At 46.9% G+C, this 576,716-nt stretch overlaps 2 protein-coding genes across 2 annotated transcripts; one reads left to right on the top strand and one right to left on the bottom strand.

Annotated features, from left to right (window-relative positions):
* The first annotated feature begins 119,453 nt into the window (after window positions 1–119,453).
* On the top strand, window positions 119,454–304,870 carry TCN2 (transcobalamin 2). The gene is made up of 10 exons (XM_085633558.1): window positions 119,454–119,584; window positions 164,849–164,916; window positions 186,456–186,645; window positions 187,313–187,467; window positions 230,310–230,465; window positions 239,037–239,212; window positions 247,709–247,886; window positions 256,050–256,242; window positions 265,175–265,296; window positions 301,054–304,870. The coding sequence occupies exons 2-10, from the start codon at window positions 164,850–164,852 to the stop codon at window positions 301,113–301,115; spliced, it is 1,299 nt and encodes a 432-aa protein (XP_085489684.1). The 5' UTR covers window positions 119,454–119,584; window position 164,849; the 3' UTR covers window positions 301,116–304,870.
* Window positions 304,871–318,125: 13,255 nt separating this feature from the next.
* On the bottom strand, window positions 318,126–468,408 carry SLC35E4 (solute carrier family 35 member E4). Its single transcript, XM_085633562.1, has 2 exons — window positions 467,408–468,408; window positions 318,126–322,355 (listed from the first exon to the last, which is right to left on the bottom strand). The coding sequence occupies exons 1-2, from the start codon at window positions 468,039–468,041 to the stop codon at window positions 321,925–321,927; spliced, it is 1,065 nt and encodes a 354-aa protein (XP_085489688.1). The 5' UTR covers window positions 468,042–468,408; the 3' UTR covers window positions 318,126–321,924.
* Window positions 468,409–576,716: the final 108,308 nt, after the last annotated feature.

Raw genomic sequence — 576,716 nt, forward strand, 5'->3', positions numbered from 1 at the left:
TGGCAAAGTGACTAGCTGTAGTTTTTGAACCTTAGCTCTGCCAGCACCTAGGAAAACCTAGCAAACCTATATATTTTTGACAACTAGACACCCAGGAGAATCCAGGATGGGGTGACTTGAGTGCCTCCCACCAGGGTCTGTTACCCAGAATCCCTTGCAAACCTAAAAAATTGACAAAAAAAACACATTTTCCCCACATTTCTCTGATGGAAAGTTCTGGAATCTGCGTGGATCCACAAATTTCCACCCACCCCGCGTTCCCCAAAGTCCTACGAGAAAAATGGTACCTCACTTGTGCGGGTTGGCCTAGTGCCCACGACAGGAAACGGCTCAAAACGCAACGTGGTCACACCTCAATTTTGCAGTGAAAAATGACCCTTTTTTGGCAAAGTGACTAGCTGTAGTTTTTGAACCCTAGCTCTGCCGGTACCTAGGGAAACCTAGCAAACCTATATATTTTTGAAAACTAGACACCCAGGGGAATCCAGGATGGGGTGACTTGAGTGCCTTCCACCAGGGTCTGTTACCCAGAATCCCTTGTAAACCTAAAAAATTGACCAAAAAAACCACATTTTCCCCACATTTCTATGATGGAAAGTTCTGGAATCTGCGTGGATCCACAAATTTCCACCCACCCCGCGTTCCCCAAAGTCCTACGAGAAAAATGGTACCTCACTTGTGCGGGTCGGCCTAGTGCCCGTGACAGGAAACGGCGCAAAACGCAACGTGGTCACACCTCAATTTTGCAGTGAAAAATGACCTTTTTTTTGCAAAGTGCCTAGCTGTAGTTTTTGATCCCTAGTTCTGCCGGCACATAGGGAAACCTACCAAACCCACACATTTCTGAAAACTAGACACCCGGCGGCTTCTAGGGAGGTATGACTTGCGTGGATCCCCCAACGTTTCCTTACCCAGAATCCCCTGCAAACCTCAATTTTAGCTGAAAAAATCACTTTTTCACACATTTTGGTGTGGGAAAGTTGTGGCATCACCGGGCTCACACAAATTTACCACCACCCAGCGTTCCCCCAGGTCTCCCGGTAAAAATGGTGCCTCACTTGTGTGGGAGGCCCAAGTACCCGCGACAGGCAAGGGCCCAAAACATTTTTTGATAGGCAATGTTGATTTCGCCTCACAACGTTTTGAGCCCTTGCCTGCCGCGGGTACTTGGGCCTCCCACACAAGTGAGGCACCATTTTTACCGGGAGACCTGGGGGAACGCTGGGTGGTGGTAAATTTGTGTGAGCCCGGTGATGCCATAACTTTCCCACAGCAAAATGTGTGAAAAAAGTGATTTTTTCAGCTAAGATTGAGGTTTGCAGGGGATTCTGGGTAAGGAAACATTGGGGGATCCACGCAAGCCATACCTCCCTGGAAGCCCCCGGGTGTCTACTTTTCAGAAATGTATGGGTTTGGTAGGTTTCCCTAGATGGCCGCCGAGCACCGGGCCAAAAACCCAAGTGACCCCCCCTTGCAAAACCAGGTGGTTTTGCGATAGGCCATTTTGATGTCGCCTCATTACGTTTTGGGCCCTTGCCTGTCGCGGGTACTTGGGCCTCCCACACAAGTGAGGCACCATTTTTACCGGGAGACCTTGGGGAATGCTGGATGGTGGTAAATTTGTGTGAGCCCGGTGATGCCACAACTTTCCCACACCAAAATGTGTGAAAAAAGTAATTTTTTCAGCTAAAATTGAGGTTTGCAGGGGATTCTGGGTAAGGAAACGTTGGGGGATCCATGCAAGCCATACCTCCCTGGAAGCCCCCGGGTGTCTAGTTTTCAGAAATGTATGGGTTTGGTAGGTTTCCCTAGATGGCCGCCGAGCATCGAGCCAAAAACCCAAGTGACCCCCCCTTGCAAAACCAGGTGGTTTTGACGGAATGGTTCCGTCATGAGCAGAGGGGCACCGATGCTCATGACGGAACCATTCCGTCATGAGCATCGAAGGGGTTAAGGAAATTGTGCTGCAAACAAATTTGAATGTGGAACTGTTTCTGAAGGAGCATGGAGGCACTCTGGTGACTTTCTCTAGGTCACACGTATGGACTCTCACCTCACCTGGGGAGCTAAAAGAAATTCTGGTCCTAACGCTGAATATGGGAATAGTCCACAAACCAAATATACAGTCCTACGGGTCTACTCATGCAGTTTGGGTTACACCCTGCTTCACACCGGCCATGAGTTTTTGCAGCGTATGCTGCATTTCAATTACAATTCTGCTGCACTACCCCGGACCACCCAGGCCATGACAGGTTATTCAGAATTCAACCTCTCATCAAACATTGGTCTGCCATGTTTCCAGAGATGTATATTCCTGGAAAGAATATAGCAGTTGATGATTCCTTGATATTGTACAAAGGGTGACTGCCGTTTCGGCAGTACATACCTAGTAAAAGAGCTCATTTTGGCATCAAGATGTACATGTTGCGCTAGAGCTTTACTGGTCATGTGTACAGCCTGAAACTATACACAGGGAAGGACTCTACAATAAATTATGGAGGTGTCTTTCCACATTAGGAGTTAGGGAGAAGATTGTATGGAAGCTTGCCCAATCTCTCCTTTGTGAAGGTCATAACCTATATGTAGATAACTTCTATATAGGAGTCCAGTTATTTGGTGAACTGTACAAAGCTGGCACTGTGGCTTGTGGTACCATTAGGAATCACCGCAAAGGATTCCCTCAGTAGCTTGTTTGCAAGAAGCTCCAAAAAGGGCTGAGTAGTACAATACAATGTCATATATAGACCGCGGATGCTCACAAGGGAGCATTGTGGCGCTAACTGCAGGACTACTGTAAAGAACAGATTAGCATGATGGCCAGGCAATCTAAGGATTAAGCAGAGGGAGTTTTCAAGCCTTTCCTAAAAATCTTTTCTGAGGGAGCAAAGCGAAGGAAAGACGGAAGCGAATTCCAAAGTCTTGCTTTCAAAAAGAAAAAGGATCTTCCACCAAGCCTTGCCCTGTGGACGCCCGGGATGTGTAGGAGCTTTAGGGAATTAGATCTGAGGGATCTACTCTGACAATAGGCCTAGAGTCTGCATTTCAGATACCAAGGTCCTGCGTTCTCCAGGGCTATATAGGTGAAGATTAGAGCCTTGACGGGGGATGGCTACGGAGGGCCACGCCTCCGTGTAGCCACAGGTGATCGCTGCTCCGCTGACCCGCCCATCGTAATGGCGAAACTGGCGTTCTGCCACTCGGGCTGGTGAAGGACTCTGTGGATTCCTCCCGTATGTGTCATCGGCAGGTTTAGCTCCGACCGCGCAAAGTGAATACCTGCTTCGACTTCCTCTGAGGATTTCTAGAAGGCGAGGAGTACGGAAACTTTGTGGTATATGCTGAGCACTAAGAAGGTAACGAGACCGGAGTCCGTAGAGAGAAGAAAACGGCTCGATGTGGAGGAGTCCGGCGTGCTGGTAAGCGGATGAATTGAGTTGGGAGACACCGTGCCCGCTTACCCGTTCATGGTACAAGGGGAAGGATATAGAGTTAATCCTGCGCCTTAACTCCCGTATTTACTCTCTCCACCTTTCATAACTTTCATAACTTTAAAGCTCTAAACGCGATGGTGTGCCCTGCTTGAGGATACGAAGGAGTACAGGGTGTGAGACTTTTAAAAATAGCCTTGCGCAAAGCCACCTTTTTTGAAAAAAAGTGGGAAAGTTTTTCCCGAGCTGAAAATAGGATTAGCAATGGAAAGAAAGGTGAAGAAGAACAGAGGGAAGAGAAGAGCTGAGGAAAATCGATAATAAAGATAAAGGAGGGGAGTTTAAGACATGGGAAAACCATTGAAACAAGGAGGCACGGCTGCAAAATTCGACACGGCGGCACGGTCAAAAACTAAAACTCGCCGAGCCCAGGCAAAAGAAAGTTCACGATTAGCCACTAAAGGAATCAGAGAAATTAATATCAACCCTCAAGGGCTTGACAGCACTTTGGAAAGGTCAGAAGAAGAACAATCTTCTACTGTATCTCCGGAAACCGAGGTGATAGGGACTGATCCAGACAATATGGTTTCAGACTGCCCAAGGGTCAACTCTAGTGGGGCTAAACAGTTTCCATTATTTTTCAAAAAGGCTATTCCCCAATCGCCCTTGATAGAGTCAATTCTAGATGTATCTAAAACTGGGCCAGTCGAATCAGCGCCTCCCTCAGCAGTCCAAGTCTCCCCAAATGCAGAAAGAATTCTAATTGATAAGGATATTGTCCATCAAGTCATCCCAGAAGCCGCAAAGGATCAAGATCAAAGCCAGGCAAGTTACCAAAATCAAGAACCTAGTACACAACCGGCAGCTGTAAATTCCCCAGAGCCAGAGCCAGAGCCAGAGTTACAGAATGCAACCTTGCCTAAGCGTCCGGGAGAAGCCACAATTGGGGAGACAACTATTGTTACAGCCGGAAGGCAGAGTCATCCTGATCAGACTATTGATACTGCTAGTACACATCAATTGGATGTCAGGGACATGTTGAATTTAATACTAGATGAAGTTCGCGAAATTAAAAGGACCCAGAAACTGGAAATCGCGGCCTTACATGCACGTCTGGGGAAGATCGAGGAGGTAATGTCTGGATTCCCTGTCAAACTTCAGGAGGCAGAAGCCCGGATTTCAGTGTTGGAGGACCAAGTCAACATGGTTATGTGTGAAGTGAAGGAAGCGACAAAAAAGAGGAAATATCTGGAAAATAGACTTGAGGACATTGAGGGTCATTCACAGAGATCAAATCTAAGAATAGTGGGGGTTCCGGAAAGCATTGAAGAATCGCAGACGCTACAATGGGTAAATACATTCATCAAAAAGATAGTGCTTCCAGAATTTGAAGGGGACCTCACAATTACCAGGGCCCACCGGGTCCCTGCACATCCCTTCCCGAACTCTACAATACCGCGAACTATCCTGTTGAATTTCGCTGATTTTCGAATCAAGGAGAGAATATTGATGAAAGCTATTCAGCAGAGACAGTTTTTTGTTAACGCAACTTCAAAGTGTCGTATATTTGCAGACATGACTGCCTCCGCAGCACGAAGAAGGAAGGAATTTGTAAAACTCCTCCAGCTATTTAAAACCCATGGAGCCCAAGCCTCAATAGCACAGCAATCAAAATTAAGAGTGCTAGTTAAGGGCAAGTTCTTTATTTTCTCAGATCTGGAGGAGGCCCAGGCGTTATTAAAGGAGATTTCACAGGGTTAATAATTTGAAGAGAAACCTCCTGTTATAAAGGAAAGGAGAGAAGTAGGGAAGGGGTAGAAATAGGGAGGGTGAGGTGAGAAAAGAGGGTAAAAAGAAAGGCACAATGGCATTTTATAAATCTGATTTTTTTTTTTTCTCTTTTTTTTTCTTTAGGGTTTTGAGGCTTTTTGGGGGGTCACCGGGGTAGCAGGGTCACTAGGGTGTAGCACCATGACACCCATGAATAAAGAAGGGAGGGGGGAATGTGGTTGGCGTGGGTGGGGTGGGTGTATCCACATTTCAAGGGGTGGATGGGAGGGAGGGGAGGGAGGGGGGAAATCGGAGCAAAATAGAAAAGGAGCAGGAGTAAACGACATAGAAATTACATTATTAGAAACTTAAGGTCATCTGTAATCAGAAATCTAAATGAATTTTAGCAATTGCAAAATCTTATCAGTCAATGCCAATGGTATGTTAAATAAGCAAAAGTATGGCGCTCTCATAAAATGGTTAATATCATCCGACCCCCAAATGGTATATTTTCAAGAGACTCACCTAAAATCAAATTTTCCCAAACTTTTTTTACCTAGATTTTTCTCCCACGCTTTTTTTGCATCAGCTGGTTTGGCTCAGAGGGGAGTCGCAATTTATCTTTCTAGAAAAATACCTTGGGAAATCCTACAAGTCCAGAGAGACATACAGGGGAGATGGATATGGGTAATGGTTAAGTTGCAGGGGAAAATTATAAACCTGGTCAATTATTATGGTCCGGTTACGGATGAGATTGAAAGCCTGATCAAAATTCACGAGCTTTTGAGGGGAGTACCAGGGCAGATTATAGTAGGAGGGGATTTTAATTTTATACAAGATTTGAAGAAAGATACATCAAATAAAAATAAAAAACAACTAAAACCAAATACTTTAAGAACTGTGGAGGCCCTCAAAAAAGAATATCAATTGGTAGATCCTTGGCGACTTAGGAATCCCGAAGAAACAAAGTTTACTTGTTATTCATATCGCTTTTCAACTGCACCTCGAATCGATTTTGATCTCATATCAAGATCCCTTCAAATTCTAAAAATTGATAGTGGGTGTAATCCTTTTTCTGATCACGCCAGAATTGAACTCACAATTGTATTAGATGGTGGGAAAGGGGAGCGGGCGAGGTGGCAGCTCGACCACACTCTCCTCCAAAATCAGGACTGGGTAAAGGATTTTAGGGAATGGATCTTGGAATTTTTTAAGTTAAATGAAAACACAGCTGAAGTGTTTTCAGTTTGGGGTGGGTTTAAAGCTGCTGCCCGTGGTCAGATTATCACCTATACGGCGGCCCAGGCAAGAGTAAGATCGCTCAAAATAACTCAACTTCATGTTGCAGTTGAAAAAGAATATATTCTTCGGGACCGGAAATGTCCCAATGAATTTGAACAGGCAAAAACCGTCTTGCGGGATTTTTTCGTCTTAGAAGAGATTTGTAGTTCTAAAATGTACCAGCAAAAGGTTTATGAAGAAAACCAGTTAATAGGCAAATTGTTAGCAAATACAACAAGGAAAAAACAGGAGTCAGCATTCATTTTAAAGATACAAGACCCTCAGTCTGGCCGAGATGAAGTTGATAGGGAAAGGATCTCACAGATTTTTGTTGAACATTATCACAGTATTTACTTAACGGAGTATTTAACAGGCGATGATATGATTTCTAACTATTTTTCTAACGTGGCAATTCCTAAACTTTCTGAGAGTCGGTTTTCCCAACTCGAATTAGAGATTGAAACAGCAGAAAGATCAACCTCTGTAAAAGAAACAGCCGGGGGGAAAGCATGTGGGCAAGATGGATTTCCCATCGAATTTTATAAACTATTTTTAAAAGAACTGCTGACTCCTCTGAAACGATTATTTAATAACATCAAAGAGGGAGGTCATATACCGGCAACGTTTAAAGAGGCGATAATCGTGTCATTCGTAAAGAAAGACAAAAATCCTGAAGATATTAATTCCTACCGGCCCATAAGTCTTTTAAACTCCGACTATAAAATTTTAATGAAAATATGGGCCAAACGTTTTACATTCGCGGCTCAAGAGGTGAATAATAGTGACCAGACCGGATTCATAGCCGGTAGATCCATGGCAGCAAACACCGAGTTCCTAATACAAGCTTTAGATTATTTTAATACTAACTCGACTCCGGCATGTATTGTTATGGTAGATGCCGAAAAAGCTTTTGACTTAGTTAATTGGAATACCCTGTTTTTTACTCTAGGACAATTCGGATTCCCTGCCCAGATTGTTGATATGTTACGTAACATTTATCAAGGTGCCTCAGCCCAGGTTTTTATTAATACGAAAACAGCTGGCTCAATAAAAATTAATAGAGGGACTAGGCAGGGATGTCCTCTTTCGCCGTTGCTTTTTACCTTTTTTATTGAACCTTTAGTATTTAAGATCAGAAACAATGCTGCTATTCGATCCCCGGTTCCCCGAATGTCCAAAATAAAATTGTTTGCCGACGACATTATTTTATATTTGATGCCCAATAAAGAAAATATAGAGAGTGTGTTGAGAGAATTTAGAGAATTTGAGCAAATTGGTGGCTACAAAATAAATTCTAATAAAACAGAAATACTCGCATTAAATACCGATCTAAATTGTCTTCCATTTGGCTTGAGGACACAAGCAGCCAACAAAGATCCGATTAGGTATTTAGGAATCTACATCAACTCTCAATACCATCAGTTGTATGAATTAAATTACATCAGAATGAAAGATAAAATCAAGAAACCTTTTGATCAATGGCTTTTACTACCACTTTCAATTGTGGGCAGGGTATCCCTAATCAAAATGTCGATACTACCATTGCTCATATTTCTATTTAGCAATATCCCTATAAAAATCAAGTTCTCCTTTTTTAAAGAAATAGAGACGATGTTTAGAAGTTTTGTATGGGGGAGAAAATTTTCCAGGGTTAAATTGCCAATAGTACAACTATCTACTGCACAGGGAGGCTTGGCCCTTCCAGATGTGAAAATATATTATGAGGCCGCCTTTTTAGACATAGTGGCGGGACTGATGGGTTCGACATATAAGCGAGATAGTTTCTTTTTGGATAAAATGCTACAGGAAAACGGCTCCAACTTACAAGTGTTTCTAAAAACTTCCAAATATCCCAAAAAAACCCGATATAAGACTTTAAGGGAATATTCTTTTAGACTTCAGTTTTTTTCAAATAAAAAAAGACTCCTCCGGCATGCAATTTCTGAGTTTGAGGGAATGTTTCGATCTCGGTCTCCAATTGAACAAAAATCATCTAATTAAGTGGGAAAAGTGTGGGCTAAAAGAATTAAGACACTTTTTTATTCTGAATAGAATGATTTTGTGGCAAGAGGTGATAACTAGAGCAAATAGCCCGAATAGACCTACTTTTTTTGAATATCTACGAATTGTATATTTAATAAGGAAAATGCATGGCCTTTTTAATTCTCCATCTGAACTAGCGGTAGCCCTATACGGGGTCAAAACAATGGGCATAGGGAATTGGTATAGGCTGTTACATCGGCAGAAACAAATGCCATTGGTTGAAAGCCACCTAAGAAAAATAGACCACGTGACACAATGCAGTCTTTTATGTAAGGATTGGGAAATGATTTGTCATCTAGGTAATAAAGCATTGCGAGCGGCTAACTTTAAAAGGATGGCCTTTTTATCACGTTGGTTAGCCTATCTGACTCCGGAGGCCCTGGGGAAAAGATACCCGGAAGTTGAAAATAAGTGTTTTAGATGTCTTGCTAATGGTCAGGGTGGCTGGCATCATATTTTCTTTTCCTGCCCGCAACTAGAATTATTCTGGAATACAATTTTTGCGGATTTAGGGAGGGCATTGGGCAAGAATATGCAGCCCGAGGCCGAATTGGCTTTGTTTGACATCTCTAAAAATAGAACAATATCCAGCAGGGCCGAAGAGACCTTTGTATTTATTTCTTGTACGGTTGCCCGTTCCTTAATCCTACAGAATTGGAAGTCCACCGATGCTCCCTCTCACTTGAAGTGGTGGATGAAAATGAGAAGAACTTGTAATTTTGAAAAAGCATATGCAAGCCGGGTGGGGGCCATTAAGAAATTTGAGAAAAACTGGAAGTATTTTAGAGATCTGGAAAAAGATAAAGGAAATTGAACAATGTCTTGGTTGTGTTGTTGAAATTTTAGTAGCTTTTACAATTAAGAGCACTAGCACTTTTTTTTTTTTTTTTTTTGGATCATACTCATGAAATATCAATACTTTTGTTTAGTTTTCCTGCGATTTTTGCACATTATTAACAGATTTTATATATATTGCTGTGGCATTTTAGGGTAAAGCATAGGAAATTGAATTATATCTTGTTGTAAATTACTGTAGTCTCTGTAAATGGATGCACTAGCACTTTTTTCTAAGGGACTATACTTGAGAAGCACCAGCACTTTCTTTTATGCAATTGCTGCACACTATTACAGATATTATATCTTTCCCTATAGCACTTTATTGCTGTTGTTTAGTACATCATGTCCCTTCTTAAACATGGTTGAGATCTCTGATTATTACTTTTAGTAATATGAAGGAAGGAAGGAACATAGATGGGAAGGTTATTTAATATTTTTTAGAGGATTCAATAACTGTGTTTTTGTAATTGTAATGCCTTGTCAACATAAATTGTATATTGTATATGGATGTTATGTCGTTGCTCTGCTCTACTCAATAAAAAAAATAAAAAGATTAGAGCCTTGACCTTGATATGGCAGATAACGGGGGGTTAGTGCAGCTGGCGGAGATGAACGGCCACCGATTGATGTTTTGGAACCTTAAAAATGAGGCACATAGGGGCATTTTGGATAATCTGCAATCATTGCAGAAGGTAAGCTGACAAACCCAGGTGGAGACTGTTGGCATAGTCCAATTTAGAGATGACTAGAGTACCGACAATGGTCTTACGAGATGTAATAGGAACCAAATGTAGCATCCTTCTCAGGGACTTCATCATAGCAAAGCAGCTAGCAGAGATCGCTTTGATCTGTGGTTCAAAAGACAGAGCTGCTTCCAATTTTACGCCCAAATTTCTAATGCAAGAGAAGGAAGAGGCCTCCAGCTCAGACAGCCACCAACTGAACTAGTCAGGGATCGTGCTTGTGCCAAAAGAGAGAACTTACGTTTGATCAGAATTAAGTTTGAGGCAGCTTTCAACTATCCAGTCACCTACTGCTTTGCTTTGATGCAGTCTTTGAAGGACTTAAGGGCTACTGGTGCCTCATCTTGGAAACATAACATTGTGTATTTGTAAAGCGCACATTCACCCAGAGGGGTATCCTGAGGCTGAAAAACAGATGTTTATTGTTACCCAACTCAATGGTACTCCTTTAATCGACATCATAAGGATGAAAGGCAGAGTGGACCCTATTGTTGATGTAATAGTCCATTAAGTCACCAGACCCAGCCTAGGAGAGCAGAAGCTGCATGTCATCAGCATATGAGATTATCTTCGGACCCCATGATTCTACCAATTTAGGTGTTCCAGGTAGACATTGAAAAGCGTGGGGCTCAGGGAAGAACCCTGAGGCACCCATACTTGAGAGACTTGGGGTCTGAAAAAAAGGGGGGGGAGAAACACTGCCTGAGATCTATCCTCCAAATATATGATTTGGTCCAGGCCAGGGTATTCCCTTGAATACCAATCTTCCCTAGTCTGTTCAGCAGGATAGGGTGTGAAGCCGGGTCAAATGCTGATGACAAGTCTAAAAGAACGACCAATGCTGACGGACCCAGATCGAGGTTGAGCTTGATAAATTCTGGTACATCCTATGAGGCGGACTCAGTGCTATAGCCTGTCCGGAAGCCAGACTGTGTATCATGTAGGAGGGCGTTAGATTCCAGGAACTGGCTGATCTGTTTTTGACCGCCTTCTCCAGCATCTTGACTGCTGCAGGAAAGAGGGAGATCGGTCTAAAATTACTGAGTAGCATGGGATCTGCATTAGGTTTTCTTTATCAGGGGAAGCGAAAGGGCCTATTTCCACTTCTTTGGAACAGTAGATGACTCCATGGAAGCGTTCAGTAATTTATCGAGATTGGGATTGACAACTGGCGAGACAGACTTCATAGTGTCCGGGGAGCAACAGTCCTGGGGCGAGATGGACTTACAGTTACCCAGTAGCATGGCCAATACCGCCAGCATTGCGTTTCAATTAACTTCTCTCTGTGAAGTTCTCAGACAGGCGGGAAGTATATGTGCTCACGACAGTTCACAATGAGAGCTCTTTTCTCATCACAGTTTGGGGAGAGATGGCAGAAGTCCACTAGCCCACGTGTCTACTTGATAACAACAAATACACTGTTGGAGTGGATAAAAACAAACAAGTTCTTCAACTATTTCATGCGAATCATAAAATTTGCACATGGTATAAGAAGTTGGCTACTCACCTAATTCAGTTGGCAATATACAATGCGTATGTTGTCTATCGGCAGGTCAGCAAAGGAATACTGATGTCCTTCCTTGACTGTCAGTTGTCTATTATTGAAAGCATTACTGCAGTAGAAGCAGTAGTCTCTACTTCATCTGTTATTAAGGACGTTGTAAGGCTGCAGGAGTGGCAATTTGCTGACAGCATTCCTGCAACAGAGCAAAATAGTTGCCGATACTGCGGTGCAGAGTTTGTGCTCGGCAAGGAAAGAGGCAAGAGAGTAGATAATATTGTCCAGAGTGCCCATCTCAGCCTGGCCTGTGTATGCCAACTTGCTTCACTTTGTACCACAGGTAATAATCAAAACAAACTCTCTTGGATCAGGAAATATCTATCTCCAATTTCACTCAACAGTATATACTCTACCACCATAAAGACTCTTCAACACCTCACATTGATCACCAACATGAACCCAGATAACAATAATAAAAAACACACAAATACAATCTTTAATAATTATTGCAAAAAACATATATTATTTTATTGTCTTAACAATTCATCATAGGATCAAATTATCTTCGGGTAAAATAAAATCACATGGATACAATGTAAAGCAGTACAATAAAGTAAAACAGTACAATAATAACAATGTTAAAATATATGAGAGACAATTAACATACGAAGCATTAAAAACATCATGACATGGTTATTCCAAAAAGAATCAATCAAATTTCTATGGGTCCACTATTCATTAATTAAGTAGGACCATGAAAGTTCCTTGGATATAACCCTAAACAAGCAAAGCGTTGACGCGTTTCGGTGGTAACAAAACAGTTTATACGTCCACCTTCATCAGGACACGATTAATAAGTAGTCTCTCCTATTGTTAACACAATTTCATTGCACCTTAGCGTTGTGTACCGAGGGCTGCGTCCTGTGGGCGGAGGAGGTGTCAGCGCTGATTCCTGACGAGCCCCCACGGCTGGGTGTGATCGGTGAGTGCACGCTGGCACGGTGAAAGTGGGCCGAACCGCCGCATCACCGGAACGATCAACGGCCTAGGCCTGAATTGCTCCGCGGTCGCTGACTGCTGAGGGGGTGCGTGGTCTCCTTGGGTGCGGCATTGGCGTAAAACAGTGCGCTCTGACATCTGGGCTGCCACCGACTACACTGTGCCTCCCTCCCGGGAATCGGTGAGAATGCCACCCGGAGGGAGGAGTGATCCCCGGGCGGACCTGCAACTGGGCCCATTCCTATTCCTGAAGCCTGCGCTCGGAGGTGATCGCGCGACCGGCACTCCACGTGGCACCTTATAGCACAGCATCATAACTCCTACGGCGGCGCCTCACACCGCCGGTCCTGCTTCCCTGCGGTGTGGAGGAGAGCTCGACGAGTTACCGGAGGCCCACACGGTCTTTATTGAGGTCCGTTGACTCAGGATGATCTGCTTATGGGACTTCAACATACCATGTAGCGTGGATTAATGCCTATATTATAGCACCTCATAGCATCGCACCACTACCTACCTTCGGCCTGCCCCAACTTACAGTGACTCTATTTTCTGGGCATACTGCGGGCAGCACATCTGTTCCGGATTTAAACAGGTCCAGGGCCCACCTCGGTGGCAAGCGGGTGCTGCGTGAGGACGGACTGTTGTCATCACGACTCTGGGTATGGTCCTGACCCCGGCCAGAGAATAAATAGCCACACACAGCGAAGTGTCACGATCGGACCTGGCAGTGCACTACCTGGAATCCTAACGCTACGAAATAGCTCCTGGAGGCACGGAGGGTCGAAATAGTCCCCACCTGCTGGCAAACCCAGCGCAATAGGAGTGCTGTGCTCCATTAGTTTAATGTTATTTTTGTAAGGGGGCCATAACTGCGGAATCTTGACACCCCGTTGGTATCACAATCGCTGCTGGGTCTCCGCACCACCTGCGCCATGGCTGGACTGCCGCTACAAAGTTGTTCAGGCCATGATGTTTCCTGTCGCGCAAGATCGCTACGACATCACTACCTCGTCCTATAAAAATAAGAGTGCAGAATAAAAATGGGTAAAACCGAATGAAGCCAACCCTGTCTCACATTAGAGCCCAGCAAAGCCAGCAAATCGCAACAACGGGCCGCGTCGAACTCTGAAGCAGACATTCCTACTGACAGCCTCTCAACAATTGAAAAAACCTTCTGGCTGTTCAGTCCAGTTTGCAGACCATTCATGGCAAGATAGATAATTTAAACCTGAGGATGGATAATATGTCGAATAAGCTGGACGAGCATGCGCTGCGCCTAGGCGAGGCGGAGACGCGTATATCTGATGCCGAGGACGGCCTGCAACAAGTGACTTCAAAAACATCCGACATGAAGAAAGTCCTCGCCTTAATACAGGCTAAAAATGAGGATTTAGAGGCCAGATCACAGCGGAACAATCGGCGCATCACTGGCCTGCCAGAGTCCACCAACCAAGGCCGCCTCAAAACATACATTGAAGCCCTTCTGCAGGTGATCTTCAGGCCCGAACATCTATCATCTGTACTAATCGTGGAACGCTCGCACTGCTCTCTGCCAGCCAGGCCTCCACCGGGTGCTCCTCCAGGCCCAGTGATCACACGCTTGCTGAATTACAAGGACCGCAACACTATACTCCATATGGCCAGAGAGAAAGGGAACATAGTCTACGAGGGGAACTCTCTTGCTTTTTATCCGGACTTTACCGCAGCGGTACAAGCTGTAAGGAAAGAGTACCAACCGGCCAAAAAGATCCTTATGGCAGAAAAAGTTCCCTAAGCAATGTTATACCCGGCGCAGTTGTGCATTGACCTGCATGAAAAATCAAGAATCTTCACATCGCCAAAAGCAGCAATGGACTTTGCAAAGTCACTGAGGCGCAGACACCGAGACCCCTCCACTCTGGAGGATGACGATAACGAGGCCTCCTCACAGGGCACTGCGGAGGGACGCCATACCTGTGCCCACAAGTACCCCTGCTCCTGAAGGTGCTGCCTGCTATCTCACCACTCTCCTGTCTCGAAAATTGATGTTACAGATAAGATTTCCTGTTTAATGTTACTGTATATATATCAATGCATGCAAGTTTGTTTTGTATTGGGATTCAGGTATGAACTATATCATTGACCTCCGGCCACCTCCCTTTTTAACTTGATAGGGAATGTGCGCTCCAGCGCTCCACAATGGGTATTTCCTGCAGCTGTAATGGCAGCTAATGTTTTGGTGGTTTGGGATGGCTTTAGCATGTTGGGGTCGCTGAAGTGGGTGGGGTGTGTGATTGGGAGGGGGTACACAGGGGTTATGTGAAAGTGGTGCAGCGTTACTCTGACATCCCAATACAAGATGTGCAGTGGTGTAGTTCCGTTGTCCTATAGTGCAGGCTTCATGCCCTATGCCAGGGTCACACACAGGCCATGACAACATCGTTTGCCTGACATGGAACGCACGGGGGCTCAACTCTCTCAAAAAAATAAGACAAGTGCTAGCATACCTAGATCAACACGAGGCCCAAATAGCCCTCATACAGGAAACACATTTGACACGGTATACCAAAACACAAGTGTGCAGGGTACAGACTTGCCCCATCGTACTCATCTTATGCCAGGGGGGCAATCACGCTAATCGAAAATAACTGGCCTTTCATTATGCTCAAAAGCCATACGGATGAAGCAGGCCAATACGCCTTAACGCACAGCAAACTAGCAGGGGAATTAATCACACTGGTGAATGTGTACGGCCCTAACGTAGATTACCCGGAATTTTATGAACGCATACTCTCAATACTGAGAGAATGGCCGGATGCCACGATCATATGGGGAGGGGACTTTAACACTCATTTAGATCCCTGCAAGGACAAATCAAGTGGAACAGGAGGACACTCGCCTAGAGCTGCCAGAGTCATCAAGGACGGTATGGCAGAGCTCGCCCTGACAGATGTTTGGAGACTGCGCAATCCAGACAAACTTGAAGGGACTCATATCTCAATGGCACATGGGAGCTGGTCCCCACTAGACTATTGGCTCATGAGCGAACGTAGTTCAGCCGGGGTATCAGATATAGAGGGACTCCCGAGGACCCTATCGGATCACAGTCTAGTTAAACTCAGCCTGCATATCCTACAAACTATACACCGACAGTTCACTTGGCGGTTTCGTCTGAGGCGCTACTTTACCCACTCTATACACACACTATTCGTGAAGCCATTACACAATACTTTGCACAAAATAAGGGGACGGTGGACAGTGCATTCGACCCTGTGGGAAGCCTTTAAAGCCATGATCCGGTAGCAGTGTAAAAGCACTACTGTGGGGATACTGAAAGACCTTCGTGGTCAGCTTTCCAAGACTGAGCACACACTGCGAAGACTAGAGGGGGAAAACGAGAGCGTTCCGAGCGACTCACTTCTTGCCCAAATCAAAGAATCCCTAATGGAGTATACTGATCTGGCAGATAAGGAAATTAGATATTTATCCAGACGACATGTGGCCCGAGTGTATGGGGAAGGAGGACGACCAAGGCATAATTTAGCAGTTAAAGTCAAAGCTAGGGACGACAAGCACACCATCACTAAAATAACTGACACAGCTGGCGTGGATCATTACTCTGCTGCAGCTATTGTCACACAATTCTGTATGTCTTATGCAGGGATGTACACGTCACAGACCAATGCTCCGGCCATGGAACTAGATGATTACTTGTCGGACATTGCAATAGTGTGGCTATCATATGGCCACAGGGAGTATCTTAGTGAACACATCACCAAAGAAGACATCAAGTCGGCGATAAAAACAATCCCAAATAAGAAGGCTCCAGGTCCTGACAGGCTCACCTGCGAGTTCTAGAAGGAATTTGCAGAAGAACTCGCTCCTTATCTCCTTGAAATGTACGCCAAAGCATATGAGGTGGGCAAGCTACCGCCAACTCTCAGGCAAGCCCTAATAATAACTTTGTTAAACAAGGATAAACTGCCATGTCGCTGTGACTCCTACCGTCCGCTGTCGCTCATTAATATCGACGCGAAACTGTTAGCAAATATTCTGGCATCCAGACTCACTCCCTTGATGCCCAACCTAGTCCTGCCGGATCAATCCGGATTTATACCCGAAAGATCTACCTCACATAATTTACAAATGCTATTTGCAATGCATCACATTCTAGATGCAAATCTAAAGGCCGCGGCCGTGATGCTTAGTGCAGCCAAGGCCTTTAACATCCTCCACCGTATGAGGTTCCCCTCACTTTCATCACCTGGACACGACTGCTATACACAGCCCCAACTGCACGTATACGTGTAGAAGGCGTTACGTTGGATCCCATACAGATTTGCAGGAGTACTAGGCAGGGATGTCCTCTGTCGCCGTTCCACTTTGCGATAATGCTGGAGCCCCTAGCTTGCATCATCCAACAGCGACATAGGGCGGCAGCGTTGCTATTCGTTCATCGCCCCGTGAGCATATCCCTTTATGCTGATAATATGCTATTATTTGTTAGAGAGCCGCACACGTTCATGGAGCCTGTGCTCTGTGAATTCATATAGTTTGGACGCTTTTCCCGCCTCACTATAAATTGGTCTAAATCAATGGTGGTACCGCTGACTGAGTCTACCTCCCGCCACGCACTTGAATTCCCTTTGCAGTGGTCCGCTGACCCTGTCAAATACCTTGGAGTCTGGGTCCATCGTGATCCCGAAATAGTAATCCAGGAAAACTATGGCAGAGCCTGTGCAAAGTTGGAACAGCAGGTTGACAGATAGATACGGCTGCCAATATTGCTGGCGGACCACATGGCGCTCATCAAAATGGTCGTGTTACCTAAGTTCCTCTATTTGTTCAACACCATCCCTATACAGCTTCCCACAATATTATTTAAAACAATACGAACGCTGTTGATCAAGATGATAAGGGGGGGTAAGCAGGCACGTGTAAGTCTGGCGACCCTTACTCTAGACTATAACAGGGGGGTTTCAGTGTACCCGACATATACCTTTACTTTCTATGTGCTCAAGCTCAAAATGCATTTTATTGGTACAACCCTCACGGCTTCATTCCACATGTGGCAGTAGAAGACGGGTATGCACACCCTATTCCTCTTAGATCTATATTGACCCACACACACAGGGAGACACCCAAAACTGAAATCAATCCTGTTGACGTCACCATCGCAGCTTGGTAATCGCTTGGGATGAGAGCCGGGAAATTGCCTTTATACTCTCCACTCATGCCTCTGGCGTATCACGCATGGATGTCAGCCACACACGTCAAAGGTGTAATGCCATACTGACACTGGCCGGCACTGACAAATTGCAAGACCCCTTCCCTGAGGGTGGCTTTTTAACACAGGCAGATCTCAGTTATGTACAAAATCAGACGCTGTTATTTACTTTCACCATACACAGACTGAAGAAGGCGTTGCAGGCACTCTATCCCCTGATTGAACCTCCAACGCTTGCCTCCCTAAACATCCTGCTTACCAGCCCCACGAGACACAAACTGGTGACCAAACTATACCAAACCACTAGAGAGGAAACCTCACCACCTCCTAACAAGAGCTTTTTGCAATGGAACGCGAAATTAGACCACAACTCACGCAGAAAGACTGGGAATACTGTTGCCAGATTACTAGACCTCTTACATTCAAAAGAAATTTGCGAATAATCCATTTTAAATACCTACACCAGGTCCACCACACACCACACAAGTTGTTTAAATATGGCCTCAGGGACAAGGATAAATGTTAAAGATGTGGCGCCTCAGGTGCTGATGTTTGGTATCTGGCATGGGAGTGTGGGCGGGTAGCGGCGTTCTGGACTGCTCTCAATAATATTTTGCAAGACATGACAGGTCTCAAATTGAATTGTACACCACATGTGTGTCTGCTGAGTCTAGTACCGTTGTTGAAGGGAACTATGGGTAGAAACGCAAAAATAGCACTATTGTTGGCAAAGCGGGGGGTGGCGATGGTGTGGGCGAGTCGAGCTAGTCCCTCTACCAAACAGTGGTTAAAAGATCTGGTATATTGCCGTGACACCTTGGGCTTATACGCTGAAGAACTTCCCACCACTTCTAGGCCTAAGGATATTTGGGATCCGCTACAACAATATCTCCGTGCACGGGACTGTGTTACACCACCTGACCCTGATGTATAGTTTCGTAGTGTCCTTCTTTGTATTGTAATGCTCTGCACTTTATATGCAAGCATCTGGATGTGTATATGCCACTATACCATTACCATTAAGGGTTGTTACGTTGTTACAGGTTTTGAAGATTTTCATGACACCATGTATGTAACTTGCATAACTCACAATAAAATAAAAAATAAAAAACATTTGCATGGGCTTCTGGGTACAAATACCTACTAGGGTTCATGCAAGTCACACAACCATGGACCCCCCCCCCCCTCCCCCCGGTTGTCTAGTTTTCAAAAACATGCAGGTTTGCTTGGGTTCCCTAGGTGCTCTGTGACCTAGGCTCAAAATCTACAGATACCCACTTTGCAAAAGACGTGTCCATTTTCTGTGGAAAATGTGATTTTTCCACGTTGAGTTTTGGGTTGTTTCGTGTTGCAGGCACTAGCCTAACCTACAGAAGTGAAACACCCTTTTTATCGGGAGACTTGGAGGAATGATAGGTGATAGGAAGCTTGTGCATACCCACAGATTCCAGAACTTTACATCACAGAAACATGAGTCAAATGTCTGGTTTTAGTCAAGGTTTGAGGTTTTCCACAACAAAATTGTATTGTCATCAGCCAAAAGACTCCTGACAGGGCGTTGCACAAAAACAGCATTAAATACATAGCACGAATACTGATGTCGACATTTTGTATCAGGTTACATAATAAATAATCCTGTGCATAACAGCATGTCATAATAACATGTAACACAAGTGTCATCAATCTACAATAAATATAGAGCATAGAAGGTCCATCTAAAACTGAAAGGTCTACATCACGACCATCTATGTTTCCCCTCATATCAGCCATTTTCAAATCACTCTGTTAGTGGATCAGGAATGGGCTCTAAGTAAATCCACTAGTAATCCGCCCATCTCTTCCATATCTTGGCATGTTTCTGAGGGCATCCCCGAACATCAAAAATAGGTATCTCCAGCCCCATGCAGGAATCTAAGCCCCTTTTCCAGACCCCTAAAGAGGGCGGGGAGGTGTCTTTCCATTTTTTCGCGATGTCACGCTTTGCAAGTGTGAGGCCCAGTAACAATAAGTGTTCTTTGTACATGTTTTCCTCCATGTCGTCTGTAATATGTAAGAGGGTAAATCTGGGTGTATAGGGGATGTCCCACCCCAGTACCTGTGATAAACAGGTAATGACACCATGCCAAAATTTCGAAAGAGATGTACATGACCATACCCTGTGAAGGAATGTCCCGTCGAATGCATGGCACCTCAAGCAAAGCGGGGAGGCAAAGAGTCCTGCCCGCCATAGCCGATGTCTTGTGTAGTACACTCTGGGTAGGTATTTAAACTGTATGTATCAGATTTGTGTTGAGATGGCAGCACCTCGTGGGGGACGCAAGCACCTCGGTCCAATAATCATCGCCCAGTGGGCCCAGGTCAGCCTGCCAGGCTTCTCGTGTGTGGAGATGTGTTGTGTGACTATTGCTGAAAAGCATGCGATAGATTTTTGCATTCTTGTGTTACCCCAATTCTCCCATGAACACCTTAGCCTCAAGGGGGCTGAACTCGGGTATGGACTCCTATAATGCTAGATAAGGCGCGGAGACATGATGGAACTGCAGATTTTTGAAGAACTGCGACCTAGGCATCGCATACTCTTGTTGAAGCTCCTGAAAGGACTTCAGAGTCTGTCCGTGAAGGACATTTCCGACAGTAGAAATACCTATGTTATCCCATTCCGAAAAGCCAGGGAGTCCGGCCAGTTGCGGCAGGAGACCAATACCCCAGAGGGGAGTTTCTTTCGTTATTCTGCCCCACCACCAGAGTTGCCGGAGAGTGCGCTTCCAGAGACTAAAGAGCGTGGCAGTCGCCGGGGGCAATGCCTTCTAGACAGCGCCCGCATATAAGACAGAATGCAGAGGTTGGGTGCCCATGAGCCAGCGCTCGACCGTATAGGTGGGATCTGACCTATCCACGTACCACCAGTCATTTAAAATGAGTAAGTGTGAGGGGGCATAATAAGCTTGGATATCGGGCGTTGCCAATCCACCACAGTAGGTTGATTGAAAACAGATCATCAAGGCGACCCGAGCAGACCCACCATCCCCCAGAAAGCGTCGGAGTGTAGCGTTGAGCTGAGTAAACCAGCTAGGTGGGATCAAATAGGGATGATTTTAAAGCTGGTACAGTAGTCGAGGCAGGGGGACCATCTTAAAGATGGCGGATCTACTAAACAACAAAAGAGGAAGATGTGTCCAAACACGAGTCTGCTCTTTGATCTGTACCCCCAGCGGTGCTAAATTTCTTTCCCTGGACAAAGGCTGCAAATCAGCCAAGAAGACCCCAAGATATTGGAAGCGGTCGGACACCACTGAGACTTCCTCGGACCATGGACTAAGTTGTCCCGTAGTACATAAGGGCCATAGAAAGGATTTTTGTGGGTTCATATACAGTCCTGAAGTCTCGCCAAAGACCTGCATGATCCTGAGAAGTCAAGGTCCGGAACGATCCGGACGTGTAAGGAAAAATAATACGTCGTCCTCATACAATGCTATGCGATCCGACGTCGCCCCAGCCCACTCAAATCCCCGGCACTGAGCGTCTATCCGCACCCATGCCGCAGGAGACTCCATAGCGAGCGCAAAAAGGTATGGGGAGGGGGGCAGCCCTGGCAGGTGCCGCGCCCAATAGGAAAGATAGTCTGCCACCCGGAACGACGCAGTAACATCAGTGTATAGGAGTTCAATATATCGCAAGAGACAAGGACCAAGATTAAGGCAGTTCAGCAGCAAGTCGAACGCCCTAGCTATGTCTGCCAACAGGAGGGCAGCAGGCTCACCCAACCTATCTACCGACACAATGGCGTTATGAGCACTTCGAATGTTATGTCTCATAGCACGACCCGGCATAAATCCGGCCTGATCAGAGTGGACTAGGTCAAGTACATGTGGAACTATACAATTGGCTATAATTTTAGCGAGCAGTTTTGCCTCAACATTATGAAGAGAGATCGGGCGATAGGAGGAGTGAAGTTCAGGGGATCTACCCGGCTTCTGAAAGATTACAATCTCTGCATGTCGCCAATCAGCTGGAAGACACCGACAGTCGAAAGCGGCCTGAAGAGCGGCGAGATAAGGAGCCATAAGAAGGGACTGATACATTTTATAAATTCGCTGGGGAGACCGTTAGGGCATGGAGCCTTACCTGAACACATCTCAGCGAGTGCCTCCTGGGCCTCCTCAGTTGTGATCGGGACATCAAGTGCGTCTCTATTCTGATGGATACATCTGCCAGTGGATTCCTCACCTTGTGAATATCCCCTGCGCCAGCATTCCACGGAACTTTTCTTTCCCAGCACTCCACGTCGACGTGGGCGACGTCACAATGCATCGGCTCCGCACACGACTCCGTACGATGTCATCGGAGCCATAAGAAGCCCACGTCGGCGTGATGACGTCAGTTCCCTTTTTTCCGCGCCGTCGACACGCAACGGTTTTTTTCCAGTGCTCTCTAGCTACTTTGTAGTTTAGCTGTGTTACTGTGTTAAATTCAGTATGTCTTCGACGAGGAAGTCGGGCTTTAAGCCCTGTAGGGAATGCGGAGGCCTGATGTCCATGACGGATCCGCATCAGGACTGCTTATGGTGTCTTTCTTCTGACCACGACATGGAAGAATGCGGGTGCTGTAGGAGCATGAATCCTAAAGCGCTGAAGGGGAGGAAGACTAAGCTCTTCATGAAGAAGATCGGTGAGGAGAAGAGAGGGAGACAAAAGGGGAAGTCCAGGTGGGAGTCATCGACTTCGAGGTCGTCGAAGTCGAAGAAACACCACAAGAAGAGGAAGCATTCTTCTCGGCGTCGGTCCTCGAAGTCCAGGAAGTCGAGGTCGGCTTCGCCCCGTCGACGTCGGAGCAAGGACTTGTCACCTTCTCCTTCTCCTTCTAAGTCTCCGAAGTCTCCCTCGCCGAAGCGGGCTCCAGCTCGTTCCCCGACGCCGTCACCGGCTCCGTCTAAGGCCTCGACTCCGGGTCAAGTGGAGTCTGATGTTCCTGTGGATGAGCAAGAACAGGAGGAGGCTGTTCCGGTGCCGGATGACTCTGCGGCTCCGGTGGATGATTCTGCGGAGCCGACGCCGGTGACTCCACAAGGGGATACAGGGACGGTCCCTTATCCCCAATTCCCGGCTCCAGGTACAGATTCCTCAGGCTTTCTGAATGCCATGTATGGTATTTTTAATAGGGCGGCCTTCCCATCCGGAGCACCAACTGGTCCCGTGGGTCCGATGGCGTTTACGCTAGGGGTGCCGCAGCATTACGCTCAGGCCCCCTTTCTGCCCGTTATGCCGATGGCGCCTTCTTGGCAGTTTCCGGCGCCGGCTGGGGATCCGACTCGACCTCGGATGGACCGTCAGTCTTCGGAGCCTTCTTCGACGCCGAGGCCGACTCCATCGGCGCCGCGTCCGGCGCCGCCGACTCCACCTATGGCGCCTCCGACTCCGGTGCCTTTGGCTCCACCGACGCCGCGTACGACGTCGACGACACCGGCTCCCCGGATCCGGTCGAGGCGGGAGGCCCAAAGGGTATTGGAGGAAGGGAGATATCGAGCAGAGGTGGAAGAAGGTGAAGTCGACTCTTCTTCGGATGAGTTTGAAGGAATAGAGGAAGCAAGTGGTTTGGATACCACCACAGAGTGGGAGCATACTTCTGCAAGGTCTTCTCCTCCACAGGAATTGGCACCCTACCATGTGGTGATTAAGAAGGCCGCAGAGTTGTTAGATCTGCAGCTACCCTCTGTGGAGTACAAGTCTAACCTGCTTACGGAGGTGTTGCACTCTCCGACGTCGGCTTCAGAGCCTTTGTTGCCTTTCAATGAGGCCATCTTGGAACCAGTGTTGGAGGTGTGGAGGAAACCTCTTTCAGCTCCGGCGGTTTGCAGACCGGTGGCAAGGAGGTACAGAGTTGCACCAGGAGATCCGGATTTTTTGTCCACGCATCCATCTCCGGAGAGCCTAGTTGGTCAGGCTTCATGTTCTAAACATGCTTCGGGTGCTTTCCCTCAGTCTCCGGCTGATAGGGAGTCAAAGAAAGTTGATCAGGCGGCCAAGAAGACCTTCTCCTCATGAAGTATGGCGCTGAAATCATCTAATGCCACATGCTTGCTGGGGCGTTATGTTCATGCCTTGATGGACTCTATCAAATCTTTGGCCCCTAAGTTGCCTGAGGGGGATAAGTCGTCCTTCTTGGAAGTTGTTGCGGACACTCAGGCGGCTGCCAGGCAGGTGATCCAGTCTGGGCTGGATACGGCGGACTCGGTAGCGAGAATTATGGGGTCGTCTATAGCCGCAAGGAGGCAGGCTTGGCTCCGTTCCTCTGGATTTTCAGCAGATGTTCAGGCCACGTTGGTTGATCTGCCATTCAACGGACAGAAACTGTTTGGGGAGAAAGCAGACTCTGCCCTTCAACGATTTAAGGACAGCAGATTGACGGCAAAGTCCTTGGGTCTGCAGGCTCCTGCTAGGGGTACAGCTTTTCGAAAGTCTAGGGGATTCAGAAGATCATCCTTTCGCACCTTCCGACAGCCCCAACAGCAGCAGCAACAACAGCAGCAGAATCCCCTCTATAGGTCCTATAGAGGGAAGCAAAGGGGTCGGAGAGGTTCTGGTCGCAACCCCTCTTCTTCCTCCTCCTCCGCTGCTTCAAATGAGGCTTCAGGGCAGCAGCCCTAGATCCCCCATCCCGGATCATGTAAGACCTGTGGGGGGTCGGGTGTCCTACTTTCTACGGGGTTGGAAATCTGTTACAACCGACCTTTGGGTTTTGAACCTCGTAGAGACTGGGTACGCCCTTCCCTTTCGGGAGTTTCCTCCCCCTTACCCTCCTTGCCAAGGTTATTGCTCGGAAGACCATATGCTTCTCCTGCAGAAAGAAGTTCTAGCCTTGCTTCAGAAGGGTGCAATAGAGGTGGTTCCGGAGCAGGAAAGGGGTCAGGGATGCTACTCCCGGTATTTTCTGATTCCCAAAAAGGACGGCAGATTGCGTCCGATTCTGGACCTCAGAGTCTTGAATTTTTACCTGAGACAGGAGAAATTCAAGATGCTGACCCTTGCGCAGGTTCTTCAAGCGTTGCAGCAAGGAGACTGGATGGTGTCGCTCGACTTACAGGATGCGTACTTTCATGTCACAATCCTGAAGTCGCACAGGAAGTATCTCCATTTTACGGTTGGGTCGCAACACTACCAGTTTGCGGTCCTCCCGTTTGGTCTTACTACCGCACCTCGAGTCTTCACAAAGGTGATGGCAGTGGTGGCTGCTCATCTCAGGAGGTCAGGGATCCCGGTTTTCCCTTACCTGGACGACTGGCTTTTGAAGGCAGAGTCCCCAGAGATAGTGCAGCGTCATCTGCAGGTGACATCTCAGCTGTTATTCAACTTGGGTTTTTCAATCAATGTGCCCAAATCTCACCTGGTGCCCTCTCAACGCAACCTGTTTATAGGGGCAGTACTGGACACTACTGTGTGTCGAGCATTCCCTCCTCCTCAAAGGATTCTCGACATTCAGGAGATGGTCCCTTTATTCCACAGTGGAGCGGTTGTTCCAGTTCTGAAGGTCCTTCGCCTGCTCGGTCTGTTTGCCTCCTGAATTCTGTTGGTCAACCACGCACGCTGGCACATGAGGGCGGTCCAGTGGTGTCTCCGCAAGCAGTGGTATCAGCATAATGGGGATCTCGGGGAGTCGATCAAGATCTCCGGAGAAGCTGCAGCGGATCTGTCTTGGTGGAGCGTGGAGGGCAATTTGTCTCAAGGAAAGCCCTTCCATCTACCTCCATCGGTGGCCACAGTGATAACGGATGCATCCACTTTAGGGTGGGGTGCGCATCTGGGGGATCTGGAGATCAAAGGACTTTGGTCTCCAGAGGAGAGGTTGCTTCACATCAACCTTTTGGAATTGCGGGCGATTCGTTTGGCGCTCAAGGCCTTCCTCCCTTCCCTTCGAGGTCAGTCGATTCAAGTCCTGACAGACAACACGACCGCGATGTGGTATGTCAACAAGCAGTGAGGTGTGGGGTCTCTTTGTCTATGCAGAGAGGCCTTACGACTATGGTCCTGGGTTCAGGACCATCGGATTTGTCTGATGGCAAATCATCTGGCCGGGGTGTTGAACGTGCGTGCGGACAGTCTCAGTCGGCAGTTCTCCGCCGACCACAAGTGGAGGCTCCATCCGGAGGTGGTTCGTCACGTCTTTCGGGCGTGGGGGTCACCTCGGGTGGATCTGTTTGCCACCCGCGAGAACGCGCACTGCCCGTCATTCTGCAGTCTCCAGTTTCCGATGCAGGGGGCGTTGGGGGGCGCGTTTCAGTTGAATTGGGGATCTCAACTCCTTTACGCGTTTCCTCCCATACCCTTGATTCCTCGGGTTCTGAGGAAGATTCGCCAAGACCGGGCCCAAGTCATATTGGTCGCCCCGGATTGGCCAAAAAGGGTGTGGTATACAGATCTTCTCCACCTCTCCTCGTGCCCTCCGCTCCATCTCCCTCTGAGGGCAGATCTCCTCTCGCAGTCGGAGGGGCAGGTTCTACACCCCCACCTCCAGAGCTTACACCTTCATGCCTGGAGATTGAACGGGGCAACCTGAGTTCATTCTCTCTCCCACCGGATGTGGTGGACGTTATTTTATCGGCCAGGCGACACTCCACCAAGTCCATTTACTCCTACAGGTGGTCTAAATTTGTTAAATGGTGTGGAGAGAGATCCATTGACCCTTTAAAAGCCCATCTTTCTGATGTGCTCCAGTTTGCTCTTTCCTTGGCTCAGCTGGGCTGTGCTGTGGCCACGGTCAAGGGCTATCTTTCGGCCTTATCGGCTTTTCTATGCCTTCCTGATCAACCGTCACTTTTTAAATCTCCGGTTGTTCTAAGGTTTATCAAGGACCTTACAAACATGTTTCCTCCCACTCCATTTGTAATGCCTCAGTGGGACCTTAATCTTGTTTTAACCTTTCTGATGGGGTCCCCTTTTGAGCCTCTACATAGTTGTCCTTTGAGGCTGTTGTCCTTTAAGGTGGTTTTTCTTGTAGCCATAACCTCGGCAAGGAGGGTGAGTGAGCTTCAAGCTCTTAGTTCTAAACCCCCGTTTTTAACCTTGCATGCTGAACGGATGGTTCTCAGGACCAGGGCTGCTTTCCTGCCAAAGGTTGTCACTCCGTTTCATTTGGGGCAGTCCATTACTCTCCCTGTTTTCTATCCTCCTCCTCATCCTTCCAAAGAGGAGGAAAAGCTTCATCTCTTGGACCCAAAGAGAGCTGTAAGCTTTTACTTGGACAGAACGAAGGATTTTCGTCCGGACGATCAGCTCTTCGTGGGTTATGTTGGACATTCCAAAGGAAGAGCGGTGCACAAGCGCACGTTGTTGAGATGGATCATCCTTGCCATCAAGATCTGCTACGCCCTGGCTGGTAAGACTCCTCCTGAGGGCATTAGAGCTCATTCGACTAGAGCGAAGTCATCTACATCTGCTTTGGCCCGGGGCGTTCCTGTGGCAGATATTTGTAAAGCCGCGACTTGGGCCTCCCTCCATACTTTCGCAAAGCATTATTGCTTGGACTCTGAGATGAGGAGGGAGGGCCACTTCGCGCGCTCTGTGTTGCAAGACTTTCTGGTATAGGAAGGTGGACACCCTCCTCCGGGAGTGGGGACTGCTGTGGGAATCTATTCACAAGGTGAGGAATCCACTGGCAGATGTATCCATCAGAAGAACAAGTTACTTACCTTCGGTAACGCTCTTTCTGGTGGATACAGTATCTGCCTGTGGATTCCTCACTGACCCACCCGCCTCCCCGATGTCCACCTTTGTGTACCATGAAAGAGGTCTTGTTGGGATGTTTTGATACTTTCTTGTACATTGGTAGGAAATGCTTGTTTGTTTAGCATTCCTTTTATTTGTATGCTATGTATATGTATTGGTATTCTGTATACGGTGTATACTTGGAGTTGTCGTTGGTTCACCTGTTTGCCTCGAAGGCACGGAAAAAATGGGTGGAACTGACGTCATCACACCGACGTGGGCTCCTTATGGCTCTGATGACATCGTACGGAGTCGCGTGCGGAGCCGATGCATTGTGACGTCGCCCACGTCGACGTGGAGTGCTGGGAAAGAAAAGTTCCGTGGAATGCTGGCGCAGGGGATATTCACAAGGTGAGGAATCCACAGGCAGATACTGTATCCACCAGAAAAAGCGTTACCGAAGGTAAGTAACTTGTTCATCTGGTCTGTGAGGGCACCGGGAGGCAGGCCATCGATGTACTGCTGGACTAATTGCAGTGAGATAGTTATACGAGGTGCGTACAGCTCTGAATAATAAGTCGCAAAGCTGGCGGATACCTGGGACAGGTCTGTGAGCCAATTGCTGTGGGATCATGCACACATGGGATAGAAACAGGGCGGAGCTCTCTCTGGCAAAGGCGGTGGAGCAAGGGGCTCGATTTGTCACCCCACTGATATATTCTGCTCCGGGTAGCCAACCAGGCCACTCGGGCATCATGAATAAATCCCCCGGCGTACAGCAGCTGGGTATACAGAAATTGTCTACGTGAATCCTGTCCATTTACTTTCCAACATGTGCACTCCACAACCACTAGCTGGGCTTCTAAAAGAGTCAGCCGCTCCCGACGCAACCTACGCTGTGCCGTGCAGTAAGCAATGCCTATCCCTCGCAGTGTGGGTTTCATCGCCTCCCACACAGTCACAGGTGAGTCCACAGATCCGATCTTGCATAGAAAGTATACTGTAAGGGATGTGTGTAAATGTGGCCAATATTTATCATCCAGCAGGAGCCACGGCACAAGGTGTCCAGTCTCAATTCTACTTGTAACTGGGAGTGGTCAGAAAGGCCTCAGGGCAGTATTTCGGCTGTCGCCAGGCTGGGTGTATGTGCAGCAGATAAGAAGATGTGAAAAGGACGCTGGAAAAGTAAGTTTAGCCCAGTGCGTTGGGGTGCAGCCATCTCCAAGAGTCCACCCAGTCCAATCCCCGAAGCAAGGTCCCGAGATTAGACTCCCAGGTCTCGGCCAGGTTCCCAGTAGCCCGGCATCTATCATGGAAGGACATAGTGTGTTGTTCCAGTCCCCCCCCACCAGGGTCAGTCACTGAGGAATCTCAAACAAAGCTGCAGCAAGCGTTCAGTCAGACTCCATGTAAGGGGCGGGGGGACATAGACACTCCCCAGGGCGAACAACTTGCCATGAATTGAATCTGTGGCGACTACATATCGACCCTGTGAGTCGGTCCACGTATCTCATGGAAGAAGGGGACCCTACGGTGGATTAATATAGCTACTCCAAGCGAACCTCGAGTGAAGCCTGAGTGGAAGATTTGAACAAACCCAAATCGTGTTAAGCAAGGAAGCTTATTGCCAAGCAGGTGCTTCTCTTGCAGAAATACAATGTCTGCACCATATCGTTTAGCTTGGAGCAAGACCGCCCCTCTCTTGACCTTATACAGTAGTCTCCCTACATTCCAGCTGAGAATGTAGAGCCGTCTTTCAACCATTCCAGACATAGCAATGATCGGGGCAGACATCATTGAAGACATGTGGTGCGCAGACTGTAACAAGCATGGATTTTACTACGACTACAGAATGGACAAATGCATGGCACTTAGAAACAAGCAACATAAATAAACCCCAAAAACTCCCTCCCAACCCCCCCAACCCCAATACCTCAAAACAGTAGAAGCATCTGTCGCGGCATGAGGGGACTCTAGGCCCAAACGGGGGTCAAGAGAAACTCCCCAATGGATCCCTAAATTGCAGCCCCTGGACACGATGATATTTAAGAGTCCAGGAAGAGCAATTGGAGGTGTAGCCCATATGTAAATGCCATCAATCAACAAGTCCAGTTCGCACATATGGTGGGCGAAGGAGTACAAAAGCTTCTCATGTCAAACAATGTGGGTCATACATGTGATTTTGTGTGGGTTTTGGTGTGTTTCTTCGATAAAGATCGCCAGTGCTGTTCGACTGGAACCTGAGATCGCTCCTGGTTTGCCCTGCTAGAAAATGAGTCAAAGTCGAGTCTGGGCGGGGTGTGCGGCCGAAGCTTGAAATGTTCATCGGTCCACGCAAAGACCTCTTCAGGGGAGTCAAAAAAGTATGTTTGTTCGTTATACGATATCCGTAGTCTGGCGGGGAATAGCAAAGAGTATTGGACCTTAAGATTCCTCAGTCCGGCCTTCGCCTCGGTGAAGGATTGTCTGCGTTGTTGCACCATTTTGGTGTAATCCGGGAATATCATGATCTTTTGTGAAGCAAACAACAGGGGGTCTTTGAGTCTGGTCGGCTGTAGGATGGTGTCTCTGTCTCTAAAGTTTAGAAATCGCGCAATCACTGGTCTGGGCCTCTCGCCCGGCGGCGGTTTCTGTAGCAAGGCTCGATGTGCGCATTCGATGATATAGTAGGGAGACAGAAGACCAGGAGGAAGCCAGTCTGCCAGCCATTTGGCCAGAAAGTCAGCCACATCTCTACCCTTGCACCCCTCCGGGAAGGCAACAAAACGTAGATATTGCGGCGGGAACGTCCCTCTGCGGTCTTTGCCCGTGTCGCCAGCCCCATGGCGATGGACTCTAAGGCCAAGACCTTCTTCTGGAGCCTCGTGATCGAGTCTTCTGCCATGGATATCCAGGACTTGGTTTCGGTGATACGCTGTACGGCGTTGCGGAAGTCTTGCCTGAGGAGCATCACATCAGAACCCACCGCCCCAATCTTAGCCTCACAGTACAGAAGATAGATGGCCCCAGTGGAACAATTAGAAAGAACACAAATATTTTATGCAGGAGCATCCATTAAATCACTTGTACTATGAAACTCTGCTCAATATTATTTATTCATATTGAACATCAATCTGAATGCTCAAAATCCAGCAAAACATCTAGAACATACGTATACACAAGTGCCCCAAATGTGTAGAAGGGAGAAAGGAATAATATTGAGCAGAGTTTCATAGTACAAGTGATTTAATGGATGCTGCTTCATAAATATTTGTGTTCTTTCTAATTGTCCCACTGGGACCATCTATCTTCTGTACTGTTAATCACCCAGGTCCCGGTGGCATAGCTGGGTCATACCCTTTTTTGTAACTACCAATCTTAGCCTTGAGCATGTCATGAGACTGCATAATAGCGGCCAAAATAGCAGCATTTTCCGGCATATTTGTCTGTGCGTCGCACAGTGCAGGGGGCTGAGCATTTGTGCCAGTAAACTTGTCCAGGATGCTCTCTCAGGCTGAAGAGCCAGAGGTTTTATCTTTAGACATGGTGTGGTATCACTCCGTGTGTCAGGCCATGCCAGTCCAATGGGCAGCAGGTGAGCAGAGCCAAAGGGGGCAGGTGAGTCTGAGATACAAGGAGAGGGAGCCACCAAAGCCAGGGCCCCGACCAAGCAGTGTGCCTACGTAGATATTCCAGCTCAGTAGGGGGCCAATGCGCAGACCTCAAATGTCCAGAGCCATGCCAGCACAGCAACTTTAGGCAACCGTCGAGGCACAGATGCCACCCTATAGATAGAGTTGCACACAGCGCCTGCGGCAGGGCCCTCTAGCATCTGCCCTCCATGTGCACTGCAGCAGCTAGCCAGGACAGGCCCACCCCAACACAAAGGGCCAATGAGGCAGGGGCCAGGTCGGCTACGGTGTAGCACGTCGGCAAGTCCCAGGGTGGCAACATAGGGAATGAAGCACAAGCCCAGACCCCCAGGGGCGGAAGGCGGCGTGCCGCAGCCCACAATGGCCGCCGAGTCGTCTGCCACAATATGTCTGCACCTCCGAGCAGTTACGCCATCGCTGCTTCTTTCAATTAGCGGTTGCGGAGATGCAGGCTAAACTGCAAGGATACAGTGCAGGCATCCCCGCAGGTCCTCTGCAGGTGTCCAATTGGCAGCAGTGCCACAGCGCGGTTGCCCGACTTGACTGGGGCATGCCGCTGACGGACCAGCCCGGCCTCTCCCCACACCGATACGCAGCCACCGCCTGCAGGGAAATCCTCAGTGAGGCTCACTCACCCAGCTGTGGTGGCCCCCAGCCCAACAAAGCAGGTAGTATACCGGGCATGTTTAGGAAGCGCCATGGCCCGGCGTGGCCGTTGAGTCAGATCAGCGCCGCAGTCCCGCAGGAGGGAAGAAAGCCCTGCGCCGTTTGCCACAGTCACCGTCCCCCCTCAAAACATCTCCAAAGGGGCGCACTGGGGCTACTACCGCGGCTCGATAATGCCGCCAAGTCTCTAGGCGGCAGACAGAGAGGCGCCACCCCTCCGCCTCCATAGCACGGCACAGGGAGCAGCTCCCACGGCACCTGCCGAGGGCAGTTCGGCACCGCCCACCACGCAAGAGCGAGGGCTGCCAGGCCCCCGATCGCCGTCGGGCTCGGGAGGCTACCAGACCCCCAAGACGGGTCGCGACCAGGTTTCCAGGATCCGCTCGGCTAGTGTTTCACTACCCACAAAGTAGGACAGGTGAGAGCCGAAGAAACGGCAGAATTATTGCCCGATTAATGAGGGCTTACGGGAGCCTGTCTAAAGCACATCCACTATGCTGAACGGCTTGGCCACGCCCCCAAGGTTTGAGGTTTTCAAGTGATTCTCGGTAAGAAAATCTGGTGGTAGCCATGCAAGGCACCATACCCCAGGTTGTCCCAGGTGTCTAGTTTACAGAAATGTGCAGGTTTGCTAGGTTCCTCTAGGTGCCAAATGAGCTAGAGCTCAAAGTCTACAACTGCCCACTTTGCACAAAAAGGGCCAGTTTTCTGTGGAAAAATGTAATGTATCCATGTTGAATTTTGGCCCGTTCCCTGTCACAGGCACTAGGCTTACCACATAAGTGAGGTTTCCTTTTTATCGGGAGACTTGGAGGAATGCTAGGTGGTAGGAAGTTTGTGGCTCCCCACAGATTTCAGAACTTTCCATCACACAAATGTGAGAAAAATGTGTGTTTTTAGTCAAAGTTTGAGGGTTGTAAGGGATTCTGGGTAAAACAAAATTTAGTGAGATCTATGCAAGTCACCCCAACCTGGATTCCTCAAGGTGTCTAGTTTTCAAAAATGTGTAGGTTTGCTATGTTTCCCTAGATGCCGCCTGAGCTAGGTCCCAAAATCCACAGCTACCCACATTGAAAAGAAATTGGTCAGTTTTCTGTGAAAAAATGTGATGTGTCAGTATTGCATTTTGGACCACTGCCAGTTGCAGGCACCCAGCCTACCCACAAAAGTGAAGTACTATGTTTGTCGAAAGACATGTGGGAATATAAAATAGTAGAACGTTTGCTATTATTTGATTTTGCTGTATTTGTGCATTCCAAGTGGTAGCCAGTGTGTAAGAAAGGAGACAATTTGAAAAATGCACTCTGAATCATACCCTAGTATGGGTACCAACAAATTCAGAGATGTACAAATAACCACTGCTCCTGTACTCCATATCTTGTCCCCATTTCAGAAATTCATGGTTTTCCTTTAAACCCATTTTTTAATCTCTATACTTCACCATATGAATTGGCCTATACTCGGTACGCAATGAAAAACCATTGTACGGTGCAGCTCTGCATGTTCCTGAAAGCTGAGAAGATGATGACTTTAGCACAGCAAACCATTTGTTGATGCCATTTTTGGGAAAAGAGGCAGGCACTTTTTACCTATTTTTCCCCAAAACACTCAAAATGTTGCCATATTTTGCATATTTTTTCAGTCCCCTCCAAGGGAATACACAAACCATGCACACCTTAGAATTCCCAGGGAGGACGGTGGGAAAAAAGGGCACAAATTTGGCATGGATACATTATGTGGGGAAAAAAAGTATGGAGTCCTAAGGGTGAACTACCCCAAATAGCTCAACACTGAGGGTTGGGGGGAGCCCCAGCACTTAAAGGCTTAACAAAGTCAAATGCTATTTGGTTTTGTGAATCTTTTATAGACATGTTGAACCGCAGCCCACTCTGTGTTTATATACTATCAAATACTGTGATGCAATAAAAAAGAACTACTAGTAAAAATAAACTTTAATTGAAATGCTCATATGCTGGGCAGGCAGTGCCAAATAATCTGCAGTGCTCAGGGCCAGACTGGGAACCCAAAACAGCCCTGGCAATTTTGTTGCACCAGCCCCCAGGAGGATGGGGGCGCAAGTGCGCACTGCTCGGTTTTGTTACTGGGGGCCGGTATTCCACCACCGCTGCAAAACCGGCCCCTAATAACAATACCGGCCCGCTCCCTTCCAGCCTCCCGGGGAAAGGCCTGATGCCCGCTACGGCCAGTTCGGCCCTGGCAGTGCTTCCATGCCTGAATGCTTACCCTAAAATATGTGGAAACTGAGCTTTTTGCAGAGGTCTGTAAAGCAGGCATAACATATGTTTCCTTTGCTTGGAGACTGGCTTTATGATACACCTGTATAACTTCTTTGCCAGTTTTAGAGGTGACATCCAGTGTAGAGAATGAAATAAAGTTCTCGTTACCCAGCCTGTATCTATAACAATCTCCAACGTAGTCATTTCCAGAATCTTCCCTAGTTTGATGATGTCTGCTTGGGTTTTGAGATTTATTAGGAGGTCATTAATTGGATAGCCCCTTTAAAAACATACCCTTGTCTGATCTTCGGCTTTGTCTTTGCTGATACTCAGTGATCATTTCTCGGTTTAAAGTGAGACACCCACTTGGCATTATCAAACTTTCCTGGTGCCTTATAATTAATAGGACGCGGAGGTCATGCCTTTGAGGTTCACTATTGCATCTATGGCTGTAACACCCATGGTGGTGGGGGGGGGGGGGGGGTCAAGAGGAATTATTACACAGCTAAATTATACTAATTTTAACGGTCTTGGGAGGATGAAAGGCGGACTCAATCCAATTCCCACTGAACCTCATCACCCCAAGCAGATCTCAGATCTCGGGTCTCTGCAGCACGTTCTCCTTTAATAATGGGAAAATCAAAATATATGTAATAAGTACCTCGAATGAGGGCAGTAGTCATCCGATTTAGGGCCGAGTTTAGAGTGTGGTGGGAGAAAAGGGGAGGATGTCTCACCCACCAGGGCCCGACTGGCCGTTCAACCACTCGGGCCTTTTTTTGGGTGACTGTAGCCAGTGGAGCCTGGTTTACTAGCCCACTGCTGGGTCTTCCAAAAGACTCTCCAGCGCCCGGTGGTTTATTACAGCAGGTTTGAAAGAGAGAAATAACAAGAAAGGAAGGGAGGAAGGAAGAAAGAGGGAAGAAGGAAAGGAAGGAAGGACGGGATTGAACATATTTCTTAAAGCACTATTAGGACGTCATTGAAGTATATGCACTATAATGGGAAATGCAGAACCTATGCCATTGTTTTGGTGGATGTGCTACATTCATGAAACTGTAAATCAGACGCTTATACACAAGAGACCACTGTTTCTTATGCTTGAACTGGAGTCATGGAGTCAGATGAAGAGACTTTTTTGAGTTAGAGTGTATGTCCAGGATTTTTATGTTTTAGTTTTGAATTTAAATTATAGTAACTGCAGCTTTGGACAATGGCAATGCATAAAGGGGAAACACGGCGTGGTGAGTTGAAATCTCGCTGATTCTTCTGTAATCTGTAGAAGAGGCGTGCAAATACCAACAAGGCCTAATCATCCGTGCATCCTTCTGAGGTCAGTTAAATCTATTACCATTATAAAAATAGGTATACCTGTCATTCGTGGTGCTTAGCAGTGGCTGCTGGCTGTCTTGCGTGCGTGTGCCCACCAATAATAGTCAGTCGAGACCAACCACATATGGGTTGCACACTACTAGCATGTCTGTTTTGGACTTGACAGAGGTTTAAATATAGAACACTTTAAGAATCTACTCTGTAGTCCATACACAACTAAGTTAATGTGTACGTTGAACAGAGAACCAACACCATTTAAGGGCAGGTGGTAAAGTAGGAGACAATGCCTCTTAAAGGATTTCCGTTTCCATGGGACATTTTCCTTCTTTTCTCTATATTTGTTTGAAGATGTAAAATGTGCAGTAATTGATTTGATGCACAATGCCTTTTTAAATTAAGGATGTCCAGCGTAAGACAAACATGATTTATTGCGAACTAGTCATTCCATGTGCATTTTGAGCGGCGCTGTGATTTTTACAAACAAATAAAGCATCATGTCCTGATTCCCTTGTTAAAAATAATTTGGTTTTACCAAACGCAGACTGCTTTATAGTTTGTACAGATGCACTCAGTTCTGCATGTTCAGCTGATTGTGTTTTTAAAAAAAATCAGATATTCGATTACGTGATTCCTTACCGATTTGATATATTGGGTTTTTATGAAGAAATATGTGCTGTTATTTTTTATCTTTTGTTAAATAAGCCGAATTAAGTATTTTTTTAGTTGACACATGCATACACTGCATCTAAATAGAAGTCCTTTACCTGGTTATTTGTTCTCCTGAAATGCAATTATATACTCACATTTGATATTTTATTCACTGTGTACCTTAACTTTATTAATGTGTGTGAACCATTTGAATGTATTAATGAAACATACTCATTGTAGAGACTAGAGATGTATGTACATGTTCAATAATGTTCAGTTTAATAAACATGTGTATGTATAATTAAGTATTCAAACTCATTATCTTCCAAATCTGACTATAGGCCTCAGTTGAAATGCATTTTGCTTTGCCAACATGTTTTTCTTTCTTTGCAGGTGAATTATTTGGATTTTTTTAGGCAAATGATTATTGTTTATATTATATTGCTGATAGAGAGGCCTTGAGGGAAGAACTTGGCAGTGAATGTGGGATAACAATGGCCGAAAGAGGTCTTCTGTTCATCATGCACTATGACGGCAAGATGTTCAAGGCTGAGAACTGCAGTCCCAGTGTGATGCGTGAATCATTTTCTCCAGTTTCTGGTACTGGACAGAGGCATCGCTGTGGAGCAGTGAGCAGTGGAGAGCGAGTGTTCGCAGAGTGCCGCTGAGCCGCTGATCAGAGCCGCCGCGAACCGCGAACCGCGAACCGCGAGCAGATTCCCCACGGAGTCTCCACCGTTTTGGCCATCTTCTGCCCCGGGAGAGGGCGTGTCGCTGGCGTGGCCCTGCGGCGGACGCGGTCGCGGCCGCAGGTCGCTGGAGCCGAAGCGGCTCGACTACACGGGCGGGAGAGCAAAGAGTACAGAGCACGGAGCACGGTGAGCCAGTGCAGGCGCGGTAGAAGCTGTAGAAGCTCCCACCCTCATAGTACAGCAGATTACTGGGCCGCCGCTATCAGGGAAACTATCAGGGAAGCTGAAGGAGGCTGGGAGAATCGGCGGTGGTGCACGGAGCCGGGAGTCTGCCTCCATTTACCTTTGCCCCTGCCTTTTCCTTGCTCCCCTTCCCGGACTCGGATTTGAGCACGCCATTACACCCGACAGGTGAGGAGGAGTGAGTTGGAGTGTCTGCACGGGCCGGGCTCTAGGGGACTCTCTGGAATTGATTTTGAAAAGTTTAAAACCAGTTGAAAAAGTTTAAAACTGTTCCTGAGGAATCTAACGAGTCATTGGTCCTTGTACTAGGTAATAGATCCCAGGGGAGGGATACAAGATCACAAGGAGCAACCGAGCAACCAAGCAACCAAGCATCACAAGCCTCACAAGCCCTCAACAGGTTCCTGAGCATAGATTAAAAAATCGCAGTTTATACATTAACATTAACATTAAATTGCAACTATGCGATCAGGGAGGATAAGGAAAACGATAGTAAAGGCAAAGTCAAAAGCCCAACTCAAAGCAGAGAAAAGGAAAGCGGAGAATGAAAATAACGGCCCTTTTTATGAGCCGAATCTTAATGAATCCTACGCGGACTTTTTGAAGATAAAGATAAAGCGCGAAAAACTGGACATAACGGAGACAAAAGGGAGTGATAACAATAAAGATAAGGATACTACCACAACAAACACAAATTTAGAAAAAAGTAAGTCTCAACTCACCGCTCCATCTATAGCTCCTACATGGGAAATAAATAAACCTTCGCCAATTAATCCAATTGTCACAATTTGCACACCAAAAAATACAACTAATGGAAACAAGGGAAATAACCCTTGTATTTACCAACCTAAGATATACACAAAATTTTCTTTCCTGAAAGATCCAACAACAGCAATCTTTTCAAAAACAAGTCTGTTAGAAGGCTTACAAACCCCTCTTTTGCCTCTGGAATCAAACTGCTTTAGTTGGATACCTCAAAGTAACCCAGAAATGCAACAACAATCTATACCAGTTCAGCAAGGAATTACCGTGAAAACGGACACCAGGAACATTGAACCAGCTAGGTCGATTCTTCAAACAAATAATGATGAACCAACAAATTTAATGGAGACCGCTTGCGCGAAAGGACTTCAAACAAACAATGCTATCACACTATTCAAGAATCATTCCGAAACGGCAAGTAACATAAATCTGGGACATAAAAATCAACTGTTAACACCGTCTACTTCGGGACCTATTGACGATTTAAGTGAATTTACCCATCAACTACAAAATGAAGAGCATGATAACAACGATAAAAATACACAGAGCCCACAAATTTTACAGGGTCTGGTAGTTGATATTTCATCTATGGCAAATAAACAATCATTTGTTAACATGAATACACAGGAAGACACAATATCTGGGGAGTTCGTGGCAAAACACCTAAATGAGAATACAGTAAAAGACAAAAATCCAAAGGAAGGAGAAATAAAAGACATGGAAACAAAGGGATCACGACTTAAATTAGAACAAAATAGGGGTACAGGTATAGATTTTAACCAATTGCTATCAGACCAGACGGAATCAACATCATCTAAAAATCTCCTCTCAGATAGCACCCACCAGACCACACTTGTGGACAAATCAAATAAAAGCGATATGTCCTTCCTAGCCACGCAAGAATGGGAAGAAATGGTCGCTTCTTATAACCAAGATACAATACCAGATAAGAATTCTCTGGAAGATAAAACATATTTAAATAATAAAATAATCTGGGAGGCAATGCTAAGCACAATGCAATACTCAACAGCGGCATTGCAGTACCAATCACACAAAATGGACCTCCAGCTGACAATTTTACAGGCGCTTGCTGATTCAACAGCGGGGATAGACAAGAAATGAGCTGGCCTGAATGATTTAATAAAGAAGGGACAGGAAGGTACTTATGCAATACAACAAGTTAACCAAGAATGCACATGCGCACCAATAATTGACAAACTATCTATATTACCATCTATATTAGGCGACTTATTACTCGACATAAAAAAAGTTCTCATTGATCAAACACAAATAAAAACCGCAGGCACGACGGTCAAAAAAGTACTTCTATCAACAGATAAAACAGAAACTATTGTAGATAATAACTCTCCGCAAAAACAAAATGAATTTCAAGAGGAAAGCGGGAAAGTAGAGACCGAGGGAAATACCACTTTTGGAGAAAAAAATGTCCGCAAAAACAAAAGGAAAGGAAGAAAAAACAAACAGATAAGTATAGGACACCATCCTTTTACTAATATCACAAGTGATCAACGGCTAATACCTCAAAATACTCCTCCACAAGTCTTGATGTCAAATGAGAATAAACAACTACAAACAGTAATACGGAAGGATAGCAGTTCAGGAAAACCCATAGCGGTATTATAGAAGCAAGACCCCTCACCAGTCATTCAAAATCAAAAAGAAAGGTCCGAAGAAACTAAACATAATCAAGATACTAGCTCCCAAGGAAGACCGCCCCCTCATAAGGAGGAAACAATTCAGACCTCAAACATTCAACTTATCCCTTACGAATTTAACGCTGTGGTCCACAGAAATAAAATCGATATGAATCCTCGGGTAATCGAACAACAAGTAGGGTCTAATGACCTAGAAATGATAAGGCCAGTTCAGAACTCACGGGTAAACATTAGCCACATGATCGATAGTCGACTCCACGATAATCATCAACAGGAAAATAAAACAGAATCAAACATCATTATATTTCATCCGCTATATGAATCGAGAGGGCCTATGGACATACTAAATAGACAGAACATCTTACAACTCTTACACTCTAATAAAAAATTGGAAAACATCATGTCCTCTGACTTACGGTCAATCGAATTTTTACGAAAAAATAACCTAAAATCAGAACCCACTAGAGCGACATGGCAAAATTCTGAGATTACAAGAAGAATTTATCAAGAAAAGGATTGCTTAAAAAACTGGGGAATAGAATTGGAGCTTGTTATAATACCATCATATCTGACTCCTTTCCTAACAAACAGATCAACTAACCCAGACAAAACAATCAATTCAGTATTAAGAGGCGCTAAAAGTAGAAGCCCCGGAGCCAATAGGGATGCGAACTTGCTAACTACAATAGCGAACGATGCTCCTCAATTTACCCAATCACAACTCTCAATTAATAAAAATTGGCAAGGAAACCAGCGTGCTATTACATTAGAGGCCAATAAACGACCTGACCGGATAATTACTCACTTACCACAAACTAAACAAAGTGGGATAAAAATATGCACTTGGAACATCAATGGTCTAGCGGCTAAAATGTCAGAGCAAGAATTTATGAGCTATATAGAAAAATTCGACATAATACTCTTGGAAGAGACATGGAAAGATAACTCATTCAGTTTGAAAGGATTTGCATCACTTTCGACTCTAGCTACTAGGACCTCAAATCTAGGTCGTAGCTCAGGAGGCTTATCGATATTAACTTCTGCAACAACTATTGGAGAAACTATACCAATAACCATTAAAATATCTCCTCCAAATAGCGTGCAAGCCATAAAAATAGAGTTGAAAATAGATAAACAAACACAGACAGTAATAATAATAAACATCTATTTACACCCAAAAGGGAAGAAAAAAGCGATTATAGAATTTCCTGCCGAACTAGACAGGTTGATGGAAGAGGAAAAATCGGACCATATTATTCTTGCAGAAGATTTTAATATGCATCTTATAGAACCGGGTCAAACCTCAGACTTTATTCAAGAGATATCAGACGCCTGGGAAATACCAATTCAGATCCCTGGACCTAAAATTAAAATGTCTAGTGGTGCAAAAAAAATTCTGCAGGAATTAGAACATCGTAATCTGAGGGCTCTGAATGGCCGCTTCAGCGAGGACCAACCACCGGCGGCAACTTTCCACACGACTAAAACCTCAACTCACTTGGATTATACCTTCGTGAGCCTAGGTTTTTTTAATAATATAACAGCTTTTGAAATTGGTAATATTGACCTTAGTGACCATTTTCCTCAAGAATTAACCTTGAGAGCAAATCCAGCAGAGATATTTCCAGCAGCCACAGAAATAGTCCAAACTAATACTATCAATCTCAAGCGAATAAGATGCAGTTCGGTAAATATAGAGACAATAGCTGCAACCGCAAAACAACTCTATGCACAATTGGACAAAAAGAGTGGCAACTCCTTAGAACGCTGGAATAATTTCACCAAAACTCTCAGCGAGACATTTCCGAGCAAATCAAATAAGGAGGTAAAATCAGCCTCATATAATTCCAACAAAATAGTGAAATGCCCGGAGATTAAGAGATTGACCCGTATCACAAATCAAACATTGAAATTGTTACGTAAATATCCATTTAACTGGCAACTGTATAATACCTTGGAACAAACAAGGAAAATATTAAAACAAAAAAGATGGAGAGCTAAACAAGAGAAAAACCATAAAGCTTGGACATTACTGTATTATGAGGCAAAGCAAAAAAACAGTGCTAAATTTTGGAAAAAGGTCAAACACTTTAATGATTCGGAACCAGCTGTGGATACCCAGATAACAGGTGCAACAATAACAATCTCTGCCCTTAATCCAGTTCCAGAGAGTAGTAAAATAGCGACAAGCGAGGCAAGACAAAAAATACTCTACTTGCCAGAACAGAACAAAGACCAGTTGATTAAATCAAACCTAATGAGCTTATCAGAAGAGAACCCAGACAGAGAAATACAACTTATCAGGAAACTAATTGCAAAAGGCAGGAGAGCAGGAGCACCTGGGCCTAATGGAATTCCTCCAATGCTATTTAAGCAAGATCCCGATTTCTGGAGTAAAGTCCTGGAGCCAGTCTATAGATATGCCCTAACATACATGAAACTACCAGACTCATGGAGAGGCTCAATTGTTAGCCCGATATACAAACAAGGAGGATGCGTCAATCCAAATAACTATCGGTTAATTGCCCTAATAGATATAGAGGCCAAATATTATGCAGGGATCCTACTGGAAGAACTTACAAGATGGACAGCTGAAACTCACATCATTCCCATAACACAGACCAGTTTCCAAAAAGGCCAAGGAACAACAACGAATATCCTGGCCCTGTCCATACTTATGGACGCTGCAAGAGAGAAAAAACATGCATTATACCTCTGTTTTATAGACTATGCAGCAGCATTTGATCATGTGGACCGTAATATGCTTTGGTATAAACTGGCAAAATGGGGGATACCTTCGCTACTTCTGAACCAACTCAGACACCTATATACAGACACATGGATTAGGATAAAACTGGGAGAAGGCTCGCGATTATCGAGAAAAATTCCAACAAGCAAGGGCCTCAAACAAGGCTGCGTCCTTTCACCAGTATTATTTAACCTCTTCATGGCTGATCTACCAGAAGAATTGGACAAATGTTCATCTCATAGCCCATCACTAGGAGGAAAAACCTTGACAAACCTGCTCTATGCCGATAACCTAGTTTTACTCAGTCGCACTCCTATTGGTCTACAGCGCCTTTTGGATACAACTAACAGATTTTCAAAAAGAAACATCTTAAACATAAATAATTCAAAAAACAAAATTATGGTAGTGAATTACCATAAAAAATCCTCGCTAAAATGGTACCTGGATGGGCATAGAATACAACAAGCCACTACTTACAAATATCTGGGGATCCTCCTGAACCACAACAACTCGTGCAAACCACAGCTGGAGTCCTTAAAGAAAAAAGGTATGACATCCTGCCTGGCACTCAAACCACTGAAGAACCAACTACCAGATCTCTCCCTGGAACCTTTCTTAAAAATATTGAGAGCCAAATTTCAGCCTACAATCTTATACGGGAGTGAACAAATGAGAGGGAGAGACGCTTTATCGCTAAATAATATTATAACAACAGCATATCGTGTGATATTCCAGCTTCCAAGATATGTCTCTCCAGCCCAACTTCGACTGGAATTTGGTGTACAAAACCAAACAGTGGAGAGAATGGCAGCCTACGCAAAAAGCTGGCACAAAATCAGACTAGCTGAAAAAGGCACTTTAAACGACCTTTTATGGATAGAATTAACACGGAACAACAAATCCCCATCTAATAAATATCTCAAAGATTCAATTGAGAAATTGGGCTTAGAGTACCTATGGAATACTTCAGTATCCCACAATGTCTTTAAAAAACTGGCGACAAAAGCAACAAAAAGCATCTCCCTCGCTCTGGATAAGGAAATATTGTCAAAACGTACTCATGGATGGACAGTTATAAACAATTATAAAAATGGCAACCCTCAATCCTATCTAAATTTAGGAATAAAGATACATACAAAACAAAAATTCTTGAAGTTAAGATTGGGGGTTGGACCCATAAAAGCATTATTACCGCCATGGAAATGAACCGGACAAAACAGTGAATGTAGATTATCTGGACTAGGTGAAGAGAACATTACCCACATCATATGTATATGCGAAAAACTGAAAGACCTAAGGGTATCCTTATTAAAACCGTTTTTTATACAGCATGGTGTGAGGACTTGCAGACAAGCAATACTTCTATGTTTTAATCCGACTGTTACTCAATTAAACTGTCGCCTTACAAAAATTTTGGATATTACAGAGAAAAGATTAAATATCCAATTAGATTTGCTATTGGTCTAACGAAACAGTGATTAGTCTTCGGATGATTTGCAAATTCCTCCTACTTGCACGTTTTAAGAATATTAACCTTTCCTCTTTATATAATTGTATAATATTCTCTGATTTTTAGAAAAGTATTTCTTTTAATTTAAATGTACAGATGTTATATTACTAAGAAATTGTGCTTTTTGGTATGACTACCATATGCAATGATTTTAATTAATTATGCATAAGAAATTACTTACTTACTTACAGTGTGATGCGTGGGAAACTGAAGTGATGTTGCAGATGCAATTGGGTAACGATTTGATTGGTTCCTGGTGGGGTGAAAGGAGATAAAGGATGTTTCTGAATCATCTTTTACTTTTAACTTGTAATTGCATTCATATAGTGCTTACTACCCCTGATGAGGCGTCAAAGTGGTTTTCGGTGAGTAACATGCTACTCCGGAACCCAAAAAGTATTAGTGGTAAATTAGTATAGGGAAATATGAAATTAATTTGAGTGGTGGATATGGGAATCTGTTAGTTGGATTTAAAAGGATAATGATAGAGGGAAGGGTCTAGAAAGTGTTTATTTGGAGATCATAGCTGTATGAGGAGGTTTGAGATGAGTAAAGAAGACATGAAGGAGGGAAGAGTCTCTAGAAGTGGATCAGGGAGAGAGATGAGGTATCGGATGAGTTTAGGAGGGATACACGAGGGAAGGGTTTAGAAAGGCTAGTTTGGGAGATCATAGTAGTAAAAGAGGTTTGAGATGATGCAAGGAGGAATAGAGGATGGAAGTGTCTAGAAAGGGTTATTTTGGAGATCATATAAGTAGAATGGGATTTGGGTTAAGTCAGAGTAGATGTAGAGGATATATTCAGAGAGGTATAGGGTGAGATATAGGGGAGTGCATTAGAGATGAGGAATTAGGAGTGAAGAAATAAATATACATAGTACATGGAAGGGATATATGTATAAGTAAGTTAATATATCTAGATTTAAGTTGTATTTAATAAACTCAGACTTTCATGTGTTGCTGTACTTTGAGCTATTTATTTGTGCATTTTATTTTCCTTTTAATAATTCAATAGTGAAGCAATTGTAGATAGTTATGATAAAAATGTTCTTATTCATGCAGCGACCTATATACATGTTAAACATAAAATAATATCACCATAAGTAATATGTACATTTGTTAAGCAAACCTAATTAAGATCTGTACATTTATAAACATAATTATTATACACATAGATGCAGAGGAATATACATATCTAGATGCATACATATAATCCAAATACATGCTTATATATACACAGTATATAGTAGTCTTCTGAAGATAAGACCTGTGGATCTTATGCTTGGGGGTCAAGAGTTCCATAGTTTGGCTGCTAGAACAGAGAAGGATGTGCCACCCATGTTTTTTTTTATTGTATGGTGGGATTTTGATGTGAGGTGCCGACCTAGAGCAGAGGTTCCATTTTTGAATGTATTTGGTGATTTTATTCCTGATGGAGAGGCCCTGTTCCATGTATCGCTTTGTGGGTGATACAAAGCAGATTGAATGTGGATCTTCTGGCAACCGGTAACCAATGTAGGGCCTTCAAGACAGGGCAGATGTGGGGTTGTGGCTTTATGTGTTGGAGTAGTCTTGCAGCAGATTTCTGATCTGTTGTAGTCTTTTCATAGTTGTTAAAGTTGATCCGTGGTAGAGGCTATTTGTGTAGTCAAGTTTACACAGTGCAAGAGAGATAGTAGCCTGGACCTTTGGTGGAAATCCCAGGTGGGGAGGGGAGGTTAGATGTGTCGCAGAGATTTTATAGTAATGAAGCTTGATCTTGCTAGTTTGTACCCTTGGGCATTCGTTGATAGCTTGGAGTCCATGGCAATTCCAAGGTTTCTTACTTCCTTAAATACTTCAGGCGGTATTCCAAGGTCATCAGGCCAGGCGGCGAGTGGGGCATAATTTATACATTCGACACATGTGAGCATTTCTGTCTTGGAACCATTACATCTGAGATGGCTCCATGTTATCTGCTGTTTCAGGATTCTGAGGCAACTGAAAGTTTGTGAGTTTCCAATGTCTTTGGGGCTTTCCAGTTTAAGGAGTATTTGTGCATGACCTGCATAGTTATAGCATATGAGGTAAAATTAATTGATCAGTGTTGGTAAAGACTTCATGTAGGTGTTGAAAAGCATGGGTGAGATGATAGAGTCTTGAGGGACCCCTGCTTTTGTGAAGTATGGTTTGGATGAGAAAAGGGGAGAATGGATGAGTTTTGGTCTGTTTCAGAGGTAGGATGCGATTCAGTCGAGAGCGTTCCCCTCTTTGCCAGCTTCGTAGAGTCTTTGTATTAGAGTATCATGGTCAACTGTGTCAAAGGCAGCTGAGAGGTCCAAGAGAAGTAGTGCAGCAACCTCATTCAGGTCAACTGTGTTCTTAAGGTCATCCCAGATGGCAATAAGGTCAGATTCTGTGCCTCTTCCTGGACGGAATCCTGTTTGGAAGTCTGAAAGTACGGAATTATCTTCAATGAATTGTGGCATCTGGGCGAATGTTGCTCTTTCTATCAGTTTGTCCAGGAAAGGTCCATTTGTAATTAGTCTTCAGCTGTCTGGGTTAAGCGGGTCCAGGCTTGTTTGTTTTTAGTAATGGGCGTATGTATGCTTTTTTAGGTTTTCTGGAAATATTCCTGTTGTTAAGGAATTGTTGATGATTCTTCATACTGGTGTGGCAGCAGAGGTAGTTAGAAGAATTTTCTTGAAGGTTTGTGGTTGACATGGGTCAGAGAGGCTGCCAGCAGGCTTGCTTGCTTTGACCAGATCCATGAATTCATTGTGTGATATTTGTTGGAAGGAATTCAGAGGCTGGGTTAGCCTACTCTTGGAGGGTTTTGTAGGAAAAGGGTCGATGATGGTGGTTTTCCGTTGTTTTAAATAGGAGTCCAACGTGTAAGTTTTGGTTGTGTAATGATTTGTCAGTTTGTCTGAATTCTTGAGTAATGGGATTAGTTACTTCTAGGCAATTAGGTTTATTAAATTCGGTGAGAATTTGATAGAATTTTTTATTTACACATTTAGCCTTTTTAATTCTGTCTGAATAGTATCTTTTTTGGCTGTTTTGATTTCTGACTTCTATGTTAAGTTTCTGTAGGTGAGGTTTGTCCTGATTGGTGTTCGTTTTGAGCCAGGTGTGTTGAAGCTTTCTAATTTGCGATTTTATCTGTTTTATCTCTGTATTTCTCCAAGGTCCTGGTTTTCTTTTGTCCTGTTTTGTTATCCTTAGTGTTATTAGGATATCATAAACCTCCTGTAGACTCTCAGTTTAAAAAAAAATCTTTTTATTGATTTAACAATCGCTCAAAACATTGTTTCATAAGCATGATACAGAATAGTACACATACTTTGATCCACTAGTTCTAAAGTCACAAGCCGGTCACTCTCCTCTATTCAACCGCTTTAAGTGTTGCCAGGGCTTGAGGTTGCTTACCTGCGCTAACTTTCCCTCATCATCCCTGCTCCCCTCTCAATGTCCCCTGTATGTTCTCCATGGTCCTCAAATCGTGTCCCATTTTTTCGGCATCCTTTGGCTTTATATGTTACTTTCTCGGCCCACGAACACCAGTCTAGATCTTTCTCCCATTTCCTCTGGTCGGATGGTTGATTTTCAGTTTTTGACTGGAATTTATTGTGCCTAGATCTGTATTGGATGTTAGTTGTGTTTCTAAGTGTTCGAACTTGAGTTTGTTCCACGGTGGACGGGGGGATGCATGTAAGGTGTTTTTAATTGTGTTGCTTTGTGTTTTATGTTGGAAAGCAAGCAAATGGTGGTCTGACCATGTGACTGGAGTCATTGTTTGAAAGGCAACTAGTTCTGTATTTGCAAAACCGGCATCTAAGCTTTGTCCAGCGATGTTTGTGGACGATCTGATGTAGGTTCAGTTTGTCTAGGCCAGTGATGATTGTTTTCGGATCGGGCATATTGGGTTTGTCAAACCAAATGTTTAGATCACCAAGAACACATAGGTTGGAGTGTAGTGTTATCAGGTTTGAAACTAACTGTGTCTAGACGTATGTCTGGGAATGTTGCATTGCTAAGTGGAGGTCTGTAGGGGTGCAGGAAGTTACAGGAGGAAGATGGTATAGGGTTGCATCTGGTTAAGAGTACCTCACAACCTTGTATGGAGACATAGTCAGTTTTAGTGATATTTAATGTTTGCTTGAATACAAATGCTAGGCCACCTCCTCTTTTGCCTATATGATTTTGTGTGTTAGTTTGGTAGTTTAGAGGAATGGCTTCATGCAACACCAGATCCATGTCATCTCCCAAACATGATTTAGTTATGAAGAGTAAGTCAGATTGTGTGTCAGTGAGAAGGTCATAGATATGATGCTTGTTTTTAGACAGCGATTAATCATTCATTAATAGGCAGTTTAGAGAATGTGTTTTAGTGATGGCGTGACTTTGTTTTGTAGAAGAGTAAGCAGTATTCTGTGGACTTGTAACAGGTGTGTCCCTAGTGCTGGTATTAGCTGTATGAGGATAGCAACAGTGTAGCTTTTCTGTATCATATTCCTCATCCAGCAGGATAAGAAGGCATTTTATTGGATCCATGTGAGTAGGTGGTGGAGATGGTTTTGAGAGTGAGTTGGTGAGCTATGTTGTTTTTGTAGAGTAGCCTTGTTGTGCTGTAGATATGGAGATATGAAGTGGTGAAGAGTGGCATGTTGTTTATTTTGTTTGCATCTATTTAGGGTGGAAGGTGTATAAGTTAGAGGGGGTGGTGCAGCATGTGGGTCATGTTGTAAGGTTCTAAATTGTCCAATGGATGAGATGTGGTTGAAAGAGAGTTGTTGTGTTGCTGTATATGTGTTAAGTGTGGGGAAAGCAGTGCTTAATTTGCACCGGCACTTATTTCACCGGGCCGGGTCTATTAGATCTTTCTTCTCCAGCAGATGGCCCGGTAATTATTAAAAATTAATTCCTGCTCTTCCTCTGTTGCTGCCCGGTATGTCCTCTTACAAAGGCCCACCCCGGTCCAAGCATATTCAAAGATCGACATCATGACGTTCATCACGTTAGTGATGTCACGTCAGCAGATCGTGCCTGCCTTCCATGAAGAACATGTTTTCATTTCCGTTTGGGGAACTGCCGAGGGCGGGCTTTTTGCTGAACTGGGCAAGGCAGGCTGGAATTGTGCAGCTGAAAGTAAGCCTCCGACGCTTCCTTTGCGTCGCTCCTCACGGCTTTGCAGCGCTTTGCACGTTTTAGCTTGTGACTGGTGTACTGTCAGCGTTTGCAACCACTGGAGTCTGGACACAGTATTGCCGTATTGCTTCCTGGATGTTTTCTGCAGTTGCACAAACTTTCCACGTTTGAAATGTCCCACTGCTCTGCTTTGTTCAGCCTCCCACTGGTTAACGGAGCTCTCCTGAGGGCCATGTGTGACATGCTCCGAGCTGGTACAGCAGAATGGCAGCACAGACTCCAAAAGATATGAGCACCGCTGTGCCTGACACAGTAACTTTCAAAGGAGAAGCGTGGCAGTTGGTGTGTGTGTTCTGCACTATCGAGCATACATCTGAATCCACTCCGCATTGAACGCACATTATTAATCTCATCAGTATGTGTGATATACCACTTCAACGTTTCTGTTAGGGAACCAATTTAATAAACATTTCTGCACAATTCCACAGCAAGTATTTCCAGGTATGGTGTAAATTGCACTTTACAAAATGCCGACAGAGTAGACATTACAGAAAGAAAGGCATTCGAAATCCCATGCCAATCTTGGCATATTGTTAACATGTGTCCGCAGCACCACAAGAACCAGTCCTATAAACAAATGTCATCATCTGTAAAACAAACTCACAGGCCGCTTTAAAATGCAGCATTTCTGAGCGAAAACAAGCAGAAGGAGAGAAATTGTGTATTTAGAAAAGGTCGTTTCAATTAAATAGTAACATGCCAGGAGGCTCCTAAGGTAGAGAGCTAGGGAACTGTGCTGGAATTTAAAGGGGATCTAAATAGTGCAACCTACTTCAACTCCTTGTACATTTAAAAATCAGTTTCAAGCACTAAGATCTTATGCTGCCTTCTGAGACGTGCTCTTGTCACATGGACGTAAAACTCGCCCTTACAGAACATGAAATTACATGTGGGGGAGGGATGATAGTGGAGGTGCTCCCTTGCCCAAACATTTTGTATATCCATCTGTCAGCCAGCCCTAGCATATTATCGGGCCCCATACCAATATTTATAAGGCAGGGGGTCGTTCCTCCTTTGCTCTGACTGCAGACCAATTTCACTGTTTGGAAGACCTCAGGTGATCAGTTCTTCAAAATAGTACAATATGGAGTACGTAGAGACAGTTGGTACAAACCCCGTTCGTGTCTACATTATGTCTTTCATGCTGAGGGCCTGCGCTTCAGATTTATTGTTATGTGAAATCCGACCGATGGTTGGCAGAATCTGCGCTTGAGTCACATAATTTGGGTTTGATAGCAGGATAATATGAAATCCTCTGTAGATTTATTTTGCTGCCCTGCCTTTCTGAAATTAAAAAAGAGTGCATATCCGTAGCATGCATTTTCATCAGCACTGACATGGAGAGCTGTCTGTAATTCTGCTTTCGAATTTAGTACTTATGGCCCAACACTAACTACAGTGTGCACGTGCTGCTCTGCACTTAGAAACTACCAGCACTCATTGCGTGGCACAGGACTTGGCAGCATTACGAGGAGCAGCTGGGTAGCAGGCATAGCAGGACATGCTGAACCCAGTCAGCACAAGGTGATGCAACACAATGTGACTAGCCCATCATCCCTCAAAGATCAGGTAAGTGGAGCAAATCATTTTCGGCACTGGGAGGGCCATTGTTGATTTTGTAATTTGTGTGTTTGCCTTGAAAATGAGGACTCTGTGCATTTTTGTAGTGTTTTCATTGCGACATATAGTTTGCACTAGCTCAGCTGTAAGATATAAGAAGTCCAAATTTGTTAGAAGAAATAGCCGAAAGAAATAGCAGATACCTGAAAAGAAGGCTGTTTCTAATCTACAAGTTGCTTTTGACTTTACCAAATTAAAAAAAACTGGCTGACGAAAACCCTAAACAAAAAAAGCTTTTAAAAACAATACTGTCATCCAGAATCACAAGTGTATGCACTTTGTGATTTAAAATGTGGTTGGCAGTGGGTTGAAAGCAATAAAGCAAGGGCACAATCCTGTACCGAGTTTTCAACAAAGGAAATGAGAAGAAGAGAAGAATAGCAGGCAAAAACTTGGGAGCAAACAAGGAGGCTTACAATACAATAAAAAACTCAAGTAAGCTCAGACCGACAGAAACCACAATACATTTTTTGCAATGGATAAATCGTGGTACTGTTATGGAAAGTCGACGTTTCGATCCCTTGCTCCTAATACAAGGGGATCATCCTCAGGACTACAGATTAAAAATTGCCTGATAAGAGTTATGCCCCTGTTGGAATGAACAAGGGAAAAAAAAGGGGGGAGACAAGAGAACATGGTCCACCGTTACATTAAGGAAAGGAAGCATGTCAACATTCATAAAAGTATACATAAAAATTAATTAAATTAAACGACAGTGAGGTCCTAGGATGAGAGCGTAGAATTGTGACACATGCACTGACTGTTGATTATGGTAGTAGCAACAGTGAGCAAGAAAACTAGATAGCCATAAATGGGCCGGCCGCGATGGCTTAGGCGCAAAAAGGCCGAGGTGCTGGCAAATGATAAGTGATTGGCAGTGGGAATTAACCCTATTTGCATGGTCATGTGGACTTATTCGGACTAGCGCGGAAGTAATAGTGAGGGAGTGAGGAATGGTAAAAGCGTACTCGTAAAGTGCTTACCGGACAATTTAGATAGAAGAAGAGTGGTGAATCTCTTAAGTGCGAAGCGTTGTGGTAATAGTGGTGATGGTAAACGCAAGTGGCTGACCTTTAAGGAGGTAGAAGAGTACGAGGCTTTGTCGTGATGGCGCGAGGAGTAATTACAGGTACTCGATCTTCAGAATGACCGTCAGATGGCAAGGTGATGGAAATAGTAAGGTACCTATTAATTAAGGAAAAAGGGGTTGGCCAACTGGCTGGTTTTTGTGCTTAGACCACGGTTGAAAGGAACCGGAGTGTTAGTACCTGTATGAAAGGAGGAGGAGGCGCCGGTCGTGGTCGCGTCAGGGAGATGTTTGACCTCGGCTGGATGCAGGGCAGAGAATGCTTCTGCACCGGTCGTAATCCCGTAATGAAGGTATGATGACCAGATTAGAGTCAGGGCAAGGAACGCTTCTGCATTCAGGGAACGGGAAGCAAGGCAGCAATCGGTGGCTGCCGGTTTGGTCAGAGCTGCGGGAAAGGGAATAAGGTTAGGGGAGGTGATAGGCAGGGTTGGAAGTAGCCTGCAGTTGGCACGGGAGTGGCCCTCTTACCTCAATGGAGTCTCGATGCGCTGCAACGGGTGAACGTCCGCGCTGCCATGGATACGGGTAGATAGCCTTGAATGGGAATAGTGCTGGTGGAGGCTGTCTATAACAGGACCACGAGATTAGTTCGACATAGAAGAAGGACTGTACATTCGGTTAGGAAGTCGGCACAAGTGCGGGGGACATTTTGGAGTGGGGAAATGTGTTGAGAAGGCTAAGACCAGTGCGGGGGCCATATTGTAACACTATTGGGGCAAGTGCTGGGGAAGCGTAGTTAATAAACGTGAGGGTAAGAATGGTGAAGGAGATAGTCATGCTCGTGAGTTGAGGGAATTGGCATAGATGGTTTGGAGAGTATTGGCTGTATATACCTATCACAATTTTGTATCTCATTCTATTGTGCCTCAACCTACTGAGAAATTTCAACTTACCTATTGTATTGCTATACTTATTAAACTTACTGTTGGGTTGCATATATACTGGATTGGCTTGCAATCCAAATAAGACTTGTTAACTATATTTTGTGATTCCTGGTCCTTAATTGTGCAGTCACATTGGCTTCACATTTTTTGAAATTTATTGTTGATGTATTCTCCCTTTCAATACTTCATGTCAACCAACACAGTTCCATATGACCAATGGGGAAAAATCTTTAACAATTTGACTAAGAGATTACATTGTAAGGCCCAGCGCTCTTTCAGCATTCTGTACCTTTTAAATAATGTATACTAACTTTTGAGGATGAATGTAATAGGCACAATCCTAAACATTGAACAATTCTCAAAATGCATCAATAATATGTGCTATATAAGCACGGGTTCTTACTTATTAATATTATCACAGATTTTTCACAGTTTTTCCTTTCCATCACCCTCTCCACCTTTCTCCCCTGCCTCTCTACCTTTCCCTCCCTCTCTCCCTTTCACTTCCCCTCCCCCTCCCCCTTTCCCTTCTGCTTTCCCTCACCCTTCTCCTTTTTCTTTCCCTTTCATTCCCTTTCCCTACCATTCTCATCTCCATACCTCTCTCTGTCTTTCTTAACTTCTTCTTTTTCCTTTCTATTGTTTGCCTCCCTCCTCTTCCCTTCCATACCCTACCTCCTCACTTATTCCTGTCCCTTCACCTCTCCCTTCCCCTTCTACTTTCCCACACCCCTTCCCCCTCTCCATCCCCCTCTCTGTCTTCCCTTCCCTCCCCTTTCGCTCTCGCTTACATTCTGCTTTCCCTCATCCTTCCCTCTCCCCCTTTCCTTTCCTTTCCTTCCCCTTTCCTACCCTTCCCTTCCCTTCCCTTCCTAGTCCTTCCATACCCTACCCCTCCCCTTCTTGCCTCTTACCACCCATCGCCTTCCCTTCCCCTATTATTTCCCTTCCCCTATACTTCCCCTTCAGTTCCCTTCCACTTCCCTTTCTCCTCTCCATCCCCCTCTCCATACTACTCTCCTCTTATCTCTCTTTCCACTCACCCTTTCATTCCTTTCCCTCTCCCTTATGCTTTCCCATACCCTTCCCCTTCCATCTCCCTATCTACCCTTCTTCCCTTCTGTTTTCCTCACCCTTCCCTTCCCATTCCTTTCTCCTTCCCTCCTTTCACCACTCATCCCCATCAGTTCTGCTTTCCGATACCCATCCCCCTCTCCATCCCCCTCTCGATCATTCTCTCCTTTCCCCTTCCCTTCCATTCCATTCCCTTTTGCTTTCCCTCACCCTTCCCTTCCCCCTTTATCCTTCTCCCTTTATCCTCTCCATTCCCCTTTCCGCCATCCTTCTTCACTTCCCTTCCCTTCCCCCTCTGTTTTTCTACCCCTCATTTCCCTTCCCTTTCCCCTATCCCTTTACCTTCCCCTCCATCCTTATCCCTTTCTATCTGAAATAAACACGTTAGTTAGATTCCTCACCTTAGAATATCCCCAGGCGTCAGACTGGATCCGGAAGATTTTTCGTCAGCAATACCCCTTGCGCGTCGCTAGGCGTCGTCTGCGGCTCCGCGTCCGTCGTCGGCGTCGTGCGCCGGAATGACGTAGTCGGAGTACTTAGACGCCGCCCTCGCGCGCTGACGTCAGTTCTTCTTTTTTCCGCGCCAGTAAGCGCAGATCCGGGAGAGCTACCCCTTTAGTCAATTTTTGACTAACTTTTTGATCTCCGGTGCCGGTAGGATGCCTGGTTTCAAAGCCTGTACGGACTGTACCCGCTTGATGTCGGTTACGGACCATCACCGCCGGTGCCTATATTGCTTGGGCCTCGATCACGACGCAGGGTCGTGCTCGGACTGCAAGGCCCTGACCTCGAAGGCTAGACGGGAGCGGTCCCGTAAGCTTCTCGAGATTTGCCACTCGGCTCCGCGCGCCTCTCGATCCCGGTCCAGGAGGAGGTCCAAGAATCGGTCGCGGAGCCGCAGCCGACGTCACCATCGGTCGTCGGGATCCAAGTCTTCGGGTAAGTCGAAGCATTCCAAGAAGTCCAAGAGGCGACACCGCTCTTCGGACTCCCCTCGCCGGTCGCGCGACTCGGCCGAGGGTCAGGGTGGTTCCACCCCCGCGGCTCCGGCGGAGCCGCAGGCGCCGCGCACGTCCCCATACCCTCCGGTCCCTGGGACTGACGCAACGCCGGCGGAAGTCAGTGCCTTCCTCTCGGCCATGAGGAAGCTGGCTCCGCCGTCGGCGCCCGCTGGTGCGCCTTCGGGCCCCGCGGACCCGACTGGGCTGCCTTGCCTGCCGGTGGCTCCGGCCCCGGCGCCGTTGACGGCGCCGGCCTCGACGCCGCAAGCGCCCGTGGGACCCGTTCTCGAGTCCCCGTCGACGCCGGCCGACCTCGTCACGCCTCCTCCGCCGGCGTCGACACCGGTACCACCCCCGACGCCGACATCGACTCCGTTCGACGTCGAGCCCCGGTTCAGTCCCACTCCGGGCCCGGTGCCGGTACGGCATCGATGGACGCCGCGATCGGCGCCGCTAGAGACACATTATGTCTACCGCCCGGCTCCGTTACTTTCTCCTCTACACCAGGAGTCGGATGATGGGGACTACTGGGAGGGATCCGAGGATCCTATGGCCGCTCAGGCCCAACTGTCCCAGGACTGGGCAGATGAACTGGGGGAGGCCAGTGGCCTGGATACCTCTCCAGACACTGGATTCATCTCTCTTCCGAATGTGGCTTCGGAGGAGGGTGCTGCTTTCTCTGTGGTGCTGCGCAAGGCGGCCGCAGCCCTTGGGCTCGAGCTACCTGCCGTGGCTGTGAGGACGAACGTCCTCACTGAGGTGCTTCAGTCTGCAGCAAGCTCCACTGAGCCTCTGCTGCCATTCAATGAGGCCCTCACTGACGTTCTACAGGGCACCTGGTCCAAGCCCTCCACAGTTCCTCCTGTGGACAGGAACGTCGCCAGGCGCCACCGCCCTGTTCCGGGCGACCCCAGTTTTCTGTCCCAACACCCTACCCCTGAGAGCCTGGTTATCCAGGCCTCCACCTCCCAATCCTCTTTCCCGACCGCCCCGCCGGACCGGGATTCCAAGAGACTAGAGCAGTTTGGCAAGAAGCTGTTCTCCTCCCTTAGTTTGGGCCTGCGGTCTTTGAACACCGCTTGTCTCTTGGACCGTTATTCCCACTCTCTGTGGGATGCGGTGGAGGACGCGCTGCCCCTGTGTCCGGAGGAGGTTCGGACACGACTTACCCAGGCTCTGGCCGATGGGAGGGATGGCGCGCGACATGCTATACGATGTGGGCTTGACACCACGGACTCGCTGGGTAGGGCGATTTCTACCTCAGTGGCGCTTAGACGTCACGCCTGGCTGCGGTCCACGTCATTTTCGGGCGATGTCCAGAGCACTCTCATGGACATGCCCTTTGATGGCACTCGCCTTTTTGGCGAGAAAGCGGACAGTGCGCTGAATCGCTTTAAGGACTCCCGGGCTACGGCCAAGTCCTTGGGCCTCTCGGCTCCGCGGTCGCAAACTTCCGCCTTTCGCCCCTTTCGTGGCCAAGGAAGGGGTGCCTCCTCACGTGCGCCTAGCCACCAGCCGCAGAACCAACCTGCGCGCGGTCGCGGACGTGGTTTCCGCCGAGGCGGTTCTGGAGGACGACGAGGTCAGCCCACATCCACCCCGGCAGCATCCGCCTCAAAGCCTTCCTAGTCCGAGCTTTCAGGCCCATTCCATGCCAGTGGGCGGCAGAGTTCGCCATCACCTGCTCCACTGGTGGTCCATCACATCGGACAGGTGGGTGCTGCAAATCGTCCGAAGGGGCTACTCCCTCCCCTTCGAGACGACCCCTCCAGCCATGCCACCGCAGCACCACCGTATCTCGGGGGATCATTTGAATCTTCTCCACGAGGAAGTTTCGGCCCTCTTGGCCAAGGGGGCCGTCGAGCGCGTTCCGAGCCCAGAAGTAGGTCGTGGTTGTTATTCCCACTACTTTCTGGTTCCCAAGAAGGGCAAAGGGGGCCTCCGCCCTATCTTGGACCTCCGGAACGTCAATACCTTCCTTCGGAAGGAAAGGTTCAAGATGTTGACTTTGGCTCAGGTTCTAGCTGCCCTAGACCCCGGAGATTGGATGGTAGCGTTGGACTTGCAGGACGCATATTTCCACATCCCTGTCCTGCCGGCCCACCGGCGTTACCTGCGGTTCACGGTGGGCCCAGAGCACTTTCAGTTTACCGTGCTCCCCTTCGGCCTCACCAGTGCCTCTCGGGTGTTCACGAAAGTGATGGCGGTGGTCGCAGCTCATCTGCGCAGATCAGGGGTCCCAGTCTTCCCCTATCTCGACAACTGGTTGTTGAAGGCGGGCTCGCCCCAGGCAGTCGTCTCCCACCTCCAGACTACGGTGGATCTCCTGCATTTGCTGGGGTTTTCCATCAACGTGCCGAAGTCACACCTGAGCCCCTCTCAAAAGCTCCTCTTCATCGGAGCGGTTCTCGATTCGGCGCAGTTCCGGGTCCATCCACCGGAACAGCGGGTCCGGGATATACAGGCCCTGATTCCCATCTTTCGGCCTCTATCCTGGGTCTCGGTCAGGCTAGTGTTGCGGCTTCTGGGGCTGATGGCCTCCTGCATCCTACTAGTGCATCACGCCAGACGGCGCATGCGGGCTCTGCAGTGGGACCTGAAGTTTCAGTGGGCCCAGCATCACGGCAACCTGTCCGACCATGTCTTGATCTCGGAGGGCACTGCACAGCAGTTGCAGTGGTGGCTCGCGGACCGCGATTGGGTCAAGGGCAAGAGCCTCTCCCTTCCCCAACCAGAGCATGTCGTCGTGACGGATGCGTCCCTCCTGGGATGGGGTGGCCATATGGGAGAGGCGGAGATCAGAGGCCTCTGGTCTCCGGCGGAGTCTCGTCTCCACATCAACTTGTTGGAGTTGAGAGCGATCCGACTTGCACTGAAAGCCTTCCTTCCCTCTGTCAGGGGAAGTGTCGTGCAGGTGTTCACGGACAACACCACCGCCATGTGGTATTGCAACAAACAGGGCGGGGTGGGGTCGTGGACCCTTTGTCAGGAGGCTCTGCGCCTCTGGACATGGCTGGAACACCAGGGCGTCACCCTGGTGGTTCAACATCTGGCGGGCTCTCTGAACGCCAGAGCAGACGAACTCAGCCGCCGGTGCATGATGGATCACGAATGGCGTCTGAACTCCGAAGTGGCGCAAGGTCTCTTTCAGCAGTGGGGAGAGCCTTGGTTAGATCTATTCGCCACCGAAGAGAACGCGCAATGTCAGCAGTTCTGCGCGTTGGAATTTCCAAGGCGGCACTCGCTCGGCGACGCTTTTCGTCACGAGTGCGGTCTGTTGTTCGCCTTTCCGCCTATACCACTTCTGCCCAGAGTGCTGAAGAAGATCAGGCACGACCGGGCCCAAGTTATCTTGGTGGCTCCGGATTGGGCACGAAGGTACTGGTATCCCGAGCTACTCAGTATGCTGACCGATCCTCCGATACGCCTGCCCCTTCGGGAGGATCTTCTGACGCAGCAGCAGGGGACGGTCCTCCACCCGAACCTGTCCAGCCTCCACCTTCATGTGTGGAGATTGAGCGGCGGCAGTTGATGCCATTTGACTTGCCTCCTGAAGTCTGTGATATCATTCTGGCAGCCAGGCGTCCCTCCACAAAGACGGTATACGCCTGCCGGTGGAACAAATTTGTGGCATGGTGCACAGCAAAGGCTGTGGATCCCCTTTCCGCCCCTCTTTCTGAGGTTCTCCTCTTTCTTCTTTCTTTGGCCCGGCAGGGCTCTGCCCTGGGCACTCTGAAAGGTTATCTTGCTGCCATCTCTGCCTTCTTGCGGCTTCCCGATCAGCCTTCTCTTTTCAAGTCCCCTGTAGTTACACGCTTTCTAAAAGGCATTACTCACACGTTCCCTCCTGTCCCTTTTGTAATGCCTCAGTGGGACTTGAATCTTGTCTTGACATTCCTGATGTGCGCTCCCTTCGAGCCTCTTCACAATTGTCCTCTTCATCTTCTGACTCTTAAGACTGCTTTTCTGGTAGCCATCACCTCGGCTAGACGGGTGAGTGAGCTCCAGGCTTTATCTTCAAAGCCTCCTTTTCTGTCTGTTCATCCGGACAAGGTTGTCCTTCGGCCTCGTCCCTCCTTTCCTCCGAAAGTGGTGACTCCATTTCATCTTGGGCAGTCTGTCACCTTGCCCATTTTCTTTCCGCCTCCGCATCCTTCCAAAGAGGAAGAGAGGCTCCACCGTCTGGACCCAAAACGTGCGCTCTCCTTTTATCTGGACCGCACAAAGCAGTTCCGGGTGGATGACCAACTTTTCGTTGGATACGTGGGTGCTAAGAAGGGGAAAGCGGTGCACAAACGGACCATCTCTCAGTGGGTCGTTTTGTGCATCAAAATTTGTTACTCCTTGGCAAAAAAGGACCCTCCTGTTGGGCTGCGCGCCCACTCCACTCGGGCCACAGCGGCTACTACTGCTTTGGGACGGGGTGTCCCTTTGCAGGACATCTGTCAGGCGACGACGTGGGCTTCGCTACACACGTTTGCCAGGCATTATTGCCTTGACAGCCAAGTCCGGAGGGATGGCTTCTTTGGCCGTTCTGTCCTCCAGGACTTTCTGGTGTGATCTTGGTTCGCAGACCCACCACCGGGGATGGTATTGCTTGGGTATCTATTCTAAGGTGAGGAATCTAACTAACGTGTTTCTTTCAGATGAACAAGTTACTTACCTTCGGTAACGATGTATCTGTAAGAAACATTAGTTAGTTAGATTCCTCACCGACCCACCCATCCTCCCCGTTCTGCGAACTGACATCTAGGGTTAAGGTTATCCTTTTCAGGCCCCTAGATTTTATTTTTGGCACCAGTGTCGGTCTTTGCATGGCTCTGCGTTCCTGGCGCGGAAAGCTATGTACAAGAACTGACGTCAGCGCGCGAGGGCGGTGTCTAAGTACTCCGACGACGTCATTCCGGCGCACGACGCTGACGACGGACGCGGAGCCGCAGACGACGCCTAGTGACGCGCAAGGGGTATTGCTGACGAAAAATCTTCCGGATCCAGTCTGACGCCTGGGGATATTCTAAGGTGAGGAATCTAACTAACTAATGTTTCTTACAGATACATCGTTACCGAAGGTAAGTAACTTGTTCTTCCACTCACCTATCCCTATCACTTACCCTTCCCTTTCCTTCATAATTTTACTTCCCCTCCCCTATCCCTTTCCCTTCCTATACCCCATCCATTGCCTTCCCACCCCTTCCCTTCCCTCTTTCCTTCCCTTCCGTTGCCTTCCCTACCCTTCTTCTCTGTTCCATTCCTTTACCTTCACCACTCCCTCTCCCTTCCCTCTCTTTCTCACACTCACTCACTCACTCTTCCTTTTCTTTCCTGCCCCTTGCCCTCTCCCTCTCCTACCACTTCCCCTCAATCTTCCCCTAGTCTACCCTTCCCTTCCCTTTCTTTTCGTACCTTCCCTTTCTCTCCCTTCCCTTTCCCCTTTCACCCTTCCCCTCACCCTTCCTTTCTCTATCCTTCCTTCCCTTCCTTTCTCTTTCCCTTCCCTTCTTCCCTCTCCCTCCCCCTCACTCTTTCCCTCACTTTTATCCCTCCACTCACCATACACCTCAACCTTCCCTCCTTTCCCTCCCCTTCTCACCCTTTTCCCTTCCTTTCCCTTTTATTCCCCTGTCATTTTCCCTCCCCCATTCTCTCCTCTTCCCTCCCCCTTCCATTCCCCTTTCTTCACTCCTTCTCCCATTCTCCTCACCCTTTCCTTCCCCTCACTTTCCTTCCCTTAATCGTCCCCTCTCCCTCTTCTTTCACTCTCCTTTCCCTTCCCTCTCATTCTCCCTCTCCCTCGCCTTCCCCTTCCACTCACCCTCTCCCTCCCCTGCCACTCACCCTCATCCATCCCCTCACCCTTCCCTCCCCTTCCCCTTCTACCTTCCCCCTCTCCCTCTCCCTTCCCTTCCTCTCCTGTCCTCTACCCTCCCTTCCTTCCTTTCCCTGTAATTCCCAATCCACTCGCTCTTCCCCTCACCGTCAAACTTCCCCTCACCATTTCCTTCCTTTACTGTGCCTCTTACCTTCCTTTCCTATTCCCCTTCCCTTCTCGCCGCTCCCTTCCTTTCCCCTTTCTTCTCTTTCCTTCCTCTTCACCCTCTCCATCCTCCCCTCTACCTCCCTTTCCACTCACTCTTCCCTTTACCCTAAACTTTCCTTTTTCTTCTCCCTTTCCCTTCCCTCTTCTTCACTCCTCTCCTCTTCCCTTATCTTCCCTACCCTTCTCTTCTGTTACATTCACTTCCCTTTTCCTTCTCTTCTCTTCTCCTCTCCCTCCCCTTCCCCTCTCTCACTCCCCTTCTCATTTTTCCCTTCCCTTCCCTATCCTTTCTGACTCTTTCCCTCTTTCTCTCTCTCTCTCTCTCTCTCTCTCTCTCTCTCTCTCTCTCCCCTTCCCCCGTCTCCTCTCCTTTCCGCTCATCCTACCCTACCCTACCCTACCCTTCTCTTCCCTTCACCCTTCCCCTCCCTTCAATTCCCACCCCTTTTGTTCCCCTCTCCCTCCCGGTTATTTTCCTTTTCCTTCCCCATCACTTACCTTTCCCCTTACCCTCTCCCTTACCTTCCCTTCTGCTCACACTTCCATTTCAGTTTCCCTTCCCCTTCTTTTTCAAGTTAAAATTCTTTATTTCTCAGAAATAAATTCTTATAGAAACATTGTACATTAACCTATTCATTTACATATAATTACAAATATCATAAAATCATCAGCACATAGCACTTAGATCAATTTAACCAAATCATATCTCAGTCCTCCATTATCCTACACCTGTTAAAACATTTAAAAGAGTACAAATTAACCATCAGCATGCAACTTATATTACCAACCACAAAACATTATAAAATGCAGTCTGCAGAGCCACATTTTTGCAGTCACAGGGGTCACATTCAATGCAACCTCACCAATAAAGCCAGATTTCGCATCACAAGGCCGGTGTCTTATCCAAAGTTAATAGCAGAAGCATGAGATACTAAAAAGAAGAAAACTTGGCATAAGAAGTTATAATTTTATGCTGCGATTGACCAATAGCAATGGCTACATCCTGAAATGTAAGGCCACATCAGAGAACCTTCTTCCTTTCCTTGAAGAATAATACTAAGAAGGTGGATCACTGAGTGCTTTCTATCCTGCTTAGAAGGACACTGACCATAGTTCTCAGCTATTTTTAGGTCTCGGCTAGCGAAGTCTGCGCTGGCGCAGTCTCGCTCGCGAGATCTTATGACTTGGAGAAGAGGGGCTTGAACCCGCCCCTCTTCTCCCCTGTTCTCCATTGGCTGGCCTCGTAAATGCTGGCCAGCCATTGGAGAAGCGGCTTGTCGCGCAAAACAGGCCCCGTCTTTTTCGGATTGGGGGGCGTGTTTTTTCGTTGCTTTTCGCAGGGCGTGTTTTTCTCTCCTCCAGCCAATGGCAAGAGGAGAGAAAAAGAAACACGCCCCCCAATCCGAAAACGCCACTGCGTTTCTCCGAGGCATTTCTGCTTCGCCTCGGAGAAAGGCAGTGGTGTTCAGGGCGATTCCCTTACGTCTCTGTTGCACATGCAGGAGCATTTAGAAAGAAATCCTCAACTCGGTACTCCCTGGTAATATGTTAACTAATCTACCTCTACTCTGAACCGTCCATCTTCGCTAACCTCCTTAACGTTCGCACAAGCGTCCTCTGTTACGAAAGGCCAATTGTCCCCTCAAAAGTAAAACGCTGGGAGACGCAAAGCCACGGAGCACCGGTAATCTCCTAGAGCCAAGATACTACCGAATATCAACCCGAGTAAGGTGAGATTCACAGAATATACCAAAACTGCATTGGTCAAATGCGCGAGGTTTAACTGTACCAGCACGACATAGAATATACAAAAATATCAACAAACGACTCGATGACATACGTTTGGCAGCCATATTGAAATGGTCATTTTTCCCATATTTTGCCGCTGCTGAAAGGAGAAACCCCCCAAAACATACATACTTGTTAAAACTATCAATTTAATTGTAACACTTTTGTTGAAAAGACGTAAACAGTCATTTTTTTATTTTTAGAGTTTATAATCACACGATATGGTTGTGCTATAATACCTCGAACAGAGTTATTTAAGACAATTAGAGCCACATATTCTAAAACAAAGTGGAATATTTGGTTTCAGGATTGGCGAATTAAGGTTGTAGTTCGTTGTTTTGTGTACTCTTTTCATGTCGTTTTACGATTTAGGTTTGTTTTTAGGGACGTTTCAGCTTGTTATGACTTGACGTGCCTACGCTGGAAACTGGGTTTCCGGTAGCCCCTGAAACCTGGGGCGAAATGGGGAGGCGGTAGTGTTGTTACCCCTCTCCCTACTCACCTCTGTCTGACCTCCTGAGACTGGGACAGACCGACAGAGCTGAGACTAGGACAGAGTAGGTGGAGGAAAGGCTGCAGACATCGCAGGAAAGATGCGCGAAGGACGAGTGTGACGCGAAGGATGGAAGGAGTTCTATACAAATGGACCAATTACATGACAGGTACCTGCCTGCTTTTGTGTTTCAATGCTGTGCCCATCTCACTTACTTTAGTAACCACATTGTTTACCTCCACTGATCTAGAGTGACCTTTGAAATTTACCGGTTTCTGTTAACCTATGTGTTGAATATTTCCGTAGATTTGGTAACAAATTGAGTTAAGAGATCGTTTGTATATTTTGCAGCCACCACACACGAGCTTCCGATGCAGTATAAACAGGAAGCAACTACAAGAATGATGTGTTGTAAAAACAACAAACCAGCACACACGTTGCCAGCATTTGTGTGGTGCGTTCCTACCATTTATATGATTCTGCGGTGCTTTTGGAGTCTGTGCGCCCTTTACGCTTAGCTTTGACTATGGTCAAGATTGTCTGTAGCGGTGTTTAAATATGAGAAACTTAGATTAGAATATTGGTTAGTAATGGTTTGTGTGCTCAATTGATCAAATAGGCAATGCGGTATCTTGTCGGGAATCTTTGTGATGTTTGCTTATAAAGGTCTTTACTGAAGGACTTTTGCTCTTGATTTTGATTCCCATGGGTACTCGATTATTCAACTTGGGGAGACCGTCGTTTTGAGATTCCTTTTTACGTGAGTATATTGCTTCGATAAAATAGTGTGCACATGCAGTGTGAAATGTTTGACAGACAGCGGACTTCTATATTTCCCGAAACTTAACCCACATGCCCAGTAGTATTGGCAGAGTGTACAAGCCAGCGACTTTGTTAAAAGTACGAATAGTATGAGGAGCAGAGTGCATACTTGCCTCATCCCCAAATTATGTTTATTGGGGAGCAAAAGCACACAATCAATCTGAAGTCTAGCTGTTGATTAGGTAGTTAACAGTCTAATCCAGACAAAAAAAATTCCCATTGATTCCGAGTTACTCCAAGGTTGCAAATAGAACTGCAATTCAGTGCAAAGTCTTTTGGGTTGTAAAGAAATAATGACACAAGCATTTACAATGCAACGGTCTCGGCATTGTTAAAGTTAGAGCTATTGCTATTGCTCAGGGCATTATTTTTGTTTGTTTTTGTTTTTAACAATGCCGTTTATTTAAATGTTTTGAAAACAAAAACATAAACAAAAATAATGCCATAAGCAATGCCAATAGCTCTAACTTTACCAATGCCGAGACCATTGCATTGTAAATGCTTGTTGTTTTTAAATCATCATCCAGGGTCAATTCCAAGCCTTAGCAGAAGAATTTCATTTAGCAGAAACCTATCAGGGATTTTATATATATAAGTGTGAGGTGGCGGGCTTCTCCGTGCCCGTTGTAAGAGGCCGCCCTGCAGGGTTGGGGGCTTCCTTCTCGGAGGCTTGTTTTGGACATTAAACTAGGAAGCATGACCCGCACGCTGCAGGTAAACCTACTGAGGAGATGCCACTAATTGTGAAAACAACGGCAGCAGTGAAAGGGATTTGGCTGGGGATGATTTCCCTTCCAATCGTTCCGGTGACAGGAGCCAGCAAACTGAGGAGGTACAACACCCAGCATTACGCTGTTACAAGGCATTTGACTGTTTTTCCATTTGGATTTTATTTGATTCACTCTACAGTATGTGCATCTGGTAGCTGAGCAGATTACGTTCCTTTTGCCAGCACAACGAGGAACTTTTCTCCAAAAACATTACTTACCTGTATTAAATGATGCACTATGGGAAATGCAGGCTACAAGCAGTCAGGTGACCAGAAACGTTATAAAAATGTAGGCACAGATGCACTTTGTGAAACTTCCTGTCCGTGAGCAAGGCTGTAGTGCCGAAACTAGTTGGACTGCAGGAAGCGCTGTGCTGTATTCTTGGATTAAAGGCATCCTGTTTCCTGAAGTGGGCCTCTAGTGTTTTTTCATTGGTGTGAGGTGGCGGGCTTCTCCGTGCCCGTTGTAAGAGGCCGCCCTGCAGGGTTGGGGGCTTCCTTCTCGGAGGCTCGTTTTGGACATATATATATATATATATATATATATATATATTCACTGAAAAAACCATAGGTTTCACACATGTTATAGTTAGCTGGACATTTTACTGATAAAAAACCAATGAAATTCCCCCGTTATAGTTACTGTAGGCAACTATAACTCACGCGACCGCAATCCTCTGCTGATGCTAATACTGTATTTAGACACTTATTTGCCCATGTCTTCTTCCATTAAATTTTAGCTATACATATATTACAAATATTTTTTTTTCATAAAGACACATATGTCATCAGCAGAGGATTACGGTCGCGTGAGTTATAGTTGCCTACAGTAACTATAACGGGGGAATTTCATTGGTTTTTTATCAGTAAAATGTCCAGCTAACTATAACATGTGTGAAACCTATGGTTTTTTCAGTGAATTTGCAAGGTTTTTTAAATGCTAATTCCTAACTATAACGTGTGTGAAACCTATGGTTTTTTCAGTGAATTTGTACGTTTTTTTAAATGCTAAGTTACTTTACGCCATTTGTGGCGTGCGCGCCCACTTAACACAGTTCGTTCCGTGCGCGCACGGTGCGCTTCGCGCACCGTGCGCGCACAGTGAGCACGCGGTGCGCTTCGCGCACCGCGTGCCCACGTTACGCTACATGGGCCATGAACGCACGATGCGCTTCGCGCACCGTGCGCACATGGAGGACATATGATGAGCATCGTTGTGACAGGTAAAATATATGTTTGATTTAGCACTTATATGCCATGCACTAAAGGTGCCCTGCGGGCACATTTTGCACACGGGGTGGGGAGAATGTGGATAGTTTTTTTTTTTATATATTTATTACCGTACGCGTACGGTAAGCGTAATCGGCGAAATTTTCGAAAAAATTAAATTTGCCTTTTCTCACTTGGGGGATCGTTGGGGACTCCCTCAACATGGCTAGGTGCTTGGGAGCTGTCTAAACAGCCCCTTTACATGTTTTTGGACTTTGTTTTTCAACCCCCTGTCAGAGTGCGAGAGAGAAAATGGCGGCCGCCATTTCCTGGTTTCGACCGATTCGAATGTTTACTAAGATCTAACAGCCAATCAGAATCGCGCTCGCGCACGGCACCGTACGCGTACGGTAAGCTTACCGTAAGCGCACGGTAAGCGCACCGTAAGCTGCCACAGATATATATATTGATTTAAAGGCTATTTTCTCAGGATCTACTGAACAGATTTACATCAAAATAGAATGTTGCGGATTTCCTATGGAAACGTGGTCCTAACTATAACTATCTACTGGCGACCGCCAGTAGATTATATATATATATATATATATATATTCACTGAAAAAACCATAGGTTTCACACATGTTATAGTTAGCTGTACATTTTACTGATAAAAAACCAATGAAATTCCCCCGTTATAGTTACTGTAGGCAACTATAACTCACGCGACCGTAATCCTCTGCTGATGCTAATACTGTATTTAGACACTTATTTGCCCATGTCTTCTTCCATTAAATTTTAGCTATACATATATTACAAATATTTTTTTTTCATAAAGACACATATGTCATCAGCAGAGGATTACGGTCGCGTGAGTTATAGTTTCCTACAGTAACTATAACGGGGGAATTTCATTGGTTTTTTATCAGTAAAATGTACAGCTAACTATAACATGTGTGAAACCTATGGTTTTTTCAGTGAATTTGCAAGGTTTTTTAAATGCTAATTCCTAACTATAACGTGTGTGAAACCTATGGTTTTTTCAGTGAATTTGTACGGTTTTTTAAATGCTACCTTACTTTACGCCATTCGTGGCGTGCGCGCCCAGTTAACGCAGTTCGTTCCGTGCGCGCACGGTGCGCTTTGCGCACCGTGCGCGCACAGTGAGCACGCGGTGCGCTTCGCGCACCGCGCGCCCACTTTACGCAGTTAGTGCCATGCACGCACGGTGGTCACGCGATGCGCTGCGCGCACCGCGTGCCCACATTATGCAGGATGGGCCATGTACGCATGATGCGCTTCGCGCACCGTGCGCACATGGGGGACATATTATGCGCATCGTTGTGAAATGTTTTTTTTATTATTTGCAACTGTAATATAAGCCATGCACAAATGGTGCCCTGGGGGCACCATTTGCACATGGGTTGTGGAGAGTGTGGATAGTATTTTTTTTTTTTTATTCAAATATTACCGTACGCGTACGGTAAGCGTAATCGGCGATTTTTCGAAAAAAAAAAAAAATTCTTTTTTTTGGCCTTGGGGGTTGTTTGGGGGCCCGTATATCACTGCTGGGTGAATATTATCTCAATAACCTGCCCCTTTACACATTTTTGGGCTTCATTTATGCTGCCCCACTCAGAGTGCGAGAGAGAAAATGGCGGCCACCGCTTCCTGGTTTCGGCCGATTCGAATGTTTACTAAGATCTAAGAGCCAATCAGAATCGCGCTCGCGCACGTCACCGTACGCGTACGGTAAGCGCACCGTAAGCGCACCGTAAGCTGGCTCAGATATATATATTGATTTAAAGGCTATTTTCTCAGAATCTACTGAACAGATTTACACCAAACCTACAAAAGGCACTTCCTTGGCCTGAGGACTACCTCTCTGCCAAATTTCAAGTAATTCTGTTCAGCCGTTCGGGCTGTAGCTTTGTCTAAAGGTCCTATGGAAAAATGCATGGGAAAAACGCGTTTTGGGACCCCCCTTTTATCTCAGCCCCCGCTTGACGAATCCCCCCGAGACTTTCAGGGTAGGAGCGGAGCGTAGCGCCCCACCTATTTTGAAAAATTCGCGAGGATTCGTCGACCGGCGCAAAAGGTATTCAAAATAGAATGTTGCGGATTTCCTATGGAAACGTGGTCCTAACTATAACTACCTACTGGCGACCGCCAGTAGGTAATATATATATATATATATATATATATATATATATTACCTACTGGCGGTCGCCAGTAGGTAGTTATAGTTAGGACCCTGTTTCCATAGGAAAACCGCAACATTCTATTTGGAATAACTTTTGCGCCGGTCGACGAATCCTCGCGAAATTTTCAAAACTAATGGGGCGCTACGCTCCGCTCCTACCCTGAAAGTCTCGGGGGGATTCGTCAAGCAGGGGCTGAGAAAAAAGGGGGATCCCAAAACGCGTTTTTCCAATGCATTTTTCCATAGGACCTTTAGACACAGCTACAGCCCGAACGGCTGAACAGAGTTACTTGAAATTTGGCAGAGAGGTAGTCTACAGGTCAAGGAAGTGCCTTTTGTAGGTCTGGTGTAAATCTGTTCAGTAGTTCCTGAGAAAATAGCATTTAAATCAATATATATATCTGTGGCAGCTTACGGTGCGCTTACGGTGCGCTTACGGTGCGCTTACCGTGCGCTTACGGTAAGCTTACCGTACGCGTACGGTGCCGTGCACGAGCGCGATTCTGATTGGCTGTTACAGCTTAGTAAACATTCGAATCGGTCGAAACCAGGAAGCGGTGGCCGCCATTTTCTCTCTCGCACTCTGAGGGGGGCAGGAAAAACAAAGGTTGAAAACATGTAAAGGGGCATGTTAGACAGCTCCTAACCACCTAGCCTTGAGTAAGGTGTCCCAATAGAACCCCCAAGGCAAAAAATTCCATTTTAATTTTTTTCGAAAAAACGCCGATTACGCTTACCGTACGCGTACGGTAAAAATTTAATATAAAAAAAAACTATCCACACTTTCCAATATCACGTATTTAGGAACAATTAATAGATTAACTTTCACAACGATGCGCATAATATGTCCTCCGTGTGCGGACGGTGCGCGAAGCGCATCGTGCGTACATGGCCCATCCAGCGTAACGTGGGCACGCGGTGCGTGTAGCGCACCGCGTGCCCACCGTGCGTGCACGGCACTAACTGCGTAAAGTGGGCGCGCGGTGCGCGAAGCGCACCGCGTGCTCACTGTGTGCGCACGGAACGAACTGCGTTAAGTGGGCGCGCACGCCACGAACGGCGTAAAGTAACTTAGCATTTAAAAAACCGTACAAATTCACTGAAAAAACCATAGGTTTCACACACGTTATAGTTAGGAATTAGCATTTAAAAAACCTTGCAAATTCACTGAGAAAACCATAGGTTTTACACATGTTATAGTTAGCTGGACATTTTACTCATAAAAAACCATTGAAATTCCCCCGTTATAGTTAGTGCAGGCAACTATAACTCACGCGACCGCAATCCTCTGCTGATGCTAAAACTGTATTTAGACACTTATTTGCCCATGTCTTCTTCCATTAAATTTTAGCTATACATATATTACAAATTTTTTTTTTCATAAAGACACATATGTCATCAGCAGAGGATTGCGGTCGCGTGAGTTATAGTTGCCTGCACTAACTATAACGGGGGAATTTCAATGGTTTTTTATGAGTAAAATGTCCAGCTAACTATAACATGTGTAAAACCTATGGTTTTTTCAGTGAATTTGCAAGGTTTTTTAAATGCTAATTCCTAACTATAACGTGTGTGAAACCTATGGTTTTTTCAGTGAATTTATATATATATATTATCTACTGGCGGTCGCCAGTAGATAGTTATAGTTAGGACCGTGTTTCCATAGGAAATCCGCAACATTCTATTTGGAATAACTTTGGCGCCGATTGACGAATCCTCGCAAAATTTTCAAAATAGGTGGGGCGCTCCGCTCCGCTCTTTCCCTGAAAGTCTCGGGGGATTCCTCAAGCGGGGGCTGAGAAAAAGGGGGGTCCCAAAACGCATTTTCCCCATGCATTTTTCCATAGGACCTTTAGTCCAAGCTACAGCCCGAACGGCTGAACAGAATTACTTGAAATTTGGCAGAGAGGTAGTCTACAGGTCAAGGAAGTGCCTTTTGTAGGTCTGGTGTAAATCTGTTCAGTAGTTCCTGAGAAAATAGCATTTAAATCAATATATATATCTGTGGCAGCTTACGGTGCGCTTACGGTGCGCTTACGGTGCGCTTACCGTGCGCTTACGGTAAGCTTACCGTACGCGTACGGTGCCGTGCACGAGCGCGATTCTGATTGGCTGTTACAGCTTAGTAAACATTCGAATCGGTCGAAACCAGGAAGCGGTGGCCGCCATTTTCTCTCTCGCACTCTGAGGGGGGCAGGAAAAACAAAGGTTGAAAACATGTAAAGGGGCATGTTAGACAGCTCCTAACCACCTAGCCTTGAGTAAGGTGTCCCAATAGAACCCCCAAGGCAAAAAATTCCATTTTAATTTTTTTCGAAAAAACGCCGATTACGCTTACCGTACGCGTACGGTAAAAATTTAATATAAAAAAAAACTATCCACACTTTCCAATATCACGTATTTAGGAACAATTAATAGATTAACTTTCACAACGATGCGCATAATATGTCCTCCGTGTGCGGACGGTGCGCGAAGCGCATCGTGCGTACATGGCCCATCCAGCGTAACGTGGGCACGCGGTGCGTGTAGCGCACCGCGTGCCCACCGTGCGTGCACGGCACTAACTGCGTAAAGTGGGCGCGCGGTGCGCGAAGCGCACCGCGTGCTCACTGTGTGCGCACGGAACGAACTGCGTTAAGTGGGCGCGCACGCCACGAACGGCGTAAAGTAACTTAGCATTTAAAAAACCGTACAAATTCACTGAAAAAACCATAGGTTTCACACACGTTATAGTTAGGAATTAGCATTTAAAAAACCTTGCAAATTCACTGAGAAAACCATAGGTTTTACACATGTTATAGTTAGCTGGACATTTTACTCATAAAAAACCATTGAAATTCCCCCGTTATAGTTAGTGCAGGCAACTATAACTCACGCGACCGCAATCCTCTGCTGATGCTAAAACTGTATTTAGACACTTATTTGCCCATGTCTTCTTCCATTAAATTTTAGCTATACATATATTACAAATTTTTTTTTTCATAAAGACACATATGTCATCAGCAGAGGATTGCGGTCGCGTGAGTTATAGTTGCCTGCACTAACTATAACGGGGGAATTTCAATGGTTTTTTATGAGTAAAATGTCCAGCTAACTATAACATGTGTAAAACCTATGGTTTTTTCAGTGAATTTGCAAGGTTTTTTAAATGCTAATTCCTAACTATAACGTGTGTGAAACCTATGGTTTTTTCAGTGAATTTATATATATATATTATCTACTGGCGGTCGCCAGTAGATAGTTATAGTTAGGACCGTGTTTCCATAGGAAATCCGCAACATTCTATTTGGAATAACTTTGGCGCCGATTGACGAATCCTCGCAAAATTTTCAAAATAGGTGGGGCGCTCCGCTCCGCTCTTTCCCTGAAAGTCTTGGGGGATTCCTCAAGCGGGGGCTGAGAAAAAGGGGGGTCCCAAAACGCATTTTCCCCATGCATTTTTCCATAGGACCTTTAGTCCAAGCTACAGCCCGAACGGCTGAACAGAATTACTTGAAATTTGGCAGAGAGGTAGTCCTCAGGTCAGGGATGTGCCTTTTGCATGTCTGGTGTAAATCTGTTCAGTATTTCCTGAGAAAATAGCATTTAAATCAATATATATATCTATAGGCGCGCTCCGTGCGCGTACAGTAAAATGTACCGTACGCGCACGCTGCCGTGCGCGAGCGCGATTCTGATTGGTTGTTAGATCTTAGTAAACATTAGAATCGTCGAAACCAGGAAGTGTCGGCCGCCATTTTGTCTCTCGCAGTCTGAGGGGGTGAAAAACAAAGGTGGAGAACGTGAAAAGGGGGCAGGGTGGACAGTTCCTGACCCCCTAGCCTTTGTCAGGGGGTCCCAGAAGGACCCCCAAGGGCCAAAATTTCTTTTAACTTTTTTTCGAAAAATCGCGGAGTGCGCATAGCGTGCGCGTACGGTAGGAACGGAAAAATTCCGCGAACTGCGTAACGTGGGCCCACAGCGCACGCACGGTGCGCGAAGTGCACCGTGCGCGTACGGTACGCGCACGGTGAAAAACCTTAAGAAAATAAATAAATAAATACATAACTTAGCATTGAAAAAAACGTACAAATTCACTGAAAAAACCATAGGTTTCACACACGTTATAGTTAGGAATTAGCATTTAAAAAACCTTGCAAATTCACTTAAAAAACCATAGGTTTCACACATGTTATAGTTAGCTGGTCATTTCACTCGTGAAAAACCATTGAAATTCCCCCGTTATAGTTAGTGCAGGCAACTATAACTCACGGGACCGCAATCCTCTGCTGATGACGTCAGATATTACATCACTGTATTTAGACACCTATTTACCCATGTCTTCTTCCATTAATCTTTAGCTTTACATATATTACAATTTTTTTTTTTTCAGAAAGACACATATGTCATCAGTGATGTAATATCTGACGTCATCAGCAGAGGATTGCGGTCGCGTGAGTTATAGTTGCCTGCACTAACTATAACGGGGGAATTTCAATGGTTTTTCACGAGTGAAATGTCCAGCTAACTATAACATGTGTGAAACCTATGGTTTTTTAAGTGAATATATATATATATATATATATATATATATATATATGGAAAAGGGTCTGTGCTCTCTTGAGAGATTAGGAAGGGAATGTCTGAGCTCTTCTTCTTCAGATCCCTCCAGCCAGTTTTCACACCCCATTGCCTGAGGGTACTCTTTATCTGACTAATTAGTATTGCTTCACCTACCGCATTGCTTTGCCTACTGTATTTCTTCTCTTTTCCCTCTACCTTCCATTTCTCCCTTCCTTTTGCCTCCCTTCACTTTCCCCTCTCCCGTCCCTTCTATTCCCTTCCACTCACCCTTCCCCTCACTTTTCCCCTTCCTCTCCTTCACCCCCTCTTTCTCCCTTCCCTTACCCTAACACTCTCCCTCCCCTTACCATTCCCTTCCCCATCACTCACCTTTCCCTTGCCCTTCCTCTCACCCTTCCTTTGCCCCTTTCCCTCCCCTGCTACTCACCCTTCGATTCCCTCCTTTTCCCTGTCCCCTCTCTTTCACTTCTCCCCGTCCCTTTTCCATTCCCCGTCACCTCTCCAGTCCCTTCTCTTGCTTTCGTCTACATTCATTCAGACTGCTATGCTCCCGGTCGTGTGTGTGTGCGTGATGGAGCAAGGCAAGAATAAAGAAGTCCGAGCAGGGCGGAAGAGCGCTTGGCTTTCTAGCCAATGTGTGCAGGTCTTCTGTCCTGCCCCTCGATTCACTTACTTGATTTCCTTCCGGGTTGGTCGGGCGCTCATCTTTGTTCCCTAGTCGGGCTCCTCTCCTTGCTTCTCTGTTGCTCGTCTGGCACCTCATGAACCTTCTCTCTGCCTGGGACAGGATTCCCAGCATTTCTCGTCGGGCTCCACTCATGGCTTCTCTGTGTTCAATCTGTGCACCGCTCCAGTGAGGCTTTTTGGCGTTTCCTTGCCGGAATCCTTATTCTGCATACCATCTTCTCCTTTGACGCAGATAAAAATAGAAACAGACAAACAATTCACAAAGCATCCATGCACTTAAGGCAGTAACATTTAACTTGACTTGTATACTAATATGTGATGAACTTATCTGATGTATGTCTTCAGGGTGTATAGAGATCCTGCTTCCTTGCTCACACTGCTTGATGGCTGTTATAAATATAAATCATTCTCCTGAGTATTTAAGGGGCTGATTATTTCATTGTATCTTAGCCCTGCACATTTTTGTGTACATTTATTTTTATTTCTAATAAAGAGTATCCATTTTTTGGGAGAGTATGTTTTTAGGTCTCGGCTAGCGAAGGCTGCGCTTGCGCAGTCTCGCTCGCGAGAGATAATGACTTGGAGTAGAGGGGCTTGAACCCGCCCCTCTTCGCCCCTGTTCTCCATTGGCTGGCCTCTTGAATGCTGGCCAGCCATTGGAGAAGAGGTCCGTCACTCCGAACAGGCCCCGTCCTTTTCGGATTCGGGGGCGTGTTTTTTGCAACTTTTCTGATTATCTCCTCCAGCCAATGGCTAGAGGAGAGAAAAGAAAAACACGCCCCCGAATCCGAAAACGCCGCTGCCTTTCTCCGAGGCATTTCTGCTTCGCCTCGAAGAAAGGCAGTGGTGTGCTCGTCCTCTCCCCCTGCTCTCGGGCAATCCATGTGCTGCCACACGTCGGACCCTGCGTGCAACCCTGCTCACCTCTGGTGCGGTTCTAATTTATCTGCTGCACAAGTATGTTTATGTATGTGTGGCATTCGCACTGTGTTTGTGACAATGTTGTACCGACATCGTACTATCAAGGGAAATTTAAATATAGCTTTTTCGCATAAACATCCGAGGAACATTTGAGTGGAAACAGAGGTCTCACTTATGCGTCACTCCAGCAGCTGCCATGTTTATGCGGAACCAGGGACAGGCCTCCTGCAACCAGCAAGAGAGGCTGCTGTCCCAGCCCGCAGGACTGTGGTGGTATCCGGACCCTTGTGGCGGCGCCATGGTGGGTAATACATTGCCGAGGGCCGTCTGTGTTTGGACGGTGAGTGGGAGGGGGGCTGCGAGGTCACGCGGGACGGGCTCCTATTAAACGCTGAGTCGGCCCAGAGCAGCAGCCCCATAGTGTCCGGTTACAGAAATCGATAAGTTCCCCATGTGTTCCTCTTAGCACTCCATGAACCGCTTCCATATGGACGAGGATCTCGCTGGCACCCCCGGGGCACACTCCGCCTTCTGACCCCCTGAGTCCCTGCACTAGGCCTCGAGCATGCATCACCTCACAGCATAAGTTGGCCATGGTAAAGCCGCGCGTTTCATAATGCAACAAAGACACCTCTTTACATATAGAAAAGGGACACGCTGAATTAAAATCAACCTGTATAGGAACTTCCAGGCCAATGAGAATGGGCATGACATTTATAGCGCCCAGCCTGTTTCTAAGCGGCGCATTTTTATTGTCAGATAATAGATCCGAGGTACGAGGAGAACATATTTTCCTGCTTCTTTAGTATTTTTATTTAGCTACTGAATCACAGCCTCTACCTCCACACACCCACTGTTCCTCATCCTTTCACTTCTCTCAAGATGCCCCGCCCCTTTCGTTTTAGGCTACAGTGCTCCTTGAAGCCACTGAGACCCGCACGACGCACCGTACCAGAACCCGAAAAACATCAACAAGCCTTGCGCAGGTGTGTGTTTAGAGGTCTCACTTATGCGTCACTCCAGCAGCTGCCATGTTTATGCGGAACCAGGGACAGGCCTCCTGCAACCAGCAAGAGAGGCTGCTGTCCCAGCCCGCAGGACTGTGGTGGTATCCGGACCCTTGTGGCGGCGCCATGGTGGGTAATACATTGCCGAGGGCCGTCTGTGTTTGGACGGTGAGTGGGAGGGGGGCTGCGAGGTCACGCGGGACGGGCTCCTATATAACGCTGAGTCGGCCCAGAGCAGCAGCCCCATAGTGTCCGGTTACAGAAATCGATAAGTTCCCCATGTGTTCCTCTTAGCACTCCATGAAACGCTTCCATATGGACGAGGATCTCGCTGGCACCCCCGGGGCACACTCCGCCTTCTGACCCCTGAGTCCCTGCACTAGGCCTCGAGCATGCATCACCTCACAGCATAAGTTGGCCATGGTAAAACCGCGTGTTTCATAATGCAACGAAGACACCTCTTTACATGTAGAAAAGGGACACGCTGAATTAAAATCAACCTGTATGGGAACTTCCAGGCCAATGAGAATGGGCATGACATTTATAGCGCCCAGCCTGTTTCTAAGCGCCGCGTTTTTATTGTCAGATAATAGATCCGAGGGACGAGGAGAACATATTTTCCTGCTTCTTTAGTATTTTTATTTAGCTGCTGAATCACAGCCTCTACCTCCACACACCCACTGTTCCTCATCCTTTCACTTCTCTCAAGATGCCCCGCCCCTTTCGTTTTAGGCTACAGTGCTCCTTGAAGCCACTGAGACCCGCACGACGCACCGTCCCAGAACCCGAAACATCAACAAGCCTTGCGCAGGTGTGTGTTTGAGAGAACCGGAGGCGCCCCTCAAGTGTGCTTACGCTTTGTCAGAAGGTGTAAAAGTTGAGAACAGAATGTGGCGAAGTTTCCTGCGCCCCCGCCCGACGGCGGGCGCCCGGTTCTCTGGAGCAGCCCGCCCTGGCGCTGAAGGCCCCTGGCTCAGCGCACAAAGAGGCTTTCCGTGTCCTAATGAGGGGCTGTCCCCGCATCAGCAAAGACCTGCTAATTGCCTAGGCACTGGCTGCGGTAATTGCCTTCGAAGCCAAAGTGGAGAGTGTTGTCATATTAAAAATTGAAGGCTCTCGGGGGTCCCGGGTGGCTCTCACCGCAGCCCCCATTTGGGGAGGAGGAACACGGAGGATAGGGGAGCCTCCCCCCACCCACGGGACCTGTGGGAACAAAACTAACAACAACTCTTAACAAACATGCCTTTGCTGCAGCTCCGCATTTCATGCTACAGTTCTTTTATCCAAAGAGGAGCTCTTTTGCAGCAAACTGGCGAACATAAACAAGCATTTACAATGCAATGGTCTCGGCATTGGTAAAGTTAGAGCTATTGGCATTGCTCATGACATTATTTTTGTTTATGTTTTTGTTTTTAAAACATTTAAAGAAACGGCATTGTCATGAGCAATGCCAATAGCTCTAACTTTAACAATGCCGAGACCGTTGCATTGTAAATGCTTGTTTTGTTTTTTCCTGGTTATGAATAAATTGGGCTTTAATTGGATTCCACATTGATTCAACTCTTGGGTTAATTATACCATACACCTCCATAATTATACTGACTTGTTGTAGAATACCCCTAATGATTTAATTTTCTTCATAGATGACACAACTGATTCTGCTCTCTAATATATTATATACTTAAGCAGAAGAGGGACCTTATACAGGTAGTTATATCTGGTAAAATCACGCTAATCATTTGTAAGCATTATTATCAGAATACATGCATACGGAAATACTAATCACCTTATCTTCACTACAGGAACCACATAAAGACCACTCAACGAGAATATCCATACCTTAAGTGCGTTGGTGATGGGTCTCCCTTTTTCTTTCCTTGTTTTGTTTCCCCTCTTCTCCCATGTCCACTGTGTTGGCTTCGATGCTGTTGGGCTTCCACTGGTGGTTGTGGGAAGTTGGGACCTTGATTCGGATCTTGCATCTCTTCCCTGCGGAAACGACAGGTGAGAATTACACATTCCCTTCCCTCGCCTTTCACGCACTCTTCCCCTCACCTTTATCCTTCCCCTCACCCTTCACTTCTCTTCCCTTCTTCCTCCCCCTCTCTTTCCTTCTCCTCTCTCCCTTCTCTTCCACGCTCCCTTCTCCTCTCTTCACCGTCTCTTTCTCTCTCCCTCCCCTTCCACTCACCCTTTCCCCTTCTCCCTTCCCCTCTCCCTTCCTCTCTCTCTTTCATTTCCCATCACTCCTCCCCTCCTTCCCATCTCTTCCTGCACCTAGAAGGAACTCCATCCGTCCTTCGACCAACGTCAGCAACCACCCGGTTGTTATGTTTTTACATCTTGTTCCTCACAGCACTGTGTAAGAGGTAAAAGCAGGTCTCCCGCTGCTCCCATTTCCACCAGGGACAGCCAGAATAAAACTCTGCACCCGGGCTCCACAGGCTAGGTAAAATTTAACTGTCATGGCCTGGTCCCAGGACCCACATCACCTTTACCCTGCAAGGGTTCAACACAACTCAACCTGCAAGTGACAGATTGTCACTAGTGGTTTTTCCCTTTGACCGCACTCATAAAGCTCACTGTATTCTTTTGCACTGATTTTATATTGCTTCTACAATCCATAACTCCAGTTATATATATGCTATTCTGTTTGTTTTGGTGTCTAAATTAAGATAAAAATACACTTTAGTTTTATAAATTGGTGTCAGATTTTTCTTGAGTCGTGTCAATTACTTATCGTCTATGTTGGTACTCTAGAATGCTTAACACATGTTGCTCTAGTAAAGCCTGACTGCTCTTTGCAGCACTTCCAGGTCTGAGCTCAAGATTTATTATTGTGAATCCAAGGACAATCTGTGGGGGTCTGTGAGAGTATTTCATGGCGAAGCCTAACCCTTCTAGCATTCCCGCAAGGACGCTGCGTCCAGACGTCCTCAACCAAATTTATCGGGCTAGCCAACCCTGCATCAACAAGATGCAGTCCCAAGCGGATAAACCAAAGGGGTAGAAGGGCAGAGGTGAAGCTCTGATGTGCTAAACATGGCACATGCTGCTTGTTTTGCCCTTATTTAATATCAGCACGACGCCTGCCATGCACTACTCACATATGGGATATCTGTAGCTGAATGAAGCATTAAGAGATTACCTGCATTGATGTAAGAGTACTATATTTTCTACCCACAGGGTGTGACTACAGGCTTCCCTCTCCCACAGAGGAACCATCAGGCAATAGCTAAGCAATGTAAATGTTTGTGATGTGTGTTTTAACTTTTGTGATTTCAAGTGTATGTTTATGTCAACAGTTTCTGTGACCACAGGTGGGTCTCTGGGTTCCCATTGGGACTACACTAGATGTGCTCATTTCACTGTATGTTTTTTTTAAGTCACAGTTTTCCTCACTTGAAGGTGTGCTCACTACAAAAAAAAACTAGAATTACTGCAAGCAAGGGAGCGTGCATGCAGCACAGTGGCTGCAAAGTCTAACTCTCAATTTTATATCCCCACAGCAACACAGACAGTAATCACCAGATAGGTGGTAAATGTATATACACCGTTATTAGCATGTAATAAGTGTGCATCTAGTGTGACAGAACAGGAGTGGTAACAGGGAATTCCCTAGGTCCTATTGAAAAGCCAATAGGAGTAAGGCTTGAAAATGTTGACCTTTTAAGAAAATGGGTTCTTTCCTAGCCCCCCCCCCCCTCATTTAATCATACCGACTAGAGGATAGAATAAAAAGGGAACACCTACTAGCCAGGTATTTTTAAGATACACTCCAGCACAAAGTCTCCCCACTTATAAATACCTTTATCTTTGTATAGTCACCTTAGTGCTCCCATGTAGTTCGTAAATCACAGCATACCCCGCTCCATAGCGGATCGGGATGGATCCGATGATGAAGCATGCCACCAAAGGTTAACCATGGTGGGTGAGGGTTTTACAAGAAAAATCTGTTTTCTCCATTGGACGGTTAGTCTCCTCTGCTTAGCTGGATTCTTGTGTTTTTGTTCTGAAGCTTAACCAGCATCCACACATAATTCTCCACCTTCCTACAACCCTTCATTCAGAAAACACTTATGTAGTTACGATACCAGGAGCGGGAGACAGAGTAATACCTAATAGTCTGTCCATTAAATTTGATCAAAGAAGCACATGAGGGGTTGGCTTTTGCACATGCAGGAATAAAGGCAACTATAGCCATGCTACAGCAACGCTACTGGTGGCCTAGTTTATATAAACAGACTAGAGACTATGTTAGATAGTGCAACCTTTGTCAACAAATCAAACCCTCCACTGTAAAGAGACCCTCACCAACTCCCCTCAAGATTTCAAATATCCCTTTTTGAGTGATTTACTTGGAGCACATCTGTCCCCTAAATTCAGCTAACCGATGAGGCATTTATTGGTAGCTATTGATTCATGTTCTTTATTCCTATGGGTTTGGCCCCAGAGAAATGCAAGTGCTTCTGCAGTCATAAAAGATTTGCAATGAGTCAATGGTGGCAGTTCATTTCATTCAGGTTACGGTCCTGTCTTTTTCCCTCTCCCCAGAACCATGCAGCCATAGCTTAGCACCCTTGGCTCTGCAGTCAGAACCCAGTATCCTAAACCCTGTACCCTTAGTCCTGCACCCATAAATATTTGCTTTTACCTTTACCCTTGTATCTTCTAACCTGTATTATTCTTAGACCCTATCCCTGAAATCCTAGCCATGTACGCCTGTCTCTCACACCTCCTCCTGCATCACACTTCTAGGCGCTATGCTCCAAGCCAAGATAAGAGCACTCAGGACACAAAATGCTTTCTGTTAGAAATCGGTGTCTCTAGTTGGCAAGGGCTGGCACCTTTCTCCAAGTAGTGACCCTTCTTCCTAGTCAGGATAAGGGAGTTATACTCCTAAAATGACCCCTGCTCACCCCCTTGGTAGCTTGGCATGCGCAGTCAGGCTTATCTTAGAGGCAGTGTGTAAAGCATTTGCACATAACCAACAGTAATACAGTGTAAGCACTACAAAAGAACACCACACCAGTTTAGAAAAATATCCAATATTTTTATATACTTAAGACAAGACCAAAAACGATAAAAATCCTCTATACAGTACTTAAAAATCTTCAGTTATCAAAATAACCTTTAAAAACAGTTCCTTGAAGTAGATAGCTCCCTCTGGGGCTATCACGTCGTAGTGAACAAACAAATACAAACAGTTCTGGCTGACCGCAGGGTCGTGGGCCAGCTATGGTGTCGGGAAGACCTGCAAAACAGTACCTTTAGAAATGCAGGGCGTCGGCGACCTCTCGTTGAGCTTCCGAAAGCACGGCGTCTGCAGGCTTTGGTTCCGGTGGTCGGTGCAGGAGTTGTCAGGCCCTTGAAGTCACACGCGTTGCAGATCGAACTCCTCGCGGTTGAAGTCAGGAGCGCTGCCGTCGGCAGGCGTCAGGTGCTGCGGTGCCAAGTGCAGCGGTGCGGCGTGTGATGCCCTCAGGTGGCGGTGCGAGCAGCGGCTCGTTAGGCCCTTGCAGTCACACGCGTTGCAGATCGAACTCCTCGCGGTTGGTTAGGAGCACTGCCGTCGGCAGTCGTTGGGTGCTGCGGTGCGAAGTGCAGCGGTGTGGCGTGTGATACCCTCAGGTGGTGGTGCGAGCAGCGGCTCAGTGGCGGCATCAGATGGCGATGTAGGTGAGACCAGGGTCGTGGTGCGAAGTGATGCGGTGCTCGTCACGGTGCTGGCAGGTCACGTACAAGCAGCGGCGTCGTTGTTGCTGAAGCGCTGTCGTCGGCTGACAAAGTGGAGTCGATGGCATCGGCGTCGGTAGGCCAAGGCTGCGGTGTGGGATGAGAGCAGTAGGTCGTGCAGCCTTACAAGAGGTGCCCTCGAAACCACGGTGCAAGCAGCGGCATCGATTTCGGCTTGGAGCGGCATCGTCGGGATACCAAAGTCTCGCCAAAGGGCATTCCCCGGAACTGGTAATGTCCTTCTGGGGTTGAAAATGCTGACCTCTCTTTGGCCCCATTGGTTAAGGCAATCTGCCAGTACCCAGACGTTAAATCAAACGTGCTGAGGAACCTGTCAGCTCCCAACCGATCAATGAGCTCATCATCTCTGGAGATGGGGTGCGCGTTAGTCCTGTTGATGGCATTGAGCCCAGGGTAGTCCACGCGGAACCGCTGTTCCGGAGTGGCACCGGGTACAGCAGCCTTTGGGACGAAGACCACTGGGCTGGCCCAAGGACTGTTGGAGGGCTCGATCACCCCTAACACCAACATCTTAGAGACCTCCTTGGTGCTGGACCTGACCCGGTCAGTCAACCTGTAAGTGTTTTATAGTACGGCTGTCACCAGTGTCCACGTCACGGGTACACCAGTGAGTAACACCTGGGGTCAGAGAGAATAGTGGGGCGAACTGTCCCAACAACTGGCGACAGTCAACCTGCTGCTCTGGGGTCAGTGTAGGGGAGAGGATCACACCTTCCACTGAACCAACGTGCTCCTTGGTGGACAGCAGGTCAGGGAGAGGTTCACTCTCCTCTTCCACCCCATCATCTGTCACCACGAGCATGCCCACTTCAGACCTCTCGAAGTGGGGCTTGAGGCGGTTCACGTGGAGGACCCTCAAAGGGTTCCTTGGAGTCTGCAAATTCACCAGATAGGTGACATCACTTTTGTGCTCCACCACCTCAAACAGCCCAGTCCACTTGTCCTGCAAGGCACAAGGTTCCACTGGGGCCATGGCCCACACTTTTTGCCCAGGTTGAAATTCGACCAGAGCGGCATTCTGGTCATACCACTTCTTCATTTCTTCCTGGCTTGCTTCTAGGTTCAAAAACAACAGTTGATGGACAGAATGCAGAACAATGTCATACATTCACCCCAGTACAGAGATCTAGGCCTAAATCCATCGTTTTTTTGCTCACCATGCCTGTCCGGTTTGAACCCAGCCATATGCAAATCAGTCTTGACCCTGTGCCTCATGGGAACAGTCCAGCCCGAATTGCCAAGCCAGGTCCTCCCTGGACTGGAACTAAGCATCCTAGGACCGGTTTCGGGGTTTCACCCCTCTTCAGCCAGGATAGCTTGATTCCAATGGCATGGAGAGCACGGGACTCATGTCTGAGCATACCCGTCCCACTCGGGGTGACAAATGCAAAAACAACAGTTGATGGACAGAATGCAGAACAATGTCATACATTCACCCTAGTACAGAGATATAGGCCTAAATCCATCGTTTTTTTGCTCACCATGCCAGTCCGGTTTGAACCCAGCCATATGCAAATCAGTCTTGACCCTGTGCCTCATGGGAACAGTCCAGCCCAAACTGCCAAGCCAGGTGCTCCCTGGACTGGAACCAAGCATCCTAGGACCGGTTTCGGGGTTTCACCCCTCTTCAGCCAGGATAGCTTGATTCCAGTGGCATGGAGAGCACGGGATTTGCTTCTAGGTTCACCTGAGGGAGTGTCCTGAAGTGGGCAGTTTTGTTTCTGAAGGCCAGCATGTAACTAAACACATCCTGGGGAGTTTTCCTGGGAGCTGCCTCCCAGCTTTCCTTTACCAAACTCAGAGGTCCTCTCACAAGGTGACCATACAGAAGCTTAAAGGGACTGAACACATGAGACTTCTGTGGCACCTCCCTGTATATAAAGAGAAGCCACCTACGCCTCATGGGTTCTGTTGGACCCTTAATCATGTCCTTCAAGGTCTGGTTGAATCTCTCCACCAGTACGTTACCTTGGGGGTGGTAAGGAGTGGTGAACTTGTAGATCACACCACACTCCTTCCACAGGGATATCATATACTTGGATATGAAATTGGTTCCCCTGTCAGAAATCACCTCTCTGGGGGAACCCCATGCGGGAAAAAATCCCCATTAACACCCGCCCCACCACTGGCACCATCGTTGTCCTGAGAGGGATTGCCTGAGGGTACCGGTTGACATGGTCCACCAAGACCAGGATGTACCTGTTGACCATGGCTGTCTTGGGATCCAGTGGCCCCACAATATCCATCCCTACCCATTCAAAGCGTGTTCCAACAACTGGAAAAGGTTGGAGAGGAGCGTTGACCTTCCTCCCACTACTGCCACTTGCCTGGCAAGTTTGGCAAGACCTGCAATGTCCATCTGACTGCCTTCGCATTTGGGGCCAGAAAAAGTGGGTGACAAGCCTGTCAAAGGTCTTGTCCCCCCCCAAATGTCCTGCCAAAGGCACGTCATGAGCCAGACCCAGTAGGAAGGTCCTGAAGTGCTGGGATACCACCAGCACACGGGCTGACCCAGGCTCAGCGACCTTAGGCTCACTATACAGGAGACCATTCTCCCAGTAGATCCAATATGATCCAGACTGATCACCAGCTGCCTGGTCTGCAGCCTGCCGCCACAGACCCTCCAGAGAAAGGCTCTCTTTCTGCTCCCTGCAGAATTCCTCCCTGGTTGGACCCCCTTCTTGCTGCCAATTGGACAGCTCAGAGATGTCCCCCAGTTTAGCTACCTGCTCCCCTGTAGGCACCGGGAGTTCCCCTCAAGGTCCGCCTCCTCCCGGTCTGTGGGAACTTCAGGGGCTGGTTTCTCGTGACGGTTGCCCTCTCTCTTGGCAGGGAATTGGGCCACTGTTTCAGGCTCCGAGTCCTTCTGATCACCCTTTCTGGCCATCATTGACCGAGTAGACACGCATGCCCACTCTGGCAACCCAAGCATCTCCAAGTGAAACCTGAGCTCAACATGATTTCATAAGGACTGCTCCAGGCCGTTACCTAGCAGACAATCTACAGGCATAATAGGGCTCACAACCACCCTCAAGGGACCGGAGACCCCCAATTCAAAAGGAATCTGTGCCACCATACACTGACGCTCCAAGTTGTCTACAGCAACTACTTGGTGAAATGCCCCGGGGACTACCTGCTCCTCAGAGACCAGGTGACACTGGACAGAGGTCACACTGGCTCCAGTATCCCTGAGAGCTTCTACCCTTTTCCCATTGAGGGTCACCCAGGTGCTGTATTCCTTTGTGTTACGGGCACCTGGTTTCCTGAGACTCCTTGGTCTGCCCACCAGTGAGTGGCTGTGTCCTCTTGGGACACTTGGGATCCCCCTTCAAGTGACCCGCCTGCTCACAGGCAAAGCACTTGCGGGGGCCGGTCTCTGCACGCTTTCCTGAAGAAACCACTGCTTTCTTTGTCTCCCGGGGGGTGGGAACCTTTACCCTGGGTATTGGTTTGGGGCCCTTTTGAGAACTCCTGCGCTTTACCCTTGTCCCCCCCACTCTTCTACTGGGGACCCTGCCCACCTTTGGCTGAGTCTCCCCAAAACGCTTTCTTGTGGACCTTGGTACTCACCCAGCGGTCCGCCTCTTCCTGGGGTCAGTCAGCTTACTATCAAGTAGGTGCTGGCACAGATCTGCCAAACATAGACTCAACAAGTGCTCCCATGCAATTGAATTGTACAGCCCCTGAAGATCTGTCACATTACTGCCATTCACCCAGCCATCCAGTGACCTGCAAAAGGAGGCAGCGGGAAGGGAGGGGAAGGGAAGTGTTGTGAAGGTTTGGGGGCAGGAAAGGGGAAAGGATGGGAAGGCAAGGGTAAAGGGAAAGGAGAAGAAAAGTGTGAGGGATAGGGGAAGGGAAAAGGAAGGAAAGGGTGAGGGGATGGAAGGCAAGCAAAGGGGAGGTAGCTGAGTGGGAGGGAAGCAGGAGTGGGGAGGGAGAGGGAAGCGAAAGGGTAACAGCGGTGGGGTGGTAGGGCTCAGTAAGGGGGGATTTCGAGGCACGATGCAGAGGGAAAATTAAATAAGTTATTAATTTCCCCTCTGCATTGTCCCTCGAAATGCCTCCTAACCCAGCCCCACCGCCCCACTGCTGTTACCTCCACGGACCGTGGCTGGAGAGAAGCGAAGGGAACAAGAGGGAACGGAAAGGAAGGAGAGGGCAATGAAGGGAAGGAGAAAGGGGAAGGGGAAAGAAGATGGGGCATAGGGAAGGGGAAGGTAAGGGATGGAATGGTACTGGAAATGATGGGAATGGTGAGAGAAGGGAATGGAAGGGTGGGAAGTGAAGGCAGGGGTGAGGTGGGGTGGAGGGGAGTGGAGTGGAGAGGAGGGGGTGGGATGGGATGGGAAGAGAGCGAGAGAGGGGACGGGAAGGTTGTAGGGAAGTGTGAAGGAAGGGAAGGGATGGGAAGGGAAGAAGGAGAGGAGAAAGTGTAGGGAGAGGGGGAGTGGGAAAGGGAAGGAAATGTAAGGTAATGAAAGGGTAGGGAAGGGGAAGTGGGAGCGAGAGGAAGGGGATGGTGAAGTGGAATAAGAAGGGGCAGGAGAAGAGGAAGGGTGAAGGATGGTTGAATAGAAGGAAAGGAAAAGGTGAGGGAAAGGGGAGGGGAGTGGAGAGGTGGACAAAGGAAGGTAAGGGGAGGTAAAAGGTCAATGGGAAGGGAAAGGAGAAGGGAAGGGTGACAAATAAGGGAAGGAAATGGAAGGGTGAGGGATGGGGAGAGGAGGGGAGGGGAGGGAAGTAAAACAAAGGGAAGCGAAGGGGAGGAGGTGAATGTGTGGATGAGTGGGAGGGAAGTGAAGGGAACAAGAGGGAAGGGAAAGGAATGGAAGGAGAGGGGAAAGGAGGGATGGGGATGAAGCTGGGGGAGAGAGATGGGGGAATGGAAATGTGAGTGTTAGGGATAGGGAAGGAGATGGGATGGGCAACGGAAGAGAAGGGATGGGATGGGTAAGAGAAGGAAAGGGGAAGAGAAGAGAAGAGAAGGGGATGGAAGGAAAGGAAGTGAAAGTGGTGGGGTGGGGTGGAGAGGAGTGAAGAGGGTACAGGAGAGGAGAAAAGAGGAGAGGAGAGGAGGGGAGGGGATGAGAATGTTGAAGCGAAGGGAAGAGTGAAGGAAGGGAAAGGAGGGGAAGGGGTAAGGAGAGGAGTGGATAAGGAGACATGGAAGGGGATGGAAGGTAATAGAATGGAAGTGAAAGATGTAAGAGAGTAGGATCTGCTTCTTATAGTTACCCCCACTTTTTGCTGATGTTTCACTGTTTTTCGACTTAAGTCTGGCTGGGACCCTGCTATCCAGGGCCCCAGCCTAGCTGCTTTCTCTCTAAATTGATTGCATATACTTTAGGTACACTTCAGATTGGATTCTGGGGTACCCTTATAAGTCCCTAGTATATGGTATACGATATCCCAGGGCATAGGTACCCCAGAGGCCTCTCAGGGGCTGCTGCATGTATTATGCCACCCCTGGGATACCATTCAAAATAACACAATCGGTCTGCTACAGCAGCCTGTGTAAGGTGGTGCATGCACCCCTTACTTAGATATGGGTTCACTATATCTATCCATATCACTGCACATATAAACCTATCAGTCACCCCTATGGCAGGCTTATCAATCCTGAAGGCAGGGTGATGGGTTTTATATGAGAGGGTGCAATTGCATGAGCAGAGCCCCTCTGCAGCCTTCGGAACCTCTATTCTGGGGTTGTTTGTGATGTAGCCTACCATATACTCTTAAGTGCATTATAACCTTGCGTTGAATGCTAACTTTAAAATGGCTGCATGGAAACATGTCGTGTTTGGTGTCAAACATCTTGGAATCATACCTCCACATCAGTAACTGGTGTGGGAGGTATGATTCCACCCTACTAGAGGGAGAAATATGACAGCGCCGGTACACCCGGTACCAGTTTTATAAGCCCTGGCATCACAAAATGGATGCTACCAGCTACAGACATGAGTCTGCCCTCCTGCTGCTGGACGAAACTCCGGCAGGGGACGGCTGGACAATAGGTTTCCTGTCACAGGGAGGTGTGACCACCTCCCAGACAAGCTTTAGTGTATTGGGGCTGGGTGGGTGCACTCTGAGAGTACTTTGATGTCTGCACTGGGGGCACATTTGTTGTCCCTGTGCATAGTCCAGTTCAAACCGGTTACAGGGGCTATCAGTCTCTGCTCTGGCGTGAAACTGGACAAAGGACATGCGTGTAGCCACCCCTCTGTCCTGACCCTCCGATAGGTGGGTCCGCAGAGTTTGTCCCACCCCTTCCTTGGGTATTAAGAATGAACCCCTGACTACAGGACTTTAAATTTACCTGGACGAAACTCTGCTACAGAAACCAAGTGCTTCAACTATCTACACTACGTTGGATGACCGAAGAATATCCCTTGGAGTAAAGGAGTTACTCCCCTGCAAGGCAGGCACCAAAGACGCATCTGACCAGTTTGCATCTACGCAGCTCCTGAAGGACTCCGAAGATTTTGCAACACAGGAGGTGGTTTCTAAGCTTCCCCGAGACCGACCAGTGCTCTCAGCAAACCTGAGACACGCAGCCCTCGTGGGGACCGTGCAACCTGACTCCCTTGTCACCGTGCACATTTGCAGCAGCATATGCTTTTTTGGCAATCCCTGAGGCTGTGCTTTGGGCTACTTGTAGTCCAGACCCGAGCAGTGATTCCTCTGAAGATTACTGGCCTACACTCCACGAGTGTTCCGTGGGCTGGTATTTGGTGATTCCTCTCGAGGTTCCTTTGCAATCCCTGGTCCGTCAACCTGTGGGACCCTGAGAAGGGTACTTTAACTTTCAGTGGGCTTTCTTGGTTTCTCCAGACGTGCCCTGACTCTCCATCACTTGGGGAGTCCACAGGACCTTGCTGGTCCGCACCGAAGCATCTTTTCTCTGACCGCGTAGGTTGCAGTTGCCAAGGCTTGTTGGTCTCCAATCCGGACACTGACCCCCCCAGCACTCGACATCCTTTGTGGGACAGCTCGCCTGCAGACATTGGTCATCGCTGATGTCTCCTGGTCCCCGTGGCTGCAGAGTCAAGCTTCACCTCTTCGCACCTGAAACACCCGACATCAGTGGGCATTCGTCTATCGTGCCCCTGGTCACTGGCAAGTGACCCAAACTCTGTACCCTCTGCTTTTAGGTTCTTCTCAGCTCCGATCAAGGCTTGGATCACACCGGAAACTTTTCCTCTTCAAGGCAGCAGCACTTTGCAGCATCACGCCATTGAAAACTATGAAGATTCAGACACTATTTGACACCTATGCACCTGGCTTCCCTGGGTTAGGTAACATGAGTACTCCAGTGCTCATATAGGTGCTGGCCTTAGAACCTTCTAAGTTTGAAAGGGTTTGCTCCAAGTCCTCTCCTAAGTGTCCTTAAGCTTTAAAATTCCAACTACCACTTTCCCATAGGATTGTACAGAGCTCGCGGCTGTGTTCTCATACTGCACTCATCCCCCGCGGGTCCCCTGTGTCACTACCTTGGGTGGTTCCTTGGGGTCCCAGCGATTCTACGTGCTCTAGGCACTGTGTCTAGTCAAGTCGGGTTTGTTATACCACTTTCTTAATATATGGTTTGATCTCCCCCTGGGGCCCACTGTGTATTGTGCTATTTACTTTCGTTCTAGTGCTTTAATATTGTGTATCTTGTTCTCTAATCTCATAAAGAGGTTAGTAGAGAGTGTTTAGTAATAAATACATATATTTTTATATATACCTTGTGTGGTTCTCCTTTCATTTGGTCATTCAGGAGGTTATGATCTGGTAAACCAAGCTGCTTTACATTCCTTCAAGACTTACCCTGAAGGCTGCTCTCCATAGCTACCACTAGGATAGCGTTCAATAAAGGTTGTCTTTAACCTAATCATCAATAAGGGTTGTTTGGACTGGTACAAGGTGCCCACTTTAATTAGTGAACAGCATATACCAGGCCAACTTCTCACATTGGTGTGCAACGGTTGGGATTCAAGCTTGCTATTGCTTTACCAGATAATCTCATTGAGTGACTAACTGAAAACCACTATAGGTACATAGGTACATATAATCAAGACTAGAATAAAGTAAGTTCTACTGAACTTAGAGTTGGGTAAGTCAAGGGTCTAGCACACCCTTTCTCCAACTCAAGAGAGTTTAGTAGTTCCCACTAGGTTAGGTAGGTGCCACACGACACAACACTAGTATGTCTTCAAGAGCAGAAGCCAGTGGCTCCTTGCTGAATAAGTATGACCATCTCTCATTTCAGGAATTGAGAAATATGTGTGCATCAAGAAAATTGAAGACAGGGAAAAACCCTAGAACTCAACGCCTCATAGAGGCTTTGCTTTAAGATGACCTCAGAAAGACCCCAGGGTCTGATGAGGCAGGCAAGTTGGGTGGGGCAGCAGAAGAGGAAAGGCCAGGAAGTGAAAACATCCAGGACCTAGACTCTGATGTTGACCAGGAGGATCAAGATGATTCTAACCTGGACAATCCAATTCTTCCTGAAGGTGAGGGAGAAGGCCTCAGTGGCCCTCTCTTTACCCCACCTGGAAGGGTTAACAGTTTACCAAGAAGATCCAGATCTCCTTCTCAGGAATCTAATCATTCTGGTACTTCTATAGGGACCGCTATTTCTCATAGGACTTCTTCTCATAAAAAGTAGTCCTCTTATGAGAAGAAGTGCCAACTGCTTGAGTTTAAGAGAGCTAAGCTCAGAATCAAGAGAGAGCAATTGGCCTTAGATAGGGAATCTCTGGAGCTTCAGAGAGCTTCTAAAAAGTTGGGGCTAGAGCCCCATGGTGGCAGCAACAATGTCCCTAGCGGTAGAGCTCAGCTGAATTGACCCGCAACGGGAATTTTGCTTTCCGCACGCCGAAGGAGGACCATGACCACCGCGCCTATTATTTAAGTAAGGATGTTTCTCTGTACTGCTCTGAATACGCGCCATTGAGCACTACACCCTTGGAAATTGGACAATATTCCTATATTTATCCCTTCATACTCTGAACTGCCACCCTATTGGAAACGGATAATCGTCCTGCCTACCTTTCAGCTGTATATAATTAAGTACCTTGATTTGGTGTTTGAGCCTTTTTGTCAACCTATCCTCTTACCGCATTTGACTGACTTAGATGCCCTTTATTCAGGCGCATCGATGTTTGTGTCCCACAACTGATTTTACTACCCTGATGAAGGTGTGACCCACATTGGGTTAGACACCGAAACACGCGTTGGTGCTGGAGAACCTCGTGCCTCCGTTCATTTCCAACTTTTATAACAAGAAGACACACGAATAACTATTAACTACTTGATGCCCATCTTGTATCTTGTAATACGAATGTGAACCAATTTGAATTATAACCAATCACAAACTATGAATTTCTCTTGAGTGTGGAGAGTGTATGAGTATGGTTGTATTTGTTTCTGTTAGTTTGTATTGAGTGTGTGAATGTGGGACCCTGTATATATTTATGTATTTTGAAATGTTAAGCTATCATGTGTTGTTTTTATGAAACTTTGATAAAATATTTGAAATAATAAAAAATACTTATATTTTCTCTATCCCTTTTCGTTAGTTTGTTTGGGGGAATTTTTCTTTTAGCGATGTCCTAAAGCGTCAGTGACTTTATGAAGCACCCCTTTATCATTTTTTTCAGGCAGCTTGGGTCTTCTTCGACTGTTTTTCTGGTCCCTAGAGGTAGATAACATACTCATAACCATAGGAACCTGAACAAGATTGTCCCTCCCTACCAGAGTGGGGATGAAATCCACAAATGGATAACTGCACTGGAGAGGGCTTGTAAAGTACAGAGGGCCCCTCAGGAGCAGTGAGCAGCAATCTTGTGGCTCTCCTTTGCAGACAAAGGTCGAGACAAGCTCCTCACTGTTAGAGAAGAGGATGCTGATAATTATACAGTCTTGAAGAGTGCTCAGATTGATGGGTTTGGCTTAACCACTGAACAATACAGGATTAAGTTCAGAGACACCCAAAAGGCACAGACTCAAGACTGGGTTGACTTTGTAGATTGTGCTACCAAGGCTCTGGAAGGCTGGTTACTTGGCAGTAAAGTGTGTCATTTTAATGGATTGTACAATTTAATTATGAGGGAGCAGATCCTTAATAATTGTCAAAATCAGTTGTTGCATCAGTACCTGTTGGACTCTGATCTGACCTCTCCCCAATAATTGGGCCAGAAGGCAGACAAATGGGTCAGAACCAGGGTGAGGCAGAAGGTTCAGAACCAAGGTGGTGACTCTTAGAAGCAGGATTCTAAAAACTCTGATAAGGGTGGGGAGAAGGGTAAAGACCAGAAGTCTTCTCAAGGGCCCCAAAAATCTGCATCTGGTGGGGAGTCACAATCCAACAAGGGAAAAGGCAAGAAGACACCATGGTCTCAAATCTGTAAATAAAAGACCCATTGGACAAGTGATTGTACCAAGTCCAAGGATTCAACTCCAGCCACCATTGCCCCTAAGTCAACTGTTCCCCCTAGTTCAGCTCCAAGTGGTGGTACTCAGAATAAGGGTGTAGTAGGGTTAACCCTGGAATCTGAGATGGACTCTGGCCTAGTCAGAGTTCCTACTCAGGCTGTAATGATCTGTGATGGAGGCATGGATATGGCCTCCTTATTTGTCAGTCCCAGTAATCTGAGCAAATACAGACAGTAGCCTTTGATAAATGGAAAAGAGGTCTCGGCATTCAGGGACACAGGAGCAAGTGTCGCAATGGTAACAGAAGATCTTGTGGCTCCTGAGCAAATCATACTTAGTGAGATGTACCAAGTGACCAATGCTAGCAATGTCAGGACAGACCATTCCTTGGCAGTTGTTAATTTCACCTGGGGAGGGGTAACTGGCCCTAAGAAGGTTGTGGTAAGTGCAGACCTCCGTGTTGAATGCTTGTTGGGCAATGATTTAGAAACTTCAGCTTGGGCTGAAGTGGAGCTCAGGACTCATGCAGAAATGTTGGGAATCCCTGCAGATGTGTTTGCTATGACCAGGTCACAGGCAAAAATGTCTAACACTGAAGAGGCTCTGGATCCTGGAAAAATGGACTAGGCGCCTTCCAAGAAAAGGAGCAGTAGGGCTAAGGCAGTGTCTTTCCCCCTGACTCAGAAAGCAGATCAGTCTCTTGAGGGATATGATCTCAGTCCTGAAGAAGGAACTGTCCCAGATGAGCTTGAACCTGATCAGGTTGAGTTCTGGGGACAGGGGGCCCTTCCAGGGCAGATGTGAGCCAGGAGCAGCTGAGCTGCCTTTCTCTTGAACCCCTCAGACAGCAAGCTGCTGCTGAGGCTGCTGGGAGTGCTAGTGGGTCTGGTAGTCTTGGTACCCAAACCTCACACCAAAGATGGTAAGAGAGCGACGAGGTTTTGTGTAGACTACAGAGGTCTCAATGTAGTCACTAGGACTGATGCCCATCCAATCCCTAGGGAAGATGAGCTTATGGCCTCAGCCAAGTTTCTGAGCACATTTGACCTAACAGCTGGCTACTGACAGATCAGACTAGCTGATGATGCAAAGCCAAAGACAGCATTTTTACCCCTAATGGGCACTACCAATTTGTGGTGATGCCCTTTGGTTTGAATAATGCACCTGCCACTTTTCAAAGGTTGGTTAACAAAGTCCTTAAGGGCCTGGGAGCCTATAGTACAGCATATCTAAATGATATTGCTATATTTAGCTCCACCTGGGAGGATCACCTGGTCCACCTGAGAAATGTTTTGGAGGCCCTGCAGAAAGCAGGCCTAACTATCAAGGCCACCAAGTGCCAGATAGGGCAGAGTCAGGTTGTGTATCTGGGCCACATTGTGGGTGGAGGCCAGGTTCAACCATTGCAGAGCAAAATCCAAACCATCATGGACTGGGTTGCTCCAACCACCCAGACTCAGGTCAGAGCTTTCTTGGGTCCGACTGGGTACTATAGAAGATTTGTCAAAGGTTATGGATCCATAGTGACCCCTTTGAATGACTTAACTTCTAAGAAAATGCCAAAGAAAGTTCAGTGGACAGTCAGCTGTCAAAAGGCATTTGATGACCTGAAGCAGGCCATGTGCACTGTTCCCATTCTGCAAAGTCCTGACTACTCCAAACAATTCATTGTGCAAACAGATGCATCTGAGTTGGGGGTAGGGGCTGTGTTATCACAATTGAATGATGAGAGTCAGGATTCGCCAGTAGCTTTTATTAGCAGAAGGCTGACCCCCAGAGAGAAACGTTGGTCAGCTATTGAGAGGGCAGCCTTTGCTGTGGTTTGGGCTCTGAAGAAGCTGAGGCCATACTTGTTTTGCACTCACTTCATTGTTCAGACAGACCATAAGCCCCTCTTATGTCTAAAACAGATGAAGGGTGAAAACCCCTAACTTTTGAGGTGGTCCATTTCCCTACAAGGGATGGACTATACAGTGGTACATAAACCTGGGAGTAACCATGCAAATGCAGATGGACTCTCCAGATATTTCCACTTAGAACAGGAAGACTCAACTGGTCAAGGTTAGTTTAATGTCCTTGCATTTGGGGGGGTTGTGTAGGAGAGTAGGATCTGCTTCTTATAGTTACCCCCACTTTTTGCTGATGTTTCACTGTTTTTCGACTTAGTCTGGCTGGGATCCTGCTATGCAGGACCCCAGCCTAGCTGCTTTCTCTCTAAACTGATTACATGCACTTTAGGTGCACTTCAGATTGGATTCTGGGGTACCCTTACAAGTCCCTAGTGTATGGTATACTATATACCCAGGGCATAGGTACCCCAGAGGCCTCTCTGCAGCATCTTTTCTGTGACCGCGTGGTTTGCAGTTGCCAAGGCTTGTTGGTCTCCAATCCGGACACTGACCCCCCAGCACTCAACATCCTTCGTGGGACAGCTCGCCTGCAGACTTTGGTCGTCGTCGACGTCTCCGGGTCGCGTGGCTGCAGAGTCAAGCTTCACCTCTTCACCTCTTCGCACCTGAAACACCCGACATCAGTGGGCATTCGCATATCGTGCCCCTGGTCACTGGCAAGTGACCCAGACTCTGTCCACTCTGCTTTCAGGTTCTTCTCAGCTCCGATCCAGGCTTGGATCACACCGGACACTTTTCCTCTTCACACCATTGAAAACGTCGAAGATTCCCGACACCATTTGACACCTATGCACCCGGCTACCCTGGGTTAGGTAACACGAGTACTCCAGTGCTCACATGGGTGCTGGCCTTAGAACCTTCTATGTTTGAAAGGGTTTGCTCCAAGTCCTCTCCTAAGTGTCCTTAAGTTTTAAAATTCCAACCGCGACTTTCCCATAGGATTGTACAGAGTTCGCGGCTGTTTTCTCACACTACACGCGTCCCCCGTTGGTCCCCTGTGTCACTACCTTGGGTGGTTCCTTGGGGTCCCAGCGATTCTACGTGCTCTAGGCACTGTGTCTAGTCAAGTCGGGGTTGTTATACCACGTTCTTAATATATGGTTTGGTCTCCCCCTGGGACCCACTGTGTATTGTGCTATTTACTGTCATTCTAGTGCTTTAATATTGTCTATCTCGTTCTCTAATCTCATAAAGAGGTTAGTAAAGAGTGTTTAGTAATAAATACATATATTTTATATATACCTTGTGTGGTTCTCCTTTCATTTGGTCATTCAGGAGGTTATAATCTGGTAAACCAAGCTGCTTTACATTCCTTTGAGACTTAGCCTGAAGGCTGCTCTCCATAGCTACCCCTAGGATAGCGTTCAATAAAGGTTGTCTTTAACCCCTTCAGTGCCCATGACGAGCTGGACTCGTCATGGGCTGCGGTGGCGCTGTGCCCATGATGAGTCCAGCTCGTCATGAACTCCGCCCGCTAATGCAAGGCGTGGCACTGGGCGGGGAAAGGGGCGGGCATGCAAGGGGTTAACCTAATCATCAATAAGGGTTGTTTAGACTGGTACAAGGTGCCCACTTTAATTAGTGGGCAGCATATACCAGGCCTTCTTCTCACAAAAGGGAAGGGAAGAAGGGAAAGGGGAGCAAGGAGGGATTTTGAAGGAGAATGGGAAAGGGAATAGGAAGGGGAAGAGAAAGAGAAAGAGAAAGGGGAAGGGTGAAGCATGGTGGAAGCGAGGGAAAAAGGTGACGGATAGGGAAGAAAAGGGGAAAGGTGGAGGGAGAAACGAAGAGTCGTGATGGGGAAAGTAGAGGAGGTGTAGGGAAAGGGAAGGGGAGGGAGAGGGTTTGGATGGGGAAGGGGTGAGGAGAGGAATGGGATAGGGAAGAGAAGTGGATGGGGATGGGAAGGTAAGGGAATAGAAGGGAAAGGTGAGAGAAGAGAAGGGTAAGGGAGGGAAGGAAGATAATGGAGGGGTGCGGAGGCGATGGGAAGGGACTGGAAGGGAAGGGAGCGGAAGAGAAGGGGAGGGTGTATGGGAGGGATGGGACGGATGGGAACAGAAGGGAAGGCAAGGGTATGGGAGGGAAAGGGAAAGTATATGTAGGGAAGGCAAGGGTACAGTAGGAGGAGAGGGAAGGAGGAGGGAGGAGAAAGCAGAAGGAAGAGGGGAAGTGGAGGGTGTGGGATGGTGAAGGGAACAGATTGGGAAGGCAAGGGGATGGGGAAGGGAAGAGTGATGGGATGGGAAGGGTAGTGGATAGAGAAGGGAACGTTGAAGAGAAGGGAAGGGTGAAGGAATGGAAAGGTAAGGGAGGGGAGGGGAGGGGAAGGGTAGGGAGAGGAGTGGATAAGGAGAAGGGGGAGGTAATGGGTGGTAATAGGAGGGAAGGTTAGGGAAGGGAAGGGAAGAAGGGGAGTCGAAATAGGAAGGGGAAGAGAAAGGGGAAGAATGGTGGAAGGGGGGAAAGGTGACGGATACGGAAGGAAAGGGGGAAGGTGGACGTGGAGGGAGAAAGGAAGAGAGGTGATGGGGAAGGAGAGGGGAAGGGTAAGAGGAGGGGTGGAAGAGGGAGAGGGGAAAGGGAGGGTGATGGGATTGGAAGGGGTGGGGGTGGGGAATAGGGTGGTGAAGAGAAGTGGGTGGGAAGGGAAGGAAACAGAAGGGAAAAGCATGAAAGGGAAGGGTGAAAGAAGAGAAGGGAAAGGGAAGGGAAGGAAGGAAATTGAGGTGTGCAGAGGGGATGGGAAGGGACGGGAGTGGGAGGGAAGGTAGGGAACAGAAGGGAAGATGAGGGAACGAGAAAGTAAATGAAGGGAAGGCGCGGGTACAGTAGAAGGCTAGGGAAGGGGAAGGAGGCAGGAGGAAGCAGAAGGAAGAGGGAGAGTGGAGGGTGGGGGATAGTGAAGGGAACGGATTGGGAAGGCAAAGGGATTGGAATGGGGAAGGGAAGAAAAGGTTGAGGGATGGAAAGGGTAGTGGGTGCAGAAGGGAAGGGAAGCAAAGGATGGGAGGGGAAGTGGGAGAGAAGGGAAGTGAAGTGAGCAGAGGGGAGGAAAGAGAACATGGTGCAGTGGAAGGAAAAAAGGAAGGGAAGGCAGAGTGGAAGGACGAAGGGAAGGGAAAAGGAAAGGCAAGGATAAAGAGAGGAAGTAGGTGAAAGAAGGGGAAAGGATAGAAGAAGAAGGGAAGAAAGTAATGGGAGAAAAGGGAAATGGAAAGAAAGGTGGAGAAAAGGAGACAGGAACGTAAAGAAGAGGAGGAAAACCTGCAAGGAAATGGAAAACAAGAGGGAAGAGAATACCAAAGAAGAGGGAAGGGAAAGGAAAGGAAAAGAATGGAAGCGGAGGGGAGTGGGGCGCAGGAAGGAGAGGGCAGGCAGGAAAGTTGTTCAGAAGGAACGGGAAGGGAATTGGAGTTTCAATCCAGTCTCAAGTCAGTTTTAAGTTAGTTTTCAGTTTGTTTCAAGTTCGGTTTTCAGTTCACTTTTCTTTTGGTTTATTAACTCACCTCGTGCCCTTAGATCCACCCCGTCCCTTCCTTTTTGGGGCATGATAGGCCCCCTGACAACTCGTACTCTTCCTGGCCTCAGCTCTATCCGCCAGCAGCGCTCCTCCTCGTCTAGTGTCCATGCGTGCAATGCTGCAGCTGCCTGTTTACCAGCCTTTTATACCAAGGACACGTCACAATGGAAACTCTGAACGTGTCATTATCATACTTCATCAGTTTATGAGCAATTCCATTTGTTCAAGTTAAATGAGGAGGGCAGGTCTGACACGGGTTTAGTTACATTTCCTGTAAACAAACAACTATTTAATCACAAAAATGATCCCTCGGTTAACTAAAAGACGATTCATCCTTCTGGACATTCTTTACCATCAAGGGCCTCTCTTTTGATCTCTGCCCGTGCGTACCACCCCTCACCCTCACCCTGCACGCACCCTGGCCCTTCCTGACATCATATTCGAGGGCTTGGCATGTCATGAGTGTTCCATTCACAAAATTCTGCTTATGGTGTTGCTGGCAAGCGGCGGGTCTTTTATTTTAATTAAAAATGTGGCGTTTTCTCAGTCTTCGTTTAAAAGAAATGACATTTTCAAAATTGGGCTTATAGGTGTGCGCTAGAACCACTGTTGGACTAATAATAGGACTTTAGTCCCTTATGAGCTGCCGTGGGCTGAACTCTCCGGCTGGAGCTGCAGCTTGGAGGCTTAACTCATCGGAAGTGTTCCGCTCTCTTCTCCAGACAACATTGCTGTTTTACAAAGATTTAGGACTGTGAAAGATGGTCGCAGATAGGGAAATGTAATAGATACAGACACGGGCACAAAAACAACAACAGAGAAACGAAATGTGGAGAACATCTCACAGAGAGAATAGAATCTGGAAAGTTGGACACAGGCGCATATTTATAATAGGAGCGACATGGACAGCAAAAGACATGAGAAAGGGGGAGATGGAAGCAGACAGAGAAACTAACTAGACGAACATAAAGATGGAGACTGTGCGAGATAGACACAGCCAGAGGGAGAAACACATGGGAGAGGGAGAAACACATGTGGGAGAGGTGCAAAGAGGGGTGGGGCAGAGACAGAAGGCACAGAGAATAGGTGAGTGGACATTTACCCTGGGAGAAAAATGGGCAGAAATTGAGAATCTGATAAATGGGGATAACCTGTGTAATTCAGCAAAGGGGTAGAGCCAAACCTCGGGAGGGAGTATAAAATTAGCTAGCATTCGCGCCAAGAATTTTCAATTCTATTAAGGACACGGAGGCGAGGATTATGCTTCTCTTTCTTATTTATTGCTACTCACAGCAGCCAATGAAAACTTTTCTTATGCAAAACAAACTACATTTCCCATGATGCATGCACCACATCACTTCCTGCAGATCCCCATAAGAGCCAGTAATACCGGAACCAGTCCTCTTTCTTTGCTCCGAACTATAAGTCCAATTATTATAACAAAGTTCAACAACAGCTTCCAACGTGGAAGGAAACCAGACCAGCTGGGAAGAACGTCAACTTCAAGCAGGATTACGACTAATCCATCTTCTTTTCAGATCCTGAAAAAACAGAGATAGAACAACCCGTAACTTCTGTATAATCAGAGTATATATGCAAAACGGGTGGGCAATAATTACAATACTGTAATTTAACCGGGTGGGATAATCCTCGCATCTGTGTCCTTAATAGAATTTAAAATCTTGGCGCGAATGCTAGCTAATTTTATATTCTATTACAAGACCAGAGGCTTCGTATTATGCTAGTTTAACGCTGATTAAAAACAACAGAGAATATGTCACCCACCGGTTTATAATAAAATTGTTTAAACGTTGACTCAGATGACCAGTCTGCAGAATGCATGATATCCTGTTCAGTAGAACCCAACATGAAGGTCTTAGAGGCCATAGCGCCTCGAACAGAATGTGCACCAAAGACCTGAGTGTCTACACCCGCTTCCTGCATAACATTTTTGAGCCATCTGGCTATAGTAGTCACAGGTTTGTACGGTTTTTGCAGAGCAATCAACAATTGTACCACACCATCAGGCCTAATAGCCCTGGTACATTCTTCATAAGCCTTAAGGCATTGGACCACACAAAGCTTAGCATTGTCGGGAAAAGCATGATAATGCACACTGCGTGACATTGTTTTAGTTCTAGACGTAATATTAAACAAAACTCCCTCTGGAGTAAATACTCTACCTGTAATATCAAGAGCTTTAATATCTGAGGAACGTCTACAGGCCGCTAGGCAGAGCAACATGGCCAGTTTGGCTGACAATTGTTTCCTGGACAACATATTGTTGTCGGGCCATCTGTTAAACAGTGACAGAACCAGCGAGACATCCCACAAAGAAGAATACTTTGGTTTGGGTGGATTAGCTACTCTAATACCCTTTAGCAGTTTACATATTAAAGGATGCATTCCGACAGGTTTGCCCTCGATCTGAGAGTGGCCTGCTGAAATGGCGGATCGGAAGTTATTAACAGAGCGATACGCTAAACCTTCCAACGCTTTTTCTGACAGGAAGTTTACAATAAAGGGTAATCCTGCCCCCACGGGATCCACATGCTGTCCCATGCACCAACGAACCCAGCAACCCCAGGCTGAAGAATATCGTTTCCTGGTAGAGGGGGCCCACGCTTGGTTGATAAAGCCGGAAGCTTGTTCCGAAAATCCTGGCATTTGCCAACGCTGCCTGAAAGTCTCCAGGCCATCAGAGACAGATGCCCCGATAGAACCATCGGGTGTTTCTCTCCATGAGGGCCCTGGAGCATCGTCGAGGACCATGGGATCCTCCTGGGGAAGTCGCATTTCACCTCCAGTAACAGCGGGAACCAAGGCTGCGACTTCCACAAGGGAGTCACTAATATCACTTCTGCTTTCTGGCGCATCACCTGCGTGAACACTCGAGGAATGAGAATGAAGGGTGGAAATGCATAATTCAACTTCTGAGTCCACTCCTGCGCAAAGGCATCCATCGCCAGTGCCAACGGGTCCGGCCTCCAGCTGAAAAACTTCATCATTTGACGGTTCAGCCTGGAGGCAAACAGGTCGATCTCGCAAAACCCCCATATCTCCTGCAACCACCAGACCACCCGTGGGAGAAGTTGCCAGTCACTGTAGTCCCTGAGGTGGCGAGAGTTCCAATCTGCCACCACATTGGACTGACCCGGAATGTACTCTGCTATGACTGAAATCTGATGACTCAGGCAACAGTGCCAAAAGGCCTTCGCTATCTCCACCAACATTGAGGACCTCGTGCCTCCCAGTTTGTTGATGTACCGCACCGCCGATATGTTGTCCATCCGAAGAAGGATGCAACATGAGACCTGCCTGGGAGATAGTGTCCGGATCGCAAAAGATCCTGCGAGGAGTTCTAGACAATTTATGTGAAGATTTAACTCTTCCAGGGACCTGTGGAAATATTTCCGCAGCGCGCTCCCCAACCCCAACGGCTGGCGTCGGATTCTATGACCACCTCCGGTAGAGAGCCGAAAATTGCTCTGCCGTTCCACGCCTCGACGTTGGCCAACCACCACTGCATCTCTTCCCTCACTTCTTGGGACAGAGGGACTAAGTCCGTGTATGAAAGACCCTTCTGCAAGTGCTGAATTTTGAGTCGTAGCAGGGCCCTGTAGTGTAGGGGCCCGGAAATATTGCTTGAATGGACGACGCAAGAAGTCCCACTATCCGGGCAATCCCCCTGAGAGAAACCATTTGTTTGGTCAGGAAGGAGCGAAGCTCCTGATCCGAAGCTTGGAATTTGGAAGACTGAGCTGGGCCGTCTGAGAGTTTATGACGAACCCCAGAAAATCTATTGTCTGCGTGGGACACAGAACCGATTTTGGCTCGTTGATCATGAATCCCAGGTTCTGCAAGATACGAATGGTCATGCGCAAGTGCTGAACCGCCAACGCCTGAGAACGCACCATGATGAGCATGTCGTCCAGGTAGACAATCATGCGAACCCCTTGTTCCCTGAGGTAGGCTACAACAGGTTTCAGAACCTTGGTGAAGCACCACGGTGCTGAGGAAAGTCCGAAAGGAAGGACCAAATATTCGTACCACCGGTTCCGCCATTGAAATTGAAGGAATCTGCGATGGGGACGATATATGGGGACAGACAAATAAGCGTCCTTCAGGTCCAGACGGACCAACCAGTCCCCCTGCTTCAAAAGGTCTGCCAGCAGATGGATGCCCTCCATCTTGAAGTGCTTGTAAGTCATATAGTGGTTGAAATCTTCCAAATTGAGTACCAACCTGTAACCACCGCCTTTCTTCTGCACCAGAAAAATATTGCTGCAGAAACCGCGAGGGCCCTCATCGCAAAGTGCTATTGCGTGTTTCTGCAGCAATCCTTCTATTTCTGAATCGATGAAATCGCACTCTAGTTGGGAAAAAGAAAGCTGTCTGGGCCGATGAACCTGACAGGGTGTCTGAAAGAACTCTAGATGGAACCCCTGAACTGTCTGCAACACCCAGGCGTCCTGCGATATTTGAACCCAGTTGTGATAAAACTGCTGAATACGTCCCCCCAATGGAAGAAGAAATAAGTCTGGAGCGCTCACCTGCTGACTCGGTGTTCTGGAATCCTTCCCGATAGGATCCCTTGTTAAAGCGTCGCTTGTTGAAGCGCTGCCTGGTGGGGTAGAAGGTGCCACCACGGGTGGAGTCCCACTCTCCCCTGCCGCCTCCGAAATCTCCTCGCTGAGGACCTTGGGAGAATTGACGGCCAAACGAGCGTCCCCGGCCTCGTCCGGTCCTGTTGAAAGCCCCTGCTTGTAATACCCGTTTGATTCCTGCCTGAGCTTTGTCCAGGGTTGTGAAGGTGCCCACGTATTTCGCCACATCTTTGATGAAGCGGTCGCCGAATGGGTTGCCGTCCGCCAATGGGCCAGGCTCCGCCGCTGCCAACTCCGTAAGGTTAGTGTCCATGCGCATCAGGATGGACTTTCTGCGCTCCGTGGAGATTGCGCAGTTGGCATTACCTAATAGGCAGATAGCCCGCTGGGTCCAGCCCGCCAATACATGGGAATCAATAGCGGTTCCCGATTCCTGCGCCTCCAGAGCCATCTCCAATATCTTGGCTAGGGGACCGACCACATCAAGAAGCTTTTCTTGGCACCCTCGCCATGCGCGGTCTATACCCTTCTTGGGGTCCTTGGCAAACTTTTTAAGGAAAGTTAGCAGACTAGAGTCAATTTCCGGCGTTTCCGCCACCTTGTCCGTAAGGTCCAGTCGGGGACATTCAGACCGCAGTCTGTTGCGAACTTCCTTGTCAAAGCTCTTGCGCAAGTTCTCATGTAGGTACGCTGCCACCTCCGGGGCAGGCAACCAATCCGAGGATCTAGGATGAACAATATCCGAGGGGTTGAAGGTGAAAGGCGTAGGGGCCGCCTGTGGAATCTCCACATTCTTAACCTTCTGAGATTTCTTCTAGGGAGGGGAATCATCAGGGGTGTCCGAGGAGGTGGAACCAAGTTCCGAATCAGTGTCCTGAACCCTCTCCCTCTCTGTCGCAGGGCGCGGGAGTGACGAATAGGAAGCAGAATGAGGCCAGGACTTAGGCCGTGGCGCCTCTGCCGGCTCCTCAGTTGGGGTAGTGAAGCAATGATGCTTTGCGAACCTCTCCAGTTGCCTAGTAATAGGCCTCAATGCAGTCGCCAATGCCTGCTGCACAGTTCCCGGAACTGCCTTCTCCAGGGCCTTGTTGACTGACTCCTGCACGGAAGCGTCCAAGGCCTCAACAATATTATCCTCGATGGCAGGTGTACCCACCTCCTCCTCATACAAGGTGTCATCCTCCTCATAGTGTACCCAATTTTCCATGGTGGAACCACATTTGTAGACGTACTTGCTCATAAGGCAGCAGTAATGAGGAGTAACAGGGGTGGAGCCAACCCTCAGCACCACAGCAATTATTACAGCCCACAGGGCGTAGTGTAGCCAAAGGAGCAAGAAAAGATCCAAGGAGGTGTGCTCCCTCCAGGCCCAAGTCGTTTTTACAGCCAGCCAGGCGCAGTAGATGCTCTCTGTATGGAAATCAGCCTGAAATGGCGAAAAACGAAAGAAAAACTACAGAAAATGGGCAGTTACGATGTGCGTAGCCCAAATCCTACCAAAATAGCCCAATTGGACTACGCACGTGGAAACCTGAAGCAAAAACGAAAGTGACCGGCTCCCAGCGCACCGGCTTATTAGGAGAGCCTTCGCGCTGCACAATAATGATCTGCCATAATGAGATGCACCCACCGAAGGCAGGGCGGTACCGTGCTGTTTGTACAATTGAAGCGCTTCCACGCGCTGTTGTGCAATCTACCAGACGCTTGGGAAAAGTGCCATAAACCGGCGCGATGCCCCCACGCATCGAACGCCGTGTGTATGGACCTCCGCTAAGCCCTGAGACCTCCCCGCTCCCAGCGGGATCTCCGTAGCGTTCAGAGCGCGAAATCAGGCTCGTCCCGCAAAATCGGGCATTCGTGTCAAAATGCAACGCGGCGTTCAAGGAGACTTTAAATCAAACAACAAAGCGCCGCTGGCAGCATATAATACATCAATCATCAAAATAAAGCATTCAATATTGTAATAATCGAGAGCTCAACTTATCTGTCTGCGTGAGCAGCAAAGAAAGAGGACTGATTCTGGTATTACTGGCTCTTATGGGGCTCTGCAGGAAGTGATGTGGTGCATGCATCATGGGAAATGTAGTTTGTTTTGCATAAGAAAAGTTTTCATTGGCTGCTGTGAGTAGCAATAAATAAGAAAGAGAAGCATAATACGAAGCCTCCGGTCCTGTAATAGAATTGGGAATGGGTAGTTGCTGCGGAGCCAGATGTGGTCAGGCCTTGCCAGAGAGTCAAGGAGGTGATAAGAGGCTGGGGGGTTAGATGAAAGGAGACCTTGGCAGTGAGTCTGGAATGGGCAGAGGCTGGGGAGTCAGATGGTGGGAGACCTCGGCATAGAGACGGGAATGGGTGGAGGCTGGGGAGTTGGATGAAGGGAGACCTCAGCATAGAGTAGGGAATGGGAGATGGCTGGGGAGTCGGATGAAGGGAGGCCTCAGCATAGAGTAGGGAATGGGAGATGGCTGGGGAGTCGGATGAAGGGAGGCCTCAGCGTAGAGTCTGGAATGGGTGGAGCTGGAGAGTCAGATGAAGCAATACCTCGGCGGAGAGTCAAGGGGATGGGGAGAGCGGCGCCGGGGAGTCAGATGAAGGGAGACCTTGGCGGAGAGTTGGGAATGGGTGGAGGCTGGGGAGTCAGATGAAGCGAAACCTCCGCAGAGAGTCAATTGGATGGTTAGAGGCTGGGGAGTCAGATGAAGGAGTTGGAGGTATAGGGAGAGAGTCCTGGCAGGCATTGTTAGTGAGAGTGAAAGGGAAAGGCATGTTGGGACTCATGGGACCACGAGAGGCTGTAGTGTCAAGCAAAGGACGAGCTGCTATGGTGAAGATGTGGTCATGGGGAGAGGCTGGGGTAGAGGGATAGCGTTGGGGGACATGAGAGCAGTGCTTAATTTGTAAAATAATAAGTGCCAGGGCCCTGACCAGGAGGCCACTGCAGCTTGCACCACCCATTGCCCTGTCATCACTGCCAATGACGGTACCAAAACAACTACTAACCATCTCTCTCACCTGCAAGTGAGACAGTGCAGATTATTCCAGGCCCTCAAAGCTAAAGGAATGGCTGTGGAGGCAGGTAGGTATAAATATTTTTTAATGTATATTGTATTCATAAACCACCATTATTCTGCTCATCGCTAAATTAGATGAGCAGCAACACCATGTGGCAGAGTGTCATAAGTGTGGTGATGACAATTAAGTGCTGGAGCCGAGCTGCAGAAACTAATTAATTACCGGTGCGGAGCACCGTAAACCACCAGCTCTAATTAAGCGCTGGATGAGAGAGGCAATAAAGTCAGAAGATGTGATCAGTTTGGTGAGTGTGAAGGAAATAGAGGCTGTGGTGCAGAGGGAGAATAATTGGAGGCTGGAGTAGAAGGCCAATGGAACGAGGAGAGGCAGGTGCCAAGGGAGGCACATACTGGCTTTTCACTGAGTGCTATATTAACAGGCCAGCTTGGGTCATTTCTAACTGGCTGCATTGACAACAGTGCTGGCTGTCATATTTGGCTCTGTGGTACATGAAGGAGAAACTCAGTGGAGGAACCAGGTTCAAGCCCCCAAGGCACAAGTACTCACACATCCAGTGGGTAAGCTCACTTATGCTAAAGCTTTCCCATTGTGTGTTGCATGGCAGAAGGCTGATTTTCTCAACCCTTTTCCTGCCAACCAGCCTCGGCCTGTGCAGATAAGAGCAGTGGGGCCGGGTGAGGGGGGATTTCGACAGACGACCATGAGGCAAAATGAATTATTTATTTAATTTTCCCTCGTGGTCGTCTGTTGAATCCCCCGCCCCTCAACCCAGACCCACCACCTGCACGGGCCGCTCCTGCTGCCAACCTCTTTCTGCCCACCACATATCTATCTACCCTTCTGCTAATGCCCCAGCTTCTTGGTATGGGGTGCATTCATCTGCCTGTACAGCCCTGGTCATGTCTATGTGTCAGGAAACAAACTGGTGAGTGGCTAGGTAGGTGGCTTGCCAGAGACTGTGTTTTTATACTATGTTACTGCATACCTGTTTGCTGGTGTTTGCTCAACTAAATTGCCTAAACCTCTGTATATGTGTGCATGTCTGTTACACATACACTTCAACAATGAATTGTGGTACATTGTGGTAAGTATGTGCATTATTGTGGCATTATGAAAACGGGGTTAATGAGTACATTATTATTGGATTATGGAAACTGGACATATATGTGCAATGCTGAGTTCGCAGTGTATGTCAAGGGGCATTAGAATGAGCAGTTAAGGGTAAGTGTGTGGGTATTACATTTTCTAACATGATGTTATGTTGTCATGTTGTCTGTTCTGTATAGACTTGTACCATTATGGCAGTGTAGTGCTTTCATAATATGTGTGCCCTTTCATAGATTAAGAGAATTCCATCAATCAGTTGTCTATGGTTGCTTGGTTTGTGATTGGTAGTGATGGTTAGTAGTGAGTTCTTTAAGGTCTTGTATAGAACTGTTATTGTTAGATAACATGAAACTAAAATGAGCTGATTCTACTAAAATCATTTATAGTAATTAGCAAGCAGATTATTGGTTCCTTACAGGCCCTTTTGGTGGTGTTCCACCCTTGGGGGTGGAGGAGTCCCTGGAGACAGATACAAGGTTTCCGTTCGGGAGCATGTTGGGGCTTTAACAGGGGATTTTGTAATAAAAATCCAGGCACATATAAACATGAATGCTCCAAATGTGGGGGGTAACAATGGCGGTTGGTGACATATGAAAATGGTAGGGTGAGTGCAGTGAATATTTTGACAGGTACAGTGATAATCCAGCAGTGTCTTTAGGCTTGACACCGAAGCACTTAATCATGGATTGTTATATGTTTTGTTTATAACAGACCACGACTCAGAGCTCGAGAGTTGAGACTGGGGGCAGTGCGAATTTCTAAAAGTGCATGAGTCAAAAATGAAAACACTGTGCATTCAAAGTATGCACTATACAAGTAGATTATTTTTGATATAGCACGCTCTCGACCCAAAGGTATTAGAGCACTTAAAAAGAGCATCAGTTTACACAATACCCGTTTACCTTCATTATTTGTAGGTACAGGGAGATGAAGTGAATTATTGAGAAGCACAGGATGTTGAGATGGTGCGGTGACTCGAACCCATGCTTCCCCAGTTCCAAAGTCGGCAACTCTGGCTATTAAGCCACACCCTCTTCTTCCCTATAAGGGAACTAATAGCCTTCGATGAAACAACATGCTGGAAATACCTAAACATCAAGATGAAGTAAAAGACTGACACGGCATGCATCACAGTAAGTTAATTAACATGTTATTATAATAAAAACTAAATATTTACTTACTTATTAGCTGCAAACCTTCCTTGCAAGGTCCACTCTCACAGCCAACTCTCTTAACCAAGCCTGACGCTGCTCTCATGCTGATAATAATGTTAAGCAGCATGAGAGAAGCACCAGGATAGGTAAGAGCTGGCTGGTTTAATGCTCCCTCAGGTACTGGGACCGTGTGCCTGCTCTCCACCCATCTGTCTAAGACAGCTCAGGTTGGGGAGGTTTGAACTTTGCATGTTCAAACCTCCACAGTGTGAGCCGAGTGTGAGGACCTCCCCAGTGTGAGCCGAGTGTGAGGGCAGGCCAATAGGTCAATCGGCCATTGCTGGTGATTGGGAGGGAGGAGTGGTGGCAACTCCAGTTTGAATTGCCCATGTTGGTTTGACGGAGTTGGCTGTTGCAAGACAGTCGGTCAAACCAACATGGGCAATTCAAACTGGAGTTGCCACCACTCCTCCCTCCCAATCACTAGCAATGGCCCATTTGCCTCGCCCTCACACTCTGCTCGAACTGAAGGGTGAAATATAAAATGGCAACAAACATCTTTTATTGGCATTTTATTTTTCTCTCTGCGCTCGCCGCTCGGGCGGCGACGCTCCTCTGCCCTTATGGAGGTAAAGCTGCTGGGGGGAAGTATCCCATTACGCAGTGTAGTGGATAAGTGGCAATGGATACAAGGGAGAAGTAAGGGGCAACATCAGCAGAAGCAATCTGGTGACAACTTGTTCTACTCCAATTAAGGATAACAATTTGGTGCGGCAAAAGGGAAACATTGGTTAGTTACGGAGCAGTTAATGAAGGATGCAGCAGAAGGTGTTACAGTTAGCGCTCTAGCGTTTCAGCTAGAGCGCTGAAGGACACGCGTAGGTTGCGCTTACGTCGGGGACGTGAGCGCGCATACAAATAATAAACGGGCAGGCGAGCCAGTTAGTTCGCGCCCAACCGAGTAACGATGTGGAGTGTATTCATTGCGCTGCGCGCACGCTAGGCCCCCCCTGACTCCCCAGACCATGAGGGTGCTGACCCAGGGCCCTACCCTTCCTAGGCAGAGGTCAGGGAGTGAAACACCACACTGGCGACGAGGGTGGGATTACTGAACCCCAGGAACTCCTGCGACCGGCTGCACAGCCAAGGAGGCCTCGCCTGACGACGCAGCGCGCTGCATCTGCCCACGTGCGGCGACTGACTAACCAAGTGAGTGCACGACGACCCCTGCTCACACGTCGGTGGTTTCGACACCACCATGGGCGATGATGAGACGCCCGGCCCTGCGGGGGCGCTGCCCCATCACCCCGCTTCAGGAGTGCTGCCTCCTTTTAGCGAAGCCGCGGACCCCACGACCGCCGCTCCACGTGGCAGACATGGCTGGGGAGGCTGGAAAACTACTTCGTTGGGTCCAGAGAGACGGATGGAGCAGTGAAACGCTCCCTACTACTTCACTACGCGGGAGAAGAGATTTACCTTCTGTTCAAGCATCTGCCCGACACGGGTCCCCCGACGGACTATGCAGCGGCGGTTGCGGCCTTGAACGCACATTTTGACCCCCAAGTCAACCCTGATTACGAGCACTTCAAACTTCGCCAAGCGAAACAGCGCGAAGGAGAGTCGGTTGACGCGTTCCACGCGAGGCTGAGGGTTCTCGCAGACACGCACCTGGTCGGAGATCGGGCTAAAGAGGAAATCAGGGCGCAGCTGATCTTGAGGATCAGGAGTAAAACGCTACGAGGCATGATACTTCGCAAGCCTAACATCGCAATGAACGACATCCTCGTCCTGGCCAGGACTCACGACCTGTCAGTGGCACGCGCAGAGGAAATGGATTTAGCCCTAGTGAAAGTAGCTGCCAGTACCGTGGAGGTGAAAGTGGAGAAAGCGGACGCAGTAAAAATTGATACTTGTATAGCGCACTACTCACCCTCAAGGGTCTCAAGGCGCTTGTACGAATACCGCTGTGGAACCCATCCTGGCTTTCCCTGTGAGGCGTCCACTCCTGGGCACCCCCAAGGTGGAGGTCAGGCATCCTTAGCGTTGTGGGGGCCGTTGTGGAGATTAAGCAAGCTATTGCCCAGAGTTGCAGAGTGGGACTCCATGATTGGAATGGCACCGAGGCGAGAATTATCAGGTCCGTGGAATTTTTGAGCCCAAGACCCACCAAGGAGGGGAATTGAACCCTGGTCCCGGGCTAGACCTCTGCATCAGGGTCTGCCGCTCTAATCATTGAGCAACACTTCTCCACCAGTCCGGAGAAAAGAACGGCCGCCAAAGCCCCGCGACCGGCGGGCCCCCGATCAAGCCAAGCAATGTGGGTACTGCGGATACGACGAACACCCTCTCAAGGCATGCCCGGCTCGAGGGAAAACGTGCACCAACTGTGGCATCGACAACCATTTCGCGTCAGTCTGTCGCAGGAAGACGCAACGGAGCAGCCACAAGCGAGACAAGCCAGTGAGGAAGCTGGTACGGCAACTGTCACACACGTCATTATCGTCGCAGCCACGGCCCAGGAGAAAACAAGCCAGGGAGTACCCAGACTCAGACACTGAGTCCGACGATGGGAAAGAAACGTACCTTGTGTCGTTCACCAGAGCCCTCAAAAGCACCAGGCGACCTCAGCCACGCTGTGACATATTGATAGCCGGATCGGAGGTGAACGCTGTGATAGACACCGGTGCGTCGGTGACAGTGATGGGTGTGCAACAGTACAACCGCCTCAGACCAAGGCCGGAGCTCCGACCGTCGAAGGCCAAGATCTTCGCTTATGGAAGTGACACGCCGCTTCCGCTGAAGGGCAAGATGACGGTAGCAGTACAGTCAGAGAAGGTGGAAATCGTCATCGACGTTCATGTCATCAACCAGGAAGTAGACACACTTCTCAGCGGCCACGCGGCAGAGGATCTAGGACTGATCACATTCCTCAGAGTGGTCCAAGACCGGCAAGTCGAAGACCTGCTGGAAGCATTTCAAGGCCTGTTTTCAGGACTAGGGAAGATCAAAAGGCCGCCCGTACGACTTCACATAGACCCCGCTGTGCATCCGACAGCCCTCCGGCACAGGTGCATCCTGTTTCACTTACGCCCGTTAGTAGAGGAGGAGCTCCGACGATTGGAGGAACAGGGCGTCATAGAGAAGGTCACGGGACCCACACCATTGGTGTCCCCGATGGTGATAGCCGAGAAGCCACGACAACCCGGGAAGATCCGGCTATGCATCGACATGCGCCTCCCAAACAAGGCCATCACAAGGGAGAGGCACATCACACCGACCATGGACGACATTGTCTCCGATCTGAACGGCGCCCGATGGTTCTCGAAACTGGACTTAAATGCGGGGTACCACCAACTCACCCTAGCTAAGGAGAGCCGGTACATTACCACCTTCAGCACGCACTTGGGGTTACGGCGGTACAGACGCCTGAATTTCGGGATTTCATTGGCTGCCGAAATCTTTCAGAACACGATTAGAGACATCCTGGTCGGACTGCCTGGCGTCCTGAACATGAGTGATGATATCCTCATCTACTCCAAAACAGTGGAGGAGCACTACCGACACGTACGGGCCACCCTCGCGCGCCTCCAAGAGCACGGAGTCACCCTACACCGAGAGAAGTGCCAACTGTTCCAACAAAAGATTTAATTCTTTGGCTACATCTTTACCAAGGAAGGCATCCAAGTAGACCCTCGAAAGTCGCAAGCCATCAAAATGGCCGCGGCCCCCGCGTCAGTGGCGGAAGTGCGCAGCTTTCTAGGGATGGCCACATACTGCGGAAGGTTCGTCCCAAATCTGGCCAACCTGGCTGAGCCCCTGAGACGCCTCACCAAGACCGACGTGGCGTGGCAGTGGACTGACACCGAAGAGCAGGCTTTTGAGGTGATCAATTCAATTCATAAAGCTTTATTCGGAGCTTGACAACAAAGTCCATAAAAGCAATACACATAAAAACATCAATGATACACATAGGATAATAGCAAGAATAATTCATAAAAAACTTCATCAATGGGGTTAAAACAGATAATACATAAAAAACGACAATATCAATTTTAAAAGATGATAATACTAGGCCTAGCCTTGATAGCTTTTAAAAGGAATGTGGCTGTAAAAAAACAGACATCGGGAGAGGGGTTAAATATCAGTTTCATGACATCCTTAACTGTTCTGACACCGAGTTTCTTATACAGGGGTTTTAAAAATGCAATACGGTAGTTACCATATAGTGGGCAAAACAATAGAAAGTGCATTGTACTTTGGGCTGTAGTTCCATCACAGGGACAAGGACCCATGGGGTATTTTTTGGTATTAGGAAACGCCACCAAATGGTGAACAATTCCGAAGCGCAGTCTGGTTAAAACGAACCTGTGAGAGGGCCTAGTAACAAAGCTCAAATAAGATTGATAACCTGACATCTCACAGCAGCTGTCATAGAGCTTGCAGGTGGATAAATTGCTACTGGCCTTCAAATGTTGCTCAAACTTTAGTGACAACCAAACAGACTTCATTTCGCTTTTGGACATATTATTGGCAGCATAACAGTCCTCGTATAGATTAACACCATATATGTCCTTAAAACTGTGCATAACGAATTTTACCCAGGGGATCTTCAAATGATTATCTAGAGATAAACAGTCCTTAATAATAGCTCTATTCATGGAGGTCTCCTCCTTAGCCCAGATCGCACGCCACAGCATTAAAGGTCTATGGGCAATGGAATCTAGAAGATGGGATATTCCAAATTCCCTATGGACCAGATGCGTGGATGCTGAAGTAGGCAAACAGAGTAGCCTTTTTAGAAACAGGTTTTCCTCCACTTGGAGACACCCAACCGAAACATGCCCCCAGACACCTGCTCCATAAAGGGCAATTGAAAGGCACCTCATTTGGTAGATCTTCAGCATGTCGCTAATCCGTTTATCCCCGATCTTAGAGGCGAACGTGAATACCCCGTGAGCACATTTCGCCATTCTTGCTCTAACGTGGGTGACTTCGCTGGTCCAGCTACCTGTCTTGGAAAAGGTGATACCCAAGTAGTTAAATGTATCTACCGTCTGTACCCTCTGTCCTTCCATAAAGAATGAATGGGGTTTTTTACGGCCCTTACCACATTCCATGACAAAGGTCTTTGTTTTGTTAATGACCAGCTTCCTTTCCCCAATAAACAAGGAAAACCTGTCCATGAGGCGTTGAAGGCCTACAGGGGTCCTAGAAAGAAGTACTGCGTCGTCCGCATACAGCAATACCGGGGTATAGGAGTCAAGAATGGTTGGGGCATCTGCCCCCACAGACCTTAAGACAGAGTCTACCTCGTTGATAAAAAGTGTGAAAAGCAATGGGGCTAACACACACCCCTGCCTAATGCCACGCTTAACAGCAAACTTAGGAGTACACTCCCCACCCGGGCCGTATCGAACGCTAGAGCTAAGGTTAACGTACAGTCTGGCCAGGAAATGGACAATGCCCTCCGGTGCCCCCATTCCAAGTGGTGTCTCCCAAAGAATATGATGATTAACCATATCGAAGGCACTACTAAGGTCGGCGAAACAGAGGAAGAGGGAACCTTTCTTGGCCATAGTATATTTCCCAATTAGTAGTTCTAGGTTGAGGCACTGTTCAACTGTGCCTCTGCCCTTCCTGAATCCATATTGGGAATTGGCCAGGATATTATTGTCTTCAGCCCATTCTTCTAGTCTGACAAGGAGCACCCGGCTCATAATTTTCACGGACGAATCAAGAAGGGAGATAGGCCGATAGTTCTTAGCATCACCCTTCTCCCCCTTTTTATAGATGGGAATAATAATAGATTCCTCCCATGTAGGCGGTGCACCATGTCTCACAGCAGTGTTAAATACCTTGGTCAATAATGGGCCCCAGATTTCAGGTTCTTTTTTGTAAATATCCACCGGCACACCATCAGGTCCCTGAGCCTTCCCACCTTTACTTGCAATAATGCATTTCTTAACCTCGGCACATGTAATGTCTAGGGGAAGAATTGGCCGGACCCCACCACCATTGTCCATGTGTTTATCAGAATCAAAAATCAGGGAAAAGTGGGAAACCCAGCTTTCCACGCTGACGTTAGCTGACAGAATAGGCGCAGCCTCGTCCCTTAAAAAAGGGCTGTTGACTGTGGCCCAAAACAGCGAGGAGTCAGAGGTTTCGGCGGCCCGGTCTAACTTATCCCATGCCTCACGCTTAAGTTCTGCCTTTCTTTCCGCCACGGCTGCCTTATAGGTTGCCCTAAGATGCCGAATAAGAGTAATGTCCCTCTGTTTTTCTGCCAATGCCACCTTAAGGCTCTTCAGGGCAGCAGTACAGGCATGATCAAACCACCCCCTTAGCCGATTTGAAACGCCCTTAAAATTTTTGGTGAATACTGCTTCTATGGAGTGATTGATGTCGACAAATGTATTCAGGATTACAGCTGTCGATTCTTCACTCGCTAGGATAGTTTCAATTTCTTTAAAGCAGTTCTCAATGATGGAACTAGACAGGAGGTCTGCCTTCTCTCCCTTCCACCTAATTCTATATCCATTTGGTCTATGTGGTTCAATGTTATCCACAATACTAGGTTTGGGACCTAAATTAGTTTTCCAAAAAGCCATCTCCATGGTCAGGCAGTTGTGATCACTAATCAGATTATCTACTACCAGAGGGGCAGAACACCATGGAATAAGGCTAGTGGAAGTACAAATAAAATCAATGACAGAGTTAGCGTTTCTGCCCGTGAAGGTAGGGACAATTTCATCAAGGACACCCCTCGCATTCCCCATGATCTCCATATCATATGTCATCAGGATTTTATTTAATGAATCCCCATAAGGATTATGGGGAAAATGGGCGACTCCCTCTCCTTGGGTACTTAAAAAACCACAGACCCTATGGGCAGAGGACACACAGGTAGAAATATTAAAATCACCCAACCAGATAAAATCAAAAGCGATTTCATTTCCTGTAACAATTTTAACCAAAGCTTCCTCCAAAGCAAAAGCTATCCGTTGCCTAGAATTATCAAAAACATTATTATAAAAATTGATTAAAAGGATATTCCTATCCTGCTCCTTACAAAGCCAAAGGATCTGGGAATGGTCCCCCACCGGGACATGTTTCTTTACTACAAACGGGGCGTCAACAGAAATCAGTGTCAGGAGGCCACCCTTGGCTCTTCCTGAGTTTGAAGCCACTGCAGGTATTGAATATGAGACAAACCCGTTATAATTAATGGGGACCAAACTCCAGGTTTCCTGGAAACATAAAATATTAAAAAGATTGATAAAATCAAACCAACCTAAGCAATCATCCTTGTGGGAAAGTCCCGCAACATTCCAACAAGCTATAACACTTGAACCAGAGTTAACTAAACATGTGGAAGGGTTCTTCGGGGACCTATCCCCTCTCACGTTAACCAGATCTTCTTGGTCGCATGCCAAAGTAGAGTCCAGTTTGCTTACACCAATATTGTTAATAATAGTTGTTGATATCCTGGGGGCCCCAATGTAGCTCACTTTGCTCGGGTCCAAATCCTCCGACCTAACACCATCTATGGTCGGCTCCAGTCAGTCATTATAATCAAGCCCACTTAATGGCTGGAATCTATTAAACGTAGAGATAGTGGGTGTAGCACCCATGTCCTGTACTCTAGGTCTATACCAATGGCGCTCATCAACAGATTGAATGACAGGTTGAGTTGCAAAATCTCTATAAAAGTACCCAAGCGGCCGCAGGGATATACCATGTTCGGTCACTGGGAGAGAAGCGGCTTTAATTAAAACTGTGGAGGTAAGTTGGGGGTTGCGAAAGTTGATGACTATACAGTCGCCTTCGCAGGTCTTACGGGACTTACCAACCCAGTTAGTTCTCCTAGTACTAAGTATATCTCTAGATAGTGCTATAGGGAAGTCACACTGTCGGTGGAGCCAGTCCACAGTTTTATTCTTTAATGACGAGTGTGATTCTACACTAGCAGGATTGCTATCAAGCCTCTTAACAGGGGGGACGTTCATAAGGACAGCAACAAATGGTGCACACATAGGTGGCAGGTTCGGTTGGGGGTTTCTGGAGCCAGGGAAGTTTACATTGTGGCCCAACGAATCCCCCGGTACTAAAACGTCGGGTGGTTTTGTGGTGTTTTGCCGCTGAGATGATACATTGGGAACCGCAACAGGCTTTCCAGGGGCACACCCAGGTCTGCATTCAGAACTACTGTTCTCGGCCATCATTGGGGCTGTATCAGAGGTAGTTAAGGAAGTCTCCTCAGGCACCTGAGTACCAGTAATATTGGTTGGGGCTGGTCTAGCCTTGATAAAAGAATCCAAGATACCTCCCAATCTGACTACTTCGTCGGCAAGAGTGGAAAGTTTGGTCAATAAAGGTTTAACTAATATGTCAAACTTGGCAACTATAGCCTGGGTTATAAGATCCAGCTGTTCTTTATCTAAAGTGACCTTAACTCCTTCCGTTAGCACAGATTGGGCTGGGACATTTATCTGCGGGGTAGTGTCCTTTTTGTTAGTATGGCGATTCCCTCCTCGCTTAGACTGTATGGGTTTAGTAGTGTTCCTACAGGTGCGTATTAATTTTTGGCGTCTGGGAACAGACTGACTGGGGATAGGTACAACAGGTAAAATAGCTTGTCCTGGTTCAGGGTCGATCGTGGACTCAGGAGTGTCGCTATCCGAACTAATAGTGTCAGTAACAACTCCCTCAGATATACAATCAGTGGGTAATAAGGGAGTATTAAGATCCTGAACAAGGGGGCGCTCAGAGGCCAAACAAATGGGCGGGGGGGGAAACCAAACTCTGTGACCCTGGACGACCTAATGATTTCCTACGTTCCTGATTAATTTTATCGACCATCTTAACCAGGTAATTGTCCATGGTTGTGGTCGAGGCTGCTATCTTTGGTTTGGGCATAATTAGCAAATCGGGCTCCGGGACCCCCCTGAAATTTCTTATTGTAGACACCAACAACAATATACCAGGGTTTCCCAAATAGGTTATCACATACAACCTCCGATCCCCAGGGAGCTTTAAACAATAAGCAACAGTAACTCGGCAATCGATACACACAACAAAATGTGCAATGGTAAACTTAAGTAACACAGGAGTCCAAAAGCCAGTCTGCTGCTCCCACCTGCCCCCTCCTGTCCCGGACTGTCTCAGACTGTCCGCCCTTAGTCCGGGCTTCGTCCAGGGCGTCCCGCGTCGCGTCCCGCTCCGCTTGTAATGGTGCTATTTGGCCAAAACAGCATCCAATGGGAAATAGGGGAGGATCGTTATCCCGTTAGTGGGCGGGATGGCGGGAGGGCGTGCCGCTACACAGCTGCGGCGCTGCGGCGCTCAGGGCTCCTGGGACCTGCAGTCCCGTCCGACGACTCCTTCAAAATCTGCCACCAGGTAATGTGAGCCTCCACCTCCTCCTTCTGAACGCTGCGGGACCCGCGCCAGCGGGTTCCGCGAGGAATTTTATCCCGTTAGTGGGCGGGATGGCGGGAGGGCGTGCCGCTACACAGCTGCGGCGCTGCGGCGCTCAGGGCTCCTGGGACCTGCAGTCCCGTCCGACGACTCCTTCAAAATCTGCCACCAGGTAATGTGAGCCTCCACCTCCTCCTTCTGAACGCTGCGGGACCCGCGCCAGCGGGTTCCGCGAGGAATTTTATCCCGTTAGTGGGCGGGATGGCGGGAGGGCGTGCCGCTACACAGCTGCGGCGCTGCGGCGCTCAGGGCTCCTGGGACCTGCAGTCCCGTCCGACGACTCCTTCAAAATCTGCCACCAGGTAATGTGAGCCTCCACCTCCTCCTTCTGAACGCTGCGGGTGATCAAGGAAGCGCTTCTAGACCAGACAACACTGGTCTACTTTGACCCGACCAAGAAGACCGAGATCCTGGTGGATGCCAGCCCCGTAGGGCTGGGGGCAGTCCTAACACAAGAACAGGAACCGGGGCAATGGGCAACTCTGGCGTATGCTAGCAAGGCCCTCACCGACACGGAGAAGCGGTACTCCCAAATCGAGCGGGAGGCACTGGCGATCCGGTGGGGCTGCCGTCAGTTCCATCTGTACGTATGTGGACACCCGTTCACAGTGGTGACCGACCATCAGCCGCTGGTGCCGCTATTCCGGGGAACAGCACCACACCCGCCCCCACGCATAGAGCGGTGGGCCATCGACTTGCAACAGTATCACCTAAGTGTAGTATACCGGCCAGGGGCCAAAAACCCGGCAGATTTCCTGTCCCGCCACCCAGGACACGGCAGTGAACCCGAGCACAAAGACGCTGAGGACTTAGCCGAGGAGCACCTTGACATGGTGGCGGCACTGACGTGTCCCCAGGTCATAACGCTTGAGGAGCTCCGAGAAGTAGCCGATCAAGACCCCGTGATGGGCAAGGTCAAAAACACCATCCTCGAGGGAACCTGGCAGTCGTTCCTGCAAATGGCGAACTCGTGGCCCAGTGGAGACCGAGAGGACCTTCAACACATGTGGAGGGTACGCCACGAGCTGAGGGTGACCAGAGGGGGACTCCTTCTAAGAGGTTCCCGAATCGTCGTCCCAGGGGCACTCCGGACAAGAGCGACACAGTTAGCCCACAAGGGACACCAGGGTACAGAGAAGATGAAAGCCCGGATGAGGGAGAAAGTTTGGTTCCCGGGTATGGACGACTATTTCACCGACACTGTCCGCAGCTGCCAGTCATGCCAGCTAACAGGGGAGGCCCAACCACCGGCACCCATCATAACTGAAGAGCAAGATCAGCGTGGACTTTGGGAGCCTGCCCGACGGGCGAGCCACCCTAGTCATCATTGACAGTTACTCGAAATACCCAATAGCAGAGGCCCTACCGTCCACCGCCTTCGTGCATGTGAAGCCCCCGCTGGAGAAGGTATTTGGGATGTTCGGATACCCCGAGGAACTGTGGAGTGACAACAGACCCCCATTCCAAGGGCACGAGTTCGAAGAACTCCTGAAGTCACACGGCATCAGACACAGGCGCATCACCCCGCAATGGCCCCAAGCCAACGGGGAGGTGGAGCGGTTCATGCGCACCATCAATAAGGTACTGCACATCGCCGTGTCCGAACAACTAGACCCGGAGCAAGAGCTACAGCGATTCCTAGGGGAATACCGCAGCACTCCCCACTGCTCCACCCGACAAGCCCCCTGGGCACCGATGTTCCAAGGAGCTCGCAGGGATGGGCTGCCAGTAGCCCCAGGCTGGGTAGCGCCGCCCTTCAGCGAGGAAGAAGCATTCCGAAGGCGCCAAAGCGAAACAACAGAGTCAGTGAGGCCCGGAGGGCTGTGACCCGAGAAGTTCAGGCCAGAGACACGGTGGTCCTAAAAGAGCGCCGGCCAGGAGGAAAGTTTAAGACTTGATATGAAAGAGGGTACTGGAGAGGGGTCGACCGCCGAGGAACCATGGTGACAGCGCGTCGAGGGAGAGACCTGGTCACCCGGAACATATCGTGGTTCAAGGTGGTGAGGAGACCCGCGGACGACCAAGAGACGGCAGACCTCGAAGTAGACCACGACTCTGGGGACGCCCCGGGGGACCCATCCCGCTCCGACCCACGGAGCAACACAGAGTCTGAGCCAGGCGGTGCCGACGGCACAGGTGGTGGGCCAAGGCAAGAAGTGCCACCTGGGACCTCGGCCCCGGGCGCACGAAGGGCCGCCAGGTATGAGCTGAGGGAGAACCCCAGGCCCAGCAGTCGGCTGAGAGACTTTGCGTGCCAAGTAAGTGATGCGGCGAAGTAATAAGTGAACTGTTGTCAAGGACTGAGTTGAGAAGGGATGTTACAGTTAGCGCTCTAGCGTTTCAGCTAGAGCGCTGAAGGACACGCGTAGGTTGCGCTCACGTCGGGGACGTGAGCGTGTATACAAATAATAAACGGGCGGGCGAGCCAGTTAGTTCGCGCCCAACCGAGTAACGGTGTGGAGTGTATTCATTGCGCTGCGCGCACGCTAGACCCCCCCTTACTCCCCAGACCACGAGGGTGCTGACCCAGGGCCCTACCCTTCCTAGGCAGAGGTCAGGGAGTGAAACACCACAGAAGGCACGATGGCTGGCCCCTTTCATTACTGCCCACTACAGGATTTGATCATTTCACCATTGAGAGTTGTGCCAAAGAAAATAGCAGTGGAATTCCAAAAGAGCCACCATTTCTCATGGTCAGAGGGTTCATCTGTCAATGATGTCACGGTAAAGGAGAATACACTGGTTCAATTTGTGTCAATTGATGTGGCTGTTGGTTTGGCAAGGGCTTGCGGGGCAGGAGCAGAACTCACAAAACGCGACATCAAACCGTCCTTTAGATTGTTACCGGCCCACCCACTAGATTATGAAGGACATGTTTTTGTGAACAAGGTCCTACCAAGGGTTTGTGCAGCTTCAAGTAAGTTGTTTGAGATGTTCAGCGCTCTAAAGCAGGATGGACTATATAATTAAGGGTTTGGTGTAAACACCGAAACTTTATTTTCCCTGATGCCCAATAGTGTACCACTTTATTGCTATCTTGGTGCACTAAATAATACATGATATGGATTACCTTCGCGCTGTTTTACATTCATTGTTCAGAACTGGATCTGTTTTATTTGTCAGTAAAATTCAGGACAAGAATATGAGCACACGTTTCAATGTACGTTTTGAATTACTGAAGGGTCCCAGACCCGAAGAGACCCAGCCAACTTCAAGCCCTGCGTATACCAGCTCCCTCCCCACAACTGTCTTTGAACGCTGGCTGTCGACTGTGCCTTTTCAGCCAAATCATTTGAAAACCGCTGTAAAGTCCACCCGTCACTCATATTTAACCAAAATCTTATTTCTCGGTGAGTTAAGGGTGGGTAGTAAATCACTTCTCTCCTCGCGGCCGCCACGATCGGCAGCGCGGACCCTTTAAACTGCGGTCCTAAGGAAATGCTGACTTCAGTGGGCGGGGCTTGGTAGTAATGGGGAAAGTCATGTGAACAAAGCAGAAGACACCAAAACAAAGTCCGACTTTCCGTTCGTTCTCCTGATACCGGCGGGTAGGGCTTGCTGCTCCGCGGGCGGGTGTGCAATTACAGGTAAGGCGTAGGCGGGAGGGCAGTGGGGGGGCTTTAACAGGGATATTGTTTAATGCCTAGGTCTTCTGCCTAAATGTAAATTAAAAAGACAGAACTGCGTCCACAGCAGCCATGCTCGCAGAGGGTTCCCATATTTCTTAAAGTTAAGGCCCGCGCGTGTCTGGAGAGAAAGTGTTAAAATACGTGTTTTGTTCCCACGTTTGGGACATGCATTTATTTATGAGGTAGCCAGCCCCCTGGCAAAATATAATCATGACAACTGTTTAAATCCTGACTTTCGCATGACTTGTTCATGCACTGTGTGTGTAGCATTGTTTTGTTTATGTTAGAATTAGACTAATATGTCTGCCATCTCGTCCTTATACGGCGGGTGTCGCGCTCTTTTCTGTTACCGACAACCTCCTGGAAAGCAATGCGCGTCCACAGAATTCCATGAGGTCGCCTTTGCGAACCTGCAGCATCCTTTTGTCACTGACTTTAATGGGATCCCCCTCTGAAGCATATGGTCTCGCTCTCGTCCGAGAGCCATTTGATTGACAGGTATGGACATGACATACCTGATAACAAGGGTTTGTGGGTGCAGAGTCCACAGCTGGGATCACTGCCCTTGCTGAGGTGGAGAGAAGTGACCTCTGCAGGCTTCTGTAATTGGCTGAAAGTAAGCCTCTGGTGACTGGCCAAAGGTGTGAGATGAGTCCTCGGTGAGTGAGATCGCGTACCCTAGGTTGGGGATATATGATTCCTCCTGACACGAGGATACCCTGATGATAGTTTAAGGTTTTATTACAAAACAATCACACACAAATGAGTTAATTCTGGGAGCTTTATTTTTGATTCACTTCAGATGGGCTAAGTTAAAACTCCATATGGCTAAATTATGTTTTTTACAGAGAATATTCAGAGTTAAGCAAGACAAGCAAATCCAGAGATTTAAAACAAAGTCCAATTTTAATATTAACTATGTAATTTAGAGTTAGGGCTAGTAGAACATGTGCAGACATACAGACAGATCCATGTCCCATGTTTTATAGTGTAACTGCCCTATTAAGTGTGTCCTAGAATGAGGGACATGCTATTGGTGGAGACACCACCTGCTGTTCCAACAGTGAGGATGGCTCCAGACAGTGGAACAGCCCCCACGTTAGTGTGACTGAACTGGCTAATTTTTTTTTAAAGATCTCCATTAAAATGGTAGCTGCTTTTCAAGAAAATTAGCGCCTCGAGCATGCGGGGACCGTGTGAACAGCCCTGACGAAGCATGTACAAGTGACCAATTCACCAGTAACATGGAAGCCTGCATGGTCCCTCCGACGTCCCCGCCATATTGTGGCACTTATCTCTGCATTGCGACTCCTGTCCTTCCAATGGGACACGGGTTGACATGCTGGAACATGGGAAAGTGAACACTGACATAAAATCTACTGCCCCGTGCGGCCCTTCATCCATGCATTCATTTTTGTGCACAAAGACGTGCACAGTTATGTCATGCCTCCTTTATATTTGAGGCAACCCAGAGCTGCAAGGAAGCTAACACTGGGCGTGCAGTGCTGTGCATTGCTAAATTAGCGCTGCGAGGCCTACAGGGAGCACACACACCCCTTTAATGTAGGACCATCAAGTCGGATTATCACTAAGGCTCCCCTCATTCTGAGGGGCTTGCGAAACCTGCAGTTTGTCTTTTGATACATCCGAAGTTGACTGATGTCTAATGAATAGTAAAAGCAGAATATTTTGTGCGTATCCAAAAATGGTCTCATTTTGCACTTTTCAGCTGTCGAGCATCCGCATGATGTTCATTCACGTATCTCCCCATCTCGTCTCTTTGACTTCATATGAGGTGCCGTGTCGCCCTCCTCTACCCTATTTTATAGATCCCTGCTGGCCCCGGGTTAGGCCTGGCTCATGAAGCCCTTTCTTATTCTGCTTACGTGGTTTCCCTTTTACACCCTCGGCTGCTTGCCCTGCTGATTCGGCACACGAGACGAGCAGGGATTGCAAAACTTGTTTATGAGTTCACAGTGAGGGCCCTTTAACTGCTGAGAGATACTGTCAGGAGTTACCTTTGAACCCAGACCTCTGAATGGTCCAACCGGACCGTTGCTGACCTTTGGCCTGTACAGAATGCGTCTTCTGTCCGTTCTGCTGCTTCCTATATGTGCTCATAAGGCCCACAAATAACAAGTCACACAAAATACCTTCAGCTGTAGCGCGAATAAATATTCATCTTTATTTTATTATAATGAATTATTAATAAATTAATCAGTTTTTAAGCCATCAATTCTGTGTCTTTTTAACTGTTGCCATGGGGTAGCGCTCTTGCTTAAAAAACCCCTGCAGCACTAGGCATGCCCCGAATACTGTGATAATATGGTGTGCTCAGCTTGTATGACTTAATTGAACAAGCATTGGCATAGCCAATAGGTCTCGCCTGTTGGCTGTATGAGCGCGGGAGCTGAATCTGTCTTCAGTGTCTGCATCAGAGGTATGTAATGATAAAAAACACATCAGGAGCATGAGGCTTTCCTTTGCAGCCAATCTGTCACCCGCTTTTAGACCCAGCACTGCATTATGAAGGTATGAAAGACTTACGGGAATCACCACATGGTGGCCATATTCCATCAAAAGAATCTCTGATAAAACACTACTGGTTAGGTGTAATGTCCAATGACATCTAAAAAGCTGGTAGTTCCACTTTGTCGCTGGAGTTTTTTGATTTCAAGTCTTCTTGTACTTTTGAGCATTTTTGGGACTCTATCACTGTGCCACTGGACAGGAAGTTGTGCTTCCAATTTCGAGTGGGAGCATTACAACTGAAATCTTTTACATCCACATGCCAAACACAACGAAGGTGATTAAAACTTTTACCGAACAACTGATTGCGCTGCAAGTGGTGGTGTTTTCAAAGTCATTCTTCATAAGTCTGCCATTTTAAAATAAATCCTCTGTTAGGACGTGAGGCGGGGCCTGGGGTTACAGTAACTACACTTGAGAGCAGCAATTGTAAGACCTTTTTCTAAATTCTACATCTAATTACAATCAAACAGCAGCGGGTTCTATTTTCCCTCGAATTGCAAAAAATATCCTGCCTTCTAAACGTGAAAGCCTGACACTACCAAGCAAGCGCTCAGCCATATTTTAGAATCCCTATGGATGCTTTTTAACGTGGTCCACTGAGAATGAGGCACCCTCTTCTCGCAATGTTATGTGCCTGTTTTATTTAGTTTTATATAGCGGGAACTCGATCCGTTACAAAAGGACACATTCATTTTTGGTATGCACGGGGAGATTACGCGATTTGCCCAGAATCACAGGACGTACAGCCGACGCCGAGACTCGAACCTTGTTCCCAACCCCCAAAGTCGGCAGCTCTGGCCATTAGTCCACATCCTCTAGGAAATCTGGCGATTGCCAAATAGGCTAGTGCCCCAGAAGGGCCGGTAGAGATGGGAAGTTAATCAGGACATGAAAGTCTGGCAACTGACTGACCCCAGCCAGATCTATCATCCCTTCAGACACAAAGCCGCCCCTTTAGACACCAAACTCGCCTATTACCTGCTCTCATAACAAATGGACAGACATACGAGTAGTGAGGTATGTAGAACACTGTAGAACACTGCTGGCAACTAATGACACACACAGGCTACACGCAAACTGAGTTAAATAACCACTCTGTCTCAACCAGACAGGCCTGTCGACGGCAGAGATGTCTGCCACAAACTACAGGTCACTGGAAGACTGACGCAGTCCACTCTACAGGTTCTAAATAGTCACATATGGTGCACTGATATCCCCTAATGACAAAAAGAATGACAACACAGCCCATCGTGCAATCTATTCAACTGACCTATCATAAGGCAAATTATGTAAAGGAGCACTAACCGCAGGCCATCCCGGCGCATCTCTGACACCCCCGCACTCTTTATCAACTCCTGGTCCCTCTGCAGACCCATAAGATTTCAGCGTGGAAGACCCCTTGCTACAGAAAGCACATCACCCGACAACATCGAAGGGTCACCATCAGCATAATAAAAGGGCCCTTCTCGGCAAATCAGAGCTGCCAGCCTCAAAATGTAATAAAAATGTGTCTAATCTCACACTTCCTCGTCGCCCCATAACACTTACCTCATAGGATTAAAGCAGGGGCAACAGTCTTGCAACACCCCCTCCCCCTGGTAAAGTGTGCTATCCTCGTGGACAATCCCTAAAGCGCCCCTCCGACAGGTAAAAAATAGCATTGGCATAGCCAATAGGTCTTGCCTTTGGGACCTTATAAATGTTTAGTTATCCAGCACAATATCCTTGGTGCAATAACATCAACTGTTGCATGGCTAAACACTTATAAGGTCCCAAAGGCGAGACCTATTGGCTATGCCAATGCTTGTTAAATGGGGATTCTACATGAAAGGGCGGGACATGTGGCGCTCAGATTAGGAAAGCGCTGAGGCCCTGGCAGTAAGCGCTATACAAAAGGCAGCCTCACAAGAATAACAATATGTACTGGATGTATACATGTCATTGTGGCAATTCCCCAAAATGGGCCAACCGTACAGAAATCAAATTAGACTATGTCCTAGATATTATCCCTAAAAAGCTAATTTAGGTTGCAAAAGGGGTTCTGTAGTTCATGCTTTTAGTTGGACCTGCTTATCCGATAGTCTGTATTCCTAGATGCAAAAATCTATAGGGCATGCGTGTGTTTATTTACAGAGCAGTCTACAAATATGATGTGGACTTTTGTGAAATATACATTTCCAGCCAAGACGAAGAGCAGGAGTGCACCGCTCATTGGGTTACACGGACTGTAGACAAACAAGTAGACTCCTTGTAGTTACTTCATGTCCTTACTGCTATTGTTTCATTGGCTTTCATGAATTCAGACAGTCCCGTTAACCTTAGCTTCAGGCAGAAAATGGGGAGAAGAACGTGAAAATTGAAAAGAGGGAAAGTCTGGCTAAAACGAGTGGGAGAAAAAAGACATAAAGAGGGAGAGAAATGAGAGATAAGAAAGGAGGGACGGTGTGTAAAATATGGGGCGGAATGAAAAGAAGAACTGAAGACAAGAGAGAACAATAAAAGATGAGAGCGGCAGGAGTGAAAGTACAGCAAGAGGAGGAGAATGGAAAAGCAAAAATGAAGATAGGGAAGAGGAAAAGATGGAAAATAAGAAGGGTAGAGAAGTGACAGTGGAGGGAAAAACATGTGAGCTCAAGGGTGGAGAAAGGGGAGAACAAGAAATAGGGACACGAATAATAATAAAGAGGAAGGGCGAACATGAAGCTTGCAAGAAATATGGTAGTGGTGATGAAGAATGGGAGAAAAGAAAGCGAGCAAAGTGAATTGATACAAAGGGAAGAGCCGCTGAAGATTGTAATTGTATTTAAAAGCGCGTACTACCACTGACGAAGCGATGTGTGAGAGGGAATCGTAAAAGAGAGTCAGAGAGATATGCGAGGAAAGAGAAGAGTGGGACGAGGTGGGCAAGAAGAAAGAATGAAACATGGAAGGGTGGGAGAGACGGGGAGAACGAAAAGAGGTGGGCAAGTGAGAGCTATGACAGAGAATAAAACGAGGAGTGACAAGAAAACTGCGAAAGGAAAGTGAATGAAAAGTGCACTACGTAGCTATCGCGAGGAGAAAGAGGAGGGAGTGGGAGATACAACGAAAGGAAAGAAGAAACATTGTGATATGTGTAAAGGGATGTAGAAGGGTCAGAGAAAGATCCGAGGAAGGAAAATTATAGACGGAGAGAAAGGGAGACTGACAGAGACTAAGATACAGAGAAGAGGGAGAAAATGAGGTGAGTGGAGAACATGAAGGATGAAAGGAGAAACAAGCCCGGGAGTGATGCGCGAGCACGCTTATGCCCGCCGCGCCATCTGGTTCCAATTAACGCGATAATTGGAAACAGATGGCATTAATGCTCGCTCCCAAGCACCCTAGGCCAGGGAACAAAGAAGGCGGGACAATCACCCGCCTTGGACCAATTGCGTGCTGTCTTTCTTAGAAAGACGCATGCAAAGGCCAATTGCGGGTGCTAAAAAAAAAAAAAAGCACACCCACGAGCGTGTGTTTAGAATTTAAAAGCCCTTACTAAAGCCTCGCTGTGCAGCGCAAGCACGCTGGTTCAGGCGAGACCTAAAAAGCATTCGCGAAGCCAATAGGTCTGGTTTGCATTTTCACTCCGGCCTACAACATTTAAAAAGGCTGCTTCAGTGAAAATACGGAAGGAATTGCTTTCTAAATATTGTGCATTTATGTGATAAAAATGTTATATGTGATGATTGAGAGTACTTCTGAGATGTAAAATAGTTCCTCATGCATTGAATTGCAAGCATTTCATAGCAGGCGGTATGGTACACTACTAAACAGCCAAATGCGGGTTGTGAGAGGACTACTCCTGGGTAGAGCAAAAGCCCACTCCATGTACATATTAAAGAATTGGTAACAACAGTTCTTGCCCACTGCTGACAGGGAAAGGAAACACATCAGTGATAGGACAATTTTTGCTCTCCTCTCGGTTACAACTGAGGAGAAGGTTCTCTTATCTGGAGAGTTGCGGTAACCCATCCCCGTCACAAGGTTTTCACACTGACCAGACTAGAGAGGGGGTCTTTTTGCTCCTCAGCTGCAGCTTAAATGGTGGTTGCTTGTAAATTCACTAAAATCCAAGATTGGCCCACCATATGCGGGTCCCCTAAAGACTCCTAGTGTTTTTTTTGTCCCAGGCCACTCTCCCTTGCCTCCCCCATGCAACAGATTTAACTGATGTTTGTCCACTATAGATGGAATTGGTAATGACGTCTACCTGTGGCCTCCATGCTCTGCTTCAACATAAGAGACACTGTGGGCAAAGTGCTGCTGAAACAATGTCATACTTCCAGAATCACCTATTAACTCCATCTACAGCGCCGGGACGCCCCGTTGCTGGGGCAGCTGTGCGCTTTACAAGTCTACAACATTTACATTTACATTTACTGGTAGGCCAAGGAGGTGCTGCCAGTGACCAGCCAAACGTCCTGCAACTCCTTTACCTCTCGACCAGATGCTGGACAGGCGTAGACTCCTGTCCCTGCCAACTTTGCATCAAGGTAAGATCTGCACCACAACAGGTGGGGCCCGTGCAAGATTTCGGGTACCATCCCTAGCATCACAAAACAGTTGACTGCCCCAGAGACAGGCCTGGCTGGTTCAGTGCTGTTGCAGAAGTACCCTGCTCCCCTAGCTCCAAGTCAACCCCCAATTCACACCCCAATTCATGTGAGTTCCAGTAAAGACTGTCAGCACTGTCTGTAGATTGGTGCAGTGAGCATTGGTTTTTCCCACTGCGCCATCCTCAAAGTGCAGCCTCAGTTGTAGGTGAAAGTTGTGCATAGTTGAAGCTAGTAGAAATAGGCCAACATTCTAGGAGCTGGCCAGCCCTGCATCAGCCAGGATGCACCACAGTGTATGTATTCCTTCAGCTAGGGCATACCGCACTACACTTGCAGTAGCTACAAAAATTGTACTGGATGCAAGTTCTGGTATGTGGCGCTGCTCCTAACTGATGGAAGACAACCACATTTTATGTCTAGCATGGGAGACAATTCCATGATGGGCCTGGGCATAGTAATAATGCAATGGTATTGACTGAAGTGGCATAAAGTGGAGTGGCGGAGAGTGGAATAGGGTAGAGTGGGTTGAAGTGGATGGGACTAGAGTAGATTTGGTTGAATTGGATGCGGTAGAGTGGGTTGGATTAAGTCGAGTGGGGTGGATTGGAGTGGGTAGACCAGATGGGGTGGATTGGATTGGAGTAGGGAAGATTGAAATGAGGTGAGGTGGATTGGAGTAGCTTAGATTGATTTGGGGTCCGGTGTATTGGATTGGGGTGGGGTGGATTGGAGAGGCATGAATTAGAGTGGAGTTAAGGGGGTGGATTGGAGTGGATTGGAGTGGAGTGGAGTGGAGTGGAATGGATTGGAGTGGAATGGATTGGACTGAAGTAGGGTGGATTGGGAGTGGTGGGCCGCATGCATCAGATTGAGTGGGCTGGACTGAACTGGGGCGGGCTGGATTGGAATGGGGTGGAATAGATGGAGTGGGGTGGACTGGATGGGGTGGATTAGGCTGGCGAGGGGTGAGGTGGATTGGATTGGATTGGATTGGAGTGGGGTGGATTGGAGTGGGTGGATTGAGTTGGGTGGAATAGAGTGAGGTGGAATGGAGTGGGGTGGATTGGATTGGCATGTGGTGGGGTGGGGTGGAATGGAACAAAGTAGATTGGATTGCAATAGGGGGTGAATTGGATTGAATTTAGGTGAACTGGATTAGGATATGGTGGGGTTGAGGTTGATTGGATTGGGATGGGGTAGATTGGATTTGACTGGATTGGACTGGGGTGAGGTGGATTGGACTGGGGTGAGGTGGATTGGACTGGGGTGAGGTGGATTGGACTGGGGTGAGGTGGATTGGACTGGGGTGAGGTGGATTGGACTGGGGTGAGGTGGATTGGATTTGGGTGAGATGGTTTGGATTTGGGTGAGATGGTTTGGACTGGGGTGCAGCGGATCGGGGCAGGTCGGATTGTTTTGGGTTGCACTGGGCCAGATTGGAGTGGGGCGGATTGCTTTGGACTGGAGTGGGGCGGATTGCTTTGGACTGGAGTGGGGCGGATTGCTTTGGACTGGAGTGGGGCGGATTGCTTTGGACTGGAGTGGGGCGGATTGCTTTGGACTGGAGTGGGGCGGATTGCTTTGGACTGGAGTGGGGCGGATTGCTTTGGACTGGAGTGGGGCGGATTGCTTTGGACTGGAGTGGGGCAGATTGCTTTGGACTGGAGTGGGGCAGATTGTTTTGGACTGGAGTGTCTCACAAGCGAGACATATGCGCTAGCACATGCTCTTGCCCTTAAAAACATAGGGAAAAAAAGAGGGATTTTGTGTTGAGGCAGTAACTTACCTCCTCAAATATTCTCTTGTATTTTTCTCTCAAAACCCATGTTGTCAGTGTAGTAATAGCGCTTCAGGTGGTGAGCCAGGGTCTTAAACTGCTTCATACAACCGCATTCATGTAGTTGACTTCAGTCCATCCAGGAGCGATTGAATTGCTTCCCCTATCAAAACCATATAGATCTTATTGTTGTGCCATACTCTCCCTTGTTGACGATCACACAGCAGCCCTTCTACCCGTCTCAGAAAGACCCTTGCGGATCACTTGGCGATGCTGTCTCTTTTATAATGTCTGTGCAGTGGGGTCAGCGAAGAGAAAAACACGTTTAAGAAGGTCCCTGATGGAAACTGCCGTTCGTTGGAAGCATCTCTGAGGTTCCATGTGGGTAGCTTAAAGAGGGTGCTACTGGGGCAGATTAAATTGTTTTATGGCCCTTTTTAGGTCTCGCCTAGCGTTGCTCGCTCTGCGAGGCTTCTTGTAGTTGGGATTTTCTGGAAGTTGAGTTTAAGTCCTGCCCATCATTTTCATTGGGTCACATCCGCGTTTATGCTAAACGCCGGCTTCCCATTGAAAAGGAGGCTTTTTGGTTACCGCCCTTTCTCCTTCTCGGATGGCCCTTCCGGACTGGATTGCTTCCGTGCGTCTTTACACAGTGGGCTTTACCTGGTGGGTGAGCACTATTTTTAAATGGACACTGATGGGGACAATGGCGCTTGTTATTCATGTTGCGCAAATAATCTACCGGAACCTTATAATGCACCCAAGCTTCGCTGCAGTTTTTACTCCGTACACAGACAGTGTGACGAATAGAAAAATTGGAGGTGATTCCTTTCTACAGAGCTTCACTCATTCTTTGCTCTCACCACATTTACTCCCCATAATACAGATGTGCTCTGTAGTTTTTAGTTTACCTCCTTTCTGTGCTCCTGCTTCTACTAGACATTAATATGGCATTCAGGGCGTGTGCAAGCACAGCTGTCCCACGTGAAATGTTCCCAGTTTCTTGCCTACCGCAGAAGTCTGGAACGTGGTGGGGGGGCAATTAATAATATAACATTAACTAGAAGGTGATACAACAGCTGCCCATTCAGCACTCTGTGATTTGTGGAGATCGAGTGGTTGTGGAAGAGAAGAGAGACCGATAAAAGAGACTGTGTGACGTCATGCCAGGGTGCACTCTGCGGGATGAGATAAACCGCACGAAAGAGACTGCCTGCACTGTGACGTCACGCCAGGATGCAGTTTGGGGGAATGAGAGATCGCATGAAAGAAACTGCCTCGACTGTGACTTCATGCCAACGTGCAACCTGGGGGATGAGGGAGATTGCATGAAAGAGACTGCCTACACTATGAGGTCATGCTAGGGCGCTATCACTTATACTTTACTCTGATATGACATCAGAGCTGTTCGTTTCTGCTGCTATAGTCATGTTAGGTGACTAATGGCAGTGTATGTGAACAGTATAGGCAGGGCCACTGGAATTATATGGCATGAATATTCTAAGACACATCTTGATGTCGGTCACAATTCTGCTGTAGTTGTGTTTCGTAGAACACTGCTGCTGGAAATATTTCAGGGCACATTTCTTCTTGAGAACTTAACATGATCCAAATGCCACCTGTGAAAAACATTCTGCTTTCGATGCACTTTCTGTTGAAATACACTAGGGGTCGCTTCAAGGATATGCCAGAAATTAGGGTAGAATGCTGGGCAGTTCCTCTGGAAAAAGAGTTGTCAAGAGCCACACTCTAGGTAGCCAAGGGTAGTAGATGCTACCTCCCAGGCACTGCTTTTGCACCCCATGATCTCAGGGGTCATGGGAACAGCAGCAGGAACACAAGATACATGTGACCAGACTCTTACAGGCATGCTTCCTTTCTGGACTTCCAGTTCCTTGCCACTGAGCAGCAAGAGGCTGCAGAAGAGTCAAGTTGGTACACTGGGTCATTCTTGTGATTTTTTGGGGGTCAAAGGTTGCGTGATGTCACATTCTATCTCTGGCATTTTGGGGAATCTAAGTCCAAAGGCATACGTTTTTATGGTCTGGCTTGACAGCACAGCTGATGGACGGAATGATGAACGATGGAAACATTCACACCCAGTCATAGATCTGAGTTTAATCCATTGGTTTACGATGCAATAGGTCTCGTAGTTACGCAAGTTTAAGCTATTGGCATTGTAAATGACAATGCTGTAGGAAGGTGGAATCTGACTGCATGGTTGCCCCCACTTTTTTTCCTGGTGTTTTGCTGGTTTTTGGCTTAGTCTTGCTGGGATCCTGCTATTCAGGACCCCAGCCTATCTGCTTTCTCCTTTAAATTGATTACTAGTACTTTAGGTACACTCCAGATTGGATTCTGGGCTACCCTTATAAGTCCCTAGTATATGTTATACTATGTACCCAGGGCATAGGTACCCCAGTGGCCTACCAGGGGCTGCAGCAAGTATTATGCCACCCTTGGGAAGCCTTCCAAAATGACACCACAGGACTACTACTGAAGCCTGGGTAAGGTGGTGCATGCACACCTTATTGAGATATAGGTTCACTATATCTCTCCATATCACTGCACATATAAACCTATCAGTCTCCCCTATGGCAGGACTTACTAATCCTGAAGGCACGGTGCTGGGTTTTATGTGAGAGGGTGCCCATGCATGAGCAGAGCCCCTCTGCAGCCTTCAAAAACTTTATTACGGGGATGTTTGTGATGCAGCCAAACCATATACTCTTAAGTGCATTATAACCAAACAGTGAATGCTAACTTTGGGATGGCTGCACGGAAACATGTCGTGTTTGGTGCCATACACCTTGGAATCATACCCCCTCACCAGTAACTGGCGTCGGAGTATGATCCCACCCTTCTAGAGGGAGAGACCTAACACCCCCGGTATACCCGGTACCAGCTAGCAGAGCCCTGGCATCACAAAATGGATGCTGTCAGCCACAGACACGAGTCTTCCGTCCTGCTGCTGGCCGAAACTCCGGCAGGGGAGGCCTGGACAATAGGTTTCCTGTCACAGGGAGGTGTCACCACCTCCCAGACAGGCTTTAGTGTATTGGGGTTGGGTGGGTGCACTCCAAGAGTGCTTTGAAGTCAGCACTGGGGGCACATTTGGTGTCCCTGTGCATCGTCCAGCTCAAACCGGTTGCAGGGGCTACCAGCCCCTGCTCTGGGGTGAAACTGGACAAAGGAAATGGGTGTAGCCAACCCTCTTTCCTGACCATCCCATAGGTGGGTCCCTAGAGTTTGTCCAACCCTTTCCTTGGGTATAAGATAGGAACCCCTGGCTACAGGGCTTTAGATTACACCTGGACGAAACTCTGATACTGAATCCTGGAACTTCGACGATCTACATTGAACTAGATGACTGAAGAATCTCCCTTGGAGTAAAGGAGTTACTCCCCTGCAAGGCAGGCACCAAAGACGCATCTGACCAGTTTGCATCTCCGAAGCTCCCGCCGGACTCCGAAGATTTTTGCAACACAGGAGGTGGGTTTCCGTGGTCTTAGAAGTCGATCAGCGCCCACAGCAAGTCTGAGGCCCATATCCCTCGTGGCGACCATGCAACCCGAACCCCTGGACACCGCGTCACTTTGCACAAGCATCAGCTTTCCAACGACTCCTGCAGCTGAGCTTCGGGTTACTTGTAGCCCTGACCCGAGCAGCATTTGGACCTGAAGATTGCCCACCTACACTCCACGAGTGTTCCGTGAGCTGGCCCTTTGTGTTTTCTCGCGAGGTCCCTTCGCGATCCCTAGTCCGTCGACTGGTGGGTCCCTGTGAAGGCAACTCGAACTCTATTTGGGCTTACCTGTTTGCTCCAGACGTGCCCTGACTCTCCATAGTTTGGAGAGTCCCCAGGACCTTGCTGGTCCGCACCGAAGCATCTTTTCTCTTCCTGCATGAGTTGCTGTTGCCAAGGCTTGTTGAGTCCAATCCGGGCACCGACACCACAGCACTCTACGTCCTTCATGGGACAGCTCTAATCCAGTTCCTGGTCGTCGTCGACGCCTCCTGGTCCTCGTGGCTGCAGAGTCAAGCTTCACCTCTTCGCATCTGAAACACCCGACATCGGTGGGCATTCATCTGTCGTGCCCCTGGTCACTGGCAAGTGACCCAGACTCTGTCCCCTCTGCTTTCAGGTTCTTCTGATCTTCGATCCACTTTTCTCCTTCCTGGCAGCAGCACTTTGCAGCAGAGCGCCATTGAAATCAACGACGATTCCCAACACCATTTGACACCTATGCACCCGGCTTCCCTGGGTGAGGTAACTCGAGTACTCCGGTGCTCCCATGGGTGCTGGCCCTAGAACCCCCCAAGTCTAAAGGGGTTTGCTCAAAGTCCTGTCCTAAGTGTCCTTAACTTCTAAAATTCCAACCGCGACTTTCCCATAGAATAGTATGGGGCTCGCGGCTGTGTTCTCACACTGCACACGTCCCCCGTGTGTCTCCTGTGTCACTGCCTTGCGTGGTTCCTTGGGGTCCTATCGATTCTACGTGCTCTAGGCACTGTGTCTAGTTAAGTCGTGGTTCTTATACCACTTTCTTAATATATGGTTTGGTCCGCCCCTAGGGCCCAATGTATATTGTTCTATTTACTGTCGTTTTAGAACTGTATTATTGTGTATCTTGGACTCTAATCTCATAAAGAGATTAGTAGTGAGTGTTTAGAAATAAATACATATATTTTATATATACCTTGTGTGGTTCTCCTTTCATTTAGTAATTCAAGAGGTTATAATCTGGTAAACCAAGCTGCTTTTCACTCCTTACTTAGACTTAGCCTGAAAGCTGCTCTCCATAGCTACCACTAGGATAGCTTTCAATAAAGGTTGTCTTTAAACCTATCATCAATAAGGGTTGTTTGAACTGGGGCATGGTGCCCACTATAACTAGTGGACAACATATGCCAGGCCAACTTCTCACAAATGCCTTTTATTTAAGTTTTAAAAACGATAACAATAATATTAGGCATTGTTATTTGTAATGTGAATAGCTCAAACGCACGTAAATGCGAGACCTATTGCATTGCAAATGCTTGTTAACTTTTATCTCTGGCACCCAGGTTATTGCAAGTCAGAAGCAGAAACTGATCATTAGTGTATAAAATAAACTACAATAACAGAGCTGTCAGGTGCTGTTCTAATGGTGCCAGAAAGTATAAATGCTGATGAAAAGAAAGAAAAGTTATTAAAACGGCAAAGAAAAAAATAAGTTGAAGGCAAATGAAGTGAAAAGCTTAAGGAAAAAAAGTAGATTGCAAATAATGAAGGAAAGATCAAAGGAAGCAGGATAGAAAGAGGGTACAAAAGAAGAATGGGAATATGGAAAGAAAGCTGTAAAGGAAGGAAAGAAGAAAGAATGAAAAGAGAGAATAAAGGGTGGAAAGAAGAAAATATGGAAGTAAAATAAAAAATACAAAAAGAACAATGAAAGGCAAGAAAGAAAACAAATTTAGGAGTACAGATCACATATAGGTGCAAAAGAATCCAGGAGATGTTGACTACATATCAAGAGAATAAGGCATGCGTATAATATTGTTTGTTTTTTTGCGCTGTGATTTTACTTCACTGGGAATATAAAAAAAAACAGACAAAAGCAGCTCACCTGACAAAAAACAGTCATGAAATTGTAAAATGTGCTTGCCCAGGAGCCCAGATCAGACAGTGGTGCTATTTCTCTCATTTGAATTGTCACTTATCTTTACAAACTGTGAAAGATGTGATCATATCTGACTTCTGTTCTCAGTGCCACCCTTTGTTAGAAATCTTTTCAGAATAGCTCACTGTACACCCACTCCCTAGTTTCACTTTGTATTTTTTGTGTAGATGGACTATGTTTCCATCACTGCTGCGAAATAAACAATCCTCTCGTGGGGCTGATACAAAAGGTGAAAAAAACTTCAGACCAGCAATAGCTGAAGGGGCTGACCCACAGGCCGCTCCCTCTGTGTGTGTTGAGGAGACGAGCTCCATTTACTGTAGGACATCAGCTCTGGCAGCCGGCTAAACATGCCTAAAACCAACATAAAACCACCATCGCATGCACTTTGTAACCTGGAAAGAGTGGGGCATTGTGATTGAACAAGAAATTGGTCTTTCTGATTGGGTGACTAACATTCGCCATGAAAGAGATGCATGCAGCAAAGATAGCACAACGGGTTAGTAAGAATTTTAGCTCGGTATAAGAAAGCGAAGGGGCCCTTAAGCCCATATTAGTGCTAGAGTCCACGGTAAATGGAGGAGAGAATCACATTCGCCACCCTAGGATCACCATGAATCTGCTCAATGAGTCGACACATAGCCAATAGGCGTGGCCATTTTTTCTAGATACTTGCATATCTAGGCCTTAGTATAGGCAAATGCAACTTGCATGCCATATGCAGTACATGGTAATATTGTAATAAGACACCCAGAATGTTTTGTTACACTTTTTGAAATGCTCTTTGTAATTCAACATAAAGGAAAAGTAGCCTGTTGCATTTATGAACTCTAGTTTAATTGTGTAACACAAAACATGTATATATTGCTAGGGGGCAGTTTTAAGTTGTTTGTGGTAGTGTTTATATGCAAGTCTGTGGAAAGAGGCATTGTTGAGTTAAAGTGAAATGAATTTGTTGACAGATATTGAAAGGGGACTTCAAGCTTTGCAAGGATGAGGTAGCACAAGTGTAGCCGCCGATATTTATTTCTCACACTTAGGAAATATTTCACTGCTGCTGCATGTTGTGTGTGTGATTGTGTGTAAGCCTATTCTTCTGCCAGATGTCCTGTGACAGTTCGTGGTGTTTAGGAAGTTGCTGTCCGTGTGGTTTTTGATAATGAAAGCATTTGAAGCCCCAGTTACATAGTAAAAAGTCAAAATAATTCGATTGGTGCATTGAAAGGTTAGAGGGAAGTCTGCTGGTGAAGATTTCATTGGGGTGTGTAAACCCCCTTAATACACACACAACAGGTACAGCACAGGCAGCAGAAGTGTTCTCTCTCTCTCTCTCTCTCTCTCACACACCCTTCTCTGTTTCACTGTCTCTCCTCGCCTTTCTGTCTCGCTCTCTCGCTCTCTCACCTTTTTCTCTCTCTCTCTCGCCTCTCACCTTGCTCTCTCTTCACCTCTCCCTCTCTCTTCTCACCCTCTCTCTTACTTTTTCTCTCTCTACCTTTCTCTTTGCCCGGTTTTATACATACCAGTACCATTGCTTTGTTTTCTGTTACATTAAGCACCATCTCCTCATTTAAGGGATAATTGCACTTTATTTAATTTATTTTGGTATTTAACGTGTGCTATGTGTAATCCAAGGGTTCGTTTTAACTTGTATTTAATTAGTATTCATTATTTAATATGTATTAATGTCAAGACAGTTCACCGGGGCCTGCGTTACTCAGAGGCAATTAGGTAATACCTATGAGAAGTTCTGCAGGTTGACTTGTAAAGATACCACTCTGAGCTCACTAATTTGCGAAGTATCTCTTCTTTAATGTTTGACTTTGTAGTGAAGTGGGACAGTCTGTGTTTAGACTTGTAGGGTGGTGTGGGTCAGAATGTCTAGTTTGCTAAAAATGTGTCCCAATAAAAGTAATGCCCAAACACTGTTATTCTTTTGAAAGGTAAAATACTGTTATTATTGTATTGTAATATTTATTTAGCGCTTACTACCTCGTGTGGTGTGCCGAAGCGCTTGCCTACATGCCTAGCAGGCTCAACCATACAGGGTGTGTGGTTGGAAGCAGTGCTTAATTTGGAAAGGAAAAAAAAAAAATCACATGGGCCTTCGCGGGAGGCCATTGCAGCCTGCACCATGCATGAAGACCACAGAGGTGCTGTTAGCGTGTTATGGGATGCGGCGCATAGCAGTGTGATGGATGAAGAAGGGTAAGATAGGGGTGCAGTTTATGGTTTTCAGAAAGCTGGCAGTTTTGAGCAGCGCTGCAGGTCCCTTTATGATGTTTGTTATGTTCATAGTTCACTAAACTGGTAACTGCATGGGGCTGTCCATTCTGAGATATTTTGTTTAAACTTACATGCTTAGTAACTTTCAGTTCTATAGAATTAACAATTCATTCAATAGCGTTAACAACTCAACTGAAAGTAGGTGGAAAGGATGTGGCCTTATGGCCAGACCTGTCAACTTTGGAACTTGGGAAACTCGTTAGAGTCCTGACGTCAGCTCAACATCCGATGACTTTGGGCAAATCACTTCATCTCCCCATGCCTTAAAAAACGAATCTGACCTTGTGTAATGTAACCGGTGCTCACGTAAATCCCTCCATTGCCCATTGGCCCGAGTTTGTGCTATATAAAACTGCAATAAAAACAATCTGAAAGTAGTATCTGTTACACTGCAATTTCTCTCCTGCATGCATGGTGATGTGGAGATGTATTAGTAGACCGAATTCCTTTTTAGAGCCAAGTACAAAGGTCGACAAGCGTTCTTATTGGCACAGTTCCATACCTATTTTCAGTTCCTCTCTATCATTTCCAGCTTGGCTGCACAGGGGTTGATTGCAAAGCCTGGGCTGCTCGCCCCGTCTTCATTAGCAGAGGTCTCGTAGTCGGTGGCTCCTGGCTGCTCTGAGAAGGATCATTAGCCTGAGGGTAGAGTAGAAATGTGGGGGCAGCAGCCGCCCACGAACTGGGGTGCTCCAGTGACCACTCAACAGGGTTTGTAGTGGGGATACAGGTGGTGCAGCACACCGGCCTCGCATGAGCATTAACGTTTTCCGAAGAAAAGATGTAGGCACGCGCCTCATGTGGTCATCAGCATCTTGCACCAGTAGCAACATAGTGGCCCGACATGATCATTGGCGCCATACAGTCGAAGGTGCACAGCAATGGAGGGTAAAAGCTCAGGGGCCTGTTGTGACCATCAGCACGTTTGTCTTGGGTCTAACACATAGACCACAGAGGGAATCGCACAGCCTTGATGCCCCTCAGGGTCAGCCTCTGGAGCAGTTGCAAGTTTCCGGGTTTAGACTGCTCGGCTTCTCTGATTTCCAATTTCCTCACAGTAAGGTACTGAACTCGTGCTCTCGCTGACCAGCGCAGGTTTCCTGCATGTAGGGCAGGCCACCCCCTTGAAATCTTTAGTAGAAACAGCAGAGTTTCTTTCTCAGCTAGGGATATAGTGCCTCATTTCTCAATATTAGGAATAGCAATGACCTAATTGCGATTTTCTGCTATTCGCCATTAGGTAATCGCTATTCCTAATGTATGTAACTCAGAGTTTCATTTAGTGATTCCCATGGGGTCACAAATCGACCTACCTCATTAATAGTAATGCGGTAGGTCGTAATTTGCGACTCATTGGGAATCGCTAAAATCACAGGGATGCTGGGGTCAGCAGACCACCATGTCCATGATTGGTTTTAAATAAAGGAACTTTAAAAAAAAAAAATGCAGCCTGTTTGCCTTAAAGGAAAACGGGTTGCGTTCACAAAAGAAAAATGAAACATTTTCTTCATTTTTTAAGAGCAGGAAGTTGTCCGTGGGACCACTGCCCGCTCTTGAAAAATGTTTGTACTACCATTCACAAAGGAGAAGGGGTCTCTTGGGGACCCCTTTCAATTTGCAAAAGTTTAACACCAACTTGAAGTTGGTGGTAAAGTGCGAATGTTTTGCGACTGCATATCGGTTGCAAAACATTCTTACATACCTGTAGGAGAGTAGGATCTGCACTTATGTTGCCATCACCTTTTTTCTGATGTTAACACTGGTTTCTGGCTATAGTCTGGCTGGGTCCCTGCTAATCGGGGCCCCAGTCTCTCTGTTCTCTTTAAACAACTTGGAGTGCATACTAGATACACTCGTGATTGGATACTGTGGTACATTATGAGCCCCTAGTATATGGTACCTTAGGTACCAAGGGCAAAGGTACTTCACAGGCCTACCAGGGGCTGAAGCATGTATTATGTCACCCCTGGGAAGCAGACTAAATCTGACACCACAGGCCTGCTACTGCAGCCTGGGTGAGGTAGTGTTAGCACTCCTCACTGAGCTATAGGTTCCTATATCTCACCATACACACACATATAAACCTATCAGTCACCCCTAAGGCAGGCCCTATCAATCCTGAGGGCAGGGTGCTTGGTTTACAATGTGAGGGGGTGCCTCTGCATGAGCAGGGCCCCTCTGCAGCTGGCAGAGTCTATTCTCTGTGGCTGTTTGTGGATGCGGTTAAACCAGATACTCTTAAGTGCATTATAAATGCTAACTTTGGAATGACTGCATCAAAACATGTCGTGTTTGGTGTCAAACAACTTGGAATCATACCCCCACATCAGTCCATGATGTGGGAGTATGATCCCACCCTTCTAGAGGGGACGGCAAGTACCTACTGTGGTAACACGGTAGAAATCTGAAAGAGCACTGGCATCACAAAATGGATGCCACCAGCACAGACACAGGGCTGCCCTCCTGCTGCTGACTGAAACTCGCAGTGGAGGAGGCCCAACAATAGGCATCCTGTCACAGGGAGGTGTCACCACCTTCCAGACAGGATTTAGTGTATTGGGGCTGGGTGGGTGCACTCCTAGAGTTCTTTGAAGTCCTGCACTGGGGGAGCAGTAGGCTCCTTTGTGCATATGCCATCTCAAACCGGTTCAGGGGCTACCTGTCCCTGCTCTGGCGTGAAACTGGACAGAGGGAAGTGGGTGTAACCAGCCCCTACCCTGACCCTCCCAGAGGAGTGGTCATAAAGCTAGTAACACCCTTTATTTTAGTATAAGATAGGGAACCCTTGCCATTGCAAACTAGATATCCCTGGACGACGCTTTACAAGAAGAATCCTGGTCCTTCGACGTTCCACTACCTTTGGAAGATGGAAGAATCTCCCTTGGAGTCAAGGAGTGACTCCCCTGCTTGGCAGGCACCAAAACTTTGAATCAACGGTGGCAAACTTTCCCGCTGGAGCCCGAAGTCCCTGCAGCCCCGGAAGCGGATCTCATGACTTCTCGACGGCCATTGTGAGTGCCCAGCAGAGCTGAGGCGAGTGGACCCCACGAGTGACGAGGAACAGCAATACCCGGGTACCGTGCACTATTGTCAAGTGCCACCCCTTCACGTCGTTCTACCGACGTGTGCATTGGACCATTTGTGGCCCAAGCCTCCAGCAGGTTGTGCAGCAAAAATCAGAGGCCTACCCCGTCCCGAGTGACCGTGGGCTCCTGTAAAGCATTTCCTCACGAGGCATCTTCGTGATCCCTTACCCGTTGGCTTGTGGGTGCCCTGAAGACGTTCTGATCAAACCAAAGGGCTCCCCTAGTTGCTCCAGGCCTGCCCTCACTTATCCTTGCTGGGTGAGTCCCTCAGACCTTGCTGGTCTGCACCGCTGACTTTATTCACTTTCCACGAGACTTGCTGTTGCCAAGGCTTGTTGGCTCCAATCCGGTTGCCGTCACCTCAGTAAGCTGTAGACGTCGTGGGACACTCTGAATCCAGCTGCTGGTCATCGTCGATGCCTCCTGGTCCTTGTGAGCGAAGAGTCAAAACACCCTTGATCACCTGAAATCACCCGACTTCCGTGGGCATCCATCTTCCTGGCCCCGGGTCACTGGCAAGTGACTGTGAACACTGTCCCTTCTGCTTTCAGGGCATCTTCATCCTGAATCCAGCCTTGGATTCCACCGGACACTTCTTCAGTCTTCGCAAGCAGCAAATCTTCTTTGGGTTCCATAGAAAACAGCGACGCGACCCGACACCAAAAGACACCTATGCACCCGGCTTCCCTGGGTGAGGTAACTCGTGCACTCCAGTGCCTTAGTGTGTGTTGGCCCTGGAATTACTTACCTTGTAAGTGGCTTGCTTGTAGACTTCCTCGAAGTACCCTAAAACTTTAAGAATCCATCCGCGACTTGCTCCATTGAAATCAATAGGGAACCCGCGGCTGTGTTCTCACACTGTGTCTCCCGTGGGTCTTTTACTTACCTGCTTTTGCTGCATTAGTGAAGCCCCAGCGATTCTACAGGCCCTAGGCCTTGTCCCCTTGCAAGTCAACTTTCCTAAACCTCTTTTTTAGTATATGGTCTGGTACGCCCCTAGTGCCCCAGCCATATTTGTGCTTAACTTATTGTGAAACGTTGATATTTGAATGTGTATCTGGCTTCTAATCTCATAAAGAGATTAGTAGAGTGTGTCTAGTAATAAATACATATATATTTTATATATATACCTGTGTGGTGTCCTTTCATTTGGTAATTCAAGAGATTATAAAGGTAAAACAAGCTGCTTTACATTCCTCAGAGACTTAGCCTGAAGGCTGCTCTCCACAGCTACCACTAGGATAGCTTTCTTTAAAAGGTTGTCTTAAACCTATCTACCATAAGAGACGAATTGGACTGGTGCAATGTGGCCACTATAACTAGTGACCAGCATATGCCAGGCAAACTTCTGACATTGGTGGGCAGCGTGTGGGATTCCAGCTTGCCATTGTTTTACCTGAAAATCTCTATTTGAATTACTAACTGAAAACCACTAAAGGTACTCAAGGTACATATAAAAGTCAAGCTTAGTATCAATAAGTTCTACTGAACTTACGAGTTGTTTGTGAAGGGATAGCACACCCTTGCTACAGCTCAAGTTAGGATCAGTAGGCCACAAACCAGTGTAGGTAGTGCAACACTGCACAAACACTAGAATGTCCTCAAGGGATGGAGCCAGTGGGTCCACCCAACCTCAGTATAAGGACATGACCTTCTTTGACTTGAAGGCCATGTGTGTTGCAAGACACCTGGGGTTAGGACAGAGTCCCTCCACACTACACCTGATAAATCTACTGATAGCAGCAGATGATCTTAGACTAGCTCTAGGAGCTAGTGGATCTGGATCAGGTCAGCCATAGTCTCTGGGTCAGATGATGAAAATCAAGATGACCTGGAGTCGGTGATTGAAGGGCGAGACCCACAAGGGTCTGAAAAGGACAGAGGAATTCTCCCAAAGAGAGCTGACAGGGTGGAAGAGAGGCCTAGGTCCCCCTCAAGGGAATCTTACCACTCATATCACTCTGACAAAAAATCTCTCCATCAGAGGAACTCATACTCTAATAGAAGGGAGACCTCCTCTGAAAAAAGGTACAAAATGCTCCAGTATAAGGAAGCAAGACTTGCCCTCAGAACCAAGCAGTTGGCCTTAGATAGAGAAGCCTGTGAGCTCCAGAGAGCTTCTAAAAAAAGAGGGGTTAGACCCTCCTGGTGGCAGCAACAGTGTCCCTAGAGGCAGAGATTACATTCCAGACCATAGGAACCTGTCCAAGGTTGTTCCCCCCCTACCAGAGTGGGGATGATATCCACAAATGGATAACTGCTATGGAGAGGGCCTGTAAAGTACAGCAGGTCCCCCAGAAACAGTGGGCAGCAATATTGTGGCTCTTCTTTTCAGAGAAAGGTAGATACAAGCTCCTCACTGTTAGAGAAGAGGATGCTGATGATTATGATGTCCTGAAAAGTGCATTAATAGATGGGTTTGGCTTAACCACTGAACAGTACAGGTTGAAGTTCAGAGACACCCAGAAAGCACAGAATCAGGACTGGACAGACTTTGTAGATTGTGCAACCAAGGCTCTGGAGGGTTGGCTGGTTGGTAGTAGAGTTACTTATTTTAAGGGATTGTATAATCGTATTATGAGAGAACAGATCCTTAATAATTGCCAAATCCAGTTGTTGCATCAGTACCTGGTGAACTCTGATCTGACCTCTCCCCAAGAATTGGGAAAGAAGGCAGACAAATGGGTCAGAACCAGGGTGAGGCAGAAAACCCAGAACCAAGGGGGTGACACCAAGAAGCAAGATCCTAAAGGCTCTGAGACAGGTGGGGATAAGGCAAAAGACCAGAAGTCTTCACAAGGGCCCCAAAAATATGCATCTGATGGGGATTCACAGTCTACAAAGGGAAAAGGCAAAAAGAAGCCCTGGTGCAAATTCTGTAAACAGAAAGGGCACTGGACTTCTGATTTACCAAGTCCAAAGACCAAACCACCACCACTCCTGCCCCTAAGGCACCTGTTCCCCCTAGTACAGCTACTGGTGGAGGTGGTAATCAGAATAAGGGTGTAGTAGGGTTGACCCTGATTACTGATGTGGACTCTGGCCTAGTCAGAGTACCCACTCTGGCATTGCTGGTTTGTGAGGGAGACCTTGACATGTCCTTCCTAGTGAGCCCCAGTAATCTGGGCAAATACAAACAGCAGCCTGTAATAAATGGCAAACAGGCTTTGGCATTCAGGGACACAGGTGCTAGTGTCACCATGGTGGCAGAGGATCTAGTGGGCCCTGCACAGATCCTCCTGGGTGAAATGTACCAGGTTACCAATGCAAGCAATGTCAGGACCACCCATAGTCTGGCAGTTGTGAATTTCTCCTGGGGAGAGGTAACTGGCCTCAAGAAGGTAGTAGTCAGTGCAGACCTCCCTGTCGAATGTCTATTGGGCAATGATCTGGAAAATTCAGCCTTGTCTGAAGTGGAGTTATGGACTCATGCTGAGATGTTGGGCATACCTGCAGAGGTATTTGCTGTGACCAGGTCACCGGCCAAAATGCATAAAGCTGAACCAGCTTGAATCCTGAAACTATGGACCAGATGCTACCCAAGAGCAGGAGCAGTAGGGTTAAGGCAGTGCCTTCCCCTCTGTCTCAGATCCCAGATTCCCCTCCTGAGGGAGGAGAAGCAGAGCCTGAAGAAGGAACTACCCTAGAGGAACTTGAGCCTGGTCAGGTTGAGTTCTTGGGGGCAGGGGGACCTTCAATTAATCAATCAATCAATCACAGTACTTATAAAGCGCGCTACACTCCCGTGAGGGTCTCAAGGCGCTGAAGGGTGGGGTCCGCTGCTACTGCTCGAAGAGCCAGGTCTTGAGGAGCCTCCTGAAGGTGAGCAGGTCCTGGGTCTGTCACAGGTGGGTGGGGAGGGAGTTCCAGGTCTTGGCCGCGATGTAGGAGAAGGATCTGCCTCAGGCGGTGGTGCGTTGGATTCGGGGGACGGCGGCGAGGGCGAGGCTTGTGGAGCGGAGCTGGCGGGTGGGGGTGTAGAAGTTGAGTCTGCTGTTCAAGTATGTTGGTCCGGAGTTATGGAGTGCTTTGTGTGCGTGGGTGAGGAGTTTGAAGGTGATCCTTCCAGGGAAGATCTGAGTAAGGAGCAACGGTGCTGTCCCTCTCTTGAACCCCTCAGACAGCAGGCTGCTGCTGAGGCTGCTAGGAGTGCTAGTGGGTCCCATAAGGTTTATTGGGATGAGGGACTTCTATATTCTGAGGCTAGAGATCCTACCGATGGAGCCACTAGGAGGTTTGTAATACCTCAGAAGTTTAGGGGGTTCCTCTTGACCCTAGCACATGATATCCCATTGGCAGGACACTTGGGCCAATACAAGACCTGGGACAGGCTTGTTCCACATTTCCATTGGCCACACATGTTAGAGGACACAAAGGAGTTTTGTTGCTCCTGTGTCACTTGCCAAGCCAGTGACAAGTCAGGTGGCACAACAAAGGCCCCCCTGATACCACTACCTGTGGTGGGGGTTCCCTTTGAAAGGGTAGGGATTGTCATTGTTGGTCCCCTAGACCCTCCAACAGCGTCTGGGCACAGGTTTATTCTGGTGGGAGTGGATCATGCCACCAGGTACCCAGAAGCAATTCCCCTCAGGACCACCACAGCTCCTGTGGTTGCAAGAGCCCTCATTGGAGTTTTCTCCAGAGTGGGTTTCCCTAAGGAGGTTATATCTGACAGGGGTACAAACTTCATGTCAGGGTATCTAACTGCAATGTGGAAGGAGTGTGGTGTAAACTACAAGTTCACTACTCCCTACTCCCTATCACCCACAATGCAATGGGTTAGTTGAAAGGTTCAACAAAACCCTAAAGGGAATGATTAAAGGCCTCCCAGAAAAGGTTAGTCGAAAATGGGACCTTTTACTTCTGCCTTCTGGTTGCATAAAGGAAGGTCCCACAGAAGGGGTTGGCTACAGCCCTTTTGAACTTCTGTTTGGGCACCCTGTCAGAGGTCCATTGTGTTTGGTGAAGGAGGGCTGGGAGTTACCTCTCAAACCTCCCAAACAGGATGTGATGGACTATGTACTTGGTCTCCGCTCCCGGATGGCTGAATACATGAAGAAGGCAACCAAAAACCTGGAGGCTAGCCAAGAACTGCAAAAAGCTTGGCATGACCAAAAGGCTGTACTGACTTTCTATCAGCCAGGGCAGAAAGTGTGGGTGTTGGAGCCTGTGGCCCCAGCAGCTCTCCAAGACAAGTTTAGTGGCCCCCATACAATTGTTGAGAAAAAGGGAGAAGTCACCTACTTGGTGGATCTTGGAACTCCCAGGAGCCCCCTTAGGGTGCTCCATGTCAACATATTAAAACCATATGTGGACAGGGCTGACATGGGCTTGCTCATGGCAACTGATAAGGACCAGGAGGAGGAGACCTGCTCTCACAACCCTGATGATGGGTCAGTAGATGGTGTTGCTTTGGCAAGCAGCCTCACTGACCATCAGCAAACTGAATGCAGACAAGTTCTGCAGTAATTCAGACATACGTTTAGCCTGACCCCTAGTCAGACTTCCTGGTGCACGCATGAGGTGGACACTGGAGACAGTCTGCCTGTCAAGAGTAAAATCTACAGGCAACCTGACCATGTCAGGGACTGTATCAGGATTGAAGTCCAGAAAATTTTGGAACTAGGTGTGATTGTGCCTTCAGATAGCCCTTGGGCTAGTCCAGTAGTCCTTGTGCCTCAACCTCATACCCAGGGTGGTAAGAAAGAAATGAGGTTTTATGTTGACTACAGAGGCCTCAATGCAGTCACCAGAACTGATGCCTATCCAATTCCCAGGGCAGATGAGCTCATTGATACTTTGGCTTCAGCCAAATATCTGAGTACATTTGACCTAACAGCTGGCTACTGGCAAATCAAGTTAGCTGATGATGCCAAGGCCAAAACAGCATTTTCAACCCCTGGTGAGCACTACCACTTTGTGGTGATGCCCTTTGGTTTGAAAAATGCACCTGCCACTTTTCAGAGGTTGGTGAATAACGTTCTGACAGGTATGGAAACGTATTGTTTCTCTAGATGATATTGCTTTCTTTAGTTCCACCTGGCAGGATCACCTGGTCCACCTCAGAAATGTTTTGGAGGCCCTGCAAAAAGCAGGTCTCACTATCAAGGCCACTAAGTGCCAGATAGGGCAGAGTCAGGTTGTGTACCTGGGCCACCTTGTAGGTGGAGGCCAGGTTCAACCATTGCAGAGCAAAATCCAAACCATAATGGAATGGGTAGCTCTAACAACCCAGACACAGGTTAGAGCCTTTTTAGGCCTGACTGGGTACTATAGGAGGTTTGTTAAGGGATATGGATCTATAGTGACCCCCTTAAATGATCTTACCTCTAGGGAATGCCAAAAAAGGTTCAGTGGACAGCTAGCTGTCAAAAGGCATTTGATGACCTGAAGTAGGCCATGTGCACTGCTCCCATGTTACAGAGTCCAGACTACACAAAAAAGGCCAATGATGCCAGTTCGTCCTTGTAGAGTACTTTCCTCTACAAGGACGAACTGGCATTATTGACCCGAACCCTGATGGAACCTCACTTTGACAACACACTGAATCCTTATGGCGGATCAGCTCATAGGAGAGAAATTTGAGTCTCCTCATTCCTCCAGGACTACCCCAGTCTTACTATCTGAGAGGTATCGTTTACACTCTCTAAAATCCAGTACCAATCCGGACCAGACTTTCTCATTAACGATTACTCCAGTTGGAGGTGCTGCCTCTCTACTTACCGTGCCCTGAAGAAGCCCTTGTTTGGGCAAAACGCGTTGGCTGTTCTGTATCAAGAGCACACAGTGAATAGTAATCAAAAGAACCTTAACAACAACGTGAATTTTCTCTTTGTTTCTCCCGAATTGTTGCATCCATTATAAACGATTTTCTTGAATATTGCCTCTCATACCCCTGTATAAAAGAAGAAATAAATACATATATATATTTGATATATATACCTGTGTGGTGTCCTTTCATTTGGTAATTCAAGAGATTATAAGGTAAAACAAGCTGCTTTACATTCCTCAGAGACCTAGCCTGAAGGCTGCTCTCCACATCTACCACTAGGATAGCTTTCTTTAAAAGGTTGTCTTAAACCTATCTACCATAAGAGTCGAATTGGACTGGTGCAAGGTGGCCACTATAACTAGTGACCAGCATATGCCAGGCCAAATTCTCACAATACCGCTACGATTCGGTATTAGGAAGAGATGCCATTAACATGCCCCTTCCTAACACCGAATCTCAAACCCTATTTGCAATTCTGTAATAGGTTAACGAATCGCAAATAGAGTTTGGTACAAGCCTTTTTTCCAGACGCGACTGGTCCGAATCGGGCCGTTTGCGAGCAGAATAAAGGCACATATATGTGGCCCAGAGTCTTTATCCCTAGAAAGGAGCAAGAAAACCAAAAATATTGTCTCTGATTATCACCTTCCTCTTCAGAGGTGGGCAGCGCTCATTGAGTAAAATGTGAATGCTGGATATTCTGCGAGAATCAACATCTATCCAGTTCTCACGCAGTTGGTCCAAACTATCCAGTCAAATTCAAAGGTGGCCCCAAACATTTGATGGAAACTATTAGCCTGAGTTCCATTTCTTTTCAATGCAACACATCTCCTCTGCAATGACTTTCAGGTGCTTCTCACACTTTGCCTCTTGTTCTCAAACAGCTCCCATCCAGCATCCCAGAGCACGGGCTCAATGGTCATGTCTGCCAGTGGGCCGGCGGTTACCAGTAGGCAAAACTAGCACTTATTTTTGATGACCGGTACTCATGTTTGTCCCTCACATGGGTGATGGCCATAGGCCAATGAGATGAACAATTTCAGGGCTTGCTGAATTCCATGTATTCCTTCAAGCCTAAGAATTAAGACGGTGCTTATTGTGCCATGGCAGCATGACGCACAGTTGTGGTGTCACGTTTTCAATCCATCCTATCCACTCCCTTGAAAAGATGACCGGTGCACCACATGTCCTACACCTTACTCACCTTTGTCTGTATCCCATTGGTTAACTTATGTTGGATGGCTCAACTGGAGTCAGTACAAGCAGTGTTGTGGGCCATGTGCAGTACAGGCCTTCAGTACTGTATGTGCTTCATAGAGGTGCTGTAATTCCCGAAATTGCACTCCACATTGGCAATGTTTTCTACCTTCATTTTTTGATGCCTGGCAGTGTCCAGCACCCTGCTGCAGCCTTCACCTCCCTCTGATAACCGAGACTGAGATGCTAGCCCTGCCTCCCTAGGTGACCCGAGCATTGACTGGTCCAGTGGGCGGTCACGGCCTCTTCTAGTGGGGCTCTTCCGTCGACAGTAGGGTCTATTCTACTGCCTTATGACCTGCCAGAGTACAGGGCCCTTGAGATGAATGCAGTACGGGGTGAGTGACTCTTAGATTGGTTCACTGAGTCCCTCTTAGACTGTGCTTATCGCTCCCCTTCCTACTGCTTATACTCACTTGTCCCTCTGTGTATGAGGGTTCACCTACTGCGCCCGTCTGTATGTGAACATGCACCGGTTCTCCCCCCTTTGTAAGGCTGCACCAGTTCCTGTCTCTCTTTATGTGAACATCTGGCTGTGACAGACCACTCTCTGAGAGCCTCCTCTGAAGATGCATCCTGATGGCACGATAATCCTGCAGGCCAGTGTCCTGCATCCGCTGCCTGGTCTACTCAATGTTCAACCGTTGAAGGCACTGAAGACCTGCGGCATGTGCCAAACTACAGAGAGTGTGAGCCCACCTCGAAGGACTGAGGCTGACTTTGCCACAAGGGCACCTTCTCAGAAGAAACATCGTCACAAACACATATGCAAGGGGCTACTGCAGCAATAAAGCTGTTTTAAAAAAACGTACGTAGTCCTGTTATTTTTTTTTAAAGTTAGATCTGTCTCATCTATTGCAGTAAAACATTTCTAATTTAAAAAGTCCAATAAAATGTACTTAAAGGAGTTTTGAGTTGGTTGTAGTAAAATAAAACGGAAATAAGTGTTTCTGAAGATAAGTGCCGTGTGCAAAAGCAAGAGTGAGAGGCAGGGGTGATCTGGTTTAGAGACAACTTTACATTGGTTTAGAGACAACTATAAAATATATAGAAACCAGCAACCCTTTCCCGGTTATGATCCATGTGCAACGGGAGCAAGAGATTATAAAAGTGCTGTGTGCAGTAGAGCCAAAGACTACAATTTGATACCCATGAAGAGGAAGTGCGGGAGAAAAGGAGGAGATAAATGCAGAAAGCCACTTCTTAGTCTTTAGACAGTGCTGCTACGCCTGGAATGGAGGCTGTCATACCCATGCCCAGAGCAGGAAAGCTTAGATTGGAGTCTCTTCTGCTTATTAGTCCTTTGACAGCTTCCTGTGTACCTGCACAGTGTCCTTTGGCTGCTTCCTGTGTACCTGCGCGATGAATGTTACCAGTCGACAGTTCAGCTGTGGATTGTCCGGATCAAAGCAGGCCACCATGGCCTGTCATCGAGAGCGAATCCCTCTTGGGTTGAACGGTGCTTTCAGTAAATGTCTTCTTTCCACCAGCAGCTCTTTACAGGGTCTAGGGTCATGCAACATGTAAATGAGAGAAATCATTTTGCCATCTGTATGCTTCTATTATGTAGACACAGCCACAAGCTTGAAGGCCCTTGAGGAAGAAGTAATAACTGTCACCAAGAGGGGGCAGGCATTGATTCCCTACTCCCTGCCCCATTAGGGTGGGACATTAATGGTCCCAAGGACTTCTGCTTCCCAAAGACACCTACATCCCCTTTCCAAAAGGAGGATGGAAGTGCTTGTGTTCCTTCCTTGTCCTAATGCAGTGCCATGCTCGGGATATGCAGACATGCACATCCAATATCATGATCCTAAAGAGAGTCATGATGGTCCCCTTGAAGAGGAGGGCAACCCGGGGGCCCCACATGCATGTAAGGGACTTCGGCACTCCGTCATGGGTCATACAGGACACATGAAGGCTGCAGCGTGTCAGCAGGTTCATGCTGCGTCAGTCTGCTGTGTGCTCTCCTTCATGTGTGCCACTAGTCACTGTTAGCAAACATTCAGAAAACCAGATTTGGAGATGGTGGAGCACGTTAATCTTGTGTGTTTCTGGTGCACCCAACGCACAAATCTGTTTGCCACATAGTGGATGTACACAGTGCTTAATTTGAGCCGGTGGTTTCTGGTCCTCAGCAGTGGCACTTAGCTGTCAACACTGGCACTTATGACAGTCTACCACATGGTGGTGCTGTTTGAAGTGCCAAACAACAGTTCTTTATTAAATCAATACCCAGTACAAATGACTAATACCTACTGCAGCCCAAGCCATTATTGTAGCTTTGGGGACCTGGAATAGTCTGTATTGTCACACTTAGACGAATGTGATGCTTGGTATTTGTATTTATACTGTCACTGGCAGCACTGGCAGGGGCAGTTAGTGGTGAAACTGCAGTGGCCCGACGAGGGATCTGGCACTTTATTAATTTTACAAATTAAGCACTGGATGTACGCCTTCGTAGGTAGCACTACCCCATAATGTTGTTGGAGCGATTGTTATTGCAGTGGATTGTCTGCCTTGATAAAGCTGCTCTTCTAAACGTGGGTGTTCTCCTTTGGAAGGCTGTGTGTTTGACTTATCACAGGTGGTAGACCAGCAATAGCTAGTATTATGACCTAGCTCATATTTGTTCATTGTATTACCCCCTCCCCACTGATGAATGAAAAGCTGGGTCAGCACTGCCTGGGTTTTAAGATGTGTTCCTCTTTGCGGGGGGTCTCTCAGCTCTTTTAACAATCTATGAGCAGTGAAGAACCTGCAAGGAGTTTTTTGTACAATTATTGCTATTCTCCAAGATACTGCTGGTCTTGTACCTTTAGAGGAAGTCCAACTTAAATAGAGGATTTTGGATAGCTCATCCCTCGCCATTTCAACAGCCTCATGGCACTGCTCAGTGTCTAAGAGAGCTGGTGATGTATGGTGTGTTGTCTGCTTTCTGTGTGGGTCTCTTGACTTTCCGCTAAAACTGAAATTTTTATCTCATTTGCTCTTATGCTGCTAGGAGAAACTGGGAGAATTTTATGGGAGAACCTTATATTTCATAATACTTACACTCTATCTTCTTAAGCACACTGATCTTGCTCTCATTCTCCATATGCTCCCTCTCTCGCTCTTCCCTGCTAAAAACAGCTTTGAAAAGGCTTTAATACTAGTCAAGCTGCACAAAATGAGCTATTGTAGGAGCTACTCGGATATTTTTCTGGGAGGTTTCCGGGGTGATGCTCTCATCCTTTGCAGGCCTGCAAAAGTGAATACTAAGGGCCCGATTCTGATGCGGTTTGGAAAGCTTTGCAACCGAATGGGTTTGGGAATGGTTTCCAATCGAATCAAATCAAGAGAATCCAACCAACCGAGTATGATGCATGATTTGGTTGGACTCCCATTGACTTCAATGGGAGCCTTTGTTCTGACCTAGTGCATAGGCTCCCATTGAAGAAAGGGGTGACTGGGGAAAATCGGGCACCCTGTGGCAGGAAAGGGGTACCTGCCGCACTGTGCATGGCTGGTATGGGAAGAACCATGGGTACCTCCACGGGCCCTATTGGGAAGTCTCCAGGTGCAGGGGGGCCCACTATGGGCCCCCAAAGTCTGATTCCGATTCGAGTTGGACGGCACGTTTCGGAAAGGCTGTCCAAATCCAGCATCGTACTTGGTCGTTTGGAAAGGCAACCCGTAGAGAAGTACCATTCTGCTCCGTACGGCTTGGTCATTCCAAATACCCTTGGGTAATTCGGTCGGTTGGAAACCTTTCCGAGTCGGTTGGAAAGACACATTCCCGATCCGATGTGGATGGAGCAAATACCGTTAGGAGGCCTTCCTAACTGCATCAGACTCAGGTCTAAGTTGGATGTGCACTAGTTCTGACAAAAAAAGTTTAAATCTCTAGGCAATCTAGCATGAATACAGTGTCTTCTATACAAGTACATAAATATATTTTTAACAATATATGGGAGATTGCAGTCTCCCTTCAAACAGATGTGGAGTATGTTCGATTAACTGGGCTTTCTCCATCAGAATTTGCCTTTGTCCCGGTAACAACACATTGGTAAATTTAGGTGGAAAAAGTAACTGTAACATGCACTATTTGACCCAATATTTAAAGAATTTCGTGGGGGACTGCCTTGACTACCACTTTGAATACTGCAATACCACTTTGAAGAAACCAGCCATGCTCGATCCCTAAAATCTTTCTTTGGGCACTGTTCCTGCACTGTTCTGTTGGGTAAACGGGCGGTGGTCTCTTTAGATAAAATGTGGTTACCTTCTTTTATTTATTTTTTTGGGTTTGTTTTGTTTTACACATATTAAGTTCCGCACTGGTTGCAGGAGATGAGCCTGCAGCGTATTTCTTCCATTGAAAGTGGGCAGTGTCGATCTTGCCTTTTGGTCATTAATTTGTATAGGTGTTGATTGAGTCATGTCACAGCTCATGTGCTGGGACTAGCTTAGTATGGCCTGTTGAGCAACAAAAGGTTCTCTCTCTTTCTTTCTTTCTGTCTCTCTCTCTCTCTCTCTCTCTCGTTCTCGTTCTCGTTCTTTCACTCTCTCTTTCTCTCTCACTTTTCTCTCTATCCCCACTCCTCTCTGTCTTCTCTCTTTCCTTCTCCCTCTCTCTCTTTCCCACAAGAGATAATAATCCATCCCTTTCAAGACTGTTTAAAATAATCTACAATTTAAACTGATTTTGAACCCTTTTTAAGAGCAAAAGATGCACAAGTTTCACCACTGAATAATTCTTTATCTGAATTAAACATTACTATATACCACAGTGCTTTGGCCATCCCCTGCCGCATAATTCCAGCGGCCCTGACAACTGAACAGAAGGCAGTAAATAAAGATTTATCCATAACAATGCACAGAGCTTGACTACACCAATGACAGTAGTTAGCATCCCTGGTAATTGCAGCATTGAGCCCATTTCTGTAAGGAGTAAAACAAAGGCTTAATCTGACCTTTGAATGAAGTAGTGAGCACCATTGTTAGAAACTGTTGAGGGACATTAAGAATCACCATCAATAAATGATGATCGGTTGAAGAATAATTATGTAACTAAACAAAATGCATTTTTCTTTGGTAGCCAACAAACAGTGCTTTCTACAATTTTTTGTCTCTCATAGACAGTGCATGCGCTGTCTATTTGAGACATTTAGTTTACAATTAGTGGGCTTCCAGCCCGCCTATAGCTTACCATTGGCTAGCTTTAGCATCACTCTCATTTGCTTTGTTCCAGTTTGTCTCAGCATGCCTGCATCATGCCCTTTAGCCCTCCCCTGGAGCATGGACCAAGTACATGTGTCCTTCCACTTCTCCCATTATTGGACCTTCTTTTTAGGTCTCTCCTAGCGACGCAGCGCATGCGCTGCTCGCCTTGGCAAGACCTATATTCGTCGGTTTGGTGGCCGAAGGGGGACAGGGATGTGCACGCTCACGGCGCACGGGCAGCCCATGTGCACGCTCATGTCGCCTCTTCCAGCTAGCGCCCGGACAGCCCATGTGCACGCTCACGGCGTCTCTTTCAGACAGCCGATGTGAACGCTCATGTTAAGTGGCTGTCCGCTTCTAGTGGAAGACAAAAAGTTTGACAAAGGAGGGGCCCTGATCTTCTAGTCACTGCTTAGGTCTGCAACCTCTTGTCGCACATAGGGATACGGCAGCTTTTCATGGGGTTTAGTTGTGTTCGGGCTGCTTATGATGCATGGCTGTCCAGCTCTCTCTCCGTGGAGAGCAGGTGTCGATCGGTGTCATCCTACTGCTGGGGTGTTGCGGGGGAATGGATGTGGTGGGGAGTGGGTCCATTATGGCTAAGCTTATACAGAGTTCCGTTCGCGTTCCTGCTCTCTCTTCCGTGCCAAGTTAGGAGGATCTCTAAACATGGCAGACAGGCCGGCGGACCTCTCGCCATACTCTAAATAACGCTGCAAGCCTCTCATGCAGCTAGGAGGCTACACATTCTAAAATGGCTGAAGATCATTATTCGTGTGAGATAAACTCTTCAACAGGTGCTCTTGTGAAACATGCCAATTTCGTGTGACATACGGAGGCATCACGGCAAATTGGCATGTTTGTCATTGTGACATCACTGCCAAGCAGGAGACAGTCGTGGCTCAAACAGGGATGCTTTGGGGCAGTCCACTGTTCCTCGTGCTTCACCTATGGGAACCATCGTACACAAATATATTGCAAGTTTTATTGCCACTGCCAACACTGTATGCAATAGCTGTGCTGATACATATTTTTTTATAACAGTGTAACCTGTTCCATGGTGCAGCAAGCTGGATAAGTAGGTCATTTATCTGCGCTAACTCATTGTTCAGGGTGGTCAGAGGTACTTGAGCATTCATTTCTCGGTGGAATTGAGATGCGCTTGCATATTATCACATATTAGTACATTCTCTATTCTGGATAATTCACATAAATGGAGAAGAGATGCTTCTAACTGGTGTCCATGTAATTACAGTAGTATCAAGGGCATAACTTATTGTCTCCTACTTTTTCTCATGCGTGATCACCATTTAAAACTAGCATTAATTAAAAATGCAATAGGTCTCGCCTTTCATTAAGTTAAAGCCATTTGCTTTGCTATACAATACCATTAGCAAAGTAAATGGCTTTAACTTAATCAAAGGCGAGACCTATTGCGTTTTCAATGCTTGTTTGTTTGTGGTCAAGGACTCCATATGAGTGCTTGTGTTTTCGGGTGGTTTAACATATGTTGCTTCTTTTCCCTCCCACCCCCCTGCCTACGTCCATTACTTCAACCCTCCACCCACCCATCCCTGTCTCATCTCACTCCCTCACTCGCCCATTTCATCTCCTTCCACTCGCCCCTGTATCTGTTTCTTCTCCCTCCCCGCACACAACCTGTGCCTAAAGATATCAGGTGCCACTCACTGCTGAATACGTTATAAGATATATGCGGTTCCGCACTAAGTTTGAGTGAAATACGATCCATGTTCAGGCACGTTAAATATATTTCATTCAGCGAGCCCTGAATGCCAGGCATGGAATGAAATGTATTTATTTGTAGCGAAGTGTTCTCGGCACTGCTTTAAAAAGAATACACAAATCTGAGAGTGATTTACGAGTTTTGGATTATATAATTCTCCATTTACCATCTATATGGTTGCTTAAACCTCTTTTACATAGTCTTCCTGTAGCCTAGCTACAGAATGTCCTGGTTGTATGTAAATGTGACCGCCATCTGGGAATGCCATTTTTTTTTATTTGAGTGTGAAGTGGGCTCACAGGTCCTGAGAACTTTACATAAGCAAAAACCAAAGGAAATGATGGACGGAGTGTTGAACATTGCAAGCACTCACCCCCAGTCAACTGATCTGGGTTTAATCCACCACCGTTCTTTAGCCCACTCAGTTCAGACATGGCATATGCAAATCAGTCTAACCCTGTGCCTCATGGGAACAGTCCAGCCCGAACTGCCATCATTTCCTTTGGTTTTAACTTTACATAAGCACCAGTTACAATGGATTTAGGCCCAGATCTCTGTACTGGGGTGAATGTATGATATTGTTCTGCATTCTGTCCATCAATAGTTCTTTTTGCATTTGTCAAGCTACATCCTCCATCTCCCTTACAGTCAGAAATACAAATAGTCTTCTGGTTTCAATTTACATGCATGTATATGCATGGTAAATGCAGACGTTTTCCTATTTACTGTAAACAGTAGGAATTTCTAAGTGTTGTGTGGTTTTAATTTAAATTTTTTTTTTCAAAAAATGAATCAAAAAGGAGCATTGCAGAAAAATAATTTGCAACAACTACGTTATCGCTTCTCGTAAACGTGCGTTAACAAATAGTATAAAGTACCTCATTAGGTATCATGGTATGCTTTGAAAAATCGATGTAATTTAAACTAGATTTACACTTAACAGATTGCTGTCCTTTTCTCCAAACACAACTGCCCTCCCATTTACCACTCCCACCTTCCCTCCCATTCACCACTCCCACACTCCCTCCCATTCACCACTCCTGCCCAACCAATGGCTCGCCCACATGTTAGACCTATTGGCTTTGCCAATGCTTGTTAAATATACTTCACAACATACTTGGAATGAGTAGAGCAAATGAGATTATGTGCCTGTAACAGCTGAGTAACTGGTTTCTCTCAACAGCTATCTATTGAAGAGGCACACTCTCTTGTTTTATAAATAGGGCCTGCTGCTATTTCCCCCTGCCCTTTGACTATCTTATATTGCAGTGTTTCTTAACCTTTTGATTTAAGCACACCCTATTGAATCGTATCTGGAAACCAAGGTCCTCCATGCCATTTCAAAGATTTGTACCTCAACAATAAAGCACTTAACAATACACAAACAAGAACGGACTATATTAATTTAGCACATGTACTTTCATCTGCAACCTCTTAATTATATATGAGAGAGATCATACATGGATATCAAACCCAGGCAGTGGCGGCTGGTGACATTTGATAGTGGTGGGGGCGTAAAACAATTGTCGTACAATAGAGAGCGAGGGTAGCTAGCGAGCCCGAACACAACTACGGGGGGTTTGGGGCGGTTCTCTCCCCAAGAAAATTTTGAAAAAAGAGTGGGCAAATGGTCCATTTTCAAGCAAATTTGAGAAAGCAGGAAGGTTAAAGCAATTGTGAATCTGTTCTACCAAAGACAGTGACTGGCAAAACTGTCTATCGCTTATTCTGCTGACATCCTAGACGCGCAAACAGAAACCAATATACTATTGGGTGTAAGGTTAGGTTTGTGCCTATAACAAGAGCCCTCTCTTAATTTCAAGTACCGAAGAAATGATCCCAGTCCCTCTAGGGACAGAAGGCTGCTGTCGTACTATCGAGGGGAGGTGGCAGGTGCAATGGAAGAGAGGATCTTTTCCCTGGCCGATTTTGCCAGGTTTCTCCGCTAAAATGTGCGAGATGAAATCAGCTAGTCAGTGTGGTAATTTGACATCATTTGGAGTCAGAATGTAGGCAGAAACCCCTGTTCCCAGCGGAGCCTGGTATAGCTTGAGTTGATTTCAAGGCTCGCGGATGTCCCTGAGAGGACACCTACAGAGATGGCCAGAGTTTTACTTAACAGCTTCATGCCACTCAAGGCCACTCCATTTATCTGCCTCAGAAGGATGAATCTCTGACTTGACCCGTGAACTGATACCACAGGAAACTCTTCATTCACGGAGCTGATCTACCTACCAGCTGCTTGCTGGAGAAAGAAAGGGGCAAAACTTCCCGTGGGCATGGTAGCAAAGAAACAAGCTGGACAGATAGCTCAGTGAGCTAATCGAACTGTTACAGATCTACAGGTAACTTTCAGGCGAGAGGTTGGAATCATCATGTTGGGCCAGTCTCAGCCTTTCATCCCGCAGCAGCAGTACCCTGAAAATGTGCAATATATTGGGTTTACTTTTTTCATACTGATAGCAAAACATTCACAGTACATTTAACAACTCATAAGAAATGCAATCAAAAATGTAAGACTCGGATCATGAAAAGTGCGACCATTAATTCAGATTTTTAACCAAAGCGTTACGTTTATTAAAACTACGTCCAACAGAAATACAAGTTTTGAAAATTACTTTACAACAATAAACGCAGCACAATGTCCGCCACATTCTTGAACGGGGGCCATGTTCAAGAAGCCCCTTAAATAGAGCACAAAGAAGAAAAGTAAACAACTTGCAGTGGATTAGCAAACGAGCAAGCACTCATTACTCTGTCCACAAAAGGACAATTACAATTGGCTGCAGAGTTCATATTCCATAGGTGTCTGGGCTGTACGTCAGGCAGCAGGCAAGGGGGGGAAAACAAAAATGAAGCGGGGAGGGATGCAGTCTGCAGGCCCGGGGAAACCTCTGCAACTCACTCACAGGCAACATGGAAAGTGGGGTGCGTTTGGAGACGATAGATTAACATATTATCCTTTGCAGCATTCAAGATGGGTCGTTTAACAGTCGGCAATGCAGTTTCATGTTATGTGAATTAGGTAGTTTGGAATAAGGTGCACTTTAATTGTTTTTAATGTATAGGTCAAACTAACGCGCCTCTGGGAGTTTCTACTTTTGTCGGATAACATAGATTGCGGCATGTGGAGGAAAAAGTCCAAGACCACGAAGTATACTATAAAGGGCCAGGATTCCTGGTTGTGTACTTGGCCTCTAGACTTGTGCCATGCTGATAGGCAGTGTGAAGTGAGTCCAGTTGTGGCGGTCACACGCTGATTTTAGCGTCCCTCCCTGGATTGAATCCCCCCTCCTAAGTTCCCCCTCAGTACTCCTCTCGAGATCACAGAGGACTCCCCATGCATCACTGCAACTGCCGCCGATGCTAACCCCTGAACACGGCGCCACACGTCCCCACTGACCTTGCATACAGGACCTCACAACATCGTGAGTGTCCTACTCATCTCCCACCTGCTAATCCCGAATTATTCTTTCCTCCTAAGTGGACACGGGACCGTGTCCTTTCAACACCACTTTGACCAGCAACCCAGTCCTGAAGATGATCCTAAGTAACAGGATCGAAACGTCGTCGACTTTTCAGCGCAACTGATGGCGCATTACCCTGTGTGGTTCAACTTAAATTGTTGACATTATTCATCGTAATCTTTGTAAAAATTACTGTTTTGAACCATATTACTCACTGTATTTACTTGTTCACAACTGCACCTCGCGACGCTTTTCGCTGTTAACACATTGTCACTTGCGTCGCCACTTCATGTGTCACAAACACTGTCTAGCACCAAGTCCAATTCGGGTTGCTTTTGCAATTTCATGCTTTCAGTGCTGTCACAACTGTATCTCCCCTATTGGTTTTTTCAAATGTTCTTTTCAAATATATGATGCCAAGTGCACTTTTCAAAAAATACCCAGAGTCTCCCAATTTCTTCGCATATGTGATGCTTGTGTACATACATGTCTAACTGTCCCGTTTAATGATACTAGTTGAGATATTGTTCCTTATTACTCACCTACCCAACTCTCAACGTGGTTTATGGGTTACACTCCTGTTGTTTTTTACGTGAGTCCAGTTGTGGCTCACACATGCAGTGGTGGCTCCGACCTATAACATTCGTTCTTAAATTGCTGCATTATTTATTCAAGGCCTTTTGTATAGCTCTGAAAAGTCGCTTTGCAGCCGCTTCAGAGGGCTAAATCAGACATTCTAAAAAAAAACAAAATCGTGTAGGAGGGCACGCTCGCATGTGCGATGCTGCAGTCATCTACAGTTTACCCAGGACCTTGTGAGCCGAGGGCGTTGGAGCGGGCACTGTGCAGACACACGCCCACCCATGCAGGATTTTAAGAGCTGGCGTAGAGTGTCTTCTAGGCCTACATATGAAGCCACTGGGAGCTCTGTGAAAGCATTGCGCCCAAGGCAGTGTCTGTACCGGCCGTGGAGCAGTAATGTTAAACACTGCTTGGAGCTCTGTGGCTACGGATACGAACAAGAGATACCAGCTCCCTGAAGTCGTGGCCGGCGAGCTGGGCGGGCGGGGGACTGGTTCACGCGGGTGTGGGGGGAGCGGCCGGGACAGTAATCAAGATATAATACTTACCTTCCTCCCACTGCTTCCTCCGGGTCACACGCCACTGCCTCAGCTCCTGCTGCTCCCGGCCTGGCCCTCGTTTAACCTAGGCAACCTCCCTCCCGCTCCCCTAAGCCAATCACAATGCTGGAATGGCAACGTTGTGATTGGTGCGGTGCAGCGGAGGGTGCCTCAGCCGGGCACCTGTAGGCCAGGGAGCCAAAAAGAGAGAGTGCACAACTGCGCATGACTGGTTTGGCTGGCCCTGGGGCCAAACAAACAGTCAGTACCCAAGACAGTGGGCTAGCCATGCCTCCCCTGCACTCGAGCAGGAACTCCCACACGCCCGCCCCCAACCAGGCACTCTAGGCACTTCTGCTTTCTTGCCGTGCGAGAAGCAGAAACATGAAATGGTAGTATTACCATTTCAGTGGGGTGACGCCTCACGCCCCAATGGAGGTGCCGCCACTGAACCCAGGTCGTATTCACAAGTCAATAAGTAAGCAGGTGAAATCGGAGCTCTCTGCAGAAATGGTAGTAAAGTAGTAATTGTATAGACATTGGCCTTGGACGGACACAGCAGCAATTGAGGTTGGAATGGACGGAGCTAGAAACCTTGCGGAGTCTTTGTATTAAAAAATGACGAAGGCAGTGATTGCATAAATGCTATAAGACAAAGTGCCCATGCCAGACACCACGCTGCCTACTTGTTGCAGTCTGCCTGTGGGCGTATTTCAGGTCTGCTGAAAAGAGCAGGCACACCGCCTATCCAATGCAACACATGAAGGTACTTGGAGTCTTTAAAGGGCTGCACATGTAAATCAGTGGATGGGAGCATGCGCAACCTGAAAATACCTTTTGGGCATTCAACCAGTTTGTACATGCATGCATCACTGTGTGCCTAGAAAACCGGCTCTCCAAGGGTGCAGATAAATTAGATTTTCTTGAAAATGTCATCAATTCAGATTTTTTTTAAAATTAGCAGTATTGCTGGTTCAGGCTGCAGCATGTTTGCTAGTTTGGGATGCAGCATATGTGAATGTACATAGTCCCCATTCGCATCCATTCATCTTCTGACTGGAAATGTTAATGATCATTTTTTTAAACCTATTTTTATTGATTTTATTAATACATATCCGATACAAAGAGGAGGAAATACAGTAGACTTAAGGTATTGTTGTTACTTGATGAAACTATTACTTGCGTAGGAGGAGCCATGTTTATCATTATTCAGTACATAATGTTTATGGTTGACAGAAAATAATTGCTGGAGGTCATATGAGTTGTGGACCCCCTGAAAAGAAACCACAGACCCCCAGAGTTCCACAGATCACAGACTGTTGTAGTGGACACAAGAGTCAGGGTGGGAACTGGAACATACACTGGATAGGAAGTCTTGCTTCTCACAGGTAAGATCTGGAACCCAGGAAAAAAATCTCAGGGGTGGACAATACTTTCTAAGGGCTGAAAGAGATGTGTCCTAGAACTTTCAGAAAATGAGATGCAGGATGTCTGGACGAATCAAAGCGCCAGAAGGAACAGCATAAAGTTTCATCCAAGCAGAGTTCGGACACACTGATTGCGAAGGCTGGCTCCTTGTATAGTTCTGAATGCATTTACTTGTACGGAAAAGTAAACAAGCTACAGGAACTGCCAATCAGTCTTCATGCAGGGAGATTCAACTAGGTAGGAAAAGCCAGAAGTCAGCAAGTTCGCTCCCAATGTGCGACTTGGAACTGGAGTGGGTCATTCAGAGGTACTGCGAACTGATTGCAAAGAAAGATCGGTGCACTCAAGCAGCCCAAAAAAACCACCCCACCCATCCCACTCGCAGAGCTGTCCCAAGAATCTAGGAGAGTCGCCCTAACCAAGGATGGCGCCTTAGAACTGCAACTCTAGCCCCAGTCAGGGTTGAGGGGGACAGAAAATAGACCAGGGACTAAGATAAATGTAAGCACCCAATAGTGAATTAGATCGCTAAAATGTGGCCCATTTTGCAAAGTTTGTCAGTTTTGACTTTCTAAAGACACTCTGTATAAGAATTTTTTGCAAGATATGGAAGGCTGCATGGATTCAAGCATGCTGCAGGCAATGTTTGGTTTAAGACCACAAGAGAAGCTGGCCCAGAAGACCACAAAAGAGGCCCACAAACAGCCAGAAAACCAGCCCACACACTGACCTGCCAGAACAGCCCTTCGGACACTGCCTGATTGCCCTATAGGCGAGTCCGACCCCTGCCTCCAATGTGCCAAAGAGAGAAGGAGGCCAGTTTCCCAAGCCACTGCAGAGAGGACATAACAGTTACCTGTGAATTAATTCTGTAACAGACATTTGAGCAAGTGTTCTCAACAGTGAATGTAAATTAACTTTCCCATGGCGTGAAATAAGTGACAAAAGATTTGCATACAGCAACATTTAATTGTGATGGATGTAATTTTTATCTAGTTGCTTGGACGGGTGAATATAAAAGCAGTGGTAACAACCTCCTCTCCTTTTTACCCTCTGTAACATCTAGCTGTTCCCAGAGTTGTCTGTCCCAAATTTCAGCATCACAATTAATTTGGGAGCACCAACTTACCGCTTTATATTTTAACAAATGAGGTCATAAATTCTCTCATAAAGAGTGTTAAATGTATTCACAGTCATAGAAGTAGACCACACAAGGCAAGTGAGATGGGCAAGGCGTTCTTTCCAAAACAAAGTGCTAATATAAATATTTGTACTAGTTAACTGGTTAATCTTTTCAACAGAAATTGTAATGATTTTCCATGAAAAGATTTTCTGTTGCGCTGGTGGCCCAAAGATGAAATTTGTTTTGTTGCTGTGTTAAAGCTTGCATGAAAGGTCCCACGTTATGTTAATAATAAATCAAGCTGCTCTAGGAGAGCAGAGTGATTTAATCGGGCAGCGTCATCAGCATACATCTGGAGCTACATGCCTTTATTTCCGATTATAGAGTAGTACAAGTGCATAACGGTAGTATAATAAACACAGTCGCTGAAAAAGAGCATAAACGACAGAGATACCAACATGCAACCTTGTGTTAGATGGTCCTCCATGCCAGGGTGTGTCAAGGGCGGCTAGTTCCAATGCCAGCCATGAAACTAAATCCAAATAGAAGAACGACCCTGAGTCATTCCTCGGAGATGCCTAAACGCAACAGTCTCTTCCATAACAAACTCTCAAGCTATTTTATCAAAGGCAAAACAAAAATCCGAGTAGACCATCTCTACACTTACTCTTTAGGAATATTACAGAACTTGTTCACTAAAGCAAATAAAAAGTTACTTTGGTCATGATTTGAATCAGATTGCCTGAGCTCTGCTATTTGGTGCTGGCTTGGGACTGGAAGAGTAGAGCTCTCTTCGACTCAGTCTAGCATTGGACAAGAATAGGTATAGCAGAAACATTACTGATTAAATTATGCAATGAAATCGCTAGGAAATATCGCCATAATTTCTTTTTATAAATCAGGACAATCCAAACTTATATCGTCATAAAAAAGCATCCTTGACTTTAGAAACATTAAATGATGTTAATAGAAACATGGACCACCAATCCGCTCCCGTTTTAAACATAGCATCGGTGATACAATATGGGTTATGATCTCCTGACACCTTCATTTGCATCATCATTTTCTTCTTTGTTCTTACATTTTAAATAGACTACCTTTTGCATTGTGTATACGATTCAAAACTGGATTATTCCTCACAGGATGTTTTTAGCAGCAGGAGTGGAGTGTCGGAGGTTGTGGTGGAGTGGGGGGATTTGGAAGTAAGAATGGTCAGAGGGAAGATGGGGAAAAAAACATGGGCGAAGGAGGTCGGGTAAGCAGAAAACAAGTGGGGATTTGGGAAGAACAGTAGGGCTGAGAGAGCACTTGTAGGAGAAAGATTTTGAAAGAAGGACAAGTGGCTAACGGGTAAGGAAGAAGCCGGTGGGGAAGACGAGAGCGAGGTCGAGAGACTAGAGGTTGGGAAAAAGTTACAAGATTCAGCAGGTTGGAAGTACAAAAGGAAGAGATGGGTACAATTTGAGATGCAGGGGGTGGATAGAATATAGAGGAGAAAGACAAATGGGGAAATATATTGTTTTAGAAATGGGATAGTTAGAGGAATCGAGAGTGCTGGGATGAGATGCAGTGCTTTCATCTGGTCTGGGACATCCTTGGGCTGGGCCCTGCTGGATCACCTTCCATTACTTAACGTGGATTCTTTTTGGTGTGGATCCTCCAGAGGAGCCATTGGTGGTCTAGAGAAGCGTGGCTGAGGAAGGCTGTATCCCAGTGGAACATGTGGTTTCTACAACCAGAAGGTCACCTTAAACTTGGGGCGCTGTTGGTTCCCTGGTACAGGTAAATTGCAAAATCATGATCGCATTTACTTGCTGTAACCCACTGGAAGATGCAGCTTCCCTGGAAAACACAGCTTCCCAATCAACCCAGTAAATAGTGGATCTACTGGCTTACCTAGATGCCATGAGGGACAACCCATTGAAAAATATGGCTTCCAAAACCCACTAAGCAAATTAAGAATCCGTGGTCCACCTACAAGTGCCACAATGGTGCCCGCTGAAGAGGCAGCTTTCCAAAACCAACCGGTAAATTGAGATTCTGGGATCTGCCTAAAAGCGTTGAGGTGCAACCCACTGGATAAAGCAGCTTTCCAAATCCACTCTGTAAAGTAAGCATCTATGGGGTCCACCTAAAGTGATGAGGCTCTAGCCGCTGGAGGATACAGCTTCAGTAAATTTAGAATGTACGGAGTCCACCTAAAAACGGCTAAGGTGCATCCACTGGAAGTGTGGGCTTTTCAACAGAGCAGAGTAGCTGGGTCAGATTTTCTGCACCCCTTCTCCATAAATTAATAAACAAAGGGTTTTAAGAATATAAGGTCTGCAGTCTTGTAAAATCCATAGAGATGGCACATCTTTCCCTACAGAAGCTTGTAAAAACTGGAACTTACTAGGCAAACACAATCATCATCCATGGATTAATAGCCTTCAGGAATACCATAAGAGCATCTACCATTTCCAAACACCTTCTATTGCGGTCTTCAATTTGCCATAAACAAACTTCCACGATAGGTTAAGACTTTCTTCACTCCCTCACTATTACCAGGCATTTGTAAAAATAGTTAATGCCAGTACCTGAGTTGTTAGAGCAAAACCCTCTGACAGTCTGCTCCCTCGACACTGACCCTAACTACCTTTTATTCCCTAACCCGGCAACATTTCTGCCACCAGACACCTGGCATCACAATGTCCCAAACATCAACACTTTCTGACCCACCTTCTCCCAAAATGGAGTCCATTTTTGTCTGAAACATCTATCATCTGCGAAGACAGACCAATATTTATTCAAAACCGAACCCAACTACGAGGCTCATAGCACACTCCAGAGTCCATAAGGTGTACACATAAGCGGCAAAAATGTTGCCATGCAGGATGTTTGCCATAGTCTGTGGTTTCATATGTTCTTGATCAAAATGTAGAGGTCATTTCACATTGAAAGGGGTCATTTTATATGGAAAGGGGTTACGAACAGTGGCATAAATTATGCACCCCTATCCGACATAGATGATTAATTATGCTAATCAGCGCTGCTCAACAACTGGATAAAAATATCTGAACTGCTTGAAGCTCCACGCATGTTGTTAATTAAGGGGTACTTGAATAAATCTTATTTGTTACATCAATGTTTTTATTCACTATGGTTTTCATTCACTATGTTCTCTGTTTACTTCTTGAATCTGCAGTATGGCGTCATGGTGGTTGGGATGGATGCTGTTTGTGCTGATCCTCTTGGTTCCGGCAGAGCTTTGTGGTGAGTTCAGTACTTCTGTTTTTTTAGGCCGAGCCTGGGCAGTGCATTAGCTGCTCTGCGAGGCATGCTGTATTCAGGTATGGACTTTAAGCTCTGCCCACTCTCTGCTCATATTCATATTTTTCATTGGCTTGTGTCATTGTACTTTGGACACTGAAGCTTTTCATTGGTCAATAGGCTTAGTAGTCCCTCCTTAGTACCTCCTTGTCTCATTTTGCAACCTCCTATGGCGACACCCCCTGTTACTTGTTGTGCTGCTCGGTAGGCTTTGATTCTAGCCTGCAAGCACTGTTTTCTGAAATAGCCTTGTCCTGCCTGCTGTTGCACGCAGGACTGGCTCTCCATGTATGCTTGATTTTTTTATTTTTTTTAATTTTTCAGCGCTGCTCGCTTCCACAAGCATAATGGCTGCTGCGCTTTTATTTACATATTTGTTGGCTCAACGCAGTCGCATTACTTTATTGTAATTTATTTTATTTTTTTACATGGCAGCACCCATGCATTAGAATTTAAAATCTGAAGCTAAAGCGCGGGTTCCACAATTGCTTCAAAAGTAAACAAGTAGGAAAACAATTTAATTTGTTTTCTATTTGTTTACTTTTAAAGCAATTGCAGCACCCACAGTTTAGCTTAAGATGTTCAAAGCGAAAGCACAGGTGCTGCCATAGTTACAAAAGTAAGTAATAAGAAACAAATATCTATTTGCTTACTTTATTTACAATAGCGGCACCCGCACTTTCGCTTTGAACATCTTAAGCTAAAGCGCGGGTGCCACGTTTGTTTCATAAATGAAGCACTAGAAAAACGTTTTTTTCTATTGCTTTACTTTTGAAGCTATCACAGCACCTGTGATTTACCTTAAGATGTGTAAAGCTAAATCGTGGGTGCTGCAAAGGTTTCACATTTCCGAGAGTTTCAGCTGTTGCCATTGTAAATGACAATGCCTTTTATTTATGTGTTTACAAAACCTGCAAGCGGTTTACAAAACCTGCAAGCACGCTTGCAGGTTTTGAAAACACATAAATAAAAGGCATTGTCATTTACAATGGCAATAGCTTAAACTCTCGCAAATGCGAGATCTGTTGCATTGCAGATGTTTGTTATTTTCAGTGACATGGACACTGCCATTGTGTGGCAAACATTAGGCCCTCTTCAAATATTTTACACAACTCTGGGCTCATGTCGACAGCCTGTGGCCCCACAGAGCTTGTGATAATGGGTGTCACTGACAACATATGGGCTATTTCACAATTAAGGGTCGATCTGTAGCTGAGTTGCTTTAGGTGTCCCAGAGACTGTCCAGCATCCACGAAAAGGTAGAAAGAGTTCGCTGCTGGGGCCTGGTCTACCCCCTGGCATTTATGGTAGTATAGGCCCCTCCTGAGTGTGGGCAGTCTTAAGACTTCATCTATATTTGTGAGATCCATTGTGTTTTCTGGCTCAAAACCAGGAATGCTTGTGATGTGGTGAGCATACCCACATCTCCATGTCTGTGTGCTGCACACTCTCCCACACACGCGAACACGTTATTGCAGGAAACTTTATTTTTTCTGTGACTGGGTGCACTGTGTAGGTTTAGACATGAGCCCTTCTCAATTACAGGATTTTGAGGCATAGCATGAGGATCTTTGTGTTTACTGCACCAAAATCTGAATGTCCTGGCTAATAAGTGTAATGTTCTGCTGATGAATGTTGGTAGATCTTTACCTGCCGATATTTATCACAAAGCTCATAAATGCAAGGTGCTGTAATAGCAGTTATCGCACATAGTTTTCACATTCTGGTGCATAAACTAGTGCTGTGTATCTAATCTACAGTAAGTCATCTGATGGGCAGAGTTTTTTGTCAAATATAAATGCCTTTGATCAGCCATTTGCAAACCACAAAGGAGTAAACTTTTAACATCTTTCCATAATGCTTTACTAGTGATGTGGTATTACTCTATTATATATATTAAATCAACCTCCTGATCTCTTTGTCTGATCTTTATTATAATTGACTCTGCTGATGGAAATTATGTCTCTACCAAAAAGACAAGAAAGGTGCATGCTTTCTCTCCATATCCACAGTATCATTGGGACCTTTCACCCTCCATCGTACTCGACAGTGGCTGCTCCTCCTCTTTGTCCAAGACGAGAAGCATCAGGATGCGGCACAGTGAATATAGGAGGCTTATCATGGCGCTCCTCGATGAGACATCATAACCATATACTAATCAACCAGATACTCAACTAGCAGTATCGGGATAAAACTGAGAATTCTACAGAAGCGCAAATATTGTTTTACTCAGCTTGGAATAACGGTGGATACTTTTTTGAAAAGCTTATCTAGCGATTCTACTTGGATTAAGTGGATTTTTTTTCACTTTTCTCGTTATAACGGGTCTGCTATACAGATCGTCCAAAATATAATCTTTAGAACACGAAACATGTGTTGGCTGTACTTTGGTCTACAATACAAGCTTCTACACCAAATTTATGATTCCTGTTTTCTAATTTTATACGTTTGGATATTACTATATATGGTTATAATACCATTGATTTACTTAATGTTGAGTGCTACGGTACATGAATTTGCCATATGAACGGAGGTGTTTCACCAACGTATATGATGCATATTGGGTAGTTTGATGCATCTGTACCACGTAGCACCACAATCGAGCTGAATTTTTGTGTAAATTCTTTCTAAATATAGCAGCACAGCAGCACATGCTGATAAGTGATGCGACTGAACAAAACCATCACTACCCAAATACAATATATATATATATATATATATATATATATATATATATATATATATATATATATAACCACTCAACTAACAAACACTCTGCATTCAAGGACTCACTTCCTACTGGCGGAGTTCTTTGCACACTACATTGAAAAGACAAGAAAGATTGAACTAGAATTGCATCTCACCTCACCAAATCCTCATTATCAGTACTAGCCCAGTTCCCCTCCTTGGCTTCCCTTTCCACGTTCCCCTCCTCTTGGACCTTGGATTATACTTTTAAAAAATAATGCGTTGTGGAATACCTTTACTCTGCCAGATGAGGCCGAACTACTCAAAATAATAAAACCATCAAACCACTTCAATAATCCATTGCCTGCCATGCTCTTCAAAGATCTTAGATCTTCCATTCTCCTGCTCTGGTCTAAGATTGTCCATGAATCTCTCATGCAGGGCATAATTCCTGATTGCCTTAAGATAGGACAAGTCACCTCATCCCCCAAAAAAACAATTACAGACTTATCTGATCTTAACAACTTCTGTCCAATTACTAACATCATGACTCTAGCTAAACTACTTGAGAAATGCGTACACATTCAACTATGTAACCACATCAAAATATTTCAGCTCCTTTACCAATTCTAATTGGGTATCGGATCAGGTCACAGTACTAAAATGGCTCTTGCACTCATTGTTGTTGATGCCCTGAGACTACTTGACCAGAATGAACAATGTCTGCTTATACTTCTTGATCTCTCCTCGGCATTTGATACGGTCAAACACGACAACATGATTGATCTTCTTGAAAAAAGGATGGGGTTATCGGGTCCAGTTTTAAGCTGTTTTGCATCATTCCTGCATAATAGAACAAAAAGAATCAACGGCAACCAATCCCTCTCTAGCACTACCCGAGTCTCAATTGGAGTACCACTAGATCCACAATTTCTCCCACGCTTTTAAACTTGTTCATGGAACCTTTCACCGAAATTTTAAACCACTCAAACATCTACTACTACATGTACGCTGATGATACTCAATTGTAAATTAAAATGTCATCACCCGATGATATCAAAACTCTTAACTGTGCCCTGCTGCAAACTCAACAATGGTTAACTCGCAACCACCTTATGCTAAATACACTCAAGATGGAATTTGCCCCTACAAACATTCTGCCCCCATTCAAGACTGGCTCAAACAGCTTACTGCTCTCAACTGCGCTCCACATGTTGTTGACTCACTAGACCTTTAACCATAACACTCAACAAGTACCTAAATTTACAATACCACATCAGTGCAACCATTCGAGGAGCCAATCTCCAACTAAACACTTTTAGGATTATCAAACCATTCCTTCCTCCAGGTGACATGAAGCTAGCAGTCCAATCGCTAGTTATCTCCCGTTTAGATTACGGAAGTGTGACCTTAGCAGGGATGGCCAAAGCTAGACTGCCCCCCCTAAGGCTACGCTGAACTCTGCAGCCAGACTCATCACAGGATCAAGAAAACATGATTGCATCACTCCAGATCTAATACAACTCAGTTAACTCTCTTTCAAAGCAAGGACCAGGTTCAAGATAGCCTGTTTGACGCACAAAGCACTTCATTACAACACTCCTGTTTACCTGGCAAAAAAACCTTGAATTATCTGGTAAGAATCGTGCACTAAGAAGTTCTAACCCTATCCTGTTGAAACCACAAAAATTAAAAAAAGAAGAGAACCTATAACCGCACATTCTCCGGTCTTGCCTCAAGAATATGCAACGCTCTCCCTCTTAAAATCAGATCCAGCCCTTCGGCCTACTCATTCAAAAAGGAAGTCAAATGACTGCTCCTGAATAATCATCTGCAACAATAGGGCCTGTTCAAATTTGTATTTTGGTTATTTTATCTCACCATGCTGCCGGATGTTCTTTACAAAATTTTTGTATGTTTTGCCTCTTGTATGTAAAATGTTATTTTGCTTCTCTGTACAGTGCTCTGATACCCTGACGGGTTAGGTTTGTGCTATATAAAACTTTTCAAATAAATAGATAGCAAAATATGGAGTAGATTTTGGTGGAGTAGGGTACTTTAGAGTGGGGTAAATTGGACTGGATGGAGTGGGATCAATTGTAGTGGGTTAGAGGGGGTAGATTGAGGTGAAGTGGAGTGTGGTAGATTTGGGTTTGGTTGGAGTAGATTGGACTAAAGTGGGCTTGATTGGGGTGGAGTGGGTAGATTGGGTTAGATTGGAGAGGGGTAGATTGGAGTGGGGTAAATTGGACTAGAGTTGAGTAGATTGGTGTAGATTGGAGTTGAGTGAGCTAGATTGAAGTAGGGTAGACTGGGGTAGATGGGAGTGGAATGGGGTAGAATCCAGTAGATTGGGGTTGAGTGGGTTAGATTGGGGAGTTTGCAGCGGGGTAGATTGGGGTGCAGTGGGGTAGATTGGAGTGGATTCAGGTGGATTGGAGTGGAGTCTGGTAGATTGGGGCAGTGGGGTAGATTGGAGTGTGATGGATTTGGGTATATTGAATTGGAGTGGGGTATATTGGATTGGAGTTGGGTAGATTGGAGTGGATTGGAGTGGAGTGGGGAGATTTGAATAGAGTGGATAGATTGGGGAGGAGTGGAATGGGGTAGATGGGGCTATTCAATTTTGTTTTATTGTGTCAGCCTGGCATAGACCTGGCATACAGTATACAAATCAAAATATAAACACAAAATTTGATAACATACTTCAATGGTTAAAACATAACATTTGCAATAAAACTTGTTCATACATAGCTCTCAAATACGAATATTTATGAGAATACATTCATTGGCGCTGATCAAGGTAGCAAGAACTATTGGGGCACATCCATAATTAAAAATTCACCAGTTCAAATTGAGACATTAGTAAAAATATTTCTCGGAATGACCCTAATGCTATAAAAGTGCTAGTGCCTGATCTTTGGCCAGTTTTAGAATGTCAGTTCTTGAGAGAATGCATTATTGCCGTTGACCGAAAGGAGATCAATTGCTGGGATGCATAGATAATTTTAGAACCAACCAAAACAAATTGGCTCTCTAATGAATTGCATATCAAAGTGGTCCTGATACTATAAAGTGTGCATTCATAACCATCAACCGGGTCTGGAGTGTAAGTACTTATAAAATAGGTTTGTTACAACTAGGCAGAAAAACATCTGGTTGGAAAATTGCAGAAATGTATAAAAAGTCATTCAAAATGGGTCAACTCATTCCGATGACCCCACTAGTTTTGTAACGTAAATTCTTGTGAGAATGCATTATTACAGTTGACCAGAAGGAAATCAGTTGCTAGAGTGCATAGATAATTTTCAAACCAATCAAAACAAATTGGATTTCTATTAAAGTGCATCTTGAAGTGGTTTTGATACTATAAAAAGTGCATGTCTTTAACATTCATCCAGGTCAGGAGTGCACTTATAAAATAGGTATGTTACAGATAGCCAGTACAATATTGTTAGACCTGTCAGCCCTTTGGCAGTTCCCTCCTTATTTTATTATTTTTGTCCCTTTCCCCCCTCCTCATTTTTTCTCTCTACTAAACTTTTTAGGTGCTGATGTAGAGGTTCCGGGCGCCTCTTCCTCATCACATGAGGGAAAGGCGCAAGGTGCGCTACTGAGGTAGATAGATGAGGAAGGTAGGATTCACAAAATGGTGGCTCCAACTGTCACCTCAGCACCCGGGCCATGACTGCCATGGGAGATTCCAGAACCTTCTGGACTCCTCTGGCAAGTCCAGCCCAAGGTGATAAATAGAGGTGGCAGGAGGGCGGCCATTTTAGAATCGAGTAGGGCTGTGGAGTCAGTCAGGAGTAAGGCACCTGAGTGGAGAGGTGGTTGCGCTGAAAGGGAGTGGACAGATCCTAGGGTCTGCGGGAGTCCCCTGCGTAGTGACACCACCCTTTGCCATTTGACCGGTCCCTGAGATCAGCTGACAGCTCTGAAAGGCATGGTTCCTTCTCTAGTCAGGCGTCCCTAGCATAGACTGAGAGCCTGAAGAGGAATCCCGGGGAGGGTTTGCCATTGGGACTGCCTTGACTCTTTGGTGGTCATTCGGGAATCTAACCCCCCCCCCCCGGTGGCAAATCAACGGAACTCCATTGTGGGCTAGGGGTAAGGAGCAGTGCTAGAGATTCCCCGGTCTAGCGGATCTGCTCACCCGGGGTACTGTGAGCCACACCCCCTTGTTCCCCGCTTACCGGCACTAGCCCTATCGTTGAACCTCATCACCAGCTGCGGGTCCTGAGAGAGTGCTGTGGGGTTTGATGAGAGGCTCGAGGCTCTCCAGGGTTGCCGACATCCATCGCGCGTGTCAGCTGTGAGGGGAGCTGACAACACGCCGACCAGCTGACTAAGGAGGCCGCAGCCGGGAAGTTGAGTCGGGGGCTGGCCTGGAAACTGACGCTGGGTCACGTGAGCCGGGCCCTCAAGGAAGCGCCGCCCCTCTCTGCAGACTAGGCCGCACCCCTCACGAGTCGCGCTGCATCAGGAGCGGCGGAAGTAACTGACGGAGCCGTCGCTGCGCTCCCGCAAGTCGCGCTGCGGTCGGCAGTGACGGGGGCGCCTGGCAGAACGAGAAGCTGGGAAGTGCCCCAGGAGAAGTTTTTCAGTGAAACTCACCTCACGGGAAGTCCCTTGAGGGTGGGGGTAGGTGAGAGGTGTTACTTCCTTAAGCCCTAGTCAAGACGCCCCCTGGGGGAGGAGTCCACGAGTCCCGCTGCCGGAGGAGGACCTCAAGCCTGTAAAGTAAGCTGGGCCTTGGAGGGGCGGGGAGACGGGCTTCTGACACAGGGGAAGCGAGCGCTGGAGTAGCGTTGTGTGAGACTGCGCTAAGGAGAGAGCGGATCTCCAGTGCAAAGGACAACCGTCTGCAGTCGGGGCCATACCGGGACTTAAGGATTCGGTTAGGACGTAGTGATTTGGCCCTATGTCACACCTAGCTTTCAGGTGAACTATTTGGAGGGTTCCTTTTGGTCGCCTGCAGTAAGCAACCTTCAGCCGAATATCTCATAGGCTGAGATTAAAGCCGGTGGGCAGGATAAGAGTCTAAATGTGCTTTTTGAGAAATGCTCAATAGAGTCTAAATGCGCTTTTTGGGAAATGCTCAATAGAGTCTAAATGTGCTTTTTGAGAAATGTTCAATAGAGTCTAAATGTGCTTTTTGAGAAATGTTCAATAGAGTCTAAATGCGCTTTTTGGGAAATGCTCAATAGAGTCTAAATGTGCTTTTTGAGAAATGTTCAATAGAGTCTAAATGCGCTTTTTGGGAAATGCTCAATAGAGTCTAAATGTGCTTTTTGAGAAATGTTCAATAGAGTCTAAATGCGCTTTTTGGGAAATATTCAGTAGAGTCTAAAAGTACTTTTGGAGATGTGGGTTGAAACTTACCTTGCAGAAAAGTAACTAGGCCCTCTAGTAATGGTGGGAGGAGAAACTCAAAGGGTGTTTTAGAGACTCTACTATGAACTGCAAAGTGGGAGCATTAATGTTATTCTGAATACAAATGAAATGTCGTGCTCTGTGATGCGGAACGGAGAATTCCGGTAACGTAAGAAAGGTGGAGGAATTCTAGTAAACGTTGAAAAGAAAATATCCAGTGTAATGTCCTTTTTGAGTGGTGTCATACTGGATTGCGGACTGAGGAGGATGCAAGTACGAAGCGCTATGTAGATGAGGATGCCTGTTAACATAGGCCAATGCTACCCCTAGGACGTAGGTCCAACAAATTGGTGCTCTGCGGTGGGATTACTTACTCAGTGCTTTCATCCGCTTAGTGGCAGTTTAGCGTGCATCACCACCTACACTGGATTGTGTTGGCTGGAGTTTTCTCCAGAGTGTTTTCCTAATTGGAGGTTTTTAAAATTGTCCTGTGTATATTCCCTTTCTTGAGTACGTTCTTGTTAACTGTGTTGGGGTCCCATCTGGTAGGATGGAATTCGAATTGGGTAGGCTGGAGGAGTATACAGTGGCCCAATTGAAGGAGTTCTGCCAGGGACGGGAGGTATTATTTAAGCAGGGGGCGAAGAAAACAGAGCTCCAAGCAAGCTTAAGAGCCTGGGTTATGGCCCACCCTAGCGGGAAACGGGAGGAAGAACCAGGACTAGATCTCCTAGAAGAACCGGAAGTCCTTCTTCCCCCTGGGAGCGGTAATATGGACGTTGGGTCCAGGGCCCCATCCAGGGTGGGAAGTAGCGCCTCAGGAGGGAGCTTGTCCTCTGCTGACCTAGCTGACCGAAGGGAAGATAGGCAGCTTAGAATGGATCTGGCCCGGTTGGAAAAGGAGAGGGAGGAGAGGAGGTTCCTCCATGAGCTCCACTTAAAGGAGTTAGAGCTCAAAGCCCTTCAAATTGGAACCCCCAGCAGTCCTAATGGTGGCAGCATACCGAGAGAAGTCCCGAGAGAGTCCAGGCCCTACCTGCCCTAGGATGTAGTTGCTAGCTATGGTATAGGGGATGACATTGTAAAATGGCTGGCTGCCTATGAGGTTTCTTTAAGAGCCCATGGGGTCCCCGAAGCCCAGTGGGGGGTGGCCTGTATAGGTATATGCCTCCGGTGGGGAGGGATGCCTTGTTAGCGCTAGAACAGCCAGACCAGACCAGGTACCCCGTTATGAAGGTAGCCCTAGTGAGGCAATTTGGGCTGACCCCTGAAAAATTCAGGCAGAGGTTTCGGGGCAGTCAGAAGTTGTCCACCCAGAATTGGGTGGACTTCTTGGACTATGCTAGGAAGGCCTTAGAGGGCTGGGTACAGGGCAGTGATGTCAAGGACTATGAGGGATTGTACAATTTAATTTTAAAGGAGCACCTCCTCGAGAAAAGTTTTCCGGAGCTGCGTCAGCACCTGGTAGACAGCAAGCTAACTAATCCCAGGAAGCTTGCAGAGGAGGCGGATATCTGGGCCAGTACCCGAGTATCCTCAAAAGCGACTGGAGGGAATTTCCAGGGGGCTGGACAGGGCGCCCCCCAGAAGAAAGAGGGGGGAGACAAAAAGAGGGAGTTCTCTAAAGGCCCCCAAAAGAGTTCACCAGGGAAGGAGGTAGGATTCCCTCCTAAGGTTGGTCTCCACAAACCCCCTTATCCTGACCGTGGTCAGCAGCCTAGGGTTGTCCGATGTTACGAGTGTGGTGAGGTTGGGCACTATAAGGGGGATGCCAAGTGTCCCAAGAGACCACACCCTCCCATTGGAGGAAAGACCCCTGGGGTGGCGAGTGTAGTGCTCGGGGAGGAGTTGCCCCTAGATAAGGGAGGTGAGTGGGCAGGGCTAACCTTAGTGTCCTTAGGGGATTGTGAGATGGTTCCTAAGACCCAGATGCCCTCGAATACTACTAAGTACAGGCAATGGGTCACCATCAATGCCCAGAGGGTGGAGGCTCTGAGGGACACAGGAGCCAGCATGACTATGGTAAGGAGTCAGCTGGTGTCCCCAGAGCAGGTGGTCCCCAATGTAGTCCACCCGGTTGTGATGGCTGACAACCGAGAGGGTCACTATCCGGTGGCCCAGGTTCCCTTTGAGTGGGGAGGGGTGGCGGGTCCTCTACGAGTTGCGATCAGCCCTGCCATGCCGGTCGACTGCCTGTTGGGAAACGACCTTGAACACTCGGCATGGAAGGAGGTTGAGTTCAGGGCCCACATGGAAATGTTGGGGACCCCTGAGTGGACGTGTGCCCACACTCGGTCCGTGACCACCCGAAGAGGGGATTCACGGAGGTTGGAGCCTGGGACAAAGGCCCAATCAGCTGCCGGAAAGGGTAGACGGGGACGGGGAAAGCCTGCCCCGGCATCTGACCCTCCAAAGGTGGATGGGGCAACTGAGGTGGTCCCGGAGTCTACGGAGGGGGATGTAACGTCCCTGGAGGGCTTACCTACCCCTGCAGACTGGCAGGTGGAGGGAGGACCTACTAGGGAAGAGTTTTGTCGGGCCCAGAAGGAGTGCCCTACCCTTGAGGGTTTACGACGGCAGGCCGAAGCCCAGGCAGCGGGTAACGATTCGGGGAACTTCCACATATACTGGGAAGATGGTCTCCTGTATAGCGAACCCAAGGCTCCGGTGCATGGTTCATCCCGGGCTTTGGTGGTTCCCCAGCGTTACCGAGCCTTCCTATTAGGACTGGCTCACGAAATACCCTTGGCAGGACACTTGGGACAAGACAAGACCTTTGCTCGACTTGTCCCTCATTTTTACTGGCCTCAGATGAGGATTACGTCTGATACTTTTTGTAGGACGTGTGTAACCTGCCAAGCTAGTGGGAAAACAGGGGTGAAGCTGAAGGCTCCCCTGGAACCACTGCCTGTCGTTGGTACCCCCTTTGAAAGGGTGGGCATCGACATTGTCGGGCCATTGGATCCACCAACGTCTGCCGGTCACAGGTTTATCCTGGTTCTGGTGGATCATGCCACACGGTACCCAGAGGCTATCCCTCTGAGGACCATTACTGCACCTGCGGTGGCACGGGCCCTTATGGGAATTTTTACCCGGATGGGATTCCCCAAGGAAGTGGTGTCGGACAGAGGTACCAACTTCATGTCGGCCTACATGCGGGCCATGTGGAAAGAGTGTGGAGTTACCTACCGGTTCTCCACTCCTTATCACCCCCAGACTAATGGTCTGGTGGAAAGGTTTAACAAAACCTTAAAGGGCATGATCTGGAGTCTGCCCGAGAGCCTGCGGAGGAAATGGGACGTCCTCCTACCTTGTTTGCTGTTTTCGTACAGGGAGGTACCACAGAAGGGAGTGGGCTTCAGCCCCTTCGAGTTGTTGTACGGGCACCCTGTGCGTGGACCCCTCAGCCTGGTGAAGGATGGATGGGAAAAGACTCCCAGAAAACTTCCCCCGGATGTGGTGAGCTACATGCTGGCCTTTTGTAGCCAAATGGCTAGGTTGTGGAAGCAAGCTTCGGAAAACCTAGAAGCCAGCCAAACGGTCATGAAGGAATGGTATGACCGAAACGCTCACCCGGTGGAGCTGGAGCCTGGCCAGAAGGTGTGGGTGATGGAACCTGGAGAGCTTAGCGCCCTCCAGGATCGCTGGTCAGGTCCCTTTGAGGTGGTTGAGAAAAAGGGCAAGGTTACCTACGTGGTAGATCTTAAGACCCCCAGGCAGCCCCATCGGGTGCTCCATGTTAATCGCCTCAAGCCTCACCAAGAGAGACCCGAGGTCACGTTAATGATGGTGACTGATGGGTCAGAGGAAGAGGAAAGTGAACCTCTTCCCGATCTGTTTGCATCCCAAGAGAAGGATGGATCGGTGGAGGGAGTGATCCTTTCACCGTCACTAACTCCTGAACAACGGAAGGACTGTCGCCAGGTACTGGAGCAGTTTGCTTCCTTGTTCTCCCTTATCCCGGGAAGGACTCATCTGTGTACCCATGACGTGGACACAGGGGACAGCCCACCTGTGAAGTCCAAGTCCTACCGACTGTCGGATAAGGTGAAGGCTAGCATCCATGAGGAAGTTACCAAGATGCTAGAGCTAGGAGTGATTGAGCCTTCAAGTAGTCCCTGGTCCAGTCCGGTGGTACTGGTACCCAAAGCTGCCCCACCGGGCACTACCCCAGAACTCCGGTTCTGTGTGGATTATAGGGGACTGAATTCAGTGACAAAGACAGATGCTCATCCTATCCCGAGGGCGGATGAGCTCATTGACCGGTTGGGAGCTGCCCAATATCTCAGTACCTTTGACCTCACATCCGGGTACTGGCAGATTTCCCTGACAGATGGAGCCAAGGAAAGGTCAGCCTTCTCCACACCCGAGGGTCACTACCAGTTCTGTGTGATGCCCTTTGGGCTCAAGAACGCCCCTGCTACGTTCCAGCGATTGGTGAACCAGGTCCTCTCTGGAATGGAAGCCTTTTCAGTTGCGTACCTGGATGACATCGATGTCTTCAGCCGCAGCTGGGAGGACCATTTGTGTCACCTTCAGGCTGTTCTTCAGGCTTTGCAGCGGGCAGGTCTGACGATCAAAGCCAGTAAGTGCCAGATCGGGCAGGGGTCGGTAGTGTATCTCGGTCACTTGGTGGGGCGGGGCAAGGTGCAACGTGCAACCCCTCCAGGCCAAGATCGAAACCATCATGGACTGGGAACCCCCCAAGACTCAGACAGAGGTCCGGGCCTTCTTGGGCCTCACTGGCTACTACCGACGCTTCGTCAAGGGATACGGTACGATCGTAGCCCCCTTGACTGAGCTCACTTCCAAAAAGCACCCTCGACGGGTAATCTGGACCGAGGGATGTCAACAAGCTTTTGACACCTTGAAAAAGGCCATGGTGCGGCACCTGTTCTCAGGGCCCCTGACTTTGCCAAGGAGTTCATTGTCCAGACAGACGCGTCGGAGCACGGTATTGGGGCAGTACTGTCGCAACTCAATGATGAGGGTCTAGACCAACCGGTGGTTTTCCTATCTAGGAAACTACTCCCCCGGGAACAGAGGTGGAGTGCAATTGAGAGGGAGGCTTTTGCGGTGGTGTGGGCTCTGAAGAAGCTGCGGCCATACCTGTTTGGCTCGCACTTCCTGGTTCAGACTGACCAACGGCCCCTCAGGTGGCTGATGCAAATGAGGGGCGAGAATCCCAAGCTGTTGAGGTGGTCCATTTCCCTACAGGGGATGGACTTTAGGGTGGAACATCGCCCAGGAGTGGACCACGCCAATGCTGACGGTCTCTCCAGGTATTTCCGCCTTAGTGAAGAGGACTCCCAAGGGGTTGGGTAGCTCTCCCCACTTTCAGCTGGGGGGGACGCGTGTTAGACCTGTCAGCCCTTTGGCAGTTCCCTCCTTATTTTATTATTTTTGTCCCTTTCCCCCCTCCTCATTTTTTCTGTCTACTAAACTTTTTAGGTGCTGATGTAGAGGTTCCGGGCGCCTCTTCCTCATCACATGAGGGAAAGGCGCAAGGTGCGCTACTGAGGTAGATAGATGAGGAAGGTAGGATTCACAAAATGGTGGCTCCAACTGTTACCTCAGCACCCGGGCCATGACTGCCATGGGAGATTCCAGAACCTTCTGGACTCCTCTGGCAAGTCCAGCCCAAGGTGATAAATAGAGGTGGCAGGAGGGCGGCCATTTTAGAATCGAGTAGGGCTGTGGAGTCAGTCAGGAGTAAGGCACCTGAGTGGAGAGGTGGTTGCGCTGAAAGGGAGTGGACAGATCCTAGGGTCTGCGGGAGTCCCCTGCGTAGTGACACCACCCTTTGCCATTTGACCGGTCCCTGAGATCAGCTGACAGCTCTGAAAGGCATGGTTCCTTCTCTAGTCAGGCGTCCCTAGCATAGACTGAGAGCCTGAAGAGGAATCCCGGGGAGGGTTTGCCATTGGGACTGCCTTGACTCTTTGGTGGTCATTCGGGAATCTAACCCCCCCCCCCCCGGTGGCAAATCAACGGAACTCCATTGTGGGCTAGGGGTAAGGAGCAGTGCTAGAGATTCCCCGGTCTAGCGGATCTGCTCACCCGGGGTACTGTGAGCCACACCCCCTTGTTCCCCGCTTACCGGCACTAGCCCTATTGTTGAACCTCATCACCAGCTGCGGGTCCTGAGAGAGTGCTGTGGGGTTTGATGAGAGGCTCGAGGCTCTCCAGGGTTGCCGACATCCATCGCGCGTGTCAGCTGTGAGGGGAGCTGACAACGCGCCGACCAGCTGACTAAGGAGGCCGCAGCCGGGAAGTTGAGTCGGGGGCTGGCCTGGAAACTGACGCTGGGTCACGTGAGCCGGGCCCTCAAGGAAGCGCCGCCCCTCTCTGCAGACTAGGCCGCACCCCTCACGAGTCGCGCTGCATCAGGAGCGGCGGAAGTAACTGACGGAGCCGTCGCTGCGCTCCCGCAAGTCGCGCTGCGGTCGGCAGTGACGGGGGCGCCTGGCAGAACGAGAAGCTGGGAAGTGCCCCAGGAGAAGTTTTTCAGTGAAACTCACCTCACGGGAAGTCCCTTGAGGGTGGGGGTAGGTGAGAGGTGTTACTTCCTTAAGCCCCAGTCAAGACGCCCCCTGGGGGAGGAGTCCACGAGTCCCGCTGCCGGAGGAGGACCTCAAGCCTGTAAAGTAAGCTGGGCCTTGGAGGGGCGGGGAGACGGGCTTCTGACACAGGGGAAGCGAGCGCTGGAGTAGCGTTGTGTGAGACTGCGCTAAGGAGAGAGCGGATCTCCAGTGCAAAGGACAACCGTCTGCAGTCGGGGCCATACCGGGACTTAAGGATTCGGTTAGGACGTAGTGATTTGGCCCTATGTCACACCTAGCTTTCAGGTGAACTATTTGGAGGGTTCCTTTTGGTCGCCTGCAGTAAGCAACCTTCAGCCGAATATCTCATAGGCTGAGATTAAAGCCGGTGGGCAGGATAAGAGTCTAAATGTGCTTTTTGAGAAATGTTCAATAGAGGCTAAATGTGCTTTTTGAGAAATGTTCAATAGAGTCTAAATGCGCTTTTTGGGAAATGCTCAATAGAGTCTAAATGTGCTTTTTGAGAAATGTTCAATGGAGTCTAAATGTGCTTTTTGAGAAATGTTCAATAGAGTCTAAATGCGCTTTTTGGGAAATGCTCAATAGAGTCTAAATGTGCTTTTTGAGAAATGTTCAATAGAGTCTAAATGCGCTTTTTGGAAAATATTCAGTAGAGTCTAAAAGTACTTTTGGAGATGTGGGTTGAAACTTACCTTGCAGAAAAGTAACTAGGCCCTCTAGTAATGGTGGGAGGAGAAACTCAAAGGGTGTTTTAGAGACTCTACTATGAACTGCAAAGTGAGAGCATTAATGTTATTCTGAATACAAATGAAATGTCGTGCTCTGTGATGCGGAACGGAGAATTCCGGTAACGTAAGAAAGGTGGAGGAATTCTAGTAAACGTTGAAAAGAAAATATCCAGTGTAATGTCCTTTTTGAGTGGTGTCATACTGGATTGCGGACTGAGGAGGATGCAAGTACGAAGCGCTATGTAGATGAGGATGCCTGTTAACGTAGGCCAATGCTACCCCTAGGACGTAGGTCCAACAAATATCTATTTGGAAAATCGCAAAAATATATTTAAAAAAAAAAATCACAAATAGGGCAAATCACTCAGATGACCCCACCACTTGCCATAAACAAATGCAGACAGCTGAAGGGCAGTTAATAGCATATACAGTTAACATAAATAGGAACTGCTTTCGAAAGCCTCTACCAAGCATGGTTAATGCAGTTGCCTAGATACTCTCCGAGCCACATATATGTACAAAGAGATTAATAATTTGGTCTGAATCTATGCGTTTACACAATGCCAATGCATTCTTACAATTTCTCGTGGCATGAGTGATAAAAAGCAGGCGGGGATACTCTCTTCTGGCTTTCAACGTAAAAGTACAAAGCAACATAAAGTGCATTACAGATTCTATTTCCCCAAATCCACATCCACAATTAGATGGGTTACTCCTATGCTATTTCTATAAGCTAGTGTACTGCTTCACTGACAGAGTACATAGCCTAAGATTAAAATAAAATTATCTTTTTTAAAGGGGGGCTTGAGCAGAGGCCCACTCCTTGGCGTATGTATGTTTTACTGATTCTGAAACAAGATCGGAAAACAAATGGTAATATTACTGTTTCTCCTTGTGGTCAATCTCCTACAAACTCAGGAGGCCAATGTTTTCAGCCAAGAGAATGTCATAGCCAAATGACAAATTCTCCCAACAGAAAACATTTATGGTACGTGGTATATCCCCCTCCATCTGTAGTTGTAATTCATATAATTGACTGGGGACACTCAGTCTCTGGTGTGGTGTTCCCACCTGGACGTGGTCACTCATTGCTACTGCTGCCAGACATTCCATAAGATTCTGGTGAACTGTCATGACTACTGCTGCGTTGTCTAGCATGGTCCGAGCCTACACCCCATTCAGAAGCAGAGTCCTCAATATTCGTGGCATGCTTTACTTTAATTCCAACACTCTCCTCTTCTTAAATGAAGGTTTTTGCTGTGGAAGTTTTTCTTTATTTTTTATTTTGAAGTCTGAATAGAGTTGTGAGTTCTTCAGTTTCACATACTCCTCTGATCTGCATTCTGATTGTCCTCCTCTCTCCCAACATTTTTTGGGTGATTCCTGAATGGAACGAGAAGGATGTGTATCAGTATCCTGATACCTATCAGGCTGTTGAATTGTATCACAGTTAGACAAGTTATAGCACTTTTCAGAGGACTGTTTTTGTGGAGATCCACCATGTGTTTTAGACTTTTCTTATTTTCTCACCATTTTTAGAAGACTGGGTGCCTGCTTCGAGTTATACTTTTCAGAATTATCCTTATATTGTACTTTATTAAGTCTGGCTCCTAAATTATCTCTACCTATGGGTGCATAGGTTTCTGAAATAATGTTTGGGAGTTCGTGCTCTTGATTAGCCGGAGCAACCTGCGCGACCCGCTGGGACACTGCCAATGCTGTTGCTTCCCCTTTTATATTACTTAGTATGATTGAGGATACTGTAGCAAAGTTGCCAGTTAGTTTTATCTCCAAATCCAGGGCAGGGGCTGCCCCATATTCATTTTGGATCGGTTTAGGCACTTCTGGTAAAACAGATAATGATGGTGTACCATGTGATGGGGCATATACTGTAACAAAGACTGTGCCCCAAGTGGCGCCGTTTTTCACTGAGGGAGCCGTCCCCATTGACAGACATATTGGAAGAATTCTATGTTTTTCGTAGGGGTCTCGTATGGGGAAACTGCTTCAAACTGGATTGTTTTTTGTACAATCCAGACCAGAATCTGATCCCACCTGATGGGAACCCTACCCATTATTAATGGTCACTGGACTAATTCGAGCGTAGCCAATTGTGGTTGTGCAGCTTGGACAGCCCTTTGTAGGATTGCGTCATGGTTTACATAACAAATTGAGCTAGACATGTAGAAAGCTCAACTAGATCTGTGTATAGTGTTTCTAGCCCTATATCTGTAATGTTCGCTATATCTGGATAAAGTGTATAACTGGCTAAGTCTGGCAATGATGCTCCGTCGTTACTGATTGGACCTAACCTGATGTTTTCTACTGCATGAGGGAGGGCACCTAGGAACCAATTCATGTGTTCCTGATAAGTCAATGGAATTTCTTAAATCCACATATGCTCTGTGTTGGTTTGATACTGCTACTTCAGTATATGTGTGAAAGTGTCTTGTGTTTACCTTCACTGCCCGAAATGTGACCCATGAATAAAATACCTCTGTTCTGTACCCTTCTTGGACCTCTGCCATGAAGGTAATGTCCCCACCCATCTGAGTGAGCCCATGTTGTAATGTGTTTATGTATGTTTGTAATTAAGTGGTAAAACCACCTGTCCTGGAGTCGCCATTGAAGTATTTGGAATTCAGATAGGGTGCCACTGTGCTGCTATCCTTTTTAAAGGTTCAAGCTTGAACAACCTACAGCCAGAAATAGGGGTTCCATGTTTAGCTGAGAAGGATTTTTCCCTAACACCACGGACATCTCCGCTTAATTTGTGAGCAGGGTCTTTGGGCACACAAAAGAAAACTACTCGGTTGACCCATTAATTAAGTACCCAAACTAAAACGTTGGCGACACCATGCCATACGGTTCATACTTTATCAGTAATACTCTGCACTTGGACAACATAAACATCACAACTGTGCGAGACTGACTCCACGCACACCATCAGGATATGTTGGCCTTACTCCTAGCTAGCTCACAGTGCACCCTCTGGACCTCTAAACCTACATGGTACTGGAAGGCATATGCAACCTCCGAACATGACAACTGTGACTCCCAAGAAAATCGTGGAAACAGATCAGTCCCTTTCGTTAGCACCTCATGCATGTTCAAAGGGAGAGACTAGAAATACTCAGATTGACCTTTCAGTCATTCACTAAAGCATTATGATTCCTGTGTAAAATAGGCGTGCTACATTGATCAATAGAAGGAAACAGAATAGCGTAATCAGCATTACTAGAATCGTAAAGAAGATGAACAATTCAACCATTGTGGTGTTTCATTGATTATAAGCATACATGTATAATCATATCTGCATTCCTACCTAGCGTTTCCTAACCTAGTGTGCTTAGAGTGGGTGAATCTGCCCAAATCACTTGGGGTGATCTAACTCCCCAGTTAGCTGTGGGTATGTTTTATCGGGGGGCCAGTCTTCGTGTAGGGTTGGGCACCATCCTTCTCAGGAGGTAAACAGGATGCACCTGGGCTGGATTTCCGGCATGGGGGACCTCCACAGTGTTTAGATAGAGGAGCATTTCGCTGACAAAGTGATGTTGTTAATATAATAAACTTTACCCATGTTACTATGCCAAAGCTCCAATCAGGCCGCTATTATTGATCCTATTTTTAAAGACCTGTCACCGAGCGGACAATAACAAACATCAACATTTTGCATAGTTAACTTAAACCTCGTACAGAATTTTCTGATAATATGCATATGAAGAAATGTACATGTTAGCAAACCCACTTCAGAGAATACTATTATCCCATACAGGCATGCAGGCCAATGTGTATCAAGTGTCAACATTCATGAAAGACGTCAACTTCAAACATGAGTATGTAAAATTTTGGTGTTCTTTCCCAGGCCTAGGTGACTACATAACAAGGTCATGCCTCAATACATCCATCGAGGTCCCAGGATTAAGCAGAAGGAGGCGACTTAAGATTTGGTTCTGTGCCTTAGCCAACCCTTTTGCATTTTTATAGCCCCTTAACTCTGCCCTCTATAGTCCTGTAGCAAAGGCTTGCTCTCTGTAGGCTTAAAGAGCGGGCCAATCAGTCTGTTCCTCTGACTTTTAGCAAAGGTGAGTACCCTGACAGTATATTGACTCAGTATCGCCTCTCCTTTGAGATAGCGGTAAATTGAAGTGGAGTGTGGTAGATCGGTGTAGATTGAAATGGAGTAGAGTGGAATGGGGTAAGTATTCTAGAGTGGAAGGGTATAGAGTGGAGGGGCGTAGAGAATAGTAGAGTGGAGTGACTTGTGGATTGTCATAGAATGGAGTGGCGTAGAGTGGAGGTGCAGAGTAAATTGGAAAGTAAAAATACAAGTTTATTTCTTTAACTGAATAAATAGTAATCAGTATTCTATTTCTGGGTAAAGAAATAAGTGACCTGCTGTTAACCAGTGACAGGTAAATTAATCTTGTGTAATCTCATGCAGGCAGGAGCAATGAGTGGCATTTATAAAGTAATGCAGAGTAAAGTAATCTGAGAATTATATTTTTTGTAATGAAGTAAAGGGTAACGATGTTATTGAAAATCTCTTTCCTCAATAGTAAGTAAGATGATTAAAGTTGTGTCCGCATCAATTGAAAAACCTGGGCTGTCTTATCCTATTTTTTTTTTCTTGCCTGCCATGTGTTTTGCTTTAAGGGACAAACGTCAAGTACATAGATGGCGCTTCATGTTTTACCGTTCTGTTCATTAGCACAACTAGGCACTGCTAATATGGAGTTACCTCCAGTGAATACCCAACTTTATTGGGGGTGTCTACTGCTATAATCATGAACTAAATTCCTTAGGGTTGCTTCGGCTGAATTATTATCCATGTTTAAATGACTTTTTACAATTGGGGAGACACCCTACAGCTCTCCCTGGTAAAGGCCTACTCAGGTTCCCATAACGGTAGTTCCATTCCAGTTTTCACATGTGCCTGGTCTGTGTCTCGTTTTACTGTAAATGTGTGAATGGTAGTTTGTGTTCGTCTGCAAATGATGGTGGTTATCCTCTAGGGTTCCTATGTCACCAATGAACATGGTAGCTTGCAAGCCCATCTGCTGAAAAGACCCCGCTGCCAAAGTATATCTTTTATGTTGCTGGGCTAGCGATGGTGGCCTTCTGTTGGGCTCTGACTGGAGAATATCCACATTGGCAACTTGACCAGTTTTAACTTCTAACTGGACTGACCTTGGCTGTCTTGCTCCTAAAGGCCATGAATACAAGAGACAAATGAGTTAGATTCACTACTCCCTAAGTGAAAGAAGAGATTCAGTTTTGAAAAAAGCTGCACTTTAGTTTGTGCAGGCTTCGTTTGGGCCCCAAAGTCTCATAAATTAAACATTTGCAAACTACAATGGAGTATAAATTTGTCCTCCGTTAGACCCCATTGATGACCGAGTGATGTAGATAAAATGGACATCAAGGAGACCCAAAATGTCAGTGGGTCTGATTACCAGGAGCAGAACCTTGGTGTTTCTTCCTCCAAGATTGTCTAACAACTTGTACTGAGGGACTTCATGTAGCTGCGCCATTAAATGCACAGTTATCACGAAAATATGTTAATTATTGTTATTAACAAGGGATAGTGTCGTAGCCTTTACACAGAGCACCTGACCACCTTTGCTGTGCACAAAAGGACCTGCTTAACAAAGTTGATTTAAAGGTTGGTGAAACAAACAAATGTTCAGAATAGATATTATACTGAAAATATATAGGCAAAAAAGGTTTGGGGAAGCAGTTCTTTTAAAATGTTAAGTTAACCTTGCCATTCCAGCTAGGTATAAGAAAATTTGAGCATCGTTTTTGATTATTCACCAATATTCCCCCCCCCCCCCCCACCCAGTGCTCGTAAAAATGCTTCCTTTTTTTTTTTTAACCTTTTTGAGACATTGGCTTCCTCTTACCTTTTTTAAGCCAGTATCTTGTTCTCATTTACTTTTTGTCTGTCTCTTAACTGCTTTCTCACGCATTTGTATCGTGACTATATAAATGCAAACTAAACTGTTACTCCACAAGCACTCAACATTGTCTCTTCCATATTTTCCCAAATGCGGTGTACCTTGATTCATGATGGCTTGTAGGATTATTTATTCTTTTTCTTTTCTCTTCCTCCTTTCCCTTGTAGAAATCCCAGCAATACATAACCGTTTGATCAAGTCGCTGAACTTAAAGCTTCTGAGGGCAACTGAGGATGTTTCCAAAAGTCCAAATCCAAGTGTCCATGTTGGTCTGCGCCTGTCTAAGGAGCACAACCTGGAGAAGGAGAGCCAGTACTTACAAAGGCTCAAGTTGGCCTTCCAACCCATTGAAAGCAGGTATGGTGCCAGATGATACACAAAAGTATTTGTTCAGGGTGTATAATTCAGAAATTTCCTTGTAGTTGGTGCATACACAGATACACAATATGTTGTATTCTAATGATACGCGTAGAGAAAGTTCCACTATGGATAGAACGTTTCTAATACATTCACCAAAAAGGGTAGTAGCCGATCAGGCACCTCACACCTTGTTTCACCAGAGTCCTCTGTAGTGGAACCTTCCCTTCCCCACATGCCTTGAAGTACATCACGGACAGTGAATGTGTTTCCTCAAGTAAGTTAGCCAAGATCATTGGGAACAGCTGTGAAGTTTGCTCCTAAGATTGAAAGGCTTCAGATCACTGCTGATTTGGAGCAGTTTTAATCCTTTGAAAGAGAGTGATAAAAGTCCTAGCTTTAAGATGTTCAGTTAAATTTAATGAAGTGCATTTTTGTAGAACTTTAAATGTGTGTACTGGACATTTATGGTTACATTACTTTTTCCATATTTTTATGATCTTCTCTTTAATCATTTGTGTTGCATCAGTCAGGAGTGTCACCATGTCCTTCATTCACTGATATAGTGCAGAAACAATATAGTGGAGATTTCTAGAAAGCATGTATGTTGCTGAACATTGTCACTCATGTTGAAGGTTTTGTGGTCTGTTTGTTCCTCTGCTTACAGCACAGACATGAAGCCCCAGACAGAAGCCAGTACAGGCCAGCTTGCCCTCTATCTCCTTGCTCTCAGAGCCTCTTGCGAGGACCTTAAAACCGAGGACGCAAGAAAACTGATCACCCGTCTAAAGCACCAGCTGCATGAGGAAAAAAAGCAGATAGGTACAGTGTGTGGGGTGAAAAGAGTACAGAAGGGAATGTGTCCATGATGAGGCTGAATGAGTTTAATGCTGGGAGAAAAGTGCAATGTGTAATGAATGAAGGTGGTGCATAATGTCTACATTGCACAGGGAATAAGTATTGTCAGAACCCTTTTCAGAGGGACACGTGGCACCCTGGGGCTACTTGCCTCAGTTGTGATGGTCGAGGCCTTTTACTCCTGATGTCCGGAGTCCCGACTATCGGAACCTCATTTAGAGGGCCACAGTGAACACAGGGAGGCCAGCCTACTATGAATCCTGAGCAACTGCTCCAAACACCCCTTCTGCACTTAACTCTCAGTGGTAGCTGCCGTCCAGCTCTATTGGCGGGGTGGGGAGGGATATAGATACAAGTCAGTGAACACAACTCATAACTCGAAGTACAACCAGTATGTGCAATAAAATCAATGTCTAGGCAAATATTTGGTTTTGTATAAAAAGAGAAGTATTTTATATTTAACTCTACACATACAAATGTATAAGACATTCAAAAACAACAAAACAATCCCGCTTGAGGTCAGGTCTCTAGTAGTTGTAGGGCGAATCACTGTTCCACCCTCCATGTAAAATGTTCAGGATTATTCCCAATTTACTGGTGGCCAATTCCAAGGAATGCATATTAGGCCGTACTCAAGAGTTCCTCTTTGACTTTTCAGAATTTAGTGAAAAGTGTTTAAGGTCCCACAGCACCATTAGCAGTGAGTCTCCCGGGGTCCAACTGGCCCAGTTCACGTCTTACTTGCTCTCTCAGCTTGGAAGAGTTCAGCAGTATAGCGGGTGTCTTCTCTGCGAGCACCCACGAGTCCTGCTCTGCTCGGAGAAGTGAGTCTGCTTCAGGCCCAAGCAGCAGCACCCGGCGGCGCAGGCTTTCTCACCTGAGCAGCACTGCCGGAGTTCTTCTCCGTTGTCGGAGAATTTCCGAGGTGAAGGTTTAGCTTTACCCAGTCGGGGGAGGAAATCCTTTCTTCAGCTCCCAACTGGAGCTCTGTGAGGGGGCGACATCGTCCTTGGCAATCCTTAATCAGTCAGGTGCAGTTTTCTCGCAGTGCATGTCTAACTCCCCGAATGTAACCTCAGTTCACTCATGGCTCAGTCTGCGTTGCCCTCTCTTCCTCACAGGGCACACTGTTCTTGGCAAGCAGGCAGGCACTGTTGTTTCAGAGCAAGTGATTTTAGTGACCTGGTTGATGTCACCTCACCCAGCAGTGAGACTAGCAGGCCTTTGACCCCAGTCCTGTTCGTAAGCAGAAGTCTTGCAGAGTGTTCCCTCCTCACACTGCTCTTATGGTTGCTTGGCAGATGACAAAGTTTGGGGTCTCAGCCTCCCAATCGTATTGTCCATTTCCAGATGCAAAAATATAATTTAAGATCTGAGTCGTTGAGGTTCTGCTTCTTTTGAAGTGGACATTTCTCTTTTTATTCCTTCCCCTTGAAAGGATGTCTGTCACAGCAGGCATAACTCTGAATCTGATTGACTCACTACACAATTAATGGGAGTGCCCGGAGTTCACACCTGGATGTTAGCCACAGTAAAATATGCATCAAAAGGTGCATCCCGGGCTCCAAGCCCTACTCTTTATGATTCACTTAAAAGCCCATCTACCTCCTGATATGTGCAGAGGCCCCTTCCTTGTGATCTATCACTGAATCAAAGAGCAACCTTTTGAAGTGTCCCACCCAGCTCACAGGAATGCAGCAATACACATATGTCTAGGGGGATTCCTTTACTCCTCATGTCTTCACAAGTCAGGACTGGGCATCCCAAAATGGAACCCAAGGTCCTCCATTTAATATACCGTTGCAGGCAAACCGGCATTCAGTGCACATCCATAGCACATTTACTCCCTAGCACTGTTGCCTCTATGCATTGTGCCACTGTAGAGACACATCTTTCAGCACACATATTCAGCCTGTGTGTACGCTCGGCATTGTAGCTTTCTGTTTTATACCACTGTGCTTTTTGCAAACACACACTATTTGCAAGCAAACTCACCCAGTGCGCGTTGCACAACATTTCACTATTTCACTCTTCATGTATTGCACTTCATGCAAGCACACATACACCCAGCACATGCACAAAGCACGCATGTACTGCACAGTACTGCTCCATCCTTGTATATTACCCTTCCCAGGCACACATAAAACCAGCGCAGAGTCACTATTGCTGTGCTGCACAGAATCGCAATGTTTAAAAAGGTGAGTGAGCTTGTAGTCCTCACTCCATTGGCACAGGGTTAAGAAGGACCTGTTCACTGCTACTGACCACTACACACTATGCTGCCACCATTGCATTGTACTGCTCATTTCTTGGTAATGACTGAATCCTTCCACCACTATTAGGATAGTGCTTTGCGTGTCTCTCCTGGTCCAACAAGACCCCAATCCGTGAGACAGACCTATGTCATAGTGCACCAACATGATCTATGTTCACCTACGACAAAAAATCAGCATTAGGGGATCCCTAACAGTACAGTTGGGCACTCAGGGCAATGGTATTATACCATGTAGAGAACTTTTCCATCCCAATATAGACTGAGCTCAGATCAGAACACCCCAAACCAACTACTAACCTGGAAAAGATGGGTGGTCAGATCCGATCAGATTAAACCGCCAGGTAAGCCCGTCAGCATTTCCGTTGCTCATTCTGGCTCTGTGGTCCACTACAAAGTCTAACCCTTGCAAAGAAATAGACCATCTCAACAACTTGGGATTCTCTTCCTTCGTAGGCAACCACCATTTCAGTGGCTTATGACCTGTTTGCACCACAAATTTAGTGCCGAACAAATATTGGCGGAACTTACGCCAGGCCACATTATGGTAAAGCACTCCTTCTCAATTGCTGCCCGGTTCTGTTGGCAGTAATCTCCTACTAATCAAGGATACTGAATGCTGTCTACCTTTGTCAATGAGTTGCGCTAACACTGCTCAAACTCCTTTGTCAGAGGCATCTACCTGTACAATAAAAGGCTGACTGTAGTTAGGTGCTTTCAGTCCCGGTGCAGTACATAGTGCCTTCTTCAATTCTTCAAATGCCTTTTGACTAGGCCTGGGCGGAGTTCGTGGAGTCTCACCACCTGGAGCTCCGTGAAGTGCCAGAAAACTCCACCACACTATGCGGAGTTCCGCTACAGCGGAGTCCGGTACATTGCACTGATTTTTAGCGGCAGGATTTTCTCTCGTCCTGTAAAATCAGCATGAACGGCATCATGCAGAGCGCTAGAGGGTACTACTTTCTGCCACTCGAGTAGATGTTCTACTTGAGCAGAAGCTATGCCGCCAGCAGCTTTCTCAATGCGAGCGGCAGCGACTTACTGCGACCGCCCGCGTTCAGAAATCTCACCTGGAGGCAGTCTAGCACGCAATTTCTCATGCTCGCCAACTTAACGTTTTGCTGAGATTTTCGGAACTCTGCGCTAAGCATGGAGTGGGCAAAACTCTAAACTGCCGATGGAGTGTAATTCTTCACCCACCCCAACTTTTGACACTCTGCAGTCCATATTACCTTCGTGGTCCGCTTCCTAGAGGTCAAAGCAGTTAGTGGGGCAACAATACTTCCATAGTTGGCCACAAAATTCCTGTAATACCCAGTGCATTCTAAAAAAGATTTCAGTATGGGTAGTAGGCCCCTCCCACCAGACTGAATTTTGGCATCCTATGGGTAAATCTTCCCATTCCCCACCTCATGTCCAAGGTAGACTACAGAGTACTGCCCCACTTGACACTTAGTTGTCTTGGTGGTCAGTTTTGCCTCGTCTATCCTAGCCAGCACCTCTTCTAGGTGCCTCAGGTGGTCCATCCATGAATTGCTGAACACCGCAATGTCATCCAAATAGGCCACACAGAACTCTTTCAACACTGCGAGAACATGTTTCACTATGCACTGAAAAGTGGCAGGAGCATTCTTCAACCCAAAGGGCATCACCTTACACTAATACAGTCCCTCTGGCATAAAAATGCAGTCTTCCTTAGCATTTGGTGCCAAAGTGATATGCCAATAACCCCTGGTCAGAACCAAGGGGCTCACGTACTTTGCAGCACCTAACCAATCCACAAGCTCTTCTTCTCTGGGGATTGGATTGGAATCAGTTTTGGTTGCCTCACTGAGGGCCCGGTAGTCAACACAGAAAGCAAGTCAGTAGACCCTTGCTTTGGTACTAGAAACACAGGACTAGACCAAGGACTATGCGATCTCTCAATGACTTCCAGGTCCAACATTTTGGCAACCTCCATCCTAATGCATCACCAGACATTCTGTACATTACTGCCCTTTACTGGCAGACTGCCACCCATGTCTTTGTCATTCACACAGACAGGTGTCAACCCTGGAGTCAGTAAGAAGAAGTTGGCAAATCGGCCAACACCTTGCTACACTCTCTTTGTTGCTTAGGCGTTAACTCGGATGCTAGCGGAACCCCTTCCACAGTGCCATCCGTCATGTCACAATTCAGCAAGTCAGGAGATGACTCCCTGCCTTCCTGAACATCTTCTGCCATTATATTCACTGTTTAGTATCTCCAGAGATAAGGCTTCACCCTGTTCTCACACCCTCTTGGGTTCATTTGTTGCACCTGTGTCCACCAAGTGATTAACCTTAGACACTCTCTGAACTACCTTGTATGGTCCACACCATTTGTCCTCCAAAGCACTGGTACAAATAGGATTTAGCACCAACACCTCTCGGCCTTCCCGATACCCATTCAGCGTAGCTTTCTGGTAATCATTAGCGCTTGGCTAGCTTGAAGGTTTCCTTTGCCTGACTCGTGTATTGCACCTTCAACTTCCTGATCCCAATCACATAGTCCACCACATCCTTCTGCAGAGACTCTGAGGTTCCTTCCCATCCTTCTCTTACTAAGGCAACTGGACCCTTCACTGGGTGTCCCTACAGAAGTTCAAAGGGTTTCAACCCTACTCTTTTCTGCGTAATCTCTTCGTAGGCAAACAGGAGACATGGCAGGAGAAGATCCCACTAACCCTAGAGGTTCTCTAGAAGAATTCCCATTATGCTCTTCAGTGTTTTATTAAACTGCTCCACCAAAACATTAGTTTGTGGGTGGTATGCCATGGAGGGTGGTATGCCACACCAGCTTGCACCCATATCTCTCTCTCATGGAAGAAGAGATGAAGTTGTTCTTCAGTCGAAAACTACCATCCTCGTAAATCCGACCTTAGAAACAATCCGTAGGATAACTCTCTCCCAACATCTTTGCTATCATGCTCCCCATAGGTACAGCTTCAGGGTACCTGGTGGTATGATCTACCACAACCAAGATATACTTGTTGCCTGTCTGTGAGGGGGGTCGAAGGGACAATCAATGTTTATTTCCACCCGCTCATATGTGACCCCTACAGCTGGTAGAGCTGCCTTTAGTCTTCCCTCCTGTCTTACCATTCATCTGGCAAGCGGGATAGGTTCTACAGAAGCACTCTGTATATCTGCACATCACTGGCCAGTGGAACAGAGTATCCAACACATCCTGTGTTTTTCTAATCCCTAAGTGTCCTGCTAAGGACAGTACATGGGCCAGTGACAACAGTAAGTTTCCATGTACTAATCGAACCACTAGCCTCTTGCTAGTACCTGGCTCCAGATTTACCTGTTCACTATAAAGTAGGCCATCCACCCAGCCAACAGTGTTTTCCCAACTACCCCATAGCTGACCTGATCCTAGACTTCATTCCGAAGTCCCACTAGGCACTCTTTCTATGCCTTGTGGAAATCTTGCTGGGTAGGCTTTCCACCACCTAAAACATTCTGCAGCACTGGAAGTGACCCAGACTCCAACAACTGTCTGCTTCGGGAGCCTCACCCGTCCCTCCCTCTGGAACAGAAGCGATGACTTCCATGGCCATTGCTTTCCCAGAGTCTGCCCTTTCCTGCAAACTACCTTGTCCTGGTCCCTGCAAATCAGAGATAATACCAGCCTCACTCTGAGACTGACGTGAAGCCTATGCTGTGGTTAACACAACTGATGTTGTCCGAGCCATAAAGGCTTCTGGTCCTGGCACCAAGTCGGGGCAATCAAATAATTGTCCAAGAGGCATCCAGCCCCTTGCTTTTCCCTTACCTTGATATTAATCATGTCCGCCTTCTAATTGAGCTCAGTCTCATCTCTGGCAACCGGATACTCCATGCCCTATTTACTTGTCACGAATTCTGTATTCTTGGTTTCAGGGAGTATCTCCTCAAGCTTCAGGTACTTCCTTACAAACTAAGTGCAGAAGGCCCCGGTATCCCTCGGGGCAGGTTATTCCTCCCATTGTTACTAACTTCCTGCACATATTCTATTGTGTTAGGATGGATGTTCAGAGCGTCTGGGTCCCTCTTCCAAATGTCCATAGCTACAAGGCTGAGCACAACTGATCCATCTTGGGTACCTTCATGCTTGCTAACATGAATGCTGTTGAGCCAGGTTCTTTCACCTGATAATCTCTCTTAAAGTGTGCCACCTTGTGGTACTTGAAGCAAGTCACCACTTTGGACTTAGGAGGACTTCGCTGCCCTCCCTTCTCATAATGCTCCTTCTCGGACACACCATTACCATGTTCCCTGGGCCCTACTCCAGTCCCATGAGAATTACCCTGGCTCTTACCATCCATTTTAGAACCAGCGTGTGGATAGTCCTTCTCCCTCTTTGGCTTAGAACCAAGCTGCTCTATCCCGTTGTGAAACCTGTTCAATAACATTTTGTCAGCCAATGCTGCCAGTTTCTCTGGATCCCTCTCTGTCAAATCAGACAGGTATTGCCTAAGTAGGGTAGAGCACCCCTCCTTGAGTTGCTCTGTCACCATCAACTAGATACTTGCCTCCATCCCTTTTACCCACTCGTCCAATCCTGCAATACACCATGAATCCAAGTTTCAAACAGAACACCACTCCCTCTCCAAGTCACAAAATCTATGCAGGTATTGAGCTGGCTTCAGAGCAAACCGCCTAATAAGAGCTTCCTTCATTTGCTCCGAGACCATCTGGTCATCCGCAGGCATTCTCCCAATGACGGCTGTCTCTTCCAATGGCATGCATCCCATTAAGGCAGCTGCCTTAGGCACCCTTTAAGGCCTGAATCTTACAAGCAACTTCAAAATTCACAAACCATTCCAAAATATCCTGACCTTCCACATACACATGCACAAGGTCTTTGGGAACCAAGACCACAACTTGACCTGAACCTGAATTTGAGTTACTTATCTCAGATGGAGTTATCATTGCTACTCTCCCAAGTTTCTCTCTCCAGCTTGCTCCCATGTCTCTCTCTCTCGCGTAAGCAGAGATGAAGTTGGTTCCCCGGTCGAAAACTACAGACCTCGTAAATCTTCCATCCTTTCCTTTTCCAGCTGTCTTTCCTGTACCTTCTGTGTGACAGTGATACCGTAAAAGTTTGCAGTGGATTGCACACCAGATGTATTTTAGAAACTAAGGGTGGTGAGTGCCTTGGTGAAAATCTGGAAAATACAGTAGGGGAGACACATGGTGTGTGTGTGGAATAGATCTGTGCTAAGGGAATTCTAGAGCCTGAGTCAACATCACTCTCTTCCTGGGTTCCCAACATCATTCCATCCCCAGAATCAACTACAGCCTCATCTCTTTCACCCAGTGTTGGACATGGCCCTCCCTGCATGGTCATCCACAAACTTTTTGTTTAACCCTCCTGTTTTATTTTTTGCATAACCCTCCAGTTTTCCTAACCCGTTTTTGTTTGCTTTTAGGACTACGCAGGTTACAACTGCTAACCAGTGCTAAAGTGCTTGTTCTCTCTCCTCTAAACATTGTAAAATTGGCCTACACCCAATTAGCACAGTTTATTTACTTGCAAGACCCTAGTAAAGTGGTGCTACATGTAGCCATGGCCTGTAAATTAAATGCCACTATTGGGCCTACAGCACTTATTGTACAGCCCACTTAAGTAGCCTTTTTAACATGACCCAGGCCTGCAATTGCAGCCTATGTATGCGGCTTAAACTGCCATTTTGACCTGACAAGATAAACTGTTTGCCAGGCCTAAACCTTTCTTTTTAAAACCTACAAGTCATCCCTAATGTAGGCCCTGTATAGCCCATAGGGCGGGTGCAGTATATTTAGAAAGTTCAACATGTACTTTCAAGTTTTACATGTCCTGGTAATGAAAAACTCTTACATTCGTTTTTCACTTCTGCAAAGCGAATAGTTTCTTACCTGTCGGTGTAGTTTTGCAGCTTAAAGATCTTTCTGGATTCACTATGCTGTGTATTATTCCGCGGTCTGGTGGTTGGGTCCGGATTCGTAGTCTTTCTTTTGTCTTTTTTTTTTTTTGTAGCCCAGGTGGGCGTCGACGTCCCACCATTTGGTGCACTTCTCGTGACGTCGTCCTGCTTCCTGCGGAAGTCCCACCTCGAGGCGCCATCTTCGGATTCTTATTTTTTTTTTTTTAACCCTAGGCCATTTACAGTATTTCTTCTCAATTAATCCTTTCTCACATTTCTTTTCAAGTCTTCTTTTGTTCTCCATTCTCTGTCTTTCCCCTTCTTCTCCATCCTCATCTTTCTGGCGGAGGTGGGAGGGTTCGCTAGTGAATCCAGAAAGATCTTCAAGCTGCAAAACTACACCGACAGGTAAGAAACTATTCGTTTTGCAGCGTGAATCTTTCTGGATTCACTATGCTGTGCATCGATTTTGTAGCGGTTTGTCACTTTTGTGGCGGCTGGGTGGAAGATGAGCGTTGGTCGTTGAATATATGTTGAAGCACCTTTTGTCCTACTTGTGCTTCCTTGTTCATTTGTATATCCACGCAGTAGTGCTTAGTGAACGTGTGCACTGAAGCCCATGTTGCCGCCAGGCATATGTCTTGAATGGGTGTGTTTGCCAAAAAAGTAATTGTTGCTCCTTTCTTCCTTGTGGAGTAGGCCCGTGCCCTTTCCGATAGTTCTTGTCCTGCCAGTTTGTGGCAGAGCTGTATCGTCAGTGCGATCCATCGCACGATGGTGCCTTTTGTTACTGGTCTACCCAGGAAGCTGGTTGCGAAGGACACAAAAAACTGCTTAGTTTTCCTGTGCTCCTTGGTTCTCTCGATGCAGGGACATCTTAAGGATTTTGGGGGCCCTGGGCCAAACATATTTTGGGGGCCCCTGTTCAGAACAGCTTTGAATTTATGATCCAATTTGAACCCCTGTTTCCCATGCAGTTTCCTCTTCCTGATGTAAACGGACGCGCGCAGCTGACAGCGGTAGTATTTAGTGTTTCTGCCCTGCTACTAGGTTTTTAATACTTTTAAAATTGTATATGTGTGGCTGAATTACTCTGTGCTTTTTAATAATTTCTCCTACCTACGCACACTTGCACTTTATTGATTCTGCTTGCCTCCACCTCCTTATAATAATAATAAAGAAGTTTATATAGCGCATGGTTATACTACCTAGTATGTCCCCGCGCTGCGGTACAGATGACAGATCAGAAAAGGCATTTATCAGTCTAGCCAGAGAGAAGAGACCAGCTACTGTATCCTAAACAACCAGGTCTTCAAGTTCTTCCGGAATATGCTTTCGGACTGCTCCAGGCGAAGTTCCACAGGTAGTGTGTTCCACTGTTTAGCCGCAAGGTGACGGAACGAACGACCCCCCATTCTTGCATTTTTTATGACAGGAATGAGAACGCGCCCTGTACCCGAGGACCTCAGGGTCCTGGGAGGAGAGTAGGGGGACAGCAAGTCACTGAGATAGGATGGAGCTCTTCCATGGAGGATTCGATGGCATATGCAAAGGGCAACCAGTGTAAAGTGGTGAGGGCATATTTTGTTGAAGTCCTCCTAGGCAGCATTAGGACCGGTCGAGCCGCAGCGTTCTGGATATATTGTAGCCTTTGCGTGCTTTTTTTGTTAGCGCCCAAGTAGAGGACATTCCCATAGTCCAAGCGTGAGGTGACAAGTGCGTGGACTAGGGTTTTCCTGGCCGCTACAGGGAGCACATCTAGGACTTTCCGGAGGCTCTTCATAATGCCGAAGCACCTACCAGCAACTATCCTGGATTGGTGGTCAAAAGACAGTTTAGGGTCCAACCAAACACCCAGATTCTTCACTTGCTCCCTAGGGGTAGGAGTAGGGCCAAGGGTCTGAGGCCACCACTTGGGAGACCATAGGTTGGTGTTTCTACCTACAATCATTACCTCGGTCTTATCACCGTTCAATTTGAGACAGTTGTTAGCCATCCAACTGGCCAGTTCTTGAAGGCACAGTGAAAAGTTGGAGGCGTCCTCATCACGGGATTGGGACAGAGATACAACAAGCTGTGTGTCATCTGCATAAGACACGATATTGACACCAAACTTTTTAATACTCTGTCATGGGAGCAAGATAAAGATTAAAGAGCGTAGTGCTCAGAATGGATCCCTGAGGGACCCCCTGCTCTAGCCTAACATTCTTAGAGTTGAACTGTCCTTGGGCTACTTGGAAACTCCTATCTCGAAGGAAGGAGCCAAGCCATTCCAGAGCCAAGTTAGTCACTCCGCCTTCCTTAAGACGCTGCAGCAAGATGGTATGGGCTACAGTGTCGAAGGCAGCACTGAGGTCTAGTAGGATCAGGGCAACCGACTGACCCGCGTCGACCAAACTGCGGATGGTTTCCGTGGAGTAAGGCAGAGCCGACTCAGTGGAATAGGTAGCCCGGAAACCTGACTGCGTGGGGTGCAGCAGATTGTTCAGATTAATATGACTCACCAGTTGTTCATTAACCACTTTTTCTGCGAGTTTAGCAATAAATGGTAACAGCGAGATTGGCCGCAGGTTTTCCAACAGACTAGGCTTCAATCCGGGTTTCTTCTTGATAGGCACAACCACAGCCTGTTTCCATTCCCGTAGGACAACTCCGGTGTTAAATGAGAGTTGGATGAGGTGTCTAAAATAAGGTGCCAGCGTGACCATAACATCCTTCATGTTCTTAGGTTTCATAGGATCTTTAGGGGAACCTGACTTAATGCTTAGAGCAAGGGCATGAAAGTTTGTCATAGAAGGAAGGCTAAAGTTTGGAAGACAGGAGACCACAGTCGAGCTTTCATCACTTGTGGAAGTGAATTTGCCATTGCGAGCTGCCTCCGGAAAGGTAGAATACATTTTCTCCACCTTTTCGGAGAAAAACTCAGCAATCCTGTTGCAGGCCTCAACTGAGTCCCTATTAGGGGGTGGCATTCTGTCCAGTGTAGACAGTTCTTTGAAAATCCGGAACAGTTCCCTAGAGGAGTTCTCAGCTGACTCAATCTTAGTGTTGTAGTAGGCAGCTCGTGTCTTTTTTATAAGAGAGTGGTATTTTTTGAGACCGGATTTATAGGATGGCTTCCTATCCTTGGAAAAGTCCAATCTCCAGCTACGTTCTAAGCGTTTACATGCGGATCTAGCGGATATCCGGGACCGAGTCCTCTGACAGCCAAGTCTCAGTCAGCATCATGATGTCGGGTTGGCTGACTGAGAGGAGGTCATACAAATCAAGTTGGTGTTTAGTCAGGGATCTACAATTCATAAGCATTATCCGAAAATTACGAGCTTGTTTAGCAGCATCCTGAGTATTAGCCAGATCAAAGGAACAGTACTTACACTTCTGAATCTTGACAGCAGGTTATAAGCTGTGCATGCAAGCAGCCGAGGTAGGGGGGCGCAGCCCATAGAGAGCTTCAGGGGTATAGCTGATGGATAATGTGGGTGGAGCAGGGGTTCTGGCTCCAGGTCCCATCCGGTCGCGGACGGGCGCAGACGGGCTTGCCTTTGGCGCGCCATCGGCGTGCCCGCTGCGCGCGTCCGCTGCGCGTCCTCCCCAGCATACAGCTATATAGGCCCCGCCCGCTGCACAACTAGATCGTCAACCCGCTGATTAACCGGAATACCGGAAGTGCTACTACCTACTTCCTGCCCTCCGTACAATCGGCACAGGTGAGCCGCGACGGACCGGGGCAAGGAAGGACAGAACTTGCACAGCTTAGGTAAATTTAGTTGTTAAAAAATTAGAACACAGTTTTAAAAGCAGAAACTACAATATACATAAAATACGCCTTAGATGAGGCCCGAGGTAAAGCACACACAGTGTTTTTAGGAAAACAGTAGAGTTTCTCGATCTCTCCACTCAAATACCGCTATGCCCTGGGAGAAGCGGTAGCTGCAGACTCTGCCACCGTCTACATTCAGACTGCTGCTCCGATTTGCAGCTCGCTTTTCCTCCAGTCATGGTCTGCCGCGGCTGATACGCCGATTGTGCGGAGGGCTGGGGCTACTCTCACTTCTGCCCACGCAGTTTCCGCTCCCTCAGCTGCGTTAGCGATCCAGTTTGCATTATAGGCATTAGTCTATATATTCCCGATGCAAACAGAGGCGCGCAGCTGACAGCGGTAGGATTTCGTGTTTCCTGCCCTGCTACTAGGTTTTTAATACTTTTTAATTTGTATATGTGTGGCTGAATTACTCTGTGCTTTTTAACAATTTCTCCCACATACACGCACTTTACTTGATTCTGCTTGCCTACACCTCTGTAGCTGCTCTGATTCGCATCTTGCTTTTCCTCCAGTCCTGGTCCGCCGCGGCTGATATGCCGATTGTGCGGAGGGCTGGGGCTACTATTGGGCTCCTCACTTCTGCCCACGCACTTTCCGCTTCCTCAGCTGCGTTAGCGATCCAGTTTGTATCATAGGCATTAGCCTATATATTCCCGATGCAAATGGCCGTGTCCAGCGGGTGCGCTGATGGCATGCCTAAGGCAAACCCATCTGCGCCCGTCAGCATCTCAGGGGCGTCCGGCGCCGGCCATGCTGCCCAGTTCCCCTCCGGTGAGTTTCTTCCACTATATTGCAATAGGGAAAAACTGCTTAGCCTTAGGCGGCTACCATTATGTCAGTGTACAGCGGCTGATCCAAGCTTGGAGGTAGACTTTTGATGCAATAAGTGCAACTGGTCTCTCCTCCAGCCCAGGAAACTCGCACTCAAGATCCTCTCACGCAACAATAAGTGTAAAAAATATAAGAAAACAGAAGACTTAAACGCCACCCTTTTAAATTGTCGCTCTATGCAAAAGCATGAACCACACATTTATGACCTACTTTCAGACAAACTGCCTGATCTTTTTTTTCTCACTGAGACCTGACTGTCTGAAGCCTCCAACCCTACTTTCTCCTCGGCAATTCCTACGGGATATAAAATCCTTTGGAGGGACAGACCGAGTGGGAAGGGGGGCAGTGTCGCCATAATTTACAATCAAAAACTACACTGCTCTCCCATTCCGATGGAAAACATCGAGGGCACAGAGTCCTTAGGCTTCCGCTGTACCTTATCCCCCCATCATAGCATAGCTGGTTTTCTGATTTACAGAGCTCCCGGTGCAATTGGAAATTTTATTACTACGCTTAATACAGCCACCACCTCCTTGGCCTTATTCTGGGAGATTTCAATATACATATGGACAATGGAAAAGACCCTCAACAATTTCCTTGCTGGAGATGCTGCAGGCCTGCAACATGTTTCCAACTGTTTCTTCGGCCACCCATGAGAAGGGTCATACCTTAGAGCAGATCTTTCACAACTTTGACATATCAGTAAGCCTACCTCTTCCCATTACCTGGTCTGACCACCTCCTATTAAATTTCGTCTTGACCAACTCTGCCACAGCCCCTCGGGATAACGCAGGGCAGAGGGTCCCTAATTACAGGACGTTCCATAAAATATCCATTCCGATGTTAGCAGATGACCTCGGTCGTTCATCCGCGTAGCTGTCTGGCTGCCCCAACTCGGACACCCTCTCAATAGATTCATGGCTCCGAACCAACATTGGTGCCTCGGTACCAGTTGTTTTCCACTCCTCAAAGAGTTTGGCCCCACCAGCTCTATGGTTCAACGATTCCCTCAGATCTAGTAAAAGAAATTGTAGAAAAATGTAACGAAAACGAAGTACATACTATCTACTTGAGGACAGGAAGGTGTATAAAGACACCTTAAAAGCTCATTACATTCTCGTGATGGCAGCCAAGAAAAACTTATTTCAAACCAAGAGAGAAAATGCCCAAAATAAGAGTAAGGAAATCTTTAGCATAGTTAAATCCTTTACCGCCCGAAAGCCGGCACAAAGGAAGGGCCATGCATGGAAGAATGGTCTAAGCAAATAGCTCAATTCTTCCACAAAAGATCTCTGTGATCCAACAAGCCATCACTAACACCGCAGAAGAAGAACTGACCTTCTACCTTAGTTCTAAAAGTAAATATCACCTCTTGGATCCTCCATCTTTACTAGCTTTCCCTGAGTTTCAGCTTGAAGAGTCACTGACCCTTCTCCAAAGCATTAAGTCTGGCTCTCCTACCAATCCATGTCCAGCGAATATCCTGAACCTATTAGCTCCCACCATAAACCCCACTGTAAACCAGCTCTTTAATGCTTCCCTCTCCTCAGGCAACATGCCGAAATTATGGAAGAATGCTAAGATTCTTCTACTGATAAAAAAAGGCTAATGCCAAAACCGACGGACCCTGCCAACTACAGGCCAATCTCCCTTCTTGTGGCCCTCTCCAAAGTATTAAAGAAGCATGTAAACAAGGCCCTCCAAAAACACATTGAAGATGGGAAGCTCCTTCATGAATCCCAATCCACTTTTAGGGTTCACTACAGTACAGAGTCCGCTCTGCTGGAAGTGACTGAATTTCTCAACGGTAAGCTGGACCAGGGAGGCAAGGCTTTTCTGATACTGCTCAATCTGTCGGCAGTCTTCGATAAGGTCTCACTTGAGAGGCTCCTAGAGAGACTTGCTAACATCAGCCTGGGGGGACCGCCTTAACATGGATGTCATCCTTCTTGGCAAATAGATCTCAGGACATCAGGCTCCCCACTTTCTCATCCCCGGTTCCGGCCATGAATGTAAGTGTCTTTCAGGGCTCCAATCTCAGTCCTACCCTTTTTAATATATATCTATCCCCTTGCATTTCTGGTAGAAGAAGAGGGCGCCAAAATTGTTTCCTACGCTAATGACACTCAGCTGATTTTTACATGTGAAAAAGGAACCGACTTTGATGGGGCAATGATTAGGTCTTGCCTCACAAAGGATTTTAACTGGCTTAAGATCAATCAGCTGAAGTGCAATCCTGACAAAACTGAAGTTGTTTTCTTTGGAAATCCAGAAACACCTGACTGGAGCTCTTGGTGGCCAAAAGATTTGCCGCCCCTGCCCCCGGAAAAGGAGAAAGTCAAAAACGTAGGAATTGTCATAGACAAGACACTCTCCATGCGCTTTCAAATCCAAAATCTAACTGGCGCTTGCTTTGGTATACTCCGGATGCTAAAATAATTCCTGCCACTGTTACCGCCTGAGAGCAGAAAGATTGTGATGCAGTGTCTGGTAACATCAAAGCTTGACTATGTCAACAGCTTGTACCTCGGTCTTCCCAAATCCCTTATCCAGAGCCTATAAGTGGTACAAAACGCGGTGGCCAGAGCCATCCTGAGACCAAAACCCAGATCTAGTATGACACCTATTCTTAAGTCTCTACACTGGTTCCGCATAAAAGAACGGCTCGACTTAAAAGCAATGACCATCTTCTTTAAAGCTTTCCACGGCTTAGGAGCCAGCTACTTAAATAAGCGTGTTAATCGCTACACAACATCTAGATCCCTAAGATCTTCCTATGCCAACCTGGACATTGTGCCTAAACTATGCCGTGCCCGCACTGGAGGCAGATCCCTCGGCTTTCTAGGTGCAAAATTGTGGAATAGAATTCCCTGAGTCTCTGAGACTAACCACATACCTACTCTCTTTCAGGAAGAACTTAAAAGCTGACTTTTTAATAACTGATGGGTCTTTTACGCACATTTTCCTCCTGCTGTCACGCGCCAGGACACTCTAGTCTGAGTAGCTGTACGCTTTATTAAATACACTATTTCATTTCATTAGGTCCCTGACAGTGGAAAGGAACACTCGTCCTAATTCTAAGGGCCTTATTTATGAGGCCTTGCTTCACTTTTATGCTGCCGGTGAGTCACTTTTTGTGACGCACCGGCAGTGTAAAAAATGTGCCATGTTGCGCCCTATTTACAAAGTGACGCATCTAGGCAGATGCGTCACTATGTAAACCCCTGCACTACATTATACCTGCGCCAGGTATAATGTATGCAGGGTGGGTGTTCTCCCGCAAAAAGCCTCGTAGAAGTGGCGCATTGAAATCTATGAGAACTCAGTGCGCCACTTCTAGGACGCTATTGCGTCAAAATCTTACACCTACCTCACAGCAGGTGTAAGACTGATGCAGGCCCTTTCACATGGGGCTTGCCCCATGTGAAATGATACATTGCTGGAGTTTCATTTATTTTCAGACACACCCCAGCAATGCATCACTTTTGCGCCTACAGATACGTCAGAAATACTGACGTATCTGTAACTCCTTGCGACATGATGCGTCATACAGTAAATATGACGCATCCATCATGTTGCAAGGAGGGCGCACTAAGATGTGACGCATCCCTGTTTTCACACAGCGATGCATCACTTCTCATAAATAAGGCCTAACTGTGTTTAAATCTAATATTCAGGGATAGTTATGTGTGTTTTCAATAGTGTAACACAGCAGCAGCTCACCAATATTACTGCAGATCATCTTTGTGACGCCCTCCCATTTCTTATATGTTTGGCCTTGTTTTGATCTAAAAGAAATTTTTATTATGTATATTGCATGAAACATAAACACAACATTTCTCTGCAAAATGGCTGTACTAGACTCTCACACATCAGGTACATAAGAAATAAATTAAAGGAAAACAGTATTTAAAACAATCTGTTTAAGAAATATTCAAGGTCATTAGGGCAAAACTCTGGAGAACGGAGCTGACTCTGTCAGGGGGCCCCCTGAAAGGCTGGGGCCCTGGGCCAGAGCCCACTTTGCCCATGCATTAAAACGTCTCTGTCTCGATGTAGTGCATCACCGCCCTTCTAGCGTCTAGAGTGTGCAGTGCCCTTTCTGCGCCTGTGGTAGGGTTCTGAAAGAAGCTTGGTATTTGTATTGTCTGGTTCATATGGAATGCCGACACCACCTTCGGCAGGAAGTGTGGGTCCGTTCTCATTACGACTCTGTCCTTGTGTATCTGGATGTAGGGCTCTTGCAGCGTTTGGTGGCCCTATCCTTTTTGCCCCCTCCAGGAACCTCTTTACAACTCTTGTTGAAAAGAAACTTTCACCCGTCTCACCTCGTGTGTAGGCAACAATCGCAGCGAGGTATACCCTTAGTGAGGATGAACATAGTTTAGACTTTAGTAGGTGCGTGAGGTATCTTAGCACCGTTGATTCCCTTGTCAGCTTATTTTGCAGTTTGTCTCCTGCACTAAAGTGTGTACCTCTTCCATTTTTCCCCATAGCATTTCCGTGTCGTTGGTCTCCTTGCCTCCCGGAGCACTCGCATAGTGCTTTGAGGTAGCTTAAGGTGTGCAAACTCTGTCTTCAGGAGCCATGCCGCTAGGCCGAGGCTCTCTGGCTCTGGGTGTAGAACCTCTCCGTTCTGCATGGAGAGTAAGTCCTTTCTTTTGGTGAACTTGTGTGGTGGTCCCTGTGCCATCTCCACTATTTGCGAGTACCAGGTCTGTCTTGCCCACTGTGGTGCCACTAGGATCAGCGTCATGTTGCTGGTCCTGCACTTTTTGAGTACCCTGTGTATCAGTTGTATTGGTGGAAAAGCGTAGGCAAATGTTTTTGACCAGCTTATCCATAGGGCATTTTCCTGGGATTGGTTTTCTGGTTGTCTGGATGCGAAGCTTTGGCATTTTGCATTCTGGTGTGTTGCAAACAGGTCTATTGTCGGTGTACCCCACCTTCTGAATAGCCTTTGCGTTTCCTGTCCATTGAGCTCCCACTTGTGGGACGCCGAAGTCTGCCTGCTGAGCCAGTCTGCTTCCACATTGTCCTTCCCTGGTAGGTGAATGGCCAGCAGGTCTATTTTGAGTGGTATGGCCCATCTCCAAATCTCCTGCACCAGGTTGGATAGGGGAAATGACTGTGTTCCTCCCTGCTTGTTGATGTAGAACATCGTTGTTGTATTGTCTGTTTGTATCAACACCTTCTGGCTGTACAGTTTTTTCTGGAAGGCTTTCAGGGCTAGGAATACGGTCTTCAATTCCAGGTAGTTGATGTGTCTGACCGCATCCGCTGGAGTCCACAGACCCCTCACTTTGAGCTTGTCCATATGTGCTCCCCATCCTATCTGAGATACGTCTGTGGTGATGGTCACCGTTGGGTTTGGTGGTGTCAAGGGCTTCCCTATAGTTATGTTCTCCCTGTTCCACCATGCTATCCCTTCTTGCACCGCGTGCGTTACAACCACTAGATCCTCCCAACTTCCGCTTGCCTGTGACCATTGCTGTTGCAGCCATTCCTGCAAAGGCCTAATGTGTAGGCGTACATTGGGAACTAGGTGAATGCATGACGCCATCATCCCCATGATCTTGCTCGCTGTTCTCATTGTCAGAGCTTGCCCCTTTTGGTAGAGGCGCGTCTCCTTCAGCAGGGTCAGTGTTCTCTTGTCGCTGGGCATCACTGTTCTCTGTAAGGTGTTGATCTTTCCCCCCAGGAAGATCTTCACCTGTTCTGGTTCCATAGAGGATTTCCCCCAGCTTCGTTAGTGTGTTTGTGACCCGTGTTCCTCGCACTTTTCGCGTGAACTTGCCTTTATTAGCTAGTCGTCGAGATAAGGGTATACATGAATCCCTTCCCTCCGCAGGTACGCTGCCACTGCCGCCAGGCATTTTGTGAAAACCCTTGGTGCGGACTTTAGCCCGAATGCCAATGTTGTGAATTGGTAGTGTTCCTTGCCAATGGCGAACCTTAACAGGCTTTTGTGCTGCCTGTTCATTGGGATGTGCAGGTATGCATCTTTGAGATCCACGGTGGACATGAAGTCTCCGTCTCTCATTTGCGGGAGTACCTCTTGTAGGGACGTCATTTTGAATTTTTGCGTCCTTACGTACTTGTTTAGGAACCGTAGATCCAGGATGGGTCTTAGTGTCCCGTCCACCTTTGGTACCAGGAAGTAGTTTGAGTACACTGCCTTGTTCCATTCTCTGAAAGGTACTGGCTCTATGGCATCCTTTAGGAGTAGTTCTTGTGCTTCTTCTACGAGTTGCACTAGCTCCTGCCCTGAGTGCTCCCTCCTCTTTGCTTTTCTGTTTGGTGGTTTCCTTTCCAACTCTATACAGTATCCGAACTGTATGATGTTGAGAATCCATTTGTCTGTTATCTTTTTCCATTCTTGAAGGAAACGTCTGTCTGCCGCCTACTGGTGTTGCATGTTCGTTGGCGTTTGGTCTGTGTAACCCTCTCGTCTTTGATCTTTTGTGCTCCACCCTCGGAGGGTTTTTGTGGGTGAGCACTCTTTCCTGTGTGAAGTCACTATGAGGTGGGTTGGTCTCCCCCTCTGCGTCTCTGGCCTCGCCTGCTCCGAAAGGACTGCCCCCTAGGCTGGTACTGCCAGTGTGGTTTCTGCTGGGCCTGCTGGCCGTGATTGTCGCCTTGATGGGCCTGTTGGAATGTTTGGTGTGATGTTCCCGGCTGGTTTCCTCCTCTTCCGTAAGGTCTCCGTGTTGGGGTACCTCTTCTCATTCCTCTGAATTGCAGGGCCCCCATGGACCTTGCAGTTTCGCTCTCCTTTTTGAGCTGGGTGAGTTTTTCATCCACCGGTGCCCCGATCAGCATCTCTCCGTTGAAAGGGGTGTTCAGGATGTTGTTCTGAACTTCTTGCTTGAAGCCTGAAATCCTGAGCCAGGCTTGCCTTCTTTCTGTTATTCCAATTGCCATCAGCCTGCTTGATGTTTCTGCTCCATCCAACGCTGTTTTAAGGCAAGAGTTTGCTATATTCTTTCCTTCCTCCACTAGGTGCACAGCTCTTTGTTGGTATTGCTCGGGGAGGTGCTTTATCAGTTCCCCCATTTTGTCCCAGTGTTGGTACTGGTGCCTGTTCAGCAGGGCATTGGAGTTCGCCATGCGCCAGTGCATTGCCGTGTTTCTCTCTATTTTTCTCTTTTTTTTATTTTTTTTTTATTTTTTTTTATTGAGCAGAACAGGGATAGTAACAAACAATCAGGAAATATTCTCCATGTACAAATCAATCATAATCCTTACAATATACCACCTGAGACAATTAGACATTGATGTATTAAAATACCATGACTGAATAACAAAAAAAACATTTACGTGAAGTGCAAAAACGCATGAGGAAAACTATAGATATTTTAACATAGTCTAATGTTACTACCAAGTGTCGCAATACAGTGCATATAGATTTTTAAACAGTATTTGCTGCTTAGTACTAACTCAATATGAAATCCATTCCTAGAACTGGACCCCAATTCCTAAAGCATAATACCATTGTCAAATAACTGCCAAATCTTCACAAATGTACTTGTTGCACCCGCCCTCATAGCATATGCTTCCTCAAACCCCCTCGTACGCTTCAATTTATTGAACCATTTCATAAAGGAGGGTATCTCTAGCGACCTCCAATTTTGAAGAATTAATGAACGTGCCATCAATGAACAAATCATCACATATGCTTCTTCATATTTGGTCAGGCCTGGCTTGACTCTGGAGATTCCGAATAAGGCAATTTCAACTTCGGGATCTACCGGCTTTTGGATGGCCTGGCTTATAGCTACAAAGATGTTTCCCCAAAATTCATTAAGTTTAGGACAGGTGTAAAAAATGTGGAGCCAATTTCCTTCCTCCTCAGCCTGACAACGGAAGCATCTATTTTCCACGTCTGAATATCGTTTACTCAGAGTCTTGGGAGTATAGTATGCTAGCCATCTATTTAAAAAAGCCATCCATTTAAAATTAGCCGCTCTCAAAGCCTTATGACCGAGCTGGGCTTGTAATTGCCATTCTTGACAGGACAAGGCGCACCCAGTTTCCCGCTCAACCTTACCCAAAAACATATGTAAGATAGGGAGCTCACTATCTTTCCGGAGCACAGTGTACCATTTTCCTATGCCTTTAGCTTTGGTTTCATAAAGCAGGGACGCCAAATTCATCGTCGCGGAAGGGGAGGGAAAATTGACCTTTTTCAGGAAATGAATAACCTGCAAGTAGTCAAGGAAATTGGGTATAGTTCGATCAAAAAGCTTGTTTTGGACCTCCTGCCACGAGAACACCTTATTATTCATATAGAAATGACCCAATTCCTCAAGACCAATCTCCCTCCACTTCAGAATTCGAGAAGGATGTAGTAATAGACCTAAAGTCTTGCATTCCTGCGGCTTTAAATAAACCCACCCTGGAGAAGTATGCTGTTTGAATAGCAATTGGGAGTCTAGATGATAGATCACGTAATGTCTTGTATCTTGTTTTTTTTGGCAATTTGATAATTTTTAAGAAAGTAGGAAGTTGTACACCTGCCTCCTGAACCATTCTATTTAAAAAAAAAATTGGTCTTCTAAATTATTAAAATCTAATAAACGAGCTACTATATCGAGTATCGCAGCCTCATAGTAAGTACGGATTTTTGGAAGTGCTAGCCCCCCTTTATCTACCTCCAGTTGTAACACTTCGAGTTTCACCCTGGGAGCCTTCTTAGCCCATATAAAGTTCCTGAATAAAGAATCAATTTCTTTAAAATAGCTTGCATTAAACTTTAGAGGGACGTTGCTAAAGAGAAACACCAGAAGAGGGAGGATAGACATTTTTATCTGTGCCACACGTCCTATAACTGTCAGAGGAAGTACTGACCATTTATCAAGCAAGCTTTTAATTTTTATCAGCATAGCCGTGTAATTCAATGTAAACAGTTTATCTATTGACTTAGAGATGAAAATACCCAAATGTCGTATGGGGGCTGACTTGGATGCTTGTATTTGCAGAATGGGTGGTAAAAAAGAGTTGTCATTGATATTTAATGTAATGATTTCTGTTTTATTTTGATTAATTTTATACCCCCTATAGATTCAAAGCTGGTAAACTCCGCTAAAAGCCGCTCTACATTAGATTTATCAGGGCGCAGATAAAGGATGATGTCATCAGCAAAGAGTTTCAATTTCTCCATCCCGTCTATGGGCGCTCTAATTTCGGGATTTTCACGAATTCTAATTGCCATAGGCTCAATAAAGAAAGTGAATAATAGGGGGGACAGGGGACACCCCTGCTTGGTCCCCCACCTGATGGATACTGTCCCAATCTGATCGGCATTCAAAACTATTCTGGCTTCAGCCCCCAGATATATATTCCTTAACATGTTGATGATTGGGAACGGAAATCCAAATGTATTTAACCCAGTAAATAATGCCTCCCAATTTACGAGGTCAAAAGCCTTTTCGGCGTCGACCATCATAAACATTGATGGAATTTTATTACAAGTGAAATAATCAAGGGCTTGAATTAAAAACCCCGTATTTGATGACATGAAACTGCCAGCTACAAAGCCAGATTGATCACTATGAACTAACTCTTGAGCGGCTGGTGTAAACCGCTGTGCCCAGACTTTCATCAGAATTTTATAGTCAACATTGAGCAAACTAATGGGACGGTAGGAATTCACGTCCTTTGAGTTTTTACCCTTCTTGACAAAGCAGACAATCACGGACTCTTTATGTTTAAAACGTTTTTATTGAAACAAAACAAACCATGGGGGAGGGGGATAGGAGGTTAGGGTACATTTAATACAATCAAAGAAAAAAGGTGCAACTCAAGAGGGCTGTCGATGGATAGCTCGATGGGCCAGGGGAAAAGCACAGTTAATGAAAGGCTAGAAATGCAAACTGTGGAATCCCTGCGTGCATATCCAACACCCCAAATCTGAGCAATGAAAGCCAGCAGCAACTCGACAAAGGACAATCCACCCCCCCCCCATCCCCCAACCCCCCAGTAAAGAAAGGAAGGAAAAAAAAAACAATACCCCACCCCCCCCGTCCTATGGTTCCGCGTCAGATTAGTCCTCACCAAGAAGCCCCGCACACCCCCCCCCCCCCCCCCGGAGGCCTCTGTCTCACATGTGATCTAGTCCGCCGGGATCACCGGCGGCGTCAGCCTGAGAAGCCTAAGGTACCTCGGACAGGTGAGCTCACGGAATTCGGTGGACAGCAGCGCTAGAAAGGGTTGCCACAGCTCTTCAAATTGGTCTATTTCCCCCGCCACCGTGAGCGACCGCTTCTCCATTCCCAGCACATGCCAAAGCCTATGCAACCAACCCGTGATGGAGGGGACAGTGTTGGTGCGCCAGTGGATAAGGATGTTCTGGACCGCAGACCCCAGCGCAATCGCGATCTGCCTGCCCCTGCGGGACTTCAGTGGGTACATTAGGTCATTGGGGAGGCCCAGCAGGACATACGCCGGGAAGCGCGGCAGCTCTATCCCAAAGTGCTTATCCACCTCATCCAAAACTTCCTTCCAGTAAGCGGTCAGCACGGGGCAATCCCAAAGAATGTGTGAGAGGGTACCCTCCTGCCCGCAGCCCCGCCAGCACCCCTTGTCAGTGTGTTTATGCATTTCATACAGTCGCTCCGGGGTGTAATACCAATAAGTGGACACCTTAGTGAAGGTCTCCGTAAGGCCCGTGTGATATGCAGAGTGCCGCGCCCGATACGCAATTTTGTCCCATTCCTTGTGGCTAAGTGTCCTGCCCAATTCCCTGTGCCAGCGCTCCCTCCCCGGATTGTAATAGTGAAACGGCGGGGGTTGTAGGTACTTGTACAGATCGGTAATTAGCTTAGCGTCAGAGGTCCGGGTAGCCAGCCACCTCTCATACGGTGTAATTTGACGAGCCGCGGTGTCACGCACCTGGGGCTGGAGGGCCCAATGCCGAACCTGCATGTAGCGCAATCTGTCCAGCTCCGTCAGGCCGAACTCCTGGCGGAGTTGCTGAAACGGAATCACTCCCTCCGGGCCATAGATCTGGAAGAGCGCCCTGCAGCCCGCCTGCACCCAATGGGAGAAAACTCCCGGCTCCATCCCTGGGGAGAAGTCCGGGTTGCCCGCTATGGGTGTGAACGGCAAAGGGAAGGTGGTGAGGCCCCGAGCCTCACAGACTGCGTCCCACACCCGCAGGGGGACCCGCGTAATAAAAGAAGCGTAAAGGTTAGGGGGGCGGTGCGCGTGGCGCAAGAATGGAACCTCTTGTAAAGTGCGGCCCGCCACTGCCTGGTCTTGAAAGAGCCAGTGTTTGTCGGACTCCCACCTGCTCCACTCCACCAAATATCGCAGCTGTGCCGCCTGAAAGTACTTACGGAGGTCTGGAATACCGAGGCCCCCCGCCTCCGGAGCAAGCGTGGAGAGGACCCTCTTCATTCGTGGCTTGCGGCCCTGCCAGACAAAGCGGGAGATGTCAGCCTGCATTTGTCGTATCCAGCCCACCGGGGGCTGGAGAGGGAGGGCCCGGAAAAGATACAGTATCTGGGGCAACACCGTCATCTTAACCGCCGCAATTCGCCCCAACCAGGACAGTAGGCCCTTGCTCCAGCGACCAAGCTCCTCCTTGATCTTCCTGCTGAGGAAGGCATAGTTAGCCGTAACCATCTCCGGTAATGTGGGCGCCAGCAGAATCCCCAAGTATGGCACCGTGGAGGAGGACCACTGCATGGGGAAGAGTCGCTGAAGGTCCCTCCTGGTGTCCGCAGCCAGGGACACGTCTAACGCCACCGACTTGCTCATATTCATTTTGAAGCCGGCCACACAGGCAAAGGCGTCTAGTTCCTGGAGGCAAGCAGGCAGCGACCTCCTAGGGTCGTCCAAGGTCAACAGGACATCGTCCGCGTAGAGACTGACTGTGTGGACATACTGGCCCATCCGGACCCCAACCGCATCCGGGTTATCGCGAATCCTCTGAGCAAACGGCTCCATGTAGAGGGCAAACCAGAGCGGCGAGAGGGGGCAGCCCTGCCTCGTGCCGCGTTCGATGGCAAATCCACCGGAGCTGCACCCGTTGACCCGCACCGACGCTGAAGGATGCTTATAACAGTTGAATACCATGGTGCGGAACTTATCCCCGATTCCCAATTTCTTGAGAACCAGCTCGAGATACGGCCAGTGAACTCTGTCGAAGGCCTTCTCCGCGTCGACGGACAGCAACATCCGCTCCCCCGGGATCCGCGAGGCCTTCTCCAGAACATGCGCCACCTGCTTGGTATTGTCAACCGTCTGTCTGCCGGGTACAAAGCCAGCCTGGTCCGCCTCCACCAATCCGGGGAGGTGTGGACCCAGCCTGGACGCTAGAATCCCTGTATACAACTTGAGGTCGACATTTAAGAGCGAGATGGGTCGATACGAACCGCAGAGGGCCCGGTCCTTCCCAGGTTTCGGAATTACCGCGACCGTCGCCCTCAGGAGATCCGATGGGATGGCTCCCGGTTCAGAAAAGGAATTAAATAGCCGAGTAAGGACAGGGGCCACAGCCGTGCAAAAAGTCTTATAAAACAAAGACGTGTACCCGTCCGGGCCCGGGGCCTTACCATGCTTCAGCCGCGCGATAGCGGAAACCACCTCCTCAACATGGATATCCCACTCCAGGTGGACCGCCTGAGCCGGATCCAGCACCGGAAGGGTCACCGACTCCAAATAGCCTTCGGCGTCCCGTGGCGAGGAGGGCTCCTCCGCATACAGCGCCTCGTAGAAGCCGCGGAAAGATTCCGCTACCGCTGCGTCCCCGGAGACTACCACCCCGTCCGTGCCCACCAGTTCCCTCACGACGCCACGCTGCTGCGTGACCCGGAGCCGGTGTGCTAGAAGCTTGCCACATTTGTCCCCCCCAGTGTAGAAGGCGTGTTTCAAGCGCAAGGCAGCATACTCCGCCCTATCAAGATCCAATGCCGACAGGAGCTTCCTCGCAGCCTTCAACTGCCTCCACACCCTTGGCGCCCCCGTGCGTCGGTGGACCTGCTCAAGCTCCCGGACCTGAACGGTCAGCTCGTCCCTCTTCCGTTGCCGCTCCCTATTTTCGGCTGCGGAGATAGAGATAAATTCCCCCCGGAGGACTGCCTTCAATGCCGCCCACTGTGTCGCCTGCGAAGTGTCGGTGTTGCTATTGTGAGTTAGGTAGTCCTGTATGACCTCCCCAATATGCTGCACTACAGACTTTTTGTGTAAAAGGGTATCCCGGAGGCGCCACACCCCCCGAGAGGGGGAGGCTGCCGGCCACTGGAAAACGCCGGTGACTGGTGAATGGTCAGACAAGGTCAGGACCCCGATGTCCGCCGCAGTGGCAGCGGCATGCATCGGTCCACTCACCAGAAGGTAGTCCAGCCGTGAGTAGGTTCGATGTGCGTGTGAAAAGTAAGAGTAGTCCCTATCCGTGGGGTGCATGGAGCGCCAAAGGTCATGTAAGTCCATTTCCGCAATCCGGGCCTTCACAGCCTGGGACAGTTCACCCGTCTGCGGGAAGCGCTGCGCCGATCTGTCCATCACAGAATCGAAGACAATATTAAGGTCTCCCCCCACAATGACGTGGCGGTCGGGGGAAGCAGTGACATCCACCAACACGGAGTCTAGGAAACGCTCTTGGTGGTCGTTTGGGCTATAAACGGAGCCGACCGTAAACGCTATGCCCCCTAAGCGCATGCGATACGCAAGAAGCCTCCCCTTCTGTTCAGCACACTTATACAAAAACTCCCCCCTAAAGGAGCTCGCTAGAAGAATGGCTACCCCCGCCGTCTTGTTCGCTGCCGAGGAGAAGAACTGGGTAGGGAACTTAGCAGAGCGCAGCCTATGGCAATCCCGGGACAGTAAGTGGGTCTCCTGTAAAAGGCAAATGTCCGCCTGCGTCCCCTCCAGCAAAGATAAGATCGCTCTGCGCTTCACGGGGTTATTCAGACCCTGAACATTAAGGGTCACTACCTTTAGGGCCGTCATTCCTCTCGGGGATCGGGAGCGCCGTGCAATGGGCAGGGGATCAGCGGGTGGGGCGCGCGGGGCAGCCGCACAGGACAAGCCATAACATACCAAGCGTGGGCATGGACAACATCGGACGGGACCTCCCCAACCCCAGAACAACCCCTACACCCCCCCAAAACACAACCCTGGCAACTAGCCAAACGCAAACTCAAACACCCCATTGTCCCAGTCAGGCCCCAAAACGGTCAAGTCCGTAGAAAAGAACGAAGTGGACGTCCAGCCACTCACCTCCAGCCGCTCCCCCCCGACCCCCCCGCCCCGTACCCAGCATTTAAAGAAGCTAAAGGCATCTCCCCCCGGAGTGAGTATTAGGCCGTCAAGGCCACGCCGGTGGAGCCGGCCGAGTCCCTGGCCGCCGCCCTCAAAGCGTCGGCCATGTCCGCCCTGATGGTAGGGGAATCAGGACGCCCTGCGCTGGCCGCTGATCGTCGCCTCGCCGACCTCCGCCGGCTCCGTCTCTCCGAGGCCCTCCACGACGGTGTAGCTCCTTCCTCCTCCGCCGCCGTAAGCCCCAAGACTCCACAAATGTCCTGCAAGGAGCGTAGCTGGTGTAGCACCCCGTTCCATCGAAAGATCAGGCGGAAGGGATGACCCCAAGAGTACGGCGTCTCGTGTTCGCGCAAAAAGTCAGTGGCAATCCTGAAGGACCTGCGTTTCTGCAGCGTGATGGCGGAGAGGTCCTGGTAAAGCACCACCGGCCGTTCCCGGAAAGTCAGGGGCTGTTTCCTGCGGGCCTCAGTCATGATGCGTTCCTTCAGCGGGAAATCGGGTAGGAAGGCCAGAATGTCCGGTGGAGGTGCCGATGATTGGCGCTGCCGGCCAACCCTATGTGCCCTATCAATGTTAATGGGGAAGTCCGCAGCTTCCCCCAGGATCTCTCGGAACAGGTCCCGCAGGTAGCTCCCCAGATCGGACCCCTCGTCTGCAGTCGGCACACCACGCACTCGAATGTTGTTCCTCCGTGATCTGTTCTCAAGGTCCTCAGAGTGGGCCTGGAGCTCAACACACTGCTCCCGGAGGCGGAGAACGTCCTGTTGAAGATGGACTATCTCCTCCTCCCGGCGTTGGGCCTCCGTCTCCACCGTTTCAACGCGCTCGCCAAGGCCCTCCACTTCCCTGCGCACTTCCCGGACCTCGCTGGCCACCTCCCGCTTCAGTGTCTGGAAGTCCTCTCTGAGGGAGCTAAACAGTTCCTCCATAAAGGTCCTCGTGACGGGTGGCTCCCCCCCAGTCACGTCCGCCGAGGCCTGGGAGGTCCCCGGCGAAGGCTGTGTTCTGTCCCGCAGTTGCTGGGCCCTGCCAAGCATGTCCGGCAGGGTGCGGTCCCCCTTCTTCGAGCCTCCTCTTCCAGACATCGCAAGCACTACGGTCGGGCACTGGTCCAGCCGCCCCAGGGATGCCTAGCTGCTGGCAAGCACTCGACGTGGGTGTCCCCCCACAAGCAGGGTCGCTGCGTCACAGGTGACAAAATGGCGGTCCAGCCCGGTCACCGCCAGCCGCGGGTGCCCATCCGAGACAGGAATGGAAGCTACAGTGGGGGGCTCCTCATCAGCACATCCCCCAAAAAGTCAGCCCGGCAGCAGCGGCGGTCACATACATCCGCCAGCAAGGGCTCCGGCGAAGGCCAACACCACTGATCCCACGGGGACAAGATGGCGGCGGGGCGAGGCAGGGCAGAGCGACCAGGCCCGGCGACACCACCGGGGCCCCCAAAACGCACAGCAATCAAATAGGTTCCACCGCCGGTTTCAGACTGTCACACGCAGGGGCCCAGATGGTCCGACCCCAACAGAGAGTCCGCCGTACTTCGGCCAAGGGACAGGGGCCTACACAGTGCGAAGTGTCGCCGACACAGATCTGAGTGCCAAAGCACCCGTCCTAAGTCTTCCGCACCGTCGGGTCCCCTCCCGCAGGGCTCCTTCACCCTCCGTCGAGCGACGGGCCAGATTCCCTCCAGATCGCAACTTTCAGCACCAGGCCCAGCCGAGGCGCCCGGACAGCACTCCGATGCGCTCCGCCTCTCAGGCCCTCCTTCGCTCCTCGAGCTCGATCGGACTTTTTGGGGGCTTCCCCCGAGGCGATCAGAACCAAAACGGCAACAACGTGCGCACCAGGTGCTCCGCCACGCTCCTCTTCCACGCTGAGCCTCAGCGGGGGGAGAAAAGCATAAGAAAAGGGCTCAAGCTTGGCCGGGCCGGAGGAGCTACGGGAGGAAGCGTCCGCTCACCCCGCCATCTTGTCCACGCCCCCAATCACGGACTCTTTAAAACTGGATGGAATATCAGAGCCGTTTTTAATAACATTGAACAGTTTTGTCAGGAAGGGAGTCAATTTGTTTGAATTTTTTTTATAAAGTTCAGCAGGGAAGCCATCTACCCCACACGCCTTGGCTCCTGCAATAGATTCTCTCTATTTTTCTCCCCGTCAGGTCCACCCTCCTGCTTTCTTTGTCTGGAGGTGGTCCAGAGTTTGCTGGGACATTTGCCCTCTTCCTGGCAGTAGATGCAATGATTGAATCTGCTGTGACGGATCCTTTGATGTATGGAGGGTCCTGGGAGGAGTGTTTATATTTTTTCTCCGTCCTAGGTGTGATGGACCTGCATGTTGCTGGGTCCTTGAACGCCTCGTTCCCCTGGTTCATGACACTCTGGAGCATGGGGAGGAACTGGCTCCTAGTTTGGATAGGGAGCAGTGTCTCCAGTAAAAAGTCTGCTTTCTGCTTTTTTTTCCTCCAGCTTAACACCAAAAGCTGCAGCCGCGCTTTTGACTACCATGTTGTAAACCCCTATGTCATCTGGCGGCGAAGGCCTCGAAGGGTAAGTCTCCACAGGCTCTTCTGGATTTTCGGCATCGAGGTCCTGCCACTCCAGGTCCTGCGTCGTCGACGGCGCCGAGCCGTAGTTCGATTGTTGTTCCTCATATTCTTCTTCCTCTCCGGGAGTCTTCGACAGTCCTTCTGCGTCGAACTCCTCCTGTTCCTCGACCTCGACGATGATCGACGGTGGTTTCGTTGGGATAGTGAATTTTTTCATCTTCTCGTCGAACTCCCTTTTCCTTTGAAGGATGCTCTCCATCTCTGCTTCTAACCTCCTCTTTTTCTTCTCCATTTTAGAGGCGTGTTCGGCGTCGAGCGCCGGTCTTTTCGACGGAGCTTGTGTCGACGCGACCTTATCTTTCGAAGTCGAACGCCCACTTTCTTGGCCTTGCTTCGACGACCTTTGCCTTTCGGCGGTCTTCGGCACCTGGGAGTCCTTCTCTAAGGATCCGCCGGTCCTTTCGTCCTTGGATCCACTCGCGGTCGTTGAAATTTTCGGCGCCGGTGTTCCTTTCGAGGACTTTGACTCTGTTTTTCGAGAGTCTGACTCTGTTTTTCGGGGCCCTGTCGAGGGTTTAGTGCTCGACGTCTCTCCTACCTTGTCAGACGTTTTCTTATCGGTCTCTGCGACCGTGAAGTCATCAGGTCCTTCGGCGACGTTGTCTTCGTCGTCGGTGGAGAGGCCCAGTTCGTACAGTGTCGGGGCCTTCCCCTTGCCCTCCATGTTGTAGTTGGCTCTCCTCTGTCTCTCTCTCACCCGGAGCGTCTTCGGTGTGAAGGCCGAACAGGCGTTGCAGTCCTTGCTCTCGTGGCCGACAGGCAGGCAAAGGTTGCAGACCGGATGTTGGTCCTTCTGCGCTTTTTGTGGTGGCAGTTACGGCAGAATTTAAAAGGTGTTTTGTCCATTCCTGCGCTCAGTGTCCCTGAGTGCGCATTCTCCTTTGGACGTCGAAGATCTCCAGGTTCTCCTCCTTCTTCGTCGTCCCGGCTTGTTGCTCTTCCTTTCTGTAGTCTTCCTCAACTTCTTCTTCGATGAAACTCATGCTTTTTCTTCTTTCTTCGCTAAAAATCTCTGGAGCTTCACGGTGACGATCCAGACCCAACGGCGGAAAAAAGAATCTGAAGATGGCGCCCTGAGGTGGGACTTCTGCAGGAAGCAGGACGACGTCACGAGAAGTGCACCAAATGGTGGGATGTCGACGCCCACCTGGGCTACAAAAAAGAAAAACTACGAATCCGGACCCAACCACCCAGACCGCGGAATAATGCACAGAAGAGTGAATCCAGAAAGATTCACGCTGCAAAACCTACCTTTCCCATAGGATAACATTGGGTACTTTATTACATGTAATAAGTGATAAGTTCCAATTAGAAGCAAGTAGGAATGTCGAGTTTGTTGCCTAAAGAATTGTGATTTAAAACCCTCTTTAATGGTAAATTTGGATTTTAAGTCCCAATTCGGACAATGACACTATCACAAAGTTACCCCTATTTTTCAGATATGTGGTCCCTGTGTTCTAGGTCACATGACTAGGTGTATCCTGCAGTTGATCTTTGTGTATTGTTCAGAGACAGAGACAAAGAGGTAAGAGGTGTTGGCAGGATGGGCCACCTCTGACTTGATAGGGGGCAGAGCTGTCACCTACTACACTTGCACATCACAAAGACTCTGCCTCAGTACACTCATAAAGATTTTCCATTCGTCTTTTGTACCCCCAGACAAACTGAGGCCAGGACAGGGAGGTGGAAATTCCAGACATCTCTTTAGTGGTGGGGGAGGACAATAGAAGCTTCTCCTACTTCAAAGTGGGCACCAAGTAAATATAGGTGGCCCTCAGACCCACTCTTCAGTACACATGTGGACCTGTGGAAGACTCAGAAGAAGGAAGCCTGTGCTGCTCTGCTGTAAGAAGGACTGCTGCCCCTAAGTGGATCTGCATATTTCAAGGATGGACCAGTATCCTGACAAGGTCTAGCAGCAAATTCCGGATTTATGAAAAACATTGTTGTTAGTTTCCGCTACCCATCTTTGGACTTTACAGCCCATGCAGCTAATGGAATGTTCACCAACACTCCCATTTTGATTGCTACAGTGAGCCTTAACATTAAAAGATAGTAGTGAACAGTTAAGCACGGTAACTTATGCATCGGGTGCTAGCTGAAATTCTATGTTTTTAGGACTCTAGTTCCACTTCTTCATGCCACCGATTCAGTGCTTTCCTTGAAGGAAAGATTGAATCTATGTTTTGGCCACTTTACTTTCCTCCCTCCTTTCTATGTTTTTAATGGCTACTTATTAATAAACCATCAGGTTGTGCCCTGAAGAAGATGGGTGGTCAGTTGATAGCCGGCACCGAAATGTGCATCGAAACCAGTGCTAGAGCCATTAGAATGCAAATCAAAAATTACAATTTGTATAAGATTTACCCTATTTGTATAAAACGAAAAATAGACAATATATGTTATATGTATTAAGATACTAGAATAGATGGGCTTTTGATATTCCTTTGATATTAATTATATTTGTTAACAGGTCTCTTTAACCACTGTTGGATAGATTGCAAAGGATGTTCCTTGCTATGGCTCTACACACTATTTGCTTTTATAATATGAATGATTGACTGCAATGCCTTGGTATTGTAATTATTTTGTATTGTAATTGGATTTATATAGCGCTTACTACCCCCGACGAGGCATCCAAGCGCTTATTTGGTGAGTATCATGATACTCCAGAACCCATAAAGGTTTAGTGGTGAATTAGAATATTGAAAATATGATAGTAATTTGAGTGGTGGATATGTTAGTTATTTGGATTGAGAAGGATAGTGGAGGGATAGAAGAGGGAAAAAAATGGCATTTATATAGCGCTTGCTACCCTTGATGGGGTGTTAAAGTGCTTTTTCAGCTAGTAGCACGCTACTTCGAAACCCAGAAAGGATTAGTGGTGACTTAGTATAGTGAAAATAGGAAAGTAATTTGAGTGGTGGATATGTTAGTTATTTGGATTGAGAAGGATAGCGAAAGGGTAGAAGAGGTAAAAAGGTTTGCATTTGTTTAGCTTTTGCTACCTCTGATGAGATGTTGAAGTGCTTTTTCGGCGAGTAGTACGCTACGGATGGCGTGTGTGATATGTGAGTATTTGTGAGATTCATATATTGATGAGTGGAAGGTTCAAGACTGTCTGAGAAAATATATGATTTATTCTATGTATGTTTGTTTAGTATCTATGTAATATAAATGATAAAAGAAAAATGAAAAGAAGACATTTAAAATATAAATAAAACATATTTGAGAGTTTTTCTAATGCTTTTAAGTGTTTTGTGTGTTCAAATATATATTGCTGACTCTATCTTAGTGAGTGCCTTGGATGTGGGTTTTTATTTTTTGCGTTTTGGCCTGCTTGTTGAAACGAGGACCACCAGAGTGACTCCAAGGGCTGGTCGGCTGGCCTCCTGATCCTGAGCCTCCGGTACAGAAAAGGCTCCATCCCTCTTGAACTCTGCACATGGACTCCACCCGCTGTGAGTCTTGCCCCCCAAGTGATGCCACTATGACACAGCTTCGCATCAGAACCGCTGCTATGCGATGCATCAGAGGGGAGTCTCTTAAGCTATGCTTAGCTAGGAGAAGTGACAGCCCCACAAACTGTGCGTACATTACTGGTAAAGTCATGATACTGTCTTAGGGTCATGTGGCACAAGGACTTCTGTCATGTGACACTCAACTTAAGACATTAAATCAAAAAGATCCCAATATGGAGTGGACCTTGTGTAAAAATTGTGCCTCTGGTGCACAGTAGTGTGCACACCAAGAAGTGTTCTTTGGAGAGAACTTTATAATGATGAGAGGGGTAAGGTGTCATAATGCGTTATTGATTATTTGAAATCTCATGTTAATGGGAACAGTGTTAAAATGGTTGCTTATGGTGATCTCTGTGGATCAGATGAAAGTTCACACTTCAAATCCTTTTTCCAATTAGATTTAGCTGTAAAAGGGGTATGGTCATCTAAATTCTGTCTGACGTGTCTCTTGCACAGCAATTAACAAGTGGGATTCAGCATCCGCCATCAACAAGTAATCCATGAGAGGATCAGTACGTGGCTCTTGCAGAGTCATGTCTCAAAGAGTCTTCAGTTGAGCCAAAAGGTTGGAGTCGCGGATCTCAGTGCCTACCGAAACTCCCATGGCCCGATCAAATTTCTCCTTCAACCGAAATACCGCTTTTACAAATCCCTCAAAGTGGAAACAAAAAACACTACCCTTCTCTCCCCAGCTAGTGGGGCCACTAGCTCTTGAAATGTGAATAAAAGATGCAATGAGAACTGTGCTACTGTTCAACTTGCCACCACATATAATCCATCCTGGAGCAAGGACCCAGCATGGTGAGCCAAAGAAAGAAAGGGTAGCGGAGCACACGAGTAAGTCCTGACAGTTCTTATAGACATACAGTTCAATGATGTGTCAGCAGTCGAGGTGATTCAAGTTTTTATTTTATTAAACAACCGCAATGGAGCGCACACCGCTAGCTCCTCCTCCGGGTTGCCCCATGGGAAGCTGGTACATGCAGTTCTTGAGTGGTTCACCCTAGTGGGTGCAAGTGAGTACTTGTTAAACGGATAATCTCTAGACCCGATACATGTCCCGGGTTTTAAAATATCGCCCGAGACATGGCTCGGGTTTCGGGATAACTTCCCTCCTCAGTAGAGAAAATAGTTAGGGGTGGAAGAGAGGGCCGCCAAGCAACCGTCAAGGGCCTCAGTGCCCGCACAGGCACGCAGGTGCGTCGTCCAGGAGCTCGTCAGCTCAAAGCTCAAGGGAGCCATTTATATAAACAACCGCAATGGAGCGCACACCGCTAGCTCCTCCTCCGGGTTGCCCCATGGGAAGCTGGTACATGCAGTTCTTGAGTGGTTCACCCCAGTGGGTGCAAGTGAGTACTTGTTAAACGGATAATCTCTAGACCCGATACATGTCCCGGGTTTTAAAATATCGCCCGAGACATGGCTCGGGTTTCGGGATAACTTCCCTCCTCAGTAGAGAAAATAGTTAGGGGTGGAAGAGAGGGCCGCCAAGCAACCGTCAAGGGCCTCAGTGCCCGCACAGGCACGCAGGTGCGTCGTCCAGGAGCTCGTCAGCTCAAAGCTCAAGGGAGCCATTTATATAAACAACCGCAATGGAGCGCACACCGCTAGCTCCTCCTCCGGGTTGCCCCATGGGAAGCTGGTACATGCAGTTCTTGAGTGGTTCACCCCAGTGGGTGCAAGTGAGTACTTGTTAAACGGATAATCTCTAGACCCGATACATGTCCCGGGTTTTAAAATATCGCCCGAGACATGGCTCGGGTTTCGGGATAACTTCCCTCCTCAGTAGAGAAAATAGTTAGGGGTGGAAGAGAGGGCCGCCAAGCAACCGTCAAGGGCCTCAGTGCCCGCACAGGCACGCAGGTGCGTCGTCCAGGAGCTCGTCAGCAAATAATTATCATTATTTTTTCTTCTCCAAGCCTTTGTATTACATACAACACATCTACGAAACGTCAGCTGACACATGTTTAGTCTGCAAGACTTTCTCAAGACTGCAAATGGTATACATAAAAGGCTCACATTACTGTGAGTTGGAATGACAACAAAGAACACGCATTTGCAATGCAATAGGTCTCGCATTTGCGAGAGTTTAAGCTATTAGCATTGTAAATGACAATGCCTTTTATCTATGTAAATAAAAGGCAATGACATTTAGAATGCCAATAGCTCAAACTTGCGTATGTGAAAGCAGACAAGTCCTAGGGCTGATCTCCAGAGCCCACAAAGTACATACATATATAAATATATATACTAAAGTATATAAGTATATACTAAAGTATATACAAGAGGTCTCAAATGTTCGACCTAAAAACAAGCAGTAGCGATTCAAGAACTCAAGAATGACACCTCGGTAGTAATCAAACAAGCGGATAAAGGAGGAGCAGTGGTTGTTCAGTTTAAAGACCAATATTAGGAGGAAGGGCAGAGACATATTGATAACAAGAACTGGTACTGTTCCATCGCGAATGATCCCATAAGAGAAGTCCAAGAAGAGATCTTTAAAGTGCTCTAGGATGGATTCGATGAAGATATTCTGGGCCTTAAAGAATTTGAGAACTTGAAAAATCGAACCCAAGGACTCCAGCGATATATTTTCTGCCCAAACGTCATAAAGATGCCACAGTAGCACGATAAATACACAAAGGCTTCCACACAATACCTCCCGATTGAAGAAACCGGCTTGAGGGTACCCATATTCAAATGTACTTTTTATGACCTACACTCTAACCATGGTTTACAATGGGACTAAAAATCGAATGTGGACAAACCATTCCATCAACTGATACCCCCACTTTGTAAATATGTGTAATAAGTGTAATGTTAAAACAACTGTACAGTGCTCTGTTGGGTACCGTTCCACCTACATGTGCCTACATGTGCCTCCTCATCAATGATTTTTAACCTGGCTTTAACTGAACCACACAATATAGTTCTTCTGCATAACACCTCGATTTGTCTGTGCAGGGATTTGTTGCTCCTTGGTACTTAATATACAATCAAATTAACCTAGAGGTCTTTCTCTTTTTCACATAGACCTTCTCCCCTCCTGTACTTCCCACCCCACCCCACTGCAGCTGGTGTATAAACCCGGAAGCAATCATACTAGGATCATCATAATCTGTGAACAATAGGTAACTCATAGATCACTGCAGGCGCTCAACCATGTTGAGCAAAGTCATGCTGATGGAACGTTGCAACCTTTAGCTTACACACATTTCGTACCATATTTTCAACTCACCAACATTCTGCAAGCTTTACTTGCCTCTTTTTTAAATGAAACAATCATAATACAATGCTAGGGTAGGTTTAAATAGGTTCACCAACCCCATCCGTGATCTATTAAAGGGCTTGCTGAGTTGCCCCCTCCAGGATTTTAAGATGCAAACCTGCAGGTGAAACAGACCTACTTTGCAGTCGCGTTACATAAGTATTAGATAAAATGCCCCGAGTGTCTCAGTACTGAAATTCCAAGCATACACTGCACGTCAGAACGGGATGTTTTGTGAGAGCTTTGTGGGTTTGTCCGTTGTGGGGTACCAGTGCGTTCAGCAAATCGGGAGGAAGTTGCACTGTAAGAGCTCCGTGGAGGTCTCAGAAGTGGTACAACGCATCACAAAAGCCCATTTCAGTACAACTCTGAATGCTTAGAAGCTTTTGTGTCAAGTGTTTTTCAAAGCAATGACAGCGAGCAGTGCGTAGTGCATGCATAAAAAATTAAACAATAGGAAACACCGAGCAGACCATCGTTCTGCTTGCTGCACCAGTACTCTCTGTGTCCCTCGTGCTGATCCCCAACCATTCTCTTGTTACGAGTTCTGTGGCCCCTCTGGTATATTCCGCTGGTTAGTATAGCAATAAAAACTAGTCTTATTTGGCGCTGCTGTGCCCTTTGGGTAAAGGAACAACTTCCGATGTCGCAGAATGATCCCACTTCATCTTGTGGAGTGCCCCTTCGAGTGGAGGTTTAAGTTTGGCGGCAACCTCCTAGGGAACAATGGCTACTGCCGCACACGTAAAAGGTGAAGGGTATATGGATCAGAAGGTCGAAACTCTTAGCTGCCGAAGAGTCCAATGAAGGCGGCAGAGGCACAAAAAAAAAATAAGTGATGCGCGCGCACCACCGAGGAGCGGGTATCGAAACCAGTGGTGCGCGCACACCACAGAGGAGCAGGGGGAGGGAGAGTGGCAGCGAGGCGAACACGCGCTGCTACGCGTGCTGGCCACCATCGGGAATGGGCGTTTCAAAGGCGGGACATTGTCCCGCCTTTGCCCAATCGCGTGACGTTTTTTTTTAAAAAAAGCACGCGCTAGCCAATGGCAGACGGGGAAAGCAAACGCACGAGCATGTGGGTAGCTTTCTAAACCCCGTACAAGAGGTCTCGCGCTGCGCAAGCAGTGTTGAGCACTGCAACGCAGGCGCGAGCCCTAAAAAATGAGTAACCTCTTTAGAGTTACACTACAGTCTGGAAGCCAAAGAAAGGCAGCTCACCCATGAGGGAAGAAAAATACAGATGTATAAAATGAATTCTCACAAAAACATTATAGAAGAAGGAACACACGGCAAGTGACTCACACTGAAGTGCAAATTACGACAAGGTGCCAGTGTCCATCAAGCAGGAACTGAGCAGGACCTGCGCTCTGAGAAATGAGAGAGCCCGAGACACCCTTGTAGTGAATATAGTGGGATCCTATATGCATCCCAGTGAAAATAATTGGTCAGCCCGTGTGATATGTACCTGTTAAACACTGAGTTTCTATGTCCATGTGATGCTCAGCTCAAAGTTGCATGAAATTTAAGTCTGCGGAAAAAATATAAATACACGAGTAGCGAGTAAAGCAGGGAAGAGTGAGAGTAAGCGGGTATGCTAAATAGTCAGTTTTAGTGTTAAAGGTCAGAAGTCTGACCCAAGCGATACATGCAGTGTCCTGTATAATGTCAATAGGAATAGAAACACCAGGTCTTCACCTGCTCCACACCACAATGAATCATAAAGTAAATCCTTTAAGGCAATCAAGTGAACTATAAATGCTACCACCCCAATATCCGGTGGTCAAGCTGTTCAGTGAAGGGAGCTCTAGTTATCACTGAGATCCCCCAGAGACTTGTGACACTTGAAATATAGCAAAGAGAAAAGACTATCAACACAATGCGGCACACTATGTTTGGTGGCGTGTAATAACAAACACACACCAATCCTACCTGTATCAGAAATAACAGTACACTAGTCCCCAAGTGACAAAGGAGGCCGAGGTGTGCCTGGAAATGAACATTAATATTGTGCCTAACCATATGCCTTATGCAGAATAAAGGTTAACAAACGAAGGTGCCTGCAGCTAAACTTATAACCCATTTTACCTCTCACAAGTAGTTTCTCTTCAAGTACCGTAAATAATGAAAGTCAAGTCCAGCAAGATATCGTAAAGGCAGTATGGGCAGTGATAAGCCTGAAAATAGTAAACGCTGGGGTTACCGGAAGCCCGTAGGTCTGTAGTGACGAAACATTCCAGGTCACATATTGCAAAAGGCAAAATGCGAGTCCCCACATACCTTGCTCATGGAGATCGCGGCCTAAGTCAGTTCAGAGCGAACTCCGGGATTAGCGTGTATTCAAAGAATTTCCTGGCATTGCTGCAAGTACCTTCATGGAAATAGGACTAGAAAGCGGTCCCCGGCAACATGGAAATATGGGTGCCATGACGGTCGGGTCCTACGATCGTGAAAGAGTCCTGTGTTTATTCTCTACCAGTGGCCCAGCGCCCTGTGTAGGGCTGAGGAACTGCCATCCTAGGTCCTTTATGAACCAGAAACAAGCATCCTAGGACCGGTTTGGGGGTATCACCCCATATATGCCACGTTAGCTTGAATCCAGCGGCACAATGAGCATGGGACCCAATCATGCTTTGTTTCCTGTCCAGGGAGGACCTGGCTTGGCAGTTTGGGCTGGATTGTTACCATGAGGAGCAGCGTCAAGGCTGATTTGCATATGGCTGGGTCCAAACTGGTATGGCGTGGTGGGCAAAAAAATGATGGATTAAGCCCAGATCTTTGTGAATGTGGGTGAATGTTTGCATTGTTCATCTTTCTATCTATCATTTGTACTTTTTGCGTTTGTCACCCTAAGTGGGAAGGGTACGTATGCCCGGGTGTGGGTTCCATGCTCATGGTGCCACTGGATTCAAGCTAGCTTGGCTGATGAGGAGTGATAGCCTGAAACTGGACCCAGGATGCTTGTTTCTCGTCCAGTGAGGACCCGTCCAGGCAGTTCGGGCTGGACTGTTCCCATGATGAGCAGGGTCAAGACTGATATGAATATGGCCGGGACCAAACTGGGGTGGCGTGGTGAGCAACAAAGTTATGGATTAACCCAGATCTTTGTGACTAGGGGTGAATGCATTGTTCTGCATTCCGTCCATCATTTGTTCTTTTTGCATGCTTTAATGACAGCAGCACTGCTATCTCTGCCTCACCCTATGCCTCCCAACCATATGTCATTCAAATGATAAATGCATACATCAAATTCAGTGATATATTTTATAATCGACATAGTTCCAGCATCTACTTTAGTTCCTGGCTTGACAAGAGTTTGCCTTTGGAATTAGTCAGTTGTGCAGACGGTACTTAACGTCCTAGGTATGAAGCAGAAGAAAGAATGTGCTTTGTGCATGACTTTAAGGGTGTACAGGTTTTAAAGTTAGAAGATGGCACAGACCTTCAGGTAGGATCAAGGAATTTCCTAATGCTGCCAATAAAGCTTAGCTGATTCCCTATTATATTCTCTTTCTTTTACACAGTTTATTAGGGTGTGACATGTAAAGTCATTGTTTCGGGTGTAGATGGCCGCCCATGAAAATTGTGATCGCCAGTGGTACTCTATATTTTTTCAATAAAGACAGAGTGTCAACAAACTTTTAAACACAAATGATAAAAACAAGTTTGTAACTCTAGGAAGGCATTCTCCAGCGGTTTGGCAATGTTGTTCTGGTTGCTAAACTCAACCCCCCTCCCCCCCCCTCCCATTCTATAATACCAAACCATATAGTAAAGCTCACTCCCAGATGGATTTGTTTCAGTCAAGGTACAGCAAATCACAACCTTGATGTTACAAAAATAGTTTACTTTCACTGGTTGGACAACAGAGGAGGATAGAAGAGTATATATAACACGCTGGAGACAAGATGTAATCACATAAAAAGATAGAAACTTGCCAGTTTTGGCAACTGTGTTGAGCATCAGGCCAACTAGGAATTCAGCCGTAAGCCCAGGATGCTGCCACTAATACACGGGGCAATACAGATCTACAAGAGGCAAGCACACCAACAAATGTTGTGAGGAAAAAGAAAATAAAGAACCAAGCTGGAGTGTGACCGAGGGAACTGAAAAAGGAAAACACAACCAACGTGAGGGACAGATGCGAGTGTGAACTGGTACATAAAAGGAGAGAGCCAATACAATCAGTGACACGTTACCAGGCGACAACTCTGAGCCTTGAATGATCTTTAATAAGAGTCTACCTCTGTTTATCGAGACTTGACCTTAACATCAGGAAGTGAGTATGTGAATTTGTATACTGCTCTCATTTTAGTGTTAACAATTTAACGAGTTCCAATGATGTTTCTTTCACTTTTTCCTGCACCTAAGCGTGTTACGCTGCTTGTATTTGCCTCAAATACTCACAGTATTTCAGAATTCTAAACCTCAACTCAAGCTATCTTTTGATGTAGATAGATGATCCTCAACACCAAATGTTGTTCATCTCTGTTTGCATGACAGATTTGCTAGCAGACACCTGGAACTACAGTTGAGATGGAATCCTAGAAATTCACTTGATGCTGCTCTCCATACCAGAGTTGAGCAGTTACTGGCAAGCCTGAATACTTTACCTTGAGATATTTTGTGAAGGAGCTATATTAGCAGAAGCAGGCTCTGCATTGGATATTAGTTGTATGTCATGTGCTGCCATGGGGACTCTTTCAACTATGGATGCCTGGCCTCTAGATGAACAAGAGGTCAGCTGTGCCTACTTAAATGCTTTAGCAAATGGATAAGTAGGTTCTCTCTCTCTCTCTTCAGGAGTGGCTGATTAACTGATTTTTTTTTTATTATTCAGTCTGATAATAGGGTCAAAATGTGATCCCTGAAGCAGCGAAGTATGTTTGTCATCCAGAGTAAGACTGATGTTAATCTGATCCTTGAAATTCTGAGGATACTCTAGTGTCAGCAGCCTCAAGATGTGTTCCAGATAATCTAATTTGGAAGGTTACGTATCAGCCTGAAAAGAAAATGTCAGCTGAAAGTGGTAGCTTCTGTCGCCTTCTGATGCTGTGCCTTACCTCAACCCTCTAATGCTTCGTATTACATACCATATGTATTGCCTGCATCACTTTAGTGCCTTACTGATGTCTGGTTTCTGACCCACCTCCATTCCTTTCCAACACCTTGAGAGTCCAGCTTAGTGTAATCATAATATGAAACTGTATACAGGACCGGCTACTTCCAACTCTGTGATGCAGCCGATGTATGAACATCTCTTCGTGCTCTGCATCGAACCAGGAGCGTAGTCCCAGTCTCCAGCCAGGACACAGTTGGGCCCTCTCCAGTGCTCACCAGCCCTTGTTCCCCTGCAGATTTATCATCTGAGGCAACTTCTTACGGGAGACTATGACAGTGGTAGCACATCATATGCTCATGGCAACTAACAATGGAGCAGACCCATACCTGAGTATGTAGGAAAAAGCAGAACTGCTGAAGAGTCTGAGGTGAGAAATTAACCACTCAAAATCCTGAGAACCCTATTTAGAGTTTGGCGGATGGGATACCTCTTCATAAATGAGGCTGATATCACATCTGCCATATTACAAATGTCATAGGCTATAATGCTCTTGTAATATAGTGAATGGGTCATTTGCCATGTTTGTAACAGAGTATCGATCCTCCAAAGTAAAGCCATGAGTCTGACTGAAACATGGCAGACGTTTCTGCCTAGTCTTTTTTTTTTTTATCTATTTTTTTTTTAACATAGTTTTATATAGCACGAATTACCCGAATCGGGTAACAGAGCGCTTTACATAGCACCAGTTGCATTACATGAGGACACATTCATTTTTGTTAGGCACAGGGAGATTAAGTGATTTGCCCAGAATCACAGGATGTTCAGCGTCATTGCCGAGACTCGAACCCAGTTCGCCAGATTCGAGGTCGACTGCCCTAGCCGTTAGGCCAACTCCTCTCCCCTAGTCTTCTGGCACTAAATGATTTGCATCTACTGTTTAAGTTGCTTCAAGGAAACATTGCAAATGTTTGTTACATTGATAGCTGTCTTCTTTAAATCAACTTCTCCAAGATCATGATGCGTTTCCACAAATCTATCTCCTTGAATTTATTCACATTAATCTACAGCCAGTTGCTTTGTATCTGCCAATAAATGACCATTAAGCAATACTTAATCTTTATAATTGACATATTCTTTTGCATGTGAAATATTCAAATGTAACAGAACAATTGGCTGAACACTCCAGGGAATCTAAATCCAGCAGTAGTGATCTCATTTAACCTTATTGCATGTGTCATTTTGCAGTTGAACTGGACTCTCCTATAACCAGCTACTTCCAGTATAGCCTGGGGATCTTGGCACTGTGTGTGAACCACAAAGCAGTTGACGTTCATGTGATACAGAAGCTTCTCCGTGCTGAAGAGCAAAGGAAATTCATTCTTGAAGGCGAGCATTCAGTAGGTGAGTGAAGTTTATGTAGCACAGCAGGCTGCCGGAGGTGGGGAATACAGAGGGAGCAAAACACTGTTGGAGCATCTGAAAATCTGCTTGGTCAAGACCAGTGGCAACCGGCACTGATTGGGGGTGGTGGGATGGGGGGGGGGGGTGGATATGGGGGAGGAAGGGGAATGTAAAAACAAAAAAAAACACTTACCTTATCGCTGTGTCCCGCATCTCTGCTTCGTCTCTCCTCCATTGGACATGGACTGAACAGCAACCAGGTAGCACACCCAGACTCCCCTGACCAATCACAACGCTGCAATGCAGTGTTGTGATTGGTCTGAGTGGTGTGGTTCGATGCTCAGACAGAGACTTGGGGCCTGGGCATCTTCTCCACGCAGGGTGTAATGCAGCCTGCATGGAGAACATGCATAGGATGTATGAAAGTTTGGCCGGCCCCAGAGGGCCGGCCAAGCATTTAGGTGCAATCAATCAATCAATCAATCAATCAATCAATCAATCAATGTACTTGTAAAGCACACTACATACCTGTGAGGGTCTCAAGGTGCTGAGGGGAGGGGGTGCCGCTACTGCGCGAAGAGCCAGGTCTTGAGGAGTGTTCTGAAGGGGAGCAGGTCTTGGGTCTGCCGTAGGTGGGCAGGGAGGGTGTTCCAGGTCTTGGCGGCGAGGAAGGAGAAGGCTCTGCCGCCGGAGGTCGTTCGTTGGATGCGGGGGACGAGGGCGAGGCTGGCGGAGCGGAGCTGGCGGGTGGGGGTGTAGAAGCTGAGTCTGCTATTGAGGTAGGCTGGTCCGGTGTTGTGGAGTGCCTTGTGTGCGTGGGTGAGGAGCTTGAAGGTGACCCTCTTGTCGACGGGGAGCCAGTGTAGGTCTCTCAGGTGAGGGGTGATGTGGCTGCGGTGGGGGACGTTGAGGATCAGTCGGGCGGAGGCGTTTTGGATGCGTTGCAGTCGTCGCAGGTGTTTGGCCGAGATTCCTGCATAGAAAGCTTTTCCGTAGTCCAGCCTGCTGCTGACTAGGGCGTGTGTCACCGTTCTTCTTGTTTCGGTAGGGATCCACTTGTAGATCCTGCGGAGCATGCGGAGGGTGTTGTAGCAGGAGGAGGAGACGGCGTTGACCTGCTTCGACATGGAGAGGGAGGAGTCGAGGATGAATCCTAGGTTGGGTGCGTGGTCGGTGGGTGTCGGTGCTGTTCCCAGTGTGGTTGGCCACCAGGAGTCGTCCCAGGCAGAGGGGGTGGGTCTGAGGATGAGGACCTCTGTCTTGTCCGCGTTCAGCTTCAGACGGCTGCTCTTTATCCAATCAGCGACGGCCTTCATTCCCTTGTGGAGTTTGGTTTTGGCGGTGTGTGGGTCCTTGGTGAGGGAGAGGATGAGCTGGGTGTCGTCGGCGTAGGAGATGATGTTGAGGTCATGTTGGTGGGCCACTTGTGCGAGGGGGGCCATGTAGATGTTGAAAAGCGTCGGGCTGAGGGAAGAGCCCTGGGGTACGCCGCAGGTGATGTCAGTGGCTGCGGAACGGAAGGGGGGTAGTCGGACGCTCTGGGTTCTGCCGGTGAGGAAGGACGTGGTCCAATTCAGGGCCTTCTCTTGGATTCTGGCTTCTTGGAGGCGTGTTTTTAGTGTGCGGTGGCAGACCGTGTCGAAGGCAGCTGATAGGTCCAGGAGGATGAGGGTTGATGTTTCGCCGTTGTCTAGTTGGCGCCTGATGTCGTCTGTGGCAGCGATGAGGGCTGTCTCGGTGCTGTGGTTCCATCTGAATCCGGACTGGGACGGGTCTAAGATGTTGTTGTCCTCGAGGTGGCTGGCCAGCTGCAAGTTGACGATTTTCTCGATGACCTTCGCCGGGAACGGGAGCAGGGAGATGGACCAGAAGTTTTTGAGGTCCTTGGGGTCCGCCTTGGGCTTCTTGAGGAGAGAGCGGATGTCGGCGTGCTTCCAGCTTTCCGGGAATGTCGCTGTCTCGAGGGAGATGTTGATGACCTTCCGTAGTTGGGGTGCAATGGCTGCGTCTGCTTTGTTGAATACGTGGTGTGGGCAGGGGTCTGATGGTGATCCTGAGTGGATTGAGTTCATGACCTTGCGTGTCTCGTAGTCGTTGACGTTGGCCCAGGAGGTCAGGCGGTTGGTGTGTGTGGTGTTCGCATGGGCGGTGGAGTCCGGTGTGGTCGGGGCGGTCGTGGTGTTGAAGGTGTCATGGATGTCGGCGATCTTGCGGTGGAAGAAGGTGGCCAGTGCGTCGCACAGTTCTTGTGAGGGCGGGATGTCGTTGGGGTTCGAGAGTTCCTTCACGATGCTGAAGAGATCTTTGCTGTCGTGTGCGTTGTTATCCAGGCGGGCTTTGAAGGAAGCTCTCTTGCACTTGGAGTGGGCAAACCACTCCTCCCCTACCCTGCTCTGAGAGTAGAGCAGCCTGGCCCGCCCACCCACAAAGCAGCTGGAAATGATAATAACAAATTATTATCATTTTATTTTTCCTTTTGTCACACTGCTTAAAAGCATTGGGGCGCAGCCTCCCTGCCTTAGCAGAGGCGCTGCCCCTGGTCAAGACATGGAAACAATATATGGCTCTCTGCATAAAACTTCTGGTACACACCCGAGAATTTGTTGCTTTGTGTCAGAGCACAAGTGGTTAGGGTACCATTTCGACTCTGTAGTGATGTTTTTCTTAGGATTACCACCACTTCTTCACACACAAATTCTGTTATAATGGATTTCCAGCTTACATTTTGTTGTATTACTTTGAATACCAATAGGAGTGATGGGTTGTATTCTTGAATTAATCTCGGTTACTGGCAATTATTCTGAGTCGCATTCCAGTACATCTGGTTTTAAAATGTTGTTTTTTTACTTACACCTCTTACAGGAACCTGCCATTTACAAATCAGTCTTGGTCCTGCTCCAGCAGGAACTGTCCAGCCAGACCTGCCAGTCCATACCCTTTTGAATGGGAACACTGGCAACCACAGTAAGGTTTCAGCCTTTTTGGGCCATGCCAGTAGAGTGTAGCGCGAGTACTAAGACTAAGTGAACAGAGGACTGACATCTATTTATACCCAGCACACTTGGGGCTTTACACTAAGTAAATTAAAAAAGTGGGTGGGTGGAAAGCATGAATTTGATCTCAGCCATCACCTTGTTGCTTGTTGCAATAGGCACACTAACTGCATTGAGTTACAAGGGTTCTGTGCTCACTGTGCCACAGGCCTCAAGCTATAGCTCACTGATATGACTGAAGTAGATTGAAACCAGTCTGGGGTTGGTAGTGTTCCCATCTGCAGGGGATCTGGCCTGGTAGTTTGGGTTGGACTGGTCCTCTAGAACACTGATTTGCATATTAAACATGGGTCTGAAATGTGGCCTCACGTGATCGCCATTGGCTGAGATTAATTCAAGCATTCCTTCCATCACCTTGTTTGTCGCACAGTGAAATGCAGACTGGCTGCTCCAAACAGCCAGTCTGCATTTCACTCATGCGCTGGTCTCATTGCCGGCACAGGTTCACATCTACACTGGGAACAGCACATATATTGTTATAGAGTGCACTCCCCTGGTCTAAGCCCATCATGCACAGTTGAGGTGCCCATTGGCACAGACCAGGGCCATTCACCATATCTGTAATATGGCCCCTTATGTCGCCAAGTCTGTAATATGGCCCCATATGCTTAGCACACACACGTGGTGTCCAGTTGACTCCAGCACTCATCAATACATTTGTTTGAAATATACAACTGGCAGCCTTCATGTATGTCTGAAACATGAAATTAACAAAGGATTCGTGTCATGGTTCCTGAACAAATATTTTTTGGGTAGAGCTGATAAACAACCACCTCATAGTGGATACAGGTAAAAAGTTCATTGTCCATAACTAGAAACTTGCTGCCACCACAGTTGGGGACCATGTAGCTTGGGTTGAGAAGGTGGTAGCAGCTCTTACTTTAAATAGGGTACACTTTGGTTATCCCTCGGACATCAAAGCTCAACTCAAGTGTTGACCAATACATAGAACTCAGTGTGCTTGTATGACTGTGGAGCTTATTGGGCGATTACACAGGACTGTACAGAAAGTGTAAAAGTGCATAGCAGCACAGCTTCACAAGACCATTCAGAAGATCTTTGTTCCAACAAGTAGTGATGGTACATCTAGTTGTGGTCCCCTTTATGCATGTAGTAACTAAGGTTGTTGGCTGCTTCTTAAGTTGTAGTGAAAGTCAGAGCTCTGTTTTCCATTCTTATTCCTTTCCACCTGTGTAGAGCTTCACCCCTCAGGGAGGAGTGTGGCTCAATGGTTAGAGTGGCAGACCCTGAAGCAGAGTTCTGGCCAGGGACCAGGGTTCGATTCCCGCCTCGGCGGGGCTCAGGCTCAATTTCCTCGGACCTGTCTATTCTCGCCTCGGTGCCTATTCTAATCATGGGTCCCACGCTGCAACTCTGGGCAATAGCTTGCTTAGCCTCCACACCGGCCCCAACAGCGCTAAGGATGCCTGGCTTCACCCTGGGGGTGCCCAGGAGTGGACACTTCACAGGGAAAGCCAGGAGGGGTTCCACAGCGGTATGAGTATCAGCGCCAGGAAACCGCAAAGGCGACACCGCAAGGTGGCCGTCTGGTGACAGTGCGCTCTATAAGTACCTTGACATTTAACCATTTCAGAAACTGTATACCTTTGGATGGAACAGGGAGGATTATTTGTGTGTCCTCCTCCCCTCCAACATGCCAGTTACACCAGGTCAGCCTGTGTCCTGAGACAGGCAACGATGAGCAGAAAACCTTTAGCCAGTAGCACAGTCAGAGCTACACAGCTGCACAAAAGATATATGCTGCTTGTGTAACTCCCACATCCAGTGTTGCGGGCTGCCAGAGAAACAAACGCCTATTAGTAGCCCCTTATTGGACAAAGTATAGTCTGGCGCCATTCTACCATACCAATGTGACAGTTCACCATGGCAGCTCGTGGCAGTGGAAGTGTATCTCCCCTGCAAGAAGTACAATTTAAAATGACTGGTCCCCTCCAGACGTTTACTACCAGCTTAAAATCTGGGTCATCAGTTCATAGTAGACCCAACGCAATACACCAGTGGAGAGAAAGAATGACACCACAGACAGACCGCTTTCACTGTCTGCCCTGAAGGTGTAGGCAATTTTCTCCTGAACGGAGGAAAAGACTTTGGTGCAGCTGCAACCTGGAGAGGAAAGGAAGCAGATTCCATTGTAACATAACAAGTCTGCCTTAGATTTAGTCAAGATCCGGAGTACAGTTACCCGGTGCTCTGCTGTTAGGATCATTATTTGTGCGAGACTGCCTACTGCAAAGGTCTGCAACTGCACCCTAACCTCGTTGAAGCTGGGCACCAATAGAGCTGTGGGATGCATGCTGAGAGGGAAGTTGCCACTATTGAGAAAACTAGGGCAGAACTGTCAGTCAAGAGTGTGTTCTTTTCACCCTCCTTCCTTTGGGGTTCCCCTATGCTCTCATTCTAAATAGATTGTGCCTTGTCATAATGTTGCCCTGCTACTGTGGTGTGCCAGCTTCTACATGAGGACCCATGAGCCTCCTATCGGCAACTACCAAGCTATTGCCCTTGCAATGGTGCCAGGCTATGTGTTGGGGGATTCCATCCCAGCATTCACTCCGATTCTGCTACCCAAAAAACCTTGGAGCGGACTGCCAGAGCACCTACATGACCCTAAATCCACATCTAGTGTGGACAATTTTGGGTCATTAGTCTGTTGGGCGCTAGAATTTGTGTGACTGTTCTTTCTATTTGTGTATTTTGTTTGACCTTTTACGTAAAAAGTTTGTTTTCTTGTATGCGCCGAGTGTTGAATTTGTTTCTTTATCACTTTGATGCTCAGTGCTAAGAGATATCTCTATGTATATATTGTTGATCAAATCTTTGTATGTTTCGCGAGTTAAGGTTTGAATGATCCCCTTGTCAGCCTTTTGTTATTTGGTTTAGAAGCTATTACCTGGCAACTCAGATCTAAGGATAGAAGTTGGCATTATCCTCATCATATCTGAGACATCTACCATGGCCTCCAGTCCACATCTTCTTGAGGCATTGCAGTGTCAGATACTTATGGAGCCATAATTGACTTTGCAGGAGTTCAAACCTTGCATTTCTGAACACACAAGCAACATTTTTCTTAGCCTTTCTCATTCCTCATCAGGAAGCTCCCTGCCCAGCTAATGCTCTCATTTTGTCTTACCTTCACAACAGTCATGCTTCGCAGTGTCACCTACTGCAGAATCATAACTTTACTTTCATTACCTAATAACACAATTGTCTGGCAGACCTCGTTGACAGGATGCGCCATTTCTCACAACCCTAAGTGATATGAATTAATCTAATAAATTGCCCATGCTATATAAATTGTCTCCGGGAAGGTCACACGTGTATCTAAATCCTCAAATGTGATTAGAGAGCCAACTGGTTACAAGTCCCTAGTGTTCCAAATGCATGCACTAGACCAGTGTAATACGCAAGTTCTCTGACCACTTAGACTGAATCCCAGGAAATACCACTAGGAAAGCACCCAGTGCTTAATTTGAGCCGGTGGTTTCCAGTGCTCAGCACCAGCACTTATGACAGTAGGCCACATTTTGGGCTGTTTACCTGATTTAGAGTGAGCACAACAACAGTTGTTTACTAATTCAATATACTTTAAAAATGACTAATACGAGCCACCCTTGCTAATCTTATAGCGTTGGGTCCTGTAATAGTCTGAAAAGTCACACTTGTAGGAGTGTGATGGTTAGTAGCTGGTTTGGTACTGTCATTGGTAGTGCTAGCAGTGGCAATGGGTGGTGTAGGTTGCAGTGACCTCCTGATGAATGCCCTGGCACTTAGGGGCATATTAACAATAACATGCAATATTTATCGCAAAACGCGCTTAGCGCGTTTATTTTTATCGCTGCCTATCGCCGGATATTTTAGCGGTGAAAACATGCTATTAGCAACGTTTATCTCCACTGTGCTAAAATATCCAGCGATAGCGGCGAAATGCCTGAATATCGCTGGAAATCCAGCGATATTCACGCATTAACGCCATGGTGGACTTAGCCTGACGATCCACCTCCCATTGAGCAATGCAGGGAAGTCAGGTTTCCAGCAGGTGTTAAATACCAGCGATAATCTCTCTGGCCTGCATTGGTAATAGGCGATGGCTGTGATAGTGACTGCTTTCAGTCGCTACCAGTTTGGGTACGCCCACTTTGCATGTCATTAGCGATAAATATCGCTGACATGTAAAGCGGGCCCCAAACCGGTCGCTATCGCCTGGAAGCTGTCGCTAACTGCTGTTAGCGACAGCTTGATGATAGGGCGATAAAATCGCCGCTTTAGCGGCAAAAGGTGACGCTAAAGCGGCGATCAAACCCTTGCTAATATGTCCCTTAATTTTTTACAAATTAGGCACTGAAAGAACCATGTCTTATGCAGTGCCTCCAACCCCATGGGTAATACCTATCTGCTCCAGAAGTAACATGTTGACTGTACAAGTTTGGAAAATGTTTTTTTATATAGCATTTGCCCGAAATTGAGAAAGCTATGGAGTCCAGTGACCGTACCCACCCTCAGTATTTCATCTCACCCCTCTTGGCTTGTGCCAGCCATCATGCTATCCACTGTAGCTGTATTTCCAGATATTAATGTTTAAAATCTGGGATACCCCCACATATGGCTCTGGTTTTTTTTTTTAATGCGACACTTTGTCTTCCACTGCACTATATTAAATCCATCATTGAGTGTTGTATAAAGATGGTCTTGTTAACTGTGGGTAAATCTATCCACTTTAGAACGACGTCTACCTATGTAGAAACTTACAAATAATAATGCCTGGCTGCCTAGAAAAAGTGTTGATTTCTCGTTTGTATAGCCTGAAGTTTTTCTCAAGATTTGACTCCCAGTTACCCTTAAGAAGATATCCTAAGGTTAGATCCTCAAAATACTTGGCGTTTAGCTTTGGCACGGTCTGCCAAGACTTGTGCGATATACTGGCTGCCTGTCCTGTTATCTGGATGATTGCTAAGGTTTTTCATCCTTAGAAAGCTTTTGGCGGTTTGTATTGGTTTGTTTTATGTATTTCATTATAATTCTACATTTTCTGATCTTGGTTTTTTGCATTAAATGTGAGGCTTGTGTTTCACCTTGAAGCTGGAGTTGATGGTAATCTGCTGAGCACTACAGACAAAAACAGAACAAGTTGTCCTACTGTCTACTTTAGCTCACTATAAAGTTGACAGCATGCCCTCCTCCTTCATCCTTGGGTTGGCGAGGGTAGGGGATCTACTCTATAAAAATAAAGTAAGGCTGTCCTCTTGCAACTTGTGTCCATCCTTTACTCGTGCTCTACTTAATAACCTCCAAAAAGAGCTATGTGGTGCTTTGTGTAGGACATTATGGAAAATGGTCTGTATAGCATATTGGGTCACCCTTAAGGTCTTGTGGACTGCTAGCTGATGGAGTGATACTTTAGGCATAAAAGAGGGGATTGAATGCAGATGAAGATACATCATTAATGCCTCTGCAGAGCTTCAGGCTCCTGACCCACTCTCTTTGTTTCTGATTTTTACAGATACGGAGGCCATGGCAGGCCTGGCATTCCAGTGCTTGGTGTGTTCTGGTCTTTACCCACCTCACCTGACAGAAAAGCTCACAAAAGCCTTTGGGGATGTAAAGGAAAACATACTGAAGTCACAAAGAGATGATGGTGCTTTTGGAAACATTTACAGCACAGCACTTGGTGTTCAGGTAGGTACAGCTGGTGCCTATATATCACTTTTGTGTTCGCGAATGGAAGAAAGTGGCTGAAGTGTAAAACTGACGGGACTGTGGTTTTAGGCGTGATGCAGGGATGTACATTTTTTCTTAGAGGCGCATCATCTATCTTCACTCTGGAGAATAGTTTAGTGAGTTGAACACCCATTGTAGTGCTCTTGTTTGTTTTTCTAATGTCAAGTACATTCTTTATTCACCTTTTCTTGGCAAACATTTTATCTTCTCAGTAAGCTGTTATCTCATTTTATTTCGCTGATCCTTCTAACCAGGCGATTGGGTACTCAATCACTGATGGAAGGTTTCCCCTCCTTGGCCCTTCGGGTAGCTTGGTTGCGTGAATGGAGGTATGGTGAAGGTTGAGTCCAGGAACAGTACAACAAGTTTATCACAGTTGTAATAAAAATGATGATGTCCAGCCAGAGCTGCTGGCTTTGTCTGGACACATTAACACCTCCATATACCCATACAAATATTGGTCACAAAAGGTAGACGCACACAACCAATAAAACACCACTAACTCACCGAAACATATAATGTTATATAGGTCACCTAAACTGTGTACAACACATGCAGTTCTTGGTCGCTACATGAGTACAAATACCAAGATGTTGTTAAAAATATCTCTTGTAAGAAAATATCCCAAAGAAACGTAGATGTAACATTTGTCATCCAAGTTACACCTAATAGTAAATGTTGTGATCTGTAGATTATCACAAGCGTGACACTGTTCATGAACAAAGACTAAACTAAGAACTGTTTATGATTAATAACCAAACGCGAACGTCAGAAATCTCATGACAAATCACTATATAGATGGTGCAACCTGAAAAGGAAAAAGTGGAAGCTACCATAGCAGACTCGGGTGGTTTAGCATCCATTGCTGAGAGTTGTGAAACAGGGAAATATGCTTATCTCCCAGTTTATTATGAGCCACAGGAGTGATTTAGTAGATTATTTAATGTGGTTGTGTTTGTGAAGATTAACATATGTTCTAACTGCCTTAATTTGTAAACATTTTTAATATATCGCTGAGGATCCATGGAAGCCGTGTGATGATGATGCAGTGTTCAAAAAGCCGACTTCCTAGTAGAAGAAAGTAATCCTCTTAAAACAACTATTTTGTGAAAATCATGTGCCTCTTGTCCCCATGGGGGTTTGAGAGCTCCCGCCACTGCACATTGTATGTTCCTGGTGACTGCCCATTGCCACCACTAAGCTCCATTATGCAGCACATACCCAGCTCCAAAACGATCTCACAGGTGTTCTCTTGTTGGACTAGTCTGATCCTTGGTGTTCGGAGTCACGTCTGTCCCTGGCATCCTTTATGTTTCACGTACACTTTTGCTTGACTCAGTGGCTGCCTTTTCACTGCTTAATTGAGTGTGTATTGCCCGACTTTCAGTTACATCTATTGCTCCTACAATGTCTACCCGCAGTATGGCAGGACTTGTGTTCCTTGCAGCGTGCATGTGGCATACCGTGTGCGCTATAACTAGAGGATGTTTTTTATGCTGTTTGAATCTCTGAAAGGGATTTAGTGTTCATCTGGATCCCTACCATGTGGCTTTCCATCTCAGGAAGGTCAGAGTTTGGATCCATCTGGTAGATCTTCTGGTAACGATATGTGGCCTCATCAGTAGCGCTTTCATGCCCTTGTGGATCTGTGAATGGGTTTTCGTGATGATGCACCAAGCAAGGAAAAAGGAACGATACTGTCATTTTTTTATATGTCTATGTCTAGGGCTTGCCTCTGGCGCGGACGGGCGCGCCAGAGGCAAGCCCGTCTGAGCCCGTCCGCGCCTCGGTCGCGCCTTGCGCCAGAAACGCTGCACAAAATTGCGCTGACAGACTATGCTATTCCAAAGATACCCTTCTCAAACTAGGGAACAGGTGACGGGAGGGACAGCGACAGGCATTGTCTTGTGGCTTAATCAACAGCAGGTCACTTATCAAACACCATCAAGATATCTACAACCTGCTGGAAGATTCAGACCTTGACTTGCTGTTCGTAACTGAGACTTGGATTCATGTAAACTCCTCAGTAGAACTCGGGCTAGCTTGCCCCACTGGATATAAGATCATCCAGAAACCTCGTGTATCGGGGAGAGGGGGAGGAGTAGGGTTAATCTTTAAGGAACAGTGGGACTGTGCTATACTTCCGATTGAAGCCATAGCAGGCTATGACATTATGGGCTTCTCTATACAGGAGGCTAAGGGGAGAGTGCTATCGGGTATGGTTTGCTATAGACCTCCGGGTTTGGATGCTAACCATCAGGCACTATTGGACACTATTGTCGCCTTGGCTTCCACACACTCCAGAATGTTGCTCTTGGGGGACTTTAATCTTTGGGAAACAGGGAGCTCTGGAAATCACCTACAAGCCCTGAATTACACCTGTGAGAACTGTGGCCTCCACCAGCTGGTCCAACAACCTACACATGTAGGAGGCCACATACTTGATCTAGTCTTCGCCAAACCCTCTGAAACTGAAGTAATCAGTATCACTCCACTAAACTGGACCGACCACTATTTAATACGGTTCAGGATTAGCATACAAGAGGATAAACGGGCTGTGAACAGACAAGCACACTTCAGGTGGGGAAGGGACTGGGCTAAACTCTTCAAGAGAGGAGCATCCTTCTTATTCCCACATTCTAACTTGTTTGACCCAAAAGCCACACCGGAAGAAAACTATACTAGTTATAGTACTTCCATCAACTCAGTACTGGAAGGCCACATACCTAAAAATAAATTGAGAATGCGTAGCACTCCTTCGGCCCCCTGGTTCAGTGAGGAGCTAAAAGCGTTACGTCTAGTACGCAGACAGACTGAAAGAAGCTGGCGTAGACAGTACCTGGAAGCAGACAGAGCAGCCTTAAAAACTATACAACTCCAATATAAGGCAGCCATTAGGGAAGCTAAGGCGAAATTTTATGCCAATTCCATTCTGCAGGCACCCAATGGAACCAGGGCACTTTTCAACATCGTCAGAGACCTTGGTAACCCGGGCTGTCTGGCCAGTACTATCCAGCCATCACAAAACCTGTGCAACAAAATTGCTACTTTTTTTGTTGAGAAGGTCAACAATATCGTGGGTGGGTTCGATCAGAATGCTATAGAGCCCTCCACGATTAGCGTAGACACCGGGAGAGAAACCACTCTGAGCCATTTTACCCCCCTACGAAGGATTCTTTTCATGAGATAGCGCGGGAGATATCTTCAGGATCACCCTTGGACCCCCTTCCTCACAAGATCTGGAAGGAGTTCGGACCTGCCCTATTTTCAGATCTGTGGCAAATTTGTTGCCAATCCCTGAGTGAAGGTCAGCAAATCCCTGTCTAATTTTTTTGAAGAACATCTGATCTTGGACAGGGACCAGTTTGGCTTCCGGCCTGGGCACGGGACGGAAACTGCGTTGATTACCGTTCTGGACAAACTCCGAATGCGTGCCGACAGCGGCTGCTCCTCTGTGCTGGCACTGTTGGACATGTCGGCAGCATTCGACACGGTTAATCACTCAGTGTTGCTGGCAAGGTTAGAAGATATGGGGGTGACAGGTCGCGCCTTGGAATGGCTACGGTCATATTTGACGGATCGTCAACAGGCAGTGACCTTAACACCTTTTGTATCCTCCTGGACCCCGGTTCGCCATGGAGTACCCCAGGGCTCAGCTATCAGCCCTATACTCTTCAATGCCTATCTGAGACCCCTGATCCCGCTAATAAAATCTTACGGGATTGAGGTGGTTAACTATGCTGATGACATCCAGCTAATGTTCTCCCTGGAGGGAGAGCATGCAGTGCCCATGAATTCTTTCCAGGCTTGCATGCGGAAAGTCTCAGACTGGCTGAGAGCCAACTCATTGCAGCTAAATGCCGGGAAAACGGAGTTACTGCACTGCTGTGCAGCGAGACTGCCTAAACATCTCTTGGGTGAGTTCCGACTCTTGCCGGAAGACGCCCCGACACTGCCAGTAAAAACAGTCCGTAACCTGGGGGTTATGATGGATGAAGATCTCCAGCTGCAATCTCAGGCGAACAAGACCATAGGCACCTGTATTGCCCTATTAAGAGCTTTGCGTCAAATTCTCCCGCTCCTCCCTATTGAGACCAGATCTCTGGTGGTTCAGAGCGTGATCCTAAGTAGGCTCGATTACTGTAATTCACTGTTCCTGGGTGCCCCTCGGTACACTGTACAGGGACTGCAAAGAATACAGTCCGCCGCAGCCAAACTGGCCTTGGGAAGACAACGTGACTCCTCAACAACATTGGCATTGAGGGACCTTCACTGGCTCCCGATCAATAAAAGGATCGAGTTTAAATCTCTGGTCATGGTGTATAGAGCCCTCCATAACATTGGTCCTCCTCCTCTGTGTGACAGATTCTCATGGTACGAACCAAAGAGACTTCTTCGGTCCACCAGCCAAAGTTTGGCAGTGGTTACCAGAGTTAAACACACCAAGACGGGAGGCAGGGCCTTCAGTACGGCGGCAGCCCGCCTTTGGAATCAAATCCCCCAAGATCTACGCCAAGCCAAATCATTGCTGAATTTTAGGAAAAATCTTAAAACATGGCTCTTTGGCAGAGATTAGAGTGTAACATTCTTGGCACAACGGCGAACGTTCCTACTGTCTCAGGTTTTTCTATAGTCTCTTAGCGCCAGGATACCCGTAGGGTGACAGAAAGCGCTATAGAAGAATTTTATACAATACAATACAATACAATATTTTATTTAACACCCGTTTTATTTTCATGTTGTTAACTTTTTATATGAATATCATGGGTTTATCCTTAGCCAAAGGCTTTGATGGGTATCATGTGCCACAATAGCTTTTCAGAACCTTTGACATACTATATTTGCAACAAGAAAGTTCATCGTATTACTGAGGAGAGTGTAATAATATTCCAGAGGGAAAGAAAGGTAATGGTGGGTGTAGATTTTTCTGTGGGAAACATTTATGTTTTACTTGTGTTGCGGTAGCTGTGCTATAATGTTTAATTATGCTTATGCTCCACTTAAGTCTGGGCATATTCATGACCCTCTGATCCATGTGCATGTGGTTCTAGTGGCTTGTGCTGTTTGCATGGGTATTGTGTCCACGTAGGTGGGCTGTATGGTAGAGACAGATGGCGTTGCCAGCCTTTCATTGTTGAGTATGTTTCACCACTGTTTCCTCATTACATATGCTTACTTCTGTGCGTTTTGTGTGTGGGTGTTGCATCCACATGCTGTTTCTGGATAGGATGCCCATGTACATGAATGTTGGTTTAGTGTTCTGCTTCTGAAGGGCATGCTTGTGTGTGCTTTGAAGAATAATGGCTTCACCAGCATTAAATCCAAGGCAAGTTTAGTAGCAATGATAATGTAACGTATGCCTAGTACTGTGTACATCCTACAAAATAGTTCAATAGGCACTTGGCTGTTGACGGGATCCTATTGTAACTTGCAAGTAACGGGTCCTGATCCTGGAAAATAGTAAAGTGTGTGTGCGTCTGCTGCAAACGTTTGCATTGTACATGCTTAGCAAACGTTTTAATCTTTTGCAGACCTTCATGTGTTTGAATGTTAAATAAAATAAAAGTCATAAAGTTGGGTAGTAATATTAGTAAATGCCACAATACAATTCAGAATGTATTGTGTTTTATATAAAGTGTTATAATACCTACACTCATAGACAATTGTGTACGTGGTAAATTACATTCTATTGAAAAACATACTTCTGACGGAGACAGGATGACGCATCTCCTTGCTTGTTATACTGGCATCACAGACATTGTCTTCACTTTCTTCAGTTATCTCTTGGCCTGCTTGTGAGTTGACTAGACCTGGTGGCCTGCTGGGTCTGGTGTGTCCATCCCTATGACACATTGTCCATAAAGGCATTCACAAATCTCAGTTAAAAAGTAGGTTGGAGTGTGGCCATTAGCCCTCGTCTTTCACTATTCTCAGAACGGTCTTACATCCCAAATAGAGCCTGTTACACAGTGGACCAGGTGCTGCTGGGCGCACAGCCTGGGATTGAGTTAGTTAATCTAACGTGCTCCACACCCACAGCATACTGCCGTATTTTTGAAGAGAAGAGGGCACCCTTCCGTTTGAAGCCCACTGGGTTAGGGGATTATTAGGGCATGGGGAAAGTTATGTTGTGTTGATGTGTGCCTTGGCTTTCCTGTGAAACCTTTACAGGGAAGTACTTTGTGAGGATACACAGGATTGAACAGAGATCCAGCTGCAGAATTAGGGATCTGCAGTTAGAAATGTTTTGACAATATTAAACAATTCATTTTTTTTTCAAATTACTTTTCAGGTAAGGTTTGATAAAATTTTGTTCAGAATTGAAAGCTTCTTTGTAATAAATGTTTTACACCATAATAAATATGTAGAAGTGTTTGGTTAATTTGTCTTTTCATCATGTGCTTTCAGATGTATGGCAAGATTGTTTTGATGGGATGATGTGGTCAGTGATCCATCCTTGTTTCTAAAGAGCAAGGTTAAATGACTTTTTTGGGAAGAACCTTGCTGAGCTGATGTGACGGGAGGTTGTTGTAGGATACGGGGGCTGGATCCAATAGCATGCCATTTAGCAAAAGTGAAATGAGATTAGTATGAATCAAAATTTGTTTGAGTGTTGATCCAATTTGGATTGGATTTCATTGAGTTATAAGAATTCATGATAGTTGAGAGGGTAACGCGTTGGCAAGTCTGTAATGTATGTAGGGCTCATTGGGTGTCTGCTGAGTTATGAAATATAGGATCAAGGTTGAGGGTAAAATCAAGTCGTCGTAATTCGCCTAGTATATATTTTATTTGGCAGATCAGTCTGAAAGTGAGCTTGGGAATTGGTCCCTTTCATCCAGTAATAGCACTGTTCTGGTAGACCAAGAGTTAGAGTGCCTTAGAAAGGTAGAGATTAATACAAGTAGATAGCCTGGTCGTTGGTAGTATATCATCATATGGAGCACTCTGTGAAGCCTACAACTGTCATAATTTCCAAGTGTACTTGTGCAGCTTCTCCGTCTACTCATCATCCCTCTTTTATCAGGCATAGTGTTTTCGGGGCAGACGGTCCTATGAGTTTCTTTCTTTCTTCCTCCACAAGTAAAATGTTGTACCTTTTCGAGACGCCCCTTCCATGCCCCAATGTAATTTAGAGATGTCGTCATCCAATCGCCACCCAGTAAACCTCATTAAACCAATGGCCGTTGTTAGTAAAATCACAAATGCTTCCATAGTGGGAATGGCCATGCAAGATAATGAACCTATAAGTTTATGGATGTTTTGATCATTTTGCATGGCCACACCTCTACAGCAGCTCTACCCCTTAAGCTTCCTTACCACTTTATGAACATGGTAGAAAATCCCTTGCGGATTTTCCAGCGGCTTAGGGGCACTTTAAGATTCTAAAATTCTACTTATCCCAGTGATGTGATTAAGAATGTGGAGTGTATAATCTTAAATCCCTTTTCAAACCCTGCTGCACTCATTTGTGATTCAGGCCCACAGTGAAGAAGCATGCTATGAGAATAGATATGAAGTGGGTGTGGAAAGGGAATAGTGTGGCAGTATTTCTAGAGTTAATGAATTAAATCTTCATGCCTTGATGCTGAGTGGTGCACCACTTTGCACTCAATTCTGCTCTTCTTCAGGAGCGGACAAGTCAGTGAAAGACATTGTTGTAAGTGAGCTACCTCCAGATGGCTTGAGTGGGTAAGTGGATCTGGGGGTCTCCTCAGAAGACCACCCAAAGGTGCAGGGTCACCCTTCGTCCACGAGTCCGGAATACAAATTGAGACCAACACTGGAGCACGGAAAGAAAAGATGTTCATTATGATCTCATGAGAGAGAGAGCATCAGCAACAGACACCCATAGCTGTCTGAGGAGGCAGTCTGCTGAGTACTTTGGTTCCGCATCGTATACACCCTGTGTGTGTAAGGAGAACAAACAAAAAAACATAATTACACAACAAGCAGTGGTCAATCTGATCAATCAGCAGATGGTAGTTGTTGGGCCCCTGCAGGGCGTAGACGAAAAACAAAATTAGACAACAAGCAGAGGTCAATCTGATAAGTCAGCAGATGGCAGCTGTTGGGCCCCTGCAGGGCGTAGTGCACAGGGTGAAGACGATGAGCATCTGGGAAACTCCCTGTCCGACTGGTTGAGCATGAGTTGGTCAGTTTGTGGCAGGCAGGGGCACGAACAGGGCGTGGGCGTCCGTGCAGGAATAAGGCAAATCAAGAGTGAAGCCCCAGAGCGTTCGTGATACAGAGAGAAGGTCAGTAATGAAGGGTGAAGCGCAAAATGGCGGAGCGAATGGCAAGATAGCAAACTTTTCCACAGGTACCAACCCCTAGCCAGTGAACGTTGTGTAACCGCTGGGCAAAACAGGAAAATGTTTACTTCTTATCATAATATGTCATTTCAGTTGCTCTGACTTTCGCTACTTCATCCTCTTCTCCACCGCACCTTAGGTCCTAATTGCCAGTCAATCCACCAGTGACACTGAATGTTCAAAAGCAGTTGAAATCTTGATTGAGAGTTTGAAGCAGGGACTCTTCAGTAACCCGATGATGATGTCTCAGCTAATGCCAGTGTTGCATCAAAAGACCTACCTTGATATTTCTACGATGGACTGCAGTAATGAGGAAGGTAAGTGTATGCACTGTACCTAAAGTTTCATTGACAGTATGTGGTCAGGACAAAATAGCTTCTTTGAGTAAATAACAAGATGTGGGATTTCTTTCCAGTAGTTTCATGGGTAAGATGGCAAAGCTCAGCAGCAGCCCGTTCTTAACAGTAGAGGGAGCACCCTCTCCCCTCCTTTTGCCCGACATGAAGAGTGACTAGCCATTTTGCAATGGTCAGCCTAACAGACACTTTTTATGTTCAGGTCAGGCAGGCAGATGCTTTATTGCACTAAATGAGGAGGCACTTGGCTGCTTAGCTGAACTTTGCTGGACTAAAGATGTCCAGCTCCTGTGGGCATGACTTCTTCAGCCTGGCAAAGTGTAGGACCTCCCGCTCTTGACGAGGGGGTAATGTCACTGATAGCCTTGGCCTGGGCGCTTCAGTTTAAGCCCCCTGAAGTGCCCAGGGCTGAGTGTCTATCACTGATACCTCGTCACAGAGTGCGCTGGGGTCAGACGTCTCACTGACCCCATCACATTCTGTGATGAGTGAGGGACTTCCACCTCCTCTCATTGGCTGACCTAAAGTGAGCCAGTGAGAGGACGCAGCAATCCCAATCCTGTAGGAACCTCCAGGCCAAGATCTCTGCTGCGGCCGTTAATTTATTTTAATTTTAATATTTGATGGATGCATAGCCAAAGCCCCTCTCCTGGTGTTCTCAAATAATTGTCTGGCGACAGCTGTACCTTCAAGCCAGAAGCCAGACCATAACAAGCATTGGTAAATGCAATAGGTTTTGGCCATGCGATTAATAAGAAATTGTTTTTTGTTGTAAGTTGCAGCTTGGTGAGCAGTTGTGCAGTATAATTTACTGAAAAATAAAAACAGTTTGGCGATGTTTACTGCATTTCCAGGTGTTTGTAAATGTGACTTTTTAATGTGCTGTGCATCTTTGTTTACCCCTTTAAAATAAAGAATTGCAAGATTTTAGGTTAGTGGAAGCCACATCATACACCAATAAACAGTCCATGACATCACAAAAATGAACTGTTACCCCACCTTTATTTCCCAAAAGTCTCCTACTGCAGAGGTACCAAAGGTCGTGCCAGGGTACTAAACTTCAAGCCAGGGGTATCATAGTGCAGGGCATCCCTTTAGATTTAAGCATTCAAACCAACATGCTGCCGCCTTGCAATGCTTGGCTCTCTACAAAGCGTACGGTGGTCCTGCTTGATACATACTTGGTTTAAGTGCAGTTAATTCAAGAAAAATAGTCTCCCCTGCGTGAAAAATAACATACATAAAGTGAACAGCTTACTGAAAACCATAAACTGTGTGTCTATCTGTCTCCCCTCTTCAGCGCCCACATAGGAGTAGTAAGCGCTATATAAATGCTCCAATACAAATAAAAAATTATCAATGGCCATATATCAACGTTGGCCAAACGAACAGGCACTCAAATTGCACAGAAATCACTGCTTCCATAGCGCTTTAATGCCTCGTCTCAGGCAGTAAGCACTATATATAAAATATCCCCATATTTACGTGTGATCCACAGCTTCTTCCAGAGAGGGTTAGATGTGCAACCAATCAATTTTGTAAAGGTAATTTGCATAGGTGAAGAAGGGGAACACTGTTAGGAATAAATGAGGGACTTACATGTCAAACACTTTGTCACATTGATGGGACTAATATAACAGCCATCTTTATATCTAGTTGCTGAGTCCACTTGCCTTCTAACTAAAGAAAATGGCAAACCCTAAATTAAGAAAAAGTTAATAATGTCATGAGTCAGCACCCGTGTATGTTTTTTATTTCTAATTGCGAAACAAAAATAGCAAATCAGCTTATGAAAAGTTCAGTGTATATGAACAATGAGCAAAACAATTAACATTTGTTTATTGTATTGTCGAAGATATAAAAAAAGAGCTATTCCTTCTATGTTGCTTTGAATGTACACTGACGAAGATGTGATAGCCCAAAGAATGCCATTGTGTTTCTGTTGCAGAGCTTTGAATACTTGGTCCTTCTTCTGTTTCCAATATGACAGTAAGCCGTGGTCCCCAGATGCGTCTCACATGCACATTTATGGTTCACTCTTGCAATTCGTTTCATTATCGGCGAAGAAGAGATTGAACCAACAACAATAAATGTTCATTTTTTTAGACATATTTTTCGACCCTATTAACCCATTTGCAATCATTTGCAGAAATTGTTGTTCATTTCCATCTGCAACTCATTTTAGCGCTGCTAAAAAATATTTTTTAAAGAATGCACTGTAGAGCATTTGTCTACAAACACTCTTCACAACATTCCGGCCCCGGGGGTACTGGTGAGTGTGCTGCTCAAAAGGTACCACTAAAGTGGGTCCCTGCTTTGGCCACGGGGGACTGGTGAGTGTGCGTTGCGATCAGAGCATTTGGCTTCCCACAAAGCATGCAGAGGTGCTTAAAAGAAGTTGGTTCAAAGCGGATGAAAACAGTACTTGGAACATGGGATACTTATATGTAAAATACACAAGCAATAGCAGGAAATATTATGATACAGCCAATAGAAATGGAGGAAAAGTAGTTGGCAAGTACACGAACCAATCAAAAGCAAGGGCGGGATATAAACTCCTTTAAAGATTTATACTAAATGCAATACATTTCACAAACATAGCGCAAGTGCTGTGCAGGAGAAACCGAAAAAGGAACTCAAGACTGTGAACTACTCTCAAAGTGTTAGCAAACAACCAGTAGCTCGCAATCAACTGGTTGGAGATACCTGGTATAATGTGTCTGGTTGTGTGGCTATCTCTGTTTACACTCCTTTTTCTGGCTCATCTCAATGCAGTCATCAAGTAATTCTATTTATTGACAAAGTAACTATAACAGAGGCTGCTTGTAATAATAAAGGAAAAGGAAGGACGTGTTAAATACCAGTTTACAATATGCCTCATGTAACTGAACTTTGTTCTAGTTTCTATGGGGTTTTGGGAAGGTGGCACAGTGATTCTGAGCCAGTAATGGGGTGCCTATGCCTAGCTGAACACATCCACCATCCTAAAGGAAAAGGAAGGACGTGTTAAATACCAGTTTACAATATGCCTCATGTAACTGAACTTTGTTCTAGTTTCTATGGGGTTTTGGGAAGGTGGCACAGTGATTCTGAGCCAGTAATGGGGTGCCTATGCCTAGCTGAACAAATCCACCATCCTAAAGTGAATTGGTAATGCAAAATCCCAAAAGTGGATTAACTGGTTGGCAAGGGGAGCTGGTGTACTTCTCAAGTCATGAAGTTTTCAGTATACTGGAGACTCCACTGATTTAACAGGTCGTTCTTGGGAAAGTTTATTGGGAGAGATCTGGAACTCTGAGAAGTCTCCAGAAAGTTTAGTGTGCCAAAAGGGCAATGGGAAAAGGAAGGAAAGGTACCTTGCACTTGCTCCCCAAAGGTGTTCCAATCGTTTATGGCTCAGTTCCTCAGAACTATTCTGGCTTAGTCAAGAATTTCATTGTTGTAAAAACCCTTAGGACCAGGGCCACCTGTTGGACAGTATCCAGCATATTTTAGGAACATCTAAAATAGTAGGTAAAATAACTATGGACACATAAAATATTGAAGGTTGTTTACAAAGGCTCCAGTGTGAGATCAGGTCGCCATAATGAGCCACATCTCTGGGATCCTTTATGAAATGGAAAATATTTTAGAGTGCATTTTGGGAATGAAAACAGGTGACACAGGCGCCCCTTAGAGGAGCTAAAGTAGTCTCCTGTAGGCCATACTCCCTTTTCATCATTGAATTTCAGGCCAACCGCTCACTACTATAGTGTAAGGTGCTGGACCTGTCCTGCGAGCTGGTGTGCCACAGCACAAGCATGCCCTCATTTTGGACCCACCCTGGGCATAGCACTTAAAGCAGCGGTAGCACCATATCATCTTTTTAGAGATCAGTAGTGTGACAAGACACTTTTTACCTGTGCCACTGGTGGTAGAGGTCTTCAGGCCCATATGTTTAGAGTCCCAGTATTATGTGTATGCCCAGACCTCACACTGACGTCCCATGTGTGTCCAATGTGTGTCCATATTAGTGTGTGAATATAAGTGCGTCTGAGTAATGGAGGACAGTGGAGCCTATTTTGAATGTCCCTGGTCTGGCCTAGCACCAGATCAGGGGAGAGGATTGTGCTCCCAGATTGTGGAAGTGTATTGCCTGCAATTCTGTAGCCAGAGGGAAGGGATTCAGGTGCTGTAATGAGAAGGATGGAGACAGGGCTGCCTTTAGAAATAAATTCTGTGAGGCCCTTTGTTAGCAAGGGCATGCTGATTTGTTATGGTATGTTTTTTAAGTTTATATAGCGCCAAACTAATCACCCCTGAGAGGATATCTCGGCACTATAGCGCATTAACAGGAAGGAGGGAAATGGAAGAATGAGAAGAGCCAGGTTTTAAGAAGTTTTTTTAATAAGGTTAAGTTAGGGCACAACTGTATATGTACAGGTAATCCATTCCAGTGGTGGGGGGCTAGGTATGAGGATGACCATCCCCCATATTATGCAGCGAGGGCGTAGCAGAGATTGCCCACTGGACATTAGGCTGTACGGGTTGGTAGGGGCTGCAGCTTGTTTTGTAGGTAGAGGGGGCTGTAACAAACATTGCACGTACAAAATAAAGTTAATATACGAGCTATGCAATATTTTCTACTAAAGAGGCAGCCACAAGTACAGTCATAATTTGAATGGTGCAGCAGGTGCAATAGCACCGGTACCAAAAGTTGTCAGAACTCCTCTAAACGCATAATATTGCTATATTTGACTACAAAACAGGCAGTCACAAATGCAGTTACCTTGCAGATTACAGAGTTGTGATTTGAATGGTGCAGCAGGTACAGTGGCACCAGGCCCAATAGTTGTCAGAACTCCTCTAAACACCTAATATTGTTATATTTTACTACTGTTCAGGCAGTTACCTTGCAGTTAAAAGGGGCTTGATTCAAATGGTGCAGCAGGTGCAGTGGTACCGGGTACACAAATTGTCATAACCCCACTGAACACCAAATATTGCTATATTTTACTACTAACCAGGCAGTCCCAAATGCAGTTATCTTGCAGGCAACGAGGTCTTCATTTCAATGATGCAGCAGGTTCAGTGGCAGGGAGCCCAAAATTTGTCTTGACCTCCTCAAAACACCTACTTTTCCTATGTTTTACAACTATATAGGCAGACACAATTACGGTTATCTTGCAGTTAAAAGGGGCTTAATTTGAATGGTGCAGTAAGGGTAGTGGCACTGGGGCCAAAAGCTCTAGGGACCCCACTAAATACAGAATATTGTTAAACTTTACTTCTAAACAAGCAGTCACAAGTGCAGTTATCTAGCAGGCACTAGGGCCATGATTTCAAAGGTGCTGCAGGTGCAGTGGCACCAGAGCCAAAAGTTGTCAGAACTCCTCTAAACACCAAATATTGCTATATTTAATCATTAAATGAGCAGTCACAATTGTATTATAGTGCAGGCACTAGGGTTATGATTTCAATGGTGCAGCAGGTGCAGTGACACTGGGGCCCAAAGCTCTAGGAACCCCTCTAAACACCAAATATTGCATTATTTTACTATTAAACAGACAGTCACAGTTATGTTACAGGCAATAGGGTCAGGATTTGGATGGTGCAGTAGATGCAGTAGCACCCAGCCAAAAGTTGTCATCCCTCATCTAAACACCAAATATTGCTATATTTTATGACTAAACAGGCAGTCACAAATGCAGTTATCTTTCAGGCACTAGGGACATGAATTGAAAAGTGCAGCAGGTACAGTGGCAACGGGTCAAATAGTTATCATGATTCCTCTAAACACATAATATTACTTTTACATCAATTATTATTATTTTCAAAATGTTGCTATTACTTACCTGCACTATACCACTAAAACAGCACATAATATTGCATTTTTGTACATAAACAAGTCATAACACTTTAAAAGACTTTCTGTAAATTATATTGTACAACTACTCAGCAAGCTACAACTCACAACAAAACAGCAGCTTATTATTAATCACACAGGCAACACCTAATGCATTTACCAGTGCTTGTTACCATCTGCTTTCCCTCTCTTTCCACTCTGCCTCTCTCCTTCACTTATGGCTTATTCTCCCATCTCTCTCTTTCCACTCTACCTCTCTCTCACTTATGGCTTATTCTCCCATCTCTCTCTTTCCACTCTGCCTCTCTCCTCCGCTTATGATTTATTCTCCCATCTCTCTCTTTCCACTCTACCTCTGTCCTCTGCTTATGATGTATTCTCCCATCTCTCTCTTTCCACTCTGCCTCTCTCCTCCGCTTATGGTTTATTCTCCCATCTCACTCTTTCCACTCTGCCTCTGTCCTCTGCTTATGATTTATTCTCCCATCTCTCTCTTTCCACTCTGCCTCTCTCCTCCGCTTATGGTTTATTCTCCCATCTCACTCTTTCCACTCTGCCTCTGTCCTCCGCTTATGATTTATTCTCCCATCTCTCTCTTTCCACTCTACCTCTGTCCTCTGCTTATGATTTATTCTCCCATCTCTCTCTTTCCACTCTACCTCTCTCTCACTTATGGCTTATTCTCCCATCTCTCTCTTTCCACTCTGCCTCTCTCCTCCGCTTATGGTTTATTCTCCCATCTCACTCTTTCCACTCTGCCTCTGTCCTCCGCTTATGATTTATTCTCCCATCTCTCTCTTTCCACTCTACCTCTGTCCTCTGCTTATGATGTATTCTCCCATCTCTCTCTCTTTCCACTCTACCTCTCTCTCACTTATGGCTTATTCTCCCATCTCACTCTTTCCACTCTGCCTCTGTCCTCTGCTTATGATTTATTCTCCCATCTCTCTCTTTCCACTCTGCCTCTCTCCTCCGCTTATGGTTTATTCTCCCATCTCACTCTTTCCACTCTGCCTCTGTCCTCCGCTTATGATTTATTCTCCCATCTCTCTCTTTCCACTCTACCTCTGTCCTCTGCTTATGATTTATTCTCCCATCTCTCTCTTTCCACTCTACCTCTCTCTCACTTATGGCTTATTCTCCCATCTCTCTCTTTCCACTCTGCCTCTCTCCTCCGCTTATGGTTTATTCTCCCATCTCACTCTTTCCACTCTGCCTCTGTCCTCCGCTTATGATTTATTCTCCCATCTCTCTCTTTCCACTCTACCTCTGTCCTCTGCTTATGATGTATTCTCCCATCTCTCTCTCTTTCCACTCTACCTCTCTCTCACTTATGGCTTATTCTCCCATCTCACTCTTTCCACTCTGCCTCTGTCCTCTGCTTATGATTTATTCTCCCATCTCTCTCTTTCCACTCTGCCTCTCTCCTCCGCTTATGGTTTATTCTCCCATCTCACTCTTTCCACTCTGCCTCTGTCCTCCGCTTATGATTTATTCTCCCATCTCTCTCTTTCCACTCTACCTCTGTCCTCTGCTTATGATTTATTCTCCCATCTCTCTCTTTCCACTCTACCTCTCTCTCACTTATGGCTTATTCTCCCATCTCTCTCTTTCCACTCTGCCTCTCTCCTCCGCTTATGGTTTATTCTCCCATCTCACTCTTTCCACTCTGCCTCTGTCCTCCGCTTATGATTTATTCTCCCATCTCTCTCTTTCCACTCTACCTCTGTCCTCTGCTTATGATGTATTCTCCCATCTCTCTCTCTTTCCACTCTACCTCTCTCCTCTGCTTATGTTTTATTCTCCAATCTCTCTCTGTTCACTCTGCCTCTCTCCTCCACGTATAGTGTACCTCCCATCTCTCTCTTTCCACTCTGCCTTTCGCCTCCACTTATGGTTCTTTCTCCCACCTCTCTCTTTCCACTCTGCCTCTCTCCTCCACGTATAGTGTACCTCCCATCTCTCTCTTTCCACTCTGCCTTTCGCCTCCACTTATGGTTCTTTCTCCCACCTCTCTCTTTCCACTCTGCCTCTCTCCTCCACGTATAGTGTACCTCCCATCTCTCTCTTTCCACTCTGCCTTTCGCCTCCACTTATGGTTCTTTCTCCCACCTCTCTCTTTCCACTCTGCCTCTCTCCTCCACGTATAGTGTACCTCCCATCTCTCTCTTTCCACTCTGCCTTTCGCCTCCACTTATGGTTCTTTCTCCCACCTCTCTCTTTCCACTCTGCCTCCCTCCTCCGCTTAAGGTTTATTCTCCCATCTCTCTCTTTCCCAGGTACACTGACTCTGCGCAGCAGCTCCGGTACATCCAAGGGTGTAGTTGTGCCTGGAGACATCCCCCTGCAGCTGAGAGTGGAGGAGGTCCCAGGCCTCATCTGGGGGTACACGCTGGAGCTGCAGGTCCCCATGGGTTCTTCACTCCTAGAGGTGCTGACGGAGGCACAGAGGCGGGACCCAGAGCACTTCTCGTAAGGAAAGCAGCTTTTCGGTACAATGTGTATGCAGGTGTCTACCTTAAAATGTGTGTTGATAGGAGCAGGCTTACAATTTACGTAAATGAATTGTCCTTCAGTTTCTATATACTCCTATGTATGCCAGGGGAAGGGGACGGTATAGTTCCGATTGTAGGGTTTCAAGTAGCATTATGAATATGCATTATCTGTTGATGACACAGAAACCTGGCCCGTATCTCTTGTGTCCAAGGGGTGAGGTGAGGGATGGGTGTAACTCAGTTAATCCCTTACACTGTCCTGGTGAGGTTAGCGCATTCCTGTACTTTTGAATAGCAAAAAACCCACATTGCTGACATCGAAGTGGATGCTGCTCATGTCACTAGTCTCGGAAGGATGAATGTTGAAATAGTTTGTTCCAGTATCCAATCTTCCTTCGGCTGTCCTCGCAAAAAAGCCCATCTATGCAGCGCGTGATGTAAACTCACAGAGCCCCCTGGTTGACAATGCAGTATCAACCCCAGGCAGCCCCGTGAGGCCGCACCTGCAGCACGTGCTGCTCCTGGGCTCATCGCAGCGGTGATGCAGACGCCCCACCAACCTCATTCCCCTCCAGCAGCGGGTCCCAGCACAGTGATTTCCTTTCTCTGTACCTCTTCAGACCCAGACATCTGCTCCTCTGCCTGGTGCCAGAATCGGATACGTTTTTTAGCGTGAATGAGGCTGAACCGTAGCTTGCTAAGCGTCATCAAAGAACGATGCACTTGCAGGACCCTTGCGTCCTCGGCTCTGATAGGCTGCCATGACCGTGTGTTTGGACTTCATCCGATACATAGGGAGGTTGTGTATGCGTGTTATACATTTTAGTGTACTGTATAGGTCTGAGTGCTTAAATGTTTAAATAACCAAAAGAAGGAAACTTATTACATGTTTCCGGCATTACACAAAAACCTGCAGGGAATAAATCTAATCCGACATGCTGTTCAGCCCGTAGGCGCCTCAAACTGATGAGTCCTAGCAGTATTGGACGTAAGAGAAGACGAAGGTGGGGGCGAGTTGGAGCAAGAGGCTCCGCCACAGTCACCAAAGAGATGGGATTCCTGCAGTCGCACTCCCCAATGAGCATCTTGTAGACTATGTGAGTCTTGAGAAGTCTGGATCTTCACCCCCAAAAAACCATAGCCAAAGCGGTTCTTGTCCTATTGGAAACAGGAGTCCAATAGGGACATGAAAAGTTCCATCGCCCTGTGCCTTCAGCCTGACATGAACAGCCACTAAGGCTCGGCCTACAAAGATTACAAAGAGCACAGAGACCCCTTCGAGTGTGGATGGGACTAAAAAAGACTCTGGCACAGAAACTGTGCTGGAAGTAAGGCTCCCTGTTTTCCGTTTTTACTGATTTTTACAGATAAATACAGCTGGAAAACAATTTATTTTTCTGTCTGCATTTATATTTAAATGCGGATAAAAACGGGAAATCAGACTCTTTTGTGAGTGATTCTTAATACTGTCAATCATGACCGCCGAGCCAATAGCTGGAAAGATTGACATAAGCGGTTGCAAAATAAATAATGATAATGATGCTTTAACTCCAGTAGATTTGCAAAAGGTTGCTATTAAAATGTACATAGTTTCATATACGCATAGTGATTTATCATGCGAGTCTTCATATTATTGAAATCTGTCATTCGGATAAAAGTTTACATTTATTGTTTAAATAAATGTAGAAATTTATTATTTTTGCTTCATTTATTTCACAAACCCAAAATAAAAATTGACAAATAGAAATAAAATTAGCCCAAAATAAATATGGATAAATGCAGACGGAAAGGTCAATAAAAATAAATACCATAAAACTGGGAGCCTTAATTAAAAGGCATGGACAAAGAGGGCAATTACCCAGTGCCCCACTATCTTAGGGCACCCCCTGCTTAGAGGCTCAGCGTATACCTTGTTGAGTCTGGCATTCCCTATTGCCGGGCCTGCTAGATAACCTTGATTGACTATTGCCTAATCACAGATTTTTTTAATGTTGTTGTGAAAGTAGGATGTCAAGGTGGGATTTGCCAGAGGTCCATTACCAACACTTTACATAGAAGGTTTTAATAATGTTTTGTTAACCCAGAGCCGTGATCTCAGGTTTGTGCCCAGGGGCGGATACTGAATTACAACATGTGCTTTCACACAGCACAGCTGCTGTTTACTGTGCTTAGAAAGTGCAAAAACTGCTTTAGGAAACTATGCAGATATGTACGGTAATTCCTCTTATCTCACACATCGGAATTCCTAGTTATAACTTCAGTACTGCATGGGGAAATTACCTGGCATGGTATAAACCACCCCCCCACAATATGCCCCAGGTAAAATTCTGACTTGTCCCGCCTACCGAAAAATACCAGGGAAAAATGCCCGGAAATACGAATACATGCGGAAAGCACCAAGATTAGCTTGTGATCCCCATGTACATGGGGAAACGTCCAAGAATTTGAATATAGTACACCTGGACAATTCTCCATCGACGAGTAACCGCAGTGGCGTAACAAAAGCCCCCGCGGTTTCCGGGGGACCATCGAGCTCCAGAGGCCCCATCAGCAAAAGTGGTAAGTGGTGGGCCTGGCTGGGGTAGGGGGGCTCAAGTTCTGTTCCACCACTGAGTATCAGATTTTACCTGGTGCCGTTAGTGTCGCACCTACTTCCGGGGGCTCCAGAATATGCCTGTGCCCAGAGCACCCCAAAACCATACGATGGCTTTGGTTGCAATATTAGACGGACGATTAGCACTTCTGATTGCTTATGATCTATAGGGCCCGAAATACCTCGATGAGGACCAGCCGCATGGACGATTACCCGGCCCACCCGGCATGAGGCTCCCTATCAACTCGACTATGTAGTGTTTCAAACCAATGCCCGAGGGTCCGTGCGTGTGTGTCCGGGTCACGCCCCCCTCCAGCGTAGCCGTAGTTTGGTCAGCCCGGCGTCCCCACGGACGGCACGCATGTACCTGAATAAAGAGCCCAGGGCGCTGGGCGTGGCAGGCATTCTACCGACCACCAGCCTAACACACGTGTGCCCCTGTGTCTTATTTCTAGGCCCTAGGCACGACTTTACACTGGCGACGAGGTGGTCTCGCCACCCCATCGCGCGATCTCGAACCCACGCTCTTGCCCAAGGAGCGGTTCGCACCACCTGCAGCTGGCCTGGCCCCGCGCTACCTCTGGTCCCCTGGACGCCCTGTGAGGTCCCCCTGCTGGCCTCACCTGGTTGGCTGTGCTCCCGGTGGCTTCCCCGGACCCCGACGACTGCCTCCTCCCTCTCCGGCAGCCTGCCTCTCCTGCGGAGCCTGCGCGCGTGGAACGCTGGGACCTGCCTGCCAAGCCTCACGCATCTCGCGTGCAACACGCGGCCCGGGCCTGCCATTTCTCACGCATATCGCGTGAGGCCCGTTTTTGCTGTCGGGAAGGTCCCTGGTCGACCCTGCCTGCTCCCCAGCGGCCCCCTGGCCCTCAGCACGGCCTACCTGCCCACGGACAACGCCAGGAAGGTTGGTGTGCCTCCCCGAAGAGCGCTAGTGACGCCCCCTGCAGCCATCCTCGCCGACCATGGCCAACGTGCCTCCCATGGAGCCCTTCGAAGTCACCGGCACCCCGCCGTCTCAAGCCGCACGGTGGAAAAAGTGGGTGGAACGCCTGGAGAACTACTTCGTGGCGGCGGACATCGCGGTTGTGCGGAGGCGTGCCATGCTGCTACACCTTGGAGGTGAGGCGATCCATGACATTTCAAAAGACGTGGTAGAAGGTGGGCCGCCCATGACGTACGCCACGCTGCGCGACGCTATCACGGCGTACTTTGAGCCGTTCGCAAGTGTTGACTATGAACGCTTCCTGCTCCGCCAGGCCCGCCAGCTCCCAGAAGAGTCGGTGGACGTCTTCTATGCCAGGTTGAAAAAGCTAGCCAGCACGTGCACTCTCCCTGATGCAGACGACGAGATCCGTGCACAGTTCATCCAAGGCTGCGCATCGTCCAAACTCCGCGAAAGGGTGTTGGAGGCGGACAACATGCCCATGTGCGACATCCTTACACTAGGGCGCTCAAAGGAACTGTCCAAGGCCAGAGCCGCGCACATGGAGCCCAAGCCGGCGGTCGCAATCAAAACGGAGCCGGTGTGCGCCCTCCAAACGGAGGTGGCCGACACTCGCACGAAGCATCCCCAGCGGAGAAACCCGAGGCCAGTCCAGCCGTCCCCCGGCCGAGCCTGTGTGTGGTGCGGAGGAGTGACACCGCACTGAGGAGCATGCCCGGCCCAAGGCAAAATCTGCAGCGCGTGTGGCAAAGCCAACCATTTTGCGAGCGTGTGCCTGTCATCGTCGAGAAAGAAGCAAGGAGGCCCGCCTGGGAGGGTAAGACAGCTGGTACCACTACCCAGCACCTCCACCAGCAGCGACATGGACGACGACGACGAGGAGGATGTAGCCTCGGTGCATGTCGTGCGGATGCTCAACACCCTGGCAGCGACGCCTTCGACAGGACCCATGTGCACAATCACAGTACAGGACCAGGCCGTGGCCGCTCTGATCGACACCGGGGCATCAATCAACCTGATGGCTGCCAGCGTATACCGGACGCTGAGGAGCGCACCGCCACTCCATCCAACGAGGGTGCAAGTGTACGCCTACGGCACCCACCGGCCCCTACGCCTGTGTGGGGCCTTCAGGACGGATCTGTCCCACGACACCACTCGGCTGCAAACCAAGGTATACGTGTCGCAGGAAGGCACGGGATTCCTGCTTGGGTGCCGCACAGCCCAAGACCTGGGCCTGATCCACTTTGCACTCACCGTCCAAACCCGCAACTTGGACCACCTGGTGCAGGAACATGGGGCCCTGTTTGAAGGGATCGGGTGTCTCAAAGGACCTGCCATACACCTCCACATCGACAGGACAGTCGCCCCGGTGGCCCTCCGGCACCGACGCATTGCGTTTCACCTACGGCCCAAGGTGGAAGCAGAGCTACGGACACTCGAGCAGGCAGGGATCATCGAAAGAGTGAGTGGACCCACCCCATGGGTGTCACCCATCGTAGTAGCCAAGAAGCCGAAACAGCCGGATGCAGTGCGATCTGCGTTGACATGCGCATCCCCAACCTGGCCATCAGGCGCGAGCGCCACCTGACGCCGACCATAGACGACATAGTCGGAGAGCTATCGGGCTCAAAGTGGTTCTCCAAAATGGACCTGAGATCGGGATATCACCAGATCCCCTTGCACCCGGACTCCCGCCCCATTACCACCTTCTCCACGCACGCAGGCCTCTGGCGCTACACCCGGCTCAACTTTGGGATATCGAGCGCAGCGGAGGTGTTCCAGAACATTATCCAGAACGTTCTGCAAGGGCTGGACGGCGTCTTAAACGTCAGTGACGACATTCTGGTCCACGCCCCAACCCTGGACGAACATATCAGACGCCTCCGAGCAGTGTTTTCCCGGCTTCAGGAGCGAGGCCTCACTCTCCACAGGGACAAATGCGATTTTCTGCGCAAAGACATTAGCTTTTTCGGATACCGATTCTCTGACCAAGGAATAGGCCCGGATCCGGATAAAGTCAAGGACATCCACGCGGCCCCCGCGCCTACCTCCGTGACGGCTGTCCGCAGTTTTCTTGGGATGGTCACCTACTGCGGGAGGTTCATCAGAGACCTGTCTGACCTCACTGGGCCCCTCCGCGACCTCACCAAAGCCTCCGCCACCTGGGAGTGGGGCCCGGCACAGCAAGAGTCGTTCCAGAAAACCAAGGAGGCGCTCTCAGCCGACACCACCTTGGCGTATTTCGATCCTCGGCTCGAGTCGCAGCTCCTAGTGGACGCCAGCCCGACGGGCCTAGGGGCCGTGCTAGCCCAACAGCAGAGGTGTGGAGAGTGGGCCCCCGTCGCGTACGCAAGCAGAACCCTCACGCCGACGGAGCAGCGGTACTCGCAGATCGAGAAGGAGGCCATCGCCATCCTGTGGGGGTGCCGCCACTTCCACATTTACCTGTATGGACACCCGTTCGTAGTGCTCACAGATCACAAACCCCTGGTCCCGCTGTTCCAAGGCTCCGCGTCACGCCCTCCCCCGCGGATAGAGAAATGGGTACTCCAGCTTCAAGAATTCCAATTCACAGTGGAGTATCGACCAGGCGCCCGAAACCCAGCCGATTTCCTGTCCAGGCATGCCCGCCCGGCTACGGACGTGGAAGCCACGGAGGCTGCAGCCACAGAGGAGTATGTCCGGATGATTGTAGAAAGGTCCCGACCCCTGCCGATGTCACTGGAGGAAATAGCACTAGCTACCCAAGAGGACGACTGTCTCCAGATGGCTATCTGAGCGGTCGCGTCCGGAAACTGGAAGCCGCTCCAAAGTCCGTCATCTTTTCGCACGCCAGAGGCTCAAGCATCACTGAAGGCGCTCCACCTCGTCAGGAACGAACTGTCGGTGTCCCCTGAAGGCTGTCTCCTGAGAGGCCCCCGCCTAGTGCTGCCTAGCAGCCTCACCCAGCAAGCCGCTCTCCTGGCGCACAGCGCCCACCAAGGCATCGTCAAGTCAAAAAACCGCCTCAGGTGCAAGCTCTGGTTCCCGGGACTCGACAAGATGATAGAGAACACGGTCCAGCGGTGCCCGGTGTGCTTGGCGACCAGCCTACCCGACCCCCCAGCACCCGTAATCACTGAAGAGGGCCCCACCTCACCCTGGGTACGAGCCAGTGCCGACTTCGGCAGCTTACCTGGAGGACGATACATGCTCGTAGTGGTAGACGACTACTCGCGGTACCCAGAGGTAGAGATCCTTCCCTCAACAGCCGCAACGGAGGTGATCCCTAAGCTGGAGAAGATCATGGCCACCCATGGGCTCATAGGTGAGCTGCGCACGGACAATGGTCCACCATTCAACGGCGCTGAGTTGGCCGAGTACCTGCAGTCCCACCGCATCAAACACCGACGCATAACCCCGAGGTGGCCGCAAGCAAACGGAGAGGTTGAGAGACTGATGAGGACTCTAAACAAAACTATTCAGATCGCCCTAGCAGATGGCCTTAACGTGGAGCTAGCCCTCTACCAATTCCTGCGCGAGTACAGGCTGACGCCTCACTGCACCACCGGGGTCCCTCCGAGCCGCCTGTGTCTGGGCCGAGCGATCCGGGACACCATCCCACACCACCCCGTGTGGGTGTCGTTGCCAAACCCACCCAACCGCTCCACGGAAAACCGAACCAAGACTAACCAGGAAGCCTCCCGGAAGAGGAGAGCAGCTGACAGTACCATCCAAGTCGGCGACCGGGTGCTAGTAAAGGACCGCCACCCTGGGGGAAAGTTCCGCCTGCCCTTCGAGCTATCCCCGTGGACTGTCACCAACGTCAAGGGGACCCTGATCACGGCAATCAGGGGCGGTGAAGAAGTCACTAGAAATGTATCGTTCTTCAAGAGGGTCCCGCATGAAGTGGAGGAAGATTTTCCGGAGATAGAAGACTACTTCCCAACGCCTTCTCTCGGCCCTCGGAATCCCGCGCGAGCTGATGAGCCACGCGTGGCGGAGAGTGCAGGAACGGGTTCTTCCACGCAAACCGGGAGAGAAGAGGTGCCACATGGAGTGCAAAGCTGCCCGGACACGGTGGAGGCGGACAGTTCAGAGGACATGTTTCTCACCCCACCGGACGGGCGCAGCCAGAGCAAATACCATCTACGCCCGTGCCCGCGACCATCCCAGAGGTATCGAGACTTTGTGGCCCGCTGTCAACCACTAGAGTGATGGGAGGCTGCACCTCCACCAAAGCCAAGTAAGACTGTTCCATTGTTTTCCCTCATGAGACTCTTAGAGACTGTTAAAACTGTTGGGTCGCGCTAGGCGGCATGTTTGTTGGTTTTTGTTCATTTCTGGGTAAAGGAGGAATGTAGTGTTGGCGCAACGGACCAAACCAATGCCCGAGGGTCCGTGCGTGTGTGTCAGGGTCACGCCCCCCCTCCAGCGTAGCCGTAGTTGGGTCAGCCCGGCGTCCCCACGGACGGCACGCATGTACCTGAATAAAGAGCCCAGGGCGCTGGGCGTGGCAGGCATTCTACCGACCACCAGCCTAACACACGTGTGCCCCTGTGTCTTATTTCTAGGCCCTAGGCACGACTTTACAGACTATTTCAGAATTGTGGGGAATGTCCTGGCCTCCAACAAAAAAAAGCTCACTTATATCATATTGAAATGATGATGCACAAAAGTGCATAAAAAATAACAATAATCTAACCGCATGTCATACTAACAGTGGTTTTCTAACCTACTCTTGAAGGGTCTGGTCCAAAAATGTACCTGTTTTCTAAATGTAGCCACTAGGTGGCAGGATATACTCAAAACACGTGTATCTATCAAAGCCCTCATGCTGTAAAACTAGAGTCGCCTTAGATGTCCATCTATTTACCCGCATTTCCCCCCTATTTGTATTAAATAGGCAAGTTGGTTTCACCAACTGTAGAAAAGGAAAATCCAATGTCACCCAGGACTGGAACGCAATTGAGACCACGTATGTTAGCGCTAACCTATTAGGTAATTACAAAGCTCGGTGTGTATGTAGTGCTTGATACAGCAATGTGTTTGAAAACGCCACAGCACAGGTTCTGTTCCTGACAGACCAACTCAGCCTTTCATCTTTCCTGGGTCGAGACAAAAGAGTACAATTGTGTGTGGAAATAACAATATATATTATCTCAGCACTATTTTAATTGCAGAATGGGCTCCTGATCTCTTGATCTTCATCGATCATGAAAAGAGAGACGCTTTCATGATTTAATCTGCTTGATCATACTACCAATATTATTGAAACTGCTCTTTCTTAGCAAGGGCTTTTCTTTAAAAAACAAGTTAGTTGGGTCCTGAAAAGCTGTATAAGTTACTAAATGTTGAATTCTAGGTGATCTTTCTAATTTTCTCTGCTAGATTTGAGACAGAAGAGACTCTATATGGTCCATATCTAACCACGGTGAATGGTCTGAACGGTAAACAGTCGGAAAGGACCTATTGGAAAATTCTCAAGGAACCAGATGTTTCAATAATCGAAGGTATGTTTTAGGAAAGTGAAAGAAGTTGAGGCGTGTCCTACAGTAACATTTGCAAATGCCTACTGGTGTTTAGCGAAATACCCTCTGGGAGTTTACTTTGTTTCTTTTTGCTGTTGTAATTAGGTGCATGGTATACTGCAAAGTAGTCGAAATAGTGATCAAGACCAGCTAATTATTCATTTTGGGTTGACTCTTTTCATAAACACTATGGGTATAATTGTATTTCTCTGCCTGATTCTAATGTTTTCTTATCCAGTATTAGGGTATCTTTCATAGATTCACATGCCTGAATCATTCCCCGTCGTCGGGAATGGGAGTCACCGGTAAATAACAAAGTAATGTCCAGAAGACATAAGACAGTCATAGGCCTCAGAGGCCTTAGCTTAGTAAGCTATCCACGTCCTTATGTAAAAAGGACCAAATTTTGGCCAGAGCCAATCAGCTAACACCACCCTCTAGAACCTTCCTGGTAGGAGCTCTAGTCCCTCAGATTTTCTACCGCACGTCGTGCTAAGGGAGTCTCCACTGAGCTCTGCTCATTTCTTTGGATTTGACAGCATTTCTCTCAACATTCTGGATTTTCAGCATGGCTGATACACCTAAGAAGGGTTTATTCAGGCCCTGCGCCTCTTGTGGAAAAAAGAGGCTACATATCGACGACCAACACAAGGACTGCTTGTATTGTCTCTATCCCAGTCACAGTTCTAAGGACTGCAAGGTATGTCGGACTTTCTCATCTAAGACCTTGAAAGACCGAGAGGGGCGCCTTTTAATCTGGCTGCAAAGGCTAAAGGACAAGGAGGATGTGGCCTCTGAGGAGAGTGAGAGTTCTTCAGTTGCGTCTCACTCCTCATCTAAAAGACCAAGGGTGGCATCGCCGGGCCCTTCGTCGCAGCCACCTCAAAAGAAGACGCAGAAAAAGTCTTCAGAGGTCCAGGATTCGCCTGTTCCAGGGAGCTCGTCTCCTAAGGTGATGCCCCACACCTTCAAAAAGCCTATTGCCACCTCGTCGACGACAACAATGTCGACAGTAGCGTCGACGAGAAAATCTCCTTCGACAGCGATTTCAGTTACATCGTCGACGACGACTCTATCGACGATGACATCCCATTCCATGTCCTCGACGACGACAACTCCATCGTCGACGGCAGGCAAGTCAATCCCGTCGACGTTAGCCATAAAAAAGGCGTCGTCGAGTAAGCTGTCGACGGGAGCGTCGACGACGACGACACCGTCGACGAGAGCTTCATCATCGTCGACGACAACATCGTCGACGAAGACACCGTCGACGACGAAGACACCGTCGACGAGAATATCACCGACGACGCCGTCGTCGACGTCATCGTCGACGTCATCGTCGACGAGGAGACCGTCTTCATCATCCTCGTCGTTGACGACGACCCCGACGACGATCCCGTCGACGGCATTGATACCTGTAACGTCGGTTACAGCTATACCATCGAGCCCCTTGAGGAGTATGGACACGGACGACCAGAGTACATTTGTGCATGTACAAATAACCAAGCGTGCATTGACTCCGGCCCTCACTTCGCCCAGTAAGGTCTCAACCTTGCCTCCCACTCGCCTCTTTGAAGAGGAGGATTCGGACGACGCTAGTCTCTTTCCTGCGGCGACTAGTCCATCACAACTCCATGTGAAGTACCAGGATGTCTCGGATTACGAAGACAATCCCCAGGATTATGAGGAGGTTCCTCATCGAGAATACATGCCGCCTCCACCTTCCATGGTGTGTCTACCGGCAACCTTGGTCACAGACCTTCAGCTCTTAATAACGGACTATAAGCAGCGTTTTCCGACTCCGGCACCTCCACCGATGCCTGCGGGGCCTTCCAAGGAGGAGGCTACACGGCCACGACCGCCTCCACTGCGTTTGGAGAGGACGGCACCTCCGCCTCGGCCCGCCACGGACGACGAGGAGGAGGAGGAGGAGGAGGAACCTGAGGAAGGAGAACTCCAGGACGTTCAATCCCAACAAGATGAATGGGACGATTACATCCTTCCGGCTCCTGTTTCGCCTGTCCCTACCACAGCCGACTCACCGCCCGACGACATCGGCGGTTTCCACAACATCATTGAAAGGGCGGCCCAGCGCTTCCAGATCCCGATGCCTTCGCATCAACAGGACTGTTTCTTATATGACTTTAAGGAACCCTTCAAGAAGACCGTCCGGGCAATTCCGATAATAGATTATATTTGGGACCAGGGCATAAAGATAATGCAGAACCCTTCATCAATGCCACCGGTTCTACCACGCCTGGACAAGAAGTATAAAGCTCCGGACACTGCTCCGGTTTGTCTTACAGGCCATCCAAAGCCCGACTCGGTTATCACTCAGGCTGCGCAGAGGAGGTCAAACAACCCAGCTGCGCTGTTGACAGCTCCGCCGGATAAAGAAGGGCGACGTATGGATAACATAGGGAAACGTTTCTCCTCTATGTCAGCCTTGACAGTGCGTGCCTCCAACGCTACTGCACTATTGGGACGGTACAACCGACAAATGTGGGCGGACATTGCCCCATATCTAGCGGATTTGCCTTCTGACTTAAAAGAAGAGGCAAAGAAGATTCTGTTGGAGGGTGAGCGATCTGCCACGGAACTGATAGACTGTGCAATGGATATTGCTTCCACAGGCTTTAGACAGCTGGCTGGTGCGGCTGCTCTCCGGCGCCAGGGTTGGCTCAAGGCAACTTCTTTCAGGCCGGAGGTCCAGACAAAAGTCCTGGACATGCCTTATGATGGCCAGTTTCTATTCGGTTCTCTTATTGACGAGGCATTGCAAGGTATCAAAAAAGATACAGACACTGCCAGAGCCCTGGGGTCTCTGCAATCTCGGAACCCTTCCTTTCGTGGGTCAAGAGGAAGAGGCCAGACTTCCTCCAGAGGAGACTTTCAACAGCGTTCCTCTTTCTCCTCTTCCCAACAGTACCGTCCACAATCTCAGCAGCGACAACAGTCGTCTTACCACAAAACTTCCTTTCGTAACAGAGGAGGAAGACAAAAAGGTGCCGCGCGGCGGCAATGACTTCCAGATGCAGCCGGGCTCAAACTTGTCTCCACCCTACAAGATTGGCGGAAAAATCTCCCATTTTCTCAAAAATTGGCAAACGATAACTACGGACCGATGGGTCCTTCAATTAATACAATTCGGCCATTCCCTGGAATTCACACAAATTCCTCCTCAAACTCCTCCCCGCCAAAGGGCTCACAAAAACCTACGCCCATTACTCCAAGAAATAAAGATTATGCTTCTAAAGGGAGCTATAGAAAAAGTTCCCCTCAGCCAACGAGGGAGAGGGTTCTACTCCCATTTCTTTCTCATCCGAAAGAAAGAGAAGAAATGGAGACCCATATTGGACCTCAGAAATCTCAACAAATTTCTGAAAAAACAGTCGTTTCGAATGATTACCATACAGGAGGTTTTGCATTTACTCAACGCAAACGACTACATGGTGTCGGTGGACCTTCAAGACGCCTATTTTCAAGTCCCAATACACCGCAACCACAAGAAGTTCCTGCGTTTCATGGTGGCGGGCAGGCATTACCAGTTTCGGGTTCTGCCATTTGGGCTCAAATCGGCGCCACGCATTTTCACCAAATGCCTAGCACCAGTGGCGGCGTACCTACGCCGGTTCCACCACCAAGTCTTCCCGTATTTAGACGACTGGCTTATCAAGTCCCCATCACAAGAAGGCGTGATAAGTTCTTCCAACGCTTGTCTGACACTCTTCGAGTCACTGGGGCTCACTCTCAACCACGACAAATCTGTCCTGCAACCATCCCAATGCATGCAATTTTTGGGAGCCACACTAGACACCATCCACAGGAAAGCATTCCCGTCACAGGAACGCCAGGACAAACTTCAATCTCTGGCACTCCAGGTAATGACAAGAAAGACACTCTCGGTGCGCCTCTTCAAATCCCTCCTCGGGATGATGTCTTCCTGCATTCTTTTAATCCCACATTGCCGCTTGCGGATGCGACCCCTACAAGAGGCTCTGTCGAACCAGTGGATCCAGTGTACAGGGTCTTTCGACGACGTCATCCAAGTAACCCCGGCGATCAAACAGGCTCTGCAATGGTGGGTTTGCCCCAAGAACCTTTCGCAAGGCTTGCCTTTCTTGCTTCCTGCTACTCCTCATATAATCACCACGGACGCTTCCTTAGAAGGCTGGGGAGCTTTCCTTCAGGAGCTACAGATAAGCGGAAAGTGGTCCCTTTCGGAAAAAATGCTTCATATCAACCTTTTAGAGCTCCGAGCAGTCTACCTAGCTCTAGTGGCTTTCCTCCCGAGGATAAAGAACTCAGTAGTGCTTGTCCGGACAGACAACACCACGACAATGCACTACCTGAACAAGCAGGGAGGGACTCGTTCACTGACACTTTCGCGCGAATCGCAGAAAATCTGGAACTGGCTGCTCCGCCACAACATCTCTCTCCGAGCAGATTATGTTCCAGGCACCCACAATGTGTTGGCAGATTATCTAAGCAGGAGGCAGGCAGCGTGCCACGAGTGGGAGCTGGATCAGCAGGTCCTCAACAATATCTTCGCCCAATGGGGCACACCTCAGCTGGACCTATTCGCCACCCAACGCAACGCCAAATGCCAATACTTTGCAAGCTGGCATCCCCAACCAGGATCCCTGGGGAATGCCTTTTCGATAGCATGGTGCAACGTCTTTGCATACGCCTTTCCGCCATTTCCCCTGATCCCCAGGGTACTACGGAAGATGAAGGCGGAGCCTTGCACTTTGATATTGGTAGCCCCAGCTTGGCCACGCCAACACTGGTTCTCGGAACTTCACCTCCTCTCCCAGGAACCTCCGATCAGGCTGAAAACGTTTCCATCTCTTCTGACGCTCAGCGATCAGCAGATTCAACATCCGGATCTAGCCTCTCTCAGGTTATCAGCTTGGCTCCTGAGTTCAGAGAGTTTCGGGGCCTAGACATTCCTCCAGACTGCAGGCGAATTCTAGCTCGGGCTCGAGCAGATAGTACCAACAAGACCTATTCACTCAAGTGGAAAAGATTCTGTATCTGGTGTAAGACGAATAAGTTGCATCCTTTCTCTTCCACCCCAGGACAAGTCTTACCCTACCTTTTACATCTAGCAGAATCTGGTCTTGCTCATGCCTCCATTAAAGTTCACCTAGCTGCAATCTCACGTTTCAGAAGATCTTCTTCCGGCCCCTCTTTATGGTCTCATAGACTCATCAAGCAATTCATGAAAGGAATGTTTCGCACATTCCCTCCAGTAAAGCCTGTTCCACCGGCCTGGCACCTTAACATAGTTCTAGCTCAACTAATGAAGCACCCGTTTGAGCCCATCCACAGAGCTGACCTTAAATTTGTTTCCTGGAAGGTGGCACTTCTACTAGCTCTTACCTCGGCAAGGCGAGTGGGAGAGCTCCAAGCATTCTCTATCCAGGACCCATTCCTGCAATTCAAAAAGGATAGAGTCCTTCTCCGCACAAATCCAGCTTTCATCCCCAAGGTTCCATCTCACTTCCACCTCAACGAACCTATTGTTTTACAATCATTCTTCCCAAATCCACAAACAGTGGCGGAACGAACTCTACATTCACTAGACATTCAACGTTGCTTGAAATTTTACATTGAGAGAACGAAATCTTTTCGAAAATCAAATCAGCTATTCATAGCCTACAGCAGACCTCGACGAGGGCTTCCGCTCACAAAACAGAGCATTTCCCGCTGGATTTCTTCGGCCATTTCTTTCTGTCACCAACAGGCAGGACGTCCGTTGAGAACAACGGTCCGTGCCCACTCCACAAGGGCCATGTCTACTTCCATGGCTCTTTTTGCTGGGGTGCCCATTGTGGACATTTGTAGAGCGGCCACATGGAAGGCGCCGCATACCTTCACCAAGCATTACTGCCTGGATGCGGAGATCATGAAGGATGCGTCAGTGGGTCAAGCGGTACTACGTCATCTTTTTAAATAGAGGTGAGCCCTTTCTTTCATCCCACCATCCTCAGTTTATGCACATTTCGCACTATAATGTATGCTTTACTTATTCATTGCTTTACGGTAGCACTGTTGTTTATCTCGGATAGATGTGGTTATCTAATACCTGTATGTTATCCATATCTTTCGAAATGTGCTTTATTCACTGCTTGCTACTCTGATTCAGGCATGTGAATCTATGAAAGATACCCTAATACTGGATAAGGAACGCGTTACTTACCTGTAACTGCGGTTATCCAGTATTGGTATCTTTCATAGATTCACATGCAACCCACCCGCCTCCCCTGGAAGGGCTCTCTCGGATCTCTCAGTATACAGCTGCTTAGCACTGTGCTCACGAAAATCTGAGGGACTAGAGCTCCTACCAGGAAGGTTCTAGAGGGTGGTGTTAGCTGATTGGCTCTGGCCAAAATTTGGTCCTTTTTACATAAGGACGTGGATAGCTTACTAAGCTAAGGCCTCTGAGGCCTATGACTGTCTTATGTCTTCTGGACATTACTTTGTTATTTACCGGTGACTCCCATTCCCGACGACGGGGAATGATTCAGGCATGTGAATCTATGAAAGATACCAATACTGGATAACCGCAGTTACAGGTAAGTAACGCGTTCCTTATGCAAGATATATATATATATATATATATATATCGGAATGGGGGTTACTTATCTCTTCACTATTAAATGCTTCGTACTGTGGTGCAGCTCTCTTCCTGATTCTTGGATGGGTGCTGAGGTCGTTCCGATCTTCAAGAAGGGGGGCCGGGACGACCCAGCTAATTACCGGCCCATAAGCCTAATTGACTCTTCCCAGAAAGTGGCGGGGAAGGTGGTTCTGGGGAGAGTGCTTCAGTGGGTGGATGACATGAAAATTCTCTCAGACCTACAGGCTGGGTTTAGATCGGGCACCGGCACTATTGATCAGACATTCAGACTGATGCTCTTGTATTGGAAAGTGGTTATCCTGGGCAAAGGCAGTTTGTATCTTGCCTTTATTGATTTACGGTCTGCATTTGACCTTGTCCCTCGGGGCTGTTTGTGGAAGGTTCTGTGGGAAATGGGAATGCCCGCATATTTATTATCCTTGGTAATGAAGCTCCACACAGGTGAGGTGGGGCAAGCAGGGGGAGAAGACCGCTAGAATACCGGTGAATAGGGGTGTCCACCAGGGGTGTGTGCTTGCTCCCACTCTGTTCACCTTGTATGTGAACGGTGTGGTGGAGCATCTTTTGGAAAATCCTACCGATTCACCATCCCTGGCGGGCAGGAGAATACCCACCTTACTATTCGCCGACGACACCCTGCTCATCTCCAAATCCCCGATGGGCTTACAAAGTCTCCTTGACAGTTTCCAAACTTTTTGCGAGAAAAGGGGTCTCCAAATTAATACAGATAAAACCAAATATCTGATCCTTAATCCCCCGAAGAAACTTGGAAAATTTCCAATTTTAAATGGGGTGCCTTTGGAAAGGGTCAAGGAGTTTGATTACCTTGGCATCCGTCTTACTGATACTATGCGGTGGACTTCCCATCTCCAGAAGATGTTGCTGAGTTATAAAAGGGTGATAGGGGCTCTTCTTAAAGAACAACGATTATCCACCTCAAAACCTATCTCTCCTGTGTTGGACATCTATACAGCCAGAGGGGTTAGTGCGGCCCTGTATGGTGCTGAGCTATGGGGTTTGCAGAACACTGACCTGCTAGCATGTTCAGAGAGTAAGTTTCTGAAAGACTTGTTGTCCCTCCCTCATAGTACCCCGTCCTTACCTCTATTCATGGATATGGGCTGCCGCTCTATTAGTGATCAGGCCAGGCTTCGCCCCTTACTCCTCTGGGCTCGCCTATGGAGAGTCCCTGAATTAGTGAGTTATGCAGATGGGCTGAGGGAGATTTTATCGCTGCCCGGCTGGTCAAAAATTGGGTGGTTAAGGGATGTCACATTTTTGCTGGGGGAATTGGGTCTCTGGGAGTCATGGTATTCTAGGTCTGCCCCTCCCAAATCCGCCTTGAAGAAGATTTTTTGGAATTGGGTAGTGGGTAGGAACAACTCTAACCCAAATTTATGTAGATCTTCCATTGAATTCTTCTCAGTTAAGGATGTGCCGTTTTGGGAACCCTATCTCGACATCATTTCAAAATCCAAAGACAGGGCCTTGTATATCAAATTTAGAATTGGTGTTCTACCAGTGGGAGAATTGACTGCCTGCTGGAAAATCCCGGCTCAAACTAGTCCCTTGTGTGTTTTCTGTTCGCAGAGGACTGAGTCGGATGCCCATCTATTGTTTGAGTGCCCTGCCTACAAAGCGCCTAGATCTAGGTAGTTAAAACCATTATGTAAGGAGTTGGGTACTAGGCACTATAGGGTAGCCTTGAGAATATTGAAGTCAGATACACGGCCCCTAATTGTGTGTCTAAACCATCTGATGGGTTCGGACATTCAAGAATACTGCTCCTTGAGTGATATATTCCACACTGGTTTCCTTGGTACCTGCTACTCGCGCTTCAAATTCTTTGACAAAATCATCATTCCTGCTACCCCGAGACTTTGAATCCAGGCAGCAACCATTGGCTTTCAATTCACAGTGCCTCCTAACTCCAAGCGACCTTCCAGTCTTCTCTATTGTTTGATGTCTTTTGGAGAATTCACCTAGGGTAAGGGTATGTAATGTACATCCTTCCAATTCTGACCTAAGTGTAAAACCAAAAATCCCTCAAGTGATCAGCACGGTGTCTATAATTTGTCTCTCACCAGATGACCAGGCACTAAATGGACCTCCTGTGATGCTTTCTGCGCCTTCAACTTCAACAAGACCCTACAGTACTCAACAGCAAGACGTGGGTTTACCACAAAATGTAGTGACAACCCTTGTCAGAAATGCCAATATCTTTCGGGCCCCTGTCTTGCTTAGCACAGAGGAGGAAGAAACTGGCCCCTCTGCCATTCCAACAACACAAGGAGGAGAGTCTGAAGGCCATCTTCTCAGAAGCTTCTGAGGAAGAGGGTTCCAAGAACCTGTGGTGAAACAGGTGCCTGTCCGGACCCGAAGACCAAGTCAACCCCTTCCCCCTGCACCTCTTCAGTGCCACAAAGTAAATCTTGAGCCTTGAAATGTTTTTGAAAGCCCTGAGTTGAGCCTTTGGGTTTAGCTTCTCTGAGCAGCCCATCCCTGATTTCAGTGACTGGGTCGACACCAGTGAAAGCCCAATTCAAGGGCTCTGATCGCTGTTGTGCTTTGACACCATCTTGACCTAGAGGTCCCAAAAAGCCACACTCCGATCCTAAATCGAATTGACAGCGAAAGCTGCACCGTCAGCCACACCGTGCTGAAGCCTTCGACACCAAGAACAGGCAAAACCTGGGGGTGGGATGCAAATATAACGAAACTGTTTATACACCCAGATAGGTTCAAAATTCTCACCAAATCCCTGACTTCAGGACTTAAACTCCAAAATTAAGTGCAGGCCTTGACCCTCTGAGACCGCTAAGCCCCAAAAGGGTCAAGGACTCGGCCTCAGGTCCACCACTGTTTTCAGCCTTACAGCATGTCCACCACATCATGTCTTACCACTATTCTTCCATCACCGTGACCCAATCAATCAATCAAGTAATTTGTAAAGCGCACTACATACCCGTAAGGGTTTCAAGGCGCTGGGGGGGAGGGGTGGGGGTACTGCTGTTACTGGTCGAAGAGCCAGGTCTTGAGTTGTCTCCTGAAGGTCAGCAGGTCTTCGGTTTGTCGTAGGTAGAGGGGGAGGGTGTTCCAGGTCCTGGCGGTGCAGTGGGAGAAGGACCTGCCTCCGGAAGTTGTTCTGCGGATGCGCGGGACCGTGACCAGGGCGTGGTCAGCAGATCAGCAGAACGGAGTTTCGTGTTTGGTACGTAGAAGCAGAGTCGGTTGTTGAGATAGGCTGGTCCAGTCTTGTGGAGTGCTTTGTGTGCATGGATCAGGAGCTTGAAGGAGATTCTCCGTTCGACGGGGAGCCAGTGCAGTTTCCTCAGGTGGGGGGTGATGTGGTCGCGGCGCGGGACGTCGAGGATCAGGCGTGCAGAGGCGTTCTGAATTCTCTGCAGTCTGTTGATGAGCTTGGACGAGGCTCCGGCGTAGAGGGCGTTTCCCCTAGTCGAGTCTGCTGCTGACTAGGGCTTGGGTGACTGTTTTCCTCGTGTTTGTCGGGATCCATCTGTAGATCTTGCGGAGCATGCAGAGGGTGTTGAAGCAGTTGGAGGAGACTGCGTTGACTTGTTTGGTCATGGTGAGTTTTGAGTCAAGGATGATTTCCAGATTGCGTGTGTGGTCGGTGGGGGCCGGGGGGTCCCCAGTGTTGCGGGCCACAATGGGTCGTCCCATGCTGAGGGGTTGGACCCAAGGATGAGGATATCCATCTTGTCTGAGTTCAGCTTAAGTCGGCTTTCCTTCATTCAGTCAGCGATTGCCTTCATCCCCTGGTGGAGTTTGGATTTGGCGGTGAGAGGGTCGTTGGTGAGGGAGAGGATCAGCTGTGTGTCGTCGGCGTAGGAGATTATGTTGAGGTCGTGCTGTCAGGCGATGCGTGCTAGTGGTGCCATGTAGACGTTGAACAGCGGCGGGCTGAAGGAGGATCCTTGAGGGACGCCGCAGATGATCTCGGAGGCCTCAGACAGGGGGAGGCGGACTCTCTGAGTTCTGCCGGAGAGGAAGGAGGTGGTCCAGTCCAGGGCTTTCTCCCGGATCCCTACGTCTTGGAGTCGCGTGCGTAGTGTGCGGTGGCAGATGGTGTCGAAGGCGGCGAAGAGATCCAGGAGGATGAGGGCCGCCGTCTCGCCGTTGTCTAGAAGGATCCTGATGTCGTCTGTGGCGGCGATGAGAGCGTTCTCAGTGCTGTGGTTGCTGCGGAATCCTGATTGGGAGGGGTCCAGGATGTTGTTGTCTTCGAGGTGACGGGTGAGCTGGGTGTTAACTATCTTCTCGATGACCTTTGCTGGGAATGGAAGCAGGGAGATGGGTTGGAAGTTCTTGAGGTCGCTCAGATCCGCCTTGGGTTTCTTCAGTAGGGCGTTGATCTCTGCGTTCTTCCAGTTTTCAGGGAAGGTGACCCATAGGAAACCATATCAGATTCTGGGATCCTTATTATCAGGCCTGGGAGGGAGTAAAACCATATGGGTACTACATAGTCGATAATCCCAGAGGATCCCTAACTCGAGCCCTAACCTGTCAAGGTCTCACCATCTAACAATACTAAGACTTGCCATGTCTGCCAAACGGGCCACCCAACATCGTGAAATAAATCAGGATGAGGACAACTTTGGAGGCAAGATGCTCTCCAAAACGAAGCAGACGGAGCATTACCTCACGAGCCTAAAGGAGATGCTTAGGTAAGCCACAGATAACTTTAAAGAGCCCAAAAAAGCCAAAGTGGTCATACTCGGAGTCAACATGTTTATTCTGGCCCCTGATAACCATGTGTATGTCCATGGGCGGTCACCCACAACTCCTTAGTTGTGCACACCATGTGTGAGAGGGCACCCACAGAAGCAATAGAGGATGCTCTGACACCCGACATGGAACCAAAGTGCATAGATCAAGCAAGGAGAACACTTGGCCCTTGAAATAGCCACCCATCCGGGCATATCCAATTCTGTGGCTTCATGGTTCCGGTATGACCCCTACCAGTAGGAAAATAATGGAGTAGCTCCTCGAGGATCTCTTGGAGGCCCACAGAAACCCGTGAAAGGAGTTAGCTGCTAAATGCAAAACCATTAGAAACACCAACATAAGATTCACCCTCAATGTGGCAAACAAAGCCACTAGAGCGATTAACTTCAGCATCCTCCTCTGCAATGATGCCTTACTCACTGTGTCAAGGTTTAGACCAGAGGGGCCCAGCTCCTCTTGAATGTCCCTTTTGATGGTAAGCATCTGTTTGCCCTGCCCCCGCCCCTGATAGACCAGATGCCCCAAAAAATAAAAATAGACTTGGAGATTGTGAAGTCCATGGGTGTCCTGCAGCCCCCCAGTCCCAAATCTACCTTTTGCCGACAACAAACTGGGGTGGTGCTGAACAGGCAGGTACTATCTTTCCAACAGCACCAACAGCCCTGTCAGGACCCCAGCAAACTAAGGGGCTTATTTACAAGCCCCTTGAGCTGCAAGTGCATCACTTTTAATATGGGAAAAAGTCACGTACTGGTGGTGCAAGGGGCTTGTAAATAAGCCACTAATACCTTCCAGAGGGGGGCCTACAAATGTAATAGCTGTGGCAGAGACAGAGGTGGCTCCTCTAGAGACATCTCTGCTGGAAAGTTGTTTGCTGACGACTTGATTTTGTACCTGAACCCAGAGAAATCAAACATCCAGAGAGGAATGGGAGAAATCCAGGCGTTTACAGAACTGGGCGGCTATAGGGTCAGTCAGTCTAAAACGGAGCTTCTCCTATTTAATGCACCAGAATTAGAGCTGCCGGAAGGGTTAACATTTCCGGCTCTTAAACCTTTTAGATATCTGGGCCTGTACGTGACCGTGGACTTCCTTCAAAATTTTCAGCTGAATTATGGTAGAACACTGCATAAAATAAAAAGTCTGTTAGAAAGATGAACACTTCTACCTCTGTCATTAATAGGACGAGTCTCGTTGATAAAGATGTCGATCCTCCCCTTGCTGATATTTTTATTTCTAAATCTTCCGCTAAAGCCAATCTCGTATTTCAATGAAGTGGACAAGGTGATCCGAGAGTTCATCTGGGCTAAGAAAAAACCTCGGATTAAGTTATCTATTTTACACTTGGATGTAGATCAGGGGGGTCTTGCATTACCCTCTTGGCTACTTACTATCAAGCTGTGCTACTTAGCTTAACTACTCAGCTATTGGCCCCTATTTCTAACTTTGACAATTTTTTATTTGCTCTTATGTTAATGGAGACTGCAATTAAGCTACAAGCATTCCTGCGTACTGCAAAGTTACCAAAAAAGACAAGATACAAGGTTGTGAGTATATTCTTAAGCTGCATGCAGCGGTTTAACCAAAACTATAAAATTCCATCATGTCATGCATATTCTTCTTTATACGACTGTGAGGTATGGGGCCTTAAGCTCTCGCAAAAGGGAGTTAAGGCCTATTTTAGACTAGTTTTTTTTAAACTAGGCGATTTTTACAACGGTGCCAATTTGATAACGTGGGATGCCTTCGTAATACAATTTGAATCCCAGAGCCGTGATTTATGGTCAAGCTTTAGACAGATTACATGCTTTCTCCTGAACAACTATACAGGAATCAGTGAGAGAGTTAAAGTTTTTGAGATAAATCTAACTGGTATTGTCAATTGGTATAGGTTATTACGCCAGGATATGAATAAAAACCTCATTGAAACAATGCTCCCAATACTTGCACAGGAAACCAATTGCTGGTTTAACAGCCAGGAATGGAGACGAGTCTGTGAGCTTGGCCACAGGGCGTTGAGGGCAGCCAATTTTCAAAGAATGTCCTTCCTCTCTAGATGGGTCACCTATTACACTCCTCCCAGACTTCATAAATGGTTTCCTATGTACCGAATGATTGTTTTAGATGTAATCGGCCAGAGGTGGGAGATTGGACACATATATTCTTTACATGCCCGAGATTACAGTATTTTTGGCAGGAGGCGTTTAGGTTTATCAGAAAAGGTCTGTCAAGAGATATCCTTCCATGTGCATCGTTGGCATTGTTTGGTTTATCCTATGTAGTTGGCCAGCTCTCATTTTATAGTCAATCCTTTGTTTTCCTAGCCATAGCAGTAGCCAGATGTTTAATATTACAGAATTGGAAATCTCAGGAAATCCCTTCATTAGCTCAATGGCTACTTAAGCTGGAGAGGACCTACAAATTTGAAGAGGCCTACGCAAAGATGATAGGGGCGGTGCGGAGATTTGGGAAGACATGGGAGGGGTATGCTGCGACCACGTTTAACAAGCATTTACAATGCAATAGGTCTCGCATTTGCGAGAGTTTGAGCTATTGGCACTGTAAATGACATTGCTTTTTTTATTTGTGTGTTTTGAAAACCTGCAAGCAACAAACTTTGTACTTGCAGTCCTTGCTTCAGAGAAGCAAGACTTTTACTGCCAGCCTTGCTTTTCGTAAGCAAGGACTATAAATACAAAGTGCGTGTTTACACACCACTTGCAGGTTTTCAAAACATAAATAAAAGGCATTGTCATTTACTATGGGTTATAGAATTTATTGACAAATGTGAAAATATTTTTGATTGAGCATGCAGCCCCAGAGAAGTGCTGTGCTTGTGTGACCTCTCGCTCTTTTTCATGTAAAGTCTGTTGATTCTGTATGGGGAGGTGGGAAGATGAGGGTGTGTGTGTGCGTAAGTGTGTGTGTGTGCATGTGTGTGTGCGCATGTGTGTGTGTCCACATGTATGTGTGTGCTGCTGTCTTTGCAGTACCATTTTTTGTGAGAGTAAACCTTGAACTGCTGCTGACATATTGTTCCTGTCCTGCGTGTGCTTCTGACACTTGAGGAACCCTTTAATCTGTACAAAAATGTAAACTATTGGTTTTGGTTTTGTTTTATGGAGCTAATCAGATTGCAAGCTGCTCCTTTCAGCGCCTAGGAGTGATGCATAACTGTAAAGAAGTTTGGTGAGCTGGGAAACGCCCTTCACCCTCCATACCATGATAGCCCCCCTCTGCTGCTTTTTTACTGTTGAAGGGCAGGTTTGCATGAATTTTCCTATCTTTAGTTTTCCTGTTTGAGTGCCGTGAGCCTTTAATAGCTGACATGCTTATATACCCATGTGCCAGTCCCAAGCATGTGTAAGCGTTTGCGATTGATTACTTCACAGAGCTTGGAGAGCTTTGACAACAATCCCAGTGAAGGCAATGTTTTTAAGTAAGAGATGTCCCTTGGCGTGATGATCATCCCCAAGCCAGGGGGTTTGTGCCAGCGAGGGAAGCGGTCGAGGCCCCTAGGGAGACGAAGAAATCCCAGTGTCAGAGCCGCAGTTGTGGTTCCGTGAATTCTGAACCCATTTAATGAAGGTTGTCGTATCGTGATGATTTTGGTATCAGCGAACCGCGACTGACAAGTGCGGTACGCGTAAGCATTTTCGTCATGCTACACCGATGGATTCACTGTGTATTTAACGATCTAGTCTGCACCCGTGGGGTCCATTTTGTTTATAACCGCCATTTTGTGGTTGCCCTCACATAGGCTAACGACTACAGGATGACTGTGGCCAAGCGAGCCTCTAGGGACGCATACACCTTAGTTTGAGCTCGTGTTGACTTCAGTTTGACCTGAGTCAACTGACCCTGTTGCCCGAGGCTAAACATGTTGAGCCAGTACCTTGTTAAGCAGCTGGTTAGATAGAGATCAAAGAGCAGGACATTGTTGATTCTATGGCACACGCACACACCCCTCTATCTTTCTCCTCATCTGTTTCTGCTCCTTACTTTTATGGCCTTATGGCCTAATTATTGATTTGGGTTGAGGCCTTTTATTATGGGCCCGTCCGGCCTGTTCGAGCAAGAATGCTGGATTTATGCCTTGTCATTGGCGGTGGGTTGGATAACTGAAAGTGGGTTTGTCGTTACGTGATGCCTCTGTAAATATCATCCTCTGATTGGTCAAGTTTGTGAGTAATTGATGCTAGCCAGGAATGTGGTTTTTGGCATAAAAGACGACGCTCCGCTCTATTATGTTGAGCAGTCTCCTGAGAACATACACCGTGTTGTACTTCTAGGATCTTTGTTACTGGCTGCAGCTAATAAATATGATCTTTGATGTCACCAGAAGAATCCCGTGTCTCTGTACTCTAAGACAGGTGAACCCGAAGACTGAGGGCGTGTCCCCTGCGCCGCTGGGATTAAAATCCTAGTTCTTCACAGTGCTTTGACAAGTACAGTTAATATACTGCATGAAGGGATTATCAGAAGGTGGCTGGTGATTAAATAGAATGTTAGAAAAGCAGCTTGGCATTGACTGATGGTCAGTTCTGCTTAGAAAGGCTATTAGTCACGTAGATTGCTTTTTTGAATACCACAGCAGCAATGCCCAATCCCCCTGGCTTTTGAGGAGCAATCATTCTCCCAAAATCGGGGGGGAAAAATTTTGTGGTGGCGTGGAGAAAAATATTAAAGACTCTTATGGACAATGATGCAGTCAAGCATAGAGGTCAAAGGGCAGGAATGAAAAACAATGGCAGCAAATGGATTAAAGAGATAGGCAAGAATGAAACAGTTGACTGTGGGGGAAAATGGGGAAGTTGGAGCGTTAAGAACAACTTGAATGCGAAGTGCTTATGTTAAACATGCTTTATTTGACTAAACAAAAACAACAATTTTCATGTTTTTGCAAAGCGCCAGGGTTAGCTATCGCACGCTTTACAACAAAAGAAAATTACCATGAAATTATGTTACCTAAAATGGAAGGGAAAGAAACTCGAAAACGAGCGCAACCCCAGATGTTACTCTAGTCTTCCCGCTCGAATGAAAACAGTTGCCAGCATTGTAATTTTGTTGTTTGGATGAATTGACTGGCACATACAACATTTTAAGTCTTTCAAAAACAGCAAGGCAAATTGCTAGCCCATAACTGCTAACTGCTGTGAGTTTCGATCAGTTTTTCAGAGCGGCCTAATTAAAAGCGCAGAAAGTTCTGCACATCCAGACAGGAGAATGTGACCAGATGTTCTCATTTAATAGATCGGCTGGTGTCCCCATGTGTTCTGCCGGAACCCTGCATTGTCCCAGATTTTCCCGCTGTGAGCACGCGCACCACGGAAGTTGTCTGTAAAGGAGAGGCCCGAGCCGCCTGGGATTTTTGCAAAAGGGATTAGAGGAAGCCGCTCCCTCGCGCGAGTTTAAGACTCTTCCAATGTGCTTGAGATTAACACAATCATAATTGCGAATTACTCCTTTGGAAGAAAAAATCTAATTTTTTTGTGGTGGCGTGGATAAAAACATTAAAGACTCTTAACTGCGCAATTGCATTGTCAGTAAAGAAGACTTAATCACATGCCCGGAGACAGTTACAAAGAAACACCACCCCGCTTCAGTTTGCTTGACTTAGCAGTGCAGGCAGGGAGGGGTGAGTCCGGGACAGAACAATGCTCGAAGCCATACAGGGCTGCTGTATAAAAGTGCGGAGTGGAGGTTTATGTCTATAGATGAGGTGATTTAGCACATACGTGCGTTTGGCGTCTGGGATGCGCGGGCAGACGCTATACTAAAAGTGTGCCATGCTGACAAAAATACTATTCATAGATTGCTATTTACCTTGCTTGCTGTTGCCGACCGCTCTTCTTCATGCATCACTGCTCCTTGGGTCTGCTACTGAGCAGTGGGGGCAGGGAGGGGTGAGTCTGGGACTGCGTTCATTGGCCGGGATGCGCGCGCATGTTAATGTGCAGTATTTAAAAACAAACAAAACCAATTACGCTGAGTAAGCTTAAGGACACTAAAGTTAGGCGGTGCTGCTTCCGGAATGAACAGAAGTTACGTATGGCACGAAAAGCCAATAATGAGGCTGATAACAACAAAAAAATGCACAAGTCAACGAATCGCAAGCCACGAGAAATTAACAAGCAATGGGCGGAGTTTCACCACCCATATGGATTACTAGATGTCTCGGGGAGACAGCGCATGCATGCTGCCTAGGCGAGACCTAAAAATGATACTATGTAATTTATTTTGGTGACTTTTTGCATAAATGTTAACATTGTTGACCTCCGGATGCTACTGTAACAGTTAAAAGGAGGGTAGTCCCCAGGAGAGAGCTCAGGAGGTAGAGTTAAATTAATTATGAAGTATCTTTTCTTAAAGGAAAGACTGTAATCACATAGGTCAGCAAGCTAGGGGTTACAGGACACCATTGAGCTGCTATTCGGAATGCTGGTATTGCACACCAGGTAAAAAGGGATAAGAATCTGCGTTTTTTTAGTAGTGTACATTTTAAATTGGTGACTGAATATTCAATAGGGTTCACTCTTTTTATCATGTACAAATGGATTATGGAACTCATTTTACTTATTGCCTATTTATTAGATGAGATTATGGAGTTTGTAAATTGATCTGCTTTATGTAATGTGGTTACTATGTCTGCTTTGTTTTGTATTTACGCTAAATTAAAAAAAAAAAACCTCTCCTGGAAAGTAGTGCCTCCTATCACTCACCCTGATCATACCACACCTGTCATGAGAAGAGTGAGGTACTTATTCCCACAGTGGAAGACATCACCTCAGATCAGTGGGTGCTTTCCATTGTGTGAGAAGGACACTGCCTAGAATGCCACACAATGCCACCACATTCTCCATTCAGCTCACCTCCAGCTCCTACAGGAAGCAGTTCAAGCTCTCCTCACAAATAGTGCCATCAAACTAGGGGCTATGCAACAATGTTGGAAAGGGGTGTCCTCTCTCTACTTCCACATCTCCAAAAAGGACCGCTCTCACCAGCCAATTGTAGACCTTTGGCCATTGAACAGGTTCCTCCTCTCCGTTTCCTTATGTATGTTATGTTGATTTGTAAAATGTGCAGTGACCTTATAGGGTATCCTGCTGATGTGCAGGTGAGAGTTTACCCTCTCCTAGGGCTTGCAAAGGGGCTATTCGAAGAGCAGGTCTTCATTTTCTTGCAGAACTCAAGAACTGAGGAAGTGGATGTGATGTGTAATCCCAGGTCATTCAAGACTTTAGGAACAATGTAGAAGGCTAGACCACCCAATCTGGTTTTCCGTATGCATGCAATATGCACCATTAGGAGTCGTGCTGACCAGAGGTGTCTGAAAGGTTTCTGAACAGATGTGAATACTGAGGTATGCTTGGCCCGAGTTTTGTTGTGTCTTGAAGATGTGGGTCTGGAGTTTTAATTGTGCTAGTTTGTGTATGGGTAGCCAGTGTAGTCATGCATGTTTTTCCATACTTTGACAATGGCCGATCAAGAGTTGTTGCAAAAGACAATTTCAATCACACACTCAAACACCGGAGCTCTTATTTCACAGGTTAGTTTTCCCAGTCAATGTAAAAAGTCACACCTTCAACCCCAACATGTCCAGCCCTTACTGAGCTCCATTCTTAATGCAGTGAGAGGGAAGGTTGACACCAACAAAGAATGAAGGCATTCCAACAGCTGCTAACTCTTTTTCAGATGCAAAATCCTCTTACTGTACGAACTGTGATGAAAGTATTGGGGATGATAGGCGTGTGCATGACGATTGTTCCACATTCCAAATTACACATGCAACTACTCCAGGAGTGCCACTTTTGAAAACATAAAAGTTCACTCACCAGTACCCCGCACTCACAGCCTGGAAATGCACTGTTGATGAACTGGTCAGGGATATTAGCCTATGTTTTTCCTCCTCTCCCCTTTATCCCATATATAGTGAAAAAGATGAGGCTGGAATACATGATCCTCACTTAATTGCACCATCCTGGGTAAGTCAGCCCAGGATGGTAAGTCAGCCCTCTTGTTCAATACTCCTAGAGATATCCCTCAAATCAAATCAAATACAGCTTTATTCGATTAATATCATTAATCATAAAAGCATGAAGATCACAATACAAGTTAAAACAGTAGGCATATCTACATTAACAATTGATTCCTTGATTTAAAAATGAATTTTAAAAAAGCATTGACAGAAGCTACAACATAAACTGTGTCTAACATTTGCAGGGCTATAAGTGCAGGTCGGCAGTGCCTGAGACCAAAGGATTTCAAGACTGGCAAAATCCATCTTTTCCTAGGAATAGTATAGAATTTACACAACAATACAACATGCAGTGTAGATTGGGACGAAATATCATCACATGGACAGTTGCATAAAAGTTTGGACCAATCGTTCTGTTCTGGAAAACTTAGTAACCTATGGATTATTCCCAGGCGAAAACGAACTAACAAGAACCTATCAAAGTCACCTACAACAGTTGTTATGTACGGTTGAATTGATAAGTGAGTAGAAATCAACTGGTGTCTCTGGACAGATGTTTTCTTCAATTCAGAGGCCAATCTGCAATCATTTAAATAGTCCAAACACAGTTTTTTCAGGTCTTTTCTCGCTATCCGGGACAAAGTGGTAGGGTTATCATAAAACTCACAATGATCCAATTTGCAACAGAAAGATTTAATATATGTTAACCATCTAATCTTTGAAACCCCTTCCAGCTTTAGAAGGTCAAGGATAATAGAACGGTTCAATGCCAGATTTTCCGAAGTCCAATTCCTGTGCCACTCGAGTATCGGTTGTATTTTGATAGTGTCTTCTAAATAACCAATTCCTAATTCTACATGACATGAATACGTTGAGATGGACTCTGGAACAGCCAATAAAAACCTTAAAAATTAGTTTTCCACCGTCTACAAAATAGTGGCATCAACAATCCCCCAAACGCCTGCTCCATAGGTGGCGACAGAGACACACTTTGCATTATAGATTTTTAGCAACTCAAGCGGAGGCCTTCTGCCCAACGTTTTACTAAAATTATATAGGGCAGTCACAGTTCTGACAAACAGGATCCTCCTGGCTTTCACAGCTTGTTGCCAGCTCAATTTGTTATCAAATAAAATGCCCAAATAGGCAAATGATTTGGTGTACTCTATAGGCTTATCATATACAAACAATGTCTTTGAACCCTTGCTCTGACTACTGCCACTAGACATAGCATAAGTTTTAGTAACATTGATAGAGAGTCCCAAGTTAGACATATAGTTCTCAAAAGAAGAAATAACTCGTTGCAGGGCCAGGGGGGTACGGGCCATTAACACGGCATCATCAGCATATAGTAGTGCCGGGATAGATCTGGATTCTATTTGGGGGAGATCATTACAATTATGTACTAAGTATTTTCCTAGGCCGTTAATATACAGATTAAAAAGGAAAGGAGCGAGAACACAGCCCTGTCTCACTCCTTTTCCTATCTTAAAATCAGTAGTACATTGGCCCTCTGCCCCGTACCTCACCCTTGCCTTGGCCCCTGCATAGAGCTGTTTGAGAAAAGAAATTAGAGCAATGTCCACGCCTAACTCTTCTAGGATTTCCCATAACTTAGCGTGGACAACGCAATCGAAGGCTGATGATAAATCAACGAAAGCTAAGTTTAGGTTGCCCCTTTTTACTGCCGTGTACTTACTGATTAAAAGGTTTAAGTTAAGGCTCTGGTCCACTGTCCCCATTCCCTTACAAAATCTGTATTGGGTGTCACTTAATATTCCTGAGTCCTCTGCCCATTATTGTAACCTATTTAAAACGACTCGGCCAGCAATTTTCATAGAGGAGTCTAACAGGGAAATTGGACGATAACATGCCGGGTTAGCTCTGTCTCCTTTCTTAAAAATAGGAACTAAAATAGAGACTAACCAGGTTGGAGGAAGACAAAACGCACTAGATGCATTAAAAAGTGAGGTTAAAAGAGGCCCCCATAGTTCAGGGTTACATTTAAAAAGATCTGCAGGGATGCCGTCCGGACCTGGTGCCTTGCCCCATTGACTAGCCAGTATGGCCTCATTTACTTCTTGAAGCTCAAACACCAGGTGATTTGCGGTTTCTGGGCCCTGGGGCAACTGCTCATTTGCCACTAGCCCTAAAGCATCCTCAGCAACAGTAGGACAATTATAGAGATGTGTATAATGACTAATCCAGTCGTTTTCAGATATTGCAATCTCAATATTGGCCCTATCCAGATTAATTGGGAACGGAGCATTAACAGCCTTCCAAAAGGCCGCCGAATCTTTCGATAAGGCTGCTTCCTGCAAGGCTAGCCACAATGACTTTTTAAAATCTTTTTTCCTATATTTCAATGCGGCTTTATATTCCCTCCTAGCATTAAGGATGTCAATTGAGTTTTTAAGATCGGCATGGAGCACTTGCTTCAGCTTTGAATAGGCCTTAGTACATGAGTGGTCAAACCACCCAGACTTTGTAGATTTGCTTTTATTAGTTTCGACAAAAAGAGCCTTTTTGATAGTTGTTCCTATAGTTAAGAAATTCTTCACAATGTCTCTATAATCACCCTGGTCTTTTAGACAATTCACAATATTGCTATAACAGTCCCTAACTATTTTACTCAAAAATTCTTCGGGATTAACGCGCTCCCAGCTTAGGGCATATCCATTCTGCCTAGTGAGTTTGATGTTATCAATATTGTTAATGTCTCTACCCCTCTTTCCAAAGGTATGACATTTCATCACCAGGCTTATACTTTGTGGAAAGTGATCACTTAAAGCTAAATCATATGTATAAAAATTCATGACTCTAGGGGAGTGCCTGTTATGCAACAATATGAAGTCTATTATAGAAGAGGCACCACGACCATTAAAAGTTGGGGAGAAAGCTGTTGGGGGAGTTGTTAGCATATTACAGAAACCCATATCCTGTGTTGATAATACATCATTAAGTAACTCCCCTTGAATTGTATGTGCAAAATGTGGAAGGCAATCTTCATCATTATAGTCATGTGTTAGGCCACATATCCCTTTACCTATGTGTTCACATAATAGGCAATTAAAATCTCCCCCCCCCCCCCCCACAAAATAACTATGTCCTTGTCCGAAGAATCCTGGAACCACTCCAGCCTATCTAATAAAGATTTCAGGGTACTTGCGAACAGAGGCTGTGGGACATTATTATAAAAATTGACTATTATCAGCTTCGTATGAGAATCACAGGTAAGACCAATAATTTGATAGTGAGGGCTATCGAAAAATTACATTTGTCATAGTTCAATAGATTTGAAATATAGACACAAAGACCTCCCTTTCCTCTACCGGAAGGGGATGAAACTACTGGTGTGAAGAAAGTTCTAAATCCAGCCAAATGGGCAGTCTCCACTAGCCAGGTTTCCTGTAGTCAAAGAATATCGAAATTCCGTGTGAAATCCAACCAAATATCGTTCGACAATTTCGATTTTAGTCCTGCTACATTCCAATAAGCAATTTGAAGTCCCTTGGAGCTAAATCTTGCGTTATTCCCCCCACAACCATGTCCTAGGGTTTTTGAAGGTAACAATTGGGACACATAGGTTTGGGGACCCAAGGTCGTGTTGTTAGACTCTATAGGGATTTTAGGGGTCATAGGATCTGGACTAGGTCTGCCCGATGAAACTGGAAGGGAAGGCGTAGTACAAGCCATATAGCTTTGCAGGGGGTTATTTACAAAATATGCCATACGAGTTTCATTATTCTTGGTATGTGACGCCTCCCCAGGAACTTGATCCAGATTGTCCCCTAGCTTGACCAATCCACTATGTCAATCTACTTCTTCTAGAGAGGGCAGGGACACAAATCGATTGTATGTTTGTATGGAATATTTATAGCCAGAATCTTTAATTGGAACTCATTTTTCTAAGGCACCAGGCTTATAAAAGAAACCCAGGGGGACCACACCAATATTGCCTGGGACCAATGAATGATATTCCATACTGCCCAGTATCCAGTGGACAAATTGGGGTGTCTTAAAATTCAGGACCACACAGTCACCTGGCAGAATTTTAGTGTCTCTTCCAACCCAACCTACCCTTCTTGCCATTTTGAATTCCGCAAACAGTCTACCTGTTTCACCAATCCTGGATCCCAGCCACGCTAAGGATTTATTTCTTAACTCCTGCCAGGGTTCGTGCTGGTCTACTCTCAGTTTTGGGACGTTGGTTAAAATCACTGTGTATGGTGTAGCGGCAGGCGGCAAGTCCAAGAAAGGAGCAGTTTGTGCAAGCACAGGATTTACAGCTGAGGCTACGTTGTATCTACTAGCGTCTTCGATATTATGATCCGCCAAAGTTTACCTTCGATGTAAGTGACTTGTGATACTACCCTGCGATGAAAGCGCACAATCGTCAAGATGTCTAGTATTCGGCTGATTGTTCTTAAGATTTGGTGTGGGCTTAGCCTTGTCCTTGTTTGGCCGGTTTATAAGTGCACTAGGGTTAGATGAAGGCGCTTAGGAGGTAATCGCGTGTTCCGGGTGTTTAAATAGGAACTCTTCAATTACACCAAGCCTTGTAATGATGTTACTTAGGGATTCCCTGAGAAAGGTATCCATTGCCTCTATCTTTGTTTGAATTGCCAGTAAGCTAGTCTGAGTTGGAACATGGGAGGGGGTTGGTTCCAAGCCACGGGTTATTTTTTTGTTTTTTTTTGGGGTGGGCTTGTTAATTCCCTTAGAGCCGGGTTTCGGTAAGATAACCTTAGCCCTCGATGTTGGTTCTACCACTAAGCATGAGGTTGAAATCGGATTTTTTGATCGTTTGGGGGGTGGCTGTAAATCACCATCCTGATCAGTAAAAGATATGTGGTCTGAAATATCTAGAACACACCCATTACTTACTGCAATATGGTCGTCTATTAATTGTTCACGTTGGTTCAAAGGTAAGTCCCCTGAGCAAACTGTGGCGACCGTGCCATCACGGGAGATGGCTTCTTCAACCGACACAATTTGCTCCTCCAGAGCTCCCATAGTACCCGTTAGGTAGTTTAAAATAGAAGCACAAGGTCCCTCCCCCGCTTTCGTCTGCTTCTTAAGCTGAGAACTTACAGCTTTTCTTTTTACCATTATAGCGAAGATGTATCAGGGAAGCTAGAGAACTAAGGTGCGATGTGACAGTCGGTATAAAATAACAATGCCACAAAGTGGAATCTCAAGTAAAATTAGGATTTCCAGGCAGAAAGTATTTAAGTAAACATAAGTATAAGGATACAAAAAGCAATTTGGCATGCACCTCGAGACCGGATCGAATAACAAGGATTTCTATCGATCATACAGTCAGGCAATTAGTAACAAGATGCATAACAACCACTTAACTGGCAGAACATGAATGTTGAATGATTGAAGAACCAAAGTCTACGGCCCAGCCCAGTCTATGCCTGGCTATGATGGGCTAAGACGGGCCCGAAGCGGGACCGCCACCGTCCATTTATCTGCCGCCCAGGGACAAGGGTCAAAGTGCTGGGTGCCTTCAGGTCAGGGCCTCGAGATAAAGTGCAAGGTGCGTTTTCTCCTCCGCGGTATCACTCAATCTCCATGAGAAACTGCCATTGAGATTGGACTTTTTCACTCACGTTGTGTCCAGGTCTCCCAATTAAGGACACGCAAATACCAGACAGCTGAACCACGCAATCTGGTGCCTAAGTTTCTAGAGTTAGTCTACCTCCAATTTCCAGAGGAATGTGCGTGCTTATCCTGTGAGGCACAAAAGCTCACTGCTCATGCCTATTCAACTGCTAAGTGAAAGAGATCCATGCACTATTGTTTCTCCAAACAGTTAGAGTCCTTTAAGGTTTCTTAGCAGGAAATTGCCTGTTATATCCTACATAAGGAAAGCGTTGCCTACACTTCCTTACATTTTGATTTAACTGCAGTCACTAAAATACTTACAAAACAGACAACACTCCTGTGTTTTTAAGGTCCAAGTCATTAAGGTCTTCATTGAGAGTTTTATGGGGCAATATCTACGAAAACGCCCATGCCCCAATGTGGAACAGAATTTAAAGGATGGAATATTGTGTGCGTTTGCATTTTAATTGGAAAACATGGAAGAAGGCATCTTAGCCAAAACGCGTCTGCTGTAATTAAAAGAATATCAGGCTACCCCAATAGTGCTGCTGCTTGAACTTTTTTGGGAGCGTACATAGTTACGTTCGCACCACCCTCACAAACTACAGACTAGCACCTGCCCGAGTTTGGCACAGGAAGGTGGGACTCTGTTTCATGTTATATGTATGCATATATATATCAGAAGGAGGCAAAAAAAGGTCAGCGATGAGTAGAAAGAGGCAGAATAAAATTGAGAAAGCAGCAGAAAGAGGCAAAATAAAGGTCAGAAATTAGCAGAAAGAGGCAGAATAAAGGTCCTAAACAAGCAGAAAGTGGCAAAATAGAGATCAGAAAGAGGCAAATTAAAGGTTTGAAACTACCAGAAAGAGGCAAAGTAAAGGTCAGAAAATAGCAGAAAGAGGCAAATTAGAGGTCAGAAACAAGCAGAAAGAGGCAGAATGCAGATCAGAAAGTGGCAAAGTAAAGGTCAGAAATGAGCAGACCGAGGCAAGATAAATGTCAGAAACAAGCGGAAAGAGGCAAAATACAGGTCAGAAAAGAGCAGGAGGCAAAATAAAGGTCAGCAACGAGCAGACAGAGGCAAAATAAAGGTCAAAAGTGAGCAGAAAAAGATAAAACATGATCAGAACCCACCCAGGTACTCATTCACCCACTCACAGAAGACCTCAGACACACTCACAGCCACTCACAGACCCATTTACTCATGCACCCACTCACAGATGAGCTCAGACATGTACACCCACTCACAGACAGCCACTCATGCAACAGCTTACAGAATCACTCATACTCTCTCACCGACTCACAGATCTACTGAGGCTCATGCACCAACTCACAGACCCTCCCATAGACTTACCACCCACTCACAGACCCACACACTCCTATACCTCCTTACAGTCGCATTCATAATCTTTCACACCCACTTACAAACCTACTCATACACACAATGAGACACTAATGCACTCACTTACACACTCCATGTCAAAGCGTAGTGGTTACAGTTAGGAAATAAAATTTAAAAAACCTTACAAATTCACGTAAAAAAAAAACGAAGGTTACAGGGACGTTATAGTTAGGAAATAGAACTTTAAAAAAACATAGAAATTCACTGAAAAAACAAAGATTACAGGGTCTTTATAGTTATGAAATAGAATTTTATAAAACCTTGAAAATTCACTGAAAAAAAACCTAGGTTATAGGGACTTTATAGTTAGGGTAAGATTTCACAGATACAAAACCAGTGAAATTCAGCAGTTCTAATTACCTGAGCTAACTATAACTTATATCCCGCAATGCACTGCTTATGACCTCATATATTACACCACTGATGACATGGTCAGTGACATCACTGATGACATCTTGAATTACATTACTGATGCATCACTAATGGCATCATCCAGAGAACCACTCACACCCCCACCCCATACAACCTCTCAAACAACCACTCCCACAGTCCTTCACATACCCATTCACACACCCAAACCAGTATTCACATAACCAATCATTTGTCAATAGAGCCACTCACACAGCCACTCACACACCCACTAACTCACCCATGCAGCCACTCAAGCAGCAAAAAAGCACTCACACATCCAGTTATACAGACATACAGATACTTATACACATCACTTAAACACCCTTCCAGCCACTTCCACAACCACTTAATCACCCATATGAAAACTCAAGCAGCCACATACTCACCCCTACAGGTACTCACACACTCACCAATACAGCCACTCACACTGCCGCTCACTCACCAAAACAGCTACTCACCCCCACTCACTTACCCATGCAACCACTGACACAGCCACTCAATCACCCATACAAGCACTCCCTCACACACCCACAGAACCAATTACATACCCATTCCCACACCCTACAACTACTCACACACCCTTACATCCACTCACACAGACATTCACTCTCCAATACAGCCACTTACTCACCTTTACTCACACTCAAACACATACTCACTCACTCATACAGCAACTCACACACCTACTCCCTCACCCATACAACCACTCACACAGCTACTCAGTCATCCATACAGCCACTCACACACCTATGCAGCCACTCACACCGTCACTAACTCACCCACACAGCCATCCTCTCACACTTTCTCACTCTCCAATACAGCTACTCCACAGCCAATCACTTAACCATACAGCTACTCACATACCCATACAGCCACTCCGAAATCCGCTCATATACCAATAGTCACACAGCCACTCCGATTAGATACGTTAGAAATAGTATGACTAATTACTAGTACAGAAAGAATAGTCATTTAATTTAAGCTGTAGATTAGTATACAATTTTAAGTGTCACAAACTTTTACGAAACACACTCACAGGATTATGTCATTAGTGATGTCATTTGAGATGTCATCAGTGATGTCACTGACCATGTCATGAGTAATGTAACCTGTGAGTTCATAAGCAGTGCATAAACAGGCGTAAGTTATAGTTAGCTCAGGTAGGGGGCGCTAGGTGGCGCACTGGTGAATGGCAGCCTCTGCGTAGGGCTCCCGCTGTCCGGCGGTAATTATCCGTCCAATTATCCTTATTTTGGGCACCTGGGTTCCGAAATTGAGAGCGGAGCTTCGGAGAGGTGACCGGAGGGTACTGGCCGCCGTTGAGAGGAAACGGACGACCGGTGCCGGAGAACGACGCCTCGTTGTCGGCAGCGCGAGAGTGGCGTTGGAAAGCGGGGCTGCATTGCCGGATCACGCTGCTAGGAGAGGCCGGGGCTGCGATAACGGCTGCGGGCCGTGGAAGCTGGGACCGGGAAGAACGCATCAGAGGGACACGGCGCCTTGGCGGTGGATGCGAGCAGGGGCGGATCAGGAGCTGGAGGCGCTCTTGGACGGAGAGACCTGCCCCCCCCCCCCCCCCCCCCCCCCCGGGCGCAGTTTCTTGGCCCCTTCCCGGGAGCAGTGCGCTTTCGAGGGGCGCCGTGTGGCGGAGTGCATTGGGGGAGTCGAGTGACATCTGGACTGCAGAGGGGCGAGTGGTATTGGCCCCCCCCACCCCCCTGTCCTGGGCATTGTGGATAACTTGGAGCGGAGGGCTCTCAGTCACCGAGGAAGGCCGGTCAGGAGCACGGATGGGCGAGTGAGCAGATAATGTGCTGGGACACTGGGCCTGGCGGGACTGGATGCCAGTGAGTGCGGTGGAGACCCCAGGAGGTGATTGGGAGCACCGCGACGAGTGTGGCCTCGCTAGTGACCGCAGAGGAGATCGGGTGAGCTGTGTTGGACGGCGGCGTGTACTGCACGTGGGTTGCTTCCCTTGGGAGTTGGTGCGGCTGCCGGCTGACAGCGGAGACCGGTGAGAGTGCGCGGAGGGTGCAGCTGGTGGCGACTGGACTACTACACTGCGCCTGGGTATACGGCGAGCTTGTGCGCACTGTGGGAAGTGGGACAGTAGCTCCTGGGCAGTGCGGAGGGAGCATCGGCGCTGCTTCTGGTCCCGAGGGGACGTCTGCTGCCGTTGGTGGAGTGGTCTGATCGGAGATCAGGATGGGCAGGACGGATGCGAAGCAGCCCAAACTATCGTTTGAGGCTAGTAAGACGCCGCTCAAGGTTGTGGAGGAAACTCGTGGCCCAGCAGAGCCTACGGTGATGGCGGGAGGATCGGCGGATGCAACGCCCAATTTACAAGATATCTTGCGAGAGATGCGTCAAGGGTTTGCGACGATTGCCGATAAAGTGGATAGAATGTCGTCCCGCATGGATGCGGTGGTGCAGAAGTTGGACGTCCAAGAGGAAAGGATAACGGGGGCGGAACAGCGGATATCAGACACTGAGGACACGGTGACACAACACACCTCACAGTTGTCTAGAATGGACAATCTGCTGCGCCTCATCGCTGCTAAGAATGAGGATTTGGAAGCGCGAAGCAGACGGAATAATGTGCGCATCGTAGGTATTCCGGAGTCGACGAATGTGGGCAAAATGGAGGAATACGTGGAGAAGATGTTGGCGACAGCGATTGGATCGGACGTTTTTTCCCCCCACTTTATTGTGGAAAGGGCGCACCGTGCCCTAGGCCCCAGACCAAAACCGGGAGCGGCGCCCAGGCCGATTATCGCCCGGATGCTCAATTATCGTGACCGGGATGCCGCCTTAAGGGCCGCACGGAGTGCGCGCACGCTCTCCTATGATGGCAACTCTTTCACGCTGTATCCCGATTTCACTCCGATGGTGCAGGAGGAACGTCGGAAATTTATAGCGGTCAAGACGAAACTAAGAGACTTGCAACTGGATTACGCATTGCTTTATCCGGCGCGCCTGCGGGTCACGTACCAGGGGCGACAGAGGTTCTTCACGAATCCTCAGCTGGTGGAGGACTTCATTAAACAGTACAAGCGCTCCCATAGATCAGAGGCTGGAGAGGAGAACGACGTGGACCCCAGGCGTGAGGAGTTGCTGGATAATCAACTGTGAGTGGGGAGACTGTAGCTGGTATATTAGACCACACGTGCGGATGAGGGGGTTGCCAGTGGGTATGGACTGGGATTCCTGGATGTGAGACATTGCGCTGGGGGTTGGATGGGACCTGGATGCTGCGTGGTAGCGAGCATGGTGGGGAGGCAGTGGGTTGCGGGGCCGATGCAGCAACAGAATAATTTTAAGGCTGCACACGATGTGGCACAGAGTTGGTAGCTGCTGAGGAAGGCAGTGCTTTGCTTAATGTGGGACCCAGGTGGATCTAGTTCTAGCGCCGGACGCCTCCTCGTTTCGTCGAGCCGGGCTGCACAGTGTGTGGCCGGGCTGGCGTCTCTGAGGAGGGAATTGGTTGTGCCACCTAGGTTCGCTTCCTGATGGGAAACACCCCTGTACATGTTTGGGGGTTGGGGAATGTACTTGCCCTGGCGTTTGGGGCAATTGTGGGTGGGGAGGGGGGGATACAGGACTGGCAGGTTGGGGTTTGCTTCAGTGGGAGGAGGGTGGGAACGGGGGATGCTGTTATGGTTTGTATGTTTGTAGTTCCAGGTTGGGCGAGAGAGCTTAGCACAGGGTATGGGGTATTGGTCTATGGAGGAGGGCGTGGGCTGGAGTATGATGCGCTACTGACAGGGTCACTTCTGACAATTCGATCTGATGGGGGTGAGAGGGGCTATTGCTGGGTGGTAGGTATCCGGGGTGGTCATGGCATGCAGTTCTGGGTGACTACTTTGGATCTTGGGAGTTTAACGACGCATGGCTGACATAGCGTGTAAGTCAAAAATCACTGTTGTAACCTGGAATGTCCGGGGGTTGAATGACGCAAGGAAATGTAGGAAGGTGGTGGCTTATCTGGAACAGCATAAGGTGCAAATCGCATTGTTACAGGAGACGCATCTTAGTCCCCGGGCCACTTACACTTTTGCGAGCAAATGGGCCGCAGTGCGGAGCTTCTCCTCGTATTCAGGGTATGCCAGGGGCACGGCGATACTGATCAAGAAGGCGGTGCCGTTTGTGAAGCTAGGTGACCTCACGGATAAGGAAGGGAGATTTGTCTTGTTGTGGGGCAGACTTGGAACGGATACGGTCACGATCGTGAACTGCTATGGGCCAAATGTGGATACGCCTGCCTTCTTCACCATGCTATGGGGCAAAATACTGAACATGGGTTCCATGCACATTATATGGGGGGGTGATTTTAATCTCACAATGGCCTCCGGGATGGACAGGTCAGATGGTAGCCCGCAATATAATAAGGGGGCGCGGGACGCAATGGCGGGAATAGTGGCAGAAGGGGGACTCGTAGATAGTTGGAGGTTTGTGCATGCTGGAGTCCGGGAGGGGACACACTTCACAACATATGCCAACTCGTGGGCGAGGCTTGATTACTGTTTTCTATCTACTGGCTTGGCGGTGGATTTAGGTCGCGTGACGCATTTGCCACGGACGTATTCAGATCACTGTCTGGTATTGGTGCAGGTGGCACTACCGGGATACGGTAGGACGGCTCCCAGGTGGCGTATGCAACCCTCGGCACTTTTAGATCCGGTGTTCCAGGCAGAATTGGGGGAGGAGATAGCTGAGTTTTTCCCCCGCAACAAGGGGTCGGTGGACAGTGTTGAGACCATATGGGAGTCGTTTAAGGTGACGGTCAGGGGGTACTACATGTCTAAGAGCTTTGGTGTACTAAAAGCAATACAGGGCTGGCTCACCAAATTGGAGGCGGAACTAGCGGAGCTGGAAAACAGGATGGCCCAGGAACCGATGGGTCCGCTCCATAAGGAATTCCGAGAGCGACTCACGCTTTACGAGCAGGCAGCAGAAAGGGAGTCCAAATTCAGGGGCCGATATTGGCAAGCCCGCCGATACTGCGAGGGAGAGAGGCCGGGTCGCGCCTTGGCGGAGATTGCTCGGCATTCAAGGGGACCCACACACATATTGGAGATTCAAGAGCGGGGAGGGAACCTACATCAAGACACGAAGGGGATATTAGGTCAATTTATTGAGCATTATGAGGAGTTATATGAAGCCCGCAGTGGTGGGGAGGCGGTGTTTGGGGACTTTCTGGATGACGTGGCGTTATGTTGGTTAAGCGATGACCATAGGCAGTTTCTCGGAGCTCCATTTGAACTGGATGAGATACGGGAGGTGATTATGTCTCTGAGTAATAGTAAGGCGGCGGGGCTTGATGGATTACCAGCGGAGTTCTATAAATGCTATATAGATGTCATGGCTCCGGTGCTTCGGGAGGTGTATGAGGAGTCACTGGAGGTGGGAGTGTTGCCGGGGACAATGAGGGAGGTGCTGATTACCTCGCTGTTGAAGCCAGGTAAAGACCCGGCAGAGTGTGATTCATATAGTCCGCTCTCTCTAATCAATTGTGACGCGAAGATTCTGGCGAAAGTACTGGCCACTAGGCTCTCCCTGCTTATGACAAAAATTGCTCTTCCAGATCAGTCAGGGTTTGTCCCGGGTCGCTCAACGGCTAGTAATTTGCGTACGCTTTTCTCCTTGATCAATACGATAGCGCCGGAACTGCCCGTGGCGGCTGTATTTCTTGATGCCACCAAGGCATTCGACTCGGTTGAGTGGAATTACCTGTTTGCCATCTTGTACAGGATGGGCTTTCCCAAAATATTTGTTGCATGGATTAAATTGCTCTAAACGGACCCGAAAGCGAGAGTGCTGATTAATGGTGAGGTGTCCGATTCGATCCCGCTGACTAGGGGTACCAGGCAGGGGTGCCCGCTCTCCCCATTGCTATTTGCTATTGCGATCGAGCCTCTGGCGTGCCGTATCCGCCAATTGCATAAGCAGAGCGCCTTTAAATGTTACCAAAGGCAGATTGATGTGTCTCTCTATGACGATGACCTAACGTTGTATGTGGTTGATCCGCAGGCTAACCTTAATCCGTTGCTCCGCGACTTTTTGGTGTTTGGGCGCCTGTCGGGCATTCAAATAAACTGGAAGAAGTCGCAATTTTTTCCCCTGACGCCTGCAGTGGGCCGCTTTCCCCTGGACTACCCGCTTGAATGGTGTGAGACGGATCTCAGATATTTGGGGGTTCAGATTTCAAAGGTCCGGGAGGAGACGTTGAGACTGAATTATGGTACGGCCATGACTCAGCTGGCAGAGGATGTTACCCGCTGGGTGTCTCTGCCGCTTACCATGGCGGGCAGGGCCTCGCTGATTAAGATGGTGGTATTACCTCGCTTTTTATATTTCTTCCAGAACATTCCGTAGTATCCGGGTGCGTATTTCTTTCGGACGTTGCGCTCCGAATTATTGCGGCTGTTCTGGGCTGGTAAGCAGCCTAGACTGGCATGGTCAATTATAACTCGGCCGTACGAATGTGGCGGGTTTGATGTTCCTGATTTTCTAGAGTATTATTTGAGTGCGCAGGCCCATTTTGCATATCATTGGTTTGCGCCTGCGCCATTTCTACCGCAGCTGGCGGTGGAGGACTGGCTGGCCCGACCTCTCCCACTGACGGGACTTCTTCAGGGCCCAATACGCGCCCTTGATACGCCATTCACTACGGTGCCGTGCACGGTAGATGCGTGGCAGCGCATACTACGTCGTCTGGCGCTTGACTTTATGTATGCTCCGACCTTGCCGCTGGTTTATCACCCGGACTTGTCGCTATTGCAGGAAGGAGGGTTCCGGGGGTTGTGCGCTAAAACAAAAATTCGGCATTGGGGCGACCTCTTTGTTGGTGGTCGGTTCAAGACGAAAGAGCAGCTGTTCGGTGGATATCCGCCTACTCTGCTGGATGTTTTTTATTATGTCCGGCTGCGGCAGGGGCTGCGGAAGATTTTGCCGCGCTTCCCGGAGGAACCTGACATAGTGAGGCCTTTACAAGTCCTGCTTACATCTACGGATGGGCGGCATTTGGTCTCTCAACTGTACAGCAGTATTCGAGCGCACACTGAAAGGGTGGAATGTAGAGCGCTCCAGCAGTGGAGAATCGAACTAGGCAGAGACATAACGGAGGAGCAATGGACGTATTGTTGTGGGCTCACCTCCCAGATATCCTCCAGTAGCCGACTGTGTATTATCCATTACAAGTTCTTGCAGAGAATGTATTACATGCCTTTTAAAACGCTTAGATTTCGGCTTTCGGACAATGACAGGTGTGAGAGATGCCATGCGGAAGGAGCAGATTTCCTGCACTTGGCGTGGTTGTGTCCGAGAGTGGCTGACTACTGGTCGCAGGTGCATACAGCATTGGCGGCTATGTTGGGGGATGCGGTGGAGTCTGATCCGCTTGTAATGCTATTAGGCTATACGGTATCGATACCTAAGCTGACTCGCAAATTGGGGAACATTGCGTTATTGCTGGCAAAGCGGAGAGTTGCATGTCGGTGGGGCAGAGGGCGCGCTCCGAAATTTAAGGAATGGATAGGGGATCTCTTGTATTGCCAGGAGCAGAGTGCTATATACGCCGAGACGCAACCATTACATAGCAGAGCTAGTGATATTTGGGACCCGTTTAAAGAGTATTTGGTGGCGTACACTGCCTCCGAGGCGGGGGAAAACCAGCTGCAGGTGGTTGCTGATTCTGGGGCTGTAGAGGTCAACTAAGGGGGATATGATTGTTTGCCCTTCAAGGCTGCGATGCTTATGGACTGCCAAAAGGGGTTCTGCTCCTGGCTATGCACGCCTCCAGATTGCAAGTAGCGCACAGTGAAGCTGCGCCTCAGGTACAAAGTGCTTAGCTCGTTGCCCAAGGCTCATGGGGCATTTCATAGTTCTACTGTCATGTTTGATCAACGGGTATTTGCCGCTGGACCTACGGGTTGTCGGCCACATGGCTGTGTATAGGATGGGGGAAAATGTGGGGAAGTGTTTGTTGGAGCCGGCCCGTGAGGTTGTAGGCGTGAGACGTATGACTGTGTCAGATAAAAATAAAGGTTTTGGAACTTTAAAAAAAAAAAATAGTTAGCTCAGGTAAGTATAACTGCTTAATTTCACTGGATTTGTACGGGTGAAATCTGAGTCTAACTCTATAACATCCCTGTAACCTTTGTGTTTTTTCAATGAAAGAAATATATACATCTCAAGATACTTGTCCCACTTCACATTTTCTTATAATTTTCAGCCTTTCAGTTTCTCTTCAGGTTTCAATTTATTGAACCAAAACCAAGCTATTTTGTAGCAGAGAGCCATATAGGCACAACTCATATATTTACTAATGTACTATAACAATAAAAAAAAAAATGAATCTACAGCTTCAGTGAATTCATAAATCCCTCTCACGTGTCTTGTTAAGAGGCAGAACAGCACCACTGTATGGTTTCCACTATACCAGACTTGGCTCTCTTTACCAGACTTGGCTCTCTTTTGGCTATAGGCAGGGCATTTGTGAGTGACCTTCAGAATGTTCCAGCCTTGCACACAAAGGGACTTGTATTCCTAAGCATGCTGGAACCCTGGTCACAAAAGTTATTTATTACCCAAAATGGATTATCCTTAAACACCAAGGGGCACATGTCTCCCAAGATGCTGTATTCCTGCACACAAAGGGTTGCTTATCACCCTAATGTCCTCTGTAGTTGCACACAGTGGAGCATGAGCCCCCCAGCATGCTCTATCCTTTCATGCAAAGTGTTATGTATGCAACAGCTGGCTGTAACCTTGTACAGAAAAAAGTATGCATCCCACATTGTTCTCCATATTTCCTCACTTAGTGACATGTATAACTCAATCATGCTCTATGCTTACAGCCTTAGAGGACTGGCCTTGCACAGAGGGTTATGAACTGAAAATGCTTTGAAAGTCTCACTTAATGTCTTTTTTCCCCCTCAGGTATTGCTGACTATAGACCTCAAGAGGGCGAGACCATCATTCTAAGGCTGGCAAAGTGGTAGCGGCAGGCCAGAATTCTTAAAGAGGATAACTCCAAAGTTAAACCCTTCACCCACTCCTTCCAAGAGAAGTGCTCTCTTTGCTGTGTTCCTGTTTTTTTCACCAACAAGAGAGGCATAAGAATTGATGTGCTTAAAAGAAGCAGAAAGGTGTTTCACTTCTGTACAGGGCAATGGTTCTCCAAAAGAGGAATCTCCGGTCTGTTATGTGTGAATTATTATGGGCTATTATGTTGGTGTTGCCAAACCTCAGTTTACGAGACAGCAGATGGACAAAGAAGTTATGGAGCTACCCTATTTAAAAAAACAGACATGTAGGAGAGAGGATCCAATTTGGAATATTATCTTTTAGGCTCATGGTGACACCTCCTTATATTTTGCTCACTCGTCTCACTCCTATGCAACATATTCCCCTCACAAAGGAAAAGCTCTGTTCACATTTAGTTTTCCCCTGCCAAAGTCCTCAGGTAGACACGATTACAGTCAGCAGCGGCCCGAGCAGGTAAGAGTGGTGGGGTGGTAGGGCCAGGTGTGGGGGGGATTTCGACAGAGGACAAGGGAAAATGCATAATTTAATTTAATTTTCCCACTGGTCGTCTGTCGAAATCCTCTCCCACCCAGCCCAACGCCCCACCGCTCTCACCTGCTCGAGCCGCTGCTAATTACATTGGTCGCATGATTGTGACGTCGGCCTTGTATAACAGTATATTGTTTGTAAGAATCTTATGATTTGTTTCTCCCATTGACAGAAGTTGTTTCAGATTTTTATGAACCTTAGAATATTGACCAGGGATTTCATGTCACTGTCCTTTGATTATACTTATTAAAGTCCCTGTCAGGTGCCACACTCCATTTTTTATTATATCGGTAAATAAAATCCTGCTGCTATCTATGTTGTTTTCCGTTGAAGAATATGCACAGAAAAAGAAGTGATACTTGGAAGAGGCCAAATTAACATTATGTGATAATCGGAAGTGCAATCACAAAAGAGCCTTTATTCTGCAGGTTACATTATTATTAATTATGTGCAAACAAATGTGTACGTGCCAGTAAATACTACAAGTACACAATTGATAATGCAAGTGCCAGAGTGATTTGAATCGTGTGTAGGCTGGAGGCCCAGCCATGGTGCCCTTCAGGTGGTGCCAGTCTTCCTCACCACCTGAATTACACAATTAGCTTAATCTCCCCAGTAGAACCCTCCCATTAAATTTCAGAGCATAGACATTTCCATCTCTCCCCAATATGGCCGACTTCCTTTTCCTGTATATTGACCTACAAAAGGAAGTCAAACTCACCCCACTTCCTATTCTTGTTCATTCTGTTGTGCAGACTCTTCAAGCAAGTAAACAGGTAAGTGGGATGAGGTCGCTCTATTGGAAAAGGGAATAGCCTGTATCGTAGATGTCAAACAATGGCCTAAGCCGTGGAGACCATTGGCAGTTGTGATGGGTAGGAGCTTCTACTCCTGACTTCTCTTGATTCGCTTAATGCAACCCATTTGACTCCTGCTTTTGGATTCTCTGGCAGCCCTATCATAAACAAAAGGCTTGTAGGGTCCTCCCTCATCATGGTCCTCCCATTACCACAAAGCAAAAGCTAGAAGGCTGCTAGGTAGGTTGGAGCTCCCACCCATTTTATTCCTGCTGTGACCCATTCTAAACCTTTAATTTGGTACTAAGGGTTTACAGAAGGCGAATTGTGGGAGCAGTTGCTCCCACAGACATATCATATGGAGAAAGAGCTAAAACAATGCCTGATTAACAAGTGGGAAATGGAGGCTCATCATAACATGCTCTGATGTACACCATAAGCGATTCAGTTTTAGAGAATCCCCAGTGCATTGATGCTTTATGAAGGTGTGCATGCTTGTTCTCCACAGCTGGAAGTGGGGCAGGGCTGGAGATCGGTCCACGAGGTGTGTGATCATCGAGGCCATAATCATTTTGGTCCTCATGAAAGAGCCCTTAGCCTAAAGGCAAAAAGAGGCCAGTGTAAGGGAGAAGACTGCAGTGGGCATTTGAAGCTATACTTGCATGCGAGGGAGACTACTCTGAGCATTTGAAGTCCTAGACATGGGGAGACGCAGTGCCTGTGGAGATTTCTAAAACCATTTATGGGTTTGAGAGGCCAGAAAGTCGTGATGCTGGAGCTTAAGAGACAAGGGGACTGTTGGTTTAATAAGTAATTTAATGTTGCTTTTCTGTGCAAGTACCTTTTTATGTCATAAATTTACAGTTTCCCCTGGAAAGCCTTAAGTTTTTCTTCACATTTTCAAATATACATCCATGGATAACTGAAGCTTTGCTTACAAAAGACTTTTGAAAAGCGTCTCATTATAAAGTTTACTTGTTTATTACTGCTAATTTGAGTTTCCACACCTACTCTGGACTGCATAGTAGACGCAACAAACTCCCAGTGTGGCGGTGGGAGTCTTTGTGGAAAGGAGGTGATAGTCGAGTTGTGATATTCTTGAATTACAACTGAAATGATTTGTTATCTGTATCTGTTGTGGATCTTTCCGTAATAAAGTAGGCATTACTCAAAACAGCATTAACCTTGACAGACTATGGGCAATGCTGGATTCATATATGTTGGACAGATATGTGGTGCTGTGTGTTGACTGGCATCCTGGATCAGAATGTATCAATAAAGCAGATGAGACACAACAACTGTTGGGTAATCATAGTTTGCGGAGAAGCAGCTCACCTTCCAGCAGAATAGAAGGACCACTGATGGGGGTAAAATGTGAAATCTTTCTCAACAAAGATTCTTAAGACTGGGATTAAATGGGTTACTTGAAGGCAAGAAGAAAAAATAAAAGCTTCCTGAAGCCATTTTCAAAGAAAGTATCACAACCAACAATTCTGCAGTTGTGTCCATCAAAATGACAGTGCTATAAGCCAGGTTGAGTATTCAGGTTGTCACTGGTCTTCCATCATTATCTAATTCTATTGGATGAGCTCTGCCATACATACATAGAAAGCAGATGTACCTCCTGCGATCCAGTAGATTTTTGTCGCTTGAAAGAAGACCTGGGCAATTGATCCTAAAATAACTTCAGAAAGATGGGGCAAAAAAGTCACTTGCAATCAGGAGAATATATTGGAATAATACAATCTATCTGAAATAGTGAAACATGTATCTTCATCCTCACTGTCAGATTAAATCTCTACTGGGCACATACCCCTTACCTGCCAAGAGGCACTGTGCAGCCTTGAATCCACCACCCTGCAAATAAGGCCATGAGTCTGAGGAGTATGAAAAGTTTGTGTATGGAACGTTTTGTGTATGTAAAGTTGTCTGTGGTTGTTATCATTTTGATGTGGTTTCTGTTAGGAAACAATGCAATAAAATACCAGTAATTTACTAGTTTGTATTCACACTGTGCTTACTAAAAATGGCTATAGTAATGTAAGTGTGACTGCCTCCCGTATGCCACATCTCAGCTGAAAACCACCTCTTAAAGATTGCCCTTTGCGAAGAAGAGCGACCTGCCTACTGGTTTAGGTTTCATTTTAACTTTGCAATATTGAAATATGGGTTCCTTAAATGCACTGCAAATACAAGATAATTTAGACAAATTAAAATGTATACAAACAATTGATTAAGCCATAAATGTAAAAAAGTGTGTTTATAGCAAACTAAAAATATCATCAGCTAAGATCAAATTATTATGCTGTATGGTTGTTAACCAAATCATCAATGCGTTAGATCAATTGAACAAACCTGTACAAATAAATTGAAAATTGTTTTTACTTGTCGTTGTAATTGATCTCTTTTTTAAATATATTTTCAAACTAAAGTTATTACTTAGACCTCCATGCAACATTTGAAGGTTTTATGGATTTTACACAAATTTAGGGTGTGTTTCCAGATCTTGAGTATGGTAATTAGAGATGGGGTACAGCATATTGTAATGGGGTTGCCATGCTGTGTTATGCACTTATACCGGTAGAGTAACCATGGTTGTTAGCTGGTGGCAGATGAACCTTCCATTGCTGATACAATTTTACTGCACCCATTGTTTGTATTTCCCACAATGTGAAAAAGCTTTATAAACGCTGAAAAGGATGGAAATTGAATTTTTGTTCTGTTTGGAAATATGCTGTGGGGTATAAAATATATTTTTTCAATGCTGGGTCACTCCACATGCACATCACTGCTACACATGTTGCTCAGTGTAATATAGGTGGCCTTCTCATGCCATCTCATCTCAGATACAGTCTAGCGTTCTGGAGTTTTGACCTGCCAGCCATTCTATGTTAGTCAAATTAGTTCAAAGAAAGCAAACCAGCAGTACAACACCTAGAACGCATTATGTCATCACATAAAAGCTCTGTCTTGGTAATTGTTTCAGTGTTGATGTGGGGGAAGTGACCAACCTAGTGAAACATGACAAAGTGAAGTGGATTTCTCTAAACATGTTTTATCCTGAAGGTGCAAGAAAGCTTGATGGTCCCCTAAAGTTAAAAAGGCAAAAAATATATAATGTGGCACAACACTAGATTGCAGGAGTATACATAGCATGTGGATCTGCAGCACTACACGCTATAAATAGATGCTTACAGGGTAAGTAACATGATCCTTTCTCTCCATTATATTTGTTGCACTTGTAGATATGATAATATACTCTGTGGTCTGTCCTACTTTCCTACTTGTTGCGGGAGTTGTGAAGCCGGAGATGGCCATTGAGCTGGCTAGAAGCCCTTTCTCAAGAGGAGGCAAAAAAGGTTAGCCTTCTTAGGCATCTAGTGCAAACTCACTCCCTCGAAAACATAGGCATAAGCAGAGGCCCAGGCACGGAGAACCAATCACCCTCCTTTTTATTTAAATCCTTGGAGAAGTATTGTTGAAAGACTTCATAAGCCCTGAAGGAGGCAATGCTTGCCGCAGGCGTGTGTGATGCCCTTGTTAGGTCCTGGAATGACATGAAGTTGCAATCGAGTCTCCAGACCTGTTGCAGTCACAACCTCCAAGAAGGAACACCCATCACTTGCCTGAGAGGAGGTGTCTCTATAGTAAAGGACAGGGTAAATGTAAAACGTTTGTTAAACTTGAAAAAAATAGTAACAATATGTTCGAGGCATGTGAGCTGTAGATCACATGCTTTGCATACTCCTGCCATCTAGTGTTGGGTCCAGATGTTTGCCAGTTGTTTTTGTTTGAAGAAGTCTTTACAGTCACAAGGTAAGGTGACTCCTCCTTTTGGTGATTGTGCGCATGGGCATCGACTCGATTGTTAGATTGTTTTTTTCCGCCATCGGGTTCGGACGTGTATTGCTACACTCTGGATTAAAACCGTTCTTCGGGTTCCCTTTGGTGTGCAATGCACTCTACCCGCGTCGGTATTGTTTCGTACGCGTATCCCACTTCTCTGCGTATCGTATCGGTTGAAGAACATTTCTATTTCGATCGCAAAACTCGTGGAGGGCCGTTGGGCCTAACCACGTCAGTCCACCTCGCAGTCGATCGAACGGACTCAATTCAAATTCTGTCCTCGGAGCCATTCAAAGTATCCGCAGACCGACTCACACTAAGTGTGCAACTTGTGCTTCTCTCTGGAGCACAACGAACAGGACTGCGACGCGTGCAGGTCCCTTGACAGAAAAAAAACACTGCTCGATCGTCGAGCTCAACATCGTGAAATGCAAAGCCAGAACATTGAATACACACCGGACAGCTTCGCATCCGAGCAAGAAGAATTCGATGTACAGGGGGCTGAAGAGGAGTAGGAAAAACCTGTATCTATTCCGGAATTGGACTCCGAGATGGAAGACGACATACCGCAAGGTCAACGTCCTGTGAGTACCAAACAGCCCTTGCCCCAAAATCCAATTCAACCCAAACAAAAGGTTTCGCTTCCACCTCTGCCTTCGGGCCACGGTCGACACCGAGAAGATGTTTCACTGCCCCGCCTCCCCAGTCGGCACTGAAACACATCGCTAAGCCTTCTGGCTCTGGATCAAGTAGCCCAAAGTCAGGCCCTAGACAAAACCTTCGGGCTCGAAGCCAAAGACTGCTTCGGGCCGAAATCCTCATCGTCGAAATCGAAAACGGTTTCAAAACTCAGACCTTCTGCGCCGAAAAGTCATTCCATCGCGGCACTGAAGTCCTCAGTGCTGAACTGAAAAATTTTCCTCTATAGCTACAGGATCAGATTTTCAACGCCCCACCTTCCAAATCCGACTCAAAACAAAAGGAACTTTACATTAATCCTGATATAGAACATATTATTACTAAACTGCCTCAGAAGCGCAAACCTGAGTCAGAGGACATACATTATACAATTCCTTTAAAGAGGAAGAATGTCCATACTAATCCCTCTTCTCCTCCATCTCCACCACGTTCCCCTTCACATTCACCACCTTCTCCAGCATTAGAACATTTACTTATCACACCAACTAACTCGCCACCACCACAGCCTGATGATGCTGATGATAGAGGTACTCCTTTACCTGTAGATCCCTGGAAAGACTACAATACTGACTCACCTACTGACAATGATCCAGACCTTTACCCTGCAAATCCTTCCCCTCCTGACGACAATGTAGGGTATTTAGAATTACTTGCTACAGCTGCAGAATATCATGGGGTACAACTACATAAAGAATCCCTAGAAGAGTATTTCTTGTTCAAAACTCAGTAGTACACATAGATCTAGTCAGACTCTCCTATGCTCAAAGGCATGATGAGACATGCCGATGATATATTTAAGGACCCTGTTCGTGCTCGTATTCTCACTCCCAGAATAGACAAAAAATATAAGCCTGCTCCGTCGGATCCAGTCTTTATTAAGGGGCAATTACCACTAGACTCACTGGTTGTCTCTAATGCTTGTAACCAGGCCAATTCCCAAACCTCGGGGATGCCCCCCCTCCAGACAAAGAGTCAAAATTATTAGATGCTTCTGGTAAGCGAGTACCTGCCCAGGCAGCGAATCATTGGTGTATAGCCAACACCCAGGCCCTATTTGCCAGGTATGATAGAGCGCACTGGGACGAAATAGAGCTATTGCTCCAATATCTCCCAGATGAGCACAAAGCTAAAGCTCAGGATTTAGTACAAGAAGGAAAGCTCATCTCCAATTCCACTATTCGATGTGCTTTAGATGCTGCTGACACCGCAGCTAGAGAGATTAACACTAGTGTGTTACTTAGGAGGCACGCCTGGTTAAGGATTCCCGGGTTTAAACCTGAAGTCCAACAATCCAGTTTGAATACTCAGTTTGATAAAAAGCATCTCTTCAGGCCCGAAGTAGATCAGGCTTTGGAGAAAATGAAAAAAGACCCTGAGGTAGCTTAATTAATGGGAGCCCTACAATCTCTTTCAAATTGTGGCTCCTTTCATTGCTCCTTCTACCGTGGGTGGTCCAAGACCACATCTTCAGACAATACTGTTGCCTCATACAAAGGCAACAATCAATCTTCATCCTCAAGAGGCTTCTTTGGAGGAGGATACAGATAACAATGGCAAAGGTAGGGGCAATGGATCCACACCACGTAATTCCCCTTCCCCTAACACTCAGTGACTTGCCTACCCTTCATTTAACACATGTCAGGGGACGTCTTCTACAATTCCTCCCCATTTGGCAATCCATAACTACAGACAAATGGGTGTTAGGAATTATCCAACATGGTTACAGCCAGGAGCTTACCACCAACCCGTCAAACATTCCACCTCGATCGCACAAAATTTCACCAGAACATTTACACCTGCTCAAACAGGAAGCCCAGTCTCTCTTGCTAAAAGGAGCCATAGAGACTGTATCGTTACAATATCAAGGGTCAGGCTTATACTCCCTGTATTTTCTAATTCCCAAAAAGGACAGCTCCTTGAGTCCTATTCTGGGCCTCAGAGAACTAAACCCCTACATACTGTCAGAACATTTCCACTTGGTGACACTTCTAACAACTGCTAATCAACAAAAGAGGGGACTGTAGGTCTTTTTATAGTGGTCCAGCATACATACCCTATCAATTACTTTCCCGGTGCCGGCAGAGAGGGGTAGGTGACTCGGCCCATTTCCTAAGCGGATTGGTGAGTAAATCAGCTTGCAGGCAATGCCCAGTCCTTGTGCCAGAATGCTTTACAGAGTGGGGTTGTGATCGGTGAACTTTGCTACACTGCTGTCACCAAGCCGCTTCATCCACAGTTGGATAGCAGGTGAGTCCCGAGGTGGTGGTAAAGGGGACGCACGCCGACCGTGGGGAATGCTTACAACCCTTGAGGTAACTTCCCTTTGTGTACGGATTACTAGCGACCTGACCACATACCGCGCTAAATCTCATCCCTGTACCGCTGTGAGATGGTAGCAGGATGGGGTGACAAATGAGCTATGCTCCCCCTCCGTCGGCTCAGTCATGCGATGTGCACAGGGGTGGTAGGGACACCAATGCCCTTGCTTTTTTGGTCAACTCACTGTCTTGCCCTTCATGTTTCTTGACACCATGTTTTAGGTGTCCTGATACCCCATCGGACACTGAATGAACCAACACTTTAACTACAGATAGGTGAGTGGAGTGATATCCCTATCCACTCAGACAACTATTGCGTTTTTAATGAGCAATTCCCCAACATCATTTTAACATAGTTTTCTGGTTCTTAATTTCACTAAGATAGGTCACCTATCTTTTTGGGGGTCATCGCTTAGCACCCATTACATTGTCACGTTCCACCCAAATTGTGACGTTGTCTACACTGGTGGATGTTCACGAGCACATTTGGACATGGAGAGAGAGAGAGAGAGTTGAGTATACCATGACCTGAGCACTATCGAGACAGCTGCGATTTCATTCTGCATCTCTTTCTTGGGTCGTTCTGTGATACTGTGTGTACTTCACTCGTAGTGCTGATACGTGGTAGGTACAATCCACACCCACCACACTGTGTAGATAGTTCATCCACTAGGTCCTGAAGAATTGCCATGGCTCTCTCTGACCACTAGGCATGAAACATGTTGACCTGTAGAGTTGAGCATAGCTAAACTGAACCATCACGTCAGATAGCTGCCACTCTGTTGTTATTTTTTTTTTTTTTTTTTTTTCTGTTGTTATTTTTAATCAGGTGGATAGCCAGCCTGATTAAAAGTCTTTTTGGACTATCCAACCTGTTTTAATCACTTTACTAACACATCTACACTACCTAGGCCCCTCACACCCACTGCACCAAGGCAAGGAACAAAAGATCTCCGCTAAAGAGCCCCTTTATGGGTGCCCGTCGGTTATTGCAGTGCCGACCCGAAGAGGAGCAGGTCCATATGATGAAGCATGACACCTAGCTGGCTGGGTGTGTGAAGACCCTAGTTCCGACAGGAGGAATTCCCTTCCTCCCCTACGCTGACGGAACACATACCCGGGGGCTTTCAGACTCTCCTCTCACTTGTCCGATCATTTGAGGAACTGCATAACTTTTGTTAGTACTTTAACAACTGCTCCCACTTCTACAGCAGGGTGACTTTATGTCTACTCTAGACTTAAAGGACACATATGTCCACATTCCAATTCATCATACTTATCGCAGATATCTCAGATTTGTGATAGCGGGTCAACATTACCAATTCAAAATCCTACCGTTTGGAGTCTCTACTGCTCCCAGAGTATTTCCCAAATGCCTGGCAGTAGTCGCAGCTCATCTGAGAAGATAGCATATCCATGTCTTCCCATACCTGGATGACTGGATCATCGACGCCAGCACTTATCGGAAGTGTCTCCAACACACTCCAGCCACAATTCACTTACTACACAAACTAGGGTTTACAGTGAACGCATTGAAGTCTCAACTGCCGCCTTCCAACACACAAACCTATCTGGGAGCCACCATAGACACTCAAACAGCTCTAGCCTCGCCCAATGCAGCCAGAATTCTCAGTATTCAGTCTCTTCTCACTCAGTTTCAGCTCAGCCAATCATTACCAGCAAGAGTCTTCATACAACTGCTAGGAATGATGGCGTCTTCCATAGTGATTGTTCCCCATGCAAGACTTCAAAATGCGTCCTTTTCAAGAATGCTTAGCAAGTCAGTGGAACCAGTCGCAGGGTCAATTCACCGATCTAGTGTTAGTAGATGGCCGCACCCATCACTCTCTGCAGTAGTGGAACCCACAAAATGTATCCAAAGGGCAGTCCTTCATCAATCCTGTTCCACAGACAGTGCTAACAGCAGACGCATCACTCACTGGTTGGGGTGCTCATTTACATGATCACGCAATACAAGGGTTGTGGAGTTTAAAGCACAAAAGTCTCCATATAAATCGCCTAGAGCTACTAGCAGTATTTCTATCACTCAGAGCCTTTCAAATTCACCTCAATCAATCAATCATAGCATTTGTAAAGCACACTACTTACCCGTGAGGGTCTCAAGGCGCTGGGGGGTGGGGAAAGCTGCTACTGCTCAAAAAGCCAGGTCTTGAGGAGTCTTCTGAAGGTCAGCAGGTCTTGGGTCTGCTGTAGGTGGATGGGGAGGGTGTTCCAGGTCGTGGCGGCGAGGTGGGAGAGCGATCTTCTGCCGGAGGTCACTCTTCGGATGCGGGGGACTGTGGTGAGGGTGAGGTCGGCGGAGCGGAGCTGGTGGGTGGGAGTGTAGAAGCTGAGTCGTCTGTTGAGGTATGTTGGTCCAGTGTTGTGGAGTGCCTTGTGTGCATAGGTGAAGAGCTTGAAGGTTATCCTCTTGTTGACGGGGAGCCAGTGCAGGTCTCTCAGGTGGGGTGTGATGTGGCTGCGGCGAGGGATGTCGAGGATCAGGCATGTATAGGCCGAGGCTCCTTCGTAGAGGGCATTTCCTTGGTCCAACCTGGTGCTGACGAGGGCCTGGGTGACCGTTCTTCTCGTTTCGGTGGGGATCCACTTGTAGATCTTGCAGAGGGTGTTGAAGCAGGAGGAAGAGACGGCGTTTACCTGCTTAGTCATGGAGAGGGTGGAGTCGAGGATGACCCCTAGGTTGCCTGCGTGGTCGGTGGGTGTTGGACCTGTCCCCTGTGCGGTCAGCCACCAGGAGTCGTTCCAGGCCCAAGGGGTGGATCCGCGGATGAGGACCTCCGTCTTGTCAGAGTTCAGCTTCAGTCGGCTGTTCCTCATCCATTCGGCGACGGCCTTCATTCCTTCGTGGAGGTTGTTTTTGGCAGTATGGGGGTCTTTGGTGAGGGAGAGGATCAGCTGGGTGTCATTGGCGTAGGAGATGTTGTTGAGGTCGTGCAGTCGGGCGATGTGGGCGAGCAGTGCCATGTAGATGTTGAACAGCGTTGGGCTGAGGGATGAGCCCTGGGGGACGCCGCAGATGATCTTGGTGGCTGCGGAGCAGAAGGGGGGGAGGCGGACACTCTGTGTTCTGCCGGAGAGGAAGGAGGTGGTCCAGTCCAGGGCCTTCTCTTGGATCCCAGCACTGTGGAGGTGTGTATGTAGCGTGCGGTGGCATACCATGTTGAAGGCAGCTGACAGGTCCAGGAGGATAAGGGCTGCGGTTTCTCCATTGTCGAACAGGGTCCTGATGTCATCGGTGGCGGCGATGAGGGCAGTTTCGGTTCCGTGGTTGCTGCGGAACCCGGATTGGGACGGGTCCAGGATGCTGTTCTCCTCGAGGTAGCGGGTCAGTTGTTTGTTGACTGTCTTCTCGATGACCTTCGCCGGGAATGGGAGCAGGGAGATGGGCCGGAAGTTCTTGAGGTCCTTGGAGTCCGCCTTGGGTTTCTTGAGTAAGGCGTTGATCTTGGAGTGCTTCTAGCTCTCCGGAAAGGTTGCTGTTTCGAAGGAGATGTTGATGGCTTTCCGGAGATGGGGTGCGATGGCAGTGCTGGCTTTGTTGAAGATGTGGTGTGGGCAAGGGTCTGACGGAGATCCGGAGTGGATGGTGTTCATGGTCTTGATGGTGTCGTTGTTGTTGATGTTGGTCCAGGACAGCAGGCGGTTGGTGAGGATGGTGGTCGTGGGGGTGGAGGTCTCAGTAGTTGTCGGTGCGGTCATGGCGTTGAAGCTGTCGTGGATGTCTGTGATCTTGCGATGGAAGAAGGTGGCCAGTGAGTCGCACAGGTCTTGCGAAGGTGGGATGTCGTTGGTGTTTCTAGCTGGGGTTGGTGAGTTCCTTCACGATGTTGAAGAGCTCTTTGCTGTTGTGTGCGTTGTTGTCTAGGTGGTCTTTGAAGGAGGCTCTTTTGGCTGATCTGATGAGGTGATGGTGTCGGCGGGTGGCGTTCTTGTGGGCTGCGTGGCTGTCCGGTGTTTGTTCACGGAGCTAGTTCTTCTCCAGCTTTCGGCAGGTTTGATTGGAGGCCTGGAGGTCGTCAGTGAACCAGCTGGCTCTCTTGCTGGTGTGACTGTTGGAGGGTGTCTTGAGCGGGGCGAGGGTGTTGGCGCAGTCGTCGATCCACTGTCTGAGGTTGCGGGCGCGGTGTCGGGGTCGGAGGGGTCAGCGTGTGGGCTCTGGGCGAGGGTGGTGGTTAGCTGGTCTTCGGTCTCTTTGCTCCAGCAACGGCGAGGCATCTGTTGGGTGCGGTGGTGCGTGGTGGGTTTCCAGAAGGTGAAGTGGACGCAGCGATGGTCGGTCCAGTGGAGTTTGGTGGTGTGGTTGAAGGAGACGTGGGGGCTTGCGGAGAAGATGGGGTCGAGTGTATGGCCGGCAGAGTGGGTAGGTGTTGTGATGAATTGTCTGAGTCTGAGGTTGGCTAGGTTGTTGATCAGGGTGGTGGAGTTGGTGTCGTCGTTGTTCTCGAGGTGAAAGTTCAGGTCCCCGAGGAGGATGTAGTCCGTGGAGGCGAGGGCATGTGTGCTGACGAGGTCGGCGATGGAGTCGCTGAACTGTGGTCGGGGTCCGGGGGGTCTGTAGACGAGGGTTCCTCTGAGGGTGGTGTTGGGGTCTGTGTGGATCTGGAAATGCAAGTATTCGGCGGTGCTGAGTGTGTCATCGGAGTTGGTAGAGACCTTGGGGGTGGACTTGTGGACGATGGCGATTCCTCCTCCAACTTAGTTGGTGCGGTCTCTGGGGGTGATCTTGTAGCCGTCCGGGATGGTTATGGCGATGTCGGGTGCCGAGGAGTCGTTCAGCCATGTCTCTGTCAAGAAGGCAACGTCAGGGGAGGACGTGTCGAGCAGGTCCCAGAGTTCGCGTGTTTCCTTGCGGAGCGGGTGTTCCAGAGTATGCAGCGGAGGAGGTTGAGTCCAGTCCGTGTTGGCGTATTGGCGTCTCTGGTGCTGGTGAAGCTGCAGTTCCGGCAGGAGAAGGGTCCTTTGATGTGCTTTGGGGCGGCCTGGAAGCAGGTGTGTTGCCGTCCGGTGTTGAGTGCGTGGAGGGTGCTGGCATCGTAGCGGAGTCAGGCGTAGTGGCGTTCATGGGGGCCAGAGGTTCTGGCACAGGGCGCGGTCTAGGCGCGGACGGGCGCAGACGGGCTTGCCTTAGCCATGCCAGCGGTGCGGCCGCCATAAGAAGGGGAGGGAGGAGGCTGCTGGGAGGGGGGAAGCAGGGGGCGGGGCCGCAGGGGACGCAGCAGTGGGAAAACAGTGCAGGAATGGCGAAGGAACAGAAGGCAAAGGGGCACAGGGCACAGAATAGAAAAAACGGGGAACAAGGAGGAAGAAGCGCTAAGCAGATAAGGCATTACAATTACAGAGGAAACGGGGGCAAAGGGGCACCGGGCACAGAATAAAAAAAGCGGGGGGAAGAAACAGTAAACAAATAATGCAGAACAGATACAATTATGGAGGGAACAGGGGCAGAGGGGCATGGGGCAAAGAATAAAGAAGCGGGGAACAAGGGGGAAGAAACGCTAACAAATAAGGCAATTTACATTACAAGAACAGATAGGAAGCAAGACAATTACAGCAAGACAAAAACCTACCTACGGCCTACCACTGGCCACCAGGGATGAGGCGCAGGTGGCAGCCTGGGGGTGGAGGAAGACCTCAAATTCTCCTCAGCAGCGGCAGCTGGGGCTAAGGCAGGACACACAGGCGGTGCTGTGCGGCGTGGGGAGCGACCTGCCTAAGAAGGGTCAAGGGTTGCTCTCCTCACCGTGCAACGGCCGCCATAAGAAGGGGAGGTGGAAGGTGGGAGGGGGGAGCGGACGAATGGGCGAGCGGGGGGCAGGCCGCAGGGGACGCAGTGGTGGGAAAACGGGGCAGGAACGGCAAAGGAACAGAAGGCAAAGGGGCACAGGGCACAGAATAGAAAAACGGGGAACAAGGAGGAAGAAGCTCTAAGCAGATAAGGCAATTTACAATACAAGAACAGATAGGAAGCAAGACAATTACAGCAAGACAAATACAGCAAGACAAAAACCTACCTACGGCCTACCACTGGCCACCAGGGATGAGGCGCAGGTGGCAGCCTGCGGGTGCAGGAGGGCCTCGAATTCTCCTCAGCAGCGGCAGGTGGGGCTAAGGCAGGACACACAGGCGGTGCTGTGCGGCGTGGGGAGCAACCTGCCTAAGAAGGCAAAGCTGTCCTAGTCCGCACGGACAACATGACAGCTATGTACTATATACAAAAACAGGGGGGGGCACACTCTCTCCACCTGTCGCACCTAGCACAAGCCATTTGCAATGGGCCATACACCACAAGATTTATCTCCTGGCAGAGCATTTTCCAGGAGTAAACAATCAGATTGCAGACCATCTCAGTAGACAGAGGCAGCAAATCCACGAGTGGGAACTTCATCCCCAAGTTCTCCTCCCCTACTCTCAGGAATGGGGATTTCCTCACACAGACCTGTTCGACACAGCACAAAACGCAAAATGCCCAAACTTTGCCTCCAGGTTCCCACATCCGCTCTCCAAAGGCAATGCCTTATGGATGAACTGGTCAGGGATATTTGCTTAAGCTTTACAGCCTCTCCCGCTCATTTCCCCAGTAGTTAGGAAGCTCAGGCAAACATCCCTCACACAGATTCTCATAGCTCCCAGTTGGCACGTCAACCCTGGTTCACCACCACGCTGGAGCTGTCAGTTATTCCACACCAAAAGCTGCATCTGACCTCCAGTCTCGTCACTCGGAGCCATAGAGAAATCAGGCAGTCATAGAGTTTGGTTATTTACAATTAACACCAGACTGTATGAATATCCTACTAGGGCATGTTATGCAAAAAAATGGAAATGGTTTGTTATCTATTGTAACACTAACAATATCAATTATCTTGATGCTTCTGTGCAGAACATCATCTGTTATCTGTTACATTTAGAGCAATCTGGACTAGCCTATACATCCATTCGCTTACATCTAGCAGCAGTAGCTGCATGCTTACAAAACAGACAACACTTATCTCGATTCAGAGTACCAGTGATTAAAGCCTTTATTGAAGGATTAAAAAGGGTGATACCGCCAAGAGTCCCACCTGCATCAGTATGGAACTTAAACATACTCCTTATAAGGCTAATGAGCCCACCATTTGAACCAATGCACAGGTGTCAATTACAATTCCTCTCATGGAAGGTTTCCTTTATTATCGCAATCACTTCACTAAGGAGAGTTGGTGAACTCCAGGCATTAACTATACAAGAGCCTTTCTTTCTTCAAACCAATCCTAAATTTCTTCCTAAGGTAGTTTATGCTTTTCATATCAATCAATTAGTTGAGTTACCTGTGTTCTTTCCTCAACCTGATTCTGTAGCAGAACGAGCTCTACACACACTTGATGTAAGAAGACTTCTACTATACTATGTGAAAAGACCAAAGAATTTTGCAATACAAAGCAACTTTTTGTTGCTTTTCCACCACAACACAAAGGCAACCCCATATCTAAATCAGGCATTGCAAGATGGATTGTGAAATATATCCAGACATGTTATGTGAAAGCGAAAAGAACTTTGATTAATACCCCCTAGAGCGCATTGCACTCGCAAGATAGAGGCTACTATGGCCTTCTTAGGGAATATTCCCCGAGCTGACATCTGTAAGGCAGCAACATGGTTTACACCGCACACATTCACCAAGCACTATTGTGTAGATGTGTTAGTGAGGCAACAGCCTAATGTAGGCCAGATAGTACTTAAAACACTGTTTCGAACAACTGCAACAAATACAGGTAAGCCACTGCTTTGGGAGTATACTCCTGTATAGTCCATGCAATGAATGTGATCTACAGCTCACATGCCTCGAACAGATGTTACTTACCCAGTAAGCATCTGTTTTAGGCATGTAGAGCTATAATTCACATTTGCCCGTCTGCCTCCCCGGGTACCTGTAGTTGTTGTAGTTCTCACTTTATATACATACGGATGGACATCTCTATTCTACACTAACTAACTCCCTTCTCACCCTCTGCGGGAAAACAATCTAACAATGGATTCAATGCCCATGCGCACTATCACCAAAAGGAGGAGTCGCCTTACCTTGTGACTGGAAAGACTTCTTCGAACAAAAACAAACATCTGGACCCAACACTAGATGGCAGGAGTATGGAACGCATGTGAATCTGCAGCTCTACATGCCAAGAACAGATGCTTACTGGGAAGTAACATTATCCTTTTGTTAAATAATAATGTAAATTATTTGTATATATTTATTTTTAATTTAGAACAAAAATTGCTACAGTACTTTTAACTTAATTTTGAATTAAAAAATTACCTTTGAAAAGAAGATTTATTAATAAAATGAAAACCCCTAAGGTAAAAAAAAAATATTTTTTATTATATATGAATAATTATTACACATAATGTATAGAATTAAAAGTAATTTAATTACATTTTAATAAAAGTTACATTTTTTAATCTTAATTTATTATTTTAATCATCAAGAAAAAACATAATTCAAGACACATAATTTTCAGCAGTACCCAGTATTGTGATCATCTCACAGATTAGCAGCACACAACAGCAAGTCATTAAAACAATAATGTTCCATGTTTGGTGAGTGGTAATTCTGGTGATGCAATTACATCCTCCCATTACCACCCCCAACAGTTAAATAGTACATATCACAACTCCTTACTTCCTCCATTCCTCCCATGCCCACCTCCTGAGCCCACTCCATGTATATCCTTATCTTCCACCATCTAAGTAACATTCATTTTTAAATTCAAAGAAGCTTATTAAAATGTATTAAACGTTTTATTTTTAAATAATGTTTAGCAATAAGTTACATTTACATTTTTTACTATTTTAAATAATGTCATTTAATTTAAGAATATTTCCTACTGTGTTCTATTTAAAGTCCTTTCCCCCTTTATTTTCCATCTGATGGTACTGCAGTATCAGTGGTTCCCCATGTATGGTGCTGGACTTACTACTGTTCATCTTTGGCACTAATAACTTGCATTTAAAGATTTGGCTCCGGGTGGAGACATGTGAGTCTACACTTTTGAGTAACTTTACGCTCGTAAATGGTGAATAGAAAAAAGTAATAAAGTTACTCAAAAGTGTACGAGTAAACTTACACATGCATATCACTCACAAGTGTAATTTACTTTTATGAATTGCCCTGACTGTTTCTAGACTGTGGGGTGGAAGAGCAGAAGATTATGCTCAAGCAAGGCAAGAAAACCAACAAGAATAAACTTCTGATGTTCGATACTCGTTGACACAGCTGCCCTGATTATGGAGACCAGCCTCTGCATATGTAAACAGGCAATCCTGAATCTTGAGAAATAAAGCATTGGTAAGGTCTCCAGTGGTAAAACATGTATACAGCCACAGCCAATTCACTGAGCATCATCCATTGGGCAGTAGGTAGACTACCATCCTCCTTACAACCTAGAAAGGCCTTTTACTCCAAGCTGCCAGCATCTTCCACAATTTCAGGCTTAACCTCCCAGACCAGGAGATGGCCATTCTGGGGGAGACCAAGTTTGTCCCTTAGGGTTGATTCTTTGGGGACTATATGAAGAAGAAAGGGTGCACTCAGGTCCCACAGCTCCGCTGATTATGCGGAGTGGCAGTGAAACTGTGGAGTCTGCTTTCACTTAAAGCATGTTCTTTTGGGTCCCCAACATTATTGGAAGTCAACAACAAGAGACTGGACACCCTAAGCTGCAGTCTCACTTTGCACACAAGTGGTATCTTCACCAAGAAGTCCTTAACCCCACATTTAAGGCCTGTGTGGACCCAGCCATAGCCATCGATAACTTTGGTGACCGAACAGAACTGAAAATCCAGCCATATCACCAAGGCAAAGAGCGGTGTTCCTAGATAATGGCTCGATATTGGAGTAGACAAGAAAACGCGTGTATGCCTTTCCTATCTCTTGGTTTGCAGGAGTTATGAAAATAACAAGTACAGCCCTTTGTTGCACTTGCTATTTTAGTGACTGCAGCATAGTCCCAGGAAACCTGGTTCTCATTAGAGAAAAAACGTCCACCTCTCTCAGAGGTGGTGATCTTCAGTCCTTAGAGGAAGAGAGTATCCTACATCCCTCCCTGCAATGTCTCAGCTTATTGGCAGGGTTACTGAGGAGCTATTCCTTGCCCACCTTAACCTCTCTACAGAGAACTTGGTATGTCCTGGGATGTCCCCCAGCAAAGTACTGTGAAGGAGTGAGTAGCAGAGTTTCTGCACTTGGGCCTTATCAAAGAACACTACCACCTTGTGTTGGGAATATCAACAAATACTCAATTGAAGCTAGTGTCTCTTAAGATTACTTTTGCGGCTATTGCATCAGAAACAAGCATCAGTATGCTAGTCCCTATAATATATTTCATTGTGATAATGTGGTCTTTTGAAACAATATTTTCCTTAAATGGTTAACTTTATCACCTTTGTGGCAATACCAGTAATCTTCCTTAGCCAAGTAGCTGTCTTTGCAGCCTGCTTAGCGTGTCTATTCCAAGATGGCTACGACTTTTTGTCCTGTTACCATTTTCCGAAATAACCTATTCATGACTTTCTTTAGGTCTAATGCACAAGGCACCAGTTCCTATTCCTTCATTCAAGAATGCTGTGCTAGCAAAAGTTCACAGTGATGGAAGTGGCACTGAGATAGTGAGAATGTGCAAAGGCTGATGGATCTAAAGCATGTTCTTTTTGGTGGCTGACGGGGTTTCTCTTTAGCTTCCGACACTGTAGTTTATTGCGTAGTCAGAGTTTTTCCAAATTGTGACAGCATGTTTGGGTGATGCCACTGGATGCTCTGCTCTTTTACCAGTGATGGGGTGCAACAAATAACAGACCCTCTTCCATGTTACTCCCAGTTGGTGATCCCAGTGCAGTCGTTCATGGCTCACTATGGTCTTCCGAATATTTACTTTGGCCTACTCGAAGGCTGTATGCATAGTTGCGGACTGTGAAGGCTATTGACACTTGAGTTGTATTTGCACACCTCAGTCAGATAGGAGCATCATTGTACCACACACATTACCCAACAGTGTGTCACAGAGTAAAATGCACGAGCTACAATGTCTGTCCCAAAAGGAAATACATGTAATGGTGACCTAAAAATTAACACAATTCTATGCCCCTATTCTTAACCCAACCACTATGATTGAACCCCCTCACATTACATCCATCAAAGAGTGCAGAGCCTAGATCACAGATTTCATGAGCATCTCTCTCAAAGAGTTCATAATACCCGCGTTGTAAAATAAATACATCAACTGCGACAAATCTGCCATTTTGTCCCACTCATATCTGTAAACTGAGCTACGTTGCTGAATGTGATCCCCCATAACCTAGGTCACCAAAAGACCCCACAGAAACTCCATGAGAACCAGGTTATTGCTTAAGGACTGATTTCTTTAACCAGTATATGGTAACCCATGCTCCCTATATTCAGCAGACTACAGTCTTATAGTCAACAGGTATGGTATCTTCTAAGCCTTGTGAAGAATCCACAAACGACCTTAAGGATTATACTATTTAAATCTTCCTTAAAATAAATTGATATCCAATGAACTGATACTGTTTTGCAAAACTTGTGTTGCTGTCCACAGCTTCAAGTGCTGCATTAACTGTGGCTAGGGTCTCTCGGTAATCGGCCAATAGCAATGCAAATGTCTCCCAGAGAAAATGCCCACTGTCGGAACAACCTGATCTTTCATGATCAGTGAGGAATTAGCCTCCACAGAGTTCTATGAAGTCACATCCTCCATTCCTCTCTTTGATACCGCAGAAGAAGTACCGCTGCACCTCCTTGTCCCATCCGCTAAGAACACATATGTGATTGTATTCTGCAATGTGTACCCTGGAAACGAAGCCTAACTCTCTGACTCTGAATAATAACCTAGATTTGAGAAATGTAGATACAGAAAGAAAAACAAAGTACAGTAAAGCAGCTCTTTTCCTACATCATGTTTGGCAAGCCATCTTTTGCCGACTGGCCGGTCCCTGCGTCTTGTGACTATTCAATGCATGTGCTAACATGCCAACAAATACATTGCATTTCCAGTTACAAAAATGACCGGCATTAAAGTGCATCCAATTTCTTGTACCAGCTTTTCTTAAGGATACTCAAAAAACCTGAAGATTTGTGAGTCTTGAGGTATTCTTACATATATAATCCAGGATCAATATCTCATAGTGCCTCTCCACCTGGTTTGGGCAGTGTCAGTACTCATTGATTTCAAATAGTTTTATTTAAGATTAATTCAAATGAATTCTTTGTATGTGGGCTTCAAAGGGACTGGTTAGGCAAGCCCTGGCTTTGCCTTGCTGTGCAAAGTAAGCAGATGTTGACTTGGAAGAAACAGGCTGTTAAAACCAGTTTCGGTTATTGCATGGCTTGTTTTACTTATTCCCATGTGATAATAGCACATAGAATAAGTTTGTCCAGAGGCACTGACTCTGCTCTGTTCCTTCTGCTGAAAGAGCGCTAGTTACTTAAGACAACCCATAGCATTGCGCCCTTTCAGCACCGCGCTTGATGCCTTTAGGACTCTTATGCCATATGGAGAACCAAGAACTCAGTCAATTTTGTGTCGTTGGTCCCTCGACCTCCATGAAGTCCAGGAGCGGCTCAGAAAGTCGCAGTTTTGGTAGATGAGCACCCCTGCCAGGGCGAGGCCAATGCCCACATAGCTGAACAGAGTCAAGACGCCACCAAAGAGAATCCTCGACAGGATGAGGTTGACAGCCAGGTTTAGGTTCCCCAGGATATGGATGGTGACAGCCGATGTCAGCGCGATGACCTGAATGCTGGCCAGGTTGTAGAGGACTGACCCAAGGCAGCTGAGGAGGACGAAGAGCCAGAGCCTGTTGTCGCAATGCGGCGGGATGTCCCATGCCTTGCCGAGCTCCAGGAATGCGGCTGCAAGGAAGAGGATGAAGAAGCTGGGAATGGACATCAGATAGAGCAAAGTCACCGAGTTTATTTTTTCTTCTTTTAGAATGCTACCTGCAAAGAAAAAGTGCAAAAGAGATGTTATTACAACTATGTAAAGCACCTACGGCAATTCACACTCAATGGACATTGTCTGAGGGACAGTATTCACTGGAATATTTGTTAAACTTCACATCTAAATATGGATTTCGGTCTCTCAACTCAGTAAGAACTAACCCCAAGCAACTTGGGGGGTTACCATCTTACACTCCCTAGTTGAGGGTGACATACTGTGTCAGTGGGTTAAAGTTACAGGAGTGGGTTTATACATTTGCTGATAACATACCTGTGCTTTGGGCCACCTCTCATGGGTGCTGTCAGAGCCTGTATGGTTCTGAATCAAGAGGACCCAGTGCACCACATACACATTCCGCACACTAGTCCCTTTTTGCCCACCCCCAGTGTAGGAACTCTGGCTTACATGTCTAAGATACTTAGAAAGTTTAATCTAATTAGCGTACAGGTATTGGTTGGGCATATGCAGGATTCTAGACGGGAATGTCTTCGGAAGAATGCAAGGTGTTTTCGTACTTCTGTAGGTAACCTGCTCATAAAAAGCGATGAACAAAGACTCCATTTTATTAGTGTCTGTGGCCTCTCACTGTCTGGCACAGTCTTAGAGGAGTTTAAAAAGGCCTGAGAGCACTGGGTCCTGTATTGGACTTAGAATGCCACAAAAAGAAGGTACTGTGGCATTTCTCTTTTTCTCATATTCTAAACCACAAGTTAGGATGCTGGACGCTGAAAAAGACATTTCGAATAACCGACCAGTAGCAGTGGAAGAGGACATTTTGGAAGCACGCCAACCAATGTCTGCACACATTCTTCCAATGACCTCCCAGGGCCATGTCTGGAAAAACGTCTAGAAGCACACTAGAGAGTATGTACTCTAAAAATAGGAGTATAATTAATCAAACAGCACAGTATACTGTTGTGCTCCAGGTGATGTTAAGTGCATGTTGGAGGGCTTAGTCTAGACCTAACGGGAACCTTGTGTATCCGCACCACAGGATACCGGGTTATGGAACATTTATGGACTATGAATAGTGTGCCACCTATGAAATCCTTGTCCTTTGCATCCTAATCATGCACAAATCCCTACACCTCTGCCATGTCCTGCATTGTTTTAAATTATGGTCCGCTAAGATCTTCAAGTTTTCCATTTCCAGCGAAGTAGCCCCTATCATATGAACGAATTGTATGCATTTTGGCAGTGACTACATCCATTTGGAACAAATTGATAAACCTGGATTCTGTACCAATTGTCAAGATTGTTTAAAAGCTTGGACTTCTGGTTAGTACCATACAGAGTGGTGTGCATAATGGTTTGTTCACCTTCTTTTCATTGTCTCCATCTTCTGTAGGCCCCTATGGGTTCTTACAATGTGGTCAATTCCACATTTCAGTGTCAGTGAGTAACACCCATTCCTTAAGATCTTCCATGGCGCTCCATGAGTTCACATTCAGGGTGACTAGTATAGTCCTATGGAGCACTGCATTGTTTAAGGCAAAACTACTTGTAGAGCAAACACACAACACATTGGGACAATGCCCCTGCTTAATTTGTAAAAGAATAAGTGCTACGGCACAGAATTTACTCCAAAGCCTGAGACTGGGCCTATCAGATGTTGAGGGTGCTGTAAACTAATGTTGTGCAGCATTGGTTCCACCTCAGGCCTCTTTCATCCTGTTTCTTCTGATGCATTGATGGCTTTTGAGACCACAGATAGCAAGGGGAATGCCAGGACAAGACCAGTAAGCAACTGTTGCTCCTAATTGATATCAGAGAACAAAACTATGAGGCCTAAGTAATCAAAAACATTTTGAAATGATCATTCTGTGTCTTTCTCCTTCTGTTGCAGAGTTCCTTAAAGTACATAGGATCTGCGCTTTTGGACAACATAAACAAAGGGATTGGTGGATTGACTGATTCCGGACACCCCCAAAGGATATGTTAGCCTTTAGACCAGCTAGCTCACAGTGCCACCATAAGCCTCCTAACCTTACCAAGGAGCGAATAGTTTCTGGCAACTATCGAACATGACAACCCTTGATCCTTCAGGGATCGTGGAAAAGGTGCAGTACTTTTTCACTCAGTCAATCATGCTCACTTAGTCTCAGAGATACACAGAATAAACGATGGGACGTTTTCAATAAGCATTTATTGAACCAGCGTCATTCTAGTATAAAACTGTTTGCTACGACAATCATTAGACAGAAACATTTGTATAAGATTACAAGCACCAACAGAGTAAATAAAAGGCAGAATTCCACTATGGTGCTAAAGCAGTGAACATGTGCAGGCATATAGATACATGACAGTAATCAAGCATACTCCTATGATGCAAACCCTACCTAAGTGTACCTAGCATGTATGTGAGTGTAGAGCCAAGAATCCCCTGGGAAAGAGCCAACCCCATTACCTGATGGAACAGAATTAAGGACCCTGTCTTGGTCTCGATTTGGACCACTGTGTGCAGGAGCTTCTGCGTGCAGGGACCTCAGCATCTTGTGTCAGCATGGAAGCATCTCCTCTGCCTATCAAGTGGTGGTATGGTTCTTTTATACCATAAAGATAGCCTTAGGGTTGCTTACACAATCGATATGTTGTGAGTACGATTATGTAAATGAGCCTAAATATATACCTGCAATTTTGCATAGTAGTTATTTTGCTGTAGGATGAAGATGAGCATGACTTTTATACAGAGTATGTTAATCCTGGTATGTATGTCATGTGCACTGACTTTTCTAAGAATCCTCATGCATAATGAATTAGGCTAGTTTCAAGAAAACCGATCGACATTTATTCAGCACATAACTGGGTAAAATGTCAGTGCTAGAACCGTTATTCAGAGCAAGGTAAGACAAATATGCATAAAAGGTCATGTAGCTACCTAGATTGGGGTACACAACACTTCGCTCTTCTTTCAATGTACAGTTATGAACTTTTCACTCTTTCTGACAGAGATTTAATTTTTCTCATGAGGAGTTAGGAAAAACATCAGTACAGCCAAATGATTACTAGAGATATGATTTGATTGAATTTGATTCAGTAGTTGCAGAATGCGCTCTTCTTGCTTGGGGGTATCTAAGCAATGATCGAACAGTCAATGCTACAAAGCAGTGATTAAAAACTTCAAGAACCTGAGGAGAAAAGGCACAAAATTCAACATAACAAGAAGGAGTGTAGTGTTATCATAAAACAAAAGAGGATTGAGGAGGGAACAGATGTAAATCTGTAGACCATACCACATCTGGTGCCTAAATGAGATAAGCAGGGGATCAGCGGCATCATGTATGTTTCCAACACTTTTCCTGGGGTTGGAGTTAACCAGCACAAGAGTGGGCACACATCCCTGGTTAATTGTACAAAGTATATTCTAGAAAATGTATCACTCATACTCACTATGGGGTGTATATATGTAATTAGTAGTCGAGCCTGCTCTTCAGGGGCAAGGAAACCCTATTTACATAAATCACTCTTGGGTCCTAAATCAACTCCTTTTCAGTAGGGTACGTGCCATGCTCAGAAAGTGTAACTTATCTCACTTTCTCCCCATAACATATCTGTGTATTACGCTGTTTTATGTTCTAGGTTACTCCCAATACAAACTCCTTAAATAAAATATGTTCATCTAATCTAATCTAAGGGACTTGTAAAGCACATGACTACCCAGAGGCTTCCTGGCACTACACCATCCAGCTTAACCCTAAAACTGGCTCCCTGAGGAAATATGAATTTTGTGATCAGTTATGTCCCCTATCGTAGACCCCAACGGCTCCATGTGCATGCTATAAGTACATGTATGTTCCCTCCAGTTCCAGTTTTGAAGACGCAAATACATGTGCGTCCACCGTCAACATGTCCTCTTTCAGATCCGCCATGAATGGATCAGATATTCCATTCCTAAGTATGAAAGGCCACCGACTTTATGTGGTTCACTTTCCACATTTTACAGATTCAGGCGAGTAGGCCCAGAATTCTGTCATCAAGTCTTTTCCTGCCTTCTGCCTCTGAAAGCTCCAGTCTGAGCCTGCATCTGTATCCATGAACTTTGTCCTACTCCCTGCGCGGCTAACGGTGCCTGATCCAGCCTGTTGCCTGCCAAAAACTGTATTTCACCTTCAAGATTATCTGCTCCGCTCCTCATCCGATGCATTCCTGTCTAGTAGTTTAGGTAAACATTCCTCCAGCTACCGTGCAAAGGGCCAGGCCTCGCTGTCCACATGCAAGTAATTCATAGCCCCCGTTACCATGGAATATTCCTACCCCCTCGCATCTCATGTAGACACTTAGACGCTTGTACACGCACTAACAGTCAGTATAGAATAGATTCTATCCTAGAGACCTTTCCTTTTGGATAACACAGTTCTTTAAACATAGGATATTAGATATGATTTGGGATTAGGTTGACATGACCCCCCAGACTTCTGTCTCCACATGTAGAGCTAAATGTCAAGTCCCCTTCACCCTCTAGTTGCACGTCAATCACACGTCATGCGGCTGCGCGCGCATCTCTGCCAAATATTTCTGCTGACATTACAGGATTCTTTTATGGATCCACCCACTTGTGACATCATGTATAATGACGTTTACTAAGTTACGCCTATATGTCCGCCTCTATTAGTTACGTATGCACATTTTATCTGTATTATCAGCTGTTACGCCTCTTGCATCTGTTTCACTGTAATGCATTTCCTATAAAACTAATTATCTGTCAATAATGTATGCCCTTCCTTCCTGAACTTTCGTGGTGATGGAATAGAAGCCTGCAATTCGAATTGTATTCCTTTGTATAGGAATAAAGCCTTTTAGAACCTCTAATACCACGGATTCTGCCTCTTATATTTACTGAGTTATTCTTACTAGACTTTACCGCATAAAAAATAGTACCGGTAATGAAATATTTACCACATAAATTGGCGCCCGAACAGGGACACTTTCTCATCTCACGCGCCGGAGGTGCGTTGCAGGCCCGGTCTCCTGCCACAGCTGAACGGACAAAAACGCGTACCTGCAGGATTTCCTGTATCTCCCTCCGGCCAAGCGGGGGCGACTGAGGCTGCGATCAACACCCAGACGAGGCGGTGAGACGTGCGAAGTATCCCGACCAGAGCCTAGCTGAGAGAGCAAGATCCGAGGTATACAGAGGCCCACCAGGTTCCGAAGTTCCGAGTCCAATCAAGTCGAGTCCAGTCCGGTCCAGTTTCAGTTCCGTTCCGAGGCCTTCCGTTCCGAGCTACCCGGTGAGTACCATTACCGGGGAGGCATTTAACGTGCACATAGTCTGTGCCGGTCAAGACGGGTTTGGGTACACAAATCCGGTCTGCACTGTTTCAGCAGTGTATCTGTACTGTTTAGCAGTATATATAGTATATCTTGCATATAAATAAGTATTATCTAATGTCAGTATTATGTCAGTAACTAGTTTTCTATTAGTTATCATCGTTCGTTAAAACTGTTAAGTGTTAAATGTTTTAATACGTTCTATATATTGTGGTGTGAATGACTGTTCATTATTGTGTTCATTGTATAAAGTGTGTTCTAGTAACCGTCTAAAAATGCCGCTCTTTTCGAAATTAAGACAGATCAAAACCAGAAAAGGGGTACTCGAAGAAGCTGTTCCCATCCCACCTAGGGACACTCCAGGGTACTTTATGTATCATAAGCATGGCCTAGATGCCGTATTATTTCTTGATTTATGGGTGGACTACACCAAGGATTTGCCAGAAAATCAGAGATGGCCCGCAGCGGGGACCTGGGATGCAGATTGCATCATGAGAGTAGAAGAAGAATTATGAAAAAAGAAAGCCAGACAGTCACAGAAAGATGCCATTGAATTATGGCGTAAAGAATCATATAGACGTACAGAAAAAGCGCTCAGACAGGAAGAGAAAGGTAGAGAGAATTCAAATAAAACCCGAGAAAATCTATTAATTGAGGAAGGTACCCGAGTAAAATCAGAACAAGTAGATAGACAAAGAAATACTCTTATGAATGGTATGTATCCTCTTCTGGCCGAAGGGTTACCTAAGGCTATCCCGGAAATACCAAAAGACTTAACTCCTCCATTGCTCCCGATAAAAGCACATCCCAAAACACATCCCAAAACAGCAAAGGACGTTTTCCTTTCCTCCTATTTAGATGACGTAGCGCCCGAGTATGCTAATGCCATGCCACCCACACCACTTGCCGATGGTGTTCAACACCAAGAGCATCCGTCTGTATCCCCGCAACTACAAACTCCTACACAAGTTCCCACAGGTCTGTCCGTTTCTACAGTTTTTCCCACATCTACAATCTCTATCCTACGTCCAACGAATCCTTTCGTGCCTAGCACCTCAGATGGTGCTACAGGAGGTACGACAGACATGTTTGCCACACCGCCGCGAAATAAACAGACCCTTAGAGATTTAGCACTCCAACGTACACCCCAATTAGCGACATCCGACATGTTTAAAGAACAGCTTGTGGATTGTAGATACGATCCAGTGCCAGGTAGACAGGACAAATTGCTCATATCATCACTACGTATACGACGAGCTACATTGTATTTAATGACGATACCAGGAATGGTTGAACACCTAGACGATATATATCGCTTTGTCCAAACAGGGCGAGGTCCAGAAAGTATTAACGAAGCTATGGAATACCAGAAAGTGGATGTACAAAGACAACTACTACGTTTCTTCATAAATTGCGTGATTAGGAACCAAGACAGACCTGGGGCAGATCATGATACCATGCAAAAACTTGCCAAATGGGGTCAGAACATATCAGAAGAGAAACATGATAGACAGACGTGTATAATCGCCATGTATCGAAAGATCCGCAAGGAAGTAGAACGAATACATAAAGAAAGACGAGAAGCAGACAGAGTTGAATCAGAGGAAGAGGAGGAGCAAGACTCAGAACAAATAGAAACGATAGCTTATGTAGGTAGAGGAAGACCCCATAATAATACTAGAGGCTTTAATGACCCGATACGTCCAATACGTCCAGAATATAATAGACATTTTCCAAACCCTATGTTAAATACAAGATCCCCTGAGCACCTATTCCTAGCCGTTGATAAATTACTCCGAGATCGAAGGGGGTACCATATGCTCGATTCCATGGACGAACAAGAATTAGCCAGGTCAGCAGTACAATGGGCTGATAGTCCCAGCGAATACAATGATGATGCACTAGCACACACGTTTCTGAATCTTGACCCCTACGAACAGCGTTTAGCTAGTATATACATGATTCAACACCTCCTTATATTATATAAAAGCCAACACTCCGATCCAGGACCCTTACCTGACATATTGACAGAACTACTCACGTATAAATGGAGAGGGTCAGGTACTGATTTAATTAATGAAATTCTAGAATTCCGAAACCAGTATATAGCTTTCGTATGCCCAGAACACGTTCCAGTTCCCATCACGGGAAGAAAAATGTATCACATAGATAGACAGAACCCGTTACGCGAAGTACACCCAATCAGAGGTGACGGTAATAACTTTACACGCGTGTTTGTGTACACGCCCATAACTAAAATGGAATTATTAGAAATGAAAAAAGTAGTACCCGGCCCTGACAAGGATCCAGCAGGTTTCCACCGTGAAATAAAAGACATGTTACTCATGGGAGAGTATACCTACCCCGACATTATGAAAATATTGAAAGTCCTATTACCCGCCGGTGTTTATGAGAAACTCAAAGAAAAGGAATGGGAGGTGGGAGACCAAAAGATAGATTGGACAGCATTAGAAAACGAAGAAAGGGCCCGAGCTGCAGGAGCAGGGCTTGGGGAAAAGACTACAGCACTACCAGGGCTACTAGTGCAGGTACTGCCACGTTTATTAACTACGAAAAAGGAAGACTGGGGTGCAATATCAGCCTGTAAACAAAAGCCAGATGAAGACACTAGTGATTTCTATTCCCGATTTGAAAAATGTTTTGGTATAAATAGTGGCATAAAAGCCAGTAGTGAGTCATATCCACATCTGTTTGTGACAAAATTAGTTGAAAATTCTCTGCTACAAGTCAAGAATAGAGTATTGAAATTCGAAAGTACCTGGCAAGGTAATACCCCATCACAGATGTTACAGATGTTACAATATCACCACAATAGAATTAGAGAAGAACAAGAACATGAACAAAGACGTATGAAAGATACAAAAATGAAAATGCTTGTTGCCCAGTCAGTTCCAGCCGATGGTCATCAAAAGGGTGATTCCGCAGGTCCTACGAAAGGGACATGCAACTATTGTAAACAACAAGGTCATTATATACACGATTGTCCAGTCCTGAAACATAATATTGCTACAGGTAGAACCCAGGAGAGACCACGTCCACCTAGACAGGATCAGAATCAACAACAAATCCCTCAGCATGCACAACCTAGGTTAGCTCCGCAACAGCTAGCTCCGTAACAGGCAGCTCCACAACAAACCGTAGCAACACCACAAACGCAGCCTATTGCTGCAACACAAGCAACAACACAACAGATGTATCAGTACGCACAAGCAGATTATCCCGATTATCAGCGATATACATGAAATAGCCTAGAGAGGGAAGTTGGCTTACCCCTTATTGAGGTTCCTGTAGACCAAGAGGGACCTTATGTACATAGTGAACTATTAGGGGAAGACAGAAAGTTTTTACTTGATACAGGGGCAAGCAGAACAACTATAAAACGCAGTGAAGTTCCAGGGGCACCCCTCTCAGGCTCACAGAATATTTCCCTTGGATTCTCAGGAAAACCTATCATTAACGAAGTAACACAACCTCTTCCACTGACGGTTGGTCCATTGACACGTACTACAGATTTATTGCTTACTAAATCATGTCCAGAAAACTTGTTAGGTATAAAAACATTGAAAGCTCTAGGAGCTATAATATGTTGTTCTCCGGAAGGAGTACGACTATTTTTACGTGACTTTAAAGGTCACTACGTGTCCAGAGACATGGATCACCGACTGCAGAATTTACCTACACATTTATGGGCACAAGGCCCCACTGATGTTGGTTGCATGAATATTACACCATATCGTGTCACACTGAAAACAGGAGTAGTACTACCACGAATGCGACAATACAAGTTACCACCAGATGCTGTTGTGGCTTTGCTGCAAATCATTGACGAGCTCATTGCACAAGGAGTGGTTGTCGAAACCGACTCCAATATATGTAATTCCCCGATAATTCCGATTCTTAAAAGAACGGATCCAAAAGCACCACCAGTATATCGATTAGTTATTGATCTGCGCGAATTAAATAAATGTATTGTACCACAATACCCTGTGGTCCCAGATATCTCTTCATTACTAACAGCTATTGACTCAGAAGCAACGTTCTTCACTGTAATTGATCTCAAAAATGCTTTCTTTAGCGTCCCAATAGATCCGGAAAGTCAATATCTGTTCGGATTCAGTTTAAATGGACGAAGTTTTAAATTCACACGCGCACCTCAAGGATTTACAGAAAGCCCCAGCATCTATAGCCAAGCACTGAAACGAGAACTTGACAGTATCCACATGCCAGTTAACACTGCCTTGCTTCAATATGTCGATGATCTGCTGATCACCGCCCGAAGCGAACCTGAATGTGAAAAAGCGTCACTGACGGTTTTGAAATTTCTGGCCGACAAGGGGCACAAGGTGTCCCCTTCTAAGCTGCAATTCTGTGTCCAGCGAGTTGTTTACCTTGGGCACTCGCTGTCCAAGGAGGGAAGGCAGCTTACACCCGACCGCATCCAGTTAATTGCTAACATGTCACCACCCAAGACACAAAAGGAGGTACGGGCTTTTATAGGCCTCACTTCATACTGTAGGCAGTGGATCCCTCAATATGCATTTCTAGCAAAACCACTCATCCAGTTGACAACACAGGAGGCAGCCACATCGACTGTCCTCCCTTGGACTCAAGAACATACACACGCCTTTGAAAGCTTAAAGAAAGCTTTATGCCAAGCACCTGTCTTAGCAACACCATGTTACAGTAAACAGTTTACACTCTTTGTTACAGAACGCGAAGGTACTGCTTTGTCAGTACTCACTCAGGAACAAGCAGGATCACACAAACCATGTGCTTATTTCTCTAGTACATTAGATCCAGTAGCTCAGGCTCTTCCTGCGTGCCTGAAATCGGTGGCAGCAACAGCTTTAGCAATCAGACAAAGCGATGCCATAGTGTTAGGACACCAAATGACAGTACATGTACCACACGCAGTAGAGGTTCTCTTGAACCGCACACAAACACAACACTTGACTATAGCGAGACTCACTGGTTACGAATTGACATTATTTCAGCCACACATAGAAATCAGACGTTGTAATACGTTAAATCCTGCCACACTGTTACCAGTAGGCGGAACAGATCCATTGGCACATGATTGTGTCGAAGTCATTACTATCACGACGAAACCCAGACAAGACTTGACAGATATCCCTTTGTCAGATCCAGACTTGACATTGTATGTAGATGGGTCATGTATGAGAACAAGTACAGGAGAGTTAGTGGCCGCTTACGCAGTCACAACAGACACTGAAGTCATTGAAACAAATTGTATTAACACTTTGTCAGCTCAAGCAGCAGAGCTCATCGCTCTGACACAAGCCTGTATTCAAGCCAAAAATAAGAAAGTCAACATATACACAGATTCACGTTATGCATTTGGAGTCGTCCATGACTTCGGCGTACTGTGGCGAGAGAGAGGTTATTTAACTTCTCACGGTGCCCACATCCAACACGGACCCCTCATTCAAGCCCTATTAGACGCGATTCATCTACCTACTGCAATATCGATTATGAAATGCAAAGCCCATACAAAAGTTACCGATATCATTTCTCAGGGTAATGACCTAGCTGACAGAACAGCTAAACAGACTGCTCAGAATCAGACTCACACAACTGACATGACAAAGACAATAGTTCCGACACCAACACATTGCATGACAGTTAAGGATCCCGCCCTTGATGTAATTGACATACAGACACATGCTACACCAGAAGAAATAAAGAAATGGACTGAATTAGGAGGGATCCAAACGGATCAAGGATGGATGACGAAGGAAAAATCTATATGGTTTCTTCCCGACTCCATGGTTCAAGTCATCATTAACACAATACATAGTCCAGCGCACCTAGGAGAAAAAGCTATGCTAGACAGCATTCAACACATTTGGTTCAACAAACACTTGCGAGCAGCAGCTAAACAAAAAGTTCGTACCTGTATGATATGTTGTCAGTTTAATCCAGGTAAAAGCATCCCCGTAGAGCAGGGTGGATTTCAACCTCCCGATCATGCTTTTGAAGTCCTCCAGATGGATTATATCCAGATGGAACGATGTCGAGGATTCAAATATGTTCTCGTAGTTGTCTGTGCTCTTTCCCGTTGGACAGAAGCCTACCCGGTTTCAGATTACACTGCCCCGACTACTGCCAAACAGTTAGTTCGAGAATTCTTCCCACGGTACGGTTTACCACGTGTTGTCTACTCAGATAACGGCCAGCCGTTCTCCTCCGAACTGATGAAACACGTTTCCCTTTTGTTAGGCTACCAATGGAAATTTCACTGTGTCCGACATCCCGAGGCAGCAGGTCTCGTGGAACGCCATAATCAAACTCTGAAAATTAGATTGTCCAAAATATGTAGAGAAAAAGGTGTCGATTGGATAGTAGCCTTACCAGTTGCGCTCTTTTACATGAGAATGGTAGCACATTCTCGAACAGGGCTATCCCCGTACGAGGTGATCTTCGGTAGACCACCAAATATGTGGGGGACGCCTATACCTCGCAAAATCACTGATGTTGACTGTAATATGCTGACAGATTACCTGGCTTCCTTGATGTCTGCACTACAATCTTGTCGTTCACAGGTAGCCGCAGCTTTTCCCGATAATACTGAGGTGAAGCCCCATGACGTGGTTCCTGGTGACCTGGTTCTGGTCCGGAATTTCGACCGGAAGACCCAACTGGAGCCTAGGTGGAAGTCGCCGAAGCTTGTTCTACTAACTACAAGGACAGCCGTGAAGATCGAGGGACGTAAAGGGTGGTTGCACTCGAGTCATATCAAGAAATTTTATGGACTACCATCTAGTGTGAACGCTCAGCCCTGCATTCCCTCACAGACAGACTCAAAGCTCCCCTTGGTTGAACTAACAAACACTGAACTTTATAAACTGAAGTTAAGGTCTAGCAAGTCAGACAATTTGATTGTTTAAGTCCTCTCCAAGGTGAATCGGTTGAATTTGTCTCTGACATGTATCCCCTAGACCGGAATAGAGAAAGAAATCAACAGATGCAGCTTAAAAAGCATGCGTATTGTAAATCACTTCGTAGTCACTGCACAGTAACATTATTAATTTTGTTTTTTCTAAGTCTTCTGATCATCATTTCCAGCATACTATTGCACATGTATTACCCTATTCTTAAGCGTGCTTACAATGTAACTGCAGAACATTCTTTTAGCGAATTACCTCTGCATGAGTTGTCCTATAGATTTGCGCTGCGCAACAACACATTCATTAGTATGTTACATCATTCCCATCAGACCAGCAATGCCACAAATTGTTGGATATGTGGCCGACTCCCTCCCTATCAGAACTATAAGGGAGTTTTGCCCCTCTTTCCCTATCCGTTCACACACAATGGCTCCTGTGGAGCATGGTTTAGTTTGATTAATTCCCTAGATTCAAATTCCGCAGTTTATCAAGACAACTGGGTATGGGGAAACCTGAACCTAGTTTTGCTTAAAGTCTGCTACCCTAACAAGGAGGGACTTCCTAAAAGAACAGGAACTGACCTAGAAAATGAAGTATATAGATTAGGTAATTTTACACTTAACCTCATGATCCTGAACGTTGAATCTGAAGCTACACCAATCTTGCCCGCCATGTCAGTATTCCCAGTAAAAGGGGAATTATGTGTAAGAAAGAATGGTTCCATACACATGGGCCATAGTAAATGCACCACTGTAATAAAATTCAGTGATCAAGGCAAGTCTACATTTAGAGCTTCCCATCATTCCTACTTCATATGTGGCCAGACCGCATATACATGTCTACCTTTAGATTGGGATGGTACCTGTTATATAGCATTCCTTCTGCCACCTGTTTTCCTAGCTCCTCCTGATTATCATAGAAATACCCATTTAGTACACAATAGACAGCAGAGAGATCTCCCGATTGTCGATTATACTGAAACAGCATGGGAGCAATACACAGATTTCAATAAAGGTTTCTTTCCCTATATAGGTACAGTCACTAATAGTAAGCTGATACGTAGATTAACCAGAACCCTTGAAGCAGTAGTGAACGAGACTACTTCCGCCTTAGGCAATTTAACAGAAGAGCAGTCTGCTATGCGGATTGTTGTGCTTCAAAATCGTCTTGTCCTTGACGTCATCCTGGCCGATAGGGGCGGAGCTTGTAGGGTCATCGGATCAAGTTGCTGCGTTTTCATACCAGAAAATTCGCCGTCAGTATATAAAGCCATAACTCGCCTTCATAAGATTATGAGCCAGATACACCAGAGTCCAGGCACCTGGACTTGGTCCGGTTGGTTTTGGAGCGTGTTATCAGCCTGGGGATGGAGAATCCTATCCTTCCTAGGTATTGGCTTTCTCATACTATTCAGTTGCTGCTTATGTCTACAATGTGGGCCAGCGATTTGTGGTCTGTGTGCCACATCGTGTATCCCACATCCAAGTTTTCGTTCAAGATCCCGGAAGAAGAAAGAAGAACAAATGATGCTATATGAACAGATCGATGGATTGATGAAGATCGATATCTCCTGAGGGTCCGTAGGGGACAAGGAGGGAATGAGGAAATATGAATTTTGTGATCAGTTATGTCCCCTATCGTAGACCCCAACGGCTCCATGTGCATGCTATAAGTACATGTATGTTCCCTCCAGTTCCAGTTTTGAAGACGCAAATACATGTGCGTCCACCGTCAACATGTCCTCTTTCAGATCCGCCATGAATGGATCAGATATTCCATTCCTAAGTATGAAAGGCCACCGACTTTATGTGGTTCACTTTCCACATTTTACAGATTCAGGCGAGTAGGCCCAGAATTCTGTCATCAAGTCTTTTCCTGCCTTCTGCCTCTGAAAGCTCCAGTCTGAGCCTGCATCTGTATCCATGAACTTTGTCCTACTCCCTGCGCGGCTAACGGTGCCTGATCCAGCCTGTTGCCTGCCAAAAACTGTATTTCACCTTCAAGATTATCTGCTCCGCTCCTCATCCGATGCATTCCTGTCTAGTAGTTTAGGTAAACATTCCTCCAGCTACCGTGCAAAGGGCCAGGCCTCGCTGTCCACATGCAAGTAATTCATAGCCCCCGTTACCATGGAATATTCCTACCCCCTCGCATCTCATGTAGACACTTAGACGCTTGTACACGCACTAACAGTCAGTATAGAATAGATTCTATCCTAGAGACCTTTCCTTTTGGATAACACAGTTCTTTAAACATAGGATATTAGATATGATTTGGGATTAGGTTGACATGACCCCCCAGACTTCTGTCTCCACATGTAGAGCTAAATGTCAAGTCCCCTTCACCCTCTAGTTGCACGTCAATCACACGTCATGCGGCTGCGCGCGCATCTCTGCCAAATATTTCTGCTGACATTACAGGATTCTTTTATGGATCCACCCACTTGTGACATCATGTATAATGACGTTTACTAAGTTACGCCTATATGTCCGCCTCTATTAGTTACGTATGCACATTTTATCTGTATTATCAGCTGTTACGCCTCTTGCATCTGTTTCACTGTAATGCATTTCCTATAAAACTAATTATCTGTCAATAATGTATGCCCTTCCTTCCTGAACTTTCGTGGTGATGGAATAGAAGCCTGCAATTCGAATTGTATTCCTTTGTATAGGAATAAAGCCTTTTAGAACCTCTAATACCACGGATTCTGCCTCTTATATTTACTGAGTTATTCTTACTAGACTTTACCGCATAAAAAATAGTACCGGTAATGAAATATTTACCACATCCCCCTTGACACTGAGGAAACATCAAATGAAAAAACAGCCAGGTCTTCAGGGACTGACTAAAAATCTGTTCTGAGCAGCGGCGGCTCATCCGCAATGTCGGAGGAGCATCGCCTCACTGGTTCAGAGCCATCAGCTGAAAAATAAAATTTTATTTTATAATTGTTTTATTTTTCAGCTGCTAGCTGAGCCAAGCATGTGCAAGGAGGGGCGGGCCAGCCATGGGGGGAGGAGGAGGGGAGTGCACTTAAAAGTGCGCATGTCAGTTTGGCTGGCCGTCGTAGGCTAGCCAAACAGACATGCACAGTTATGTTACTCCAGCCCAGATGTTTCCACAGCCGGGTGGAGAAACAGCACAGACTCTGGGATTTTATGGGGAGTCTCTAATTATGTTCTACTTTTATGATTAAACCCCCCCCCCCCCCCCCCCCGCTGCTGCCCCGCCACTTTTTATTGCGAGCAGCCGCAAGTGGTATTAAGTCTGTTTGGCACAGGTTAAGCAGCAGAGAGTTCCACAGCCAAATACTTGAAAGATCTTTGTTAGAACTGGGGGTGTCTAGTTGGCTGAGGTAGGTACCTTAATCCAAATAGGAACCCTTGCTTCTAAGTCAGGGAAAGGAAGGACACCTTCTCTGTAGCTTGGCACGAGCAGGTAGGCTTATCTCCAAGGCAAATGTGTAAAGTATTTGCAACCACGCTCTCAGTTGTTATGTTATTTTACATTTATAGCGCGCACGGATACTCACCAGTGTCCCGGCGTGATGTCTAACAAAAAAGGGTGACAAAGTCTGTATATGCGAAAAGATGTGTTTTCAAGTTTTTCTTGAATATTGCTGGGTCTTGGATGTTACGTAAGGCAAGGGGTAGTGCATTCCAAGCACCAGCGGACTTCCTTGCCATTGAACTGCCACCTAGCCTCTGGTATTTGAATCGGGGATCCTGAACAAGGCGAAGGGAGGAATAGCGCAGCTGTCTAGATGGTACATAGAAAGAGAACCGTTTTTGTAGGTAGAATGAGCCGACACCGTGCAAAGCTCAGTGGGCCAAAACCATTGATTTGAACTTCACCCGTTCTGCCACGGACAGCCAATGCAGAAATCGCAGATGATGAGGCACGCTGATCCTGACGGAGATCCCCAAAAGAAGTCTGGCTGCCGCGTTTTGGACCACCTGCAGGTTTTTCAACAAATATCCTTGAATGCCCATGTAAAGAGCATTGGCATAATCTAGCCGGGACAAAATAAGTGCACAGGTGACTGTTTCTCTTGCTGCCTGGGGAAGGAGAGGAAAAAACTTCCTCAGAGTCTGGAGAAGTCCAAAGCAGTTGCCGGCCAATTTCTTGATATGATATGAGAAAGAAAGACTCTTGTCGAACCCTACCCCCGAATTCTTGGCCGTTTTCCCAGCAGAAGTGGGCAAGGGAAACTCAGGAGGCCAGAGAGATTCCCGGAAGTTGGGAGGAAATTTTCCGTAAAGAAGGATCTCTGACTTCTCCTCATTACATTTAATTGTGCAGTCGCTAGCCATTTGAAAATGGATGAGAGACAGTGATGAACTGAGGAAACTGACTCATCACTATTGTCCCACGTAAATAGCAGCTGGGTGTCATCAGCATAAGCCATCACCTTAGCCCCCGAACCCTCAAACTCTCGGCCAGATAGATCAAAAGTGTCATAGAGATGTTAAAGAGAAGGGGATTAAGGGACGACCCCTGGGGGACTCCCATGGACACAGACTGTAGAGAGGAGGAGAATGGCGTAATCCAAATCTGCTGGGCCCGCCCTTCTAGGAAGGATCTAAGCCAGTTCCATACAGCACCTGAGACACTGATGCTGGTGAGTCGCGAGAGGAGAGTGCGGGACTGTATCGAACGCTGCCGAGAGGTCAGAATCAATGCAGCCCTCCCCCCGGCGTCCAGACACTCCCGAATGGCCTCGATGACCTCCACCAGGACTGATTCGGTGCTGTAGGCGGCCCGGAACCCAGACTGTGCTGGATGCAGAATACTCTCCCTCGACGAACGCCATGAGTTGTTTGTTGACAACATTCTCACACACCTTGGACAGACCAGGCAGCAGAGAAATGGGTCGGTAGTTCCCCGGAGTGAGTGGGTCTAGAGATGGTTTTTTTTTTTTTTGAAGTGGCAGAATCCTGGCCTGCTTCCAGGCTGATGGGACACTGGTTGTCTGGAGAGACAAGATGATAATGCTGTTCACCTCTACATTAATCGTCTCCGCTGCAGCTGCTAGCAATCTAGCAGGGCAAGGATCAGAGGGCGAGCCAGATTTTAAACTCTTAAGAATTTTAAGAGTCAGACAAGTCCACTGGCTTAAAAACATCCAGACGGTGTTCAGTGCCGGCCGGAGGGGACGGACCAGCTGCCTCTGTCCCATTTCCGCCAGATGAAAGAGCCACCCGAATAGTGCGGATCTTATCCAAGAAAAAATTCGAAAGAGTATCGCACCAGGTGGCTGAGGTGGATGACACACTGGCTTGAGCCGAAGGAGACATAAAGCTCTGAACAATCACAAATATTTCTTTCAAATTATTTTTAGCAGAGTCAATACGGTTTGAATAGAATTGCCTTTTGGCAGAAGTTATGGCCCCAAAGTAAACCTTCTGTTTGATTCTGAGCTTCAGCTTGGCTGTGGGGCAGTAATCACTGCGACGCCAGGCTCGCTCGAGTATCTTACATTCCTGTTTGAGTGCTTTAAGTTCAAGGCAGTACCAGGTTTTAGAGGGAGATTCCCTAGACAGCCTAGGAGAGCACTGTGGGGCGAGTATATCAACTGAATTAGACACCCAACTGGTAAGGCCATTAAGTCGATTCTCAAGGTCACCCGAGAGTATAGGTCTAGAGGTTTCCAAGACTTGATTGAACACGCCAGGGGCGATTCTATCAAAGGCAAGTTTGCAAAATGGACGTGCCAAGGGCTCCGCATTCATCACGTCCTATGAAAAGTTGGTTACAAAGTGGTCGGACCAGGAAACCGGGCAGGGGTCTCTGATCGAGATGGGGAAATTAGAGCAAATAGGGTCCAGTACATGGCCAGCCTGATGGGTAGGGAGACTGTCCCGCTGGGCAAGATTAAGAATATCTAGAAAATCATACATTTCCTTAGCTTCAGCCTGGTCAAGTTGGATATTGAGATCCCCTAAAACAATATAGTGGGAGAATCTCAGTTCCCTGGAAGCAATAGCGTCCCCACATGCCTGTATGAAAGGTACCACCGGACCAGGGGACCTATAGAGCAAAGAGCCTCCCAAAGTAAAATGGTCTGAAAAACTAATACTGAAATCGAGGGCCTCGCAGCCTCCCCATAAGGTCACATCCCCCCTGCGTAGATCCCACTTGTTTTTATTAACAGTAACACAGTGATAACACCACAAATGGACTCCACACGAGTTTCATAAAAACAATTATATGTTTATATAAAAAAAAAAGATATACGATGAGACCACACGATATAAAATACAACATATGCCTATTTGTAATATTTCACCTTGTCGGTTATTAGGCCAGCAAGCACTTGTGGGTTCTTGCAGTATTATGAGCAATTCTCGATGATCCAATGCAGTCCTAATGCAATGCTATGCAGTTCGTAATGCAAGAATCAGGCACTTTGTGATGTAAAAATAAGGCAATTCGTAATGCAACAATCAGGCAGTTCGTAATGCAAAAATAATGCACCTAGGCACCGTTTGCGGTGCTCTGGACGGTCTCTATGCCACTCTTACTGAGTCGTGGTCAGCTACTGCTAAATTATGCCCCCAACACTGGAAAACAAAGTACAGCTCCACACTCCGGCCTCGGTACTTCCACTCCTTGGCAAGTACGGGCCGCGATACGGACTTGAGCGGAGGCTCGCGCTGCAAAGATGGGAAAGGCTGAGAGCATTTCTCTCGTAGCCCGCACCCGCCACAGGTGGCGACACACGCACGCTCGCTGAGCTTTACCTGGGGGGTGCGATCTCACTCTCCTTTCCTTGTGGCTTCGTTGATTTTGGGCAGTGGCACTCGGACCCCTGACGGTAATAGTTGGAGGTCTCTCCTTGGCAAAGGCAGGCTCGGGCTGGCGGCGGTGACTTTTGACAGCTCCTCTGGGGATGGCGGTCCAGGCCGATGGCAATGACGATCACAGCACTTCTGGTCATGCTGTCAATCGAGGCAAAGAACAAGACTGCTCTGGGACACACAGTAACTGGGCGATTTCTCGCGACGGTCTCAGGCCGCAACAGGGCACACGCACACAGCGTCGCTGAGATTCACTTGAGGCCTGGGTGCACACGATCACAGGGCAATCCTCACGAAGGACTCAGGCTGCACGAAGCACACACACACAGCGTTGGAGACTCACTTGGACTCCGGGTGCACACGATCATGGGACAGTTCTTACGAAGGTCTCAGGCTGCAATAAGCACACGCACACAGTGTCGCTGAGACACACTTGGAAACTTTTATGTTCCTGAGTTTCCACAACAGGGAGCCTGTTTTCCTCGGGCCCCTGGAGACAAGTTTATTTGGGACACAGCACACAGCAAAGTTCTTTCAAGCAGGGGGTCACAGCACACAGCAAAGTCCCTTAGTCTCTCCTTAGTTAAATCAGCAAACTGCAGGCCGCCCCAGAACACACAGCAAGGGTCAGTCCTTCTCTTCAGTCTCTTCAGCTGTTCTTTCTTGGCAGAGGTTCCTCTTGACCGCGAAGTAGTTTCGATCCTTTTCAGTCTTGATCAGTCTAAAGTAAAGGGGTTTCAGCTGTCATAGTTATACCCCTAAATGTCTTTGAAGTCTTTCTGTTCCGGGGGCACTGACGCCTGTCCAAACCCATTCTGGGTGTCTCCCTGCCAGTGACACCTTCTTCCTTTGATAGTGGGGGTCTGGATCCTCAATCACACAGCAGGAGATGGAGTCATTGTTTTATGGCAGCAGCCCAGGCCTCTTCACCTCCAGGGGCTACTCCTTCCCCCTACACTCCAGATGCAGGTCAACCCTGGCTGTCTCACCTACTCCTCCCCTGGGACAAGACATTTCCCAGATCCTATCGCATCCAAATCCAGAAAGTCAATCCACAACCAGGCAGAGACACACAGAATTGTTAGAACAAGAAAACCAGCCACTTCTAAAAGCATGGTTTCGAAACACCCAATTCAAAAAGCACCTTCACCAAAAGATTTGTTATTAAATTGTGAGTTCAGGCACACTAAACTTCACCTCTCCATCTTAAACCTATGGGAAGATAGGCTGAAAACATATTACACAGCTTCCCTCATTCTGTCCTATTGGCAAGATGGCCTTGCAAGAGTGAAAAACTGATGTGGCAGTTTTCCACTGTCGGGACATGGTACACGCCTTAGTACATGTCCTACCTTTCACATACACTGCACCCTGCCCAGGGGGACCTTTGGCCTACCATGGGGGTGTCTGATGTGCATAAAACATAAGGGTAAGGCCTGGCAAGTGGGTGCACTTGTCAGGACAACAAGTCAGTTTAACAAATTGTGCGCAGGCACTGCAGTGGCAGGCCTGAGATCTCTTTTCAAGGCTACTTATGTGGGTGGCACAATTAGTGCTGCAGGCCCCCTAGTAGCATTTGTATTACCAGCTCTGGCACACATAGTGCACTTTACTAGTAAGACAAACATGCCAATTATGGACAACCAATTACTATTACACTTTACACAGGGAGCACTTGCACTTTGACACTGATCAGCAGTGGCAAAGGGTCCAAAGCATCTAAGTTGGCAACACCAAGTCAGAAAAAGGTCTAGGGGCAAGCCAAAAGTTTAGGGAACTTTAGCCAAAAAGGGCCAAGTCCAACAATCTTTATCTGCGGATTTTTGGTGTCCTTGCAAGGAGAGCAGTTGACGATCTCAGGGACCTTACAGGGTTATATGGTTCAATGAGGGCACGTAGTAGTTGGGGAACTTTGTTATGGAAACTTTAAACTGCACCCACTGCTCAATGGGGAGCCAGTGGAGGTCCACCAGTGCCCTTCTTGCTGACTGGTGCCTCGGAATTTTAAGAAGGAGGTGAACAGCCGCAATGATCTGTAACTTCTTTTAACATAGTGTGGGGAGCCTAGGTATTGGGTGTTCCCATAATCCAACCGAGAGATGATCAATGAGTCTGTGAGAGAGGAAGGGCAGAAGGTCTAACACTTTCCTTAGCAGTGATAGTATTCCATAACATTTTGCTGCAAATTTGTTAGCCTTGGACCCCGTAGTGAGCGAGTCATCCAGCCAGACACCAACGCTTTTTATCAGATTTTTGGGGCTAGGTGTATTTCCTAGGCACTCCGGCTAAGGAAGAAACGTCTGATTTGATAGATTGTTGCCTAGGAGAATAAGCTCAGTCTTGTCCCCATTTAACTTGAGGCAGCAGCTGGCCATCCAGTTCACCACCTCCTTTAGGCAGGGGACAAGTTGCTGTCTCATTACTTTATTTACTCATTACCCTAGAAGTAGCAGGATTTAAGCAATCCAAACCATATACACTCTCCTCAGTTATCCAGAAAAGCAATGGAAAAACATAGTTGACTCTTAATAGGCGGAAAAAAAACAGGAGGGGCCCTACACCTACTTTGGAGTGGTAGACAGAAGTAAGGCAGTATCGTAACACAAGTATTGGTGTGAAGTCTATGCCCCTAAAGGCTCACCTGGAACAGAGTTAAGTTGAGTCTCCATGTGTGGTAGCACTAGCAGTGGTGTCCCATAGCATAACACCCCATTCATGCCTGACCAAATACCATCAGGTGCAGGTTCCTATGACTTCTCTTCATCTTCTATGCCATGCACCCCATGAACATAAGCTGATGGGGCCATGATTGCCCCAGGGAATCTGCCTGCCAGATGCACATATGTAATCTAAGACCGTTTAGCCCTTTTGACACTTAGGTGCTGGCGCACTGCCACTCTTTAGGCCCGGTTCTCTGTGATTCTTACCACCCCTGGCTTGGTTGTTGCGTATCTGGCTCGTCTGCAAGCGCTGGGATGCCCCGTTGCTGAGGTAGCCATGCGCTATATAAGCTCCCCTAACATAACATAACATATGTATTAGTTGAACTTCTTTCTCTTCTGCCCAAGATAGTTGGGCCACGGTTCCAAGACAACATGCATGCAGGCTCCTCGCTCAGTCTCAGACTGAACTTGATTAGCTCTTCAAACTGAACTTCTGGAAACTTCCAGAGCATACACGCTCTCTCAAGGCAAGCACTTAATTGCAAAAACACACGAATGACTTCACTGCAGGCACTGTCACTTTTTCCTGACGAAGGTACCATGTTTGTGTTTCTTCTTGGCTCTCTAAAGATGGCCTGCAAAACCAGTGCACCTGTTGCCAACCTTCTGTGCACACTTCATGCATATATACACTAGGCCGTGCAACAATACCAATGCATGTAAGATCAGTTACCCAGCTCTTGGAATTCCAGGCCCATGTGCTGCCCACTTTGCTAGACCCGAAGTGTCTGCAGTTTTATAAAGCACACACAAGGCCCAATGGCTGTCAGAGAGCTTTACATGAGAACAGTTTCAAGGATGATTGCAAACAGTTTACAGGAGCAGTTTAAACCTTATACACCGTTTACTCGAGAAAAGGTATTTGCATGTTACACATAAAGAATATCAGAAACGGAGAAACCTAGTCTAGATTACATGGTGCACATTATTAAGAGAGAAGATAAATGATGAGAGCAGTCTAGTTCAGGGAGAAGATGGCCGCCTCCTGCAGAGTGCTGGTGTTTTTTGTTGTTTTGTTTGGAGTTTTATATAGCATGAAATCGACCCGAAGGTATCAGAGCCCTTTACATGAGCACCAGTTGCGTTACAGATGGACACATTCATTTTGTTAGGCATGGGGAAATTATGTGATTTGCCCAGAATCACAGTATGTTGAGCGTCCCTGCCGAGCATCAAACCCGGTTCCCCAGCTTCGAGGTAGACCGCACTAGCCAGTAGGCCACATCCTCTTTATTTACAGCCTTTAAAAGGATACATCTGGTCTTGTACTTAAATGATATTGTTTCCCATTATGGCACTGGGCTGAGGCCAGTGCTTTAAATGTAAAAAACATAAGTGCAGGTACTGACCGAAAGGAGCAGTGGCCTGTGGGTGGAGTTTGGGGTGGGCTTAAGGGTGGTGCTAAGGGCAAGGCAGGGCAGGGCAGGACTAGGTTTTTGACATTTCTGAGCTTTGTGTACAAGAAATCAGCATGCATTGTAAGAATATCTGATGTATATGTCTACGTGTTATGACACTAATAACCATTTATATGGCACATGCTAATAAGTGTTTATTATTAAACAAAGTAATTCTTTTTCAGCAGCGTTGGAATAACAAAATATTGAGGAAAAACAGCAAAGTTCTAAACGTATGTCTTCTAGTTTGCATGCATTTCCTTGATGCAGGATCATGTCACTAAGCTATATGACAAGGATTATAACTTGTAACCTGCAGGTAACAAGAGGATCTCTGCAACAAAACAATAACCAACAGAGCTATCTCAATAAAAACAAATTCTGTGATATGTATGTTTCATGCTGTGCTGTACAGAAGGCAATTTGATCATCCATGCAATTTTATGCTGAGTTGAACCTTTGATTACAATGCACACAGAACTTTCTAGCAAGTGCATTAATCACCCGAGTTATGAAAGTGTCACTGTAACCTGGGCTAAGTGATATTTGAAATGCAGCCTGTTGTGATCAGTTAAGCAAGTCAGAATAGAGTTATCATATTTGTCTTATCAAATTCTTCACGTAAAACGTTTAAAAAATAAAAATGTATTTCTTTGAGGAAATTGGTGGAGGGGGCAGGTATTTTCTTTCCTGCAAACACATTTAATTTGAGTTGCTGATGGGTGATGATTTTTAGGCACTTAAAACAATGGGCATGCTAAAAGCTGTACTGCCCTGAACAATGTGGCCAACACCCCCGTCCATTACGTTTAACAATCAACTTTTAACCCGACTGGGAAAGATGCAAGGTTAAAAGAAAAAAAGAAAACACCCTGCAGCTACACCCCTCCTCTCATACCATCCACAGAGGCACACGTAGATCGTTGTGCTGGAGACACAAGCAACTGCTCAGCAGGGCCAGACTGTGAACGCAACTCAGGCCTGGCAATTGAGTCAGACTGGCCTGGAGGGGGGGCATAAGACTGCTGGTGGGAAACACTGCTGCTGTGCTTTTGTTACAGGGGGCCGATATTGCAGCACTGCTGAAAACGGGCCCCGACTAACAACAACGCCCCCCACCGGTCCAAAAACAACCCCCACCCTTCCGGCCCACCGGGATAATGCCCGGTGCCCGCTACTGCCAGTCTGGCCCTGCTGCTCAGGAACTCTTGCACCAGCTCAGCCCAAGTCCTTCCGTTTGAAATGAACGCTGCAAAGTACGTGCTGAAGGTGCAGCCGGGAAGGGCTGATGAGCGCAGTCTTGAAATGAAGATAAGGCCATGGGTAGAATAAGAGATCTTTATTCGAGATAACGAGAACAGCCCCTGGTCAGCAACTCTCCTAACAGTCACTGCCGCTCCCAGCTTCCAGAATGCTCACACGGGTTCTGGAAGTGGAAGCAACCAGTGTGTCAGAACTCAACATGAACAAATACAAGTAATGATAATAAACATAACATAACACGCAGCGCCACCTTTATCTAAGGCAGGCCGCTATGAGTACCGGTACTCTCCTTGTCCAAGGAGAAGTTCCAAAGTTCTGGTACTCTAGGGAAGAAAATGTAAAAGTACTGGTATTCCGTACCGGTGAGTACCGGACCTTTTAAAGCACTGGCTGAGGCCGTCAAGACTTTTAGCCTGCCCATACACAGGACTGCTGTGCCTGTGCCTCGGAGAATCTCCCTAGCCTAGTCCTCTCCAACAGCATTTGATACTGGGAAGGGGCAGACACAGGCAGGGTCGGGTGGAGTTGCATTCTACATCTTCTAAATCTTCAATCAGTATAAGAAGAAAGCTGGTGAGAAAAGTCAGGGTGAAAGCCATCTGCACCTCACATGCTCACCTTACCACCCAACAATGCCAATTTCCTGATCCTGCTGAGTGGGTACCTTTGTGGAAGCATCGGAAGGTAAGCCCACATTGCCACTACATTCCATATCAGAGCTGCATCAGATGGCTCGGGCGAGGCGGTGGGGGCAAGAGGCACCAGCAGTGGCGAACATACGGAATGAGGGCAACAGCGATGCTCAGCTAGTGAGGAGCTCAATAGAGGAGCTCCTACCTCGCCCGCACCTAGTTTGAGCCATCATCATTACAATGACGTCCAATTCCCATCCTCTGGAAGAGTTCAACAATAAACAGTTTAACAATGACTTCAAGGACCCCTTTGTGATGTTGAATGGACAATGAACCTGTGCATGATGTTAACAGTTGGATATTTACAAATACAAATACTTCATCAATCCATTCTTGATGTTGTTGGCATAATCACTTCCGTAACCATCTTCTGCGTCAGGTCAACAGTCATACTGATGTCAATGACCCGTTCTTGATATTGAAGGTTTGATGATAATGACATCCAAAAGACATTCAGCTCATGTGGTCAAAATCAGCGGTAAGAAAAAGTGATGGTTGAAGATATAATGACTTCATATTGATGTTGAGGCTCAAGTACGACCCAGAAAAGGCCCGTGTCACAGTGTTAACATAACAACCCGTTATGGACATCAAAATGATGATGGCGGCAACGTCCAATGGAACCGTAGTGAACAGAGTGTTAGTTATTTTTTTCAAATGTTGAAGTACAGTAACCCGGCCAACATAAAGGATGGCAACAAAAAAAGTAAGTAACAACGTAAATGTGAGGATGCAATGGGGTTGCAAGAATGCTGACTTAACAACAGGATTGATCTGACCCTCCCATGGCACTACATAATACCGTTCCTCAGAACCTTCTCATTCCCTACCACAGGGACCGACTCGCGTCCCGACTCACAGACCTGACAAGACAGGATGCTGTCACTGAAATCCCATAGGGCAGAGGCACATTCAACATGGCATGTGGCTGAACCAAACCTTCCAGCTGCTTCACAGGTGTCTATCTTTATTCTCTCGCTGCTCAACTGAGATAGGGCATATCTTGGTCAGTATTACTTACGTGCTACTCACAAAGGAAACACGCCTCATGTAAAATGATTATCGGTTCATGTTACAGAGCAGAATGTACACAGAATCTTCGCATACTACTGGCGGGAAGCTGACTGCAAGATGGCTGCCACAGCCTTCTGTGCATATAAATACCAATACAATACTTTAGCCCACAAGTAAATGCTGAATATGAAATGTTCGTGGTAAAACAGGCTAAAATAAATTGTGGGGAATTGTTACATTACAGACTTGGCTGATGAGTTGGCCAGTGCGACTGGCCTGGCAGATTCACAAGACAATGTTAGAGCTCTATGTCATAGAAGGTTGCATCTCAGCACAATTGCATCTGGCAAACAACAGGGTTATACCCAATTGACCCTTTTAATACCTGGGTAAGGAACAATAAAGAGCAAACAACAAATGGTACAAAAGGAAGAAATAAGGAAATAACTTTGGTCAAGAGCACGCTAATTAACTCTATATCTAGTTTATTAATCTAGACAGATTTTATCAAAATATTTGAACTTTCCTGCATCAAAAAATGACAACGGACCTTGATGAAAGCAACAAAGCAAGAAATACAACAATACAAATATACATAAATTGAACATGTGCAGAACATCACAAACATAGAAAGACTTAAACACACAAAAAAGTTAACCCCTAAACAAACATATAATTTTCTGTTAGTGTCCTCCTAATAATTTCAGGACGAACCACTGGAAGATAGTCCACAGAGCGCGCTGCGACTCAACAAATTATTGTCGGACTTTCTCAGCACACTCAACAGTGAATAACCACACTGTGCTTATTTTCAAGGACTCCTCCTTCAAAACCGGGTTTTGAAATTATTAGGAGGACACTAACAGAAAATTATATGTTTGTTTAGGGGTTAACTTTTTTGTGTGTTTAAGTCTTTCTATGTTTGTGATGTTCTGCACATGTTCAATTTATGTATATTTGTATTGTTGTATTTCTTGCTTTGTTGCTTTCATCAAGGTCCGTTGTCATTTTTTGATGCAGGAAAGTTCAAATATTTTGATAAAATCTGTCTAGATTAATAAACTAGATATAGAGTTAATTAGCGTGCTCTTGACCAAAGTTATTTCCTTATTTCTTCCTTTTGTACCATTTGTTGTTTGCTCTCAGCACAATTGCAGCAGCATAACTGCAGCATCCAAAACCTTTACTGATATATGTCCTCCATTAGAGTAAATTATGCATTTCATATATAAAGCAAACTCATTATCTGAAACATTTCTCTGTGTCACACACACAGACACACACATCACACCCTACACATTTTGTATGCAAAAGCATTGCCTAAAAACTCCTCTCTAGTATATTGACTATGCATTGTTGCCACTTTGATCTGTGTATCTTTGATGTGACACAATGCATAGATTGCAAGATCATAAGGCCAGCTGAATTATCAACAAAGCTATCCCAACAGGCACCCTTGCCTATCCCGCAGACAAGCTCACCCTCTCCAGTGGCTCTCGACTCACTCACAGTCAGAAGAAAACCAGGAGACAATGATTGTAAAAATGAGAAAAAAAAACAACAGGAAGCAGGCCCTCTCCATGTGGACTCTCAGGGCCTGAAACTACTTTGCTGCCTCCATCAAGGCAGACACAACCCTTCTTCAGTTCAAGAAAGAGTTGAAGACACACATCTTGTGGATGTGGAAGACCTTCCCCTTTCGCTCCTAAAACTCCCTTTATCAATTTTCATTCATTATCCTTTGATTGCTCTATTTGGCTTAGGCCTTGCACAGTACCATGTTGCAACTGGCTTGTTTTGCGCTTTATAGAAACCCTATGCATACATACTTACTTGTGGGGCAGGACTGTCCTTTGCAAGGTAAATGGGTGTGTACCCTTGTGCTGAGTGCCCAACTGTTTGCCAAACAGGTATCACAACTTTTTTTTTTTGCCCTGGCATCATGCACACCTAGCATGTGCAGAGAGGCTTAGGTCTATCACTTGTAATGCAAGGAGCAGAAACCGTCTTTGTGACCTGATGGGGTGCACAAAACAGCCCTCATAACGGGCATAGGAATACTGTTCATGCCCTGGATGACGCATGTAAAGCTGTGGTGGCATGCTTTTGTCAATCAGCCGTGCAACCAGACCTTTTACTTTGTGTCAGAAAGAGAAGAGTTTATTGACCCCTCTCATGCAAGTTCTACTTTTATGTGAACCCCATAACCTTGTGCTGATATTCTGTGTGCACAAAGAGTGCATGTATGTACAGTGAGTGTGTAGTGCATGTATGGTAGCAGGATTCTGTGGCTGGCATGAGTCTGAGTACTACGACCATTGAGATCCAATTTGTTTCACCCCTGGTTTAGAATGGCAAAAGGTGAAGCTTCCTCTGACAGTGAAAGCATATCAATTGCATTGTGGTGGCTGGAGACTGGATATCCCGGTACTAAAGTGAGGGAGAATGGAAACAGAGTTGCTTTTGGAAATTCAATGTGGATGTTTTTAGCACAGGGCTGCTGATTAGTTCTCCCTGAGCATTGACATTTAGTAGATTGTAGAGGTAAGAATGGAACTAAACTTTGTTTTTCAAGGTGAGGAAATTTCTCGGCAGTGCCTGCCCTTTTGTTTGTCTTTAATTACTACTTTAGGAAGACTGATGACAGCTCTTCATCTGACACTCAATTGTGCCCTTGCTCTGGGTACTCCTGCTTGGAACCAGTCAACCTGCTGTGAGAGCCATCACCTTGCACAAGGGATGCATCTGAGGAACATCCAAAAAAATACATTTGAAAGAGTACTACATCAAACTGGTTCTTAAACCTTAGGCAGTGAATACACATCCCCTTTCTGGAGAATGGGCATGAAAGTGGGATTCAATCCACCTCCCTTTGTTCCAGTTCCGAGTTCTTCATGATCAAGGAAGCAAGTATTCAGCAGAGTACTCAAAGAAATGCTGTGAGACCGGTGTCTTCTTGACAGCCAGTCTACCAAAGGTTAGAGAACAGTGTCTGGAGTTCCCACAACACACTGGAGAAGTCGAAGGTCTCTAGAGCACCTAGAAGCCTCTCTACCTGCTCACCGAGGGATGGGCAGTGCTTGGCAATGCAGGAGGAAAGACTGTTCAGGAGGAGGAGTAATTTTGAGTTCCTGGATTGCGGAACACACTGAAGTAGTTGACCTGTTTTGTGAGGGGTCTTCCACTCTCCCATCATTGTCCCTGCAATGGACTATGTGCAGAAATAAAACCCAAGAAGCAACCACATGCTGTAGGCCCCCCTGCACTGCCCTAAGGCCTGTTGCTGATCCATGCTCAACTCCAAGTGAATCCAGTGGAGGAGCTGCCATCACTGCTGAAGCAGTAGCCTCATCCTGGTAGAGAGCCTGCATTTGCCAGACAAGCACACCATATGATCCCAGCCAGAGGCCACAGCTGCCCCCAATGAGCACTCATCAGATCCCAGCCCCAAGACACCATCTGCAAAGGAGGGGCGCCAGCCAAACAGGTACAGCATACCAGCCATGGCCCAAGGTTGAGCCACTGTCATGATCCTGTGTCAGCAGAACTGTCACTGAATGTGCTCAACAGGAGAATGCTCCCTAGCGCCACAATAGAGTCACAATGTGAGCAGGTAACAGGTCCTCACACGCGAAAGACTGAGATAAATATACAGGCCATGTGGAAACTCAGACTGAAACAATCACGTTCTGGGTATGACATTTTTACTGAAGAACAGAATACTGTGCAGAAGTAGAAACCCAGCAGAAAGCATCTGTGACTGATCTGTGCCTATGCCTACACTTAGGAAGATGTCCGTAGACACTAGAGAATCTCCTGGAGTGGGGGAAAAGGGTGTGATAGAGGGTATCAAAATCGTTGTTGGACTCACAATCCCCATAGCTGAGTCCCAATGTGCTGTGTTATTTAAGTACTTTTTTTTTACTAAGATAAGCACTGGTGTGGGCAGCACCATTATTGTGTCTGTTGTTTCACTGGTCAATTCTGAGCTCTTGCTCCCAATCCTACCCTGAGAAACTTTTGACTGCTCTCCTTCACTACCCTGAGAGTTAAGCACAGAAAGGGCATACTTGGCCTGCGAACAGTATCTGACACACAGTATTATAAACTTGATTTTCACATTCCAAAGGGGTTAAATAAATAAGTGTCTGTACCTAAAAAATGTCATCTTGAAGAGGAAGCCTGAAAGGTAAACATGGCTTGGGTGGATTCACACCTGACACATCAGAAAAGGACAGACTTACAAATGTCAAAGCCCGGGCCTTACCTACCTTTCAGAAAAACTGGCTTGCTGTGCAGTCTCAATTTTTTCCTTCAGATTGGTCCGTCTCTGTGATCTCTGTTTGCATTTAAAAAACAAGCACTGGCAAAGTCAACAGGTCTTGCCTATGTGTCGCCAGTGTTGAATGAGTCATAGTGCTTTTTTTTTAAAGCGTTGCACAGCAGCCTTAGCTGCTCTGCAATATGTTAAAAAAGCCAGAGGGTTAAACTAAAACAAAGGAGGCACAGGGGAGGAGGTTGGGAGCAGCAACAATGGGAAAGGGGAAAAAAACACAAGGGAGGGGCGGGAGTAGCAATAATGGACAGCAGGAAGAGGGGGTATGGGGAAAGCAAAATGAGGGAGGTGGCTGGGGAGGAGGGAGGGTGCAACAGATTGGTGCAGAAACATGGAGGAAGGGTAGAAAGGGAAGTAAACACCAGACACAAGGGGGTGTGGGAACAGGAAGAAGAAATAGTAGCTCAATCACAGTGCGACAAGCAGATGAGCACTAATTACTTTGAAACAATTTGTGCTTGGTCCATGCTCCACAGAAAGCAATGCAAGGGATGTTTGGCCTGTGTTGGTCAATTAGGAGGTGAATGCAGAAAGAACAATTGATGGACAGAATGCTGAACAATGTCAAATATTCTCCCCCAGTACAGAGATCTGGGATTAAATTCATCGTTTTTTTGCTCATCACGCCATTACAGTTTGGACCCAGCCATATGCAATTCAGTCTTGACCCTGCTCCTCATGAGAACAGTCCAGCCCGAACTGCCAGGCCAGGTCCTCGCTGGACCAAAAACAAGCATCCTGGGACCGGTTTTAGGGTATCACCCCTCATCAGCCAGGCTAGCTTGACTCCAGTCTCATGGTGAGCACAGGACTCACATCTTGGCATACCTGTCCCACTCGCGGTGACAAACGCAAAAAGAACAATTGATGGATGGAATGCTGAACAATGTGAAACATTCACTCCCAGTACAGAGATCTGTGCATAAATCCATCGTTTTTTGCTCGCCATGCCAGTTTGGACCCAGCCATATGCAAATCAGTTTTGACCCTTGTTCCCCATGCTAAAAGTCCAGCCCGAACTGCGAGGCCAGGTCCTCCCTGGACCGGAAACAAGCATCCTGGGACCGGCAGCTAGGAGGCAGCAAAGAAAACTGACACTGAAGCCAACAAATGATAAGCAGTGGGTGAGCTACAAGCCCATTATTGTAAACAATATGTTTTGCAAGCGAGAGCGCATGAGGCACATGCACTGTTGTAGGCTCAACCTAAAAATGGGTCTAAAAGTTTACAGGAATGCTACTTGTAATTCTCTATAGTGCCACAGTGTTCTGAAATAATTAAAATGAGCATCAGTAAACACTATAAATGTTATTAAATTAAGCGATATAAAACAGCAGAGAATCAGGGAACACTTTTGATATGATTGATCACTGTATCCTGTTGTTTTGTATCTCTGTTTTGCGTATTTCAGGAACTGCTCTTCTGGGATGCATTTGTATCTTTTTTCTTGTCAGTTACTTTGGGCTGAAAGCCCTTACTCCTCTTTTCTTCTACACAATGGGGTCCCCCAAAGATCTGTTCTTGACTCCATCCTGCTTTCTCTGTTAAAGCTCAGATGAGTGCTGGCAACTCCTTCTGCTTCTAGTCCCTTCCTTTCCTACCAGTGGAACTTCTTTCCATGGTGGTAGCTGTTTAGTTGCATGTGTTTGGGGAGACAAACACATTATAGGAAATCTCTTCTGAAGAAACGTCTTTTTTAACCTGTTTGCTCAAATATTTTTTTTAATATTTTCAAATGAGTGTGTCAAATCCATTCTGGGAGAAACCCTTCATGCCCAGAAAATCCCTGTTTTTTCCCCCAGGATTATATAGGTTCACTTGCTTCTCTTTTATAGAAGGAAGCCTCCATATACCTCATTTCTAGCTACTCTCTCTGTACTCTCTCTTCTCTTGCCCACCTCTTCATCACTGTGCCTACACCACAGCAGGTCCTCGCTCTCCCTTTAATGTTTTTTCTTTACCCCTGCCCCCTATACTTAGCAGCACTACTCCTACTACCACCCATATTTCTATGCCACCCTACCAATACCATGGTATTTCTATTTCATGTCTCAATCCTAGTACTTCTGTTTACCCTAATGCCTCTTTCGCTTTTGGTACCCTCCTACTTCTACTCTGTCTATACCCTAGTATATGTGCCTCTACCTATATCCTAGTTCCTCTATGTTTACCTTTTACCTTTTTACCTTATTACCTCAAACCCACCATACTCTAATACCTTTGGCCCACCTTCCTTGTTACTGCTAACCCATCTAACTGTACTTCTACCATTATGCGACTTTGCTCCCAATACCAAACCATTGGAACACTATCTTACCAACTAAACACCTTTCTCCATGTGAACCAAAGGCAAAAGGGATCACTAGTAACTTCCCCCGCAACAAATGCATACACACTAACTTGCTTCAATCAACTTTCTGAATTCTATAAATTGGTGAAGACTAATGGACCAGACAGCTCACCATTTAATCCATGGTCACCGCAAACCTTGAAGCATATCTTCCTATTGCCAAAGGTTGTAGTATCTAGAAATTAACATAATCAACAATTCCTTAACCGAAGGTGCATTTCCAACTGAGCTCAAGTTATCCTACATACAAACAGTTATTAATAAAAATAACCTTTATCCAACTTACCCAAAGAACTACAGATCAATTTCAAATGGATCATTTCTCAGAAAAGTGAAAGACGTGTGTTCACCAAGATAGCAAACTTTGTCAAAGAGAATATGCTACTATTTGACCAACTCTCTCTCCTGTTTACTACCGGCTCAGAAGGGTGGTAAATGAGACTAGTAGTCACCATGGAATTTCAAATTCTATTTGAAATTTTGCCTGGAAAAAATAATTGGCTAAGCAGTTATTCCCCCTTCCAACTTGTAAGAGTCAGATTTATTTGAAGTAATACTGTCTGGAAATGTTATTTCCAAAACACATGGTATACCTGCACAAAAATCTGCATTACTTCCAACCGCGCCTTAGTGAAGTTGTCAGACTGCATGTGTAGATTATCTTTCCAGAACTGTTGAATCTGCTGATCTCCATCCAGACTGCCTGAAAACTACTGTAGGTACAAATAGGATAGGAGCACTACTTCTACTGGATTTCTCCATCATCATTCTACAACTTCCCTCACTAAATATACAAAACAAAATAGTCACTGTAGGACGCATACCTGACTGGATCTGGCCATTGTTGCATCCAGGTCGGCGTGCCCTCTTTAGTTGGGTATATCCCAAGTCTTATTTTTAAAAATGTTTCCTTCATACGAGCAGAGAAATATGCCTTCAAATAGGGCAGAATTTCCAAAGACTGATGAGTATTAATCACAAACCAAGCATGATTTTTTGCCACCAAAGCTGCCTTATCCACCATAAGTGAATTAATTTTAATATTTTTTTTAAGCTGTTTAAAACTGGGCATTGTCATTCCTGGAAGCCCTGACTCTAGATCAAAACTCTGAAGGCATATTAGAATATGGGAACGCCAGGCATCTGTGTAGACAGAACAAGTTATTTCACTCCAGCAGTAATTTGCTAAAGAGTCAGGGTCAGATAAAAACACGGAATACATACATTTAAAAAATGACCCTTGCACCGCTATGGACTGTCTTTGGAGGCCAAACTCCAATCTAATGCCAGCTTGGCCAATTGACCTGGGGATTCCAAAGACTGATTTGTAAGCCTTAATTGCTAGTAAATCCAATAATTTAGCATCTTTCCCCCTGGTGATAGGCGAACCATATGCAATTGTTGGCTGTAGCTTCGTTTCCAAGACTTTAAGGAGATGTTCGTACGATTGGCACCTCAATGATTTACGTAAGCATTTGAAGGCATCAATTAAAGTTGATGTTTTCACCCGCAAAACTTTAAAATGGCTTTTACATGAAACTCTATTATCAAATAAAATCCCCAGATATTTATAGGTCTTCACCGCTTCAATTGGCCCACCTCTAGCCCTCCATGAATCAGTCTTAAGTTTCACCGGGCCAATTTTCATGATTTTAGTGTTTTTTAACATTCAATTACAGGACATTAACTAAAATATAATCATCGAATGTATTAATCAGTCTTTGTAAGCCTATCAGAGTTTGACTCAACAAAATATCATTAGTGTATTATAAATAGCTAAGATGCACCTAAGCAGGTTTCGAGGGATGGGCATTGACAGACTCAACGTGCTGTAGTAGGTCGGACATAAAAAGATTAAAGAGAAAAGCTGCAAGTACACAGCCTTGTTTAAGACCATCATAAGCTTTAATTTTTTGAGATAGAGTAAGACCGTCACCTAACTTGACCTTGACCCAAGTATTGGTATGCAGGGGTATTATAGCATCCAACAACTTTCAGGGAATACCCCATCCTGCAAGTTTTTCAATAGTAATATTCAAGGAACTGAATCGAAGGCTGCTTTTAAGTCTATAAAACAAATATAAAGATTTTACTTTTTAAAACAGCCCATTCAGTTGGTAAAGTGAGGGTCAACAAATTAGAAATTGGCCCTTACAAAATCCTGTCTGGTTAATTGGGATTATTTCCTGCAATACTGCCCAATTTTCCAAAGCGATCAATAAGTGAGAGACAAAAAACGTTAGTGTGTATATTAGTTAAAGCAATTAAACGATAACTGGCAGGATTATCAACGGGCCACTTTTGAAAATTGACTGTGCAATGCTACCTTGCCAGGACACGGGGGCAATAGTCAATGCCAATACCTCATTAAACACTGCAGTCAACACTTTAGCAGTTTGGAATCAGCACTGGCATGGAATATGGCGTTAGGGAGCTCGTTTGGGCCAGGAGCCCCATTTGATCTAAGATGACGCAAAAGAGTGGCTATTTCAATACTGCTCTTAAAATCCAAGTCTTTCGCCGGATTAGAGCTATTCACTTGCTCTGTATAAGACTTACTGTTTTTCACACAATGGTAGCTCAAGTCAGGCCTATTTGTATCTGAAGCACAGGCACCATACAGGTTGGTAAGAAACCTCACCCAATCATCCTCCATAATATTAATACTGTAGGCCCTATTGTCTCCCCTTCCAAGTTCTTTAATGATATCCCAAAAAGTGTTTACAATATTTAAATTAGAGGCATGTAATAATTTGTACCAAAGCCCTGTTTGGTAACGTGATTTCGCCAAACATGCCTCTTGTTTATATGATCTTCTTAGTGACCTCCCTTTATCCTTAATAGCGTAATAAGATTGCCGGTATCTATGAGAAAAAACTTCTCATGCAGCTCTATTAAGTGACATTTTTAATTTGAGTAACTTAGATGAATACCATTTATTAGGGGGGTTTAATGATGGATTCGCTTTTGCTTTATTTCGTGCTGTAAATTTTCCAACAAAGGATGAGGGGATATAATTCCACTTTTCCATCATTGATCCTACCTCCACCAGGCCCTGATCACTATCCTTTATTAAAACTACAGCAAGCTTCAGTATTTCAACTTCTTTTTCCGAGTGCCATAGGGTCTTAAAAAAATAAAATTAAAAAGGACCTTCTCACTGCTTCCTCGCCGCATCTCTCCTCCATAGTCCGCCCTCGCTGGCCTGAACAGGAAACACACCCATGTTCCAAGTCGGCCATTCACAACGCTGCTATTTGTCTGAGCGCAGTGTTTCGGTGCTCAGACGCTGACTGGAAGCCTGGGCATGTTCTCCACGCAGGCTGTAACACCTAGGAGGATGCTATCACTCCTCCCCTGCCCCCTCCACGCACAGCTGCGGAAGTTGGAGAAAATCAAATGATAACACTAGTCATTATCATTTTATTTTCCCTTTATTTTTTACTGCTAAAAAGCAGTGGGGTGATGCTCCTCTGCCTTAGATGGTTGCAGCATTAATATCTGAGGGTTATGGTCACTTTCGAGTCAAGGAGTCACCTTATATTCAACAATTTTTTAACCCAGTTTGTTTGAAACAAAGGTGTAATCAATTATTGAACCATGCTTGGACTGTTTAAAAGATGGAACTACCCTTGATTCACACAAGGTTTTTTCAGTTAACAAAGTTAGCCCAAGCGTTTGCATATTGTCAATACCATTACTCGCCCTACCTGAAGAGTTAAATGCAACCAGATGTATATTAAAGTCACCAGAGATGATCAATCAGGCATTTGGATACAGAAGTGCTAATGTTCTTATGATGTCCCACAAGATAAACAGCTGGGTCAACTAATTTTTCCTCGTACTTGGATAAACATTCAATATTACCATCGTATGGCAGTTATACTGTAATAGAACACCTTGCATGAAAATCAATTGCTTCTACTGTTATTCTTAATTCGGTTGCAATATAAAATGAGAGACACCCTTTGCTCAGCCTTGTTTGTTAGTACCTGTGGCTGGGAGATTAAATTAATTAAATCCATGCAATGTAGTGTCTTGCTCTCTCCATGCTTCTTGAAACATTAAAATTTCCATAGCATTTAAAAAAGAGAGTGTATCAGGGTTGGCCAGCAAATGGACTAACCCGTGCACATTCCAGGAACATATTCTCATTTATATATCATTTTCGCTTGCAGCAGGAAAACTTCAGTCATCATCACCTAAAGGCACATTTGCAAGGGTTGCTGGGAGCCATATCCAATCATCAAATGGCATTTTATTTTAAACATGTGCGCACTCATTTTAATTTGTTGGTAAATAACAGACCTGTGTCGTGAACTGATTTATTCAGTGGGCCAGTCACACCTCTGAATAACGGGATTAACTTTACAATCAACCTTTTTTATCCCCACTCTTGGAACTAGTACTTGTAAAATGGAGGGATATTTTGAAGGTGTGCATTTCTCAATCTCAGTGCTCCATTCCATGAAATATAAACTGGAATCAAGACTTTTGTTTGCTATTTCATTGGTAGTCCAAGTTGTAATAGTGGACACATTGGCTGAATTTGGCTGAATTTGTTTAAATTGGACAGAAAGAAGATCCGTAGATTTAATAAATGTTAATTCAGAAATTGTTGAAATGAGTTTTAGGATTGAGCTCCAATTCAAACTATCAGGTATGCCCCTAGATTCGTATAAGGTGTGGAAAACTAATTTCAGGGTATTAGAAGATTGATTTTCCAGCATGACCCTTGTATGTGTTGCTAGGGCCGGTTCATTGTTGTTGGCTGAATAGTTGTTCTGATTTCCTCCAGGAGATGATGGTCTTTGGGTGACACCAGACCTTCTCTGCGTGACAGAAGACCTGCTCCCCTCAGCCAAAAAAGCCCCAGGCATTCTCTGAACAGCAATACCCCGTGACAAGGAAATAGCCACATTATTTATAATTGGTTCAGTCAGCATTTGTAAATGAGAGTCCATTTCTCCAAGACTCTTTCCGTGAGCCTGCTTGCTCTCTCACCTAGTCTGAATACAGCTATTGTTTTGCATAGACACAATCCCATTAATAATACCTGCATAGTCAATAAAGCTTGCAGACTCTTTTTTACTGCCAATTGGAAGGCTCTATACCTGTGTCTTCAATAGGGAGTTTAGAGTGTTTGTCTGGATAGAATCAGAGGGAGGATCTCCACTCTTAAGGCATTGGTCCTGCCTTTGTAGATTCTGACCAGTCGATTTGAAGATAGAATAAGAATCCCTGTTTTTAGCCAATATATCTACTGTTTTCTTAGCTTTATTCTGAGTCTTTCGCAGTCTTTTGTAGCCCTTTTTGTTAAAGGGTGGGGTCACCACTAGTACAATCACCTATGGCCATGGTATTTAAATCTTCCCTTCTTTATATTAGCATTTACTTACAATAGGACTTTCATCTGTAAAAATGTCTAGCCCCAAACCTCCTTCTAACTTCCTAGCATCCCTGGCTAAGCCACTGGCTATATGTGCGGGAACATTGCGCTGAACATTTTGGAGCTTTGTACTCACACTAGTTGCCCCTGACCCTAAGCCAATATGGGCAGGTAAAGGTAGTTCTGATTATTGTTGTATAGCTAATTTCTTAACTTCATCGAAAAGAGGCCCTACTATATTCAGAAGTTCCGACACATTATCTAAAAATATGTGAACACGTACATTTAATTAGTTGGTTATTAACATCAGACTGGGCTCTTACCACCAGGTTACTTAAATTGTGTAATTTTGTGCCAATCCCTGCCACATATACTGCTAAGGTACTTAATAGATCCCTCTGAATATCAAGTTTGTTGGAATGAAAATGTAATGCTGTTGTTATTGCATCCATTGTACCCAGCAAATTTCGCCATCCGTTAGCCAACGAACTTTGATGTTTGGGGGACACTCTTCTGCTAGCGTGGGTACATCATATTTATCCAAAGACGAAAGATCGGCAGAATTCTAAGAGTTATCCATTCGGTCTGTCTCTTAAACCCTGGTCAGAGCCTCTAAGGTTACATTTTTGCAGGATTAAAGTTAGTTGTGAGTCAGAGTATTGGTCACACTCCCGTTTTGCAGGGCAAAATGGATTAATTCTGTTTTTTTTATTTAGTGGCTGATTTATAGACTCTCCTAGATTCTCGCAGATGCTTGCGTTCCTAGATATCCGTGATTTGGAAAAACTATGATTTGATTGCATATTGTTCAAACAAATGACAGATACATCACATTCACTTAGATCACTATAGCGATCAGTTACAACCTTAGCTTCGCCTTCCGCCTTCCGCCTTTAGGGGACGGATCTTTTGAACAGCCAACATTATTTGATCTGTTGTCATGTTTAATTGACAAACTTCAGGATCAGGCTCCGAATGTACTTGGACCTTAACCACTGTGCATGAGGGTTCCCTCTTTTGGATGGGATAGCTTTTGCAGCAGTAGTTTTTAAACATGAGACAGCATTACCGGCAGACTCTTGCAGACAATTGCCTGAGTACAGTAGGTCTATCTGTAAATTATCTCAAGCAGTTGACAGTTTCTCTGTGTTTAGATGTACTTTTTAGGCACGTGTTAAAGGGTCTGACAGAAAAATAAGAGGGTGGTGCCAGATAGGAGCACCCTAGTGCTTAATATTACAGTTGGTTGCTGGTGGTGGGCGGAAACACTAAAATGTGGGTACCAGGACTGTTTTTTTCAACATTACACTTGAACCCAGAGTGAGTGTGGGAAAGGCTGAAACGGGAGAAAGGAGGGGGTACAGAAAGTCAGGTTGTCAGTGAGAAACAGAGAGAGCTGGGATGAAAAACCCCACACAAATGAGAAAAAGAGACAGGAAATGTAAGGTGATGGAGGGGAGGTGTGAGATGCAATCAAGACTAGGCCACCTTAGTATTCAGCAGCACTAGCAACACACTCCTAGGACAAACGTTGGCCCCGAGATGTGATTTTTCTTCTAGCTGCAACACACTCCTAGGACAAAAGTTGGCCCCAAGATGTGATTTTTCTTCTAGCAGCAACTCACTCCTAGGACAAACGTTGGCTCCGAGATGTGATTTTTCTTCTAGCTGCAATACACTCCTAGGACAAACGTTGGCCCCGAGATGTGATTTTTGTTCTAGCTGCAACACACTCCTAGGACAAACGTTGGCCCCGAGATGTGATTTTTCTTCTAGCTGCAACACACTCCTAGGACAAACGTTGGCCCCGAGATGTGATTTTTCTTCTAGCTGCAACACACTCCTAGGACAAACGTTGTCTCCGAGATGTGATTTTTCTTCTAGCGGCAGCACACTCCTAGGACAAACGTTGGCCCCGAGATGTGATTTTTCTTCTAGCTGCAACACACTCCTAGGACAAACGTTGGCCCCGAGATGTGATTTTTCTTCTAGCTGCAACACACTCCTTGGACAAACGTTGGCCCCGAGATGTGATTTTTCTTCTAGCAGCAACTCACTCCTAGGACAAACGTTGGCTCCGAGATGTGATTTTTCTTCTAGCTGCAACACACTCCTAGGACAAACGTTGGCTCCGAGATGTGATTTTTCTTCTAGCTGCAACACACTCCTAGGACAAACGTTGGCCCCGAGATGTGATTTTTCTTCTAGCTGCAACACACTCCTAGGACAAACGTTGGTTCCGAGATGTGATTTTTCTTCTAGCTGCAACACACTCCTAGGACAAACGTTGGCTCCGAGATGTGATTTTTCTTCTAGCGGCAGCACACTCCTAGGACAAACGTTGGCCCCGAGATGTGATTTTTCTTCTAGCTGCAACACACTCCTAGGACAAACGTTGGCTCCGAGATGTGATTTTTCTTCTAGCAGCAACACACTCCTAGGACAAACGTTGGCTCCGAGATGTGATTTTTCTTCTAGCAGCAACACACTCCTAGGACAAACGTTGGCTCCGAGATGTGATTTTTCTTCTAAGTCACGCACTGCAGGCCCACTACCTTTAAAGTTTCAGCCTCCGTTTATTTATATTATGAAATGACCACTTATTGTGATCATAGGCGAGGGTCATGTTTTCAAGGAAATGGTGTAATTATGTCACACTTATATTCCCAAAGAAGCAGAAGGTGTTCTGTGTCTAGGTGAGAGTTGCAAGTTGGGTGGAACGGTATGCTCAAATGGGACACCGTTGTGCCCAATCATAACTGGCCCGGTGTTCCTTCATCCGGTTTCCCTGGGTGTGAGAACACCGACCCGACTTTACCACCGGAAAATTCAGCACTTTAAATCGCTTGATCTACAAGTCTGCAGCCAGCCCCTGTCCCACAGCCGATCTGTTCCTACGGCATGGGGCGGCATGTAATCCTGCCCCCTGAAAGGCACATTCCTCAATCACCCCTGACACACCTTGTCTCACACCTGCTCTCCCACTCCCATTGGCTGCCTGTTCACTGAAGGTAGTGAATAGGGTGGGTAGTCGCCATGGAACTGTACATTTTATTTGGAATTTTGCCTGGAAAAAAGGGTCCAGGAATGTGTTCCCCATTCGGTAGGGTTTAACTTGTAAGAGTCAGATTTCTGTGCAGAGATAAAGTCTGGAAATGTTATTTCCGAACACATCGTAACCGGTACATAAATCTGCATTACTTGCATTCGGGCATTGGCCAAATTGTCAGACTACCTATGCAGGGTCCTCTCCAGGATTAGTTGGGCCCCCATCACCGCTGCGCTTTATTGTCATGGACAGCAAGGGATGAGGTGAATTACCCGATTCAGAGAATCGGTGAAAGAAAATGAGAACTCGTTGGGTTTCTAGTTTTATTTCAGCCCTGCAGCAACATTTTATTTGACCTCGTAAACTGCACTATAAAAGGAGAGAGATAATAAAACTACTGTGCGAATGCCCTTTAAACTTGTGCTATCACCTAGACTGGTGAGTATCATTGTGTCTGGGTGCCACCCACAGCTAATGGTATTAAACATGCGGTGAGGTTTCCGGCAGCTGTGTGCAGGTGCATACATAACATACATAGAGTTAGCACCACAGATGGGGGCAGAAGACAAGCTACTGTGCTGAATGTTTATTCAGCGTGTATGGACTCCAAAAACCACAGCCAGGAACAGATTCTCTCTCATGTGAACTTGGTCAGCACCACATTGTAGAAGGAAACTAAGAGCTTTTTAGGTTAGAAAAATCTGGGAATTACAGCATCACCCGATTGAGGGTATATATTTTCTAATATTAACTCGGATGGGGCGATATTTTTGTAGATTATATTTAGGACGCACTATTTATGCCAAACGGTATCCTTATAATACGTTCTAACCCCATCAATAGTTATCCCTTGCAATACCAGATCCTCATTACAGTGTACGTATTAACAAAGAAGAATATCAACAAGCATTGTCAAAGCCAATAGGTCTTGCCTTTCGGACCTATTGGCTTTTCCAATGGTTTTTAGCCATACCGCACAGCATCCTAGATACTAAAGAATAAAAAATGTTTTAAAAAAATAATAATTTGACGTGGACCGCCACGTAATTTATGTGAGCACATGCACCATGCATGCGCTCTGATACAAAATGAAGCAGCGCTTTTTTTTCTCGTTACTGATGAGAGTTAAATCACTAAATAAAAAGAAAACAAACTGCTGGGTATGGGCCCGCGGACTGGCGGGGAAGCAGCACAGAAGCACACACCAACGAGAGAGCAACACAGAGGCAGGTGAAGCAACGCAGGGGATGGCAACAACAAAGGAGGGGCCGAGAAGCACACGGCCAGACAGAGCAACATGGAGATAGGCAGCGGGGTTGTGGAGACCTCAGAAGCACACCGTGAGACAGGACAACAAGGAGACCAAGGGTGGGGGCAGAGAAGCAAACAGCGAGACAGAGCAACACTGAGATGGGGGGTGTAGAGAACCACACATCGAGTCAGAGCAACATGGAGATGGGGACAGAGAAGCACACTGTAAGACAGCAACATGGAGACTAGGGTGGCAGAGAAGCACACAAGGGAGACAGCTGGAAAAAGGACACCCTAACTAGAATGGAACCCCATCCCCCCCCCCAAAAAAGGAGCAGTGCAAGGACACAGTAATGTGTCCATGTTCCAGGGGAGTAAAACAAATTGGACGGGAAAGTAAAGCACACACAAGACATCAAATAGGAAGCAAGTAAATAAAAGTGGCAATGAGAATACCAAATAGTAAACAATGAGCACGCTCTAAATCCACAAAATGCCTTGCAATAGACTGTTTATGCATTGTCTTAGGCGAGACTTCAAAATTAAGGGGTATAATCACAACAACGTATGATAACTACCGCAAGAGTAGCGTAACACAACTTTCAATATCGCAGCCTATCGTGGGAAAATAACCCAGTGACAATGTGGAATTCACAACAAAGCGGTAGCAAGCGACAGTCCGCCGAAACCGCGGACAATGTCCGCGATACAACCACCATGACGGAGATAAAACCACAAACCACAACACCAAAAAACACGCGATGGGCCAAAGCGCGATGAGGAAATCAGCGATAAGCAGTGCCAGGCCTGCAACACACACCTGGCAGGCTGAAAAAATCACCATAAAAGTAGAAAAAACACCCACACACAAACTGTCCTACATCCAAGCACCATGGAGGCAGCCGGAGTAGGCGCAGAGGATGAGCGCAACCCCACAAGCACCCCGGACGACCAGCCTGGGACCTCGGGACAGGGAAGGGCAAGGACAAGAAGACGAGGAAGACGAAGTTCAATCCGCAGGCGAACAGGATCATACTCATGGAGGTGATGGAACACCATCAACAACTCTTCGTCACCTCCAACGTGTCACTGGGCACCAAAACTGCAATATGGCGGGACATTGCCGACAAGGTGAATGCCGTCGGAGAGCACAAGAGGACAATGGACGAGGTTAAGAGGCGATGGAATGACATCAAGCGGAAGACCAAGGAGAAAGTCTCCGCCAACCAGAAGGCAGCAACGCAGACCGGAGGTGGGGGCCCAGCGCCACAGCTCGTGCTGGATGACATGGAGGAGCTGGTGTCGACAGTCATCAGTGTGGAGACTATGGCCACAGTCGGGGGACCAGACACTGCTCGACAGGACACAACACAACCGCAACAGGGTGAGTGACCACCAGGTACTGGGGGGGCGGGTGGAGATGGCCACAATGGCACACATGCACAATCAAGCAGAGCACAGTGCACACCGACAATGACTCTGGGTCATGGCCCTGAACTACAGACTGTCACAATGTACAGTGCCATGCTGTCTGAATGTCAACATGTACCATGCGGCTACATACATGTGGACACATTGTAATACACCATCTCTCCTTCACATTGCAGGGGCACCGTCAACACCTCCTGCAGAGCAATCCCAGCCACTCTTCACTGATGACAAGGAGGACACCCCCAGCATCGACACCCAAGCCCTCCAAGACATCATTGACCTCATCCGCCACTCACCTCCAGGATCAGGGCAGCCCAGCTACATCGATGAGAACCCCCCACCATCCAATACACCCAGCAGGAGGCACCCACAGCCCCGGCACCCTCCCAAGTCCCCCAGGAACAACAAATGGCTTTCCAACGCCGTGTGCTGGAGGGCCAGAGGGAGACGACTGAGCAGATGCGGGTGGGGTTCGAACTCAGGGCAGCCAAACTGGACGCCATCCTTGGGTGTCTATGTCCGCCCCATGGTCTGCGGCGAGCCCTGACTGACATTGCTGGAGTCATGATGCGGAGAGAAGAACATCTGTCCACTCAGAGTGGCTCCAGCGATGCCAGCCGTGAGCTGGCACACATGCGAAAGCTCATGGAGGACATGGTGCGGATGGAGGCGGAAAGGATGGCAGCCACCGCTGCACATCATCGAAATGTAGCTGGGATCTATCATGCCCTGTAGACCTCCATCATGGCCTTGCCGCCACAAGGCGTGGCGCTGATGAATGCTGCTGCCCCCAAACCATCCACATCCCCGCCCCCTGGTGTGTCAGTGCCTCCCAGGGCGGCATGCGTATCCACTCAGGCACAGATGTGTCAGTGGCACACAGTGCCGCTGACAATCCCCCTCTGGCCCCTGATGTGTCAGTGGCACACAGTGCCACAGCCGGTACTGCAACACTCACAGGTGGGGCAGAGCACACATCCGGGGACGAGGACGTGGATGGGTTTGTGATCAGGAGGTACTAGCATTCATTTCCGCCACCTGGCCTGTTTCTGCTTGGTGCCGCACATGGCCTCATGACCTTCCACTGACCCCCAATACACTCCGATGCACTCACCTTGGATAGCGACATGGACTGCCACATCCTGTTCAACGACCAATGACACGGCGGACAGACTGCGGACTGTACCCTTCCTCTTCCGCTGTACATGTCATACCCGGATGGACTCTGGCTGGCCCTCCACAGGCCCATATTGTGTAGTGTGCTCGGCATTGCCCTGTACCGCTCCAGCTGCATAACTGCACTGGATGTGCAATTAAACATCCAGTGACGCACTGCTGTGTCATGTCTTACATCATACAGGTATGGATGTGTGGATGAATGTGGGGACAGTGCCTTCCCTTTCGTCAATGATGTTCATCTTGTGGGATGCAACTCAGAAGGTGCGACATTGCATTTTGTGTACCTGGTCCAGTGAACACTACAACATTGACACATGCATCAGTCACTTCCTTGTCCGGACATGGACTAGACCACGCCCTGAGCCCACGAGTCATTGTGGCAAGCCCTGTGCTGGTCCGGCATATGGCAGCCCAGACCAATCCGTTGACGCACCGAGGGGGGGCCATCATTGCTACCCCTCGCAGGCGTATTCACTAGTGGTGTGCAGGTCACTGGTCTAGTCGTCAGAATGTCACAGCCACTCCCTAAGGGCAGGTTTGCACACACAACAAACCCATCCGGCACTGGTGTCACTGCCAATGTGACTGCGCCAACATAAGGGGCCGACAACGTCACATTCCCCTCTTCTGGTGGTGACTGGATGACAGCCGCTCCACGCTTCTCATTCATAAAGGGCCCATGAGTTGTTGCGCACAGGGTTGGTGGCATCTGAGACCTGGCGGACGGCACGGGCCTCCCGCCACGTGGCGCAGACTGGGGTTGCACAGGGTTAGTGGCATCCGAGGCCTGGCAGACTGCACGGGCCTACCGCCAAGTTTGCGCAGACTGGGGTTGCACAGGGTTAGTGGCATCTGAGGCCTTGCGGACGGCACAGGCACTCTGCCATGGGACGGTGACTTTGGGTGCACTGAGTCAGTGGCACCTTAAGCTGCTGAGCGGGTGTGCAGCCTGCGATGATGTCACGTCCCGGCGGTCTGGAAAGCTCAGGTTTAGTGTGCCCTGCTGGACCGCAGTGTAGGCCAGAACCAGTGGGCAGTGTGGGCCTACCGCCACGTGGCATCGCTTCCGGGATCCCAGAGTTAGTGGGACCCATTGGGCTGAGCGGGTGTGCAGCCTGCGATGGTGCCAGGTGCACTGGTATGTACTCTGCCATGGAGTAATCAAGACCCAGCACCAAACGTGAGACCTGTTGGCCTGCGGAGCGTGGCTGCATGGCGTTGAGGGTGCCATGTCCATGGGCCCCGGGCTTGTGGCTTGCAGCGGCACGTGGTGGGACCTCCTGACTACGCACCGGTGGCAGAAGGTGAGCAGTGAGGCCTGGATGTGCATGGGCGGGCATGCTCCAATGGGCGGCGTGAGGGGTTGGGGTGCCTCTGCCTGGGTGTGCATGGGCGGGCAGGCGATGTTGTCTTGTGTAGGTGTATGTACTGTGCCAGTCATGTATCTGGACTCTGTTTCAGCTGACGGCTCTGACTCAGATGTGTGACCTGGTGAACTGTGATACATACCGGCACACGGTTGGAGACACACTGGTGGCAGCAGGTGAGCAGTGTGGCCTGGGTGCGCAGGAGCGGCACTCTCTCTCTCTCTCTCCCTCTCTCTCTTCCTCTCTCTCTCTCTCTCCCTCTCTTCTTCTCTCTCTCTCTCTCCCTCTCTTCTTCTCTCTCTCTCTCTCCCTCTCTTCTCTCTCTCTCTCTCCTGCTCTTCTCTCTCTCTCTCCCTCTCCCTCTTCTCTCTCTCTCTCCCTCTCTTCTTCTCTCTCTCCCTCTCTTCTTCTCTCTCTCTCTCCCTTTCTTCTCTCTCTCTCTCTCTCTCCCTCTCTCTCTCTCTTTCGCTCTCTCTGTCCTTTGATGTGCGCAGGACACACCTTCTCATCATGTTTTTTGTCTTGCAGGCTGGGACCTACGGATTGTCCCGAGAGGAGCAGCCATGTGTCTTCATTTCATTTCAGTGTTAATTTTAATAAAGTTTCATTTGTTGCTTCGAAAGTGAATGTGTGCTTCTCATTTCTGTGTCGACACATGCATGTCACCAGTTGTGATTGTGCGACGTCAGGCGGATTTTTTGGGACATGTTTAGGTGTAGCTGATGTGGCATGTCTTTGGTCGGGGGGTGCCAGGGAGGGGTGATCCTGAGGGTGGTGTTGGTGGGTGTTGTGGCCCTCTTGGGTGTCCTGGCCGCATGATGGGTGGCTCCATGGCATCTGTTGACCTTCCGATGTGGCCCTGGGCTGTGCTCCCTTTTGTGGTGCAGGCTGCCGTCTGACGTTACACCAGGTCAGAGCAGGTGTAGATTTCCTGGTGCTAACGCGGCTTATCACCTGTTTTGTGTTTTTATCGCAGATCTGGCTGGTCATTGAGAATGTTGAGGTGTGATGTTGTCGTGGCTTTTTGCACGGGAACGCCCACTCTGCATCTCATTAGTGATAGTTGCTGGGGGCCTCTGTGGCGATGTTTTTTGCGGCTGCTATCGCGGGTAAACTGGTGCTGTGGGCTGTTATCACCAGCTTGTGATTGGGGAGGTAAATTTATCACGACTTTGGCAGCGATGAAGTGCCGTTAATTCGGCTCCGTGTGAATATGCCCCTAAGTGTACAAACACTCATTGTGCACACCATCTTATTGTGCTGAGGTTTTGGTGATGTCATTGATCTAAGAAATCATTAAAAGAGAACAGCAAAAGATATATAAAAGAAGAATATTATGGAAAGGTAGAACTATTTTACTACTTTTGACCTGAAGTGCATATAAAATAGATTTTGAGCACTTTTAAATAAGAAAGCCAAGCACTACCCCACAAAAAGCACAATTACAATCGCAGCACGTGGAGTGGCTTCCGTGTTGCTGTCTTAAGAGGAGAAAGCAGCAAGTTGTGTGTTACAGTTGAAATGATGCCATTTCCATTATATATTTACAGATTCTCCATCACCAGCACCTTTACTTTTTAGTGTGCTTGAGAACAAGGATGTAAAGTACAAGGGAGTCAAATGCAAACAAATAAATCCTTGAGGAGGCAGGCATGGCAGTGGTTCATGCTGTGAACTTTGTTCATAAGTTGTTGGCAAAATGTTCTTTTATTTTTTTTACTGAACGTTTGTTTCAGAATTTAAAATATGTATTCCCTCCTAACACTCCCTGACAAAATTTATAAAATGTATAATCAATACTTTATAATTACAGCTTAGGCGCTAGAGAATCCAGAACCGAAACCAGTCACGGCTGGCATGAGTCGTGAGGGGGGGAAGGTTTAATTTTAATTATAAAAAAAAGAATAACTTACCTTAGCCGCCCTGATCCGGTCCTGCGTTGTCTCTGCTTCTCTGCTCCTGGCAGCCGCAGGATGCAGGCAGCCTCCCTCCCCTCCCCTAAGCCAATCAAAAATGCTGCAATGGCAGCGTTTTGATTGGTTGGGACGGCGCCCAGCCAGGCACCTATGGGGAGGCCATTTTCTCCATGTAGGCTGCATGCAGCCTACATGGAAAAAATGGCAGAGTGCGAATGACTGGTTTGGTCGTCCCCAGAGGGCCGACCAAACAGTCAGAGCCCGCAACATTGAGCTAGCCACTCCTCCCCTGCCCTGTTGCAGGACCGCCACCCGCACGCCCCCAACCAAACCCTTCGGCTTTCTCATAGTGCGAGAAGCAGTAACATAAAATGGTATTCATACCATTTTATGTTACTGCTTATCGCACTGTGAGAAAGCAGTGGGGCGACGCTCCTCTGCCCACATGGAGGAGCCAACCCCGACCAAAACCACCCTACAACTTGAGCCACCCAAATGTAAAACAAGCCCAATTTCCCACACAACTCAGCCATCCCTCCTGCTCCTTGACACTCATGAGGCTGTTCACCGCTAGAGGCTACAAATCTAATGCTCTTTGAATGGCTGTTAAATCTGGAAAGCGCACTAATACAGCTAGATGCAGCTGCCCTAATAAATGTCAACTACATAAATGCATAGGAAAATGACTGAGAAAGACACCTGTAAGTAGCAAAATAAAAAAGGTATATTTAATGAAACAACAATAAGATATAAAATGTTCTTCTGATTTTTGAAATTTTAAAAAGTTAAAATTCTTACACTAGCAACCAGCAAAGAATACTAGATGTAATGGGAATTGCCTTACTCGCTTGGTATTCAGGAGCTCTATCGTAAAATCTAATTCTGATATTTGTAATCATGTTTATGCAATTATACAGAACATCCAAGAATGCAATTTTTTTTTAAACTGGAATTGGATGAGCGACTCCTGATGGACCCAGGACATTCCAAATGTTTGCTTCTCCCTTTGCATCCCATGGCTTACCCTGGTCTGTTGTGAAGGGGCTGCTTTTTATTGTTTCACACTTTTTATGATGTTCATCTCCCCAAGGGCAGGGCCACTGGTCATATGGAATTCTGAGGTTGCTGCATTTTCACCATTATTATGGAATTGCTGCATTTTTCACCTAATCCATCGTCTGCTGCATAATCTGCAGATTTTACCCAAAAAATCTGTTTCTACCTCAAAAGGATCAAAAGCGACACAAATTGCAGAGACCTGTGTTGCTGCCCAGCAGAAAGCCCTATGCAAAGGTTGACTGGTCATCTTTCAGTTGCCTATTACTGGATCTGGGTGTTAAACTAGTACTAATGATGAATTATCAAGAAATACTATCCCAAAATGTGCTGCGTTGGGTCGTATAATTTGCCTTTTATTGCTGCATAATTTAGACAACACTACTAAATATTGTGGTCCTCCCCTGCCGCATGATTCCAGTGGCACTGTCCAGGTGTCTATGGTTGAATTAATCTTTTCCTACTCTTGGGCATTCCTTTAATATTTCTATTGATTTGAATTAAAAAGCTTTAAAAGTATAAAAATCAATGAAAATTTTCAAATGAAAAGTTTCCACACACCTCCTCGCTCATCTTATTGCTGCAGAAGTGTTGGCACGGGCTGGTCCGAAATGGCCATAGGGCCATTTTTCCTCCGGCTGACCAGTGACCATCAATTTTGTGAGCAGCATGAAACATTCCATTTCATTGGTAATATTTTCAACTGGACAGGTATTTCTTGAAAGAAAGCAAGTTCGGATTTTCCTGGGATGTAGAGACAGGGCATTCCAGAGTCTAGAGTCTTAAACTCCTAGGGCCACGTCTCCTGGCCTTGCAGGGGGATTTTGACAGTAGAAAAGTTTTGAGATTGACAGGGATTAGACGTCCGCCGAAGCCTGAAGTTACTGGGCAGAAAACAGGGGTTACCTAGTGGACAGCTTTGTTCATAATAGATAATAATTAATATCTAGCCCTGGCACTCATGTATGCAATATCACAAGTCAATAACTTATATCGAAGGAACAAGCATAGCAAAATAGGAGTAGTGTAATATTTTCTTGTTGAAACTCCAGCCAACACGTGTTTCGTCATTGCGGGTGTCTTGTCCCGAGCGACGAAACACGTGTTGGCTGGAGTTTCAACAAGAAAATATTAAACTACTCTATTTGGCTAAAAAAAAAAAAAGCTGGAGTTTCAACAATGAAAATATTAAACTACTCTATTTTGCTATGCTTGTTCCTTCGATAGAAGTTATTGACTTGTGATATTGCATATATGAGACCCAGGGCTTGATATTATTTTTGTACAGATCCGTGGATCTGAACTGTGGGGTGGTGGATGATTACCTCCTTCCTGGGCACCTAATTCTAAAATTATATAACTAGATACACACTGTTTAGAGAGCGCGCCATCTCCACCCATTCAGTACTGTATTGTATTTATCAGTTTTGCTCACCCTTTCCTAGGGACCATTGTTGCTTAGAATAATTGATTCCCAAGGTCTCAGGCAGACTTTATTTGGGTCCCCCTTGTTGTTTAACAAGAGATCTCCACCCAGGGCATAATCATCCCAATAAGTATTTCATAATACATAACAATGTAACTGCAACTGCAAATGTTTTCTGAGCCTGGAGCCCTCCCTCCCCTCAAGCCCAAAAGGTAAAGAAGAGCTTCATCCAAGGTGAACGCTTCCCACAAACTGGAAGTCAGGAGAATTCAAGCTCTGTGAGGTGTGTTGCCGTGTTAATGTGGTGCAAGCCTTGAGAAGTGGGTATAACAATAATCTTCTGCAAAATAATATTCTGGGGGGGCTGTAGTTGGCTTGGTTCCATTTTCAGTTACATACCAAAAATGATGTGAGTCTTTCAGCCACTTGCACTAATTTAGACCATTGATGTTGCACACAATAGGGCTTCTTCCTTTTTATTTTGATAGGTCCTGCGGTAGAGGATGACACGATTGCTGCACTTGTCTTTAATTGCCTGCGATAGCTGTTTTTTTAATCCTCAATCTGCATCTTTCCATGAGTGTGTACCCACAATCTGCCCGCAAAGCATTGTCTTTTTGCGCAAAGGCGCATGGGCGTGGTTCGGTACAGAAAGGCAGTTCCAAGAAGGGTGCGATATTGTCGTATTTCAAAGACAGTACACCTTCCTGGAGGATTTTACACTACTTGAGCCTTTATCTATTGTTTGTGAATTGGACATTAATCGGCATTGCTTCCCCTTCTTGACAGACTGTTCAATCCAATTCCAAGTTACGACCAAGCATCAAGGTAAGAGGCTCGTGATCACTTTCAATACTTTTCATCACCCTCATGTCCTCTATATATTACACTTAGTGAGTCTTAGTCTAATTTAGTAACATATATTCGATAAAACCACTATGGTTTCTTGAGTTATAGGTAATATGCGGTAGGAAATCTGAAATTGACCTACCAGTACATGCATGTAAATCATGCATCAGAGTAAATAAAACCATTTGACAAGCTACTGCAGTTGGATGACCTCTCAGGAGATGGAATTTGAGGGATGCTGAGATCTTGCTTTCATCTTTTATAAGCTCTACAAATTCCTTAACAAGGGTGGCGTTTGGTTAATCCATCTTATAAAGCTACAAAGTCCTTTCTTGCTCTTTGTCGATAGCTAATGAACGCACTCCTCTCTCCTCCATTTTGCACTTAACTCAGTGGCACACGTCTTAAGATGGCCCCGAGGCCGCACGAGTGCTGTGGAGTCAGATGTAAACATTACCTCTTCGGCAGTAAAAGGGTGAGGGAGTCAGCCTCAGTCTTGCAAGTTTTCCTGTCTATTTATGATGCACGTGGTGGGGCAGCAGGACTCGCTTAGCAACAGGATTAATAGATGAAAAATGAAGCAGCTCATGGGCTGCCAACAAAAAAATGCTATGTTGCCTTCATTCCTTGTTGTTCTTTTGAATTAATGCCAAACATAACTAGAAGGGCTGTTGGAGAACAGAGTGTGCTATTGTTTGACAAGGTTTCGTGAAACCATATGAAAACAATCGAGTCCAGCAGATTTGTGAAAATTCTGCTGCGTTTTCCTTCTTTAAGCAAATGTTCCTTGTTAAATAAAATAAAATGCAAAGGTATATCCGGCAATAAGGACTAAAGCAGACCCGCCAGGCAAAAAGGAGCGCAAAATAGTAAAAGTATTCTCAAACAAACCCCACAAATGTTTAGCTAGGGAATCCCTTCCATCCTCCCTCTCTAAAGTGGATATTCAGAAATAGATGGTGGCAAGGAGACTGCAGAGGAGGCAGAGGCATTAGTTATAAATGGAAGATCAGTGTTAATATTTATTGAGTTAGAGGCAGGGGCGCAACTAGACCAGAACTTCGAGGGGGTGGGGGAGGGGCTAACACTCCCAGCCAGGGCTGGCCCTAGCACTGGTCGCACACAGTGCAACAGTCTTCTTTGCCGCCCCTCCCCAATTTCCTCCTTCTCCATATATTCCCTCACTGCCACTCACCAACAATGCACCTCATCTCTCTTAGCACTTTTCATTTTTTTTATAGCGCTACTCATAGTTTACTAACACTCAGTTCTGTGATCTGCATGATTCACGTTTTTTGTAGCAGTCATATTAACCCTCTGTGCTGCACCTGCCTTCCCAGCCACCCCATAACCAATGCAATGCAGCGTTGTGATTGATCTGAGCGCCGTGGACCGCCCGAGAGCCACTCAACTATATAGGAAAAATAAAATGGTAATAACAGTAGTTATTATCATTTTATTTTTCCTTTTTTTCAGTGGGGCGACACTTCTCCGTCATAGCGGAGGAGCCGCCACTGACTACAAGTCAAAATAGTGTTTGTTAAATGCTAACCACGATTGTAGATCTAGACATCAGGATATCCGGGTTAAGAAGAGGAAAGCTGGTGTTCACGATGGTGAACGCTGCAACCAAAATGAAACTAGCTTGATTCTTGCAGGAAACGGGATTTAGGATACAGTGGCCATCTTGGATTAAGATTGTATAAAAAGAGAGTGAAGTCAGAGTCTCATTGTTTCGCGAGGCAGTTCTTGTTTGTAGTTGCAGAGGATCATCGTGGAGGCGGTGTCTTGTGGTTGGAGTGCTGGATTGGAATTTTTGATTTCTTTTGTTTTCTCATTCTTATATTTGCACTTTGCATCTTTCATGTTTCAACATCAACATTGTTGAATTCATAATTTGTCCCTGGGTTTACAAGACTGGAACCCATAGTGAACTTATGTGCATTGAACTTGATTGTAAGTCCAAAAGAGTCTCACATAAGGGCTCCACCTTAAGTGTTTTCAAGAGGATAAGTACTAATCACTGTTTTCTTATACTTTCATTGAGAGAAATGCATTTTGTTTAGAGAAGAAAGGACTGAGGGCCAGATGTATCAAAGGGTTTTATCCATTCTGTGTCTACGGGTAAATGTGTTCGTACACATGGCCCTGAGTTACTTGTTACTTGAGGTAACCAGGCAAAAAGATTGCATGTGAATTGAATGTGACAAGGTTCTTTTTCTAATCTGGTATTGTTTCATTACATACTTACATAAGCAGAATGTTCATATTCAATGAAGGGACTAGTGGCATCCTTGGAGAGAGAACCATTTTTAAGCATTTTCAACTCCGATTTTGAAGATGGACTTTGCATTCCCTATTTTGTAGGTAAGAAGCTATGGCAGCTAGATCTACTCCAATAGGAGAACATACTAGCTAGGGCTTCTGTAAGTGCAACAAGTAATGACTAATGTTGCGCACCATGGTCTCCAAGTGATGATTGCGAAGTTTGATGCAATAATGGGCAAATCTTTTCCATTCAGCTGCATAACATGGCCGTGTATTGTAAACTTCTTAGCCTCTCTAAGAATTTGTATGCACTCCTTTTGAAGTTGCAGATAGGCAAGACTTCAGGAACCAAATTGCAAGGTTCAGTGCTCTGACATTGGGGTGGTTCAACTGACCTTGATGCCAAGAGAGGAGGTATGGTGGTAATTGCACCTTTTCATGGGGACAAACAGACATTTCCAAAAGCAGTGAATACCATGGCTGCCTTGCCCACATGGGCACAATAAGCATCAACCTTGATGCTTGCTGCATCTTCCTGACAGCACTAGTGGTGGAAAAACATAAGTAAATATCCGTGATCAGCTGATCAATATGCATTGACCATGGGTTGAGGTTGTGAGTACCTGGATGCAAAGGTTTGGCTCTATGCATTCTCATTTGTGGTAAAGAGCTCTAACACTGGTGTACCCCTGCAATGGGAGTACACCTGAAGCACCAGGGAGCTGATTTCCCATTTGTTTTCTGGCTGGTAAGTTCTGCTACACAGGTCCACAAAGTCACTGTCCACTCCAGAGAGGTACAGGAGGTGCCAGGTGATTGCCAGGTGGTGAACCTGCTGATGAATGGCCTAATGCAAAATTGTCTTGGCTGCCGTTGACAACTGTGGGGAGTGCGTGTCCCCTTGTTTTTGTGTGTAGTACTTGGTGGATGACAATTCAGTTCATGCCCAGACGTCAGTTACACTTGTCATCATATTATATCAGTTCCAAATCATGAGTTTACAAACAGATCTGCTCTCCAGCCCACCCTCAGGACTTGGAGGCTCATCCTCTGCCATAGAGGTAGGTAAGTATTGAAAGGTCCCCATATATCTTTAGAACAAGCTTGAATTGTCATCAGATCCTGGTATGCATCATGTTACTGTTGACAATATGCATTGTGACATAGCAAGGCATTCACCTGAGGAGGGGGGACCTTTTCCCAGTGTTTAGCTACTCTGCTTTGCCAACAGGAGCATCTGGGCAGTGAGACGTCTCACAGGGGTGTTTTTACATATCCTGACAATGTAATAAGTGGAGTTTGATGCACCTGGGAGCCAGATATCTCAGCCACTATATCAAACACAGAAGGACAGTGTTAGCCACTCTTGTGCACGACCATGCCCACTGCAGGAAATCAGAGACGCAAGTGCAACCTGAATGCTCTGTATGGTCCACCTTATACGGCAGGGCCAGGGTGGGGTACATTTTGTGTAGGAATTTAATATGTATTAGTCGTAACCGCTAGTTGGGTTTTATTGCATCCGTTCGAGCGCAGCATTAATACCACTATTCCTCTGTAAGGGAGAGATCCAGATCAGCCAATCATTTAGATGGAGCCTTCGGGATGCATACAAGAGTCTTATCCAGCATAGCGGTGCATAATCGAGTAATTCATTCCTAAGTGGAGGAGGAGCTAAGAACTGCGCTCAACACAGAGCGATGGAGGAGGAGCTGGAAATATATTATGTATCTCTCTGCAGGTGGTGAAGAGTCTATAGTGTAGGAATATATTAAGTGGTTACATTAGAACAGGGTCGATTGGGAAAGCAGGCATGCGGACAGTATCCAACGGGCCTGGGATTTATGATCACCCCTCTGCCTACTTTTTTATGTACCTGGCCTGGTTTTACCTCATATGTTTTTGTTAACAGGGAATTGGTAGGCTTCTTAAGCTGAAGTCCATAGGCTGCTGCACCCCATTAACCCCATCACCTCCCCCAGCGTGCAAACTGAGATGGCTCATTTTCCCTTTCTACAGAACAATAACAGTCTTTGGGGTCACAGCATGTCGTGCGCCTCCTGCATCCGGGCCTCACATTGGTGGAACGAAAGTTGAGGGGGCCCGCTCCGGATTTAATCTGGAACTCTCAGGCCAGAGTACTGTGCTGAAGGGAACCCCTGCAGCTCGGGGGTCCGCTCGCACCGCAGGGGCTGCGGGGGCCTGTATTACGCCAATGGGGCCTCACAGCACAACAGGGAGTCCCCATCAGGTGAAATTCTGTGAGCAGTAAGGTTTGCACTCCTCTGCCAAGGGAATAAAAGGCGGTGTGGAGGAGTAGAGGACTCGAGGGGGTTCTGCTTTCATCTCCCATAGCAAACTTAGTGCTTCAGGATGTTTACCACCCCATTCCAGGTGAGGAAAGAGAAACAACATCAGAGAACCATACCTATAAAAATAAACAACTAGGCAGAGATGTGGCTAAAATGAACACAATTCCTAGTAAATTATTCTTTTGGCTTTCATCCACAAGCAGTGGCCACTGGCATGTATTTAGGGTGGTGGGGCGGGCAAAATACGGGTGGCATTAACATTTTTTTTTTTAAATGAGCTTACCTTGCTGACCTGCCACACAATGTCCTCCTCGCTCAGGTGTCTTCACTCCTGGAAGCTCCGGACTCAGGAAACTGCACTCACCAATCCTGGCGCATCTCTCAGCATGAGAGACACATCAGGATTGGAGCGGCCTCTTGCCGTGCTCTAAAGAGCCCTGGAGTACTGAGCTTTCTCTAACCCAACTGTCTTAAACAGCTAGGTTAGAGAACTTTAAAATGTGCATGTCTGGCTGGCTATCGCCGGCCAAAGGGACATGCACACTTTAAACATAAGTGCACAGCTCCCTGCTGCCTCTCAGCAGCAATTGCCCTGCCCCGCCACTACACTCTGTTCAGGACGGGTTACTGAAAAATAAAATGGTAATAAATAAAGTTTATTACCATTTTATTTTTCAGCTGTTCTGGTGTAATTTTTTAGTGGGGCAACGCTCCTCCACTCTAATGGAAAGGGGGGGCTCTTGGCCCCCCCGCCTGCATGGCGGTGCGGCGACCTCCCCCGGACTTCTCAGTGGTGGGGCGTGTCCACTGGGGCGCGCCCTGCCACCGATTGGCTGCCACCGTGACCCGGATGTCGTTAATCGACATATGGGTCGGAGGGGAGGGGGGCGGGCCACTGTGGGATAAAGAGGCGGGGAGCGCCCAGGTGACCCCCTTGTTGCCTGGACGCTCCCCCACAACGGACATGCCCCGGCGTTCGGGGCTTCAATTTTTTCTGTCTTTTTGTTTCCCTTTTGCAGGTTTCGTCGTTACCCAGCGGATAGCGCGGAGGATCGTTGCGGGGAAGCTGGTCCGGTGCCGGAAAGAGGTTTTCGTGTTGGTGGCGTGCAGGAGCCTTCGTGAGCCCAGCGGGGACTGTTGCGGGGAAGCTGTGCGTTTTTGTAGAGGTCCGGTGCACAAAAGAGGTATTGCGAGGCAGCGGGTGGGGTGCGGCAAAAAACGCCGGCAGAGCGGTTTCCCGGCCATTCTCAGGGGTGCTGGGGTGAGTTTCTGGCAGAGGCTGTGGCGTGACCTTGAGAGCTGCTGCCTTCGGACCGAGGTCCTTCGAGTCGCAGCCAGCCAGACAAAGACCTTCGCCCCCCCCCCCCCCCTGGTTCTCGCCCGAGCTCCGTGTGGAGAGAAGCGTCAGTTACAACAACTGGAGCCGGTTAGGAGGTTATTATTTTTATTGTAAGTGGGGGTGCTGGGAGAAAGAAGCGCGCGCAAAGGGCATCAAAGGCTGTAATTAGAGTGTGATTAGGCTGTAATTAGAGTGTGTACAAGGGCAGTGGACGGGGCAGTCACAGAAAGTTAGCGCGCGCTAAGGGCATTAAAGGCTGTAATTAGCGAGCAGTATTGATTATGTGATTCTCGCGACAGGAGTGTGTACAAGGGCAGTGGACGAGGCAGTCACAGAAAGTTAGCGCTTGTACATACGTGTTTACCTTTATACAGTCTGCTTTCACATCTGGGTGATTTACCACTCCCAGGAATTAATATATGTTCTATTTTAGGTGGGTTATTACTGCATTGCTGTTTTTTCCAGAGGTAAGCTGCGTGGTGGACGGCGGTGTTGGACGCAGGTCTATTTCCGGCTGGGAGTACGCAGGATTCGAACGGTAAGAGGAGAGCAGGGGGCTCGCATTGCATTGCTTCTGGTAGCCGCCAGGTGGGTCTACGTTAGAGTTCACTCACCCCTGACAAACCGGATAAGCCGGGGCGTTGCGGTTGCGGTTGCGTGGTGCTTACAGCCCCCTGTACATCCTCCATCTGGTGACGGTAAGAAGCGCACTTGAGCCTGTGTGGAATATTAGGAGTATAGGGGAACGCAGTCATGTCAGGGTCGGAGGATAGTACAGGAGGGTCCAGGATGGAGGCTATGATGCAGGCCATGATGCAGGAGATGAACAGCATTAATAGGAGATTGCAGAAAGTGGATGAATTGGAGGCCCGCATGAAAGAAAGGTTTAATGATCCCCCAGTCCCTTCAGGCAGGCCCGCGCGGCAGCGGAAGGCACCCTTGCCAAGAGGGGATTTTGCTAGCCCGCCCAAGACGTCTAAGGCCAAGAAGCGCAGGTGCAGTGCCCCAGCCCCAGTAGTATCGGTTTCGATTCCACCCGCACCCGCGGTTCCGGTAGCCCTTATACCTGTGCCGGTAGTCCCGGCGCCCGTTACACCGGCTCCTGCCATGCCGCCGGCGCTACCTCCTGTGGGGCCTGCTTCCCCGCCCGTGGTACCGATCCCAGTACCGGGCCTGGCGCCGCCGGTCACTCCGTTGCCTGCCACACCAGTGCCACTGGCCATGCCCCCTGGGGCGCCCGTAGTCCCAGCAGATAACCCTGACTCGGTCCCGCCTGAATTGGTATCCCAAATAGCGGCTTTATTGCCTTGGCTACAAAAGGGGGGCGTGTTACCAGCGTCATCAGATCATGCTGCAGAAGCAGCGCTGTTGGTAGAAAAGATTAAATCAGCAGCGGCGGCTGATAGAGCTGCGGTTCCCCCCTCTTCTTCACTTACAGGTTCCAACCCCGCCCAACCGAAGGCAGATGGTGGTCAACCGGCCCAGGCGCAAGAAAATGGTAAGGAGGTGGCCCTGCCTCTCTTGGGTGATGGGTCATTGCCCTCTAGGAGTGAGAATTTGGCACAACATGTGTCCCAGGCAACGAAAGAATTGATTTGGGCGGGAAAATATATTTACATTTTTTCATTGCTACTGGATCACAGGGAAATGGAACAGGCAAAGACACTAAAGGATTGGATGTATCCAAGTGAATGGAGGGCACAGTGTGCTAGATTTAGGGTATAGGAAACGTTGCTCAATTGGGTTAGGGCTTTCGCAGTATTCACGACCATCATGGCCGAACGGCCTCCTAATGTGCAGGCGCCATTGGCTTGCTACCAAAGTAGGATTGTGGGGTGGAGCGAGCAGTACCAGGGGGATGCCTGGAAGGAGTATGATGTCAATTTCAGGAAAGCTAAGGAATTTGACACATCATTGACATGGGACAAGGTTGACTCTGTGTCATGGCATAGGCAGTTCTCAGGGAGCTCTGCCCCACTGCAGTCCACCAGTGCGGTCAGGGGGTACTCCACCAGACCTCAACACCCCTTTCGGGCGGCGCAGGGGAGCGAGATCCCGGGTAGGGGTAGGGGGGGGGGATTTGAGAGAAAAGGGGTGTGTTGGGATTTTAATAAGCGCACCTGCACGAGGGCCCCTGGCACCTGTAAATTCAGACATGCATGTTCAGTCTGCGGTCACCCCTCCCACCCCGAGTCATCTTGTAGGTCTAAGCAGGGCAACCACAGTCAGAGGGGGAGGGGGAAGCCAGTGTAGTTCAGATATTCTGGATATCCCAACCCCTATAGATGTTTTGGCAATGATCCCTTGGTTGAATAGGTACCCGAATCACACAGCGGCCACTCTACTGCAGGAAGGTTTTTCTCAAGGTTTTAGGATCCCGGCAGGGGGGTACACAGGTAGCGCACATTGCAGGAATCAACTGTCGGTGCAACAAAACCCCGCAGTGGTGGCTGCTAAGATTAGCAAGGAACTGTCCCTGGGTAGGATAGCTGGCCCTTTCCAGAAGGTGCCGGTCCCCGATTTTGTGTGTTCTCCACTAGGGGTAGTACCCAAAAAAGAGAAAGGGGAGTTCAGATTGATCCACAACCTGTCGGCACCTAGAGGTGCGTCACTGAATGATGCGATTGATGAGGGGATTTGTAATGTAAAGTATGCCTCGTTTTACCAGGCAGTCGACTTATTGCGGGCGCTGGGGCCAGGGGCATTGATGGCAAAATCAGATATAGAATCTGCCTTCCGCCTCCTCCCAGTCCATCCTCTGGACCACCATCTCTTAGGTATCACTTTCGATGGCAAGTTTTATATGGATAAATGTATGCCCATGGGTTGTTCCATCTCATGTGCTTACTTTGAGGCGTTTAGCTCATTTTTGGAATGGGTCATGAGAGAGGTGACGGGCCACCGGCAGGTTATGCATTATCTGGACGATTTCCTTTTCTTAGGTGCGGCAGGATCTCAGGAGTGTGCTTGGGCGTTGCAGGAATTTTGTGTGCTCATGCGGGCTTTTGGGGTCCCGCTAGCGCCGGGGAAGACGGTTGGCCCGTCCACCTGTTTGGAATTCCTTGGTATCGAAATTGATTCAGTGGAGGGATGCTTCAGGTTACCCATGGCCAAGGTATCTAGCTTTAGAGCAGCCCTACGTCAATGCCTACGCAAAGACAAGGTTACATTGCAACAGCTACAGGAGGTGGTGGGGCAATTGAATTTTGCGCTGCGGGTCATCCCAATGGCACGCCCTTTTTCACGCTCTATTGCCCGAGCTATGAAAGGGCTACGGGAGAAACATCACCGCACGAGGTTGTCATCTGAGGTTCGCCAGGATATGCTTATTTGGTTGGCATTCCTGGAGGATTTTAATGGCAGAGTAGTGTGGGCAGGTCCTCCCTCCACATCAGCGGAATTGGGCCTATGGACGGACGCTGCTGGGAGTACGGGCTTTGGCGCCATCCTGGGTACCAGGTGGGTCGCCCAGCGGTGGCCAGCAGAATGGAGGACACGGGGACTGACCACCAATATTGGCTTTCTGGAACTTTTTCCGATATGGGTAGCATTGATGGTCTGGCCGGAACACTTATGCAATCAATCCGTGGTGTTCTGGTCGGATAACATGACGGTTGTGGAATGCATAAACCAGCAGGGGGCACGCTGTCCATTCATACTCCGCTTACTAAAGGAGATTGTGTTGCAATGCTTAAAATGGAATGTGGTTTTCAGAGCCAAGCATGTCCCTGGCATCCTCAACAATGCAGCTGACTCCCTTTCTCGCTTTAAAATGCAGGTTTTCAGGGAACATCTTCCTGCAGCAGATCCCCAGCCGGCGCAATTCCCGGCAGTACTTTGGCAGATTGGTGCCCCAGATTACAGGACCTCGTGGTTGCTAGCTTAGCCCCCAGGACCAAGACAGCTTACTAAGGGGCGTTTTTGTCTTACCGGGCTTTTTTGGGGCAGGAATGGGAGGTTAGGTGGGCCCAGGAGGATAGCTTTGCAGCTTACCTAGAATCGATGCACAGGGAAGGGCGCTCAGTGGCGGCTGCGAACAGACATAGGGCGGCGGTCTCCTTCTTCGCGCAGGGTAAGGGCATGCGAGATCCCACTAACACCTTTTTGGTGCGCAAGGCCTTGAGGGGTTGGCGCCGTTTACAGGGTTACCGGGGCGATAGGAGAAGGCCCATTGGACTGGCGCGGCTGACGCCTTATTGGGGGCGCTGCACAGTGTCTGTAGCTCCCAGTGGGAGGTTATTTTGTTCAAGGCGGCATTCTCCCTGGCCTTCTATGGGGCTTTGAGGGTTGGGGAGTTAGTTGCTGGGTCAAAAGCTGATAGAGTGGGTGGAATACGGTGGGCCGGTGTGGAGATCAGGGAGGACGTTATGAGAGTAACAATTCAGAGATCGAAAACTGATCAGGACTGTCGGGGTCACACCATAGTGCTCCACCGGGCGCGGGCCAACCCTTGCTGCCCGGTTTCTCACGTGGAGGCTTTCTGCAGGCAGCGGGAGGGCACGGCGGGGGACACACTGCTGTGTCACGCCGATGGTACACCATTGACCAGGTACCAGTTTAGGCGAGTCTTGGAGCTAACGGTCAGACTGGCAGGTTTCGATCCAAGGGAATTCGGCACTCACTCATTTAGGATTGGGGCGGCAACTGAGGCAGTGGCGAGGGGTCTCTCAGTGGAGAATGTGAAGAAACTGGGGAGATGGTCGTCCGAACGTTACAAGAGTTATGTACGAATTGACATGTTGTGACAGGATGGTGCTCACGCCTGGTATGTTTCTGGTTTTTTGCAGTTTCTCAAACCTGTCACGCAGGGGAGGAACTCGCCACCGGGCGCCAACGACCGACATCGGCACAGCACGGAGGACACAAGAAATTGGTCACTTGGATTGTGGGCCACTCTTATGTTAGGCGTGCGGAACATGTTTTTCTTTCAGGAGACCGTAGGACGAGTGCAGCGCAAAAGGGGATTGATATCTCATTTTTCGGGAGGGGGGGTTTATGCCTCAGCCAGTTTCGGAATTTTTTCCAGGGACTCTTAGCTCAGCAGCGGCCCCCCCGTCAGTGGTGATACTTCACCTGGGGGAGAATGATTTGGCAAAATTGGGGAGGCGCGTGCTTATTGAGGAGATCATTTCCACTGCGGGGTGGGTGGCCAGGGCTTGCCCGGGTTCCACAGTAGTTTGGTCTCAACTTATCCCTCGGTGGCAGTGGCGAGGGGGGGTCTCGGTCAGGGCGTTGAATCACTCGGTACGGAGGGTCAACACACAGTTGGACAAATTATTTCGGACCCCCCAGTTGCAGACGATTCCACATGGGTGTATCTGGGGCGAGCATTTTTACTTGAGGGACGGGGTGCATTTGACTGAGGCAGCGAACGTCTTGTGGTCTAATAATGTCTGGGCCTGGTTGGAGGGATTTGCAAAGTAAGCGCGCTCCTGGTTTAGGTCTAGGTAAAGGGGGAGGCCAGATCGTCGGTTAACAATGCTGGCCTGTGGCGGTAAGGTCATGACCGGTGAGCAACTATTTGAAGGTCTGAGGGGGCGGGCATCATCCTACGGAGGTGCCCGCCCAGGGGGAGGGGCCATTGGCCCCTCCTAGAACTTCAGGGGCAAGGTAACTGGTGCTTCAAAGGGGCGCGGGTTGGGGAGTCACGCTTTCCTTAGGCTGGTAGCCACCCCGCGCGCGCATACTCATGACGTCACCGGATGGCGCAGAGTAAGGGCCCTCCTTTAGTGGGTAAATGAAGTTCACGGCGTGGACCGGGTAATTACCGGGCCCGGCTGCGCATGCGCACACCTGTAGGGGAGGCGCAGCTAGTAGGACCTGACACCGGTTAGCGACCTTGCCATATGGCCCAGAAATGTTAGTATACAAAAATGCAGAGGAGGATGTTAGACTCGGTTAGGAAACAATCTGTATTAGAGTCTTTGTTAAGGATAGTCACTCACACCTGTTGACAATAATGTATCTAATGTCCTGCTGATTTTTGTATAACTGTTTATTATGCAAATTAAAAAATTTATTGTTTTTTAACTTAATAAATACGGCCGGGGGGTCTTGCGACCTCCCGCCTTCCAAAGATACCACGTCTATGTTCTGTGTCCGGGGGTGGTGAGGTCATAGGGGGAGGGCAGTAGCCAGTCACTGACCATGTGGAAAGGGGGGGCTCTTGGCCCCCCCGCCTGCATGGCGGTGCGGCGACCTCCCCCGGACTTCTCGGTGGTGGGGCGTGTCCACTGGGGCGCGCCCTGCCACCGATTGGCTGCCACCGTGACCCGGATGTCGTTAATCGACATCCGGGTCGGAGGGGAGGGGGGCGGGCCACTGTGGGATAAAGAGGCGGGGAGCGCCCAGGTGACCCCCTTGTTGCCTGGACGCTCCCCCACAACGGACGTGCCCCGGCGTTCGGGGCTTAAATTTTTTCCCCACCCACCATCCCTGGAGTACGTGGTTGATGCGTTACTAGTCCGACTAGCGGACATTGGGCGCGGTAAACTGTTCTGAAATGTTAATTTCTGATGAGGTTTTCTTTTAGGACTTTTTCTCCCATTGTAGTGATCAATATTGTATTGTGAAGTTATGTTCTTGATTATGCTTTCTCGTAGGCCTTTTTCTCCCAAGGTAGTGAATGATACTGTATTATGTGTAATTGGTGCAGTCGTGTTTAGGCCTTTCTTTCCCTTGTAGCTTTATGGTGTTATACATGATGTGTGATTTCAGTCAGAGTAGTTGTCCTTTAGAATTTTCTCCCATAGGTCGTCGTATTTATTAGGTATGGGGCATGCGGTAAGGTCATGACCGGTGAGCAACTATTTGAAGGTCTGAGGGGGCAGGCATCATCCTACGGAGGTGCCCGCCCAGGGGGAGGGGCCATTGGCCCCTCCTAGAACTTCAGGGGCAAGGTAACTGGTGCTTCAAAGGGGCGCGGGTTGGGGAGTCACGCTTTCCTTAGGCTGGTAGCCACCCCGCGCGCGCATACTCATGACGTCACCGGATGGCGCAGAGTAAGGGCCCTCCTTTAGTGGGTAAATGAAGTTCACGGCGTGGACCGGGTAATTACCGGGCCCGGCTGCGCATGCGCACACCTGTAGGGGAGGTGCAGCTAGTAGGACCTGACACCGGTTAGCGACCTTGCCATATGGCCCAGAAATGTTAGTATACAAAAATGCAGAGGAGGATGTTAGACTCGGTTAGGAAACAATCTGTATTAGAGTCTTTGTTAAGGATAGTCACTCACACCTGTTGACAATAATGTATCTAATGTCCTGCTGATTTTTGTATAACTGTTTATTATGCAAATTAAAAAATTTATTGTTTTTTAACTTAATAAATACGGCCGGGGGGTCTTGCGACCTCCCGCCTTCCAAAGATACCACGTCTATGTTCTGTGTCCGGGGGTGGTGAGGTCATAGGGGGAGGGCAGTAGCCAGTCACTGACCATGTGGAGGAGCTGCCCCTGTCTACAAGTAACTGCATATAAAATATAGAACGCACACATCTTAAATGATAAGAAATTGCAAGTTAAACTAATGTGTGGGAACTGCACTCTATTGGGGTAGAAAAGTTCAGTGTGTGAATGTAACCAATGTAGATATCTGAATGTAAAATGAGGGTCCCAGATATTAATCCTGCCTGGTTCGTGCACTGGAGAATAATTATATGTTTTCATAGTGCTTCGAGCTCCAGCCTGTGACAGAAAGCACTGTGAATATGTAATTATTTTAAAACTGCATTACACACAACATAATAGAGGCTGCTGCAAAATGCACAAACATATTTTAATCTAAGACAAGTGCTTTCAAAATATATATTTATAGTAAGACTCATTTAGACTTTACCTAATGAAAAACTTTTTAACGTTTACATTAAAAGTCACAATCCTGAAATCAGATGCTGAAACACTTCCACTGCTCTTAAAGAGATTACATCTTTGCCACCATGAAGCTCAAATGATTCTAATAATGAAATCCCACACCAGCTCCCAAGCAGCCTTTAGATTTGCAGATTAACCACCTGCATAGATTTACATTTCTTTCAGGTAGCAGAAACCATAGAGAGAAGGTTTGCTTCTCCTTTAGCTCTCTGTCTATTTCTCTCACTTTACAGTACAGCAGACCAAACCCCTCCCCTTTAACCTGCGGAACCTGGCACCTCAAGGTAATCATTGACCTTTCTGGGTCAGTTGCTTTTTAATAAAAATGATGGGAACTATTTTTGTCAAAATAAAAAAAATGCTGATCTCAAGAGATCTCTCCTATTGCAAGCAGTGAATTGCATCAGTGTGTAGCTTGGAGCCTGCTGGTGGCCAGAGATGATACAGGCAAGATCAGAGCTCTAGCTCTATCGGTGGGATGTAGCCAACAAAGTCATCCACAGGGAAAGCTTTCTTGAGAAGGTCTCAGCATTCTTGCTGCCAGAAGCTGGGGGTGGTTCCTACTTTGAGAGGCAGGACCTGTTGCAATTAGTCTCCACCTTGTAAAAGTCTGGTTTTCAGCACTTCATTTAGCCTAGGTACTTAGGTACATACATTGTGTATGGCTCTTCCTGCCCCCCTCCTGGATTGCTTACTCTTCTAGGGAGAGACGGTTTTGCCATGGAGGGTTTATTGTAACTTGCTAATGGTACAGAAAGTGGGTGGGGTGCTCACCGTGCGCTATACTCAGAGGCTGCAGACAAAGACATAAGCGGTGCACAGCCTGTTACCCATTATATTAAGGGTGCAAGTACTGCTAACCTATTGTAGACCCCAATGCAATTTACTGGGTTTAAAGGTAGGTAACAGCCAGCCATGCATGAAGTGTGCTGGGATGGCAAGCCACAATATCAAGTATTTACAATTATTGAGACACTATGAAAGAGGATGGGTGGGAGAAGAGCAGACTTTAGCCACATGCAATCTTCCCATCCACTCTTTAATCACAGAGTGCAGCAGCCCTCCAGCCCCCCCCCTCCCCCCCTCCGCCTCGATTCACCAGTTTACCCTTCCTTTCAGGTTGAAAACACAGGAAAACACACACTCAAAGCCTATGATGTTGTGTGTTACATACAATGTTAATGGATAATTTAGAGGAGAGTTTAAGTGGAATAAGAAAAAGGAGCACTGAAATCACTGTTATATGAACCCCTCTTTTCTAGAGAGCAGTGGTGAAAGCAGCAGAAACGTCACCACTTCTCTGCTGCTGTGACTATGGTTGCTGGCCTACTACAGTTGACACAACTAATGACTTTTATATAAAGCAGACCATAAACTGAACTGTCTCTTGATTTTAAAATAATGGGTCTTTTCACCATCCAGTGCATTAGTACCCAGTTAAATGTCATGAAAGGGTGAACGGCTGAGCTGGCCCTTCCAGAGGTTTTGCATATAAGCACTAACATCACACAGTGATTTTGCAGACTAGTTCAGTAGTTTATTCAGTCTGTACTTGGGTCACCGTGTTTACTCCTGGGGAAAAGGTTTGCAGTCTGAAGTAAAGTATGCCTACTTATATGTATTGTTTTGGGTGCAGCATACTCCTTGTGCCCAGAGACGTGCTTCAGAATATGCAATAGAGTTAAAGAAGATTTGAGTGGGCAGATGGCCTTCAAAGTCTTAGCCAGTCTCAGTGCTCCACTGACGTGGGACTTTGTTTTGAAAGCCACCCTACTCAAGGCAGCCATGCAGAAAGGAGCTAGCTGATCTTATATAATTCTGTGAGAGGATGGAAAGGGTTTGATCTTGAATCATTACTACATTTGTGGATGGTCAGAAGTTATCCTCATTCAATGACGTCATGTGTGAGTCAAGACCTTGGAAATGAGTAAAGGTAAACCTGAAGACCATGTAGAGTAAAGAGGTAAGCAGGAATTTGGGGACCATCAGAAGGATAGCAGGGCCTTCAGGAAACTAAGATTGAGGCCACAACCATCTAGACTTAAGAGTAAGCTGGAGTCTTGGAAAATTAAATTGAACAGGGCCGTTACAGTGAGAAGGAGTTGGTGGGTCTTGGTGACAAGCTGGAGCTTTGGAAATCTGACAATCAGTGGGAATCTCAGGGCCCTAATGTGTCCAGAGCACCAGGGGAGTTAATGGTAAAAAGAAGCCTCAGGAAATCTCATGATGAAGCTGGACTTCACTTTCCTGAGTGTGAGCATGGTTCTGGGTGGGGGAATCAACCTGTGAGCAAGAGATATACGACCTAATGATGAGCAAGGATATTAGGTCACCAGAGGGTGAGCAGGATTCCAGAGGGACCTGAGAGTGAAGAATAGCCTCGGGAGATCTCAGTGTGAGCAGGAGACTCAGGGAGGGATTTGGGTCTGTAGGAGCCTCATGGGACATGAGAGTGGAAATGAGCTTAATAGAGGGAGAATGGGTAGTTTGGAACCCACTGATGCTGAGCAAGAGCCTCACTGTCTTGGGATAAGAAGGGCACATAGTTCCTTGAGAGTAAATAGAAACCTGACCTACAGGTAAACATGATCCTCTGCTGACCTGTTGGCCAATGGACAGTTAGAAGCCACATGAATAAGCAGACGCTGTAGGGCCTACTGGCAGGGAGTGGACTTGGGGATCTGTGGGTGAGCACGGTTTAAGAAGATTCATAGACCTGGAGATGAACAGCAGGAGACCTATGAATAAGCTGCAGTGGAATAATGGTGTTTCCAGACTTGACCAATGTTATTGAACCCACAAGCTTAAAAATTGATTCATGTACCACAAATTTTATCCCAATTTAGCTCCAGTACTAACCAAACAATACTTTGTGAAAGGTTGTGATCCGCAAATGCTGGCCACTTTTGTTTTGGTGCCGGGGCCTATCATTGGTTCCCAATCCGACTCTGCATTAGAATCTGTCCTTAATGGACTGTAGCAAATGAACTAGCCATCAGAGTAGAGGTCTCTGAGCTGAACTAACTATGGGGCATATTATCAAGAACGTGTGATAATCATCGCAAAAGTAACTTAACGCAACCTACAACATCGCAGTCCATCACAGGAAATTTACGCTGTGTTAACCAAGTATTCACAACACGGCGGCACCATGCGATAGTCACCAGATAACCCGTCAAATGTCCGCTTTAAAAACAACGCCACGCCGCAAAAATGCGAAACATGAACGCAAAAAAGCTTCGATGAGGCCAAGTGCGATATAAAAAGCTGGTAAAACCAGCCACAGGCCTCCAAATCCCACGCATCTAGCGGGAAAATGCACTAAAAAACCAGAACAAGAAAAACACACCAGAAACAATCCAAAGTGCGCAGCACCATGGATGCACCCTGACCCAGCACAGAGGCCAACGCGAACCCCACAACCCCCACAGACCACCAGCAAGGAACAACAGGGACCGGGACGGCCGAGGAGAAGAGGGAGAGGAAGACAGGGTGCAGTCCGCAGCAAAACCAGATCAGCGCCACGGAGGTGACAGAACACAGCTATCAACTGACACACAAGTAGACCACCTGAAATGCAGTTGGAGTGCCGAGGAGGCCAATCGAGGCGTCCAAGAGGTGCTGGCATGATGTGACAACCTAAATCAGGCACAAACCCACTGCAAACAGGAAGGCTGCACCGGCTACAGGAGGTGGCAGTCCTGCGCCACAGGAGGAGCTGGAGGAAACCTAGGCCACAGTCATCAGTGTGGAGACAGTGCAAGGAGTAGGGAGTATGGACACAGCTCGAGAGGACAGGACACAACATCAACAGGGTGAGTAACAACCAGGGACTGGGGGAACGGGGGGACATGGGCACAATGGCACACATGCACAATGAGGTGTCGCACACTGCACACCCACAATTACCCTGGATCATGTCCCTCATCCCTGTGGCACACTGCAGCACACACACATATCAATAATAGCACATCCACATTGACGACAATATGGCACAATATACATCCCTGACACTGAGGAACAAAGGACACAAATGGCTCTGCACATGCACAGAAACAGGCCCATTAAATCTGACAGAGCTGGAAACTGTGAAATGGAAATGTATGCGTAAAACCTCACACCCGTCATGTAGTCCAAATGTACACTGTCCCTCATCTAGGTCCTGCACCACCCAAACAGTCACAATGTACATTGTCACAACATACATGACAACACAATGTCAACATGCATCTCCCCTTCACATAGCAGAGGGGCACACAACACCTCCAGCAGAGCACAGAAGACCCCACATCAGTGATGCCGGAGAGGACTACCACACCTTCGACACCGACGCCCTACAACAGCCCATGGACATCCCACGCAACCCACCACCAGGACCAGAACAGCCAAGCAACTTAGAGGAGAACCCAGCCCCTGCAACAGACCACACAGCATGAAGCACCTGCAAGCACGGCTGGCTCAGAACACCCCAACGACCCACACATGACAGCCCAATGCCAGGTGTCAGAACGCCAAAAGGAGGTGGCCCAACAGGTGCAGGTGTGGTCCGAACCCATGGAAGGCAAGCTAGGCCACATACGTGGGTGTCTATCACCCGTCAGGGACAACCTACACCCCACAAAGGTGACCCCCACTGCCATAGAGACACATGCAGATGCACATTCCCAGTACAGAACCACGCCCAGGGGCACGCACACATCAGTCACACACCCACTTTGGCTCTGCGTACGACAGCCCAGTTCACTCCCCTTACGAATTGAGTAGGTGACGACAAAGCTACATGTCCAAGCCCAACCCGCTGCCTGCGGTGACATGTCAGTGTCCGCTGTACACAGCACAATGTAATGTCGTAGGGCCCAGGGCCCTCATGCATACAACAAGACCACAGGGACACACGCAGATACCATGTTGAACTGGCCCTGGGCACGTGCGCCCTGCCCCTTTATTGGCAGGGCCACATGTACAGTGACGCCTGTGCTGGATGTGTGTGGTGTGAGTATAAGCTAGCCCGCTCGGAGTGCTTGGTGCTGGCAACAACTTGAACAGTGGACACCAGTGCAATGGAAACTGAAAACACCAGCATTACAGAGTCAACTGCAGAGCAACATAGAGGGAGCCTGAGCAAGGACAGAGGTCACCCAATATTCAGTCAGGAGGTTCCGTGAGTTGCAGTGCACTGAGGTAGGGGCACCAGGGCTGAGAGTGCTCATGTGAGATATTGTCTCGGATTGTGTCCCTTCGGGATATCCCCTGCTGCTGTAGGGTGTGTTACACCTGTCACATCTCACCCATCATCGTCCCAGGTCCTCCACACTGCCTGAGGTGACAGTTGCGTCTGTAGTCCACAGCGCAATACCCAGTAATAGATCCGGGTGTGTAGCTTGACTACCACCTCCAGTCTGCATTCCTGCCATTGGGTTTTTGCCTCCTGCCCTCCCATTGTCTGTGCCTTTTCCCGTCTACACACTTGACACATCTTCCTCATCATAGTCCCAAGTATTCCCCACTGCATGAGGTAACATTGTTGTGTGCACTGTCCACAGCACAGTGCTCAATCAGAACAGGTCCATGAGTTGTGGTGCACAGAGTTAGTGGCTCTGGATGCAGTGCTGCCGGCACAGGCACACCACCACGGGACGGTGATTTACGGTGCAGTGAGATAGGGAAACCAGAGCTGAGCGTGTCCTCGTCGATGTCCAACGTGAATGACACAGAGTGTTTCAGGGGACAGTGGAAGGTGTTCTTCCAGGGCCTGATGCAGATGGCAGAACCAAGCAGACACAGGCAATATGTAGGAGATGAATGCTACAGACACATACTTGACAGCAAATCAGTATCGGCTACATGATGATGATGACAACACCCAGGCCATAGTCTCACATGCCACCAAAGCTCAATCAGGGAGTGTACATGGATTACGGGGCACAGAGTAAGCGGCACCAGTGCTGAAAGGGGATGCAGTCTGCGACGATGCGTGTACAATGGCATAGAATCTGCCATAAATAAATCATGTCTCAGTTCCACATGTGTGACCTACTTGTCCGCAGTGCAGTCCGGAGCCAGGGCTCAGCAGGGGCCCACAACCACGTGTCGTTGGCTTGCTATGCACAGAGTGAGTGGCACAACAGCAGTTGTTGGTAGTGTTCGATCACCTCCGTATCGATGATCCTTTCTTCCTCCGGACTAAACTGCGTCTTCCTCTTACTCCGCTCCTTGCGTACAATTGTGCACACTCTGAAATAAGTAAATCAAGACTTAGTTCCGAATGTGTGACCCACCTGTCCACTGTGTATACCGGTGGAATATGTTAATGAGAAAGGAGGACTGAGGGCCTTGGTCAAGGAGGCCGTGATGGTCTGAGCAGGCTGTCAAGGTCGCAGGCCTCGGGCTTGGAGGTTGCCTCGGCACGTGGTTTGGCCCTCCTTGACACACGCCGGTGTCGGCAGGTGAGCAGTGAGGCCTGTCTGCACCGGGGCAGGCAAGACGTGTTCGGGGACCAGCGGGCCTTGGTACAGCAGGCGCACAGGATCGCAGGAAACTCCGCTCCGGACAACGGCGTAGGCCTTGTGGTGGGGTGAGATGTGCTGCCCTGGCAGAGACGGGCATTCCGGAAGAGGACCATGCCCAGGGCTACGTGCTTTTTATTCACACCCCTACGCTGTCCTGGCATACACAGGGCCAGCCCACTCCGCTCACGCTTACAGGGGGGGATGTAACAGGCTACATTTCCGCGATCTTTCCCCCTGGCTGGGTGGCATGGTTGCGTCCACTGTCCAATACACTCCATACACCAGCGGTGTTTGTGGACATGGATATGTGTGTGGTCTGCATACACCTGTCTGTCCAGCACATCCACGCCACACTTGGCATTGAGTACATACTCATTCATGGGTCACTTGACTCCTTCGCACATGCCTGGTGCCCACCTCTTCACACTATCTGCTATGGTGTGGCCGAGGTGCCATGCCCTTGATGGCTAATGTACATGGCTGGCCCAGGTTCCCACAGTGAGTTGTGCTGTTGTGTCAGGTGGGTGTGCATGTTCTATGTGATCTTGTGACATGTGCATTTCCTGTGTCGTGTGTTGCATGGTTGTGGAGTTGAGGTGTGTAGTGTGTGCATTTGGTATTGGCCAACGAGCAGTGCATTTCCATAGGAGCCATCCTGGTGGCGCAGGTTGATGATGGGCTGTTGGAAGGTGTGGGAATCATGCACACTGCCTGGGTGATTTGCGGCGGCATTGGCGGGGATTCCCAGGTGGTCCACTATTGCCTGGACATTGATGGGATACGTGGGCTTTCTGTTGCGCTTATTGTGTGCAGTGTTGCCATGGGCCACTAGTGGGACATGTGTGCAGTCAATTGCCCCCTGACATGTGCGGGCAGCCGGCTGTGGGGTACATGCCTTGCTTGGTCTCAGGCTGTTCCTGCACAGTGTTTGCGAAGTATAGATGGTGGGATACCAAGCTGAAGGTGTCATCCATTGCCGTTGTGAGGGACTTGTATTGGCCTGGCTGTGTGACTCCTCCGTCTCTGGCGGATGTTGGTTGGAGGGTACCAGAAGCAAACAGGTGCAGCAAGGCCATCAGCTTGGTCTGAGGGGGGATGTTGGTTGTCCGCTGTGGGCAATGGTGGTCAGGATGAAGAGGAGGGTTGTCCCTTTGAGCATGTAGTGGGCAATGACATTCTCTGGTGTTGGGTCTGTGGGGTTGGTGCATTTTTGGAGGGTTGCTGTCTTTGTCTGCGCTGCCTCAGTGGTGGTCGGGGGCGGTGGGTGTCTGGGGGGGGTGGGGGTGGTCATGGGGGTGTTGGCGGTGGGTGTTGCAGCCCTCTTGGGTGTCAGGCACGCATGTTCAGTGGCTCCATGGCATCTGTTGTTCTTCAGGTGTGGCTGTGGGCTGGACTCCCTTTTGTGGTGCAGGCTGCCATCTGACTTTGCACCAGGTCAGAGCAGGTGTTATTTTCCTGCAGCTAACGCGCCTTATCGCATGTTTCGTGGTCTTTCTGGTAGTGGAGAATGTTGGGGAGTGGTGTTGTCACTGCTTTTTGCTCAGTAACGCCTACTCTGCATCTCATTAGCGATAGTTGTGGGATCATCTGTGGCGATGTTTTTTGCAGATGTTTTCACGGGAAAACTGGTGATATCGGCTGTTAGCACCAGCTTGTGAATGGGATGATAAGTTGATCACGACTCTGGCTGCGCTAAAGTGCCGTCAACTCAGAGATAGCTACTTGAGAATATGGCCCTACATGTGCTTCTGTTGATGACATACCTTCGGGCCAATAGTAAGAGGCAAAGTTGGTTTACGGGCAAGAGGCATCTTGTTCGTATAGATGCACTCTAACTGTGCGTACACAGTTCTAGGCTCAAATCGTACATCCAACCATGTCAATTTCGCTGGTAAAGGAGAAGAAGCCCTTGAATTGCCATCACTCTCTCATTGCTAGGGTGAGTTATTCCCATTACCTTGTATATTAAGGCTACCAAGACCATGTGTGTCTGTTGGGGGCTTAGGTGAGTTGTTTTAGCATTGGCAGTGAATCCCAAAGTGTGGAGGAGTGAGGTAGCTTGTTGAGTGTAGGTGAGGCATTGCACTCAACTCATGCTTTTTATTAGCCAGTCATTCAGACATGAATGGTGTTGCACAAGATGCACTGCTACCATTGCCAGGCATTTAGTAAGCATGAGGGGCTATTGTGACCTCAAATGGTAGTATTTTGAATCGAAAATGAACTTCACTTACCACAAACCTCAGGTACCGAATATAACCTGCGTGAATGGGGATGTGTGAAATCAAAGATCTCTGGTTGCAGAGCAGTGGAATGACATCTTGGAATGCAGTCATTTTTAATTGCTTTTACATGATGCATAGATTAAGTGGTCACATGTCAAGTATTGGCTGCAACAGCCCATCTCTCCTGGGTTTGGGAAAGTACAGGGAATAGAGCATGTTTTCTTGCTGATGTGGACAGATAGGTACACTAGCTTCTTTTTGGAGAACACCTGCACTTCCTCTTGCAGCAGCCATTAGTAAATTGGCTGATGCTGTGCCGGGGTGGTGGAATATTTGGTGGTGTGGAATTCCAAGTAGTAGTCGTAGGTGATGATGAAAAGCACCCACTGATCCAAGATGATAGCCTCCCACTGAGCAAGGTATAACCTGATTTGTTCCTCAGCAGGTAATGAGTGGGTAAAGTAAATGTTAGGAAGGTCATTGCTTTGAGGCCAAAGAGTCCTTGTTCTGGGCACCTCTGGCCTTTCTGATGTAATTTCCATAGAATTCACCTTTGGAATATGGTTTAGTGGTTTCCCTTTTGAAAAAGGATGCTAAGGCTGATACAACTGTCTTTCGGAGGAGGCTAAAATTTAAATTAATAAGTTTTGTTCATGCCTTTTGAGGTGGCCTCTGCAGCAAGTGTTTTACCAAAGTTCATGGATGCCATATTGTTGGGTATCCCTGGTGTACAAGTTTTAAGGATGATGTACTCATTGCAGAGACTGTCAGAGAATATAAACTTATTTTGGAAAGAGTTTTACGTATTTTTGAAGATGTCGGTATTACTCTGAGAAAAAAGAAATGCTAATTTTTGACTCAGCAGGTACATTATTTGGGACCCAGGTATCTGACCAGGGCATCAAGCCTAAGGTGTAACTTGTGCAAGCAATTCAAGACATTGCCCCACCTAAGGATAAGGCAGCCTTGAGATCCTTTTTGGGGCTCTGCCAGAATTATTTCTGTATTCTTCAGGGATATGCTTTTGTTGCACAACCTTTCTGCAATCTGTTAAAAAAGGGGTAAAGTTTGAATGGAGTGATGGTGTGAATGCAGCGTTTCAAAATATCGAAAATGCGATTGTGTTGACTCCTACCTTGGCTCAGTTTGTAACTGGCAACGCATGTTTTTAAACAGTGGATGCCAGTCAGGTAGGGTTAGGAGCCATTCTCTCTCAGTGGGTGGGAAGCAAGGAACACACCATCGCTTTTGTTTCATGGTCTCTCACTCAGCCTGAAACCAATGACGACACAATAGAATGTGAGGCTTTAGGGTACTAAGTTTGCCATTTTTACTGATCATAAGCTGTTTATATGCTTAGTGGGAATGGGACAAGTAAAGCTTAGGCTCAACTTGTTCACCAGCTATCTAAACTTCATGCATACAATTTCACAGTTAAATATTTACCTGGGCTCATATTGCCAGGGCGGACTGCCTGTCAAGGATGCCTGTGGATGTTTGTATTGATGACATTCAAAGTGATGATGCTAAATGTGTGGCAGCTTTACTTGATGAATTGACTGAATCTCAGGGGGAAATATGTTAGGAAGTGTGGCTTGGGGGGGTGGAGCTTGCCTGTACCGAAGATGGCTGACTAAGACGTGAGCTCCGTCGAGCCATCTCTTTATTCGTCATAATCCTGCTTTAGGGCTGCCCAGATCACCGTAACTACGCTGCCCTGTTCGTCGAATGCCTGCTCTACGCATCGGTGATCTTTAACACTGTGTGGGTGCCCGGACACTGAAGATACGATGCGTGGAAGTCAGGACCGTGTGCAGCGCAGAGAGGCCTGCAGAGCCATTGCGAGAGGGGCCTGGCGTGATACCAGTGACCCGGAGTTGCTGGGAAGAGCGCCGCCGGGTGTACGCGACGGAGAGCGCTGCTGACCTCTGGGGCGGCTAAACCATCGGAGCCACTTCGCGCTCGACAGGAATTGGACACCCATTCCCGCACATTGGTGGAGTCTGCAGCGGTGGAGGCGCCCGAGGTTGGGCCTTCGTCGGCGTGAGCTCCGACATGGGTGATGCGCACCTGGGCCCCTGGAGACGCTGAGAGTGGTGCGGGCTGAGAGCGCAGCGGCTCCCAGTGGCGACATAGGATCTCGAGCAGTAAGGCGTCAGTAGAGGGCTTGAAACTCGCCACCTGATGACAACCGGAGCAGTGTCGGAGTGATCCCTGTCATGGCTTGATCCCCTCGGGCCAGCTGGGAGTAAGGAACCAGGCAGTGCACTGGACTTGCTGGCAGCAGGCCTGAAAGACGCCCCAACGGTACGGTGAGCGCCGCGCTGCCCTCCATTGCTGGGGTTGCTCCTGGGGACGCGCTGGATCTGTGGACTGGCGGCTGGACGAGGTGGGGAGTTGAGGTGGAGAGTGCCCGGCCCGCGCTGCCACATTTCTGCTCTGGAGGCCCCCGCAATGAACCTGGACCCCCTGATAGAACCACAGCCTGCTTAGGGGTTTTATGAGATCCTGCCACCTTCTGAGAGTCTGTGAGGCGTAGTGGTCGACCTGGGGTTGCAGGAATATCAGCGGTCGGTGCCCCCTCCCCGCTGCTTGACGACGACCCGTCAGTGCCGAGAGGTATATCTGGAGTGCACAAATTGATCGCGACAGTGGAAGGAAAGTGAGTAAATGAGTAGGAGAGTGCATATACCCTGACAGCGGCCTGCGGCAGGGTGGTGGTCGTTGCCAGACACTTGACGGCGTGTAGCTGGAGTAAGTCAGCAGACAAGAGCACGTAGCACTCAACCCCTTACTGAGTCACTACGGGGTCTGAGCGGCTGGGCAACCTACCTTGGGGTGTGCTGCTGCAAAAAGGTTGACGCAGCCAGTGATACGCACCTACTTGCGAAGAACTGCTGCTTGGAGGCCGGTGGAGAGGTTCCTTGGCAGCCAGCATTCGTCCGGAAGCGAGGTGCACTCAGCATGGGGTAAGTAGATAAAAAACAGCCAAGGCTCACCTTTGACCAGCGGAAATCGAGGGCTAGAGATGGTATCCCATAGAGAGGTCAAGACACGCAGGGGGTGTCCCCGGAGCAGGTGGAGGAGATATCTGCGTCATGCTTGCAGCCATGCAGAAGAGTTTGCAGACCAGTCTGTCGGCCATAGACTCCAAATTAGACTCCCTCTCATGCCGGATGGATAGAATGACAGAGCGTATGGACAAACAAGTAGAGAGGACAGATATGTCAGAGCACAGAGTAACTGAAGTTGAAGAGGCACAGACAGAAATGGACACTACACAAAAGCAGATGAGCAGAGCGTTGCAGACCTTGAAGGGCAAGGCGGAAACATCGAGGCCCGCTCCCGAAGATCTAACATACCCATTACGGGCCTTCCAGAATCCACGCAGGTGGGGCACAGGGAGCTTTTCGTGGAAAAATTGCTGTGTACTTTGCTGGGTCCTGACACATTTTCCACCATGCTTGTGGTGGAGAAAGCACATCACTCGCTGGGTCCGAGACCTCCTCTTGGGGCCCCACCAGGCCCTATCATTGCTAAGCTCTTTAACTACAGGGATCGGGACACAGCCCTGAGATTAGCGCGGGAAAAACAGTCCTTGCAGTTTGAAGGATCTGCAGTCTCGCTTTACCCAGACTTTACGGTTCGGGTCCAGGAGGCTTGCAAGCAGTTTGCGCCACTCACGCTGCAACTGCAAGATCTAAATATTGATTACGCTATGTTATACCCGGCGAGGCTGCGAGTGAACAGGCAGGGGCAATCTAAGATCTTCATGGACCCTAAGGCAATGCAGAAAGCCCTGAAGGAGTGATTGAGGGAGCAGCGGAGGAGCCTGGAGCATCCTACAGTGGAGGGAGCGATTGGAGGGAGCCTGGATGAACAGGACTAATGGGTGCCCCTCCTTCCTGCCAGATAAGATGGGGACATTTGGAGGGTGGTTTGATATAGTTAATGTTATGCTATGGTCTGTTGCGGAATTCCAGATGTGCGTTGAGACGCAGCTCACGGGAAGGCATGTTTTTTTTATGCTGGATGTATGACTGTGCCAATGGTACTGGGGCGGGCGGTGCATCACACACGGCGACAGGGGAACGCTTGGGGTACTTATACCGATACCTAATGCATCAGATGGTAAGATGGCAGACGGCACTGGGCTGTTTGCCTATCCAACTTTGTTTGTCTGTAAAAAGGGTGGGCAACATCCGCCCACGAGTGTACAAAACATCTTGGGTACTTTCTTAGTTGTTGCGATATCGGAGCTGTTTGATGTGAATTTGTTATGATTTCTGGGGTCTTTGGGGGGAGAGGTCGCCAATGCACAGTTGGGGGGCATTTGGCGTGGGTGGGGGGAGGGAAAGAACTGAGACAGACACATTCCAGAGTTATTAAGTAAGTAAGGTTTGAACAGCTGGGAGGAACTTTGCTTACAGTCACACAGTGCAGTAACAGTTTTATATTGATGCTTCACATTGATGGTTGTGGTTGATAGTGAGCGTGATTTGAACATACATAAGGAGCTGAGGGTCCTGACTTGGAATGTTAGGGGCCTCAACGACCACAGAAAGTTAAGGAAGGTCATGGCTTACTTGTTGAGACATAAGATAGACATCTCTCTGCTACAGGAGTCACATCTGCCTTTAAGCAGCACCATGTTCCGCCACAGAAGTTTACAGGGGAATGCACATGGAGCAGGCTTCACTACTCATTGGATTGGACTTGATTCTGGTTAATGTCTATGGCCCCAACTATGATAACCCAAGCTTTTACACTTCTCTTATAGACCTGATGCGTGTCTATGTGGGAAGGCCCCAACTCTGGGATGGTGATTTTAACTGTATCTTGAACCCAGCTCTGGACAGGTCGGGAGGCCCGGAGAGATGTGTCTCTGCTGCAGCCCGTTCCATTGCGGATACGTTGACACAATTAGAGCTAACCGATGTTTGGCAGCAGCGGAATCCGGGCCGCGGCGGATATACACACTACTCAGCGTTTCACAATCTGCATACGAGGATAGATTACTGGCTGGCCTCTCAGCATGTATACACATGTGTGCAAGACTGTACTGTCCTCCCTTGCACTTACTCAGATCACTTCCCTGTACTCCTAGTTGTGGCCACTCCGGAGAAACGGTTCCCTCCTTTCACCTGGCGGTTTCCTCCATATTCACTGCTGGAAACTGTTTTCAGGTCCGGGCTCGCCGAAGCGATAGGTACTTTCTTCACTTGCAATATCGGCTCGGTGGACACTTTTGCTACTGTCTGGGAAATTTTCAAAGTTTATATTCAAGGTATTGCCATGTCCAAGCATTCCGGGGTATTACGGACTCTCCGTAAGAAAGTATCGGATTTGGAGGGCGCCCTTCCAACACTAGAACGCCAATTGGTGGACGGTGCGCCTGTCACTGCCACGGAGACGTTCAAAAAGTTATTAGATGAAAACCATGAAACGGCGGACGCAGAACTTAAGCATTTAGGCAAATATGCGTCAGCACGCACATATGGGGAGGGGGAGTGCCCGGGCGCGGTCCTGGCCTCCCTCCTGAAGAAACGCGGGGAAACTACAGTGGTGTCCGAGATTAGGGGTAAACAGGGGGAAGTCATAACGGGGGAAACAGAAATAGCTGCACAATTCCGACAGTATTATTCGACATTATAACGCTCCAGAAACAATTGCGTGGAGTCCGAAATGTTAGATTATTTGACGTATGTGAAATTGTCTTGGCTTACCAACAACCACCGTGAGTAATTAATGCGCCCACTGGAGAAAGAAGAAATATTATCTGCGCTGGCGGGGATGAAATAGAGTAGTGACCCCGGAGTAGATGGACTCACGTTCTCTTTTTATAAAGAGTTTAAAGACTTGTTGGTCCCACATTTGGCTACCCTGTTCGAGGAGATGGTGGTAGACGGTATTATGCCACCATCAATGAGAGAGGCGGTCATTGTAGCGATATTAAAGCCAGACAAACAGCCTGCTGACTGTACTTAGTTTCCGCCCCTGTCCTTATTGAATGCAGATACTAAGCTTTATGCAAAAATCCTTGCTACTCTTCTGACGCCGCTAGTTCCACTATTAATAGCCCCTGAACAAGCGGGTTTCATACCTGTCAGGAACTTAACTTATATTTTTATTTTAAGAACGGTATTTGGGGCTGTGCAGCACATCAGAGAGAACGTACAAGCAGTGGCGGTCTTTTTGGACATGGAAAAGGCCTTTGATTCGGTTAATTGGCTGTTTATGCAGATTGTACTAACAAGGATGGGACGGTGCAATATGTTCCTTCAGATGAGGGGGATCTTGTATAACTCACCAACTGCCAGAATAAAAATTGGCGCATTGGTCACGGATCAGATATATATTACCAGAGGCACGAGGCAGGGATGCCCCTTATCCCCGATTCTATATGCATTAGTGGCGGAGCCCCTAGCTTGTGCCCTACGAGAATACCATAATCACAGGGGTATACGTTTCCCAGACTATCCACTAATAGTTTCCATGTAGGCTGACGACAAGTTGCTTTACGTTAGAGACCCTGAGAATAGCCTGGCCCCTGTACTTCGGGAGGTTGTGAAATTTGGCACGTCTCAGGCCTGCGCGTAAACTGGGCTAAATCAATAATTTTCCCTCTAACTATAGTGGACGACGGAACCAGTCCAATATCTAGGAATAAAGATACACACTGATTCAGAAGCAGTGTTTCGTGAGAACTATGGGGTAGCTGTCGGTAAGCTGGGAGATGAGATAGAGAAATGGATCCGGCTTCCGCTCTCACTAATCGGGCGAATCCCAATCATGAAAATGGTAATTCTCCCACACTTCTTGTTCCTGTTTTCTAACATCCCTATGGTCCTACCGAAATCTTTTTTCTGCACACTCACTACGATGCTGATTAAACTGTCTTGGTCAGGGAAGCAAGCCAGGGTCCGGTGGGATGTACTCACACTCCCTTATCACTTGGGGGGACTGGGTTGGCCCAGATCTTGACTTATACTACAGAGCGGCACAAAGTATGCATGCTCACCAAAGGATACATGGTTTGCCGGGTATTCCCCATTTATAGATAGAAAGGGTGGTCGCCTCCCCTCTCCCATTACCCGCTGTGTTGTTCACCCCTACAGACCGCAGAATGGGGATTTTGGACTCCATAAATTCGACTAGACATGCCTGGCATCACTTGCCGAAGCTATATACTGGTGAGATACTGTACTCCCCGCTGGTTCCATGAAAGTGGTGTCATTGGCTTCCCGCGTGTGGAGACTTGGGAGTGATCACAGCGCTCAATTTTATCGGGCGGAGACTATGGTGGACATGTTCCTGGAAGGGAAGGCTAAGACGTGGGACCAGTTTCAGAGGCCCGAGCGTAATGCAACATTATTACATAGATTTCAGTTTCACAGAATGAGGCATGCTATGGCAGACATACTAGGTAGTGATTTGGATGAACCGCCCGAAGTCACGCCTCTCACATATGTCATAAAGGTTGATACTCCACACAAACTTGTCTCAAAAATCTACAAATCAACTCTGGGATACAAGGAAAACTTCTACACTAAAGCGAGACTCACTTGGCAAACAGACTTGGGCAGAGAGTTAGATTACGCTACTTGAAGTATTGCTACGAAAGCTCAAAACGGATCTCACTAAATTGGAGACATAGACTCATTCATTTTAAAATTTTAAATAGGGTGTATTACACACCGGAGAGACTATGCCGTTATGGTTTGCGAGACACAGCTAACTGTGATCGTTGTGTTGAACCCCGGGCAGATTTTCTACACCTAGGTTGGCTGTGCCCTGGGGTGAATAACTTTTGGGTCTTGGTATTTAAAGACTTAAGTACTGTTACAGAAATTCAAATGACGCCGGACCCCATGCTGGCCTTGTTAGGGTTCTCTAAACCTCTCCCAAAGGCTACTCGCAGGTTGGTCGACATGGGTTTATTAATTGCCAGACGCTGTGTGGCGCACCGCTGGTCGAAAGGCCCGCTCCCCACTTTTGCAGATTGGAGCAAGGATATGGTATATTACAGCATGCAAACTGAGGCCTTTAGTGAACTCCTTCCCCCACGCAGCCGACCTAACATTTCTGGGCATTATACATGACATATCTGTTGACTAGGGGTGAGACAGCGGGTGAGGAGGGGGCAACTGTGCGCGAGAGGGTGGAGGCGGAGATACGCTAAAATCAGGGAAACATTGCATTGCTGAGAAGAAATGAATAGCCCCGTGGGGTGTTGTGTGCGAGCTGATGGGCGGGACAGATCTCCGAGAGCTGTGTATTGCAATGAGGCCAGATTGCGCTATGAACCACACCACGCGGACTGACATTAATCCGGATGATGCGTGCTGTTGCTTTGTAAAATATAACACTTGTCAATAAGTCTGATGAGAAACGACTAAACTGTGTTTGTTACGTCCTTGTACAAATCTGTAAAGTTGCGGAACTGTGTCATGTCTCTTGATAATGATGAAAAGGTCAATAAAGTTATTTTAAACAAAAGAAAGGAAGCGTGGCTTGACAAATTAGGAGCTGACAGTTTACTTCAAACTGTGTTGAAGAATGTGAAGTCTGGTTGGCCAAAGACCAGAAATCTGGAGGGCAGTTTAAAATCTTTTGCTCGATTTGCTGGTGAATGACTGTTAGTGGATGGGTTTCTGTTACGCCATGATGTTCTTTTTCCACCAATGGCTTTAAGAGACATGTTGGTTAAAGAGGTTAAGGAGGGTCACCTGGATGTTTCTGCTTCTATTCGCAATCTTAAACAGTTCTATTGGTGGCCGTCTCTAGCCTCTCAAGTCAAAAACTGGGTGCCTGTCTGTTCTACTTGTCTGGTTCAGATAAGCACTAGAAGACCTTTGAGACTCCATTATACTTAGTTCCCATGCCGGGAGGTCCATGGGTTAAATTGCCACTTGATTTGTGTGGGACCGTTTGAATAGTTGCGGGCTAGCAAAAAGTACATATAGCCCTTGTTGATTGCTTATTGAAGTAGGCCTATTCTGACTTTGTCTCTTCACCAGATACATCTTTTGTAATTGTTTTTTTGCTGAGAATTGTTGACATTGAAAGATCACCTAAAAAATTATTCAAAGACAAAGATGCACTTTTCAAATCCCTTAAGAGGAAGAAGTTTGAGGGATTTCAGATCAAGCATTTTCAGGTTGCCTTGTATTCTCCTTCATCTAACGGTTTAGTTGAGCGCATGATTAGATTTTTAAAAGAGGGCAATCAATCAGCTTTGTCGTCAGGTGTTGCTGTGAAGGATGTCTTGCGAAAAAAGTATGGATTTATTTGGTGACTCCTCACAGTAATACTGACGAGTCCCCTTTCAAGCATTGTGCAAAAGAATGCCCAGATCTACCTTATGCCCTGATTGGTTGGAAGATCTGAAAAGTGGTTCATATAATCTAGGGATTGGTCTTGATATTGGAGACAGAGTTAAAAGTAAACAAATTGCCATGCAAGCTAATTTTGAGAATAAAACATTTCACAAAGGGTTTGGTTTTGGAAATTGGAGACAGGGTGCCCATTAAGAAACCCAACAGGATTAGAAAAGTAGACTCCAAATTCATGATGCCTGTCAGAGTGAGTAAAGTTTCCAAAGGAGCAGTGTTGTTGGAGGGGAAAGGTTGGTAGAGTAGTAGGAGTCTGGTTAAGCTTTCTCCTGATCAGGCCCAGAAAAAGTTGAATGTGAAAAGATTGAATGATTCTTCCACTAATAGTTTATTGTGGGTTTCTGGACAGAGTGGTCTTTATTGTTCCCCTAGAGATATGCTGCAAATAAATCAGTTGTCAGTTAATTTGTGTGATTTTTCCATTGGTTCTGAAAAAGTAGGTTAAGAAGCCTCTTCTCAGTCCAATTCGGTCCCAGGTTCTAGTGGCGCCTCGATGAGTAGTAAAACCACTGGTTTCTTGATGACTAATGTTCCTCGGGCATGTGTTGACAGACCCACTCTCAATGTGTCGGTTCCTGTGAAGTTTAAAGATTATTATGTGCATTGAAGTTGTATTTGTTTGTGTGTACATTTACGTATTTTCTGATTTGTTGCTTGCTGTTTATTGCGTTATGTTTGTCCTGGTTTTTGGGGGGAACTTTTTGTTTTGTTTTGTACAGGTAAGTGATGTAATAGTTTTTATCTGCCTCGTGCTGCTTCTCTCATGCTTGTCCCATGCTCCTTGTAATGTTTTGTCTGTGCTGTATGTTGTTGGTTGACCTGTAGTCCAGCTCTGCTCCCTGCCTTGCCTGTGTTCTGTGTGACTGTTTCTCAGTCCCTCACAGACGCCAGCAGAGCAGGCGGTGCAGTCGTTGGCTGCATTTTTTTTTCAACTTAATAAACTTACCTGAATCAACATTGCCTGCTAGTCATCTCAGCTTTACAAAATCGCATAGCATTTTTGAATTAAAAATAAATGTTGGACAGCTACAACCTTCCCATTAAATAAAAATATTGATTTTTGTTTATTAAAATATTTCATGCTTTGTGTATTTAGTTGATGTGTGCCTGTTTCTATATTTTTGTTCATTATTTTGAGAATCATGGATTTCGGGAATCCCTGAATTTAAAAAATAGGGGTCCCCGGATTCCAGTTGTGATTTACTAGGAGTCCACAGAATTCAAAGTATCAAGAACCTTTGGATTCGATGTCTCACCGTAGTCAGTTTGGCCCATGGTATCTCTGTGTCCCTGACATCAGTGCTGCTAGCATGTGCATGAAAATTTAGTTTGTATCAGTCTCATGTCTTGTGTTCTTTGTAATAAATACGGCTTTGGCTTCCACCCAGGTCCTGCAGTGTCTCTAGGGGGAGGTTTGGCCCCAGTCGCCTTCGGCACGTGTTTTGATTGCACACTCACCTGCAGACTGCAGTATGATGGCTGCCAAGCCTAAATGTTACATTACTGGCAACCGACAACCAGGAAGCTAACAGCTAAGAGCAGGAAATAACTCCAAGAGCAGAAACCCAGTGTTTACTGTTGTTGAAAACAAAGCCACTCACTTCTTATTTTCAGTCAGAAGGACGCAGTGGCGGCTCCTCCGTTAAGGCAGAGGTGCATCGCCTCACTACGATTTCAGCAGTGCAAAGAATGAAAATAAATTGATAATAGGACGTTATTATCATTTTATTTTTCTATGAGCCAGGTAGGGGCGAGTGAGTAGTGGTTTGCATGACGGTTTGCCCCGCCCTGTTGAGCCTTCCAAACCGCCATGTTCACTTAGCATGCTCTCCACCGGGCTGTGCTGCACAGCCGTCGTGGAGAGCATGCCCAGGCTCCCAGGCGCTGCCTGAGCGGCCAAACAGGCCACTCAGACCAAGCACGAGGCTGCTCTTGCAGCGTCGTGATTGGGTGGGAGAGTACGGGAGCCTGGGTGCTTCCGGTGCTACCAGCAGATGAAGAGGACGATGCAACGGCGCGGTGGTGAAGGCAAGTTTATTTATTCATAATTTTTTATCCATTTCCCCCCGCCTCACCAACCCCAATCTGAGGCAGCCGCCACTGAGGACGGGGCTATTTAAGATACATAACAACTCTGTGTTTTTTCGTACCTGTGACCAGCAGCTAATTGTAAAGTCTAGCTGATTTCCTTATTTTGGCAAAAAGCCCTCAAAAACGTCATAGAGGAAAACAACAAATCTTTCGCTAGACGGTGACTACGTTTAATTACACATGGATAGACAATGGAAACTAAAAAACAACAAGTAATTATTAAATATATATCCACTAGTTATTTCACTTTGTATCAGGGGTGTCAATGTAGGTTCTGGGGGCCAGATCCACTTTAACGATTTATCCATGCCATATAAGAAAAATGTGCATATGACAAATCTTACTCAACCCTAATCTCATGAAAATCTGAGAAGGTACCGACGCTCCTGGACCTGAAGCTGCATGGGATACACATGCTCTTAATGATGTATGTGTATATTTTTTTCGCAAAGCATCCTGTCCTCCCATACGTATACACCAAGTCCATGAATAGGGACTATGTCACTTTTAGGAACTGTCAATCACATGCCCTCCTTTCAGATCTACACCCCTCCTCTATCCATGAATGAAAGAGCCAAACTCGTGGTAATCAGTTTTTCTTCTCACTGAATATCAGCAAACAGAGTAGGGTTTCTGGAACTAAAATGTAGACACAAATTTCTAGTGACAGGATTAGATGAACAACGACAGGACTGCGGTATTAGAGCTTGCGAGACTTTAAAGAGCACATCCGCAGCTTGCCAACTCCTTCCTCTTATGTCTTGCTTACTTCCTCCATTGCTGCCTATATCTGACTCACATCTATCTTTGCAGGTAGCCCGGTGCTCCCCAGGGCGGTGTGGCCACACGCAATGCACACTGAATGTTGACACCTCAAACCCACGTGCACTATACTTATACTTGTTTCAGAGATCCCAGGAGAACCTCACACAGGATGCCCAACACTCATCTGAGACACACTAGGGCTAGCAACATGATGTACATGTCAATAAAAAATAGACACCAAATGTTCCTTAGTCACTGACTTCTACTCGGGAAACTCCCTCACCACCTAGTTCAATGTTTCATTGATATCTATAGAAAGTTAGTTCCCAGCAGAGCGTTTAGTTGGGGGATTCTTAAGGCCCTTCCTTGTGTGTAGGACTGAAGACAGCCTCACAGACAGCATCTGCCACAATGGCCAAGAAAGCCTCTTAGTTTCTCCCCTGATCCTGGACTTCCTGTCCAGCTAACTTAGACTACATTTTATCAAACCATAGTGCTGCTAGAATGTACTGAAGGTTACAGAATTGTATTAATTTATTACTACTGTTTATCCATTGATTTCTGCCTGCCTACCCTCAGTATTGATACAAATCTAATACAAAACAAAAAAGGACAATACTGCGGTAAAAGCGAGTCTGTCAGGTGTGCTTTGAGCATAATAAACACAGCCATGAGGATGATTTTAATAAATGTATTTTTTCTAATTTGAAGGCATTTCTGTTTACGTATGTGCATTGACCATACTTCGGTTGTGGCTTTTGGTCTATAAGACAATTTTAAAAATGAAAAACATTAACATTAGATATGATACAGACAGTGCTTAATTTGTAAGATATGAAATCCAGGTGCTCAAATGTTTGTCGGGGCCATACCCACTTTCCACAGTTCCACCCACATCCTCCACTGGCTCCACCCGCTTACTCTATTGGCTCCACCCACATCCTCAACTGACTCTGCCAAAAGCCAGCTTTTCATGTATACATCCATGTGCCATCTCCTTCCTCCAGGATCAGGGCATATGCCCTTTCTGAAGAAAACTAAATGCGCTGGTTTTGCTTGAACACGTTCATGTCTATGGCCGAGGCAGGGCAATGAAAACTGCACCATGTTTTCCGCTGCACCCAAGCAGTTTTGAGTACAGCATTCATTATTCATTTCCAATCAACTACACAATACCTTCTTTGCAGGAAGTTGTGGGCTCGGCACAAAAAACACTATATTGTTGGACAGAAATGTTGTGCAGCACAATTACTTTGGATTTAAAATCCATCAATCGTGATGGTGATGATAGGAATGCTTCTCGCATCCTGTCCTGGAGAAATCATTCACTCGTGCCATCCAGCGTCATAAGTTGTCACATTTTCCCTGTCAACATTACTGTGGGTCAATTTTGCTAACAAATATGCCCCCAGTAATAATAACCAGGCCAGCCTTCTGTTTCAAGGCCAGCCCCCTGTTTCAAAACCAGCCCGGCCAACGCCCTTCCAGCCTCCCGGCCTGGGGAATTGCACACTGTGCCCAACAGCATGATTACTCCGAGTCATCACTCATGTAACGTTCATACGAACCACCACGCTAAACAAGCATTGGCATAGCCACTAGGTCTCGCCTTTTTGAACTTATAAGTGTTTAGCCAGAGCTATTGGCTTTGGCAGTGTCTTTAAGCTATGTTGTAGAGCATTAGGCTGCGGTGCAGCATGTTGAAAAGTTATAATAAAGAAGTGTTAAAAGCATTTTTGCTACCTTATATATAACCAAGAAGACATTATGTGCAACTGAGCAACCCTATTTAAAGCAAGTTTACATCTACAGTTACCCGTGATAATTCATTACAGTAGCAAACTACAGAAAAACAATATACTCTCAGAGAAAGAAAGACAAAGGGAAACATGTCAAATGTAATCGGGGATTGCATCGCTAACATGGAATACCTTTACCGCCGAGACCAGGGCCGGACTGGGAACCAAAACCGGCCCTGGCAAAGTGCTCGGCCGGCCCAACTGGGCTTGGGGGTGCCGTCGAGCTCTTTGCCAGGGCCGGTTTTCGGCCGATTTTGTTACAGGGCCGATTTTGCAGCTACCGGCCCTGTAACAAAAACGGCCTCCAGGGGCCAAAAACCGGCCCCTACCCGTGCGGCGCACCGGGGGATTGCCCGGTGCCCGCTACGGCCAGTCCCACCCTGGCCGCGACCTGAAACAGAGCGTTTACCCAAGTTTTAATTTCCAGTTCTCATCTTCGCTTGAGCTGTTATTGCCTCCCCACAGCACAGTTGTGACTCGCCGCTGTTACGAACTGTAACGCTTTCATCAATGGAAAGGAAAAAGCTCTCTTCTCTAAGCATCGGAAAGAAAGCCAACTCCTCCAACGGAGCACATGGAGAGGAGTGGTCTGGGATGCCTGTCCCACCCTACAGCACTTACAGAGATCCCGGCAGTCATGGAGCTCATGGTGCTCCGTACTCCTATGTGAAAACAGGCCTCCTGAGGCAGTCAACAACCTGCAGCCCTATCCACCCCATACACTCATATGAAGGGTTTGAAGTTTGTACCCTAGATTTCTATTCATACACCCACCACCAGATTAAAACAATTTGAATGAACGAGATCGCGCCGTGCTCATTTTGAAGATCTCGACCTGGCATTGTGCTACAAAGAAGCAAGAGCCCAGTGCAAGAATGAGATTGTCCATATCCATCCAAATGTTGGTTCAGATGTACATGGGCACCAGTGCAATCCATGTGATTGGAAATCTTTTAGGAAAATATAACTAGTACAGTGTGCGCTATATAGTTTCTTAAGTTGCAATAGGCGATGCCCATATGCAGAAGCGATTCGTGTAACAATAGCCCTGCCTCGAGGATGTAGCAACGGGGGAGTAAGGCAGGTCCAGCAGCTTCTGCAGCGCAGGGGGTAGAGTGGGAAGGGGGAGGAGGGGTAGAGGGCGGCCCCTATTCATCTTGATGGATCAGGTAGTGCAACATTTTGTATACCTCCTCTGTTTGCATGTAAAGATTAACTATATAATCTACTAATTATATTTTATATAAATCCAATTAAACGTTGAAAGCACACTCGGAGTCACGGGTATTACATAAACGGCAGTAGTTTATTCTTCGTGACGCGTTTCGACACAAAAAGTGTCTTGTTCACACGAATACACAAACGTTTTGCATTGGTTTAAATAAAGTTCATTGAGGTGCTTTTTCCCAAAACATATTGTAAACAGAAAAAGGACTTAATCTGTAGGTAATCACTTGGGATGTTCTAATGCAGCAGACATATTGGAAAGTGCAAATCAACGTTTTCACAGTGTAAAAAATATTTCTATTTACACTCTTAAGTACAGGAGAGACATCACAGTGTTTATCCCTCGGTGGGAATACATCTCGAATAATTAGTTTCTTTAGATTTCATTTTTAAATAATTGTGCTTAAAAAACGAAATCATACATACATCGCCAAGCATTGGGCTAAATCACTTTTAGTTGCTAAAGTCACTTATTTGTATTTAACAATCTCAATACTTAGTAGTTATAAATATCAATATTCGTTATAGCCCATGTTCTGGACAAACACACGTTTAATTTGTAAACGCTCTAGTGGCTTGAGGTATGTAGAAGGGGTCTCTTCCTTAAGCATATGTATCGGTCTAGTGCCTGAAGAGAGCCTATGTATTCATACTATACATTGATTAGGCACAACTTAATGTTATTTGCAACATCACTCTCGATTGACACCTATATGTACGTTACAGTCCTCACCACACCTGTGATATAATTTAATGGTTTGCTGTGTAAAAATTAACATAACACTTGCATACACAAATCACACGTGGGAACTGCTAATCTGCATGACGAACTAACTCTAATAACTAAAATACGTACGCATATTAATAATAGTATATGTGGTAATTAGATATCGCATGATTTATGTTGCTTTTGTGACGTTTGCATCTTCGTGGAGGACCGTAAAGGTGAATGTACTGCTTTAAATGTCGTTATATGCTAGGTAAATATTAATACAAAAAGGGATTAGTAAGGGTATAACATTAGAAGCATCATTTCTTTGTATTAATTACTCTTTTGTGTTTGCTTCGCCTAAGTTGACATTTGGGCCTAAAACAACATGGAGGCAGAAACCGAGTTCAGAAGTGGCCACCGTCTCGTGAAGCGCAAAGTCAACTGCACAGACTCGGATGGCTCCGTGAACTTCCTAGCGACCTCTATACAAGCTGTTCTTGTCAAGGATAGGTTATTGGAGGACTGCCAATACCCCAAAACTAGAAATGGGTATAAAGGAACAATGGAATCTCTTAACTAGAAGTCGAAGCTTTGCAACATTATCATTATAACATTACCGGAAAACGTATCAGCAAAATCCATGTGAACTCGGACCAACTAAAAATCGGACGTTTGCCACTAGCCAATCACGAACACTCTCCGTCCAAAAATGTTTCATGTTATCTCGAAAATTTATTATAAAAGAATAGTAGAATAGGGAGGGGTGAGAGAAGGATCGTTCGGACATTCTTGTGGTTACTATGACTGCATACCCTCTTTGACCCCACAAACGATGACTGATGCTGGCACGACTTCTGGTCCTTTAACGATCTTTGGGACTGCATTGTGCTGAGCAGAGGACTTTCGGACTCTGAGTCTTGGCCTGCCTTATTCGGACAATTGACGATAAAATTTGGTTATGCAGAGCCAATGAATTAGAGAAACCCAGATTGCCAGAATAGGTAAATATGGTGTTCTGTGATTGAAATAAATTGATCTAGAAATTCTAAAAATTGATGAGACAAATGCTAATATTACCTATAATGAAAATTTAGATAAACAAATATTGATTAACAGAAATTATGAGTTTGTGGTTTTTTGTTAAAGAGAATAAAGGATTCTGAGTCTTAAATGTGTTTTAGCTGGTTCTAAATCACCATCAACCAATCCAACTAATTGGTCCGTCGACCAAGTGGGTGGAGTCCCTTGATGTTTAGGATTAGGGATCTATAGGTGACGAATGTTAATGTATATTTTATAAAAATAACTTTTCTCTCCCTATAGGTTATAAGGTGTTCCCCACATGTCCAGCGCTTGAATTATTCATTCCTCCTGTGTGCAGACTCGTGAGAGAGATGTATGTATGTTGGTGTTATGGGCACCACCAATGACTGCGTGTGTGAATGAGCTAGTGTGACGTCGGGTCTGCGACGCAGGGAGGATAATTGTACATTTTGCTTCTTTCCCCCGGTCTCGCGCTGGATCAGTTTTCTTGGTAGCAGAATGATGGTTTTATTGTTTTGGTTTGGTGATTAGTGCTTATTGATTTGATTATTGCTTATTGATTTCTCACTTTTGTTTAATTGATTATTGATTGCGAATGTTTGGATGAGTATTGGTTTATGTATTAACACTCTATGTTGAGTCGCGTTGAGTTCTATGTTGTTTGACGGCTTCTGGGAAGTAGGAAGTCGGAAGTTTGTAATGATTCCGTAGTAGGGCAGACTGTTCGCTGCTCTCGGGAAAGACGGAATTATTGGGCCCTGTAGGTACACGGGGAAAACGTGCAACGATTGGAGTTGCACGACGCATTGTCCGGGTTCGATTTGGTAACATCGTCGTGTGTTACAGTTAGGGACATTTCTGTGTGAAAGAGGTGTATGGGTAGCGAAGGCCACCTGTGAAATTTTGGTCTTAAGTACCAGGAGTCCACGTGAACTCTGATTACGCTTATCACTGGAAAGGTAATAGGTGTTCCCTAAGCTTGATAGAAGGATAAAGTAGATGGAAGTGCTACTTTATTAACGACTGTAATAATTCTGTAGTAGGGCAGACTGTTCGCTGCTCTCGGGAAAGACAGGATTCTGTGTGAATGAACTACATTTTCCGTATGAAACTGCATGAATGAAATAGCATTCAGGCTAATTGTGAAACTCTGGTTTAATTTCTCAGGAGCAGAGCGTCTCCAACGGGTATCTTAATTCTAGAGAAACAGTTGGCTAGTGCTTGTTAGAAGGGTAAGGTAGAGGGAAGTGCTACTTTATCAACAGATGTAATGATTCCGTAGTAGGGCAGATTGTTCGCTGCTCTCAGGAAAGACGGGATTCTTGGGAAAAAGGTCATTAACTATACTTTGGTTAGCGAAACAGATAATGGTGGCGTTTCTATGTCGATTTGTAAGTCAGAGAGAACGTAAGAAGCTTACCGATAAATTTTGTAAAGGAGGGGTCAGCAAAAGCAGGAGTAGCGAGAAAAGCTGACGTCAGTAAAGACCGCGCTGGGATTGGCCAGCTGTAAAACAACGTAGATGCTCCTGATTAATGCGTTAGTGTACGCCGCGCTAGGAGTGGAGGATTACAGGGTGACGTAGATGCTCCGGATTGGTGCGTTGGTGTGAGTCGCGCTGGGATTGGAGAATTACAAAAGTAACATAGACGCTCCGGATTGGTGCATTGGTGTGAGTCGCGCTACGATTGGTTATACCAACAGAATAGTCATAAGGAAAATCTAGCGATACTAAAAAGACAAAATGATGTATTACGATCCGCCAGAGAAGGAGAAAAAGTCCTCGTTCAGAAAAATCAAGAGTTTATTTAAAAAGGACAAACCGATTGTGACTAGAGAGGGACAGTTGCTTCCTCCACCGAAATCGCCCGCATCCTTCATGGTTGCGAAATACGGGTATCATACATGTATTTGGTTGGATAATTGGGCAAAGTATACATGGTTCATTTAATTTAGCGGTTTTAAGAAATTTGAGAGAAAGAATGATGAATCTAGAACCGAGACCTAGACCTACACAGTTTGAAGCATTGACAGAATGGGAAGATGAGATGCATGACAGAGAATGGCAGCGAAGTGGCGGGAGGTACAAGTATATGTTTGGTAGGTCATATGGACAGGAGAATCATGATGACAGAATGAGGAGATGGCGAAGCGCAAATATGACTGATGGTTTGTTTCCTGTAAGAAATGCTGAAGAGATTAGCAGTAGAAAATGTACGGGAAAAAGAAATAATACAGAATCAGGAGGGTACGGTGTGCATGAGTCGTAGGATGATGTTCTTGATGACATGTTTTATAAAAATCCACCCCGTATCAATCAGATTCCACATTATTGACACCAAGGGCCCCGATAAAGGAGACACCACGGAATATAAAGTTTGAATCAGTGCCACATGAGGTAGGAAGAAGTAATCCCTTTAGAGAAATAGAGAAAAAACAGCCTGTTAAAATGGGTAATGAAAATTCAGCTGAATTAGCGAAGACAAGTTTAGAGTTAACTGAAAAGATTAGGGAATTAACTAAAAACTTGGAAGCCGTAACTGTTCCTGTAACTATAGGACCTGTAATGCCTATTTTTGATAAACAAAAGGATAGTTAGCATTGTCTGACGATTCCTTACAACAGTAATAAACAGACCGAGATGCCAAGAAAGAGCTCAGACGAGAATCCATGGAGACAAACAGTAGGAATTTCAGAACAAAGTACTCCTAAAAACCTGACAGTAAATCAAAGTTTAGTGGATAGAATAATAATGACGACAGAATCTGTCCCAGGATCACCAAAGGGTTCAGAACAAACCAGTAATGAGAAAAATCCTGTAGGGCCTACTTCAGAAGAATTAAGCGAATGGTTGAGGAGCTTACAGCGGAAAGATGCAGAACCTCAACCTATAGACGTGGCCAAGTTGAAGATTGTCTTGGAAGAATTAATAGTAGGGTCTATCCCCACGGAAAAATTAAAAGCATATCAGGATGAAGAGTTATTGTTTCTATTCAAAAGTATAACTTGGAGAGCAAGAAATGTACATGAAAGACTAGAAGAAGTAGCAAATGAAATGGGTATAGACTTTGAAAGGGTAAAGTCTTTACAAAAACCATACCGAGTAGATTTTTCTGAAAAGGATATTGAAAATCTGAATACTGCAGGACGAACAACCCAGATTAAAGATTTAATCATTTTATTAAGAAAATGGGGAGACGTAGATAAATGGAAAAGTAGGTGGTTTTGGAAACGAGATGATGCATCAGACAAAACCTTTGTAGATTTTCCATTAAGAGAAAAGGAAAAGGTAGAAATAGAATGTCCCATGAGAGAGATTCCAGGTGGAGGCTATGTACATGTCCCCTGGACTAGACAAGATATTTTGTCATTTACCATTGATTTTCCCCAACTGCGCGAAAAGCCAGTCGAGTGGTACAGGCAGGTAGATAGGTTTGTGAAGTTATCAAAAGTTCTATGAATCAATTTAAATAGTCTTTTTGACATAATAGTACTAGCAGACTTATAATGTAAGGTAATGATGAGCTGGCCTACACAAGAGTACCCTAGAGACCCAAAAACAGGTGCCCCTGATCCAGAAGTAATGAAAAAATATGAACAGGTAATTACCTTTCTAAAAAATAAAGTACCTCCTAAAGAAACTGATTGGGTAAAAATTGACAGAACTCACCCAGGAAGCGGTACATGCCTATTACGAAAGGTTGATTCTTGCCTTTAAGCAGTTTAGTGGTGATGAAAATTTGAGTGAAAAAGATTTGAGTCACTTTGTATATCGATTTGTATATGGGTTGCGACCAGAAATAAGTGAAATGATTAAACAACATACAGTGGACTGGCAGAATAAAAAGATAGATGAAGTACTGAGACATGCAAAATATTTTAGTGATGAAATTGAAGCAAAACTAAAAGAGAAAGCCATGTGGGCACAAGTAAAAGTGGCAGAAAGACAGGAAGCTCAACTGATTGAACAGGCAAATGGTACAGGTATGAAACCTAAATTTAATATTGGAAAAGGAAAAGGACAATTTAATATAGAAGAAGCCAAAAAGAAATGGCCATGTCATAATTGCGGAAGAATAGGGCATTGGAAATCCGAGTGTAAATTTCCTCCGAGTGCTAATGGTGATAATGCATCATTGAATTCACAGGTGCAGAAAGAGGTGAGTTGTCAACCACAGCGACAGCAGCAGGTTGTTGCCCAACAGAATCAGGTGCCAGAACCGCCTTTTCCACAGAGCGTAAATCCTCAGAAATACAGTAATGAGACAGGATTCTACAACGAAGAACAGGTAACTAAGCTGCCGCGCGCTAGTGCTGTTTCGCAGTATTGGCTACAACGCGATGAGAGTGAATCAGAAGAAAGTTACTGACGGTGCCGAGGGGAGGAAGAAGAGTGCATACTTGGCGCAACTCTAGAAGTAGACCAGACAGGCCCTTTTGTGGATGGAAAGGTAAATGACGAAAACATTACTTTCCTAGTAGATACTGGTGCTACTCGTTCAACTGTTAGGTCAGCTGATGTTAAAAATCTTCCTCTCTCGGACGAAACAATCCAAGTAGTTGCAGTATCCAACAGACAGATAAAAACGTATCTTACTGATCCAGTAAAAGTTAACATAGGGAAATTTTCTGAAATGCACCGCTTTGTTGTGTGTGATTCAAGCCCTGTAAATTTGTTAGGGAGAGATTTACTGTGCAAAATGAATTGCACAATATTTTGTACTCCAGACGGTATAGCCTTTGAGACTCCAGATGAGGATGTGCTATATAAAATGACAATGGTTAACATGGAAACTGAAGTTACTGAGGCATTTGCCGTATTTAATCCTAAGGAATTGCCTCAAGAATTGAAAAAGGCAGTGAAAACAGAAGTATGGGAATTTACAGGAGAAGATGTGGGTCTGATGAAAAATGTAGATCCTATAAAAATCGCTGTAAAAGAAGGAGTGAGTTACCCAAATATTCCACAGTATAAATTGACACCCGAGATAATTTCCGGAGTCACCCATAGAAAAAATGATTAAACGAGGTATTTTGAGAGAAATAATGAGTAGTCCATGTAATTCACCAATTATTGGCCTGAAAAAGCCTAATGGAACATTTAGATTAGTGCAAGATCTGAGAAAGATAAACAAAATCGTTATGTCATGTTGCCCCATTGTACCAAATCCATCTGTGATTTTGTATTAGATTCCGCATGATGCAGAATGATACACAGTAATTGATCTGTGTCATGCTTTCTTTTCTATCCCTTTGCATCCTGACAGTCAACAAATTTTTGCGTTCCGGTTTGCCGAACGTATTTTGGCATGGTGCCAAATCCCACAGGGGTATACAGAGACCCCCTCAATATTTAACCAGATATTGAAAAAGTCCTTAGAAGATCTAAAAATGCCTGAGAGCTCAGTACTGGTACAATATATTGACGACCTGCTTGTGGCGTCAAAAACTCGAGAAGCTTGTGTAGTGGATACCATAGCATTGCTAAATCATTTGGCAGATGGAGGATTTAAAGTATCTCTGTCGAAATTGCAATTCTGTCAGAAGGAAGTACAATATTCAGGCCATAAAATTGAAAAGGGACTGAGAAAAGTAACTACAGATAGAATCAAAATAATAAAAGGAATGAGAGCCCCAATGACTCAAAGGGAAGTGAGAATGTTTCTTGGAATGGTTGGATATTGTCGTCAGTGGATAAGTAACTTTTCCCTGATTGCAAAACCTTTGGTACGCTTGACGAGAAGTGATGTAAAAGATCCTATTGAATTGAATAAAGAAGAGCTGCAGGCTTTTAAACAATTGAGAGACAGTTTGTGTGAAGCACCAGCACTTGGTATGCCTGACTATGAAACAGAGTTTGAGCTCTATTGCAGCGAAAGAAATGGATGTGCACTTTCTGTGTTAATACAGAAACTTGGAAAACTGCGAAGGCCAATTGCATATTTCTCAGCCATATTAGATCCTGTGGCTGTAGCATTGCCTGGTTGTCTGAAGGCTGTGGCGGCTACATGTAAGAGCCTGGAACAAAGTGAAGGAATTGTGATGGGATATCCTGTGCGAGTGTTTGTCCCTCATGATGTGGCAATCCTTTTAACAAGGAGCCGTACACAGTTCATGACACATAGTCGTCTGACGAAATATGAGAAAGTCATCTTAGGTGCAACAAATGTGAGTCTTGTGAGATGTCTGAATGTAAATCCATCAACGTTGTTGCCTGATGCTGAGAATGTGGAAGTCAGAGATGATGTGGATCATGACTGTTTGGAAGTGCTTGATTTTTTTACCAAACCCCGACCTAATATAAAAGGCATACCTTTGACAGAAAGTGACTATGTGATGTTTGTGGATGGATCATGTTTGAGAACAGATGAGGGAATTCTGAGTGCAGCATATGCAGTATGCACAGTAGCAGCAGTATTGGAAGCATCGTGTCTGAAAGGAGTAAAATCAGCCCAAGTTGCTGAACTATTTGCCTTAACAAGAGCATGTAAGTTGGGAAAGAATGTTAGAGTAACTGTGATAACCGATAGTCAATATTGCTTCGGTGTCGTGCATGATTTTGGCCAAATTTGGTCACAAAGAGGATTTTTGAGATCAAGTGGAACTCCTATAAGGAACGCTGAAGTGGTTGGAAAATTGCTTGAGGCGATACAGCTGCCTAAGCAGTTGGCTGTTGTAAAGTGTGCTGCACACACAAGGTCCAGTGATTATGTATCAGCTGGAAATCAGTTTGCTAATGATATGGCACGATATTGCGTACGAAATCAGAATTCAATAAATAGGGGAAGAGAAGGATAAATGAATTCATGTCCCTTATTGTTTACTAACACTGTGAATACATGGGAAGAAGTGAGACAGTTGCAAGAAGAAGCAGGAGATGAGGAAATGAGACAATGGGTAAAAGCAGGATGTGCACCAAGGGAAACAGATCATGTGTGGGTTTATCGGGATGGAAGACCAATTAGGCCTGATAGCATTGTGTCTGCCATGGCAAGGATGTATCATGGACAAGCACATGTAGGAAGAGATGCAATGATCAGACTTTTTAAACAGACATGGTATAACGCAAAATTTAGACTTGTAGCTGAAAGTCTTTGTCAGAGATGTCTTATATGTCAGCAGTTCAATCCTGGAAGAAAAACAGTGGTAAGTCTAGGAACAACAGGTGGAGAAGGAGGGCCTTTCACCAGAATGCAGATTGACTTCATTGAAATGCCCCCCTGTAATAGGTTGAGGTACGTTTTACTGATGGTTTGTCTGTTCTCTAGGTGGGTGGAAGCATACCCAATGAGAAGAAGTGATGGAATTACAGTAGCCAAACTACTATTGAGAGATTTTATTCCTAGATTTGGTTGTCCAGTCACGATTGAGTCAGATAGAGGAAAACATTTCCATAATGAAATCATGAAGTTAATTTGTGAAGCATTGAATGTACAACAGAAACTACATTGTGCCTATCGCCCAGAAGCTTCTGGTGTGGTGGAACAAGTAAATGGCACCATTAAAAAACAGATTGGGAAAAATGTGTTTAGCCACAGGTTTGAAATGGCCTGATGTCTTGCCTCTGGTACTCATGACTATTAGATCTATTCCAGATAGAAATGCAGGACTGAGTCCCCATGAAATTGTCATGGGAAGAGCAATGCAACATGTTTTCATACTAGTCAACAAGCGGTTACCTATATCTGATGACTTGGTGTTGGATTATTGCAAGGGGTTGGCTGATTCCGTTCATTCTGTGTTCCATCAGGTTGGATCGGATACCACCACTCTTGAAAAGAAGCCAGCTCATGATTTGAGCCCAGGGGACTGGGTGAGAATTAAAGTGCACAGAAGACGAAACTGTTTGGTCCCATGTTGGGGAAAACCACGTCAGGTGATCTTGACCACAACAACAGCAGTAAAATGTGCAGGAGTGAAGAACTGGATTCATGCTAGTCACACCTTGCAAATTCCAAACCCAGTGGATCACAAGGAAGAAGAATACTTTGAAGAATCAGATACAAGTTCTGAATCCGATACTGAAGAAACAAGAACAAGACAAACTCCTGAATGGAGGAAACAGAACGAAACCCAGTTATTGCCCCAGAAAATCTTCCTTTAAGAAGAAACTTGCAGATTTCTGATACCAGCTCAGAATCAGACACTGAACCAGTACATGCACACCAAAGTAGAAATACAAACGGTGAAGAAACTGTCCAACAAATCCCTGGTAAAGAAATTCCGAGTGAAAGTTCAAGAGGAATTCCACCTGAGGTAATAAAATTAGATGGTAAGGTACCAGATACAGAGAGTGAGGGAAAGATTTTTGCGGAAGACCCCCGAGGAGTTGTAGGGAACTCACACATCCAGTTAGAGAAATGGACGGTTAGTCAGCAGGAAGATTGCGTGGAAGAATCACGAGGAGGGACAGAAGTAGGTCATAAAAAAAAAGTGGTGGAAAGAAGAACAGCTGAAAGTAAAAGTCAAGTTGAAACTGAATCAGAGGACAGTGATGAAGAAGTACCAGAAGGTTGAGTCCTGAGAAAGAGAGCATGTAGAATTGAGAAAAATGAAAAAGGAATTAAATTGAAAGGATCAGCAAGAGATGGAATTTGGCCAAACAAGATAAAGAGGTTAAGATACAGATTGAGACGAGTAAATTCATCTATGGCTGAACAGGTGAATGAAGTATCTAGCCAAGAGAAATTGAAAGACATGGAACAAACGACAGTAGAAGAAAATAAGAGGACGAGAAAACCTAACCAGAAGTATAAGTCCCGGAATGGTCACATGTGGCACTGCCTGAGATAAAAAAAAGGAGGCGGACAGCCAAGGGAATCTAGAGGTGACTGTACCAGAAGTGGTTGAAGAAGACGAAGAATCGGAAATCCTGAGAGTTATCTTGTCCGACATCGGAGAAGAGACGGATGTTCAGGAAATTCTGTATCGAGATTATGAAAGAAAAGTAAAAGACGATCAGATGCCAAACTGAAAAGGTCAAAAGTGTTCTAAATGATTAAACACTAGATTACCGGAAAAGACAATATCTGAAAAAAACCAAGTAGGTGCTTAGAGCCTTAGGTTAGACAAAAAAACTAGTTGTGAAGTAGTAGAGGCTAAGTCAAAAGACACTGGTCATTTTACGAAATGGCAAACATAGAAAGTAGAAAATCGAAATGTATATTCCTTAGAAGATGGTTCAAAATGTGTTCTTGTTGTACAGGATTACTAATGCTTCTGTGGAGTGCGTTGGCTCTAATGGTCTCATTTAAGGTTACACTAGAAACAATAGAAGGACATAGTGAGAATAAAACTAATGTAGAAAAGATTCAGAAGGTATATCCGACTAAAGTAGATAAAAATTATTTACATAAAGACGGGTCTATAAATGATTTCTCTAACAATGTTTTTTCAAAATTACTACACGAATATGTAAAGACGATGGACGTGAGGGACTGCTATGCCTGCATGCAGTTGCCCGCATCTGTATCCGAGGGAGTGACTTATCATCACCTCCCAGTACCATATGGAATAACATGTAGCGTAATAGCAAGTTTGTTTTACAAAATAGGGAAATTAGAAAATTATTTTTCAGATGTAGATAACATATTTTCACAAGTACCTGTAGTTAACAAATTGAGTAAAGTAAAACCTGCAAAAGTGTTAGGTGAATTTTTCTTAGAAACTAAAGAATTAACATTAGAGTCAATATGTAGAAAAAATCTAACTTGCAGTTTAAAGAAGGAGAAAAAGACTTTCTTAGATATGGTTGAAGAAAGGAAATTAAAGATGCAAAGGAAAGTACCTGAGGGAAAAGAAGAAAAGAAAGTCTGGGATGTTGAATGAGAAAAACATTTGAAAGGTGACGCTAGTCCAACAATGGCTTTAGATTGGCCTCAGAAAGGAAAGTTGTGTATTAGAAGGAATCAAACTGCATATGATAATTATTTTGTAGGCACAAGTGATTGCCATGATACATATCGAATCATGGGTGGATGGGGATTTAAAGGAGGAAATGATCCAGTTTTCCCTGGATTATATTTTATCTGCGGGAACAAAGCGTATTATCGATTGCCAGATCACTGGTATGGCACATGTTATCTAGGCCTGGTTTTCCCAAAGATATTCCATGTGGGAAGAGGGAAAGATGGTGCACATGAGTTAGGTAGTCAACTAACACGTAGAAAAAGAGAATCTTGGTCAGAAATTGTAGCAGACATTTTCGGAGCGTTGATACCAGCAGTGGAAATATCTCTGAATGCACACAAAATTAGAAAACTATCAACAGTAGTAGATCGCTTGTTAACAAGCACCTCCGGAGGATTTTTATTGGTAAATACAGAAATGCTTGCCATGCGTACCATGGTAATGCAAATTCGACTTGTCCTTGATATAATTTTGACAAAAGAGGGTGGAGTCTGTGGAATGCTGAAAGTTAAACATTGTTGTACTTACATTCCTGACGAAAGTCAAGATTTGAAGACATACATTATAAATATATTACTGATTTGCATGAGGAAATTGTTCCACTGGAGGTTGAAAGTATTTCGGAAAAGATTGGGAAAAAGTTTTCTACTATTAAGGACTTTTTACTAAAGTTAAGTAGTACCTTTATTGGTAAAATATTATTTCCAGTAACATGTGTGATTATTTTAGTATTAATTCTAAGATTAGGATGTTTATGTAGCAAGAAAAGAAAATTACGAAAACACCTAAAAAGAGAAACTGTAAGAAACAAAGAGAAAGAAAGAAAAGAAAGGGAATGTGAAGAAGTAGAATTAGAGGAGTGGAAAGATAACATGTATTGAAAAACAAGAGAAGAAGAGACAGGTGAAACAATAATGTGATCTAACAAACTTAAGAGATTTGAATTCATTTCTTTATTGACATTTTTACAAACTTTTAGGTAGTGTGGTGATGTTTAAAAAAATCACCAAAGGGGGGATTGATGGAGCAGGTAGTGCAAACTTTTGTATACCTCCTCTGTTTGCATGTAAAGATTAACTATATAATCTACTAATTATAATTTTATTAGTGGTTTGCTGTGTAAAAATTAACATAACCCTTGCATACACAAATCACACGTGGGAACTGCTAATTTGCATGACGAAATAACTAACTAAAATACGTACGCATATTAATAATAGTATATGTGGTAATTAGATATCGCATGATTTATGTTGCTTTTGTGATGTTTGCATTTTCGTGGAGGACCGTAAAGGTGAATATAACGCTTTAAATTTTGCTATATGCCAGGTAAATATTAATACAAAAAGGGATTAGTAAGGGTATAACATTAGAAGCATCATTTCTTTGTATTAATTACTCTTTTTTGTTTGTTTCGCCTAAGTTGACATTTGGGCCTAAAACAACATGGAGGCAGAAACCGAGTTCAGAAGTAGCCACCGTCTCGTGAAGCGCAAAGTCAACTGCGCAGACTCGGATGGCTCCGTGAACTTCCTAGCGACCTCTATACACGCTGTTCCTGTCAAGGATAGGTTATTGGAGGACTGCCAATACCCCAAAACTAGAAATGGGTATAAAGGAACAATGGAATCTCTTAACTAGAAGTCGAAGCTTTGCAAAATTATCATTATAACATCACCGGAAAACGTATCAGCAAAATCCATGTGAACTCGGACTAACTAAAAATCGGACGTTTGCCACTAGCCAATCACGAACACTCTCCGCCCAAAAATGTTTCAGGTTATCCCGAAAATTTATTATAAAAGAATAGTAGAATAGGGAGGGGTGAGAGAAGGATCGTTCGGACATTCTTGCGGTTACTATGACTGCATACCCTCTTTGACCCCACAGGCGATGACTGATGCTTGCACGACTTCTGGTCCTTTGACAATCTTTGGGACTGCATTGTGCTGAGCAGAGGACTTTCGGGCTCTGAGTCTTCGCCTGCTTTATTCGGACAATTGACGATAAAATTTGGTTATGCAGAGCCAATGAATTAGAGAAACCCCAGATAACCAGAATAGGTAAATATGGTGTTCTGTGATTGAAATACATTGATCTAGAAATTCTAAATATTGATGAGACAAATGCCAATATTACTTATAATGAAAATTTAGATAAACAAATATTGATTACCAGAAATTATGAGTTTGTGGTTTTTTTGTTAAAGAGAATAAAGGATTCTGAGTCTTAAATGTGTTTTAGCTGGTTCTAAATCACCATCAACCAATCCAACTAATTGGTCCGTCGACCAAGGGGTTGGAGTGACTTGATGTTTAGGATTAGGGATCTATAGGTGACGAATGTTAATGTATATTTTGTAAAATAACTTTTCTCTCCCTATAGGTTATAAGGTGTTCCCCCACATGTCCAGCGCTTGAATTATTCATTCCTCCTGTGTGCAGACTCGTGAGAGAGATGTATGTGTGTTGGTGTTATGGGCCCCACCAATGACTGCATGTGTGAATGAGCTAGTGTGACGTCGGGTCTGCGACACAGGGAGGAGAATTGTACATTTTGCTTCTTTCCCCCGGTCTCGCGCTGGATCAATCTCAAGGCCAATGAATTACCTGGGAGACTCCCTGGCCCCTCACATTCGGACGGCGGGGGCGGGGGTGTAGCTGCTGAAGGTGATTTTACATAATTGAAGGGACAAGCAACATTACCAGAAACAACAGGTTTACTCCTCATAGTAATTAATGAAGGCATTTTAATGCATGTTAACATCAGTCACGCTTGAAGTGACGTCTTTCCAAACCTTTTTTGGTAGTCTATTAGGACATATATTGGAATATAATGATGTTGATGGGTTTCGTATATATGACAGGGAGTAGTCTAACTTATTGCAGAAGAAGCACATTGTGGTGCACGTGCAAACAGGAGTCATTTTGTCTCCTTAACCAAGGCACCGGCGTTATTTCTGGCCTGCGTCTGAATTGCTGAAGTCGCACTCACTTTTAGACAAATGATGAATGGTTGGTTCAGAGGCACCAATTCATTTAAACACATAAGCAAAGATGTTTGAACAAGGACATTTCTGTGCCCTCACAAAGAGAACATCAAGGGTCATAGTGGAATGTACCAGTGCTGCGAAACATGGGCCGTACCACTGCAAGGGAAAGCTCCCGCACTGCCAGAACCGCACTTAAATTGAGTTAATTAATCCCATTGCAGTCAATACCCTGACCCCCAGTTCTTTTCCTTTCGGCTATGTGCACGCGGAAGGAGTCGCAAGTGCTACTAACCTTCTATTATCCCGGCCACCGTCCTTGCGACCGCGTCCTCGACTGTTGACATTAAGTCCGGACTATTGCATTGTGTGAGCTGTAGTCTGGTGGCACTTTCATTAGTCCGAATCTGTGGAAGGCAATGATCTGTAGTGGAAAATCCCCGGGCTAGACCCGTGGCTCACAGATACTGTCTAGCGCAGCAGAGCGCCTCGATACCATTTGGTGTAGGCGCTTGACATACACATTCAACTCTACATGGAGTGGCTGTGGTAGATTCTTTTGTATTGATTGTGAGTTTGCAGGAGAGGCATCTCCCGTGCCTTTATATGACAGCCCGCTGATCCCAGGTTAGTGGAGGGCACACCAGGGCCTTCAGTCCTTGCTAGGCATCTGGAAATATGTAGTTTATTCGTTTTTGCTGATTGGAAGAGAAGAACGTGCGCGCACAATGGAGGCGTGACGACTTTGTGGTGGTAGGTGACACACACCCAAGTGCCTAAAAGTGCTTTTCTTTTAACTGCATGTGGTGCTTTACACAGACAACGAAGTACACACTAAATAGTGTTTGCATGGGAGAGGGCGAACAGCGGCACATGGTGACTGCTATACTGCACGCGAAGGATCGGTTCCTAGCACTGTTGCACACCCCAAAAATATTAGCAGGGTGTTCAGTACATCGCATGTCTTCGTTACCCTCGAGTGGAGCAGGGTGGCATCTGTGCTGACTCCCCCTTCCTCACCAGAATTGTGAGAGGGTCTGTGCGCCTAAAACACAACAAAAACACACAAAACACAAGCTTTTACAATGCAATGGGTCTCGCATTTACGCGAGTTTAAGCTATTGGCATTGGATATGACTATGCGTTTTATTTATGTTTTAAAAGCCAAAACATAAATAAAAGTCATTTTGCCATATACAATGCCAATAGCTCAAACTAGCTTAAATGCGAGACCTATCGCATTGCGAATGCAAGGCACTGACAACGGGAGAGGGTGCGGGGTAAACAAGGTCCAAAGCACATCCTGCCTGCAGTAAAAGAAAGTGAAGAAAATAGTGCTCACCGTCTAAATAACGCGCACCCTGGGCCCGTCGCCATGGGCGGTGACAAATGAAGAGGCGGCGGTACTAAGGAGACTAACAATCCTATTTTCGAATCAGAAGTCGGCATTAAAGACAGACTGACAAGCCAATGGCAAAAATGGGCTGAGCTTCTATTTCCTACTCGACCACAAGTCTCGCAGAGCAGAGCATACGTGCTGACTCAAGTTCGGCCTAAAAAACCCATGCGCGTGACAGGCACGAGTTCTCGCCATTGCCAAGCCCGTGCACGCTACTCCTTCACCAAATGCCGTGCCTCGTTTTCAGCTCCGCCTGTGCGTACCACCCCTGGGGGAGGGAGGAGGGCAATCGGTGCTGTGCGATGCCTTCGTAAAAGCCGGGTCTGGCGCTTGCTCTCCCAAGACACGCGAGGTCGCTTAATATAAGAGAAAAATAGTGTCTCCCTGTAAAGCCCCGTAGGATTGCCCAATCATGTGCTCCGCAGCAAAGTGGTGAGAGAAAACAAGGGGAAAAGGATTGATTTTGAAGTAAAATAAGATGGCCATGACAAACTAGGGGCATAGTATCAAGGACGGCGCTAAAAACTATCGCCGGTTTAGCGGCAGAAAACTGCAGCTAAAGCGGCGATAATGGGATTGATAATATGCCCTGGAGAATTCCAATAGAAGTCCATGTTCTGGTGTGAACATGGGCTTCTATTGGAATTCTCCAGGGCATATTATCAAGCCCATTATCGCCGCTTTAGCGGTAGTTTTCTGCCGCTAAACCGGAGATAATTTTAACGCCGTCCTTGATGATATGCCCCTAGATTTACTGCAATCGCCTTACTTCAAGTCTGAAAAGGTTTGCTCAATTGCCCAACAGAGAATGCTTGCAGCTTCTGCAAAATGTGTATTTAAACAACGGGTGTGAAATATAGATCCGTGAGATCCATACTATACGTCCAGGATAACTACTGACTTTTCCAACAAATAATTTTATTAATTGTTTATATAGTTTTCTTTTTTGGGAAATAAGTAGCAGTGTTATTAGTGTGTTGAAAGCAAACCTGTACTTAAAGTAAGCGCGTTAATGCAGATTAGTGCAGCTGAAGAAGTGAACACAGGACAATGGTGTACACAACGTGTTCCAGACTACCACATATGGGCCAACCAGTGTGCGTGTTTGTAAAACTCCTGAATCCAAATATAAAATAATTTGTTTTAAATGCTCAAATCTGCCCACTGTAATGTGTGTTTAAAATGTGACCACGTAAACAGTTCTGTTTTGGATGTTATTGTTTAAAAATGTGAAGCTTTTCCTGCATAAAAGACTTTGTGTTAAAATCGAAACGGAATTGCAGCACAGTTGCAACTTAAATTAATGAGGATGTCTCGGTATGGCTTGTTCTCTCCTGGCGCCCGTGGTTTGTGTACTTGTAACACTTGCAAATGCCAAGCCATTAATCAAGCCGGATGTCTCTGTCTGGCTTCTAGCCCAGTGGCGCCTGTTGTCTGTTCCCTCCTTAGCATTAGTAAATGCAGAATTTGAAGAGAAGTGCTTTTAGCTACAATTAAACGCTCTGTATTTAATCTGTAAGGTTTGTGTTTGTAACGTTAATAGTGAAATTTTCAAATAATGTATTTCTACAAGTACAGGGTTTGACATAGCGTGAAAGAAACGTTTCCAAGTGTTTCCTTACGTTTAAGGCTGAAACTCTTCCATGCAGTAAGGGAGGGGGAGGAGCGGGTGAGAGAGAGGGAGGAAAGCCGGCCATGCGAGGAATGCTAGAAACCAACTCTTCCGTGCATTAAGGGAGGGGAGGAGCGGGTGTTAGAGGGGGAGGAAAGCCGGCCATGCGAGGAATGCTAGAAACCAGGATAGCAGCTGTGCGCGTGCACGCCATCGTGAACGCAAGCTGGAAGCCAGAAAAAAGCCACTAGGTTAGCACTTCCAAAACCCGCTTACTAAAACTCTCGCCAGAGCAGCGCTATAAGCGCTGGCTCAGGCGCGACATAAAAAATAAGCAGCGTTGGTTACTTACTGTAATGTTACTGCAGTTATGGTTACTGCCTAAGAGGCCTTCTGCTGCAAACTGCATGACACGCTACGCTGCTTCGAAAAACAGGGCCGGGCTGCTGGTGCCTGCATGGAAGTCATGCGTGTGTGCCTCGGCAGGCCGGCAGCGAGGAATTATAAAACGGTCACTCACACTGCTGCAGCTGTCGCAGCCCCACAGGACCAAATCCGGCCCAAAATCAGTGGCCCACCCAGCAGCAACAATAACTGAAGGCATCGGCATGGATTTATTACTGGCTCGCTCAGCTCTTTACTGGGAAGACAGAGTGATTGTGAACAGTTGATTATAAATAATATATTATGTGTGACACAAGTTGTGCAGTACAACAGTCTTTGATGTGAGTTGGCACTCAGGTCTAGACCCGGCCCTTATAAGTAGCTGCCGGAGCTAATCACTGGAAACCATGGGCACAAATTAAGCACTGGATACAGAAGATAAAAGTAAATTAAAAGCAAAAACAAATAAGACAATGTAGGGCCCATCTGAACATGGTGACATACGGATAAATAGGTACACCCTTAGGTGTGAGTTGGTTGAAAAGTATAGGGGCATTGCAGTTTGAGATTGAATGTGTTGGACCTCCTAGAGAAAGGGAGGCAAAAGTTTGATGATCGGAAGGGTGTTTGCTAGGTGTTTTATCTCGAATGTTACCTGTGTGTTGGCTAGTCTGAACCTAAAATAACCTGGATGCTAGAGATGCTGGAGGTTGGGGAGGGACCTCTGGTGTCTTTTCAATTTAACTTGTAGTAATGAGGCTAGGGTGTCAGGTACCAACGATAAAATGCTTAAGGATTTCTTTCTCAGTTGTCTACTGTGTCTTAAAGAGTTCAGCATGTTGCTCTACCTGCACCCATATATCTTGTGTTGAACTGAATCCTAATAACGGGGGAGTAGTTTAGACAGTAAGACTGTAGGGGTGTGAGCTTCATATTTTCCGACAATCACGCTGGCATATCATGTTAGTCATTATATAAGAAGCAGCACATGAGGGGGGGCTTAAGGGCCAGTGGAAAGGAAAAGGAGTGTGGATTGTAAGGCGGTGCATAAAACACAGTATTTTGTAAAATAACCATGTTTTAAGACCTGCAAAACAGAGATGAGTGTGTGGGTGTGTGCATGTGTGTGTGTGTGTGTGTGTGTTTGTCTGAGTGCGTATTTAAAAATCCCAGGCGAAATCAGACAGACACCTTACCATACCCAACTGAAAGATCCTGTACCCAACTATTTATTAAATAATAAATTTGTTGGGATGGGGGGTAACACCCCTGAAGCTATGCCCCTGATCCTACTCAATGTATATTCCTAATAGTCTTTTGAAGTCATCTGCACTGGAGCTTACAATTGTTTGAGCCTGAAAACATCTTATTACACAAGGCCTCCCAGTGTTCATGGAGCATCATTTTGGGATATTCTTCAATATGATATTCCCCCACAAATGAGGGCTATAATCTTTTTGATTTCACTATAGACTTGTCCCATTTAGACACTATGACTGTGTCAAAACTTCTGCATGTGTGTATTTCCCCTCTTGGAATAAATAATGGAACTGACGTATTCAGACAGTTGCCAATGACTGCAGTTATTGGAATATGAGTTGAGGGAGACATGATTGTATTGTCTACTGATTAAAAAAGTGAATCTAGGAGAGCTTGCATGGTGTAGCAGTCTTTCTGTTTGTGCCCTATATGGTTTTTGGTCAAGCCATTTGAACAAGGCATTTGGTTTGTCTTCTCAAGTGACTTTGGTTTTACTAATCACGCTTTAGATTGTTTCACTTTGGCCTGGTGCTACAGTAATTAGCTAGCACAGACACATGAAGGGGTTGACATCTGTTTGTAGACACTTATTGCAGGATTCAGGAATAGTCTTTTCTTTGCAGACAACCTCTGAAACTCGCCCTTAAGCCTCAAGATTTCCCCCCCCCCCCTATGAAGCTCATAATGACTAGCAGTTTAGCAGTATGCCAATGCTTGAGAATGCCCCTTGTGACCCTAGGTCAATACATACTGGTGTAGAGGGGTGATGATACAAGAACATGTCAACTCAATAGGTGAGACTATAGCGTCAAATTCTGACAAAACCAGTTTTATGTGAAGGCTTGTTTTGTCCAGCTGTGATACAGCCAGAGGTATACAAATTCTTGACATACAACTGCAGGAATAAGAAAATGGTGCTGATCCTGAACTTGTTTGATGTAAATTATCAGTATTTCATTAAATCATTCTTGCTAACATTGAAAAGAATTGCATATATCTGTGGAATGTGATTACCATACTAATGGCCTCCTTTAAATTAAGTTGGAGGAATGAGAGCACAGCCAAACTCTCAGCTCCCCTGTTCTATTTAGAGTCAAGGGAAGCACTAGGTTTCCCATGGTGGAGCCTCAGCTGGCTCCTTTGGTTGAATCCTTTGACCAAAGACTCGTCGGCCAAAGGGCCGTCGGTCAGCACACAGAATGTCTGCTCTATTAATCGGGTTGTTCTGGGTCACATATTCCTGTTTGGGACTGCCGAGCAAAACTTGGCTGTCCTAAAAAGGAAACCAGAGACATTATAGGCCACCACCCGCCAAAGGCAGGGAGAAAATTCCAAGAGCATCAGGGCCATTATTTTGTTCAACTATACATTTTGGAAGTTTGTGACTGAAAAACAAAAAATGTTAAAGATGGTATGCTCTCGACAAAGCTTTATTGCATTTTGCAGAGCCACTGCTACGGCAACTCTGTTGAAATCACAAAAACCCTCCTCTGATTAGCGGTCATCTCTAAATATGGCAGGAAGTCTTCTGCCAGGGGAATAAAGGCAATAACCTCCATTTACTTGGCAGGCTAGGGGCTGTCGGTCAAACTTTAAAGGAGACCCCAAGTCTGATCTATGGAAGATGGACTTGGTTCCTATAATCAACTGCTTCTGCTTCCAAGAAGAAGTCAAGTTGGCCCTGGGATTAAACACATTAGCTGTTCATTGGTTAATGTCTTATGAACTGATTTGACCGGAAAAAACTGAATAAAGATCCACCATTCTTCATAATTACTCCAATTTGACCCATTGTAAGACGTTTTACAAAAAAACTATCATATTGTAATTTTGCACGCGCAAACTCTAATTCAGTAAAAAATGGCCTATGCTTACGTTGGAATTTAAGTGTGTCCTTAAGGATTTGCCCATGCATTTCATGTGGACTATCTTGGCTTTTTCCTTCACGTGAAAGATATTAGTAATATCCTTCCAGAAAAAATCCTTTTTACCTGATCTACAACTTGGTTCAAGAAGCATCACCGCTACTGTCCCACTGAGCAATCTCATTTTATTCTCAAATCAATGTGGTGGCACATGTACAATTTCCAAATTCTTCTCTTTAAGAAAAAGCTGCCACTGTTCAAATCTGACTACACACATACGAGTACTAAGCTAATACCATATTTACAAATATAGCGTACCACTCCGTTTTAATAGGTTTAGAACAGAAACTTATAAAGACACAAAAAACATTACTACTGCTTTGTTATAGCACTGCTTAATATAGCCACCGTATTTACCATTGGGATCAAAAGTGATAAATAATTGATCCAAGCAAACTTAAAAAGTTATGCAACTATTTTTTTAAACTTACAGAATCATGAAACATGAAAATCAAAAATGGTAAAAAATAAGCACCACAAATGAGTAGTGAATCAGCTGTTATTATTAGCGGTATAGTGCAGAGTATTAAGTGCAGTAGCAGTGCTATGTAAAATAAATACACAAAGTGACACACACATACAAAGACATACAGAGATTACAAAACAACCAGCTTGATGTCTGACAGATTTGTAGCAAATTTGAGTTATAAGACATATTTTCCATTGTAGCTGAATGCAAACCCGCCTAGTCAATCCTGTAGGAGTGTGTTGATGAAGAACAAAATGTATGTATCAACTTATTGCAATAGTTAATAACACATGTGTAAATAGAGAATAATTTATATTGACGTGCCTAAAAACAAAAAATCAATTTTATAAGAGGGTCAAAAAAGGGGGACTTAGTTTAAGGACTAAAACACCTCCAATCCCAGCTAGACACTACAAAAAACCATCAGAAGGTGCGCAGTCCGTTCAGAAAAGAATAGCTAACCAATCGTTACTGTGGAGAAATGCATGAGATCCTACAAGTAATTGAGACACCACCTCGCAGGAGGTAAGAGTCCATCAGCCCACCCTTATTGGCGGAGCATCGTCATTTGGAACCCTAAGGAATCACTGTCTGAGCCCGGGGTCGCAGATCACCAAGGACTCTACCTGGTGCGCAGGCCAGTGATACCCAGAAAGAAAATAAACTCCTGCCAGGGTGTGTACCCAAAAATCGAGGGCTCAAGTGATGTGCAGTGCTAGTGAGTGATGTGAAATTAAAAATGAATACTTGATCAAAAAATGTGTTTAATATGGATCAACCAAGTTTCATATCTAAAAGAACATATAGTCTGATTTGAATTTTTACAGGCTAATTCTTGGTTTGTTTATAGTGTGGTCGACATGTTTCAGCCGGAATGGTCACTTGACCCGGCTTTCTTCAGGACCGAAAAACACAATGAAAAATGCTTCTGCTAAACTAATCACAAAGTGAAAAATCAAAACCCATGCAAACCAAATGTGAGTGTTGGGTAAGATAGTGGCGAATGCCACCCTACCAGACAAATAGTCTCGTGCTTGAGCGTGAGAACAATGTCTTCATTCCTGGAAAAAAAGATTTTAACATAAATCATAGGAAGTGGACATCATGCACATCAGAACAGAACTACTAGTCGCTATTCAGCAGAGCTGTTTCAGCACCGCCCTTATTTCAAAGAAACTCATAACGATGTTTGTAAACACAATGGTATGTAACTAAAAATATGAAGAAACTCACCCAGCTTTATGTGGGAGAACCGCCTCACCTCACCCGGCTGACTGCTCGGAGAAGGAGGCACCGCTCTGTTTAAACGTGGAGAGAAAAGCCAGACAGATTGCGAATTGATACCCATCTGCTCAGGACTCAACACATATGCTTTTAAACATTTCAAGAAACCTACAATATTAAAAAGTCAAAGACCTCAAGACTACCTAGGTGTGTCATATGTTATTTGATGATATCTATTTACAAAACCCCTGTCAATCCTCTGGTATAACCAGATCAAAAGTAAAACTACGAAAAATTATTACCTATGTGATTAGGGAGGATGTTGTAAATTGGTAAATGGCTTACTGAAACAGAGCTTAGGCCAGATTAGAAGAAAACCATCCTGCAATGAACTAGTTTCTTGCTCTGTGTAGTGACAGAATGTGTCCACATTTCACGACAAAAACTCCTCAATCAAGAGTGAAATTACATCAAAAGCTTACAAGGAGATTAATCTCTGGCCCAAACCCTCCAACCTTACCTGTCCGTCGATACCTCTGACTGGCCCACGAGCTGTCTGGGAGGTATCGGCAGGAAGGGGAGGATTCTTTTTATAGCGGTCGCGATCGACGTGATTGTCTGCAATCCAGGTCAGGTGTGAATATTTATTGGAAAACACACCGCGAGCATCTGGACACACAAGCGCATGCGCCTTGCTGAAACGCATTTCGTCAAAGACTAGAGACTGTCCAATGCCTAATGCGCAGGCGTCGGTAGTGAACACTGTGAGGTAGCGCCGTGTAAAAAATGCATTTTTTGCTTTCAGCGTTGTGATGAAGATTGAAAGCCTTGATATAAACCAATCCCTATTCCGGGTTGCCATGTGGTGAAAGCAAAGGCATATATGATATATAAACAAGGACACAACATGTATCCCGCCTGAGGTAGACACTTCGTAAACCTTACGCGCAGGCGCCAGTTATCAGAGTCGTCAAACCACGCATGCGCGATGCAAAACGGCATTGCAGTAAGGAGTAGAAAGCTTAATCCTTAATGCGGGTCACCATAGCGGGATGCAACAATCGTAGTGAGACACTTAAATTAGAAGTCAGGGGAGGATGAGCTAATGGTGACTAAAGTTGGCAAGATCCAGCCCCAAATTAAGTGCTACTAGGTGGCTCAGTGTTGTATTATTAATACCAGACTCCCTATCGGGACTGAGCTTCCAAAGATGATCTAAGGACAAAAAATGACCACACACGAAACAGGTCAGTCGAGAGCCATATAGTCCAGCACAGAAATTCCTGCTGTGTCTAAACACCTGAGACTTCGGAAACAGGTGTCATGTCAGAAAGATGTAGCAACCCCATCGATGTAGATAGTGGTGGGGAGGACCTGCTTAAAGTGCTACTGGGAAATGTTTCAATTTACCCCCTCTAATTCAAGTTAAGTACAGTACTAACGTCTTGGTTATGACAGAGAGGGGTGAACTAGTGATGACTAACGTTAATAGGCCCCGTGCCCAGATTACATGCCAGTCAGTTATATTCTCATTATGAGACTTCCTGTCGGAACCCACCGGACTTACAGAGATTATCCAAGGGCAACAATTGGCCAAGTACAAAAACAGGTCAATATAGAGCCATGTAATTCAGCACAAAGGTAGGTGCTGTGGTAAAAACACCTAAGACTCTGTGTAGAGGTGTCTTTTGAGAGAAATATGACAACTATACCCAAGGCTTCCCACGTTGGATTGAATATCTCATCACTCAATACGAGGAATAAATCTCGTGATGATCAGAAACAACAGAAATAAGTCAACTCTCGGGGTTTATTCAGATTCGACCGATCTTCAAGAAAGCAGTTTCGCTGACTTAAGTGTAGACAGAAGCCCACGGTATGTTGTCATTTAATCCTTTAGTGTCAGTCTTCAACTTAAAAATCCATCTTTGTTCTTTGGAAAATAAGAACTTGGAGACGTCCGTTATGTGCTGAGGAATAAACGGGCGTTCTAGTACGAGCCACCTGAGGTCCTCAGCCTTGTGTTTCTTGGTTAGGAAATGCTCAGTCAGACAGGTGGATTGTTTCATGCAGCGGATGGTACTTTTGTGCTCGCTGATGCGGAGCTTAACTTTGCGTGTAGTGTATCCCATATAATGTAGGGTACATGGACATGTGATTCTGTAAATAACGCATTCCGAATTACAATTCGTGTGGTTACGTAATATCCAGGGACGTTCTGTGCCTATGTCCACTGATGTGGTCTTGGTGGTCTGGGGACAGACGCTACACGTGCTACACGGAAAATGGCCTCGAACTGGAGGTAGTGACCACAAGGTGTTGGTCTCACGAGTGGGAAGCGACGGCGGTCTTGTGTGGACCAAGCTGTCGCGCAAACTTGGACCCCTCTTAAATGCAAATAGAGGAGGCAATATGTTGTCAGCCGCTATATTTAATATCTGCCAATGCTTCCGTACTGTTTTTTGTATGTGATTAGACAAAGTACAGAAGGTAGTGACAAATGTGAGTCTCTCATTAGTGGTCCTGGGCATGTTGGTGTCCAGTAGAGCATCACGATTGTTATTTGATGCCCGTTTCCAGGCTTGTCGCACTAGACGTTTAGGATATTGTCGTGACTGTAATTGTGTGGCTAGTACTTCAGCATGTTTGTCAAACAACTGTCTAGTGGAACAGTTTCTGCGAATCCGCAGAAACTGACCAACTGGGAGATTTTCCCGGAGGGCCTTAGGATGATGGCTGTTGAAGGACAACAGGGAATTTTTAGACATAGGTTTTTTGTACAGTTCAGAGCATAATGAATTCTCATGAACGAAGATAGAGATATCTAAGAAGGCCAACCGATGTTGATTTATTCGATGGTGAAGCGCAGATAGGCGTTCTGTTGGTTAAGCCAGGAATGAAAAGCATGAATTTCCTCGCTTGTGCCCCGCCATACCACTAAAATGTCGTCTATGTATCTCTTCCACAGCACCAGTTGATGGCGATATGGGTTGCTGTGGTTGAGTACATAGTTCTGTTCGAATAGATGGACATAGAGGTTGGCGAGGCTGGGCGCGAAAACACTACCCATAGAGGTGCCAGATGTCTGGAGAAAGATCTGATCTTCAAACCTGAAGTAGTTCTCCATCATGGCCAATCTGGCACACTCCATGATAAAAGTGACGGGGGTAATGCTGTCCAATGTACGTGCTTCCAAGAGTCCTCTGATGGCATCGAGTGTCTCTAATTGTGGAATACACGTATACAGCGACTCTACGTCAAGGCTAGCCAAGAGATCAGTATCAGTGTTGAATTCAACCCCCGGCAAAATCCGTAGGACATCGGACGTGTCTTTGAGATAGGTCGGCATCTCAGCGACCATAGGTCGTAAAAACACATCTACAAACTTGGACAAAGGTTCCAATAATGAACCAATCCCAGAAATAATGGCCTAAGCTCTGTTTCAGTAAGCCATTTACCAATTTACAACATCCTCCCTAATCACATAGGTAATAATTTTTCGTAGTTTTACTTTTGATCTGGTTATACCAGAGGATTGACAGGGGTTTTGTAAATAGATATCATCAAATAACATATGACACACCTAGGTAGTCTTGAGGTCTTTGACTTTTTAATATTGTAGGTTTCTTGAAATGTTTAAAAGCATATGTGTTGAGTCCTGAGCAGATGGGTATCAATTCGCAATCTGTCTGGCTTTTCTCTCCACGTTTAAACAGAGCGGTGCCTCCTTCTCCGAGCAGTCAGCCGGGTGAGGTGAGTCGGTTTTCCCACATAAGGCTGGGTGAGTTTCTTCATATTTTTAGTTACATACCATTGTGTTTACAAACATCGTTATGAGTTTCTTTGAAATAAGGGCGGTGCTGAAACAGCTCTGCTGAATAGCGACTAGTAGTTCTGTTCTGATGTGCATGATGTCCACTTCCTATGATTTATGTTAAAATCTTTTTTTCCAGGAATGAAGACATTGTTCTCACGCTCAAGCACGAGACTATTTGTCTGGTAGGGTGGCATTCGCCACTATCTTACCCAACACTCACATTTGGTGTGCATGGGTTTTGATTTTTCACTTTGTGATTAGTTTAACAGAAGCATTTTTCATTGTGTTTTTCGGTCCTGAAGAAAGCCGGGTCAAGTGACCATTCCGGCTGAAACATGTCGACCACACTATAAACAAACCAAGAATTAGCCTGTAAAAATTCAAATCAGACTATAGGTTCTTTTAGATATGAAACTTGGTTGATCCATATTAAACACATTTTTTGATCAAGTATTCATTTTTAATTTCACATCACTCACTAGCACTGCACATCACTTGAGCCCTCGATTTTTGGGTACACACCCTGGCAGGAGTTTATTTTCTTTCTGGGTATCACTGGCCTGCGCACCAGGTAGAGTCCTTGGTGATCTGCGACCCCGGGCTCAGACAGTGATTCCTTAGGGTTCCAAATGACGATGCTCCGCCAATAAGGGTGGGCTGATGGACTCTTACCTCCTGCGAGGTGGTGTCTCAATTACTTGTAGGATCTCATGCATTTCTCCACAGTAACGATTGGTTAGCTATTCTTTTCTGAACGGACTGCGCACCTTCTGATGGTTTTTTGTAGTGCCTAAAAACAAGCCACAATTATATAAAATTACATAAAATCACCTAAAACATCAGTATCATTACCAAAATAAATTAACACAGGCCCTGGTTACCAATGCCCAGGATTAATTCCTGTATTAACCCAACCCAAATGGATTCATAGATTGCATGTTGTGACTGTTTACATCATTCACACGGATAACATTTTGAAGACTCATCCTAAAATCCCCTTTTGGAGAACTTATTTAAAATTATAAGTAAAGTATGAATGCGTGAGTATGTAAGCACATACATTTTTCTTACAACACCAGAAATACTTTCAAATCCACAGACAGATTTCCCATACATTTATTATCATACATATTTATTCCACATACGTTCTGGATTACTTTTTTAGTTTGGTGGAGAACACCTTAGTGTAGGCTGAGAACTCCGCAGTTGGGGCAGAGTTCACTGCATATCGCAAAGAGTCAGAAATGACATACAAGAACAGGAAGTAGACCCTTCCTGAGCCATCCAATGACCATCAAAGAAACTACCCCCCGCCTGATGCTACTAATACTCTAGTTATTAAAATTTGCTGAGGATTGAGAAGAGAGACCCCAGTTTCTCCAAGGAAGAAATGTAGATCAACTGAGGATGGGGTACTCTAGAAGTATCCTCAGCTCTACAGGACACCTGTAACCCAGCTGAGCAATGTAATGCAGACTGAGATCTGTCAGATCATCGTCACGCACTGCAATACAGTGGGTGTTCACACTCGAACAGCTAGGGAGTACTGAAAGGACTTGGAGTCCTCCGGCACTGGTCAAAATTGAAGGTGCAGGATGAGGCAGGGTAATCCTCTCAGCCCCACACATGTTACCTTAGGATCTCCGCACTGCACTGGAGGATAGTGAAAACACAGCAGTTGGCCATCCATGTTCAGCTGGAGGGCCACACGCAGAATCAAGGTAGTAAGATTTAGAGTATTAAATAAAAGATGTCATGTACTTTGGAGGTTTTATAGTGTCATGTCTCAAGTTCTTTTTGTTTATGTAGCCCCATGTTTTTTTTAATTGTCATGTAAAATGTGGCTAGAATGAATGTTAACACTGTATAAATGTGACAAAAAAGTGTTTTTAAAATATGTTATTGTTGTAACTGGCAGGTGTTGGTTGGCTAAGGCGAGGCCTTAGCCAGGCAGAACCTGCCATCAGGATTGGGTGATTACACTCATTGTATAATCTGCACCCACTCTTGAACAGCTTGGCATGGAGCAGTCAGGCTTATCACAGAGGCAATGTGTAAAACATTGGCACATCACTCTCACACTATAAATACACTGAGCGACACAAAAGAGACTTCGACATGGTGTATTGTTATAAGTTGCCACATGGTACATTCCGGCCACCCCCCTGATCCTACTGTACATTGGTAACGCTTAGAATGTTGACAGGAAGGCAGCCTTGGAATGTTGACGAGGCTGTCTTCACTAGAGTACTGTTTGCCAGCAAGCAGAGGATGCAGTTTACCTTGTGACTTATTAAAGTATACAAAGGAACAAGAGTGGTGTACTTACTTCAGTTTGGCGACGAGGATGACTGGAGCTGTGGCAGGGACGGCACTGCATTCTCCCCTGTGTTAACTTCGGCTTGCTGGCGTGGAGAAGTATTCGCATTGGTTCCTGGATGAAGAAGCACACTCCCAAGGAAGGGGAAGGCGTCATTGCAGATGGTGAGGGGCTAAGGCCCGGTGCCCTGAGCCCATGGGGGTGTGAAGCATAAGGCAGCTGGCGACTTCTTTGGCTTTGTCAGGAACGATCCGTACCAAGTAATCGGAATCCAGAGCCAGCTGTGGTGTTCCGCTGACTTCAGAAGGGTAAAGTGCCTACTAAGGATTGTGACGGTGTCGTGGCCTCGAGGGTAGCGTGGTTAGTGATGATCTGAGAACTGCGAGGGGCGCATAGGCAGCAGCGTTGTGCGCCTAGAGTCATCAATTTACAGAACCGCTACGGAGGAGGGCTCACGTGTGGCACAGAGAGAGTAACTGTGAGTGTGGATACTCCGTCAGAAGCGCGTCTGCAGTTGCGCTGGTTGCCGTGTGGTAATGGGAGTGGAGATCTCCCGGCATCGGAGCCTCCGGTGGTAGCGCCTTTGCAGTAGCGCTGCTTTGCCAAGAGACAGCGATGTCTTGCTGCTGCTATGCGAGGGGCTGCAGTCCGGTGAGGAGTGGTAAGAGCGACGTCTTTCCTCCGCGCTACGAGAGGGGTTGCAGTCAGGTGAGGAGTGAAGGAGGGGCTGTAGTCCTGTGAGGAGGGGTAAAAGCGACGTCCCTCCGCCGCTACGCGAGGGGTTTGCAGCCTAGTGAGGAGTGATCGTCGAGCGCGCTGCTTGAGGGGGCCCTTGTAGCTACAGGAAGCTCCCGATCAACGGAGCGCGGCAGTTCGAAGAAACTAACCACGTCAGGCTGCCTGAGCTGCGGTCAGGTGATCTTCTCAGGAGTGGCGAAGAGGAATCTCCTCATAGACTCGTTCACTAGCGCCTATTGTGCTGCCATGGAAGCGTTTGTCTCAGCTTCACCAATGGAACTATGGGAGATTGACCTCTCTGACTCTAAAAAGTGAAATAGGACTAACTTTGTGAGGTAAAATATAAAGGAAATAGAAAGGAAGCGTTTTCAAGGCACATACAGTGTTACTGAGGGGTTATTGCATGGTGAAGAGTTTATTAGTGCTGCTTAGTGTGGTTAAAGTGTATAGAATTCAGCATTGTTCTATTCTTAGCTGTTCCTTTCATTCTCACCACAGTATATCATTTACAGCCCTGTAGCTGAATTCATAGCAGCTAACTTGCCAGTTTATTGTATTACACACTCCCTACCATGGCAGGTGCAGGGATGAGTCAGCTGCCTCCATTTCTCAATGAGCTTGGGGAACCGGAGATTCCTTGGAAAAGATGGGTAGGAATTTTCAAGTCCTATCTGATAGCCATAGGGGGCGGGAATTTTTCAAACATAAGGAAGCAACATATTTTATTACATAATTTGGGCACACATGGTAGGAAGGTTTTTGAAGATATAACAGGTAGATTGGTGGATGACGAAGTACATGAAGAGGATGAAGGGGTTGATGTGTATGAATTTACTTTACGTAAGCTGGAAGCACATTTCAAAGTGAAGATAAATGTGGTGCTGGAAAGGCACAAATTCTTCAAAAGAGCTCAAAGGAAAGAGGAGAAGGTGTCATCGTACGTGGCTGTATTGAGGGGAATGACAGCCACCTGAGAGTTTGGGGCGCTAACGGACTCTCTGATTAGAGACCAATTGGTAAGATGTACTAATGAGGAGAAGGTTCAGGAAGAATTACTCACTAGAAATCCGGACTTGGAGGAAGCCATAAGTATTGCTAAATTGCTGGAACATACAGCACAGTGTATGAGAGAGATGAACATTTCTGAGGGAGCCAAAGATAAGGTGAGTGCGAAAGACACGGCGAATGTGGAGGCTGTCTGTAAAGTTGAGAATAGGATCAAAGACAACTTTAGCAATAGAGGTGAAGGCCTGAAGTGTTTTAGGTGTGGAAATCACAATCACTTAGCCAACAATTGGCGTTGCCCAACCAGAAATGTTATATGCAGGAAGTGCAACAGGAAAGGACATTTTTCAAAGGTTTGCAACTTGAGCAATAATAAGGTTCATGTGATCGAACACAAGGAGGGGGATCAGGAAGAAGAGAAAAGCTTTATTTTTCAGATTGAGGATGAGTGCAAGGATGAAAAGACACGGTATCCCACTTGTGAGATAGGGCTGGATGGTGAAAAGTTCAAGGTGTATGCAGACTCATGCTCTCCTTTCACCCTAGTAGATAAGAGCATGTTCTATGAGAAATTTTTAAAACATAACCTTAAACTAGAGGCGGCGGACATAGCTCCCACAGGTTACAATAGGGTTCCCATACCGTTGGAAGGGATGTTAAGAATGAGAATTTCTTTTAAAGACAGGCACACAGTAGGGAAGGTTTATGTAACCAAGGAGGGCTCGAGTTTATTAGGGTGGAAACACCAGAAGGAATTGGGCATTAAACTCGACCCCAATAACCAGGAGCAAGTGCTATTGATTGATCCCCCAGTGGTAGGATCTCATTTAGTAAAAGAATTCCCCGAAGTGTTCAGTGAAAAATTGGGGGTACTAAAAAACTACATGCATAAGATTGAGCTGAAGGAGGGAGCCACACCAGTGGTGCACAAAACACGTTTGATTCCTTTATTGATGAGGGAACCCTTAAGATTGGAATTGAGGAAATTGGTTGAGCAAGGGGTCATACAAGAGATCGAGTGTGCAGCATGGTTGGCGCCCATCGTTATAACTAGCAAGGATGGAGGGAAGAGCATCAGGCTATGTGTGGATCTCAGGACATTGAATGCCAACATAGTGGTGGACAGGCACCCCTTACCCATGATAAATGAGATGTTGAGCACACTGCAAGGCGCAAAGTTTTTCAGTGTGCTTGACCTTTCATCTGCCTACCACCAAATCAAACTCCATCCTGATTCACAACCGCTGACAGCGTTCACCACCCCATTTGGCAATTATACATTTTTAAGAATGCCGTTTGGGCTTGCGTCAGCGGCTTCAGCGTTTCAAAGGGTGATGCAGCATGTGTTGAGAGAGTGTCCTAAATCAATGTGCTTTCAAGATTACATTTTGATTTATGGTTCAACTGACAGTGAACATGATGCGAATGTGAAGAGAGTACTCAAGAGGTTAAGGGAGATAGGATTTACCACGAAAGAGAGTAAATGTAAAGTGGGCGTAACCTCAGTTGACTACCTTGGGCACACCATTTCGGAGGAGAGGATTAAACCCAAAATTGATCTGGTAGAGGCAGTAAGAAGAGCACCCACATCATCAAGCAAAGAGGAAGTTCTATCGTTCTTGGGCCTAGCGGAATACATGGCTAAATTCATCAAGAACTTTGCAATGTTAGCAAATCCACTAAGAGAAATTTTAAAGAAGGACATGCCTTTTGTTTGGGAGAAAAGTCAGGAACAAGCGTTTGAAAACATAAAAGAAGCGATTGTGTCAGCACCATACATTGGCAACTTTGACGTTAACAAGGACACGATTATCACTACAGATGCCAGTGGTAAAGGAATAGGAGCCATGCTTTCACAAAGGAGGGGCAGCGAGGTGAAAGTGGTGGCTTTTGCGTCAAGGTCTTTGTCTGGGGCTGAGTCTAATTACTCTACTATAGAGAAGGAGGCTTTGGCAGTATACTGGGCAATAAGACATTTCAGTTTCTATGTGTGGGGTTTGCCATTTGAGGTGTGCACGGACCATAAGCCATTAGTCTTCTTGTTTGGCAATAAGGTCTTAGAAAGTATGACTCCACGCATAGCGAAATGGGTCCTGGGATTGCAAGGCTACAATTTCAAGACAATATATGTCCCGGGCAAACAGAACAAGGTAGCTGATTTTTTATCAAGGTCCCCAGTGACAAGACAAGAGGAAGAGGTCAGAAGCAGTGAAGGGGTTTTGGAGGTCAAACTCCCTGCAATGACAAAAGGTCAGTGGGAATACCACATGGAACAGGACAGAACACTCAACAAGGTGAAGACATGGGTAATCAAAGGGTGGCCCGTGAAATGCAAAACTCTGCCCGAAGACATTCAGCCGTATTGGAATGTACGGAATGAACTATCTATAGTAGGTGGGCACCTTCTCAAGTCAGGCAGAATAGTTCCCCCAGAAGGGTTAAGAGGACAGATCATCGATCTCACCCATGAGGGGCACCTGGGCAGAAGCCTATGCAAAGCGAGGTTGAGATCGGAATATTGGTTCCCAGGGATGGATGTACACATGGAGGATTAGGTGAAGGATTGTTACGCGTGTGGAGTAAGCGATAAAGCAAGATCTATCAGGCGTTCCCCACTTATTACAGTGGAGATCCCACGGGCTCCATGGGACAAATTAGGATTTGACATCACTGGCCCCATAAGGGCAAAGGGACCACAGCAATGGTACATCTTAGTGCTTATAGATTACTACTCAAACTGGATTACACACAAGTTTGTAAGCAACATCAATACTAGATTGTTGATTGAATTTTTGAACGAAGTGTTTTCAAGGGAGGGCATACCCTCCACCATGATCACGGACAATGGAGTTCAATTGGTGTCGGAGGAGATGAGGGAGTATCTGAAGGACATGTCCAAAACGCACATACGCACCCCATTGTACTGCCCAAAAGCTAATGGAAAAGTGGAGAGGGTTAACCGATTGTTGAAAGAGTGCATCCAACTAGCAGTGAAAGCAGGGGCTCCTATAGAGGTGGCGTTAAGAGACATGCTTTGGTCCTACCACACCACACCCAGCCTCTCCACGGGGCATACACCATTTGAACTATTGAGAGGGAGGAAGGCAGGTTCCAAACTATCCCCTAACTGGATGATCCCCAAGGACCCGGTGGTGATCGATACGGAGGAAATCAGCAAGAAAATTGACACAAGACAAAAGAGGTATAAAGAGTGGTACGACAGAAAATGGGGGGGCGAGGGAAAGACCTTTCAGCGAGGGACAAAGCGTGGTTATCAGGAAACCTGTGGCCCTAGGGGGCAAAGAGAACAGGTACTACGCACCAGGGAAAATAAGAGAGGTCAAAAGAAATGTGATCATCTTGGAAGATGGGAAAAAGTGGAGTATGGACCGGGTGGCCATAGGTCCGAGGGAAACAGACCAAGAGGGAGACAGCAGGTCTCAGGTCCAGAGTTCCAGAGCAGAAGCGGCTCAAGAGGGAAGGGAACTAAGGCACCGCAGTCCCCCAAGTTGGCACAAAGAATTCCAAATGGGTTGAATAGCAGTAAATCATATATCTGTTGGTGGCATTGTATGTTAGGAGTTCACATAAGGGCATGCACACCCCTGCCCAGGGCTTAACCCCAATGTTGCTGCATGTTACAGTGACCCTTCATTAAGGAGGCAGATGTGTTATAAGTTGCCACATGGAACATTCCGGCCACCCCCCTGATCCTACTGTACATTGGTAACGCTTAGAATGTTGACAGGAAGGCAGCCTTGGAATGTTGACGAGGCTGTCTTCACTAGAGTACTGTTTGCCAGCAAGCAGAGGATGCAGTTTACCTTGTGACTTATTAAAGTATACAAAGGAACAAGAGTGGTGTACTTACTTCATGTATGTAAATAAAGTTTGTATTCAAAATACACATTAACTAACACAACATGAACATCATGTATGTCTGGGCACAAATCACATTCGAAAATATCACTAGCAGTACTAGGGCCAACCGTGTTAAAATTACATCCGTAATATGCACACTGGGGAAAGATCTTAATCTACCCCCCCAGTACTCTTATTCGGTGCAAAACGTGGTCCAAACGAGACCCATCCGAGCAATTATTATAATTCAATACCTCACAGTTGTAGGGTGCACCCCAGATGACAACCATCTCAGAAATGTGTACATACAGATAATTATAACACTTTTAAACAGCACCGCGGGCCAAGGCCACACTGGTAAAAACCAATGTCACACATAGTAGGAATCAACGTGTAAAGCAACACCGCTGTGCAGTGTAATTAATAACAGGCAGTCACTCCCACACACTCACTCAGCACTGATACGTGGTGCCACGGATATCAAGCAGGTCTGTATGGAGCGCACTCGCGCACAGCACCGTAATACGGTGCAACTGATATCTGGCAGGTCAGTTGATAATGCACATACAGACCGCGTGGCCCAAGCCCTTCTCCACCGTTCAGCTAACCTCGACTCTCTACACCCACAGGCTGGAGATTAAAAAAAAGTCCTCCTGATACCAGGCCAAACACGGCCGGAGTCATAATTGGGGCATGATTATGAGTTTGGGGGGGTGGGAGCAGGGCAGCACGCCACTGCCCCACTCCCACACCACCAAACTCCACCACAGACTGCCTGCCGGATCACAAGTTGTAATCTGGGCGGGCAGTCCTCCGGTGGTTGGCCCACAGCACTGCCTTGAAAGGCAACACTGCAGGACTGCCACAGCACATTCTAGCACGGCATTGACTGTAAAATCTATATTCCGTGCTGGAACAGGGGGTGCATGCACACAGGGGAGCACACCAGGTGCCCCCCTGCATGAATCAACAGGGGGCCGTTGCTTCCTCACTGCAACACTTTTGAGGTGGGCTCACCGCCATGTAAGGTGTGGCAGAGAAGAAACTCGTCATATGCTTGGCTGTGCCGCAGGGGCACCACCATAAATTGCGAGCCTCTGACTGCTGCTCCACCACCAGGAATTGTGGATGCCTGGATTTGGCAGCAGTCCTATGGCAGTCCGACTGGCATAATCCTAATATGGTGGTAGGACCACTGGTGCGGCGCTCATAATCAGGCCCTTTGTCAGGGTCCCAGGGAAGAAGGTGAGTGTAGGTAGCAGGGCTAATTAGGCGGCAGTCGACCAATGAGGTTTGGCCACTACTCAGGAAGTTCACCCACAGTATGCGGAGCAGAAGCGGGCTGAGTGCGATAGTCGTTCAATCAAAGGATTCCACACTGTGCCTTACGGCACCAGTACAGTTCTGCAAAGCACGGGGGGGTCATGCAGTCTCTTAAACCACCTCCGATCACTCTCTGAATTGTTCCTTAGCCCAGTCAATTACTCCCACCACCCATGCCCAGTCTTGGCAATACTACCTGACAACACAAAGTCGTCAGGCCGGGTGAGCAGAGGGCAGTTGGTCTGCCGCACTGAGGGCTCAAAAGGAATAATCAATGAATGGGGGATGAAGCAGGGGTGCCTGTCAGATGAAGGAGGCACCCTGTCAGACACACGTCAATCAAAGTAGCACCCAGGCAATCCGGACGCTACGGAACACAAATCGGCTCCTCTGCACCTCTCTGGAAATGAGGCACAACGTCTGGTGCGCCTTGATACGAGTCACACCAGACTGTTCCAGTCATACATAATGAAGAGTTGCAAACTTAGTACCTCCCTGGAAATGAGGCACAATGTCTGGTGTGCATTGATCTGAGTCGCACCAGACAATTCCAGTCACACTTAACGAAGAGTTGCAAATTCCGTACCTCCCTGGAAATGAGGCACAACATCAGGTGCGTGTTGATACGGGTTGCACCAGACAATTTCGGTAACAAACACAGGTGCAAGTTCAGCAGTGCAGCACGAGGCAGAATGAGGCACTACTATGGATATGTCCTCACCTCCTACGGTCGCACCCTATAAATCAGACACAGTACACAATTAGTATGCAGCCGGCGTTTCGCACAAGAGAGATGCAGCATGATTGATGATGCTGGCCATGCGGAGTACCGCAACTGGTGAATCTGCTCACCACCATCAAGACACTTCTGCATGTTGAGGCATCATAATGCAGGGGACACACTCCTTAGATGCAGGCAGTACACTTGGGTCTCCTCAACAGGCAATCCGGTCTCCAGGCACAATACTTACTTCCACGCTCACGTCGCACTACCAGTTGGGATCCAGCTGACAATGTGAGCACTTAAGGGGGCACCACTCCCCAGGTGTCACAAGTAGACAGTGTGGATCCCTCGCAGGAGGTCTTTGATGTCCCTGGGACTTCCACAAGAGAACAGGGGTCAAGCCAACAAGCCCTTGGAGAGCACCCTTCAGGGTGCTACACAGCAGCAGGTAGTCAGCACAGGTCAGCCACTATTCAGGAAGGGCGCACAATCCCTTCCAATGGCAGTAATCCTCCTTGTGCACAACAGATTCCTCTGGCAGTGTGCACCATGCAGTTCCAGGATCTCTGGGCCCATGTTCCAACAAGTGTATTTGTACCCTGCTGAAGTATGGCATCAGTAGTTATACTGTAGTGTACCTTTGAAGTTGGGGGTGGTGGTTCAAGGGGTTTCCCTTTGAACCACAGATGTCTCCCCTAAATTTCAGTCCAATCTGCCATGGGGCCGTGGAATGCAAATCTTAATCTTTATTGGGGCCATAATCTGGCTTCCAAAGGCCAAGTGTCAAAACCTGTCCCTCCAATCTATCCAGCCAGGCCCTGAAAGGGCATAGATCTGTTGTTCCAGTTGCATGCCAAATGTTTAGAGCTGTGTCTGGGAAACCCACAGTGCGGACTGGAGTCAAACCAAAAGGCACACAAAGGGCCAGATTTAGCAAGCATTTTTCCAGTCGCAAATGACCCAATTCACAGAATCGGGCCATTTGTGACTGGATAAATGCATTTTGGTATGTATCATTTCCAAATTGTATTTTGGTAACATTTTACAGAATCGCAAATTGGAATTGCGAATATGTACCGATTCGGTATAAAGAAGGGGTGTATTAAGGCGTCCCTTCCTAATACCTAATCGCAGTGGTATACAAGAATGTTGAGCGACGAAAACCCAGCCTGATTGATATAAAGTTAAAGCGATTTACCTAATTTGCCATATTGTGCCCTGACAACCCACCTACAAAGTTCAGATGCCTTGTCACACAGCGCTGCCGCTAGGCAGCCCCCCTGCACTTCCTCCCCTTCTGAATCCTCAAGGTCCAAACTCCTTCTCCATCACTCCCAAGCTATCTACCTCAGCAACCAAAAACCTCAAATGCAAACTGATGAAACAATCCTCCAATCGTGGACTTCTACTACAGACTTCTACTACAGTGCCTTTAACGGCCTCAAGAGAACGGACCTGCTCTTCTACACTACATGTCCTGCGAAATGGAACGCAATCCTAGCAAATTACCTCCACATTACCAAAGCCACTAACATCCCGTACTGGCACAAACTATCAATTTCTGACTCGCCCATGTTCAAAGGTAATGCTACCAAAACCATCTTCAAAAATGGGACTATGGTGATACAAGCCAATGATGCCAACCTCTGCACTTTTGAATCCATAATCCCTACACTAAACACACCCTATCACTGCGGCAAAATGCCTTCTCATCTAGTGACTCTCCCCCACCGGACACTGATGAAAATGTAACCCTCACAAATCAAATCACTAACTTCACACCCTCCCCTACCGCCCACCACCCTCTCAATGAAGCACTCACCTCATCACAACTCTAACTCCACTCACCTCATCAAACCCACCGTGTCCCCATCCCAACCGGTACAGAACCCATTACACTAGGGAGGGCACTGGTACACATCACGCCCTCTAGATTGCAGAATAGAGTATAATTACCCACTGACACACTTACAAACCCAACCCAGAACACCAGGGTAAGTCAGATCACCACCATTAATCCTACCCTTCAACCCCTCAACTACTCTGTCTGCCACCCATCCATACAAACCATACTCCCTTCCCCTCCTCCCGACCTCTCGAGACGTTCACCGAGATGCCCATGCCCCCCTTTCCTACTGCCTTCCTTATGCGCACAACGATACGTTGATGACACAGTTTCAAAGGGGACGACTATCTACCAGTCCCGCCATCACCATTACAGAACCAAGTGACACCTCCAACCGCTCCCCCAATAACACCCCGAAACTAGCTCCCAACAACATACACTGTAAGACTGTGGAATACCATACCCTGTGCAATATTAAGCGACTCACCGATTCAGCAACTCAGACTAGAGACGGCCCCACCCCACACAACATGAAGCGACCATCCCGCGCTCCCTACCCAGGAAAGCAAATGCCCATGACCAAACGAAGTGTTAATTGAACTCTCTTACCCAATCATGGACACACTAGTCCCACATGGGTTTTCAATCATAAAGAAAGACAGGAAGGATTGCTCCAGTAGAGGCATTGCCATTTCCACAAGAACAACATCAACGTGCGTGAAACAGACACCTTCTCCTACAATGCATTTGAACATATCAGTGTCACCATAAAGATGAATGACAACATAGCAATGAACTGTCACCTGCTCTACCACCCACCAGGTAATGCAGTGTCCTTTGGCAAACAACTAGCAGACATGATAACACCCTGTTAACTTTCACTTGCCAAGAACATCCTTCTAGGTGACCTCAACCTTCACGGGAATGACAATAGCAACACTCTAATCCAATCATTAAATAACTTCCTACTCAGTAAGAACCTCTCACAGCACTGCAAAGGTCAAACCCACAATAAAGGCTCAACCGTGGATACTATCATAGCTCATGAAGGAACACCACTGACAGCATCCTCCCTGTCGACTGGTCAGACCACCACATAATTTTGTTTCACATCAACTAAGTGTTTCCTAACCCAACTCGTATGCAAAAAACACTCCGATGGATGAGAAATATAAGACAAATTCCTCTACAGGACCTTGAAGAAAGAATGACGTCACTTCTACCCCCCTCATCAGAGAACCTCTCAACAATTGACCTCACCACCCACTACATCTCAACGATGTGCTCCATCCTGGACCAAGTAGCCCCTCTGAAACTGAAAAAGGTGAAAAACACTCCCTCGAGATCCTGGTTCAACAAAGACCTCAACAATGAATAAAGACAGCTCAGAGCAGCCGAAAGACATTGGCAAACAAATCCATTAACAGCCAACCTGGACCAGCTCAGGAGGGAATGCAGGAAATATAAAAAACACATCATGAATGAAAAAGGCTTCTTCTTCTGCAGCATTCTAAATAAAGCTTGACATTGCACAAAAGTGCTCTTCAAAATCATCAATCAACAAACCTCCAAGCCAGACTTAAAAAACCCTTAGATATTCAAAGCACAGTGTGACGAATTTGTCATCTTCTTCAATGATAAAATCTCAAAGATCGAGCTCTCCCTTGATCACAACCAATCACCCAATGGGAACAAGGCCGGACTGACCGTACCAGGCACCAGGCGTTTCCCTGGTGGTCCACTAGGGTGGGGGACGGTTTTGGAGCCCAGGGGGCCATTTTTGTTACAGAGGCCGTTTTTGCTGCAATATCAGTCTCCTGTAACAAAAGCGGCCTCAGTGACGGGGGGGGTGGTGCTTTCCCGAGCTGTTTGTCAGGACCGGTTTTAGTTACCAGTCTGGCCGTGAATGGGAACCCCCCTTCCCAGGAATAAAGACAGCAACCCCCTGTCACTCCACAGCCTTTTTAGGAAACATCACCCCACTGGACAACAATGAGTGTAATAGAACCCACATAAAACTGAGAACATGGAAGGATTTCGACCCACTCATAAAGGCGGACATATCTGCTTTGCTGGCTACGTCCAAGCTCTCCTGTCACTTTGTGGACCCCTCCCTGCCTCTCTGGCAAAAAACCTCAACCACGCTCTAACACCCCTCTGGACTAAGATTATAAACAGCTCCCTGCAGGCTGGAGAGATGTCAGACTGTCTCAAACTCGGGCAAGTCATGCCACTGATCAAAAAACCGGGAACAGACCAGAACAACCACAATATTTTCAGACCAGTCTCCAATCTCCCTTTCCTAGCCAAAACTCTAGAGAAATGTGTTCTTGCACAACTTAACCTACACATCAAAAACAACAATCTCCTGGTTCCTCACCAACCGGTACTTTAAATCGGTACTTTAGAAAAGGATGCAGCACAGAAACAGCTATCCTGAACATAGTTGATGACCTACACAAATCTCTGGATATAGACCGATGCTGCCTACTCATATCCCGAGACTTATCAGCTACCTTCGACTCAGTTGACCACAAGCTTCTCTTCAATTCTCTCCAAAAAGGAATTGGTGCCGACGGTGTGGTCCTACACTGATTTACATCCTTTCTCCAAAACTGCCCCACACAAATAAAAATAAGCAATCAGGCCTCGGATACAATGGCAATAACCTGGGGTGTCCCCCAAGGCTCCGCTCTCATGCCCACACTGCTCAATACTTACATGGAACCCCTCACCGTCATTCTCAACCAAGCAAAAGCCCCATTTCACTTAGACACAGATGACACCCAACTCTACATGGAAATCTACTCACTAGAAGACATACATCAATTAAATGCCACCCTGATGAAGTCCAACACTGTCTATCCAGCAACCACCTAAAACTAAACCAAGACAAGATGGAAATTCTGCTCATATGAAAGAAAGAGCAACATCCCCCAGATGCAAGCATGGATAAAATCGATAGATGCCCTTAACTGCACTCTCCTAGCCGACTCTGTCAAATTTCTAGGTACCACCCTGGACTCCAAACTGATCATGAAAGATCATATAAAAAATAGTGCAAAGAGTGCCTTGTACAGCCTGAAACGTCTGAATAAATCAAAACCGACCTACCACAAAAGGATCTCAACTCTGCTACACAAGCATTGGTACTGTCCTGAACGGACTATGGGAACGCTACCCTCACAGGCCCTGCTAAATCGCATCTTGCACCCCTTAGAACCACTCTCAATGCAGCAACCAGAATGGTCACAGGAATCAAAAAACATGACATCACCCCTTCCCTGAAAGAACTGAAATGGCTCCCAATTGAAGATCGCTGCAACTTCAGAAGGGCCTGTCTTACCCACAAAGCCCTACACACTGGAAAAACAACCTACCTTGCCACAAAACTCAAAAAGACAGGATAGGCAAGAAACCTCAGAAGCTCAAACACCCTACTCCTCATTCCGCCCAAAGCCCACAAACAGAAAACTCTGACACATTCCTTCTCGAGCAACGCCACTAAAATCTGGAACTCCATACCAATATATATCAGGACGAACCCCTCGTTCTTGAGCTTCAAGAGACAACTAAAGGAACGCCTCCTCAACTGTCACCGCAACTAGCGACTCACCAACCACCATCGAGACAGCATCTCCACTCTCAGTTCTCCCTGCACCTCCTTCCTGTCTCTCCTGTCTTTTCTCCTCCCCGTGCTTAAATATTAACTTGACTAGAGTCAACTTAATTAGTTTGACTATACCAATTACTCATGATGTGAACATTTACTGTTTGACTCAACTTATTGGTTTTAATACTACTCGTTACTTTGATGTTGAACATATACTGATGTAAAGTGCTCTGATACCCTCAGGTCTTGCCAGCACTATATGAAACTCTTAAATAAATAAATAAACAGCAAGGACCAGAGCATAAACTACTTCTACAACTATGGCAGCAACAAAAGGACCCTACTGCGGTTGTATAGTGAAGCACGGGATTAAGGTCTCGGTGCACCCTTTGCACTTGTGGTGTCTCATCGAGAGAAAAAAACGAGCAGTGGAAAAAAGCCAATTGGAAAGATTTAATGTACTAACGTATGTAAACAAAGGCAGGAACAAAAGTGCACAGACTAATTCTCCTTCGTATCTATGCACCCTTTCTTTTTCTGTCCCTCTTATGCCTGTGCGCTGTTCTTATTCCCCAACCTCATGGTGCCATTCAGCAGGTTACACAGTGTCAATAAACAAACTGTCTGTGCCGAGTTGTGCAGGCCATGACCTCATGGTTCTACCAATCGTTGCTGTAATGCATGCAAAAAAAAACAAGCATTGGCATAGCCAATAGGTCTCGCCTTTGGGACCTTACAAGTGTTTAGCCATGCAACAGTTGCATAACTAAATACTTATAAGGTCCCAAAAGCGAGACCTATTGGCTATGCAAAGCAGCCGCGAAAGTGATCGCGATCACGATCAAACATCAAAGCGGTCGTGTGGCCGCAAAAGTGAAAGTAATCGCGGTAAAGCGCAGTGCGTGCGCCAGGGCACATGCACTGTAGCTCTAGGCTGGCCTGGTAGCACTTTTTGGAGCCCTCTCAATAAGTCTCGCCAGACCAGCGCATGCGCTGGGTCAGGCGAGACCTAACAACAGAGTACATATAAAACTTTACAACTTTCCACCTGCTTTAAACAGCGTGTTTTACAGCCCAAGACTTGAGGTCAGGTGCCTGCGGTGAGTCACGTAATTGTTACTTTACCTGAAAACAAGGTCTGTATTTATGTGAGAGGGTCGATTGACTCAGCCAAGTATGACTGAAGGTAATCCTAGCTGGAAAGAGTCCAAAGATACATAAAGTTATATGTTTGAGTCATATCTCTGAATACAAAGAGGGAAGTCAGCCGTGGTGCACTCAGTATTTTCCTAAACACCGAAATCTGTCAGCAGCTGAAAAGCAGTGCCACATTTTGGGCGTTACCGGGAAAGTTTTTTTCTGACCCAGCCTTCATCTGAGTGCTATACATTCAACAAAGTATTCATGGATGACGTGTGATGGAGTTAAAGCATGAAGCTTGGAAAGCACAAGTCGGGCGTAAGGGAGCGGAAATCCCTGCTCAATGTTTCCGATTGTGCTGTCTGGGTTTCATGCGTTAATTAGTGCGAAGAAATTCCGAGTTGTGTGTTTTCAACTTAAACACGTAAAACGTTAAAAAATAAAAATTGAAAAAAAGGCAGCGCAGCTCTGCATGAGTCAACCCCTGGAATCTATGGCTCATCGTCTTTCTTAGAAACCTCAGCACCTCACATGCTGCTCCTACTGGTGCTGGCCAAGAGACCTCGGGGAAACGAATGCCTTCTTTTACTTTTGGCGTGAAGTCTTGTATGTAGCTAAAATATTCAATTCCTGTGCACACCTTAAATAATTGTGTCCAAAAAAATGTTTACATGTATATACTTTTGTAGAAGGCTTTAAATAAATTTGAAAAGAGTTAGGGAGGTACTTGTTTAGTCATTTTTCGTTGCACCACTACATTTTCTTACACCACCACCTCTGTGTCTCCCTTCTAAATAAAATATTCCCAAACTATCAGTATTCTTTATTCCTCATATGTTCCAGAAAAAAACAAATATCGTTATGAACATCAAATATCACATTAAAAAGCAACACGGACCACCGATTATCGACAACAAGGTACTTGAAAAAAGATTGTCTGTTCCTATAAATATGAATATCAAACAAACATGATTTTCCCAGAGACTATCCATACATTATTTTCTAATCTCGCTATATACCTCTACCTCAATCTCTGCCCCTACGTCTAATTCTCTCTAGACCTCTAACTCCATGTCTCTGTAAAGCAGTCTCAGGTGTCTCTTTCTCTCTCCAGGAATCTCTTTCTGTCACTCTGGAATGGATCTGGTACATATAGTCCAGAAGGTCTCTTGGCTTGACTCTAGGTCGACAGTTTAAAATTAAATGTCTGAGAAGCCAAAAGTTCGAAATGGAAATCGAGACACAAACAGTTAAAAATGTATACAATATGTGACTGTCAGTTTGTTGCAAAGCCAAAAGTTTGAACATATTTAAAATTATAATTTATTGTTGAAGTTTTGGGGTTGATTTTAAGACTTGAGTCACTTCTGTCAACAACACCTACATCCTACTTAGACTGCATGATGATTTTGTACTGTCAATTGCCAGGTTCAGGAGTGTAGTCTAATGAAGCATTTTGGGTGTCATGGCCGACAAGGCTTTTCTACAAGGCAGAAGTTCTGATAGTTTCTGTACTTTGAACAAGGAATTTTGGCCAACACTGATGAGCGGCCTCCTCTTCTGTTTTCTTCAGCCCGCACTCTGCGGCCATATTATAGAGAGTGGCCCAAGGGCGCATCTTTCATGTGTCCCCACTTTTTCCTCCTCCGGGACAGTTAAGCACTACAGTAGTGGCTGGCTGCAGACACTTGGGGAGCCACTTCTGTACTACTGATCTCACAGGTGCTAAACGGGAACTGCCATGAATCTAAAGGGGTACAAAAGGGGGTGGTGATGGACGGAGCAAAAGAACCAATCAAACACTCACACCCAGTCAACAGATCCGGGTTTGATCCATCACCGTTCTTTAGCCCACTCTGCCACCCCAGTTCAGACATGGCCATATGCAAATCAGTCTGACCATGTGCATCATGGGAAGATTCCAGCTATGTTTGCTTTATTATGCTTTTTTACTTTATGTGCCCTCAGAAAGATACTTTCTGCCCTTTTTAGTGGTACACAAGACAATTTTTAATGCCACATCACTCATCCTCTGGATTGCAGAAATTCATTGAATATGGGCTTGTCAAACTCCAGATCATCCACCATTTGGCTGCGAGTCTATTTCCTGGTCTTCTATGTGAGATCCTGTCTCTCAACACACTAGGAAACTACACTTGATGTCTATGCCAAAGGTGTATTCTGATAGCCGTCTGCATTGGATTTCAGGCTCGTGGGTGTTTTGGAACTGCTTTTCTGCAATCTAGAGCACAGATATAACTTTCAGCAGAATGCTTACATTAGGTTTCTTTTGCTCTAGGATAAGGATCCAGGTTTTCCACTCAACTTGCATACTATGAGTGTTTTTGTATTGGCTTCTAAATATTGTAGTAAATGAAGAGAAGCATGATCCTCTCCCACATGTCCGTAACATTCCTTCATGTTAGGTGTGGTTAGCGGAGAAATTTTACAATCATCCCAAAAACTAAAATCTCATAATATATTGACTAAGAACGTGTCAAGCTAATTCTTTCATACACCACAGCAAAAATTTGGAATTTGCTACCTTCAGGTCTTTATACTCAATCCTAAAATTCTAAAACATTACTGTTTTGCACATTACTTGGTGACAACGGAGTTTTCCTTCCATTCTTTTACATCTTGCTATCTCCATCCTGCTTCCTCCATTTCACCTCTGTACCTCTTGAGGGAAAGTTAAAGCACAACGCCCTAAAAGCTATAGGGGAGTGGTGCTTTAGAGTAAAGAGAGCTAAGCAATAAAATGCCAAGTGGCAAAAGCTGGGTATTAAGAAAAGGGGCAATACAGTGCAACCGAATATATAGAAAGCGAAAATGAATAGCAACAAAAAGACTAAAACTTCAATACAGGTTTCAGAGTAGTTAGACTATAAACTGGTGAATTTTTAGTCCAAAAGTGCATAAATGTAAAAGGGTAGCGTACTAACGAATGGGAAAAAAGTTGGGCTGAAGAACATTAAGTGGCAAATGCAAACGGCAGGGCACAGAATTTAGAACAAGTTACAGGAGTATGAACAGTATATTCACTGAGCAACTTTGCCAAAGGGAAATTCTGGTTCTTATACTATGATCACATGCGAACCTATGTTACAAAACAACCCTATACACTTACTGAAAAAACTTCAGTTTAAGGGACATTATGGGTACATTCCAAGGAGGAAAAATCATTGAAATGTGCTGGTTGGCTTGCAAACTTAACTCGCCCCAACTGACTACTCATGACCTCAGGCATGACATCACAAATGCATCTCTAAAGACATCCAAACTTTCTGCCCTACGCTGTGAAAGCTGCATACAGCGAAAAACAGCACAGTTTGAGGTAGGGCGTTCAGGGCATATGGCCTAGTTCTGCTTAGTACTCCATAAAAGGACACACAGAATATATATGGCATGATTTGTCACCACACCTTCCATGTTGCAGGGGCAGAGGGGATACTTGTGTGAAGAACACTCAGTGCATAGTTTTTGTGCACTGCATACAAGGGAATTGCGTACATCTGGCATGGCCTGGGACCAAGACTTTTATGTAGCATGCCCTTCTGTTTCATTTTTGCACGATACATACACGGATCGTTGGCACACAAACCATGAACTACATCATCAATGTTGTTGATGATATCATTGACTAAACAATTCATGATGTCATGCGTGAGGTCACTAGCAGAATACTGGGCAGAGAGCTAAGGTTGTACAGATAATTGTATTGTATTGTATTATAATTGCATTTACATAGCGATTTTAACCCCTGACAAGGCACTGAAGCACATTAGCAGATGGATAACTTACTGGGTATAATCACTGTAGAGCATCAGAACTGACAAATATTAGACATTTTACTGTAACTTGCCTTCATTAGCATCTTTTCAGCCCAAGTGGCGGGTGTTTAATGACACAGGTTTCCATGTGATTTTGAGAAACCATATCATTTTAAGAGCTTTTTTCTCAGCAGCCTGTCTCTTTTGGTGGGGGCTGGAATGATATCCTTTGTTTACTGCCCACAGTGCCCACTTGACATGAACTACGGGCATGACGGATGCCATTGAACTTAGCACCTTTGGGGTATAAACTGTGACCATTCTATGTACCCAGTGTCATAGCCATTGCCATTTTCTTTGTACAGTACCCATAACCGCAATATCTGCAGTACACGGCCTGTGCCCATACACTGCAGGCCTGATCACTGAGCTTAAATTAAATAGATCTGTGAAGTGAGAGGATGACCAAAAATGTGCATTTGAGTGCTCACAGGTAGTCAAGGCAATAGCAATGATGAGGCATGGCGTGCAACCTTGCTCTCTAGTTCCACATAGCAAAGAGGCAAAGCAGACACCAGCCTATGGGCCCCACTCCTTTTAGGGGCCCACCATAACGAATCAATTGCTAATAACATTCATAATGTTTAATGTTTAGTTTTGTGTAATATAATTGGTTTATTAAAATTGTTGGTTGGTAAATTGAAAACGTATAGATAATTTGCGAGGTGGGCCTCGAAATTCCAATTGCCTGTGGGCCGCCACAGGGTTTAATCCGACACTGCATGCTCTGCGGGAATTGCGTGGGGAGCGTAGGCTGCGGTCAAACCCTGCAATGTATTGTGTACAGGACATGGACTTTGATCATGCCATGTATCCAGTGCCCAGGCTCCCTGTATTTGTGTATTGCTCTTTGAAGGCTCTCCACACTGCAAACCACAGTTATCCGAGTGTTCTGAAAGCATCATGAGTGTGGAAATTGTCTAGCAATGTGAATATTAGTGCACAGACAACAGTTCAGGGTCTTCTCATCATAAGTACCCTTTTTTAATCTTTTGTCAGTATTTTCGGCTTCTGCATGCAACAGCCTGGTGCCGCAGGGGGAGCACTATACCCGCCTTCCCATTCCATGGCCCCCGACATAAAATGGATAAGCAAGTTCACAGATAAGGATTTTTGCTCAGGGTTCTCAATATCTGTCCAAGGAAACAATTTCAGCTCCTCTCGGTTAGTTAAATGGGCAGCTCCGAGTCAAAATAGAGGTCCCAAAACTCATTGATGGATGCAATTGATAAAGTCACTAAACATGATTTGCCTCTTTCTTAAAAGTACAATTTTCTCCAATCCAAAAAAAGGTTGAAAGATGAAGTAACTCTGAGCTTCTGGTCTCAGATTGATGTCCATTTCACCGGGTGTTTTTACATTTATGCTTCGCAGAAGTTCAGTAAGTTATTAGGGCGGGGAATGCTTTTGGAATCCTTTGGCTTGCCTGCATAAAATCTTTCACCAACAAACTTACCTGAATGAGCCCTTCTTTGTGAAAGTATTTACACAAATTCTATCACTAATCTTTAATGAAAGAATGCCTTCCCTCTTTAATATTCTGACCATATTTTCCATACATAATGCTATTTAAGATATCGAGCCTACCCTTACATAAGGAAACAACAGCAGGACTTGAGTGTAATACTTTCTGAGAGGAGAGTTCTGAATCCCACACTGATTGACAGAGACTTAGAAGGAGCCAGGTGGTTGAACACTGGGTCAGAACAAGTCTATAGTAAAATTACATAGAGCGAGTGCCACAATTCATGATAGTTTTACAAAAATTAAGAAAGCAAAGGGCAATGTGATGAAAAAAGTGACCAGTTCAACCACTCATATGTGTGACTAAGTACTAAAATTGAGTGGTCAAAGAAAAAAAAGGAAGCACGTTTAAGAGGAGATTATAAAGATAAGATGAGTTGAGTCTATATTTTTCAACAGTTCTTTTTTCCCCATTCCCCATACCAAGGCCATTTCATTACATATACATAAGTTCACAGTAATATACACTCTACCACAAGTTAACCAAGAATTGGAAAGATAAATCAAATTATTATTGGTCGAAAGATCTAAAGTGATATTGTCATGTTTCAAAGACAATAGGTTGGACTAGGGAAAGGTAATGACAGCCGAAATACAGTAGGGAAATGACATCATAGCTGTAATGCTTTAAGACAATAACATCAGAACTGCCCTTAAAAAGAGAAATGGCACTACAACCAATGTCCTGCTATTAAAGAAGGGTTCACAGCGGTCCTACAATAGCTAAATCACTCCAGAGCCGCCTCAAAAAATGACAAATATATCCTGAAATAATAAAAAAAAGCTTTGCAGTAAGTATTAATTATTAATTATTCTTATTATTTAGAGCAATAGGTAAATGTAAACCCAGTTGTCTCGCCAGTAGGCAATGACATTGCAGCTGTTCTAATATGAGAAAAAGACATCATCAAGGGAATATGAAAACACTCCCTGAATTTAAGGAGGCTGTACAAAACCATGGAAGCAGCCAGGCCGACATGGCCGCTCTGCCTGGTCCTTCACCTAGAAATGGCGTTCTAGCTATGGAACTACTAGTTATTAGGCTGAGACGGGAGGGAGTGATTGGGCATCCCCCTAGCCGACAGGACCCATGCAGAGTCTGTGTACGCTGATGACATCCTACTTCATATTACATACTTAGGGGCAGGCTTTGTTAGCGTCACCCAGACCCTTGAAGAGTTTGGCGCCGCTTTTGGGTTGCTCCTCAATTGGCCAAAGTCTTGCTTATTCATTCTATACTCTCACACCACTCTGACCCATTTGGTCTAAGGGTGGGTGGGGGGTCTGTTAAGTGGGAGGATACCTCTTTTTCATTACTTAGGAATCCATTATATACCATGGTGATCGAGACCTCCTTGATGGGAACCTCCCCAAAATAATGACTGCCCTTATGTCACAGATGGCTTTTTGGAGATCACTCCTACACACAGCTGCATTATCAAAAATGGTGATACTACCCCACCTCCGCCACCAATAACCCTAGCTTTACACAAGCGAGTTTTTTCTGTGAGGTGGACATACTTCTGTGGAAGCTCGTATAGCACAACAGCCAGCTCAGGGTCGCACTAGTCAAACTGTGTCTCCCAGCTAAAAGAGGCTTTGGGGCCCCAAACTTTGAATATTTCTTATTGCCAGCTCAGTTCCAATGGGTTTGCACTGGTTATCGAACCTCTCACTGGAGGAGACCTGCGCTGAAGGTCAGACCCTGTGTCTTTATAAAAGTCATGAGCTTTTGCTCCTAGACGTTGAGTGCAGGCGAGGCCAACCTCGCTTGTCACATATAGCGATGATGCTACGCTAGAAGCTTACTGATGACTAAGAATGTTATCCCTTCTGCTCCACCATACCCCTGCTTGGTTTGCCTAAAAACCAGCATGCCTCGCCACCAGTGACCTACGGCATTTGGAGGATGTAAATATTACTACCTTTGGTGACCTAGTTCAGGATGGCCAACTCCTAGCTCTTCAACTCACTTAATATCCAGTTTGGCATGCACATACACATCGTTGTAGCCCACTGATTTGTTTGGGACTCAAAAATAGGGAGGGCATTCCATGATAAGCAGTGGACTAAGGCAATCGTGTATCCTCAGATTTTTCCACATAATGCTATATTGAAATTTATACAATTTAACACTTTACACAGCCCCTGTTTATCCCCAACAAAAATCAACAAAATGTTTGTCCTTGGTGGCATACTGGTCTGAAGTAATGTGATGACTGGTAGACATCACTGGTCTACTCAATTTGAATTCTTGGGAGGTCTGTGCTTTAGAATTGTGTAAGAGATCCAGAAAGAATAGAGTGACTGATCACTTCTTAGTTCTTGCCTTGTTGACTGCCTATCGGGAAGTCACTATGAAATGGACATCTGAGGCTCCCATGTTCAGGGCCTGGCGTCAAGCCACCATACATGGGACTGAGGCTGAGCAAGGACAGGCATAGAGAAGAGGCTAGAGGCCTGCGGAAACACCCAATCTCCAGAAACTGAATTGACTTCTTCTCAAGCCTGAAGGAAGAACCCAAAGCTGGCAGACTACCACCATCGACACTTCCAAGTTGCCTTGTCCTGGGTACTGATAAAATGATTGCCTCTGGTCCAAATATCAATTTTTTTAAGGATTGTGTAATTATTGACAGTTACTCCGACACCTCACCCTCATTTTTCACAGCATATTATTGTCTTCTCTTACTCCTTCCACTCTCTCCATGTCAAATCAAGCTCCTATCAGGTCGAAGCTTCTCTGATAGCCCCGGACCGATGTAATTGGCACCGTCCTGATGACTTCATATCACACTGCTTCAATGATCTCTGCCTGCCTTCTAACCCTGGTTGTTAGCTGGTTTTAATTCTTACCACTTACAATTACAGTACTCAGGGCCTAACCCCTTTTAGACGTTTGCAGCCGGCTGATGCATAGGTTTCCCGACGTCCCCCTCTCTTGGTCAAGGCCTACATTGCTTGTAATGCAGATGATAGCTGATTTACTGAAATTTGCATGCGCCCTAGTAAGCAAATGTTGTACTATTATTACATCACGTTCATATGTAAACTGTTCTATGGTAATTTCAAATGTCAATAAAGATTGATATAAAAAACACAAGGCAACAAGAAAATGATCTCATCTGACCTCGTGCAATTAGACAAGTTAGGACACAGGTGCAGTGCAGCAGACAAAAGACAAAACAGCTGTCCTGCAATGGGTAATTTGAATGACCGCTTCCCTGCAGTAAGTAAAATACATGACAACTGTCCTAAAACAAGACAATTACATCCATAAATACCAAAAGAACATCACAGCTCTCTATAATATGATATTACATCACAATATGTCCTGCAGCTGTCCTGCAATGTGTAAATGGTATGGCAGCTGTCCTGCAGTAAGTAAAATACATGATGACAGCCCTGAAATAAGACCGTGGCAATATGAAATAACAAATGAACAATATGAAATAACAAATGAACAATATAAAATAACAAATGAACAATATAAAATAACAAATGAACATCCATGTGTCTACTGTATGAAATGACAACGCATCTGTACCTGTTCTGAACAAAGTGCAATAACTCTACAGTGACCGGCTAATGGTAAGTGACATCACATTAAATGTATTACAATAATGCCTCATCACAACTGTCCTGTAATAAAAATGGTGTTGCTACTACTAAAGAACTTCACAGCCAACTGCTCTGTATAATAGATCATTGCCCTTACGGAGGGGGCCATAGCATATCTGTCCGTTTCCAGACTCCAATATCCTATTGTGAGCCCTAAAGATCTACTGTGATATCACACATATTTGGACTTAAGTGGCTATTTCGAGTGTGACTCCGGAATTAAGGCACTGACATGTTATATAGAAGAATATAGCTCCCACTACTTGAAATGAGGCTCTTCTAACATCAAAATGCTTCACATTCTATTCAAGTGAATTGATTGGGAAATAGCAAATACAACAGCTGCCGAACAACGCGTTGCCTTTGCAACATGGGCGGAAAAAGGAATGCGTCTGAACCATGCATTACATTTACAACGCAAGTCGTTACAACGACATGCGTTAGGTCAAGCATCCTTGGACTTTAACAACCCTTTTCAAGTCCAACGCTTTCCCTACTGTTACTGTGACTGGAGTTGGAATAGTAAATTATACTATTCCAAGGTCCAGCACCTCCCTATGGCAAGTCATTGTAACGACTTGCGTTGTAAAAAGAATGCGTGGTTCAGACGCATTCGTTGTTCCTCCTGCGTTGTTAAGGAACGCGTGGAAAATGAATGTGTGGTTGTGTCATACAACCGAAGTGAATTGAACTGCTTATTTTGGTGTGTTGGATTACATCTGATCTACAGGGGGAGTCTCCGGATGTAATGGCTGCCACAGCTGTTTAATTAAAAAAACTTTCCTTACAGTTCCTTTCCTGGGACTGGCTGAGAGCAAGTTATACTTGATTTTGGAGGATAACAGTAGGAAACCGGTCTTGTTTGGTTCTAAATATAGTTAGAGTGAAACTTGGAGACATCAAACAAAGATTTCCTAAAACTTCTAAAGAAACGTACATTTTCAAATGATGAATGCGCCTAACGTTTTTGAGCGTCAGTGCCCTTTACCTTTAACAAAACGCGAGTGACTGTCACGTGGTACATTTCATGATGCTTGTACTGATACAATTGCTACCCAGAAACAAGCAGCGTTTGTATCTCTGCAAGGCCCTGCTCTTAAGGCCCAGGGTGTGGCGGGCGTTCTCTGGCCTCTCGTTTGCCTGCATTCTTGTGTTTCCTTGCACCTGGCGGAGCACTGGTTTATGCAGTGTGCTTCCTTTAGCAAGTGAAACCGACCTCGAGTGACTTTTCCCAGTGTTCCCGCTCTCACAGCGAGTAGAGCTCTTGGCATGCTTTAAGGCGCTGTATTATGTTGTAATTGGATTAGTATACCGCTTACTACCCATGATGAAGTGTTGGAACACTTTATGGTGGGCAATAGCGGGAGGTTAATCCAGTGGTTATTGATCAGTGTTGGTTATTGATATTATTCTTGTGCTCTCAAAGAAATCCTCCCACGCATGCGCGGGAGTTATATTAATAGGAGATAGCCGCGGTCATTTGTGGGGCATAAGTGAGTTCATGCAAATAGTTGTTGGGATGAATAGATGGACTAGTGGAGTTTAGGAATTGTTAGTTTGCAGGAATATGCTTCCACATAGGGAGGGTGTGGGTCATTAAATGAGGTGTTGATGATTTACAAACGTATAATAAACACAATTAAGGGAGGCAGGCATGCTACTTAGCATAGGCTATACTCAGAAAGAGGAGGGATGCAGAGGGTGGGGGTAAGGAGGGGGTCTTTGAAAGAAAGAATGAAGAGGGAACAACGTTGCACTTTATTAAACCACTGTTTTTAAAATACGGCACCCGCACTTGGTCAGAAGCAATTAAACTTTTTTTTTATTTGGAAACCCCGATGGATCTGACAAGGCTAGCAAAATTTGCACAACAACAGGAAGGACTCATAAGTAAAGTCCCAGCCCCAGACTAGATATGTATCTTAAAGGCTTTATATATATATATATATATATATATATATATATATATATATATATATATATATATATATATATATATTCTCCTGTAATCGAAAGTGCTTGGAAACGAACCCAATAAAATGATATGTCAATGATTTAATTAGGAATTATTCATGCTTTTGAAAGTTTATAATGCGCACAATTTGGTAACAAGTTTTACTAATTGAAACAAATAAACTTATTCAAGAGGGAACAACTGAAAGTATTGGGTCAAAGTCAGATTTTCATGTAGGGTAGAACATAGTCGCAAGAGGCTGCTTTGATATCACTGTTAACCTGTGAAAAATCTCTGCAGGCGGCTACTGGCCTGATATTATTATTTCAGGGGAGATCTGATATGATAAACCGGTTTAAGCAGGAGGAACATTCCTTTAGGTGTTATATATGCTACAGTGAGCACCAGTATTATATGTGGCACAATGAGCACCATTATTGGTGGCCATCTGCCAGTTTATAGGCACAGAACTCCACAGTAATTTGCAGTATGTGATTATTTACAATAGTGAATACTTTATACCTTCCATAAATGTGCAGCTCTAAAGAACCTTGAAAATGGAAATTGTTTTTTTAGTTAAAAAGACAAGTACAAATGTAAGACAAATAACAATATTATAGGTATTATAAATATATAAAACGCACTAAAGACATAAACCAGTTTCAGAAGAAACTTTGAAGGGCCTACACAACTACGAGGCCCTGCGAGCAACTGTGACTCTGAAGTACGCATGAATGAATCTTTTTTTCAAAGAAAAAAGAGTTCCCTTGGGTAGCCTAAAACTATATATACCTCAATATTCGCAATATAAATATTTTGTGTATGCATATGTTTCATTTTGAATCGAGAATGACAAAATAAAAGGCCAATATGCCCATCCACTCGAACTTCCAAGACTTATCAAGACAGTGGTGACAGATTACCATTGGCTGAGTTCGCTCTGATTGGCTATACTTAGAGAAGTCTCTCAGATTGGCTGCAATGCGGAAGTCGCCTGGATTGGCTGCACTGACAGACATCTCCCTGGTCATCTACATTTACAGAAATCTCCCTGATTGGCCGCCAATATCCCTGACCTTGATGCAACCTTGAAATTAAGAATTATGTTGAGTGAAAGATATTATTGGATAAATATACAATTTATGGCTCCAAAACAGATATGGTGGTTCTTTGAAACTGGGTTACTGCTGGTGGTTCAGTCACAGGCAGCGACTTGAGTGGTGTCCATCTTACCTATGGGTGATTAGCTGGATTTCCCGGCCTGCGGCAATGAAAGGAGAAATGGTGAGAGTTATATATGCTGACTGCACTTACTTTGCTGAACAGCTCTTAACCCTCGAAGAAACGTCGAGACGAACAGGAAGAAGCAGCCTGCGAGGTGGAACTGTACCTCTCCCATGATGGTAAAGGAGGCTCCCAAACATATGGGCATCATGGCAGCATATTTGAGCAGGTGGTGTTGGGTGCCCAGCAGCACCCTCGACAGTGCCATGGTGAAGAGTGGCGTGGTAGTGTAGGTCATCTGCGCGAAGGATAGCTGCACGCGGATGAGGCCTAGGTTGCCGAAGGCGATGCTGGCACAGAAGGACACACTCAAAAGGAATACTCTGAGCCTGGCACTGGCAGAGAGAGACCCTTCTTCTCCATCTTTTAGCTTCACCCAACCATACCTAAGTAGAGGCAGGACCACCAGGATGGCAGTGAGCATGTGCAGGGCAGACAGCAGCAGCGGGAACTGAAAATTGTACACGTGGAATATCCACTTGTTCAGACTAGCAATGGTGGTGCCGGTGGCCAACCAGACGAAGACAGCTGCGCAGATGTGCACCTTGGAAGCTTCCACCACATCCCCTGGGGAACCCACTTTGGGCTCAATGGTACCTCCAGGGGGTTCACAAGCAGTAAGCGCCATTTTAACCACATCTTTCCTATTGGGGACCAAACACATCTGGCCCAACCTAGAGGTGTGTGCGTCCCTCCTGTATAGGGTCACACTGCAGCTCGGTGTTCATATCTCAGAGGGCTGCAGTCTGTTGTATCCTTTCATGGGCCAATCGCGATCCTGTTTCAGTACCAGGGCCCTCTCAAGTCTGGATCACATTGATTTACTCTCATGGTGCTGGTAGAGTCCAACCTTCATCGGAATACGGCATTAATAAGGATCAAAAGTGGCCGGCGCAGTCAGCTGTGAGGTGCGTGGCTTGCTCAGGCTGCTGCCGGTGTGGCTGCAGGGCGGGAGTTGCTCTCCGGAGGCCGGCGCTGGATGTTGCCGCTGATTCACTTCAGTCCGTCCGGCGCAGCATCCTGTGGTGAGTGCTGCTCGGTCGCTGTGCGCCGTCAGACAGGGAAGAGGGTGTCAGCCTAGCCCAGCCCTGCCCGTGGCGGATCCTGCCCAGCCCAGCCCTGCATCAACACACGCCGGTGTACAGACGACAACACACGCCGCCGCGCTGCTTACTAATATTGCACGTCGCCAGCTATATTGGGATGTGGTCTCTTTTTAGACGCTCGGTCACAGAGTGAGGCGTGACCCTGAAACATGAGCTGCCGCTGTGACTTTACCCTCCTGACTGGAACATCCCATCCCCACACCCACCACGGCTCCCGGAGACGGCTGGAGGTGACCCGAGGCTCCTGACAGCCCCTTTGTCCCCTGTCCAAAAGTTTTACACTGTAGCTGGCGCAGACCCTGCATGGACTGCTCAAGGTTACCTTGCAGTACAACACAATGCTGCTTTCTTTATTGGCATGACTACATTTGGCAGTGTTGATAAGTCTCCGACCACCGCTTTTGGCGCCTCTGCCTTAAGACGTACCGACCTGCTGCTGCGGCACGCACGAGGCGACTCCACAGGTTCAGCTGAAATTGGCGTGGGCCGCTGACGTGAACTACTGACGTAATTGCATTTCTCTGCCCACCTACCTGCATTTTGTAACGGAGCGTCCTCGTCTTTTTACTGGCTCTGACGAATGACGTCATATGTGCAGTATCATAGCAGTGCTGGCCCGGGCCCTGATGAAAGCAGCGACAAACGGTAACACATGGGTACCGTAGTTCATGTGTGTAGTAAAACAATATGCATAATTGGATGCTTTGGAGCCATGTGCCCCACCACCACTGCACCTGCTGCACTTCTTAGTAAAGAAGAGAATAACAGAAACAGAACACAAAGGGCTTTAAAATGAGAGGGAGAAGGCTGAATAAACACACGCTCCAAATAAAGACAAGCATTGGCATAGCCAATAGGTTTCCCTTTTGGGACCTTTATAAGTATTTAGTTTTGCAGCACATTATCCTTGGTGCAACAACATCAGCTGTTGCATGGCTAAACCTTGTACCTTATAAGTGTTTAGCCATGCAACAGTTGATGTTGTTGCCCCAAGGATATTGAGCTGCAAAACTAAATACTTATAAGGTCCCAAAAGCGAGACCTATTGGCTATGCCAATGCTTGTTTATTTGGACAGCCACAACAATCAGAATTGTAAAATGGCATTAAGGAAATGGCGGTGTGGTCTGTTATTGTAGATGAATGGTCGTCGTTAGTAATGCATGTTATCTCTTCAACTCAGATTTCAGCTGCCTTTATCTTGTGCGGATTCTTTAAACCTAAGATATCAAAAGAAAGATATACAATCTGGCTTCATAAGCTCTTAAAAGAGCTCGTAAACCTCAGTCATATCTTCTGGGGTAAATCCAAAAAAAGCAAGTCTTTTGACACTTTCCTGAAAAAAATGAGCGAACTTGCAGAAAAAGTATAAATGAATATATATTAAAAAAAGATTGTTACAGAGAAAATTGTCTGTACAGTGCAGCTAAGTGGTTCTGTGACCTCAGGCATCTTAGCACTTCAAAAGAAAAACAAAGAGAAAAATAAATTAAATTACGCTTACTGTCATGGTTTTTTTCCTCTCAGGCTGTGCCTCCTAGACATCAGATTGAATTCTGCCCTTTGTAACTTAGACCTGGCATTGCTCACAGAACCTGAATTCGACTCAAAGTTCACAAGCCAGTTTCTGATGTGACAATTGACAGCCTTTCTACAACTAACAGGATGGTGTTTCAAGACATACAAGATCCTTTCCCCCCAGCTGGGGTAAGTGGTAAGGCCAGACTTGTAAAACCAACAGCAAGTGGGGGAGGAGAGTGGTGACACAGGAGAGATAAAAAGGGAGAGGAATTGTGAGGCAGACAAGATGGGGAGAGAAGAGCGGGAGTGACAGACACACGAAAGAGGCCAGAGAAATAGATTGGAGCGGCAAAAAGGAGGGGACAGAAAATTAGAAGAGTGCAATCGAGGCGCGAGAAAGAACAAGATGGCAAAAGTGAAAGCAGGGGTGCGCGCGCGCGACGGTAAGCACGCAAGCGGCAAAAGTGAAAGTAATCAGGGTCCAGATGGCACCACGGGTGCTGAAATCTGGCGGCTGCACGCGCTTGTGCGCGTAACAACAAGCTGGTGGCCGGCTGCCTCTGGGTAGCACTTCCAAAACCCGCTTACTAAATGTCTCGCTTGAGACAGAGCATGCGCTGGCTCAGGCAAGACCTAAAAAAGGAATTAAAGAGACATATTGTAGGCTGGCACGATTGAAGCTTGGCATTTTGCTTTCACTGCTGCTGGAGGCTACTCGCATTAACACTTTCACCTAGTCTTACAATGTGAATTTTATGGCGCTGAGAGCAGAGCTAGAAAAAACAAAGGAACAGGCTGTACAATTCTTTATGTACAAAACTTTGTCCTCCTAGAGTGATCCAATGATTCCAGCCTGACATGCCCATTTCGACGAGGGCAAGGCTGCCTTCCAGGTGTGGCACTTTCACGCAAAATAATTTGAAATACACGACCACTGGAATTATGCAGCAATAGAGGATCAAATTATTCGGCACTGTAGACTAAATTATGTGTCGAGAAAAAGCAAAGTATGTGACGTAATGCGGCACATTTTGTGGTAATAAAATGTAATTATTAGGTAGAGCCTAGGCAGCGCATGTGCTGCAAGCCATGCTGTATTGGAGAATGGAATAGAAGCCCCACCCACTCTCTGCCCATATTTGTCATTGGTTTGTGTCACTGTCCTTTGGAAATGCTGGCTTCTGATTCGTTAATAGGCTTGTTAGTCCATCCTTAGTACCGCTTTGTCTTAATTCGTAACCTCCCATGAGGACTGGCCATTTTACTTCGGTTGTTACATGTTGAGTCTTTTTTAGTCTGTAAGCACTATTTTCTTTAAATTGTGTCTTCTACTACAGGCAGGATATGCTTTCCTTCAAGATTCAGCGTGCCATGCACGCTTTCACTTTTTGAGCAGCCGGGGACAATCGCGGCCGCTTTTTGGAATAGGTCTTGCATTTACAAGAGTTTGAGCTCAGGGAACTGCTGAAGATGGAAATCTGAGAGCTCAGGACGCTATCCGGACGCCAGCCAAGTCTGACGCTGCTTTCGAAGCGGCCCGTTAGGCTCGTCAAGCGGCCCGACCTGCCTTTACTGTCACCCGCTGCAGCTGTAGTCATTGATTCTGTTCCCGCTGATGGCACCGGGTCGAGCGGCAGACAGGTGCGGGCAGCTTAGCACTGGGACCCGGCCCCGCCCGGGAGGGTCGTGGCAGTTGCAAGTCGACAAACCAGCTGGAAATACTGGCGCTGGGGAGTGCCCAGCCCACTGAATTGCTGGAGTATTGGAGCAACTGAGGCAAGAAGAAGTCGCAGAGGAGAGGTCCTGGGAGGTAAATTCCTTCTTTGACTTACTGATCTCTCAATAGACTTTCATACAGACATGCAGTCCTGGACCTACCTGATCCATAAGCCTGCTTTGTTCGTTGAATGCTGATCACTGAGATGCAGACGCAGAAACAGACGAGACACCATTAAAAACAAGCATTGGCATAGCCAATAGGTCTTTCTTTTGGGGCCCTATAATTGTTTAGCCAGAGATTTTGACTTTGATAATGTTTTAAGGTATATTCTAGAGCAGAATGGCTGCTTTACAGCATGTTGTTCGCATTAGTCCACTGGCATATTGTTGCCCTACCAATGTACCACTACTAGTGCTAGAATTAGGGCCCTAGTCGAAGAGCAGATGATCGTGTGCTCCCGGTGGAAATGGGCCTTCAATTCCCCACTGCAATATAAGAAATAAATAGGGCCACTGCATCAAGCATTCAGTACTGTATATGCCCAATGCAGAAGCGCAAACCATTTTCATACCCACATAAAAAATATGCAGCTAGATTTAAACGTAAAAGGCTGATAAAAAGCTGCTAGTCGATTACTCACAGGGTCACAAAAGTACAAGTGAACAATACGGATGTCAACGCATGTGTAAAAGACACTCACTAGCTGACAGCCCAATTCACTTGTGCCATAAAAAGTATACTGATCCTTAATTGGGATCATGTTTATTTTAGTTTTTAGTTACCATACTTAGAAAATACATGATGTATTAGCAAACATGCTCAATCAAAAAGAAATAACATTCAGCTCTGCGGTCTAGTCCACACCCATCCATTGACACCCGTCCTATTTCCACATGCACAAAAATGCACGTAAAGTAGACGTGAATTTTAAGTAATAACCCGGTGCCGCTTACAAGACAAATAAATACTAGTAGTTCGCCCTACGTTTAAAAACCTACACAACATTTAAACACCCTGTATGAAACATCCCGTGGACAAAATGTGATCCCGTTTCTACTTTGCAGTTGTGTGATGCGGAAGTTCTGGGATCTGCTCTCAATAGGAAACGTCTCATCTTGCTTTCCCAAAATTATAATGATCTAAAAGTATCGAGTAACCAATGACGACTTAGTAAATACGCAAGCAGAAAATGTCAATTTTTTTTACAAACTGCCCGCGATTTAAAAAGGTACTTGAGATCAGACTACAAATCCCATGATGCCCAGAGTCGGTTTCCATGCAGGCAGGCCCGGACTAGCCGTAGCGGGCACCGGGCAATCCCCCGGTGCGCCGCACGGGTGGGGGCCGGTTTGGGGCCCCTGGGGACCGTTTTTGTTACAAGGCCGTTTTTGCAGCATAGCTGCAAAATCTGCCCTGTAACAAAATCGGCCGAAAACCGGCCCCCGCAAAGAGCTGGGTGGCACCCCCAAGCCCCGGGGGCCGGCTGAGCACTTTGCCAGGGCCGGTTTTGGTTCCCAGTCCGGCCCTGCATGCAGGCACCCTCACCATTCCTTACCCCAGTTTAAAACACCATAGCCCCTCACCATATCACACTCTACCGGTGCGGGACTATATGAATAATCATATATGTTTATGGGAGCGCAAGGGCGGAATTAGTTGGCCCAGAGGGGTACTTGTCTCTGGCCCAGGCACCGACAGCCTAATCCGGCCTAGGACTCGAACCTCGCCTCCGGTTTGTGTACATAAAAGTACAGGTGACAGCATAATATGTCCTGTATCATACCCGGGAAGTCAGGCGGCTTAACGAGCCAGCCTATTGAATAGATGGAGCCGGACTCACTCACCTCTGTGGCTGCTTGCGGGCCAGGACCGAGGCATACGGAGAACGGGAGGGGCATAGCTGCCAAGGTTTCAGATTACTATGTTGACATTTTCATAATTTAAGTGTAACTATGAGTGACATTTCAACGACTTTGAGTGACACTTTTTCGCCAGCAAAATCAAACAATGAAGACAAGGGAAATATAAATATCAGAAATTACACCCATTTGAGCAACGAGAAACTCTAATAAAGTCACTGAACTAAAGTGCACTAACAGCAGACTACTGAAAACTAAGCAGAGTCAGATTGCATGAATGTCTTTCATAATTAAAGCGAAATTATGAAAATGCCACAGTTAGCAATCTGAAACCTTGGCAGCTATGGTGGATCAGTGTGGAAATGTGCTCTAATTGAGGTGTGTTCCTCTGCAACCTCAAGCTGACCAGCCTGCCAGATGTATTTGCACACTCGCAAGCGCCAAGAAGCTTTCCATCAGATACAAATTAATGTAACAACAAAATAAATACATAGGATGTTCTATGCAGAAATCCGGCTATGCTTACTTCAGCAATTTAGAAATGTCAGTTCATTCAAGGTCCAGTCAGACCTCCCATAATGTATGGTTACTCTGATAGATATGCTGAAAATTTTCATTTAATACTAATGTGTGGTCAGATTAAACCTTCCAAAAAGAGCTGTTTTCACCTGTGAGTAATGTAATCAGACTCTTTCTAAGATGCTAATAATCAGAGTAAGACACAGTGACCTTCTGTCTGAGGCATGGTGCAGAGAGGGTGAGGGGAGAGCCGTAATCCATTTATGTGATATAGCTGGGCAGATGAGTCCGCCTTTTTGAGGGGGCTCAAGAAGCAACTCCCCTTCAACTGGCAACTGGGTCTGAAACTGCTGAGGGCGCCTGAGTACGAGCCTCCATGGCGCTGCCGGGGGGCAGGTGGTAAGGGACCAGCTCAAAAAAACAAAGGAGGGAGTGAAGAGGAAAAAGGTAGAATCGTCCTCCTCTTGATACTGTTATCCAACATAGGGATTCTACCATGTATTATGTGAATATATATGCACCCATGTGTGTGCTGCTATTTTTATTTTTATTTGAAGTGTTTAGTCATACGTGAAAATGGTGCAAAAGGATCACAGCTCCTCTCAATTTGTGGGAAGGGCAATGTTTCAAAAAATTGTAAAATACCCCTCACACACTGAAACCTGGTTCAGTGTCATGCTTCATCATTGGAGTCTTCTCGCCCCTCTACGGGACGGGGCGTGCTACGACTTACGTAGACACAGGAGCACTTTATTCAGTGATTGGTGAGTATGTGTAGTGCGTGGCATCGTGAAAAGAAAATGTGAGATGGTTAAAAATTCTCTGGCTAGTGGAACGAAAATACTTTATTGTCTTCCCTGGCTGAGAATAGTAAAAGTGGGGAGGTGTAGATGGTGTACTATAATGAGTCACCTCCTACAAGGTCGACATGTTTCAGAAGCCATCCCCTTGGCTTTCTTCCTCAGGTCCAAAAAACCGATCCCTGTTACACCTCAATGGGTGAGAAGAATAAATGTACATATGCCTGATAGTCACAAACACTGTCCTTTGTTCCCTGTTATGGGAGTAGAAAAATATACCACTTGTATATCTTAAGAACTTTAGAATTTTATCGTTATCGCTCCATGAGCTCACACAAGCGGTGTAGGGCGCCTTCAAATAGACAATGCTGGAAGGAGCGCGATCACCAAAGGAAGTACCGTCTCGTGGTTCGTCGGAACCTAACTGAGGTTAAGGGACCAGCAGCAGAGCCAACTTCAGTCTGTGCAATTGTGTAAACAACAAGCCACCACTGCACAAACAAAAAACACCCTGAGGCGAAAACAGCAATGAAAACAGCCCCTTCAGCACTGTTGTGTGAATGCTAACAAAAGCAAGCAGTACAGAGCAGGGACTTCATAAACCAGCCTTGTAGGCCACAAGCACACCTGCCTGATGCCCAAATCAGTAGTATGGCACAAGAGAGAGGCCTTGCTCGGGGTTGGGTGCGTCAGTACGAAGAGCTTGAAGTGAGGTGGCGGGTAGGAGGCTTTGTATGTGTTGCACTGGGAGGGGGTGGTGAGACGGGTAAAGGGTAGGCTGAATCCTAGTAAAACACAGATAGTCGGACAGGCACCACTGCAGTGCGCTAGCGCTATTAATAAGATTTGAAGGAACACGATTTTGTAGTGATACCTCACAAGGCACTACTCACCAACTTTGCGACATGACTCTTCATATGGGCCGCACCTCGCCACAAGGACTCCCATTACTGGGGAGGGAAGAAAGTTAACACGGACAATGGGAGGGTGCGGGAAGAAGGTGAATATGGAGAACGGGAGGGGGCCAGAACAAAGTTAAGGCAGACAACGGGAGGGGATGGGAAGAAAGTGAATATGAAGAACGGGATTTTGTGCATTGTAGTTTGCATATCTATTTGGAGAACATGGACAACGAGAGGTGGGTGGGAGGATGGAGAACGCGGACAACGGGAGGGGGCGGGAACACAGGGAACGGGGACAACTGGAGGGGGGCGGGAGGATGGAGAGCACAGTGTTAGGGTCACCTCTGTGGCGTGCGTTCTAGGGCCCGCCCCCACTGTTCATTTGGATTTCTGTGGCCATCATACTTATGGCACTACCACGATATGATGTGGGAAACTAAATTTTCCTGTTGCTAGATGGTGGCTGCGGTGTTCTGCAGGTGTACATTGAGCACCGCAATATGTTTTCCTTGCATTTTCCTTTCATTGTCCATTTTCTGTTATGTGTTTTCCTTTTCTTTTTCCGGATGTAGCTATAGGGGACTACATATACCAGAATCCCACACAGCACTCACCTTGGGTGTGGTCTGCCTATGGGTGTGGTCTGCCTTTTTCACTGTGGGTGTGGTCTGCTGCCTATGGGTGTGGTCTGCCTTTTTCACTGTGGGTGTGATCTGCCTATGGGTGTGGTCTGCCTATAAAAGGAGCCACGTCCCATTGGGTGTTGCTCACTATTCTGGAATCCTGCGAGTGGGAGTAGCCTCGGTCTCCTCTGCAGACTTGTGAGTTCATTCCTTTTTGTCTTGGGCTTTCAGGTAAGCCTCTGTTGTTTTTTGAAGGCAACAGAGAATCTTCCTTTCTGCTCTTTATTTGTGATACTCATTTTGAACATTGTTGGGATCTGATTGTGCTTTGGAGCTCATTTGAATTCTGTATTTGGCAAACAAACAATCGTGAGCTTTGAAGCTCATTTGCATGCTGTATTGGCACACATATGATTGTGCGCTTTGGAACTCATTTGAATATTGTGTTGTTGAGTACAGGGACCAGCGATTATAATCTAGAGCTCTGGGATCATTTGCATATTGAGTTGTCGAGCAAAGGGACAAGTGTTCTGCACTCATTTGCATGGTGTATGTGGACCGCTCGGACAAGCCCTTTGGAGGTCATTTGCATGTAGTGTTTTCAAGCGCTCGGGCAAGCGCTTTGGGCTCATTTTTATATTTTGTAAAAACTATAATCATATGCTACGAACATTGTTGAATATTGCTATTAAGAAAGTGTGTTAGTAACACATTCTTTGGAAGTGTCTTTCCTGTATAACTGGTATCACGGGCTCATGATAAAGTCATATATAGACTCTTTAGCCTACAAATTCCGCATAGCAGAGTCCAGCATCTGAGAATTATATATGCTAATTGTTATTGTTTCTATGTGTATTTATTTGTTTTACAGGTCTCCTTCCCAGCTGTTCCTTTCCCCAAACCCTTCCCCCCACTTGGTCACTCTAACTTTCAGTGCTGTAATAGGATCCTGAATTGGAGGTACCGAGAGGAGGGCTCATAGAGCAACGTACAGACTCCGAGGAAGTGGCGCCTTGACACGCAGACAACGGAAGGAGGGCTGGAACAAAGTAAAGCAGAACAGGAAGCTAAAAAAAAGTGCACGTACTGTGTAACAGCCAAGTAAAGGGGCCAGCAGCCAAAGACACAAGCCAATGAAAAATGTGGGAGGGACTTCTCCTCCATACTCTACCTACAACTGATTGCCAAAGCAGCGCTTGCGCGCTGGCTCACACTCACACCTAAAACATAAATACATAAAAAAAACTTTGCCTATTAGAGGCAAGTAAGTGCAAAATACCCAAACAAATCAATCATCACATAAGATCTTGCGCCTCCATGCCCCCCTGTACAAATTATTCCAGAGAGTCCTATACCGAAGCGGAAAAGGCAGTGTTATCACCGTAATTCATAACCTTCGTACAATGAGATCAGGCAGGTTAAGGAGAGAGATACCGACGATTCGGAGTTACAGGCAAACCGGGGGAGGAACCAACAAAGCAGTCACCAGGCCTGCGGAGCTAGTAGAATCAGCTCTCAGATCAAAACAATTGAGCCCGTCACCAGCTGCCCTATCATCACCCATAGAACAAGGCTGTACCAATATTAATTTATCAACTAATGAACAAACTATAATAGCTAACATGGAATCATCTCCCCTCCACTCCCTGGTTGACAAACAAATGGTACATCCTGGGGATGATCGAAAGATTACACTTAGAGACTACTTCAAGAAAACTGCTGCAACAACTAAGAAAAGTAGAGTAGCTCCCTCTGTAACACAACTTAACACCGAGCCCCCAACAACGAAAACTACACAAATTACAATATGTGCCATGGTGCATGTTCCTCTGCCCCCGCAAGATGACCATACACCTCTCATCAGCACAATTAAAGCAGACAGACCAGAAAAATCTGTCAAATCTACAACAGAAACAATTGCACAGATTGAATATGAGGTGGAACAACAGACATTTCCTAGGCCATGCCATACCCCACATAATATATCTCTGATCGTCATATCAAGTGTCAATTCTCTTATTAATTAGTGTACCACAATTAATCATCAAGTGGAAGTACTAGACCAAAAAGACACGCAAACACCCACTAATGGCCTCACCTTCAGTCAACCGGCGGCTCAATGGACTCAGGCTTGAACTGGAAATATAAAACCTCTTACACCGAATACATCAATTTACATGAATGATCCAGAAAAATCTGCCAACATTTCGAAAGAACTAAATGACCAGTCATTACTGGTTTTATCTTTTTTTCAAACTGATCCTATTAGGACAGGGAGTGCACAGGAAGGATCAGCTTCAAGCCAACTTTGGCCACAACATCTGCAAACTTGGCAATCTGCAGTTTCAGCTTTAAACTTCCATTCTGATAAGTTAGATCTTCAAGTTGATCTCTTAATTACACTCACAGTGTACACAGCGGGAATAGACAGCAATCATGTCACCTTAAACAAACTGATCATAAGAGCCCAAACAAAGACCAACTTGATTCAATCAGTATGCTATTGTTAGCCAATAATAGACAGTTTGTATTCCCTGCCTACGTTTCTCACTACAGTTTTGACAGAAATTAAGAAACTCCTGATGGGATCGATGGAAGGCCTGTAAAAAATGGTCACTGCACCACTCCAGGCTTCAAATGCTCATATCAAAGCAAACTCAGCCATCAACACTGGAAATGATGTAGCCCTTGTTGCAGAAGAAAAAACAAAGGCATAAAGACAAAACAATTGCCTAGTGAATCCGCTGTTGTGTTGCTGCCACTGTTGGGGGACTCCAAGCCACAGAAACCTGTGCCTCATACTCTCTCAGGATGGAGGAGTCTTCTTGCGCTTAAAAAAGCGCCAACGATTACCGCAAAAACAATTGATGGAGAGAATGCAGAACAATGTCATACATTCACCCCAGTACAGAGATCTGGGCCTAAATCCATCATTGCTTTGCTCACCATGCCATTCCAGTCTGAACCCAGCCATATGCAAATCTTGACCCTGTGCCCAATGGGAACAGTCCAGCCCGAAATGCCAGGCCAGGTCCTCCCATACCGCAGCGCAGAACCCTGTTGTGTTGCTGCCGCTGTTGGGGGACTCCAAGCCCCAGAAACCTGTGCCTCATACTCTTCCAGGAGGGAGGAGTTTTCTCGCACTTAAAAAGCACCAACAATTACCGCGGCGCAGGACGTGCCCGGGCTAAGCCCGGGCGAAGTGCGGGCCCGTCCTTGCCCATCCATGACAGTAAGAGGCTTAATTATTTGACCCAGAGACTTGAGGCAATCTGTGTGTGCACAGCCTGAAGCTAAGGTTGGTTCTTTTGCTTTTGACTTTTGTCTTTTTACTGAACTGTCTAAATGGACTCTGTGGCAATTGATCTTTGAGCCTGATACCTGGGGACTGGGGACCGGCAGCGGGTGCGTTGCCTAATTTCCCAATTATATTTATTTCTATCCCAAAGTAGACACTTTATTGTGTTTTAAAGGTCCACGCATACACAATATCATATCATTTAATACCGCTTGGGTCTTTTGAGTCTTTTGATCAACACTGGCCATGGTAAAAAGGAAACAACCACGGGGGCTGCTAAATCACCAAGTAATACTCAGCCCTCATCTTCTATTTTGAATTACATTACGGTGCAATGGGGGTGCTGGAAAACAGATTATAACTGTGGAGGAATCTCTAACCAACTGTACTAATAACATCTCTGGTTCGATTCCAACTGTAGCAGATACAACCCCCTCTCTTATTCCTGACAGTCTATTAGTAAATGGACTGGTACATAGTAACCAGTGGGCCAGCCACGGACAGGCCATTGAAGTGAGCTGGGCGGTGTGAGCAGAATTCTAACCGTGCGTGGTCCTCTATATGCTTATTGTGCAGGGATTGGGCGTTGGAGGTGATGCGCAGGCAGTGACGGTTGAGTTTGAAGAAGGCTGTTCCTGTCAGTCGAGGCTGAGCTCCAGCTCCGATGCCCTGACTCACCCCATATTTTGCTGTGCCCTGACTCACCCCATATTTTGCTCCACGCCGGATTGCGACCAGCACATCGAGGAGGGCGGGACTGCGAGGACCAGCTCCCACAGCGCCTGGAGAAGCAGCGGCGCAGCTGGGTCCTCTTCCAAGCCCCTCCCCTTACTAACGGAGCAGCGGCTCGCGGCCCCCGCATCGCGGGTGCCGCTCGCGCCCATAAATTGGTGTGGAAACTTGATTCCTCTGTGCCCTGACTCACCCCATATTTTGCTCCACGCCGGATTGCGACCAGCACATCGAGGAGGGCGGGACTGCGAGGACCAGCTCCCACAGCGCCTGGAGAAGCAGCGGCGCAGCTGGGTCCTCTTCCAAGCCCCTCCCCTTACTAACGGAGCAGCGGCTCGCGGCCCCCGCTTCGCGGTTGCCGCTCGCGCCCATAAATTGGTGTGGAAACTTGATTCCTCTGTGCCCTGACTCACCCCATATTTTGCTCCACGCCGGATTGCGACCAGCACATCGAGGAGGGCGGGACTGCGAGGACCAGCTCCCACAGCGCCTGGAGAAGCAGCGGCGCAGCTGGGTCCTCTTCCAAGCCCCTCCCCTTGGTCACTGAGCTCTACATATTCCGCACCATATCCGCGCTAGCGGAACGCGTGCGGAACGAAGAGCGGAGCGAAGACCGGGCAAAGAGCGGGCCGTTTGAGGCCGTTCGAGGACGGCCGAGGTACGGCCAAGGCCCCACCGTGTTAACAAGCCCAGCATTTAGTAGTGGAAGACTTGTATGAGAATGACGGCCAGGGAAACCAGAAGCAGATCTACTCGGGCTGCTGGAGCACCAAAAGGCCCCCTAGACACCTACTTTGCCAAAGCTGGTTCTCTAATCATTGACGAAATTTCCATTCTTGAACGGCGAATATCCCAGGAAATTGACTGGGTTAGAAGATCTTCGCTAGGGCCCTTGGCACTTGCTACCACGCCTGAACAAACTGTCGCCCTAAATACGGCAGACCCAGGAGGATCAAATGTTATCCCTGATCTAGCTGACCAGTGCAGTCCTATTTCAAATACCACTGACTGCGAGATGTCCGCTATCACGGAATTAAGCATCATGCCTCTCCCTTCTGCCAGAACGCCATCACTTCCCTTGAAGGGGATTTCAACCCTCCCTACCGGTGACTTAATCACCGACAATCCCATCTCCACTTTAGACTTAACACGGAGGTCGAGGGAAGGGGCAATACCGAAAAAGAAATCCCCAAAAAAGGTTGGCTCCTTTGGCGGACGCAAGGTGAACGCTCCCAAGTATTCTACCAAAAACGATTCGTCCCACAAGATCCCAAAACCTAAGTCATCAAGGCAACCTGGGCAAAATGGGGTATCTTCTGTTAAAAATATGCCTGCGCCACCCCCCATATCTAATTGCACAACAGGGAATGAGGTACCTACTCTCTTGGATATCCGAATCCTCCTAAGGGAAATTCTCAATCCCCTGGAGGCTCGCATCGCCAAGATAGAGTCACTTTTAGTGAAAATTCACACGGGTCTACTAGCTACAGCAGAGGGGAATGAGTCTTCAAATGGCAAGACTAGTAAGGAGAGGGATAATAATTTTGAACACCCACCCAAAAGAGGCCTACCTTTATCCATGCCTATTTCAACGCAACAACCGTCTGCATGCACATCAGGGAAATCATTACCACCCAATCCAACTAGTGCTAACACAACTCGACAAGAACCCTCGGCTCCTCCCCCTCTAGAGACACCAACGCTGGCCCCACAGCACAGGATAGTTAATCTCCCACCTCAGGCTATTCCATACGTGGTGATTCTGGCAGGTATTCCGGAATTAACCACCTCTTCCGGAGAATCAGTGGGCGCACTAAAAAATAAAATTATTCACTGGTTGTCCATTAACAGACCCTTGCCTGAGGGCTCACACAGCGAGGTTCTTATGGTTAGAAGAACCCCCTGGATAGGCTCCACTAGGAAGTCTATCCAGGGAGACTGTGTCGTGATAAATTTTAGGGACCCTGCTACTGTCAAGTATATCTGTAGTTGGCCCCGGAACACGCAGGGGTCGCCAATACAAGCCCTCCCCCTGTCCTTCTTTTATCCCTCAAAGGGACGTGAGGGGGAGGGAGAGGGAGAGGGAGAGGGATGGGAACTTGTGTCTAGCAGAAGGAACTGGAGGCGGAGATCTATTGTACAAAAATTCACCCTATCCCTAGAAACATGAGGGATGACTATTTTCCAACATACAATAGGTTTAGTTATTTAGATAGAGTGGATTGACTGGATAGGCAAAATTCGGGGGAGGCGGAGAACCACAACAGTCCCCCACTACACGTTCCCCCTCCTGACATTCTTACTCAGACTATTGGACCCCAACAGATGCAAACGAATCTGCAATCCCGTGAAGTGTCTCCTACTGAATCTAGTGGTGCGGTACAGGGGAGCCTTGCACAAGATCAAATCCATGTCAACTTGAATGCAAATCCCATGGACACTATACCATTATCTCCCAACCTAGGGAATATCAAAGTTCCCTTTTTAAATATTTTATCCTGGAACGTGGCAGGTTTGTCCAATAAACTAAATTGCCCGGCTTGGAATACCTTTATAGAGAATAGGAACATTTGTCTGTTCCAAGAAACCTGGCTGAGGGAAGACTTTACCCGCACTGGCTTCGCTGTTTTTTCGAAGAATGCTAAATGGTGCGGCAAGGGCCGCCCTTCTGGCGGCCTGGCAATTTGGATAGCCACAGATCTAGGTTGCAGGGCTGCCCCGTTGACATTAAATTCGGAGGATATTTTGGCCGTACTCCTAGAATGGCCAGACTCGTACCGCTTCTTGGTAATAAATGTCTATTCAAGGCCAGTTAGTTTTTCGAAAGAATCAAGTACTATTGATGAGCTTGATCTTGCCCTCAATACAATCCCTGAAGGCGTCCCCTACATAATAGGAGGAGATCTCAACTGCCATTATGAGCCCCTTATGGGCTCATCGGATAGCTTGACCAAGGAGGAGGATCTTGTTTGGTCTATACCCCCCTCCCAGTTACCGGCCCCAAGAGCCTGGTCTCCTCTGGCGGTGCAAATCTCATCACTTACTTTTAAACACGGACTTAGGGCCTGCAACGGAAGGTTACCATCAGATATACCTCCAAAATGTACCTTTCATAGGGGAAATACAACATCAAACCTCGATTACATTCTGGTCCCACTGGCATTATGGGCAAAGTTAAGCGACTTTCGCATATTGCTAAGAGAGGATAGCGACCATAATGCTTTGGAGCTTGAGCTTCTTTGCGAGGGACTTGAACCCCTGAAAAAGAACAGAGAGTCTCCAGATGTTGGGTTACTTCTTTCCAACAATAGGCGAAGAATAAAATGGGAGACGTTATTAATGAAACAAGGGTTGCTCCCTAAGTTATACGCCTCAGTCACCCCCTTGTTAGAGAAGGCTCAAGTCTTAAATAGTGGTTCCAGTACGATGGGTCTATTCATGGAGCTGGGCGAGCTACATGCAGATCTCACTACATCTGTGTCAGAAATTTTAACTAGTAAACCCCAAAGGGCCCGTGGGACTACCACTGGCCCCCTTTGGTACAATTCCGCCTGCAGGAAGGCCAAAAGTGACCTTCTATTCCTAATAAAGAATGGACACGATCGGGACGAAATCAGCGAACAAAGAAAGGCATACAAATTCTTAATTAAGAATGCAAAGCTAGAATGGGAACAGGAAAAGTGGGAGAAATTAACGAAGTATCTGGCGTGCAGAGACTCAAGGAAATTTTGGCGCTGTGCAAACACAGGCTCAGAAGAGCTGGTCTCTGCGGTCGAACCCAACATTTCAGCTAAGACCTGGCAGGACCACTTCCAGTCCCTATATATGCCATCAGAGGGGACGGTGGTCGATCCTGTCCAAGCACAAATAAGTATACCCTTGAGTTCGTCCCTATCCTTCTCACTCAAAGAAGTCAAAGTAGCCATTATGGGTTTGGCGTCAGGAAAGGCACCGGGTCTGGATGGCCTCCCGGGAGACCTGTTTAAACAGGAACCTGAAGTCTGGGCACCATATTTTGTGTTTTTATTCAATTCTATTTTAAAGGGCATGAAGCTTCCTGATACTTGGCTGGGAGCAGAGATTGTCCCAATTTTTAAAAAGGGCTCGCCTCTGCTCCCAGCCAACTACAGACCAATTAGTCTCATAGATGTCTCCCAAAAATTATTTGGGAGACTTATTCTTAATCACTTACAAGAGTGGATAGATGAATCAAACATCATGAGCACATATCAGGCTGGCTTTAGGAGGAAAGTCTCCACCATTCATCAGATTTTTAGATTAAACTGTATCCATTGGAAAACTGTTTTAATAGAAGGTGGCACTTTGTATACTATTTTCGTTGACTTACGTGCCGCATTTGATTTAGTCCCTCGGGACAAACTTTGGGGCGTCCTGGACGACATGGGGGTTCCCAACGATATATTAGCCATCTTAAAAAGACTCCACTTGGGGAATTATGCAAGGGTGAGGTTTGGGAGGGGGGGCACCTTGACTGACCGATTCCCCGTTGACAGGGGGGTTAGACAGGGTTGTGTGCTGGCGCCGACTCTGTTCTGCCTCTTTGTCAATGGGGTGATCGATCATTTAAATGCGCTGGAAAACATTGATGCCCCTAGACTCGGAGGCACAGGGGTACCTGCTATTCTTTTTGCAGATGACACCTTGTTGCTCTCAAAGTCTCCAATGGGTATCCAGCGGATCCTTGATGGATTCGCAAATTTCTGTGCGATTCGGGGGTTGGAGATCAATGCTTCGAAGACCAAGTACATGATCTTCAACCCCCCCCAGAAATTGCGTCCCAACCCCACACTAGGACCCACCAGGCTGGAAAGGGTCTCCAAATTTGAATACCTAGGGATAACACTAAATGAGTCCATGACTTGGGACTCACATTGCACTAAGGCTAGACTCAAACTAACCCAAATGACAGGTGGTCTGGCAAGGATGTCCCGTGGTTTGACCTATCAGCCACTTTCCCCTCGGCTACAGATATACAGGATGCAAGCAAAAGGGGCAGTGATTTATGGTGCTGAATTATGGGGGCATTCTGCCACCCATACTCTCCAGGTCGCTGAGAACAATTTTATTAGACAATTAGCAGGGCTCCCGTCTAGCACCCCTCTTTTACCACTGAGACTGGACCTAGGCCTAAGACCGATTTTGGAAGAATTAAGTCTGAAACCGCTATTGTATTGGCAGAGACTATGGTCGGTTCCAGAATTGTCTAATTTTAGAGCCGAGCTGCAGGAAATACTGAGACTGCGCAATCCTGTACGGCTTCCTTGGCTCAGACATGTCAAACAAATATGCGAGGCATTGGGCAGGCAAAATTTATGGTCCGACCCAGAAAACATCTGCCCTAGAACTGCACGAAAATCTCTCTCAAAAGTCTATTATGAATATCAACTGCGTACTAACATAACCAACGCAGAGGAGAGATCTCTGATGGGCAAATTCGTGGGGGTAAAAGACTTATATCTCCAGGAGGATGTTTTGGACAATATTGCCCCCCCCAATTTCCAGGAAACTTTTTCTGCAGTGGTGGTATGGCACCCTTCCTCTCAAAGCGCACACTGCACGATGGACAAATGCTGAGAGCTCACTCCAATGCCCAGCTTGTGACTACTGGAGGGAATGCGACTTGCATATAATATTCTTTTGTCCAGCTTACAGGAAAGCAAGAAACTACTGGCTTGTCCCAATACTGAGAAATCTGGGCTTTAGGCGCTATTATCCTGCTTACAGGATCTTGAAAAGCGATCTGTCTGTCCCAATTGTTTTTGCGTTGGCAACATTTTTAACTTCAATGTGGCGCAGACGCACCCAGTGTATTAAGTTATTGAACGAATGATGGTTTTACAAATTGTTAAATTAACTGCAAATTATACTGTATTCCAATGCTATGAATTTTTTATGCTGCAATTCTTTTATGGTCCAAGTGACCGAAATAAAGAACAATTGAATTGAATTGAAATGGGCAGCGGGAAGACAATGAGCCAGAAAAGGGTATCTCAAAATCCCTCCCTATTACCCAATCCGATACTCAACCACCAAGAAAACGCTTTAAAACCCCATCTACTGTTGTAACCCAGATCCCCTCTGTGTCTGGGGGAGCGGGTGTTGAGGAAATTCGATTTTCGATCTCGCTTGTATTCAGCCACCATTTCTTTGTGTTCCACCGCCATTTTGTGTTGCCCTCACTCAGGCAGCACAATGAACGAAGTTTTTCTGCTGATCTTACTGCGACGTGTCAAATAACCTTCTGCCTCTGTTTACGAGACTGATGTCAGGGACTGGCTGAGTCCACTAATCCTCGTCTGGTTTGACTAAACCCTGTCTCAACTGTCTGTCGGTTCACACCATTCTTTCCTGACTTTATCTTATCTTCTGGCCTTCGCTATTCTCTACTTGTATTCTCTCATTTCACAACTGTCCTCCAAAGCATACAAATGTCCTGCCACCTGCAAATTGAGTTGTAGACACTACCACTGATTAACTTGTGGGGAGGGGTGACAAAAACAGTTGGAAGAGAGGTTTATTTGGGTTACTTGATATCTTGTTTTCAAACTTTTCTCATTGGTTATATCTTGTTTTCGAACTCTTCTCATTGGATAACCATGTATGCATTGGGAGTGTTCTTGGTGAATCTATGTGCTATAAAAGATTGTGCGCCACGGAGTAAAGTGGCAGTCTCCTAAGAACATACTGAGTGTACTTCTGGGACAACAGTACTTAGCTGCAGCTAATAAACCTGATCTTCTACGCTCAACAGAATGTCCTGTGTCTCTGTTCAACAAAGCAGGTGAACTCAGGAGATTAAGGCGTGCCCTGCGCCGCCAGGCCCATAAGGCCCTGGTTCTTCAGTGTGGGAGGCAAATGTCCTAGGAAAACATTGTCCCAAAAGGAATCTTCGACCGCAAAATCTATTAAAACCCTGGCTAACCATTCGCCCTCAGATTATGCATCCCTGACCGTTCTAGTACAGTCCCTTTGACTCAGTCAGGACTGCACTTAGCTCTCTAACGGAGCATTTAAAAAGGTTTGAGAGGAACTTGCTATCCCGCCTAGACTTGCTGGGAAAGAATCAGATACCATCAGCACGTTCCCCGCATTCCAGGGACAACATAGCTCCAATTCAACGTCCCTCTCAGTCCGACCCTCCCCAAACCACACAAGGTTTTTATCACCCTTCTTCCACAGCCTTAGTGAGGGCAGGGGATACGAATAGTTCCATTTTGAGCAGCAATCCATTAGTATACCTACAACTTTGTCTCGCAGTCTCTACCATCCCGACCTGCCCCTAGTAACCTTCCTTCCATGTCACATAATATTACTCAAAACCCATTACTCACTAATCATGTGACTACTGAGACATTACATGTTTTTCCCACTTAAACAATGGACCACCTGGAGCTTCCGCCTGCAGCCACACCCTATGTGGTAATCCTAGCCAATGGCCCCTGCACTTCTAGCTCAGCACATGAATCATGGGAGTCTCTTCAGAATAAATCCTCAAATTGGTTGAACACAAGGGTAGGGCTTGGAGGAACACTTTTTGCGGAATCGAAAATGATCTGGAGAGTTAAATGGGTGGGTACAGGAAGTAAAACTTTGGAGGGAGATTGCGTGCTGCTCTCATGTACATCGCCCAATTTAGTGAAACCAAATCTTGAGAAAGCCAGTTCACCATCTTTTACCACAAAGCAGAATGCTGGTCTACCCCTTGGTTTTTTCTATCAGCCTCCCGTCACTTTCCTAACTTTTTCACCAGCAGTCCTTACATATCACCAGCAGTGGCGGTGCGTCCATTGAGGGCGTTGGGGCGTTGCCCCCCCCGCCCGCGCCGCAGCTCCCTCGGCGTCTCTGAACTTAAGTAAACTCATAATTTATTTAAGTTCAGCGGCTCCGAGGGAGAACTGACAATCATGTCAGTCAGCATGATGTCTGACCGCCCACCCCCTTCAGAGTCTGAAGGGGGTGGGCGGTCTGGCGTCATCTTGACTGACAGGCATTGTCAGGGGCAGGCAGGAGCAGCAGCACAAGTGCGCATGAGTGGGGAATGTAGGCAAATTTTTGCGCTGTGCCCAGTCATGCGCACTGGTGCCTGCTCAGGCTGGCGCATGCCCATTAGGAGAGCGAACCTCGGTCTCCTAATGGGCAGGCGGGTGAAGAGTAACACTGCCCTGGCCTGCACTAAGTCAATCCTGGTGCTGCTCCAGTGCCAGGATTGGCTGAGAGGGGTTTGCTACTTCCCAGCAGTGATGCCGCTGTTCCACTGTGTTGGCGCCAAAATGGACCCGAGGCGGCGTGGACCTAGTCAGGTAGGATTGATTTTATTTTAAAACTCCCCCCCGCCCCCACGCGACACCCCCTTTTCTCCCCCTGTGAGGCGCGACTGAATTTTATGAATGATTGCAATAGGACACTATGTCACTGACAAATCCCAGGGTCTGTGTTAGGTCCGTGCAGGTCTCCGTGTTCTGCAGATCGTGTTTCCCTATGTTTGGATATTTGGGGCAATTCAGGTAATAAGAGGTAGTAGGGGCCGAGCCAAGCCAGGCCCGCTCGATAGCGGTGGCAAGGGCCTCAGGTTTCTAGGGAAGTTCCCACCCTCCAACATGAGGCAGACAGGGGCTTTTGACCACTCCAACCAGCGATACGGGAGTCTTCACAGCCCCCTGTCTGTGACAGGCTCTCACGGCTCTCAATACCCGGCAGGCGAACCGGGTCACGGGTGAATTCAACACAGAGGGAGGGGGGAGCTCGGGACAAGCCACGGCCACTCACTAGTGACCCTGTCCCCCCAAGTTCCGTCACCTTTATGGTGTATGAGTATCACACCCTGGAGCCCTCGTTTTGGTTTAAGTATCACACCTAGTAGGAACACAGTCATATTCCTCGGGTATGAGTATTCCATTCAGGAGAATAGTCTCACAAAATTTGGTTCAGTCTCTGTAGCGCAGTCTTGTTGACTGCTTAGGAGTCTCGGGTCCTGGATTGGGGTCTCACACTTTCTGATAGTTATTATTGCACCCTGGAGCTCAGTCACATTTACTTAGTAAGAGTATCACACCCTGCTGTGCAGTCTCACTCGTTTTGGTGTCGTTCTGGAGCACAGTCTTATTCATTCAGCATTATTATAAACCCCTTGGAAACCATCTCACTCATTAGCACTTTCTCACAATGTGATGCTCAAACTCTAAAGCAGAGTTACTAATTGCATGTAAATCATGCACTATGAAGCAGTGACTCGCTCATTGGGTGTCTAATACACTCTAGGACAATCTCACTCTTGAACACTGACTCAAGTGCAGACTACCCCAAAGATCAAAAATGTTCTGCTTGAAGCTTAACTTGCAGCCCCAGATCGCAATCCTGCTGCCAGCTGTGGTGAGGTCTCTGGTACCGGCATCCTCTGGGCTTCTCCTGCATCCCACAGCAGCAGGACGCGAGGAGGTACCACGTGCAGCCCTGAGCGCGAGGACAAGTGCTCTTAATTGAGATAAATGGCCGCAGTGCACTGTGAGCGATTTTTGTGCTAAAGTGTGTGTTTTTTTCCAACAGAAGAATATTGACTTTCCCCGGCCTTAGTTCTTCATTAAATGTCAGAGGCCGGTTCACTTGATTGCTTCAGAAATCCCCTCTGTTTAGTGATCTAGCGGCGCCTTCGGGAGATCCTTGAAGGGAACAGCTGTAACGTGCCTTATTATCTTAAGCAGAATTACATCGTTATTCACTTGTGAAAAGAGGTTCGTCCGATTGCGCACTTTGTATTAGGATATGATGTGGCATTATGCGCATATTGTTCAAAGAATTTGACATTCTCATCTGCGTAGTCTGAGGTAATTTTCGAAAATGCTTGTCTTTTTCTTCTGCAGGCCATGATGGTAAATTACAACGTATGCGTTACTTCCCCATATCGGAATGTGTGCATGTGAAAGGCAGTAATCAGCAATGTTGTTACTCTGTAAAGAGCCCATGCTATAGCTATTGTAGTTCACACTTTGAGACAATACCAGCTTTCTATTTTCAATAATTTAAGTAGTTTGTCCACCGTGGTGGCAATTTCCATGATCAGTCCACAGTGTTGCATCTACTTGTTTTGGTCTCCTTGTCTATGGTGACACTCACAGCCCTACAGTGGATAACACAGCCTTGTTGTTAACTACTTATGTGCACTTCTATATGTGTAGATTTCTGTGTTTATCACTATATATTTCTTTTACTGTAGCCTTTCCATTCTAGGTACCCTAGATTCAGTAGATTGTATATAAACCCTTCACTAATGTATATCATTTTAGTTGATAAAGGATTTCTTGATTGTGCACAACTTCAGCACAAATACTCTTTTTGGTCTGTGAGCAACAGTACCAGCCTTACCTCATTTCACTGGATTTTAAGCCGCACACATTGCTGACAGGGAAGGCCAGGGCACAGACTATTTTTATGGCGAGAGTGCTGAACATGTAAGCAGATGTTAGAAAAATGTGAACAGAACCACGGCAAGCAAAGATAGGAGGTTTCAGTTTTATTTTTACCTATTTCCCATTCGAGTTAAACATCAGTTTACGCAGAAAAGGCTACTATCTGTTTTAATGTTTTGTGCTTTTCACCTATTCGTTGATGCTTGCAGATAAAATGAGCACCACCAAATTGGGTGTGAGTCAAATTTGTGCTTTATTAAAACATCTGGTGTCATTAGTCAAACAGTGCTTTATCCATAAAACAAAGTAAATGAAGTGGCCAGTAGAAGCGATATGTTCCACTTGCTGAGATTTTGTTCTTACTGCTATGGTCTTAGCACTAGAAGTCAAGGGTAAAAAATATTTTAATATTTTACGAACTTCTGGCATACTGACTATGACTTGGACAATGCTTTTTTCGCTTGGATACTAGTATACGCCAGGTTCCTTTGTTGTCACTTATTCCATATCTTTAGAACTGAAGCAGAATTTAAATAGATGCTGAACAACTGGAGACAGGACTGCACAGTCAGGGGGCTTCCTTCCTAAGAGCTGTCACATCACCGGTGTCTGGTGGTTCTGCTGTTGTTTGCTGCAGTTGTCTTTTAATCATTGATCGGTCGATTAGTTATGAAGTGTTATTGCTGTGGCCAGCGTTCTTGTCGAAGCATTTGGCTGGTGTTCTGGATGCTTGCCTTCCCATTTCCTGGCATGTTGTGAGTACATTAACTCTCCATCAGCACAAAACATTTTTGCTCCCTCTGTCGCTTTGTCATGTTCTTCATTATGTTGAGTCTCAAGATGTCAAAGAGCAAGAGGCGCACGTGCCTGTGTATGTCTGTATGTCTGTCTGTGTGTGTTATGGTATGTGCGACTGTATATGTGTGTATTTGTTCTTTTTTGTACGTGATGCTTTTTTATTGTTTTTATAATGCGCTTAATGCATGTGTTGATGGTCTATGAATGTTCCTAATTTTGTCTGAAAATGTAATGAAGAAACAGGATGGGGAACTCATTTTCTGGGGATCACTCTCTTTGTTAAGTGGGGAAACAGATTAGAATGTTAATGCATTTTATTTTCAGCAGGACTTCACCTATGAACATACCCTCTGCAGCGGGCTCTGTGTGTTTGCAGCTCTAGTGTCTGTTCTTCTCAAATTTGCTTGAAAATGCACCCTTTACCCACTCTTTTTTCAAAATGTTCTCAGGGGGAATGCCCCCCCGAACCCCCATTAACATGTTCAGGCTCACAGTGCACTCAGACAGAAAGTTTAAGCCGTACCACTTTCAAATGTCACCAGCCACCACTAATCACCAGGTACATTTGCCAGCGCTTCAACCACCACTTGAAACTTTTAATAGGTTTGATTGCCTCTCCACAGTATGCAGAAGGAATTGACTGAAAGCCCCTGACAATCCTAAGGAGGGCAACCAGAGTAGATCCTCCACACTTTTAGAGCGTGCATGGGTCACCTGTTCAGACATTGATGAGGTCTGTGAGTCTCCCAACCTCTGTATCGTTGATGATCCTACATCTCCAAGGGCATCCCCAGACACAGTTAAATCTCCTGTGGCAACCCCTACTGTTTTGTACTGGAATGTTGCTGGCTTACACCATAAATGCACTACGATTGAGAGAACTGATTTTACATCTAAGTTCCACATTCTATGCCTACAGGAAAATTGGTCAGTGGACCCAATCCATCTTATTGGCTTCAAAACATATCACTACCCAACGATCCAGTCCAATTGTGGGCATTCTAAAGGGGGCTTGTGAATTTATCTGTCAAATATGTTGACTCCACTAAATATTAAAGTGATTGCTACTAGTGTGTTTTATCAAATTGTCATTCTTCAAATTTCTGCACATTCCTCCCTGGCTATTGTAAACTTTTATACAAACGCCTGCACATGGGAAATTATTACAGTCCTTCACTGTTTAGACCATGACTTGTCGACAGCCTTCCACACTGACTGTAAGAATCCAATTATCCTATGGGGTGGAGTTTTTAATATACGCAACTGCTCGCACCCATCTAACAAGGTTTGTGGCATGACGTCTCCCAACCATAGTGATATTACCCATTTTTCTCATTCAGAATATGAAGATATCTTAAATGATCTACTTTTTAAATATAATCTGTCTTTTTGTAATGAGCTCACCAGTACTCCAGTTACAGTGAGGTGCACTTATAATGGTAGAGGTGAGAATAGTGTGATAGACTATTTATTATTTCCCCAGCGTTACTCCGAGCTAGTTTTAGAATTTTTCATCTATGACATTGCAATCAGTGATCATTTTCCCCAAAGCGTCTCCTTGAATACCAACCTCCTTACGCAGAGGGGGATGCACATAGAGTCACCACACTGGAGAATATCGTTATCTCTCGCCATAATGGGTATGCTTTGTGATGGTCCTTTGCGGATCCATCCAACTTTTTAGAAAAATTGATCCACAAAGAGAGGGAGGGTTTTGTAACGTGCCTTGACGAGAATACAAAGGCGCAGGAGTTTATTCAAGCATTTGACCTTATAAAGAAGGGCATTGGAGAAGGGCTCCACAAAAACCAGAACAAAGCGAGGGCAGGTCACTCCGGCTGGTTTGATTCTGCATGCACTAAAACCCATGGAAACCTAAAATTAGCTTTAGCCAAAAAACCGAGGCAGGTCCAGGAATGCAGACTTGCGTATAAACTGTCATTAACCAACGGAAATAAAGCTTAAAGGAGGACTCCTCGAATCAATTACTCGAAGCCAGCTTGTCTAATGATAACATCACGTTCTGGCGTATTATCAATTCTCCTTCTTATAATCCTGTTGACTGCCCTCGAGCTGAGATAGCCATCACTTAGGCTGCATGTATATTCCACTTTACAAATTTATATTCCTCTCAGAATGATATCGTGACTCCCTCTCCCACTGCACCTTACCTTTGTGTGCCGGTTATTACTCGAACACCAAATAAACGGAATTATGCAGAATTTACCTTGGATGAAGTAGTTGTGGCACTGAAGACAGGTAAGGGCGGTAATGCCCCGGGCCCTGATGTAATCCCTATTGATCTGTTCAAGTCCAACACTGATCTTTGGGGCCCCTTCCTTACTTTGCTCTTCAGAGCCTGTCAGGACAAAGGATTTTTGCCAACCTGACCTGAGTCTCATATTGTCCCTATATTCAAGAAGGGTGACCGCAATAGCCCAGCAGCACAATACAGGCCAATTTCTCTTTTAGATTCCTTAGTGAAGGAGGATGGTCACATTCTGATAGGCCGACTGCAGGACTTGGAAAGTCTAATAATATGCTTTCTGATCTGCAGTATGGCTTTAGGTCAGGATTTGTGACCAGAGAACAGGTCATTAATTTGGACATGCTTATTAGTAAATACATGCACATTAACGAAGGTAACTTGTTTTTAGTTTTTATTGATTTATCTTCGGCCATCGATTTCGTGGTTCATGATAAATTATGGTCAATTATGGCTAACATGGGAGTTGACTGCACTATTGTAAATTTCTTTAGGGATTTGTATGCCTTAGGTCAGGGTAGAGTATGTTACGGCCTTAATAGCAATTGTACACACCCATTTAAAATAGGAAGAGGGGTACGACAAGGTTGTGTACTGCCCCCTTTTTGTTCAACCTCCACCTCAATAGTGTAGGCAACATACTGGCAAGTAAGTGCGCAGATTTACCTCAAGTGGGACATCGTCCAATCCCGGCTCTTTTTTATGCCGACGACCCAGTATTAATGGCCCGTACTCCACTTGGCCTTCAGCGTCTAGTTGACGAATTCGCTAAATTTATACAGAAGCACAGCTTAAAAATTAACATCAGCAAAACTTTTGCAATGAAAGTGGGGAATAGGGCTTCTCGCTGTTGGGACTTTTTTATCGAAGGCGCAAAAATTCAGTTCACAGCCACATTTTTTTATTTGGGGATTGTGTCTGATCAAGCTGGAAATGGCAAAGGGCAATTAAATCAAGGCAACTACATTTTGTTAAAACAAGGGCCCTGTGAAATTCTGCTAGAAACCAAGGAATTAAACACCAGAGGGAATTGATGATCATTTACAAGGCTAAATGCAGACCCACTGCCATGTATGGGTCTGAGCTTTGGGGATACGGGTAGATTGATATTCTCCAATTGGAAGAAAATGCATTTTTTAGGAATCTTCTTGCTCTTCCGAAAAGCAGTCCAACTTGCGTCTGTCATACTGAATTAGGAGCCCCTTATATAGCAGACTTGATTAGGATCCAGCCAGTATTACTCTGGCATAAAATCTGGTCATCTGACCACACCACGCTTAACCGATCCATTATTGATGACTGCCTTATATCTACATCTGCTCTAAAAAGCCCCTGGCTTAAATACGTGCACAATTTTCTGGCAGATATTGGTCATTCTGAGTATTTTGATCATCCAGAGAGTCTGATAAATGTCCAAAGAAAAGCCCTCAAAACTAAGTGTTTATCATTACTAGAGGAAACCAGATTATCATCTGAAATTACGAAACCTTCTGTTCTGAAGAACCAGATGATACTGACTAGTCATCACATGCAAACTTATCTAGCTTATGTGTACAACATAGGTTTGTTTCCTGACAATTAACAACTATTCATCTGATCTGGTGAAATGCCCTTGTGATGATATTTCCTTGCAGAGCACCATGCACACTATTCTTTTTTGTAAATTTTTCGATGGGTTGAGGAAGAAATATAATAAACTTCTGTTATTGCAGCTGTGTTTTGTACAATGCCGATATATATATATGTGCTGTTATGTCCTGGTTTCTGCTGGCCGTCATTAATTGTAGAAAGCAGTGGTAAAATGAAATTGATGGTGCAACTGATGATTGTATTTGTGCTCGGCAGTTTTTCTTTTCAGGTATTTATTCTTGCTTTTAACTTTCATACTTATTCTTAAACTGTGTAACAGATGTATCTTGCAGCTTTTATGATTCACGTTGTGATTTTGAATTTCGAATACAGCTTATTTTGACTAGGCCTGGGCTAAATTTCCGTTCCGCTCGCGGAAATTGCGATAATTTGACATTTTTGCGTTTCGCGGAGAGCGCGAAAATGTCAAAATTTCCGCATTCCGCAGCTTAGCGATAATTTGTTTCTTGCTCGCGCTGTAAAATAATACATTCTCGCGCTGACCTTACCTGAATCCCCGCGTTCACCGACAAGTTTTACCGATCCGGTCGCGTTCTCCACGAGATGTTGGATTGTTGGTAGCCATTTGAGCTGTCTCACGACAGTTCGCGCCCGCAGTAATGTCATTGGTCGCGCGATCACGTCTTCCTTCTCGCGATCATGCACCGCGAGAAGAGTGAAAACAAGATGGCCACGCCTGCGAGCAACCACATGGGTAAGTTGGCGAGCCGTGAACACGCAGAAAATACCGCGAGCGGGCGGGAAAAAAACTTCCGCATCTTCGCGTGATTTTTAACATTTTCGCGATAATTTGCGAAAGTCACTTTCGCAAATTCTGCCCACCCCTAATTTTGACGTGACTTGAATCCAAAGAGTAGAAGCCCTTACTCCCCACAGTTGCCCAATCAAGACCAGCCAGGACCACAGGCAAAACCACCAACCATAAGAATGGCAATGCTGGACAGCCCAGGGACAATATCAAGTAATTTAATCACTGACGATACATTGTTTCCTCGACTGCTTAGCAAAAGAGAAAAGAAAAGCCTCCGGAAACAGAGGAATAAGGGAAAAAATTCCACGCAACATACAATTTGCGAATTTTATCCAATCTTTAAGGACAAATAAAAACCACATTTAATTGATGGTGAAAGCAGCTCTCCTAAATCAAGAGCTACCCCCATGTTAACCCAGGACGCTGTATCTGAACCCACAAACTCTAAGCAACAGTGCTTAAAGCCACAGGACTATATCCCCAAAGGGAACCCAAGGCCACCATCGCTCCCAACTGTCATTGGCGCGGAGGGAAAAAGTTGCATTCCAATTATAGCAGATCCACCCAAAGAAGCTTGGGTCAATCCTCCCCTAACGGCTACCTTAAAGGTATCTGGAGCAATCATAAATACCATCAATAAAGAAATCCTGGCCCAACAATCCCCATGGCTTGTTAGAAAAGTGGCCTATGGGCGAAGAAAATATCAAGGAGGAGGCTGGACATATGGCGGCACAAGCATTACACAAATGAGCAGTGCTACAAATATTTGGGGGTCCATATCGATACCAGATGCTCTTTTGTTAAACACAGACAAGAGATTAGGGCCAAAGCCCTGATGCTACAGGTGTTGTTTTCGAAACATCTACTAGGCCCAAACTTGTCCCCTCTAACAACAGTTATGAGGGCCAACATCCTCCCTTCCTTATCCTATGGGTGGGAAATCATGCTTGGAAAAGATTCAAGTTTATTGAATAAATCAATTGTAAAAATCTACAAGCAAGTATTTTGACTCCCGAGATCCTCATCCCCCGGCTCAGGTCAGACTGGAATTTGGCCTTACTGATCAACGGGTGGCAGGGGCTGGTACGTATCTAAACATTTGTAACAAGTTACGCAAGGCAAGTCCAGGCACCCTGGAGGCTTAGCTCTGGCTCGAAATCAGTCGAAGCCCCCAAGAAAGATTACACTGTCAACATTATAAAGACTGTCTGCAGGTTTTGGGAGTAGAAGACTTATGGGACAGTAATTTAACCCAACAGAATTTTAAATCATGTATAAGGAAGAGTAGCCCCCAATCTCATTTCTTTTAGATTGGGCATAATTAGCTAGACATCAGCAAGCCTGGTCAATTATTGCCAAGTACCAGCCAGGCATTGCGGCATCTCATATCTCCAGCACTTACGCTGTCCGCTGGAAAACAAAATTTATGGCACTTAGGCAAGGGGAGTGGCCTTTCCTCAACCATCAGCCCAGGCGGTGCCACCCAAGTGAGAGTACAATCTACAGAGGCTGCGGACACACCGAAGAATCACTTGAGCACGTGGTATGTCTATGCCCCGCAATGCTTAATAACCGAAGGTCTACCCTAAGAGGAGAATGGAACAAACTGGGTGTTAGTTTGTGCCGGCAAGCAGTAATAGCCTGTCTAAACCCTGAGAACATGGTCCTGAATGTTGTTTACAAGGTTTGTCATCTCGGCAGCTAGCATGTTCAGCCAGCAGGGGTATAAAAAAGTAGTCCTCGGTTAATCTACGTTGAATGCTATTTTTGAGTAGGTCTACTTTTAAAGAGAAAGTAACTAACTAAAAATCAGTTGCACTTTACTGCAAAGTATGAGAAGTACATTTGTTGTTAAAAAACTTTCACCAGCACTTTACCGAAACCATATCAACTGTATTAATAAAGAGCATCTGAACGATTTTAAACTTTTTGCCTATACAATTAAATGTATGTTAACCTTCTAAATTTATGTTAACCTCCTGGTATTATTACTATTTATTGAAGATGAATGAATTTCTTTTTTACTAAACTGTATGTGCGATTATCCGACTAAAAATATTGTAAAGGTTTGTGAAAACAACCACACAATAAAGATACTGTTATTTATAAAAAAGAGTTTGAGCTATTGGCATTGTACATGACAATGCCTTTTATTTGTGTGTTATTTATCAAAACATATAAATAAAAGGCATTGTCATTTACAATGCCAATAGCTTAAACTCTAGCAAATGCGAGAACTATTGCATTGCAAATGCTTGTTTTTACTAATGCTAACTGGTCAAAGGTTTTACCTCACTGGTATCACCTTAACACCAAAGTACAGCAATAAGCAACATAAAGGTCATCAGTCAACCTTTGGGAAGGGCCTTCCACTTCACAGCAACAATTATAACCACCTTTTTGTAACTTTTGATCAGTTTGAGCTAGAAACAATTTTTAGTTTGTTAAAACCGGGAGATTATGCAGCAGAGGAAGGATTATGTGGCAAATGCGGTAAATTCATAATTCTGCAGGAAACGCCACAGCTGCAAAGTCACATAATTCCAGTGGCCCTGGAAATACTGTATAATTGTAACCATTTTTTTTTGTAACTTTTGATCTGTTTGAGATAGAAAGAATTATTATTTTGTTAAAATTTGGAGATTATGCAGCAGATGAAGGATTATGTGGTAAATGCAGAAAATCTATAATACTGCAAGAAACACCACAGCCACAAAGTCACATAATTCCAGTGGCCCTGGAAATACTGTATGAGGTTAGAACAGCTCTTTCTTCAGACGCGACCAAACTGATCCTTAAGACTCCTGAAGTACTCCATCCCTGCAGACTTCTGCAGTCATTCCTTCCTTCCTTCCTTCAGGACTTTACTGCCAGGGGCGCAGCTAGAGGGGGGGCGGTGCACCCCAGACGTCACGTCTTCGGAGTCACTGAATCACTCGCACCCTGCCCTTGTTGTGGTCTTTTGCCAGCACCTGCGCTTTTACCGTCACTGGGCAGCAAACTAAGGGATTGCCCAAGGCATCAAAAGCCCAAGCTATGCCATTGTTTACTGCAGACACTTTATCCTGGTTCATGCAGCATTTGACCTACCAAAGTCCTGCAGCATTGTCTACCCTTTAGATGCTTGAAATAATCTTTACTTTTTTCAGTCATGGCTGGCAGCACTAGACAGTGATGGGGCGGGTGAATGGGTAGGTAACTGCATATAAACAGTTAATAAAGAAAATAAATAAAAAAGGTACTTACCTGCGTGAATGTCCTCATCGCTCCGATACAGTTTTCTTCTGTTTGGCTCTGCCTCAAGCGCAGGACCCTCAACACCCCTACCCAATCCTGGCTCTGCTCTCATGCTGTTAACCAGCATAAAAGCAGCGCCAGGATTGGAGGGACCGGCCTCTCTCCGAGGGCACTGGAGGCCTGGCCTTGGTCTAACCCAACTGTCTTAAGACAGCTGGGTTAGAGGTTTCAAAATGTGTATGTCTGGCTGGCCATCGCAAGACAGCCGGCCAAAGTGACATGCACACTTTAAACTGCCTAGGCGAAGTGTGGCTCAATGGTTAGAGCGGCAGACCCTGATGCAGAGGTCTGGCCCGGGACCAGGGTTCAATTCCCGCCTCGGCGGCTCTTGGATTCAATTTCCCCGTACCTGATAATTCTCGCCTCGGTGCCTATTTTAATCATGGGTCCCACTGTGCAACTCTGGGCAATAGCTTGCTTAATCTCCACAATGGCCCCCACAGCGCTAGGATGCCTGGCTTCACCTTGGGGGGTGCCCAGGAGTGGACATCTCACAGGAAAACCAGGAAGGGTTCCAAAGCGGTATGAATACAGCGCTACGAGACCTCTGGGTAGAAGTGCGCTATATAAGTTCAAATACATTTACATTTACATTTAGGCAGCCCAACCTCCTCTCAGCTGCTATCACGTAGCACGCCCATCCCTGTCCTGATACTTGGTTCAGGACGGGTGGATGAAAAATAAAATGGTAATAAATTAAGTTTAATACCAGTTTATTTTTCATCTTGGTTTGTGGGGCAATGTTCTTACCCTCAAACAGAGGAGCCGCCCCTGCCTTTCATGCTGCTGCGTCTGTACTAAGACATACTCTTTTCTGGCTTCTGCAGCATTTAATTCCCTCATAGCTCCTACAACACTCCTTCCTTCAAGGTTGCTGCAGTGCTCCTCATAGCTCCTGCACATCCTATGCCTTTAGAATCCTGCAAAGCTTACTCCCTCTCATGCACATGTAGTTCCCAAAATACAAGAGTTAGCGAAAGAGACATCACCCACACGTTAACTTTGGTCACATGATGTTAAATCATATGTCCTTAGCCCCTTAGGGGGAGATTTACAAACATTTTGCGCTGGGTTAATGTCACAAAAGTGACGCTAACAAGCGCAAATTTTATTTTTGCTATTTACTTTCCAGCACAAAACTTGTTTTGTGCTGGAAAGCACCATCAAAGTAGCGCAAAGCAGTGTGAAGCACTGCTTTGCGTTACGTAGCACCAAGGTGCGTTACATGGGTGGAACATGAGCGTTCCCATGCAACCACCCACGCCTTTTGATGCAAAACCATATTTACAAAGATTTGTAGACATGGTTTTGCGCCAGAAGTTAACTCCCCTTCTAAGGAGGCGCTAACAAGATAAATGCTTTCATTTCTCCTAGCTTTTCCGACTTAGCATGCATGCTGCACTGTGCAGTACGCATTTAAAGTGAGAAAAGCTTTACGTCATGCCTGGGCATAGTATTTTGTACAAGAAAGGTAACCTTCCTGCACAAAACCTATGCTAGACTCGTGCACACACCCTAGCGCTATGGCGTTAAGGTGTGTGCATGGAGCAGGGCCGCTAAAACCAGCCCTAGCGCAAGGGAAAGGGGAGGAGAGTGCCATATGTCTGAAGATAAGGCGCTCTCCTGCGCCATCCCTGTTGCGCAACGCAATCCAGCCTCGAGGGGGACTGTGTTGCGTTGTGGGACTTTTCTGTAAATCTCCCCCTTATTCATGCTACATGACCTTAACTCTGATGCCATCACAGTAATGAACATGGCTGAAGCTCCACCATAACTGGGTGGTTAGTGGAACAACACAGACATGTGTCTAGTTTAGAGAGCACCCATGTAAGGGGGTTGGCATGATTTGCCAGGGGAACATTACTCATTTCTCTTTGCATAACATGAAAAATGATGTGTTTGTATGAAGAGGCTAAAGTGCCACAAAACACAGAGGAGCACTAGGAACCTAAAATATTTATACTATAAATTGTCATGATGTAATAGTTCCCTTAGAGTAGATCGCAATGATAAATGTATTGATAAATCATAAGGAGAGGAAAAAAAATATTAAAAAGTAGTAGTTTTGTCCGCATGTGTTAATTGACATAGACCATATATTGAATATTAACGGTGTTATTGGCTAACATTATTTCTTACTGTTGTAAATACATTTTGATTTATGATTATTTGCGAGGCACAGAAGTGAAGGGTTTATTCAAACAGATCATTTTTCAAGTATTCACTATAATAACTTCTTTAAAAAAATGTGTTTGCTTTTGAGTTCATGCTTTTATTTATTAAGAAAAGTCAACATTTCACTACTGAATGTATTGTTTTATAACACCATATGCATAATGTCCTGGCCCCCAGTTGAAGCATTAGCAAGTAACCATCATGCAAGATACTGTTCAACTTGTGTTTTTACAGTGGCGACTGGTGGTCTTTGAAAGTGGTGGGGGGGGGGGGGGGGGGGGAGTACTTGCCCTACATTGTACGGAGAAAGGGAGGGCTCGAGGGGAGCCTCCCGCGAGAAAAAGTTTTTAAAAATGATGTCAAATAGGGATATTTCGGTAGGAGTGGAGTAAAGCAGCCGACAGCTACTGCTTCAGCCTTTAGAAAGGCACATGCTAGACGGGGGAGAGTACGGATGGAGGCCTTTACTTTCCAGGCCCAGCACTCCTGTTGCAACATTTATTTATAGATTTTAAAGCATGTTTTCTCAAGGCGGGGCTGTAAGTCAGCCTTGTCCCTTGTGGTCTCAGACCCAGTTGTAATTAAAGACGGACACTGAAACGGGTCCCTATATTATTATGTCCTTAACTTTACTGGCGTAAACAATGATAGATTTCTGATCAATTCACGTAAAAGACGTTAAGGTAATCCATATCAGTGATTTAGCATTTCCGAAGAGCGTTAGGTTGTGTCCAGGTTGTTGTTTCTGTATTTTTTGTTTTCTGTGTTGCATATTACCGATCTATAATGCATACAAGTGCTTAAATTGTAAAAAAACATAAGTGCCAGGACTCTTGTCGCGAGCTTGCACCACACATTGCCCCTCTATGCTGCCAATGATAGTAACAACACAACTACTAACTATCACACTCCCAAAAATGTGACAGTTCGGACTATTTAAGGCCCCCAAAGCTATAAGAATGCTTGGGTGGCATGTTATTGTCATTTTGATTGAATTAATAATTAACTGTTGTTGTGGTAATCTCTAAATTAGCCACACAGCACCACTTTGTGGCAGACTATCAAGCTCCAGTGCTGACAATTAGCTGCCAGTACAGAGCACTGGAAACCACAGGCTTAAATTAAGCACTGGTGTATTCTTTCAAACAGGTGTTTAAAATGGGTCATGATTGAGAGCTCTGAAGTTCAGAGTGATGGCAGTATGAGTTTCCCACTCTGTGTGTCAGTTGGTTAAAAAGGTGTTCAGAATACATGGTCATCCAATCACTGGCCTCTCTACAGAGAGCAGAGATTAATGGTCATGTATCCCAGCTGCAGTTGTGAATCTGTGCACATGTGAGTGAAGAAGGTACACACTTCAAATACAATAAGATGATGGACGGAGCGCTGACACTTTTCAGACACTCACACCCAGTCACAGATCTAGGTTTAATCCATCATCGTTCTTTAGCTCATTTCCCACCCCAGTTCAGACCGAGCCATATGCAAATCAGTCTTGACCCTGTTCCTCATTGGAACAGTCCAACCCGAACTGCCAAGCCAGGTCTTCCCTGGACCAGAAACAAGCATCCTAGGAACAGTTTCACGGTTTCAACCCTCATCAGCCAGGCTAGCTTGAATCCATTGGCAAAGAGAGCAAGGGACCCACGTCTGGGCATACCCTGCCAACTTAGGGCGATCAAAGCAAACACAAGAAGATGATGGACGGAAGGCTTAAACTTTCCAGTCACAGATCTGGGATGAATCCATTATTGTTCTTTAGATCACTTCGCCACCCCAGTTCAGCCTCAGGCATATGCAAATCAGCCTTGACTCTGTTCCTCATGGGAAGAGTCCTGCCCAAACTGCCAAGCCAGGTCTTTCTGTAAGGCAGCGTTGTGATTGGTCAGGGGGTTCTGGAAGGCTGTGTGCTTCCTGGTTCCTGCTTCAGAGAGGAGGATGGCGGGAAGGTGGCAGCCGGCGGTATTAAGGTAAGAGCAGTTTTTTATTTCCCTCTCTCTCTCCATCACCCCCGCCCCCCCCAATCCTGTTCAGTAGCAGCCTCTACTGGCTGTGACATATGCAGATGGATGAGCTGTGCAGAAAAAAGAAAGGGAGGATATGTATAACAAAGAGTGACCATGTCATGAGACAATGGGACACTCTAAATATCACAACTCCTTCAACTGTCCTCAGTAATAATTGATGCACAGTCTCACAATTTAAGAGTTGAAACATTTTTAATGTGAAATATTTATAACAAAATCATTGTTGTTTTTTATTTATCTTAAACAGCTAACATCCATTGACAAAGCCAATGGTCCTAGCTGGTTTTATGTGTGTGTCAGTTGAGGTGCCATTTTTAGGATTTTGGGGGCCCTGGGTAAAAACATTATTTGGGGCCCCCTGTATGGAACACATTTGAATTTAATTACCCATTTCTAACCTGCATGATGACAAACAATTCTAAATTATATGTTACATTTTAACACAGTCTCACAAGAAGTGTTGACAAATGTCTTGCCCAGCTTGCAAAAACCCTTAAGATGACAATGGTTTTGAGTGGCTGGGAAAGAGGGAACATTAGGCAGAGTGGAAAATAAGTTCAAATAGAGAAATTGAAGAGACAGAGGTCAAATAGGGCCCCTTAGAAGGTGAGGGCCCTGGGCAATTGCCCACTTCACCCATGTCTTAAAATGCCTTCGCTCAGTTGCTGTGTTATATATTTGGATGCAATAACAGAAATCTCAGATAGAAAACTAAATGACAGTTGGATCGCACACTATGGGAATGAACACAATTTAGTTAATGTGTTCAAGTTACACCCTTAAAAACATATGCCCCACCCCTAATAACATAGTCCACAACCCTTTTAGGGACACTCTACTTTTTTCATCCAACTTAAAAGCCCTGGCCCAAGGCACCATCACCAGTAGATGACACAAGAGGTTGTGAGTTTGCTGACCCAGGACCCACAGCAACGTCTGCCATTGCCTTTGTATTGCTGAACATGTCAAAATCAGCGAGTGTTACTCTCAGTCCCATTCATGTATGGCCTATTTTTCATCCTTCATGTTTGAGCACTAGCTGAGCCCTATCCTGGGCATCTACCTCCTCACAATAAAATACTGACAACAAGTTCACAATCTGATATGTTCTGGCATCCATGGCTAAACGACCTCTGCTGTGTGACTACTGTAATGGTGTGGGGTCCTAGGCCCCCATACATAGATAAGGAACACACAGACACTCAGATAGCGAGTAGAACTGGCCCAGGGCATGTTTTATCATCAGGGTCACATGACCTCTGACGCCTGTGCTGGATGGGTATGGGGTGGGGTGTAAACCAACCCTCAGGGAGTGGCTGGTAGCATAACAACTAGACCAGTGACCAGCAGGTCACTACATCCCTCCAAAACATTATTCAAAACTGGAAAACAAAGTCCAACCTGTGGGAGATAATAAAATAATAAAGAGGAAGTTCCACTGAGTCAGTACAGGTGCTTGCAGAAACAAAACGATAGTACGACTGCAGCTAGGATCACCAGTTCTGCTTGGCACAGTTCAGTGTTGCCCTGCGGTCCGGTCCTCCTTGGACTCAAGATGTGGAAGCAGACACCAAAGTCTCTCTCTGTACAGTTCTCTGTGATGGTGCAGGTGCAGGTGGAGTGATGGTGAATCTGGTAGATGTCACATTTTCACCAATCATTTCTGGTTGTTGTGGTAGCTTCACAGGTACAGCACTGCTTCTCTCTACGGAGTAGTTGCAAAAATCCTTCTCTCACCAGGATGCCCCTCTCACGGGTAGTCCCCTCTCACGGGATGTCCCGGAGGCACTCTTTACCAGGCTTCCACTAGACTGGGTGTATTTTGCCATGTCACTCCAACACCACCCTCTAGGTACGTGGAGGAAGCGCTACAAGTCCCATCTTCAAGTCCCTAGCTCCAACCGAAGGGTAGTTGTTTCCTAATAGGATTTCTCCTGCCACTTAGCACGAGAGCTTCGTCTTCCTGGGTCCTGCGGAAGAGCGGCAGTAGACTCATCTCTCATGACGGGACCTGCTCTCACCAGAGTCCCTGAGGCCTTTGCCCCTGGGTCACAACGGTCTGGTGTGGAGTAGTCGGATCCTCTTCTTCAGGACGCCCAAGCAGTCTCGCCGTCCAGTCTCCCTTGCAACCCCAAAGGTGGATGTGACAAATGATCCAGCTTGCTTGCCTCTGCCATCACCAAGTTTGCTTGGCATTACAAAGACTCCTGCATTGCTAGCTCCTCATGGTGCCACCGATGTTTCCAATGTACTGTGCTCCATTCCAGATGTTCTTGCACTCAGTCGTCTTCTTTACCCTCTGGTGTGGAAGTTAGCTGCTCACACACTCCTCTCTTCTTTTCTCTTCTTCTTGAAATTTCTTCTGCTGTGGCGTTATGCCACACCATTTCCTCTTTCTGGTTCTTTCCCTTTGCGAGGCGGTTTAGTCCCATCAGGTCTTCTCTGACCAGGCCTCTCCATGTGACGTCCACTTCACCAGAGTCTCCCTGGCCCTGTCCTACCCATAGGTAAATGCATTCTCTTCGTTCGGTGGCCAGACCTGTCGGCACAACCTTCTTCTTTTCACGACTTGTCCTTCATTCTTTGATTTCAGGTATTTCTTCTCTGACCTCTCCTCGGTCATCTTGTCAGACCTCTCCTTGGTCATCTTGACAGACCGCTCCTCAGTCACCTTGTCAGACCGCTCCTCCGTCATCTTGTCAGACCGCTCCTCCGTCATCTTCTTGAACCTTTCTCAGGTCGCCACTTTTCCAACCTCTTCTCACGTCATCACTTCTCTGACCTCTTCTCAGGACATCGCTTCTCTGACCTCTTCTCAGGTCACTGCTTCTCTGACCTTTTCTCAGGTCACCGCTTCTCTGACCACTTCTCAGGTCACTCCTTCTCTGACCTCTTCTTAGGTCACCGCTTCGCTGACCACTGGCAGGTCCTCCTCACTGACCTCTTGTAGGTCCTCCTCCCTGACCTCTTGCAGGTCCTCTTCGCTGACCTCTTGCAGGTCCTCTTTGCTGACCTCTTGCAGGTAATCTTTGCTGACCTCTTGCAGGTCATCTCTTCTCGCTCTCGTAGGTCATCTTCTCTCTGACCTCTGGTAGTTCATCTTCTCGCTGACGGACTCCGGCCCGTACAGTCATTGTCTTGGGTACGATCTTCTCAGGGTACTCCAGCTTTGGGCGGCTTGTACACCCGGTTGCTCCTCTTGCTGTGATGTCCTCACATCACTGGACACACCTTTCTCTGACCCTTAATACTCTTGCGGCCTAGGGCTGTTCAGATAATTCTTGTCAGCGGGTCCTCTTCCCCCACTGCCACAGCAGCTTTCCTCCTGCCACTTGCATTTGACTCTGCCAACAGTCGCCCTTCACTGCTGCAGTGATCACCGACGGCCATTAGGAACCACTGCAGCCCTCCACATGGGTCCTGGCTACCTTGTTTCCCTTTTTTTCTGGCAGGAACATCCTGGGATCAGCTTGGGGCTCTTAGGGGAGAGGATGTGGTCCGTCGGCTAGACTGCTGACTTTGGTGCTAGAAACCAGGGTTTGAGCCTTGGGTCGCGTTCACATCCTGTGATTCCGGGCAAATTACTTTATCTCCCTGTGCCTGAATGTGTAACGTAACCGGTGCTCATGTAAAGTGCTCCAATACCTTCGTGTCGAGTTTGCGCTATATAATATCTGCAAAAAAGTAGGTCTTCTCGGGATGCCCAGTTCCTTGCTTTTTTGTTTTCTAGCTTTATGTAGTCACTAGTCACACTCTTGGCCCAATTCAAAGCACTCATCCTGCTCCTTCTCTTCCTCGGGCTGCTCATCCAAAGACAGCAGTTCTATAAGCATATGCTGCCTTGCCTAAGCTCTCTTTCAATTCTCGTGAAGTGTTCAGCATTCAGTTTTTTTTCTTCAGTCGCGGTAGCGCAAAATGGCCACTCGATGGCACTGTTGCATTAGTCCTAGGCCCTAGCAGTGCTGCTGTAGAAATTCTGTGTATCTCCTGTGGCACTTTCTACCCTCTTACAGGTGTTTGGGGGCCTTGTACCACGCTGATAGAGCAGGAAGTCTTTACCCAGCTGCAGCACCTCCTCAGGACTCCCCGTGCTGCTGGTAGCGCTCCTGCTGTCCTAGTGAATGTCTGCTCTCTTTTCCTATCCATTGCGAGTAGGGCCCTCATGCTGTGTAGTGCTCTGCATCCTCTTCACTTCAGCCGCGCCAGCTGCCGGATACGGCGCACCCACCGCACTTCTCCATTGTGTTTCTCTTCGCGGGGCATCTCCTCACACGGGCACCTACTCCGCCCGCCTCTTCTTTACTGGCTGCGCGCCGGTTCCACTCTGCCATATCGACCAACTGGAATCTTCTGTGACTCGCCTTGGCAGCGCAGACGAACTCAGTTGACAATCAACGCCACTGTTATGTCCTGCGAGACACGTTCTAGTGTCTCGACAGGCATAGAGTTTATAGCCACTCTCCTATGGGAGTGGGCACACTTGCACCCCCACACGCATCCCTCACAGGCGTCACTAGTGACGTGAGCCTGCTAATAAAAAGGCCTGAGTTCACATGCTCGAGGCCAGTTGACTAACGATAGCCACGGTGTCTGTGAGAGTCCTTCATCATCATATGGGCCTGGAGCCCACAACATAACATTTGGCGACGAGGCGGTTAGCTAACCCGCATGCCTACTGCGCTGCTTCCTCATTAATCGCGGGGGAGAACCTGCGCACAGCACGCGGCACCCCTGGCGAGCTGTCTACAAACCCCAGCACGAGAGCCGAGGCCGTGCCAAGAGGGAGAAAAGGCTGCGGCTGCCCAGTGCCTGAACCAGCGCCACGGGGGAAGTCTCAGCGGGCACCCGCAGACACATACACATGGCCGCTGCTATAACCCTGGGACCGGCCAGCCCGACAGCAAGGGCAGTGGACACTCCTGCACAGCCTGACAATCCCACAAGCTGTCCTGCTCTCTGTGTCTGCCCTGAGCGCGAAGGGAGACGAAGCTGCTCCCAGTGACTGCTCGAGCCCCCGGAGAGCGCCAATGACCCCCGCACAGAACAGAGTCGTGAGCAACTGGAGGGGAGGTGTACATGAACGGAGCTGCGTGGAGAAAGCAGGTCCACCCTATCAGATGAGCACCGTGTGGTCCGTGCCCTAGGATATGGCGGTCTGGTGCCCCGCCAGCAAGGAACTCTGAATCAGTATGTCCCGGCACTTTGCTACACGTCCCTTCGCGTGTGCAAAGGAAAGGGGGTAGAAAAGAAGCCACAGCACGTGAAGGGCGCAATCCGCGATGCCTTTCTGCTGACGCCGCAGCCCATGGACGGCGACTGGTCTGCCCCCACACCTCACTCTCACTGTCAGCAGTACCCACAATGGAAAACATACCGGGCCCGAACTCCGGCGTCTGTCTCTGATCCCTGCGAGAGCCGGACCCGCCAGCAGCGGAAAAGAAGTGGGAGAAATGGTCGTCCCCTCAGGAAGGGAGAGAGAGACTCGGCTGGCCCAAAGCCGTTGCAGCGAGTGAAGAGAACCTGCAGGGCAAGCCAAGCTGCAACAGCGCCACCTAGTGTCCACGCAAAGCAACGCGGCCAGCACCCAAACTGGGGGATACAAGACTGAAACATCCACGCCCGCAGGGGTGAGGTTCTGGACTTTTAAGAGTCCAGAGGTGTCAGGGAAACAACACCCAAAGACCCCTGAGTTCCTTCCTGTCTTGGTGCACAAATGAAACAGAGACGCGGGCTTCTCGATGGTGGCTTCAGAGACCAAGGTTTATTTACTGCAGGGACACAGAAGTCATAGGAACCACACAACGGCAGAATCTACGAGACTGTTCGATTTGCAAGAAGTGGGTCGCACCTTAAATACATAAAATATGCCTTCAGGCAACATTACACGAATACTTTTCATGCCCAACCCGGTATCCCAAACAGATAATAAATATACACCAAACAATAATTAGTCGTAGGTTTTCAGTATTCGATCAAATCCCTTTGTCAGTTTCCCATTCTTTGACCGATCCTCCCCATCATAAAAATCGTATCCTCCCCATCGTAAAAGCCCAGAAGGAGAGGAGCAGAGCCAGGTGTGGGAGATAGAAAAGTAGGATAGGGATGTTTATGGATCATAAACGGGCATGGCTACCGTCTTCGGCCTTTCAATCAGGACAATGGACACGAGAACCAGTATAGCAGGGCTGGCCTCAGGCAGGGGAGGCAGCTTGATTCTGCCTAGTCACGCAGCGTCAGCTTCCTTGGGCTCGGGCTTACGTGTCCTTAACAAGGTGATTCTGCCGGGGTCATTGCTCGTCCATTGACTATGTGAGGGCAAGAGACAAAATGGGTGCCGTATCTAAAATGGATGCCATGGCTTTACAACAGAATGCCCTATTTCTCGGTGAATTCATGCTCGTAGCACAGCGAAAACACTGTCATATATATAATGGATCATTTACGGTTCATTGGTACCAAAATCGTGTCAGTACTACGATACCGAATACACGGGTTCGGATCGCTGCAGAACCTCAGACCGTCCTTTTGCCCTTACATAGGCAATAACTCACTCTATGTCAGAGTCCATCTCTATGTTCATTAGGTCACTGATATGTTGCTGGAACATCATTCTATCCTGTGGCGTATCTCCAAGAACAGGTGATCTTCTTACGCATGTTGAAACACAAAGGCCACATAAGGCAGGACCACACTGAACAATGAGACAGCACGAGAATAAAAATACCAACGCAACACCAGTGACTATCAGAACCTTCCATCCCCACGCAGATAACAGGTTCCAGAACCATCCCATTAGTGACCAGTCACCTTCCTCTACATGAATAGAGTCAGAGATTTTGTGTAACTTAGAAATGGCCTTATATACCGTTGGTGCATTATCTGGAATAAAAACACAACAACTCGATTGGATCATCTTACATACCCCACCTCGATCTGCAAGTAATACATCAAGGACCATACGATTCTGTAACGTCATGAGGCGATCCGCTTGAAGCTCAGCTGTCAGGTTGCTAAGGGCACCCGCAGTCTCGGTAATAGTGGATTCAACTACCCGTGTTAGTTGACGTAAGTTTCTACTGTTGGCCATAGGCCCCCAGAACGGAAGGAAACCTTTGAAGAAGTCCCCTGCTTCTTGGCCAGCAGTGTCTTCCTTATTGAAAACACCTCTCACAACTCTAGTTTTGTGATAATCCGGTGCAGCAGTGTATGTCGGAGGCAACAGTTGAGCGATAAAACATGAGCCTGAAAAGTCAGCGGGCAGCCACGTATATGCTCTGTCTTTGCAAACAAAATATGTGCCCTTAGCAGCTAAGAATGCAGGGGAAAACTGTGACGGGAAAATGTAGGTCTCGGAACAGTCACTCTTCCCTAGTCGAGCTTTCGGATTCCTCCCATTTCATTGCAGGCAGACCTGACCTTGAAGGGGTACGACCCAGATCGGAGTCGAGCTTTTACGTTTGTTCTCACCCAAAGTAATGCCATATTCCGTAACGTTCCAACCCATGTAAACTCGCAATTCATCCTTGGGAATAAACGGAGTGTTATTGACATCTCTAACCATGTCAGTAATTCCCTTTACCAAGGCTCTATTAGCGGAGTTATACCTAGTGGAACGCGGAGGTCGCGGGGAATAGGTCTCTAGAGCATAGGCGAACATGGTCTGAAATGCCCAGAATGATCCATTATAACTAAATGGCAGAACCAGATAAGGGATACCCTTGTCCATGGTATGTGGTATCAAACCACACACCCAGCAGTTCGTCGTGTTTACCACTAGTTGGTGTTGATGCAAGAGCTGAATGAAAGTGTTATTTATAAACTCAGAGCGTCGAGCTTGCTCATGTGCAGGAAAAGGATGGAAAGAATGAACAGAAACAGTAGTCGGAGAAACAGAAACATGGGGAGATGGCGTAGATGTAACAGGTGCAAAGATCAGTTGAATACCAAAAATAATTCCGCCTACCAGAGTTATTAAAACAATCAGAAATGTCAGAGCGCATTGCATTAGAAAACATTTGCAATGTAATACTTCAGTCAGTTTTGTCTTGCGAGCGTTTATGACGTTAGCCCGTCGCAGTTCAAGAAGCTCCATCTTCTACAACCGTTCGCAACGGATGGTTTGTACCTGTTAAAAATTGCCTCTGTCTACCCTGGGAGTTCCCAAGATAAACAGAAAAAACCGACCTTGTGTCTGGTTCCCTGCAAGTTAAAACAAGGCACACGTTACGACCCTACGGTAACCCAGATGGCAAGGTGAGAGAACAACACAAAAAATTACAGAGCAAACTTCCTGACTGAATGGAAATGTGATAAGATCAAACAGTTTTCAAATAGAAAGGTAATTATGCAATGTTATTGGTTCATAGAATGAGAACGTAGGTTATATCTGTACTTTCCAGGTCTTGTCTGATCCTGAAATAGCTGGTCTACAGGTGCAGTAATGTTCGAATCCACAGGTGACAAATGTTCACTTTGTACAACACTCTGTTCAGGGTTCGAAGGAACAGTTCCTGGTGGGGTATCAGAGTTCTGCGTTTCAGTTCGTTTGTCCGTTATGTACTCTGCATCACTGAAGGGGATGAGCCTAGGAACAGGTTCTGTCTCGGATACACCAAATCCCTGTCTAACCCAGTTGTCGTAGGGGAGTGGGAGAGGGACAGGCTTCGTATGGCTAGCGTGCACCCAATTCTTCCTTCCAGCTAGGCGTACAGCAGTTCTTGTTGCCAGGAGCACCTGAAACGGTCCCACAAATCTTGGCTGGAGGTTCCGGGTTCGTTCAAAATTCCGCACCACCACTTGATCACCGGGTTTCAACGTGTGGCCTGGACTCTCTGGCAGTTTAGGCAAGGATTCAAATACCTGTTGATGAATAAGGCTCAATTTAGCAGTCAGGTCAAAAAGGTAATCGATCAACATTGGATATTCGATCTGTTTGAATTCCTTTGGCCTAGGGACTCCCCAAACATTAGCAGGACGACCAAACACAATCTCATATGGGCTAAGCCCTACTCGAGAGTGCACAGTCGCTCTGGTGGACAGTAAAGCTAAAGGCAGTGCGTCTGGCCATGATAGACCAGTGGAAGCTTGAATCTTAGCAAGTTTTAGCTTCAAGGTACCATTGTACCCTTCAACCAAACCTGCTGACTGTGGGTGATTCGCACTTTGGAATTTCTGAGTGATTCCCAGACCCGCGCACACACTCTTCATAACTTTCCCTACAAACTCACTTCCATTGTCCGACCATACAATCCGTGGCATACCATACCTGGGGAAGTACTCTTTGAGGAGGATTTTTGCAGTGGACATAGCAGTGTTGTCCTTTAACGGATACGCCTCAATCCATCTTGAAAAAGCACAGACTACCACTAGGACATATTTAAGATTATTACATCTGTCCATGTGGAGAAAATCCAACTGAATCACTTCAAAGGGACAAGAAGGGGGAGCAAAGTGACCAACTGGGGTTGGGGTTCCCTTGCCAGGATTATGCATCAGGCATATCATGCAATTTTTCACCACTCTTTCCGCACACTTAGTAATTCCATCGTTCTTCCATACTGGAGCTAACATCTTACATATCCCTTTCGAACTAATGTGTGCCGCTCCATGCGCCATCGTGACTACCGCAAGTACATACGCATCAGGTAACATCCAACGTTGCTGCTCAGACAAATCAACCCAACATCCACTTGAATCCATTCTACCCGTTTTCTCCTTCCATTCATTCTTCTCATTTTCAGTTGCTTCATTCTGGATTGCCTTCACGCTTTCAATTGTATTCTCACACATTCCTGATTCAGCAATCCATCTCGCAGACGTTGCAACATACATTCGACTCATCATGTTCTTGGCCGTCTCTTTGGCGACCTCATCAGCAAACGCATTCCCACGGCCAACATCATCCGTAATCTTTCGATGTGCACTGCACTTCACAATCGCAACTTCATTCGGTAAGGTCAGAGATTCCAACAGGTCATTGACTAACTAACTGTTGGATCTTAGTCCCATGGGACGTGAGAAAACCTCTTTCTTTCCACAGACGTCCAAAACTATGTGCTACGCCGAAGGCGTATTGGCTATCGGTAAACACATTCACTCTCTTTCCCTCAGCTAAAACACACGCTCTTGTTAATGCAATTAATTCTGCAGCTTGGGCAGAATTTTGACTTACTCTTGCGGTCTCAACAATCGTGCTCAAAGTCGTAACTGCATACGCGGCCGTCACATCACCATTCTGTAGTTTAAAACATGACCCATCGACATACAAAGTGCCATCTGGATCTAGTAACGGAGTATCTTTTAAATCAATCCTACCTTTTGTCTCTTCCTCAGTTCTAAAACAACAATCATGGGGCTCTGAATCACTCGACTCTTGAGTAGTCGGCAACAACGTTGCTGGATTCAATATGTTGCATCGCTTGATCTGAATGTGACTTGCCAAAAGCGTCAGCTCATAGCCTGATAGTCTAGCACTGGTGAGGTGCTGAGTTTTCGTTCGATTCATGAGTGTATCCACAGCATGTGGAACCATGACTACTAACATGTTGTTCATGACTAGTCCAGCAGACTGTCGAATAGACACTGCAGCTGCTGCTGTAGCTCTCAAACAACTTGGCAATGCTCTGGCTACCGGATCTAATGTGGATGAGAAATATGCACAAGGTCGCTGTTTGTCACCAAATTGTTGCGTTAAAACACTCAACGCACAACCTTCTCTTTCATGGACATATAAAGTAAATGGCTTACTGTAGTCAGGAGTACCCAACACAGGAGCTGAACACAGCGCATCACGTAAGTCGGAGAAGTTCTGTTGACATTCATCAGACCATGGCAACGGGCTCGGAACACCTTTTCCAGTCAGGGCTACCAATGGTTTTGCCATGAGAGAAAAATTTGGGATCCATTGCCTGCAGTATGACGTGATACCCAGAAACGCACGCACTTCTCTCTGTGTGCTTGGTACAGTCATCTGCGAAATTGCTTTGATTCTCTCTGGGGTCAACCTTCTTCCCTCCTTTGACAAAAGATGACCTAAGTAGGTCACTTCTTGGCAACAATATTACAGTTTAGAAGGTGAAACCTTGTGATGTAAGTCTGACAAATGACGTAATAAAGAAATTGTAGCTGTTTTGCAAGTTTCCTTGTCATCAGCAGCCAGTAAAAGATCATCTACGTATTGGATCAGGGCAACACCAGGAGGAAGTACAAGAGCATCTAATTGACTTTTTAATGCTTGACTGTAAATTGAAGGGCTCTCGCAATAACCTTGTGGAGCGCGCTTAAACCTGAAACTGCGACCACCTAAGGAGAAACCAAAAATGTCTCTACTTTCCTCAGCTATCGGGATGCTGAAAAAGGCATTCTTCAAGTCTATCACTGTAAACCATGAGGCCGATGCAGGAATCAACGTCAACAATGCAGTGATATCTGGTACCACAGGAAACTGTGGAATCACTATTTTGTTAACCTCTCTGAGGTCAATCACAAATCTGTAGATTGGAGGTTTGGAAGGGTCAGTGCGTTTCAAAATCGGCAGAACAGGACTATTGCAGACGTTTCCTCTAGTTTCCTCTATCACATCTTTCTGTATTAAGTCTTTCACAATCAGTAAAAGTGCACGTTCACCTTCATTCGAAATCCGATATTGTGGGATTCGTGGGAATCTAACATTCGCTTTCAGACTCACCACATAGGGGTCAATCACAAATCTGTAGATTGGAGGTTTGGAAGGGTCAGTGCGTTTCAAAATCGGCAGAACAGGACTATTGCAGACGTTTCCTCTAGTTTCCTCTATCACATCTTTCTGTATTAAGTCTTTCACAATCAGTAAAAGTGCACGTTCACCTTCATTCGAAATCCGATATTGTGGGATTCGTGGGAATCTAACATTCGCTTTCAGACTCACCACATAGGGGGGAATTTCCAAAAGACCTACATCATTAGGACCAGTCGCCCAAAGAGTATCAGGGAGAGAACGCAGCTCCGGTGGGAGTTTATCCATCGACATGTACATTGGAGAAATGACTCTCTTACCCAATGTGAGCTGTACTCCCGAAGGAGAACAGTACAGTGTCGCATGCAGGCGTTTCAACAGATCCAAACCAAGCAGATTCTCATTACAGCCGGTTGTTAGAATAAGGGGTGCTTCCAGTTCGCATGGCCCAACAGAAATTGACAAAGGACTAGAAACAGGATTGTGAACAGGGGCGCCTGAGAAACCTACTGAAGTGTTCGTTAAGCCAGACAAAGGTGCGCCAGGGAGTTTCGCATGCATAATTGAACTTTTTGCCGCACCAGTATCCAACAGAAACGGTTCGACCACGCCTGATGTAACTACTGCGACATAAGGTCCACTCTGATCAACTGGAACTGATACTACTCCCTCTCTTTGCCTGTGGCTGTCCTAGTACTCGCTTCTCTGAATCTCTTCATTATTATCATAGTAATCCTCAACATGATACTGTGGAGATCTACCTGGTTGCGTAGATTGTACATTTCGCTGATCGAAATAATTTGATGGGCGATCAGCCTGTGGAGTCATTGTACCACGTCCTCTACCTCTAGGAGCTTGCATAAACCCACCACTACCTCTATGAGCTGGGACACCACTGGTTTGTGCGTGCAGTACTGGACACTCGTTCTTATAATGGCCCTCCTTTTTACAATAGGCACACTGATTCCATGCTAACTGTTGTCGGGGAAAACCATAATTAAATCTTTGGGACGTCCCTTGCTGGAATTGTGGCTGTTGCTGAAACTGAGGTCGCTGCTGTGAATCTGACTGAACTGTGCGAGGTGGGTATGCCTGTTGCAAAAGAACTTTAGTTTTTAAATCCTTTGTCTTCTTTTCTGACTTTTCCCTCTCTTCTTTCTCTCTATTCTCGTAATACTGAGCAGTTGCAAGTATCTGTGCTGTCGTCGACACTGCCCATGCACTCTCAGAATCCTTTAACTTGTTACTAAGCTCAGGCAGTAAATTAAACACAAACTTATCGACAAACAACCTCTGACCTCCTTCAGTACTCATATCTTGCCCACTGTGGTCTACGAAGGTCTCTTCAAATCTAGTGAAGAAGTCAGAGACGCTTTCGTCCTTCTTTTGCTTGCATGCTGATAATTTGTCCCAGTTGACCCGAAAGCTGGCATCAGCGTTTTCATCAGATTAATTATTCTGCCAGGTAAAGCAGCAATCAGTGGCTCAGGTTTAGCACCACCAACTTGTTGCGCGTCTGCCGCTATAATAGCTGGCCAATCACCTCCTAAGGCGACTGGGTGGTTCTCTTGCCGAATCTTGGCCCATATAGGCTGTGGCACTACATTGCCAAATAGCATTTCGATGTCTGCCAAATTCATGACACACGCTTGAACCGTCTGTGTTAACTCTTTATAGTAACCAGCAGGGTTCTTACGCGGGTCCGGCAATGTCTGTCTTACTGCTAACACTTCTGCCCGTTTCCAAGGGATGTGTATCCACACTCTATGGAAATGCGCCGGAGCAGCTGCAATGCCCAGAGACGCATCAGCTTGAACTACTTCGCGCCATATTGGCGGAACTTCCCTCATCGGATACTGACCTCGCTTCTTCCTCGTAATCGGAGAACCATCAGAACCCATTGCAGGCCGAGAAGGAGAATCATCCCTATAAGCTAAAATCAGTTCTAACGCTTCCCTTACTTCTGAACCTATCACCATTCCTGCAGCGAACTTTTGCTGAATATTTATCAAATCAGAAGGGACGGGATCTGAGTCATCATTTTCCCATTCCTCACGCAAAAGAGAACACATCACGTCAAAGACATAACGCTGAGTTGGTTCATTCCATTGCATAATTGTATCTGACACTCTTCGTGCATCATACTTCGCAGCTTTCAAAATCCACCTGAGAGCTGTCGAATCCAACATTTCTCGTTCCTGAGGACCAGGAAACTGGCTACGTCTCTGTGTAGAGTCAGAAACGGGGGTCCCAATTAAAGACCTGTAGAGAGGAGTTAGGATATTAGCTACAGAGTCGGTTATTTTCCGACGAACAGAAAGCGGAGTCAGAATGTTTACAGAGTTCGGGAACAGGGAAGCTGGAGCAGATGAAATGGTAAGGGTGGGAGTAGCAGGTAAAGCAGTTTGCGAAACGACAGGCAAAGGCGGAATAGGCAACCCAGAAAGAGGGGGTGCCGAGGGAACATTTACTACAGGAAGGACAGGAGCTTGAATCAAAGGAAGTGGAGCAACTATTCCAGGCTGACCAGCAGCTGGCTGCACAACAGGTAGTAACTGTGGTGCTGTATTACCCTGTGCATACGGTGGAGGTGATCTCAACAGATAAGATAACAGAGGATCCTTTTCAGGGTCCTCTATCGGCTTAGCAGGACAAGATGGCAAGACAGGATAGCATTTATCAATCGCCAAATTATGTTTTCTATTCGCTATCTCTATTTCTTTCTCAGTCTCGTTGACATGCAGCTGTCTAGCAGACTCCATTAATGTCAACCCTTTCTCTTTCTGTTCCTTCTTCATCTTCCTAATTTCTCTCTGTTTAGCTTCTTTACGCCATACGCGGAAAGAATCAAACATTGCCGGCCGGGCTTACTTTTTAAACAACTTCATCTCTAGATTGTCGAGAATTTCGGTTTCAAAGCTACCATGCGGTGGCCAACTAAGGACACTATCTTTCCTGGTGTATCGGACCCATACTTCATTATAAGCGATAGGACCTACACCGTGTTTACAATAGAGCTCATATGTAGGAGTTCCAATTGGAGGAACCGAACACGGATCCTCCAATCGGGAATCCCCGTTGCAACTTAACCAGGACAGGAAACAATTACTACTGTTAGTCATTATAAACTAAGGACAGATTCCAACCAAAATGCGCAAAGAACTTAGGCCTACCAAATGAACTAATACCAAAACAAAGATTATCTTAACAAGAGCAACCAATGATAATCTACGAATTCAAAAACAAACGTATCCAGAGAACAAAACAAGAGCAACCAAGCACAACCCACTTAATACTTAACTGAAATGTGGAAGACGTCACCAAGGAGAACCCGTCTACGTCTCGCCGTACTAAGGTCTGCACTTCGGGTCCAAGACAGGGCGACAGTCAGGGCAACGGTCCTCTGTAGCCGTCTAAGAACGGGAACCCTCGTGGAAGAGATCGTCGGGCCACTTTTACGACATACAGGGATCGATGAAGCGGGGTACCTCCCTCCGGAATCTTCACACGAAACTCCTCGAAATTTTCAGGCTTTGGACCGGTACCAGATGACGTCGCCCCACATTGGGCGCCAATTTGAGGTTCTGGACTTTTAAGAGTCCAGAGGTGTCAGGGAAACAACACCCAAAGACCCCTGAGTTCCTTCCTGTCTTGGTGCACAAATGAAACAGAGACGCGGGCTTCTCGATGGTGGCGTCAGAGACCAAGGTTTATTTACTGCAGGGACACAGAAGTCATAGGAACCACACAACGGCAGAATCTACGAGACTGTTCGATTTGCAAGAAGTGGGTCGCACCTTAAATACACAAAATACGCCTTCAGGCAACATTACACGAATACTTTTCATGCCCAACCCGGTATCCCAAACAGACAATAAATATACACCAAACAATAATTAGTCGTAGGTTTTCAGTATTCGATCAAATCCCTTTGTCAGTTTCCCATTCTTTGACCGATCCTCCCCATCATAAAAATCGTATCCTCCCCATCGTAAAAGCCCAGAAGGAGAGGAGCAGAGCCAGGTGTGGGAGATAGAAAAGTAGGATAGGGATGTTTATGGATCATAAACGGGCATGGCTACCGTCTTCGGCCTTTCAATCAGGACAATGGACACAAGAACCAGTATAGCAGGGCTGGCCTCAGGCAGGGGAGTCAGCTTGATTCTGCCTAGTCACGCAGCGTCAGCTTCCTTGGGCTCGGGCTTACGTGTCCTTAACAAGGTGATTCTGCCGGGGTCATTGCTCGTCCATTGACTATGTGAGGGCAAGAGACAAAATGGGTGCCGTATCTAAAATGGATGCCATGGCTTTACAACAGAATGCCCTATTTCTCGGTGAATTCATGCTCGTAGCGCAGCGAAAACACTGTCATATATATAATGGATCATTTACGGTTCATTGGTACCAAAATCGTGTCAGTACTACGATACCGAATACACGGGTTCGGATCGCTGCAGAACCTCAGGGGAAGGGTTAACACTGCATTTAGAGCAACCCACTATGACAAAACCCCCGCCACGAAAAGAGCACAAGGAGACTCAATGACAAGGCGAGTCCCTACCTGCAGGCGCCTTCGCAAGTGCAGGCTGTCAACTGCTGCAGCAGCCTGAGGACAGCAAACAGGACGCCACCTGGCGGCATGCTGCCGTAGTGCACCTGACATACTACAAAGCAGAGAAACTCTAACAAGGGGAAAAGACTTCAGAAGAACAGCCGGGCTGAATCAAGCAGCCGAGTGAGGACACAAGCCGGTCAAAGTAAAACAGGCCCCCAGGAAAACACAGAGCTGCCGCCAAGTGCCCGAGCGGCAACACAGTGTGTGCATGACGTAACCCAACACTGCACCCACAACGGTAAAGAACGAACAGCAGAGACATTGCAAGAGCATCCCTAGAGCTTGAAGCGACATCTGCCAAGACATTACAAAGAAAAGACTGTGGCACATCAGCAGGGGCTCCCAGGAAGCCCGCAGCTTCGCCAGCCCAGGCCCGAGCTGACCAAGCTCAAACAATAGCCATTCAAACGTTGTGTCAATAACCCCACTAGCAAGAGTGGATGACCAGTCGTACAACAACGTCTTGAGGGAACCATCCCCACTGACAGCACACAAAAAGACTGGTGCAGAGAGCACGCCACCAGCGGTGGCCCAACGCCACCACCCGTGAGAAGAGCACCATATGCCCCTGGCGTTCAACAAGCATCACCGCAAGGAAGGAAAGCAGGCACGACAAGTGCCAGAAGAGGGCACCCAGGGAAAGACGCAGTGTGCGCCGTCTGAGGTGCGTGACACACGTGCCCAGAAGAATGTCAGAGGAGGTGAACGCCCCGGAGAAAAAGAGACCTCTCCAAAGGAAAAAAGCACTGCTGCAATCAGCAGGGAGATTCCATACATTTCCACAGCAGCAACAGCAACGGGTCCCAGAAGGGGCCAAATGCAGCACAGTGTCCTCCCTCACACGGCCTCAAGATGGAGTCCTCGGTGACCCAAGAAGGGCTAAAGGAGAGTCGAGTGAACAGCTCACCACTGCCCGTGGAAACCATTCCCTGGAGAGGGAAAGCCCGGAGTAGGAGCGTCAAGAAGCTGCCTGAAAAAGGAGCACCCAAGATGAGTGGCAGCTCACCATGCAGCCAAGAGGAGCGACTGATGTTTCGCCTGAGTGGTCCGGAGACCATTGAAGTACAACGGCCCCATTGGCCTTGTTAAAACATGGTGCATGTCACTGCACCCGGAGAAGAAGCAGAAGAAGAGTGGAAATTGTGTCACCCAGAAGAGCTGGACAAACACAGGTGGGTCACAGACAACGAGAGGAGAAGCACGAGGATTCAAAGCACCACAAGCCAAGAACACTTCCAAAGACACCAAGGCGGACCGACGGCCCCTTGAGACAGCACCAAGGGAGAACCACATGTAAGCCACAGCAAGCGCAAACTGCGTTGCTCCCATCGCTTCACAATGAGACCGTCCAGCCCGAGTGTCAGCAGTTGGAGTCAAACGGCATCCCTGCCCCTGACCGTAAATGCCAGAGGTGCAAGAGAAGACTCAGAAGAAGCAGTCACGTGGCTACAACGTCCATCCAGAAACGTCCTCTCCTAGCTGACCATCGCCACCTGTCGTCCAGGCCCAATGGTAGCTACGCCATGTGCATGACACAGCACTCAGCAAGACACGTGGAAGTGTGACCGTAGGGTCCTCCCCAAGAATTGGACAACCGGGAGGAGCCTAGCGCGCAACCAAGATGGCCGCGTAGGTGCGAGGCTCCCGAAGACCTCCGCGACCTCCTGAATTAATCCTGGCGATATCCTGTCCTTGTTGAGGGGACTGTGTTGGGGAACCGGAGCTGAGGCGCCACCCGTTTTTTGGGCTCGAATCGGACCCCGGACGCCGGTGGGAGCATCGATCGAAGGTTGTGGCCTTCTCCTCGCCGGCCCCCCGGATTGGATTAGTGGGGCGATCCGGGGACAAAGTGAATAACAGCGGCGAACGGGGCTGGGCGACTGGCGTACCCCGCACTTTCACTTTCGCTTTTGCGCCCTCCTAGCTCTCAAGCGGGGTCGGACTGCGGAGCGGGGTGTGGTGGTGTGGCCTTGTCCAGGAGCCCGGCTGACCCGCCGGCGGTGGGTTGACCCGCGGTTCGGTGGTCGCCCCTTCCCCCCCCCGGCACCCGTGACTTGGTATAGCGGCCCGTTTGGGGTGCTTGGCACGACGGTGGAAGAGCCAGCATGTCCACCAAACAAGATGGCGACCGGGCGAAGGTGAAGACGACCCGCCGTGGCACGGCGCACCAGGCCAACAGTATGGACCGCTACACGCTCCAGAAGGGTTCTCCGGAGACATCGCGTGCATCCCCGGTGGGCCCGACGGAGGCATCCGCTCATCCGGTGGATCTGACCCTCCGGGACGTCATGGGCGCCATCGCAGAGATGAAGGCCTCGGTGGACCAGCGTTTCGACACCTTAGCGCAAAAAATAGACTCGGTCCTGGTGGATGTGAGCCTTGTGAGGGCAGACTTGTCCAAAACAAACGACCGAGTCGACTCCCTGGCCCACACCACGACGAGCCTCACGACAGACGTGGTGGCCCTCCAGAAGGAGGTGCGCCGGCTTGGCCAGGCGAGCGCCCTGATGGACCGGCGACTGGAGGACTCCGAGGGTCGGGCCCGGAGGAATAATGTCCGTATTGTGGGGGTGCCGGAGGGACGAGAGGCGGAGGCGGCGGATCTTTTCGTGGAAGAGTTGATCCTGACCCATCTCCAGCCCCGGGGGCTGAGTAAGCTTTTTGCGGTGGAGCGTGCTCACCGGGTCCCCGGGGGCAGACTTAAGACTGGTGCCCCGCCGCGGCCTCTCATTGCCCGGATTTTTAATTTCCGGGACAGAGATGCTATCCTCCAGACCTCCAGACAACAGGGACCGGTCAAGCTTGACAACATGGAGGTACATTTCTACCCAGACTTTACCCCGGCGGTCCAGAAGCAGCGGCAGAGCTTTCTTGGTGTTAAACGTCGCCTGAGGGACCTGAACCTCAAGTACTCAATGCTCTTTCCAGCTAAGCTGAGGGTAGAGGTGGATGGTCGCACGCACTTCTTCGACCGGCCCGAGGCGGCTGGGGACTGGCTGGACACTCTGCCTGGAGATCGGGGCCGGGGGGGCGGGGGGGGCGCGGCTGGCGAGGAGGGCCCGCCGGAGCAGAATTGAGGGGTGACTGCATAGGCCTTGCTCTGGACGTTGTTCCTTCACCATTTATTGATTGCGTGTTTTCCCCTCCTATGGAGGTCGTGCGGGGTCTGTTGGGGGCTTCCCTCCTCCTCTGGGGGACTAGTTAGTATTTTAGCTATGGGGCGACAGGCACACTGCACCTTGGGGGGGCTGTCTGGGCTCATGCAGGGGTGCAGGGAGGGGGGAGTTTTGTTGGGACCGGGGGGTGGGGGGGGTGTGTTGTTTGTTAGCACCGCAGGGCAAACCCGCTACTATGTTGTTGTTTTTAGGATGCTCGAGGGGGGACGACCGATTGTTTCGACGTATGATGGGGGTAGGGATTTGGCTGTGTTGTCATGGAATGTTAACGGCCTGGGGGATAGGATTAAGCGTGGTGTGGTCCTGCAGTACTTAAAACGTATGTCACCAGATGTTGTCTTCCTGCAGGAGACGCACCTTATAGGTAACTCCTTTCATGCAATGAACCGGCGGGGATATCGTTTGGCGGCCCATTCTGGCTTCACCTCGGGCTCGCGGGGGGTGGGTATTATGATCAAGAACTCGCTCCCGTTGGAGATTGATGAGGTGCGCCATGATGAGAGGGGACGCTACACGGTTCTGGTGGGAAGAATGGAGGGTAGAGTGTTTATCTTTATATCAGTGTACGTCCCGCCGGGGTTACAAGCCACCACATTTGCGGACCTGGGGCGCCTCCTTCTGGACCTTCCGAGTGGCCTGCTGGTGGTTGGAGGGGATTTTAATGCGGTAGCCTCTGGGTCTATGGATCGCCATCCCCCTAGGGACCTCCCCTGGGCACAGGCGTGGCTGCCCGGCCTTCTGGACACGCTGGGCCTGGTGGATTGCTGGCTATTAAAGCATCCTGCATTGCGACAGTACACCTTCCACTCGGGTGCCCATGGTAGCCTCTCGCGGCTTGATTACATCCTTGTCCCGGCGGCCCACGCAGGGAGGGTGGGGGAGGTGCGCCATCTGGCGCGGGGTATCTCAGACCACTCCCCATTGTTGTTGCATCTCGATGTCTTCCCGAGGGGGGATGGCAGGGTGGCCCCAATCAATGCATGGTATTTGCGCGACCCCACCATTCGTGCCGATTTGATCAAATCCCTACAGCGATATTTCGATGAGAATGTGGGGTCGGTCTCTTCGGCCATCTCCCTGTGGGAGGCTTTCAAGGTAGTCCTTAGAGGGGAGGCCCTCTCCTTTATCTCCCATGCCCGGCGGCGCGAGCGGGAGGAGGTGACCCGGGTAGAGGCCGAGATTGCAGAACTGGAGGGTGACCTGGGAAGCGGGGTAACAGACGACAAGTTGCATGTTCTACACCTAAAGCAGGCGGCCTATCGGGCCCTCGTCACGGAGGCGGCCAGGGGCCTCAGTAGAGAGCAGCAGGGGCGATTGTATGATGTGGGTGATAAGGCTGGCAAATTGATTGCGTGGTTGGATAAGAGGGAGAGAGCGAGCCGTGTGGTGCCTTTGATTGAGAGTGTTGATGGTGCGTGTGTCACTGAGCCGGAAGCCATTGTCTCCTGCTTCGCGGATTATTTCCGCGAAGTCTACTCCCCGGTTTCCCCCTGCTCGGAGGCAGACTCCCATGCCCTGCTTCGGGACATCGCACTGCCCTCCCTAACGGTGGAGGACAGGGATTCGCTGGACGCCCCTCCCACCTCGGACGAAATTGCCTTGGCTATTCGCTCGGTTGCATCCGGCAAGGCCATGGGCCCCAATGGTATTCCCATCGAGCTCTACAAGCTACGCCCGGATGTGTTGGCGCCCCACCTGCGCGCGATGTTCCTGGCGGCCCACTCGCGGGGTTCCCTCCCGCCGGACCAGCGTGTAGCCACAATTGTGGTGATCCACAAGGAGGGGAGGCCCCGTGAACGGGTCACATCCTATAGGCCGATTTCACTTTTGAACGCGGAGCCCAAAATCCTCGCCAAGGTGTTGGCCAACAGGTTGGTTGGCGTGGTGGGCGATTTGGTCCACCAAGACCAATCTGGCTTTATACCGCACCGCAACACGGCGCTCAATCTGCGGCGCTTGCACGGGGTGCTCGCGCGTGTCCCATTTGTGCGGGAGCCGGCCATCTTGGCGTCCTTGGACGCCACCATGGCGTTTGATACGCTTGAATGGCCATACATCTGGGCGATGCTGGCAAAATTCGGGTTTGGCCCGGGTTTCATTAGCTGGGTCAAATTGCTATATTCGGGCCCATTGGCGCAGGTGGTAGTGAATGGGCGAGTCTCGGCCCCATTCGCGCTGGGGAGGGGTACGCGACAGGGCTGCCCCCTGTCGCCTCTCCTGTTTGCTCTGGCCCTGGAGCCCCTGGCGGAGTGGCTGCGGTGGCACCCTTCTATCCGTGGTCTCCGCTGGACCCCCGAGCATGAGGACCGTGTGTCCCTCTATGCTAACGATATCCTTCTGTATCTCGCCTCCCCGCGTAAATCACTGATCGTCCTGGTTGATGTTTTGCGTTCATTCGGTCGCAACTCAGGCCTGGTCATCAACTGGGCGAAATCCTGTGTATATGTGCTTTCCGGGGAGGCTCCGGCCTTACCACGGGACTGCCCGATCCAGATTGCCTCCCAAGGTTTTCGGTACCTGGGTATCTATATCACTCTTGATCCGGAGGCCCGCTATGAGCGGAATTTGTTGCCCCCCCTCCGGCGTTTGAGGGAGGACGTGGTGCGCTGGCGGCGTCTGCCGCTTTCGCCGCTCGGCCGAGCGGCCTTGTTTAAAATGATGTCCCTGCCACGCTTCCTCTACGCCCTCCAGAATACTATGGACTTGGTCCCGGCACGCTATTTCCGTGAGGTGGAGGGCCTCCAGCGGCGCCTGTTCTGGGACGGGAGGCCGCGCATTGCTCTGGCTAAATTGACGCTCCCGTGGTACGATGGGGGGGTCGCCCTCCCTGACATTAAACGGTATTACTGGGCCTCCCAACTAGCTGCAATTAATCATGGCCTTTACGGGCCCGCCTTGAACCCGGCATTTGAGATGGATAAGATGCTCCTGCCCGGTGGCGATTACAATCGAGCGCTCTACGCTGGCGCGCCCGACTCCCGTCTGACGGGACCGACGCGTGTCATGGTGCGTGTCTGGCACGCGTCTAATGCAGCTATGGGGTGGAAGGACCGTTTGACCCGGGCGTCACCGCTGTATGCGTCTGAGAGGTTGGGCTCCCTGTGGACGTCGAAGGGCTTCGAGAAGTGGGACACGATCGGAATCAGCACGGTGGGAGATCTCTGGACGAGGGGGGGATTCAAAACTTTTGAGACGCTGCAGGCGGAGTTCCAGCTGCAGGGCAGTGAGTACTTTCGGTACCTACAGGTCCGCCATGCGCTGGGCTCCGTCTTCCCGGATGTCGCATCCATTCCGGAGTCTTCCCCCCTGGAGGACAGAGTCCTAGATGGCCATGTCCCGGACAGCACGATCTCCCTCATATACAAAAAACTTATCAACGATAGATCGTGCCTGCTGACTAGTCTCCGCGAGGCTTGGGTTGCCGACGGGCTGGAGCTGGACGATGAGGATTGGATTTCCGCGGTGGCCTCTCCGAAAGAGGTGGCCATCCCGGCTCGCCTTCGTTTCGTCCAGCTCAAGATCCTTCACCGGGTTTACGTGACAGGGCCAAGGCTTCTGCGTATGGGTTTTGCTGGTGACGGAATGTGTAAGCGTGGCTGTGGTGCGTTGGCGACTTTCATGCATATACTGTGGGAGTGCCCGAGGGTGGAGCGATTCTGGCGTGGTGTGCATGAGGTCCTGCGTGTGGTGACGCGTGTTGCGCTGCTGCCTGAAGCGAGGAGATGCTTGCTGAATGTATGGGAACCGAATGACTATTCGGTCCCGCAGACGCGGTGGGTGACTCTGGGATACATGATAGCCAAGCGCGACATTGCTCAATTGTGGGGATCCCAGAGGCCCCCTGCGGTGTCGGCCTGGAAAGAGCATATGGATTGGTGTATGTTTCGTGAAAAGGTGGTGTATGTGGCGAGAGGTAAGCCTGGGGCGTGGGTGAAACTCTGGGGCCCCTGGAACGCCTACCGCGGGGGTATTTGTGAGCCACCACTGCTACCGGCTGCCTCGCCCGCTCCGTCTCCCTAGACGGCCCCCCTCCCTCAGCCGCGGGCGCGCGGTCCCCCAGTCCCTGATCTGTTCCCATTCCCCTCTCCAGAGTTCTGCTGCTGGTTTGGATCCCCCACTTATGGAGCACGTGCTGTTATTTTGGATCGCGGGTTGCCTTGCGGGTGTGGTTTTTTGGTGTTGTTTTGTTTCAAGAAAAGGGAACCGTACTGTGGGCTTGGAGCTGTGTGGCCTGCACCATTGATTACTCCTGTTTCACTGCTCTGCACTGCCTAGAGACTTTTACTGTATGTGTGCCATATGTTTTTGTCATTCTAGCGGCCGGCCGGATGGTTGTAGGCCCCTACCTGTAACTTTTACGAACTGCAATAAACGGTTTCAAAAAAAAAAAAAAAAAAAAAAAAAAAGAATTGGACAACCAACTGAGGTCAGAAGGGGAAGTCGTGAGTGGCAGGGCCGGACGATGAAGAAATCCCAAGCTACAACAGGAGTGAGTCCTGACACAGCGACAGCAAGGGAAGAGGGGGGTAACCCGAAAAGGAACTGGCAACTACACAGTGGGAGTCCGAGGGTAAGCCGCACAGCCTGCGCGAACTGTCTCATGCCTCACATTTCTCAGCATGTTCATCACTCCTCCGTCATCAAAGTCCCAACAGCTCAAGAAGTCCAAGGACATGAATGCAAGTGCCTCCCCAGAGAACATGGAGGTACCTGGCCACTCCCTGCCTCAGGTGATCGACTTCAGAATACACGCCTGCAGCCATCAAGGCAATTCATCACCCGCCATCGTCCAGATTCACCCCATGGCTGACAATGCTACCATGCCAGTCCTCATCAAGTGCGTCTACCGACACCATCTCAAATACACATGGATTGGAGTCCTACACTATTGCCAATCTAGCCAACAAGGAAACTCAGAGGTTACCTGCTAACCTGGTCTGCACCTGAACTGCGGCAGCAAGAGCATGTCTTAACCAAGACCCATAAACCCTTGAGGTTTGTGCGAGAGACTGGCTACTGGCTCCTCGGTGGTTCGCAGCTGCCCCCAGCCGGCACACACGCAGCCCCATCGCAGCCTACCAGCAGTCCCGTGGCAAGCCCAATGAAGGGCCTCCCCAGGCGGGAGAGCTGGAAGAGACATTTCCCCACCGACAGGTCACCGGACACAACAAGATAGCCTAATAGAGACTTCAGGCAATCCTGAAATAATCCAGTAAACTTTCACCATGGACTCCCACCATGATCTTGACGCACCCAGTAAATGAACTATTGTTACACACCGGATACCATCATCCAGGTAAGCGGACGGAATCTACGTGGGACTAAAGGACATGCTTACACAGGCACCTTCCTAGTGCGCAGATGACATCTTCAAGCAAGAGTTTGTGTCCTGAACCGATCAGGTTAAATGATGAATACCTGCTGAGAGTGTCCTGCAACAGTCGAATTCACCAGCCCTTTTATGCCGTCTTCCTGATGCCTGACCCGAGAAACTGATGGACCCTGTGGTGTATATTTTGTTACTGTTTATCCCTTCAGGTTGAACTATAGAGCTTTTGTTTTATTAAAATTTGAGAGGAATGTTATGTCCTGCGAGACACATTCTAGTGTCTCGACAGGCATAGAGTTTATAGCCACTCCCCCATGGGACTGGGCACACTTGCACCCCCACACACATCCCTCACAGGCGTCACAAGTGACGTGAGCCTGCCAATAAAAAGGCCCAAGTGCACGTGCTCGAGGCCAGTTGACTAACGATAGCCACGGTGTCTGTGTGAGTCCTGCATCATCATCCTGGCCTAGACCCCATGACATAACAGCCACCTTGTCTTGCCACTCAGTAAGGCCTCGGCGCCCGGCACTCCTACACATGCCTTATACGCCCGCTAGCCTTCTGGCTTTCTCTTCACTCTTCTGTGCGGTGGCCACCATGTCGTTATATGCTCCCGCTCCTCTGCAGCAGCCTCTCTTACCTCGTGGGCTGCCCTAGGGGCTAGAGCTGCCTACCGGGAGCCTCCATGATGTCCATTCATGCGGCGGTCCTTTCTGCTGTGGGAAGCGGCCTCATGCCGCTCCACTCACTTGCTGTTACTTCAGGTGGGGGTGGGCTCCCTATTATCTCCTCCGCTCAGTGATCACTTTTCTTCCTTCTTTCGTCATGGACCCCGGAACAGCCCCTCAGCAACTCACAGCTTGTGGAACAGCTGGCACTTCTCCTGTTCAAAGACAGAGTTGCGAAAGGCAGCTCACACTGCCAGATCGCCCCTCTTTGTTTCTAAGGGACTCTCGGTGTGCCTACACCGGCACCTTCTGCCTCTGTGTCAGTCAGGGTGCCCACAACACAGGCAATGCTTTCTCTCCCTCAACCACACACAAGGCAGCAGCACACGCGGTTTCAGCCCGCTCGTCGCCAATGTCATGGCCCCCATGCATAGATAAGGAACACACAGACACACTCAGATAGTGGGTAGAACTGGCCCACGGCACGTGCACCTGGCCCCTTTTATTATCAGGGTCATATGACGTGTGACACCTGTGCTGGATGGGTGTGGGGTGGGGTGGGGTGTAAGCCAGCGATCAGCAGGTCACTACAACCACTACCAGAGCTGCAAAGTGGTATCATCATGTGGGACATCTGAAGCCAGTACTTGATTTTTTAGCGAATGGAAGAGCCTCCTTTAGGGAGTTGGTTTTACTTTTGAAAAAAAAGTGTGGTCTGTGGAATATAAAGTCATCGCTAGCAGTGCTTAATTACAGGTTTCAATGACCACTTCCATCCACCCTCCTCCTTCTCTTTTCATCGACTGCCACTACCAGTGATTATTTTTAGCCGTCAGGAAGGAAATCTCACTGACAGTGACAAGTTACTTATCGGACCTCGCAGCGCTTTGAGTTGTAGTCTGTCTGGGAGCCTGCCCGGGTCTCTAAACCTCACTAAGAGAGATATTATACCAAGGACAGTGAGCAGAAGGCTGCCTCTGCAGCTCTGCTGGAGGTGTGCAAAGTGAAATAAGGCTCAACTGTGGCTCTTGCCAATGTCTGGCTCTGCCATGGCCCTTGCCCATGAGAACTGGTGAGCCAAAGCCAAGCCATTCATGTCTTTTTTTTACAAGACAAGGTGCCAATGCACATACAGGGGCAGATTTATACAAAAAAAAACTTTTATCAAGAGAATGAGAGCAGCATAGCAGCCAAAGTTGCTGCATTGCACTGGGGAGACAGCAGTGCAGAGCCATATTAAACAAGTATTTGCAATACAATAGGGTGCCGATCACGATCCGGCAAAAACCGGGTACGAACCGTCGGACGGAGCACAATCTCCGCCCGACGCGTACCCGGTCGTCAATTTTTACAAACAAGGAATTACGATTCGCACGGGTACACCATTACCGTACGAATCGTAAAAAAGCCCGACCGAACAAAAAAACACCTACCAATGCGATCCGGGAAAGCGCCGACCTGACGTCGGGACGCTCGCAGCCAGCCATTCACGACCCAGGAATCACGATTCGCACCGACGTCACCCCGCGCGGTGAATATTTTGCGGCAGCCAAAAACTGCCGGGAAATCAGGACGACGCGAACAAGGACCACCAGTACGCGACGGACAGACGACGACGCGAACAAGGAGGACCAGTACGTGACGGACACACAGGACGACGCCACCAAGGACGACCCATACGCGACAGGACGACGCGATCAAGGAGGACCCGTACGCGACAGGACGACGCGAGCAAGGAGTACCAGTACGCGACGGACAGACATGGACCCGAACCTACGAGTCATCCCTGCCCTCATAGCAGTCCACCTCCTCTACAGGTTACGACGCAGACGCCGAAGAAGGTCAGAATAACTAAGGGAGGGGGGAAAGTGGGGTGGGGTGGGGGTGGCAGGACCAGGGCAGGCCACAAAACAACCACATAAGTCACACACCACACATGGCCTGGACATACCTGACTCCCATGCCCTGGTCACCACGAGGGGGTGGGGGCGTGTCCTGATAAGCCAGCGACCGCCACAACGGAAGTCCGTCACCACGCGAACCTGCAACACAACCAGACAGGTACGTCCCGTACCCACGCCTGAAGAGCGTGGGTACGAGTCGGACCACGCCCACACACGTCACCCCAACAATGGCGGGACGGATCGCACCCACGTGGCAAAGGCCTGGGTACGGGCCGCACAAACATCACATAGCGTGGGGACGGATATGTACGGACCCTACCCCCACCCCGTATGCAAGGAGCGTACCCCCCACCCCAACAGTGAAAGTACGACCCGTACCCCCACCCACGTATGCATGGAGCGTACCCCCCAGCCCAACAGTGTAAGTACGACCCGTACCCCCACCCGCGTATGCATGGAGCGTACCCCCCATGCCAACAGTGTAAGTACGACTCGAACCCTCACCCGCGTATGCAAGGAGCATACCCCCCAGCCCAACAGTGTAAGTACGACCCATACCCCCACCCGCGTATGCATGGAGCGTACCCCCCACCCCAACAGTGTAAGTACGACCCGTACCCCCACCCGCGTATGCATGGAGCGTACCCCCCATGCCAACAGTGTAAGTACGACTCGTACCCCCACCCGCGTATGCATGGAGCGTACCCACCAGCCCAACAGTGTAAGTACGACCCGTACCCCCACCCGCGGACGTACGGAGCGTACCCCCACCCCCACCAGTGTAAGTACGACTCCTACCCCCACCCGCGGACTCACGGACCGTACCCCCACCCCAACAGTGTAAGTACGACCCGTACCCCCACCCGCGTATGCAAGGAGCGTACCCCCCAGCCCAACAGTGTAAGTACGACCCTTACCCCCACCCGCGTATGCAAGGAGCGTACCCCCCAGCCCAACAGTGTAAGTACGACTCGAACCCTCACCCGCGTATGCAAGGAGCGTACCCCCCACCCCAACAGTGTAAGTACAACCCGTACCCCCACCCGCGTATGCAAGGAGCGTACCCCCCAGCCCAACAGTGTAAGTACGACCCGTACCCCCACCCGCGTATGCATGGAGCGTACCCCCCATGCCAACAGTGTAAGTACGACTCGAACCCTCACCCGCGTATGCAAGGAGCGTACCCCCCACCCCAACAGTGTAAGTACGACCCGTACCCCCACCCGCGTATGCAAGGAGCGTACCCCCCGGCCCAACAGTGTAAGTTCGACCCGTACCCTCACCCGCGTATGCATGGAGCGTACCCCCACCACACCAGTGTAAGTAGACTCGTACCCTCACCTCGAATGCATTGAGCGTACCCCCACCGTGTATGTTCCAAGCGTACATATCCTGAAATCGGAGGTGTGTGTGCAGAGTCCACCCAGCAGTGCCCTGAGACAGGAGGGGTGGGTGCCTATCACTCCCAGCAGTGCCCTGAGACAGGAGGGGTGGGTGTGGAGTCCTCCCAGCAGTGCCCTGAGACAGGAGGGGTGGGTGCAGAGTCCTCCCAGCAGTGCCCTGAGACAGGAGGGGTGGGTGTGGAGTCCTCCCAGCAGTGCCCTGAGACAGGAGGTGTGGGTGCAGAGTCCTCCCAGCAGTGCCCTGAGACAGGAGGGGTGGGTGCCTATCACTCCCAGCAGTGCCCTGAGACAGGAGGGGTGGGTGTGGAGTCCTCCCAGCAGTGCCCTGAGACAGGAGGGGTGGGTGCAGAGTCCTCCCAGCAGTGCCCTGAGACAGGAGGGGTGGGTGCCTATCACTCCCAGCAGTGCCCTGAGACAGGAGGGGTGTGTGCAGAGTCCTCCCAGCAGTGCCCTGAGACAGGAGGGGTGGGTGCAGAGTCCTCCCAGCAGTGCCCTGAGACAGGAGGGGTGGGTGCCTATCACTCCCAGCAGTGCCCTGAGACAGGAGGGGTGGGTGTGGAGTCCTCCCAGCAGTGCCCTGAGACAGGAGGGGTGGGTGTGGAGTCCTCCCAGCAGTGCCCTGAGACAGGAGGGGTGGGTGTGGAGTCCTCCCAGCAGTGCCCTGAGACAGGAGGGGTGTGTGCAGAGTCCTCCCAGCAGTGCCCTGAGATAGGAGGGGTGGGTGCAGAGTCCTCCCAGCAGTGCCCTGAGACAGGAGGGGTGGGTGCCTATCACTCCCAGCAGTGCCCTGAGACAGGAGGGGTGGGTGTGGAGTCCTCCCAGCAGTGCCCTGAGACAGGAGGGGTGTAACACATGTGTGTGAGGCCAGAATTATCCACATGCATACTGGCTACAAGGGAACATGTCCCCATGAACTCATGTCAACAGACTCCACACACAAGTACAGTGATCACCAAGGATGCCACGATTGTTGCAGGTGGAGACATGGCCCTGCATGCATGGCCAAAGTAGAAGGGCTCCGTTACACACACAGCTCATGTAGACACAGCTCGGCGCTAAACATTGGGAACACCCTGCAGGGAAGAAAGCTGGGTACACAGAGGAAGGAATACACCCTGGGACAAGTGCACCATGCAGTAACTGCTTACATGAACAAAGAAAGTTAGCCAACACCTTGTGATGGCACACAGATCACAGGGTCCCACCAATGAGCAGTACACTACTACATATCCCACACACCCAAACCCTTACACACCACCCAAAACCATGTAGCAGCCCCACCAACACCAATACCAGCATAGCAGTAGTGTGATAATGAAAACAAAATTAAGCTTTATTCAGCATGAGCACAATGTCCGTGGATCGCAGGCAGTTCAATCTTCACAAAGCCCATAGGGCAGTCAATGATTCTCAGCTGGATGGGGGACACAGTGGGATGCGTGTCCCCTACCTTGCCTGCACAGTCAAATGGCATCGTCTTCCACATTGGTGAGGGCATCAGGGGGGGGGGAAGCAACAGGCACCGCAGGGACATCAGGGCAAAGGGGCGGCGTTGTGGGTGCAGGGATGGAGGACTCCACCACAGGGGGTGGGTCAGTGCCAAAGGCGGAGGCCAGGATGGCACTACACACCTTTGCAAGGTCCTCCAGGGAGTCCCCTGCACCCGAAGGGACCTCAGGCCCCAAGGAGGGGGGGGGTCAGAGGGATGGGTCGCAGCGCCACCGGGGGAGGGTGGAGACAGGGGGGGAGACTCAACCACCCTGACCGGGGACCTCCTTGACCGCTTGCGTGGTGGTGTAACTGTGGGGCTCAGGTACAGAGCGGCCATGAAGGAGTCCTTGGGGGAGATGTGGCCAGGAGAGCTGAGGGGAGGGGATTTGGAGGGAGTGGACTGGGTGGAATGCGGACTCCCACTATGGCTGCGTGTCACACGTTTGCCCCCCGACCCAGTGGGTGTGCCTACCTCACCCTGTGTGTGCGTGTCAGGAGGAGTGCGGTGGACCTTCCCTGCTGGTGTGGTGCCCGTGTCTGTTGATGTGGGTGCATGCCGACGTCTGGGTGTACGTGGGACAGGCATGGGAGTGGGAAGTGTGGATGGGGCAGGGGTAGGTGGGGGGAGGTCGCGCTGCAGGAGACCCACTGCTGCAGTCAGTGTGGAGTCTATGGACCTCAGCAAGTTGCGTTGGTCAGCCTGCGATGAATGAATGCCCTCCAAGAAAGCCTCGATGTTGGTGAGGGTTTTGCCGTGGGCATGGAGGACATTAAGGATCGCAGCCTGACCAACCTGCAGTTGCCGCTGGATGTCCACAGACTCTGCATTGGCGGCAGCAGTGGAGACAGGGGCAGGGGGTGCGGTGCCTGGCAGGAAGGAGACATGCTGTGACCGGGCACGCTGGGAAGGGACACGAGCAAGTGGGAGGCGGCTGGTGGAAACTGAGGGGGCGGTGCGAGGTGTTGTTCCGCTGTCAGCTGCTGGTGCAGCCTCCGCCCACTCGGAGACATCCTCCTCGGACCTGTCAGCTTCGTAGTCTGATGTGCCAGTCGACAGGTCCTCGGCCACACTCTCCTCCGCCTCTGTCCCACTCGATGTGCCAGACCCGATGTCACGGCTGGCACTGGTGCTCGGTCCCTCCGCCTGGTCTGTGTCCATGTCTCCCTCTGTGTCCCCCGACGATGCTGTGGGTAGGGTGGAGAGACAGAAATTAATCAGACACCTGTACACATCTGTCACATGAGTCCAATCTACATAGGTAACATTGCATGGCCTGAAAAGGAAGATCCCTAACATCTACTGAACAGGGTACCGATGTAGGGCATGAAACACACAGTTGGTTGAGCCACCATGCCACTGAAATACCATGGAGAGCATGAGACAATAGCTAAACACAGGAAACGGAGTCTGACATAGCACCCAGGCCCTGGGGACAATCCAGCACTGCATCTGCACCACACAGCGTTGGCGAAAATACCGATGACCAGGGACCATATCCATGAACTTGAGACACATGCTGCATAGGTAATGCTGAAAACATGCACAACATGACTCGGTCACTGCACATTGCGTGTGTGTCCAGACACATCACACACTGCCCAGACCCAGCAAGTGGAAATCAGGATTTAACACATAGGCATTGCCCGCCCCAACAAGACCCTACACGAGGCAAATTGTTGAGACACAGGTGGCACCAACATCTCATAGTCTGGGTGATACACACAGGGGCAGGCAAAAAGCAAGATTGGACGCCAAACAGCCAAGGTGCGCCTGTACAAATAATGAGGTACCAGTGCCCATCCTCAGATGAGTATAACAAGACACACAGGCACTGGCAACTGTGAGTATGAAGAAGGACAATCAGGTCAGGCTGCACAGTGGACACCTGTACAAAATAGCACGTCTATATACATGGTGACAGGGGACAATGGCACAGAGCACAACCTACGCTGTAGACACTGAGATTGGCCACGTTTATGATGACACATACACCACTGAGGAAAAGGTGCCCCAGGGGACAGTAGTGGGCACGCAACTACATGCTACTGAATGGTAATGACTGCAACACACGTCACCATCCCTGCACTATGTGTATCGCACACTCATGCACATCATGTCACAGGCCACTACATAGGACATGCGCGCTGTAAGGCATGACACATGAGAGACCAACTCCCATGTCTGGAGTCAGCATCAGTGCCAACTGACATGGAACCCACATGCAGTGAACTTGACAGTGCACAGGCAAGGTCCCACAACCTGTTACACACCACCCCCACACATGATGCTACAGTCATTGTTCTCGTGGACAAAGCGCCAGCCTACATTACCTTGTGAAGGAGTGACTACACACAGACCAGGGAACACATTGCAAGGAGGGGAAGGGTGGCAGGGGCGCAGCGCTATACTGGGGCAAACAGGATCTGCACAGCACCTTTAAACCCTGCCAGTGAATTCATGCTACTGTGCCCTTACAAATGCCGGTGACACACAACAAACACACATGTACCTACCCCCTTCCGGCTGCTGCATCGCCTGTAAGCACCTCTCCAGGTCTGGAAAGACCACCGGCAGCACACGCCTGTGGAGGTGGCTCAGACGGCGGCGGCCGCGGTTCTTGTGGCTCTCAGGTGAGTCCCCCAGCAGGAGCCGTGCAATCCTCCGCGTCCAGCACCGGATATCCTGCCAGCGTTTCCTCACCTGGGGCAGGCTCCGCCTCCGACCATCCACACCCCTCACGGCACTGACGGCGGTCAGCCAGATCTGCTCCTTGGCAGTGGCGCCTACCTGTGAGGAGGAACAAGTGACACCACATCAATACACCAGCCACATGTCACAGAGAGACATATGGGTACAAATTAGCTGGTTACAACAAGGCATGTCATGCAGCCAACGCATTGCACCTTTGTCATAGGGACATCATCCCCTGGTGAGGGAAAAAGCAGTACGTGCCACAGTGGGTACACAGGTGGAATGATGGCAATGTCACAATCAATGATCAAGGCTCACACTGTGCATCACACCCACCCCTCCTGTCTCAGGGCACTGCTGTGAGTGATAGGCCCCCACCCCTCCTGTCTCAGGGCACTGCTGTGAGTGATAGTCCCCCACCCCTCCTGTCTCAGGGCACTGCTGTGAGTGATAGTCCCCCACCCCTCCTGTCTCAGGGCACTGCTGTGAGTGATAGTCCCCCACCCCTCCTGTCTCAGGGCAGTGCTGGGAGGACTCTGCACACACCCCTCCTGTCTCAGGGCACTGCTGTGAGTGATAGGCCCCCACCCCTCCTGTCTCAGGGCACTGCTGTGAGTGATAGGCCCCCACCCCTCCTGTCTCAGGGCACTGCTGTGAGTGATAGTCCCCCACCCCTCCTGTCTCAGGGCACTGCTGTGAGTGATAGTCCCCAACCCCTCCTGTCTCAGGGCACTGCTGGGAGGACTCTGCACACACCCCTCCTGTCTCAGGGCACTGCTGTGAGTGATAGGCCCCCACCTCTCCTGTCTCAGGGCACTGCTGTGAGTGATAGTCCCCCACCCCTCCTGTCTCAGGGCACTGCTGTGAGTGATAGTCCCCCACCCCTCCTGTCTCAGGGCACTGCTGGGAGACATCAGGCACCCCCCCCTGGGACCCCCCCGACAGTACATGGCATGTGTGTTACACCTGGACGCAATGGCAGAAGTCACAGTCACAACATAGGGACAGTCTGTGGCAGTGGCCTATGCACTCACCTGATACCCTGGTCGCCCATACAGCATGGAGTACTGTGGGAGGATCACATCCAGCAGAGCCATGTTCTCCTCCAGGGTGAATGGCTGTGTCCTCTCCACAGCCCTTGACATGGTTCCAGGGAATCAGTAGCAGCAGCTGGGTCGACGAATGCAAAGATGTGCAGGCAAGTGCTCCCTCATGGGACCTGGCTGCCTTATATGTGCCCTTCTGCCCAGTCTCATGCACAGGAGTACAGAGTGATTGGTCACTCACATTTGCATCCTATGTTTCCACCAATCCCTTCAAACCTAGCAGTCTGTGGGTTCTCTATCGGTTTCATTCTCCTGCATGATGTCAGCCCCACAAACACATTGCAACAAAGTAGAAGAATTCCAACTGACTTCTGCTGTGCACCTTCCAGAACAATTTCGAAATTTGAACTTGGTCTCCATGACAACCAGCATGCATGTAGGCCTTAATACTTGTCCCCTATGTAATTTGGAGCATCACACACAGGTACGGTGCGTTTCGGGGCCCTAGGGCACCCCAAATGCATGGCAACGGCCCGTACATGCATGCCTACATTCACTATCACTATGGGTCTGCACGCGTATGCGTACTCGTAGTGGTACGGGCCGTACACTCGCATGTACGCTCACTATCACTACGAGTACGCATACGCGTGCAGACCCATAGTGATAGTGAGCGTAGATGCGTGTGTACGGTCCGTACCACTATGGGTACGCATACGCGTGCAGACCCATAGTGATAGTGAGCGTAGATGCGTGTGTACGGCCCTATCACTATGGGTCTGCACGCGTATGCGTACCCGTAGTGGTACGGACCGTACACTCGCATGTACGCTCACTATCACTACGAGTACGCATACGCGTGCAGACCCATAGTGATAGTGAGCGTAGATGCGTGTGTACGGCCCTATCACTATGGGTCTGCACGCGTATGCGTACCCGTAGTGGTACGGACCGTACACTCGCATGTACGCTCACTATCACTACGAGTACGCATACGCGTGCAGACCCATAGTGATAGTGAGCGTAGATGCATGTGTACGGCCCTATCACTATGGGTCTGCACGCGTATGCGTACCCGTAGTGGTACGGACCGTACACTCGCATGTACGCTCACTATCACTACGAGTACGCATACGTGTGCAGACCAATAGTGATAGTGAGCGTAGATGCGTGTGTACGGTCCGTACCACTACGAGTACGCATACGCGTGCAGACCCATAGTGATAGTGAGCGTACATGCGAGTGTACGGTCCGTACCACTACGGGTACGCATACGCGTGCAGACCCATAGTGATAGTGAGCGTACATGCGTGTGTACGGCCCTATCACTATGGGTCTGCACGCGTATGCGTACTCGTAGTGCTACGGACCGTACAAATGCCTGTACGCTCGCCATCACGATGGGTACACATACGGCAGCACTCCCACAGTGATTTGGGAACATGCACAGGCCCTCTCAGCAGCAGTACGGCGGTTTTTACACATCACTGTGGTGATAAGCGACACACAGGTAGGAATAGGGCGGACATACTTGTCCATGGATGGACATACTTGTCCAGGAATGGACATCAAGGCATCGTCTGTGCATTACTACATGTGTGGGGCACAGGTGTCACAGGCTGTGATGTGGAACATGCCTCCTGAGTGGAGAAGGCACCAGATGTATGATGAGATGTGTACAGGTGTACTGTGTGAGGGTGCAATGTGTGCCAGGCATGCCCTTGACTCCTTTGACATGTGTGCATGTGGGACTGCGCACTTGGGGTGAGCGTCACTGGCATGGCACGGACACCAACACACGGAAGTGTCCCATGATGCCCGGTACAGGGGTCATGACACATGACTTGTCACTACCCACAGTGCACAATGTGACTATGTCATATATGTGTCCGGGATTTACATCAGGTTGATGTTGTAGCACCCTCAAAAGCTGCAGCCGTTGCAGCAACCAACATGTGGCTGTGTGTAGATTGTCATTGCACACTGTTCCGCACAACATGCCACATGTGTTATCGGATGTGAGGTGCACATGTATGCATGGGACACGGAGTAGCGTGACAAGGCCATGTCAGCATCCTCACAAGGAATGTGTGGTGAGTCATGACATGTGCACCTTCATGGCAAGGTGTGTGGGCTGGACTAGTGTAATGTCATGTGACCTGTGGCTCCAGTGTTCCGCTACCAGTCTCTGCAATCGGCATCCCACTTCTACTGATGTGTGGGTGTATGTCACTCCTGTCTTGCGTCGGGCTGTGCACTTGCACTGGGACACAGCTATTTCCATGGCGTGGCATGGGGAGGTTCTCAATCACCGTGTGTAGCTGGGTCTTGGAAGGAGTGTCACCTTGCATCCATACGTGTCCTGGGCATGTAGCACATACCTGACTCCCTATGTAGCATGTGTGTATTGCCAGATTTACATGTGCTCAGTAGACATGAGTTGTTCTCGTAGTGCACTCACTCTTCCTTGTCACTTCCAAATTACTGCAGAGCGCCGCCTCTTGCCCGAAGAATTCCAGACTTGGCTACCATGCAGGAGAATGACAGGATCCGGCTCTACCGCTTCACCCAACCGTTGATTCTGGAGCTGACGGCGAGACTGGCACCACACCTGCAACCGCAGCACAGGTATCCTACGGCACTGACACCCCAGCTGAAGGTAATGGCTGCCCTACATTTTCTTGCCACGGGTACCTTCCAAAATACCATAGCTCATGTTGGTGGCATGTCCCAGAGCATGTTCAGCGGTGTGCTGCATGATTTCTTGGAGGCCATGTTGATTCACCTGGATGACTTCATCAAGTTCCCAACCCCTGAACAGATGACTGAGGTCAAGCGTGGATTCTATGCCCTGGGAGGGATGCCCCATGTCATTGGGTCCATAGATGGGACACATGTAGGTTTGGTACCACCACACGCACGGGAGATGGCGTACCGCAATCGGAAGCACTACCACTCCATCAATGCCCTTGTGGTGTGTCTGTCCAATATGGTGATTTCACATGTCTGTGCTCGTTTCCCAGGGTCAGCACACGATGCCTACATCATGAGGCGTAGCGGGATGCCTGATATGATGATGCAGCTGCGCAACGAACGGGCATGTGTTGTTGGTGGGTACAGTCTGTCTGTCCTGTATTCTGTATAGCCGACCAGCACGACCGCTTCACCAGTTCTAACGATGTCCATGTGCTTCCCATGTAGGGGACGCTGGCTATCCCAACATGCCTTGGCTGCTGACACCTCTCCGCAACCCCATCACGCCGGCCCAGCTCCGCTATAACACCGCCCATGGCCGGACAAGGCGAGTGATAGAGAGGACGTTTGGCATGCTGAAGAGCCGATTCCGGTGCCTCCACAAGACCGGCGGTGCACTCCCTTATGCCCCGGCGAAGGTCTGCAAGATCTTCATGGTCTGCTGCATGCTGCACAACATGGCAGTTGAAAGAGCTGTGCCACTCATCCTGAATCAACATGACGAGGACCATCCACCCGTGGAGGACGAAGGGCTTGGCAATGGGGCTAGTGATGTGGAGGATGTGGAGCCGCAAGAGGACATCCGGACTCGGCTCATACGCGACTTCTTTGCTTAGTGGTGAGTACCAGGGTCTGAGTGTGCACGCATTGGTCCCCGTGTGGCATGCGTTGTGATGTGTGTCTCCACCTGCATGTATGGCACGTGGGTCAGAGGTGTGTGTGGGTGTGTCACTGGAGTGATGGTGACAGTGATGGTTGTATTTCCCCAGTCATAATTGTGACCTAGCATGTTGTCATCCATACATGTGTCGAGTAAATGCACATGCAAGTGGCTGTGCTTTTTGTGGCTGACTTCTTGTGTGTCTCTCTTCCCCAGGTACCTGCGCATGCCGTTTGCTGGTTGCATTGTTGTGGCACTGCTATTCCTCATGGACATGACATCGTGGGCTGACTCAGCGTTACAGGCACGGACACGTTTGGAAGTCTCCATGGGGTAAGGGATGCATCTGGGGTGTATTGGGTGTGGCAGTTGTTCACGATGTGTGCACACTGCCCCGGTCGGGGTTTGGTTCCTCTGCAGACATGTGGCATCCCCATGGGACACGACATGCAGCTGGGTACACCTGAATAGATGGGCTGCCTGGTTGTCAGTCATCAGTGATGGGATAGTGGATTGTAATGATGGCATCAATGTGTGTGACACTGCCCTCGGACACATACGGTTAACATTGTCTTGACATGGCGTGGGACTTCCACATCAGCGGATCTATGGTGTATGTCAGGCTCTCCGTGTGCAGCTGTGGGTTTTAGCTGTTAGCCGACAATTGTGTGCCAGTTACATGGCTATCACGCATTTGTGCTGCAGAAGGGGGGTGCCAGTGTTGGACCCACATGTTACTCCACATGATGTGTTCATGTGTACTTCAAGTTGCCTCTGCAATCCCAAAAACATGACTAATAAAGGTGTCCCTATGCCTCCAAGGTGCCTCTTCTCAGTCAATGCTGGTGTGTTGGCACGGTGCATCCTGCATGTCTGGCATGGTATTCCCTGATTGTGGCTATGTGTCAATGTGTCGAGTGGCAAGATGCAAGCTGTGTGTGTGTGCTGAGACTGTGTATTGTGCATGATGTCCATGACTGTGTGGGTATTGTGACATGTGCCATCCCCATGCATCCAACGTTGTCCATGACCCCATTCTCTGCATCCACCGGACTCAAGCTTGCAGGACATGGTTCTGCCACCTGTCTACACATACCTGGGTGCCCCCCAGGACACTGGCCAGGATCCCTGACCTCTGCGCATGACTGTTGCTGTACTCAATGTGTCTGTCAGCACGGTTGTTCGGCCACCCCCTCAGCTGGTTCTGCCCATCACGGGTGTGTATGGTGCTCCATGTCTGTCTTGCCTAATAAACTGTGACCCATGTGTCCTGTGCCAGACTCAGGCCCCAGGGTGTGGATGGTTGAAGTGAACAGATGACTCAGGCATGTTTAGACTGTACAAGACACATGTTAGGTAATAATGCTACCAGCAGGCATCTACTCTTAATAGTGTGATTTATTATTGGGGGGGGGGGGACAAAGTGAGGGGCTTTCCGGGATTAGGGAATCCAAAGTTCCGTAGGGGAGTTGGTGTCCTTGCCATTGGAAATCCTCAGAGTCCATGCCACAGTCTTTGTCAACATTGGTCAGCCAGTGACCAGCAGGGCCATGTGGCAGAGAATGTCTCTTGATGCTGTGATGCTGTTGCTCCAGTGGGCCAGGTGCCAGGCCAGGTGTCCTGGGAGATGGTGATGTAGCAGCCACCCTCACGGTCCTTTCCGTGGACGACCCGGCTTCCTGCGGGGAACCTCAGCAGCAGGCCGTGACGACGTCTGGGATGCTCCGTCGGATGTTTCCTCCTCCTCCTCCTGATCCCTCCCTGTGGGTGGTGATGTTCTCCGCCTTCTGGCACAGGGAGGGTCGGCCATGGTGTCGGCCATCCGACGGAGTGTAGCGTGAATCCCCTGGAACGCCGTCACTTGCTCAGCCTGTCTGTCCTCCATCCTCCGTTGGTGTACCTGTAGACAGGCTATTAGCTCCGCATGTTGCTGGGCCTGCTGGACCTTGATCCCCTCGAGGACGGACACAACCTGGGCCATGCCCGTGGTGTCCTGCCGGTATGAGTCCAGGATGTTACGGACATGGGAAAATACCGGATCCCCAGCCAACTGGTCAGGCTCGCGCCTCCGCCGTCCTCCACTCCCACCACCCCTGCCCACTTGCGTCTGGCCTGCACTTGTGGGCACATCGGGTCTCCGGGACCCCTGAGGGGTGGCATTGGCGTTGTCGCCTGCCTCCTCCTGGGTGCCCGGGACACCGTGTCCCTCCTGGCGAGCCTGGCTGCATTGTGGTGTTGGGGCAGGGATCCTGGGTGTCTCCTGGGATGTGGCAGGAGTGGGGGTGGTGGTTGGCACGGTTGTACCTGACGCAGGTGCTGCAGGTGGTTGGACACCAGAGGGGCCAGGTCGGTCGGGGTCGTCCGCAGAGTGGTGAGAGTGGTCGCTGCCGGTGGGATCGGTCTCCTGCAGATCCGGGTCCTGTGAGTGTTCCCCCCCAGTGTTGGGGGGTGCAGCACGACGTTGACCTGTGTGTGAGAGGGAAAATGTTAATTTTGGTCCATGCACATCCATGTTTCATCCGTTTCAAAGTTGGCACATTTCCTCTTGGAATTAGGATCTGTCTTGCATTCCACTCACAGTGCACTTGTGCATGGGTGTGTCCCTTGGGCACCAATTTGGCCCCTTTAACTATGTGTGGCACAGTCTTACTTGCTGCGTCAAGTGTGACTGCAGTCAGCAGTGGAGTGTGCAGGTGTGGCGAGCCATGCATTTGCGCCTTCCTTGTAGCACTGTACATGTGCACTTGGAGTGGATCCACACACTTATATGATGCAGGTGGCTGTCCTTGTGCTCGTGTACAGGTTGTGACATGGCCCTGCGTTTTGCCATGATGAAGAGGGGGGGTTCTGGCACTGGCCACCCTTGTCTACATGCACGCAGTCCACCTGCTGACGAGCAGACATTCCCACACACCAAAGGACTGATTTGCTCTCCCTGTGTCTCCCTCCTTCTCTGTCCCCCTCTCCCTCCCTCTCTGTCCCCCTCTCCCTCCCTCTCTGTCCCCCTCTCCCTCCCTCTCTGTCCCCCTCTCCCTCCCTCTCTGTCCCCCTCTCCCTCCCTCTCTGTCCCCCTCTCCCTCCCTCTGTGTGTCAGCCTCCTCCCTCTGTCCGTCTTCCTGTGTCTCCCTCCCTCTCTGTCCCCCTCTCCCTCCCTCTCTGTCCCCCTCTCCCTCCCTCTGTGTGTCAGCCTCCTCCCTCCCTCCGTGTGTCAGCCTCCTCCCTCTGTCCGTCTCCCTCCCTCTCAGTCCCCCTCTCCCTCCCTCTGTGTCCCCCTCTCCCTCCCTCCGTGTGTCACCCTCTGTCACCTTGGCCCAGCTTCCTGGGCACACACTGTTAGCAGATCTTTGAGTGGCCCTTGGCCTGTTGATGTGAGTTTGTTTCTGATCTCCAGGCACCCATTTTGTCTGCTGTGTGTCTGTGCGCTGCTGCTGTGGTGGTGTGTGCTGCCACTCTTTCACAATGTTGGCTGTTCATTAGCTGCTGTCATGTGCAAAACAGTGCCTTCACCCCCATGTGTTGATGCAAGGCGTCCGCCATTTGCTGGCAAGTCATTCCTGTGTTGGGACACAGTGTTTGTCTGGCTGTCACCTAGGCCATATGGGCAGAGGGCATTGTTGTCTGCTTTGGAGTCGCACTATGTGATTTTTGGTGCCCAGCCTCCCGCCATCCGGGTTACCGTGTCATGTGTTGTTGTCTTCTGTGGCCTGTGACTTGACATTGTCCAGCTGGGTGCATGGGGCATGGTGGCAGCAGTGGCATGTGCCTGCTCATGGAGTGTGGTTGAGTCATGCGATGGCTTGTGGTGGTTGCGTGCCTGTTAGTAATTTTGGTTGTGGTTGCAGTTCCCCCCATGTGAGGTGCGTTGTTTGTGTACTCACCCGGGTCTCGGAGTCCTTCTACTCCTTCAACTGCCTCCACCGGCAGTATGGCCATCACCCTCTCCTCCCAGGGATGGTACTGTACGGCTCTGCGGGAGGGCCCTCCTCCGGTGGCGTTGGCCTGGTCGTGTTCCTCCTGCCTCTTGGCTCTGACCCTCCTCCGCAGATCGTACCACCTGTTCTGGCAATCCTGCTTGGTCCTCCTGGTGTCCGCAACGGCATTCACAGCATCGACGATGGTCTGCCACATGGCTGTTTTGGCTGCCTGGCTGGTGCTTCTGACCAATGTTCCAAAGATCTGTGGCTCGACTCTGAGGATTTGATCAACAAGGACCTCCAACTCTCGGTGACTGAACTTTGGATTCTTGGTAGTGGGCATGGTGAGGGGTGTGGGTGGGGATGGTGTGGGTGTGGGGGGTGTGTGGATGTTGGGGGGGGTGTGGATGGTTGTGTGTGTGTGTGAATGTGATGAGAGGGTGTTTGTGAGGGTGGTCGTGTGAAGGTGTGCAAGTGTAAGGTGTGGTGTAGCTTGTAGTCTGGTTCTGTGGTGTCTGGCAGCAGTGAGTCTGTTGCAAAGGCTCATGGTTTGTGTGTGTGTGCCCTTTTTATTGGTCCATGTGTGGGTGTGGCAGTGTTTGAATTTTGGGTGGGTGTGTTATAAGGAGTGGTGGTGTATTGGGCCTCTGTTTGTTTTTGGCAGTTGCAGGTCAGTGATTGTGTTATTTTAGTGGTTGTTGGCCATGTTTAGTGGCTGTGTGCCTTTCGAATGGTGTATTCTTGTGTTGTTTTGTTTTGTCCTGGTTGTGTACGTGCGTTTTGAGCGTGTGTACGGTGTGTACATGGGCCATTTGGTTGTACGATTATGTCCTTGTGTGTGGCTTTGTACGACTCGTACATGCGGTTGTGATGTTGGGGCATGGGGTGCGCTCCGTACTTAGGAGGTTGTGTTGGGGGTGCGCCAGGAACTACTGGGGTGTACATGGACGGTGGTACGACACGTACAGGGGTGGGGGGGTGTACATTGACGGTGGTACGACACGTACAGGGGTGGGGGGGTGTACATTGACGGTGGTACGACACGTACTGGGGTGGGGGTACGACTGGAACGTACTGGGGTGTAGGTACACGGGGGGTATGACACGTACTGGGGTGGGGGTGGGGCTCGAACGTACTGGGGTGTAGGTACACGGGGGGTACGACACGTACTGGGGTGGGGGTGCGACTAGAACGTACTGGGGTGTACATTGACGTTGGTACGACACGTACTGGGGTGGGGGTACGACTGGAACATACTGGGGTGTAGGTACACGGGGGTATGACACGTACTGGGGTGGGGGTGGGGCTCGAACGTACTGGGGTGTACATAGACGGTGGTACGACACGTACAGGGGTGGGGGGGTGTACATTGACGGTGGTACGACACGTACAGGGGTGGGGGGGTGTACATTGACGGTGGTACGACACGTACTGGGGTGGGGGTACGACTGGAACGTACTGGGGTGTAGGTACACGGGGGTATGACACGTACTGGGGTGGGGGTGGGGCTCGAACGTACTGGGGTGTAGGTACACGGGGGGTACGACACGTACTGGGGTGGGGGTGCGACTGGAACGTACTGGGGTGTACATTGACGTTGGTACGACACGTACTGGGGTGGGGGTACGACTGGAACGTACTGGGGTGTAGGTACACGGGGGGTATGACACGTACTGGGGTGGGGGTGGGGCTCGAACGTACTGGGGTGTACATAGACGGTGGTATGACACGTACAGGGGTGGGGGGGTGTACATTGACGGTGGTACGACACGTACAGGGGTGGGGGGGTGTACATTGACGGTGGTACGACACGTACTGGGGTGGGGGTACGACTGGAACGTACTGGGGTGTAGGTACACGGGGGTATGACACGTACTGGGGTGGGGGTACGACTGGAACGTACTGGGGTGTAGGTAGACGGGGCTATGACACGTACTGGGGTGGGGGTGTGGCTCGAACGTACTGGGGTGTAGGTACACGGGGGTACGACACGTACTGGGGTGGGGGTACGACTGGAACGTACTGGGGTGTAGGTACACGGGGGGTATGACACGTACTGGGGTGGGGGTGGGGCTCGAACGTACTGGGGTGTAGGTACACGGGGGGTACGACACGTACTGGGGTGGGGGTACGACTGGAACGTACTGGGGTGTAGGTACACGGGGGGTTTGACACGTACTGGGGTGGGGGTAGGACTCGAACGTACTGGGGTGTAGGTTCACGGTGGTACGACACGTCCAGGGGTGGGGGTACGACTGGAACGTACTGGGGTGTAGGTACACGGGGGGTATGACACGTACTGGGGTGGGGGTGGGGCTCGAACATACTGGGGTGTAGGTTCACGGTGGTACGACACGTACTGGGGTGGGGGTACGACTGGAACGTACTGAGGTGTACATAGACGGTGGTACGACACGTACAGGGGTGGGGGGGTGTACATTGACGGTGGTACGACACGTACTGGGGTGGGGGTACGACTGGAACGTACTGGGGTGTACCTAGACGGGTGGGGGTATACATATACGGGGGGTACGTGTCGGACGTACGGGGGCTGGGGGGAGTGTTGGGCGCGTATGCGGGCACATGTCTCCATGGTTGCTATAGGTGTTCGGTGCGGACGGTGTTTTTTCCATACGGTGGTACGCTCGGACGCACGGGATGGATCGTGATTCCTCGGTCGGACTTGGATTTTTACGTTTGTAAGGTAAATCGTCTGAGGACGTGTCGGACACATTTTCCGACCCGAGGACGTGTGGGGAATGATTCCCAGTGCGGTTCGTATGGACTTTTTACCATGCGAATCGTGATTGCCAGTTCGTACGGCACTTGTACGATTCGTACGGTAAAAAGACCCGATGCGAGTCGTACGGGGACATTTTTTACCGGATCGTGATCGGCACCTTGGTCTCGCACTCACAAGAGTTTGAGCTATTGGATTTGTATATGACAATGCCTTTTCTATATGCGTTGGTTGTTTAAAAAAAGTTAAATAAAAGGCATTGTCATTTACAATGTAAACTCTCGCAAATGCGAGACCGATTGCATTGCAAATGCATCCAGCGCCCGTGGTATAACTTTTTTTTAAAAGCGTTTGAAGAGAGCATCTCCCACCTGCAACAGTAAGCAGGACAAAACTATATGAGAAAATAGTGCTCGGAGGCTGTAATTAAAGCCTACTGAGTAACAACACAAGTATCAGGGGGTGTCGCCATGGGAGGTTACGAAATGAGATGAGCTGGTACTAAGGAGGGACTATTGACCAATGAACAGCCACAGTTTACAGTGGACAATGACACAAGCCAATGAAAAATATGGGCGAAGCTTCAAGTCCCTACCTGAATACAGCATGTCTCGCAGAGCAACGCACCCGCTGCCCAGGCTCGATCTAAAAATCTGGCTGCTGAAGCTCTTACCCTGCTCTTGCACTTTTTAAGGCTGCTAACACCACTGAAACCTTTGCAAGACAATGCAAATATGCATGCTGTCTAGCGTAGGTTTTGCACTCAGGTTATCGTTCCAGTACAAAATCCTAGGCCTTGACATTTCACGCATTGGACATGTGCTGCACAGTGCAGCATACATGAAAAGTGTAAAATGTAAGATGAAATAAAAAACACCTCTACCATGCGCCTGCCTCAAGGAGGCATTATTTTTTGACACATAGGCTGGTCTAACAATGTTAGTTGATAGAGTATTGCGCCAAAAAGAATAAAAAAGTTGCACTGGAACACCCTGCACCACCCATGAAATAAACCTCTGACACAGAGTCTTGCACAGTGATAAATGCGCTACAAAAAGGGCACAATAAAGGTCTGCATTGGAAAGTGTTAACCATATTTAAACATTGTGCCACTTTTTATCATTTTCATGGCTGGGCAATGTCTTAAGAATTGAACATCTAAAACTGCGCAATTTTACCACCCAAGAGAATGGTAAATGGTTGCTAGCCACGGGAACTTTCAAGACATGTGCTGCTTTCAGCTGGAAATATAGTAGTATTCGATAACATGTTTAAAGTGAACAACAGAATTTAATGTAATAACACACAGAAAGCAATATAACTAAATATTTAAAACATAGCACATAACAAAACAGCCAGAACACAACACAACTGTAATACAAACAACAAACAAAGCAGCACAAAAACAGCAGAAAACATCACACCCACAACAAAATGCCACACAACAAATGTGCACAAATGTTCCTGTCACAAATAACCACCTCCAGAATACTGTTGTAATAATACAATGGTAAAAGGTATTTTGATAAAGCATAGCCTTAACTTAACACTAGAGACATGAAATAGAGCCAATCAAAACTATTTTTGGATCTAGCCGAAAAGCTACTAAATTCAGGATAGCTGTGCGCATAAATTCCAAAAAGCACTTTTCTGTTCCTTTCCGCAAATCACGTGTGTCTCACTGCAGTCCTTGAACCCACCAGCAACCTCTGCACGATGACAGATTTTTGCTAATCCGGTTTCCCCTTGAACTTCAATTCAATTTAAAAAGCTTTTATTCGATTTGTACATACAAATCATACAAGCAGAAGATACATAGTTAAAATGTTTAAAATCACCATATGAACACTTATAAGAAAAGATGGTAAGACGTTGTGCAAAAGGCTGAAGTGCAACAATTAATAAGTAATCTTGCTATTTTGAGTCAACGTACTATTATAAAATGCAAGACATTCGTAAATGAACAGACAGGAGATCAGTAGGGATTACTCAATGGGCCTTTCCTGGCAGCTGTACATCAAAATTTATAAATAATCATAATATACTGTGGACATCAACAAATAAGAATAATACCTTAATTACAGAAATTAGTATAAAACTTGAAGGCGTATATATACAGACAGGAATGTAAACAGTAATAGCAGCATAATACAATACCTGGCAGCTGTATAACATAGGTACAGACAGGTAAGTATAAAAATATTATAGTACAATACTTTTCCTGACAGCTGTACACTTCAGAATAAAAGTAGCCAGAAAAAAACAAATCTCCTCGTTCCCTAATGAGGATAAAAGTATCAGTGCTGTTTCTGTAGTACGGATATTATATTTAATAAAAATTGGCTTAAGGTATTTTAACCTGAGAAAATGAAAAAATTTACAGAAAAGTAAAAAGTGGCAACTATTCTGCCGAGAAATACTGTCACACGGACAGGGTATATCTGAACTGGTTCTTGTGTTTGGAAATGCAACCAGATGGTGAACAATACCCAATCTGACACGTGTTAAAACATACTGATGAGAGGGACGGGTCACATACACAAGATAGGATTGGAACCCCGAAGTTAGATTTAAATCTTTATAAAATTTCACGGTAATAAGATTGCCAGAAATTTTATCTCGCTCTGCCTTTCGGAAGTTTAGAAACGTTGTCTTAATTTCTTTTTTTGAGATAGAAACAACCTCTTCAGGCTCACGGAACACATCAATATTAAAAAGAAGGAGATACCAACGGTGGATGTATCTCAACCACTGTATGCGTGAAGAGTGGTCCAAGCCTATACAATCAAGAATAATATCCTGAGTAAATCGAGTCTCTGGTTTAGCCCAAATAGAACGCCACAATAAAAGTGGCCGGACTGCTGCTAAGTCAGAAATAAACTCGATCCCGACTTCTTCATGGATCAGCAGAATGGAGGCAGAAGGGGGAACACATAACAACCTCCTTAAAAACTTATTTTCCTCCTTCTGCAGGGATATACCCACACTATGGCCCCATACACCTGCCCCATACAGTGCAGAGGAGACGCAACAAACATTGTATATGTTCATCATGTCTAAAATGCTTCGTGAGCCAAGTTTAGAGGCAAAACGAAAAATACTGCAAGTAGACCGCAGCATTTTTAGTCTGATAGAATCAAATTCCGAGGTCCAAGACCCGCTATTGTTAAATGTAATTCCTAGATAACAAAAGGACTTAACAGGAGTCAACTTTTCCTTATCCAGGAAAAAGGTATGCTTTACCTGCTTAGCTGCCCGACCGCATGACATAACATACGTCTTAGTTTTGTTCACGCGGAGCCGCCTAGCTTGAATAAACTGCATAAAATTATCGATTAGGCGCTGAAGGCCCATCTGTGTTCGGGATAAAAGAACAGCGTCGTCCGCGTAAAGTAACAGCGGAACAGGTTTACCACCAATCAGGGGGGCATCTGCTGGGATGTCAACCAAGGAACGGTCGACATCATTAATAAAGAGGGAAAATAACAACGGGGCCAAAACGCATCCCTGGCGTATGCCCCGAGACACTTTGAAAAACGGGGTACATTCGCCAAGGGTGCCATAGCGGACCTTACAGGAGAGTTTTTCGTAAAGTCTAGCTAAAAAATGAACTATTTCCCTCGGAGCCCCTGCATCTAGCAAAACCTCCCAAAGAATGGTGTGGTTAACCAAATCAAAAGCGCTGCTCAAATCAGCAAAACATAAAAAGAGGTTGCCATTTTTAGCCACAGTATATTTGTTAATTAAAAGGTCCAAATTTACACATTGGTCCAATGTGCCCAGGCCTTTCCGAAAGCCATATTGGACTCTAGTTAAGATGTTAAAATCAGCTGCCCAATCTTCCAGCCTCCTGAGCAAAATCCTACTCATCACCTTTACAGAGGCGTCCAATAATGAAATTGGACTGTAGTTAGAGGCCTCTGATTTATCACCTTTCTAATGTAGAGGAATAATGACCGATTGACCCCAAGTAGACGGGAAATTAGTTTCTGCCGCGCAATTAAATATCCTCGCCAGGATGGGAGCCCATAAAGCTGGTTCATCTTTGTATAAATCCAGCGGGACCCCATCGGGGCCAGGGGCCTTACCTCCTTTGCTTAAAGAAATTGCTTCATGGCTTTCTTCTAATGTTATTCCCAACGGGAGGGGTAGCCATGGGGTAGACTCAGGTGACAGTGACTCAAGGGATAACCCTTCTGGATTGAAAATTTTGGAAAAATGACTGACCCAATCGCTACATACCACATAAGATGTTAATTCTGGAACATCTTCTTTATTGAGAAACGGGCTGTTAATTGTTTCCCAATACAGTTTGCAGTTTTTGGTCTCGGCTGCTTCCTTCAGCTTATCCCACGCCTCAATCTGTAATACCCTTTTCCTAGTATTGATTGCTATTTTATATCTAGCCCTAAAATATTGTATATCCGTCTTATCGCGTGGTTTGGTGCCTAAAGCATTCTTTAAATCACGGAGGGCGACTATACAGGTCTTATCGAACCACCCCTGCTTCGGACCACTATTGGATAACGGGGCCTTAGTAAAAATACCATCAATAATACTATTCATGGAGACAAAGTGAGCTAATAGGCAGCCTGAGTCACAGTCCTCATCCAAACAGAAACTAATTTGGTTCTTACAACTAGTAAGAACCTCCTTCTGCTTAACCTTAGAATTTAATCCAGTCCATTTAATCCTTAGACCCTTCGGTCTAATAGGTACTAAGTCAGTTGAACATTTTCCACCTGAAACTGTCGAGGTACCATGCCCCAGAAGGGTAACACGAAGGCTGTTATGGTCGCTGAGACTTTCTTCATTTACATACAGATCGGTAAAGTCTCCACTGCTAGACAACAGAATATGATCTATAAATGATCCTGCATCTCTGCCTGTAAATGTAGGGCATATTATTGCCTGGTTGTTTATGTTACAGTTTAACAGGGTCATGTCTAGTGTGACTAGTATATTGTTTAATGTGGAACCATAACTGCAATGTTGGAAGTGAGGAGAATCCTCCCTCACACCCAAACCCCCCCAATGACTACTCATTGCTGCACCAAAGCCGCAGATGTTCCCGTTAGACAAATGGCAGGGCTGCAGGTTAAAATCCCCTGCCCAGACAACCTCGGCCTTTTTTTTCGAAATACCAAGGGCTTTGATAATTTCCCTTTCTAGAGGCGGTAGAATATCCCCTCTGGTAGCATCAAAGATATTGTTGTAGAAATTTATTACAACTAAATCAATATTCTTCCTGCACTCCACCCTTATAACTTGGCTATGGGTCCCAACTGTCGTGCTGTATTTAACCATACAATCACACAGCTTGGTAGATAAAAGCAACAAAAGGCCCCCCTTAGCCCTACCCGAGCTAGATTTGGTGGCTCTAAGACAGTGAGATGCGTACCCTTCGATGTTAATGGGGTCCAGACACCAAGTTTCCTGCAACAAAATTAGGTCCAATCCCTCCCCCAAAAAACTGGTCCAGAAGGGTGTACCTAGTTTGCTGGCAAGGCCAGCAATGTTCCAGGAAACAAGAGAGAGTCCTGCTGGTTTACCAGAATCGCCAACAACAGACGACTCTGGCTGAGTTGTTCGTAATAGAGTAGGACCATCTTCCCGAGAGATGATATCTGGGCTTAATCTGGGGGTAACAGTAGCTGTACATGCATCAAGGCGATCCCTATTTTCTAAACGCGAGAGGGGTATTAGCGATGACACCATTGGGGGTTCGGGAAGTGCGGCTAAAGGTGTAACTGGAGAAGCACTCGCCATATCTAAATAGGACGTAGAGATGTTTAAATCCAAAGCTACAGTAGAGCTGAGTCAATCTACCTCGTCCAACACAGCATATCTGTTAGGATGAGCAAGTTGTGAGTACAAGGGATCTTGGGAAGGGGGCAAGTCCTGCCATGTTTGTTGCCACTGGGGTTTAACTGGTTGTAGTGGCTGAAAGGGTTGCTGCCACTGATGGGCAGGCTGAAATAGGGGTGGTGGAAAATGGGGAGGATGTTGCCATTGAGGATTAACATGGTGCAGGGGAAAAGATGGAGCATGTAATGGCTGCTGGTGAAAATTAACATAATGTGGAAAAAAAGAAGAAGAGTGTAGTGGTTGCTGCCAGGGTTTAGTAACCTGTTGCGGGGGATACACAGATCCTCTATTACTTTGGAAAGTGGAACAAGGAGGGTTTGGTCTTGAAGGCATCGGTAAAAAATAAGACAAAGGGAGTGGGTTAATTTGAGTCGCAGGACCACTGTTGGGTGCATTACATATATAACTAGCTGCCCCTATATCTCTAAAATTAACTGTAATTACATCCCCTACTATTGTTTTCTTGCTTCTGCCCACCCAGTCCCCTCTACGTACAGTAAGAATTTCACCGTTCATATTGTTAGGTAGAGGTTTATGTAAGTGGAACCATTGAGCACATTTATTTCTTAGCTCAACGTGAGTTTCTTTTACTCCCTCCTTCAACGGGGGGACTGCTGTCAACACAACCACAAAAGGGGAAACCTCTGGTGGTAGATTAATTGACCTAAAACGTGCCTGCTTTGGCTTAGGACCTTCAGGTTTGTTCGTAGGAAGAGGTACTAAAGGGGTATTAGATTTCCCTACAACATCTTTTACTTGAATAGTGGTGGTATTATTACCAACAACAGAGTGTTGGTGAGTCAAAATAGAACCCACCACCTTCGGAGTGGGTATAGTTGGGGATTGAACAGAATTATTCCCTGTTTGCAACAAATGAGATATAACTGGGTTCCCGGGGGCTACGGTTACTTGAACGTTGTTTAATACATCTTTAGGGGGCTGGATACATGATGAACATTTAGGGGCTGCTTCTGTAATCCCTTGTGGCTGATCAGGCCCTTGCCCATTCGTTTTGTGTGGCCATTTCGAATGTATTAAAGACGTAAGCCTGTCCAGTTTGGAGATTAAAGGCTTGATTTGTGCTGCTATTGTGGCTTCAAGGTCAAGTTTTAAATCTGTTACCATGTTTTGCACCCAGCAAGGAATGCCTGATGTCATTTGTGGAGTGGGGGAAATCAAATTATGATTCCTAACTGTTACTTTTACTTTGTTTTTACTCTTAGATATAGCCTTTGGGAGATTGGTAACCCTTCCCCGAGAAACTATAGGTACAGGAGCTGTTACCACATCATTAAACCCGCTCAGACTCGGAGCCGCTTTGCCAGGTGACTGACAGGCCTCTAGATCTGGTGTAACCTCCAGATCAACAAAAGACGGGTCCGAGTCTGATGGGGCAACCGATAAATCAACAGTATTTGGTACAATCGGAGCATTATTAGTGGGCATGGTTGGGGGTAGGGAACAAATATTCGAAGACTGCAAAGCGGGTGATTTAGCATTAGCAAGAGAACCCAAGGATGAGCGCTTAGCATTTGCAAGATCCATGGAGACTCTTTTTTCCAGTAGAACAATGCTTTGATCAATAGTCTCATGTACACGGGAAATGAAAAGATCTATAGGTCCTGTCACCTGTGCAACCACCGTAGCTTTTTTCGCACAACTTCTGGTTCTATTGCGCATGGCCGACATCTGTAACACAGGGTCAATAGAGAATGGTGTAATAGCTGGAGGGCGGCCGCTGATGTTATTATACGAAAGTACAGGACACAATTCCGCCTACCTTGGACGTTTAATGATGATTAAGGGCGAAAAGGCAGGGGTTCAAGACCAGGGCCGTCCTCAGCCGTCCTTGAACGGCCTTAAACGGCCCGCTCTTTGCCCGGTCTTCGCCCCGTGCGCGTCCCGCGTGCGCGTTGCTACCACAAATTAAATAAGAAGGTCAGGTGGAGGGGCGGGAAGAGGACCAGCTGCGGCCGATCAGCGCCGCGCTGCACGCTGGTCCTCGCAGTCCCGCCTCAGCCTTGTGATGCAGTCGCTTGCTCCACGAGGTCGCGTTGGTGCTCCAATGCACTCAGGGGGGTCCAGAAACAGAAGTTTTGGCAAAACCCTTAGCCTGCGAGCGGCACCCGCGAAGCGGGGGCCGCGAGGCGTAGGCTCAACAAGCAGGAAGGTAAGAGGGAGAACAAAGCTGCACTCCCTGCAGGTGAGCTCAGTGAGGATTCCAATGCTGCACACACCCCGTGATGACTATATTGATGGGGGGGCGGGAAGAGGACCAGCTGCGGCCGATCAGCGCCGCGCTGCACGCTGGTCCTCGCAGTCCCGCCTCAGCCTTGTGATGCAGTCGCTTGCTCCACGAGGTCGCGTTGGTGCTCCAATGCACTCAGGGGGGTCCAGAAACAGAAGTTTTGGCAAAACCCTTAGCCTGCGAGCGGCGCCCGCGAAGCGGGGGCCGCGAGGCGTAGGCTCAACAAGCAGGAAGGTAAGAGGGAGAACAAAGCGGCACTCCCTGCAGGTGAGCTCAGTGAGGATTCCCCTTGAACTTAACTTTGTACTTTTTGCAACAAACTTGCTTGCCCATTAGACAGTTCACTTAACAATCGTTTGACAATGCACCTCGAAGTCCTGTCCTGCTGCAGGACGCTGTCCTATCCTGCAACAGGGTCCTGTAGAGAATAAAAAAGCCAAGATCCTTCGACTTGTAGAGAGCCTTGAAAAACCGGTCTCCAGGCCAGCACCCTATGGGGGCTATGCCCAACAAGGCCTGCCCGACCCTGCCTTTAAATGACAAATCTCTAGGTTTATGCAGAGATTTCTTTGGCAGCACTCTGTCCCAGTTCCCCAATCCCAGAGGACCTTTGAAGTCACCAGTGGGACTTTGCTGTCCTCAGCAGTTCACGAACGTTGGAGCCAGCTCCATCATGGCCGCTCGGAGCTGTTGCTCCGTGGCGAACCCTTTTTCCAACCTCCAGAGCGGCGTTCCGCCGCACTGTTTTTCCACCTAGGGCAGCGATTCCGCCACCGGAGTGCGGGCGGATCACCTGGAGTTGGATTTCGCCCTGCTCCGATTGAGCATCGCGGAGATCTCGGCGGTGGCGTCCCTGCCAGTTGTGATACTGGGATGGCACCCAGGGAGCTGTGAGAACACGCCCGGTGCCGAAGGAGGTGCACCGCGATGCTGCCGACCCCCGCTCTATCCTGCGGACAGGAGCGGCTGCTGTGAGCTGCGGTCTGGTCCTGGCACCTTGGACAGCCGATTGGGACGAAATCGGACATCCGTCTGTGGAAAACGCTAGCTCGGGATGACGGGACCCGAGAGCGGCAGAGTTTCCTCAAAATGGTGCTGCGGGCTCTCCAAATCGCCGGATGAGAGCTGTAATCTGCAGCATGCCCCCAGTGTAACCCACGGGGAAGCCGAGTCGACTGAAGGCAGACTGCCCTTTCAGTGGGATCGGTGAAGAGCTGAGAGAGTGACTATTGGCAACGCCGCAGGTGGCCCTCGGGAGCCACTTTGGCGGCAAGGGGTGTTCCGGAGGCACTTCACAACATTCTGTGAGAGTCCAAAGTAGGTGAGTGAAGGGGCAGCCAGGATTACCAGCAATATAGGGTGACCAGACGTCCCCGTTTTCCCAGGACGGTCCCCGTTTTTGGGGAAGTGTCCCCGTGTCCCGACACTTTTCTCCAAGTGACTCAAATGTCCCTGTTTTCAAACAGTGTCCCCGCTAAACACAGAAATGTCCCTGTTTTTCATTGTTCCGGTTGAGCATGCGCGCGCATGCTCTCTTTGCACTGTTTACGGCATGTGTCGTCACTGAGGTGAGCGCTGTAGCAAGAAGGGAAATCCTTTGAAGAGAGACATTTTATACGCAGCGCCACCTACGTCATCGTGCCAGCCAAAGTTTCTACTTTGGATAAAACAATATTTCTTCATCCTGTAGCTTGTATTCATAGTCATACAAACTTTTCAGTAGCCCTTATGCATACCGTGCAAGGATTAATGCATTGCTCATTGCATGTTTTATTCATAACCAATTGATGCATGCTTTGTGTTCTCCATATCAAAGCTATGACTTGACCTTTTGACTGACCTTTCAGATCACGGCAAACTGTTTAGCTGGAAAGGACTTAAAGGAGCAGGGTTAACGCCTGTGGGAGAGGCGAGCAGCGCTGCTCGAGCTTTTTGCTCAGGTCTTCACACTATTGCATTATGAGATGATACCAATGGCTAGAGTGCACTATACATACCCCAGTAAGGTAACATGACATCTCAGCAGTGACTACGCAAATGTGGGAGGACAGTGTGGTCGGCCAACCTTTGCCACCCTTAAGACCCTAAGGCAGTAATACCTGGAGAGAAGTTTTTTTTTTGTACATTGGTCCATGGCTGCCATTTGGCAATTTAGCATTCCGCAGTTTACCTCCCATGCTTTTCTGTCATGAGCAACTAAGCAACATTGGTGAGTTGTACTTTATGTGGTGCTGACGTGCAGCTATAGAAACGAGCATTGATAAAGCTAGTAAATCTGGCGTTTGCTAGCCTGTGATGTTTTATTGATTTTTGGCAAATATATGCTATAGTCCTTAAAAGTGTAAATGTAATTAAAAGTACTAATGCTGCTATGTGAAGGAGAGGGTTGCCAATAAAAGACCGCAGATTTGTTGTCTGTAATGCTTCATCTCGGTCTGTGGAGGGAGCTGTAATTGTAGTCCTTTTTCTATGTCTATGACAGCTGTCAAATAGTCCTACTTTTATGTCGATGGTTACTGTAAACCGTAGTCCTACTTCTATGTCTATGACCTGTCCCCGTTTTTTATTTTGAGAATCTGGTCACCCTACAGCAATACCCGTGGGAAGCCAGGGGACCGGAGAGAATCCTTAAACATGGCGCCCACCGCTTTCACCCTTGAGTACAACTTTTGGACTAGGACTCATATGCACCCCGCCATTTTGGGACCATATCCTAAAGACACTCTTGTCCTATTCGCCTTCTTAGCGACCTTGGTCCGTACCTTTGGTCCAGCCGGTCTCTAGCTGGGCGACCTTTTGATCGTCTATCTTCTCCACGGATCTACTCATCGTTTGTGAATAATGCTGATGCCCCAGATCCCATCACTCATTACCCCCTCCCCTACCCCCCCTCACTCTCTTTCTACTTCCCTTATTCTTTTCCACTCTCCCCTGAATTTCTCTCCCCATGTCTGCTTTTTCCCTATGCCTGAGCCATACTTCTGTAACTCATAAATATATATATGTAAATATGTAATATACAATTGTCCAAGCCTAATCACTGCTAAAATGTAATCCTGAGTGAATTTACTATTTGCATATTTAGAACTCTAACCACTAGTATATGTAGTAGACCTCTGTACTTACTACCATTCCTATGTGATTGAGTTTTTCCATTTGTATCTCTTCCTTGAGTGACTTTACAACTTGTACATTTGCAACTTTCTTCTGTTTGTATCTCTTCCTTGAATGACTTTACAACTTGCACATTTGCAATTTTTTCTGTGTGTATCTCTTATGTATCTCATGCAATCCAAAGTCCTTATGTAACGCAACTGGTTCTTTTGTAAAGCACTCTGACAGCTTCGGGTAATGTTCGCGCTATATAAAATCGCATTAAATAAACAAAAAATCTAATAAATAAATAAAAAAGAAAGCAGGAGTATGCTTTGCCTAAACAGGTAAGTGGATAAGGCTAACAACTACAGAAGCAGCTAAGTTTAGTCTGCAGTGTATGATTCTTTTTGCAATCTTTTTATAAATTTTCGAAATTTCTGCAACCCTACAATCTGGCAAACCTTCTTTAAAAGAAGCATTGCGAATGGCAATAGGCCTTATATATACCTATTTACTTTGCCAATGCTTTTTCCCGATCGTTTATGATGTCATTTAATATGTTTTTAGTGATGTGATATGTGAGGACGGGACCAGGGCCAGTCTGGTCATAGAAGGCACCGGGCGTTTCTTCAGTGGCCCGCCTGCGCGGGCCGGTTTTGGACCCCTGGTGGGGTGTTATTTTTACCGGGGGCTGGTTTTGCATCATATCTGCAATTTCGTACCCTGTGACAAAAGCAGCAGTGGTGAGAAAGGAGTGGTGATTCCAACTATCACCTCCCCCATCCGAGCTGTTTACCAGGGCTGGTTTCGGTTCCCAGTCCAGCCGTGGATATAACTAGTGCATGGGTGATGAGAGCAGCGCAAGTTACTCAGTACAGTATAACTGGTGAATTTTAGTGTTTAAAAAAAAATAATAATAGTTTTGATATTATCACAAGGCCGAACTATAACATCACTTTAACATAGATGTCAATTCACCAAAATGCCAGGGGTAGCGGAAGTGACTTCACATGCCTCTTGACTTTTACTTTCACTCACACATACATATGCACGCATTCACACATACACACACACTCACACATACACACACACCGTCTACACATGCACACACTCTCTCTTACATTAACACACTAAAAACTGCAAGCACGCACACACCATATATACATTTAGAAGCATTTTATTTGTACCTACCTCATCTGCCAGGGTAAGTCATATTCCGGCTATTTGAACTCCATTTTATATTAAATTAATAGCAAATAATGTACTACTCTTCACTATTAGTATTATAAAAAGTTGACAATAAACCAGGTGAGTGAAGCCCCCACCGACATCCATAAAGACAATCTGCTTCTGTTCCTGCCTCTGGTTTTGCCACTGGTAACGCTAGGAGTCACAAAGCTAGTGACAGGGATCAAAGGGGCATGCCAGGGGTCGCAGCAGCGACCTCTGGTGACTCCTAAATGATATCCATGCACTTTAACCTTTGTTTTTTTCAGTGAATTTCCCGGGGTATTTTTTTTAATGTAAATTTAGATATTATTGCCATACCTAACTTTAATGGCATTTTAAACTTTGCTTTTTGCCGTGAAATAATGCATATGTAATATACAATGGAAGTTGTCACTGTGTACTTATAGTTAAGTGAGGCTTTCCATAGCAAGAGTTTTTTTGTGTTTTGTTAATAATTTTGGTGTAGGTTGACGAATATTCATGAAACTTTCCCATAAAAAAGGTCAACCACCTCAGCTCCTACTTGAAATTTTTCAGAGTGATCCATTAAGTGGGGGCTGACAAAATGGGGGGCTCCAAAACACAAGTTCCCCATGTAACCATAGGGAATTTTAGTCACCATTACAGCCAAAATATCTGAACGGAATTTTACCGAATTTGGCAGAAAACCTAGATCTTTACAGAGAAAGCATGCTTTTTGTGATTTGGTATAAAACTGTTCAAATGTTTTGGAGAAATTAAGGTTCTGAATGTATGGCTATATTGACAGTTGTTATTGAAATAAAAAAAAAATTCAAGTGCTTTGATTGACTAAGTTTTTTCGAGCAAGCTCTCTGATTGACTGTTTGTAACATGAACAAAAATGTTGCGGCTGCCATTACAGGACTCAAGGATGTGCTCCCTGTGTCCTGAAAATGTTTTAAAAATAGGATATAAGTGGCTGGATAGGGCTACCTTGACACCCTAGCCCTTTGTTGGAAGAGGTCCCTAAGAGGCTCACTGGCCTCAAAATGTAAAAAGAATTCTTTGAAGACACCGCAAACCGGACTGGGAAAATGAATTACAAAAATAAATGTTGGTGGTTGTCCGTGGGGGGTCGGCGGCCCGCAGATACTTTCTTCAGCCCATCTCCCTCACCCCACCCTCCTCCCACTGTCTGTTGTATTTTATTTCCCCACCCTCAACCTCCTCCCCTGTGCTGCTTGCCCCCCTAAATCCCCAGTACGATTTTCTGAAATATTGCACAGCAACGCTGGATTCTGTGCAATATGGCTTAAAGGAAAAAAGAAGCAATATCAATCAATTGGTATTTGTATAGGGTGAGTCACCCGGGAGGTATATGGTGCAGTAAACTATGGCCACATCATAGTGCTATTTTATTTTTAACTTCAAGCCATGTAGCACAACTGCTTGCACTGCTGTGCCCAAATAAAAAAAAATGGCAAAGTCAACAGATCTGGCATAGGCGAAACCTATTGGCTTTGTCAATGCTTTTTAAGAATACTTCCTAGCGAGCAATGGCTCTGGTAAAAAAAAAAAGTGTTCTTTACTTGTTCAGGTCCCTTTTGTTCTCCCTGCAAGGTTTTCATACTAAACATATTGGTTATATATATATATCTAAATTCCAGCAAGGTCAACCTAAACTTTCATTCTGCTATAGTTGACAAAATAAGTCACTTTGAATTGGCAATAGTTACAGTTATCGAGACACAACAAGATACCCACCGGTTTCAGTTGGAGAGTATCTATTTTTTCTATCTATCTTTCTCAAATTAAGGAGGCCTGTGTTTATTTAACCTGCTTTCATGTAATGAAATCCCAGCTATGCTTCCGGTGTGAGTGGGATTTAATGATGCACACCAACATTCAGAACCATTAAGCTTTTTTCCCTGTCACAGAAACTATATCTCTCTAAGGGCTGGTATGCAAACTGGACACTCCTACGCCTTCCGGAAGGCCACTGTAATTATGCGGTTCTGCATAATTTTCCAAATAATTATAATTTTACTGTTTTGCCATGAAATTCACAATCTGCTACATAAGCTACATATTTCAACATAAAATGTCTTTCTAGCACAAACGGAACACATTTTTTTTAAGTGCTACACTGTACAATTTAGGCGCAGACCATTTGCAAATGTTATCTGGCCACCTTTCAGTTACTGGTTGCTGTATTCTGGAGTTCAAGTAATACCAAAGGGGTCACGTTTACCTAAGCTTTATTAAAAGTGTTAAGATGACAAAATATGAAAATATTAGTGCCACAGAATGTGTCGTTCAATGCCAAATAATTTATCATTTCATACTGTGTAAAGTAGTCAAGCCTGCTGCTGCATAATTTGGTCCTCCAGTGTTGCATAATTTCAGTGGCCATTTCTATAGCAGTCCCAGCCATAAGGCAGACCTAACGCGGTCAGCAGCTCGAGGTGCTTTGCTTCCTGTACTTTTTGTGATTGGTATTTTTTCCATCAAAAACTTTGTAGGATTAAAAATACTTATGATTAAAGACAAAATTTTGTCAACGTGGTATTCCCAACACGGCTGTACCATGCGCTAGTCACATGATAACGTGTCAAATGAACGCATTAAAATCAACGTGATGCCGCAAAAACGCGAAACACAAATGCGAAAATAGTAGTGATGACGCCAATCGCGATACAAAAATCAGCAAAAACCAGCCACAGGCCTGCAATTTCCACTCGTCATGTGGGAAAATGCACTATAATACTAGAAAAAAAACATACAAACAAAAGCCAAACAACAGCAAAGCACAATGGAGGTAGCCGGAGCAAGTACAGAGGACAACCAGAATCCCACAAGCCTCCCGGAGGACCAGCCTGGGACCTCAGGGTCAGGGAAGGGCAAGGAGAAGAAGAGTAGGAAGAAGCGGTTCAGTCCGCAGGAAAACAGGATCCTGATAACGGAGTTGATAGAACACCATCAACTACTGTTCATCACCTCCACTGTGTCACTGGCAACTAAAGATGGAATATGGCAGACCATCGTGGACAAGGTGAATGCAGTCGGAGTGCTGAAGAGGACAATGGAAGAGGTCAAGAGGCACTTGAATGATGTGAAGCGCAAAACCAAGCAGAAACTCGCAAACAACCGGAAGGCAGCAATGCAGACTGAAGGTGGGAGTGCAGCGCCACAGGAGGAGCTGGACGAGATGGAGGAAATGGTGTCCACAGTCAACAGCGGAGAGACGGTGGCAGGAGTTGGGGACCCGGACACTGCTCAACATGACCACACAAAACAGCAACAGGGTGAGTAACGACCAGGGACTGGGGGGGGATGGGGGAGATGGGCACAATGGCACACATGCACAATTAAGCATAGCACATCTGCGGACAAACCATGCCCCAGACCCCCAACTCCTACCAAGAGACCTATGCACCCAAGTATGCAACATATCAGCACTGTATAAGCACAGAAGCCAGAGGCACATCGCATGTAAGGGATAAGGGGCAGCTAAATGAGAGCTGCAGGGGCGACTCCCCCAAAATGCGGCACACACACATTACATGCAGAGCACATCAACATTGACAACAATGTGGGACAAACCGCAACATGTCCACAACAGAACAGAGGACACAACTGGTGCCGCATGTGCGTAGAAACTGGCCAATCACATATGGCATAGCAGGGAAATGTGATATGATGATGTACAAGTACAAACACACATCTGAAATGTTGTCAAAATGTCCACTGTCCCGCATCAAATAGGCAGCTCCCCCCAAAAAGTCACAATGTACACTGTCATGCAGTCTGAATGTACATATGTACAATGCGTCAACATACATGTGAACACAATGTTAAACTGCATCCAACCTTTACATTGCAGGGGGACGTCTAACACCTCCTGCAGAGCAGTCCGAACCTCTCTTCTCTGATGACGAAAAGGACCACCACACCTTCAACTCCGACGCCCTCCAACAGCTCGTGGAGAGCCTCCGCAGTCCACTTCCAGGAGCAGGGAAGCCCTGCTGCTACGAGGAGAACCCACCTCCTGCACAGAACACACAGCAGGCAGCACCCACCACCACGGCTGCCTCCCAGGACCCCCACAACAAACACATGGCCTTCCAACGCCGTGTGTTGGGGTGCCAGGAGAAGCTGGCTGAACAGGTGCAGGTGAGGTATGACTGCATGGCAGCCAAACTAGACGCCATACATGGGTGTCTAAGTCTCATCAGGGACCACTAACAGTCCCTAACGGACACCCACAGTCCGCTCCATGCTCTCTAACGAACCATGGCTGACATCGCAAGAGTCCTGTCTCTGAGACAAGAACGACTGTCCAGTCAGAGTGGCTCCAGCGATCTCGCCCGGGAGTTGGGACACATGCGGAGGATCATGGAGAACATGGAGCGTACGCAGGTGGAAAGAGCAGCTGCCATGGCTGCACACCAGCGAGAGGTAGCTGGGTCCCTCAATGCCCTAAAGACCCTCCTCATGGCATTGCTGCCACAAGGCCTGGTGCTGATGCATGCTGCTGCTACCACCCCATCCACATCTCCGGTCCCTGAAGTGTCAGTACCACACAGTGCGGCAGACATTCCACCTCCGGCCCCTGAGGTGTCACTGCCAAACAGTGCTGGAGACAGAACACCACCACCCACATGTGAGGCACATGCAACAGCAGAGGACGAAGATGCGGATGAATCTGCCTTTGTTGTCAGAAGGAGGCAGTAGCATTCGTCTCCGCCATGTGGCCTGTTTCTGCTTGGTTCTGCCCTCTGCATCATCACCTTCCACTGTCCCCTGATGTACTCTGCGACAATCACCTTGGACCTCGACATGGACTGCCATATTCTGTTTGGTCAACAGTGACACAGCTATCAGACTGCGGACTGAACTCCTCCTCTTCTGATGTACTTTTCATTCTCTGAAAGGACTCTGGCTGGCCCTCCACAGGCCAACAATGTAAAGTGGGGATTGCATGGCCCTGTACTGCTCCAGCTGCAACACTCCACTGAATTTGCACTAAACATTCATGTCAACACAGATGTGTCATGTCTATGATCTTTAAAGTGTGGAAGTATGGATGAATGTAGGGTCAGTGATTTCCCCTTACGTCCATGTTGCTCATGTTGTGGGACTTGGGTCACAGGGTGACACATTGCCGATTTTGGTCCGGGTCGCGCCGACACTACAACAGGGACACATCCATTAGTTACTTCCTTGTCCAGCCCAGGACGGAAACACGACCAGAGCCCCGGGGTCATTGTTCACACCCTTAAGTTGTACTGCATACGCCAGGACAGCCCACTCCGCTTACGCTCGCAGGGGGGTACGACAATGCTACATGTCCCAGGTCTTCCCTGTAGGGATCTGCTGCTCACAGGTCTAGTTGTCAGCATGCAACAGCCACTCCCTCATGGCTGGTTTACACACACACCACACCCATCCAGCACAGGCGTCACAGGACATGTGACCCTGCCAATAAAAAGGGCCCGACGCATGTGCTGGATGCCATTTCCACTCTCTAACTGGGTGTCTCCGTATGGTTATCATTCATGCATGAGGGCCTAGGGCCCTGCCACCTCACATTGCCAAGTGGCGGAGGTGACATGATTGCGCACGCACCACGGGACTCGCAAGGATTAGTGTGAGCCCTGCTGGATCGCAGTGTAGGCCTGAGCCAGCGGGCAGTGCGGGCCTCCCGCCACATGGCGTTGCCTCGCAGTTCACAGAGTTAGTGGCACCTCAAGAGCTGAGCGGGTGTGAAGGCTGCGATGATGCCGTGTACACGGATATGTTCTTAGCCATTGCAAAATCAAGACCCAAAATCAAGTGTGTGACCTGGTGGCTGGCGGTGCAGGGCTGCATGATGTGGAGGGTGCCATGGTCGCGGGCAACAGGCTTGGAGCTCCCACCGGCACATGGTGGGCCCTCTTGGAGACATGCTGGTGGCAGAAGGTGAGCAGTGAGGCCTGGGTGCGCAGGGGTGGGCAATCACCACTGGGTGGCGGGGGGGCTGGGGTGCAGCAGCCTGGTTGTGCAGGGGCGGGCAAGAGATGATGGCGTGCGCAACTGTATGGACTCTGCCATTCATGTCTCCGGAAACTGTTTCCGATGAGGGACCTGGGGGACTGCAGTGTATACCGGCACATGGTTGGAGACACACCAGCGGCAGCAGGTGAGCAGTTAGGCCTGGGTCCGCAGTGTCGGCACTCTCTCTCCCGCTCTCTCTCTCTCCCTCTCTCTCTCTCTCTCCCTCCCTCTCTCCCTCTTTCCCTCTCTCCCTTTCTCCCTCTCTCTATCTCTCTGCCTCTCTTTCTCTCCTTATCTCTCTCTCTCTTTCGCTCTCTCTCTCTGTACTTTGATGAGCGCATGACACACCTTCTTATCGAGATTTCGGTCTTGCAGACTGGGACTTAAATGTAAATCTGTATTTGTAAAGCGCAAACTACTCACCCTTACAGGTCTCAAGGCGCTGGGGGTCATCGTGGAAATTAAGTGAGCTATTGCCCAGAGTCACATGGTGCTGAGCTGAGCTGCCGCCGGAGCCGGGTATCGAACCATGAACCCTGTGTTCCGAAGTCAGCTGCCCTCGGAATGTCCTGAGAAGACCCGCCATGACTCTTCAGAATTATTGTTTTGGGATTATTCTGTAATAAACGTCTTATTTGGATATTATGAGATGAATGTATGATTTCCCTTTTTTTGACCACACATGTATGTTAGGTGTTGTGATTGTGCGCCTTAAGGCGAATTGTTTGGGTCATGATTTTGTGGAGTTGATGTGCAATATCTTTGTCCAAGGAGAGGGGGGGATCCCGGGGTGGGGCCCAGGGGGGGTCCGGAGGGTAGTGGCGGTGGATGTTTTTGCCCTATTGGGGATCCGGGCTGCATGTTCAGTTGCTCCAGGGGCATCTGTTCTTCATGTGTGGCTGTGGGCTGTGCTCCCTTGTCTGGTGCCGGTTGTCATCCGACTTTACACCAGGTAAGAGCAGGTGTTAAAATCCTGCTGCTAACATGCCTTATCGCAAGTTTTGTGATCTTATCGCCGATCTGGCTGGTCGTTGAGAATCTTTTGGAGTGGTGTCACAGCTTTTTGATCGGGAACGCCTACTCTGCATCTCATTAGCGATAGTTGCCGGGGTCATCTGTGGCTATGTTTTTGGCGGATGCTATCGCAGGTAAACTGGTGATATCGGGTGTTTGCACCAGCTTGTGAATGGGATGAAGAATTTATCGCGACTTTGGCTGCGATAAAGTGCCGATAACTCGCAATAGATCCTTGAGAATATGCCCCTATGTGTTGGAACATCCAAATGCCAGATAGTAGGTTCAACTAATTAATTTTATTCACTCTTTTCAACTCATTCTTGGGACATAAAAAGGGATTCCTCTTGAGAAGGATTAAATTTGCTTTATATTACACTGACAGGTTGCTTGATCTGTAAACGACAGAAATGGCGTGCTACCGCGGTAAACGCCAGAAGATGCCCAATTGGTGCACAAACATCGTACACTAATCCTATGTATTCAGTCTAACTTCAATCAGTCATTGCATCAGGGCAGGCTGCAAAGAAAAAACACAAGTGTCATTCTGTAACAGATACATTGCGGGAACATTTTTGCCACTTTACTTATAAAAATAAGCAAAAAGAAAATTAAGATTTCAGAGAAATAAAATGATCCTGAATAGAGAAAATACCCTTTATCTAGAGCTTTACATCACTCGGTCACACTGCCACTGTGCTTTAGGCTGTCACAGTTACTATACAATTAGGAACAAGCATTTGCAATACAATAGGTCTCGCATTTACGAGAGTTTGAGCTATTGGTACTGTAAATGACAATGCCTTTTCTTTATGTGTTGTTTTTAAAACAGATAAATAAAAGGTATTGTCATTTACAATGTCAATAGCTTAACCTACCGCAAATGCAGACCTATTGCATTGCAAATGCATTTCGCGCCCGTGCTATAAAAATGAAAAAAAAAGCATTAGGAGAGAGTGTGTCCTGAGTGTGCCCTTACTGCAACAGCAGGCAGGACAAAGCTATTTGAGAAAATAGTGCTCAGAGGCTGTAATTAAAGCCTACTAAGTAACAACACATTTAACACGGGGTGTCACCCTGGGAGGTTACAAAAAGGAGACAAGGCGGTACTAAGGAGGGGCTACTAAGCCTATTGACCAATGAACAGCCACAGTTCACAGTGGACAATGATATAAGCCGATAACAAATATGGATGTAGAGTGGGTGGAGCTTCAAGTCCCTATCTGAATACAGCATGCCTCGCAGAGGAGCGCCTGCGCTGCCCATGTTCGACCTAAAAATGGGTGATAGCTGTACTTGGTGGGAAAACACAGGTTAGCAGAGAAGAATGCGACATGACCTACAAAACACCAGTTTGGCCAGAGCTGCACCCTGGTCAAGGAATTAAAAGAACAAAATTTCATGGCTGAGGAATCTTTCATTCAATTACAATACCCCTGGCGCAATGCAATGGGTGTCCGAGCAAAAGAGTTGTAGGAAATGTCTGTGTTAAATTTGGAAAGGTAAATGTATAAGAAAATGGCACCACTGAGGACAAAAGGCCTTATTTAGAGCCGGCAGATGTAGGAAGCCCAAGTGGAGAGGTGTCCCTTCCATCGAATTAAGGGGCATTGATGTCAACAATACTATAAATATGGCAGACAGGATTGCTGTCACTTTTAGGTGGCTGTCCCGCTCGGCCAAACTGTAAGACCTATAGACTTTTGCTGCAACATCAACATAAAGAGACGACATATGCTTATGATGCCTGGTTGAACACCACCCATCAACATGGCACTTACCTTCTTTACCTATGCTCCATTGTGATACTAACGAAAATCTATCCTGTTCTCATTTATAATTGCCCCTTTTCTATCTCACTGACATAAGTTTCTCTCTGTTGGTGCCTTAGACAAAACTGAAATGGTTCACATAACAAATATTCCTGTAAGGAAATGATAAATGCTGACAATGCTGACAAGTTATTGGCTAACTTTGGGTGTCACACCTTGGACAAGTGAGACAAGAAGGAATGATCTCCAACTGTCAAGCTGAGTTTATATAAGATGGATCAAGCTGTGGTTTGAAAATTGTGGTCAAACGTCTGACAAAAGTTAACAGTGAAAAGCCAGGTCCACACTTGTCATTGAATTTTGTGTCTGGTTGTCCTCTTTTGTAAAAATAGAAGAAGAGTGCTAAGATGTAAACTTAGATTATGGGATCTGGATAAGATATTTTAACGACCCAAATTTAGCTAAGAACACCTGGATGCCAATGTGCATGGGCAGAGGCAGGTCAGAGCACCCCTAAAGAGAGCACCCCAAACAGGCATAGAGAACAGTCTGACTGAACCAGGTGTTCTGGCTCCTTTCTGAATTATGCTATCCTCTTAGGCATATCCTTTTTATCAAAGAGTATTGGGTTTTCAAGCAAAAAAACACATTCCTTGCGGGTACAAGGATACCGGTTCAGTGTCAGTAAAAAAGAATCAGGGAGAGCAAGTGGGAAAATTTTAGTTCAAAGAAACGTTTCATTTAAACGTTAGGGTGAGCACCTCTTTTTTCTTAGGGGAGCAAAGGGGCGTTGCTTGTCTCCCGAGTGAAACTCTCCCTCAAGGAGTAAAGACTGTGATGAAGAAGAGGGAGGAGGAGGTAATAAACCCAGCCCATGATGAGCTATAACTATGTAGTAAGAATAAGATGTTGACAGATTGCCTTACACCGTCTCATGATATAGTCAAGTATGTAGTTTACAGTAAATATATGCCTAGATGTGTGGTTGAAGGAGATGCTATTGAAGTTGCAAAATTAAAATTGATGAAAAATTGGGAAACTCAATTTTTACCTTTGTTCAAAGCCACAAATCACTCAAATTTTCACCAATGTACATGAACTGATTACAAAACCTACAATCAGATGGTGCTGGCATGGGAATGTCCCCTGTATAGTAAATGGCTGCATTTGCCATTTAGTATTCAAGCTATTCCAGCATGCACGGTGAGGCATAGACCTGTGCTGTGACTCTGAAGTCCAGAGTCTGGTTCTGAGATCAGGGATGGGGAGCACCAAGCATGCCCCCGAGCTGAGTGTGTGTTGTGCAAAGCATGCTTAGTATCAGGACTCCACGTGGGTGCGAGTGTGTGATTGATGAGAATGGCTAGATCCATTTTCGATTGACCCTACTTTTACAAGGAACAAGCTGAAGGTTGTGGCACAACCCCCAGACAGTGGAAGTATAAAGCCTGCTTTCATAAGATGAAAGGTGTAAACCTGGATATAAAAGTGTGGGTGGATGGAGAAAGGGGTGTCTACAGAAATTAATTGGTGGCCTTTTTAACAGGGGATTGCTGATTAGTCCTTCTTTTGCACTACCATTTGGTTTACTGGTGGAGAAACTGAATGAGTCTGTAAATTCTATTGCAAGAGGTAGAGAAACATCGTGGATGCCCCTTCTGTCTCTCTCCAAGAATTACTGTTGAAAGGCTGATGACACTGCAGAGGTTTCACATGTCATTGTGCTCATGTTTTGGGGACTGTTTCCTGGAGCCATCATCGTCCCTACCTGGTGTGAGTGTCATCATTAAAGACTGTATCTGCGTTGCAGAACAAATATGAGAACTGCCCCAAACTTGTTCCTGTACACTGACAGTGGGATCCTCATCTCCTCTTTGGGAAATGTGTATAAAAGTGGAATCCAAACTTACCCACTTGGGTCCAGTTCAAAGTTCTTCAATACCAAGGAAGGCAGTGCTTTGCAGAGTAATCAATAACTGCTGAGATCCAGGACTGGTGTCTGTCAAATAGCCAGTCTCCCAGAGGTGTGGGGTCATTTTCTAAAGTGTGCACATTTTGCTGGAAGAGCTGCAGGTTTGTGTGCGACTCAAGAGCCCATCTGACCTGATGAGAAAGAGGAGAAGCATATCAGCCACACAGAAGCTGACTGCCTGGTGAAGGAGAAGCCTAGTTGCTAAGCCCAGCAAAGGGACGGCCCAGAAGAGAGGATTGTTTGCAGGAGAGTAGCTGGAGTTGACCTGAGTCTTCCTAAACATCTCTCAGCCTCTCTAAGTCTTTCTACAGTTAAGTAATGTGAGCTGAACCAACTCACTGTCTTCCCCCAAGCGTGCCCGCTCCAGTGAACACCAGCAAAGAGGATAATGAACTGATGCTGCCTCTACCTTCTGTGCACTGAGACTGGGCACCTGCACCATAGACCCTAGGGTGGAGACCAATCTCTGGGAATGCCAGGACCAGTCTGATCTTTGCCAACTTCCCCAGAGATGCTGGCCCTGCACCAGGCTATGTACAAAGGTAAGGAGGAGGAGGTAAGGTCAATTGGCGTAGTCACTAAAACTGCAAGCACATCTACCTGTATGTGCAACTGTGGCCTGCATGCTTGGGCTTAAGCCTCTGTAGTGCCCGACATGTCAAGTAAAACCATCATATTAACTGAACATTGACTGCGAACTTAACTACAGATTTATGTGGGATTCATGTTCTAACAATAACTGTTTAAAGATAACTGTTTAGCAAAGGACATTTGAACTGACCTAATATTAGTGCCAGAGAATCCCTGGAAGCTGCTCATCTGTACCCATAGTGAACATGCAAGAGTACCTTAATCTAGTCAACTAAATTCTGTTTAGATAATCCCCTTAACTCCTGTAGTACATGACTTTGTGGTATGTAACATTTCTTGTTTCCAGTATCTCCTTTTGGTGTGTTAAAGTATGTCCCTTTTTCCAAAAAAAAGTACTGGACTGCATGAGGAAGTATTGTGCATATTGTTTGAATGTTTAAGTTTTGAGTCTCTAGTGCCACCTTGAGAAGCCTTTGACAGCTCACCCTCCCTACCCAGAGATTCTAGTGTGGAAAGGATGACCTTAGCCCAGTTTACAGAGCCATAGTAGTGTCGTGTAGTTCCTATATTACCCATACAGGATCTGCACGTTTGGATAACATAAACTGTGGGATTGGAGGCAGACTGGTTCCGAGCACCCCCACCGGATATGTTAGCCTGTCTGTGTCAGCTAGCTCACAGTGCCACTAGAATCTCCTCTTATCGGGGACAGAATAGTTTCTGGCAACCACAGAACATGACAACCCTGATCCCTCAGAATCATGGAAAAATATACTACCTTTCGCTCAGTCACTCATGCTCACTTAGTTGTCTCAGAGATACACAAAATAAACATACTGGGTATTTGTCAATAAGAATTTATTGAACAGTTGTTATTATAGTGTAGAATAGATGAGCTGTAACAACCATTAGACAGTAGCAGAGATAAATGATTAGCAGTACTATGAAAGTAAAGGGATGGTACAGTTTCCACTTTGCAATAATCATGACTACAAACCAGTATATAAAACACATGATTAAAATGCATACTCCTACTATGTTTCCCTAACTAGGTGTACCTAAATGTATCTAGCATCTGTGTAGGTGTTATGCCAAGAATCCCTCTAGGATCTAGTCAACCCTATTACCTGAGAATCAGAGAATATGGGACCCCATCCTGGTCTCGAGTTGAAAACCCCGCGAGGGATGTTAGACCACTGCGAGCTGGAATGTCTGCATGCATGCATAGGGAGAGGAGTTGGCCTAACGGCTAGGGCGCTCGACCTGGGACCTGGGGAACTGGGTTCGAGTCTCAGTAATGACGCTGAACATCCTATAATTCTGGGCAAATCCCTTAATCTCCCCGTGCCTAACAAAGACTGAATGTGTGTCCTAATGTAACGTAACTGGTGCTATGTAAAGCGCTCTGATACCTGATTGGATTCGGGTCAAGTTCGAGCTATATAAACCTCTGCAAAAAATAAAAATAAATGCAGGAACCTCAGCGTCTCTGGTCAGTGTGTCAGGCGGGAAGTCACGCTCTCCTCTGTCTTTCTACAGCAAGATGTGATGTATATATACCCACAGGTCTCCCCAGGGGTCCCACCTTGCTCTGTCGGCCTAAAGGATGACGTTGGGCCTGAACTTTATACAGAGATATTATACAGGAGATGTTCGTCCTGCTGTCAGTCATGCTGTGCTTCCAAGAAGCATCATGCATAAAGTATGAGTTTCAAACAAGGGAAAACCCTGTGTTCTGAATGCAGTGTCGTATCTAGGTAAAAGGTCATTCCCTATGAACCGTTATGTATGTAATTTAGAGAAGGATATAGGTGAAAGGTTGGAGTGTTACCTGCGCCTATATAGGGTATCTATTCAGGACAAACCTGAGGACAAAAGAGACAAATGAACCCAACTACTAAGGTTGTAGCCTAGTAGCTCCTGCTTGCCCTATGTTCTCCCCGACAGATGGATAATAAGAATATCTCATAAACTTGGTGGAGAGGTAACTGATGGGTCCAATCTGCAGTAAAGTGTCAGTCTCTATCAATGACTGTGTCGAACAGGAGGATTTGAAGCTTCTTTTTAATAGTTGCAAGTTAGATGATGGTACATAGAGTTGGTGGAAGTAGTTTCCAATTCTTGAAGCACTGCATGAGAAGGCCTGCTTAATACATTGCAATTTTTGGTTGTCTAATGCTCAAGAAGAAGGGATTATCCATTTCTCAACCTTCATTGTCTGTCATGGGATTTTCAATTTCTCAGGGAGACAGGAGGTTGTAGATGTGTTTAGGACTTTGTGAGGTAGGTAGGCCATCTTAAACAGCGAACCTGCATCAGTGATGATACCAATTCTAGGGGGTCCCTAGAGCTGTAGTAGTCAGATTTCTAACCTTCTGAGGCAAGGACTAAGTTCAATGCACCAACATTGAATTAGAAATCCATTTTAACAGCAACCCTAACACAAGTCCACCATGAGATCTTGCGCAGGCCCTATTTTCAGGTCACTATGAGCTCCTCTTGATGAGTTCTGGGACACAGTGGCAATCCAACAATCTTTAACTTATGAATAACAAACTCAAAGATAGCACTAAGAAACGGGTGCATGTAATTTAAAATGTTTATTTTAAAATTCTCAGTCTAGCGCATAAAATATGAACAGTAACCACACTAAATGAAAAAATAAAAGTAGTTAAGCACGTAATGGCCAGCGAAAACAAGATAAATGTTTCTAACATCGTTAGTGAATTTATGACATCCTATCAATACCCTAGAGCTATTTCTACAGTGCTAGGCTATACCTAAGCTATAGCAATAAATGGCAAACCTGCCTCTTTGAAATTTAGAGTTTCTTAGGATGGACTGCTCAGTATACCTTTGAACAGCTGGCTTCAGCTATTTCTCATTAAAGCACTGCCGCAGCAGCAGTGTGCTCTTGGTGAAGGACACCTGCATGGCTTCTGAGACAACTCTCTGACTGAGAGTGAGGGTTTTGTCAATTTGGTGTGACCTCTGGTGAGAATTTTGGGCTCAGCCCTCTCCTAATCAACGGTCAGATCCTGGGTTTCTTTTCAATTTATCCACTGACTTCTTCTCATGTTTTCAAAACAAAACAGGGTTTTAAAACAATAAAGCTGATCTATGTCTAAACTAAAATGGCACAAAATCCTTCAGCTCAATCCACATGTCCAGATTAAGCCTCCATCTGTGTAAACAATAAGCTTACACTGCAATGGGCCATCTTCTAATGGCTGCACCTATTATTATTATTAACAAAAAACATGGTATCTTACAGGGTATTCAGCTATGGTAATTTCAGCATTTTCTGTATGTGCTTGAGGAACTTTTAACTTTCTGATAGAAATAAAGAAAAGGCTAACCACAGGCAAGGAAGGAAAACAGACTACCTAAATGAGAGCTGTAATGGCGTTCAAGACAATTGGAAGCCATTGCATTGTTATAAGAACAGAAGTCATTGTCTGGATTCAGACAAGGCAGCCATTATGGGTAATCATCCTGTTACCATTTCATATCTTGAGAATGTTACTTCTGTTAAGGATGAAACCCAGGGATTTGATTATCCACTATAGACTGTTTACAAACCAAGAGAGTACAGGAGTCAGCCCTCAACTGAACAGATTAATTTTTTTAAAGGAAATTAACAGAAACTCAGCTTTCAAAGAGTTATGTTTTAGGTGATCATTAGACATCCATCTTTGGGAATTTTTCAGGGTGCTGGAGAGTAAAGAAATATCATTCAGAGACAACATTGTGAGAAAAATCTGGGCAGCATCACATATTAACGATAAAGTACCTCAGAGTTCCTGAGGATAGCAGGAGTGGGTCTAGATGGAGACTGGGCAGTGTTGGTGGCAGAATGAAGCCATGAGGAACCCCTTGAAGCAGGCTGATATTGCTATATACACAGTCACCCATTTAACCACTTTGGTTCTGTTTGATAAAAAGGAGGTGAACCCATTTAACACCTCACATGCCCAATTGTTCTTTCAAAAGAATGAAAATTGGTTAGAAGACTAGCTGGATGTAATGAGAAAGATGGGAGGCTATACAATATTCTATTAACTTAACTAGGAAAAGTAATCCTGAAGCAGGGTAGACATTCTTAAGGTTATTAGGTTTAGCTGAGGGTTTCTTCTTCAAAAGTAGTGGGACTTTTCCACTTTTCTGACAGTTCCCCATATGCCTATTTGCAAGTATGTTAATGTTGATATTCTTTGTGCCATACAGTCTGCTTTTTATGTTGTCCAGAGGTTTTACAGTGGGCAAAGGCTAACTTGAAAAGGATCTGAAGATGGGCATAACAATGAAGCAAGATGGGCTCGTCAGTAGGCTATCTTTCACAAGATCTGATCAAGTGTGGAGCATTTGGAATGTGTAGGTTTTTGGCAAAGTTGGAGGAAATTGGTGCAACAAGGAAGCACTGAGAGCAAATTGAGCAGGGTCATTAGCCTTACCCCAGTGCATGCTGAAGTCACCAAGGAGGATGTGAGCTGCTCTGTGCAATGTATGAGGATTGAGGCAGTGGTTAACAGTCAAGGTGTGGGGTGGAGGAAGGAGAAAAGGTAGGAAGAGGGAGAGAAACCAGCCATGAAACTTTCTGGAATAAATGAAATGAGTGTAAGGGAATTCGAACAAAACAAAGCAGCATCTAAGTATGGATTGAGCAATTGACTGAGACTATTAAACAAACTTCTGTTCTCATCTTTGGACTGAAAGATCTTGCCGTTGTGAAATTGAAATAAAAGATTGCCACTGA

The sequence above is a fragment of the Triturus cristatus genome, chromosome 11, assembly GCF_964204655.1.
Source record: "Triturus cristatus chromosome 11, aTriCri1.1, whole genome shotgun sequence".
In the NCBI taxonomy this organism is placed as follows: domain Eukaryota; kingdom Metazoa; phylum Chordata; class Amphibia; order Caudata; family Salamandridae; genus Triturus; species Triturus cristatus.

Coding starts and splice junctions, on each gene's coding strand:
- TCN2 (XM_085633558.1), top strand. CDS start 164,850: ATGGCGTCATGGTGGTTGGGATGGATGCTGTTTGTGCTGATCCTCTTG. Junction 230,466..239,036: donor TGAAGGCGAGCATTCAGTAG/GTGAGTGAAGTT, acceptor TGATTTTTACAG/ATACGGAGGCCATGGCAGGC. Junction 239,213..247,708: donor GCACAGCACTTGGTGTTCAG/GTAGGTACAGCT, acceptor ACCGCACCTTAG/GTCCTAATTGCCAGTCAATC.
- SLC35E4 (XM_085633562.1), bottom strand. CDS start 468,041: ATGTGTTTGGTCCCCAATAGGAAAGATGTGGTTAAAATGGCGCTTACT. Junction 322,356..467,407: donor GTTAAGAGCTGTTCAGCAAA/GTAAGTGCAGTC, acceptor TTTTCTTTGCAG/GTAGCATTCTAAAAGAAGAA.